The sequence below is a fragment of the Hyaena hyaena genome, unplaced genomic scaffold (assembly GCF_003009895.1).
Source record: "Hyaena hyaena isolate Hyena2069 unplaced genomic scaffold, ASM300989v1 scaffold_860, whole genome shotgun sequence".
Classification (NCBI taxonomy): Eukaryota; Metazoa; Chordata; class Mammalia; order Carnivora; family Hyaenidae; genus Hyaena; species Hyaena hyaena.
Genome location: NW_024081493.1, coordinates 157,877 through 669,138, shown reverse-complemented (window position 1 = coordinate 669,138; position 511,262 = coordinate 157,877). Strand labels below are relative to the sequence as shown.

The window sequence follows — 511,262 nt, the reverse complement described above, 5'->3', positions numbered from 1 at the left end:
TGTGGAGGTTCCTCAGGAAACTAACAATAGAACTCCCCTATGACCCAGCAATAGCACTGCTAGGAATTTACCCCAGGGATACAGGAATGCTGATGCATAGGAGCACATGTACCCCAATATTCATAGCAGCACTCTCAACAATAGCTAAAACATGGAAAGAGCCTAAGTGTCCATCAACAGATGAATGGATCAAGAAGATGTGGTTTGTCTATACCATGGAATACTACATGGCAATGAGAAAGAATGAAATCTGGCCATGTGTAGCATGGATGGACCTTGAGGGTGTTATGCTGAGCTAAATAAGGCAGGCAGAGAAGGACAAATACCATATGTTTGCACGTATAGGAGGATTAGGAGGAACTTGACGGAGGAACAAGGGGGAGAAGAAGGGGGGAAATGGTGGGGGAAAGGGAGAGAGGCAAACCATGAGAGACTCTTGAATGCTGACAAAAACTGAGGACTGATGGATGTGGGGGGGAGGGGGGATGGGCATGCAGGAGGACACTTGTGGAGATGAGCACTGAGTGTTATGTAGAAACTAATTTGACAATAAACTATTTGTAAAAAAAAAAAAAGAATTCTCTAGTGGTCACATTGAATGAATAAAAAGAAACCCTTATAATGATATATTATCATTTCAACATGCAATCAATAATATAATTTCTATATCATATATAATAATGTGTAATATATAATAATCATATATAACATAATTTATATTTCTAATATAAAAATTATTAATGACATATATCACATTCTTTTTTGGTACCATCTTTGAAATTTAGTAGGTATTTTGCACTTAAAGCACACATCAGTTCAGACGAGGCTTAATAGCTCAATAGCTACATATAGCTAGTAGCTACTGCATTGGACAGCAGAGCTCTGAACATACCAACTAAAACTGACATCCACAGAGTAGATTAAAAAAAAGATCTTACTGATCTTTAAAAAGTTAAAAATATACCTACAATATGACAATATGACCACTCATAGGTATTTACCAAGAGTAAGGAAACATGAATCCACCCAAATACTTGCACGAGAATAATCATAGCAGCATTATTTGTAATTGCTCGAACTGGAAGCAACCCAAATGTCAATCAACTGGCAAATGGATAAACATGCAGCTCAACAATAAAAAGGAACAAACTATTGATACAAACAGCAGTGTGAATGAATCTTAAAATCACTATGCTATGCAAAAGAAGGCAGGCAATAAATGGTATGTATTATATGATTCAATTTCTATCAAATTCTAGAAAATGCAAACTAATTCCTAATGATTAAAAGTAGAACAGTGGTTGCCTAGGGAGGGAAGAGTGGGCTACAAAGGGGCACAGTAGGAATTTTTTGGAAGTAACTGAACTATTTATTTACCTTGATGGCTGGAAGGTTTGACATATGTGTATGTCAATGTAATTGTTAAAAATACGTGAAATCTATCACATTTCATTTATACTCTAATGAAGTTTTAAAAAATTGATAAATAAGAAATAAAACTAGAAGTAAACAACACATCGGACATCAAAATACCCTATGACCTGGCCATTTTTATACTCTTTTAAACAATGATTCTGCCAAAACATACATACATGACAAACGTATAAAACAATTGAACGATTAGGTAATAATTATTACAATAATTAAACTAAAGAACAATTATATAATAATTATTACAACAATAATAATTATTATAGAAACAGTGACTACCACTGGACATTGTTTACTCTGAACATTAAAAACTAAGAAGAAAGACAAATATTTATCCTGTCTTTCATAAACAAACTACCTCTGGGTAACCCCAGGTGAGGAAGCAAAATTTTTCTTACAGAATATTCCCAAGTACTAAACATAGTAGAAATGATAGTGGTTTTTTTTAAATCACCATTTTGCAATGCCTAATGAAATAGTTAATTAAGCAAAAGTTATCACTGAGTAGACCCATGGCAACATGGGTTAAAAGGAAACATTACAATAAAGGTATCAGGCTGTTATCAGCAGAGCCCACAACGCAATTTTAGCATCACAAAAAGAATAACCAAACACATGCCTCCCAGTAAGAGGCAATGTCAAGCACTCTGTAGCACTAGGAATTCTTAACAAGAAAGTCTGTCTGGGGCATCTGGGTGGCTCAGTCCAGTTAGGTCAGTTAATACTGACTCTGCCCAAGTATCGATCTTTCCTGAGATCCACCCTGGCATCAGGCTTTGCACTGACAGCACAGAGTCTGCTTGGGATTCTCTCTCCCTCTCTCTCTGCCTCTCTTCTGTTCTTGTCTCAAAATAAACATAAGAAAAGAAAGGAAAAGAAAGGAAAAGAAAAAAGAAAAGAAAAGAAAAGTGTACCTGGATGTAATTAAAACGTTAGAATGAGCTTGCATTTATATGAAGTATGACATCATGAAAAAGCAGAGATAAATCTAGAATGTCAGATGTCATGTAAGATAATTGGCTCCATTTCAGTATGAAATCAATCACAGGAGAAATAAGGGGGGAACGGGAAGACAATTGCTTTAGATATAAACATGCTTGAGATTTAGCAATTAAATGCCAAGTGTGGACCATGTTTGAATCCTGAGTGCAAAAGAAAGAGAAAGAAGGAAAGAAGGAAAGAGAAAGAAAGAACACTGTAAGAGATCATTTGGGGGCAATTGTGAGCAATTAGGTATAGATTGATAGATTGAATATTAGATCAAAAAACTATTATTGATTTTGTCACTGATAATGTACTGCAGTTATGTAAGAAAATGCCATTTTTTTAAAGGAAATGTATACTGAAGTAAGGATTAAAATAACTTGACATCTAAGATTTGTCATAAAAAACTTTATCAAAAGAAAAAAATTAAAATATTATATAAAGCAAATAGAGAGAATTCTTAAAAGTTGATAAGATTGACGCATATAAAATTAGGTGATGCATTCTACTTCTGTGTTTGTTTAAAGTTTTTTCCATGTGAAATGTAGAAAGCCACAAATAATATCTTAATATAACAGAAAAAAGTATCTAGTTCAAGACAGCAAACAGCTCACTCATTTGTCTCCCATCCATGCTGACTCTGAATGAAATAAAAGAATATAAAGAAGAAAATAAGCATGAAAAAAGAATGACTGCAAATTGAGACAGATAATAGGAGAGACTGCAACTGATTTCTGGAAGATTGAAGGATGTGTGTTAATGGATGAAACCAGCAAAGAGAGCCACAGCAGGAATACTCTATGTGGCTTCTGTAGAGCAAACGAGTTACCCTATAGGGATTCCTGCCGCAAGTCGGAAAGGTAAGCAGAATACGAGAGAGAAATAGAGCTGGAAAGAAGAGGTTAATTGATGATCTATATGTACAACAGAGTTACTCCTTTGCCTCTTGGCCACCTCCCTGAGCTCATGTAGGTGGCCCAACAAGGGTTACTATCTGTCTCAGTTTACCTAGAACTGAAGGGAGGAGTGGGGGAAGGGAGGTGAAACAAATTTTTTGATCCTTTCTAAAAAATTTTAATAAGCCTCCTGGAGGAAGCTATGGTTTCTGGTGCCAGTGTTGGTGCCCAAGAGCTAAGTTCTCCTCGAACTGGGAATTGAGTAACCTGGAACTGGACAATCACTCAAAGAAATGCTTGTTCAGTGACACAGCCCTGCTTCCTCACACAGAACTCTCAGTAAAAATTACTATTCAGGAAAAAGAGCAGCAAGAATAAAGGACATTTATATTCAACGGAAAGAAAACCCACACCAGCTCTTTGGTCTTTTTTCTTCAACGTAAAGAATTTCCAGCTGCATGAGAATGAATTCCCAGCTGTAAGAGGATTGGCTGCATTAAGCAGAAGTACCAATACAGGTACATAAATAAGTGAAAACTGTGCTCAGAGGTAACCAAGATAATTCAGAAGTCCAGGTTAATATTCTGAGAGAGATTTAAAAAGTTAGTATGTCTATAAATAAAGCCAGAATAACATGAAAAGCAAAATGTAAGAAAGAATGTTTAAAGATTAAAATTATGATTGCTGAAATAAAAATTAAAGACCCAAAATAGTGTCAGATAATCTTGCAGAATGTCTATTAAAGAGATTAAAAAAAAAAAAAGCAGAAAAGACACAGAAAGCCAAGCAGAAGATCTAACACTAAATAAATATTCTCCCAGAAAAAGGAAACAAAGATAATGTAGATATGAAAAATGTTAAGTAAAAGGTAGAGGAGAATGTCTTAGTAATAAGAAAGATACAATCAATTAAAAAAAAAAACTAGCCATAACGAAATATGTCATCCTATTGAAATGTCAAAATATTAAGAAAAAAGAAAAGATTTTAAATGTTATTTGAAAGAGGAAATAACACCCACAAAGAACAGACTCAAACTAAGACTGGAGTTTTATCAGATTCCTCCTTTATGTTACCAAAATTTTTAAGACAACTTATTTCAAAATTTCATGGAAAAATTCCATGAAGAGGAATATTTTAGGTGTGTTTGGCAGAAGCATAATGCAATTGTCAAAGTGGGGATTCACAGCCTTTTAATTAGTTTTCAAATCTAAATTGCTTTGTTAGCTCTGAGTCTTTAGACTGAAAGAAACAAAAAATGGGTTTCTCTGAAGAGGGGCCTTATATGTTGGCTATCGGTAAAAACTATGAATCTTTCCCCAAAATTTCTCCAGAGAACCTGAGGCTATTTACTACCCAGACTACTGGAGAAAGATGAATAGCCAGTCCATCCAGAAGAGATATGATTCTGTCTTGAATCTGGGGACCCCAAAACACCTGATCCCTAGAGAAGGGACTTACGGAGTCAGTGACAGTCTTGTCCATGTCTATCTTCTAGGGCATGATAGATACATGGGCATTTTCTCTACTTCTGTATATACTTATAAGCTTTCCTAATAACATATCTAAATATTATCCCAAAGTTATTCTCCCAGCTCCAAAATGTCCAGTGGAAACAGACATAATTAGCAACTGGTAGAATCTCAAACTTGTGCCCTGATACATGGAGCGAAATCCATTCTGGAAGAAAAGGCAGACTGGAAAGTGCTGGAATTGAATTGCTCCCCAACCCTTGCACCCTCTTCCAAGATAGCGAACAGTATGAATGCCACGTACCTGGAGAATTGTCAAGATTAGTGCCACCCATCAAAGACTTGAGACATGTAAGCCTAGTGATTCCTACCATTTCCTCATCTAACACATCTGATTTAGCTGAGCCAGAGCCAGATGGGTTACATGGAGTAGGAGTAGGTTATCACTACTTTACTCAAGTAACGAAACCAATCACTGCTGCATTTCCAGTTGTGGAACTGGAACAAATAAAAACAGCCCTTGGTATGAAGGTACTGGCTTGGCAATTTTTCCCATTCTCATCAGTAAGGGAAATTAGAAGCAATTTGCATTTACATGGCAGAGGTCAGAGTATACTTTTAATGGATCTTATCCATTCTTCAGCTATCATATAACTCAGGGGAACCTTGATCATTTACATATATGGAATACCACACTGATCCATTACATTGATGACATTATTCTAATTGGACCTGGTGAGCAGGAAGCAAGTAGCAAGGACCTTAAATTCCTAGAAACACCCATTGATTAGCCTAAGATGGTTGATAAATGTCACTGTAAGTTCTGGGGCCCGCCTCACTGATTAAGTTTCTATGGGTCCAGTGATACAAGGCGTATCAGAATCTCTCTTCTAGAGTAAGAGACATGTTGCTGTACCTTGCACGGCCCACCATGGAGCAAACAGTGTGATATGTGTTGAGCCTTAGATTTTAGACGTCATACACATCATATTTGGTCAAAGTGCTCCAGGCCATTTACTTTATGTAACCTATAAAGTTGCTTGTTTTGAGTAGGACTCAGAGGATAAAAAGATCTATAGCAAATCCAGGCAATGACATCATGTTGCCCTGACCATGGGCTTTATGATGCAGTCGGTAATAAAAGTATCCAGGGCTGACAGAGATGCTGTATGGAGCCTCTGAAAAGTCCCAGTAAGAGAATGATAGTGTAGACTCTTAGGGTTTGGGAGGAGCATCATGCCCTCTTCTACCAACCACCATTCTTGATTGGAAAAGATTTTTCTTGGTTCTGATAGAAATTGAATATCACACCATGGGACCAGATATGTACAAGGTTGAATAGTGTCCCCCAAATCTGTGTCCTTCCTGGAACCTCAAAATATGACTTTATTTGGAAATAAGTTCATTGCAAATATAATTATTTAAGATGAAGCTGTACTTGAGCATGGTGGTGGATCCTTATCCAATATGACTGGTGCACTTGTGAGTGGAGAAAAGACACAAAGACACACAGGGAGGATGCCATGTGACAACAGAGTTAGAAATTACAGTACATGTTTACAAGCCAAGAAATGCCAAGGATTGTTGTCCACACCAGAAGCTAAGAAAAAGGTCTTAGAACTTTCAGAGAGAACATCGCTCTGCCAACACCCTGGTTTGAAACTTCTAGTCTCCAGACTCTGAGACTATATATTTCTGCTTTATTAGGGCATCTGATTTGTGGGTATTTTGTTACAGCAACTCTAAGAAACTAATACACTAGCATACAATCTATTATGCACCTTGAATGAAACCATAAACTTGAGTGTGAACAGCAGTGTGTCATTGTAAAATGGAAAGTGTGATCTGTGAGATAACACACAGAGAGGCTGATCTAACACAGGGAGCTCTGGCTCCCAGAGGTCTGAAGGGCACAATCAAATGCATGTGGCTCACACTTTCATTCTACCTGCTCCTCCTGCTTTGCTGTCTTTTCCTTATCCCACAGCTATGACGACATGGGGAATTTTCTGACATGTTAAAGGAAAAACTTGGGCCTACTTCCAAGGTCAATTCCTGCTGTGCCAGCACAGTTGAAAGGAACAGCCACTGTCCTAAAGCCACTCAGTGGGGAAAGAAAATCCCCCCAGTTGGCAGACTTTGGAGTGGTACATACATTTGCTTTGTGTAGAAGGAGAGATGGCCTGGGCTGTCAAACTACACTGGTTTATGGACAACGAATAGATTGGTCAGCTGGAGTAGGACTTGCAAAGAACAAAGTTAGAAAAATGATGACAAAAGGGATGTCTGGGTGGCTCAGCTGGTTAAGGGTCCAACTTCGGCTCAAGTCGCGATCTCATAGTCCATGAGTTTGAGCCCGTATCAGGCTCTGTGTTGACAGCTTGGAGCCTGTAGCCTGCTTTGGATTCTGCGTCTCCCTGTCTCTGCCCCTCCCCTGCTCGTGCTCTCTGTCTCTGTTTCTGTCTTATCTTTCTCACTCTCTCTTGAAAAATAAATAAATAAAAATAAAAAAAAGAAAATTGATCACAAGAAAATCTGGAAGAGTCATGTGCATGGATTCTTTGGAAAAGCAAGAAAGCATGAATATATTTGTTTTCTATCAAATGCCTACCAGAGGGCATAACTGGTGGAGAAAGTTTTCAGTAGTTGAGTAGACAAGATTAGTTTTCCTGTGGAGGTAGTAGTCTCTTTCCCTTGCCATGTGTTTACTTAATGATCTATTCTATGTACAGAGTGATCAGGTGGCAGAATCGGAGTCTATGCGTGAATGCAACAGCATGGGCTCCCTGCACTAAGCCAGCCTGTTGACCACAACTGCTGACTGCCCAACCTGCAACTGCAACAGCCAACTCTGATATCTCTGATAACCCTGACACATTGTCTATGATTAGGGGACACAATTTACAGCAAAGAAAATTGGTAATCACTTGCTGCCCAGGAAATCCATTAACCTTCAATGTGCTTCATCACTCAAGTGCAGCAGTCTTCTTTTTTTAATGTTTATTTGTTTTTGAGAGAGAGACAAAGTGTGAGTGGGGGAGGAACAGAAAGGGAGGGAGACACAGAATCTGAAGCAGGCTCCAGGCTCTGAGATGTTGGCACAGAACCCAACGGGGGGCTCAAACTCGTGAACCATGAAATCATGACCTGGGCCGAAGTCAGATGCTTTACCTACTGAGCCACCCAGCATCCCCCAAATGTAGCTTTCTTGATCAAATGGTGATATGAGATGTTAAAGTCCTAGTACCACATGAGCTGGGAGACAATATCCTGAGGCTAAGGTATAGTCTTACAGAATGCAGTCTATGCCTTAAACCGAAGATCAACAGATGTTACTTCCTCCCCATAGCATCGCCAGGATGCACAGGAAATCAGGGCAGCAATTTCCCTTACTGTAATGTTTAATTGCCACAGAAAGTAATTCTGCTTCGAGTCTTTACAGCCTTAGACACTGTGGCTTTGAATGTCTTATGGTCTGGAAAATGAAATGTCTAAATGAACTGGAAACTGATACTGGCCATTGTGGGCTCCTCATGCATTAAAAAAACAAGCTAACAAAATATCAAGGAAACTATTGATTCCTGAGAAACCAAGGAACTATATGGGGAGTGATGGGCAGTCACAGAGTAATCTATGGCTCAGCTGTATACTCCCTTCATCTGGTCATAATAATATAGATACTGGATATTTACCACACTAGAATTAAGATTATACTCCATTAGGAACATGGAAGACAGGAAGTGTACATGAATATAATAAAGGTGAAAAGGAGTACTAAAATAGAGTTAAATGCTCATTTCCCATGGTGAGAAGTCAATAGATAAGGCCCAAGTTACCCAAATCAGGAAGCATGTTATTTACAGATATGAAGGTAAATACAAATTACACATAGCTATAAGTATTCCAATTTGATGCCTTTGGGGAGAGAGAAAAATAGGAAGTAATACTTTTGAAGATTTGAGTTTTCTTTTCACTTCACTTTAAAGAACATAGGACACTAAGCAGGAAATAAAGGTATCTTCAGGCTGTAAGGTGATGTAGGTGGTTACCTGCACACTCAATCAAATCAAACATCCTGAAAAAATCATATGCAGTTGGAATAATGCAATGAGTTTCAAAGTAATCATTTGGCTTATTCTTTACCAATGATGGACACAGCAAATTTTCAGGTTAGTCCAACAGTAATCATTTTCATGTTTCTCTTTTAATTTCCTAAGTGTTAATGGGCATATATTTTGGTATAAACATAGAAAAAGAAGTTAAAATTAATTGTAAGAGTTATTATCTGTGTTAATTTCTAATTATAAACCCCTATCAAATAAAAACACAAGTGATTATTGGCTTAGATGTGAAGTTGGGACTTATTAATTTTTATCTTTAGTTCCTGACAAACAGTAGGTAAACAAGTCTTTTGTATGTCTGCTGTGATTAGGATTTTCAGGATATAATGAGAAAGTATTTTTACCAATGTCCAACAGTTTATAAATTTTTTGTTGTTTTGTTTTATTTGTTTGGAGGTCTGGATCTCATCTTTAACTCTATTAGCATGACATTTCCCCTTAAAACAATCTATCTATAGATTGTCTCATTTCATCAAGTTCAAATAGCAAAGTCAACAGAATAGCTCCTCTGTCCTTTTATGTTTAAAAGAAACTATAATAGTTTTTGGGGCACCTGGCTGGCTCAGTCTGTTAAGCATCTGACTTCTGCTCAGGTCATTATTTCATGGTTGGTGTGTTCAAGCTCCAAGTTGGGGTCTGTGCTGACAGCTCAGAGCCTTGACCCCACTTCAGATTCTGTATCTTCATCTCTCTCTCTGTTCTTCCTCTGCTTGTGGTCTCTCTCTCTCAAAAGTAAATAAGTAAACAATAAAAATTTTTTTAATTTAAAAAAAATGTAAAAGAAACTACAATAGTTTCAAAACTTGTCAGATCCAAATCTACATTGCCAGTGTATAGCTCTTCGTTGGGCCACAGAAGGTTTGGTCGTCCTCTTTAAAACTGGCTGGGTGTCTTGATCACCTGAGTTTAATTAAAACTTCCTTACCTTATCTAAGACCTGGAGAATCAGAATGTAGGAAGTTGGGGCCCAAGAAAATGTATTTTTAGCAATAAATAAATTAAGATAGAAATTGTATTATTCACGGGTATTTTTCTAAGTTTCGTGATTTATGTAATAGCAATGATTCTAAATACTGAGTGATCACTCACTTTGGGGAGCTGAGTTCCAAAAGCTGCACAGTTTGTAAAGTAGTGTTGTTTTTTTCTTAATTTCTATTATGTTTCCTTTCTTCAAAATAAATTGCCTTTAAGATGATCTCTTTAGGGGAGCCTGGGTGGCTCAGTCGGTTAAGCATCCAACTTCGGCTCAGGTCATGATCTCGCGGTTCATGGGTTGGAGCCCTACATTGGGTTCTGTGCTGACAGCTCAGAGCCTGGAGCCTGTTTCAGATTCTGTGTCTCCCTCTTTCTCTACCCCTCCCCTGCTCGTGCCCTGTCTCTCTCTGTCTCAAAAAAAAAAATGTTTTTTAAATTATCTCTTTTGGGACACCTAGGTGGCTCAGTAAGTTCATCATCCAACTCTTGATTTTGGCTCAGGTCATGATCTCATGGTTTGTGAGATCGAGCCACATTTCAGGCTCTGCACACTGACCTGGAAGCCTACTTGGGATTCTCTCTCTCTCCCTCTCTTTCTGCCCCTACCCCACTTGCATGCACATGCTCTGTCTCTCTCTCTCTCTCTCAAAATAAAAAGTATAAATAAAAACAAAAACTTTAAAATGATATCTTTACATGCACATTATCAAGTAATACTCAGACATAGTGATTATCCAGGGCAATAATTGAGATGGCATGAGAAAGGACACCAGAAATGAGAGTGGAGGAAGTTAACCAAGAAAAACAGACAAATAGCAAACAGATAAAGCAATCAAAGCAAACCATCGCAATGCCTGAAAATGTAGGAAGAGGGACAGAAAAGGGCACAGTGGAAGTGACATGAAAGATTTGTTTCCTGGAATTGTATTGCAGGAGATTAACTTAGTGGAGAATGTCAGACTTTCTGCTTCAGCTGCAAATTGGAGGAGACGCGAGGCAGAGAAAGAAATAGGAGTGGAGCAGGTGTCCAGAGAAAATGAAAGGACAACGTGAAGGAAACAAGCATGCATAGACAAAGGCCTTCTTTTTGTTAAAGGACAATATTATTCTCCTTGTCACTCAGGCTCAAGACTTCTGATTTATTGATTCCTCTCTTTCAGCCTCTACATTCAATCAGTTGCTTAGGCATTGTGGCCTTTACCTATGAAATGCCTTTTTTTTTAAGTTTTGAAATTTATTTTTAGAGAGAGAAGAGAGCATGCATGATCAGGGGAGGGGCAGAGAGAGGGAGAGAGAGAATCCCAAGCAGGTTCCGCACTGGCAGCATGGAGCCCAACACAGCGCTTGATCCCGTAAACCATGAGATCATGACCTGAGCTGAAGTTAAGAGTCGTATGCTTAACTGACTGAGCCACTCAGGTGCCCCTGAAATGTCTCTCTCATCCATATTCTTTTCCTTGCTGTTACCCTCACCTTAGTGCAGATCTCAATTTTCTCCTACCTGGAGACTTAGAACGATACTCTTGCCTTTGATTTCATACCCCTCTGTTATGGGCTGAAATGTGTTTCCCCAAAATTCACATGTTGAAGCCCTAACTCACGTGACTCATGTCATTTTGGAAATAGGATGTTTAAAGAGTAAATTAAGGTTATATGAGGTCATAGGGAGCTGGGTCCCTAATCCAACATGACTGGTGTCCTTGTACGAAGAGGAGGGGACACCAGAGATGAGTATGTGTGAGGACACAGTGAGAAGGTGGTTGTCTGCAAGCTGAGGAGAGAGGCCTTAGCAGAAACCATTCCTGATCTGGAGACTTCCAGCCTCCAGAATTATGAGAAAATACATCTCTGTAGTTCAAGCCACCCGGTCTGTGGTGTTTTGTTATGGCAGCCTTAGATGACTAACTTGCCTTCACGGTGAAGGTGGAAAACGCTTTTTAAAATGTGACACTTATGGTTACTCTCCTCCTTGCAATTGTTTATGATTCCCTCTAGAGATGTCTCACTCTGGTCTTGAAGGGCATTCTCCCTGGTTTTACCTTTTGCTGTCCCCATGTTTCAAAAAAACAGGACTCCTCACCATTTTTACACATCCCAAATAATGTCTCTTTTCCACGTCTTTCACAGTCTGTCCTTCTCTATCTGGGATTGCATACCTTTTCTTGAACTCCAGTAATCAGTCAGGAACAGCAGGAATATTGTCTGAAGACATCCTAGGGAGGCACCTCTGGAATAGTGACCAGACTGAATACACCATCAGAAAGTCATTGGAGCAGGCTCTTCAGCTACAGAGGCTACAGAAGACCCAAATACATAAAAACACCTTCTATACTTGATTATTGACCTTCAGGTCCTGTTAGCACTTGAGTCTTTGAGGGAGATAGCCTCTAGGTGCATTGTTTCAGGGTCTTAACTTGCCTGGCTTCCAGCCATATAACCCACTCAGCTCCTCAGTTGAATTTTGCCTCCATCTCTGAGACCAGCTCTGACTTAAGAGAGGTCCTTCTGTCTCTCCAGCTTCGGTCTGGGTATCTTGGTGATGTGTTAGTGCCTTGATTCTCTCTAGCTAGATCCCTCTCTGAACTAATAAGTTGCTGTCTTCTTCCACAGTAACCCAATTACTGCCCACTACCGAAGCCCATCATAGTCCATATTATAGTGATCCATGCTTCTAGGTATCCCTGATGCCTCTCTGCCTTGATCTGTGCTGATCATCTGTTACAGATCTGCCAATGATTTTTTTCTCAGTCACTCTTGCATCAATCACCTTGATTCACTTTGGATTTCATCCTGAGATGAGAAACATCATTCTATCCATCCTGATTGGCCCAGAATTTCTCTTGTTACATGATCCATGAGAATGACCCACTTAGACCTGTCAGAATTGAAATGATGGCTTCATGGAATCCTCTGGAAATCCTCTGCAGTCTTAATGTGTCTATTTCTCATGTGTCAATAAATCCTATAATCTCTCACTTCCAGATATATTCACAGCTTCTGCACTACCATCACCATAAGCCAATCCACTCACAGTCATTTCTCACTGGTGTTACTGCAATGGCCTCCTAATTAGTCTTCTTGCTTCTGCCTTTGATAAATCAAGCTACTATCAACGTATTAGCCAGAGTTCTTAAAATTCAAGTTACATCTTACCATTCTTGTGCTCAGGACTCCCCAGTGGATTCCCATAGCACACAGATTAGCACCAAAGTCCATGCAATGACCTCCCAAGACTAACCGATCTGTCACTACCAACTGCTATTTCTCTGATGTCATCTATGACTATCCACATCATTCACTGAGCTCTAGCCATGCCGGTCTGCTTCCTATTCATCAAGTAGAATAGGAAATTTTCAACCTCAGGGCCTTTGCATTTGCTCTTTCTTCTCTCCACAATACTTTCTCCCAGATATCCCTATTTCTTCCTCATTTACCTCCTTCAGCTTTTTTCTCAAAAGTTATGGCCTCAGTGTTATCTTCCCTGGCCACATTACTTAATATTTCAACCATTTACTCGACATATCTTTTGTCTTTTCTCTGCTTCATTTTTTTCTCTTTAACAGCTATCATTCTTCAATGTAGTATGTATTTGTATGTGTATTATTTATTGTCTGCTTTTCTCTCTGGAAGATTAATGTCATGTATGCAAGAGTGATTTCTATTTTGTTCACCGACAAAGAATATGGCAAGGAATGTACGTAGTAGGTCCCCAGTAAACACTGTATGAATGAATGAATGAATGGATGAATGAATGAATGGATGTTATGACCCTTACCTCTGCATATCTGCCTGGATTTTGAGTCCTGCCTCTTCTGGTCTAGCTTATCATTCCATACTTGTGTTCTTGTCCTGACATATGAAGGCTGGAGGGAATCTGAGGACCTTAATGCGCAGCGCAATGACTTGGTGGTTTGAATCACTCTAAACTAGCTCTAGGTGGAAATGGAAAAATAGTTCACTGACTCTACAACCAAAACAGCTGTCACTCTGATAGCCATCCCAGGGCACACTGCAGCTCTGTGGCTGGAGAGGCAAAATTAATTTTTTATATTCATTTAAAGACCTGTTGGTTTTCAGGTTCATCTTAGAACATAGAGGAATCCCAAAACTGTGCTCAAAAACACTCAACAGGGGAAATACTTTGGAGCTTAACATATCCTAGTATCAAGAAATTCTTCTTCCAGTTAATCTAAATATTTTGTGCTAATAGTAAATTTTCTCTTATTTTATGCTCAAGAAAGAGAATAGAAGATCTCTGTCATCCACATGATAATCTTATATGTGAAAAGTATTTTTGCCTAGGAAGCATTCCTAGAAATTAGACGATTTGTCCCACCAATTAGCTATTATTGTTAATATAGGCAGATGACAATAAATGTGGTTAATTAAGATAAATAGTTGGTTCATGCTACTAGTCTTAAGTAAGAAAATACTTATATACATATAATGATGTTGTAAGTATTTTTTCAGAGGCTTTGTCTGCCTTTGGAATACAAGGGGCTGCCCTAAGTATCTTAAGAGTCCTTAGTAAAATTAGTGAGTAAAATACTTCTGATCTGTAGGAAACATTGACTGATTGTCTTCTCAGGATTTATTGCCTCTCCCCCACCTTCCTCACAGCACCTAAATTTTGATTCAGTTACTGTGCAGAGTACATGTCATTTGTCTTCCCAGCTCTATTCTCTGCCCTCTGGCCTGGAAGGCTGACCAGTATGGACCCTATCAATGGGGCTCAGGCATCCCCAGGTCTGGTTTGGTTGGGACAATGAGGAGCTGCAGTAAAAACGGGAGAAAACAAGAATATAAGATTATTACTTTCACTAGCTCCCTCCCAACCTCCTATGAAATGACCTGTGTTTCTAATGTGTCACTGCTCCTTTTAATGTGCTATCCTCTACAGAACTCCTCTATCAGTTTCTCGTAATCTCTCTGTGCCCTTTACCCTTTGGGTCTGAGATTGGTAATGGCTTTGCTGTTGCTTTCTCCAAGTTCCTGTGCATGCCTTATAATTTGACTATACCCCATCCACACCTTTGTATTTTCAGCCCTTTGAATAAAACAAAAACAAAAGCAAATATATCTCACCTTAAAATATCCTAATTTACTGTGTATGATTTCTGATTCCTTCAGGATGCTGACAAATACAGACATCTATAACTTGTTCATGTTGACTACTTGCTTTGGGAAAATATTGTGTCAAGTGTAATGCCAGGGATAGGCCCTGATTGGTTAAAGCCAGTGAGAACATTTAATTCCTCTTGGCTTGGTTGGAAGGACAGTATTAGGCACATAACCTAAGCTGATTCAATTGGAATAAACATTATAAACTTTTCCTGGAATTTTTAGATACAAGTACTTTCTTTCTCAATGGGTAAGCCAAGAAGTATGTAGCCTATTATTTGTTAGCTGTCCTACAACTCTAGGGTGATCAGCCTTAGAATGAAGCCAATGTGTGGGCAGCATAATAGAAAGTAAAAGATGGAAACCAAATCCTTGACTGAAACTTTCAGTGAATCCGGAAATCTATTTTTTCAGACTTTCATGAGCTAATAAATCTTCTGTACCGTTTTTGCCAGTTTCAGCTGATTTTTCTGTAGCTTGCATCATAATAAGCCCCTGGGTCTAAACTAACACATGTTCCCACAGAAACTTGATTGATGACTTCTCACAAATTTTCTAGCTGCATATAGGTAGGGGTCATGAAATGAACCAGGAAGAAGAAAATCACAAGTAAGGGCCTCTTTTCCTTTCTCAGGGGCTGCTTGAAGTATTTCCAAGTGGCCAATAAAACTGTGTGTACCAGTGAGCTCACTCTGGGACACTCTTTGTAGGAATCCAATTAAGAAGTTCTTCAATCCACATATCTTTTCCCAATTGCAAACTCATCTACAACCTGATGTCATTACTGGCACAATTATCTTGTAAACAAAATCTCAGTTCAAAACAGTATTTAGGAAAATCATTACACACAAGGGAGGCAGAATGGTGGTGGCCAATGACATTAATTTTTAACATATCCAGAAACTGTTAAGGTCCTTTGAAAAAGAGAAAAACAAGGACAGAGAAAGGGTAGATGATACTAATATAGGATGAGGAACAAAGAAAAGACTCCAATATGCCTAGACTGTGACCCAAACCCAAGGGAAATCTGAAAAGAGCAGAAAATCTCTGTAGTGAATTTATTAGGAGATTTCAGAGATCAGAGGCCATTTCAGGCAAAAAAAAATTTTTAAAAAGAAAAAGATATATCTAAGTAAAGCAAAAGTACAGTAACAGAAGAAGTGCTTTAGAGTAGTTACCAGGAAGAAAAGGTAGAATTAAGAGCTGAAAAGAAAGAAAAACATTGTTTTTTTTACCTCTTTACATCATGAAACATGGAGATTGTCCTGTGCTGGTGACCCATCGAGGGTTCAGGTGTTCTGGAGACTTGGGTGACCCATTTCCACTGGACTTGATTATAACACAACAGGCATAATTGTATAATTGATGATATGTGGAAATCCATAAGGGATAGTAAGATTGGTACATTATTTATTTATTGATTCACCAAGTACTTATTTAGTACCCTTTATGTGTCTGTTTTAAATGCTGAGACTGTAAGAGTTAAGAAACACAGACCTGGAGCACCTGGGTGGTTCAGTAAATTAAGCCTCTGACTTCGGTTCAGGTCATAATCTCGTGGTTCTTGGGTTCAAGCCCTGCCTTGGGCTCTGTGCTGACAGCTGAGAGCCTGGAGCCTGCTTGGGATTCTGTGTCTCCCTCTTTTTCTGCCCCCTTCCTCAGTAATGCTCTGCCTCTCAAAAATAAACATTGAAAATAACTTTTTAAAAAACCCCACAAAACTATCTGCCCTCATGGGGCTTACATTCTAAGGATTGACAGAAAATAAACTAGATAAGTAAGTAAACATATATACAATGTTGATGCCTAGTGCCGGAGAAAGAAAAATGGAGAAGGATCCTAGAAAGCTCAATGCAGAGTGGAGGGTATTTAAGAATTTTATATAGGACATCCAAGAAAGACTTAAGAAGGTGATATTTGATAAAGACCTAAAAAAGCTTAAGGAATAAGCCCTTTGAAAAACTTTCAGAGTTGTATTTCTTGGCAGAAGGGATATTATATGGAAAGGTCCCAAAGCAGGTGCTTGTCTCATAATTTTCAGGAACACCAAGGAGCTCATGTGGCCTGCGGTGCAGTGACGGAGGAAAGAGTTGTATTTGAGACCAGATAACTAATGTGGAGGTAAGAGCAAATCATGTAGCCCTCACAGATCATAAAATAACTTGAGTTTTCACTCCAACTTTAATAGAATACTATTGATGTGTTTTGAGCAAAGGGTGACAGCAGCTGATTTATGCAGTAATAAGATTTATCTGGCTGTCATATTAAGAAGGGCCTAGTGGTGCCTGGCTGGCTCAGTCAGTTAAGCATCAGACTTGATTTTGTCTCAGGTCATGATCTCACAGTTTGTGAGGTGGAGTCCCAAGATGGGTTTCACGCTGACAATGCAGAGCCTGCTTGGGATTCTCTCTCTCTCTCTCTCTCTCTCTCTGCCCCTCCCCAACTCATGCTCCCTAGCTCACTCGCTCTCTCTCAAAAATAAATAAAAATAAACTTGAGAATGTGCTAAAAAAATAGCCTGAAGTCAAGAGATGGTTATCTATGGTGGCATGAGTAGAGCTAATAAATAATGGATTTTAGATAGTTTTTGGTAATGCAGGGAAAAGTTTAAGACTATTACACAGAACTCTAATATACCTTTCAATCATATATATCAATTGTTTGTATTTTGCTCCATTCACTTTCTCTAAATTTATCTTTCATCACATTTACCACATTTCTTTTTTTATATGTTTATTTTTGAGAGAGAGAGAAAAAGAGAGACACATAGTGCGAGCAGGGGAGGGGCGGAGAGAGAAGGAGACACAATCTGAAGCAGGTTCCAGGTTCTGAGCTGTCAGCACAGAGCCCGATGCAGGGCTGGAACCCATGAGCTGCAAGATCATGACCTGAGCCAAAGTTGGATGCTTAACTGACTGAGCCACCCAGGTGCCCCTCATCACATTTTTTTCTTGAATCATGTGAGACTATGTTGGGTACACCATGTCGTACTACTAGTAAATATTTCAGAGTTTGGTTCCTAAGAACAAGCATGTTCTATGGATATATCTTTCTAAGATAGACTCAACACGATTTGCTGATTGACCAAAGGTGAGAAATGAAAAAAAGAATTGTTAAGTGTGATGCCAAAGCTTTAGCTTGAGCACCTGAGAAGGATGGAGCGATCACTGACTAATGTGAGGAAGGCAGAATCAAGAGCAAGTCTGGAAGAGGAGATTACAAATGTTAGAGGTATTTTATTTCAGATACCTTTTAAACTTCCCAGTGGAAATCCTGAGTAGATGATTGGGTATTCAAGTCTAGAGTTCAGGAAACAGATCTGGGCTAGAGACTTAAATTTAGGAATTCATAGTATACGCATGACACTTAGCAGTATGAAATTGCTTAGGATCCACCTAGGAATTGGTGCACCTGGAAGACAAAAAAGCTCTAAAGATGGAGCTCTTAGTCCTTCAAAATCCAGAGTTGGGGGAGATGACAAGGAAGTAGCAAAGGAGACCAAGAAGGATCAGCCAGAAGATGCAATAAAATGTGGACAATGTGTGGTGGGCTCAGAAGGCAAGTGAGGAAAACATTTTAAGGAGTAGAGAGGAAATAACTGCTGTCAAATTGTTCTGATAGGTTCTGATAGGTTAAATAGGTTCTGATAGGGACAGACCATTTAATTTAGCAAAGAAGACCTAGATAAGTGAGTGCTTTGAGTTCAAGAAGAAGGAGACAAGAGAAATGCCAGCAGAGTACAAACAACTCTTTCAGAGTTGGCTTGAAAATAAGGGGTGGCATTTGGAGTTCAGGTCATGATCAAGGTGTTGTTGTCATTTTTTAATATGAGATAAATAGCAGTATATTTACATGCTTATGGGAATGAACTAATAAGATAAAATAAATTAATGGTTCTGAAAAGAGAGAAAATATCATTGGCATTGGAGAAAATATCATGGATTGAATATATAAGTGGTGGAGTTAGCCTTAGCTAGGAACTTGAGGAGTTCATTAGTGGCAATAAAAGAAGTTTGCATACTATACACAGCAGTGATGCAGACAGTGCAGATGGTGGTAGGAGCTTCTCAAAATTCTCTTTTGATTACTTAAATGTTCAAGCGAAATAGGAAGAGAAGTCAGCAGATGAAAATTTAGATATGGGGAAAGATGTTGGAAGTCTGAGGAAACAGGAAAAGGTATGAAATTAGCTTAGGGAAGTAGAAAGGTGTCCTGATTAGAGAAACAAAGTATTCTGGAGCACTTGATTTAGTGATTGTGAACGCAAAAGTCCAGTTAGGATGGTGGAGTTTTTCTCCAGCCATCTTCAGCAGTGTGAGTGCAGGCACCGAGTAGGCAGAGTTGAATTTAACAAGGTATGTGGTTTAGCCAAGTGGGTAAAACAAAGTGAGAGTAAAAGTGGTCGAGGATAAATGCAAGGAGGTGAATATAAGGATTAAACATGGAATTTAAACCACTTTAAGAGCAGTAGACATAAAAGGGACAACGAGGAATGAAAAATAATGGTAGGATCCATAGTCCCCGAGCTGCCACATATGATTAATGTAGGTTATGCACTATATATACATCTTAGAGTACCCCTTTCAAATGGGTGCCATTCACATCTGAAACTTATGATTTGTATATCTATTATAATACTTTCCTGAACGATGGCACTCAAATGTCTTGTTTTATCCAAACATGGTCTATTATAGCAGTTTCCAAAAGATTCAAGTGAAGTGATTTGAAGACTCACTCATTCTAAGGCGTCATAGGGACTAGTAGTAGCCTTATCAATGGATATGAGGCCCTGCTCAGTTAAAGTATTATTGGAATTGGGGCACTAGAGGGTGTGGGCTGGAAGCAAAAAAGCAAGAAGTCAGAGAGAGAGGGTGTTAACAGCTGAGATTATCATTACAAGATAATTGTCATTATTGATAATGACATGGTCAAGACTATGATCCTAGGAGTGGATGACGAATATAGGGAAAAGGATAACAGTGATCTAAGAGAGCAGCTTCTGAAGGAACCATTGGGAGAAAGTGACAAGGGAATCATATTTGGGAATTAATGATCTTATCTTAAAATGGATCAGTAAGCTAAATGTTTTATGTTTTTTAAATATAGTCTTAAAACCCTAACTTTTAGAATTCTAGAACAATATTAAATATGAGTTAAAATAGATTTAGTGTCTTAAGCTGCGATTTCTCTGAATTTTGACTTAAATAAATGTTTGTATTGTCCTGTTTACCCCAAGTCTGTGCTTGTATTGATTACTGTTTTGTTGGCAAACAGCCTTCATTCACAATCCATTCTATGTTCAGGGGCTGGAAGTTTGGGAATTACATTTCCCAGGATCCCTTTCCTTGGGGAGGTTGGATGAAATTTGCATTCTGCCAGTGTTCTCACAGGAGATCTGAAAGCAAAGGGGACACAGAACAATTCGCCCTCCAACCTGGATGTCAATTAGTTCTGACATGGATGATGGAATGCCAAGCTCCACCACCAGGAGGAGCCTCAGAGCAGGGGCATTGTGATACTGCTGGCCATTTGCGGCAGTATCTTGACCTCTAGGTGGCAGCAGCAAGTTGCTGAGCTCTGGGCTGCACCTGCATGTTATCTGAAAGTTCAAAGCAGTCATGCTAATGGCTACTTCTCTAGTGTTTCAACTTTTGAGCCCCTAAATCCCTGTGTCAAACCCTTACGTTGCTTTGATTTTTCTTTAATGAATTCTGATTGGCACAATATTTCACACCAAGACTATTCCAGACTTACAAAGATGGGAGTCTCGTATTGGTTAGTTGATCTGGTTGGGTTTGCATACAGGGATGATCTCCTTCCAATGTCAAATAGAATTCTAAGGAGACAGAGCATGCTAATTGACTTAAAGTAACACATATTGATGCCTAAAGTTAAGGGCCTATTGAAGTCAAGAATTCAGTAACCCAAGTTGGCTGTTGGTGTGGAATAGAAAAGTGGACTATTGGGTATGTCAGCTACTTTTGACTATAACTGGGACCATAGAGAAAGAAATTGACAAGCACAAGAGCTTCACAACCTTGGGTCAAGGCATGGCCAGAGACCCATAAAGCTTCTAAAGGACCCTTATTCTTGTAGCCACATTGTTGATACAACCAAAACTCAGACCTGAGGTCTGTTGCTGCAGGCTGCAACTTTATAACACGAGATGAATTCAAAGCCTTGCCACGTCTCTTATGTGAAAGCGAGGGCTTTCATTGTAAAAAAGTAGGCTCTGCAAATTGGGAAAGAACTATTTTTGGAGGATTTGGGTGAACTTAGTACTTTGAACCCCAAATCTTTCTGAGGCTTTAAAGTGAGCCCTTCCTCCCTGGTCTGTCCTTTATCCCTTGTTAGCAAACTCTGCAAGCAGAACTTACCTAGTAAGGAGCCACTGGTCTCTTAAAACCCAACCAGTCCATTACGGACTGCATCAAGACCTTGACTGTTACAAGTCCCTTGACCTTTAAAAAATAAGAGAGCTGTTTTGTTCAGAGTTTCCCTGCTCCGGGCATAGAAGTGCTTTGAAGAGGGAGGGAGGTGGAAGGGAAAATCCAGTTCTGAGTTGAGTATGTTCTCATGCCATGAAGACGTAGTTCTTGTAAGACCCTTGGCTGACAAATAAACCGTTTTGACAAATAAGACCGTTTTGACAAATAAACAACATATTTTGATTATGGAAAGTATTAGTGCAATTACATAAAAGAGAAATGATAGAAACAGAGTATGAAAAGAAGACAGATGAGGAGGACAGGCCTTGGGCTTGGTGGAAGAGGAAACTGGAAATTGCTACCCCGGCAGCTGTTTCTTGGCCTGTGATGGTCCGGTGATTATATTCTGCTGCTCTTAGGAACTTGTATCCTAAACCAATCAGCCCGTTGCCAAGTGAAGTAGACACTGTTTTCCCTTTATTTGCTGACCTCAGGAGCATCTAGAATAGTAGCAATAACTATAACTATAATAATGATGTAATTATATTGCATTTCCTGACCGCATGCCAGGTGCTGAAGTGAGAAAAGCTTTCCAGGTATCAGCTCATTTAGTCTCCACAATAGCCTTATGAATCAGATAGACTGTTATAATCCCTATTATGAGTTTGTAAAATCTGAACTTGAGAAAGGTTAAATTACTAGCTAAAAGTCGCATTGGTAGCTAAGGATGGAGCTGGAATCCAAACCTGGGCCATTCTTGCCCCCAAACCCAAGACTTTAACCCCTGTACTATTCTGATTTCCTTTGGCCACACATGGCCTTATGTCGCATATATTTTGTCCATTAAATTCCCCTCAAATCCACCACCATTACTCTAATAATGAATGCTGTGATCTTCCTAAAGGATCCCTGTAGCAGCTTTCTAACTGATCTACCTGTGCCCATTTGGGCTCCACACCTATCCTGTCTGTTTTCATAGTACGGCCAGAGGGGAAATTTTAAAACATGAATCTGGTCACGTTGCAGCACCTACTGAAACGCTTTAATGGCCTCATGTAAAGACTCATCAATACACGCTGCTCTTTCAGGGCTAGACCTTCTGCCCTTCACTCCTTTGGAACCTCATGGGGCCCATTGTTCCCAAAGCTCGTTCCTTTCCCTTCCCTTGCTGTCTCTTCTGTAGTCTTCGTCAGTTCTCCAAATGCACCGAGAGTACTTTTCTTCCATGGAGCCTTTGCATGAGCTCTTTCGTCTGTCTGGCGTGCTTTTGCACACCACACCCTACCCCTTTTTCACCGAGTTAATACCCCTCCTCCTGCCAATCGCTTCCTAGCAGTCTTTCTGATTATTAAACTAAATTAATTTAATTACTTAATTAAATTATTCTCCGAAGTCTCTCCCAACACTTGCCTTTTTCTTCAGGGTTGGGGTTTTAGAATTATTTGTGTGGTTCTTTGATGAATGTCTACATTCTTGATCATGTTGTAAAGCTCCGTGAAGGCAGGAACCAGGAAGTAGCCACAGTACTTAGGACAACGTTTGGCATCTGGTAGGTGGTTAAGCAAGAGTTGTTGAATAATGGGGACTACAGCAAACCTCTACGGGGCGGTGGGGGGAGGTACCAAAAAGATGAGCCTTTTCCGAAAGTCTATAATGTGCTTGGCTCTTGTGTGGAGGAGGAAGATGAGCTGAGAGTGGAAGGTCAGCTCATCAGGCAACCAGTGCTGGCCAGACGGCCCCAGATTCCCACTGTTTGAGCCTGGAAGACAGCGGCTCAGTCTCATTAAGGAGTTTCAGGTGGTGGGAACAACGTTTGTCTCACAATTTACTTCTTGAGTAAGTCAACTACAGAGGCAACTACTTAAACCCCAAGAGACTCTTAAAAGAGAACAAACTGAAGGTTGCTGGAGGGGAGGTGGGTTGGGGGATGGGCTGAATGGGCGATGGGCATCTCACTTGCTGAGATGAACACTGGGAGTTATATGGAAGTGATGCCACTCCTTAAATCTTTATTACAGGGTTAACTAACTTGGATTTAAGTATATTTGTTAACTAACTTGTATATGTTAACTAATTTGGATTTAAATATAATTAAAATTTTTTAAAAAAGGAAGCAATTACTTGACACACAGAGCAGTGAGTATGTAAAATACCTTCTTATCTCATCTTCAAAAGCCTTCAGGGTGAATTGGTTCAATAAAGACTGAGAAGTGGGTCTGATTCTTTCCTCATGAATGGCAGATCTGGAAGTTGGATCCAAGTCTGGCGACCACACAGGTGTGGTTATCCATGTGTTGTCTGGAATGACTGGGCTCCAGATGGGTTATCTCCACAAGTTCTGGGATGATAGGCACCCTGCAGCAGAGGCAGGGTATGCCTTGAGAGTGATTCGCCCCAACAGCGCCCTCTCCAGTCCCAACTTCCAGGTGTAACAAATTCCACCCTTAGGCTTTCCTTGGTCTCTAAAAAAATGTAAATACAAGGGAAAACAGCACATCAGATGGGTTTACCAGATTCCTTTCAGATTTTGTGGTTTCGATGGGGTCTGGAAGAAGGAATTTGCAGAAAATACACAGTCAAATCATGGGGTGTCGGTGGCAAGTGAGGAAAAGGCAGGAAGCAACCAGAAACTTCATCAGCTTCTTATGACGGTCCCTCTATTTAGCAAATTTAGAGAATAGAAACTGTTTTGTTCTGATTAAAAATTCGGGGGATTATTATTATTAAAATTTTTTATGTTTATTTTTTAGGGAGAGAGAGAGAGAGAGAAGGGGCAGAGAGAGATGGAGACGCAGAATCTGAAGCAGGCTCCAGGCCCCAAGCTGTCGGCACAGAGCCCAGTGGGGCTAAAACCCACAAACTTTGAGATCATGACATGAGCTGAAGTCAGACACTTAACCGACTGAGCCACCCAGGCACCCCCCCCCCAGGGATAAATATCATTTTTAAGATTCTTGCAACATAGTTTTCATTAGTTTGGTTGCCATAATCCTGTTGGACTTGGGTTTCGTTGTTGGTGGAGGGAGATTGTGTTTGACTTTGCTTGGAGACCATAAAACCACAACAAAATAGATTCTCCTGAGCGCTACTAGGCAACACCAGATCTCTGCTACACGGTGAGAGGGACTTGTGATGAAAGACACACGGCCCCTCAACGTGCAGAATGGATACAGTGGGTCTGAAGAAACTGAAGCATCATCTTAAGGAATAACCAAGAATAAATAGAATTAAGATGCCAGGTGCCTTCTTAGGAAGTCCAAGCTTTATAAACCACCACAACAAAAGCCTCTAGTCAGATCGGTCTCCCTAAAATCATTTGCTACTGATCTGACAGCCAGAAAGGTCAGCTGTTAGGATCTTTTTGAAAGTTGATTTAAAAGGAGCCTGCTGAATGTCCTCACTGAACTGCATCACTTCCTTCCTGGGACCATCAGGGAACCTCCCCAGCCTTTCAAGATAGGCTCTGCTTAGGAAGGTCAACCGGGCAGTGGGAGCCCCAGGCAAAAGTTAGCGGCCAGGGCAGCGCGTCTCCTTCTCGGAGGGAGCTCTCGGCCATTCCTTCCTCTCCTCTCCCCCGGGAGGTGGACCCCGCGGAAAGAGTCGCCGAGAGGGTGGGTCCCAGTCGGGTCTGCAGCTGCGGAGGAACGCCGGAGGCCGTGCATCTCCAGGAGGTAAGGGAAGCCTGCGTGAGAGCCTCCAGGGACCAGCTCTTCCAGGGGCGCGGGGCTCGGGGCGCGGGAAGGGGTGTGGCGGCCAGGGGTAGTGCAGGCACCCCGCCAGGGGCGCTGAACTCCGCCCCCCCCATCTCTGGTCGACCTTCCCCTCAGAAAGGAGCCCTGGTGCAGGGGGCCGGGGGGGGGGCGAGGAGGGGTGAGGCCTAAAACCCCAGGGTGCATCCGAGGGGAGGACCCGATTGCAGAGGGAGGGCTGAGCCGCCGAGCAGCTGGGCGCAGGGGCGAGCGAGCGTGCGAGAGCGGCCCGGGGGGAGCGCGGCTGCGGGTCTGCGGCGGGCGGGGGGCCGGCCGGCGCGTGTCTGGACTCCGTCCCCGGGGCGGCCCGGCTCCCCGCAGCCCTGCGGCCGCGCCCGGGCTCCCGGAGCCCGCAGCCGGGCGTGCGCTCGCCTCGCTGCCGGGAACCTGGACGAGCCCGGCCGAGCGAAGGTAAAAGGGAAGAGGAAGAGAGATGGAGGGCAGGGGAGCGAGCGCGCGCGCAATGTGGGTGCAAGCTGAACACATTGCAGAGAAAATTGTAAGCAAGTTTGTACTTGGCACGCCGGGGACGTGCGCGCTTGGGGGGCGGGAGCGGGCGGCGGCGGGGCGCGTACGCGTGTGCCACTCGGGGACGAGGAGGTAAGGAGGTGGGGAGCGTCCTCCCTGCAGCTCGTACGCAGCTGTCCCTATTAATATCCCCCGCTCGGATTGTCATTTCCGCTGTGGCACTTCTCGGGGGCTCCCGTGATGCAGAAGCGAAAGGCGGCCACCCTCTGGTCGTGATGGTCGGTACTGTGGCTACTATCAGATGGGAGATGCCGGGCGTTGGGCAAATTCTAGGAGCCTCCCTTCCTCCGCTCCCGACTATTTTAGGAAGGGTTGGAGGGCGGGGGGAGGGGAAGTGGGCAGCCCCGGCCGAGGGCTTGCAGACCGCGCAGAGGCCGGGCTTCAGACTGTCACCTTGCAATTGCTTCCAGGCACAGCCTACGCTAGAGGGCAAGATAACTTTCACCTCCTCCCCGGAAAGACACGTTTGAGAAATTTTGCGTTGCTGCCGGAGGAGTTCTGTGAAATGGTGGTTCACAGGGCGGCAGGTGCATGGCCCAAGGGCAGGAAAGTAGTGCAGAATAAAGCAGCTCTCGGGCGCCGAGCAAAGGAAGCCCGTTGGGGACCGCGGTGTGCTGAGCCTCTGGGATGCCTGAGCTTGGAGGCTGCAAGTTCAGGCCCAGCCGAGGGAGGAACGTCAGCTGTGACACCGATGTTAGTTAGCATCCTGGAGTGCTCGTTTCTCGGCTTTACGGCCTGGGGTGGGAAACCTGCCTGTATCTGAGATTTCCTCTGTGAACGTTAAGAAAGTTCTAAACGAATGATTTTTCTCTTCTTGAGTGTGTTTTTGTCTCAGATCCGCTTTACTAAAGGAAGCAATTTGTATACAAAAGCCAGACTTGTGCAAGAGAAAATGTAGTAATTTTCAGTTAAGCAACAGTTATTAATATGACCCACATCTGCATAAAGTGCTGATTTACATTATTCCTGAGGATTGTTTTTTTAAGAGGCTTGCTGTTCCCCATGATGAAAAAGATGAATAGTATGGATAAAAAGTTCCTGATATTGCCAGAACAGTGTAATAAAACACATAGCTATTTTTTTTTTCTGGTGTTTTTGAGTCTGTTCCTTACTGGGTGGAAAATTTAGAACAAAATGTACCAGATCAATGCTAATTTAATATGTTTCATGCTGAAGATAAAGGCACATCTTCAGAGTGACTCAGATAATATTGCTAGCCTTTGAAAATATTCAGCTATTGCATTATAGACTCATTGTTATCTTTCTTAGCTAATGATTTTTCACAAACTGGTTTGCTTCTGTTCTCATTGTCCCCATATACAAATTCTTGTCACTGGGATTCTTTCTTGTAAGGGAACACGGGTTGGGAAAAGGTGGTTGACCATTCAGAATTTTATAAGACTTGCTGGTGTTAAAGTGGGGGGTTACTCACCAGGATCTGCTCTGTGAAAAGTATGCAGCACACACAGCTTCTTGGAAATGACAGGAGGTGTAAATTGAACAGGATGTAGGAAGCCCATGACTGGGCAAAGTTGTTAGTATTTTCTCAGCTCTAGATACTGCAGCCACACCCCGTGGCCTGACCTTGACAGTCAGGCAGGGCCTAAGACTCCGCTGTGAGGGGGAATCGTATTTCTCCCCCTCTTAAATGTGTTATACGCCCTTCCTTGTGATCTAATCCAACCAGAACTAGTGTTTGTCAAGAAGTGCAATGTATACTCTAGCAAAGTATGGGAGGAAGGTAGCAGATATCTTTGGGCCGGACTTATAACTGCAACCTTTCCCAAAAAAGTTGAGTCATGTCCTTTCATATCTGTTGTGCTGATCAGCTCTGTACTTACTTAGTCTTTTGGTTAACTTGTTTCCATTTTTGTTCTTCTAGAAAAAGGACCAAGTCTTATTTGTTACCTTGTACAATTCATAGTAGTGAATAATTCACTGATAGCCCCTACACATCCATTAGTGGTAATATTTATATTAACTCCACACGTCCCTTTTCTCCCTACCGCGTAGCTATCTTAGTGTTTGTTCATTGGTACCACTGCTGAAGGATGAATAGAGAAAAACAGTAATTAAATTTAAAATTAGACACGTGACTCATTCCAGCAAAGGACTTGTGGAAGTGTATTTATTAGCTTTTAAAAATTTTTGCTTAATAGTGATTTTTAATAGGCGTTCTATTCTTATGCATATTTAGATATCTACTTTAGGAACATTTATATTTCACACTGCTGTGAATCTGTTTGTGTTTTATGGTCTCAGACGCATCTTTTTTCAGTTAGAAATGAACCACATCATCTCCCATCGTTGCCGGGCTTGGAATTTTCTGTTATCGTCTCCTAATCCCTAAAATTGTAGTTGCATTGCTTTAAGATGTGTTCCTCCTACTGTTTTTCCTAACACATTTCTTTTTAGGAGCACAAACAAGAAACTGCCTTAGGAGCGAGTTGTCCATTCTGCTTAGAGACTGGAGAAGTCGAGGTTTGATGATTCACTCCTGCGCTGTTTTCACAGGTGCTGGTGCTCCGAAGCATATGCGGTTCAAATACACGAATCCCAAATAGCAGACTGTGTAAATTCCCCCTGCATTTCTGCACAATAATTGCAGCAGATGGTTATCGATCGGGTATTCAGTTTGCTCGAACCATTCCCTGGATTTCTCCCCCTGCTTTGTTGACATATTACTGATATCATCTCCCCCTCTGATAGGAACGCTCTTAGAGGGGCTTATCTGTCTTGTTTACTGCTATTTACTCAGTACCATTGTCCTTTACAAGTAGTTTCTCAGTGTACTTTTGCTGTATGAAATAAGTACTGGGCTCTTATTTCTCTGCTAGGAGTGGTGGATGTCCATAGCTGCAGAGGGATCTCAGTTCCTTCTGTAAGGATTTGGAGAGGGTGCTGGGGCTGCTAATTCATACACAGCCCGTCAATGTCTACCTGATTCGCTCTTTCCACCCCAGTACTGGTCTCCCCATGGCTCACGCTATCCTGCACCGATTAAAACTCTCTTAATTGTCCTGGGAATAGTGAGCTGGTTGATGCTGCTGGCCTTCCTCTGCCCACAATCAGGACACTGCTAAGTAATCGGTCAGTTCCAGGAGTGCATTTCAAGCTTTCGTGATCTTGTGCCAGTTATTTTAGCTGTCACTTGTGCTGCCCTTGGTTTTGGACCTGGGGAGCACGCTTGAGAGCACCTGTCCGTTCTGGGTCCACTTCTCATATTGCAGGCGAGAAACTGAGTTCCAGGGGAAGGACAATGGAAACCAGTTATTTGTTGGAAGTCTGCTATGTGCCAAACAATCTGCTAAGAATATTACATATTGATCTTTTAAAATTTAATTTATGCAGGATAACATGAAACCTAATTTAGCATAAAATGACTTTATTTTACAGGTGAAGAAACAAGTGCTCAGAAAGGTTTACTTTTCTTCAGGTCACCTGGATGGAATTAAGGCTCTGCTCCAGATCTTTCTTAGGCCATAGGGTGTGCATGTCCTGGTAACACCCTCCCTGTGGGGACTTTCATACACAGAACCAGCAGCTAGTTGGAACGAAGCTAAGCCTAGAACTCCTATCTTCTGACCCCCCCCATTTCCTTTCCTTTTTATTTTATTTGTTTTATTAGTTTGAAATTTCTTATATGTTCTCTTGAGTGAGAGTATCTGTAAAAAGCAAGAATATCAGAATTTCACAAAGGAGGAAATGTGTATATATATGTGATGAAAGCAAAATATTTTATGTCTGAAAAAGGAAGGATATTGCATTCACTTCTTTTGTAGTGAGGAGGGAGGGGTTTTCTGCAAAACAAAAATGTAAGTTGAGGGTCTGGGGTGTTCTCAGGGATGTACTTAGTATCGATGGTGGGCTGTCAGAACAAGAACAGTTATAGACTCTACGCTTGCAGAATGTTCATAGTCTACTTAGAGTGTGAGGGTAACAATGGTGGTGAATAAAAGTCAAATTATACTTATAATAACATGGATTATTAGTGTTGAGTGTGTAGGGATGGCTTCAAGCAGAGTGTGGGTCTTGGGCCAGATAGTTCTCGATCCTTGGGCTCTGCTAAGCTAACAGCGCCCCACATAGGGGCGAAGTTGTTCAGCAAGCATATGAGTGCATGAGGTGAAGAGTATTGGAGGAAGTAAAGTCTGCATGGTGCCTCTGGCTGCTGTGCTCAGTTGATGGTACCAGGACCCACGACATCTTGAGGCAGAATCCTGTGAGTCATCTGAGGCACTTCGGCAACCCACCGTGCATTTCCTGTCTCCCCTCCCTGACCAATCATCAAGTGCTACACATTGTGCCTCTTAACGATTTTTCAGATTTTACCTTCTACTCACTGTCCTATTTCAGTCTGTCATTACCTCCTATCTCGACTCCTGAGATACTTTCCAAAGTGATCTTTCTGGATCTTTCAGTCTTGTCTCCTTCAAATATGCCCTTAAAAACGGTACCTAGAGTAATCTCAACTATACTTGGTCACTTCTAGCTTAAAATCCCTCAGTGGGTTCCTCTAGCCTCCCAGAGAATCAGGACGAGGCTTCTGAACATAGCACACAGGGCCCTCAGCCATCTGGTGCTACCTCCTTCTCCAGCCTAAGCTCCAGACTGTCACCTGGGAGGGTCCTTCACGATCTGACTCTTGGTACTCTCACACAGAATCCTGCTGTTTCTTGCGTCCATGGCTTTGTTCAAGGTATTCGCTCTGCCTGGCGTGTGTCTTTCATATTTTTCTCCTGACTAGCTCATTTACCAAGATTCAGTTCAGGGGTGAGCTCCCTCCCAGGACACTTTTCCAGAACCTTCTGATTGGCTTAGTGCCCATCCTTTGTGTTTTCTATCTCTGTATTTGCACTTGCCCGTGGTATTGTTATAGTGTTTGTTTTTTTTCTATGTTGTATCTCCCACTATGTTCTAAGCTCCTCAAAAAATAGAATCTATGTCATATTCATCTTGTTACCCTCGGCATTGAGCTCTGACACTCAGAATGGGTTTGTTATATATAGAAGTAGGACTGAAAACTGGAACTTGGACATAAACAGAGAAATTCTGAGTTTCAGATGGACATCAAAAGATAAATATATATATATGATATATATATCAAATGCTTGATATATATGATATATATATCAAATGCTTGATATATATGTATACATACATATGTATCATATATATCATATATATATATGATATATATATATAAGAGAGAGAGGGACATAGAGAGTTGGAAATTAATCTATTATGTAACATAAATGTGAACCATGGTGATGTAGAAACATGGTGATCCGTAATGCAGTGACTTACCGAAATCCTTTTTAATTCTGTAATTCTTGATTGATGGTGGGAGCCATGACTTCTCTGAATCCCAGTGCTGATCAGGGTCTGGCTTGGGATAACTGAATTAAAATGAATTTCTTCCTTTTTCTCTACTTAGTCTATATGTAGTTAGCTAGCTAGCTAGAGCTCAGAAAGTTATATTCTTACATTTGGAGAACTTAACTTTCTAACAGTTTAGAGGACCCACTGCTTATTAGTTTTCAAATTATGGTAGCTTTTGCATGTGGGCAAGTGGAATATTTTCCCCCGGGAGATGAAGTCTGCTAATGGGCACATAATTCGAGCAAGCCTAAAGGCCTTGATGCATGACGGGCCAGCCATAAATAAGTACTTCTCTTCTGAGGATTCTTTGGAAAGCCACCCACTGACAGGTACCTCTCTAGGCCAGGAGCTGCCAAGCATTGGCATATCCTTTCAAGTAGCCAAGAGAAGTCTGTCTCTGCCTTCTTACCAGTTAATGCTATTTCACTGCATCACCTCACCCTAACTTGTTAAGTGATCTGTACACTCTCCTTGCTCCAAGATACATTTTTGATGTTTTTTCCACAAGGCAGCAGCAATATGCAATGTTTTGCATCCTTTTTGAAAGAGTATACTAAAAAAGATATTATCCACTTTGCATGCATGCATTCTAACCAGATACCAATGTATACCAATATTAAAAATGCCATTTTAAAATCAATTGTAATGATAATATACTCTATTACATAGCCGCTCTCTCATGAATAATACTGTTTGTTTGACCATACATTCAGATTATAATACAGATTTTGATAGCACTCATTGATTCCTCTTGGTTTCGTTTTTTCCTTCTAGCACGTGGCTCATCCCACATGACTGTGTGTTTTCTTTACAGGTTTGCCTCTACCATCCTCCCCTGCCCCTCATCTCAGTTTTCCTCTTCACCTTCCTCTTCATAATGCACAGGTGCGATGTGAATTGTAATCAAGTGTCATCTCAGGTGGGCGTCCTTAGTGTGTAGCCCCTTGGTTAAGTTTCTGTCTCTGGGTGCATGTTCACCTTCCTCTCCTAACTATGGCAATACCTTCTCTTCACCTAACCCAGGGTTAGGAAATCCTTCTTCAAAGTAAATGTCTCAATGTCAAGGTTTCATCAACTACTCTCTTATCTTTTTTCTCCCTGCCCAGGCCAGGATGATGAATTAAACTTGACCAAAGCCAAGAATTCAGGATGGGGTTAGAAAGAAAATGGCCTTTCTGCTCAGGCCAGCCCTAACCCTAGCCTTACAGCCTATTTTAGAGTCTTTCTGTATGGGAAGAAAGAAAGTTAAATGAAATCCATTTTGCCTTCTAAAAACAGAATATTTGAAACTCACATTTTTAGAATGAAATACTTTTTTCGTTCATGCTGTTTAACCCATCAAATAGTTACTAGAAGCTAAGATTTAAGTTTTTATTTTAAAATTTTAATCCCAGTATAGTTAACACATAGTGTTATATGGGTTTCAGGTATAAAATCCAGTGATTCAACAATTCTCTACATTACTCATTGCTCATCTAGCAGCTCAGGTTTAATCTCATTCCTGGAAATTGTACAAATGAAACAGCAAAATATATATACAAAGCAGGCTGAAATAGCATAGATAAGGGAACTTGGAAATATTGAGATGTAGAACTCTGTGTTGGACTTCATAGTACCTTCACTTTCATAGATCAATGGAGAAAGGTTATGTTTTCAAAAGAAAACATGGAATACATGAATATTTCTTTTTTAGCAACCAACTTTAATATATATACCTTGTGTATGTATTTATTTTGTCAAATATAAGAATTCCTAGCATTTGCCTCGTGCTTTATAAACATTTCACTTGGTGATGAATCATCTATTCGAACTGGATAAAAATAGTTATCTTTTTAGCACGAGGATGACCTATGTAGTTTTTTTTTTTTTTTAATATGTACCTTTTCTATTTGTTTTTCAGATTCCTGAGTTCATTTAAGAGCATAGTCTTAAAAGAAAAGAAAGAAAAGAAGTGGTTCGGTCTTTGGAAGTGCTATCTCCTTGCTAGCTGCTGCAAGTGCCTGGGATTCATTTAATACCGAATTGATCCAGAACCCTCCAGTATGTTTTTGTGAGTGGTGTGGTGCTACGGTGCCCTGGGACGGGAGTGTCTGCTGTTGGTTTCCTGCTGCAGGAGGCATCATGGCTGCCTCCAGGACGGCCTCACGGTCTCCCCGGGACATCGCCAATGTGATGCAAAGGTTGCAAGGTAAGGGACAGAAATGTCAGGGTTCGTTTTGTATTTTTTAAGTACGCTTTCAATACCCGCTCAACTCAGGATCTTTGCAGTTTGCTTGCACTTTTGTTCAATGTTATGAAACTACAGCAAGGGATCACAAAATGACGTCTCTCATGCTGGCGTTTTGAGACTAGTCCATGCTGTTTGAAGATGCTATCTTTTTCATTAGAAAAAAGACAAAGACAAAGCTGTTTGTTTGGTTTTATGTCTGCAGTAATGTGATCTTAATGGTTATTCAGTGTCCGGTTGGGAATTCAGTTATTGTCAAACTGCCCTTCAATCACCAATGACAGTACAGCACCATGACAGTGCACAAGGTTATCATGATGATGGTGACAAAAAATTGTACGCTATGGTCAAATAAGTCAACTAATAGTTTACTTATCCCAACTAGGAGGCCCTGAGAGATCTAGAAAGTCTTTAAGCAAAATAAGGCAAAGAGGTGCAGAGGATTAATGACGTGAGGGGATTAATGGCTTGTGGCTGCGTGCGACTAGAACCACATTCCTCACCTCTGCTCTGTCTCTAATAGCAAACTGTTTTTTAGAAGACAATTAGCAGTGAAATGTTATGGCAGCTTATAGATTAATTCACAGTAGTGAATTAAACATGCATTGAAACATGCATATTCTGTAAACCATAAAAATAATCATCTAGAGGAATATGAAAATGCTGCTTCCTTGTCACAGTCCTAATGCTACCTTTCCCCAACTTCAAATGGATATAAAAATATTCAAATATTATAAGCTTTTTTCCTGGTCTTTGTCAAGAGAGCTTAACGTAATGTTATAGGTTGGCCGTTTGTTTTTCTAGTATCTCTAGCAAGCGGTCGCTGCGGTTTTCCACCACGGCCATCATGTTAATCTCTCACAGTCCCGCTTTCTCCACTTATAATGTATTCGATGTGCATAGCAGTAATTTGACTTTCAAATGCAGATGAAACTCTGGATATCTGTGGCCCAGGGCATACTGTCAGCTATAGAAAGGCAGGAGCTGGGTGGACCTGTGAGTTTCTCCATGTGTATCCAGAGACCACCAATGTCACTGATGTTCCCACTGTCACGAGGCTGCCCCCCGTCTATCATCCTGGTTTGATTTTTTTTTAAATTTTTTAATGTTTTATTTATTTCTAGGAGAGAGAGAGACAGCATGAGCAGGGGAGGGTGGGAGAGAGAGGGAGTCACAGACTCTGAAACAGGCTCCAGGCTCTGAGCTGGCTGTCAGCACAGAGCCCGACGCGGGGCTCGAACCCACTAACGGCGAGATCATGACCTAAGCGAAAGTCGGACGCTCAACGGACTAAGCCACCCAGACGCCCCGTCCTGGGCTGATTTTTAATGCTTCAGTGTCAGTGACACTTGTTCCACATTTATTGTTGGAAGATCTCATTGTCACACCAGAAAGAGCTGGTTAGATAAAAGAACAGACTCTCGCGGAACACGTGGGCTTAGACCTCCTCCATAGGCCAAAACAAAAACCGGAAAAACCAACCCTGAGGTGTGCACACAATGCCAAGGATCTCCAGTTTAAGTGGTGCATCTTTATTTGGGTAGATGGAATACTGAACTTGGAGTTCCATTTTTCTGTCTGTGTCTGTCTTTGCTATTTCCTGGGCACAAATTCCTGAGCCATTTTGTGCCTCGGTGACTTCATTTACAAAAAGATGGAAAGGAAACTGCAGGTGCCTTACAAAAGTGTAGGGAAGATAATTAGGTAATAAAGCAGATTTTCCTCTGAGTTTATTAAATATGAAAATCCCCCAGATCACACAAACACACACATATGTGTGTGTATATATATACACACATAAAGGAAAATTGTGTGTATATATATATATATATATATATATATATATATATATACACACACTGTGTATATATACACTGTGTGTGTACATACACTGTGTATGTATATATATATGTACACATACACACACATAAAGGAAAATTGTACAGGGTAAATTTGAAAAAGATTAAATCAGAATCAGATTATGACTCTACAAAGTGTTTACTCTATTCTTTTTTTGGTTTGAATGAAATCTTTTTAGTAAGGTGGTGGTTAGGTTAAGAGGGGAGGGGAGAGTGCTATGCTGTTCCTCAGTCTTTTATTTAATTATTTCCTATCGTGTAGAGATAAGTGATTTTTCCTGAGAAGTGTGTGGAGTAGGGGAAGGACTGGAGCCCCTCACTCCCATCCTACACCAGGCTTCTCCCAGTGCGTGTCCCATTTTAACATCTGTGCATTTCAGGACCCCTTGTAAATTGCGGACTGCTCGCGCTCTAGATTGTTCCAATCTCAGTGAGTGATGACAGTAGGTGCTTTAAAAACTCTAAGTACTGTCATCTGGTGAGCAGTTCAAATAGTCGTGGAAGAAAATTGGATGAAGAGACATAGGCTTGATAATTCGTTGCAAATTTTTCTAGTCATGCAGATTTGAGGAGGAATATTAATAGTTTTATAGGTTCTGTGCTGTAGAAAACTAGTTGTTTTAGGGATGCCTGGATGGCTCAGTCAGTTAAGCGTCTGACTTCAGCTCAGGTCATGATCCTCACAGCTTGTGAGTTTGAGCCCTGCATTGGGCTCTGTGCTGACAGCTCTTAGCCTGGAGCCTGCTTCAGATTCTGTGTCTCCCTCTCTCTCTGCCCCTCCCCCGCTCACACTCTGTCTCTCTCTCTCAAAAATAAATAAACAAAAAATTTTTTAAAACTAGTAATTTTATTACATAATAAAGTGACTATACTCACTGTATTAATTACTTTTTCCTTTTTAGTAAAAAGAAGAGTTATAACATGGCGTAAGGGTATCTGACAAATTTGGAACGATAAGCCTTCTACTATTCGATAGAAGACAAAATTCCCGAGCACTAGATATTTATCATTAGTTTTTAGCATCAATTACACACACACACACACACACACACACACACACACACACTACTAATAGCAACAAAATGAAAGGTCTGCACTACCACAAGAGGCAGTGGACCTAACAGAATTTAACAGAAGGTGATCGCGTGGATGTATCTGTTAGCATATTGATCTGCTGGCTTACTTGTGCTGATTCAGCTGGCAAGTTTTGTGTCTTTGCTGCATTTCAGTTCTCATTGTGCGTCATGCAGGGGCTCGGAGCCCAAACAAGTCAGCCTCCCCAGACAGAGGAGATCTATTTTCTGTCAAGGGTAGTTAGTGTCTGTTGTTACCTGCTGGATCCTCCAAACCAGTGACCAAGGTGCTAATTAATGGAGGGCTAGCATTATTGCCCGGGCGATGAAGACAAATGAGAGAATATATTTGAGGAGAAAGAAATCCGTTAACTTAAATAGAACCAGAGTTGCTCTTTTTTTTTTTTTTTATTTTATTTTAAATGTTTTATTTATTTCTAGGAGAGAGACAGCATGAGTAGGGGAGGGTGGGAGAGAGAGGGAGTCACAGACTCTGAAACAGGCTCCAGGCTCCGAGCTGGCAGTCAGCACAGAGCCTGACGCGGGGCTCGAACCCATGAACCGTGAGATCATGACCTAAGCGAAAGTCGGACGCTTAACCGACTAAGCCACCCAGGTGCCCCAGAGTTGCTCTTTTCAAAGTTCAAACCCACGAGGACATTTTTCTAGGATCCATTGTTCTTTTCTTAGATGATCCAAGTAACTGTGTTATTTTTCCCCCTCTTGAGTTTTATTGTCATATCAGATCTGTGTATAACTAATAAAAATCATGTAGCTTTGAATAAGGGCAACTTGGCTTTGCTCTCTTGCTTATTTAGTTTATAACCATAACTGTTGACAGTTTTTCTGCTTTTAATTTTTATTTCTAGTGCTAGGAAATTGAAGCACATACACAGATTGCTACATAAATTAGCTGCTACTGTAGTAGTTCAATATTTCACCTTTGCCAATATTTGTGCTTGTTTGAGCATAATGTTTTCGGTTGGGATCCTGAATTATGGATGAGCAGACGGACTGCAATGCAGACTTTCATTTGCTCCTGAGAATAATGAATGTTTCTGTAACTTCCATCAGTTTAAGTATAACCTTAAAAGCAGATACAAGACAATAGTATGATACAAGAATATTAACATTTTAAAGGCACATAGTGTGTATCTTTTCTGCTCTTTAATGGCCAACGGGATCCATTTCAAAGGTGGCTATGGAGTCATTTTAGTTTTTAGTCACATCAAAAAAAGTACAGGTCTGAACTCTTAAGATTGTAAATTTCTCTAAGATAATGACAGTATCTTTGTAAATTTCACCATGTTGCTACATAATATTTGCTTAAAAGATTTGTTGAATGGCTTTTATCAAATACATTTTTTCATTTGAAGATTATCAAAGTTTAAGGAATTTTAAGGTGACATATCAGTGTTTGTTGCTGTAAGCCAGGGTGGCATCAATGTAAACTTATAAAGTAAGTGGTGAATGCCAGAGAAGATTCAAAATGTGCCTGCGAAGGTGTCCTATAGAGATCACTTTGATAAAAAAGGAGGATTATTGATTGCAAGGTCAAGGTTTTCTTTTTAAACCTGTGAATAAATTCAAGGCAAAAGAAATGAGAAAAGGGATAGTATGTATTCTTGGAGACATATCTATGAAATTTGCTAACCGTTCAGCAAAGCATAATCATGCCTCCCTCTAAAATGGCTTTTATGGTTAAACTCTTTTTTTGGTTAAATATGACATTTTCTTTACATCTATTATACTGTAAAATAAAACCTCAGACTAACAAAATATTAACTGAAAAGTAGAATCAACATTAGTAAATAAATAATGACATAATTTCCTTTAGTGTAACATTACATAAGCATCAGAGAAGGAAAGGTTTGTCATTTATGACGATTCTGATTTTTTTTTGCAGTACCTTGAGAGATTAACCTCTAAATTTTATTACCATGACTCTTCTTATATTGTCAAAGATCCATTTATTGTATTTAGGATGAAATTCTCTTTTTGATTTAATCTCGTTCTCCCTACCATGAATGTTGTGTGCTAGTATGTCAAATTTAAATACTAAGCAAAACTCAGCACAAAACAGTGATCATTTATTTTTATTTCAAAACATCATGGTTAAATGAATCCTTAATGAATAAATGGATAAATCACAGCCCCTAAATAGACAAACTGAAAGTGAAATTAGTCAAGAGACAATGTAAAAGCAAAGGAAGAAACCAGTTAAATTGAATTCCACTTTATTTGCCCTCTTCAAAATATTTTTCTTATCTGAATTTTATTTTTAATCAAACTTGGGTTTTGATCATAAAGTCATTTTAAGGACACTTATCCAGCCTGAACCATAGCCTATGTGGAGCTCTCAGATGCATGTGTTGTTTTTTTAAACTTTCATGCTTTAAAGATATTTATCCTTCTTAATGGTATATTACATGTTCATTTTACGTTTAAATGCAATAAAGTGTATATATTATATATTCGTATAATGCTCTGTCCTCCAAGCATTTCTGTTTGCAAAGCATTTTTACCTATCACGGGTTATGAGAAGGTACCTGAGGCTTCAAGATCTTCAAAGGGCTGCAAAAATATTGGCTCTCAAATAGAAAAAGGAAACTGCTAAAACAAAATTAACAGAGGTTTAATTCTCTCTCTGCCTCTCTCTTTCTCCCTCTCTCTCTCAAAAATAAATTAATTTAAAAGAAAAGTGGGGGGGTGCCTGGGTGGGTTAAGCATCTGACTCTTGATTTTGGCTCAGGTCATAATCTCATGGTTCATGAGTTCGAGCTCTGAATCAGGCTCCAGGCTATCAGCTTGAGATTCTCTCTCTCTCTCTTGCTCAAAAATAAATTTAAAAAAACTTAAAAAAAATTAACAGAGGTTAACAAATGCTATAATTATGTCAACTAGTCAAATGTAAATCATCAATTCAAAAATTATATTATGTGTTGATATATTAAAATATGCAGTGTGGGTACACTTTATTGCTATTGACATAGTATTATGGCAGGCTTCTAAACCTAAAGCAATCGAGGCTTACAAATAATAGATAAAGGATTCTTACCCATTGCTTTCAAATTAATTCCTTTTAATATACCAGTTAATTTTGTCGCTCCCATGATGAAAACCTTCCTTGACCTCTTGACCTCCCTGTTAAAGTCCCAACTTCTTGGCTTGCCTTCCTTATTCAAACTACATCTTAACTGCCTAGACTTTGTCTCCTCTAGCTCACCTACCTAGCCCCTAGATATCTATGCCACTACTTGCAATGCTTTCAAGATGCCCTGAGTCTTCTGTGTTCTTTTGGGAATGAGCTTTCTTGGCTGCTCCCAAAACCTGATGTACCTTCAAGGCTCAACTTAAATTCAGCCTCCTCCATGAAGGCTCTGTTGCAGATATAATCAGAAATTCTGTCTAAAACCCTTTAGCACTTTGTAGCACTATTATAGGAATTATCTAGTATTGCTTTGTGTTATGTTGTATGTATGTGGCTAATCCAACCACTCAGAATAGAAACACATTGAAGGCAAAAATTGGGTCAAATTCACATCAGTGCCCTACACATCGACTAGGCAGTACATTTCATAATGTGGATACTTCATAAGTTTTTGTTGAGTGAATACAATATAAATATGTAATATCATATTGATTTTCAGTGGTGGAAGCAGGGCGACCAAGAAAGAGGTAATTCGGGTAAATCACAAGAGAGATTAATATGGCTTGGACTAGATACTAAGCAGTGGAGGGGGGAGAGAAGTGGTAAAAATATAGATAGATTGTGAAAGTAAAGCTGAAATAATTTTCTGATGGATTGAATGTGGTGTATGAGAGAGAGGAAAGAAAGTGGGCCCCCTCATCTTTCATTTTGAAATGAGATAAGACAAAAGATTATTTGGAACAGGGTTGAGGAAACTCAAGAGCTTTTTTTGGGTGTATTACATTTTGGAAGGCTGGTGGGTAGCCCAGAAAGTGGCTAAGTATGACTGTAGACATCAAGGGAGAGGACACAGCTGGAGAAGGCATTTGGAGATCCGGAGCACACAGTATTTAAAGCTGTGGGGTTGATCGACACCACCCAGGGAACAGGGACAGATAGAGGAAAAAGGTTTGAAAGTCTATGCAACGTTGGTGGATGAGGTGGTGAAGGAATGAGGAGGGTCTCATGTATGAGATTGAGAAGCTGCGGCCCACGTGGTAGGAAAAAGAAGAAGGCAGATCTGGAAGCCAAGAGAAGAAAGGATTCAAGGAGGGAATGATCAATTATGTTAATGCTGTTACCATTCTTTTTATGTTCGTGCTTGCAAATGTTTATAGTATATAAAAAGATTATGTGTTTGTATGTATAAATATCAGAACTGAGTGAGCCAAGTACATGTGCATATAGTTTCAAATTCATTTCTGGAAGAATAAAAGCATAGCCCTGCGCAGTCCCCATACAGAGTTGCAAGATTCTTGGAAGTTAATTGGAGAAGAGCAATTCTTTAAGAACTTATTAAATGTAATTCTGTACTTCATGTAGAGCTCAGTTGAAAATGCGTCCTAAGAATAAAATGCCTCTCACTCTGGCCCGGATAAGTCCTACAGAGCTGGGGGCCCTGCTGTGAACTGACAGATGGTCCTCATGAGAACAGTTGTTCCCACTGATGCCAGTTTGTTTGTGACCATTGCGTCTCAGTGCCTTCCTTCCTTGTGCACCTCCTGCCCTCTGAAATCTCCACTTGCACCCCTTGACATCATTTTCCTAGGTTCTTTCCACGTAACAAAATTAATAACATTGCTCTGTGTTTTGGAGAAAATCTGCAAGGAGTTAGTGTCAAGTATTTTCATTGCTTTGGTCATTGTTTCATTAGTTCCTCTAGGGCGTAATTTCTTGAAAAGAGAAAGTATGACATTGCAAGTACTTGGATTATCTGAAACATGGGGAGGACTCTGGGATTGCCTCTCCATCAAGACTGGAATGGTACCCTTCCCAAAAGTACTGTACCTGAATTTGGGAAAACTGTGTTGCATTGAGGAAAACTCACTCACATTATTAATGTATAATTTAGGGTAATAGATACCTATAAAGAAAAAAATATACTGGACTTTAAATTTCATGTGATAAATCTCTTCTATATCTTTTTAAAAATGTTTGTTTATTTATTTTGAAAGAGAGAGAGGATATATATGAGCAGGGAAGGGTCAGAAAGAGGGAGAGAGAGAGAGAGAGAGAGAGAGAATCCCAAGTGCAGAGCCTGACTTGGGGCCCAATGCAGGATCGGTCTCACGAATTGTAAGATCTTGACCTGATCTGAAATTAAGAGTCAGACGCTTAATTGACTGAGCCATCCAGGTACCCCAATTACTCCTATATCTTAAGAGCTTTACAAAAATAGTTCATGTTCTGAGCAATTATTTTTCTCTTTTATTGTCTTTCTAATTGGGGCTGATGAGAATATTGACAGATTCTTTACATGGTGTTCGCACCTACATACAGAGCTCCTGACCTTTGTATGACATCCTATAATTTAATTACGCAATTATTACTCAGGTGTTCAGGTCATCATGCACTCATTTGAACAGTTAAGAAGTTATGGTAGAAGGATATATACAGCTTTGTCATAATGTTGAGAATAGACAAATCATAATTTTTTATTTGTTTGTTCTCAAATAAATGAATGGAAATATCTGGGAAAAGGAGAAATTGGCAACTTTCTAAAATAGGGTCTGGGCCGAATGATTTATGTAAGATTTTTGAATTCCTGAGATATAGTGAAGTTTGCTTCAGAATTTTTAAAATGGTTTCTATGGTAACTTGTGTTCTTTTTTCCCCATTATTCACAATGACCTCTTGCATAAAAAAAAAAAAAAGAACAATTCCTTCCTCTACTGATATTCATCTTTCATGTTTAGTAAACATTGGTCTCCACCCATGTTTAAAACAAATTATTTACCTTGAATTACACAATGGTTCTCCATTCTTTCGGTTTCTCTCTCTTGAAGTGTCACCAACATTATTCACATGGCTTTTTGATTGCTTTTATCTGTTTATTCTTTATTATACTACTGACTTGTTTACTAATTTGGGAGAAAGTTTCAGATCTCCAGGACTTATCTTTTGTTTTTGATGTTGCTGCTATTATTATTTTATGAGCCACAGTGTTCCTTTTGCCAAGAATTACACTAGTTACATATTCATGGCCTACATATTCAAGTCCTTTACTTTTCTCAGACTTCTTATAGATTATATCATTTTATCCAACTGCGGTTGATAATGAGCATTATCAGTAATTGAACAGAAAATGTTGACTTCTTACCCAGACACCTGGGCATAAAACTAGACTGTACCTTTGACATTGTAACAAGAGAGATTTTTCAAATACAACTCTGATTGGGTCCTTCTCCCTGTTTAAAAGCCTACAGTGACTCATCCTAAACTTCAAGATAAATTCATCACCCAAAAAGGATCTTCATCCTCTGACTGCTTTTCATCTTCCAATCTTTGTTTGGGATCATCTTCCACAGATTAAATCATGGTGTTCAATGATCTGAAGCATTTCTAGTTTTGTTCAGGCTAACTTCTGTCTCACGTCCATGTCTTTTCATGTCCTCCACTGCTCCCCCCAACCCCCCCCCCCTCCGCCTTCCTTTCACTTACCTGGGCGTCTACTCAGGCTGCAAGACTTAGCTCAGACACTGGTTCCTCAGTGAAGCCCGTTCCAATACCTCCAGCCAAAGTGAAAGGATCCCTTCTTTGTACTTTGAACATGCTTCTATTAAAGTATTGTCGTATTGATCTACAATGGTTTCTTTCTTTCTGTGTCCCATTTGAATATTAGAACCTTGAGGGTAGAGGCTTTTACCTTATGCAACTTTGGATATCCAGTACTGAGCACAAGAATTTAACATTTAGTAGGTACTCAGTTCTTTCACATGTACATTCCTGCATTTAACTAATATATTTTGAGCATTTACTGTGTCCAAGTCCTCTGACTACAGGTGTGAACATGTAGAGTTCTTATCCTCATAGGGCTGTAGTCTACTGAAGGGATGTGATAATTAATGAACATTTTATAAACTTGGTGATATAGAGATCATGATGGTAAGTGCATGTTTGATGAATAAATTTAATATCCACAAAAACATGCAGCTGGAATTAAGTAAATTGACCACAGTAGCAGAATGTTTAATGGTCTAAATTATTTTCATGTTATCTTTTACTCTGCCTGCATTGAAAACACCTACTTTTTTGTTTGTTTTTGTTTTTTATATAGAAGATAGTGTCATTTACATTGGAAAGGGACTTATAGTTCATAATTTGATATTCTGATTTTATAAATGAAGTAACAGAATTCTAGAGCAGTGAAATGATAAGCAAAGGTCATAAGTAGATATTTGATATTTGATATTTGAGGAACTCCTAATCTCGGACAAAATTGAGGGATAACTCGATATTCATGCATTAGTGGGTATTCCTTCAAGGTTATTCTTTTGGAGAGTTGCTAATGATCACTGGATCGTTGTGGATAGGAGGCAAGACTGGCTACATGATCTTTTTATTTGGCTCCAGTATAAAACAAACCTGTGTGGCCCCTTTGTTCAATGGTTATTAAGAGTAACTAATGTGCAGCAGGGCATTAAAGCATATGTGGGGCCCATCTTAATGCAGAGCCCTGGACAGTAGTCAGGTCACCCGCCTATGAGGCTGGTATTGACGAGGAGACTTTGGAACATTTGAGAGCCTGATGACTTTCGGGCCATCATGAAAGAGAAATTAAGAAGTGGGAAAGGATGAAGTGAGGAAGCAAAACATCAGAGAGCCCTTAGCTATTTCAAAATAGTAGTTGGGATCAGTTGGGTCTAAAAGGCAGGAGAGAAGAGGAGGACTCTCATCTTCAGCTCAACACAAAGCTAGTCCTCAGGCGTTGCTGGTACCATTTAGTCACCTGCTCTATGGATTAACACCCTTGGGGGCTGTCACTTGCAACCTTATCTTTCTAGGTTCAATATAACTTTCCATAAAAATGAATCATGATCTCTTAGTGACTTGAATTTGCCCATACATTTCATCAGAGTAAAGATCATTTTGAATATTAATTATTTTACTATCCAGTTTTCTACCAAAACCATTTAGGTCATACTAAATAACCATAAGAAACTAGCAATTATTTTTTCTTATTTCTGGATATATATTCATGCTAATTATATCCCTTTAATTTCTCTGTCCTTATAATTAGTAACATGCAGTCAGATTTTTAAGAAATGTGATATATGGCATACAAAAAGATTTGTTGGAAATTTTTTGTTTTGATTTCCTCTTAGTGAAGTTGTGAAAAATCCTTAAAGAGTGCATTGCTTTTGTGTTTATAAGTCAAAATGTGTGAAAACATTTAGTTGTGAAAGCATTGCCAAGTTCATGGGTCTCATACAAGGAGAGTAAGATATTTTGAGATCATTTTACGTCTGAATATTATGATACTTCCTTTTTATGTATATTTACTTTTGAGAGAGAGAGAGAGAGAGAGAGAGAGGGAAAGAGAGAGGGGGACAGAATAGCCAAAGCTGAGCTGTCAGCACAGAGTCCGACACAAGGCTTGAACTCAGGAACTGTGAGATCATGACCTGAGCTAAAGTCAGATGCTCAACCGACTGAGCCACCCAGGCACCTATGACACGTCTCTATTTATATCATTTTGGTAGGTAGACACCTATGCCTACTTAATGAATTTAATAAATTAACATAAAGTGCTTTATATCTGACTAGAAACATGTATATACAAATAGCACTCTTTAACACTTTCTGTTTGGTTTTAAAATATCTGTTTTCTATAACATACATGCATCCCATCTCTGTGACAAATGGCTCCTTTTCAAAATAATAACTCCCCAGCACACTAATAGATAAACAAAGAAGGAATGTTATTTCTGATATATTTTAAAGCTTTGTATATCTTCATTTTTTGATACTTTGTACTCTTAAAAAGAATGGTTTTATAACTATATTGAATCTTTTTCTTTCAATTTTTTTAATGTTTATTTTTGAGAGAGAGAATGTGAGTGGGGTGTGTGCAGAGAGAGAAGGAGACACAGAATCTGAAGCAGGCTCCAGGCTCTGAGCTGTCATCACAGAGCCCAAGGTAGAGCTTGAACTCACAAACTGCGAGATCATGACCGGAGCTGATGTCAGATGCTTAACTGACTGAGCCACCCGGTTGCCCCAACAATATTGAATCTTAAAGATACTTTTAGGAGTTTAATATAATTACAGCAATGATTACATAAAGCTTCTAATATCTATAAATATTTGGAAGATGGCAAGTTACAGTAAAAATCTAACACTGGCTATTTATTACCCATAAAAAGATCTGCATTTTTTCAGTTTCCTAAGTGATACTTAATAGTTGAAACCTAAGTGTTCAGGAAGACTTACAGAATCTCACAATTTTTGAGGGAAAACTCTTAAATGATCAAGTTGTCTAAGTCTGATTTTAAGAATAAGTGATTGAGATTCCTAAAGATTAAATGACTTAGACAAAGTCACGCATTTAGTTGAAGCAAAACAGGACTAGAATCTATATTATCTGATTCTCTGTTTTGCAGAATTTTCCCCTCATGATAAAATTATATAGTTCCGTACTAAACATTGCCTTTTCAGCTTGGTTTTGAGATGAAAAGCAAGACTGGTGTTTAGTGTGTGCTTAGTTTATGTAACATTATATGCATTGTATTTACCTCTAATTAGAGCACTTAATTACAAATGATTGGAGCTGTTCAGGGCTATAGTCAGTATCTTTCAACTTTGCAAAATATGGCAAATATTCACTAAATATTTGTTGAATGGATGTCAGGTTATTAAATTCAAAGAGAAAAGAGAGGTAGAGATGAGGGGGAGGAAGGAGAGAGAGGAAAAGAGAAAGAGAGAGAGAGGTTTAAAAACCAGTTCATCACTTCATTGGGTGTTCCAAAGATTTCTCTGTAGGTACAGCGGACTTGCTATCGTTACTTGAACTGCTAAATATCACTTACTAGATTATAGGATAGAATATAATGCTGTTTGTTCTCAAGGGTACATTTCTGAAACTATTGCCACGCGCTTGATGAATTTATTTGCATGTGTGTGACCTTTTGTCGTGAAATGAATGCAGGAATGAGTGACCGTTCAGCAGATATTCCATTCCTACAGCAAATGTAAATTGAACACTTCCTGTGCTCCAGATACTGGGTTAACCGTCAGGGATCTAACTCGGAAACTGACAGTGGTGTCCTGGCCCTTTGGGAACTTCGAAGCCAGTGACCAGGTTGTAGCCATGATTGAAGAGTTTTGCATTGAGTCACTCTGGACAGGGGACGGAGGAGCCTTCGGGGGTCGGTTGAAATTCTTCCTGGGTGGGCTCCACACGGTCCCAGGAGCCTCGCTGCTGTGCTTGTCCTCTGACTTGCGCACTGGCCCTTCCTCACATTCGTTCTCATGCCAGGTTTTAGGAACTAGGCCACATTCTGACAGAACTGCCAATGAGCTCCCCTTCCTGCCACGCTCCAGATGGGCCACTGGGTTATAGACAACAAGCTGTGGCTCCTTCTCCCTAAGCAACTGCCAAGCCACAGACTGAAGACGGAGGGTCGAAGGCTGCTCACTTCCTTCCCTGCAGCGCATCCATAATGTTAACCTGTTCTTCATTACACTAGGGAAGGTTGGCGGGTGTTCTGGGTCCAAGAAATCTAGGAAGAGTAATTATTAATTATTACTTGCCTGAACTTCATGCTTTAACTTTGGTTTGGAAACGTATGGACGAGTTGAATAGCACACTCTACCCATTTTATTTAAAACCAAGCACTACTCTAATAGACACACATACACATAGCTCCAATAATAATTTTAAAAAAAAAACCTTTTGAATTCGTGAAAGCCCTAAGACTTAATTGCCGCTATAAAAATATCTTCAAACATCTGCCTTTAGAAAAGTAAAATTGCTCTTATGTCCCGAACTATAAAGAGAGCCTTTCTGCCCAGAAAGCTCTGTGCAGTTTCAACTTACAATTGGTTTTAATTGGCTGAGTTACTGATGCCTCAAAAAATGGGGTTTTAAGAGAGAAATAAGGAATCAGACAAGTGCAGACCCCTGGACTGAAGTGCTGTAATACATTTCTTCTTTGGCAAACTTGCTTTACAACCAGCTACACGTTAATGTGAGCTTTTATATGTTTGATAAAGAAAGCAATTTCCTGTTATCCAAAATAGCTTCTAATGTGGGTCAGATTATTGATGCAGAACATTAGACACTACCTTTACATTTCAAGGACAGTCGGTGCTTTGAAGTATCAAGTGGCCTTTGTTTTAAATTTAAGGAAGGAAACATGAGTCCAATTCTTCATTGCTAGTTAGCTGTTTAATAATTTAACATAGAAAATATGATGCCTAGAAAATAGATTTTATTATTACTTCTTTAGCCCCATAGGCTAAAAGAAATGAGTCCAAATGGAGAGCTAGTAGATTTCTGTATTTAAGCAAACATATTCTTCATACATTATCGTGGTTGTTTTTAGCATTCTGTCAGTGAGATTAGCCAAACAATATATTAGATAGGTTTCTGATTTGTTTTCCAAAATTTAAATAGCTTGCTTTTCCCAAATTATACAAATAACTGTTTATTAAAATTCAACCAACATAGGAAAGTATAAAGAATGAAGTGCTAGTCTTTCCAATATCACTACAAAGAGAGATAGATAGATAATAGAAAGAGAGAGAGAAAGAGAGAGAGAGAGAGAGAAAGGGAGAAAGGAAGGAAGGAAAGAAAGAAATGATTTTGGTGGACATCCCCACCCCCCGCCCCGCCCCGCCCCATCACTGTACATACATACAAATGAGGGGTAGGGCTTTCACTGTGGAATTCTGTTTTGTTCTGGGTGGGGTTTTTAAAATTTTTTAAAAAAATATTTTAGTTCTGAGAGAGAGAGAGAGAGACAGTGTGAGCAGAGGAGGGTCAGAGAGAGAGGGAGATACAGAATCTGAAACAGGCTCCAAGCTCGGAGCTAGCTGTCAGCACAGAGCCCAATGTGAGCCTCGAACCCAAGAACCATGAGATCATGACCTTAGCCGAAGTCGGACACTTAACCGACTATGCCACCCAAATATCCCTCACTGTAGGGTTTTTAATGGAGCAATATATTGCTCACATCCTCACACATCATTAAAAGCTAATCTACAGTGACATCGAATGGCTAAAGAATATTCTGTTTTAGATAAGCACTGCTGTTGGTTTAACCAAGCTTCTACTATGTCTAGCTGTTCACTCTTTTAGGTAAGACTGATAATCCTTTAAAACAGGATGCCTTTCTCTCTGCATTGAATTTTATTTTAAGAAATAGAGAGTGAATATGAGATATTTTATGACTTTTAAGAATCAGTTTATGGGGCACCTGGGTGGTACAGTTGGTTAAGCATCTGGTTTCGGCTCAGGTCATGATCTCATGGTTCATGAATTCGAGCCCTGTGTTGGGCTCTGTGCTGTCAGCGCAGAGCCTGCTTGGGATTCTTTTTCTCCGTGTCTCTCTGTCCCTCCCCCACTTGCGCTTTCCCTCTCTCTGAAAATAAATAACAAACTTAAAAAAAAAAAGAATCAGGTTTATAATAATTTTAATGAACAAATCCCTCCCCCACCCCCAAAATGAGATTGTGAAAGTCCAATAGTCATCATCAGTGACTTAAAAGTTTGAATATAAGTTAGGATAATTTTCCCATTACTTGTGGGGTATTTTTCCAGTGAATTACCCCACTTTTTTCCTCAGAAACAGTAATGCTACCTAGCCTGGAAAGTGTAGTTCTGGTGTCCCCACCCACTAGAAATGGGAACATTGCTGTCAGGAGCTGACGCTTCCTTTTCTTTGATCAGACTGATTCCCATGTAGCTAAGGGCAGAGCCATCAGCCGTCATTTCATTTAAAAGGACACAAACACTGTTGCAGAATAACACCACTTGTGCTGTAATGAAGTTGAATTTAGTCCATAGGTGTAGAACGTAACATCGAAATCTGAATGCTGACTGAAACAAGTCTCCAACTCCCATGTAATATGCAGGCCATCGAGGTGTCGGAGTTTTATTTTCTGTTTCCTTGGATCACCCAGACAACTAACTGTCTCAGCTCTCGGTTTCATGCTGTGAGTGGGAGTGAGAAGTTGTGGGAAGTCATGAAAATAATAGGCGCCAAGATGCTAAAGTCTTGCCTCATGTTCCTGGCAATAGTTATTTCACCTGCAGAATAGTTGCCTTGCTCTGAAGCACATGGATCCCTTTCCCTGCTGGCCCTCCCGTAGCTGCCCCTGTGTTCTGTCTTGTCTCATGTTTACTTCTGCTTTGTCCCTTAGCTTATGGTTAATGGCCACCAAGGAGCCTCCTCTCCCTCCAAGTTAGCGCTCCTAGTAGGACTCGGCCCTCCCTCCCTTCCTTCTCCCCAAATAGTAACTACTTAAAGCTCGACAGGTATTAACCAGAATAAAAAAATTTAAAAAAATAGCAGCTCTGGGTCTGGTTTCAGATCATAAGGAATCTTTATTTATATCCAATTTGTTCCAGAAAGGATTGAAAATAACAAAAATGCATACAACCAGATGCAATTTGTTTTTAAAGGAGGAAGTGAACAACTCAGGCCCATGGAAAGTACTAATTAACATCGCCTTTGTTCTTGGCTTAGCAGAGACGTGCCCAGATTTTTCTGAGAGTTGAGAGAGTTGGGGTGGTGGGGGAATGGAAAGTGGAGAAGGTCAACTGAGTATCTTATTTCCAAGTTGTGTATCTTATTTCTGAGCTGAGTATCTGATTTACAAGTTGCTTACTGCAGACTTTGACATCAATCTGAGGTGTATAAGCACCGACCAAAATGATGGGAATCAAGGGGTGAGACAGTCCAGGACAAAGTGAAAGTGGCCAGTGAGCCCTGGAATGAATTTCCAAAGTACAAGTAGCTTTTTGCACACAGCCTGTGACTGATTATAAAGGGAATGGCATGTAATCAGTAAGGAACAGATAACCCACCGCGCACACAGGCTCATTTTTGAGATGTTCTCACATTGCCCAATGCTTAGAGCTCATTCTATAAACCATTTCTCTCAGTGATGTCTACATTCCATTCCTGTTGGAACTATTGCTAAGCCTAGTGATTCTCAGATCACTTCCGGTCATGATTTGTAATCTTTTCTGTGGGGGTTGGAGGTGCCCCTCTGCTTAGAGCTTGCACTCCATCTTTACTATGTAGCTGTTCAGCAGGGTTGTATCTCTGGGCTCTTTGTCCTTTGGGAAAGGAAAGCATTTACATCCGTATCCTGCTGTGATTTTCTGACCTAGTTTAGGCTGTTGTCTTTTATTTGCTTCTGTTGCCTCCACCAGAGATCTCAATGGCATTGATTACCAAAATTCCACCTCAACCTCTTGTTCCCTTTTCTGTGGTTTGTCTAAGATCTATTGTTTAGCTTATGATTAGGGATGAATACCCACTTAGGTGAACCTCAGTTTCTTCAATTAAGTTAACCCTGTGGCTCGCAAGGTCTACTGTTGTTCACGGTCTTAACAACTGGCACAATTATCTGTAAATCCTGCACCTCGATAATCAACACTTGCTTGTCTTCCTTCTATCTCAGATATTTAACTCCCTATCGAACGTCTATCAGTGTTCCTGTTTTTGGTATAAGTGAGTGCTCCCTAGCTTGGTGTAAATCATTAGAAAATACCTTGTATATTAAGTGGACAGTTGAATGAACAAGTCTTCCTCACCTTGGACAGTCTCAGACAACCTAGGACCAACAATGTCATTCTTATTCACAAGTTCTCTTTGGTGTCTTAGATTTGGTAGGTGATCTATCTTCCCCAATTATTTGATTTTAGCCTTGCAACTGTAAGGCAACATAAACACATGGGAAGATTCATAGTACAGTTTCTATTAAGAAAAGAGGGAAACTATTTTTTCTTACCCTCAGTGGGCATTGCATTCCTTAGTGAATTATCATTTTTACTTTACCATGGCTATATTTAAGTAAGAGCTTTTACTGTCATGATATATAAATTCATATTCAGAATTTCTGAGAACTTTACAGATTACGTGTTTTTTCCTTTATGAAATAAAGAGCCATCTAGAGAGAAAAACTTTCCACCATTGATTCCAACTCCTTTGCCTCTCAATTTCTCAGAACATCAAGGAGAATTTAGACTGCTAGAGGGCAAGGCCAAGAAGAAAGAGGGAACCAATCATAAGAGATAGATCTAAAAGATCGTCATTAGTTCAAAGAAAAACACAGAGGCAAACTTTCAGCAGATTCATTTGCTTCTTCTTCTTCTTCTTATTTTTTTTTTAATTATTTGCCAGAACTTTTCCCACAGGGGAGAAAGTTACTGTAGCTTCTACCCAGTTATGTCTACCTAGTCACGTCTGATTCTAAACTTCTGCATCCCATTCTCCATATAAGATAAAGGAGATGCTAAAAAGATATTTTTGTTTGTTTTGGTTTTCTTTTTAGGAAACATTTTTGTTTTACCCAATGATTCCCATTTACTAGCCATTTAAATAAAAATTATTGCTTGGATGGTACATTTTATACTCTTTTGTCTGAAAGAATGCTATGCAAAGGTGAGGACTCTCAGTTCTCTCTCAGATAGGTGGTAGCAGCTGTTCCTTGTCTCCTCTCGCCATCTGTTGTCTTGTTTTGTCACCTCTGCTATGGTTTTCACCACAACACATCTATCCTCTTGCTGTTAAACTATTCATCTTTGTTACTATATGTGAAGTCTCAGGGCCTGCCAACTGCTACTCCATTTAATACAGTGGTCAGTCCTAGCTAATATTACTGGCCTGTGCTTCCCTTTCCTGCTGTGAAGGGAGAGACATTTCAGATAAATTACTGAATGTTCTCAAGCCCACAATTTTTTGGGATTCAACCCAACTAACTCTTTCCATTATCCTATTGGGTCTTATGTCTATACCTACTTTATCTTCCACTTTTTACCTACTGGTTATTGTTTTGTGTATTTAACACTCATCTGTTGACCTATAATACCTTAGTAGAGTGCCAAATACACAACTGAATGCTTGCCATTGCTTTCTGGGGATAAGCAGACAATAGAAGGCATGGTGATGTAAATAAAAATAATAACCCTAAATATACTCACTTGACTCAAGTGAACCTGACCAATGGATTTTAATTCTTACCATAGACAGGCAGTAGAAATTCAGTTTTGTATATTATCAGCATTGTGATCCATAGTTTGGAGATTCGTACCAAAGGAATTGACCAAGGCTCATGTAACTGTTTGCAGTTTATTCATCCTGTCTGCAGATTCAGAGGAAAAACACTGCTGTATCTTGTTGTGGTAAATGATGTCCAGAGTACTAATTCCAAGATGCATGTCTATCTGATGTTTTAAAATAAATTTACCTCCATATGCTTCAAGGGAAAACATCATGTTGTTCAAAACGCAAAAATCTGTTGATTTACTAAAATATCTAGAATCTTCCAGCACAGTGCATTTAAATGGGATCCACCATTTCACATTCAATGTGATAAAAGTCCTCGTTTTACTCCTTTAGGAACCGAAGATATTTTTAGTTCTTTGATCTGAAAGTGTCACCTGTGTAGAACTGCTCAGTATGTCAAGAGAGGGAAGTTCTGGAAAGCCTGTGGGTGTGTGATAACCTAAGGCCATCAGATAAGTAGATCCAAATAAGATTGCAAAAACCAAACAAAACAAAAAAACCCAGATGCCCCAAAACCCATTCTTCCTCTTCTGAGCACTTAATACAGCAACCCACAGTGATGTTTTCCTTGGCAGGCTTACAGAGCATTTATCAGCCCATGGGGTCACCATCTAAAATTTGTGATAGTTTGAGAGACTCAGAAGGGCGTGGACTTACTGCTTTATTTAAAGAAATTCAGAATGATAATTTTTGTCCCCTAGGAATTTTCATTATTGAAACTATTAAATAAACAGTAAACTTTCTTAGGTTGGGTTGCTTATTTATCTTCAATGAAGCTTGAAATCAAATCCCTATGTTTGCTCTCTTTTTATTTTTTGAATATTGTGGAAGACTCAGAAGAGGCCTCTGATGTCTTATAAAAGACTATGACATCGCTTGAAATAACTAATGATTCTGGTTCTCTCTGTGACACAGATGAACAGCACCAAAACATCTGGGTTAGCAGAGAAGAACTACATGAACAATAACACTGTTAATTATGTTGTAAAAGCTCTTGTTGGTCAGTGTATTACCTGTCAGATATAGATCAGTTATTGCATATATATGTATATATTACTGATGTTTGATCTACCTGATTCTCTTTCTGCGTAAAGCACAGATTTACTCAGACTCTTAAAAGCTGTTATTAGCTATCAACAGTGGTGAGTAATTACTACCTTGTCCCTTCCTCTTGTGTTCTACAAAGAGTAAGCTTTCTTTTAACCTCACAAACTCAGAGTATAACATGTCCACACGATGCTATTTTGAAAATGCTGAGCCTGAAACCATGTTTATTTTGGGGAGATACTGCTAAGACACCACTGAGTTTGTGAAAAGTTGACCAAAGTGGTCTAATTGACTAAATTATTTAAAGAATAATCTTAATATTTTGATGTGTACATCCAGTTCCTGAATCCGAACTCCAAGCCTGAGCTTCTTCCTGTAAGGTGTGTGATGACCTAAGGCCAGGAAATATTTTAATAAAAGGAGAGTGCATTTGCTACCACTTCATCAACCCAATGGTTCTACTGAGTTAGAGGGAACTCTTGGATCAAGTCTCAGTCTCAGGAAAGAAAAAGAAGGAGGAGGAGAAGAAGGAGAAGAGGAGGAAGAGGAGAAGGAAGAAGAAGAAGAAACATGCATATAAAAAAATCATCTCCATATAAAGTGCAAATGACATGCAATACCATAGTTGCCATAGGGACTCTGAAGGAAAAAGGAAGTATTTGTAAAGGAGAAAACCTTTCCATTTAACTGTAAACTACATTACATATTCAAGCATGCATTTTGCTTCCCCCCCCCTTTGAATATATTCCTAATAATTACGACAAAAGAAAGAATTCCTCACGTGTGGCTGGTTCCTCATGTAGAGGCTGGCCCTCTACAATTGGATAATAGTTGATATGCTTCCTGGAGCTTGTGCATACTTACTCTGAGCACAACATCTCTCTGAGCTACTGAGTTAAATCCAACTCAACAGGTATTTATCTTGCACTTGATAAACCACATAAATTTCATGAGGTAGAACATTTGAGGGAGAGAGGAAGATACTTTTGAGAGCTTAATTATTGGCACATGCATGTCTTTTGATGTTTAGAAATAAATTTGTCTCCTTGTGCTTAAGGGGACATGTCATGTTACTCCAAAGTCAACTGTCTGTTTCTTTATTAAAACACCTGGAGCTCTCCAGAGCAGTGCATGGAAAGGAAATGCACCGGTTCACATTCAATTTAAGAAAAAATCATCCAGGGACGCTTGGGTGGCTCAGTCGGTTAAGCATCTGACTTCAGCTCAGGTCATGATCTTGCTGTCCATGAGTTCGAGCCCTGAGTCAGGCTCTGTGCTGACAGCTCAGAGCCTGGGGCCTGCTTCAGATTCTGTGTCTCCCTCTTTCTCTGCCCCTCTCCCACTCACTCTCTGTCTCTCAAAAATGAATAAGTGTTTAAAAAAATAAAAATCAATCATCTGTGTTGCTAAGATTTAAAGAAGATGGTAGGAGTGGTATTATTGAACTTTATCTATCAATATGATGTCTACATTTTCCCTAGACACATGGAAGCACTCTTGTTCTGAGCACAGACGTCAGGCAGCTTTTGCCTGTGCCTTTGTCTGCACCTCTATAGAGAACCAGTTCTTTATGTCATAAACCAGTGCTCCAGCGAGTTAGAAACATATAATGCCAAATTTACATAAGGCTGCCAAAATCAAGGGAAGATAATAGGAAGGAAGTTCTCTATTCAGTTAATTTTTAAAAGCTTTGTCTTATGAATTATCCACAGTGTCACTTATCCACAGTGAGGAGGATACAAGTGAAGCAGTCCTATAAAATCATGCTTCTTGGAGCACCTGGGAGGCTCAGTGGGTGTCAGACTTTGGCTCAGGTCATGATCTCACGGTTCGTTAGTTCAAACCCTGCGTTGGGCTCTGTGCTGACAGCCTAGAGCCTGGAGCCTACTTCGGATTCTGTGTCTCCCTCTCTCTGCTTCTCTCTCTCTCTCTCTCAAAAATAAATAAACATTAAAAAATTTTTTAAATGATGCTTCTTGTACACTTTCCTTTTCTGCCTACAAAGAACACCTACCTTGAGCATAACTACACTGTTAACAATTCCAGGGACCATATGTAGTGGAAGGATTAAAGAAATAAGAATAATAAAGGAGAATCAAGTTAAAACTATATAACATTTTTAAAAATAAGAAAATAGTCCAAAAATATCTCTTCATGCAAAGTTGGCCTTTGCGTATATATCAACAACGATTTTTTTTTATTGAAGTGTAATTGACACACAACATTGTATCAGTTTCAGGTATACAATGCAAATGATTTGATATTTGTATATATTGTGAGATGATCACCACGGTAAGCCTAGTTAATATCTATCACTACACAGAGTTACAGAATTTTTTCTTGCGATGAGAACTTTTAAGATCTGCTCTTTTAGCAACTGTCAAGTATATAAAGCAGTATTATTAACTGTAGTCACCATGGAATACATTATATTCCCAGAACTTATTTATTTTATAACTGGTAGTGTACCTTTTGACTCCTGTTTGCTCATTGCCCGACCCTTGTTTCTGTTAACTACTAATCTGTTCTCTGCATCTGTGAGCTTGTTTTGGTTTTTTTGAGTTTTAGATTTCACACGTAGGTGAAATCTTGTGGTATTTGTCTTTCTTTATCTGACTTATTTCCCTTAGCATATGCACTCAAGTTCCATCTATGCTGTTGCAGATGACAAGATTTCTCTCTTTTTTAAATGAGTGAATGATATTCCATTATATATATATATATGTGTATATATATATATACACCATATTTTCTTTTTTTTCAATGTTTATTAGTTTTTAGAGAGAGAGAGACAGAGAACAAGCAGGGGCAGAGAGATAGGGGGACACAGAATTGGAAATAGACTCCAGGCTCCGAGCTGTCAGCACAGAGCCTGACATGGGGCTCGAACTCACAAACTGTGAGATCGTGACCTGAGCTGAAGTCAGACTGAGCCACCCAAGTGCCCCTATATATCACATTTTTTATATGCATTCATCTGTTGATTGATATTTCATTTTTTTCTGTATCTTGGCTATTGTAAATAATAATTAATTCTTTTAAGAAAGAGCCAGATCAGAGAGGCTTTTTTTGTTTTTTTAAAATTCTCCTTTTGCTTCAGGTGTACCCTTTTGGAAGAGAGTCACAAGGAATATGGAAAAAGCCTGTTAAGTCAGCCTCAACTCTTTACCTGTGTTGGCCATGAATAGACCACCCAGATCAGCCTCTCATCTCATTCCTAGAGACATATATAAGGCAAAGTCCCCAATTAGTTTCTCAGGATATAAAACATTCGAAGCATAAAAGCATGGAATTTCAGAACTAGATGGGACTGTAGAGATCACGGACCCAACAACAGCATCTTACAGGTGAGGCAAAGTTTAAGCTTTGTCAAAGCCTAACCTTTGGGTTCGCTGCTGATGTCACATTCCCTGTATAGCATTTCCAAAGTTCCCAGTAAGGGCAAATGCAGAGCCAAGTACATTTTTCTGCAACAGCTCTGTTAACAGATTTCTGTTCTCGTGGTTCCAGCTTCAGGAAAGAGTATATAGTTTCTGGCAAGACCGTTTGGAATAGCTTGTGGCAGCATTTTTAAGTATTATGATAAAAAGACATCAGTGATGACACATTTATTCATTCACTCACCCTTTAATAAATTTCTATGATGCTACTAGAGATGAGGTTGTCAGTGAAGGCTTGCAGAGAGTTACCTTTTGATCAGAGAATTGAATAAGAAGGATGGGGCCTTGAAACGGGAAGGACATTCCAGGCTACATAAGCAACAGACATAAAGCTTTGTGGAACACGTTTTGCCAATATATCTGGAGAATGAGGCATGAATTTAAGTGCTGTGCTTTCAAAATGTTCATGTTGAGATGTTATGAGATTTCCAGTGGCAACGTTGAGAAAGCTGTTTCATCAAACAGGCTGCAGCCCAGGGGAGAATTCAAGACTGGGACTAGATGTTTGTGATTTAGGGGCATAAAGATGACGTTTATCTAGATGGGATCTCCTGTAGGAAAACTGTGAGCAGAGAAAGAAGTGATCGTTGCTAATTTGGTCCTCCCCAATATTTGTAGTTTAGTGAAAGGACAGGAGATAATAATGGACACTAGAAAGGGGGGCAAGGAAAACACAACCAAAGAGGTGACTTGGAATCCATGTCAATAGAATTTCCAGAATCAGGGCATAACTTTGAGAGATCACGTAATCTTCCACCTGTAATTAAATGTTGGGTTTGGTAAGGTGTAGGTGTGGCACTGACCAGAATATTTTCATGAACACTATTAGGGACAAAAGTCTGACTGGAGTCGGCTCAAGAGAGACTGGGAAGTAAGGGGATATGGGTGGCTCAGTCTGGTTAAGGGCCCGACTTCGGCTCAGGTCATCATCTTGTGGTTCATGATTTCTAGCCCCATGTTGGGCTTTGTGCTGATAGCTCAGAGCCTGGAGCCTATTTTGGATTCTGGGCCTCCCTCTCTTTCTGCCCCTCCCCCATTCACACTCTGTCTCTCTTTTTTCAAAAATAAACATTAAGAAAAATTTTTAAAAAATTCCTTGGAACTTTTTCAGTACAAAAGAGTAAGGAAAATTGACGGTAGCTGGAAGGAGACATGATATCATGTCATGGGAGGCATTTACTTAATGAACGGATTTTAGTTATTTATAGAAATGATTTATTGCAAGATTCAATAATTTAAAATAATGACTCTGTTTCCTATAACATGGGTCCTATGCATCACCAAACAAAAAAAGTTTCCTGAAGATTTCATAGATTTATTGGACATCAAATTTAGAATAAACCCTACAGACAGATAGTCTGATCTCTTCTCAGACAGCAACTCTGCCAGTTAGGCAGTGCATTCCACCTTTAGATAGACTGAACAGTCAAAACCAAGTTCTTCATGTGTCCCCAACAGAAATGCTTTCTTATAACTTCATGTGGGTGCCCTGGTGATCCAAATAGCCCACACAAACTTTTGTCTAGCTCTTACTGCACATGAGGTCCTGGGCCTTTAGGTATTTCTTTTTTCCAGGCCAATGCTTCCATCCCCCTGTCCTCTCCTAGCATAATATTCACATCCCTTTGTCAATCTGACAGTGATTCCTTTCCAGTGGCCCCCGGCCTCCATAAAATGGTATTACCTGCGGTTTCCTCTGTGGACTTCAGCTCCTGAAAATGACTCCCTTATACAGCCCTTTATGCTTCTCCAGAATCCAAGTGCATAGGAATTGAGCAGAATGTGAAAAAAGGGAGTATTTTTCTGGCCCAAAATATTGGTAAAAGAAGTTAATGAGAAGGAGAGTTTGGTGTGGATGAAAAATCCCTGCTGTCTCTTCCTGACCTGAGTGATGGAAGAATGCTTGCTTGTGGAGTCCGGCTTTATGTATATGCTGAGAACACATGGAGGCACTCTGCTTAGCAGTCTCCTACATTTTCACAGTGTTCTAAGCAGGTGTGTCTATCCCTGTTTAGTAAATGAGAAAATAAAGGCCCAGAAACTCTAAATAAATTTTCCAAAGCAACAGTATTTGCAAGTGGCCCCTTTGACCTTAAAACCAAAGTCTCTTTGACCTCAGCAGTTTCTTTTCTTTTAATTTTTTAATGTTTTTATTTATTTTTTAGACAGAGAAGAGACAGCATGAGAGGGGCAGGGGCAGAGAGAGAGGGAGACACAGAATGGAAGCAGGCTCCAGGCTCTGAGCTGTCAGCACAGAGCCCAATGTGGGGCTTGAACCCACAAATGTGAGATTATGACCTGAGCTGAAGTCGGAGGCTTAACCGACTGAGCCACCCAGGCACCCCATCAGCGGTTTCTTTTTGGCACGACCTGGGTACTTCTCAGTGTACTCAGATCCCAGGAGCACCTTGGATCTTATCCTTACTCAAGATCTCTCTTGAAGATGTGTCATTTCTTTTTTTTTTTTTTTTTTTTATTTCTAGGAGAGAGAGAGACAGCGTGAGCAGGGGAGGGTCAGAGAGAGAGGGAGACACAGACTCTAAAATAGGCTCCAGGCTCTGAGCTGGCAGTCAGCACAGAGCCCGACGCGGGGCTCGAACCCACAAACCGCGAGATCATGACCCAAGCGAAAGTCGGACGCTTAACCGACTAAGCCACCTGGGCACCCCAAGATGTGTCATTTCTTAATACATTTCAATAGATTATACTTTCCATTATAGTATGGTTTTCATTGTTCTATATGCTTCAGATATTTTATTCTGTAAATATTATATTCTCCTATTGAGTTTCTTCTCTGGTCTGGTACTATTCAAGGTTCATTAGAAGATGCTAAGCTGACAAAAACTCAATTCCTGACACTAAGAAGTTGATAGTTCTGTAGAAAAAAAAAATTAAATACACAAATATTTACCTACAGGTGAAATAAGATGTGTGATTGGGCAGAGAGGCACTAATAAATTCTCTGCTCTCTAGATCTATGTATGGAATTGGGAGGACATGATCGAGTGGAGGATCTTGATATTCTCCATGAGACAGTTAAAATGTCAGGTGAGTTTGAAAGGATGAGTGATTAAGATTGTTCACAGGAAGATACACATCTTGTGATCAGTGTAAACAATGGGGTGGAGGTAGGAAAGGCTAAGAGAAGTCAGAGGACAGTCTGTGATTTTGTTCAGCTGGAGGAAGGGATGCATGTGGGAGAGGTCAGTGGCAGACAAGCGAGGAAAGCCAGGAACATATTGACGTAGCTACGACTTTAATTTGCACCCGGTAACAAGGAAGCCATGCAGGATTTATTTTTTTAAGAAAAGTAACAATTTTACTACATATAGGAGGCTCATTGGGTGGGGGTGGGGGGTTGGTTTTGTTTTGGTGGTTAAGAGAAATTATATTTGTAATTATTTTAAGAATGATTAATTGTTTTTTACCTCTTTGATATGGTGCAAAAACCATTTAACATAGAAGAACAGGAAATATGCTACAACCTATTCAAAGTATGACCTGTTGGGAATTGATGGATTTGCCCCATGAATTCTTTAACTTACAAGCTTTCTTTTTTCTTTTTCTTTTTTCCTTTTTCTTTTTTTTTCTTTTTTTGCCATTTAAGACGCTGTTATATCTTCAGGTATTCTTTCATAAGATGAGCACAATTTACAAAGTTATTGGTAATAAGAAATAAGTGAAATTTTAGAGGAAATTAGTTCTAATTCCCCAAGTAAGCAGTCTGCTTCTTATATATTGAGACTATAGATTTAAGCTAACAATTAAACAAACTGGTGAAATATGAAAGACTATGTATAAGAAAAGATAATTGATTCAACTAAGATTTGCTAAATTGTTTATTATTTCATTTTGAGTTACTATTACAAGTGAATAGCTGTAATTCATGTTTAGTTTAAAAAGCTCGCACTAGGTTGTCACACTGGTCCTTTGCTGTCCCCTTGATGTCCCTCAGGATTAATGACTCTTGCTTGACTCAAAGTTGTCAAATATTAATGCGGATAGAAATTGATGGGTAAAATGTGGACTGCAGACTGAGAGAAAAAGTCCTCCTTCGTTTCTATTTTTGTACCTTTCAGATCGTAATTTATGCCACGCACCTCTGTCTATTTGGATCCATTTATTACCCAAACTCATTTTTTTAGATTGATTTTCTGGTAAGAGGATGAAATCGTTCCACATTAATGGGTTTTTATTTAAAGCTCATAAAAGATAAATATTTAAAAGCAACTAGATTTATATGAAATTTCCTAGTAGGGAATGGTTTTCTGAGATTGCTAGTAGTCTTTCCTAGATAACCAAGACTATTAATAGAACATTTCTTTATTACATATTTCGTCAATAATCCCATGCTAACAAATGGCTAACAAATAGGTTACAAATCTCTTTTAAAAGGAAGCATTGAGGGGCCCCTGGGTGGCTTAGTCGGTTAAGCGTCCGACTTTCGCTTAGGTCATGATCTCGCGGTTCGTGGGTTTGAGCCCCACGTCGGGCTCTGTGCTGACTGCCAGCTCAGAGCCTGGAGCCTGTTTCAGAGTCTGTGACTCCTTCTCTCTCTGACCCTCCCCTGCTCACGCTGTCTCTCTCTCTCTCCTAGAAATAAATAAAACATTAAAAAAAAATAAAAGGAAGCATTGAAATACAAGCATTTAAAACTGTGGGCTTTTCCCAGTTTTGCTTTTGCAGTCTACTAGCTGAGTAACTCTCCTTCTATGTGACTGTAGAGGGGTAAGCTGGCTGTCTCAGAAGGTGCTGTTAAGTGCTGGGTGCCCTCCCAAGGACCTCACTGGGTGTATCTTTGCAGGACAGTGGTCCCTGCAGGCCTATGTGGTTGCAAAATAGGGAGGGGGAAAGGTCAGCTAGAAGCTTCTATAAAACATGTGTGCATATCTCCTCCTGTCCCCCGGAACTACAGGGAAGGGAGCTAGGCATGTGTGTTTCGAAAGAGCTTCTTTGATAAGTCTGATATAACCCACTTCTCCCTCCTCCCCAATCATGAGCATCCATAATGTAGGGGTAGCTAGGCCTTCTGAGAGGATTCTTTTTTCCTTCTCCAAGTTTAATCTTGACCTTGCTTGTCTTAGAACAAAGTCAGCCACTGGCCAGGGCTCTTACTGCAAGTCGAATTCGTATCTACTCAGGAACTGAAACCATAAAAGAACCTGTAGAATAGTTTCTGCCTTTCTCTATGGTACTATATCACTGGTCATTTCAATCTTAGAATATTTTACATGCTGCAAATTGTCAACTGTATGTAAATGACCTATTTAACACAGGACAATGTAAGACTCTCCTAGGCATAGATTATACAATAAACTTCTTCGTCCTTATTGCCTAGCACAGAGCCTCAACTTTGCAGTTTTTGAACAGTGTCTGTGGTTCTTGTTGTCGACATTGATCTTGTTTTAGCCCCTACGGTCTGCCTTAGCCCTCAACCTAATTCGAGGCATCTGTATCTGATGAAGTAGGTGGGTGGTCAGGGTTGGAACGTCTTGAAGGCCAGCTGCACTGTTAAGTCTATAGGTTGCTTGAATAAAGGATAAAAATGAAACATTTAAAATTTTTTGTGACGGGGCTCCTGGGTGGCTCAGTGGGTTAAGCGTCTGACTTCAGCTCAGGTCTTGATCTCACGGTTTGTGGGTTTGAGCCCCATGTTGGGCTCTGTGCTGACAGCTAGCTCAGAGCCTGGAGCCTGTTTCTGATTCTGTGTCTCCCTCTCTCTCTCTGACCCTCCCCTGCTCATGCTGTCTCTCTCGCTCTCTCTAAGAAATAAATAAAACATTAAAAAAATTTAAAAATTAAAAAAACTTTTTGTGACATCTATGTCTAAGAGAGGTGTCTAGTAAAATGTTGGTATCATTATTCCTAAACAGAACAACATATACAAGCCCAAGGTAGATGTTTACCTCTTTTATTCAGAGTGCCTGTCCACCTAACTTGTATTGATGTACTATTATCATAATTATAATTTATGAAAGTTGAATTCCATATCATAAAAGGAGTTTTCTCTGGACAGTAGGTCTGACCTAACACACATTACTAATGACAACCTGAGTATTTTAGCATCTTATACATTGAGTGAGAGAGGTGTGCTAACCCCCCATAGTAGTATTGCCACAGAGATTCTGTATGAGAGAGGATGTGGGAAGGAAAAAGAGAAGATATTAAAAAAGAGGAACTTGCTAAAGAGATTAGGTTCCCTTTTTACTCCTTTCTTCCTGAACAGCTCTTAAAAGGAGCACACCTTTTTCATCATTCTACAGGCAGCCTCTACTTTTCTGCTACTCATTATTTTGTATGATTGAATTGGATTTTCTCCAATCCTGGTCTTTCAAAAAGTTTCTTCTTTTCAGTGATATTTATCACAGAAAATTTGGAAGAACCTAAATGCCTACAAGGAGGAGACCGTTCACACAATGAAGGACAGCCATACCCTGGGACAACAGGCAGCCTTTAGAGCAATGGCGTAGGGGTTCCTGTAACAGCTTGGGAGAAAGGGTGTTTTTATTTTATGTCTCCCTGAGGTCCATCAAAAACAATAAAAAAGAATGAAAAAAAAATGGTGGGAAAAAAAATCTTCTCTAGGGATGAATTTGAAGTGGAGTTTGTGAGCCATTGGCTAAGAAAGAATTCTTGAGACATGTTGCTGGGATGAGGTGATATTATTATAGCAGAGGGACAGGGCCCAGGGGCAGAAAGCAGCACCTGCACATGTGAGGAGTGACTGATTATATGTTTTTAAGTTTGTGGAGGGAGGGGGCATAGAGATAAAGCAAGTTTCTAAGGAATTCTGAAGCAAGGCCTTCAGGGCTTTGAGAGGCCAGCTGCTGTGAAGACAAGGTTACTTGATTGGAGCATCCGGGAGGCTCAGTGGGTTAAGCCTCTGACTCTTGCTTTCGACTCTTGATCATAATCTCACAGTTCATGAGATCGAGCCCTGATTCCAACTCTTGCTCTGGGCTGACAGCACCCTGCTTGAGATTGTCTCCCTCTCTCTGCTCCTCCCCAACTCGTGTTTTCTCAAAAAAAAAAATTGCTTTTCATCTTTAATAAAACACAAACATTAAGGAGTTAAGGCAGCCAGGAGTTCCTGAAGAAGAGTCACGGCTCTGCATGTTTTGGGGGTCTAAAGGAAGTTTTCACTTAAACTACATTTTTCTTGCCTTTGTTTCTCATATAACTAGTAAACGTGAAAACAGTTATAATCTAACCTCTCCCAAAATATCTGCCAAATAATAGTGACATTTGGATCAGTTCAAGTGAAGAGCATTGAGAATTGGTGCACACTTCTCCAAAGCTTAAGCAGAGCACGGTCCCTTCTATTTTTATTTTTCTCCCCTGATTATGTTCACTTAGAAATATATGCATCAGGTAATATACAGAAAAAAAATCTACAAAAGAGTTATGAGAGAACATTGATTCCTTCAGACATTGGGCTATATTTAACAACCACAGTAATTTAGACAGATATTTCCTTGGAGCAGAATATGCAGTCCAAAATAGTCCCATAGACATAGGAGTTGGATATTCATGAAATCATTTGGATGACAACGGGAATGGTTGAGGAACAGCTGACTTAGTACTGCATGTCTTCACATCTCACACATGTATAATTTCTCTCTCTCTTTCTCTCTCTCTCTCTCTCTCTCTCACACACACACACACACACAGAGTTTCAACTGGACCAAGAATTAAATATGTTTGCTTGAAGTTGATAGTTTCAAAGCTAACATCACTTGGTTATTAGTGATTTTACATGGTTTAAAGCATATTTTATTTATTTTTAAAAATTTTTAAAAATATTTATTTATTTTGGAGAGACAGAGCATGGGCGGGAGAGAGAGACAAACAGACAGACAGACAGAATTGCAGCAGTCTCTAGGATCTGAGCTGTCAGCACAGAGCCTGATATGGGGCTCAGATCCACCAACCGTGAAATCATGACCTGAGCCAAAGTCAGACGCTTACCTGACGCCACCCAGGAGTCCTGGTTTAAAAAATATTTTAACACATAAGACCACAAAATTAAAATAAATTATAGAGGTGATTTTTTTCTCCTTTATAACCTGATAGTGGGGAAATCCTTTCTTAGCTGGTAAAAAACCCAGAATTAAAAAGAGATTGAATTGTACATTTGTAGATGTAAAAACATCGATGACACAAAATGTGTAAGTAGACAAAAGGCAAATGAAAAATTAGAGAAAAATATGTGTCACACATATGACATAAACTATATCATTTTGTAATAGACAATGATCTTTATAGATCAGTAAGAAAAAGAAAATCAAACAGTAGAAAATGGGTGAAGGACATAAGAAAATATCTACATTTAAGCAACATTTCTCCAAGTGAAGGTGCATACAAATGTCCAGTCAGCTCTTTTTATCTCATGGATCTATTTGTACTTGTCTGCAAAAGTAGATTTTAAGGCTGCTCATTGCAGCATTTTGGCAAATACATAACATGTTTTAAACTTAAAAACATCCCTAGTTTCCCTAAAGGGAGCACTTCACAAATAGTAAAATGCATCCATATGATGAAATACTATGCATCTATTTAAAAAAGTGAGAAAGATTTATATGAAGTGCAATATGAAGATGTGAAAGGATATGTATATATATATATGTATATATATATATACATATATATTCATTCTTGAAGTAGTGTCTGCATATGTAAGAATGTGGAGCATATATAAATATTAACTCATTATATTAAACATTACAGTAAAAATCTAAGGATAACCAAGAGGCTATTAACATTTAGATAGAGTTATCAAGATAAATTATAAGAAGATAAAATATAATCTGACCCTATTTGTGGTCTCGTTTTTCTTCTCTCTCTCTCACTTGCTCATCAAATTTATTAATACTATGTCAGGCACTATTGTAAGTGTTTTACATGAATTATCTTATTCAAACCTCACAATAACCTTAAAGAAAGCTTTTTTTTTTTTTTTTTTTTATGTCCCCAGTTTAGCCAATGAGGATATTGAGGCATAGAGTTTAGGACTTTGCCAGGGATCACAGAGCTAGTGAATGTTGAAGTATTGTCTGCGTGTGTACGGGGTTCAAAGCCAGGCAGTCTGGGCTTCCGAGCTCATATTCATAACCTTTGGGCAATGATGTTTTCTTGTGAGTAAATGCATGGACTTACAACACACAGATTCACATGTGCAAATTGTTTTAACTTATAAATTTTCTACATATATTATTCTACAACACATGTACATTTTCAACATGACATTTTTAATAGGGTGTTTTTATTTAAATCAGACTTCTGTATGTAAATTATATGTTCTGTGACCATTGTACAGTTTTACTGTGCTATTACAGTTTTGTTTTTTAAATCAGGCACAATACTCCATTATGTACTGTAAAAAACTCTAATGCACCGGCCTGCCTTGTCCTCCAGTGGTGAAATCTAGTATGTTACCTGGAAGCTACTTGTGGTTTATACTTTCTGCGAGAAAAGAGATCAGATCAGTGCTTTCTTATGTTGGCATTTTCACGTACCTTTTATCAGTGTCTGTTTTCTTGGGGAAAAACTGCACAAATGGCAACTGTCTCTCTCTTAAGAGTGTCTGGGAATGTTTTTGTTGCTTACTTCAGGATGATTTTTATCCTTACTAAGTGTTTAAACGGTCGATGCCAAGTGCAGTTTTCCTAATTTAGGTTTCTGCCTATACTTCATTTTTTTCTCATGGCTCGCTATTCCTGATTTTTCTAAAAACACTAATTTTAATTTTGAGACTCAGTGGAATAGTCACATTTTGATTTGTTTCATGTTCATACTGCTTTTCAAGGCTCGACGACTGGCCATCTTGGTTCATCATTGTCAAAATTACGTTTATTGGCAGACATTTATCTGTGTTGTGATTTTCTGTGCTGATGTGTAGAACATTGTCAGAGGTGGCTAAATTTCATCCTTTAGAAGTTCTGTTTCCTGGGTGCCTGGGAGGCTCAGTCAGTTAGGCATCTGACTTCAGCTCAGGTCATGATCTCGCAGTTTGTGAGTTCGAGCCCTACATCGGGCTTTGTGCTGACAGCTCTGAGCCTGGAGCCCGCTTCGGATTCTGTGTGTCCATCTCTCTCTGCCTCTCTTCAGCTTGTGCTCTTGCATGCTCTCTCTCTCTCTCTCTCTCTCTCAAAATTAAAATACACATTTTTAAAAAAGAACTTATATTTCTGAGTTTCCTGGACTATTTTACAGATGAACTCCTGACCGTTTCCTGGGCACTGCTCACAGCCAATGCTCCTGGTTCGTGGCCCACAGCTCCTATACAGAGGTCTTCCAAAACTTCTAATCTTAGAGGAAATATTGTAGGAATCTCTTAGCATGTGAATGTCTTTTTTATTCCAGTGAGAGTATTATGTAGTTATTTTTAGATGAATTTTTAAACCTCAGATTGGCAGGAAGAGAGAAGCTGAGTTTTTGCTTGTCATGGAATATGTAAAGCTACTTTTTATCTACTTCAAGTAACTGTATTTCAAAAGCTTATGCCGATTCCATAGCAGTTCCCTGGAGGTATGGTTGTAGCTTAAGAATCTTATCCTTGGCTACATATCATGGGTAATACTAACTCAGTATTTGAGACAAAAATCACTTTGCTTCACAGGGCTACAACAAAGTGTCATTTTATTTGTTTGTTTGTTTATTTGGTCGGTTGGTTGGTCGTGGGAATGAATGGCCAGCCAGAGCCATACATCCATACTAATGTAATGTGTTTATTTTTTTTTAAAGCTTTTATGAATTCTTCTATAATGGCATTACGTTTTTGTTTATACCCCAGGAGGAACTAGAAGGGAAACATAAATAGTACCCCACTGGTCGGCAAAAATATACAAATACAGTAGTTTCCCCTGATCCACAGTTTTGCTTTGTACAGTTTCAGTTACCTGTGGTCAGCCGCAGTCCAGAAGCAGATGGCCCACCTTCTGACCCGGCGTCATAGGCTCAGTAGTAGCCTAAAGCTTTATCATACTGTGTATGTCATTCACTCCGCTTCATCTCACCATGAAGGCATTTTATCATCTCACATTGTCAGAAGAAGAGTGCATACAGCGCAGTAAGATATTTTCAGAGAGATACCACACTCCTATAACTTTTATCACAATATATTGATATGCTTGTTCTATTTTGTTATTATTATTGTTCATCTCTTACTGAGCCTAATTTATAAATTAAACATTATCATGGGTATGTGCATACAGGAAACACATAATTAAGTCAGGTTTTGTTATATAGCGTTTTAGACATCCACTGTGGGTATCGCAGGATATCTTCCTTGGATATGGAGGGAACTACTGTAGATATTCTACTCCAGTCACAAGAAAAGCTTTTAACTAAATACAAAATAACTAAACAGAGAGAAAATAGGCTGTTTACTTAGGTAATTTGTATCAATCTTTGAAGATCAGTTTTTAGCAGGTGAGAAAAGCTGAAGTGTGAAAATGAGTAAGTAACATGAATCTTTATAGTAAAATACCAGTACATCATTATTATTTTGTTTCTGAAGTTCTGTATTTCCTCAGCATGTGTTAGCCATGCTTCTGTACCTTCCCTCCTGCCTTCTCTGTCTCCCCAGCGTTAGGGGAGGTGGTACAGGGTCATGGTGAAGAGTTCAGGCTCTGTGGCTCTCTGGCCACACTGGGACTCCCTCCTTTGCTACTTAGTTGCACAACTTTGGATGAGTTAGCTAACCTCTCTCTATCTCTGTTTGGTCGTATATAACACGGGTGTTATGTTAAGGGTAGGCTTCTTGATTTGTTATGAGGATTAAATGCTTCTCCCTGTCGAGTGCCGGGAATTTGTATGCCCTGTGTTGGATAAATGTTGGCTACTGCATTACACGGACAGAAGTAAATTCAGCTGTATCCACTGAACACTCAATGGTTGGAAGAAAGAGAATGGAAATTTATCCAGATGGTTCTGCACATTTCCTTGGCCCTGGAGCACGTTTGAAGAATTGAGATGGGCGTCCAAAGCTGACTCTTCTCTCAATTGTCTCAACCCCCATCTATCCCTCAGTGCAGGCACCTCACCTCCCGAAGTATGATTCTAGGCTTAAAGATCAGATTTTCATAGGAGGTGGCTGACACAGGCTAAGTGTGTCAGTCTGTGAAATTGCCTTCATGTAACTGTTTTGACCTACAAAATTGGCAACTTTGTATGGTTCAACCTAATAAGTTATTGAGTGCTCAGCTGGAAAATTCTTGGGTTTCATTCCCCTTGCTTTAGAATTTAATTACTAGGAGAGATAAGATACTATATATATTTTCCTCACTACTTCGCCCACGCCCGCCAAAAGAGTATGTTTTATGTTTTTCTCCTTCATTGTGTGGTAATGTCTATTGTTGAGGCAAATTTGAGTAGTGGAAATGTGTTTTTGACCATTCCCTACCAATAATCCATCCCTGCTTTGTGCTTTGCCTCAGGGCTCTAACCCACCCACATCTGCTCTCAGGAAAAGACCTAGTAAATTCAGTCACGCAGAGGAACAAATGGCAAATAAGGCAGTGTTCTCCTCCAAAAGCTGTGTAGATCTCAGTAACCGCCATCCTGCATGAATCACAAATTATGGACTGAAAGGCTCTACTGAGTTAGTAGAAGTTTTCATGGAGCTGGAGGCTAGCAGTGGGGATTTGAGGTATGAGGTAGGAGTGTTCCTGAAACCTATAAAAACATACATAGCCCGTTTCCCACCTTCTAGAGGTAGGCAGTTCCCTCTTCATTTTTTTTTTGATAAAAACTTTAAGACCACGTGTTGAGATTGTTGTCATAAAAGAGATAACATTTATAGATGTCTTACTGTCTCATACAATCCTCACAGTATCCTTAGGTAGCTGGTAGACACTATTATGATCACCCTTTTAGGAATGAGGAAATGGAGACCCAGAGCAGTGAGGTGACCTGCCTCAGGCCACTAAACTAGTGACGAAATGTCACACTAGGTGGACAGCTCTGCATCGGGGGTGTGAGAAAGAGAATGTTGACTGTGATAGTGTTGCAGGCTCCTTCCCTCTGAGATTCCTTGATTTTAGGCTGTGACTCGTGAGGCCGGCGTGTTCCAGACCTGGCTCATGGTGGATCTTTAATGAAGGTCATTATTTAGAATCTGAGTAGAAATAATTTATAATATATTTTAATGTATTCTGTTTTACTTAAAAATAACTTTTTGAAATGTTTATTTATTTTTGAGAGAGTGAGAGCATGCACAAGCAGGGAAGGGGCAAGAGAGAGGTGGGCAGAGGGCCTGAAGCGGACCCTGCACTGACAGCAGTGAGCCCGATGTGGGGCTCGAACTCATGAACCTTGAGATCATGACCTGAAGCCGAAGTTGGATGTTCAACTGACTGAGCCACCCAGGAGACCCTGAAAAACAACTTTTAGTTTGGTTAATATATTACCAGGGAACAGCTTATTTACTGTCCTTTATCAATAAAATAATAGTAAAATGTATGATCAGATTTTTAACACTTCAAAAGCCCTCTACTCTAATACAAGTATTTATTTAGTTATAATAGCATTCCATGATTTTGCCCATTATTATATCCATATAACAATTTGATAAAAAAGAACATTTAAAAATACTGAATGATTGCAACCATCTGCCAAGTATTTAGAAACTATGGAACAAAATGTTATTGCAGAATTAGGGATATCAGCAAATGTTGAAAAGGCCACAGTACAAGTGGCCAGTCATATTTGAAGTGCAGGAAACTGATATAACACAGTTGTGCTAAAAAAAAAAAAAAAAAAGGTAAAAACTTTGTGTTTGAGGCCATTAATGATTAAATAATGAGTCATTTATTTTGTGAGAAAAAAGAAGTAGATTGTCTAGAAATTAATAAATAAAAGCCAGTTTCTTATTGGAGTGATTGCAAAACTAAATTATATTTTGTGCTGTATTATTTGTGAACCAACATAACCATTTACATTTCAAATGCCCTTTGAAACTAGACGTTAATAGAATAAATTATCACAAGGTAATAGAACATGGTTTCTGAGTTTCCTGCTGAGATTACTTTATATTTACAGCTGTCCAGGACTGCCATAAATTGTGTTTGATCTTTTTTTTTTTTTAAGTTAACTCTGTGTGTGTGTTTGTGTGTGCACATCTCAGCCTGTGTGTGTGTGTGCATGTGTGTAACACTTACTGTAAGCACTTTTATGCAGTGAAAGGGGAAGAAAATTGTCATTATTACTGCCAGGAGAGATGTACCACTTAGTAGTACTCTGCATGGGTACAAGAACTGATATGAAAGTGTTTAAGACAAGGTGCTACAGATTATGAGAAGATGGAAGGCGAACTTCTGGATGTGATGATATAATGGGAAAGCTTCCTTTTGAACGGGGTGCTAAGGAAGAGAAGAAATTTCCCAGAAGCAATAGTGGAATTTCCCAAGGTCGCAGGACCAAGCTGATACAGATGTGGCTGAGGCTGCTGGAGGGAGGAGGCGAGGCTGGGTGGGTGAAGTGTGGAGAGGGTCCGGTGTGGCAGAAGCAGGATGCAGTGCACTACAGCTCGCTATGTGGGTTATCGGCGAAATGACTAGAAAGTAGGTTGAGGCCAGGATGGAAAAAGTTTGGAGTCCTGGGATCTGGAGTAAGAACCCTGCTAGGCAGTGGTAGCCCCATTTTAAGGTGGCAAGGGAATGATGTTATCAGAGTCATGCTCTGAGAAATTAATCTAGTGTTAGTGAGCAGTGTGAATCAGGTAGCAGAGAGACTGGAGTCCAGGGGGTGGGGGTGGGGGCAGACAGATGCCTAAGAATTGAGTCTTTACAAAAATACTGAGCCCGGGTCTTACCAGTAGTGATTCTGATTCAGTAAGTCAAGAGGGGCCCAGGCGTCTTCAATATATATGAGCAGGGTCCCTAATGATTCTTAGGCTGGTGGAGTACTGGGTCCCCTTTAAGAAACATCAAGGAAGGGCACCTGTGTGGTTCAGTAAGTTAACCAATAGAGTTCAGCTCAGGTCATGATCTCACGGTTTGGTTCGGTTTGGTTCATGAGTTCGAGCCCCGTGTTGGGCTCTCTGCTGTCAGCCCAGAGCCCGCTTCAGATCCTCTTTCCCTGTCTCTTTGCCCCTCCCCACTTGCTCTCTTTCTCAAAAATAAATAAACTAAAAAAAAAAAAAAAAAAAAAGGAAGAAGAAGAAACATCAAGGAAGAGTTAAGAGGTATTTGAATTAAAACTGGGATGGGAGAGGCCTGAGGGTGGAAAAAATTACCACAATCAGCGGTAATGAAGAAGTGAAGTTGAGAATTGGTGCAAGAGAGAGACTTAACCTCTGCTGAAGGTAACTATTTACACCGTCGTTTGCGCACCGGAATTCCCTGCCAGACACTCAGGACACGGTGGGCACTCAGTGAGTATTTGTGGAATGACACCATACCTGTAGGCTCAGAGACGCCTGTATAGATCTCAGAAAATAGTTAAGTCACTCAGTTTTGGGTCCTGGGTGCCTTTGTGGTGGACAGAGCAGTCTTGAGGTCTCCCCATCCCCGGCCCGGTCAGCATGACCTCACACCAGTGCACGTAGAAGTACGAGCTCACGTAGGCCATATACGTGTTGAGCCTAGTCCAGTAGGCCAGGAGTTTACTGTAGGCACTGAAGTCCCATGTGGGGGGACATCTCAGGAAAGCAGTTTTTTGCCCATATCACTTCACCTATCAGTGGTTCCTGAGGCCTCTGAGGGAAACTTAAAAAAAAAAAGTTTATTCATAGGGCGCCTGGGTGACTCAGTAGGTTGAGTGTCTGACTTCGGCTCAGATCAGATCTCATGGTTAGTGAGTTCGGGCCCCGCATCGGGCTCTGTGCTGACAGCTCAGAGCCTGGAGCCTACTTTGGATTCTGTGTCAGACTGTCTCTCTCTGCCCCTCCCCTGCTTGCGTGTGCTCTCTCTCTCAAAAATAAGTAAATATTAAAAAAATCAAAACAAATAAAAAGTTTATTCACGTTTTTTTGAAAGAGAAAGAGAGCATGTGTGCCCACGCAGGGGAGGGGCAGAGAGAGAGGAAGAGAGGATCTCAAGCAGGCTCCACAGTGCCAGCTCAGAGCCCCAGCCCGGGGCTCAATCTCATGAACCATGAGGTCATAACCTGAGCCAAAATCAAGAGTGAGAAGCTTCACCGACTGACGGAGCCACCCAGGTGCCCCCTCCTAGGAAAACTTTTTACAAACTTTCACTAAGTAGCTCTGCGAGGGTAGATTTCAGTAGAGTTAACCAAGTGAAGAAAAACTGGTCAATGGAGAAAGTAAGAAATTATTTAAAAAGCCGAGAGAAAGCACCTTGTAAGGTATTGGTGGATGCCCCATGTGAAGAGCCTAACAGACCTTGTGCACATGTTCAAGTCTAAGTGCACATGTGTTCCGGTTAGCCACGCCTCTGTAGCAGACCACAAAAATGTTGTAGCAGAACAATCACATATATTACCTCACATATTTGGTGGGTCAGGAATTTGGACAGGCTGCAGGAGAGACTGCTTGTCTCTGCTCCGCAGGGCGTGGGTCCTCATCTCAGAGCCCGGCCTGCTGGGGGCCGGAGTCATCTCAAACCTCTCTTAACCACTGGTGGCGGCTGATTCACGCTCTTGGCTGAGGCTCTGAGCTGGGACACCTGCATGTGGCTTCTCTGTGTGGACTGGTCCTTCTCTCAACATAGCGACTGGGTTCCCAGGGCAGGTGACCTGAGGGAGAACCAGGCAGAAGCCTTTTTGCCTTTGAGACCTAACCTCAGAAGTCACACGGCATCACTCAGACACATCCTACTTGACACTCCCTAGTGCCCAAATCCCACCCAGTTTCAAGAGAAGGGAAGACAGTCTCTATCCCCTCACGAAGCAGGTAGCAAGCTTCTGGACGAGTGTGCGGGACCAGAAATGGCAGTGTTGTCTTTTTCAGAAAATAGGATGAAAAAAAGCAAATCCCTTATGTTACACAATGTAAACCATTGGAGCCTATTTAGTGGAAAGCATCTGGTTAAGTATTATTATACCTGTAGGTTTACATTGCTTGGTTATAGACATTATGAAGTCTTCTGAACCAAATTAGAGCATTAAATTAACATCTGTTTTGAAAGACTTGATGGATGTTTAGGTGGATAACTTAGAAGTAAAATGTGGCTCTTACTGTTAAAAAAGTGTTAAAGAAACAGAGAAGTGACCGTGATATAGAATATTATTAGATGAATTCATGGAAGAGATATATGCACAGTACTTAGAGCCCAAAATTCTTAACTATGAAAGTTTGCAAGAAGGCAAGGTTATCAGTGGGGAGTGATGATAGACAAGAACTGTTTCTGCTATCTAGATTTGCACATTGAATAAAAGAATGACACTTTACAAATATACAGACATACACACAGACACACGCATGGACGCCCACACCCACACCCACACCCACATACTGTGTCACATTACAGTTTATACAGGGAAATGCAGGAATCTGTAAAGAAGAGGTAGTCTTCTTCCAAGAACTGTTTGTTTCTGGTATTTCCTGTCTAAGAGAGCCCTATTAGATGCTATAAGTCTTCTTGTAAAAGTAAGTAAAATTTTGTGTAATAAATAAGTAAATTATTTTATTGCCATATTGCTTGCAAAGCTAAAAACAAAACAAAGGAAAGCAAAAACAAACAAAAGAACAAAACTCCACTCAAGTCTGTAGTAATGGGGAGATGTGAAACTGGTAATGTAGCTTTTTACTCTAAATCTGATCCGAAACATGACCATAATGATTATAAACATTTCAGTGCTAGAAATGTTTTTGATTTAAAACACCACAACTATGTCAGTTTTACATTCAGTTTGTTTTTGTGGCTCGTAGCGAATTTTCTTTACTAGTTGCAGGATTCACAGCATCTTGTCAAGCATGCGGTGGCGTGTCTGTATCTCTGCCTTCAAACATGGGCTCTGGGTGACTTCTCTAAGCCCCTACAGTAATTTTAGCTCCTGAAAAAATCCTATTACTAAACCATTTGTAACAGGTTTTTTTCTTGGTAAAGAATAAAAACCAATTAGCCCCAGTCACTGTGAGTAGCTTGATTTAATTTAAAGAAAAGACAAGAACACCCCTTTTTAATGTATGAACAATTAATATTGTTTTACAGTTGAAAGCTGGCATTTTATGTATTCCTCCATTTCTTTTTTAAAAGCCCTTCTTGCGTAAAATGATCGGTGTGAAACAGTTTTGCTTTGGATCACAGTCTGTTTTCCATAGATCTTTTGTTAATGCTCAATCATTAAGTTAAATGATATCTCCATTTCCTCTGCTTGCTTTGAGGGTTATTTACTCTTCTTTAATCTAATGGGACTAAATGAGATTAGATTTGGGAAACACAAAGAAAAGGCTGGACTTTTCCACTGATTTTTGACAGCTAGATTTGGGGAGAACGTAAAATAATTTCTGTACTTCCTCTAGCCAATTTTAATAGGAAGGTCAAGAATCTGGCTATTCGTTCTTACACCTGCTGTGACCCAAAGTCTCTTGCCAAGGTTTGCAAAGCCCTTTGGTCCCTGTGTCATTGTCTCACTTGGAAAGAGCTGTGTGTTTTGGGGTGAGTCACCATTTCATAGTCATGCTTCTTTAGCTGCTTCTGATACATTCAAAATAACAATGCCAAATGCCTAATAACGTATACCTTCGGAGTTATTTTGATAGAAAAAGGACTAAGTTTAGAGAAATGAGAGCACCAAGTTGCAAATGATTAATCATAAAGAACCTTGATTATAATGTACTCTCAGACACCGATTCATCGAAACAAAAAAATAGCACCTTATAGGAGAGTGTTGTAGAGTCGGCAAAGGACTCAAAACTCAAGACTAAATATGTAGTAGTATTTCTGCCCTAAATGCCTCCTCATTAGTTATTCCCAGTCTGTACTTGGGAGCCATGGCATGGTAATATTTTGCTTGCTCTGGACCACTTGAGAATCTGCTTATGCCTAACGATTGTTATTTCTTTTGGATCTATCCTATAGCTACAGAATGGGAACACATACCAGTAACTGCCCGAAGCAAAGAGCTCATGCAGAATAGATTTAACATTCGTTAGCAAAGCTGGGTTGGTACCTATTAGAAAAGAAAGCTCAGTAGGAACAATTTAATAGCTGACTGAATGGCTCCCTGGAAGACATGCACAGGCATGTTTGCTGAGTAGTCAAGGTCTACTCTGTCTTAGTTAGCAGATTATGCAACAGTTGTTTCCCAGAACGTTAATGATAATGCTGCAAGAATGACAGAGACGCTTTGTTAAACTGAATATTTTTCAAGAGATTGTATGCACATCAAGTTGCTAAAAGGGAAGGTAATAATAATAATAAGCTTTACCATAGATTAAGTGCCTATTAGGTTCCAGGCCCAGTGCTGTATGTATTATACATACCTTACTCGTTTAACTCCCCTGCAGCTCTGTGAGCTAGCTGTTAGGTTAACAGCTGTTAGGTTAAAGGAAACTGATGTTCAGATAGGTTAAGACACTTGCTCAATGTCACACAGCTAGTTAGGGGTGGTGAACTTGGGTCATTCTGACTTTGAAGATCATGTTTATTCTCATGACAGCACAGTCTAAAACAGAAGGACATCTTAGATGACTCCTGAGCTATATATTGCTCTCTTCAATGTTATCAGTGATTAACATAATTACATTATCAGACAGATATTTTAAGGATCTGAATCACTGGTTTTTAAACCTTAGTTTAGGTGAGCCTGGATGGCTCAGTTGGTTGAATATCCAACTCTTCCTTTTTTTCTTAATCTATTCTTTTTTTTTAATGCTTATTTATCTTTTGGGGGGGAAACAGAGGAAGACAGAGTATGAGTGGAGGAGGGGCAGAAAGAGAGGGAGACACAATCTGAAGCAGGGTCCAGGCTCCATGCTGTCAGCACAGAGCCCGATGGCCCAATATGGGGCCTGAACTCATGAACCGAGAGATCATGACCTGAACTGAAGTTGGACGCTTAGCCGACTAAGTCACCCAGGTGTACTGAGCATCTGACTCTTGATTTCCACTCAGGTCATGAGCCCAGGGTTGTGGGATCAAACATGGTGAATGCTTGGGATTCTCTCTCTCTCCTACCCCTCTCTACCACTCACTATCTCTATGTCTCTAAAATAAAGACATAAAATAAACTTTAGTTTGGATACAAATTACCATGAGGAGTGTGTCCAAATAAGACTTCTAAGCCTTGTCTGAGATTCTCATTCAGAAGATCTGATGCAGAACCCAGGAATCTATACCTCCAACAAGCACCGCATTCTGATGTCATTGGTCCATGAATAGCATTTGACAGTAAAAACCTAACTAGGTGCCTGGGCGGCTCAGTCGGTGTAGTGTCCAACTTCAGCTCAGATCATGATCTCACAGTTCATGAGTTCAAGCCCCATATCGGGCTCTGTGCTGACAGCTCAAAGCCTGGAGCCTGCTTCGAATTCTCTGTCTCCCTCTCTCTCTGCCTGTCCTCTGCTCATGCTCTCTCTCTCTCTCCCAACAATAAATAAAATTAAAAAAGAAATCTAAAGAAATGTAATTCAGCCCAAAGCATTAAAAATTGCTTCTTTTAAAATTGTTCTGCTCATAAAATAAGTAAGTAAATAAGTAAGTAAATAAATAAAATTGTTCTGCTCGGTGTAGTATTGCATTAGGAAAAACTTATGAAGTGGGTCTTCTTGAAATAGTTCTTGAGGACATTTGTTATGTTCCCCAATTGAAGACTATAGTCTTTTATCATGGGGCCAGAAATAACCTCATCAACTGGTTATATACCACCACATGTTTTCAGGGATACGATTTATGCCTCAGATAAATTAGGAACTCTTACATTTGAGATTTTGATACGGTCACTCATATATTTTTCTTAGAAGATCATGATGCCTGGGATTATTCTCTTAAAGTACTTACATGGCGGCTTTAAAGCAACCTAAAGCCCTAGGAAAACAAAGCAAAACAACAGAACAAACAAACAAAATCCAACCCAAAGTGAGCTGAAGTTCAGAGCCCTCTCCTAGGAGGACTTGACCGGTGGATCCCAGAGAAGTGCAATGAATGGTGTGTGCTTGAAGGAACTGAAAGCATTCATGTTCCTGATAAAACCAGAAGTTGGCTTATACACTGGGGCAAGTCATTTTGATTACCCAAAATACCTTAAATAATTGCTTATAAGTGTAGTTAAAAAGCATGCCTTCTGGTGACGTCCAGCATACATGTCCACCTGAGAAACAACTTTGTGACTGTAAAACAATTAATATGTATCCCCTTTACCTGTCAGACTTATCCCCTTCTCTGCCCTCAAAGCTTCATTTAGTCCATTTAATGAGAGGAGATTTGGACCTGTGACCAGACTGTTCAAGATAAATCAACTAACCAAGACCTGAAGAAAGTCCTGAAGGCTGTGGGAGTGAGGGAGGAGGAAGGGCATCCCAACTCTTTGTGTCCGATCCAAGTAATTAACAGTCAGAAGAGGAAGGACAGGTAGAAAAACAAAGAGGAAATGATAGTACAGAACTGAACCTCTGCTATACACGGGTGTAGACACATTTCTGAGATACCTCTCCTAGAGTCGTCTGCAAGTACATATGTGTATATATTTCTACATAGTAGGTTTTGTCTCTCTTCATTCTTAATCCTGTTGTGAGGTTTAAACTGTAATTACAGAATGGTATCCAGGTCCATTTTCAAGGGTTGGAATGAGGAAATTCTCACGTGCCTGGGTCTTGTCATTTGCTTTTGAGAATTATAACTGGTAAAGAGGCGACATAGATCTTGGATGAATGTTGCTAATATTTTTGCCTTTTTTTGGTAAAGTTAACATATATTCTGTGGTTCTTTTTTTAAAAATTTTTTTAGTGTTTATTTTTTGAGAGAGAGAGTGTGTGAGCAGGGGAGGTACAGAGAGAGAGAGAGGGAGACACAGAATTCAAAGCAGGCTCCAGGCTCCGAGCTGTCAGCACAGAGCGTGATGTGGGGCTTGAACCCACAAGCTGTGAGATCATGACCTGGGTCGAAGTCAGCTGTTCAACTGACTGAGCCACCCAGGTGCCCCTATATTCTGTGGTTCTAACAGGTGACACAGTAGGCTTTAGTGATAGCCTATTTTTGAAAAGGAATGCATTCTATTTCTTTATCATAGAAGTTTGCCTTCTGAGATACAGGTCATTTTAGCCTAGGTAGATGCTATTATCACAGTTAGTTTGAGAATCAGATTAAAAAAAAATGATTGACCTCATTCTCGAACCTCTATATTAGAGTGCCCAGGTAATGAACTTTTATATAGGGAAATTTTGAGCAAATTCATTCAGACAAAGTTACAATTTATGAGAGTCCTAAGGTTACAGGCTTAGCATTTCTTGAGGATGAGTTTTCTAAATGCTTCTTGAGCATCTATTTCCATATTCACAGGTGGAGAATGACAACATGCAGCCATCTAAGGGAAGGATAGTTGTGAGAAATGAAATTCAATCTACCTTTTTAACCTTTTCTCTCCAGCTTTTCTCTATAGGGACTTAAACCACCTCGAAGTGCCTCACCCTGGAAACATATTCCTTTCTCTTTCTTCACTTCTTAATTTTCACTGCCTGGGGCTGTGCAGCAAGGAGTCCTCTAATGAGAACAGCTGACAGTGAGATGTGAATGACACAGTGACCTGCCCTTCCGGGTAGGTGGTTACATTCTTGAAATCATTATTACACCAAAGGCAACTCCCTGCTTCAGAATTTGTGGCGGAGATATATTTTTTTTTACTCCGGTGTGCTTTCCCTGCCTACCCTAGTAAGCCAGTGACCACGACAATATACCAACACACGTCAAAACACCAATGAACAAAATTCATGGGATCTGTTTTACTTTATAGGTTTTGGCATTCTGTGACTTCATTTTCTTTACTTCTCTTTCATCTCCTTCTAAGTGACTCTTCACCCTCTAGTGGCAAGGGAGTCCCCCTTATGGAAAGAGTTTTTCTGTAGCTTATCTTTCCACCTACAGAGAAAAGAGCTTTTGGGTAGTTGATGGCTATAAGCATTATTCCTGACTTCCTGTTGCTAACTGCTCTTTTGACATTGGGCAGGTCACAGATTCCAAGTATCCTACGGTTCCTAACCTGGACAAGGGCTCGAACTCTGGAATTCTGCTAGCCTATCAGTTCCCTTATTCTGTTTATTTGTTTTGAAGCCCTTCTAATCTGAATGATTTCTCCGTAAGGCATACGAACCGAACAGCTTGATAAAGGCAGGACTTCTACAACTCATGAGAATTGTTCTAACAGCTGACTAGATTGTTAGGGATTTTGAATGTGTATAATTAATGGGCTTCACCTGTAACGGGGGTGGTAAGAACTGAACATTAATTGACAAAATCGGCAAAAATATGGAAATAATTTATGTTGTAGGAACTTCAGTTTATGCAGATTTTAGGAAAAATTACCTTGGTAATTTACTTTGGCAAAATGCTAAGTATTATGTAATCACAATAGAAATATCACCCAGACATTAAAGAATGTCATGAAAGATCTAGACATTTTATTTTTAAAAATATTGATCTCGGCTCACCTTCTAAAATGCTTAAGGCAATAGGCCAGTCCAAGATTGTGGTTTTTGACGCTGTGCTCCCCATCTGCCTCAGTCAGGAAGTGACTGGAAAGAATTTTGTCATTGCATCTACAAATGTGATAATCTCTTCTCAAGGGCATTGTGAACATCTGTGATGATACGCAAACTATCATTATGTTTTATAAAAAACGATTACAAAGAATAAGTTAGTTGCACATAGCAAGTAAACAAGTAAGCAATTTAAAAGTTGAGGCACATGTTACTCTTTATATTATTTGAGAAAATAAAATGCTGATATTCTTTCTACCATACAAAGGCCCCTCTGTCATAGTAATTGGTCCATTACAGATATAGCTGTAATTAGACATCTTGTTTCTAAGACCAGTTTCCTTTCTTTCCTACTTGTGGGCCCTTTACAGTTACAGATTTGCAAACAAGTCGAAGTGCACTGTTTTTCATAAAAAGGTAACATGCATGCTTCTTTTTTTTTTTTTTTTAGTTAGGGTAAATATATATATATATATATGAATGAATATATATATGAATGAATATATATATATTCATATATATACACTCATATATACACTTATATATATGAATATATATATATACACTCATATATACACTTATATATATGAATATATATATATATTTATTCATTCTCCCTGTCATCCTGCAGCTGTTATGAAATGCCTTAAATTTTTTTTAATGTTTATTTATTTTTGAAGGAGTAAGACACAGAGTGTGATTGGGGTAGGGGCAGAAAGAGGGAGACACAGAATCCAAAGCAGGCTCCAGGCTCTGAGCTATCAGCACAGAGCCCAACACAGGGCTCAAACTCACAGACTGTGAGATCATGACCTGAGCTGAAGTTGGACGCTTAACCAAGTGAGCCTCTCAAGTGCCCCTGAAATGCCTTTAAAGGACTGTACTTACGTGGATCAGTGTGCAGTGGGATTCATATATACACATAAATGCTCTGTTTTTTAAGGAATCTCTTGGATCTTTTTTGTTTCTACACATTATGTTTTTCTTTCTTCTCTTGATGTTTTTTCTTGAATACTCAGATTCAACAGAAGGCCAGGTCTCAGCTAGATCTCATTGCCAAGGCTGTTGTTGAAAAAGCAAGCCTGGCCATGGGTACTTTGTTTGCGGTTCTTAGGCAATCTCAAGACAAAAGTATAAACAAAACAAAACAGAAAATAGCATTTCTATTATGTTGGGTTAAGAGGAGCCTCAGAACTGAACACACATAAGGTAAAGCTTACGTTAAATTCATTGAAACTAAGTCACTGAGATAAATTGTATCCCTACAGTTTACAGATTCCAAAATCTCTGTATTCCTACTTGGGTGAAAAAAGAACAGATTAAGGGGTGCCTGAGTGGCTCGGTGGATTAAGCGTCCAACATTGGTTCAGGTCATGATCTCACAGTTCATGAGTTTGAGCCCCACGTGGGGCTATATGCTGACAGCTCAGAGCCTAGACCCTGCTTCGGATTCTGTGTCTCCCTCTCTCTCTGCCTCTTCCTCCCCCCCACCCGCCACTTAAAAATAAACAAACATTTAAAAAAAAGAGGACCAGGTTAAGAATCAGATTAAAGAGGCAGTTTGATTTCTGAGTCCAGTCCCTTCCCTTCTAGTTTTTCAACCAAAGGGATGAATCACCCTGTATCCATCTCTTCTTGAGACTGGGCAGAGGGATGCCACAGATCCTTCCAGATTGAGACTCGGGTTACGGGACAGTGTCCTGGGCAGATGCTCACCTAATGACAATCTCTATTCTGCTGTGGTAGGAGTTGGTCTTTTTCCTTGTCAGTGATGTGGGCCACAGAGAAGCTTTCTTGGCATAGTCCTAGGGTCTGAACCTTCCTAGATAGCACTTTGTGAATTTGCAGGAGGAAACTAATCTCATCATGTCAGTTTCCTCTGATGGTGGGAACAGTTATTAGGTAGGATGTCCGACTTCCTGGTAGCAGGTGGAGGACCACCCATCGTGTATTTGTTAAGGGAAAGGACAGGAAGAACCCAGCACGATTTCTTGTGCTGTGAGGAGAGACTAAAGATTCAAGATGGCCTCAGTGAGTCAATGACAATGATGGGCCTCACCAAAAAGTTTAAGTTAACCATTTTGCTCTTCAACAATCTCTGTTTTTTGTTTTTTGTTTTTTTTTTTGGCCTCAGCGACTTCCCCATCTACCTGATCCCAAAAGCACAGGGGACTCCCTCGCTACTCTCTTCTCATGAAAGAAGCTGAAATTTATACACAAATATGGAAGAGCACATATTTGGAATGTGATAGAAGAAACTTTTTTATAGGCAGATATTCAAAAGAATATTTGGAAAGCACAACAAAAGATACTATGATGTTTTGGACAATCAAATATCTATACAATGTAGGGGAAGCGTTAATAACTTTAATTTTATGTTATCTTACTTAGTCTTGAGAAAGAATGTTTAACAATAGAAAATAAAAATTTGTGTTTTTTATTTATTTTGTTGTGACTTCATGATGATTTAGCTGTTATGAACCACAAAATAATTAAAGAATTCGGCAGAGTTGTCAGACAGGGTCTAGACAACACTTAAATAATTACTAGACTTGCATGTTTTGTTTTTAAATTAAGTCAGCACTGCATTGTGAATCAGGAAAGCGACTGATAATAGATCAAATTCACTAAGATCACATCTTAATGATAGGCTAAGATTGTATTTGGATCACTTGTAAATTAATAAAGGCTTATTTATTATATCAAAGTATGGCCTCCAGCCACACTTCCACAGCCACTCTTTTAGCATAGAAAATCCAACAAATACATCTTTACCATCAAAGAGAGGAGTTTTATAATCCCAAATTGTTTCAGATAGTGCAAGAATTCACACTCCCAGGGCTATCTCCACAAAGATGCCTGAATTACTTATGTGTGGCCCTCACTGTCAGGGTACTTGAGATTATTTTAGATGCAGACTGTGAATATTCTTTCTTTCTCTTTCCTGTTTGTCTTATTGTTTGTAAAGTTGTTTGCCTCCCTTTCCTAGTTTTATATTACAAATTGGCAAACTGACTTGTCATTTTTAATAGTATAATTATTGAATATTTCAAAATAAAAAATCTACAAATTCCAAGTTACTCTTATAATGACTCTTTGCATTGGGCTGGCAGAGTTTTAGACTAAAGACATCATGACAGAAGAAAAAAAACATTATTTTATTCTTTCCTGTTGCCTTGGCTTCAGAGAATGATAGGGGTCAGTGTCTCCAAAAATGGAGACAAAGAATTTAATAAAAGCATCAGAATAACCTATTAACTTTTTTTTCACATTTTATTTATTTTGAGAGACAGAGAGAGACAGAGCACAAGTGGGAGAGGGACAGAGAGAATGAGACACAGAATCTGAAGCAGGCTCCAGGCTCTCAGCTGTCAGTACAGAGCCGGATGCGGGGCTCGAACTCACAAACTGTGAGATCATGACCTGAGCCAAAGTTGGATGCCCAACTGACTGAGCCACCTAGGAGCCCCAGAATACTCTAGTATATATATACTTCACTATAGGCTTACAGAATAGTCCACTGAGACAGACCTTGTCTGAAGAAAATTTAAAGAAATTAAAAATTAAAGAAAACTGAGTTCAGGAAGTGAGGACAACAAAATGACCTACAATTTTATATTGTGAGAAAGGAAAATATGTTTCATTGTTGAAGTGTGGTGCATGATTTGGTTCATGTGTAAAGTGGTATGTAGGAAACCAAAGGATATTTTACAGGCCACAAAAAAAACTGAGTCTGTAGATTGGTTTTCTACCCCTGAAATTATACCCATAAATGATGAGAGTGGTGCTTACGACTGCTGTTGTTTGTGAAAGTAATCTCTGCGTCAGGCCAGGCTCTCCATGGAGTAATCCTGTGAAGACACCTTGCTGGAAGCCAGCCTGTGGTTTCTCTTCCTGCCTGATGTCCATTTGGCAACCACACTCCTGATAATTCTGCTAAGCCTTATCCTAGAGTACCATGAATTTGAGATTTCCTGCCAAAAGTGCTGTTACAGCCATGCTTTTAGTGTAATTTGTAAGGTGGTGGATTGGACTAAAATTTCCTCTAAATATACAGTTCACTGGTCTTCTGTCTTCCTGTGTTCCCTTTGCGCCTCCTTCCTATCACACTTCCTTGTTGTTGCTATTTTCTAAGCCAGATTTTTTTTTTCTTTATGTTGGTGTTGTCTCTTCCTGGAAAGAAACAGTACTGCCCTTGACAAACCCCAAAATAAAAGGAAGGTCATGCTGTTCCCTCTAGCTTGAGAAGAGAGCGCATGCTATTTGTAAACAAGCCGGCACCTTCATCTGGCTCAAGTCCTGCCTTGTTCACCTTGGTCTCTTTATTTTGATGAGATGTGATGCTTCACTCTGGGTTCCCATAGGCACCACACTTGGGGGGGGGTGATATAATAAAACCTAGGCTACTATATTTGCTCCTTCCTCTAAAACACACAGACTGCTATTCTGTTGCAGGGGGGGAATACTCCTCCGGGATGTGAAGGAACTAAGCTTACAAAGAAGCTGGTTTAGGATTTTAGGATTTCCTTTTTTCTCCTTGTTCACCTGTACTCCACCCCCCAAAATCACTAATATCTCCAATCAGTACTTTGCGTATATTTTGTGTGTAGTAAATCTTTAAAACTTTTTTTAATGTTTATTTTTTGTTTTTAAGAGATAGAGAGAAAGAGAGTGAGCACAAGTGGGGAGGGGCAGAGAGAGAGGGAGACCCAGGATCCAAAGCAGGCTCTAGGCTCTCAGAGCCTGACACGGGGCTCGAACCCACAAACCAACTTTGCTGAAGTCAGTTGCTTAACCTATTCAGTTGACCTGAGCCAAAGTTAGATGTTTAACCTCCTGAGTCACCCATGCACCCCTGTAGTAAATCTTTTTTAAAAGCTAGCTAAGAAATATCCTCCTTGAGGACTATAAATCCTCTTTAACCTAACCTTTCATCCCCACATTTCTTTGCCCTTAGTGATCAATAGCTGCTTAGCAAATAGAAATAAGGCTTAAATAAGAAATTTGAAAAATAAGACAGCCCATTTATAAATCCATGTAAATCATTTCTATCTTACTTGTTTTCTTCTGTGTTTTGTAGAAATAATGCCCTTTTTTAGAGGTGGTTTTTAAAATTTCTTTCAGCAAGAATTCAGAAATTCTTATATCTGAATAAGTGGAGATTCTAAAGTGATAGGAAGTTAAGTAACCTTTGACCTTAGGTCTTGGGTGAATACAAGTGAGGATTTCAAGAATAGTAAGGGTGAAGATTCAATGTTGAATACATACTCTCCACTCAATAAAGGATGAAAAAAACCCCACCAAACCCAGTGCCACCTGAGTGGCTTAGTCAGTTAAACATCTGACTCTTGATTCCGGCTCAAGTCATGATCTCACAGGTTGAGTTTGAGCTCTCCCTCTCTCTGCCCCTCTTTGCCTCCCTAGCTCTCTCTCTCTCTCTCTCTCTCTCTCTCAAAAACAAATAAGTAAATAAACAATAAAAAATTTAAAAAACCCAGTGCCAATAAACACAAACAAATACTATTAAGTCCGTACCTTGCACTGACTTTTCATTACAGCACATGTCATACTAGAAGACAGACCCTCAAGGGGGAGAGGTAAGTCTTGATCTCAAGGCTGTAGGATTGCTTTATTCCCAGTAATTAAATAACTTAGTCACCAGTCCCCAAACATGTCAAGATAAATTAAATCTAACAGCTCAGATTTGTTCCGTAAATTATGCTGGAATGTCTTAAACTTCACACGGAGCTGTGATTCTTAGTGTTTGGAACATGTAAATAGATACCCAGTTTCTCCTGGCTTACAGAAATTTCTTAGTTTTCTCTTGCCTTAGTTAAATGCATATTCTAGTAAATACAATCAAAGAAAGCAGTGGTTGGTTCTTTTTGTGTAGCACATGCTGTTGGCTATCATATTTAAATTGAGTAAAAATGAATAGGACAAAAACGAACATTTATTGAAGAATAAATACTATGTGATAAGCTTTGGACAAAATATTTCAGTAGAGTATCTCATTTAATCTTTAGAGTGATTTGTGCGGGTTGTGTTATTTGTGTCTCCCTTTTACAGATGAGTCAGCTGAGGCATAACATGGCTGAGTCACCTTTTACGATCTCCTAGTAAATGCTGACTGATGCTGGGAATTTGAAGTTGGGGTCTATTGCATTCCCAGGGCCAAAAATTTGAGGAAATTCATTATTCCATTTGCCTCTAATGAATGTTATTGTTGTTTTCTGTAAATCATGGCAATAGCTAACATTCTGTATAAACACACTTTGTAAATAAATTTGGTGTTACAATAAACAATCCTTACTCTAAGTGGGATAGAAAAATGAAAACAATTTCATTACTAATTTTGTTGTAGTGTCGTTTTAACAGGCTTGAATATGGCTACAGCTGATATCTATTTTACCTTGAAATCTCAAGTCAAGAAATTACTGTATTCTATCCTGGAGAGACCCACAGATCTGTAAACATTTCTTGCTTGGGAATCTAGATTTAAATTGTTTTAGGAAGCGTAACATGGAACTTTTAAAATACTCTTTATAGATTCTTGCACCTAAATTTGTCTTTTGTAACCTATATTTTATGTACTTAAATAATATAAAACCTCTCTAATATTGTTTATAAATGTAAATGTACATAAACACATACACAAACTATATATATAATTATATATATAAACACATACACATAGAACAGCATGACTACCTTGGTAACTTGCTATAATGTATATCTCTAATGCGGTAGTTACAATTTTTAAGTTGTGTGTCACAATATTAGCTATTTGGATAGAGTTCCAGCAAGTTCAAAGAGCAAACTACAAAAAAGTAAGAGTATATCTTGTACAAAAACAAATATGAGAAATTAAATGTCATTGTAATATTTGTCTACAAAGGATTCATTTAGTTTCTTTCTCCTAAATTCCAAAATTAAAATTTTATATATACATCTAAGGTTATAATTTGGGACGTTTAATAATTTGAGTGATTTCTTTTCAACCAAAAGAAGAAAAAACTCTTTTAAGGTTTTAGGATTTTAACTTAGTAAGTACGCCTGAATTCCTAAGTATAGACAAAGAAGGTGTTATTTTTTTCCCCGTGAAAGTACATTTGAAGCACTTTTTGTAAATCAATAGTAAAATTGTCTTTGTAGAAATGCTGGCATTAGAGAGTGGTGCATTTGGTCAGTAAGCAGGGGGTAAGGCTAAAGAATGAGAGAATAATATGCTTTTATAGAGGCGTTGCTATAGGGATATTTTAGGGAGAATGTTGCTAGCCGAGTTGGAAGTCCCCTTGGTGAAAGCTGTGTTTGATTTAGATACTGATTGAATTAGAACAAGTTCCAAAAGTAACTATAATAGGTGGGATATGATAAAACCAAACTTCAAGACTCCTGGTGCGATAAAAGGTACTTTTGTTATTATCTCTGTGTGTGTGTGTGTGTGTGTGTGTGTGTGTGTATGCATGTGCACATGTGTACTTTATCTTTTAATACAATTCTAGTCTGAATCTGTGGTACAAAAATATTGAGATTGAATAAATAGACTTTAAAACAACTCTAAGCTTAAAATTTTTTTCTTCCTATTTTATCTGAACCAAACACTAATGGAAGTGAAATGAACAGTTCTGATTTATGTTCATGATTTTAGAAAACCAAAACCAAATATTTACAGAGTAAGCCTGAACATTGAACATTTACGAGGAATAAGATGAAAGCCAAATTTTAGCATAGAAATTTAGATAATTGATATTTAGGCATTTTTTTTGTTTGCCATCATATTTATTTTACATTGATCATGAATTTCCAACCATTTCATTAGATATGAAACAGAGATTAATATGTATTAACATTTGTAAAGAGGGAAAATAACACTGTTTGCAAGCAATTTTTTAAGTTATTTGTTGTGCTTCTTTTTTCTTTAAGATTATTTAAAGTTTATTTATTTTGAAAGAGAGACACACATTTTAAAGAAATGGTTTCTAAAACTCAGGACATCGGTGTGTCAATGTCTGCCCTTCATAACAAAACTGAGTATCTTCCTCAAACTAATGAACAAAATTCCTCTTGAAACTTGAATCTCTGGTCAAGAATTTGGCACAGTCTGTTAGTGACTTCACTTTCTTTTTACCTCCAGTATTATTGTTTTTAAATTCTAATTTTTAAAATACATTGACATATTTCATATCTTTATCTGAATGTAATGAAATTATTTCATCTTATCTTTTATTGTTTTCAGACTCCTATAAAATGTGATGATGACTCAGAATTTCACCACCTTACCACTGTGTTTAGATAGGAGATAGTACCCGGATGCAGTTCAGTTTGCTTCTGGGGTCACAACAACTTTTTTTATTCAGCGATTAGACCTCCAACCATAATTATGTAGCTGAGACATTTTTCTTACTAAGAAACAAATGTTGATACTCTAGTAAGTCTCATGCTAATGTCTGGCTACCTGGAATATATTTATAGTAACAAGTTTGTTCTAGATAAAGACTCTGGTGATTTCCACAGTTTTCTATAAAGGCTACCAGGGATTCTTATAGCTGATGTAGATTTGGAATCTGGTGTTTGGTTATATATAATAATACCCCAATCGTGTATTTTGTATACATTTATGAAGCTCTATGTGTTTCCTTGATTTAAATCTTTACATCATACAAGTAACTTTTAACTTATTCTAATTGTTCTCAGTTTCGATGAAATAATTCCATTGAAATAATGTACTTATATTTATATTAATTTAAAATACTGAAAGGTAGGATAGATAAAGTATATAGAAAACCTCCTCTGTTTTCCTCAAGGATATAATTAAAACAGCTATATAGAGGCACCTGGGTGACTCCGTGAGTGATGCGTCAGACCCTTGATTTCAGCTCAGGTCAGGATCTCACAGTTTGGTATATGAGTTTGAGCCCTGTGTTGGGCTCTGTGCTGACAGTGTGGGGCCTGCTTGAGAGTCTTCCTTTCCTTCTCTCTGTGCCCCTTCCCTGCTCTCCCTCTTTCAAAAGAAATAAACTTAAGAAAAGCCCAGCCTTATAACAACCATATAATATAATATATTGTAATTAATGTAATTGAAACAATATATACATTAATGTCATCTATATTATAGTATACATATTACATTGTATATTTTTTAAATAAATTTTTAATGTTTTTATTTATTTTTGAGAGAGAGAGAGAGAGAGAGAATCTGAAGTAGGCTCCAGGCTCTGAGCTGTCAGCACAGAGCCCTACTTGGCGATCAAGCAGTGAGATCATGACCTGAGCTGAAGTCGGGTGCTTAACCGACAGCCACCCAAGCACCCCTGTATTATATACTTATAATATGTGTTAAACATAACTGATATCACATATAATACATTTTATATATTATATATTCTTTCCCTAAGGATATAACTTAAATAATTGTATTAAAATGATAACAGCTTCTTTTTAAATTGGGAGAGTCTTTATTCTGCTTGTCACCTCGCCCTAAGGTTTCTCTTCACGTTGCCTCCTTACTTCACTTCCCACCTGTGCATATATGGAAGTCAAGTCTTTCTTTTTTCTAGGTGTCTTCAAGTCAGTTACCTTCTGGTGATCTGAGAAGCAGCTGCTCTAAGAAAATGGAGACTAATGGGTCCATGGGAAACTGGGATACGTTAAGTCTCACTCCGAAACATTCAAGTTAAAACATTTTCTTAGAACGCTGCTGGTGGGAGTAAGCACATTTTGGGCCCAGGTCCTGCTTATGGGCCAGTGTCAGGCACTCCCCATTTCTTATTTGTGTGAGCTCCTGGCTGGTGCCGTTTAGGAGCTGGAAGGGCAGCATCAGCTGCTGGGCAAGCATCTAACAAGATGGATGGCAATGTGCCGCCCAGACGGAGGGCAGAATGAGCCACTGTTTACTGGAGTTGTCTGGTTGGAGAAGCAGAAAGGGACCTCAGGTAGGAAGGCCCAGAGGGCAGATAGGCAGAACCAGGTTTGGCTTGTTGGGCTGAGAAAGTGTATGAATTGGTGAGAAAACATTCAGACTGGTGGGACTAAATCTTCGGGAATGATTAGAAGAACATGTGTAATTGACCATCTCTCAGAGGTGTGACCTCACCTCTTTCTTTGCATTATAGTCTCTTTGTGGTGGATGTGGCACGAGCTGTGGGGTGCAGCGCAGGTCTTGCCCTTCGGTCTTAGGGCCCTCATTCCCCCAGCTACCCTGAGCCCCTCCCCAGGATGTCTTCAGCCTAAGGGATCTGCCCCATCCAAGTTATGCCCCCTTCCCCAGGGCAGCCCATATCCAGTGAGTGATCAATGCCCGGGTACAAAGTCCTGGCCCCTTGTCTCAGTTTAGGACATCTCTGAGAGAGATCCCAGCTTCAGAGACATAATTGCATCTCAGTTCAACGTCTCTCTCTGCCCAGCGCTGCTTCCGTCACACCCTTAAAATGTTTCTGAAAGCACATGCCCAGAAAACCTCCTGCTGACAAGACTTCTGGATTTGGTTTCCCTGTTCGCCTGACATGTGACACATGATAATGCCAGGGCAGATACAAATACAGAGGTGGAGAATGAAGAGATGGAAAAGGTTGGGGAACTGCAGATGCCATGTCAAAGCGTCACTGGGGAGAAGTCCTTATAGCTTGTAGCTCGGGAAGATGGGGGACAGACAGGACCCATGGACCCGATTCCAGCCAATTAGCTGCTTATATGGTGCCAGGAGGACTCCTGGTCCCCCGGCACCATATGAGTTAACAATTGAGTGTCGACTGATATGCTGAGACAATTTATTTCTGAAACTGGGTTGTTTCACCTGTGAGTCAGGGATAGTATCCGGGTTGACCGTCTCCAGGGTTTGGTAACAATTGTATGATATAAAGTATTCTGGAAACCCCAATGGACAATTTGGATGTGAAAGTAGAGTGAAGTGATGGAAGGCACAGGCTTTGGAGAGATGCTGTGCCACTTAGTGTCTGTGGCACCTTAGGCAAATTGATGAACCTCGATAATCCCAGGTTGTTTCCTTTCTTTCTTTTTTTTTTAAATTTAAATTCAAGTTAGTTAACATATAGTGTAGTCTTGGCTTTGGGAGTAGAATCCAGTGATTCATCACTTACATATAAAACCCAGTGCTCATCCCAAAAGTGCCCTCCTTAATGCCCTTCATCCATTTAACCCACCCCCCCATCTCCTCCTCTCTAGCAACCCTCAGTGTGTTCTCTGTATGTAAGAGTCTCTTATGGTTTGCTTCCCTCTCTGTTTTTATCTTGTTTTTCCTTCCAATGTTCATCTGTTGTGTTTCTCAAATCCATATATGAGCGAAATTATGTGATATGTGTCTTTCTCTGACTGACATATTTCGCTTAGCTTATCACCCTCTAGTTCCATCCACATTGTTGCAAATGGCAAGATTTCATCTTTTCCCTCGCTGAGTAGTACTCCATTGTATATATAAACCACATCTTCTTTATCCATTCGTCACTTGATGGATGTTTGGGCTCTTTCCATAATTTGGCTATCATTAATAGCACTGTTATTCTTCATAGAGATAGCCCCGGTTTTTTTACACATAAAATCTAAGTAGGGGGTTATTTTCTCATATGGTTGTTGCAAAGTTTAAATGAGATAATATGGATCATAAATGTACATAATGTCATGCCTGCCACATGATACCTTCTAAATAGATGATAGCTATTATTTTTTTTTTAATTTAAAAATGACATATTGCTCTACAGATAAGCTTGCACATGAGAGGAGGTTTGTGACACTGGCCCTCTGCAGCTGTTGTCTCACGTGGAAGCCCCTGCAAATGGCATAGCGGCTGCAGGTTCTGTGATCCAGTGAATTTTCATTTGAGATGAAAGTCACTGCCATTACTCCAGTGTTGAAGCACTAAAAAATGGCACACCCTCTAGGGCTCAGTCTGTTTATGACTAAACACTGAATGTGGGCCTTCCGAGTGGCTCGTTGAATGTATCTGTGACATGGGGTTGGGAATGTTTGAGATTGGAATTTCTGACATCTCTTCCTTGAACTTTGTGATTCGATCTTATTTTTCAGTTTTACTGTTTTTGGCTTTCGTTTTCATTATTTTGCCTCCATTTCAAATTCAGGAATTTCACTGTTAAAATTGTAGCCCTCTTTACTTCTCAAGAGCACATGTAGTATAAAATAGAAGATAAGTAAAATTGTGTCCAATTATTGTGTTTGTGTTTGGATGTTGGTAAAAATAGTGAAGAGAGACAAAAGGAGAGTTAGATCCCAAGGTGAGAATAAGAAATAATATTAGCAATGATTTAATGTATAAAATCCCTAAATGTGGGATCATAATCCTAAACCTACTTAAGACCAAGGGCAATAATTTGGTGAGAAAAAAACAAAAACAACTTATCTAGGTCTCTAGATAAGAAAAATCATATTTATTTGGAAGAACTGTATGTTTTTTAAAAGCTTAGACTAAATATTGAATATAAAATATGTGAACACTGTGATCAAGTACTGTCTCCCAGCTCTAAAGAAAACACTGTATTTTGATTGATTGAAATACTAGCGTTCAAGTCTAGTTCAATGTTGAAAGAGAGTGGTGAGTGGTTGTACAAAGAAGGTATTTTAAGATGTTTTCCAGTACACGCTTTCCTCCAGCTGCTCTTGCATTGCAAAGCACTCACAACAGGAAAAGATTTCAAAGTTGTGGTAGTTTTCTTGCAAAGTCAGGAGATGGGCCACTTTTCACAATTAGGGAGCTACACGTGAAAAGTTCATACAGCATCAGCCTGAAACTTCTTTCTTTCTTTCTTTCTTTCTTTCTTTCTTTCTTTCTTTCTTTCTTTCTTTCTTTCTTTCTTTCTTTGATTTATTATTGTTATTTTTAATGTTTATTCACTTTTGTGTGTGTGAGAGAGAGAGAGACAGAGTGCACACTGGGGAGGGACAGAGAGAGAAGAAGACACAGAATCTGAAGCAGGTCCAGATTCTAAGCTGACAACACAGAGCCTGACGTGGGGGTTGAACCCACGAACTGTGAGATCATGACCTGAGCCAAAGTCGGAGCCTTAAGTGACTGAGCCACCCAGGCGCCCAACCTTGAAACTTTTCTAAAGATTTCTGTGCCAACTGGAAGTAATCCTTCATCAAGGAGATCAGCTGGCATTTTATTTATCATGTGACTTTTATTTGTAATTTATTAGAAAAAAATTTAGATGTGGAATCAGCATTTCGCCCCTAGCTCCTATGCGAGCAAACAGTAGGAGTTAGCTTTCACTTTCTCTAGGTTCAAGTTGCCTTTAATTTCTGCGTTTTTTTTTTTTTAATCCACTCACATCTTCCATGTCACTGTTTGTTCTTACTTTCTGCTGCACGCACAGAGCCTGGTCAGTGGCTTACTTGTTTCCCATTCCTGTTCTCTCTCCTGCAGTATAAGGGGCACCCCATCCTCTCCGACTGCATCCAGAGCTGGTCAGAGCAGGATGCTAACTCACAGGAGGGGTGCGAAGGTATTCATTAAATAAGTGAATCGAATAATCAGCAAATGAAGCTGGTGGTAATTAGGTTAGACTATCTAAATTCTGGCCTTAGTTCTACAATTCTGTAGCCTTTATTCTAATTTATAGATTACTGGTATATTTCTTAATCCTCACCATACCTCATTTCCTTATTTACCTCTGGGCTCATAATACCTCTTGTGCCTACTAGGCCTGGTTATTTGTGTGAATGGAATGAGAAGTAAACATGAAAACATGAGTAAATCCAAGTGTTATAAAGACAATAAGGCATTTTCACTAATCCACAGATTATCATTTTCTTATCAATGTTTAAAAAAAATTTTTTTGATGTTTATTTTTGAGAGAGAGACAGAGAGACAGAGTGCCAGCGGGGAAGGGGCAGAGAGAGAGAGAGACACACAGTATCTGAAGCAGCTCCAGGCCTGAGCTGTCAATACAGAGCCCGATGTGAGGCTCGAATTCATGAGTGGTGAGATCATGACCTGAGTTCAAGTCGGACGCTTAACCAACTGAGCCACCCAGGAGCCCCTCTTATCAACGTTTATATCCACAAATCGAGGAAGAAAAAAAGTGACAGAAAAACCCCCACAAAAGCTCTGTTGAAACTATTCAAACCTATTGTCTTTATTTAGAACTAGATGGTGTTGGAGGCCACTGGTATGAGCTACCATTGTGAACTCTCATTATGTTTATTACTTTTCCATATTATTGGTTATAATCCTTTGCAGGAGGATATAACCTTTATCACAGTACTTCCATATCATACACATAGCCCTTTAAGCAAACATCTAAGCTTTGTTTTCGGAGTCAGAATCCTTTGGATTCGGGGAATATAATACGTTGAGCATCACTCTCAATCAGAGACTGTGGAAGCACTTGGCAGTCAGAGGCATTAATATCTCTGCAGAGAAAACTATTAATTTTAACATGAGGTGCGATAAAGAAAGATTATAAATAGCCTCTTCTCGATTCAGGTGACATGTGGTTTCTTTTTTCCCACCAAATGATTTTACTGAAAATTTATGAATAGAGCCCTAAAGGTTCAAGGCTGAGCTATCTGTTATATCCTCTCTCCCACATCCCCTTAACACATGTGATTAAAATTCCTCCTGGGAAGAAAGCATTTTCCACATTATTGTATTGGGAGAGACGGTGGATGACAGCCTCGTGCATTTTCAGATCTGTGTGTCCCTAGAAAACCAGCCGTATTCAACTACCCTGCCCCAAACAAATACATTAAAATTCTCTAAATTTTTAAATATATTTATTTTTATATTTGGCTGACTGACATGCTGTGTACTTTTCCTGGTCTGACAGTGATAAAATGTTTATAATGAATGTTAAACATTAAAATGTTATAATATAAATAAAGATTTTAATGGTTAAAAATTAAAATACTATAATGAATGGTTCAGACTGTATTTTTAACTAGCCAACTAAAGCCAATCAACTATTTTTGCTCTATTTTTTCAGAGTTCTGAAAGAAATTTTTAAAGTAGTAAAATAGTAACATAAACCAAATACAATTTCAGGATATATACGCCCTCTAACCCCCTCCCCATTCTGCACCACATAAGACATGGATTTCCAGATTTGAATGACAGAGTATCTTGGATATCCTACACTATTTCATTCTTATTGGAAAAATCATGTAGTTTCTACACAACCTTCCAGCAAAGATAGTAGACTTACTGTACTTTGCCACTTCCTTTTTCTTTAAATTTTTTAATGCTATTTATTTTTGAGAGAGAGAGAGAGAGAGAGCAGGGGAGGGGCAGAAAGAGAGGGAGACACAGAATCTGAAGCAGGCTCCAGGCTCTGAGCTGTCAGCCCAGAGCCCAATGCGGGGATTGAACCCACAAACTGTGATATCCTGACCTGAGCTGAAGTTGGACGCTTAACCACCTGAGCCACCCAGGCACCCCGCTTTGCCACTTCTTAAACAGACATATCTCAGGGTAAAGGATTTCTGCTTAAATAAGTATATAAACTGTGAGAATAACCCAATATGATAAGGACATTTAGGAGTAGTTAATTGGACAATAATAATTCACTTAAAACATATATATTCACTTACACACACACACACACACACACACACACACACCTTCAAATATTCATACCAATTTATTGCCATTGTCATCCATAGATGAAAAAGACATGGTTTAGGTCAGTGATTCTCGGTTGGGGTGATTTTTCCCCCATAAACAATTTGGCAATGTCTAGAGACATGTTTGATTATCACAGTTCGTTGGAGGTGGGGGAGTGGGGTGCTAGAGGCATCTAAAGGGCAGATGCCAGAGATCCTAAGCATCCTTCAGTGTAGAGCACAGCCTCTCATGGCAAAGATTGATCTTGCTCAAATGTCAGTAATGCTGAGATTGAGAAACTCTAATTTAGGTACTGAGATAATTACATTTTTCTCATTTTTCATGCCTTAGATTCATAGTGAGATAGTACTAAATTTCACAAAAGTAACTTTAATGCAACACAGCTTTCAAAATCTGGTCATTGGTTTTACATAAAAGAAATACAATTCCAATTCTAAAAATCTTAAGAGTAATATGTCTTTTTTTGACTTTCACTTTACAAAAATTGAAGCAATGATCAGAGCACTCCACAGAGGCAAAAACTCCCTAAATTCTTTTTACTCCTCGTTTTCCTTAAGCCTACTCCTCCAGTAGCTGTTTATTTTTTCTCATTTCCTTCTGTATCTTCCCTGATTAATCTATGCTTAAACATGTGGAGAATAACTTTGGATGTCCTTATTCTTTGCCACATTTTTCTCTATTACTCATCTGATAAGAACATCAAGGGCCCAGGAAGTGGACCCAACCAAGCAAGCCTAGAAACCTATTGTAGGAGACAGACTGATGGGGAAGAAAAAGGACTACTTGTGTGTCTATCATACAAGTAAATGCCTTTGTTTTAGTTAGCTGTTGGTGTGTAACAAACCACTCCAAACTTAAAATAATCACAATTAATCCTTTTTCATGATCTGTGGGTAAACACACTAGTTCACACTTAAATATAGATGGTTTCCTAAGGACTGTCTTATATATATATATAAGACAATGTGCCAGGCAGTGATTTAGTCTCTTGGGATATAATGATGGGGAAAGAACTTTCTTTTCCTTTTTTTTTCTTTTTTTTTTCTTATAAATAGTTGATTGTCAAGTTGGTTTCCATTTAACACCCAGTGCTCATCCCCACAAGTGCCCTCCTCCATGCCCATCTCCTCCCTCCCCCCCCCACCCATGAGTTGTTCTCAGCATTCAAGAGTCTCTCATGGTTTGCCTCTCTCCCTCTCCCCCACTATTTCCACCCTTCTTCTCCCCCATGGTTCTCCATTAAGGTCTTCCTAATCCTCCTATACGTCCAAACATATGGTATTTGTCCTCTGCCTGACTTATTTCGCTGGGAAAGTACTTTCTTGCCATGAAGAATTTGTGATGATGTATGTATGGATGTGAAAGAGAAGAAGTAACAGATGCATGAACCTTGAATCTTTAGGTCTCAGTTTCCTGGCTTCATCTGGGATGAGTTCATCTGAAGGGTTGGCTGAACTGGGTCCAAGATGCCCTAACATATGTGTCTCGAAGTTGGTTCTGGCTGTATGGGAGGGTGTCCCGATTCTTCTCCACATGGGCTCTTGTCCTTCTTTCCTTACATGGTGGTTTTAAGACAGAAACTCAAGACAGCTAAAACAAGCAGCAAGACTTCTTAGGACATTCAGATGAAAAAAGTCATTTTTGCTGTGTTATTGATCAAAGCAAGGTCAATACAGGATCAGATTCAAGGAGAGAGAAATCAATTCAACCCCTTGATGAGAGGAAGGACAAAGTCACATTGTAAAAGAGGATGCATATTGGAACCAGAGGATTTTGTGGCTGTAACTTAAAATCTGTCCTCTGGTCACTATTATTTATATTCTTTCCACGTCAGAATACATCCACCTCCTCTCAAGACCGCGGAAATCTCGTCCAATGATGTCAGCAAACATCAGATCCAGTGTCATGTGATCTGCATCTTGTCATTTGTCCACGTACAAATGAGGCTCCTCAAGTATAATTCTTCTAAATCTCCAGGCCTATGAACTAAAAGGAGAAGTGACTGCATCTATTCATCCAAAATGCAATGATGAGCTAGGAGCCAGTGCCATTGTAGTAGATGCCTCTGTCCAGAGAAGGGAAGAATGGAAAAGAGATAACAATCATGGTCTGAAATAATTCTGAAATTCGGCCACATACATGTGGCTAATCCCGTTAGTCTAGGGGCCAGTGACATTTGCTGTCTTTTTGATAAGAAGTGGCTCTTGTTTATATATGATTATCTTCTTTAAAAATTTTTTTTTAATTTTATCTTTTTTTTTAGAGAGAGAGCATGAGTGGGGGAGAGGGGAGAGGCAGAGAAAGAATCTGAAGCAGGCTTCATGCATGGAGCCTGATAGGGGGCTCAATCCCATGACCCTGGGATCATCACCTGAGCCAAAATCAAGAGTCAGATGCACAACCAACTGAGCCACCCAGGCGCCCCTGGCTGATCATCTTCTTAGCCTTCTTCCTCATCATATTAAGTGTGGTTCCAAAGTCTTGTCTTCATTTTGAACTATCCTGTCCCTTTAGTACAAGGTGATGGTGCTTTTGCTTAATGGATTTGTTGACTTCCTAAAAACCCGCTTGCAGTCATTGTGTGCCGCTTAAAACCAAAATTGGACCACAGGTAAAGCTTCTGTGGACAGTGCCCTCAAACTTCTTAGAAGCTGCTCTATCTAGTTGAGAAGGTCAAATAGGTACTACCTTAAATCTTTCTGGGTTCTTAACAATGGGGCTTATGAGTGTCTGCCTCTTGATTTTGGCTCAGGTCATGATCTCACTGTTCATGGGTTCGAGCCCCACATAGGGCTCTGCGCTGACAGCATGGAGCCTGCCTGGGATTCTCTCTCTCCCTCTCTGTCTCTGCCCCTCCCCTGCTTAGGCACTCGCACTCTTTGTCTCTCAAAATAAATAAACTTAAAACAAAAGCAAAAACAAACCAACAATAGGTCTTACAGTCACACTCTTGATTTATTGATATCCTGAAGCTACGTTTTACTTTGCAAATATTTTTCCAAGAATGACTGGGAATGTCCTATTTTCTAATCCAATGCAAATGAAAAAGTGCCTTCTTTGGATCCTCTCTCTCTCTCTCTGTCTCTCCCAGTATCTCCTAAGAAGCCAGTTGATACTTTCAGCTTTCTGCAAGGAAGTATCTCTAGCTGAATGTACAAGTTCAAGTCACTGCAGTTGACAGACTATATAGTACCTAAAATATATGTGGTTCTTCTGATCTCTGAGGGCGGTGTTGACTGTCCTTTCAGTATCTACTAATAGTTTCTTTGTGTCTTTCCAGCCCCCTTCCCACCTGGTCCCAAGGTCAACACCACATGTTTTAGATTTTTGTTAAAGCAGCACTCTATTCCCGGTAGCAGTTTCTGTTTCACTTAGTCTTTGCTAAACCACCACCCAAACTTACTGGCTTAAAGTAGTAACACTTTACGGTTTCTCATGTTCCTGTGGGTGGGCTGGGTGTTTCCTCTGCTGACTATGCCTGAGCTCATTTATGTAAATGCATTCAGCTGGAGCATCAGCAGGGCTAGTAGGTCCACTGACTTGGATGCCTGGCCATGGTGCTGGCTGTCACCTGGGGTGCCTCGATTCCCCTCCACATGACGTTTTCCCTCTAGGGTGCTAGATCAGCTTCCTTGTGTGGTGGTCTCAGGGCAGACCACTATGCGAGCCAAAATGGAGCCTTTGCAAGGCCCATCCTCAGAAGTCATATAAAATCATGTCAGCCATGTTATTTGGTCAAAGCAAGTCTCAAGGCCAGTCTAGACTTGGGGTGTGGAAATCTACTTTGTGTCAATAAGAGGAGCAGCAAATTCAGATCGCAAAGGCTGTGATCATCCAAATGAGAAGAATTTGTGTACATATTTGGTTATCAGCCATAGCCTGGTCTTGTAAGTTTTTTTTTATTTATATGTTTAATTTACAAATCAAAATATTGGATAATTATAAACTTTATTTCGTTATGTCAAAATAGTCAACATACCTCAGACCCTACCCATGTAAAACAGGTAGTGATGATTTTAGTAACTGTAGATATACAACTGGGATCATATAATTCTGATCCCAAAACCAATAATTTGATTTAGACCAGCTCATTGTGGCTGCTCTTTAGTTAATAATGATTACATGGTTACTTGATGTTTTTGTTGTTTTTTTCCTTTGTAGCCATATCATCTGATTGTGTCAAAAGGTTCAATCTACTTTCTACTTTAAAATTTCTTTACAACTTTTTGCTGAGGTGAATTCTTCTGTATCAGAAATAATGAAAAACTTTATTAGGTATAAGTAGGAAATTATGATTTAAAATTTTTGTTTTTAACTAGCATTTATATTTTCAGGTAACTAAAATCTTTAAGACTTTTATTTAAGCCATCATTGTCATTAATGCACCTGAAAAATAAAATGGTAATCTGCAAAACACAGAAAAGTTAATCATAGCCTATTGCAAGCTGTCAGTGTATCCATATATGATACATTAATATTTTTGTCATAGATTGCAGTTTCAGACCTAACAACTATATCTACTTATTTAAACCGTTTTTCTTGTTGGTACTTAAAAAAATTTATTTTAATGTTTATTTATTTTTGAGAGAGAGAGAGAGAGACAGACAGAATACAAACAGGAGAGGGGCAGAGAGAGAGGGAGACGCAGAATCTGAAGCAGGCTCCAAGCTCTGAGCTGTCAGCACAGAGCCCTACATGGGGCTCGAACCCACGAACTGTGAGATCATGATCTGAGCCAAAGTTCGGCCCTTAACCGACTGAGCCCTGCAGGTGCCCCTCTTGTTGGTATTTTTATATTCAGATGACATTAAGGATAAATATACCCAGGAATTCACTATTTTGATCTTTATGATTGATCAGGACTCTGATGAAAATAAACATCGTTATGGGCATACCCTTTTATGAAATGCTCTCTCTGTCTCAGAAATAGGTTGTTATAGATGATTTACTAAATACAGGGAACAAGCTGAGGGTTGCTAGAGGGGGGAGTAAGTGTGGGGGAGGGGTAAATGGGTGATGGTCACTAAGGAGGCGCTTGTTGGGATGAGCACTGGGTTCTACTCCTGAAATCAACACTCACTGCATATTAACTAACTTGATTTAAATAAATACATAAAAAAGATTTGTTAAATATATTGAAATATGCCAATTTCAATTATTTTTAGTATTTTTAGAATAGAAAGCCCAAATTTACTAAATATAATATGTAAAACTGTGAGACAGAGTTCCATGATTATTTGCTTTTAAATAACATTACTTAAATTTTAAGAAGTTAAAATATATGCCAATGTCCTTCTAATAGAATTTTTCTTTATTTGGGGAAGATACTAAGTAAAATCAGAAAATATTTACTTAGAATTCAGTTGGCTATGTCTGACAATATAAAAAGTAGATTGCTAGGACCCAGTAAATTCTGCTTTTGCGACTATAATATAAAAGGGAACATGTAGAGAATTTGACATTTAGATATATACAATGAATGCTACGAAAAAACCATAATTTGGACTTTCTACTAAAAAGAACTTTTATCCAAAGTCTAAATATAAACTCAGATTTACCATCAGATGAAACTGTTACAATAGCACTATTGTTTCATTAAAGGTGAGGGTAGTAAAAATATAAGAACTTAAAATCAGGAAGTAATATCAATAGATTATTACATAGATTTATAACTTATATACTAACACTATACTAATTTAAGATTTTAAAAGATTGACATCTTATAACATTGATAACATTGTGTATAATCTCAAATTGAGTTTAAAATTTTATATACACTCTAACTGTAGTCTATTTTAAACTTAAAATTGGATTTTATATATTACAGATAAAGTTCTGAATTCTGTCAAAGCTGGTGTGATAAGTTAAGATTATTCTGCTGCTGCAAGACTTTATTCATAGATGCTAAAGATTTTAAGGTCAAACTCAAATTGATTTAACTATGAATTTATCATCTTAATATGATTAATATTTGCTCTGACTAATATAGTAATTCCTATGCTATACTTGGGCAGCAGTATAATTGTGTAAGAACCTGACTTGAGGAGACTAAAACTAGGCTCTGTCACTGGGTGGTTTTTGGTTAAAATACTTAACTTCTTTGTGCCTTGGTTTTCTTGTAAAATGACATTATAATAGTTCTTGCTTGAAGACTTGTCACAAGAATTAAATGAGTTAATACGGATATATTACATACGGTATGTAATAATTAAATTATTAAATAATGAAAATATAATGGAATCTTTATATATAGAGAGAAATATCGGTGCCTGGATATACCTGACACTAATATAATACTTTGTGTTAATTATACTGGAATTAAAAAAAAAAAAAGAATATGTCTGAGGAATAATATCCTGACTTTGCCGAGGATATTTCTGTAGGGAAAGGAAATGTTAATAGTTTTGATGAAAGGATGATTACATACATATAGATTCATCCAGAGTATTTCCTTGCTGAGTCATTGCAAACCAACCAAATAATAATTATTTTGATTCATTGGGGAAATAACACCACTAGAAATAATTAAATGCATTTGGAACCAGAAGATGAATTTGCATGATCACTTTCTATACTGCATATAAGACTTTAAGACATTATGGGTCAGATTATCTTAGAGCACAGACTTTCTATATTATAGGTGACAACAAGCTGTTTTGTGCTAATTGTTTCACCTAGCATTTGCCAAATCTATCACATTTTTGATTAAATAAATTATTTTTCATTTTTTCCCTTTATACCCTTCCTTGATCAAAAATAAATACATATTGGAGTGATATTTTTAAAATTTGAACAAAAGCATGTCACTAAACTAAAGTTTAGTATTTTAAAACTTACCTTCTATAGTTTCCAATAAATTCTGTTTTTTGCTCTACATTTAGTTGTCATCTAATCCTTAATATAATAGGCCGTGCATATCATGAAAGATCTGAAAATAAATATTTTTGTCAGTCAGGTGTATCAGATACTCAAATGAAGATATGTAATATAAAAAATAATAAAGCAAATAAAATTATTAGAATGTAGCTTTCAGCAACATTTGACATGACATTGTTGGGGGCCCTACAATTCCATTACAGTTTTGTTTTTCTGAGAACTCAGAGCAGCTGTTTTGCCAGTTTGTTCTGTAGTGAAATTTGAGATTTTGCCCGGGTTTTCCGAAAAGATATGGACAGAAACTTTTTTATGTTTTTAACATTTATTAATTTTGTGAGAGAGAGAGTGAGACTGGGGGAGGGGCAGAAAGAGGGAAATCCGTAGCAGGCTCCAGGCCCCAAGCCGTAAACACAGAGCTTAATGCGGGGCTCGAACCCATGAGCTGTGAGATCATGAGCTGCACTGAAGTCAGACGCTTAACCGATTGAGCCACCCAGGTGCCCTTGGACAGAAATCTCTTATCTTCTTTCAAACTCAGCCCATTAAACATCCCATATAATTCTTAAGTTCTAAAAAAAAAAAAAAAAAAAAAAAAGAAGAAAGAAAAAAAAAACAGTGCCTGGTACAATAAAAATAAATGTCTTACTATTTGTTTTTGCGTGTACTTGAAAAATTTAAAAGTACATTAGAAAAATGGCATTCTGTAAGTTCTTCAGATGTATGCAACATTTTNAGCTGCACTGAAGTCAGACGCTTAACCGATTGAGCCACCCAGGTGCCCTTGGACAGAAATCTCTTATCTTCTTTCAAACTCAGCCCATTAAACATCAAAAAAAATTCTTAAATAAAAAAAAAAAAAAAAAAAGAAGAAAGAAAATAAATATCAGTGCCTGGTACATAAAAAATATATGTCTTACTATTTGTTTTTGCGTGTACTTGAAAAATTTAAAAGTACATTAGAAAAATGGCATTCTGTAAGTTCTTCAGATGTATGCAACATTTTTCCAAATTAAAATGTTATTAACTTTTTTTATTCCTTCACTGGACAGTATTTTTTTCTCCTATTTGTAGGCATTGGGAACAAAGTTACTGTCTTCATGGGGCTGATAGTCTCATAGGCAGTCAGACCTTCTCACTTGAAGCCCAGAAGAGGTCAGCGCCAGGGATGTGGGTCTGAGCACACCAGCCCTCAAAGGGCGGGGAATTGAAGTGATATCGCAGATGTTAGTGGATTGAATAGAATTCACCCTTTCTTAAAAGGTTTTAAACTGGCCTTCATCTCTTTATGCCTCTAATTAAAGCCTTCTTGGACCCTACTTCTTTTTGTATATGATGTTAATTTTCTCTTGTTTCATAAGAAATTAGCACAGACTTAGCAGTTTAACACAATTGCCATTTATTATCCTCAAACTTTTGTAAGTCAGGAGGCCAGGCACAGCTTTGGTGTGTTCTGTGCTCGGGATCCCACATGTCTGCCATGCCTGCTAGGTTGCATTTTTAACCAGAGGCTGAAACACGGAAGAATGCACTTTTGAACTCATTCGGGTTGTTAGCAGAATGCATTTCCTTGTGGCTTGTGTGACTGAGGGGGTAGCTCCTTGTTGACTTTTGGCTGGGGACGACCCCTCCCTAAAGGCTGCCCACTCCTCCCTGCCACATGGCCCTCTGTGGTCAGTTCACCACATGGCTATTTGCTTCCTCCAGGCCAGAAGGAGGATCTCTCACTTCGGTCAGCTACAATGGAATCTACGCAGTCACATGTCTATCGCTGTGACCTCCCACTGGCTTTGCCACATTGTAGTCATTAGAAACAAGTCACACGTACTGCCTGTCGTCTGCCTACACAATGGTGTGAACTCCAAGAGGTGGGATTGTTGAGGGTCACCCTAGAGAGTGCTGACCACACTCCCCATTTGGTTAAGTCCCTGCAACGCCTCACATACACAGCTCTATCGTATGACATTACTGTATAGCCTTCTACTGTATCACCTGCCCTTGCCCGTCTATCTCCATTTCTATCTATTTCATGGCAGAGATATTGCCCTGTTTGTTTTCTCTCCATCTCTTTGTACCTAACACTAAACTTGGCACTTGGCTGGTCTCAGTGAAATTTTTTAAACAGCTTTATCGAGGTAAAATTGTATAGTGAACTTTTAATAAGTGAATGAAGATTAACATAGGGCTAACATATTGAAAATTTTGAAGGATTTGCTAATAATTTTTAAAGGAATAGTTTAGGGGCGCTTGGGTGGCTCAGTTGGTTAAACATCTGACTTTGGCTGAGGTCATGATCTCATGGTTCGTGAGTTTGAGCCCCACGTCGGGCTCTGTGCTGACAGCTCAGAGCCTAGGGCATGCTTCTGTGTCTCCCTCCCTCTCTGCCCATTCCTCACTAGCACTCTATCTCTCTCTCTCAAGAATAAATAAGCATTAACAATAAAAAAAAAAAATAGGGAATAATCTAGTTGGACTTGTACTATCCCTTCCTCCAAGACAACAATTAGTAACATGGGTTAGAAGACAAAATAATATGATTACTTCTAGAGTTTGTAACTGAATGTTTTATAGGATACAACTTCATGATATACTGTGTTACCTAACTAGATTTATGTTTTTTCTTCTAGATGAGCAAGAGATAGTACAAAAACGTACTTTCACAAAATGGATCAATTCTCATCTGGCCAAGGTAAAGGAAACCAGAGTTCTGTGTTTACTTGGTTGGAGCCAATAAATCATTGAACGCCAAGTGGAATAAAGGAATGCTGTTGACACTCTTGTCACTAATACTGATCAGTGATATTGGCAATTTTATCAGGTTAGCAGTTGCCTACATGTGGCATTTGCTAACATTGTCTCTGAGAAATGAATGGGTAGCTAGAGTCATGAAGTCAGTTACTTCATGTCACTTCTATGAATTCTGATGAAATTTTGTTCAGTTATTTCTTCTGTACTAGTGTGTATGTCATATGAAAAAGAAGAGTTTGTGGGGCACCTGGGTGGCTCAGTTGGTTAAGCATCTGACTCTTGATTTCAGCTCAGGCCATGCTCTCACAGTTCGTGAGACTGAGCCCCATGTTGGGTTCTGTGCTGACAGCATGGAGCCTGCTTGGGATTCTCTCTCTCCCTCTCTCTTCCCTCCCCCACTTGTGCTCTCTGTCTCTCTGAAATAAATAAACATAAAAAAAGTAAAAAAAGGAGAATTTTGGTTTCTTTTTTAAATTAGTTTATTTAAATTCAAGTTAGTTAACATATGCTGTAATACTGGTTTCAGAAGTAGAACCCAGTGATTCATCACTCACATATAACACCCAGTGCTCATCCCAACAAGTTCCCTCCTTAATGCCCATCGCCCATTTAGCCAGTTTCTGTTTGGAACAGAAAGAAGCAAGAAGTGGTCTGTCCTTAGCGAAGAATTTAGTATGAGTAGATTATGACAGTATTTGGGTTCTCTTCTTAAGTGCTTAAAATTTTTTTTAATGTTTATTTTTGAGAGAGAGACAGAATATGTGTGTTGGAGGGGAAGAGAGAGAGAGAGAAAGAGAGAGAGAGAGAGAGAGAGAGAGAGAGAGAGACCAAAACAGGCTCCAGGCTCTAAGCTGTCAGCACAGAGCCCAAATGCAGGGCTCAAACCCACAAACTGTGAGATCATGACCCAAGCTGAAGTCGGACGCTCAGCCGACTGAGCCACCCAGACGCCCCTCTTCTTAGGTGCTTTGATAGTCAAGTAACCATGGTGTCAGGAGATTATCCATACCAGCATTAGGTTGTGTCAGGTGACTATGCATTTGTACATCGTAATGACTTTGAACATAAATGCTACTATAAAACAAATTCCAATATGGCTATTCTACAATAAAATTAGTCTCATAAATATGCAGATGAAAAAATGCGTGAACCAAAAAACGTTGCTTTGTAAATGCAAACAATTGTCTGAATTCAGTTAATGGATCATTTCCTGAGAGTGGTGCCTACAATGTGCCAGGTGTAACCCCATGAGCAGCTTTTGATCAGAGACTTCCCAAAGCGTCTCTTATGGTTCAGAAGCAGACAGATCATGGTGATTTATTGCAGTCCCCTTGAACAAGTTAACTGCTTACCGTGTGTCTAAGGTAGGCTTTGGAGACAGGAAACTGTTGATAAGACACATTCCCAGGCCTGGAGAGGCTCACAATCCAGAAAAGACAGAAGACTAAACAATGTGTCTAGATTTGGGTAAACTGGGATTATCTCTTATAATTGCTTTCCAAAAGGCGCTTGTTGAGAAGAGAATTCTCTAACACAGCAGTGGCCCCCAGAATCTGTCCTGTTAAAACGCAGTGAGTGCCTGCCTCTGGGAGCTCATTTTCTCAGGTCTTGGCTGGTGCCAGACGATCATTACTTTGCTGCAGAATTGTCATCCATTGGGGAAGGTTTTTCCAAAATGAAAATAGAGTTATTGGGTTTTTTTATATTGTTAAAAAGGTTACATGCTAATTTTAAGTAATTTTAATAACAACCTTCTTACACAGTGTAAAGAAAGTAGAAATCAGCTAAAAGCTCTTGATCCTCACCTTAAATCATCACTATCATGTTGACCAACATTTTTCTACACAGACACAGACAATTTCACAAAAATGGTTTGCAGGATACTTTTGTGTGTGCCTGTGTTTCACTCAGTGCATATTTCCATGTTAATAGATATAGAACTACATAATTTTAATGGCTGAGTAATTTATTAAAAATATAATTACTTATTATAAATCATAAACTAGCCTGTAGCCTATTGATGGTCATTTAAGTGGTTTTCAATTGTTTGATGTTATATAAAGTACTACTGAATGTCCTTGTGCCTATATCTTTGCATGCTTGTGTGATTTTTCTACTTAGGATAAATTTTCAGAAGTGGGTCTATAGTCACCAGATAGTCATCAGATGTTTTCATATTTTTAAAAATAGGAGTTGAGGGGTGTCTGGGGGGCCTCGGTCATTTAGACGTCTGACTTCAGATCAGGTCATAATCTCACAGTCTGTGGGTTCGAGCCCCGCATCAGGCTCTGTGCTGACAGCTCAGAGCCTGGAGCCTGCTTTGGATCCTGTGTCTCCCTCTCTCTCTGTCTCTCCCCCACTGTGCTCTCCCTCTCTCTCAAAAATAAATAATCATAAAACTATTCTTTTAATAGGAGTTGAATATCTTTGTGAAAATTTTTCAAGTAGAATTCTTGGGATACACTCATCTATTTACTGAATACTCAGAAAGGGAGGAAATCTGAATGTGTGCCATGGCGTACAGTCTATGAAGGGCCATTGTGAAGGGACTGTATGCCAAAAGCTTGTTTTCAAATATCATTGTTTTACCATTGCTCCACGTTACTGTATGTATGTATGTGATAATTGGTTATTGGGATAGGCTCTACCAATGTGCATTCTTTTCTGTTCTCTTTTCCATCCCTGCTTGTAAGCTCACCCCCACAATTTCCCATCTAAATATCTAAGTCCTACCTTATTATGTGATGCTAGCCTTTCTCATTCATGAGGTCATTTCTGACCTCAGGTGAAGTAGTGAGGCTGTCTGTCCCCTAGCAAACGCGCCAAGTCTGGTGGCCTTGCCCCTGCACCTCTCCTCCAGTGCCACCCTCCTGCCGTCTCTGGTTTTCCTGCCTCTAGCGCAGCAGAGTCCAAAGTTGTAGCACGTCTCCAGAACCTGTAACATAGGTGGAAAAGTTTAGTATGTCCTAAAATTATTTTGAACTGGATACCTCACTTTCCCAACAACCATGTAAAGTCTTTAAGTCATAAGCTAATTCTCAGAATTTCCTTATAAAGCCCAGTGCTGAGTACTAGACAGGTGATTAGTACAACAGCAAAGAGTCTATCTTTTCTTATTTTGTTACTATCGTGAGGGTATCACCTGGGGAAAATGATTTCTGTATTTTGTCCAGTGTTTGACACAGGTTATTTTATAGCACACATCTTCATGCACCTGGTAGTTGATGTTGCTGAGATTTTAATCCAGACATGAATCTAAAGTCCACATGCTTTCCCGACTTTAAACATTTTTGCATCAACGGTATTATTTTGAAAAAGCCAGAAACTTATTATGTCCACAACTGCTCTATTATTATCTTAGTGTAATAGAGACTTTTTGTTTGGTTTGGTTTTTTTCTCTTCTGTATTTTGATTTCTTTCTTTCTGAAGTCATCTTGAAAACTGAAAACTGAAGCATAAGAATGATACCTATACTTCCTCTCCTGAATTTATTTATACTGCCATTGTAGTATCTTGCTACATATAGCTAAAACACTCAAATTCATTTGAGAGTATATTCCTTTTAGGACTCACTTATATTTGGAAAACATTTTGAAAGTCAAATCTGACCCATGACCCTGCCTTGGCAGAGTTTTAGGGTATCTATAGAGTCAATGTTTGTCTGCATTTCTCTTAGCAACTAATCACATGATTCCCAACTCATTCTTCTCTCTTTCCCATCATTTGCCCACCTTTGTCCTTTTTTGAGTTTTCCACTTCCAGCCCTGTCTTTCTCATTCTCCCACCCACTCTTCTCTCCTATCCCTTCACCATCTCTATCTTTCCATCCCATCTCTTTCTCTGTTACACCTCCCTTCAACCCCCTTTCTTCTCTATTTTGATTTCCCCATCCCTATCTTGATCCCTATTTTCATCTCTTTCTATCTATATCCTCACAAAAAGACACGCAACCTGCACATCTTGGGATTCACAGTCTCACTGAGGTCCCCTTTACTTGCACGCCCAAAATGAAACGGTAGCACACACTTCCCACTCCATTGCAATGTGCTCGCGTACTTCCGAGAATGATTATATTTCACTTGCAACAAAAAAACCCCGTCAACTTCATATCTTTGATCCGGTCACTGGATCAGGACTGTGTCACTTTTCCAACTGCTGCAAGGGAAGGCTTTTTCCCAAAGCCATTCTGTGATGCTTGAGTGTGTGTGGTCCCATCACTGTAGCACCTTATGGACGTGGACCACAGGCATGTGTGCACACACACACATACACTGGTAGTCAGCTAAGCTTTCACAGAAGCGTGTGTTATGCGGAGAGTCTTACTAAGTCTCCTACGAAAGCAGCTTCTTGAATTTTTGGTCCTTGGCTCCCCATCACCTGTTAGCAGCATCCAGGCTTTCAGCCACAGGGAAGGCTGTATGCATGCTACAAACATTTCTCACTAGACAAAATAGCCCACAAATAAGCAACCTGACCTGTCTTAGTGTCTTTTTTTCTCTACTAGAGCTTTTTGAAACATACTTTCCCTCTTTCTTCTTGCTTATTAAATAACCAAGGCAGTGGCTTATCCTATAACTAAGAGATAGTCTGCCTCCAGCATGGACACATAAATTCTGTCAGCTTTGAAAGAATTGGGTCCCCTGTAGTTTGTTGGATTAGACTGAGTCTGGTGTGGTGTGTTGTTTGTGTTTTTGCTTCTTTACTTTGTCCAACAAGTACTCAACAAATTTAGACCCTGTGTTAGTCAGCTTGGGCTATTACAACAAAATACTGTAGACTGGGGGGACTTAGAAACATTTACTCCTCATAGTTCTAAGCCCAAGAAAACCAAGATCAAGCTGCCAACAGATTCAGTTCCTGGTGAGGAGAGTCCTCTTTTGGCTGTTTCTTCAAATGGCAGAGAGAGAGAGAGAGAGAGAGAGAGATCGAGCGAGCGAGCTCTGATCTCTCTGCCTCTTCTCATAAGGACACTAGTCCCATCCTGGGGGCATCATCTCATGACCTCATACACATATAATTACTCTGTAAAGGCCCCTCTTCCAAGTACTATCACACTAGTATTTGCAACATGGATTTGGGAGACACTCAAACATTCAGCCCATAACAGGCCCCAAGTTCATTTTCTGATATCTGGCTCACAGCACCTGAGCTTTTCTTCCAAACTTTTAATATAGGAATCGGAACTCAATCCTGGCATGATGACAGTAATGAGCTCGTCTCCTCTTCCTTTGTCTGGTGATCCCTGTAGTACATAGTTCTGTTCTTTCGGATCATTTCAGATAATCTCAAAACAAACTACTTAAAAGAGTTAAAATGCATTTTATTCCTGTTGTGTTTCTTCCTCTTACAACTTTCTGTTGACATCTACAATAAAGGTAAGAAGGTGACCCATGTTGAAAATGTTTTTTATGCTAGTAACCAAGATACTAGTCTTGATTCACCTATTTATTCTTTGTAATGTGCCAAGTTATTTTATCTCTAAGAACAAGAAAGGAGAAAATTGCTAAGTAGACAGGAAAAAAAAAAGGAATTTCAACTTTTTCCTAGAATGCAAGTTGTAAATATTTTGCAAAATCTCAGTCGTCTGAGAGCATTTGCATAGTAGTCATGGGAACGGTTGTGGATTTGAACTGGGGGCTCATTCATTTGAGCTCTTGATTTCTACTCAGGTCATGATCCCAGGGTCCTGGGATTGAGCCCCACTTTGGGCTATTTGCTGAGTGTGGGGCCTGCTTAAGCTTCCCTCTCTCTCCCTCTCTCTGCCCCCATCCCTCCTTGCTCTTTCTCTCTCGCTCTCTAAAAAAAATAAAAACAAACAAACAAACAAGAATTGTAAACCATTTCATCCTAAATTCTGTGATAATACCTTGCTACTCCAATGTCTTCTCTAAAATTTTAAAGAAAAGTAAAAGAATAAAACTTTTATTTTAAGTGTCAATTAAAGCTTTTTTTTTTGGGAAATTGGCCATTTCTAGAAATAGCTTTAATAATAAATTGTGTCAGGGTTTCAGAGCTAGAATGCTGAATTTAGAAGCAGAAAAATCAATTCTTCTCCCCTAAGGTCATTCAATCTTGGGTGCATTAGGAGATGTTCAAAAGATTTTTCATGGAGATGAATCTGGGGAAGGTTTTTAATGGGAGAATTTTAATTTTGTTCTTGGCCACTTTACGCAGTTGCAAATGAACGAACTATTTACTTCTAATTAAATAAAATGATAAACTCTTCTGCTGATGGCGTTCCATTCTATTGTAACAATTCTTTATAAATATTATGACAGCAGTGTGAAAGAGAGGAAGCAAATAAGAGAGCAATCTGTTTTCAAATAAATACTTTTCTTAAAACAAAAATCTTACTGAAGCAGGGAAAATAACCTCAAGAATCTTCTGTGTATATGTGTTTTATGCCATTTTTAGTACACAGATGTAGATTATTCAAACTTGTGGACATAATTATCAGTTCAGTTTTTTGATTTTTACTTTGTTTTCAACCTGACGTTTTTTTTTTAATAGTTTATTGTCAAGTTGGTTTCTATATAACACTCAGCGCTCATCCCAACAAGTGCTCTCCTCTGTGCCCATCAAAGCCCCATCTCTCCCCCCAACCCCCATCAGCCCTCAGTTTGTTCTCAGCATTCAAGAGTCTCTCATGGTTTGCCTCCCTCCTTCTCCCCCACTATTTTTCCCCTTCTTCTCCCCTATGGTCCTCCATTAAGTTCCTCGTAATCCTCCTATACGTGCAAACATATAGTATCTGTCCTTCTCTGCCTGACTTATTTCGCTCAGCATAACACCCTCAAGGTCCATCCATGTTGGTACACGTGGCCAGATTTCATTCTTTCTCATTGCCATGTAGTATTCCATTGGATAGATAAACCACATCTTCTTGATCCATTCGGCAGCTGATGGACACTTAGGCTCTTTCCATGTTTTGGCTATTGTTTTGGCTATTGCTGCTATGAACATGGGGTACATGTGCCCCTATGCATCAGCACTCCTGTATCCCTTGAGTAAATTCCTAGTAGTGCTATTGCTGGGTCATAGGGGAGTTCAAGTTGATGTCTTTATGCTTCTACAATCATATAAAATGTTGCAAATCACAAATTGTCAATATCATGTAACATTAACAAAAATGAGTCGGTTGCATTTATTTTATATCCTTGATAATTCCTTTCGGGAATGGGGTTTCATCAGACATGGACTCTATCATTTTCTTCCTTTTCATAAAAATACCAGATTCTTTCTTTCTGTTTGCCCTGTTAATCAAAGAAGTTATTTGTTTTTAATTTTTTAATTAGCAATTAGCAATTACTCAATATCTATTTTGAGTAATGTTTTTTTTTTAATGTTTATTTTTTGAGAAAGTGGGTGGAGGGACAGAGAGAGAGGGAGACACAGAATCTGGAGCCAGCTTCAGGTTCTGAGCTGTCAGCACAGAGCCCAATGTGGGGCTTGAACTCGTGATCTGTGAGATGACAACCTGAGCCAAAGTTGGATATTTAACTGACTGAGCCACCCAGTCAACTCAATTTTGAGTAATGTTTTTTTAAAGTTAGGTCCTGATCCAATTCTAGCTTCTCATCACTCATTGCTAAAAATGTTTCTAAGTTGTAGGCTACCATTTATTGAGCTTTTACCATGAACCAATCACTATGCCTTAGCAACTTTGTCTTTTATTTCATCTTCACCACAAGAATCAAATATAAGTATTATTTTCTGCATCATACAGATTATGATCCTGAAGCTAGGAGTCAGTTAATAAATTTAAGGTCATATAACAAGTAGATGAAAAACCAGATTCCAACCCCAGACTTCTGAAGCTCGGGCATTAACCATTGTGTTACATCCTCTCATGCTTCAATTGTTTATTTAGATATTTATGCAGCAAATACTTTTTAAGCATCTATCATGTGCTTGGGGTTGTGGATACAGTGGTGAACAGACCAGTTGTGCGTGCCTTCCTGGAGCTGATAGTGTCACAGAAGAAATAATCACAGCAAAGTGTGTGTTGGTAAATGCTATGTGAGGGGAAGTGCAGGGAGTCAGAGAGCACATGTCAAGCACAACCAGCCACACAGGAAATCTGAAGGAAAGCATCAGAACAGGCTTTCAGCGACAGGGACGTTTAAGCTAGAGCTTGACTAATGCCTTCGGTTGGGTACATGAAGGTACCAATGATTTTAAAAGTTGAGAGGTGAGAAAGAACATGGTACAACAGAAGAAGTGGAAGAAGTTTAGAATATCTGAAAATATGGCTCCAGGAGTGGGTTGACGAAACTAAGAATTGGTCAAAGTCCAGTCATTAAGAGAACTTGGAATGTGTTATGGGCAGTAGGAGACATTAAAGAATCTTAGGCAGAAAAACTAAATGATCACTTTGTCTCTAAACACCTCTCTCTCTCTCTGTCAATCTCTCTCTGTCATAAATTAGAGCAGGAACAAGTGACATTAGAGGTGGAAGAGGAGAAAAGTAGACACATTGAAAGGTAGGTAGGAGTAGACTCAGTAATTTATCAGAATCCTGGAGAAGAAGGAATCAAGAATGACATCTAGATTTCTGATATGAGCAAATGATTAAGATCATTCACATATTTAGAGAATACAATAGGCTTTAGGGAAAGCTAGTAGTCCAGTCTTAGAGAAATTACTCAGTAGAGATAAACTCATTTGATCTGGCAGTTAGCTACTCATTGGCCACCATGGAGAGTAGGCATGTTATAACAGAAATCAGACTCTGGCAAATTGATGAGTAAATGAGAGGGAAGGATGTTAGGACACTGAATGTACGTTAGTTATTCATATGTTAGTGCATGTTTTAGCTCTGTTAGAGCTAAAACAGAACATGAGGTCTGGTAAGAGCTATTTTAATAAGGGATAATGTTAATGTCTATTAAGGGCATGATCCAGAACTAATAGAGAGGAAGAAACTGCAAAGGAAGGGAAAGAAAGTTATTTTGAAGATACAGGACCTCAAGGAGACAAGGTGGGTGAGAAAATCAAGAGCACAAGCGGAACATGTAGGTTTGTACCAGAGGAGAGTCTTCTCTCCTCCTTTGAAACCAGGGTGGAAATAGGAAGGGTGAGTGTGGATGTACCTAAATTTGAGATCAACAGGGAGAGGAAGACAGAGTTGAGGTGGACTTGAATTTGAGGAAATTTCTACCTAATGCCTACTATGTTTCTTTAGATCTGATAAGATAGTCTTCATTTTTGAGCAAAGAATTTATGTTGGGCTAAATGTTTTAAAAATTGACAGTTGGGGCACCTGGGTGGCTCAGTCAGTTGAGCGTCTGACTTCGGCTCAGGTCATGATCTCACGGTTCGTGGGTTTAAGACCCGCATCGGGATCTGTGCTGACAGCCAGCTCAGAGCCTGGAGGCTGCTTCAGATTCTGTGTCTCCCTCTCTCTGACCGTCCCTTGCTCAAGCTGTCTCTCTCTCTCTCTCAGAAAAAAAAATTGACAGTTAAAAAGATGTTAGTGCTTTCACATTTTAAAATTTATTTTTGTGGGCACCTGGATGGCTCAGTCAGTTGAATGTCCGATTTTGGCTCAGGTCATGATCTCACGGTTTGTGAGTTCAAGCCGCATTGGGCTCACTAATGTCAGCACAGAGCCTGCTTCGGATCCTCTTTTTCCTCTCTCTCTGCCCTCCCCCTTCTCTCCCTCTCAAAAAAAATAAAACATTAAAAAATAATAAAAAAAATTACTACTTATCATAGCAAATTCCTGAACTTTATGCAAGATCTGTAAGCTGTGGTGATTATATAGTGCCACCTTCGCCCCCAAAAGAAGCAACTTAAAGATGTGTTTTTCAAAAAACTTGCATAGGAAGTTAGATTTTTTTCACTTTAAAGTTTATGTACTTATTTAATTTTTTTGAGAGAGAGAATGGGGGAGAGGCAGAGAGAGAGAGAGAGGGAGAGAATCCCAAGCCAACCCTGGGCTGTCAGCAGAGCCCAAAGTGGGGCTTGAACCCACGAACTGTGGGATCATGACCTGAACTGAAATCAAGTCAGACGCTTAACCAACTGAGCCACCCAGGTGTCCCAGGAAGTTAGGTTTTTAATTAGCAAAAGATAGTATGAGTAGTCATGACATTACCACTGGTTTCACAGTTTTGTAGTTTCACATTTTTTCATTTCATCAAATAGAATAGAATATTATATTTGTACTTAAATCCTCATGATTCAGTCTTTAATGGTATTTGTTGTAAACGAATATGTGGTTTGATACTAAGTCCTTTGGGAAAAACAAATACGTCTCAGAGAGTCCTTGTTTAGTGCATGTTTCAATATGCAAGAAACAGCCCTTTCTCCATCTGCCAGATCGATGGGGCTATTAAGAATAGGCACTAAATAGTATATTTTGTTTATTTTTTTAATTTTATTTATCTTGAGAGAGAGAGCAGAGAAAGAGCAAACAGGGGTGAGAGAATCCTAAGCAGGCTCTTAAAACCGTCAGTGCAGAGCCTGACATGGGGCTTGATCCCAGGAACAATGAGATCATGACCCGAGCTGAAACCAAGAAGTCGACGTTTAACCCACCCAGGCACCCCAAGAATAAGCATTAAACATTTTAAATACTGCCTTCTAGATGATCTCATGCATGGTATGAGCATTTCCTCACTTTTTAGAAGACTTAAAACAAAGCATCAGAAAACATTATTTGGGATCTGAATTCATTTGCCAACATTACCATAACAAAGCACGCCATACTGGGTGGCTTCAAATGGGAAATTTCCTGTCTCAGTGTTAAGGCTAGACAGCCTTGACCCCTGGCACCCTGGATAGAATCCATCCTTGCCTCTTCCTAGCTTCTGGTGGTGTCTGAAGTGTCTGACGGTCCTTGGCTTGTAGCTGTATCAGTCGAGACCCTGACTCGGTGTCTTTCTGGGTCTGTGTCCAGGTTTCCCCTTTATATAGGGATACTAATCATCTTGGATAAGGACTTTAAAGACATCCTGATGACTTTATTCTAAGTTGATTATCTTTCCAAAGACTCTGTTTCCAAATAGGATCACATTTGGAAGGACTGGGGTTTCAAACTTCCACAGATCTTGGCGAGGAGGGGTACAATTCAACCCATAATATGTTCCATTAAGAGCACATCTTGTTTTAGAATACCATGCTAGATTCATTAATTCCTTTAAAAGGAACTCTTTTGACTTTCCATGTTTTCCTTTAATAGTCTATGCTATGATGACATTGACTTCTTGAGAGTCTTAAGTATCTCTTTTGTGGCTGCTCACTTCTTCGTTGCCTTTCCATCAACAGTGTTAAAAGATAATATAGATACACTTTCATCATTGCATTTTATCTCCATCTATTTGCTTGCACACCTTTTAGTGGGACCATTAATTGAACTAAGATTAGGACAAAAAGAAGCAAAGATGAAAAGGAAAATGCAATAATTCCCCTTCTAAAATAATTCTTTAAATTTTTATATGTTTGTTTATTTTTGAAGGAGAGAGACAGAGTGTGAGCACGGGAGGGGCAGAGAAAGATGGAGACACAGAATCCAAAGCAGGCTTCAGGTTCTGAGCTGTCAGCACAGAGCCTGATGCGGGGCTCGAACTCACAAACTGTGAGATCATGACCTAAGCTGAAGTTTGACACTTAACTAACTGAGCCACTCAGGCTTCCCTAAAATAATTCTTTAGTTATTTCCTAAAACCACTTTAGTTTGATAATCCTAAGCATACTGATAAAATTTGTTATTTCCAAATATGTAACTGAAAGGTTACAATGGAAAATTGCCATTTCAAAATGAATAGCCTTTATTAATTCATTGGTAATACCACAGATAGCGATCTAGCAACGTTTATGCAGGTTAATAAACATTTTGATAATATTTGTCAAAGCTCCTTCTTTTAGGGATATACTTTACTTATTCATACATTTATTCATTAAATATTTTAACATGCTATTTACCTACTTGGCAGTGTTCTCAGTACTGAGAATGTAGCAGTGAACAAAACAGAAGAAAAAAATCCTTGCATCATGGTGCTTATATCCTGACGGGGGAGATGGATCGTCAAGAAGTCAAAGAGGCTGTTCTGTTGAGAACAGCTATGTGGTGGAAAGAATTTTATTACACATGCAAATTGTTAAGGGCTGAGTTTTCCAACCAGATTTCAAGTTGGGCTGAGAAGTCGTCATTACTTTTGGGATATGTATTTGGAAATAAATTAAGTAATTAAGGAAGTGGAAATGATTATAACTATCCGTCAGAGGAAACAAAACAGAATGGGACTGTCTTCTCACCTTTGACAAGCAGAGGTGGAAAATAATTACAATAGTGTTTTTATGAAGGCAGTGAATGGGGAACAGATTACACACAAAGGCTTTAAATTACTTCACCTTGTTTCTGGAGATACTGGAAACATCGAATTCGATTTTCTGAATAAGAGGACAAAACTTTTAGACATTGAATTAATTTCATGTGGCTACTGCCAGTGGTTATAATCGTGATTTAAGTGATCTGGTCCAAAGGTACTTTGGCATTTCTAGACATTTTAGTGTGGTGGGCTCTTAGCCAAACTTTAGGGAGGTAACTCCCTCCACATCTGCTGGTCAACCCCTCTTCCCTTCCCACTCTCCTCTCTGTTCCTGTTGTTTAGCTTGCTGCTCCCACCCATCAGATAACCATCGGAGATTGGGAACACTATAGACTGGTCCTGGGAAGGGATTTTTTTCCCCCATATACTGTCTTGCAGCCTGTGAAATAATTCCTTCCTGAGACGTATGTACATCAGAGGTAGCAGTTTGTCTGTCTCTAGAAGTAATGGCTCATTCTGTATATGGAAATTTCAAGGCTGCACAGAGTACACCTTGCCAACCTCCCTTGGCCTTGGGACCTCTCTGCAGCCTGTGCAGAAGGCCATTTTGAGCATATTTTAGGCTGTGATTCTGTGTTCTTTTCAGCAAGCCTGACACTGCGCTCAACAGTGTGTGTGTCTCAATTGAAGTCAAGAGTAATCTGTGTCATGTGCTTTACTTTAGGCCATTTTTAGTTCAGTTTTATTGTTATCAGTGGGTATCCAGGAATCACAAATTTTAATTTTTTTAAGGTTTATTTATTTTTGAGAGGGAGACAGAGACACAGAGAGTGATTGGAGGAGGAGCAGAGAGAGAGGGAAACACAGAATCTGAAGCAGGCTCCAGGCTCTAAGCTGTCAGCACAGAGCCTGACACGGGCCTTGAACTTGTGAACCACAAGATCATGACCTGAGCTGAAGTCGGATGCTTAACCAACTGAGCCACCCAGGCACTCCTCAAATTTTAAACCCTAGGATGTGTATTTAGTATTTTAAACTAAAATGCTATAGCTTTTGTGTGTGTCATAATATATTTTGAGAGCTCTTTCCCCAAGAGCAAAAGCGTTCAGTAAAAGACTCCTCAATTGTTCTGAGATTTGAAAGTCATGATGGTAAATTAGGACGTGGGTTGGTGCTGGCATGAAATGGGAGATTTACCGTTTTATTTGCTCAAGGCTAAATCCTTCATGCTGTAAATCTCTTGATCACTGTGTGATATTTGAGGCTAAGGCATTCTAAGATTCTAGCAGATGTGTAGATATCTGTTGATGAAATGATACATCTGTTGATGAAATGTTTCGAAGTAGATTTGTGTCTTCCGCATTTCTCAATGAAATCTAATTCCCAATGTTTTGTTCACCTTATGTGATGTGGGTATGATTGTACATATGATTGTGCATATGATTGCAAAGTTACAAGTGGTAAAAATATTTTTAGTCTATTACCACTTTTGTTATTTTTGGATATAGGCATACAGTTGTCCATGAAAATGGCTCGCTCTATCTATCTATCTACCATCTATTTATGTGTTTAATTGTTTATCGACAACATTCAGTTGCGTCTACCTTCTTCATTTACTAATATCAATTGGTCAAAAGGTAACAAAACATCTTTTCACATCAAATGCAATTAGATTTCCCTGAAAATGCACACTCTCAGCAATAAAGCATAGATTTGCTTTTGGTCACTTATGTAGATCTGTCATGGACTAGGAGTGGAATGGCCCTGAACTGTAAATTGTTACAGTCAGAAAGCGTTTACAAAGTAATAACAAAATACACCTTCATGTCAATGTGCTTTATTTTGTTGCAAGTAAATGAAATTGATTTAAAATTCTTTAACTAAGAAGTGAAATCGATTGAGAGGGTACATTCTGACCAGGCAGCAAAGGTTAGCTCAGCAGGCATGGGTTTCCCAAACTCTGTACATTCCCAATAAAGACCTGTCTTTGGGAATGGTCCTTGACCGGCTCTTGGGACGTAACCTCTGAGCCCTTGAAATATTCTGCCTCAAAGGAGTGTTTTATTTGGCTAGACCTTAGGCCTGCTGTACACTTTGATGAGATCAGCTTACCTTAACAATGTGCTTTATGGTGAACATTACCTGTTTTTGCTGGGGAAGCAGGGACAGGAGAAGGCCTGGAGTCTGAGTAGCTGAGGTCAGTTATGCAAACACTGTATGCCTAAGTGACAGGCGCCAAGTTAAAATGGGCACTGGGGCTCAAGCATGTTTTTCTGGTTAGCAACACTTCATACATATCATCGCATACCATCCTGGGAAAAGTTAGGCAACACTTCACACGTATCATCATGTACCATCTTGGGAAAAATTAGGCAGCATTTCACACACATCATCATATGTGTGTCCTGGGAACAATTAGGCATGTTTCTATATACTTCTATCATGAGGGAACAGGTCACTCATCTCTGGAAACTCATACATGTTTTCTCCTGGACTCTGCTTCATGAGCCTTGTCCATTTGCTGATATTAATGTGTCCGTTGACTATAAAAAATTATAACCATGAATATAATAGCTCTTCTGAGTCCTGTGGGTCCTTCTAGTGAGTCATAGAGCCAAGAATGGTCCAGAGGAAACTTGACACACTAACCCAATCTTCAGAAAGATAGAGGCAAATGTTTCTTGGGCCTCAATAAGAGGACCGATAACAATCATATTTAGGTCATTGCCATGTAACAGCTTAACTCCAGCCATCTTCTGGATCCAAGCAGAGAATGTGATGGGTGTATCCCAGGTCACTCATTTAACAAAAAATAGCACAAACATGGCCATTTGGAGATATGGTGTGAATTAGGCCAACTATTGTCTATGCCAATATATATTAATATACGTAATGCTTCTGTTATTACTTTTCAGTCTTTCTGATATCCATTCACATTTAAAAGTGGCTTTTTGTTAATTTTTTGCTTCTAATAGAATGGCAGCCACTTCAGCTAATTAGGTAATACTTTTCATACTGATATCAAGTAAAAATCACATTTATAGGCTTATATATCATTTGGGAAAAATTAATGGGAATACTTGTATTTTTATACTAAAATTCTATCTAATAGGTGACTCAAAATATAAACATCCTGGGCTCAAATCTAATCATGTGCTGGGGGGTTGATCTAGGTCCATGGTTGAACCTCTCTGAGATTCAGATTCCTTACTTTGAAAGAGGAGGTGATACTCCTATAGGTTGTGTTAATGAAATTCTGTGAGATAACGTGTCTGAGCCCTCAGCACAGTGCTTGATACAGTGAGATATTCAACAGTATATTATTCATTCTTTCCTCTTTTCCTCTCCTCCTCTTTTCCTCCTTTCATTCCTATTAAAACATCTCCTAAATTAGAATGTGTAATATCTAGGCCACAGAATCATGATATCGAGTAAATATTAGAATTCATGTATGCAGTTTATAGTGTGAGTATTTTGTCATATTTACTTATGCATCAACATTTTTCATTTCATATATAATTTTTAAAATTTTTAAAAATGTTTTATTTATTTCTGAGAGAGAGAGAGAGAGAGAGAGCATGAGCAGGGGTGGGTCAGAGAGAGAGGGAGATACAGAAACCAAACCAGTCTTCAGGCTCTGAGCTAGCTGTCAGCACAGAGCCTGACACGGGGCTCGAACCCACGATCCATGAGATCGTGACCTGAGCTCAAGTCGGATGCTTAACCGACTTAGCCACCCAGGTGCCCCTCTCATATATAATTTTTAAATGTGAAGATTTCTTAAATGTGTATTTCATGCCTAATAGTTATATCTGATATCTTTTTCTTATCAAAATTATTCTCTTATTCCTTTTCCTTCAAGCAATATAATTGTTTCTAGGGTCATAAAATAAACATGGGGCATAGCAAACATGGTCATCCTTTCATGAATAAAAATATGAAAATAAATGGTAAATAAGGCTTAAATATGTGCTGATGCTTATGGACTAGTAAAGTGACACAAGATATACACACACATGTGCACGCACACACACACACACACACACACACACACAATGTTAGAGAATAGGATATTTTCCTCAGATAGAGGAACTGGTCAGTAAAAGTTATGTCAAAGACACCTGTACTTTTACATTCCATAAAGATCAAGGATGAACTCTGAATCTCATTACATGTCATTGAAGGAGCTGCATAGCAAAAACAAAGGAGGAGGAGAAGAAATAGAGAAAACAGCTCTGTGAAATCCATTTCAGTGATGAGCTAACCACCAGGTACAGAGATATGTATATCTTCCCTGTGTTTCTAGGGACTTTTAGAGCTGGCAGCCCTCTCAGAGCCAGAAGTTAAGGTTTAACTCTAGTTTGAAGAGAGCTGATAGAAGGGAGTAGCCACAGAAGTGAAGCATCTCTTTCTCATTTTTGTTCTCTCCCATCTCTTTCTCCCTCTCCCCCGGACTCCATTGGGAATTTCGCTTCCTCAAATGACCTCAGATTCAGCATGAATATATCTTGGTTCCACTATAGAAAATCTAAATGTGACTGATAAGGCCAAGGAGAATATAACTTTTAAAAATACTGTCCCCCAAAAGAGCTTATTATAATTTTACCTTAATCATAATGTAAATGATAATAAAAAGTACTTGATAGATTTCTGCCTGGTACGTGAAACTGAAAATTGGTGGGCAATCAGAACAGAACTACATTATCTTCATTTTCCATTAAGTCAGGCTCCAGTAAGTTACCTTCATTTCTAACTCTTTCTTTCGACGGCCAGTACCAGTGTAATCAGAGTGATGCTGTAACTATTTGTACAGGTGACAGGAGAGACATTTTAGCTGAAAGGTTTTTTTTATTAAAACACTGTCACAGAGAATAACTGTGATTTAGTCACAATAGTAAATGGCCCCCCCAGTTGATCAGTTGCTATATGTAAATAATTCCTTGTGCAAAATGGAATAGGAAAACTTGTCTAATAATTACAAGAACGTTTTTATTCTGTTATAATTTTTCATAAACGTTTTGCTGATTTTGCACAATATGTACATTATATGCATTTAGATAGAGCTTGTAGAAATATAAAGATCATTCTCTAGTATTCATTTTGCCAACTCTTTGCAAGAACACTGGCCAGAAGTTTTTCTCCTTCTTTCACTAGTTGAGGTATTAAGTAAAGAATTGATTACATAATGCTTGGCGTTATAATTCAGTGTGTTGAAATTATGATACCTGTGCATTACAAATTAAATTGATATAATTTTTTTATTTAAAATTTTTAAATAAAAATTTTAATATTTATTTATTTTTGAGTGACACAGAGAGAGAGAGAGAGACAGAGCATGAGCAGGGGAATGGCAGAGAGAGAGACACACACAGAATCTGAAGCAAGCTCCAGGCTCTGAGCTGTCAGTACAGAGTCTGATGTGGAGCTCGAACCCACGGACTGTTAGATCATGACCTGAGCCAAAATCAGATGCTTAACCAACTGAACCACCCAGGCGCCCCTCATACAAACAGTTTTTAAGCAGAAATATTTTCTCCCAAGTTCTATTTAGACTGTTGATAGCCATCAGACTACATCTCTTTATTTTGTGTAGGAAGACATTGGTGAAAAATTTTCCAGTACAACTCATATTTCCTATATATATATATAGCCAATACAGTAATTTTGATTCTTATCGTATGGAATAGTTTTCAGTGTAGTTCACTTTATCCCGAATAATTTTATTTATATGCCTAGAATATAAGTCATTATGACATTTTTGCTATATAAATTATAAGCAGTGTGAATAGTGGGAATTTAAAGGAGACTGCCTGAAAACGAAAACTTGTTATTTCTGAACATGTATTTCACAGCATGAGAACAAAGTGTATTCAGCTGTTCATTTTATAAGGAGAGAAGTTGCATTTAAAATTAGAACTGTGCCATTCAGAGACTGCAGTTCATGCAGTCATAAGAAAAATAGAAATGCTCTATATCGGTGGGTAAAGAAAAAAGCCTCATTTCAATAAAACGTTTGGTGATTAAATATATGTACAGAGAACTCTTTCTTTTTTAGAAAGAAAGACAATTGAAGAACTTGAACCAGGGGATAAATGGAAGAATTCTTACTCTGTAGAAATCTGAGGTCACCTATTCTCCACTAGCATCATCACTTCTCTGCTTTCGTCTGAGCCAAGACAAACCTAAATTAAAAGTTTGATGAACCCCAGTACATTGGGCATTTCAGTGACCTTTATAAAAAATAAAAGACTCTCCATGGATTGAAAATGGGCTTTGATTTATTTTTCTGGTAGTGGTGGATTTGCACTGATCAGCCTGTAATCGTGCCTATCAGGCTCTGGGTTCAGTGCTGCATCGCGACAGAAGCCGTGCTATGTTTGTCAGGCTGTGACATGGAACACGGCCAGCTAACCCACACGACACAAAATCTGCAACCTTGCTTGTGCTCACAGTTCTCCAGCAGCTGGCCACTGACCCAAGGAGATTAGTGTGGCCAGACGGGCCCCAGAAGTGCCAGGTCTGGGTACGCCCCACTTACACACTCGCCCCCAGTGAGGTGAGGAGGTTTGGTCCAGTGTCTCTGGGGCACCTCCTCTTCCCTGCTTAGGTCTTGTGTTAATGTCCCTCATATCTTTTGTGTTGATAGTGATTTCTTTTCCTTTCCTTATTCTGTACCATCTCTTTGACCCTTAACAAAAATTCCTTTCTAGAAAGAAGGTGGTAGGTATATAAAAGCCCAAGCATTAAGTCTCCTCAGGTTTTCGGGGCAAGTGTGTGGTCAGTCTGTTAAGTGCAGGACTCTTGGGCTCAGGTCATGATCTCATGGCTGGTGAGATTGGTTGGTGAGATCGAGCTCCGAACCAGGCTCTGTGCTGACAATGTGGAGCCTGCTTGGGACTCTCTCCCTCTCTCTCTGCCCTTCCCCTGCTCGCTCGCTCTCTCTGTCTTTTCTGTTTTCCTCTCAAAATAAATAAACAGACATTTAAAAAGTCTCCTGAGGTTTTTGAGTAAGTTTATTTCCAAATGGTTGTTTTCCTCCTTACAATTGGTACTTGCCAACCATATCCAAACTAAAGAATTCAGGTATTTAGAAACTGTTCCTACAGATTTCACGACAATGAGTTGCAAAGGTATGTTAGAGAGAGAAGATGCATTTTTTTGCACTTATTCATTTTTTATCTTCTAGCGGAAGCCCCCACTGGTGGTAGATGATCTCTTTGAAGACATGAAAGATGGTGTCAAGCTGCTTGCTCTTCTGGAGGTCCTGTCTGGGCAGAAACTGGTAAGGATTTTTCTTGTGACCAGATTGTCAGACTGCTCCCTTTTGGAATTCGGGGGGAGGGGGTGTGTGCAGTTGGGAGTATAAAAGGTACTGTTGTAAAAAAAGAATGTTTTTGTAGTGGGTGATACACTGGGAACACTAATCTATCAGTCTCTTCTGGGAGCAGGGACTACATTTCCTTTCTAGTTCCTACCCACAGTTAGTGGATTTAAAACATTATCTATAGCAGGAGCAACCTTAGAAGGAAGAGTAAAGAGCTTCATCAGTAATCTATCATGGTTAACTGCTGCATCTGTATGCAATGTCTATCCAGGAAGATTACGTGTAGGTTAACATCTACCTCACTTATGGAGTACTGTCCGTTTGGAGAGGATTGTGTGTATTATTTATATACTTGTTTGTTGAAAATGAAGTTTGAAATCAGCATGCCATTTTTCATACACTTGTGGTCATCTTCCATCATCAGTCTTTTGTTGCAGGAACAGCACCCTCAGAATCATTTGTTTTTATGTACAGTGGAACCAGCAAAGTGAAAAACACATTGATAGTGAGCTACAGAATATACTTTTCTATGTTACTTAATAATAAAGGATAGATAGTCTCCCAATGTACTGTGGTTTGACTTACTGTTTTTTTTGACTTGACGATGTTGTGAAAGTAATATGCATTCAGTAAAAACCATACGTGGAATTTTGAATTTGGATCTTTTCCTGGGCTAACAATACACAAGATGATCCTCTCTCGTGATTCTGGGCAGTGGAAAGGAGCCACTGCTCCTAGAGAGCCTCATGGTCATGAGGGTAAAGAATTGATACATTTGACAACCATTCTATACTCACATAGCCATTCTGTTTTTCACTTTCAGTACAGTGCTGAATACATTACATGTAATATTAAACACTCCATTATAAGATAGGCTTTGGGTTACATAATCTTGACCAACTACAGGCTAATGTCAGTGATCTGAGCATGTTTAAGGTGAGCTAGGCTAAGCTGTGATGTTCAGTAGTGTAGGTATATTCAATGCAATTTTAATTCACAGTATTTCCAACTTACAATGAGTTTATCGGGATATAACTCCATTGTTAGTTGAGGAAGATCTGCATTTTTTTCTGGCTCATGTTTTGTTATTTGAGAGTAGTAGAGAAGTAAGTAGTTTGCAGAGATAAACTACTTATAAATGGTGTAAACATTTGTACTTACAAAGAGATACTCAGGAAATTATCTTCAAAGTGTTGTATGATGTGCTAGAACACAGGGTCCCGAATTGGGAGCACTTATTTTTTTCTTTGTTTGGTGCTTCTTGACAACAGCTACACAATCATCATTACTTGGATAATCAACTTTCTAAATGTGATTTGTTTTTTTTTAATTTTTAAGAAATGTTTTATTTATTTCTAGGAGAGAGAGACAGCGTGAGCAGGGGAGGGTCAGAGAGAGAGGGAGTCACAGACTGAAACAGGCTCCAGGCTCTGAGCTGGCAGTCAGCACAGAGCCTGACGCGGGGCTCGAACCCACGAACCGTGAGATCATGACCTAAGCGAAAGTCGGACGCTTAACCGACTAAGCCACCCAGGCGCCCCAAATGTGTATTTGACTAAACATAAATTTCTGGTTAATTTTGTGTGGAATCCTCAACATAGGGTTGTCTGCTGGAGAATTACGAACTGATGATAATTTTGTGTAAATCATTTATCTACCTAGATTCATATTGTAGTGGTTGCTTTTGGTGCCCATGTGCCATCTCAGCTCACCTCCAGCTTCAGCAAGTGACTTCAGACAGTGGTGGCATTGCCTATACACTCTCGTAGCGTCTTGCCTCAAACACTGATAGCTTGTCTCCAGGTTTCCACCGCCACAGCTTTTGCCAAATGCACAAGTTGCTTAAAGCAGCCTTGAAGTGTAGAAGAGTTAATGGTCCCCAAAGTCCTTCAACCAATGGAGATGGTAATCCATGAATAAATGCTGCAGCCTGGCATTGGTAGGGTGGACAATTCTTTGGCATATTTACACATATCTCATGCAGTTCTTGGGTTCCCAGCAGGATTGAGGCCCAGTTGCTCACAGTGGAAACCCTCAATAGCATTTTTCCTCTTCCCTGTCTCACTTTCCTTGCACCCCTTCACCCTTCCTACCTGGGATCATCTCCACAGTAAACTACATGCATCCAAGTCCTTGTCTCAGGTTCTACTTTGGGGGAAATCAAACAAGACATATATGAAAATCCAATTTGGAATATGCATGAGCTAAATAAACTAGATTAGCATTCAGATGTGTGAGTTGCTGACTTGTGATATATACTCCCTTGATTGCCAGATATAATTGGGCATCTTTTTATATCCTCCTGAATTAAGCTATCTACTAAAAGGTTAAAGAAACCTTCATTACAATTCAATTAGGTATTCAAGAGGTGTATCATTCTGTATCCATATAATTTTGCCAATATACTTGGCCAACAGGGTCCAGCCAGCTTGATGGGCATTTAATTGCCAAGCTAAATGATTCTAGAAAAAGTATATATTTTGACATAAGAGTCCTATTTCTGTTTAAGTGCCCGACTCATTCAGACATAAAATGATAATACCTTGAAGCTAGAAGGGATTTCAAAAAGAATCTCAGCTTTCTCACTTAGCAGAAAAAAAAAACTGAGACATATGAGGGAAGTTTCCAGTCTAACCTTTATTATGCACTTATGTTGAGCCCTCCAAGATCCTAAATTATGTAAAATGAAATTGCTCTAAAATTATAAATCAGCCTTGGAAATGGTTATTTAAATTTTGTATATGTACACATTGTAATTCAGGACCACATTAAAATGAAAAGCATGATCTAAAGGAATCAGTATCCCAGAACTCTGGGATATTGAACTCTTATAGAGCGTTCAAAGTGAGAATGTTGGTAAGAGCATTTCGATCAAGAGTATTAACCCTATTCAGAAATCCTAAAATATCTCAGAGGTAGAACTCTATTAAGAACAGTGTGCATAAGATCAGGGTTCACATAGCGTGGGACTCCGACTCTGCCCATGATCATCTGAGAAATGTAGCCAAATAGCTTAGTATCCCTGCCCTTCCAGCATCTCAGGGAGAGGATGGAACCTCAGTATCTAGTCTCCTTGAATAACCTAGTGTGACTCTCTTCAGAAAACTCTATTATTTAAGAACTATTATTTAAGTATTTTTAATTTTTAAATTGCTATTCTTAGATCTCTCTACATTCTTTGATTATTTGTGGAACATTTACTCTTTAAATGGATCAGTGACTATATATCTGTAATCACACATAAATATAGGAACATTTAATTTAATTTCACACTTAGGATTATTTTTTTTAAGAATGGGAGGAATTGCCATTGAAAAATTGGAAATAATAGAAGCAATATGAAGAGTTTAAAGACTACAGAGAAACCTGTTTCTATCCATTTTGTTAACCTCTTTTTAAAAATTCCTTAATACTTTTCATTCAGGAGAAGCCCAATAGTCCACTTAAAAGTACACAATAAAAGAAAGCAAAACACTAAGTCAAAAACATATGTGCAACCCTATACTCACTTCAGTATGATTTATAATAGCCAATATGTAGAAAAAACCTGAGTGTTTATCAGTGGATGATGGATAAAGAAGATGTGATATATATAAATGGAATACTGTGCAGCCATGAAAAATGAAATCTTGCCATTTGCAACAACATGGATAGATCTTAAGGATATTATGCTAAATGAAATAAGACAGAAGAAGACAAATATTCTGTGGTTTCACTTATTTGTAGATTCTGAAAACAAAACATATAAGAAAACAAAACTCATAGATACAGAGAACAGACTGACAGTTGCCAGAAAGGGGAAGAGGTGGGGTTGGCCAAATGGGTGAAGGTGTTGAAGAAGTACCAACTTCTACTTATAGAATGAATAAGTCATGGAGGTGTACTGTACAGCATGGTGACTATAGTTGATAATATTTTAATATATATTTAAAAGTTGCTAAGAGAGTAGATCTTGAAAGTTGTCATAAAAAAATTCTGTGTATGGCAACTAACTTATATGTTATTTATACTTAAGTAAAGCACTTAAAAAGAAAATAGATCTGCAAACCAAAGTGCTCAGTGGGCAGTCTTAGGAAATCTAGAGTATCAAAGATTACTGAATGTTCACTAGGTGACTTTATTAGCCATAGATCATATATTTAGAATAGAATCCAAGTCTGCAACTGGGCTTGACATTGTCCACTGAATATCCATTCAGCTAACATTTCTGGAGTTTTGTTATTGAGAAGAAGTTTGTTTCAACCCTGTAAGGAAAACAAAGATGAATGAGATATGGCCAGTGCCTTGTTAGAGCTTGTGGCCTACTCTGATCATGATATTAGGGCAGATTGAGTTGTGTAAAAATAGATGCAAACTGAAGAGGGACAATACAATAGATGTTTATATCCTGCTCACTTTGCTAGGGGACAGCCAAAAAGAAAAGTAGACACATGGTATTTGCAAAAACCTTTAAAGAAAGTGACAAAAGAAGTTAAAAATTGGTGGAAGATATTCACAATACATGTAGTAAAAAGATTCAGAAAAGATAATGACAAAGGTATATAAAGGATATCTTCAAAATAGAAACAGTACAAACAACTAAAGAGAAAGCTGGCATTTTACAAAAGAAACAGACATTGTCAAAGCACAGAGGAAAAGTTTGTATCATTGTTGATCTGGAAAATGCAAAGGAAGACCACAGTGAAAGACCAACTTACATACATTCAACTGAAAAAATATTTTTTTATATCCGTCAAAATGAAGTGTTGGACAAGATATGTGTCCATAGGATTATTCTTATTGTTGACAAGAGTGGAAAGAAGTGCAAACGCTTTTAAACAGTTTGGCATTATTTCAGAAGTTCAAAGTCGCATTCCCTCTGACCCAGCAATTTCACTCTTACAACCAAGAAAAACTCTTTATACTTGTACCAAAGATAGGTGTACAAAAATGATCTATCAGCACAGCTCACAATCAAAATAATCTGGAAATAGCCAAGATTCACATCAGGAGTACAGAAAAGATGGCCAAGAGCTGTCAAAATGAATGAAATACAGTGACAGCAACAACGTGACATGAGTCTTAGCAGTATATTATGTGGGAAAGTGAGCCTCAAAAGATTCATATGATGATACGCTTTGTTTAAAGTTAAAACAAAAATAAATATTATTTTCATGAATGCACGTAAATGAAATGAATGTATGTAAGAAGGAAAACATTGAACTTTATTTTATGATAGTTGCCTTGGGCAAAAGGATGGAATGGATGGTGGTGGTATTCGGGGTGTGGCTTTCATACTTCATGTCCAGGCCCTGGCTTTGGCTTAGGTGGTAGGCTTTTAGGTGCTTTCTGCATTATAGAAGATAACTCATGAAATGACTAAGTGGGCCATGCATAGACCAATAGTGAGACTGTCATGCATGACAAGGGTTCCCAAGTAAAGAATAAATAAAAAGTAAAAAAGTACATTTTCTATTGAAGCATTTGTTTAAAATAGTATCATAAAAACCATTACTTGGTACACCATTCACTGGAATTTAAGAGATATGCAGCCTTGAGTTTTAATGGGAGATTGTTTAGAGTTTTGGTGTCACAGAGAAGGGATCAGGTTATGAGCTATGCAACCATGGAGAAATTTCTTCACCACAGTGATCCATTTATTTCCTGTAAATGTAAAGAGGTTAATAATATCTACTTAATTGAAATTACTTTGAGATTTGAAATTAACGTTGCGGCACATAGAAAGCACATAATGCATTTTGGTAATGCATTTGGTAAGTTAGAATATCCTTGTACCTGACAGGCTATCATGTGAATATCATTGTCATTGTTGCAATCCTGTTTTTTAACCTTGGCTCATATGTGCCATGGTGTTTTGGTCATTCAAACCAAGAAATGTTACTAAAACTCTCAATAATCTTTCATGTTAGTATGACTGAAAAGGGAAATGGTGTGTGACCAAGAGTACTTTCTTTTTCTTTTTTTTTTAAAAATGTTTTATTTCTGAGAGAGAGAGAGAGAGAGAGAGAGAGAGAGAGAGAGAGAGAGAGCATGAGCATGAGCATGAGCAGGGGAGGGCCAGAGAGGGAGGGAGACACAGAATCCGAAGCAGGCTCCAGCCTCTGAGCTGTCAGCACAGAGCCCGATGCGGGGCCGGAACCAACAAACCGTGAGATCATGACCTGAGCCAAAGTCGGACACTCAACTGACTGAGTCACCCAGGCGCCCCCAAGAGTACTTTTTTTTAAAGAGTTCTTTTTTTAAGGAGTTTTAACTTTACAACAAAATTGGAGGAAAGTAAAGATTTCCCACACATCTCCTGCTCCCACACATGCATCAAGAGCACTTTTCATGTAAATGTTTCCTAACTTATAGGAGTGATAGTCTCAATAGGTGACATGGGAGTCTTGTGAATTTCTGTTCTTGGGATTCAGATGTTAAGGGCAAGTGCATCAATAGGTAAGCTGAGAATGAGTGTTTGTTAAATCGATTAGTATACCTTCCATGTACTGTGGGATAATGCTCCTTTGTGTATCTATTAACCTTTATAGAGATTGAGTAATGCTGTTCTTGAATATTCAAGTATACTTTTAATCCATTTATATAGACTTTATAATTACCTTTTTAATGTGTGCATTTTTATTTATTCCTGTTGTTTCCTGTTTATAGCCTTGTGAACAAGGACGCCGAATGAAGCGAATCCATGCTGTGGCTAATATTGGCACAGCACTCAAGTTCCTTGAAGGAAGGAAGGTAAGAGAGAGACAAAACACTTAAAGAAGAAGGTGTGGGCATACTGATGTTTTTCAACATTGGTTGTGCGGTAAAAGCACTGCAAGTAAATTATACAGCTAGAGATGCAGTATTAGTGTGACATAATTTTAGATTTACAGAAAAGTGGCAAAAAATGGCACAGAGATTTCATGTCTATACTCAGCCAGCTTCTTCTATTGTGAAGAACTTATATACATAGTGCATATGTGTATATATAAGACAACTATTTAAAAAGGAATGTTAAATTGGTTTGATACCACTAATTAAAGCATAGACATTAGGCTTCATCCATTTTTTTCCCACTGATGTCTTACTTCTATTCAGGATCCAATCCAGTGATACGCTTAGCATATATTGTTGCAGTTCCACTCTATGACCTTGTCTTTCTTTGTCCTTCATGACCTTGATAACTCCTGGTCAGTTATTTGTAGAATGTCTCTCAGTTTGGGTTTGTTTGATTTTTTTTCTCAAGATTAGATTGAGGTTATACATTTTTGGCAAGAATTCCAAGGACGTGAGGCTGTATTCTTCTCAGTTCATCATGTTAGTGGATACAGGATTCTGATAGGTCTTATTGCCTGAAATGTTACTCTCCTTCACTTGGGTAAGGCTGTCTGCTGTGGTTATTTTTTTTATGATAAAGTCACTATTCTTCCCTTTGTAATTAAGAAATTACAGGGGAAATCATTGAGATTATGCTAATACTCTACTTCTCAAATTTTGCTCACTGATTTTAGCATTGATTGCCTTCAGTAATTATTTCTTTGATGTTTGTCTAGTGGTGATTTTGTGTTTCCCTCAATTCTTTTACATGTGTTAATTGGAATTGTTTTGTAAGAAAAGGATTTTCTTTCTTCCTGCCTCCCATTTATTTTATTCAGTTATTTATTTGGCATGATCTTATTTTATTTAGTAACTATAATCCAATGCCACAATTATTATTATTATTTAAATTTTTATTTTAAATTATTTATTTTTATAATTTACATCCCAGTTAGTTGGCATATGGTGCAACAATGATTTCAGGAGGAGATTCCTTAATGCCCCTTCCCAATTAGCCCATTACCCCTCCCACAATCACTCCAGCAACCCTCAGTTTGTTCTCCATATTTAAGTCTCTTATGTTTTGTCCTCCTCCCCATTTTTATATTATTTTTGCTTCCCTTCCCTTATGTTCATCTGTTTTGTATCTTAAAGTCCTCATATGAGGAATTTGATATTTGTCATATGATAGTGGTTTTTCTCTGACTAACTTCACTTAGCATAATACCCTCTAGTTCCAACCATGTAGTTGCAAATGGCAAGATTTCATTCTTTTTGATTCTTGAGAATACTCCATTGTATATATATGTACACCACATCTTCTTGATCCATTCATCCATCTATGGACATTGGGCTCTTTACATACTTTGGCTATTGTCAATAGCACTGTTAAAGACATTGGGGTGCATGTGCTCCTTCAAAACAGCACACCTGTATTCCATGGATAAATACCTAGTAGTGCAATTGCTAAGTCTTAGGGTAGTTCTAGTTTTAATTTTTTGAGGAAACTCTATACTGTTTTCCAGAGTGGCTGCACCAGTTTGCATTCCCACCAGCAATGCAAAAGAGATCCTCTTTCTCTGCCTCCTCGCCAACATCTGTTGTTGCCTGAGTTGTTAATGTTAGCCATTCTGACAGGTGTGAGGTGGTATCTCATTGTGGTTTTGATCTGTATTTCCCTGATATTGAGCATTTTTTCATGTGTCGTCAGTTGGCCATCTGGATGTCTTCTTTGGAGAAGTGTCTATACATGTCTTTTGCCCATTTCTTCACTGGATTATTTGTTTTTTGGATGTTGAGTTTGATAAGTTTTTTATAGATTTTGGATACTAACCCTTTATCTGACATATCTAAAATATGTTATTTGTGAATATCTTCTCCCATTCTGTCAATTGCCTTTTAGTTTTGCTGATTGTTTCCTTTGCTGTGCAGAAGCTTTTTATTTTGATGAGGTCCCAATAGTTCAATTTTGCTTTTGTTTCCCTTGCAGAGTTAAGAAGTTGCTTGGCTGAGGTCAAAGAGGTTTTTGCCTACTTTTTCCTGTAGGATTTTGATGACATCCTGTCTTACGTTTAGGTCTTTCATCTATTTTGAGTTTATTTTTGTGTGTGGCATAAGAAAGTGGTCCAGGTTCATTTTTCTGCCTGTCGCTGTCCAGTTTTCCCAGCACCACTTGTTGAAGAGACTGTGTTTATTTCATTGAATATTCTTTCTTGCTTTGTGAAAATGAGTTGGCCATACATTTACAGGTCCAATTTCTGGGTTCTCTATTCTGTTCCATTGATCTGAGCATCTGTTTTTATGCAAATACCATACTGCCTTGATGATCACAGCTTTGTAAGACAGCTTGAAGTCTGGAATTGTGATGCCTCCAGCTTTGGTTTTCTTTTCCAAGATTGTTTTGGCTATTTGGGGTCTTTTCTGGATCCATAGAAATTTTAGGATTGTTTGTTTTATCTCTGTGAAAAGGCTGGTGTTATTTTGGTAGGGATTGCATTGAATATATAGATTGCCTTGGGTAGTATTGACATTTTAACAATACTTGTTTTTCTTATCCAGGAACATGGAATATTTTTCCATTTTTTGTATATTCTTCAATTTCCTCTATAAGCTTTCTATACTTTTCAGTGTATATATTTTTCACCTCTTTGATTAGATTTATTGCTAGGTATTTTATGGGTTTTGGGGCAATTGTAAATGGGATCGATTCCTTGATTTCTCTTTCTGCTGCTTCATTATTGGTGTATAGGAATGCAACCGTTTCTGTGCATTGATTTTATATCCTGCCACTTTTATGAATTCACGGATCAGTTCTAGCAGTTTTCTGGTGAAATCTTTTGGGTTTTCCATATACAGTATCATGTCATCTGTGAAGACTGAAAGTTTGACTTCCTCCTGGCCAATTTGGATGCCTTTTATTCATTTGGGTTGTCTGACTGCTGAGGCTAAGACTTCCAATACTATGTTGAATAACAGTGGTGAGAGTGGACACCCCTGTCTTGTTCCTGATCTTAGGGGGAAAGCTCTCAGATTTTTTCCCATTGAGGATAATATTAGCATTGGGTCTTTCATATATGGCTTTTATGATCTTGAGGTATGATCCTTCTATCCCTACTTTCTTGAGGGTTTTTATAAAGAAAGGATGCTGTATTTTGTCAAATGCTTTCTCTGCATCTATTGAAAGGATCACGTGGTTTTTGTCCTTTCTTTTATTATTTTTTTAAAATTTTTATTTATTTATTTTTTTAATGTTTATTTCTGAGAGAGAGAGAGACAGCATGAGCAGGGAAGGGTCAGAGAGAGAGGGAGACACAGAATCTGAAGCAGGCTCTAGGCTCTGAGCTAGCTGTCAGCACAGAGCCCGATGCAGGGCTCGAACCCACGAACTGTGAGATCATGACCTGAGCTGAAGTTGGACGCTTAACCGACTGGGCCACCCAGGCGCCTGTGTCCTTTCTTTTATTGATGTGATGTATCACATTGGTTGTTTTGTGGATATTGAACCAGTCCTGCATCCTAGGAATAAATCCTGCTTGGTCATGGTGAATAATTTTTTTAATGTATTGTTGGATCCAGTTGGCTTGTATCTTGCTGAGGATTTTTGCATCCATATTCATCAGGGAAATTGGTCTGTAATTCTCCTTTTTAGTGGGTCTTTGTTTGGTTTTGAAATCAAGGTAATGTTGGCTTCATAGAAAGAATTTGGAAATTTTCCTTCCATTTCTATTTTTTGGAATGGCTTCAAAAAAATAGGTGTTAACTCTTCTTTAAATGTTTGGTAGAGTTCCCCTGGAAAGCCATCTGGCCCTGGACTCATTTTTTGGGGAGATTTTTGATTACTAATTTCTTTATTAGTTATGGGTCTGTTCAAATTTTCTATTTCTTCTTGTTTCAGTTTTGGTAGTTTATATTTTTCTAGGAATTCATCCATTTCTTCCAGATTGCCCATTTTATTGGCATATAATTTCTCATAATAATCTCTTATTATTGTTTGTATTTCTATAGTGTTTGGTTGTGATCTCTCCTCTTTCATTCTTGATTTTATTTATTTGGGTCTTTTCCTTTTTCTTTTTGATCAAACTGGCTAAGGGTTTATCAATTTTGTTAATTCTTTGAAAGAACCAGCTTCTGGTTTTATTGATCTATTCTACTGTTTGTTTGTTTTGTTGTTGTTGTTATTGTTGTTTGATAGCATTGATTTCTGCCCTAATCTTTATTATTTCCTGTCTTCTGGTGGTTTGGGGTTTTATTTGCTGTTCTTTTTCCAGCCCTGTAAGGTGTATGGTTAGGTTGTGTGTCTGAGACCTTTCTTCCTTCTTTAGGGCGGCCTGGATTGCTATATACTTCCCTCTTATGACTGCCTTTGTTGCATCCCAGAGGTTTTGAGCTGTGGTGCTATCATTTTCATTGGCTTCAATGTACTTTTTAATTTCTTGGTTAGCCTATTCATTCTTTAGTAGGATGGTCTTTAGTCTCCAAGTATTTGTGATCTTTCCACATTTTTTTCTTGTGGTTGATTTTGAGTTTCATGGCGTTGTAGTATGATCTGTCTTTTTGTACTTGTTGAGGGCTGATTTGTGTCCTAGCATGTGATCTTTTCTGGAAAATGTTCCATGTGCACTGGAGAAGAATGTTCATTCTACTGATTTAGGATGAAATGTTTTGAATATATCTGTTAAGTCCATCCGGTCCAGTGTGTCATTCAAAGCCATTATTTCCTTGTTGATTTTTCTGTTTAGGTGGTTTGTCCATTGCTATAAGTGGAATGTTGAAGTTTCTTACTATTATGGTATTATTATTAATGAATTTCTTTATGTTTGTGATTAACTGATTTATATATTTGTGTGCTCTCACATTTGGAGCATAAATATTTATAATTTTTAGGTCTTCTTGGTGGATAGGTCCCTTAATTATGATATAATGCCCTTCCATCTCTTGTTACAGTCTTTATTTTAAAGTCTAGATAGTCTAATATAAGTATGGCTACTCTAGCTTTCTTTCGGCCAACATTAGCATGATAGATGGTTCTCCATCCCCTTACTTTCAATCTGAAGGTGTCTTAAGGTCTAAAGTGTGTCGCTTGTATACAGCATAGAGATGGATCTTGTTTTCTTATCCATTATGTTGCCCTATGTCTTCTGATTGGAGCATTTAGTTCATTGACATTTAGAGTGAGTACTGAAAGATATGAATCTATTGCCATTATGTTGCCTGTAGAGTTGGAGTTTCTGGTGGTGTTCTCTGGTCCTTTCTAGTCTTTGTTGCTTTGGTCTTTTTTTTTTCTTTTCTCCCCTCAGAGAATCCCCCTTAAAATTTCTGCAGGGCTGGTTTTGTGGTCACAAACTCCTTTAATTTTTGTTTTGGGAAATTTTTTAAATGTCACCTTCTATTTTGAATGACAGCCTTGCTGGATAAAGAATTTTTGGCTGCATATTTTTCCAATTCAGTACATTCAATATATTCTGCAATGCCTTTCTAGCCTGCCATGTCTCTGTGGATAGGTCTGCTACAGGCCTGATCTGTCTTCCCTTGTAGGTGAAGGACTTTTTTCCCTTGCTGCTTTCGTGACTCTTTCCTTGCCTGAGTATTTGGTGAATTTGACTGTGATAAGCCTTGTTGATGGTCAGTTTTTGTTGAATCTAATGGGAGTTCTCTGTGCTTCCTGGATTTTGATGCCTGTGACTTTTCCCAGGCTAGGAAAGTTTTCCCCTATGATTTGCTCACATAAACCTTCTACCCCTTTTTCCCTCTATTCATCTTCTGGGACCCCTATGATTCTGAAGTTATTCCTTTTTAATGAGTCACTGAGTTCTCTAATTCTTAAATCCTGCTCTTTTGCCTTAGTTTCCCTCTTTTTTTCTACTTCATTGTTCTCCATGAGTTTGTCTTCTATATTGCTGATTCACTGCTCTGCTTCATCCCTCCTTGCTGGAGAGAATGGACTGCAACCATTCGAGATTGCAGCTCAGTTACAGCATTTTTTATTTCATCCTGACTAGCTTTTACTTCTTTTATCTCCATAGAAAGGTATTCTAATCCATTTTCAACCCCAGCTAGTTTTCTTATTATCGTGATACTAAATTCTGGTTCAGACATCTTGCTTGTATCTGTGTTGATTAAGCTTGGCTGTCGTTTCTTCGTGTTCTTTCTTTTGGGGTGAATTCCGTTGTTTCATCATTTTGAAGGAAGAAAAGGAATCAAAAAGTTAAAAACTTAAAATAAAAAAATTAAAAACAACGTACAAAAAATCAAATAAAGGATACTAGATCCTAGAAAAGAAAAAAAAGGAAAAAGAAAAAAAGGAAAATGTGTGAAAATTTGAAAAAATGAATACAATAAAATAGAACAAAATGAAATGATGGAAGTAAAATAGAATTTGAAAAATTTACAAAAAAGTAAAAAAATATAGTAGACAAAATTAAAAATATTTTTTATAAAAATGGAAAATAAAAATAATTTTTTTCTCTTTCTGTATTCAAAAATAAGAAAAAATTGAATAGATGGACAAGTGAACCAACTGAAATACGATTGATATTACATTGGCTTCCCCTAGACGTCAAACTATAAAGAACTTTATAATCCATAAACTAAGCAGCAGAGAGACTTGTGGTGTTCCTGAAGAGCAAGGTTGGCCCAGTTGGGCGGGCTTAGGGTAATGGGTCTGTTCTCCACTAGATGGTGCTGCTTAGCTTACTGAGGTTAATTGCTGTGGGCCTGTAGGTATGTATGTGCAAGTGTGGGAGGTGAAAATGACGTCACCCAGGACCCAGTCTCTTGTATCAGACCTCTGTTTTCTCCTGACAGGCAATCTAGCACCCCTCCTTTGTTCTCCATCTTCCATCCACTACCCGCTTTTACACTGTCTGTGACCAAGTCCGGCTTCCAGACAGCACTTCTCTCCTGAGTTTTATCTCAGATGCGGCTGTTTCCCGTCACCTCACTTCTGAGGGACTATGGCTTTGACTCACTCAGACCTTCTGAGGGAGGGTCTTGCTGAGCAATGGCCAGGTGCCAGCCGCACCCAGGAACACATGTGGGACCGTGCTGCTGCTGATGCCCAGAGACTGCGGCTGGGTGCTAGCCCTCCCCAGAAAAAGTTCACACGATTGTGTAGCAGCAGCGTTTCAGGGATTATGGTAAATCACAACACACACCTGGTGCCAGGCTTCCCCGTTAATGTCCTTGTTCCACACCAGCGAATTTGGTGTTCTCTAAGATTCGCTGGGACCTTTGCCTGTAGGGTGGCCGCACAGCCTCTACCAAATGTCCTCCCAGCAGGGGAACCACCTCTTCCTGTGAGGCCCGAGGACCCTTGGATCTCACTCTCTCCTCCTGGGAATTCGCCCTCCCCACCAGAACACTGCCAGGTGTTGAGCTGTGGTGTTTAAGACTCTGTGCTCCCCATTAATAGAGTCATAATGGAATGTAAATCCTCTCTTTTCTCCTTTCTCCCCTTTTTGTTCAGTCCCTTGTGTATTCTTTCTTTTCTCTCCAGCTGATTTTTTTTGGAGGGGGAGGAGATGCTTTCCCATACTCTCTCCCTGTCTCTGTTCTCTCTCCGCAAGCAAGAACATCTCCCTGTCCTCCACGACTTCTCTGTCACCCAGTTCACCTCTCCGCGCTCCGTACCTGCCGAGTTCTTGGTTCAGGTTGTGCAGATTGTTGTGTTAATCCTCAAATAAGTTCTGTAGGTGAGCAGGATGGTTTAGTGTTGCTCTCTGGTGTAAGCTGAATTATGTCGCCCTCCCCAAATTCATATATTGTATTTATTATTATTATTATTATTATTACTATTACTATTATTCTGATGCTCAAATTGTTCCTGCTTTGGCCATTAAGAGTTCCTGCAGGATGCTCCCATACTCTTTTGATATGGCCTCACCCTTTTTCAAGCATTTCCTTATTTTTTGGAACTACAGAGTTTCCATACTTACCTTATATTTTCCCTTCCCCAGTTCTGGAATCAACCACTTCCCTAAGCAGGCTTTGTTCCTTTTATTAGTGAGTGGCATTTACATGCTAGGTGTGCTCTGAAACTTGCTACTGAAGTTTCATTGCCCTTCGGCCCTCTCAACAGACAGATCTAGAAGATATCAGTGTTTACTAACCCAAGTGTGCACATACATCTGCTTTCTCTCTTTTCTCTCTCTCCTTCTCCTGTGTGTGTGTGTGTGTAAACCCTTAGTTTAAACTGATACTTCTGATTCCAGTCTAATACCACAAGGTCAGTTACAGGCTTCCATGCTTATTTGTTTCTGTTTTCTCTGAAAATGAGACACCTGTTTCTCATCTACAATGTATTCACCTATTTTTCAATCCTAGTATAGACATAAAATAGTATAATAATTGCTCACCACATCCCTCTGATAAATGGATTTACTAACTGTAGGACAGTGTGCATGTAGAGTTCTTTTGATCTTTAGTATTACAGCATTTAGTCAAAAGACTGTTTTCCAAATAGACTTAGGTTACTTCTGTTCTTTTTTGTTCCCGTCAGTGTGATTATGTTATTCATTTGTAAAAGTTAGGCAATCAAGTCAGATTCATTTTAAGTAACACTCCTGCCTGTACACGCATCCTCGTTGACTTTGATTATTATTATTTTTTATTTAGAGGAACTAGACATTATCATGGTTCCAAGTGTAAAAGTTAACATGTAGAGAAGGCACCCCCTCTTTATCTCTACTATTGCATTCTCATCCCTCTTCCTTCCATTCCCTATCTCATCTTAGGTAACCAAGCTCTCTAGCTTCTGATTTATTCTTCCTACATTTCTTTTGCACAAATGTGCAGATGTATTTTCATACACCATTTTTTTTACATGAAGGGTAACATCGTAGAAAACACTCTTGCACTATGGTTTTTCACTTAACACTATATCCTAGAAATCATTCAAACCAGTCCAGTTCATGGAGATTTTCCTCATTCATTTTCACAGCTGCATAGCATTCCAATAGTTGGAGGTGCCAGAGTTTATTCAACGACTCTCTTATGAATGAGAATTTAGGTTGTTTCTAGTATTTTGCAACCAAAACATGCAATTAATGGCTATGCATAGTACTTTCATATTATTGGAAGTGTATTTTCAAGTGTGATTGCTGGGTCAAAAGTCAAGTGTATATGTAGCTTTATTAGGTATTGCCATATTCTCTTCCAAATGGGTTGCAAGAACCCTTTTAGATTTAGCCTTTTCTGAACTTGTGGGAATTCAGGTGTCTGTGGAAAATACTCCTGGAAAGTAGAATGATTCAACTATTACCTTCTAAGTCTATATGCACTAAATTAATTTATTAACTGTACAAATGCATATTTGAATACTTTCTTTATGACAGGAACTCTGAAAAAACAAAAATACTTGATTCTATTCAGTGAATAATTTGTATTTTGATCAGGTGGTAGTACGATGAAACAATATAAAGTCTAGTCAGTTGTGCAGACTCTATGCCAAAGAGAGATTCTGGATGTTAAGATGGTAGAAAAAAACAATATTCGCTTCTTTTTTTAAATGTTTGTTTATTTTTGAGAGAAAGAGAGAGAGAGAAAGTGTAAGCAGAAGGGGGACAGAGAGAGAGAGAGAGAGACAAAGAATCTGAAGCGGGCTCCAGGCTCTGAGCTGTCAGCACAGAGCACTACAGGGGCTTGAACCCATGAACCACAAGATAATGACCTGACCTGAAGTCGTATGCTTAACCAACTGAGCCACCCAAGTGCTCCAACAATATTAGCTTCTTACAGAATGTACTCATTGTTTCCAGATCACTGTAATATCATTATAAATGGAGTGTTTTTCTTTTTCCATAGCTTCTTCCAAGACTTTTTCCTAGAAAGCTGAAAAAGCCTATTGAAAAATATATTTATAGTTTTCCAAATTATTCAGTCTACCATTTTCCCTTTGTAACAATAGTGTCCTACTCTATTCTGAGGTATCCTTCATTGACTAGAATATAAAAAAAATTCCCCTTATTAACGTCTTGGAGAAAACTTAAGGACTATAAAGCCATTGTTTGCAAAGAGGACCAAAGAGTCTTCTTTTCACAGAACACTTGTTTTACGCAAGATCATTTTCAAAGAACAATCCTAAGTAATAAAAATTGACTGTGAGGAGGAATGAGTTTTTTAAGGGTTTTTGGTGCCCACTATTTACTCTTTATTTATTTATTTACTTACTTATTTATTTTTATAATTTAAGAACTTCCATTTCAAATGCATTTTCAGGAATTTGTCTTTGACCTTTGGACTTACCTTGCCCTCTGCTTAGATTTTTTTTTTCTTTAAATAATAGGACGTTAGTTTAGTCCTTAGATTGTAGCTTGATTTAAGGAATAATGAAGAAGGCACTCCTCAAGTTTTACTGGAGAAAACTCTACCATTGTGTTTCTTTTCCATTTGTTTACAGGGCAGTTGAAAAAGCGTACATTAATACCTAATAGGAACCATGTTAATGTGACTCTAATGAGTAGATCCAACACCATTTCCCCCAGTGTCTTTCTCCAGTGAGGTGTATGCTGGGTCCTTCTGAACAGTACCACAAGGAGCCAACCGCTGACCACCTTTCCCAAAGTTTCCCTTTGTGCAGACAAGGAGTGTAAGTTTAGATTCCTGTGAAGTTGGATAGGTGATCTAAAAGATGAAGCGAGTTAGAGGTTACCTGTGGAAACAGGAGAATGAAGCAGCCTTGTGCCCTGTCTGCAAGATGGAAGCAAACATTCAGTTCTCACTCATTGCCTCAGTGAAACCAAGCACAGTGATCCCAGATTTTCCAGCTGAACAAAAAAAGTCAGTAATCTGGATTTTATTGAAATTTAATTATTTATTTTTGTTTATTAAGTAATTCAGGTCGTTGGCTTCCTGTATCATTGATTAGAATGGTCTACCCCACATTCATTGTAGAAGGCAACTCGCATAAAGTGGCAGTGCATCTATTTGTTAGGTTTTCCAATATATCAAGAAACACTAGTAATCTGGAGTTTCCATTTAAAGTTTTTTTTTGAAATTTATTCCCCAATATTTTGAATATTTTTTGGAAATATCTGTGGGCCTTGTATTAGAATGCTATGGCTACCACAGCACTACCACAGAGTGGATGGCTTAAATAACAGAAATTTATTTTTTCACAGTTTTGGAGGCTAGAGGTTTAAGATCAAGGTACCAGGAGAGTTGGTCTCTTCATCTCTTCCTGCTTACAGACAGACACACACTGTGTCCTCCCCTGGCTCTTTTCTCTGTGTGGGTGTGGAGAGAAAGAGCTCCAATGTCTCCTCTTCCCATAGATACCAGCCCTATTGGATTAGGGCCCACTCTTATTACTTCATTTAACCTTAATTACGTCCTTAAAGGCCCCGTCTCTAAATATAGTAACATTGGGGTTTAGGGCCTCAACATGTGAATTTGGGGGGGACCACAAATTCAGGCCACATGGGCCTCTAGCTTGCAAAATCAAACTTCTTGAAATTTCATGGGCCAAATGCAATTGTCTAGTATGGGATTCTCAAACACTGACATACATTAGAATCAACAAAACCTAGAGGTTTTGTTAAAGCAGATTTTTGGGCTGCATTCCTGTAGCCTCTAGGTCAGTAGGTTGAAGGTGAGGTCCATCCTTGTGATTTCATTCTCTTTCTGGTTTCCGGGAATTCTTGCCTCTTCAGATGTGTCTCTTTGCCCACCCCACTCTCCTAGGCTATTAAGAATTTAATAGAATAAGTTTAATAAGATTTTGCAAGGGAGGGGAGGTGAAACAAACAAACAAACAAACAAACAGGAACAAATAAATCTGTGCTCCATAAGCCCATTATGGAACATACAGTTTTTAAGAGGAAAAAATAACTAGGAAAAGCATTTTTTCTTTTTTAAGTTATTATTATTATATTTAATGTTTATTTTTGAGAGACAGAGAAAGATAGAGCATGAGTGGGGAGGGGCAGAGAGAGAGGGAGACACAGAATCCAAAGCAGACTCAGGCACTGAGCTGTCAGCCCCAATGTGGGGCTTCAACCCATGAACCATGAGATCAAGACCTGAGCTGAAGTCGGCCTCTTAACCAACTGGGCCACCCAGGCACCCCTGAAAAACATTTTTTCTTTAGGAGTTGAGTGAGATATTTTTAGGTACTATTATAAGTAGAATATGTTACGTTCATAGTAAAGTTAGAGCTGGATTGAGGTAAGAAATTCAACTTAACCATTTTTAAAAAGAGTGATATATAAAGAAAGAGAAATAATCTGCCCTTTATGGAAGACATAAATCTTATGGTTGTTAGCATGTATTATATATCTGTGCTACATGCATACTAAAATGGAGGTGGAGAAAATTCTAGAGAAGGTGTAAACAAGAGTAATCAAAATGATTATGGACATTGCAATATGTTTCTGTCACAAAATGAAAAATGTGATATTCTTTATTTTCTAAAAACATGTGTTATGTGTCCTATGCTGTGCTATGTTTAAAAGAAGTAGACACATATGTTTGCAATTTATGGAAATTCTCAGTTTTTTCTGTCTCTAAGCCTGATAAATTAATTTTACCACTGAGACAAAATCCCATAGGTATATTTCAAATGATTTGCAGTGATTTTCATGCTAGCCTTTACTCTAGTCCTCTTATATATAGCTAGTAAATTTAAACTAATTAAAGGTTTTTTGCATCTGATAATTTTTTAAAGTAAACCATTTACAAACTTCTGAGCTTTATTATTAATAATACACCTTATTAAGTCTTGTCATAGAATTATTGAACTAGAAATCTGCAGAATACTTGATTATTTTTTTTCTAATTTGTTTAGGGACTATGAAGAGGGCATTGAGCAGTTGTTAATTGTGTTCTATCATGATTGGCTGAGATGGACTTAACCATACAGTCCATTTTGCTGGGATTTAGGAAATACCATTTTTAATACTTGGGGAGGTATTGAAATAAATAATTGGGGGCAACTGTAGACAGGTTAACATCTATCATGAATGCTTTATAGTTACCAGTGCCGAAAAGTAGGGAACTGAACCCTAACACTCTCTTCTACTTTATTATTTCTTGGCTTTCCTGGGTCTTTAAAATGTATTCCCCAAATCACGCTCTCAATTTACTGTCTACATTTTTATCCCCTTTAAGCAAGTGATACTGATTTTGAAAAATTATTTATGTATGTATATCACCTTCTCCCCTTTTCTTTCATGTCAGTCCATATACAGAGGATCGCCGGTTAGTACAAATTTTAGAATTTTTTAACTCCTGACTTTTATAGGTTAAAAAGAACATAAGTGTCATGCTATTTGGTAACAAACTTCAAAGTAAGTGCATTTTCTTAAACTACTGATTATAGTTTCTTTTAAGTTCCAGTCAACTTCTGAATCTAAAAAATAACCCCCACCTTTATCTTTTTTTTTTCTGTCTGGTGTTTTGTTGGTAATCCCTTGCATGATATCATATTTTTTCAACTTTAGAGAAATTTTTGAAATTCATTCCATGGTTGTTTTTATTGTGTGCACCTAATGAATGCTCCTGAAATTTCCACAGAAACCATGTGCTTGTTTGTTCTGATGGCTTACCCTACTTACTCTTGTGTCCTACTACACAGGCATGACCAAATGATGCTGATGTCTAATAAAGTCCTAATTGCATAATTAAATGGTCTATAATCTTCTAGTACATTACTAGTAGAGTTTTTTTTTTTTTTAACAGATTAAACTAGTCAACATTAACTCCACTGATATAGCTGATGGCCGACCATCAATAGTTCTTGGATTGATGTGGACCATTATTCTGTACTTCCAGGTACTGAACTATAATTTCCTTTGCAGTTGATATAATGTCATGGATGAAGGCAGTGGTGGAAATTTTAGTAATACTCTCCTTTGCCCTACCTTGGGGATTGATCCTTGTGTTAGCAGAAATGTGACCTTCACATGTACCTTTTGTTGTTCTTGTTAGCAGAACAATTTCGTCTTCCCTGCAAAGGAAGGAAAATATGTCCTATATGTCATATATGAACCACCCCACCCCCAAACATTATGGCATAGGTACTCAGTCTGAAAAATGAGCAGAGAACAATGGAGATGAAATATTGGTGTAGACAGAGTTTAGGAACATTTTTGTTCCCTGGAAGGGAACAGTTTTATGCTATTAGACATTAAGGGGAGAAATTAACTCACCATTCCATCTAGAATAAGTTCTCTAGTCATTAGGTTGGTGTTAAAACAAATAGACATGATATTTTAGAGCAGTTTTAGGTTTACCACAAAAGTGAGCAAAAAGTACAGAGATTTCCCAGCATACACCTTGTGTTCCACACATGAGTAGCCTCTTCCATAACCAACATCCTTCATGGAGTGATACCTTTGTTACAATTAACGAACTTGTGTTGGCACATCATTATCTTTCAAAGACCATTGTTTACATTATGGTTCACTTTGGTGGTGTCCATTCTATGGGTTTGGACAACCATTAGGTTTTACTCTATTCCTTTATTCGTGTATGTAACAAGCATTTGTTACTGTGTGTAACATAGTCTTAGATGCAACCGGAAGTACAAAGAAGGGTAGCCTGACAATCGTGCCCTTGAGGGCTTGCATTGTCAATGGTGTCGAGGGTGTGAGTTTAAATCACTTTTTGCTGGAAAAGTAGAACATCCAAGGGAATAACAAGACAGTTCTTATATTTTTGCTCACTGTTAATTCACAGATTGAGGAGCTGACCAGCAACCTACCGCAGCTGCAGTCCCTGTCTGGCAGCACATCGTCTGTGGACAGCATGGTCAGCGCAGAGACCGCCAGCCCCCCAAGTAAACGGAAGGTGGCCACCAAGATCCAAGGAAATGCTAAGAAAGCTTTGTTAAAGTGGGTTCAGTACACAGTAGCCAAGTAAGTGCCAGGAGTTTGTTTAAATTCGAAACCCTTGAATAATTTAAGTTACCAATTTATTGCTGAGTGCACTTTCCAGTGTTGCAGAATTTGAAGAGACATTTGGGTGAAGGGATTGCTTCCAGCTGTTAAATTCTTTCCTTGAATTAAAATATAAACAAATCATCACTAACACTCTCAGGAAGTGCTGTAATCAAATTAATTCCTTCATTATTCATGTGATTGAGCCCAATTTTTTTTTTGACAACTCTACATTTTGATAATGTGAGGGCTAATCTATTTAGATCATTGTTTAGACTGACTTTTTTTTAATGTTTATGTATTATTTTGAGAGAGAGAACATAAGAGTGAGTGGAGAGGGCAGAGAGAGAGAGAATTGCAAGCAGACTCTGTGGTGTCAGCACAGAGCCCGATACAGGGTTCAAACCATGAGATCATGCATGACCTGAGTGGAAACCAAAACTCAGATGCTTAATCGACTGAACCACCCAGGAGCCCCTGGACATCCTGCTTTTATTAAATAATCTTTACACAAATAAGAAGTTTAAATGTGATCATTTCTTCATAAGACTATTAAGTTCTATTTGATATTAATATGAACTCAGGTCCCCGTTCTAAAGTAATTATATAATTTTTTGTTTCCCAAAATGTTCTAGCAATTTTATCTTTAATTTTTTTCCATGGGTCTAATATAGATTCCTTTGTCAGCTTCAGCTGATAGACTGGATTTGCTTCTGGGCATAATAAATTTATATGTGTGTACATTCATGTACATAATGCCAGATAGAATATTACTTCTCTCAAGGAGTAAGTGTCAATAACCAGTGTACTGTGGTCTGGTGTGGTCAGTGGTAAGATTTCTTCACAAAGAAGTTGTGCTTTTGTATGATTTTCCTAAGTGACGTGTCAAATTAACTCACTTTCTGTTTTGTTTTTGTGTGCCTAAATCTAATCTGAATCTTATTCCCTACTTCTGAAAAATAGTTTTAAACAAGCATTTATCATTATAAAATATTGAAGCACTAAACATAGGGAGTTCTATTTTTAAAGCGTTTGAAGAGCAAAAATAGAGAAAAATTAAACATAGAAAAGATGTAATTAGTGTTACTATTTTATACAGTTTGGTTTAACTTTTAGTCTGTTGGTGGTTTTCTAATTTGGGGTATATTTTTATGATTCAACTTGTACTCAAAAATATTTTTGAAGGCAAAGCTTTTTGGAATGTGTAGTAGAAATGAAAATTTAAAAACCTGCCCACATTGCCAGTATATTGTTTCCCTTTATCTCTAGTGGCAATTACTAATCTCTTCTGCAGCTAATTGGGCAGGGAGAAGATAAAAGTGACCACGTGCTAGGACACTTGTCATGATGCTATTGCAGTAAAACTTTGTAATAATGTCAATGTGATATTCTCTTGCCCATTGCTTCGCACAACATTAAATTAATCAAAAATAAATTGGTTTCAGGGTGCTTGGGTGGCTCAGTCGGTTAAGCGTCTGGCTTCAGCTCACATCATGATCTCTCAGTTTGTGGGTTCAAGCCCCGTGTTGGGCTTTGTGCTGACAGCTCAGAGCCTGGAGCCTGTCTTTGGATTCTGTGTCTCCCTCTCTTTCTGTCTCTCTCCTGCTCTCTCTCTCTCTCAAAAACAAATAAAACATAAAAAAATTAAAATAAATTGGTTTCACTTAATATTATACTTGCTTGAAGTAAACTGAAATTGAATGCTATTGGAGTTTTTCTGCATTGGTTTTGTTCTACATCTGGATATCCCAGAGCTGTGCAGGAATCCAGTAATAACTAAAAGTCACTCCTGCAACTTATATTTGTAATATCAGTGGAAGTTGTATTTTCCTTATCTGTATAAATGTCCAGATGGATGGATCCAAGGGTTTTCCATGCATCAACGTTATCAGTGAGATCCATTTATTTTACAGCTGCATAAAATGTAGAGATTTGGGGAGATGACTTCTCTAGCATAAAAGTTTTGTGATGAACATGTGATTCCTTTATGCCAGCCAAATCGTTGATAATTTTTCTAAAAGCTGCTTTTTTTGGTTTACACTCTCCCAGTATGTATTTTTCAAGCAATTTTTTTTTTACCTGCTATGGATAAAAGACTAGAATCTATACCCCTTTCAGTATATGACTTGTTTTTAGAATTATAATCTGTGAGACTCTGTGGTCTGAATGTTTATCAGCCCTGGAAGACTGAAGATGACAAGAAAGGACAAAACATCTAGTAAACACCAGACATATCATCGGAATGTAGTCACTGGTTTCATATAAAATTTTAAAATATGTCAGAAGTAAATAAAAAACTGTTTTAGTAATGCAACATAATTCAGCCTTCTCTCTCTTTTTTTTAACCAATTTTATCTCCTATATACTCTCTCAGACATGAAAGCATTAAACTATAGCATATCTGAGATTTGCATACCTGTTTTGAGATGTCTAAGAAACACAATGGTATTTTAAGACAAAACTTAATAAGATAATGAAACAAATGAAGGCATGTACAGCCAGATCCATCCAAAATGATTGAAGGTAAAACATATCAGAGATCAGAAATGCCTATAAACTGTATATACTTCATTACTTCTTTAAGTGATGTGTCCAAGTCTCTTTAAGTTTGTGAAGAAGCAAAGAGCTAACAAGAATGCACCTGGGTGGGTGTCTGCTGGTGTGCCAGACTTTGGCTGAAAGTATTATACGCATGCTACCAGGGATGGAAAGCGAAAGAACTAAGAAAAGATACAAAGTTACTTTACAACTCCTGAAATCTTACAAAATTATTTGAAAATATTTATTTATGAAGCCAGTGAGGAGATCCAGTGATGCTGTTTTTAACATGTTTAATGAAGAATGAATGTGCATTGGTAAAACAGGATTTAAAGTGAAACTTAAGCTGGCAGAGATAAAATTTAAGAGCATTTATTAACTTGTATTAATGTATCAATCATATATAAAATATTTATTTGTATTTAAGTGTATTTTATGCAAGCTGAATGTACATTGGTAAAACAGGATTTAAAGTGACTTTTTAGATTGCAGAGATAAAACTTAAGGGCATTTATCAACTTTGTATATTAGTGTTGTCAAATATATCTTATGGCTCATGGAAATGTTGAGAATATAGTGAAAAACAAAGAATTGGGTAGTGTTACCTCTGCTTCATTTAGAAATAGCTGTAATAAGACTTAAAAACATTTTTTTTAAAAGAGACTGCCAGGATATTTATCCATTGAATGTCATCTAATTAATTGATCACCTTTAAAGGCATCAGACTTAACCAAAGGATGTTGGTCAAAGACATCTTTGCAACTTACTTTTTGGAGCTGCCTATGTATATAGTTGATAAGTTACACATAGAAAAAAATTCATTGTGATTTTCTATCACTATTATTTTCAATAACAAAATATTACTACCAACTTGAATTAATTCTTAAGTATCATAACTGGCTTCAACTTAATCATATCTACCAGAAAAGAACAAAATTTGCTATCAGGGAATTGCCCTCAAGGCAATTCCAAAAACAGAGTTTAAAAAACAATTTGATCAGGGGCATCTGGGTGGCTCACTCAGTTAAGCGACTGACTTCAGCTCAGGTTATGATCTCATGGTTTGTGAGTTCAAGCCCCACATCAGGCTCTGTGCTGATAGCCCAGAGCTAGTTTTGGATCCTCTGTCTCCCTCTCTCTCTGCCCCTCCCTGCTTGTACTCTGTCTCTCTTTCTAAAAAAAAAAAAAAAAACAAAAAAAAAAAAAACAAAAACAAAATCCAATTTGATCAAACAATTTGACCGGCCAGTGGTGTAAGTGGAAACTTCTCTGGACTCATGTTGATTATAGGCTCCTGTGTGATTGATTTACAGACAGGATCACATCCATCTGCATTTGTTCATTCTAATGCATTTGATATCATTCAGCCATATTATCTTGGTATGTTAATACCTGTGCATGTGCAACACATCAGTGTTTATCACTGTCATTGGAATTGTGCTAAATATGGGGGGCCTGGGTGGCTCATTCGGTTAAACGTCCGACTTCGACTAAAGTCATGATCTCATGGTTTGTGAGTTTGAGCCCCGCGTTGGGCTCTGTGCTGACAGCTCAGAGCCTGGAGTCTGCTTCAGATTCTGTGTCTCCATCTCTCTCTCTGCCCCTCCCTGGCTTACACTGCCTCTTTCTCTCAAAAATAAATACATTAAAAATTTTAATAAAGAATTGTGCTAGATACTTAAAAAATATACAACAATGGATTACTATCAGTTTTGGTCTTTATAATTTTCGCTTTTTCATTTTACCAGACGTTTTCTCTGAATTTGTTTCCTTTAAAAATGTGCTTTAAATTGAATATCTCAATTACTGAAAAATCTAATATAGAAAACTCTAAGTATGGAACTAGAATTTGTCCATCTTGTTACCCTCTAAAATTTTTCTTTGCTTAATTTCTTTCAAGCAGCTAACTGATATAGCTAACTGCACATCAGTCATTGTTGAGGATTGGATTTTGCGTTAGTCCTTGAGGAAAGTGCATATCACCTATTCAGATTCAAAATGTGACATAATTTCATTTTACTATATTTTTGGGTAGTGCCTGGCTGGCTCAGTCAGCTGAGCAGCCAACTTTGACTCAGGTCATGATCCTGCGGTTTGTGAGTTCTACCCCCTCGTCGGGCTCTGTGCTGACAGCTCAGAGCCTGGAGCCTGCTTCAGATTCTGTGTCTCCCTCTCTCTCTGCCCCTCCCCAGCTTATGCTCTGTCTCTCTCTCTCTCAAAAATAAACATTGAAAAAATAAAGGAAAATTTTATTTTTATTTTTTATCACATTAAAGGCAGATGGGAATAGAAGTAAAGGACTTTGGGCGGAGCTGGAGAAGTGGAGTTGCCTTTCATTCAGTCATCCATGCCATTCGACCAGAACTAGTGGACTTGGAGAAAGTGAAAGACAGATCTAACCGGGAAAATCTGGAGGAGGCTTTCACTATTGCTGAAACAGAACTAGGAATTCCAAGACTACTGGATCCTGAAGGTAAGTTGAATAATTATTGGTTCTTGTACACACACTTCAACTCAGTAGGCTTCTATGTCTTAAATGCAGAAATTACAGATGATTTCTGAGACCTTAGTAGAGGCCAGACAATTTTAGAAAAGCAGGAAGAAATAGTAGCTTCCTGTACTGATTTTCTTTTGGAAAAATATTTGCCATCATATATGGGAGCAAACCTATCTCTGTTGTTCCAAACAGCACTTTGACATTGGTGGTGTTAGCCAGGTGAGTGTACTTACTCCACATAGTAAAGGGTAAAATGAAAACTTTAGAAGTGTGTGGATAATAGGGGGAAGAAGAAAATCCAGGATGAAAGAATTACTTATTTAACAAAGAATCTGGAAGACAGAAGAGATTATTAATTACCTAAGATCCTATGTTTAAACGGTCATTAGAACTTAGACATGTTGGTAATCATCCAGCGTTCTGGTGTCCATGAGGAAAACCACACCAATGGTCAACTACTGTTTTTCATTAGAATTGTCTGGCACCTTTTGGTAAGACTGTGAATTTAAGACATTATGGGAATAGATTACATTCCTTCACATCTTCAAGAGACAATTTCGATGCCTTTAATAAACTTTAGTAAACTGTATAAATTGTTTATTGAAATAAAAGGGTTCAGAGTGAATTTTCCAAATGCTGCAGACAATTTTTTATTTGGGTTGGCAGTTACAGATATTTCTATTAATGATGCAGAAAAGTGAATACAGTGAAAGAAAGTGATTTTTAAAGATGAGATTTCAGAGTGAGCATGACTAACTCTCAAACAGTGTCTAAGTTGAGACACTTGTGCCTGCAAAAAATTACAGATACCTGTAAAGCCCTGGTTGGCTTCCCCTGAGATGAGAGCAACATGGAGATCCCTCGCCACTTTAGCAACCTGAAGCGGGCCTCCCACATTCACTAAGATAGCCAATGGCTTTCCACCTTGTTTCTGCACCACACACACACACACACACACACACACACACAGCCCTCCATTTTTCCTAGAGTAGGACAGGAGGAGGGTATAAATGGTGTTTTCATACCCATTAGACCAGAGAAGCGTAATGTTTTTCTTTCATGATAGAAACGGAGGTTGCCCAGGTGCAAAGCTTCCATCTTGATAAATGCTGGACCTCTAGCACTGATGAATTCACCAGATAGAAGGTGATCTTTTGTTTTCCTAATGCAAACTACCCCCTCAAAAAGTTATCAAGCTTAAACTTTTTTAGTTAAAAAAATTAAAAATACAAAAATTAATTCATTTTTAAAAAGAAATTTTAAAAAAGTTATTTAGCCAACTTTTAGGAACACAGATAAAATAGACCAAACTCTTTTATAACAATTGTTTTATGATTTAGTTACATGTATATCTAAGTGCACTGATTTTATGAAATCATGTGTTAAATGTTTCTTTTTCTCCCCACTTTCACATCTCATGAAAGTTTTACTCATTCTTCACATGGGCCTTCCACACCAGTGATCTTGTCGTTTCTGCAATCACCTTGGAATTCTCCAGCACATTCCAGAATACATGATCACTATTTCCTTTGAAGTCTTTGGAGCCGCAGCACTTTTTAAATCCGGCACTGATTGTCCCTAGAAATTCTATCTCCCATTACAAGGAACATTACAAAATATTAGGGCCATTTATATTTTGGCTTTCATGGCTTTTGTTTGGTTATATTTTTTGCTTTGTGGGTATTTGTAATCTCCGAATGTAATTGCCTTCTCATTGCCTTTGAAAGTAATAGTTAAAAGATGATTTAGAACATTCAGCACTTTTTATGTAGATAGTCTTACCCTCATTCTAAGCCAATGATTAAATTTGTATAAATACCTTTGCCTGATTTTTACTGGTTTTATTAGATAAACATCTATATACTTAAAAATATCTTTTCAGGCTCTGTGTTTGAGTCAAGCCTCAAAGTACTTGATTCTTCAAAGTGTAGTAATTTAGAGAGAAACATGCATAAGGGAGAGGCTATCCAAGGAACTGAACATAAGGCATCTCCCTCTTTTCTAAAATAAAACTTGTGGAGGCAAGAGAAAGCTTATCTATATTTGGCCAGATACAGTATACAGGCTCTATAGTCACATCATTACCTGTAAGCACTTTTTACTCCCCACTAGCCCCAGTTCTGAAATTTACATATTATTTATATGTTATTAATGACATAGAATATCTGAACAGCCATAGATGATCTCAGATTGCTGATGAATTACTGTTGAGATTATTTAAAGTAAACAGGAATTACTTTCCTAAAATGTCTTAGTTAAAATGTGTCATGTTTCTGAGTCATAATATTCCCATCATGTATCATCCAAACTAAATTGGTTTCCCCTCCCTCACCGTCTTGAAATATTAATTCTATTTTTCTTCTGCACTGAGGGCACTCTCTTTTGGCATATTAGCTAGGTTTCTGTATAATTAGATTAGCACTGTATATACTGCTAATTAATCTATCCACATTTGTTTCTGGTTGTTCCAGATGTTGATGTGGATAAGCCAGATGAGAAGTCTATTATGACCTACGTAGCCCAGTTTCTGAAACATTACCCTGACATCCACAATGCAGGCACTGATGGGCAAGAGAATGATGTAAGTACTTTTCTTCCTTGAGCACTGATAGTGCACTCAGTGATGGTGACTCAGATATTTAAGCTTGCGGCTTTCTAAAAATTAAATTTAAACACATCTTATTTTATTATTTTATTTTGGAATACATTTCAAAAGGAGAGCAACTGAGTAAAGAATGGATGTCACCAATTGGGGCAGAGATTACAGGGAAAGATTTTTCTGATGTGTATGTTAGATATGTCAGAGGGCATTATTAATGATAAATACTAGACCATTAGCACTGATGAATTAAACTTGAGGAAAGATAGCTGTGTTGGGAAAGTCATTTAGTAATCTGAGGGTGAAGTCATTTTATATGTATAGTGTCATTTGTGCTTCTAGAACTTGAGTCCCCATATTCTGTTCAATCTGAGAAAATCTAATTTTGACTTTTAGATTCATTTTATAAGTCTAGTCAAAACAAACATATGGAAGAAAGACGAACTTGTAAAATTTCTAATTATTCACTGTGATTAGATTTTTTTCAACATTTCAATAGTTCAAATAACATATTTTTATACTGCTCAAATGACATATGTTCATTGTCATAAAAAGGAAGAAAGTGAAATAATAAAAATAAAATTATTTGCACTTGATCTAGAGAGACCCTGTCCTAGAAATAAAAATTGATATGCTGGCATCAGTTCCCAACGTTTTTTATATGTATGTAGACACACAGAATATTTTAACAAAAACAGAATTATAGTATAATAAAATTTTATCATTTTTTTCTGTTAACATTATAGAAAATTCTTCTAATGCCATTCTCTCCAGAGCATCATCTAGATGTACAATAATTAATCTTGATTGTTGAAAATTTCTGAATTTTGCCATTATAAAAAATGTGTCTATGAACAATTCTGTAATAGAACATTGTTTTAGGATTCTTTCTTAAAAGTGGAATTTCTAAGCTGGATGGAATATAGATCTTTACTGCTTTTTGAAATGATTTTTTCAAATTTTTCTGTAGAAAATTGTCCCATTTTACACTTCAGCTGGCACACCAGTGTGCCCATTTTCCTGGACATTAACAATCAATAATACCATTCTTCTCATTTTTTAAGTATTATTATTTTTTGAATTATAGTGAGGTAGCTTTACTACAGAATTTGAAATTAATTCTAAGATAAAATGACAACAGGAAGAGAGAGAAGTGGAATTTTCAAGATGTGTTAAAAACCTACCTGATTTCATTTCTCAGGTCTCAGAGCTTTCAAAGCAGTTTGAGATTATCATAAAAGGAAACTAGGAAAACATTTAATATGTTTTCTAAATAGACTTAGCAACAAGTCTAAGGAAGCAAAGGCCAAGGGATCCTAACCCAAAGTTTTCACTTGGGAAAAGGTATTACACTAATAGAGGTCTGTGATTTCATAAAAAATTAAGCAAAACAATGGTAACTGGTGTTTCCTAGGTTGCTTGGTTGAAGGTAATCTGGCATTTGATAGAACTATGTTAGGTTTTTAAAAGCTATCATTTCAGGACATCTTGTTTTGTTCTTTGACAGGATTCAGGCAGAAACGCTGACCACCCGGGTAACTTATCTGTAGTTAGCCAAGTAAATGTTTCTAAGAAGACCCACAGGAGGCAAACACAGATTTTCTATACAAATCCTAGCATGGATGGACGCATGTGCTTTGGAGTTGTTTGGGGCTTTCTGGGTTTTGAGAATAGAATCGAGTGTGGATGTTGCTGTGTGAATAAGAAACTCTATTAGGAAGCATATTAGACTTAACCTCCTACAGCAATGAGAAAATCAGCTTTCCATCTGATTTTCATATCAAAAGTTTTTATATTACCCAATTGGATTTGCTTCTGATCAGGTTTCTGAGTCTGTACTGTTTTAATTTCTCTGACATGAATCATCTCTCCAAATGAGTAAACTCTGTGACTGGCAGCGTCAGAAAAACAAAAGGAGGTGCTTTTGTTAATGCTCCTGAGCAAGAATGTAATGCCAAAACGCTTCAAGATTTGAAAGACACACATTCCTGACATAGGCTTGTTAATATGCTTTACTAAAGAGACTTTATTATTAAGAGATTAATTTCATTGTCTAGAAAATAAGTTCTGACTGTTCTTTTAAAAAGTTTTCTCTATCCCTTCCTAAAAAGAATGCATTTGATTCTTCAGGGTTATTTCAAAAATTAATTTTAAGGAAAATATATTATAAACTTTGCTCCTTTTTTAATATGGCATTTGTAATGTAAAAGCTAAAAATGAATATTTTCAAAATGTAAAAAGGAATTTTATGGTTTTTTGTGATGTAGGGCTTCCATTTGCTTAATGCGGCTAAATGGCCACCTAATTCTATTTAGTCAAAGTTCTTATTTTCTTTATTTATATTTAATCGTTTTATAGACTGTACACATTAGGGCTATTGATGCCATCATCTCAAAATACTTAGTGTTTGTCTAATCAAGTCTTAGGAAATAGTTATTTTAACTCACTTATTTTGTTTTATTTTTTTAAGTTTATTTGCTTATTTTGAGAGAGAGAGCAGGGGAGGGGCAGAGAGAGAGAGGGAGAAAGAGAATTCAGGTACAAGCCAGCTGCATGTTTCCAGCAGGAAGCCCATCATAGGGCTCGATCCCACAAACCTAACTGCGTGATCATGACCTGAGCTGAAATCAAGGGTTAGACAATAACCCACTGAACCACCCAGATGCCCCTCTTATAATTCTCTTTTAAAAAGCTTGGCATTGGTTCAGGTCATGATCTCCCAGTTTGTGGGTTCAAGCACCACATCAGGCTCTGTGCTGACAGCTCAGAGCCTGGAACTTGCTTCAGATTCTGTGTCTCCCTCTGTCTCTCACCCTCCCTCACTCACACTCTGTCTCTCTGTCTCAAAAGTAAATAAATATTAACAATTTTTTAAAATAAATTAAAAAAAAAGTTTGGCATCAGTGTGTCTCCCAGGCTTCCAGTTTTTGGTATATTTGATTGTTGTATCTTCTTTATGAGTTTATTTAAAGCAGATACTTTAGAGATATGATATTAAATCTAATTTTACTAGAAAGAGACATTGCTATGCCTTTCTTACTCCAATCAATAAAACTGATAAACTTTTTCCCTAAAGGTCTTCCTTGAATAATTAGCTCAGTCATCAAATAAGTAAAATAAGCCTATTAGTTTATCTCTCTGAGCTCTTAAATTTTCAATTATTTATTCAGTCTTTGCTTCTCCCACTGCAACAAATACTACGGATTGTTTTCAGGAGTACAGCACCATCTTCACTGGCATTGTGATACAGACATACATCTTATGAATGTATTTATTGAGAAAAGAAATGAATTAATATACCTCATCTTTGTGCAGTTCACCATTTAAATGGTTAATATTTTAAGACATAAACATTTATAACGTAAATATTGCCCCAAATTAAAATAAAACACCAAACAGTAGAATACTACATTGCCTTAGTATATTTGAACATTTTGATGCTTTCAAAAGGTATGAAAATCTCTTAAAGTAACTATAGCCATAAAATTTGCATCTGTTTATTTATGGATAGATGCCTCTCCATTGTTTTTTTCTTATTTCCTATGTGATTTTTTGTCCCTAATTTATATTCTTTTTCTATGTATTATCTTCTTTTCATATCGTTAGGAAATACTCCCAGGTTTTCCATCTTTTGCAAATTCTATCCAAAATTTTAAGGTAAGATTTAAATAATCTTGAATTAGTGACCTCTTTCAAATGGACCTGCATTCCATAGCTTACTAGCCATTCCTTTGCATGTATTTGCCTTTAGATACACATTTATTTTAATACATTAACCATATTATTTCCTTGTCTTTCTAATAGGACAAATAACCTATGTCAGTGTTATTAAATGTTAGTTATAGTCTAAGCGACTCCCATGGACTTTCCCACTAATCGTTAATAATAAGATGGCATCAATTAATTTCTTTTTAATAACACTTAATAGCACTAATAAAGGGAAACATTTACAGTAACAATTTGACTTCTTTATATGTGACATGGAAAATAAAAGCAACTCTAAAGATTTATTTTTATATTTTAAAATATTAAGTAGGAAATAATTATTTGAAAAAGGTAAGTATTCAGTTAGCTTATACCCTGAGCTTTGTTACTTCTCTTCTGCTCAGTGTGTGGCCATATAGTTTAGAAAGTTCCTGACACACAGTAAGTGCTCAGAAATATTTGTGTAATTAACTATTGTGAGTTTGTTCCCAATTTAAATCATCCTATTCTTTTTCCATCTTTCTTGATATTCCATCTAGGCTGAGGTTAAAGATCTATCAATAAAAAGACTTTCTGCCAACATTCAAATAACAAATTAAAAGTAACTAATTTTATATCAAATGTGAAAGGAATTTTTTTCATGCTCCATGAATCATATGAGTTATGCACATCTAAACATACTACAGAAACATGTAAATGTGCCCGTGTTATGTTTGAGTGAAAAAGAGAGAAAGAGAAAAAGAAAGAGAAGAAAAGAGAAAAAGTCACGAGAATGCTGGCAGTTTAGCTGCCTGGAATTGAGATGGTCTTCTCTGGACAAATAGACCTCCAAATTTTTTAATGCTGGTAAAGACTACCGATTAAAGAAAAGCCGCTAGACTAATGGGTTCTGGGCATCTAAATATTGTTTGCACTTCATTTTCCTCTTTAAAGGAGAATGTTGAGCGTGTAAATAGCTCCTTCTTACCTTATTGCAGTTTTCTTGATGCTGTCCCACCAGTAGAAAAGTCATTTACTAGATGAACCCAATGAAGTTGTTTTAACATAATCCTTTCTCTAAGATGACTTTGTGAAATAGTTTCAGTTGGTGAGCAACCGGTCACTGGAGGCTCACAGGGAGGTCCATGTCACTTTGATGATCTCCCTTGTAGTGGTCACACTGACCTCTGGTACCTTGGAGGTAGACCAAGAGCATTTATTTACTCTGAGCTCATAAGAATATGCCATTGGTGCTTTTATGGGTGTGATAGTCAGCCAAGTCACCTAGTAATAAACCATGTGCTTTGCCCATGTTAATCTGTTCATTCAAAAGAGCCATCCTGGGAAGAACTTTAACTTCAGAGTTTTTGGCTCCTGTTCCATTTCTTTCTCTACTTACCTACATTACCAATTATTTATTCTACCATTATATATTGAGTGAGACTGAGTGCCAGACACTGTGTTAGGCTAGAGAAAAAATAAGATAAATATTGGGTTTGTACCATGGATGGAAGGGAAGAGACAATTAAGTGGACAATACAAAATAGTGTTTTTCCAGTGAATATTTGAGCTCAGATTGTTACAGGATCAGAGAAGTGTTCTCAAGATGTGGTCGCTAGACCAGCAACATTAGATTCACCTGGAAACTTCTTAGAGATACAAATTCTCGGCCTCCACCCCAGACATACTGAGTCAAGGAAGACCGAGGGTGGTGCCCAGCAAGCTAGTTTCAGAAGCCCTCCAGGTGATTGTCTTTCATGCTGATGTATGAGAACCGCTGGCCCAGAAGAGAGATCCAAGAAGACTTCTGGATCAGAAAAAGCTTTCTAGAGAGGTTGTGTCTGAGCTGAGCTCTGAGGAAGGCATCATGCAGGGCAGAATGTTTCAGGCAGGACAGGATTGCTTTTCAAGACTAGAAAGTGAAAGTAGGCGTGGGTCATGACAGCCCTGTATACCAGTCTCTGTGCTCGGGGTGCCACACGGGTTATCTCGAAATCTCCCCCACACTGCGCAAGCCGTGTGTGATGTCTACTCAGATGATGGTATAGCAGTAGAGAGGATTTAAAAAAAGATGTGTCCAAAGTCACAGAGCCGATACTGGTCAGAACCAGAATTCAGAACCAGACTGACCTGCCTTCACGGCCAGCACTCGGTCTACTTTGCCACTTCACGTGTCATCAGCATTTCATCTGTGTCACAGGGCTGTGACCACGTGAGCTCCTGTAGTTGGGAGCTATTTGTAACTGCCAAGAATCATGTTAAATACATTTTTGATTAATGTGGCATTCTTACCAGATAAGAAGACTTGATGAAAACTTGGGATATTTTCACTAAATCAATACTAAAATGGCTTGTTATTATTTGTGGAAAAAATTCTATAAATCTCTATTTTTTTTTTTTCATTTTTGAGATGTGAGTGGTAGCCTGGATGCATTCACTCAGCAAAGATTTTGGTAAATATTTTATAGGTACTGTGTTGCCAGGGTCTAGTAATACCACATTGAACAAAATAAATATTTTCTGTCATCGTGAAGCTTTTGTTATAATCCTGAATAGCATTTTTACATGATACTAGTCCACGATGTTACTGTGACTGTCATTTCTTGGGGTTAGTCAAAATTAGTCTCATCTGGACGTGTTCTCTGGGCTATGAATGACTTTGGATTAAGAGCACCCCCAGGCCTATGAGTTCAGTCTTCTTCCAACCATGTTCTTCCTGAATATTTTTGTACTCAGGGCATTTCCTCTTGAGCACATTCTCTTAACTAAATTAGGGTTTCTTGAGAAAGTAACGGAGGTAGATGATTTCAATATTCATTAAGATAATTAAGCAGTTTTTGGGGCGCCTGGGTGGCTTAGTCGGTTAAGCGTCTGACTTTCGCTTAGGTCATGATCTCGCGGTTCGTGGGTTCGAGCCCCGCGTCGGGCTCTGTGCTGACTGTCAGCTCAGAGCCTGGAGCCTGTTTCAGTCTGTGACTCCCTCTCTCTCTGACCCTCCCCTGCTCATGCTGTTTCTCTCTCCCTAGAAATAAATAAAAATATATTTAAAAAAAAGATAATTAAGCAGTTTTTCTAGGTTTGACTTTTGCCTCTTATTCTCCAAAATAGGTGAAGGAGAGGAGAGACAAAAATTTTCAGAGATGATTGAAACTTACTAAATATTGGGTGCATTTTAGAATCAGCCAGATATTAATCAGCAATTAAATAAATGTACAGTTACTGACAAAATTGTAATGCCTGCTGGTTTCTAGAGAGAAGACAGGCTAGTGTTGAAAGAAACGAAAGTCTGGATAGAACAGTTTGAAAGAGATTTAACAAGGGCACAGATGACGGAATCGAATCTGCAGGATAAATATCAGGTAATGTATGAAAAAGTGATTTCAGTTTCTTAAAAGCTGTTTATGAGTATGATTCATATATATCATTTAAACCATGTTCAGTCTTTCTAATGATATTGAGAAAAATCTTTAAAGAAATAATATGTATTATCTTAAGTTTGCATATAATTGTAGTAATTGTTAGTTAAGCATCCGACTTTGGCTCAGGTCATGATCTTAAAGTTCATGGGTTTGAGCCCTGCATCAGGCACTGTGCTGACAGCTCAGAGCCTATAGCCTACCTCAGATGCTGTGTCTCCTCCTCTCTTCACCACCCACACCCCACTCACACTGTGTCTGTCTCTCTCAAAAATAAATAAACATTAAAAAATGATAATAATTGTATTTCTGGGTAAATAGGTAGTTTTAAAAAATATAATACATTTATATACCATAATATGATTGCCCTTGTAGAGCTAATTAGCACCTCTGTTACATTGCATAAGTATTTCTTTTTTGTGGTTGATATAGTTAAATTCTAGTCTCCTAGCAAGTCTGATGATTATAATACAATATTGGCTATATTCACTATATTGTGCATTAGATCTCTAGGATTTATTTACTACTCATCAGAAGTTTGTATACTTAAATAATATCTGTCTTATCCCCCACCTTTACCCCTCATCCCTTGGAAACTACCATTTTAATTTGTTTTTATGAGTTTGGCTTTTTGAAAGACCACATGTAAGCAATATTGTATATTGTCTTTTCTGTCTGCCTTATCTCACTTAGTATAATGTGTTGTCACAAATAAGAGGATGTCCTTCTTTCTATAATATTTATAAATATAGACATCTCTCTCTCTCATATATATATATATATATGATATATATATCATGTCTCCTTTATCATTCATCCATTAACGGGCACTTAGGTTGTTTCCATATCTTGGCTATTAATACTACAATAAACATGGCAGTGCAGTTATCTCTTAAGTATCCCGTTTTCATTTCCTTTGGGTCTATCCTGGAGGTGAAGTTAATAGTTCTAGATTGTGTGTATCCACCCCGTATGTAGAGCTCTGAGGCTTCATTACTTCGAACTCAGAGTCTTATAGATGACCCAAAACACAAACATCTAGTCATTGGTTTTCTAAACCTCATGATCGTGTAGCTATCACATACCAAAAAATCCCAACAAAAAATAAATTCAGCGCCAAATTGAAAGCCACTGTGGAATAAGCTGAATTCAATAAAGGCTTGCAACATGAATGTTTGGAGTGAGCCCGTTATTGGGACCAGTTTCTATTGTGACCTGTCTGGTTCGATGCCGTTGCACTCCAAGTGAGTCCAGAGTTGTTGCTGCTGCTGTTATTTGCCCAGTCTCCTACAGCCATTATTTGGATTTTAGCTTCAGATTTTCACTACTAAGACACAGTGTTACAACAGTGTTTCCCACTAAATGGTGATTCATTGTATGCAGTATTGACATTTTCCTCCTGTTTAAAACAGCATTGCATTTTAGAGGCCAAGCTATAATATATCCTAGTCTACATTATATTTCAGTTGGTTTTGCTATATAAGAGACTCAACATGGCAGATGATAAAAGATATAACCATTGGCATTAGTGTGTGATTTTATATAACATATATAAATTCTTCCTGAATTTATGGAAGATTGATTCCATCAATCTTGTATTATTATTTATGGAAGATTGATTCCATCAATCTTGTATTATTATTTATGGAAGAATTGATTCCATCAATACTGTATTATTTGAACATGGCAAAGCAATATGTATGTATTTATATGTATGTACATTTTTTGCTTTGAAACTTAGAGTAATCTTTTTTTCTCAAAAATATAATTTTCTGGATGAGCATCATTAAAAAATGATTAAACCTGTAAACTGAGGATGGAAATACAGGAACAGAGTAAATATACTTATTAGACCATTGTGTATTGTAGTTTAGGCATAAATTACAAAAAATCAATTCCAAATTATGAAGTTACCTGTTAGCTATTATTTTATGAAAGGAAAACAAGGGATTAGAAAAGCACAAAATAGAAACACTCCTTTCAGGCCAAAGATGAAGGGCTGTTTCTTAAAAAAAGAGTTAGAGACCATGTGAAATCTGAATATAGGGGACATTTTTCCTCATCTGTTGTTTCTTACATGATCAACATTTTCTGTTTCTACTTATCGGTCAACAGGGTATTTTCCTGTTTTTTCATTCTGTGGAATGAAATTGAAATTCTGTTGAATAAAATTGAATATCAATTTTATGTTTTGGTATTTTTAAATTACGTTAAGTTAGAGGAAATGAGAGATAAAACTTGTGGTAAAATAGTTACTCACCATCTCCCCCAAGTGTTCTTCATGTGAACTTACATGTTTGTTTACTCCGATTCAGATGCATTGCCTGCTAGATTCTGTAGGGCCATTATTATGTTCTTTAACATAATTACACATTTCAGTGGCATGTTCAATTCATATTTGGACTTGGAATTTTATTCCAGAATGTGCTATTTTAATGTAAAATATAGAACTTTAGTTAAAAGCACTACCTTTTTAGATTAGCATTTGACTTATGCTTAAATTTACATATTACAGATTTATGTTATACACTCTATGATAAAAGAAAAGACATAATAATTCATGTTTTAATGCCACAAAGTTAAAGCAAAATATTATTATATAAATGATGTCCCCTATGTAAAACTCTTTATATAGCCTTACTTAAACACAAATTTAGATATCTTTGTATCCATATTATTTTGATATATATAATTTATATCTGTAAGTTATTTGGTTTATTATTTAACTGTTATTTACTTTTTAAGTAAAGCAACTATTTTGATTCTTAACATGGGTTTATATTCCTGTTTCCTATTATTTCTTGATGAGCATGGACTGGCACATAGATTATTTAAATAGAAATGAGAAATCTTGGGGTTTACTCCTGCCTCCACTACTTATTCTTGACAAGTTGCCTCTGGGCTTCCTATGGTAACAATAATAGGACATGTCTATGTTGTAGGGTGATGGAGAAAGCCAGAGGAGATAATGTGCAGCGAGCCCTTAGCATGGGGCCAGGCTCATCATCAGGCCTTGATGAATGGCAGTGCTATCAGTATCGTGACTGTCATCATTATTATCAACAGCGTATATTGAGTGTTATCAAAATACAGAGGATTGTTATTTAGGAAATGTGGTTTCCTTTTCTTTTGCTGTTTTTGACTCATGTCCATGTTGTTTCTGTTTTTCCTCTTCCAGTCATTTAAGCACTTCAGAGTTCAATATGAAATAAAAAGGAAACAGATTGAACATTTAATACAACCAGTACATAGAGACGGTAAACTGTCACTTGACCAAGCACTGGTAAAACAGTCCTGGGAGAGAGTGTCCTCCAGGGTGAGTTCTCTCATGATTAATTTTATTAAGGCTTATGTACTTTAGTCAAGAACGTTTCATCACATTTTGTAACCAGTGTTATGTTATCTGGTCCTACTGCCTCTAGCTGAGGAAGGAAAGACTTAGCCATGGGAGTTTTCCTTTAAGTTAGTGGAAGCACTGTGCTTGGTTTACCAACTCTTCTGCTTTGCCCGCCCTCCACGTGGTCATGTAGTAGACAATGGATTGAAATCCTGAAAGACCACCTGGGTTACTTCTCACTTTACACAACTAAATTCTGGGTTGTTTAGAAAAGGTGACTCTCCCAAGAATGGAGCCTCAATAATTTCTCCAAAGTCTATAACTGGGTTTCATCAGTAGTTAGTAATCTTCGTGTATGCACATTCATTTTTACACTCTTTAATATAAGCAAATCTTCTAATCTGGTCTTACGTGAACCTGAAAGAAAACTGCTCAGTAAAGTTCATGTTAATATTTTGCAAACTGAAAGCCCAGGATTTCAAGCTGGGTCTCTGAATTTCTATCACTACTGAGAATATTTGTCTTGAACTTCTCTTATTTACTTCATTTTTATAATCTAATCTTTTCCCAGTAAACTCTACCAGAGAATAAATTAGTTCCCAAGAACTTCAACCTATCCCATCTGGTATTCCAATTAGTTAGGAAACAATGCTTAATACTGGACAAAGTGGAAGGGCACCTGAGTGGCTCAGTCATTTGAGCATCCGACTTTGGCTCGGGTCATGATCTCACGGTTTGTGAGTTCAAGCCCCACGTTGGGCTCACTGTTAGTCCGTCAGCACAGAGACTGCTTCGGATCCTCTGTCCCCTTTCCTCTGCCCCTCTTTTTCTTGGGGTCTCCTTCCCACCCCCCCAAAAAGAATCAGATGAAGTGGAAGAAATGAAGAAATGGTTAGGGAAAGACTCCTGAATATTCCTTTTCCTCCAGAGATATCTGGATGACCCTGATTTTTCTGGACTTATTCTCATGTGGGAGATTTTAAAGGATACACATCAGTGTATCCAGTGTATAACAACTACATCCGCCAGCATGTCAGTAAACCCAGTCCCTTCCCTTTCAGCAAAATCCAAATTGAAAAGAAGTGGGGGCTTCATGCTATTCCTATAAGTAGAAAATGGTTTAAGCTCCTAATAATATCCTTCCATGTCTGAGATGTATTTTGTTTCCCTAAAATTTGCTTGTAACTCTAATTTCCTCCACATTCTCAAAGTATCAAATCCAGCCTTATGTGGGCTTTAAAAATCATTTGGGGGACTTTTAGGAATTGTCTTCTGTCTCAGAGAGATATTCTGTTTTTCTACTTTTGTATTTCAGCTCTTTGACTGGCACATACAGCTTGATAAATCTCTCCCTGCACCTCTGGGCACCATAGGTGCCTGGTTATATAGAGCAGAGGTGGCCCTGAGAGAGGAAATAACTATTCAGCAGGTCCATGAGGAAACAGCCAACACAATACAACGGAAACGTGAGCAACACAAGGTAAAAATTCTGGTGGGGATACCTTCCTGCACAGCGGTGCTTGTGTTGTCTGGGGACCTGGCTATTTAGACCTTCCCCTGATGCGGGTCTCCGAAGTGTCCACGCATACAGATCCAGAGATGTTGAACTTCCATCTTCATTGCTTGTTAATGACAGTTCCAGTAGATTTATTTTCTGAAGAATTTTCTAGCAGCTCTATGGTATTTTTTCATCTGCAGTTATCTATGCTATTGCTGTTGCTACATGTTAGTTTTTGAAAGGTAAGCCTACAGACCCCACACATTTATATAATGATGCAGTTGGCTGTTGGTTCTAGACCTCGTTCTTGTCTCCATTCTTGAAGGAAGGCAAGCCAAGTTCCCAAGTACTTAGGTTCTTTGCTATGAGGGGGAAGGGGTCAAGGGAGAGAGGTGATTTTAGGAAGTGGCGGGATTAGGCCTTGATGACTTTTTAGTTATTTGCAACTTTTTCAACTGCGAAGTCAGTTGTGCTTAGTATAAATTCTAACAACTTCCTCTTTGGGTTTTGTGGTAGAATATATTTAACTAAAAATGCTATTTTTTGTTAACATCACATTAACTCGGTCTTGTGTTTTGTGCAGTTGAATTTGTGTACCTCATTTACTGCACTATGGTAGGGATTACTATATATGTGGAAAACAGACAAGGGGAGATGACCAAATATGGGCAATTTGTGGCTCACGGATATTTTCTGCCAAAATATGAGTATTTTCTAAACTGCTTCAAGGAAGTAGACTGTTCTATATTCTAGACTAGTTTGTAAAGCAAATTCATGTCGGATTTGGTTTCAGGCCCCTCTGCAACCTTAGTTTTGGAACTAGAAACGCAGAGGTTCAGAGGTGGCATATGGTTTCAGCTCCTGACCCTCTCTGGCTCAACTCACTCAACCAGACCCAGCTGCCAAGCAAGATGGAAACAAAATTTTGTGTTTCTACATAATCAGGCAGGGTCCTTTCTATATTTATTTCTTGGCCCTTCTTCAGTTATAATCAATACCTCCAGATACTTTGAGTTTTGCTGGTTATCTCTTAGCCTCTCCCCTTCTCACCACCCCCTCCTCCTCCCCACACACAAAACACACAGAAAGCTCCCTAGAAAGTGCTTCTTGGGTATGCCTGACTTTGGCATCTTCTCTGAAGATAAAGGATAAGAGATCAAGTCCCAAGATTCTTCTCTGGGCCTGAATCAGGTTAAGTCTTCTTAGAAGCTGAAAAGTCAGCTATGTACATGTTGAGATTCCCAGTATATTAAAAATGGGGAAAATGCTGAGACAGGGTTACACAGTAATACTACTTTAACAGATTAGCAGTTCGTCATAACTACCATGTAATACATCATGTAACAGTTGATATAATGTGTAACTGATGTGACTATTTCATACAAAAGGAGTTACCTTAGGGTTTAACATCAAATGTAGAATGTGTATCAATTGTGGGTTGGTTGTGTTAATTCTGCGAATATACATGGAGGGCCTACTGTGTGCAAGTTTTATATACAAGGGAAACAGGTGAAGGTGCCTCCAATCTGGAAGTTTGAGACACAGCATGTGTTTGTTGTTTGCATAATATACTTAAGTCTAATTTAAGTGCTCCACCACAGAGAAAATGTCCAACTGTATGAGCTGTGCTGTTTACAGTTGCTAAGATTTAGCAGACGTGTTAATTTTCCGCATACTCTAGCCTGAAAACCACACCTGCTGAAGATTGAGTTTTAAGTTGGATACACACACGCTATCTGTGTATCTCTCAGTGATTATATGACCTGAGGCCCTCATGACTCTCCTGGTTTCCTTGAGAGAGAGACTGAGAGAGAGAGAGAGAGAGAGAGAGAGAGAGAGAGAGAGATTGACCCTATGCCAACTGTGCAGCCAGACCCACCTCTTTCCCAAAGTGTAGTGAATAACCATAAATACCAAAATGAAATGGAGTATGGAAAGAGAAGGGGTAAGAGTTGGAGAAGATGCTTATTTGAGACTAAAAATCAGAAAAGACTAAAGAGAAAGTCAGGGAATACAATGAAGAGACAATAGGAAGCAAGAAGAAGCAAGTAAGGACTAAGACTAGGTCAAGGCAACTCTCCAGAACGATCTTTTTACTGAGGTAGGAACTTTTACGAGGTCTGGGCTCAGAAACTTAAAGTAGTCGAGTCATAAAGCGATGTCATGGTTAATTATAAAATCAATTCTCATTCATTTAAAATATGTTTATTAGGTACCTATAATAAGATAAGCTTTAATGATGGGAGCAGTTTGAATCATTGTTGAGATAACTAAAATTAGAGTCTTCTTCAACAGAAAAATCAGCCTATCAAATTGACATCACTACTTTGTGCTGGTATATGGGGCTTACTTAGAAATGCAGTTCCCAGTATATTAAGAATAGAGAAAATGCTGAGACAGCATTCCACAAATAATTGGAAAAAGCACAATATAGGACTCATTAGTACATAAGCAAGAATGTTTGAGAATACCATCTACCTGTCCCAGTCTAATAGTAACTATGGCTTTTGCCATGTAAACTTAGATAGGCCTTCAAAATCTAGAATTTTTGGTTTTCTTCATGGTTCACATCTTTTAAATAAATCATACCACATGACAATCGTTCCTTAATCCATAATCAGAGTTTGAAAACTTGATTCAGATAATTTTTAATTTTTTTTGCAAGGTTATTTTATAAATGGTTCTACCAAAGTTTTTTTTTTTAACTTAACTTACATGTATGTAGGATCATATTATTTTGAAAAGCAAGATACACCTTTACTAGCTTTTTTATTTTCCAGATGCCTTAATGCTTAGTTATCTAGGAAGATAACAAAAATAGTCATAGTTAACTATAATTGAGTATTTGGCCATGTTCTGTCTATATGACATGCAGGATGAGACAAGTATTATTATCTTCATTTTGTAAATAAATAAACTTTTGGAAGACAGAGTTTAGTGCTTTGCCCAAGGCCACATAGCTGGTAGTCCAGATTATTTTAACTATGCCCACAAAACTTAATTATGCCCACAAAACTATTGCATGTAATACATGTAGAGTAATTAAACTTACTGGTTACTTTTTTTGTAGTACTGCCTTGGCAAAATAAGGCTTTTAGTCTTAAAGAATCATGGAAATAGCCATCAAACTCTACCACTTACTAACTATCCCTATTGCAGTTATCAATCCTACTTAGGTCACTTCCCTTCCTTTTTTGAAGGTTTACTTTCCTACAAGACAATGCATGCCATAATTCTTAATAACTTCAGTAACCCATAGATGATTCTGCCAAAGACCTAGCCTCTTAGTTTCTGATCTCCTGTCTTTCAGTGATCCCATCCTACCCCCTATTTTAGCACTTCAGGGCACAGGCATAGTCTAGAACTTGTCATCACCAGTAACTGAAACCCCTTCACAGTCTCTTCTTTAAGCATCTATCTCACTGTCCAATCAAACTTTCCCCGGCTCTACATCATGTGGACTCCGTGCTCTATAATCCATTGATTTCACTGTGTCTCACCCTCTTCATGTCATCCCTTCTTTTCATACTCTACTTAAATTCAGTGCTGAATCAGCAAAGGGCACCCCTCTGTACATACAATGTCTTGACCAGGTCTTCTTTGTCCTGTTGTGCTGGTTAAAACACAACCCTCATTAAAGCCAACTCTCTGCCTAGTCCCTGCCCACGCACGTGCAGCTGAGTGTGGCTGCAGAAAAACACGCCCCCAGGCATGGTGACTAACCCAAGTGGGTCCTTACTGCTGCCTGGCACTCCAAAGGCATTTCCCAACTCCATTGCCTCATTATTTCAGGGACAGCTATCCCATACCTTGTCTCTTCAAATCCTCCACACCTCCTCACATATCCTTACTCTCGGCTGGTGACACTGCTTCCTTTTTCTCTGAGAAAATAGAAGCAATCAAAAAAGAATTTCCGCAAGCTCCCACGACCACATCAACCCACCTACAAGCATCTGTGCCTGAATACTCAGTCTTCACTTCTGTTACTAGGGATGAACCATCTGTGCTCTGATCTAAGGCCAGCCCGTCCACATGTGTAGTGTATGAGATCCCATCCTTCCTGTTCTTCTCCAATAAATAATCCTGCAGTTCTCGCCTTTTTAGTTTTTTTCTCTCACTGCTGGATTTTTCCCACTGACACAAAGTATATGCTGTTAATCCTCTCCTCTTAAAGACGATTTTAAAAAATAAATAAAATTAAAAAAGTAAAAATTGGCTTTCTTCCTCCTCCTCTTTCTTACTGTCCATTTTTCTTTCCTCCTTCCTTTTTCAATCAAGCTCTTTTAAAAAAGAGTTTTCTATGCTCATTTTGGTTTCAGAATTCTCTTCTCCAATTCTTTCTAGAACCCATTGTGATCAAGCTTTCTCTTGCCATGCTATTCATGTCAGGCTTATAAGAGCTCTTATTCTTCACTAAATGGTCAATTCTCAGTACTCATCCTACCTTGCTTCTTAAAAGCATTTTACCTAGTTATTTTCTGAATCCTTGAAGCACTCTATTCATTTGGTTTCTTTGTTTGCTTTCTGTTCCTCTTGCTGTCCCTTTCTAATCTTTCCTGGTCTTTCCGCAAATATTTATGGTGCACTTCTGTGTGCAAAGTGGTGTTCTAGGCATTTGTGATACACCCAGAGGAAAATCAGACAAAAATTCCTGCGCTCATGTAACTTGCCTTCTAATGGGGGGAGGCATATATAAGAAATAATAAACATAAAAAAATAATAAATAAATTTTATCTTTGGTTAGAAAGGAAAAGGAGAGAGAAAATTAGGGGGTGCTGCAATCTTAACCGGGGTTGCCAATGAAAAGATGATATCAAACAGGCAAGCACGTTCCCACCTCAACCCCTTTGCCCTTGCCGTTCTCCTGTATGTTCTTGGTCCTTGGCCTGAAGCATCTTCCCACTGATCAGTTTCTCGCTGTGTTCTTCCTCGTCTCCTGTGCACCTTTACCTATTAGTCAACACTTTCTTGGCCACCCCTTTGAAATTACAACTCCTTTTCTCTCTTCTCTGTATGATTTTTCTCTTTAGTATTTATCTGCATCTCAACTGCTGTTTTAATTCTGTATCTCAGATAGTGCTTGATTTTCTATACCGTAATGTGAACTTCATAAGGGCAAGCAAGAATTATTGTTTGCTTTTTCGCAGTTGTATTTCCAGCCCCTGAAAATGATTAGAAATATGCAGGCTTTCAGAGTTTTAATCAGGTCAGTAATACCAATTTAGGGGTGCCTGGATGGCTCAGTTGGTTAAGCGTCCGACTTCGGCTCAGGCCATGATCTCATGGTTCATGGGTTCAAGCCCTGTGTTGGTCTCTGTGCTGACAGCTAGCTCAGAGCCTGGAGCCTGTTTTGGATTCTGTGTCTCCCTCTCTCTCTGACCCTCCTCTGCTCATGCTATCTCTCTCAGAAATAAATAAAACATTTTAAAAAATAAAAAAATAATACCAATTTATACTTACTGGGAAATTGTCCATTTGACTAAGTTTTCAAAATTATTGGCGTAAAATTGTTCAAAATATTTGACAAAAATTATTTGGTAATCTTTTCTGTGCCTGTAGTTATGCTTCTATTTTTTCCCCAATATTGTTTCTCTGCACCTTCCTTCTTTCCTTAATTGCAGTTTTGACACTGTTAATTTTCTCTGTCATACTATAACCATCTTTTTTCATCAACTTTCTTTTTTCTTTTTTTAATTTTTTTAAATGTTTATTTATTATTGAGAGAGAGAGAGAAAAAGACAGAGCACAAGCAGTGAAGGAGCAGAGAGACATAGGGAGACACAGAATCCGAAGCATGGTCTAGGCTCTGAGCTGTCAGCACAGAGCCTGACACGGGACTTGAACCCATGAACTGTGAGATCATGACCTGAGCTGAAGTCAGACGCTTAACCAACTGAGCCACTCAGACACCCCTCATCAACTTTCTTACCAGAATAATGATGACATCACTCTGTCTTGTTGTGTGAGAAAACCCTGGGTTAGTAATAGAAGGTAGAAGCCAGGGAACCAGTCTCTGTAATCCAGGTAGAGTGGCTTGAACCAGGATGGTAGTTATAGAGATGATGAGAAATGGTCAGATTCTGAAATTTTTTTAATGTTTATTTATTTTTGAGAGAGACAGAGTGAGCACGGGAGGGGCAGAAAGAGAGTTGGACAGAGGATCTGAAGCAGGCTCTGTGCTGATAGCAGAGAGCCCTATGCAGGGCTCAAACTCACGAACTGTGAGATGACGAACTGAGCCAAAGCTGGACACTTAACTGACTAAAGTACCCATGCACCTTGGATTCTGAATTTTTTTAAGGCAGAGCAATTTTCAGCATAAGATATTGATTGTGGAAAAAAAGGAGAGTCCTATTTGACACTATGATTTTTCAACTGAGCTTTTGGAGAATGGAGTTTCCATCAGTTGAGATGGGGAGACAGTGAAGTAGATTTGGGGAAAAAGATCAAGAGTTTAGTTTGAAGCATGGTAAGTATGAGATTTTTTCACATCCAAGTGGACATGTAGAATAGGCAGTAAGAGGTAATAGCCAAGAACTCAAGACACAGACATAGGCTGGAGATAACTATTCAGAATCATTGGTATATAGAATGTTGTTGAAAGCTTTGAGACTAAAGAACTTAAATAAGGAAGTATAGACTGAGAAAAAATGTCAAGAACTGAGACCTAAGGGAATCTAATGTCAAGAGATTAAAGGGTGGAAGATGAACCAGCAGAAGAGTATGAGAAAGAGCAAAGAGTGAGGTGGGAGAGAGGATGTGTTGTCTTAAGCAAAGGGAAGCAGTGCATCAAGGATGGGGAATTTTCAGTAACATGGCCACAGCAGTGCTTTTAAAATGCAAGTTTATTCATTTCACCCCCTCTGGGAACTGCCCACTAGCTTCTGCCTACTTAAAATAAGCATTCCAAAATTGTTACAAAGTCTTGTGAGGTCCACAGATTTGCAGCCCTTTTCCTCGCTTCCTTCCCCCACCCCCTGCAACCCCCACCTACTATCCTAACTCTTCCTTTGTTCCATCTCGGTTACCGAGAGAGGTGTACCGATTACTCCCACGGCCACATCGATTTGTCAGTTTCTTCCTGTAGTTCCTTTCATCGGTTTTCAGTCTATGTGCTTTGAAGCTTACTAGACATGTTCAGGTTCAGAATTAATATAGCCACTAGTAAGTGGAAAGTTTCATCCTTAAGCAGTTAATGATATAATGATTTGTATTCTCAAATCTATTTTTTCTGATATAATTACACTCATACCAGTTTCCTGTTGGTATTTGAGGGTTCTGGCTCGTTAGGATTCTGAGGTTCATAGTTCCCACCTTATCCAAGTTCTGAGACTCCACTTCCATAGCAGGGGTATAGATATTTGCCCCAAACAACCAGCTTTTCACATTTGTTTTTAGTCACAGGTCTGTGATCCAGTTTGGGGTCATACTTCTTAAATTAAGTAATTTATTTATTTTGAGAGGCAAAGAGAAAGAGAGAATCTCAGGCATACTTTATGTTCAGTGCAGAGTCCTATGCGGGGCTTGATCTCACGACTGCAAGATCATGATCTGAGCCAAAATCAAGAGTTAGATGCTTAACTGACTGAGCCACCCAGGTGCCTCAGTTTTGGATCATATTTTAACAGGAGTGGGAGACCTAAAAGATTTTCCTTACTTCCTGTAAGCACACCAGTGAATTAAAGTCACACACTGTGATCAGCATTTAGCTGGGTTTTCATGAGATGGTCTTCAGAGATCCCAGTGACATCATAGCCACTATAGGTTCTTCGTCATATTTTTAAAAATCTTTGTCATATTTTTTAAATGTTTTTGTTTGTTTTGATACCTTGCCATATTTTCAGTTAACTAGACACTTTTATAAGGAAGACTTCTTAGGAGGCAACTGGACATTGGGGTATTCCAATATGGTCAGGGACCCCTACGTGTACATTTACATATAGTCACATAGACTAAATCAGAGCTGGGCCTGATGATGGGTCTAAATTTGCCCTGCATTCACTTGAGGAAGTCTCAGCCAAGATCATAAGCCATAGAAATGTGCTGAGAGGTTATGAAGGAGGCAAAGAGTGACTAAAATACTCATAGCCATTAGCTGCTCTAAGATAGTCCTCTGTCCCCTCTGATCAGCTCCTGCACAGAGTGCCCAATATTTTCTTAATATTGTGATATAATTGACTTACTTTAGATGGCAAGCAAATATCACTTTATGATAGTATGCATGCATTCAAAGTAAAGTAACAATAGAGTGATATATATTTGTGTGCATATATATGTACATACATATATGTAAATATATAATATGTAACCATTAAAGGGTTAAACTAGTTGTGCTTAGTTCTAAGCTTCTAAAAACCAAGGGTTAAACTAGTCGTGCTTCATTTTAAGCTTCTGAAAACCAATTTATTCAAACTCAAGGAAGGAGAAAAATCCCAACAAATCATTGTTTACAGCACTCACTACATTTTCCTTCGGACCATGTGCCTTTAAAATGTCTGAATGCATTGCTCTGCAACTGTCGTGTGTGTTTAAAAGATGCCATAATTATTAGATACAGCTCTAGCCCAGGCCTTGTGGATAAGCACCGGGGCTCCTGCACCAGGTAAAAAAGCCTGTGAAAGGCCCCAAGCCGCATCTGGATGGAGCACCACAATCAAATTGTTGAGTACATTGACTCATCGGTGCAAGCTGAAAATTATGCTTCTTAGCCTCCTGTGAACATGTTTTCTCATTTTTTTTTTTAAATTGTCTCTTAGGATCTGCTTCAAAACACAGATGCTCACAAAAGAGCATTCCATGAAATCTACCGGACCAGATCTGTTAACGGGATCCCAGTACCACCGGATCAATTAGAGGACATGGCCGAAAGGTAAGAGAATGGCTGGTTTTAAATGAAGTATCTTTTTTTAAATGCTCGGAGGATGTTTCTTCCATTTCATTTCTTTTCAATGAATTGACTTTTTTTTTTTACAGTGATGCTAGCATCTAGTACATAACAGTTGAGCTCCCATAACATATCCTAAGAATGCCAACATCCTAATATGTTATTATTTGCAAAGAGTAAACCTGAATATACCCACAGTCTGGAAATCACAGAAATGGTTTCTTCAGAGACTGTATTTTTGTTCAGCACTGTGAGGAACATTATGTAATATTGCAAAAACAGCTTATAAAAGAAACAGTTGAGAGTTGTCTTGGCAGGGGAAAGAACTAAATTAAATGCTTCAATCAATCACGATTTGCCTTTAAATCCAGAGCTAGGAAAGGAATCAGAGCTCCTGATAGTGATTGATCAGCCAGAGTTTAGAAGACCTTGTGCTTGTATTATATTTAGCACTGACGTGTAACAGGTTAAATAAGCACCGCTCTGTTACTATTAGTTACTTACATTCTGTAAATTCTCGGTGTTTTATTTCTAGGTTTCATTTTGTTTCCTCCACATCAGAGCTGCACTTAATGAAAATGGAATTTCTAGAATTAAAGTACCGTCTGCTCTCACTGCTCGTTCTTGCAGAGTCAAAGCTGAAATCTTGGATCATCAAATATGGGAGGAGAGAGTCCGTGGAGCTCCTTCTGCAGAACTACATCGTAAGTCTCCCTGGTGCTTTGACAAAGAAATCAGAGGACACGTGGATTTAGCATTTAATATCTACCAGTTTATTTGACGCTGTAATTTTTATCTTGAATTTAAACATGAAGGTACCAGTGTGTTAAATGGGTTTGATAGAAGTTAGCAAGTGTTTCACGGTAACCTGAAATATACACTTATATTCTTTGGAAATACAGGAAGATTTAGCTGCATGAATCATACTGAACCATTGTGACTGGCTTTATTACTTAAAAAAAAAAAAAAGTTTTTACATTGCATACCCATGACTTTGATTGTGAGCCCACCTTTGAAACTGAATTAAAATACTTAAAGATTATCCTCACGCCTCTAAAAAAGAATCATGAGCAGTTCAGAACAATTCTCAGTTATCCAAAAGGGGACTGTCTGTTTTTTAGATTAGGTCTAGCATGTCTCCGAGTTTCATTGCTTCTTGTGTGTATCCAGGAAAAGTAAAATTCTGCCTGTGAATCTCTGTACCAATTTAATTTTCAAAGACTATCTTACATTTTTGGTTGTCAATTCTATATTTACATGGAATAGTAACCTTGCATTAATGAAGAAATTAGGTCTTTCTAGAACTATCAGTTGTCATTCATTGCATGTAATTAGAGAGTTATTTATAAAAGGTAGTTCATTTCTGTTAGTTAAACATCCCCCCCCAAAATGTATTAGCAATACAAACTTGCTCTCCAAGTTCATGTTCATAAGTGTCTGTATCCTGTACTGCTCTACTTGTGTTTAATCACAAATTCTCAATGATAAATTAATAAGTTTAAAATACAAGCCCATTTCTAACCTGACTAGTCAGAATGGCTTTATAACTGGTCTGATTGAATGCTTATTGAAACCATATCTTTGCTGAAGCATTCTAGAACCAGAATATATTTTAATTACATTTTTAAGGTGATGAATGAACAAGATGCATTTGGAAAATAAATAGGTTTATGGTAAAATCTTTCTTTAGGTTTACTACAACTGTCTTGGAAACATTTGTCAAAAAATGTGAACTCTGTTAATGGTATGTCTCCCTTATTCATGCTCAATTATTATGGAAAGTCATGAAAAATCTTATTTTTTAATCTCAAGCAATTACGTTAGTCTTTCAAATATTAAATACAGACATGCATTTATATTTTTGGATTTAGTCATGTCAAATGATACACTCTGAGCTCAGTAGGTAATTATGCAGATCTGTCTTTGTTCTAGCTATTTAAGGACAGCCAATCAGATTGAAATGCCTAATGGGACTGTTCCAGCAGGTTAATGTTCTAATACAATGGTGTTAGTAATTCTCTTTGAACTTTTCAGATAAAAGATACATAAGTAGAGAGTTGCTAGAATGATACAATAGTAATAAATATTAATTTTTAAAAAACAGTACTTCTGCTTTCTCCATGAAGTTAACTAAGCTGCTAGCTTTAAGCTGCTTCATAACCTAAAATAATCGACAAACTTGCTAATTATGCTACAAATGTGACACATTTTTATGAACATTTCTTAATATTCCTATTCCATGGTGCAACATACCTATTTATGGCTAGGCCTTCTTTTCTAAAAGGGGTCTTAAAGTATTTTTTTTGTTTAATAGTTTTATAGCTTTAATAGTTTAATAACACACAATATTGAGTGTTGCCCATGAGCCTACTACCTTCCACGTGTCTTCTTCTGTCGCAGTGACAGCTCCACGGGCGGGGGGTTTTCACGTGGTTTCACACGGTTTCAATGCTAAACCACGTGTTTCTGGTGGCACAGTTAGTAAACAGTAGAGTCAGGATTTACAATCTCATCTTCACGAACCAAAAGCCAGGCTTAAGTACTGAACTTGACTAATCTAACAAAATTGGCTGTGAAAAGTTTTTTTTTCTGAACTCAAAAGACCAAGTAATTAAAAATGATCTCCTGTAGCTTAGTGAACTAAAGAATATAGCCCACATGAATATCAGTTCCATTTAACGTTAGTTCATATCCAACAATATTTTTATGCTAATATACTGTAGGCTGAGAGTGATAGTTGTAATTATTTATGTTATGGGTAGTAGGGGGCCGGGGGTGGTGAGGTAGGGAGATTGTTACAGTCTGGCTACCAGTTACCTGGATATGTGTTAAATCATGGTTCAGCTACTTACTACCCATGTGACTTTAAAAATAATTTAATTTCTAGGAGACTTAGTCCTTCCCAAATTTTTAATAATAATAATAATAATAATAAAATAATAGGGGCTTTTGTAAGAAACAAAGATGTACACATATTGATTCCTTTTCATCTCACACTCTAACAGCTTCTCTTATCCCTTTGGAATTTATGGGAAAATAATTTTCTCTAGAACAGACTATTTCAAAGAATGAAAACTTTCAAATATAATAATAAAATCAAGTTCTTAAATCCAGTCTTTCCCTTGGTTTCTAAAAAAATGTATTGTAATGAGCCATATGCTGCTACATCATCTAATAACCGAAGTAATATGCAGGATGTAAAGGTTCCATAATTATCTCTTCCTTAGTTTGAATTCTCAATTCAGTCTTATTCCTATGCAAAAATGCATCATTCTTTAAAGGGTTAGAGAATCAAAAAATGTGCTTCCTTCTTACCTCTTGTACTAGGTGCTCAGGTATACAGCTGCTGTGTGCTAAAGAAATTCTTGGAAAATATTTCACAAATGCTAGGCCACATGCTATTCATAAGAGATTACATGCTGTAATATAAATCAGGAGATCTTGTTTTGGTTTTTGGTGTCAGAATTGTTCTTGACATGGCCATGTTTGTTAACACATGCTTCAGTTTTACTATGGAAGAAAGAGGATCATTTATTCTTTTTCATAAAAGAAGAGCTCTTAGAATTGTGACCTGTATGAATGCAACATAAGTAATGGGAGCATTTTTTTTTTTACTATTTGTAATTATTTTATCAATGCAAGTAGACCAGTCTGTTAAAACCTCTTCTCAAAGATGAGTTTTTACATTCTAAACTACCAGGTTTAGTTCCATTCAAGTGAAATTGATAAGTGAAATTTACTTATTATCTTTATATTTATCTTGTGAGAGTATAAGTTTAGTATCTTCCACTAACACTTTGAATTTAGTGGGACAGAGAGGTATCTTAATTTTCTTGAAGTGTCATCAAGTATAACATGGTTTATTTGTTGAACTTGATATTTAAACAGTAAGCCTTATTTTGAAAAAGATAAATTAATCCTATCATTATTTTAAGCATACATTTGTGTTTACACCCTTCTGAGAGACTGTCTCAATAGCTCATGATAAAAAGGAGATTTAGTAGTCCTCCTGCCAAAATGATATTAATAGATAAAATAATTCATGTCACTAAATGGATTTTCTCTGTATTCAGAAAAAAGCGCCAAAATAAATGAAACAATTAAAAGGTAAACTAACACATAAAGTATCTTCCTTAAAAAATTAATTACCGGGGCTCAGTCGGTTAAGTGTCCGACTTCGGCTCAGGTCATGATCTCACGGTTCGTGGGTTCGAGCCCTGCATTGGGCTCTGTGCTGACGGCTAGCTCAGAGCCTGGAGTCTGCTTCAGATTGTGTCTCCCTCTCTCTCTGACCCTCCCCTGCTCATTTTCTCTCTCTCTCTCTCACTCTCTCTCTCAGAAATAAATAAAACATTTTAAAAAATAAAATTAATTAATTACCTACTCTTCCTAATAAGAAAGCTCTAAAATACTTTAATGAATCCCAACAACATTTATAATATTCTTAAAACATCCTTTTTCCCCCCTTGGACCAAAAATGAAAGCTAGAAATAAACTTTGCTTTCTTGTTCATTGTTAATTTGTAAACAACTCTAGCAAAGGCATATTTAATTAATTATTTCTGTCCAGACAGGCACTATTTCCCATTCCTCTGACACTTAGAACAATTGTTTTTCCATTAGCTTCTTGAAATTTGAGCCAAAAATAAATGGAGACTATTTTTTAATCATTGCCATATATATTTGTTTCTTCAGTTGTCTACAGTGTCTTGCAAATTAGGTGTAACTATTTTTTTGGATCAAATTATGATATGCTCATTTGGTTGAATTATGCTAAATTTAAGTTACAGTAAATTACTCTTCCCCTAATTGGGGAACAGGAGAGGCTAATGGAGTAGAACAAAAGGCTAAACAATCAACTAACCAGACAATAGTAAAACTATTGTTTTACTTCATTCTGAAACAAAAATAATATAGCCTATTAAGTTATTGAAATAAATATTCATCATGGAATCCTTCATTCCAAGTATCTCACAGCTTTCTCTATTCACTATATTCATGAAGAAAAATTAATATATAAGTAAAATGCTTTATAAGCATAAAATGCTATGAAAAGTATTATGTATGTAATGCTTTTAAGGATTATCTTGCAATATGATAAACATTTATCAGTGAAATTGAGGGATGTCTGAAATTTTGTATGAAGTTTTAGATCTGCACTCAAACATTTTGTGTCTCCATATTAAGTATTTATGGGCATATTACACTGGACTTCAACTGATTTTTAAAGGCTAATTTTGCATTTTACAATACACTAATCAAGTATTTTAGGGAGTTCAAATCAGAGGAACTAATTATACAATTAAAAGAAGTGAAAGAGCCTTTGGTGATATGTTGTTAACTATAATTATGTTATTTTTTGGCTTTATAATAGCAGAATTAATCTTTGAAACAGGAGTTTTTTCATATTTCCTGGAATTAACAATAAAGTTACCTAAGGATTTCTTGTGTGTTCTAAATTTTACAGTGTCAGTTTGCTGATGGTGACTCAATTACATATGTAAATTACACACAGGTATAGATACATCTTATCTGTAATTTTAAAAACTTTTAATGTTTATTTATTTTTGAGAGAGACAGAGCATGAACAGGGGAGGAGCAGAGAGAGAGGGAAACACAGAAGCCAAAGCAGGCTCCAGGCTCTGAGCTGTCAGCACAGAGCCTGACACAGGGCTCGAACTCACAAGCCGTGAGATCATGACCTGAGCTGAAGTTGAATGCTCAACCAACAGAACCACCCAGGCACCCCAGTAATTTTATAATTGTAGATGGGATATATGATTATTTAAAATTTTTCTACGAATAGACATTTTTGTACTTTTTGTTTTGAGGAAAGTATGCACTGTGCCATTTATTTATAATCTAAGTTCCTCAAAGCCGTCATTCACCAGAATTAATGTTCAAAGAGCAGCACAATCCCACAGCTAAGACACAGTTGGATACAAAAATGTTCTTCCAAATTTAGTGCTTTCTAAATGTTAGCCCCAGGTTGTCTGGAGAAACTTCAGTCTGTTCTAAAAACAAACCCTTGGGTAGAGAAGAAATAGAGTATTTTCTCAATAGTGCTGACTTAGAATAAAAGTGTGGAATCCATTTATATTCTCAGAATAGTCACGTCATTTAATGGCAGTTGAATTCATTTGATATTGTTTTAAAAAGTGAGGTTGGTAAATTTGGGCAAAATATCCATACACCTATCCTGAAGAAACTAACTTTGGCATATTTTCTACATATGCCTAGAATTTGCCATTTTCTAACCATTCCCCCTTTCTAGTCTTTTATAGAAAATAGCAAGTTCTTTGAACAATATGAAGTGACATACCAGATCTTGAAACAGACGGCTGAGATGTATGTCAAAGCTGATGGTTCAGGTAAAAACCACTGACAGAATTTGCTGCAGTGTTGAATGCAGTAGAATTTAGAACCTACAAGTTTCTGTGTGATCAGATCATTTTTTGTTTTTTCCTGAAGAATCTTTTTGTGACCATGCCATTGGCCTGGAGAGCACATATTGGATTCAGTCCCCTTGAGTTTGTGCGATTCCTATCTAACCTGTGTAATTATGCTGTGTGTGTGTGTGTGTGTGTGTGTGTGTGTGTGTGTGTGTATGTTCTTTTGAACGGGGGCAAAATAAGCATTCATTGTCTAAATTGTGATTTTCTAACCTGTTTTCAGTTCTGAGGATTCAATGAAAAAAATAGTAACTTGAGTATCATTATCAAGTAAATGAAAAGTTTAGTTTTTAAACACACAGGTTGTAAATAACATATGTTAGCTTCATTTTGTAAATATATCTGTCATATTTTCCAAAAATGAACTATAGCATTTGTGATCAATACTATGTATGTGACCATCTATTTGAGTACATATATAAAATGTGAACAAATACATATGTCATTTATTGCATCCCATTTATCAAAAATTTTAAATGTTATCCTCTTTAATCTCTCTAAATAGCTGTGAATATGGTATAATATATCCTCAGCATTAACTGAATAAAATTCTAACATTTCACCTGTTAACTTCATAATCCAAAGAAGATTTATAAATGCAAACCAGTATAGAGACCATAGAAAAAAGGTGTGGTGGATTTAGAACAAAAAGTAAGGACTGTACTTTGGCTTATCTGTTTTAGTGGAAGAAGCCGAGAATGTGATGAAGTTCATGAATGAAACCACTGCCCAGTGGCGGAACCTCTCAGTAGAGGTGAGAAGTGTGCGGAGCATGCTGGAAGAAGTCATTGCTAACTGGGATCGGTATGGCAATACTGTGGCTAGTCTGCAGGCCTGGCTGGAGGACGCTGAGAAAATGCTAAGTCAATCGGAGCATGCCAAAAAGGTAAGATGGCTTCTGATGAAAGGAAAGGAGTACACACCGATGTAGAAATGAGTCTCGTACAGAACAGGTCTTGAGAGAGTGTTATATTATTGCAAATCTGACTCAAGAATCTTGAGTTGCCTGAAAAATTGTGCTTTGAGGTTAGTAAATTATTTTAGGTCAAGAAATCATTGTTTTATAGAAGTTATAGTAAAACAATTCCCTATCTGATGAGTTCAGTGTTTTGCTTTTGCATTCAGAAGAAGAAGAAGCAATGAGGGGCACCCAGACCCCGTGGGCAACAGAGGTCACTATAACTCACTATAAAGTCTACACTTGAAGGGCTCAGACCTCTCGGTTTCCTAATTTAAGAAAGAATAACATAATATTGACTCTGTGTAATGACACATGACAGTCGAACATCTGGACCATCACATTTTTGTGTCATTGGATATTCTTCTTGGATTTTTTTCAGCTCTCAGTCAAAGAGCTTATTCTTGGCAAGAATGATATTTTTCCTCCAATTCTAGGTGTATATGTGTGTGTTCAAGAGTTACTTTTTACTTTAATGTCACTTACATTAAAATATCACATAAAATGGATTGGTTATGTACTTCTTAATGGGAATCTGGCATTTTCCCATGAAAAACCAATTGATATGTAAAAGATATTAAAGTGCCAGGCTCCCATTAAAAAAGTATAGTAAATACATTGGAATTAGTGTTTGCTGTCCAAGATGAGTTCTGCTATGATTGTGTTATGTGAGTAGATGCATAGTTTTTAAATGTTTACCACTCTGTATTTCACATAGATTGAAAAGTGTCGCATATCTGAGGAAGACCAGAACTGTATACCCATACAGATTTTGGCTTTTCTGATTAGACTGGCAGTGACCTAGTAGATGTCATATGTGTTAATTTCATCCAAGGGAATATAACCACCAGAAGCAGAAGTGTTCTCATCTATTTATGTGGGAAGTCCTCCCACATATGGCTTATAAAATAGATTTTGAATTCTCTTTGGTATCCTTGGCTTATACTGTGGTGTACGTGTCTAAGTATGATAAGCACACATGTATTAACTTGAAACCGGCAGAAAACTGCTTCATTGCCAAGTGAATAAGCTTAAACGCATAAAAAAAAGATATTCTTGTATGAAGTGTTCCTGGCCCAAATATTTAATCAAAAAATTGTTTTCAATGGCTTATATCCATGATTGTTAATTATCTTCCTATACAATATTCAGATTTTAAATCAAAATAGGTCAAAAGTTTGTTTATAATTTACAAGGGCAACTATATGTTAGTCTAAAATGTCATACCTTTTATATGACTCTGGCACTGATGTTTACCCGCCTGAAGACTGTACAAGTCCTTTACACTTACAGAAATTAGGTTTTTTTTTATCTGTAAAATAGAAATGACAGAAAATGGTCATTATGTTTATTGTGGAGTTTTTTTGTCTTCAGCAAAAGATATGGCCAAGCTGTTCTTTTTTTTTTTTTTAAGAACATTTATTTATTTTTGAGAGACAGAGAGGGACAGATCATGAGCAGGGGAGAGGCAGAGAGAGGGAGACACAGAATCTGAAGCAGGATCCAGGCTCCGAGCCATCAGCACAGAGCCTGATGCAGGGCTTAACCTCACAAACCGTGAGATCATGATCTGAGCCGAAGTCAGACTCTTAACCAACTGAGCCATCCAGGCTCCCCAAGCTGTTTTGATAGAAAGACACTCAGTATTTCTAGTTCCTATTTTTGAACCTCTTTATTGAAAACGCCATTTGGAAAATGAAGTAAGATTTACCTTAAAATTTGTACAAATTTAGAACAAAGATCTCTTGCATAGTCTGGTTACATCCATAACATTTATTGAGTTTTGGTTGGCGGTTTACAGTAGTGTGCATCATTTATCATTTAGGATTTTTTTCGAAACTTGCCTCACTGGATACAGCAGCACGCTGCTATGAATGATGCTGGCAATTTTCTAATTGAGACATGTGATGAGATGGTTTCCCGAGATCTCAAACAGCAGTTACTGTTGCTCAATGGACGATGGAGGGAGTTGTTTATGGAAGTCAAGCAAGTATGTCTTTCAAATCTATATATGCTTAGAACATGCATGTGTTACAAACATGGTGATAAACAGGCTGTTTAGAGACTTTTATTGTAGCATGGGCTCATTTCGGCAGAATGCAGATGTGTTTGGAACTGTTACGTTTATTTTTCGTCCTTTATTCTTTCCCACTTATACATTACTGAAATGTATAGTTTGGTTAAGGATTATATTGACAAATGGGGCCTCATGTTTGAAATCATAATTCTTCACTCTGTGCTAGATTTTTTTTTCTTTCACAGTAATTGGACTTCCTTCAAGTGTATCTAAAATAAGAATCAGGAATTAGTCTTTCTGGCTGTATAACAATTCTAGAAAGTATGTAGATGTGAGGGTTACAGGCTCCCAGAGGCTGGGCTTAATGATTTTCGTGTCATGCTCTTCCCTTTTCTTAACAGTATGCTCGGGCTGATGAGATGGACAGAATGAAGAAGGAGTATGGAGACTGTATTACTGTCCTGTCTGATTTTGCAACCGAAGCCCATAAGAAACTTTCTGAACCATTAGAAGTCTCTTTTATTAATGTCAAGTTATTAATTCAAGACTTGGAGGTGAGGGGGGTTTCTGGACAACAGAGTGAAACCTATTCTGTTGTGAAATGAAAGATCATTCAAGTTATTCAGATAGTTGGAAATTTTTCCAGGCACCATTTTGACATGTGTGCATATCCTGATTTGTACCCCAAAATTAAAGATCGCATTTAAATAAAAAATCTATTTGAAATTTTTAATGCTTTATTTTTTAAAGGTTTATTTATTTGAGAGAGAGAGAATGAGCATGAGTTGGGGAGGGGTCAGGAGAGAGAGGGACAGAAGATCCAAAGTGGGCTCTGCACTGATAACAGTGAACCTGATGTGGGGCTCAAACTCACCAACTGTGAGATCGTGACCTGAGCCGAAGTCGGAGGCTCAACTGACTGAGCCACCCAGGCGCCGCTCAATTTGAATTCTTTAAAAATAGGTTTTGACCATAGAGTAACTTCAAAATAGTTTTTTAATTTGGACATATATTTTTTTACAACCAAATTACAAAGGACTAGGAGAAAACAGGAAAATCTACATCCAACACCTCTACATAAATGCCTCTACGCTAAAGAATTTACTAAATGAATTGTGCTACTTGCATATTTTGAAGACCTTGCAGCTCTCAAATATGAAGTAGTAGAGGAATATTTAATGACATAGAAAGCTTTTCTAAGATACTATTGAGAAAAGCAAAAAATAGTATCCTTTTTTGGTAAATATTTAAAAAATGGGTGTAAGCACACAGAGGGGGAGGTGTTCATGATATAGTGATGGATGCTGGCCCTGGTTAGCACTGAGTGAGAAGACTGTAAGTAACTTAAATTTTCTTTATGTATTATATCTAGTTCATAAATTCTCTACAATGACCATATGTGCTTTTTTTTAAAGATAAAGTAAGTTGTATAATTGTTAAGATCAGAGGAATTGCCCCAAATTAACATGCATTTACTTGATTTATGATGTTTACATACTACATTAACACATATTTTTTGAAAGTGTAAACTTAATGCTTACTTAAGGATTTATGGTTTTAAAGGAAAGCTTTTATCTATTTTTCATATGATCCTATCAATATATAATATATTAGTAATGAAGGAAAGCAATAACTAGAAACTCCAAAAGTTTCTTAGAAGTATAGGATTTCACACAGTACGTATTGATTTTTGTCCAGTCTCTGTGGCATTCTGAAATTAAAAGGAAATGTACATTGTGGTGATTTAGCTATTTCAATGGTCCGTGCAGGATATTGAGCAGAGGGTCCCTGTAATGGATGCTCAATACAAGATGATTACAAAGACCGCACATCTCATCACCAAGGAGAGCTCCCAAGAAGAAGCTAATGAAATGTTTGCAACCATGTCTGGGCTCAAAGAACAGTTAACCAAGGTGGGAAAATACGTTAATACATGACACACTGTGAAGGACCAGCACTGCCTTCAGCTGCTTTCTAGCTCCTCGGGCAGGCACACTTGCGGGCAAAGTCTTTACATGTTAAGAGGTGGTCCTTTTGTTTTTTATTGGGATTCTTGATTTGGTAACTTTGCCATTTAGTAACTTGGTCATGAGTTTAAAAAATGAAGCTATGGAACTGATGTCAATCATACCTCTGTTAATTTGGAAGTACTAGGAGGTTTATTTTAATAAAAAGAGAGGCCTCTTCTGGAGAAATAAGGGATTAGTTACGTGTAATCAAACAAAGGTAGGGAGAAAAGGAAGGGAAAGGAGGAGGAAGAGATCATATATTTAAGTGAGAAAGAGTTCCCAAATGACCTTTTACTGAAGTTTATTTGGCTGGTCTAAGATGATTCATGCTATTTCCTATTTGCTTAGCCCTGAACAGTGGAGATTCTGCTCTCTTCAGCTCATGGAGCTCACCTTGGACTTAACACAGATACATCTGTACCAACCTGTGTACAGGGATACGATGAACCCCTGACACCAGCCATGAGACCTTTCTGTTCTATTGGGGGATTTTCCTTAAGAGCTTTGGAAGTCCCATTGGGATTTTTTATCTATCTGAAGTTGAGTTTTCTGCAGATGGTATTGTTTGCATTTCAGTAATTAGTTTTTAATAGAAAGAAGGAGGTGGTATACATGAAGAGGAAAATTTTGTAATGAAGAATTGAGAAAGAGAGGAAAAGAAAGTGGAAAAACCTGTTACTTAGGAAAGAACAAGCAGAAAGAGAATAACCCACTTGAGGTCAGTAGTGGGCCGTTAATGAAAAGAGGAATACATGAGATAAGTGGAAATCGGAAGAATCATGGTCTTGAAAAAAAAAAAAAGAGAAAACTTCATTTGCCAAACTGCCATGTATTAGAATGTTAATTTGTACATCTTTTTATTTTAACATTCAAGTTAAAGTTATTTGTAAAGGTTGGGTACAATTCAAAGTCAACATTATTGATTTGATAACCTTCAAACAGCTTTCAGAGCCATACCTTGGGCTTGCACATCTTAGCCTTGGCCAAGTTTAATGATTTAAGGTGACCCCTGAGAAAGCAGATTCCACCTTTAAACATATCTAATTCATTCTGCTTTTTTAAGTTACTGCTTCGGTTGTAGCATCTTAGTAAGTTTTCAAACGTATCCGGAAAAGATTTCTAAAGCATACTGATCTTTAAAATTTATTTTTATTTATTTTGATGTTTAATTATTCTGAGAGAGAGAGAGAGAGTAAGAGAGCATGAGAAGGGGAGTAAGAGAGTCCCAAGTAGGCTCTGTGCTGTCAGTACAAAGCCCGACGTGGGGTTCTGTCTCATGAAATGTGAGATCATGACCTGAGCCAAAATCAAGGGTCAGATGCTTAACCAACAGCCACCCAGGCACCCAGAAAGCACCCTGATTTTATACATGTTAGCAGATTCTCTTTTGTTCAGAATAATTTTACAAGGGGCTTGTTGCAGCCCATCAGTAGCTTTCTTTTGATGAGTTTACCCTTTAGGCAGTGTATCCGAGAGCGTGAGGACATTTAAAATTTAAGAAATGAAAGAATGGTCTGCTAACAAGTATTCCATTTCCTTTCATTGGTTCCCAAAAGTATGAATAATATTTTGGGAGCCATTCTAAGTATAATGAGTGGGGACAGGAAGTTCTTAGAAAATTACCTGATCCTGGATTTCAACATAAAGGTGATAAGGCAGAAACTTTATGGATCTCTTGATCTCCAGGAACACATGGGCTCATCATGAAGATAAAGGTAATATTAATACAAGTGTAGGGCCACCTGGGTGTCTCAGTTGGTTGAGGGTCTGACTCTTGCTTTTGGCTCAGGCCATGATCCCAGGGTTGTGTGAGATGGAGCCCCGTGTTGGGCTCTGCGCTGAGTGTGGAGCTTGCCTGGGATTCTCTTTTCCCTGCTTGTGAGCTCTCTCTATCTTTAAAAAAAAAAAAAAAAGGGTAATACAGGTGGATAAAGTAAGAGCATTTTTTAAAAGACAAATGGCAGATGAGGCTGGGTCAGTTCAGACTAGGGAGACATCCCTCGCATCAGAACCTTTGTAAATAAGTTGGTACAAGACTTGTGTGCTTGGGATAAGTAAGATGATGGGCAGAGAGTAGTGGAGCATGGAGCTGGGGGAGGAAGGGAAGCACCAGGCCTCAGGCCTGTTTGGGAGGAATGAGTCAGCAAAGTTACATGTTTGTCCAGCGCTTAGGGTTCAACTTGCAGAGACCTTGAAAATAAAGTTGGAAAGTTAGTCTGGATAATATAATTCATAGCTATCTCAGGTCAGGTTTTGAGGCCGAAATGAGCTACACCATGTCTGAAGTAGAATTCAAGGCCATCTGGCTCACTAACAGCATCGTTTAGCTGGGAAAGTACTATCTGGATGGACAATTTGGATGAATCTTCCTGGGAAAACTCTGTAGCATTTGTTTGTCTCAGTGATATAGTAGTATTGTTTTTTATATCAAAATGTAACAATACAAAGGATATATCATTAAAGAAAAGTCTTTGGGGATCTGTAAGCACCAAATGACACATTCACTGAAGAAAATGTTCTCAGAGGCATGAACAGTGCCCTGAGCTTGTGGTACTTAGTGGTATTTAAGGGAATCTTTGTCTTTGTGTTTTTAAAGGTCAAAGAATGTTCCTCTCCACTCCTTTATGAGTCTCGGCAGCTGCTGATCCCATTGGAAGAACTGGAAAAGCAGATAACGTTCTTTTACGATTCACTTGCGAAAATCCATGAAATTATGGTGGTGCTCGAGCATGAGGCACAATCAAGTCCTCTTTTTAAACAGAAACATCAGGTAAGGAAAAGCCCCCATGAAGAGACAGAGTTATTTTAGAGCCTGTGTGGTGAGACCGTGGTCGTGCTCATGGTAGCAGGAATTCAGTTAAGGCAGGAGACGTTTTTCTAGAATAGCACTGGCAACTCACAAAAATGCATGTCTTGTCCAAATGTGAAAACCCTGTCCACTAAAGATAAAATAGAATTTATCTCTGTAAATTTACATAGAGGTAAAATTTTTATAACTAAATTCAAAATTTTGTGTATTTAGATATATATCAAAGTAAATAGTTGCATTCTGTTTCTATGCAGTGTATAGAATCTATAATCTGTGTCTTTTTAAAAATTTTTTTAAAAATGTTTTTTTTGGGGCGCCTGGGTGGCTTGGTCGGTTGAGCGTCCGACTTTCGCTTGGGTCGTGATCTCGCGGTTCGTGGGTTCGAGCCCCGCGTCGGGCTCTGTGCTGGCTGCCAGCTCAGAGCCTGGAGCCTGTTTCAGAGTCTGTGGCTCCCTCCCTCTCTGACCGTCCCCTGCTCATGCTGTCTCTCTCTCTCTCCTAGACATAAATAAAACATTAAAAAAATTTAAAAAAAAATGTTTTTTTTATTTTAGAGAGAGAGAGGGAGAGTACAAGCAAGGAAGAGACAGAGAGAGAGGGAGACACAGAATCCGAAGCGGGTTCCAGGCTCTGAGCTGTCAGTCCAGAGCCCAACATGGGGCTCAAACTCACAAACTGTGAGATCATGACCTGAGCTGCAGTTGGATGCTTAACCGACTGAGCCACACAGGCGCCCCTATAACCTGTGTCTTAAGAGATCTTTTCTTTGCCTCTAAGATTAAGTCTGTTTATACAATCATAAAGTCCTGGGACTGTGTTTGGAGTGATAATTATTTTTCCTTATCTCAATTTTAGTAAGCAGATCTCTCTGTGGAACAGCTTCCCATTCTTGCAGTTAATTGACTTGTTTAAGTGGTTTATTTTAAATGACCCCAGCTATCAGAGGAGGGTGAAACTTAACAGGGAATAGGTTTGCCACTGCATTTATTAAGAAAGATTCCTGGAAGGAGGGCAGCATTGCTCAGTTGAAAGAGCAGAGAGTATCTGAAGTGAGTCATGCAGATATTCAGATCATAGGTCTGATGTAACAAATGACAGAGCCTTGAATAGCTTTTATTTCCTCACCTTAAAATTCAAGTAATATTACCTAGATTGAGAGCTTGTTGTGAAGATTACATTAGATATTAGATATGTAAATAGCACATAGTGGCACCTAATACGTACTCTATAACTAGTTGTTATTATTATTGTTGTTGTTGTTGTTGTTATTGGTAGTAAAGCCATGATGATTATACCACCAAACCCTGCTTTAGTGGGTTCTCATCCTAGTGGATACAGATTGTCTGTCACTTTGGGCCAAACTCCCATTTCTCCCATTCTCAAATTGCTATACATTGCCATCAAAGAGTCCTTTCACAATTAAAATAACATTTGCTATTTTAGTAATAATAATAATAATATTTAATAATATCTTTCTAACTTATAGTACTCTCTGACCTCCTACATCCTCAAAAGGAAGAAATATCCCTTATTCCATTTTGCCAAAACAAAACAAAAACCTTGGTCTTAATGTTTGCAACTAGATTCCCCAAATCGGTATCCAAATGAGCAGTTCGAAATACTTTTCCAAAGCAGGTGAGGACGTCAGAATGCAAATAGTGTGGCTTCAAGTCACAAAGTGACGGTTGGCCTTCGACTGGGCTGGATAACATCCGGGCATCTAGCAGCTGCAGAAATCACTATGATGCCAGAAGTGGAAGGGCCTGGCTCACCACGGCTTCTCATCCTGTGACTGTGTGACACCTATGAGTCTTCCCACAGCCACCAGGCTGTTGCCTTCTGTGGTTAGGGTCTGGGGTCCATTGTTTTTGTTAATGAAAGGTTGACTGACAGCTTGTGAGCCTTAGGAATTCAAATGTGCCTTTTGGGATACACAAATGATATACAATTTGCTACAGCTCTTTCAGTAAAGCATAATGTGCATGGGTGTCAAATGTATTTAGTCAGATTGAAACCTACTTTGTAGATTGATTTTGTGATTGTTGTCTCAGTAAACCAAAGGCCTATGAGTTGGTTGGACAAATGCAGGCACTAGAGAAATAACAATTTTGATGCCCTTTCATTTTCTTAATGTTAATAACACAGGCATGAAATATAAAACAAAATCTCAAAAAACCCAATGTGACATTTAAATGCCTTATATAAAAAGCACTGACTTCAGTGATTGCTTCAAATTGAGCTTTTCTGAAAAGAAACACTTCTCTGTACTTTGGATTTTACTTATAGCTGACTAAAAGCCTAAAAGCTATATGATGTTGTTCTTCTTATTTGGTAATGGTTCCTCTCTTGCTTTCTCTTTCTCACTCTTTTAAATACTATTGTTGTGGGTTTCCTTTCCCTGTAGGAACTGTCAGCTTGTCAAGAAAGCTGTAAGAAAGCCATGACTCAAATCGAGAAAGGCAGTCAAAATGTTAAAAAGTTTGTGACCTTGAGCAGTGTGCTAAAGCATTTTGATCAGACGAAGCTGCACAGACAGACTACAGAGGCCCATGGTGCTTTCCAGGTAAGCTCTCTCCCTGCAATTAATACAGGAGCCAAGAAAAAATACAAAGAAATGAGGACATGTAATCACCACGTTCATGCTTTCACTCTTGCTAAATGCCTTGCCTACTGAGGTTTGGAACCAATCATTTTACTTGTTTTCTTAATATTCATCGATGTTAAAAAGGAGCTGATTGCTCTCATCATAATGAAATGTATTCCTTCAAGTGTTTTTTTTTTAAAGAAACAACACTCTTTAACAAAATGATGCTTTCGATAATCAGAAAGCAGCATCGCCTTATGATTGTTTTTTAAATCAAGAATATGATGAAGAAAATTGGAGATTGGAAGAAACATGTGGAAACCAATAGTCGCTTGATGAAGAAATTTGAGGAGTCTCGAGCAGAGTTGGAGAAGGTGCTACGGATTGCTCAGGAGGGCCTGGAGGAAAAGGGGAACCCGGAAGACCTCCTGAGGAAACATACAGTGAGTTTATCCTTCATGGGGCACTTGACCTGAGGACACAGACAAGTGGTGTTGGGTGAAAAATAAAAGGCATTCTGATCTAATACTGAGTGTTTGAGGAGAGCGGGGAAGAAGACGTGAGTTAGAGAGGAAGAAACATATTAGGTTATGAGACCTAAAAAAGGGGCAGCAGCAAAAAGAACTTCAAGGGCAAGTGATGAGCAGCATTAAAATTGGCCTTTCCTAAGTCCCTGAGGTAGTAAAGAGTTATAAGATATATAATTCAGGCTCCCCAAATTACTATTCATTATTTACCTGAGAAATTTTTACATAACCAACATACTCTTTTTAAGAGAGAATTTTAGGTGGATGGCTAAGTCTCTGTGCTCATTTCATGAATCCGCCATATTGTAGTGTGAACCTCACGTCCCTTGAAGTGTGGTAGCTGATCCACAGCTTGTCCTGTTGTGAAGCCATCTTCCTGTTAATTATATTCCTGTAAATCATCTCAGTATTGAAAATGTTACTAATCTATTAAATGCCAGAGATGATGGGTGCTCTGAGAACCTATATTTTGAGTTATTTTTCCTGAAATTCCAGTGGATATTTGTGTAAACCACACTATCAGATGAAGACTTCAGTGTATTTGGGACGCATCTGACCATAATGTCTGTGACCACTCAATGACTCCTTCGGTTTAGACGCTTGGTGCCATCAGTGGCACTTTCTGGTTTGATCCACTGTTGTTTCAAAATATCTCTGTGTACATATTCACTCCTGAGTCTGGGTGAGACTAGGTCATGCATATATGTGCACATGTGATGTATTCATCTGCATGGGCTGCCATAAATGTATAACATGCTGGGTGCTTTAGCAACAGGTGTTGATTTTCTCACAGTTCAGGAGACAGTAAGTCTGAGGACAGAGTACTAGCATGGGTGGTGAGGACTCTCTTCCTGGCTTGTAGATGGTCACTTCTCACTGTGTTCTCATAAGACAGAAATAAATAGGGAACAAGACCTTTGACGTCTCTTCCTATAAGGACACTAATTTCATCCTGAGGGACCCACCCTTATGACCTCACCTAACCACCCCATAGGCCTCATCTGCAAATATGATCACACTGGGGGTTAGGAACTCAACATATGAGTTTGGCAGATGGTGGTGGGCACAGTGCTGCCTATAGCATGTGGGGTCCTGTGTGTACTTGTCTGGATGTGGAAATGGCTCATGATGAACGAGCAGGGCCTGGAATGCATTGCAGCGAGGGTTTGAAGAATTGCAAGGATAAATGCTAGTTCCTATTCTGCTCTTCTGACTTTACCAAAGAGGAAAGCAAACTCGATTACTAGGGAATCAAGGTTTTAGGCCCCTTGGCCTTCCAGAATATTCCACCAAACTTGAAAACTGCAGATATTTCTTTCTAAAAACTGGAAAGCACTAGTTGAATCTCAGATGTGGTGGCTTCTGACTCATAACTATAGATAATTATAGTTCACGCCTCAAAAAAAAAAAAAAATCATCGTTGCCAGGAAGGTTTAAAGAGGGCAGCAGCTGCCTAACAGGCTTGTTTAGAGGTGTGACTGCCTGACTGTATCGTGTGCAATGCTGCCTTTTATTCTGTCTGACACTCTGAACCACCTCCTGCTCTCCATGCTAGGAGTTTTTCAGTCAGCTGGATCAGAGAGTGCTCAACGCTTTCCTGAAAGCTTGCGATGAGCTCACGGACATTCTCCCTGAGCAGGAACAGCAAGGCCTGCAGGAAGCTGTGAGAAAGCTCCATAAACAGTGGAAGGTGAGTCGGACATAATGGGCACGTGGATGTAAGAATGTGTCATGCGTGACGGGATTGGGCACAGGAGGGGAGTAAGGTTCGATTGTAAGAGAAACGTAGAAAGTCAGAGAAAGTCACCATGGTTCCCTCTCCCACTGAAAAAGCAGAACTTGAATAAAATGTGATAAAATAGGATAGAATTTTATTTTTCTCATTTTTTAGTAGCATCAATCTTATCGTATTACTTAAGAGCACTCTTTTTCTGTTCCTGAGTTTTGTGGAGGGTAGGAACGGCAAGGGCATTTAACTTCTTCAGCAATATTTACTAAACTCATTTAAGTAAAATTATGCTAGAGATACTATAATGACATTTTGCTCTTTTCAAGGATTTTGCCATCTGGTTTAGATGGTTATGATCTAAAAAATACAAATATGAACATTCACTGGTTAAGGACTCAGCGATGCACAAAGCACGATCCATTTCCCCCAAGAGCTGAGAGTCCAGTAGGGGTGATAATTAATTGCAGATAATGGAAGTATAATATATAATGAGTCCCCAAAAGTAAAAATGATACATATGAAAGCTTTTGTCGAGAGAAGTGGATCCACTTGGGGAGTGGGAAGGAGTGAATCAGGTAATTAGTTTTGAGCTAGGATTTTATTTATTTATTTATTTATTTATTTTTTGCAAATAGTTTATTGCCAAGTTGGTTTCCACGTAACACCCAGTGCTCATCCCCACGAGTGCCCCCCTCCATGCCCATTTGAGCTAGGATTTTAAAGAAGCAGCAGAAATCTTGGGGTGAATGGGAGGGAGGAATAGCAACAAATGAAAGAGAGAAGGCAGGGGAGGAAGCACACAAGTTGGGGATGTAGGGATGCACTTGGTGTGTCTAACTTGAGTGACCCACAGTGGGCCTGTCACGTGGAAGTCAATTTCAGAATCTGCCTGCCCGAGGAGGGGCTGCAGGACAGTGGAGACCCATCTCAGGCTGTCTTCCCCGGGCTGGAGAAAGCCTCCACTAACGAAGGTTGACAAGCTCTATGATGAGGTCACAGGGAGTGGCGAACTTCATGTGCATTATATGAAGAAGTCACGGGGTCTGGAAGATAGGCAACTTTTTTGTGATTCTCTGGATTCTTTTTTTTATCTTAGTAACATAGGCTACATCAGCTCTATGCATAGGAAAAACTCAGTTAAGGACATAAGTTTTTACTTGTTAAATTTGAAAATTAAAAAAAATTCTTAAACCCAAGCTTTCTAAGATGTCTTTAAAACTTAAAATATCATAAATGTATGTAGATTAGAGATTCTAATTGAAAACTGTATTTTATACACACACATTAAGCTCTTTAGGATATAATCTGTTCGAGTCTTTCCGTAGCCCCAGATCATCTTTCTCATAAGTTATCTTAGTATTTTATTTTAAAAGTAAGCTTTTAAATACCATAGGATAGGGGCACCTGGGTGGTTCAGTTAGTTAAGCGTCTGGCTTCGGCTCAGGTCATGATCTCACGGTTCGTGAGTTTGAACTCCGCGTCAGGCTCTGTGCTGCCATCTCAGAGCATGGAGCCTACCTCGGATTCTGTGCTTCCCTCTCTCTCTGCCCCCCTCTGCTTGCACTCTGTGTCTCAAAAATATATAAAATTTTAAAAATTATAAAATTATAAATACCATAGGGTACAAGTTGGCTAAAACTAATAATTGTAGGCCTAAAGGTAATTATATAGCTTATCCTTATATCAAAAAAGAACATAATACATTTCATGTTGCTTACATGCTGGCTGTCTTGTTTACTCAAGGAATGCTCTGAGAGGCATGGCAGGTGGTCAAAGGTGTGGGCTATTTCATCTGGCATTTTTACTATTAAAGTTTTCTTATCTTCGCCTTTGTGCAGTGAGTGTAGTGTATGTTCTTCCTACCTCACAGGGTCTTTGACAGAATTAAAAGGGACTTGGGCTGGGGAGAGGGTATATGGGATCAGTGCATGACTTAAATTTAAGAGTCAAATCTAGCTTTTCTACTCACCCCAGACCCTCAGGGGTGTGACCTGTAAAATAGGAATATTAATATTGGGTGAGGCTCTTGTAAAAATGAAACAGAATAATCCCTGTGAAAAATGTGACTCCTCAGGCTGGAAGGATTCATTGCAGTCCCAATACTTAGAAGAGTACAAAGCACAGCAGCTAGGTGCAGATGACAGGGGTTAAATCACGTCGGCCACTAGGGGAATATTTTATGGGTTTTGCCACTCCAGTTGAAAATGTGTATAATCAGAAATGGTATTGTATGTTTTAAATCTTCCTATGGGACACAGGACCTTCAAGGAGAGGCTCCGTATCATTTGCTTCATCTGAAGATTGATGTGGAGAAGAACAGATTCCTAGCTTCTGTGGAAGAATGCAGAACTGAGCTGGATCGAGAGACCAAGCTGGTGCCCCAGGAAGGCAGTGAAAAGATTATTAAGGAGCACAGGGTACGTCTCACACACCCCACGTGTGGGCACGCAAAGTCGTGTTGTTGCCCAAAGGAGACAACCGGTACTTTGGTTTGGGTCTGAAGACATTAAATAGCTTAATTATTTTAGACGAGTAGACTAAATGGGAATCTTCTATGAGAATAGGACAGCACTGTGTGGATCCTCACAGGGATTATATAAACGTTTGTTGCTCGTTAGATTTTCTTCAGTGACAAAGGTCCTCATCATCTTTGTGAGAAAAGGTTACAGCTTATTGAAGAACTGTGTCTGAAACTCCCAGTGCGAGACCCAGTAAGGAACACGCCTGAAAGCTGTCACGTGACTCTCAAAGAGCTCCGAGCTGCCATTGACACCACCTATCAGAAGCTCGTGGAAGACCCGGACAAATGGAAGGGCTACACCAGCAGGTAGTTGTGGAACTGTTTCCGGAGATGGAAATGATCTGCCCTGTTAATTCCGAGATCCTTGCAGAACAAGTAATGATGTATGTTTTGTCTTAAGCGATAAAGAAAATCAAATCTCGCAGTCTTGCCCGTGCTCTTATATAAAAATGCTTTGGTTAATAAAAAGAATGGGCTTCAGTTAGAAACGTGGTGAAGCACTTTATTTCCGAGCGACCCAGATGTTATCTCTCTGAAGCAAATTTGGCTCTTCCTTGTTCCCCAGTTCCCTCATATTCCTAGAGGGGGACCTCGGCCTCCGAATTTCCATCTCAGTCTGCTGGGGACAGATGAGGCCAGACCTCAGGGGCTTCCTTACTCCAGGTGCCCCAGCCCTGGAGTTTCCCTTAGCTGAACTCTGACTGTTCTGCCTTCTCTTTCCTCCACATGAAAAGTGCCCAGAGGCCCCCTGCCCTGAGCTTCATGGTAAAGGAACAGTTCCTAGAAAGCTTGCTACTTGACTCGGTAATCAGTTGATTGTTAAACTTCCATGAATAAAGTCAAAATAGAAAATGTATTTTAACCACTGGGATATTTTGTCCCTTTAATAAGGAGATACTTGTGTCATTTCAGAATTTCTGAGTTCTCATCTTGGATATCTGCAAAGGACACACAATTGAAAGGGCTTAAGAATGAGCCCATCGATACCGCCAACCATGGAGAGGTTAAACATGCCGTAGAGGTTAGTTCTGGGCCATGTTTTGTTCCTGGAAAATTTTCATTAATAAGAACACTAATGGTAGACAAATGATATCTTTTTTTGTTTCTGTACAAAATGAAGTTCTCAAAAACTGTCTTAAAATAAATGTCCTCATGTTACTGCGGAGAAGTATAGAGGATTTTCCCTATTGAATTATTGTTAGCTTTGAGATTTAGTCATACTCTGGGGTACCTCTCACATATCTTTAGCTAATGGAAAATCTTGAGAGGAAAATTGCATGCGTGGGCACATAACACAGCAGAGATTTAAGAATTGTCACGGAAAAACAAGAACACTATAGGTTTTTATACATTTTCAGCCATTCAAAAGGCAACTCACAGAATGAGGGAATTGGGCAAGGTCTCTAAGCATCATTCCCCATGTCACATTCAGTCGTTGGATCAGCTCTGTGGGCTTGGGTACAGCCTGATAAACCCAGGCAGCGGACCGAGCCTCAAGCCTGAACTCAGTTCACATTCTGTGAATGACACACAGCAACCCCCTCCTTCTTAGCATGGCTCTACTCTTATGTTTTATAGGCATGTGCCATTGTGAACATCCTTATCTTTCAGCATTTTGAGGTCTTGCAAGTCACACAGTAGCTGTTACTGAAAATGTGTTTCCTTTCTATTCCTATCCTCTGAGGCCCATGTTCTTCTAGTACATTTATAATCCCTGTAAATGCTAGAGATGCCTAATAATGTCATGTTCTCCCTGTAGGAGGATATCTGTGTTTGTTATTGGTGCTGTTATAGCACCAAAAAGAAAAATTCACATCTTAGAATGAAGAGGTCACTGGGTTCTGGAACCAGCCATTTTCTGCTTAGGTGACTTTGCCCCGGAAGATCCCTGGGATTTTCTCACGCAACCAGAACGTGTGTAGGAGGGAGAGGCCACCCGTGTCTCCCTTCCCACGGTTCCCAGTCCTTACAAGGGCCGAGGCCCAGAATCTTTCTGGCCTTGTCCTGGCCAGTAAGCCCTCCCTTCCTGGATTAGAGCGCTGCTCCTCTTTGCACATCCTACTATCTAGGGAATTGGCTTTGAAAAACTCACAAAAAATGAGGCATGAAATGTAAGTCAGTTAAGTTAAAATCAGTTTTTAGGGCATCCATAATAATATGCAACCACTAAACTCTTCAAACAAAAAGAAATCAGCTCATTTAAAATAAGGACTCTTTAAACCTTTCCCCCCCCCTAAAAATACCATATTCCTTCCAGCTAACAGAAAATAAGATAATATGTAATTTCCAATTTTGGTATCACATATTTTTCTACAGCACTTTTAGAAGCATTTTTATTTGTGATCAAGGGAATATCTAACAGTCTAGTTATGAACTAACCATCTAGTTAGCTTTTTGTTATAAACAGTTTTGCTTTTACGTATCAGGTACTGGCATTGGGGAAGTATATTTTCCTAGCGCTTATGGACTTCCGTTAAAGATGTGGACAAAAAGTGAAATAAGCAGGCAGTCTACTGATGAATGAATGCCTGGCTCTCCTACCTCCACTGTATGAACCTTCTTAGGCAGAGTCCTTTTTTGATTGACAATGTATTTTGTTCATCAAAACTGTTCTTTTACTCCAGGAGATCAGAAATGGTGTTACAGCAAAGGGCGAGACTCTCAACTGGCTGAAATCCAGGCTTAAAATTTTAATTGAAGTTTCTTCTGAGGATGAAGCCCAGAAGCAAGGAGATGAGTTGGCAAAATTATCTAGTTCTTTCAAGGCTCTTGTAGCTTTGTTGTCAGAGGTATGCCATTTACTCATACTCTAAATAGGCCATTCTGGCTAAGAAATCCAGAAGGCTCTTTTACTTTGAGTTGTGATTTGAGAAGTAATTATATAAAAGTTGAAACACAGTAGTTAAGATACTTTTTTATATGAAGATTGGTGGGGAAGATGTTTGAATTATGGTCTGTGTCATTGTTGGATATGTTAATTCAGCATAATAACCTATATCTAAAGTATAAAGCTTATCAGATCCACACTTTTTACTCTTACTAAAACTATTGTTTCATGGTCAGTTGAAACTATATTATGGAGGTTAGGAACACAGGCTTGGGAGTTAAACAAATCCAAGGTTAGAATTTAACTCTGATAGCCCCCTTCCTATGTAACCTTGACCTTGTCATTTAACATTCCTGGGCCTCGATTTTCTTTCTTCTAAAACAAGGCTAGAGAAACCTACTAGTGCCTGTACTATACTAAGTGCCTGATAGTAAATGCTCAATCACTGATAGTTGGTAATGATAAAATCTTCCATTTTAGCAGACCTACTCATCTTAAATAACTTTTTTAAATGTTTATTTATTGTTGAAAGAGAGAGAGAGATAGAGTGTAAGTGGGGAAGGGGCACAGAGAAGGGGAGACACAGAATTTGAAGCAGGCTCCAAGCTCTGAGCTGTCAGCACAGAGCCTGATGTGGGGCTCGAACTCACAGACTGCAAGATCATGACTTGAGCTGAAGTCACATGCTCAGGCGGCCCAAGACCTACTCTTTTTAAACTTCTTAATAATATGTTTCAGTGTTTATATGCTCTATGGATTAAAATACACAAACCTCCCTACTTCATTTCTAGTAGGGTCCCTTCTACCTTCAGCGAGAACATTTTCACTGACCAGATTGCCATGCAAGTCTAATGAGTCTGTACACGGGAAGATAATGTAAGAATGGAAAGCTGAATAGATTGTTACTATTATTTCTCTCAGTCATTTATAAACTTGCATGGAAAATGATCATCCCTGATTCTGAAGATTTGGAATTCTCTGTAGATGTCCCTAACCTAACAGTTTGATCAACTAACCTTTTATATTTTCAATGTATGTAGGTCTGCTTGAGACTCTAGCTGTGAATTTTCATAAGCCAAAAATACTCTGAACTATATATGGTTTTAGTCTTATATGTGAATTTGATATAATGTATCAGTTTTCTTAAGAATTTTTGACTAATTGAAAGTAGTGATAGCATTAATCAAATTTTGGAATGGGAGATATTTCAATCCTTTGATATCTGTCTTTCATGGCAATAGTCTAGTTAGTGCCACTACCATACTTCAAGTAAAATTTTGACATCATTCTTCTCTATGCTTTCTTTGATAAAGAAGGTAAGGGGAAAAGTAAGGATTACAGTTTTAAAACGTAAATATATGTGCCAGTGATCTTTGATCCAAAACCTAACAAATAGTTTTAGTCACATCAATAGAGGAGTTTATATTTTGTTACACACATACACACCACTTTGGCAGCCTTTAAAATTAGTCTGTCAGTCTCTCTAACACTTTACCAAAGCCATTTACTTACTGTATCTCCTAAGTACCCTCATGATGTTACCAATGGGACTTGTAGCAAATATCTAGCTCTAACAAATACACTCATTAATTCTTTGCATGCTCATCTACCTTAAACTTATGCATTGTTTATATTTATACCCTTACATGTTACTTAATCACTAATAAAACAAAGAAAGAAGAATGGAAAACAGGCCTTTTGTTCATGTAAAGATTTATATTAAAAGATGGATTTTACACATTCAGTGCCACCTTTGATTATCAATCCATTTAGCATTTAAATTATTGTTGAACACAAAGTGTTCACAATTGTCCAATGTAAGGGAAAAAAGCCTGTGGGTACATTGACAATATGTAATGATGAATCCTTTCTTTCAACAAGAGCTGAGATTTACTGAGATCTGAAGTTTGTGGTTTTCATGAAAGGGTCTTATTGCTCTTTGTTTGGAAAATAGCACATTCAAGTTACACAGGCCAACTCAGAGAAGAAGAAGGTCAAAGAAAGAGATAAATTAGAGAAAGGGAAACTGAAAGCTTCTGTAGAACACAAATGATATACAACATGCAAATCTTAGTGGAGATGGAGAGCGATAGGCTTGGAAAATAAAGATGCTGGTGACATAGAACTAGAAGAAGCAGAAATTAAACAGAAGAGAAGGCTGAAAATTTAGGAAAAAGAATTCACTACACAGCCACAAAATTAGAAATTATGTTATGATTATGTAGAAATACTCGAAGTGCATTTTCAATAAATACTCTATATTTATTCTTTTTATTTTTTTCCTCCCCACAAACTTTGTCCTTACTTTAAATAGGGTAGACTCAACTTTATTTATTATAATGCACTTTCATGCTTTATAATTAGATTTCAGTCATGGGGTTGTAATTAAAGGGATCCAGGAGATAATATATACAATAAACCCACTTTCGTTTTCCTGCCTCGATTGCCATGTTGAGTAGGCACAGAGCCACATCAAATGAGGCTTGCAATTCAAATAAATTGTGGCTTAATAATAACTCAGTAAACCTCAAAAATATATGGAAGAATAAAAGTTAGAGGTTTGTGTACATAGTTTAAGTTACTGAGATAGACTTTACATGTATTCTTAAAATATTTAAGATTACATGAGCATCATATGAATTACAATTTTTCTTGAAAATCTAGGTTGAAAAGATGCTGAGCAACTTTGGGGACTGTGTCCAGTACAAGGAAATAGTCAAAAGCTCCCTTGGAGACTTGATTTCTGACTCTAAAGATGTCCAGGAGGAAGCTGAGAAGATCTTAGACACGGAAAATCTGTTTGAAGCACAGCAATTACTTCTTCATCACCAGGTAGGATGCCCTTTATCCAAGGCACTTATGTGAAGTTCCTTAGTCACTGACGGAGCCAGGGAGATCAAGAGAACTGCACGTCCACCAGATGAGGGCAAAGAGAAGGGGAGTGCAGGAAGGAATCCAGGTGAATGGTTTAAAAAAACTCGGCACTTCCATTCTCTCTTCAATATTAGCCATTTCAGAAGACCCTGCAAGATAAATTCTCAGCCGAAGTGATTTAATGATATAAAAATTTCAAGGAATATTATAGAGAGAAAGTTGATCTAGTCAGGAGAACCTTCATAAAACTAGCTCAATTGTCCTTTTTGTACCAGAAGAGGAAAGCATAGAGATAAAGTGCTTCATATTTAAGATCACTATTCTTTGTCATTATGTTAAAATCCTTCTCTTCAGTTTACAACTTTGAATACATCTCATTTAGGAAAATTATAATCCACATGAAGTACCAGCCTTTTCAGAAATACTCGTTTATGCTTTTCAATTTGCTCTCTTATGAAGGATTAGAACTGGAAGCAAAGAAATTCTGGTACATGTATTGATAATAAATAATTTTAACCAACTTACTTACCAAACTCAATATAAGTAGAATGATTCAAATAAAATATTTTAATGACAAAATTATATCTAGCTAACTTAATATGTAACAAAATGCTAGTAGCTAATTTTATATATAATATATAAACATGGATGTTGTATTAAGAGTATATATATATTTAATTTTTTAAATGTTTATTTTTGAGAGAGAGGGGGAGAGAGAGAGAGACAGACAGATAGACAGAGTATGAGCTGTGAAGGGTCAGAGAGAGGGAGATAGAATTCAAAGCAGGCTCCAGGCTCTGAGTGCTGGGTTCAGACCCACCAGCTGAGAGATCATGATCTGAGCTGGACATTCAACCAAACGAGCCACCCAGGCACTCCATGAATATGTATATATTAAGAGTATGTGTCAAACAGCAGCCTCTAGGCTTTATAGATTTATTTAATAATTATAAAAATACTGTGAGCACTGAAAAATAATGCTTGGTAGTACACTGTTCTTGATCATTGTAAAAGTTGTGTTTGAGCTTCAGTTTAAGTCAGAGAAATATGAGATTACAGGTATTTACATTAATATTTTAAAACTCTTCACCTTTCTTGGACCATGTGCTTGGATATAGGCCTTTGTTTACTTTGTGAAAATTCATAATCTACCGACTTGAGATTTGTATACCATTGTTTGTACATTGTACTTCAATAAAAAGTTTATTTTAAAACATAGCTTTCTCCAAATATCTGGGCAGGTTTATATACCTTGGCAGGTATATCATTCTGAATATACCCAAGAATTAAATCTCTTAATATCAGCACTCTTACAGCATAAATGATTTCTAAAAAATTAGAGTTGAGACTTTGTGATTTGGGGTAAAAAATAATTATTCAAGGAGAATCACATCAAATGAGTAGTTTCACCAAATTCCTTCTGAGGTGTCTAAATTTGTATGCAGTTAAAACACCCAAGACCAAATTAATTATAGTTTACCATTAACAACACAAAATATTTATAAATAGTGTCCATTTTGGCCAATGTACAGTCCCCATTGCCATTGCCATTTTAACTATTCGAGGTAACTTTTAACACACAGCTTGGCCCTGCACTGCTGAGAAGTTTTCCGAACCTTTCTGTAGCTCTGCTAGAGTGCAGGTGTTTATGTCCCTGCTTGGCCGCTCAAAGAGTAACATTTACCTCCATCTGTTGAACACCTGCTTCCAGCAAAAGACAAAGAGGATTTCTGCAAAGAAGAGAGATGTGCAGCAGCAGATAGCGCAGGCACAGCAGGGAGAAGGCGGGCTGCCCGGCCAAGTCCGGGAGGAGCTGCGGAAGCTGGAGGGCACCCTGGATGGCATGGAGCGCAGCAGAGAGAAGCAGGAACGCCGCATCCAGGTAGGAGACCGGAAGTCAAGGACCGTGTTAACTTCTGGGTCACAGGTGAAGTCTCCTAATTGTGGGAACAAACGTGTGTTCCTGCCTCTGATGCTCCAGCTTCGTGTTAAATTTTTGCCGTGAGTTCTCTCTTTTAATCATCACATCAATCTTAGGAGATAGTTACTAAAATTAGCACATTATGCCCCCGTGGAAGCTCCCAAGAAAGGGTGTGAAGAACTTACCCAAAGTCGCAGAGCAGTGATCAGTAATAAAGCCAGAATTTTAATCCACGCGTGTCTGAATCCAGGAATTAACACTGGATTGTTTCGCTTCTCTGTTCAGTCCAGCAGCCATACATTTATGCTTTATTGTGATCTTGACACTTTTAAGAAGTTTTTGAATTCTTGCTACCAGCTCACTCACTACCCACTCCCTGCTTCTCCCCCTCTCCCCGTTTTTTTTTTTTTTGAAAGAGACCTGGAGGCTCTCTTTTTCTTTATCGTGTATCTACATTTTGAGCAATATCCTTAGATTCATAGAGCTTTACAGCTGATAGGAAACTCTGAGTGCTTGCCTACACATCCTCTTTTTGTAAGTGAATTGAAATTCAGAGTGAAATTCTTTTTTCTTTTAATTTTTTTAATGTTTTTATTTATTTCTGAGAGAGAGAGAGACAGCGTGAGCAGGAGAGGGTCAGAGAGAGAGGGAGACACAGAATCTGAATCAGGCTCCAGGCTCTGAGCTGTCATCACAGAGCCCGACGCGGGGCTCGAACCCACGAACCGTGAGATCATGACCTGAGCCGAAGTAGGTCGCTTAACCGTCTGAACCACCCAGGTGCCCCACAGAGTAAAAATCTTATAGGAGATATTAAGATCATCTTTGTTCAGTATAACTGCATGAAATATGAACCGAGAGTTAACTGGAAGTTGACAGCCTAACAAATGAATGGAAATGAGAACAGTATTTTGTGACATGCTTTAATAATCCATAACATGATATATTTATTTTTTTCAAATTTAGGTCACATTAAGAAAGTGGGAGCGATTTGAAACAAACAAAGAGACCGTGGTCCGATACCTTTTTCAAACAGGTTCCAGCCATGAGCGCTTCTTGAGTTTTAGCAGTTTGGAAAGTTTATCTTCAGAATTGGAACAGACAAAGGTATATCAGTATGACCGTACAATCCCATGGTACTCATTATACAGAAGAAAAACTGTGTTTCTATGCCTTATTACTATGAATTATAATTTTTCATTTAATCAGTACTTATTGTTGACCATCCTCTCTTTGACATGCTGGTCAAGTTGCTCTGGGGAATGAAAACGTAAATAAGATTTAAACATCAAGAACTAAGAAAGTTTTCATTGAAGTGGGAACTGGTAGTTCCCTCACGGATGAATACATTTAGAAAAAAATCTCTCTGAAGGCAATACTATTTTTAACTGAAACTTGAAGGGAAGTAAGACATAGAAAAGCAAAGCATGGGACTGCAAATAAGCATTCCTATAATGGAAAATGGCATGAAATATAATAGTGTATGGAGATTTGGTTTTATAGCAGAAACATGGAAGTACAGTTGTAAAGGAGAATTGGCCACATCACAAAGACACGGGAAGGTCTAAAGCATTAATTGCTAAGCAACATGGAGTTCTTAAAGGTTAAAGAAAGAGAGCCATGTGATCAGAGCTATAGTTTAAGGAGATGCATTTTTAAGCATTGTTAAGAAAATTGAAAGGGTGAAAGACTGGTGTCATGAGATCCAATTAGAAAGCTATTGCCTGTGTATATTAACATGGACATGAATTACGGTCATGGAGATGGCAATGGGAACAGATGCAAGAGACAGAGAGTAAAGGAAAAGAAGATGATCCCCAAGGTTCTGAGCCTAACAGACGCAATGGGAGTGAGACAGGAACTTGAAGGAGTCGCTGTCTATTGAGGTAGATGACTGACACAATTTCAGACAAATTGACGTTGGGGCTCCAGTGGAAAATCCAACAGAGAATATTTAGTGGGTATGCTTCATGAACTCAAGCCTATAAGTCCAAATACCTTAGATGTTCAGAGTAGACTCATAAATTGTATGAAGCATTTAGAGAGTTGTACAGGCTCTTTCGGTTCCTTTTGCACATGTTTTGGGCTTATAGAATGACTGAGTTAGTATAGAAATGTGTTAGTCAATGGATAAGAAAGAAAACTCCTGTCCGTTGGTTAATAGCAAGTAATCCCTGTGCTTCTTTTCTCTTACCAGTAAAAGGCTTCTCTTTTTCTCATACTGCCGATTTTGTACTATTTCTCATATTATTAACTCATGGAAGACTTTAAACTCTTATAAAGCCACAGAATTTTTCAGTTCTGTATTATTTTCATCAGCCATCTAAAGAGAACATCATTTTTAATTTTAATATTTACTTTTAATTGTTTTACATATTAAAAATATATCAGGTACCTTTTATAAATACAAACAGATTTTGAGGTTAATTATCATGTGGGTGTTTCACCCAGATTCCATCCAGCTCTTCTGGTATCCTGTGACTCTAATCCCTTTGAATTTATTTATCAGCTGTAGATGAAACAAGTATAAACTTTTTAGTGTTATTATTAAAATTTTCCTTAGCCAGTAACCTTTTGGGATTGATTTAATAATGTGAGTAAACATTTATTGAATGTATATACATGCCTGTCTAACCACTTGATGTTTATCAGGTATCATTATGAGACCTGTTATATAAATAAGGAAATATAAGAAACAAAGGTATTAATGATTTTATCCAAGATCTCAGGATTACTAACTGGTAAGATTGGGATTCAAACCTCAGAGGTCTGAGTCAGAGAACACACGTTTAGCCACTGGATTCTTCATTGAGAAACTGAGCTACTTTACAGTTGATGTGTGCTGTTACACAAACACATCATCTAGAATAATTGTCCTCCACGTCTTTGCTCACTTGACATTGTTAATATAGCCTTCATTCCAGTTGTAGCCCTTGAGTGAGATAAAGCCCTATGACATTTTTCTGTTTTGGTTTAATTTGGGTTCAGTCAACATCATTCTGTCCTTTGAACTCCTCCTCTGCATTGTGCTTTCCCAGTACATAGCTCCTACAGAAGGCTCTCAGATTGAATTTGCATTTGCAAACATAATTCCACTTTCTCCACGATTTTTCCTGGGCTCTGGGAAACACCGGTGGGGGAAATACTGTTTTAAGGTTCTGATTCTCTTCATGGGATTCTGAGAGATTATGCTCTAATTCAGTCTTCACAACTGAATCTACCATGACTATAAGTTCATGTATAGCAACAGTGGATGTTTATAACTGCAGAATTTAATGTGACATTAGCGAATACCAGTTTTTAGAATATTGTAAGTCTCTCTACCATAAAATGGAAGTTGTACTTCCATTTTTATTGTCTCAAATTGCTGGCTATCTCTCTGAAGGAATGTTGGTATTTCTCTGAAGACCTTAAGTCTTTCAAGCATGAAAATGCAATAGTTTTATGTAGTAACTATTTTATATGGCATTATGTAATAATGCTGGGATAACCTCTATGCAGTCGTGGCTATCAGGAGTCTTTGAACTTTATTTACATCAGATTTCTTCATTACCTATTTTGTAGTCTGTGATCAAAATTTAAACCTCCTTTGAGCTTCTCTTACATGAGAAGAAATGAGATACAGAGCTAATTTTTTTTCACACAAGTTTATCACTGGGATTAGCTTCGGTATTCAACTTTCAATACATTTATGTGACAGAATTCAGATAACAGCTAAAATTTACCAGTGCTTCGACCATATTAAATTAATTCTTGAATTGAAGTAGTTCACTGCTAATGAAAATCAGTGTGTAAACTTTTAAACCATGCTGTCCTCGATTTTATGTGAGGGACATAAAAATGTGGTACCTGGCAGAGTGCCAGGCACTTAAAAATGAAATTGCTAATAAAATGCTAACAGTAATCTTACAAGAAAACCATTACTATCTGAATTTTATATGAAAGTCTGAAAAATAATTCACCAAAGTCAAACAACTAGTAATTTGCAAATCCAGGTTTCAATGGTTGAGAACGTATCTTCTTTTCATGGCATAGTATATGGGTATGTATTTAATAAGACTTAACTGTTAAGATCAGATTGTCTCTCTTTTCAGAGAATTAGTTAACAAAATGTTTCTTTATAGGTAAGTCTCAGTGATACCCTGTATTGACTAAGATATTCTTTAATTAAATAAATAAATATTTATATTAATTGGCCTAGAAATCTATTATCTCTATGACTGAAAAAAACCAGTCACTATTGATCATTGCCTGAACGGAGCCTGTAATACAGTAACATATTTGTGAATAAGTTGGTTATTATAATGCAGCTCAAATTCTAAGAAATAAACCCAAACCAGGAAACAACAGAAAAATATTTTTTGTTAGAGAGAACTGTTGGATAATTATGAAGGTAGATATTTGAGTGTGTATATAAAATGAAAATAATTTAGTGAAGGGTATGTTCGGGCCATGATGAAAGTAAGTCTGTCCTGTTGCTAAGAATATTACATTCTAATACTCATACATGTATGAATCCATTTATCCATCCACCTATTCAAGTAGAGATTCTGCAAGTATGTGCAATTTATTTGAGGGCAGGATTTAATAGAAGATGCCTTCCTAACAATTATAATATCTTTTTCTAGGAGTTTTCTAAACGAACGGAAGGTATTGCTCTCCAGGCTGAAAATCTTGTGAAGGAAGCTTCTGAGATACCACTTGGGCCCAAGAATAAGCAGCTGCTGCAGCAGCAGGCCAAGACAATCAAGGAGCAAGTCAAAAAATTAGAAGACACACTTGAAGAAGAGTATGTGCTTGACAAGTCCTAAACTTTCTTCTCTGAGATAAAGTTTCATAAAGTCTTTCCTGTATATTGTATTCAAAACATCCTTTAAAAATCTCAAAGTGTCTGTGTATTTCAGCATGTTTTGAGGAAGCAACTCACAGTTCAAAAGAAAGGATCACCAAGACAGAAACCATCATCTGTATAGCAGAGCAGAAAAAATATGAGGGATGTGGTTTTTGCATTGTAAAGTGATTTTGTTCATGAGAAAGCCATATCTATTAAATTCTGTGGCCTTCGTACAATCTCAAAGAAGAACCAGTACTTAAAATAATTTTTTTTACTGTATTATTCTGCTGTCACCAGTGAGAAAGAGGAAGAGATATTTTGGTTGTGTAGATGCTAGGCTTAAATATAGATAACATAGACTAAGGGTCTCCATCTCCAAGAAGCTCCCAGAGCTTGTTTACAATGCCTCAATATTTGAATTGTCACTGACTGATATATTATTTCCAAAAACTCAACTTATTTACTTTTAAACATTTAATATTTGTCTATCTAAAGAGAAAATAAAAATAGTGTGGCCTATGGTCTGCCATTATGTACAAAATATACACACAAAAAATCTGGAGGGGATAAATAATATGAAGTTACGGCTAACATTCTTCAAAGTCATATGGCTGAATATTTTTATTAAAAGTTCTTTACTGGCAAAGCACTAATACATGCTATTCTTAAAGTATAGGACATAATTTCTAAGGTGGATTTTAAAGTGTAAAACTTATTTTTAATACTAGTCACACCTTGAAATTAACATTGTACTTTGTTAAATAGTTTAAAGGAAATTATGACTTAAAACTTTGAGAACTTTATATTAAATGTTACCCATCAAGTTATGAAAAAAATGAAACTTAGAATTTGTTAGAAAAAAGCTACTTTTATTAGAAGTGTCCATTTGAATCTGTTTCATTTGAAAACTTGCAGCATATCTTAGTTTGCATTACCTGTACTGATGAGAAGATTAGGCACACCCAGGGTATACATTTGAGACTGCAATATTATTTAATTTGACATTCAATGATGCCATTGCATTCATCTTGATGTCTTCAAGTGCCTTTTGGTAAACAGGGAAATTCTTTCATTTTTTTTTTTAACCCAAGGACTTATCAGTTTAATGACATACTGTTAGTTTCTTAGTCTTTTTTCTAAACTGAAAGCCATAATCACATGATTATATACGCATAGCTAATACAAACTGGATATCTGTAGTTGAAATTTTATACACTAGATTTTTAACAAATAAAGCCCAAATTTTCTAAAAGCAGTCAGGGTGCTCATGTACAAGAATGTTTAAGAGTCTTTTAGAATCAAGATGGTACAAACATCTACGAATAGCTGAAATCATTATAGATTATAAATCTCAGGTTTAGCTCTAATAATAAAACAGTTCTTGCAAGGCAGCATGGGATTCAGATTACAAACTCTATCTTGATTCATCAAGATGCATTTTATAAAGATCTCTGAGTATAGAGCATCCCTGCCCTATCTCTGCTCTAAGAGCAAAAGGACCTTGTCCACAAAATCAAGACCGCCAAAAGACTGTGTGCTGGAATCTATGTGGGCGGCTTATTAAAAGTCCGGGCAGCTACTGGTCACGTGCAGAGCTTACCTAGATTATACCTGGATTCAAACCCCTTCGGGCCCAGCAATATTTTGTTCAAAGCACAGTTCCATTCATAACATAGTGTAGATACTACCTCGTTAAATGCTCATTCTCAGAGGAGTAAGATAGGAAGACTTGAGGACTAACTACGCAGATCGAATGTGCATTTTTTTCCTGTTCCAATAGTTTCCACTTTGACGTGGTCACAAATGTCTTCACTATCTTTTCATCTGCTGATTTAAAGGAAAATGTATTGTTGTTTTCTATTAAAATACTGCATTTTCTTTACTTAATTTGGTTAATTTTAGTATTAAAACCATGGAAATGGTGAAAAACAAGTGGGATCATTTTGGCAATAATTTTGAGACCCTGTCCGTCTGGATAACTGAGAAAGAAAAAGAACTCAATGCCTTGGAAACTTCGTCATCTGCCATGGACATGCAAATCAACCAGATTAAGGTGACCTGCTCGCACGTTACGTTTATGATCCGTATCTAGCTTTTAAGAACTCCTTTCTTACATTTCATCAAATGCTAGTTGGCCCCACGACAAATCTCTCATTGCTATGTGACTCTATTAAAATTCAGTTCACCCAACATGATGAGCTAAGAGGTCTTGATTGATACCGGGCAACACTTTATAGTTGGAATTATGTATTAATATTTCCTGACTTATGCATTCAAAGTCAGTATTGTGTGCAATATCATTAAAATGTTTTTATGGTTACTTTACTCTTTTCCTTGCTTTTGAATTAACCTACTGGAGTGCTCTGTTGATTCTTTTATACAACATGAAATGTATTCATCATTTACAACTGTACTTTATAAGCATTATTCCAAATATCTAGCCCAAGTGTTAGTGGCATTTACCCTTAAAGACCACAAGGAGGAGAAATAACTTTCTTTAGGTGAAACGATCAGACTCCACGGCTCTAATGCTTTCATGTATGACAGCCTTTGGGCACAGACTGAGAGGCTCTGATATGTTAGCTCTCCCAGCTCTAAAATAACCATGTGCATAGACGGTCATTATTCACTTCATTCAAATAGTTTAAGAAAGAAAGGACTAAAAGAAATGAATTCTCTTTCTTTCATACATATTTTACATGACATATTTACAAAATACAGCCACTTCTTTTTCTAATCTCTCTCTCTCTTTCTCTCTCACATGGGAAAACCCTCTGCCATTTCATTCAATTAAAAATAGTAAAATAAATACCCAAGTATTTCACATCATGGCTCAGAACAAGTCATTACCGTGTGCACTGTGGAAGGGTGCAATGTTGCTTAGCTAAAATTACATTACCATGCAGATTATCCTGGTTTATCACACATCTTTTGCAATCAAGGATATGTAGATTCTGGTATATGGAGTCTGTTAATGTCTTATGTGGTATACTAGGGAAAACAGATATCAACCCTCTAAGATATGTTCATGAATATTAATCTCTAATGCTGTTTTTAAAACTTGTCATTTAAAACTTTCACTACACCCTAAGCAAATAAAAAATAACATAGTTAAATAGTTTTATCAAAAATTTTCTTTCAAAAAATTTTGACATACACTTTTTAATTTGTTTGTTCTTGCCATAATTCATTTTATTATTATTATTTCAACCTCAATTCAATTCCATGACTTCCGAAATATATCAGTGACCAAATGTCATCACCTTTGATTACACATTTTATTTTTAAATATATAAACATTCAGTTGTAGATTTCCATGTCATTAGACTAGAAAAACATTTTAATATTCCAGTATGGTATTTTGGAAACTATCTAAAATGTATCAAATGAATATGAATAATAGTAAAAAGAATTTGCTAGAAATAAGCAAAATTGGTGCAGAATACATTAGTACTGTGGATTTAGGATTAGGTTCACTTTCTATTTCCAAACAAAAGATGATATTATACGAAATATTAGAAATAAGGTAGCACTTATCATAGTGCTGCACTTTAAAACAACCTTAGGATTAAACCTAAAGGAAGTATTTGTGTTGCTGAGGGATATTTATCTGTAAGCCCACTTTTATGCTTCATTACATACTATTCCAAATTGACTGATTTTCTTATTCTTAGTTGATTATTTACAAAAGATAACATACACTGGGTTCATCTTCCATCTTCCCTTTTTGGATTAGAATCCAACAATGTGATTACATAGTTGGCATTTAGGAATTTGTTGGTGATATGTGTTATTCTAAAATCTAAGAACTTTGGTCTTAAGATTGCTTCATGGAGGCACCTAAAACCCTTTTTGGCCCATAGGAGGCACCAAATACATATTTGTTGAACTTCTGAGTAATTTTTCTAAAACGTACCACCTTGAAGAACCGCAAAACAAAGAAAGGTTGTATTCATGTTCGAATCACAAGTCTCTATGAGATATAGCACTGTAGTCCTGCATATGAAAAATAAAAATAAACAAGCGATAAGCACCTGGCACTTAATCTGATGTAAATTATTTCTGATGGTCTCAGCCAGACAAGTTATTTCTGACTATGTTTTCTCATGTAGACGTAAGTCACACATTTATTTTTTCTAGGGGCACTGTATTCTCCATTTAACTTACTTGAAACTGAGACTTGTCTGAATATTTGCCTTTATTTGATTGGAAGATTTGGCTTTTTCTCAGAGAAATCATGTTCATTCTCTTCTGCATAAATTAGCCTCTATGTATATGATAGACATATCTCCTTCCCCCCTACCCCCCACATATCCTAGGGACCATCAGTGCTTTCCATGTGTTAGCTAATACATAAAGAATCATCCTGCTCCAAATGGGAATTACCACCTATTGGTTCCTCACCGTAGAGGCCACAGCTAATGATAAAGCAGTGGAGCCTTCATGAGTAGGAGGAGCAGCGCCCCTGTATTTGTTAGAAATGCAAAGTCTTGGCCTCGCCTTAGACCTGCTGAGTCTGAGTCCCTGTGGATGGGGGCCCAGGTGATCCTAATATATTCCAAATTCTGAAACCACTGGCATAAAGACTAGATGATAAATTTGAAAAGGCTGGCTTTAGGTAAGAGCAGAATCAGAAAAGCTTTTAGCTTGGGAAGATAGGAAATACTCAACCAAGTTAGAGGGAAATTGAACGAACATCAATACTAGCATTTCTATGAGGTACTGGACCACACTGCATCCCAGATCCGCTGGTTACAAGGCAAAACTCACAGGATATGCAGGGAATTCTCTCTACCTTTAGAGATACTTCTAGTTCAGTAAGACATGAACTACAAAAATAGAAACAATATGAAATACAGGGACATCTCCCTGCCCACTTCACTGCAACAGGAGTAGCTATTTCCCTTTATTCTCTATGCAGTGAGCACGACCACCATCAGTTAGTATTTTTCAGACATGGTCTGCACCTCTCTTCTCCCCAAATAAGGTCCGGAAACATGATGTTTGTTCATAGTTGCTCTCTAATAGCCCAAGTATGTTGAAATGTCAGCTAAGAAAATCTCTCCTAATTTTCACTCTGAGCAGATAATCTATTATTTCAGGAAGACAAGTTTGCTCAGCCTACATTGTCATTTTTCTTGTTTTAAATATTAGGTCACGATTCAGGAAATAGAAAGCAAGATCGGCTGCATTACAGAGCTAGAGGAAGCAGCTCAGTCTTTCGCTCAGTTTGTCACCACTGGAGAATCTGCTCGCATCAAAGCCAAGTTGACGCAAATAAGAAGGTACTGGGAAGAACTCCGAGAGCACGCGCAGTGTTTGGAAGGTACAATCCTGGGACATTTATCTCAACAGCAAAAGTTTGAAGAGACTCTTAGAAAGGTAAGAATGGGTCCGTACATGCCAAAGTTACTCTTCCCTATTGCATCGATAATGAAATGTAATACACAGTCCAGAAAGAGTGAGAAGGCACAATTTGCCAATCATTTACCAAGTTGTCAATGATCACCAAGTTTTTAAATATTCGTGTGGTACCTTTGTTGAGGTAATATAAAAATACCATTCTGCATTGTGTCCAGATAGGCATTAAGGCTTATCTATTCCTTTTGAACAGTGGGACACATCAATTTTAGATTAAAAAAATATATAGTTATATATATTATCATTATTTTGAAAGTTATCCAAAAATATAGGCATGCTGCTTCCTCAATAACTTTTTCTGCCTTGACATACATTTTTCCCACCATTATTCTTGTATTTCACTAATGTTTTAGATCCAGAAGTCTGTGTCTGAATTTGAAGACAAACTTGCTGATCCAATTAAAATATGTTCTTCAGCCACAGAAACATACAAAATTCTCCAAGAACATATGGTAAGAGGAATCTGGTAATTCGTGCTTGAAAACATAGTAAATATTTTGATGACAGTTAAAATTGAAAGGATTTGTATGTTACTTGAGGAACGATAAGTATCAAACATACTCACTGTACATAACACAAGAAATAGAAGTATGTGAGTCTTTATTAAAAATGTATATGAGAGGAAGATTCATTTACAATATATTTCTCATAATTAGAACATGTAACTTTCTGATTCTAGCTTTAGTGAATTCTGTTATTTCTTGTCAGCATTATAAAAAATTAAATGTGCATAAAAAACTGCATTGTGCATAGCAGATTTTAAGTTTTAACTCACTACACCCAGATGTGCAAAGAGTATGTTCTCACTAACCTTTCACTGATGACTAGCTTTTTTGATCTGGTATCTGAACTGGTAACGCCAGAGAGGTGTTCTGCAAAGAAACAGACAGATGCCATGGGTGTAATTTAGACGAAGGAGCAAAAGGGGAGAATTAGGCACAGAAAAAAAAAGCTAAAAAGAAATGTATTGGGGTGCCTGGGTGGCTCAGTTGGTTAAGCGTCCGACTTCGGCTCAGGTCATGATCTCATGGTTTGTGGGTTCGAGCCCCGCGTCGGGCTCTGTGCTGACAGCTAGCTCAGAGCCTGGAGCCTGTTTCAGATTCTGTGTCTCCCTTTCTCTCTGACTGTCCCCTGCTCACGCTGTCTCTATCTCTCTCTCAAAAATAAATAAAACATTTTTTAAAAATGTATTAATTAATAAAAAATAATATGTTGCCTTTAATATATCTTCATGGACACACACATATAATGTGCCTAGGGCAGGGGCTACAGTGATAGAAAGCAAACAGTTGACAAAGGAACACCTGGAAAGGGAAGTGGAATTTATATCATTTGGATACTTAAAATAAGAATGCATTTTTTAGGGCACCTGGGAGGCTCAGTCGATTAAGCTGCCGGCTCTGGGTTTCAGCTCAGATCATAATCTCATGGTTTTTGAGTTCAAGCCCCACATCAGACTCTGTGCTGACAGTAAGGAGCCTGCTTGGAATTCTCTCTCTCCCTCTCTCTCTCTCTGCCCCTCCCCCACTCTTGCTCTCTCAGTCTCTCAAAATAAATAAACTTAAAAAATATTTTTAAAAAGTGCATTTTTGTGCTACTTAGGTAACTTTTTGATTTCCTAATTCCTAATTTCATGGAATTATTTTAATAGTTAACTAAGTCAGGGGCACCTGGGTGGCTCAGTCGGTTAAGGATCCCACTTCAGCTCAGTTCATGATGTTGTGGTTCTTGAGTTTGAGCCCCATGTCAAGCCCTGTACTGACAGCTCAGAGTCTGGAGCCTGCTTAGGAGTCTGTGACTCCCACTCTCCATGCCCCTCCCCTCACTCACTCTCTGTCTTTCTCCATCTTTCAAAAAAAAAAAGGTTAAAAATTTTTTTTAAATAGTTAACTAAGTCAATAATTGAGTCCCAGAGATGATAATGTTCTATTTTTTCTAGCATTTGGATTTCTTAAAGCAGATAATTTTTTTCTCTATCGTGATTGTATGATCTGTAAAATGAGAATATTGAAAGAATATAACTCTTAAGATTCTTATGAAGATTAAATGTGTTAAAATATGAAATGTACTTAAAATAGTACCCGCCACATCTGAGGCACCGTTATTATTCTCACTGATTCCTGTTAGCAGATATGCCAGCTATATCGCTCACCATATATATATTTTTCTTTTATATTCAAGTTAGTTAACATACAGTGTAGGCTTGGCCCCCGGAGTAGAACCCAGTGATTCATCACTTACATATGACACCCAGTGCTCATCCCCAAAAGTGCCCTCCTTAATGCCCATCATCCATTTAACCCACCCCCCATCCATCCCCACTTTCAGCAACTGTCAGCTTGTTCTCTGTATTTAGGAGTCTCTTACGGTTTGTGTCCCTCTCTGTTTTTACCTTATTTTTCCTTCCCTTCCCCTATGTTCATCTGTTGAGTTTCTCAAATTCTACATGAGTGAAATCATGTGATATTTGTCTTTCTCTTACTGACTTATTTTGCTTAGCATAATACCCTCCAATTCTATCCACATTGTTGCAAATGGCAAGATTTCATTCTTTTTCATCACTAAGTAGCAGCTATCAACAATAGCCAAATTATGGAAAGAGCCCAATGTCCATCAACTGATGAGTGGATAAAGAAGATGCCGTACACGGAGACAATGGAATACTACTTGCCATATGTTTTCGATAGATTATTGCATGTTACATATTGTTCTTACAAACTAAATAGATGGTTTTTTAAAATACGTATTTGCCATAAAATGAATAATAATTTTCACAAATTATCTGAATTGTTAAGGGAAAGTTGAAATTATTCAGATCTACAGCAGTAAATTCTTATTTGTGGAAAAGCCTTTACATTTTCCCCATGCATGAAGCAATGCTCCTCACTGACTATGTTTTGCTGAAGATCATGGACAGAGACATTTTTTAGTACCACTGCTAGTTATCATGACTTAGGCAGAATTTGGGGTGGTGATGGGTCTCAGAGAAACATGTGAGCCTCATTTCTTGATGGTGTGCTTCCTTTGCTCTCCTCTTGCCTAATGTTAGGATCTCTGCCAGGCCCTGGAGGCGCTGAGCAGTGCAGTGACTGCAGCCTCGGCCAGCGCACAGAAGGTGGCTCCCAGAGTCGCCTCCGCGGGTCAGGAGGCAGCGGCCCTGCAGCAGAGGTACGAGGAGACGCGGCGACGGGCCAAGGAGCGGCAGGCCGCCCTGGAGAACCTGCTGGCCCACTGGCAGAGGTGAGCATCCTTGCCTCCTGAGTTGGCAGCATGGAACATTCTGGACCAGCTGTTGGGAAACAGTCATCCCAGTTGTAAAACACATCAACTCATGTGTTTAATATGGGAAGATCTTGGCCTTTGTTAGACCAAGGGAGTGGAGAAGATGTATGTGTGCCTTTCATATCACACAGATACAAAACGTGTACAAATACATATACGAACGTGAAGGGAATGGGTTTTGTTTTGTGTTTTTACGTTTATGTCCAGGAATAACATAAGCAACATTCTATTATTTGTAATGGTTACTGTTGGAGCCTGCAACTTTGGAAAGGTTTCGTTTTTCTGAAAGGATAACCTTGGATAAATTCGTTTCTCATCTCTGCTTTCTTTAGGCTGGAGAAAGAATTGTCAACCTTTTTAACCTGGTTAGAGCGGTGTGAAGCAATAGCGAGTTCTCCAGAAACAGACATTACTGCAGACAGAGTCAAGGTAGAGAGTGAACTTCAGTCGATACAGGCAAGTTCACGCACAGTTTTTCTCCTTGACTTGGAGGGTTTCCCACAGTCTTGGCTCTGCTGCCTTTCGGGTTTCTTGTGCACTGCTCTTCTTCATTAATGGCCTAGAAAGTTGCTCCTCAGAAGAAGTCAGTCCCAGTGACCGTTTCCTGCCCTGAGGATAGACAGCAGTCCTCAGTTCACACTGAAAAAAAAAAAAAAAAGTTCTTATCTTTTTATAAAGGTGCAAAGAAAGGAAGTCACAGCTCTTTTTCTTAAAAATGACACAAAGATATGTGGCCAAATAGAATTATTCCTACACATCTCTACACAGAATGTAAGCGCTATACGGGTTAGGGGACCAGGAGGCGGCTGAAGGCACAGTATCTGCCAAGCTACCCCACACTGTACATTCCTTGTACATCCACGCATTCTGGCTGTGTGTGTTTTGTCCTGCACAGCCTGAGTCCCAGTTCTGCTTTATGATCTTTCCTGTCATCCACAGGTTGTGTCCTCTGTCCTCTGAAAACTTTAGCGTGTTTGCTTGTATCACACACATTGGCCTCATTCAGGAGGGGGAAAAAGCATGGTGACAAGCATCTGCTATGTGCCACGCTACATTATAATCCCATTCAGCTCCACGTTATGAGTGCTTTTCTTTCATCTCGTATTAGATGCAAACCACAATTTTTATGCACCGCTCGTAGCACCTCCGAGATTCATTGCCTGGTTAAAAATACGTCAGCCTGTGGCACAGAAACAAAATGAAGAGCCCTAAAGCTTCCCAGCTGGCCTAATGTAGTCTCTAAATAAAGAGAGAAACCATGTTCCTGGTACCCAAAATTACGTCTCTATTATTGTTAGAAATGCGTCGTTTTTCTTTAACAATAGCTTTTCTTTTGATTCTCTTCACCACCTCCATTTCTTCCTCTTGAAAGAAATTCTTTGGCTTCTAAAGTTGGCTAACGTAAAAGAACTCAGACTTTGGAAAACAAATTCAGGTTTCAGGAGCATTTTTAATGTTCCATTAAAGGTTAAGCAGATTCATTCTAAATTGGGTAATAAAGACTCTGTTTAGGCCTGGTCCCAATGACCTCTGTTTTGCAAGAATGAAAGCCTTTGGATAACCACCACCTGTATCACATGGTCCTTCTTAGTCAGTCATGCAGGGATGAGATCTGCAGTGTGTTCTGGTTCTTTCAGGCGCTGCAGAACGAAGTTGTAGCCCAGGCCTCAATCTACAGCAACCTTTTGCAATTGAAGGAATCACTGTTCTCAGTGGCCTCCAAAGAGGATGTGAAAATGATGAAACTACATTTGGAGCAGCTGGATGAGAGATGGAGAGATTTGCCACAGATAATTAGCAAAAGGTTAGGTTTTCTAAAAAATTTTTTTATATCAGTTTTTTTTTTGAATGGTGAGCATACAAGGTAAGAAAACAGAGTTTTGTTGCTTTACTTGACCAAGATATTGGTCAAGAAAAGTATAGATGGGGAAAATTACTTTATCATTTAAAAACTAAAAGAGTTAATGCAAAGGAAACAGTCAACAAAACTAAAAGACAACTTACTGAATGGGAGAAGATATTTGCAAGCGACATATGCAATAAAGGGTTGGTATACAAAATATATAAAGAACTTATATAATTCAACCTCCAAAATTCAAATAATCCAATTAAAAATGGGCAGGTGACATGAACAGACATTTCTCCAAAGAAGACATGGAGATGGCCAACAGACACACACACAAAAAAGATGCTAAACATCACTCATCATCAGGAAAATGCAAACTAAAACCACAATGAGACTAATACAGGACATCTGTCAGAATGGCTAAAATTCAAAACACAAGAAATAACAAGTGTTGGTGAGGATGTGGAGAAAAAGGAACCCTCATGGACTATTTATGGGAATGCAAACTGGTGCAGCCACTGTGGAAAACAGCATGGAGTTTCCTCAAAAAAATTAAAAATGGAATTACGATATGATCTAGTAATTCCACTATTGAGTATTTACCCAAAAAATGCAAAAACACATTTGAAAAGATACATTCACTCGTATGTATATAGTAGCATTATTTACAATTGCCTAATTATGGAAGCAGCCCAAATGTTCACTGATAGATGAATAGATAAAGAAGAAGTGGTATGTACACAATGGCATATTTTTCTGCCACAAAAATGAAATCTTGCCATTTGCAACAACATGAATGGATCTAGAGGATATTATACTAAGCAAAATAAGTCAGTCAGAGAGAGACAAATACCATATGACTCCACTCCTCTGAGGAATTTAAGAAACAACACAAATGAGCAAAGAAAAAAAAGAGACAAAGCAAGAAACAGATTCTGAATTATAGAGAATAAACTGATGGTCACCAGAGGGGAGGGGTGTGGGGGGATGGGTGAAATAGATGAAGAGGATTAAGACTGCACTTATTTTGTTGAGCACTGGATAATGTATAGAGTTGTGGAATCACTATATTGCATACCTGAAACTAACACCTATGTTAACTATACTGGAATAAAAATTTTAGTTTATTCATTTATTTAAATATTTTATTAATTATTTTTGAGAGAGAGAAAGTGCAAGAGGGAAGGTTAGAGTGAGAGTGAGGAGGGGCAGATTGAGAGGGAGACAGAAGAACCAAAGCACTGAGAGTGCAGACCCCAGTGCAGGGCTCGAACTCATGACCATGAGATCATGACCTGAGCCAAAATCAAGAGTCAGGTGCTTAAATGGGCTGAGCCACCCAGGTGCACCTGAAATTAAAATTTAAAAAGAAAGAAGGGAACAAGCCTCAAAGTACTCACAAATTAGCATTTCTGAGGAACCGCTGTCCAAAATTTTAGTCTTACAATTAGGGCAAGTGATCAAACTGGTTGAAATATATTGAAGAGGGAAGGGTTGCTCGTGTTTGTATTCTTTTTGCCCAGGCTGTTTGTGTACAGGAGAAAAATGGTAATTAAAATGTTGTCTCACATGGTACTTCTCAACCGAGGCAGTGGCAGTGTGGAGCACTGCTGCATCAGATGAGGTCAGAGAAGTTGATTATGTGGGGTCCCTCACAGACCACAATCTTGGTTTTGGAGTTCACCTTCCTCTGTGCAACAGGAAATTGCCTCCATGTCTAAGCTTGGCAGACAGTGAGTGGTTACGTTAACACCAGTCCTGGCCGTTATTTAGAGAGTGAATTGTAGGGATACAGTGGTGGCACGAAGGAGCCCATTTAGGAGGCCAGCGAATTGATGAAGCAATTTAGACCCAGGTAGGGTTGTGGAAATGGAGAGGAGAACACAGAATGTACTGTGGTGGGAGGTGGGGGGTGGGGAGGTAAGCACAGATCAGATGTGATGGTAAAGAGCTGGAGGCTATAAAATGGCTCATAGGACCACCTCAGGGATGGTGATAACATTAACCGAGATGCAGACAACTGAGTATATAGGGTTTTGAGAAGTGGAAAACATCAAGAATTGATTTGTCCAAGTATGACAACATCACTTTTGCCCTCGTTTCAGCTTATTGCAAAGGTACATCATTGCCTTTTTCTGTTTATTCGTGGGACATTTTAACTTTTAACACCTTTCTCTACCTAGGATTACTTTTCTTCAGTCTGTGGTCTCTGAACACCAGCAATTTGATGAACTGCTGCTTTCCTTTTCTGTCTGGATTAAGCTGTTTCTCAGTGAATTACAAACTACTTCGGAGATAAGCATAACAGACCATCAGGTGGCATTTACTAGGCACAAGGTAAAGTGCATTCTTTTAAGATCAAAGAATTTGTTCATGAAAGAGAGCCCTTGAATTATAAAGAACAGAAATATCTTTTTAAATATCAACCATTGGGCAGCAATTTAACCCTGCATTCATATGCAGTTTTTAAAATAATTGAGCATATGGGTGCAGGCAATGTGTTATGCAGTTAAGTGAAGCAGATAAAACCACTTCAGATAAAATAGGCCATCAAGTTAAGACACTATTTCTTCAAAATGGAGCAAATGATTTCTAGGGCAAAGTGGTGAGAATGTTCATTTTTTAAACCTCCTAGTTTGTTTTGTTCCAATGCTGACAACCAGTGTTGCGGGATCTTTTACCCTAATACCCGGGGCACCTTGTCTCGCCGCGTTGAAGAAGGAAGAGGTGGACATGGAATAAAATGAGCAGCGGACACAAGTTTATTAGAGTTTAAGATCAGAAAGTCAAAGTAGTATGAAAACTCTCTTTGCAGAGAGGGGGCGTTTGAAAGTGAATGGCTGGGACTATAGGCGAGTGTCTTTGGTTTATAAGGGTCTGGTGGGGGCCCCTCCTCCTTTCCCTTCCCCCTCATTCCTTCTCAGGTCCTACCCTTACAGGCTAGATAACTACGTGCTGGGCTGTCCATTCCTGATCGGCTCCTTTCCATTGGATGAGCAGTGGTCTGTGGCTGTACTGTTACTTGTGGGTCACACATTTTATGATCTACTACTTATTTTTGGTCAGGTCTTTTGTCAAATTCCTAAAGGAACCTGAGGGGGAATAGATGGGGTCTGTTACATTTTAAGAGGAACCTTTGGCCCCAGAGAGTTTGCTGTGGTCAGACACTCCCAGCAGTGTCCCAAAATACGTGTTTCTCACCATCCAGGGATCTCAGGTCCTAACCTTTCTCTCTGCCTATTTTACCTTACCTTTCCCTATCATACTAATACTGAATTCCAAAGCTTTAATCACACAGTTTTTCCTGAATAACTGTTTAGCTTGAAAGTTATTTAAAATTCTTGATTTATTTTCCTTATTTATAAATTATGTATAATATCGATCCTGGAATAAAAATAACGTTAAAACAATCAGATATTGATCAAGTATTGCGGTAGTCGGAGATAAGCTACATAATAAACTTATAACAACATTTAATGATAAAACATTTAATATTTATTGAGCACTCACTTTGTGTCAGCTTTGCTAATTGGATTTCCCCAAAGGAATAGTACTTACTTGCTCATATCGTTATGACCTCAAGTACTTTTAAGACTTGGAGCAAGATGCGCCTTGAAGTTAGGCTCCTACCCTATAAAGAGACAAGGAAGTGGGGGTACTATCTTCCTTCATGATGATATTTCATAAGTGTTACCCAGCTGAAAAGAGTTCCTTTGTCCTTGTGCAACAGAAAACCAAATAGCATAGCACTGGGCTTTTCCAGAGGGAAAGATTTATGGCCAAGCATGGAGATAAGAGGCTGGCTCACATCTGTCTCCCCAGAGGGTTGGGGTTGGGTGCGTTGAAGGATAAGGAGTTAAGATGGAGATATGGGAAAAGGGAGGTATTCTCTCTGAGCCATGCATACAGGAATTGTGTCTTTTCATGGGACACATGTTCATTAAATGGCAGTGTTAGCATGGCCAGCTGGGAGGTATGTCCTCATAGAGGTTACTCTATTTTACTTTTGATTGTTTCTGCGCAACTGCAAGGATTCTTCCCAGCTTAATCTAGTCTTTGCTTATCTGTGGTCACTCCACTTCTACCAAACAAGCTCATAAATCAGTCAGGTCAACCAGGGTTCCCTTAGGATAAAACCATCAAGCATTTATTAGCTCAATGTGTGGTTTGGAAAGGATGTTCCCCATGTTCCTGAGAAATATATTCTGGGGATATAACTGTACGGAAGCTTTTAAAAAGATTTGTATCTCAAAAGGGCAGAGAATGAATTTGTAAATTCTCCAAAGTAAAGGTCAAAGAAGCTTTCTAAAGTTTAATAGTCAAGCTGAGGAGAATGTTAAGGCCACTGTGGTCAAGATTAAGATAGGTGATCATTTCTCTTTAATGGGAACCTTGCTGAGATTGTTAGCAATGCTTTAAGAGATTTCAAACATGATTTATTGTGAGCAAGTCAAATTTCCTATACAACAGTCTCATTGAGTTCATATTCATTTCTATAAAGAAGGGAGCTAAAATCTGTGTGTTTTCATCTGCTTCACCCACAAGAGGCTAATCTACTCCTCTGATCCTTTCCTACAAGCTCTGTTAGAATTAGCTTTAGTGTGTGTGTGTGTGTGTGTGTGTGTGTGTGTGTGTGTATAAAGGGTTGTACAAAATGGAAGGTTTTCCTAGGAAGGAGAGTGGGACAAGGAAGTTATTAGCAAAAGAAAAGATCCTTTCAGGCAAGGTCACTTTCCCTTAGGGGTTGAGCTGGGGGTCTTATCTTGTAGATTACCTCCTCTTCCTTGGGTAGTGGGGGGAAGGAGAGGGCCCAGGTGACAGATTACCTCATGACTGGAAAATTCCTGACTGACAAGTTAACACTATATTTCTAGAGGAGTCTGAAACCGCAGTTACATTAGGTATGAAAGGCCAGTTTGGTGACATGACCTACCATAAGTGACTCCGTTTTGGTCCTGTGATTTGTTTTTTGACTAATAATATAAAAATATAATTATATATACTATAATATAGTATTTATATATTATATATACTAAAACTATATGCATACATATATATTTTAATTTTCCAAAGTATGCACATATGTACGTATTTATATAAAATTTCCTTTTGCTCTATCTTTTCCATGGAACCAGTTATTTCCAAATCAGAGTTGTGTTTTATGTGAAGCCATAGAGGAGAAAATGGGAAATTTTAAGAACATTTCTAAAAGATTCACTATAGATGACCTTTAAATCCTACACTGTCCATTGCATTTAAAATGATCTTTTTTATTATTTTTTAAAGTTATTTATTTTGAGAGAGAAAGAGAGAGAGAGACAGCATAAGTAGGGTAGGGCAGAGAGAGGGGAGAAAGAGAGAATCCCAAGCAGACTCCATGCTGTCAGCACAGAGCCCGAGGTGGGGCTCGAACTCACTAACTGTGAGATCATGACCAGAGCCCAAATCACAAGTTGGACGCTTAACCACCTGAGCCACCCAGGCGCCCCCATTTAAAATGTATGTTGATATGAGAAATCCTGAATATATCTGTGTCATTAGCCACAGTGTATCTGAGGCCTCCATAATGCTCTCTTCCCTTCCAGGACCACGAAGCGGAAGTAGAGAGCAAAAAGGGAGAATTGCAGAGTCTGCAGGATCACCTAATGAAGCTGGGTGCTCTGGGTCGAGCCGAGGACCTCCGCCTCCTGCAGGGCAGGGCTGAGGACTGCTTCCAGCTGTTCGAGGAGGCCAGCCAGGTGGTGGGAAGGCGGCAGCTGGCCCTGTCCCAGTTGGCTGAGTTCCTACAGAGCCATGCCTCTCTGTCAGGGGTTCTCCACCAGCTGAGGCACACGGTGGAAGCAGCTGGCAGTATGAATAAGAAGCAGACAGATTTATTAAAAAAGGACCTAAATCGTGCGATTCAAGATGCCAAAGCATTAGAATCCACGGCCGTCAGTCTTGATGGCCTTCTCGCCAAAGCCCAATACCATCTTAAAAGCGGAAGTTCCGAGCAAAGGACTTCCTGCAGAACAACAGCTGATCACCTCTGTTTTGAGTTAGAGAGGATCCAGAGCCTTCTGGGAACTAAGCAGAGTGAAGCAGATGCCCTGTCAGTATTGAAAAAGGCATTCCAAGACCAGAAAGAGGAGTTGCTGAAAAGCATTGAGGACATCGAAGAAAGGACGGACAAGGAGAGGCTGAAGGAACCTACGCGGCAAGCTCTTCAGCAGAGGTGGGAAGAAAGCGCGGAGCCAGTCGTTTGGTTTATGTTTTCTTTGTTCTGGAATAAACTCTTGTGCAACACTTTCACAGGATCCTATTTAGCCACTTCTTTTAATATTTTGAGAATAAAATTAATGAGTAATTTGACACTCAGCAATTACTAAAATTTCTTTGGTTTCCTTAAGGACTTTCTTAAGGGCTCTCTCTGTTTAAGCCACTCTAAGATCTTATTTATAATGGACTAGACAGATCCTATTACCTTTTTTAATTTTCTTATTTACAATTTTTTTTTTAATTTATTCTTTTTGAGAGAGTAAGCGGGGAAGGAGCAGAGAGACCAAGGGGGACAGAGCATCCAAAGCGGACTCTGTGCTGATGGCAGAGAGCCCAAAGTGGGGCTTGAATTCACAAACCGTGAGATCATAACCTGGGTCAAAGCCAGACTCTTAATTAACTGAGCCACCCAGGTGCCCCATGTTATCTGTTTTTAAACAATGTTTAGCTGTTAGGAGAAGGACCTCATCTTCTGTAGTAGGAATGAAAGCAGAGGATTCAGTGATAAAAATATGAGAGTGTTCCAGGGCGCCTGGGTGGCTCTGTCAGTTCAGCGTCCAGCTTCAGCTCAGGTCATGGTCTCATGGTTCGTGGGTTCAAGCCCCACGTCGGGCTCTGTGCTGACAGCCAGCTCAGAGCCTGGAGCCTGTTTCAGATTCTGTGTCTCCCTCTCTCTCTGACCCTCCCCTGCTCATGCTGTCTCTATCTCTCTCAAAAATAAATAAAAACATTAAAAAATTAAAAAATATATATATGAGGGTGTTCCTCCTGGTGGCTGCCCGCCCCTCAGAAGACTGGAGTGAGCTTGTTAGTTGAGAGTGAGTGAGAGGACGCTGGCAGAGAGAGAGAATGGGAAAAAATGGTTCTTTGGGAGACAGGAAATTGAAATCTGGAAGCCTGATAAGGCTTGAGATTTATATTCCTTCACTTCAAGTGAAACCAGCCAGCTTGGCAGAGTGGTTTTCACCAACTATTTTTAACTATTTGCTTGGAGGTACAGAGAAGACAGACAAGTGGGTTTAAGCGAAGGTGGGGTCTTGTCAGGTGAGGTTAATAGAGAACCCAAGGGATCAGGAGTATTTTTTCTACAGTAAATTTGAAAGTAACTTTTTCCTCTAATACTGTAAACTTCATCTCAATCTTACTTTTTCTTCTTTTTTAAAAAATGTTCATTTACTTTGAGAGAGAGAAACAGAGCATGAGCAGGGGAGGGGTAGAGAGAGAGGGAGAGAGCCAAGCTGGCTTCTCACTGTTAGTATGGAGCCTGATGTGGGGCTTGATCTCATGAACTGTGAGATCATGACCTGGGCCAAAATCAGGAGTCAGACGCTTAGACTGAGCCACCCAGTCACCCCTCTCCCCCCCCCATCTTATTTTTCCTTCTTGATAGACCTTTCTCCCCACTTATGTTCTCAGGTTCGTTTCTCTTCCACTTTTTTCAGGGGGCAAAGAAACAGCTGAAATGCATTCATACCAAGGTGTCCATAATTGATAAGGGTCATGTCAATCATACCCAGACCACTGTGGTATGCTTCCTTTTAACTGGAGCCAAGCATTTAGCAAAGGTGTACAGTTAGATAATAATGGCTCTTGAGGTTACATGCCTAGTGAGCAATAAGCTGACTTGTGTAACAACAAACTTACAAAAAGTAATACAATTTGAGAAGGAAAAATACCCTCCAGAGTGAAGACAAAATGAGGAGCAGGTACGGGAAGGGAACAAGAGCTCACCCAGTGAGTCAGCACTCAGGTTGGTGCTGTAGGGCGAGACAGACAGGGGGCCCTAACATTGCTCGAAGGAAGGCCCAAGTTGGACTCAATACCTTTAACCCTGAACTCACCATACTCACACAGAGATTATAGAAAATGTTCCATTGAATTGCTGGATTTATTGAACTCCAGCCATACTTACGCATCACTGTACAATGTTGGGCAAATAGCCTGTCTTCTTGTGAGGTGCAGATAATGATAATGACTGCTCTTAACTACTCTGTTTTGAGAACTAAATGGAATAATGCATGTGCACTCACTTTATAGACTCTACAGCACTATACCAAAATGCAAGAATCCATGAGCCCATAGCTGCCTCTATAAGGCCACATTTTACAAGTGCTCAAATAGTAATATATGAGGGACAAAAAATAAAGCTATTTTTATTTTCAATGAAACAACTGTTTCCTTAAATATTGTTATTTTACACGAATTGGACCTCAGGGCACAGAAGGACTTCATACCAAAGACCTACTTTGCTTACAAGCCCAGCCCTGGTCTTACAAGTCTTAAGTTATGAAAGCAAAATAGAAAGAGAAAAGAAACTTAATAGAAAGTTGATGAAGAATAGCAAAAATGACTTTAAATGTTTCCTAAGGTCCGGTATGAATTCTGCAAATTTAATTTTTAAAAGTGTCATTCTCAGTTGATGTCCCTTAATGTAATTGTTGTGTTAAAAGTCTTTCTAGACACCTAGGGTGCCTGGGTGGCTCAGTCAGTTAAGCGTCCAACTTCGGCTCGAGGTCATAATCCAGCAGTTCGTGAGTTCAAGCCTTGCATGGGGCTCTGTGCTGACAGCTCAGAGCCTGGAGTCTGCTTCGCATTCTGTGTCTCCCTCTCTGCCTCTCCGCCACTCACACTGTGTCTCTCTCTTGCTCTCTCTCAAAAGTAAATAAGTGTTAAAAAAAGTAAAAAAGTTTTTTCTATATATCTGTAGGTGTGGTTTATGGAGAAGAAATATTAGTGCTTACCTTTAATAAATTAATAATCCAATAACTTTTTAATTCACAGATTGAGAGTCTTTAATCAGCTAGAGGATGAACTGAATTCTCATGAGCACGAACTATGTTGGTTGAAAGACAAAGCTAAACAAATTGCTCAGAAAGATGTAGCCTTTGCATCTGAGGTGGATAGGGAAATAAACCGCTTAGAGGTCACCTGGGATGATACCAAAAGACTAATTCATGAAAAGTAAGTAAAAATCCTCTCAGTCTTTGTTTTCAACTTTCTGTTTTGTGGTGCTGGGCTGTTGTCTGTTGATTTGCATTGGTGTGACCAAGAGTTGAGTATCTTTTGCCACCTTGGGTATTCTGTGCCTCTTTAGTAAGTTAAAAATCTCATCCTACAGAACTTGATTGAGGAAGTTGGCTCGAAATAACAATGAAAGGTATGGCGTAGTGCTTAACAGCAGGAGCTGTCAACAATTATAAAGTGCTGCCGTGAGAGTCCTACCGTCTCATTTTCTTTTTCTGTTTTGTTTTAGTTGTTTGTAATTAAGATATGATATACATATATAATAAATCTCATCTGTTAAGTGTATGCCCTTAACCTGTATGAGTTTAACACACGTTCAGTTTATGGTTACACACACACTGTATAAGCAACTATTACAATGATCAAATCTTCCATAACTTTCCACCACCTGAAAAAATCCCTCCATGTCTCATTATAGTCAACCCCTCCCCCACGTATAGTCCCTGGCAACTGTTGATCAGTTTTATGTCTCTGGAATATTATCTTTTTGAGAATCACATACAAATTGATTCTTTCCAGTTTGGGTGGTTATAAATAAAGCATCGATAAACACTCATCTTCAATTTTGTGTGGATGCCTAAGTTTTTACTGCACTTGGGTAAATGCCTTCTTTTACTTAGCACAATGTACATTGTTATGTGTATTAATAACATCTATTCATTTTTAGAGCTGAATAATATTTCATTTTATAGGTGTACCACAGCTTATTCATTTACCAGTTGATTGATATTTGGGTTCTTTCCAGTTTAATGACAAAAAAGCATCTATAAACATTCGTGTTTAGTTTTTTATGTACATAAGTTTCCTATTGTATACAATTGATTATCAATGCAAGCTTTTAGAAAGTTAACCATGTTGTAAAATTTCATTCCATGTTATTGAATATTTTCCTAAATTGTGATTTGTAGAGATTGCAAAGTTTTCAATTATAAGACTATATCAGAGTTTATTCAACTAATAGCCTATTTTGGGGGTGCCCGGGTGGCTAAGCTGGTTAAGCATCCAACTTTGGCCTAGGTCATGATCTCATAGTTCATGAGTTCAAGCCCCACGTCGGGCTCTGTGCTGACAGCTCAGAGCCTAGAGCCTGTTTTAGATTCTGTGTCTCCCTCTTTCTCTGACCCTCCCTAGATCACACTTGCTTTTTCTCTCTCTCTCTGTCAAAAATAAATAAACCTAAAAAAATTAATAGCTAGTTATTAACATTTGAGTTATTTCTTTTTCCCATATTATAAATAATGATGGAAAGATTGTAATTTTACCTAAATCTTAGTGTACATCTTTTTCTTTGGAAAAATTCCTACATGTAGAATTGCCTGATCAGAGACATTTTATGCTTATTAACAGAACTATCTTTTTATTTTGACAATTTTCAGAGGATCAAACGCAATGAAAATTTGTGTCACTAAAATAGAAAAAACCCTCATGTATTTTACTTATTAAGCAGAGTTATTTTGTTTGGTTTGGGGATTTTGTTTACTTTTGCTTTGTTTGCTTCGTCTTAAAACACACCACTATGATGTAATAAAACAATGAAAAAATTGAAAAACAAAGATAGTTGGTATCTACATAGGTTTTAGTGGTCAAGAACATATTTTTTTTTGTCATTGAGGTCATATATTTTATTTTAGTGTCTTTGTGTGTTCTTCATTCATTGAAACAATTTGGACATTAGAGTTAAGTTGGCTTGACCAGCACTCTTTCGACCTCAGTAGATAGAAATATGGTTTCCTCTTGATTCCAGCATCCATCTATGAATATATTCATGTAGTTACTTATCAAGTCCAATCATAGGGAATCCTTCTCTTTCACACAGGGTAATAAATGATATCTTTTCTTTAATTATTATAGCCAGGGTCAATGCTGTGGACTTATTGACTTAATGAGAGACTATCAGAACTTGAAGTCAGTTGTTTCTAAAGTCCTAGAAAATGCCAACAATGTGCTTGCAACCAGAACTACTATAAAAGATCAGGAGGATCTTAAATGGGCTTTATCCAAGGTAATAATTCAAAATCTATTCTTTTAGGGGTGCCTGGGTGGCTCAGTAAGTTAAGTGTCCGGCTCTTGATCTTGGCTCAGGTCATGATCTTGGGGTTCGTGAATTCGAGTCCTGAATAGACCCTGTGGACAGTGTGGAGCCTGCTTGGGACTCTCTCTATCCCCACTCTGAGACTCTGTCCTGCCTCTACTCTCTCTCTTAAAATAAATAAAGCAAAAAAAAAAAAAGATATCTATATAATTTTTTTAAAAATGTATTTAATTTAGTAGACTAGTAGATCTGATTTTCACTTATAATGAATTCTCTATACAATTTTTGTCAGTACATATAGATGTAGAAGATTCATGCTGACAAACTCAACTTGTTTTGTTTTAGGAATACTGATATCCTAGGATTCTAGCAATTCAATTCATTAGTATCATTGGCTTCTGCATAAGGTCAAACCATGAATTAAATTGCTTAGAGGCAAATGGTTTTGAACACCTGACTTATCGCTAATTATTTTATTAATTAAAGAAACATTTCTGTCCACAGCATGAAACTGCCAAGAACGAAATGTGTAATAAACAGAAGGAATTAGATAACTTTACAAGTAAAGGAAAACAGTTGTTGTCTGAGCTGAGAAAAATTCACAGTAGTGATTTCATCCTGGTGAAAACAGACATGGAGAGCACTGTGGACAGATGGCTGGATGTAAGATAATCACCTGGATTGTATGAACAGTTTAAATATTCACATTTGTCTATTGTATTTGGGGGTAAAGGATTATTCAGGATGTGAATTGCATTTTTTTGCTTTTAATGCTACCTACAAAATGATATTTGGAAGAAAAACAGTATTCACGTAAAGTTTGGAATTAGTAAAAAGAGTTATTTGATTTATTTTGTTAATACTTAGTGGCAGTTTTCTGGAATTTAACTTGGTAGCTTCTATTACAACAAATTTATAACTCTAAATGTTCTTTTCCTCAAAACTCTGGGATTATGGATAAAAATTGAAGAATAATTTGTAAATATCCTACAGAATATTAAACTATAATGTATAATCGTTAGAGTACTAAGACTATAATTTTGCATTGAAAAACATCAGACTTATAATTTACATCCTTGGGTAGTAGTTCCTGCTCTGTCATTTACTAGTTGTGTGATCAGAGAACAAGTCACTTGATCTCTCTGGAACTCGACATATCAATCCAAACATATTTTATGTTAACTTCCAGCTCAAAAATCCAGTGATTCCATTGCCCTTCTATTAACCTACAGTGCATTACTACAGATTAAATTGCTTAAGCTGAACTACTGAAGTTAGATATTGATAATTGTGTACTATAATCAAATAATTAGAGGACTGCAGAAAAGCATACCTACCTCCACTTTTAAAAGAACATCTTTGGAGTGTCTGGGTGGCTCAGTCAGTTAAGCATCTGACTGGATTTCAGCTCAGGTCATGATCTCGTGGTTCCTGAGGTTGAGCCCCATGTCAGGCTCTGTGCTGACAAGTTGGAGCCTGGAGCCTGCTTGGGATTCTGTCTCCCTTTCTTTCTGCCCCTCCCCCACTCGCACTCTGTCTCTCACTCTCAAAAATAAATAGACATTAAAAAATTTTCAAAAACCATTCTTATTACAGGAAGAGAATTAATAACGCTTTACTGTAGACATTCAGTGTTGGTGGTACAAAGTTGGTAGCTGTCCTACGTATTTATTTATTCTATAAATATGTTTAAGTCTAATTTATGTCCATACTGCCCTAGATGGGCTCTTATCCTATAGAATAATAAATAATAATAATATCCTATATTATAATAAACTCCAATAGAACTGTTCTTTGGTTTCCCAAGTTGCAAATGAAAATCAAATGTCTCACAAATTCAATCAACTCTCCCAATGACAAAAACAATTTATGTAATAGTTAGCATTTATTTGAGTCAAGTGCACTAAATCCCTTAAAATAATTTTTGTAAAACTTTGTTTTTCAGGCAGAATATAAGTTTTTGATTAAGGAAGCATGGACATTATTTAGTACTTTGGTGGGGCAAGGAGCATCTTAAAACCTCAGACTAATGACAGCTTCTATTTTCTATCCCAGGTATCAGAGAAAATTGAGGAAAATATGGATAGGCTGAGGGCAAGCCTGACTATTTGGGGTGATGTACTTTCAAGTAAAGATGAGATCGACGGATGGTCAAACAATTCTGTTCCGCAGTTGGCTGAAAGCATCAGTAACCTGAATGATAGCGTCAGAGCAGAAGAATTCCTTAAAGAATTTGAGGTAAATTGACTGTCTACATATGTGAGCTTGTGAGCTCATTCACCAGAATACAAGAAAAATGTGTCCTGTTTTTAAAATTCATTCTTTTGTGCTCGCTTCAGCAGCACATATACTAAAGTTCATTCTTTCTTTCAGAGACACATATGAATGTTACAAAAGTCTTAACTATCTTTTGCTATTTACCAGATATTTGAATAGGCAATGGATAAGACTTTTTTTCTTATTTGTATCACTTTTTAGTTGGGGCTGTAAACTTAAAATATTGGTAGAAAAGTAAAAGCCCATAAAATCTATATTTTTCCCATTTTTCCAATCATCTGAGACTATGTCACCTTCCTACTGGAAAACCTAATTGAAATGTTTGTAATTTGGTAATATTTTGGCTTTTTTTCATTCAAACAAGATGTTTACTGAGCACCTACCATATAGTGAACACCTACCATAAATGCTGGGGTCTTCTACTTCTGAAATGGAAGGAAACTGGACATGAGAGTGTGACAGGCTTCCTAAGAAAGTGGCCTAAAAAGCTCTAGTCACCAATTTATTTTAAACGTTTTATTTCTGGTTCTTGCATTCATTTGTTTATTCACTCATCAGATTCTTTTTTTTTTTAACGTTTATTTTTGAGAGAGAGCGTCAAAACACAAGCAGGGGAGGGGCAGAGAGAGAGGGAGACACAGAATCTGAAGGAGCCTCCAGGCTCTGAGCTGTCATCACAGAGCCCAATGCGGGGCTCTAACTCACAAACCGTGAGATCATGACCTGACCTGAAGCCTGACCCTCCACCAACTGAGCCACCCATGTGCCCCCAGATTCTTAATAACATGTCAGATACTGTTTTAGACACTGAGAATAAATAGTAAACAAAGTCCCTATCCTCATGGCATTTACATTATTTACATTACAGTATGTATGTGAAATGTGCAGTAGTAATTATGTGAGGATGAACAGTGAAGCAAGGTCAGAGGAAATAGTGACAAGAGATAACTTGTTTCGGAAAGCATATAGCCAACTCCTCTCCATGAGGGCAGAATATTATTCACCATTGCCTGCCTGGGTGCTCAATACTATGCCTGAGAGGCAGATGGAACATGACAGATGTTGATGAATGACTGCAGTCTGAAAAAATGTAGGTGAATCAACTGTATACCTATGCTATCTAGCCTTGACCAAAGAGCTTCCTGGAGATTTTTAAATCAAACACCTATTTCTAAGGGCAAACAGAAGTAGAGGAAATTAGCCAGACTTGAAGTGCAGTCAGGAAAGGGATACCACAGTCTCTTAAGATGTTATCTCTGATGTTAAATTTACATTACAGCTCAAAGAGTAATGTACACCTGACTAGGGTTTGTACCAGCTCTCAAAAAAATTATTAAATTTTAAAGAATTTCACAACCTCGTATTCAACACAACCATTATTGAAAATTAAATTGTAGATAAATTTACAGTTAAATACATTACATTAAAATTAAGCTAATAAATACTTAAAACTTATGACTCCAAATTTCTATTCTACATACAACTATTATCTAGGCTCTTGAGTTATTGATACCTATTGTACCTGCCTGGGGGAAAGTTGTAGAGTGATGTGCAGTGGTGCACGGCGTCCCACCCCACGTGCAGTGACATCACGTTGTAGCGCAAAATGGTGGTCACTTTTACAAGTCGAGGGTCTTCTTTTTTGGGAGAGCTGATTATGTAACTGGCACGTAGTACACTCCTGCTACTGACCTCTGGGATCCAGGAAGCCTGTGGACGTCAGCCTCACATTCAACATGTCCAGCGTCAGTCGCTCACAGAAATGGGTTTTTTTGTGTGTGTGTTATGCACTGTGTGGTATGCAACAAATAAAATTAGTTAAGTGGACTCAGCCCAGTGCCTCATAGTGCATTGCTGCTGCAGTTCAAGAGAGAAAGTGGGTAAGTGTGTGGGTGTGATTCTTTAATGGTTCCACCTGCTCCTGGAGAAAGCCAGGGGCCTGACAATTAGTTCTTCATGTCTTACTAGGTAAGTAGATTTCTTTCTGGACTGAAGGTGTGTAAGTGTCCACACAACACCAAAACATCATATTTAAGTTGAGAGGGATCCTTTATCTAAAGTTCCTTTGTGGCTCCAAATAAACAGTTATGTTTACAAGCATCTAATTTGTTCAGTAATGATTTTTGACCTGTTTTTTTCTTCTTTTTGTGTTAGCATGGGTGCAAATAAGTACAAATAAAAAGGAGAAATATAAAAAAGGCTTTTAAAATATTTTAAAATTTTATTTGAGGGGCGCCTGGGTGGCTCAGTTGGTTAAGCGTCCAACTTCAGCTCAGATCATGATCTCACGGTTCGTGGGTTTGAGCCCCACGTTGGGCTCTGTGCTGACAGCTAGCTCAGAGCCTGGAGCCTGCTTCAGATTCTGTATCTCCCTCTCTCTCTGTGACCCTCCCCTGCTCACACTGTCTCTCTCTCTCTCTCTCAGAAGTAAATAAAACATTAAAAAAATTTTATTTGAATGTTTCTTATGTATTACATATGGTTCACGGTAATTAGGCACTAGCTATGTGTATGTGCTTTGAAATCTTCCTCAAATGTTTAATGCTGCCATGGTAGCCAGTGATATTAATGCTAATGAATAAATGACAGTTACTAAAAATCCTACTGACTCAAGACTTTAGTTAGTGCATAATTTTTTCTAGGAGCTTTTTTTTTCCCCAGTAAAAGAGGATGGGAAGAAAGTTCTGCATACTCCCTCACACTGGAAGTGAAAGTTAATGATGACATTTTTCCACATTCATAAATAATGACAGCCTCAGAAATCAAACAGAGATTTTTTTTTTTTTAAACCCTGGCTTGAAGTCAGGGCATTATGACAGAGTTAACTCTTAGAATTATTAAATCCTAAATGCAATATGTCAATGTTTGGATGAGTTATGCTTTTCATCTTTGTCTTTGAATTTGGCAGTCTGAAGTTAAAAACAAAGCATTGAGATTGGAAGAACTTCATTGCAAAGTTAATGATCTTAAAGAATTAACTAAAAATCCAGAAACACCACCAGACCTTCAGGTAAGTATTCAATCAGGTTTGTAATAACTACTATGTACTAGACCCAACTTCAAATATAATCTCTAATATAATTGATATATAATATAATAACAATAAATAAATTTTATGTCATGTACATATATATATACATAAGTATATTCTCATTATTATCATCCAAGCAAACACAAGGATCTTACCATATATAGGGGTTAAAACATTAACATCTTTAGAATTTCTTGTACTTATTAATATTATTACCAATATTATTACTAATATCAACATATGATATTAATATTACTAAATTAATATTAACGAATTATATTAATTCATATATCAATAATATACTATTATATGATATTAATATAATATAGTAATTATATATAATAATATATAATGGTAATATTAATACCTCCTTTCAGGGCTCTGTGCTCAGCACAGATCCACAGGGATCCTGAGGCAGGCTGGGGTTGACCAGGAAGCCTGAGCTCCTTCAGTGAGGGAGCTGTAGGAGCAAGTAGCATTGGGGGGGTGTCTCTTTTGGCAGCCAGCACCACAGCCTCCACCTAAGTGTTCCACTGTCTTATTTTAACCGGTGCAATGTTTCTGCCCTCAGTCGATTTTCTCTACGTTTTCCTTCCTCCTGTTGTGCCTTTGTCCTTTATTTACTGCTTCTTGCTAACCCATCTGTCATGCTTGACTATACTTATGCTCTGATCTGAGACTGGGTATCCATCACTTAGCATCATGGGTGGGTGATAGATACGTGTACCAGAATGTTAGAAGTTTCACCTGAGGCAACAAGAGGCAAAGTGCGCTGATCATATAGAAAACGAAAAAGAAGTGCTTATGTATGTTACCTGTGTCAAGGATATAAATGGGCAATGGGTGGACTTTTGTAGAGTTAAGATGGAAGCAGGAATTTGGGAGAGAGCTACCATTGTCCTCTGTTCTCGCCCCCCTCCCCCCATCTCAAGGAAGAGGTGTCAGGACACCTCAACATAAAGGGAAGAGTTTCAGTGGTACCATCTAGAAAGCATGACGTGTGCCTCTGCAGTTGCTCGAGACCAGGTCTACTCTCTAACTCCTCCGACGGACCTTAAGCATGAGAAAGAGGCTGGCTAACTGCTGATGTATTTGCCAAAGGAGAAGTAATTGTTTTGAGCAGCCTGCATCTCAGAATCATCCGGTGTGTGTGCCAGAGCTTGATGCCTGGCCCAGAAGTGAATTATCAGAGGAAAGGAAAGGAGAAAGCATCTGTGTGTGCATAACTCAGGTTGTGTAGGAAGGCTTTCTAGGGAGGCACTGGCCTCAGCAAGAAGAGAAAGAGATGCCCACAGCCTGTGGAAGGAGAGACTGATGACATCTAGGTGATGTCAGTGAGAGGTCCCAGCACTGAGGGGCGTATCAGAAAACCCCACAGGATGAAGGCCTGTGACAGGAGAGAACACTAAATGTCACCTGGCCTAGGAGCAAGATGCCAGCTCACAAGAGTCGCCAAACCTTTCAGAGCCCTTCCCCCACCTCCTGCTTGCCTGTGGGGTCAGAAGCTTCAGAAAATAGGGAAATAGGAAAAGAGGCACTTGACACCTTTCTTCAGATGGGCTTCCTATTTGTAGGAGATCTGAGCTGGAGATAAGAAAAAAGCTTTAACTTCAAGTTCAACTTTGATTATTAAATAGACCTAGATGTTTTCATTGTGGAATTGAAACTGTTTTGCACTGTATCATGATTATAAGTCCTTTTATTATCTGTAGGACTGCAGGAGTCAGGAGCCCTCCTAAATAAATCATTTGGGAGAAGAGAAGAACTAGGCTCACTGAATGCTTTAAAGTGGGAGACAAACAAAATGGCTTCACGATAAAATTCTAAAGTGGTGTTTGTTCAGAGTAGTGGTTACATCAGGACATACAGTGTGTGAGTGTTTCCCAGAAAGAATTCAGAACAGGGTTTTGGTCACCAGCTTGGTAACTCTGTGTAGGTTGACCTCTGCTTTTGAAATGTGATCTTCTATTTTCCTTGAACTCTGTCAAAACTGCTACTTTAACATCCAGTGTCAACTGTAGTCCGTACTGTTTCCATTTTCCCATCACTTAAAATGGTTGACCACTTGTGCTCACTGATTTTCTTCTTAGAAACGTTGAATTAGCACCATCCATGGTTAGACTTATGTGTTTTTACAGGTAAGTTGCACATGAACAGGATTCCTACTGAATGAGTGTTTTGATCTTCACAGGTTTTAATGAAATCCTACTTTATGTTTAGTTTATAGAAGCAGACTTACGGCAGAAACTGGAGCATGCCAAAGAAATTACCGAAGAAGCAAAAGGAACCTTGAAGGACTTTACCACTCAGAGTACACAGGTGGAGAAATTTATCAATGATATAACAAGCTGGCTCACAAAAGTAGAAGAAGCGTTGATGAACTGTGCCCAGACTGAGACATGGGAAGGGCTGAAAAAAGTAAAGGTAGGTAAGAACCTATTGGGAAGCAATTATACTTCCAATGGTAATCTTGGTTTTCCTGGTTTGTGGTGATACAAATAAAATAGATATAAAATAAAAATAAAAATAGGGGCACCTGAGTGGCTCAGTTGGTTAAGCATCTGACTTCAGCTCAGGTCATGATCTCATAGTCTGTGGGTTCGAGCCCCACGTCGGGCTCTGTGCTGATAGCTCAGAGCCTGGAGCCTGCTTCGGATTCTGTGTCTCCCTCTCTCTCTGACCCTCCCCAGCTCACTCTCTGAAGACATAAAAAATTAAAAAAATAAATAAATAAAATAAAAACTATGCTCTCAATTGCCTGTATTAACACTGGGACACCTAATTCATTGGACACCGCAAAGTAAGTTAACAGGTAGAGAAATTAGTGCAGGTAGTAGGAAATTGATGAATAATCTAAAAACAGAAAGCATGCAGTACTATTGGACCTGCTCATAAGCTAGGCTTGTCAGTATATTTTGTTAGTAAAAGAGTAGAGAAGAGCTGTTTGATTTTCCACGAATTTTCAAATTTGAATGCTGAATAGATTATCATTACTTAATTATTTTTGTTGGTCAGTATGACTGTTTTTATCTAGAGAAGGATATATTTAAAAAAAACCAAAAACAAAACAGTCAAGAGAACATTCTACCTCCATGTCATCTGTCCATAGAGATAATGTTACTGATCAACTGTCCGTAAAGCTTGTGAGTTGAGTTGACCGTTTCAAATATGTGATCTGTTCTCTTTAGCGTATTTTCTTACTGTAGGTCTAAAGAGATGTATTTTGAAATTAACTACTAATTAATTTGGTGTGCCCTGTGACTCTGTGTGCCCTGTGACCCTGAAACAAAGCCCTAGTAGTCCACCGAAGAATGTGAACTTAGGGGGTGACTCCATTAATAGTTTCTAATCAACTGACTAAACCCAAGGTCATGGGCTGGAATCTCTAACAACCTATTCAATTTGCTTGGAATCCTAGACCATAACCCAAATCCTACTACTTCTCAGCAGCTGTCTGCGTTTGTTCCCAGAGAGAACTAGGCAAAATTCTGAAAAAGTCAACACAGATCTATTACAAATACTGAGAAACAAAATCCCACAAAAATGCATACGTTACTGAGTGGATTTCAACAGGATCAGTTTCCCAAAAAAGTATCATAGTGGAATAGATGGAATATTTCCCTTGAATGTGATGAATATCCTTCATGGCATTCTATTATTCTGTAGGAAATACAAAAGGAACTTCAAAGTCAGCAAAGCAACATCAACACCACCCAAGAAAATCTCAATAGCTTGTGCCGCAAGTACCATTCCACTGAGTTGGAGAGCTTGGGCAGTGTTATGACTGGGCTGATAAAGAACCATGAAGCTGTGAGCCAGTTGTGCTCCAAAACACAGGCCAACCTTCAGGATTTTCTGGAGAAGCACTTCAATGGTGAGCTCTCACAAGCTTTTGCATGAATAGTTTGTTTATAAGAAAGAATCCAAACCAAATGCTGCCTAGAAACTGCCAGCAATTGTTGGAAAAAGCTTTCCAGCAGAATATCATTTTAAGTTCGTTTGTATGTTGAGATTTGAGCAATGGAAGTGTTGTGCTTGGGCTGTAGCCATTAGCTGAGTTCTTCTTCCTTCTCCTCGCAAAAGTAGGAATCAACCATTTTGAGGATTCTGAATTTCATCTGGATTTTCTATATATAGCTCATTTGTGTGGAATATTACTTCCACTGCTATGATGAAGTAACACAGTAAACTTGGATATTAGGTCATGAAACAGTGTTAGCCGTGTAATTCAGGAAATTGCCAGTCATATGTCCCTGACTCAGCTTCCCATCCCGTTGTGTCTTTGCGCTGATGAAGATGTGAAATGGCTCTAAGTCAGCTTGGTGGAAAAAGGACATGGTTCCTTCCTTTTCCATAAAAGTGGCTTCAACATCCCTACAGCCTTTGTCCCTTTGCTCTCTTACATACTCAGACAATTAATTATCTTTCTTTACCAAATGAAAGAAACAATGGGAAATCAGATATTTCAGGAATACAAATTTCTTTTCAGTCTTTTCTTTGAGAGAATTTCTTAATTCCACCATGAACATAGTTATGAAGCATGCTGTAGTATATTCTACAGTATTATTATTTTCTTTCTGGAATATTCTGTAAGGCAAGATGCAATGAGCTGAAGACAAGCATTAATTTATTATGATAATCGTCAAAGCTTATTCAGTGTTTTGGATGTATTTCTCATTTTCATTACTTTCAAAAGAGTCTATGCGGGAATTCCAAGAGTGGTTTTCTGGAATAAAGGCAGCCGCAAAGGAATCATCAGATAGAACTGGCGACAGCAAGGTTCTAGAGGCAAAGCTCCATGATCTTCAGGTATGGAAGTTGGTGCTTTTTCTTCTTCTCTAAGCTGTATTCACTTAGCTGTGCCTTCAGGTCTAGCCTTAAATCATCTCTTTCCCCAGATCTTCTTACTTTATTCAAACTTTTCTTCTTCAACAGAATTAGATTTCTTGAGTCATAAAGGGATAGGCAATATGAAAAGTTGAGAAAATAAGTGAGAGATACAGAATTTCTAGGTTCCATTCTTCTCTCTTTTAGGCGATTGACCATTCTTTGGAATTCATTCAGAACTAAATCTAGTTTTAATTTTTATAGCAGTAAAAACATTGTATAATTGTATCTATATCATATCACTATGTGGAAGGGTTTTATTTATTAATTTTAAGTTTATTTATTTTTGAGAGAGGAGAACATGCACATGAGCATGGATGGGGGAAGAGCAGAGAGAGGGAGAGAAGAGAGCATCTAAGCAGGCTCTGCACTGTCAGCACAGAGCCCGACGTGGGGCTCGAACTCACCAACTGTGAGATCATGACCTGAGCTGAAATCAAGAGTAAGACACTTAACTGACTGAGCCACTCAGGGGCTCAGTTTTAAAAAGAAGATATTGCTTGTGTTTTTTTTTTTTAATAACCGCAATCTAAATTTGGAGCTAGGATGTACACAAAGCAATAGGTAATACAGATTTTACTGACTACTAAAAATATATGAATTCAGGAAGGAATAAGTTATTTTGTAGTAGAGCTCAGAAGTGACGGACTCAAATTGAGTTTTTGACAAGTTTTTCAAATGGCTGATCTGAGCAAGGCACTGTGTTAATTATTATTTAAAAATATATTTTTCAGGATTGGGGGGGCACTTGAGTAGCTCAGTCAGTTAAGCTTCCGACTTCACTTCAGGTCATAATCTCACAATTCATGATTTTAAGCCCCATGTAAGGCTCTGTGCTGACAGCTCAGAGCCTGGAGCCTGCTTTGGTTTCTTTGTCTCCCTCTCTTTGTGCCCTTCCACTACTCATGCTCTGCTCTCTCTCTCTCTCAAAAATAAATAAACATGAAACAGTGTTTTAATTAAAAAACTATATTTTTTAGATTCATGAAGAACATGAGAATCTTGTGGCCAAATCAGTGAGGACAGTTATGTAGATAACTCATGAGAAGTCAGAGTAGGAAGATCATTATAATAAAGGAAGTTGGCTTTCCAGGAGGCATGGCACATTTGAGTGTGGAATTATCTCCTTTAAGCTTGAGATGTAGTGAAACACCATGAAGAAAAGTCTGAGTGACCATCGCAAATGCCACCCGGGAGCACAGGGGAGAAGCAGGGCTGGCTCAGTGTTTCTGGTGTGTTCTTCTGCTCTGCTGAAGCCATGCTCGTACATATGATCTGTCAAGGGGAAGGTGCACACCAAGGAAAGAGGGGACCTGAGGGAGGACTTTGCGTGCAAACCAGAAGAAGGGGAAGGGCCGCAGTCAGCCTATCAGTTAGAGGACGTCACACTAACATGTGAAGAAGTAGAGCCCACGCCGGTCCGGGCCAGTGAGAACTCGGAGAGGCTGAGAGCAAGACCTTGATGAGAATACCCTCCTTTACAGTGTGATATTATCCCCTGTTTAGCTTTCAGTGGTTCCAGTGACTGGCTGGCACCATCCTTGATTATGAGCCTTAATTCTATCTAGTTGTACATTCTCACTCTAGCCTTATTAAGGACCTTCTGCCTCTGGGTTCTGGGTTCTGTTTTTCTTCTCTTACTCTGCTATCTCAACTCAGAATTGCAATCAATGCTCCCATGCTCCAGGGTCTCTGAGTATTAACAAATATATTGTTTTACCTTTATTTCTTGAAACAGAACATTTTGGACTCAATCAGTGATGGGCAGAGCAAGCTTGATGCTGTGACTCAAGAAGGACAGACTTTATATGCACATTTGTCTAAACAAATTGTCAGTAGCATTCAGGAGCAAATTACAAAGGCTAATGAAGAATTTCAAGCATTTCTGAAACAATGTCTTAAAGACAAGCAGGCTCTTCAAGACTGTGCTTTAGAACTTGGGAGGTAGGTCGTTTTCATAAGTGTAGATTTCATCACACACAGAATATGTTTCCAAAGACCTTGAGAAACCTTAAGTACAGGTTCATACTAGAACAGTAATCAATTTATGGACTCTGCTGGTTTTGTTTGGCTTTATTTTCTATATAGAAAAAGTAAAGAATTGTGCAGAAATGCATGTGTTTTTTTTTGGTCTATTTGGTTAACTCAATATATTAGAGCTTTGTCACCTAGGTTTTAGGTTTTATCCAAGTCTTTTCTTTGCATTCACCTCTGTTGGGTTGGAGTGATGGCAAAAAACGCCTGTCAGGGGGCGCCTGGGTGGCTTATTCGGTTGATTGTCTGACTTCGGCTCAGGTCATGATCTCACAGTTCGTGGGTTCGAGCCCCGCGTCGGGCTCTGTGCTGACAGCTAGCTCAGAGCCTGGAGCCTGCTTCAGATTCTGTATCTCCCTCTCTGACCCTCCCCTCCTCACGCTGTCTCTCTCTAAAAACAAAACAAAACAAAACAAAAAAAACAACAATGACAACAAAAAACACCTGTCAGGTTTCTACTGATTAAGATTCCAATCAGAGAGCAATGTCAACAGATGTGATTATAAAATTAGAAGAAGAAAACAAGGGGGAAAAGGATGTCAGTATAATGAAAATGCCTTTCTGGTCAAAGCATAAATTACTTTACTCTTGCCCAGTTCTCTTAGAGAACTTACATTGTTTTCAAAACTAAGAGCCCTTGTGCTCTTGCATCATATTTACATTTTCAGAGGATACACAGAGATGACTTTCCCTTCTTGTCCCAGGGCTTCCACTGCCCTACTCAATCCATTGGCCCCAAATTGGAGTTGCTGTAGTAAGACACAAAGTTAAGTGCATATTGGCAAAGGAATGTAATTTTGCTAATAATTACCAGCTGAGTACCAGGAAATGAATTCAGCAAAATAGGATGACTCTGCTTAGCTTTCAAGAGATGTGTCCACTATTTGTCGTTTTGTTACTGAAATAAATGATAATTTGGATGGGCAAATTGTTGAGTTATCTTCTATATTTGAAAATTCATGAGATTTTAATTGGCATCAGCATTGTAACCTCAGCTATTTGAATTTATTTATCATAATGAGTACAGAAGAATTTCTACAAAGTATTTTCTTTTCTGTAGCTTTGAGGATCAGCACAGAAAACTGAATTTATGGATCCACGAAATGGATGAAAGGTTAAGTACAGAAAATTTGGGAGAGAGTAAACAGCACATTCCTGAGAAGAAGAATGAAGTCCATAAAGTTGAAATGTTTCTGGGAGAACTATTGGCTGCAAGGTATAGTGCAGAAATGGAATAGGTTCTCACCCTACTAACAAGTTTTACTTGCCTGATTGGTTGGTTATTTGCTTTGGTTGTTGGTTGGTTGGTTGGTTGGTTGATTAATGATGGTGGTTATATATGTTTCAATCTCTAAATGTCTAGAATACAATGACTGTGCAGTATTCTCTATGGCAAAGTGGAATTCTGGAGAGAGCATAGGGACTGAAGTGAGTGGCTATCTGCATCACAGTTTTGCCTCCTTTTGCTCAACAAACTGGACAGGCCACCCACTTCCTGTATTTCTGGATTGTGCCTTTAAGCATTATGCTGCTAGTAATACCATACTTTCTTTCAGGAGTTATGATAAGGATAGGTCATTATAAAGATACTTCTCATTTATAAAAATAATGCTATAAACCCCAATTTCCATATATTCTTCACATACTTCAATATCCAGTTCCATTTCCAATACACCTCCAGCTTCATAACATTCTTAGTAAAGCAGAAGGTTGAACATTATTCTGACTGTCCTGGAGGTGCCTCTTCTCGACTGCAGTATTTGACTCTTCATTGTCTCTTGACTGAGCAAACATTTCTGGCTCCTTCCCCAGGCAAAGCTCTCTGGCCTGTGCCTTTGACTCCACCAGCTTCAGGGCTTTGCTCAATAAATTCATGATCCGCCCCAGCATTTTCAGTTGCTTTGTTGGTACTTGGAGAGCAGCTTAACTCTAAACTTCTTAACTATCTACTTAAAGAGCAGATGTACTCATCTGTGAAGCAGCAGAGGCTAACACCCAGCATGCTTAATCGGACAAATCAGCAATAGTGATTAATTCAGCAAAAAAAAAAAAAAAAAAAAAAAAAAAAATCCAATTCCAATCACATTCATTCCTTCTTTCTGCTGAGTCTTCATTTTGGTCAAACCTGACTAGTATTCCTTGCCTTAAAAAACAAACATGCAAACAAATACACAATCATAACCCACAGTGACAGCTGTTGTCGGTGTGCTAGTTTGATGACTCCTACAAAATTTTCCTGGAAAGGTGTGGTCCCATCTCTGTGAGCCCTTAGCATGGAGTAAACTCTATGCCGAGTCTTTATGTGCCAACCCCCAACAGTGAGTTTCTCAAGGTCACGGACCTTTAGGACTTTATCATTGTTATGGTCCCAATGTCTGGTATGCTACCAGAAAGAAAAGAAAATATTTGCTGAATTAATAGAATAACAGGATCATTCTAACTATATAGGTTTCTGAAAATTACACTGTACTTTATTTATTTGCCTTTTGACTCTTGACTCATGTCTAGATACCATACAATGTGATCAGACCTCCTTCCCTCTCTCTTCCAAGCTTTTAAAATGGCTTTGTGTATTCTTGAGCTGGTGTTCTCTGGTGTTCCAGGACCAGAGGCTAAGACTCCTTAGTGCTTGCTGCCAGGCTCTTTGTAAGTGGCCACTTCTCTGGACAATGCTGATGTGCTCTGTGGCTCACCCAGGTGTTCCAACTGGGTCCCCTGACTTCTCGCTTGCTGGCCACCTGGCCCTCCCAGCTGTCTGGATTATTTTCATCATAATATTTCACTTGACTTTCTGGAGGGGATGCCCTTTTTTTTTTAAGTACCCCAGATTTGAGAATTACTGAACTTCTATCATCCATTAAGGAATTCTTCTTGTGGTAACATGTGATATCCATAGTCTTGAATTATTTAACTTACTTTGTTGCTCAAGGAAACTTCTTGTCTTACCACGTTATAAAAAATATAATTTGGAGTAGATATAATGTTGTATACATCATATATCACCAAGGCCCACAGGATACTATGTCCTTGGTAGCTGCTCAGAAAAAAAAAAAATGACAGACCTTGTAGTAGATAAAGTTTGTATTCTTTTTCTAGTACTCACAAGAGTTTGTGTTCATACATCTGCACTCTCCCTTCTGGTATCCTGGAAATTTTGTGATAGACACGCTGATCAGAATTCAGAACTCTGTAAAATAAGGTGAAGCCAACCCTCCTATATATGACTATAGTTTGCCTTGACATAATTAACATAAATCCAAACTGAGATGAACCAAGTACCCAGGATACAGCAAGGAGACCCATTAGTACTCATGTAATGGCCTTTTGAAAGAAACTGGGTTTTTTTGCACGTTACCTTTTGTGTTGGGTCCTGGGGATATGAGATGAATCAATAACCATGGCTTCTGGAATGTGAAAACCTGAGGACTGAGACAGACAGGGTGCCTGAAGTGATAGAGCGGGACAGAAGCAGAACGGATACAGAGGAGGAGCCCTGTACTCCCCTCTGTCTCCAGGGTCAGTGCGATGCTGCCTTTGGAGGTGATGCCTGCCCTGGCATTGGAAAGGCCAACTAGGAAGGAAGCAGTTGAGAGTAGACGCTTTTCACAAAGGAAAGATCCCATGTAGGCACCAAAATGCAGAGGGACTGGGGACATTTCAGGATTAGGGCATGAAGTCAGAACAGAGAGATGTTAGAGATGAGGCTGCAGAGGCCATCCTAGGCCATTTTCTGATGTGAATTCCTTGAAATACAGGGGCCGGGATCCATGTACAGCATAGTTGGAATGAAACCCCCGGATGTATATTGACTACATTCAGAGAAACCATAGAGGATGCAGGCAGCCAGCCCTGTGGAGGTCCCAGCATCTTCATTCTAAAGGCTGGTTGGCTGTGAGCTCTCATCCGGCTACTTCTCTAGGATCAACTATCTGTTGCACTCTTGAATGTCAGAATTCTTTTTTTTTCCTGTTTTCTTCAGAGAGTCTCTGGATAAGCTTTCCCAGAGAGGGCAGCTGCTCAGTGAAGAGGGCCACGGGGCCGGAAAAGAAGGGCGCCTGTGCTCGCAGCTCCTCACCAACTATCAGAACCTACTCAGAACGACCAAGGAGAAGCTCCGGGGCTGCCAGGTGGCCCTGCAAGATCACGAGGCCCTGGAGGAAGCCGTGCAGAGCATGTGGTCCTGGGTGAAGGACATTCAGGACCGGCTGGCCTGTGCGGAGAGCACCATCGGAAGCAAAGACACCTTGGAAAAGCGGCTCTTACAAATACAGGTAAGCGGAGCGCACCGGCCAGCCACTCACAACTTCTGAAGACCAATTTGGTTCGATTCACAAATATTTGAGTTGGGTCCTAACTGTCCTGTGAAGCTCCAAATGAAGACTATGTGGGAAAAAATGGAGAAATTGGCAAAACGAATATGGAGGGATCACATTTCCCCTTCTATGGCTTTAAAATAATTTTTTATTCCTTTTAGTAAGTATTCAGCTAAAGTTATGGAATACTTACTCTACTCCAAGCACAATTCTAGTCATCAGGGAAATAGAAGTAAAAATTCACACTTGCTTTCTAGTTCACGTCTAGTGGGAGGGACTGACCTGTAAATAGTCACTTGCAGTAACCCATGTAGGCAGGGGCCAGGACTGAAGCAATTGTGGCCACAAACCCAGCCTGCAGTCAATGAAGGAGAAGTCGATGAAGGAGACCCTGAAAGATGTGAATTAGCCAGGCAGTAATGGGAGGGGACAGTTAGGTTTTTGACAAGTATGTCTTCGTTTTTAAAATAGTTTCTTTTTACTTTGAAACCAACATTCAATAAGTGTACATTTCTAGGTTAGTGGTCCAGAGTTTTCTAAGAATTTAAATTGGAGTTAATCCTTGACTCCAAGACTCCTGATATCTAATATTTAAATAATTAAATATCTGGGGCACCCGAATGGCTCAGTTGCTTGAGCATCTGACTTCGGCTCAGGTTATGATCTCACGGTTTGTGAGTTCCAGCCCCGCGTCAGGCTCTGTGCTGACAGCTCAGAGCCTGGAGTCTGCTTCCTATTTTGTGTCTCCTCCTCTCTGTCTGTCTCTGCCCCTCCCTCGCTCATGCTCTGTCTCTTTCTCAGAAATAAATAAACATTCAAAAGCACTTAAATAAAGCATCATTTTGCACTGGGGTCCAGGATTTGTTGTGTTGTTAGTGTAGAGTAAGCTTTCTCATGGGAAACACAACTGTTTTCAAAATTATGAGGGGCATCTGGGTGGCTCAGTTGGTTAAGCATCCAACTTCAGCTCAGGTCATGATCTCAAGGTCTGTGAGTTCAAGCCCCACATCGGGCTTTGTGCTGTCAGTTCAGAGCCTGGAGCCTGCTTTGGGTTCGGAATGTGCCTCTCTCTCTGCCCTTCCCCCCCTTGCACTCTATCTCTGTCTCTCAAAAAAATGAATAAAGGTTTAAAAAATTTAAAAATATGAGAAGGTTCTAATGTTCCTACTGACAGGTATTCACTGTTCCTTCATAGGACATTCTCCTGATGAAAGGTGAAGGAGAAGTTAAGTTGAATATGGCCATTGGCAAAGGGGAACAGGCCTTGAGAAGTAGCAACAAACAAGGTCAAAAGGTGATTCAGACTCAGCTACAGGCCCTTAAAGACGTGTGGGCTGACATCATGAGCAATTCCATCCATGCTCAGAGGTACAGAGCCTATTTTTAGTGTTTCTTTTCCTAAATAAAACCCAGTGGCTTAAAAAGTGATGGAACAGTGCTGAGAGTGTCCTGTGGTAGACTTACCAAGCATATTATTTTAGCTAGTTATATGTAGGCTTGTCCTTGCCTGGACTGCATTTTCTGTAATGGCAAAGACAATTTTGTTTGTTTGCTTGTTGTGTGTGTGTGTGTGTGTGTGTGTGTAATATTTACATCTCCCATAATATCTCTCATGGAATCTTGCACACAACATGGGCTTAGTAAGATCCCTCCTTCCAATTCCTCAAAGCAAGGATATATGGTCTTTAATAACTTTAATAATGTTTCCCTTTTTAGAGGAACAAACAGGAAATTAATTTGTTAGCAACTGTTCAGCCTAAGTGTCTTATCTTTTTCTCAACCAGAAGTAATGTCACCCACAGTGGGCCCGTGGAAATATGTGTAGGGTTTTTGATAGTCACCGTGATGGGTGCATCCCTGGCATTTAGTGACTGAGGCCAGGAGAGCTTATGTCCTGCGGTGCATGGGGACATTCTCACATAGCTGAGGCTCAGCCCACCCAGAATGCGGTAGTGCCCTGTAGAGAAGACGACAACCACTAATAAACAAGTGGAGAAGATACTGATTGTTACACTCGGTGTTGTTGCTGTTAAATTTATAAGTGGGAGATTTCCCCCTTCCTTTCTTTTCTGCGTATCCACAGATAATCTGGCTGGCTGGTGGGACAGATGACCTTCAGTCAGAATTCTACTAAATTACATTCCAGAAGGCATATTCTGAAAGCTATGTCTACTGTTAGGTCATGGGGGAAGTGTATGCTTAATAATAAATAAATGAATAGCGTAAGAAATAGATGAATAGAAGATTAAAGCTCATCACAAAACAAAACATAACACAACACTGCAGTCACCCACCCCACTGTAAACAGTGAACCATGGTTATAACTAAATTTTAGAGGCTTTGTTTGTTTTGTTTTCTTTTCTTTAAATATAGAGCGTAGGTGGTGACTCCCAAAGTCAGCAGGACTTCAAATCTCAAGAATAACTCATAATGGTCCACAAAGAAAAAAAGTCGGATCCCATGGTTCCATTATTCTGGAATGCAGACTGCTGGAGTGTGAGCTGAAGCTCCTAGTGCTTGGCAATAGGCCGGCTCCATAAAAGGGAATATGAATGTGGGTGAATGTTTTTCGGCTGTTGGAATAAAACATTAAATACAAGAAGCAGATTCAAATCCTTGATCCTGCTTTTTGCAGTAAGAAATTAAATCTGATGGCCACATATGGGGCAGTAGCAGTGCTCCAATTATGAGCTAAAATAGCGAAATGAAACAAAGTAGTTTTTGCTCTTTGAGTGCTCAGAGGCTGGGGTGGGATTGGGATGCATTTTAAAAAGCTCTGACTCAGATTGTGTTACTAAAGCACTGTGGGACTGTAGGATAATGCAGGGCCTGGGGTTGCTTCTGGAGAGATGAGATTGATTTGGCCTTTCTAGAAACTTCTTTACGGAAAGGATAGCACTTTAAGGTACCTATGTTGAGGTTTCTACTGGTGCAGAACGAACAGTTTGAGGGGAGATGGGGAGTACATTTACCACAGATAGAACTTCAGGATCATAGGATTATATGCAAGGGATGCTCAGAATGGTCACTAAAGATGAGTTTAGAGTAGTTTGTAAAGCTAAATAATGGAAGTTGTTAAAAAAAATGCCAGTCTGGAGAGCCTTTTATTTGACAGTCTGGAGAGCCGTTTTCTTGACTATTACTTATATGACTATGTTTCTTATATCATAAATATATTAAGCCTTTTTTTTCCTTTATGCATTCAACTCAGGAGCATATATATCCTATCCATATATATCCTTAAATGAAAATCCATATATATCCTTCAATGAAAATCAACCTAATAATATTATGTACTTAGAAAGAATACCTTAAAGTTTAAATTCTAGTTAAGAAATAGTTATCAACTGATTTTAATAAGGTAAACTGAGTCCAAGAAAATTAAGAATTGGTACCTATTAAGTAAAATTTAATTGGCGCCCCATTACTGATATTTTAACAACAAAATACATAACTTTGCTTATGTAGGTCAATTAGCATTTGGAGGACAAATCTAGATGCCTATATGACTGTAACATCTTGCTTCAAATTCAGCATAGATTTCTTTTCATTTGAAGAAATGTTGTGGGTCAGAGAAGCAGTGTTTTCATCACAGAAGAGCATTCAGTAAAACAGCTTACATGCATGCAGTGCCCTCATGCGTGGTCCTCAGTAGACGGGTCAAGATAACTTATTTTTGTGATGTGTGACATTAATTCTAGCACTTTGGAGTCTGTGATTAGCAAATGGAATGATTATCTAGAGTGGAAAAACCAGTTGGAGCAGTGGATGGAGTCTGTGGATCAAAAGGTGGAGCATCCCCTACAACTGCAGCCAGGTCTGAAGGAGAAGTTTTCCCTTCTGGACCACTTCCAATCCATCGTGTCTGAGGCGGAAGATCATGTTGTAGCCCTGCACCGTCTCTCCTCGAAATCCAGGGAGCTCTACCAGAAGACTGAGGATGAATCTTTCAAGGAAACAGCTCAAGAGGAACTAAGAACACAGTTTAATGATATAATCACTGTTTCCAAGGTTAGTATTTTAAATTGAAGAAAAACACCTCAAGGGTTCAGGTAAAGAAGATACTACTGCTTGAACTATAGGAGATCTGGCTGCTCTTAGTCTATTTGTACATTTAGTGAACGGTTATTACATAAAGATCATCGCTTGCCTATGGGTGCCCATGAATCCTTCTCTTTCTACGGTCTTTGGATTATTTTTATTCTTTGCTTTTTATCTTTCTCCACTTGGGATGTTAGTCAGTCCATTACTTTTCCTTGTAAGATTGAGCCTCAAATGTACACAGTAATTACACTGTAATAAGACTGTAATAACACAGTAATAATATACTGTATTGTTGCCTAACTAATAAGAGTAGTTATTATAATAATTCTTATTAAGTGGGTTAGTAGTGAGAGATGTTACAGAACATTCATTCTGCAAAGATTTTTGTTCTAACCTAAAGTAAATTTAAAGGAAAACTGTTGCTTCCTCAAAATCTTTCAGTCTAATTAAGATTTGATGTTGTCATTTTAAGATATTAAACAGAAAGTTCAATAAGAGGAATGAAATTATTCAGAAACCTGTTGTTTTGTCTGATTTCATATTCTCAAAAGCCCAGTGTAAAAGTCTCCTCTTCTTTGTGTACTAGGAGAAAATGAGGAAAGTGGAAGAGATTGTGAAAGACCATCTCATGTATTTAGATGCAGTCCAGGAATTCACGGATTGGCTCCATTCAGCGAAGGAAGAACTTCACCGGTGGTCAGATATGTCTGGAGACTCATCAGCCACCCAGAAGAAATTGTCTAAAATTAAGGTCAGTAAGTGCATGGATACTATAGCTTCATTGTTCCATTGGTCCTTGAGTATGCCATACCTGTGACGAAGTTCTGTTTATAAGATTGTCAGTTAAAATATATCCTATTTTCCATTTGTTGATGTTTATGATCTTGCACCTCACCAATTATAAACATAAGCAAGGGCGGTAAAAGCAATTCAAGACACTAAACACTTGTGAGCAAAAATGGAGGATTATCTGTGTATTCTTCCACATGCAAATTTGCTTATGGGAGACTGAAATATATGCCAGCTTGGAGGACTGATGGAACCAGATGCTATTTTTTAGCACAGTGATAGAAAAGTTTATAACATAATTTAGTTAAGTGAATTTGAATAATAACTTGGAGATATCATGCTAGATGTTTAATCTGTTTTCCTAGCCAACAGTACAACAACATAATGGAAGGCGGTGCTTGAAAGGACATTAAATTTATCACCTAGTTTACTCCTTACAAGGGCTACTTAAAAAATAGAAATTCACATATCTGAGGGAGCTGGAATAAGTATATTTCTAGTTATTTCAATATTAAATTGCAATAATACCCCCAAGGAAAAAGTAGATTTTAATCTAAAAATTAAGCAATGATAGGGGCAGCTGGGTAGCTCAGTCAGTTGGGCGACCATCTTCAGCTCAAGGAAGATCTCATGGTTCATGGGTTCTACCCCTGCATCAGGCTCTGTGCTGACAGCTAAGAACTTGGAGGCTGCTTCAAATTCTATTTCTGTCTCTCTCTGCCCCTCACTCTCTTGTGCTCTGTCTTTCCCTGTCTCTCAAATATAAATAAACATTAATAAATTTTAAAAATTAAGCAATGATGAAGCCCTAATTGGTTTAGTTGTGGATGAGGAAATGTTGCGAATAAACAGTGTCATTGTGGTCAGGAATTTAGGATTCACATTGTGTTCTGATCCCTGAACATCAGAATATAAAAGTCCTAAAAATAATAGCTGATGAAGAATAATAACTACACTTTGAGAATTTACTTTTAAGTGCTTAGAAAGTATTATTTAAAGCTTACAATGACCATGTAGGTTTTAAAGGAGATGATCACATAAAACACCTTTTGAATTCTTATGATCTCTGTGATTCTTTAAAAATCCTTCTTTGATACATTTCTCACTAATGTTTTAATTTATTCATCCATCCATTTATCCATTTATTCAACCAGGGTTGGGCATTCCCTCAAGAAACCTGCTGGGCAGTAGGGAACAGTGATGCACAAACTGATGTTTCTAAATTAATCTGTCAGATGTGAGTTCACTATACTTTTAGTTTAAGCTCAATCAAGAATCAGACCCCAAGGCTGTGTTCTGCCTCTATTGATTTTCTAGCTGTGTTGGGCAAATCACTTGATGTCTGTCCTCAAGCTTCAATGTCTTAATGGTAAATTAAGATGAATAGTACCTGCCTCACCTGTTGGTTTTGAGGACTCAATTAGATCATGCACATGGAATACACTCAATAAGAAAATTCGATACATTTGGTAAATGAGGGCTTTAATTGGCTATGGGAAAAGTCAAGAGTAATGGTCCCAACTTTATGCTCTTTTTTTGAAATACTTTTATAAAAGGCTTCCAAACATATGAGAAATGTAGGAGAAGCAACTGGCAGAAAGAAATTGCAATGTGGGAAGGAGAAAGTGAAGCCTGGCAGAGGTTGCCACTCTGAGGTCCGGATCAGGCCAGACTGGAGGCTGGTGTGTGGGTGGGTGAGGAGGGACCTTGGAGGAAATAACTAAGCATCTCCTCTAACCTTCAGTGTAGTCTCTCCCTACCCCCAAGAGTAACCACCAAGAATAGACAACCTTAAAGCCAAATATGTGTGTATAAGGGGTGTGTGTACATATGATGTTTTTAAATAGTTAAACCCGGGACAAGGAAATACATATGCAAGCCATTTCAAAACACTTCAAAGTGATGACATTCTTGTTCGAAATCCAGATGAATGGAATTAGTGATTGCAAATACTGAAATGTCCCATTTTCACGACAAAGAAAACTGAGATAATGCATTGGAGAATAGTTTTTAAATTTTATTTAATGTTTTATTTATTATATATATATATTAGCAAATCACTACTTACTATATGCTCCGATAAACAAGGAAGGATTTTAGGAATCACCTGCCAAGGAAAGGGTGGGAATGTATATTAAATGCTAATTGTGTAAGGATTTATGGGATTGCCTTTTGGACTACAGTATAACTAGATACTTTTAAATGATCTATACTAAAATTTGGCTCTTATATAAAGGTGTGAGAAGGTATATTTATTTCAAGCAAATCTAATGAAATATGAGCTGTACTATATAGGTTAGTTAAAACAGTTTATGTTTAACATAATCTATTAAATATGCTTCATACTTAACATTCCTATTTTTCTACACTTATTAATTTGTAATTGATTTTCATCTTGAAGTTTTTTTCCCAAATAATCATCTTTTCCTTCTGTTTAACCCAGAACAGAAGTCATAATTTTGTATAAATACTAACAGAAACTTTTAGGAATGGATATATAAATGAATAAACACCAGAGGATGAGGGCACCCATGTGGCTCAGTCGGTTGAGTATCCGACTTTGGATCAAGTCGTGATCTCACAGTTTGTGGATTCAAGCTTCCATGTCAGGCTTTGTGCTGACAGCGCAGAGCCTGCTTCAGATTCTCTGTCTCCCTCCCTCTCTCTGCCTCTCCCCTTCTCATGTTCTGTCTCTCAAAAAGAAATAAACACAGAAATTTTTTTAAAACCCCCCACCAAGATGATGAATTGAGAGATTTTAAGTAAAAGAATCTATTCTCAAAAAGAAATGACACTATTTTACCTATTTTGTAGTACATATTTTAATTTTATCTTGTCCTTTAGAGTATTTGTGTACTTTAAGCCTAAAAGATATCTACATTGTTAAATTTCTGGTGAGTTTCTTAAAAGTAACAATAATAGCAATAAGCAAACCCAGTCTAAAAGTTACTTTGACCTTTCGACTAAGTATGTGTGTGAATGATTCATTTTAGTTACTATAAAAATGTTTGTTTCAGGTACTGAAATATTTGAAATTGAGTAAGGCTCATCCTGTGGTTGTGAGGGCTTAGCATTGAGTCCTGGTAGAGTGGAACTGACCTAAGCCACCATCTAACTGGAAGGAGATGAAAATGGAGTACAGACCATGAGCAGAGAGCAGTTCTGTTGTTCTGTGGCAATCCCTGGTCACTTGTCCATCAACTTAAGGAGAAAGAACAGATTTACGTATTTATCGGAGAAACACACCACAGGCGAAAGTTTATGTCACTATCAAAACAATTTCGTATATTCAAACAATGTCTTGTCTATTTCTTATATTCAAACAATGCCTGGCTTCCGAGGTCCTGTTTAGTCTGTCCCAGGATGTTGCGGATTCCCTGGCTTATTTTGCCTCCAACCTCAGCGCCCCGGAGGATAACTCTCTGCTGGGACAGCTTAGGGGTGGGCGGATGAATGGATTCCAGTCCTTGTGGCATGCTCGCTAAAAACTTCCTAGCAGGACAGGGTCTCTGCTCTGTACGCATTTGTAAACTCTCAGCCCAAGTGACTCACGGCCTCCTCAGTTGCCATGGCGATATTCCATTACAGGAGCTGATGGATTCCAGAGCGATCGGGGCAAGCCGCCTGAGCAGAGTGGAGTCCCTGGCTCCTGCAGTGAAACAGAACACAAGTGCCAGAGGCTGTGAGCTCGTGGACGCCGAGATGCAGGCCCTGCGTGCCGACTGGAAGCAGTGGGAAGACAGCGTCCTCCAGACACAGACCAGCTTGGAGAACCTGGTTAGCCAAATGGCCCTTTCGGAGCAGGAGTTCTCGGGCCAGGTAGTTCAGCTGGAGCAGGCCCTGGAAGGATTCGGTGCTCTCCTGACTGCCTGCGCTCAGCAGCTAGCCCTCCTGGAAAGCCAGAACACCGATAAGGAGATAGTGGAATGCTGGCAGAAAGGACAAGTAAGTTGGCTTCCTGTTTTCCCGTGGTGGTTCCGCTAACAGTTTTGTTTGGTTCCCATCGCTGCTGAAAAGAAATCCTAGCTGACTAAAAGCATGCCGCAGTCAGACTTAAAGAAGTATTTCCCTAACGAAATTTACAAATCTGATTTGTTTCCTTTTCTCCTAAGTCAGGCTATTGTAAAACTACAGATACAGGAGAGAAGGAGTTATTATTTATTATAGGAAACGTTTCTAGTTAGTGCAGACATCTTGCTTTCATTCTTCTGGTGTAAGAGTTTGTAATATTGTATTCAGCCATTCAGCCTGAAAACTAGCCTGTGGGTAGAGGCATAAATAGACGGAAAGTCATAGCTGGTTTTCTGCCAGTGAATTATTTCCAACAATTAAGCGATTGAAGCTATAGCTTAAAAGAAGCGTTTGGTAATCTCCTAAAGCACAACTATTAGTTTTCACCCTGATTAGCTCTTCTAAGGGTAGTTTTGACAGCTGTGCTTGAATTAACCCGTCAACATAACTCCTGTGTCATGCTCACCGGGGTGTTTTCCAGATCTTTTTTTTTTTTTTTTTTAACTAATGGCAGCTCCTTCAGAACATGAATGTAACAAAGCATAAAAGGGATAGTGAGTTCGAAATCCTTTCTTTTACTGTTAAATAGTTTCTCAAAAGACTGTTATTTGCAGTTTTATAATGCTCAGAACCATGGATGTCCTTAAAAGGAAGTTATATTGAAGTTAACTTCTCTGTTTCTATTTATGTTATAATCATTTCAAAATAGCTTCAGCCACTAAGAAAACCATGTAGTATTTCTAACATTGTCTTGTGTTAAATCAAGTATTCTAACAAATATAGCACCCCACAAAATAAAACTTTATTCTTCTCTTTATGCTATTTATTTATAATGTTTCTATCTTACAGTTCTTTTTTTTTCCTGACGCCTGTCCTGTCCTTTAGATATAAGCAGTAGAATAAAGTATAGAAAGTAATTCTGTAAAACAGAAATAGGGAAGTTGGTCATAGTTCCATGTGGTCAGGATTATTCACTCTGATATAAAAAATAAATCAGTTGTAATATTTTTATTCTGTTTTCTCTTCCTTTCTCTACCATTAATATGAGTGAAATTATTAAAAAGAAAGTTTTGGTGGTATTTAAATTATATTACTTTTCTGGGCTGTCCTTTTTTACATTGATGCCATTATTGAAAATAAGTGAGGCCTATAAAAAGTCCACATGATAATGCAGAAGTAAATACAAGTCTTCAGTTACTAACAATTCAAAGATGACAGCCCTCTGCTTACTACTTCTAGGTTTGGCTCCAGAGCTCATGCTTTGGATGACAATAATACACTACCTCTCAAGGCTCAGCTTTCCTCTTATTTTTATTAGTAGTATAAAAAAGAAATGGTAATTATGTGATGGGATAGAGGTGTTAGCTACTGCTTGGAGGTGGCAATCATTCTGTCATACACAAATGTATCAAATCAGCACTTGTATACCTTAAACTTGTGCCGATGTTATATGTCAATTATATCTTTGGAGAGCTGGTAAAAAAATGTTTTAAATCATTTTAAATGGAGATAATGCTTCACTTACAATGAGTACATAGGAAAAATGATACAAAATAAGGAATTTGTTAGGATTCTTAGAGCATTGTTTTGCTCTTAGGGAAGGCTTGTTATTGTTGACAATCATGATAGTAATCATATACCTTCACAAGTATTTACTTTCCCTTTTGCAATTAAGTGATGATACCCAAGAAATACTTTAAAATATAAAAATGGGTTATCATTTATAAATTATATAGTCATGTTGCAAAAAAGCTTGTTCACTGTGTTTGTGAAATTCATCTCTCTTAATATCTATTGGGTTATTAATGTTTGAAATTTAGCAAATCTATTAACCTTTACAACCTCTAAAAAAAAATGCATTCCAGGACTTAACTGAGACAGAAATATATAACCTGACATTTATATAATGAAAGACTCTACTAAAATGCTTTAATCTGTGTGATAAGTTATGGGAATTTGTTTAGTATAAAATTTTGGTTAAAGCTTTTCACTTGTGATATCATCTAATTTGTAAGTGATTAATTTAAACTCCATTTTTTTTTTTTTTTTTGCTTTTTTGGTATATGGTAAGTTTTACTACTAAGTTCTCCCTTAAATAATAGATACAATATGGTGTAAAATAGTAACCACTAGTGGAGCATTTGGAGATTCAGAGAGAAACTTTCTACTTAACATAAATCTTGTAAATAAAAGTATCTTAGACTCCTCTGGCCCAGACACTAAGATAAGTAATTTTAAAACCATCCCTTCTCTTGGAATCACAGTCTAGGTGGAAAGGCCAATGGGTTCAAAGCCATTGGAATGCTCAATTGTGATGCTGACAAGGTTTTGCATGTCCTCAAGGGAGAAGCCTCCACCAATAGGTGGGAAGGAGGGCAGAGAGGCCTTACAGTAGTTGTCATTTGAGCTCAGTCTTGAGGTTTGTTACAGGTGAGGTGGAGGTATAGTCCCAGAATCCAAAATTAGTGAGGAACAAGAAAACACAGGAGAGAAAACTGGAGAACAGGATTCACATCGAAAGGACATTGTGCCATGCCAGAAAGAAATGATGGATGTGTAAATGGAGACTGAGTCAGATACAGAGAGAAAGAAGTAACTGAAAGAGAGTTAAGACACAGACACAGACTGGACTTCATTGTCTCTTGTCTCTTGTCAGGGCCACGATGCAGCTTAACTTTCTGATTTAGATTAGTGTGAGGAAGGTGGGGCCGTTTGCTAGGATGAGGAATGCAACACACACCTGGGTTCTTGAGGGGTGTGGTTTTCTTACAAATCTAGGCCATGTTTCGATAAATACCTGAGAATACTGACAGTAACACCAATAGCTGTCTGAATAGTCACTCATCTTCTTGGCACTCCTCCTTAATGAATTAACTTTTTTCTTTTTTTTTCTTTTCCTTCTTTTTTTTTTCTTTACTGTGGCAGTACCATTATTTATATGGTCCCATTTAAATATTTGGGCATCATTTACAGGTTAAGCATTCATCGAAATGCCAGGAATTGTGCTAAGTACCTGACACTTGTGATCTCATTTGCTCCTTGTGACGATCTCATAAGAGCCCCCGTGTAACTCAGGGGATCATGGCCTTGATTTTAGAGATGTACTTGTTAGATCTCAAGATGTTATTTTGGGTTAGATAGTCACAGTTCTGTGATTATTCAGGTGTCTCTCTCATCTGTTAAACTGTGAGCTCCTCAAGTATAAGAATCACCTCTTCAGTCATTTTGGGGGTCTTAAAATCCAGAAAGATGCTTGGCACATAGCAGTCATTTAGCAAATCTTTGATGACTGTGTGAATATGAAATGAATGAATTACTAGTTAAATCAGACCTGTGGGTTATAAGGCATTTTTAAATAGAGAGTTAACTATACATATTACATAAAAGTGATTCCTACATTTATTTTTTAATCCAAAGTAAGTATTGCTTTGCTTTGAAGTGATTTCTCTTGGGACACCTGAGTGGCTTGGGACACTCTTGATTTCAGCTCAGGTCATGATGTCCCAGTTTGTGAGATTGAACCCCATGTCGGGCTCCATGCTGTCAGCTTGGAGCCTGCTTGAGATTCTCTCTCTGTGCCCTTTCCCTGCTCACGTACCCTCTCTCTTTCTCAAAATAAATAAACGTGTTTTAAAAAAAGAAATGATTCCCCTTTACCTTTAAACAGTATGCATATTTTCCAATGCCATAGTCAGGCTATTATTAAGCAGTTGAGGTTATTTTCTCTTTTCTTTTTCTTGTCTCACTTTGAGTTGTTTGACAAGTTGATCATTTGATTACTTGGCAACATTTGATGCTGGAATGCCTATCCATGCCTAGAGAAGGATGCAGACAAGCCAAATGCTCTTACCTGGCATGAGGAATCTTGAAAATATTTCTTTACTGAATGTATTTCTTTACTGGGATGTATTTCTTTCTTTTTTTTTTTTTAATGTTTTTTATTTATTTCTGAGAGAGAGAGACAGCATGAGCAGGGGAAGGTCAGAGAGAGAGGGAGACACAGAATCTGAAACAGGCTCCAGGCTCTGAGCTGTCAGCACAGAGCCCGATGAGGGGCTCGAACCCACGAAACGTGAGATCATGACCTGAGCTGAAGTTGGATGCTTAACTGACTGAGCTACCCAGGCGCCCCGGGATGTATTTCTTTACTGAATCTATTATGTTGATTCTTCCCTCACTACTAATTTAGAGTATGGCTTATGTACATGTAGTGTGAGGATGTGGAAACTACCCAATTAAGTGCTTGCTTCTCTGTCTTGTTATTTCCTAATAGGAGATACTGGATGCTCTACGAAAAGCAGAGCCTAAAACAGAGGATCTTAAGTCTCAGTTGAATGAACTTTGTCGATTTTCTAGAGACCTGAGTACATACAGTGGAAAAGTTTCTGGCTTAATTAAAGAATATAATTGGTGAGCATGGACCTTATTGTATAGAAAATAGTTTTATACAAATAAGCAGCCAGAGTTTGTTTAAGGCATGATAAATAAATCATTAACTACATCACTAAATGTGACTGCATATTCGAAGAATTGCTAATTATACCAGACTTTATTTTAATCCATTTTTATCTTTTTTTTCCTTCTTTAAACATTACAAATCATGGTTTTAGTCTTTGTTTGCAAGCATCCAAGGGTTGTCAGAATAGAGAACAGATTTTACAGCAACGATTTCAAAGAGCCTTCAAAGATTTCCAACAGTGGCTGGTGAATGCAAAAATCACTACTGCCAAATGTTTTGATATACCTCAAAATATTAGTGAAGTTTCAACAAGTCTTCAGAAAATACAGGTAAGAGTGCCAAAAACTAATGCTAATAACAGTGCTTATGTGGATTAAAAAGGTGCCTCTGGATCTTTTGAGAAGCACATTAAAAATTTTGCTCAGGAAAACTCAAATTTCATATACATCCCTGCCTGAAACACTTCATTGTCTATGTGAAGAGAAACTAGTTCATTCACCCTAATGTGTGCTCTATTTATATATGAATAGAGATGTATGTGCTAATAAAAGTTCTTTATATATGACAGGCATTGTTCCTGAGAAGCCTAAGCAGATTTTTCTCACTTAATTTTCACAGGAGCTATAGGAGGTACATCAGAGTAATAATCCCAGTGTATAGAGGGGGTACATTATTCTGAATGCAGAGAGGTCCTAGTAATTTAATATATGCAGTAAAAGTGGTTTATTTCTACTCTGTGATTTTTATCGAGAAATAAATTGAAAATCAATGTATTTTAAAGCATAGAGCACTTTATTATGCCTAACCTTAGCATTTTCCTTTGTAGGAATTTTTGTCTGAAACTGAAAATGGACAGCACAAACTGAACATAATGGTGTCTAAAGGAGAACTTTTGAGTACTGTATTGACCAAAGAGAAAGCTGATGGCATCCAGGCCAAAGTTGCAACTGCAAAAGAAGATTGGAAAAAATTTCATTCAAACCTGCACCGGAAGGAATCCGCCCTCGAGGTATCATACTGCCGACCAGACGGACAGGCTGTTGGTAGTTTGTGGCTGTGGTCATTGGCAGTTGAAACCACACTTTCATGATACCCAAATACAGTGCCACTGAGTTTTGGTCATTCCTCTATGAATATTAACAGATAACTGGATAACTAGGGAACAGCTCAATTTTAGAAGTGAGCCTCGCTGAGGAATTCAATAGCTTCTTGCGTGGTACGGGCTATTATAGGCGTGCACTTTTCCACTAGGAACAGTGCTTTTTTACTTTTAACCAGTATCACTTAATCATTCCTGTGAAATCCCTCCAGTTTGGAAATTGTTCCAGGAGAATGAACAGAAATATCCATGTAAGATTACAAAATGCTGTGGATGGTAAGATATATTATAACTAATGTGCATATCAAGTAGTAGGTTTTTAGGAGTTAAGTATGCAAAGATCCAAGGATTATGCAATTTTCTTTTAGTCAGTAACAACCTAAGTTGAATTTCTCAGGATCATAACATAATTGGGGCGCCTGGGTGGCTCAGTCGGTTGAGTGTCCTACTCACTGTTTGTGAGTTTGAGCCCCGCATCGGGCTCTGTGCTGACACCTTGGAGCTTGGAGCCTACTTTGGATTCTGTTGTCACCTCTCTCTACCCCTCCTCCACCTGTGCTCTATCAAAAATAAATAAATGTAAAAAAAAACTTTTTAAAAATGAATCATAACATAATTGCTGCCACAGTACAATTGATTTTTTTTTTCTTGTGAGACCACCTGTTTTGTGTACCAGCTCTTCTCTTAGGGGAACATTTAGAGGCATGGAGAGTAATTTTTTCCCTTTAAACCAAAACTTCCTGGCAGAAGAGATCCTTTATTTGATCATGATCATAATTAATGCAGGATGGGAAAAATAATAATAGGGAATTAATATCTGGAAAGAGAAAATATGTGTTCCTTTAGTTCTTCCCTAACCCAAGACTATTGTAATTTTTCTTTGTTTTTTTATTTTAATATAGTTTTTTTTTATGTTTGTTTATTTTTGAGAGAGAGAAAGCACACACATGCACACATGCATGGGCTGGAGAGAGGTAGAGAGAGAGAAGCGGACAGAGGATCTGAAGGGAACTCTATGATGACAGCAAGAGCTTGATGTGGGGCTTGAACTCAGGACTGTGATATCATGGCCTGAGCCAAAGTCAAAACAACCAACTGAGCCACCCAGGCGCCCCTGTATTTCTTCTTCCTAATGGTGGCTATTCCTTCATGGCAGGCATCTTCCATTTTATAGAGAGTGATAACCGTCGTGTGGTGCCTAGTAATTTACTCATAACCTTACAGAGATCATTAGTGCAATGTGGCCTGAGCTCTGAAGCATCTATTGTTGAAGGTAGTACATCTAGCACTGATTACATGATTGCGTAGTTCAAGAACTATTCAGGAATAGATGAGTAGATGAAGAATAAGCTGTCTTTAGCATCCCTATCTTCCTTCCCTTTTTTTCCCTTCCTCCCTCCCTCCCTTCCTTCCTCCCTTCCTTTTTCTTCCGTCCTCCCTCCCTCCCTTCCTCCTTCCCTCCCTCCCTCCCTCCCTCCCTTCCTTCCTTCCTTCCTTCCTTCCTTCCTTCTTTTCTTCCCTCTTTCCTTTATTTCTATTAGGAATACAATAGAAAACAATATATACCAGCCATGATTTTAGGAATGCAAAAGGGTTAATCTTTTCTCTCTTCTCAGAGAGATTACTTTCTAGAGAGGGAAACAGTGTGTAAAGAGATGATTGCAATACAACATAGATACACCGAGGATATGGCCATCACTCAAAGAAGGATGCAACTAACTCCACTTGGAGAAATCAAGGAAAGTTACCAGAAAGGTGACATATTAACTGAACCTTGAAGGCAAAACATTCTTTGAATTTGCCAAGGATGACATACATCAGGTAGAAGGAACTGACTGTCCAGGGCCAGCGTGTTGTGAGTGTCAGCAACAGAGGACTTTGAGGGGTTGACATCCTCATGGTGTCATGAGGAACAGCAAAGGTAAGACTGGAGATGAAGATAGGGCAAGATAGCAAGTGTCTTGTGTGCTAAGCAATTTGATCTTGACTCTTAACCAGGGTTTCTATCTGAACCCCTGAACAACATTTATGTTCTCAGTTTTCCCCAAGGATTGTAACATAACCCATACCATTTTAGATGCATAGGACCGAGGTTAATTAATTACATAGAATGGATTCTTTAGGACACTACGGCTTAAGTTTTTTCTAAAAGTCCTAGCTGAAAGGTTGAGTGCAGAACCTACTGGTCTTTGAGCTGGAGATAAACATGTCAACTCTAGGGGCGCCTGGGTGGCTTAGTCGATTAAGCGTCCGACTTTCACTTAGGTCATGATCTCGCGGTTCGTGGGTTTGAGCCCCGCATCGGGCTCTGTGCTGACTGCCAGCTCAGAGCCTGGAGCCTGTTTCGGTCTGTGACTCCCTCTCTCTCTGACCCTCCCCTGCTCACACTGTCTCTCTCTCTCCTAGAAATAAATAAAACATTAAAAAAAAAAACATGTCAACTCTACCACAGTGTAGACAAGAATGGGGAAGCTGGAAGACCAGAGAAAACTTCTCATAATGGTCATGATAAGAGAGATGGGGGGGGGGGGCTGAAATAAGGACATGAGAATGGATAGAGAATTTATATTTAAGGCAAAACACAACAGGCTAATTCAATGAGGAGCCATGGGGAAGAAGGGTAAGTTTAGTTTGAGTCTAGTTTCTAGTTTGGAAGATGGTATGAATGGTGATGCTATTATCTGAGACATGAAAATGGTAGAAAAAGTAATTTTGGAGGTGATAGCAAAAATTCAGTTAAATGCAAAATATTCAGCAGGTAATGCCAGGAAAGTTGCAGCAAATGTAAGTACCAAGTCCAACGGAGAGGACAGAGTTGCAGTAGCAATGATAATGAACATTTACCAGTGTAAGTTCCTTTGTAAACACTTCAGATGTATTAGTGCATTTAATCCTCATAACCATTATCTGAGTTAGGAACTCTCTTATATCTATTTTGTGGGTGAGAAAATAAAGGCAAAAAGGTGATTAAATAATTTGCCAAGTTCTCACTGCTAGTAAGTGACAAGGTTCAAATCCAGGCACTCTGGCTTAAAGCGTTACATAAATACAGTTCTATAAATATGGGGTTTTAAGAGTTTATAGGTGGTCATTGAAACCATGGAAGAAATCATGGGAAACACATGCAGAAGGAACATTTATTTATTTATTTATTTATTTATTTATTTATTTTTAAATGTTTGTTTATTTTTGGGAGAGAGAGTGAGCACACTTGGGGAAGGGGCATGGAAAGAGGGAGACACAGAATCTGAAGCAGGCTTTAGGCTCAGAGCTGTCAGCACAGAGCCTGATGCAGGGGTCAAATCCACAAGCTGTGAGATCCTGACCTGAGCCGAGGTTGGATGCTTAACCGACTGAGCCACCCAGGCGCTCCCGGAAGGAACATTTAATGGGAGGTCTGTACAACCCTGTAGATGGGAAGTATGTGAGAAATGTTAGGAGTCGTTTGACTTAGTATTAGGCCTCTTATTCCTGTTCCCCAGACCCCCTGCTCATAGCCTGTGACCCACTCCTTATACAAGGAACCCAACTGTTTTTGCATTAGATCTCTGACTGGGCCCCTAATGCTCTGCTCCTTAGCTCTATTTCTTTATCGGGCGAAATTCCTTGTAATGGTCTCCGGTTTGTTCCAAGGTACCAATGGCCTCATGCGACTTCAGAAGCAGAATGACAGAAACACCTTGAATTTATGAATCGATAGAATTATTGAACAAACATTTGTTGAGCATCTTCTGTTTGCCAGGGACTATTCTCAGCTCTGGGGACATAGCGGATAATAAAACAGATGAGAACCCCTGCCTTCACGAAGCTTCAGTTTTATTAGAATGTTTTAGGAGTGATCCTGGCACCTTACAGTTGTGAAGCACTTTTGGTTTTCCAAAGCATCCCTACAGCCACCCATCGCCCTAAGAGGTGACCGTGGCGGGTCTGAAGATCCCACAGTGTAGACACACTGGATCAGATACTGGTGGAACTTGAGCTGTTCTCCCACAGGCTTCTGCATTTCCTGCTGCTTAGATTTCTCAGCTAACCTTTATGGAGTTGCTCTTTGACAACTCTACCTAAAGTTTTGATATCAAAGTAAGTTTAAATCTAAGCTTAAAAGCCTTTAGTGTGCCTGCATGGTAACATCAATTTCAAATTCACTTCAGTCTAGCACTTTTACGGGTAATAATGGGTATAGCTCCTTTTGTTAAAGTTAAATGGCACCATATAAAACTTTATCAAATACATTTTACAGCTATTAGTACCTACAGAGTATCTATGAAAGTCTTCACAACTTCTTATGTAATAAATACAGAACACTATTTACTATTTTTTTGTATCTTTATAAAGTAGAACAAACTATTTATTAAAAAAATACAATAAGCGTATAAATCATATGCTGTTTCTTTTTTTATGTTTATTTTTGAGAGAGAGAGAGCGAGAGAGCGTGTGCACAAGCAGGGGAGGGGCAGAGAAAGAGAGAGACACAGAATCTGAAGCAGGTGCCAGTTTCCAAGCCTTCAGCACAGAGCCCGATGTGGGGCTCAAACTCACAAACTGTGAGATCATCATCTGAGCGGAAGTCAGACGCCTAACCGACTGAGCCACCCAGGCACCCCAAACCATATGCTGTTTCTTATCCCATCATTAATCAAACTCGACAAAATATTTGTTAATAATTATTTATAATTCTATGAGGTACCAATGATGTGTCCTGACCTTCCCTTCATGGAGCCTGTAAGCTAGTTGTGGAGACATGGCATGCCTGCATGAGACAAAAACTCACAATCCATAAAATACATAGTGACTGGTATAAACAACAATTGTGACAGAAGTTGAGAAGTGAGTGTGAACTCTGATGTGGGCTGGATAATGAGGCAAAAACTCCTTTTTGAAAAATTTGAGACTAAAAAGCTCTAAAAGGATGTTCAACATTTATACAGGTGCTAAGGTGAACAATAGAATGTTCTGTACATTGGGAACGGGGGGGGGCAGGGAACAAGGTCTAGGGGACCAGACTGTTTTAGGCTTTGAATGCTAAGTGCCTTTTATAACACTTTGGACTTGCTGTTGAATTTTTATTTTGTCCCTAATGCGATCTAAAATCTGGTAGAATCTAAAGATCCAAATGAAGGACTTTGAAGTCAGTGCTGAGCCTGTCCAGGACTGGCTGAGTAAAACTGAGAAGTTGGTGCAAGAAAGCAGCAATCGCCTGTACGACCTGCCAGCAAAGAGGCGGGAACAGCAGAAGCTCCAGGTAATGAGACCGTGTGCCCTTCTGGCTATCCTTTACCCCAATCCTCTCGCACAACCTTGCATTCAGGCGTACCCTGGAGTTAGGTCATGCTATCTGGAGATGCAGCATGCCCTTTCCCTGTTTCTAACGGATTTTATGTTTGCTGGCTTCCCTCTGAGGTGTGGTCTGTTTCCGTCCCATAGTCCGTCCCGTAGTCCGTCCCATTTGTCTCTGGGAAATAGTACAGCTTTTGGGGCACACCAGTTGCTCGCCATGTTTATTTCCACGTTCTTTGGGCCAAAGCTCTGTCCGCGGTGTGCTTTCCCCCAGCCTCTTACTGGTAACTTGCTTGTGCTTTTCAGTCTGTCCTTGAGGAAATAAACTGCTACGAGCCTCAGCTCAACAGGCTAAGAGAGAAAGCTCAGCAGCTGTGGGAAGGACAAGCTGCCAGCAAGAGCTTTATGCACAGAGTGTCGCAGCTGTCTTCTCAGTATCTAGCTCTAAGCAATCTAACAAAGGTAACGCCTGCCATGTGCTATGTGTGCGTGTGGTACCAAGGCCACCCGTCCATGCAGGGTGTCCGCTGGGTCAGGAATAAGGTGTGTGAGTGTCTTTCCCAGCCTCCCAAGCCAAGTCACACACTTGTATGGCATCATCTTCGTGTGAGTGTCTGACAAGAGCTAGGGAGGTTTCAGAGATGGAAGAGATTTTCCAATCTCCATTATTGCACAAGATGTTCTCCTTGATCCTGAAATGGTATGTTTCCCAGAGGTTTTATCTTAAAGACTCAAAGTGGGAATACAAGGCAAAATTCGGAGTTTGGGGCCTAAACAATCTTCGGTTAAACTATTTCAGAAAAACATGAAATCAAAGCAGTTTAAATTTTAGTGGACTACATTTAATGAGTTTGGGATCACTTTTTTTTTAATTTGTCTGAATTCTTTATGTTATTACATGGTTCTCAACGATGTGTTGATGGAGAGTTTCATTTCAGATTCCAGAGCAGGGCTCAAAGTTGGCAATGATCCGTATAACTGATTAAATATCTTTTCTAACAATTTAGAGAAAACTAAATGAGATACTGCTATGACCTAATTTAGAACATTCAGCAGGTGTAATGTAGACCCATCTTGAACTCTGTGAGCTCAGGTCTACCTTGAGCTTTATGTGGCTCATAACATGTGGTCCCCGTATATTATCTTTTGCATTTCATATCTTACAGTGTAGGGAATCTACAGTAATATGGCTTCACCTATCTTAGTGTGGACTTACTTCTGGTCTGCTAATTTGGCTTCTCAATAAAGCGTCATTGACACATTTATACTAGTAGAGTCTTGCAATAAATAGTCTATGTTTACACCCATGTTGTTTTTCTACAAATAAGTTACTTCTTTTTTCTCTTTAGAAAATCTGGCATCTACCTGAAATTAGAATGAATTGAGGGCATCTTTATAATCCTTTGCATTTAGTTAGATATCAAAAATCAATAGATATTTGAGTGCTTTAAGAGTGCTTTTAAGAGCATAAAAAAAGAGTTGTAAACATAGTCAAAAAATCTTCCCTGTGTTGGATATAACCTTTAATTAATAAATAAAATCATATCTGTGATTCCAGTTTTTGAAATGTAGAGCTATTATGAAATCTCAGATAGTTATCTTTTTGAACGGGTCACAATGTAGGTCATATGGGGACTTGGTATCGGTTGAGCCAAATGTGGTATGGGAAAGCTAGAAAGTACTGTGATTCATCTCCCACACAAGGCATTAGGAAGAGATTTTGCTGATTCCAAAATATATGTCAAAATTGTCATGACAAAGAGTAGGGACTAAAGTGAGGGGCAGTTGATTATAATTGTTCTGCTTTTGACCTGGTTATTCTGATCACAGATGTATTCCGCGTATCTCAGATGAATACAGACTTGCTTTGCATTTGTGCAGCATATGAACCCATGACTGATTCCAGCTATTTGAAGCCAATGGTTAGCTTTACAGTCTGAGTATCTGTAGGTTGTGAGGTGGAATGGGCTGCCGGAAAACGAGTTCTGTCATTTCCAGGAGAAAGTATCCAGATTGGATCGAATTGTTGCGGAACACAATCAGTTCTCCCTTGGGATTAAAGAGCTACAAGACTGGATGGCAGATGCAGTACACATGCTGGACTCTTACTGCCACCCGATATCGGACAAAAGTGTGCTGGATAGCAGGATGCTCAAGCTTGAGGTGGGCGTCTTTAGAGAATTGCATCTCATCTACGGAATTTGTCTTTCTCAGAATTTCTCACCTCTCCATCTGTTCGGTGTGATTATGTCACATTGTGTCCACAAGAAATCTAGGAATGCACAGTGGGTGTGACCCTGTTTGCAGAGGGTGGCCTTGCCTAAGCATCCCTGAATCATTTGAGCCCAGACATATTCACTCCTAAGTACTTTACAAAACTTAAACTCAAGTAGCAACCAAACGTGGTTACTTCTCTGATATAGTTAAGAGGCAAGCCTCAAATTACATCAGAGACATATTACTCTTAGGATATATTTTGGTGGAACTTTTTTAGAGCAAGCCATTTCCCATTTTGGTCAACTCAGTTGTCTGCCTAGATCATTCAGTCAATTCTTTTCCCATCCCCGGATATTAGTTCTAGTTCACAATTATGATAAAATAACTAATCTGCAGTCATTCACCTTCCATCGGCATACTGGCTGTCTTACAGGAGATTGGCTCTCTGTCTTGATACCTAGGATTAAAAAATGAATAAAATGTGGCTATTTTCATCAAGGATTTCATTGTCAGTGGCTGGAGGCTGAATCAGAGAAGACAGTTACAGCAGATTGGGATGTGTTTGTGGTACAGACACACAGAAGAGTGGAAGAGGCAGGAGGGATTTGTCTGGGAACTAACTAGAATAGGTTTCTCAGAAAGTCTGATGCCTGAACCGAGAATTGAGAATGATCCCAGCCTAAGCGAAAGCCAAGGAAAACAAATAGCATTGTGTGGGAGAAATTGCTAGCAGTTCCACTTTGCTGTGGCAAAAACTGATGGCCAGGAAGAGCTGAGGCTGAATCTGTAGACGTTGGTGGGGTCCAGATTAAGGAGAGGGACAAAACCTTGCCTTTTAAGTGATAATGTCAGTTTTATAGCTTTGAATTCAAACTTCCTTCTTATGAAGAAAAAGAATAGTGCCGTGAAGACCTTGAAATATATAGATTAATACATGCTATAAATTAATCTATCTCTTTCGGCTTGTGCTAGAGACCTTAACATTATAAAGCTCATTATCCTGTGACCTTTGAAAGTCCATGAATTCTATTATAATCTATTCTTCTCTTGTTGAAAACCAGTACAATAAAATTTCAGTGGAAAGAAGGGATTATTCAAAGAAGGATCAAGCCTTAAGAAGCTGAGGCCACTTGGAGGCCAGCTGGTGACTGGTGATTGGTGGCTGACACTCACCAGCAGGTGACTCTCCCACCTGGCACTCAGTCAGCCTGTGAGATTCATGGCTCAATAGGATTGTGTGTCATTCTCCTATTTAGGATCTCTGAAACATTTAAAGCCAAAAATGCTAAGCATGCAAATGACAAAGGACTTCTGCACTTGCTTCTGTAGGCCCTACTATCAGTGAAACAGGAAAAAGAGATCCAGATGAGAATGATAGTGACCAGAGGGGAATCTGTCCTGCAGAATACCTCTCCGGAAGGCGTTCCTGCCATTCAGCAGCAGCTGCAGAGTGTGAAGGATATGTGGGCTTCCCTTTCGTCTGCAGCCATCCGTTGTAAAAGGTAAGTGAAACGAAAGCCAATTCTTGCCAAGCCATTACCAAAAGATCAATAGAACAGCACAGTAATGCACCATTCCAGGGTTTTCTTCTCTTTTTTCTTTTCCTTTTCTTTGTCCCTCCTTTCCTTTCTTCCTTCCTCCCAACCTCCCTCCCTTTCTTTCTTCTTTCCTTCTTCCTTTCCTCTTCTTTTTTCTTATTAGAACAAAAGAAACTTGTAGGTACAATATTGCGTTCAGGTTGGCCTGCAATACCGTACCTATATTTTAATATAACTACATATTTCTTTTTGCTATTGTTCAGTGCTTAACAAGGTAAAAGATAAATAAATGTTTCATCATCTAAAGATAATTATTTATAATTTTTTAAACATTTATTTATTTTTGAGAGAGAGTACACACAGGGGAGGAGGGGAAGAAGACCTGAAGCAGGCTCTGCACTAACAGCAGAGAGTCTGACGCGGGGCTCGAACTCACAAACCATGAGATTATGGTCTGAGCTGAAGTCAGAGGCTCAGTCAGCTGAGCCATGCAGGGGTCCCTAAAGATACATTATTTAAACCAAGTAGTTTCCTTGGAAGGTAACCCTAGGAAACACCAGCAGCAGATGGGAGAGAGAGAGGAGAATGGAAGCGCAGCTGTTAAGGGAATGTTCTCAAGCAGGTTCCCACAGTGAGCACAGTGGACAGCTGGATCTGGCTGGGCAGTGCGGGGAGCCCGCGTAGAACACGGTTACCCACTGCGGACAGAACTAGAATGCTTGGAAAGAAACTTCCATGAGTCAGGAGGGCAGCTGAGGGCTACTCTCAGCGGGATAAGAATCCCAGGCACTTGTCACCTGTATTGCCCTCCAGCCGAGCGAGCTCCAGAGACCAGAGAATGGGCTCAGGCCAGGAAGACCTGGAGCTGGCAGTCAGGGGACTGGATGCTGCAGTGGTGTGGTCAGAGGGTGAATATGGGTGGAGCACAGAGTGTCTGCTACAAAATCACCCACAGTGTGGTAGTTATATTAGGCACGAATGATTAATGGCCTTGAAAACATAACGTCCATAATTGAGAGAAAGAGTGCTTGATTTACCTGTAAGAGAAGTAAGCACATTAGACCAGTTCAGAAAATGTTACCCTATTTTTCCGTTGTGATTTTCTGACTTTTATTTTTTAAAAGTTTTATTTATTTATATTGAGAGAGAGAGAGAAAGAGAGAGAGCGCAGGAGCAGGGTAGGGACAGAGAGAGGGAGAGAGAGAGAAAGAGAGAGAGAGAGAGAGAGAGAGAGAGAGAGAATCCTAAGCAGGCTCTGCACTGTCAGTGTAGAGCTCAGTGCAAGGCTCGAACTCACAAACTGTGAAATCATTGACCTGAGCCAAAATCAGGAGTTAGATGCTTAACAGACTGAGCCTCCCAGGCACCCCATGATTTTCTGATTTTTAAGTCTCATGCAAGATAGTTACTGTACTTTTTCTTGCTTGCTTCTTCCTTCCTTCTTTTAGTAATTTCTTTTTTTCTCTCCCCTGGATGTTCTGCTCAAGTCAATGGACTCAAGTATCGATCCTCTTCCTCCCTAGAGTCTTGGCTCCAGAAAAGCCTCCCACAGGGAATCTCTCCCAGTTTGGCCATCAAGCCTCTCCCAGGGTCTCACGGGACCTGCTTACTGATTCCAAGTTTTATGTCCAGTCCCACTTTTCGACCTATCAGCCTGGACTTAACTATCCCCTGCTTCTCAAGGTTATGCTTGCCAGGGACCCAGACTCAGATTTGATCAGCCCTGGCCATTCCGCCCAGCCCGAGCCAGCTCCTGTCCTGATCGATGGGCTCCCTGCTGGATGGATGGATGGGGCAGATGCAGTGATAGAGATCGGGCAGATTGAATTTATATGGCTTCTCAGTGTAGATTATTGTCCTTTCGAATACATTTCAGTCAACTTGAAGGAGCGCTTTCTAAGTGGACAAGTTATCAGGATGATGTCCGACAGTTTTCCGGTTGGATGGACAGCGTGGAAGCGAGCCTAAATGAATCTGAAAGGCAGTATGCAGAACTGCGGGAGAAAACAGCCTCTCTGGGAAAAGCCAAGGTGGGAGCTGGATTTCCGATTCCATGTGTCCTCCGACAGGCTTCTTCAGAATACCTTAGTTATGTAAAAATATGATTAGCTGCATGCTAGGGCTGCACACGTAGGTAAACTGTACAGGGGGCTTTTGCTATAATTTCTAATGGCTTCTTAAACCAGACTTTTGTGTGTGACTATTTTATTAGTGAGTGAAAGCTTTCTCTTCCAGGAAAACCTCAGAGATCCATGTTTTATGGTACATTTAAATTTTGGCAACTTGCAATATCTTAATATCTGCAGCCTGCTCATCATTAGGAAGTAAAAATCCTTTCTTTTTATCACACCTTTTGTTCTTTTTTTTAAATGTTTTATTTATTTCTGGGAGAGAGAGAGAGAAAGCGTGAACAGGGGAGGGTCAGAGAGAGAGGAGACACAGAATCTGAAGCAGGCTCTGGGCTCTGAGCTGTCAGCACACAACCCGGTGTGGGGCTCAAACCCACGGACTGTGAGATCATGACCTGAGCCGAAGTCGGACGCTTAACTGACTGAGCCACCCAGGTGCCCCTGTATTTCTACTTTCATACATTTTCATGCTGCTTGTATGTGTAGTGTTACATATTCTTTAGATGGATAGATAGATAGATAGATAGATAGATAGATAGATAGATAGATATTGAGGATATGTCTTAAATCTTTTTTATGTTATTTATTTTTAAATGTTTATTTATTTTTGAGAGAGAGAGTGCATGTATACATGGGAGAAGGGCAGAGAGAGAGGGAGGCAGAATCTGAAGCAGGCGCCAGGCTCTGAGCTGTCAGTGCAGAGCCTGATGTGAGGCTCAAACCCACAAGCCATGAGACTGTTGCCTGAGCTAAAGTTGCTTGCTCAACTGACTGAGTCCCCCAGGCACTCCAAATCTTTTTATTAATATGGTATTCAGACATAAAATGTTGGAGCCCTTTGATTTATGTCCTTCTTCTAGGGAATATTTATTGGATGACCTGTTCCACCTCAACCTTAGCTATGTCTGAAGCAGTATGTATTACTTCTACCCCCAAAGCTTTCACATCCCGATATTCTCATTCTCCATTCATTTGTGTCTCCCCTTGCTGCATACCCTAAGCTGGAAACTTCATTATCCCCAGCTCCTGCTTCCCCATACCCACTTTGAATTAGGCATTAGACCCTGCTGATTTTATCCCAGAAATCTCTCCTGACCACAATCTATCCTTCTTTTCCTAAATTGCAACAGACTTCTAAATGCTCATTTTGTGGGCACCTGGGTGTCTCAGTCAGTTGAGCATCCAACTTTGGCTCAGGTCATGATCTTGCCATTTGTGAGTTCGAGCCCTACATCGGGCTCTGTGCTGACAGCTCAGAGCCTGGAGTCTGCTTTGGATTCAGCGTCGTCTCTCTTTGCCCCTCCCCCACTCATGCTCGTGTGCTCTCTCTCTCTCTCTCTCACGACAAAAATAAACATCTTTTTTTTTTTTTTAAATTCTCAATTTTGTCTCTTGTCTCCATCTACTGTTACCTTCCTATAAAGGTCCATGTCTCATTTTCCTGCCTGGGAACCCCGTTGTCCCGTTGTCTACAGTCTCTGACCGATCTTCCTTGTCTGCTTTAAAGAATTTGAATAATCTCCCTCATTTGTCACCCTCATTTCCTTCACTCTCCCACCCTCCTTGCCCCCATGTATTTCTGCTTCCTGAAAAAGCCACATTAGACAGAAGGGAGTCCATGCCTCTGTGGGAATGATCTAGCTCGGCCTCTGCAGCCCGCAACCTTCCACTCCCGTTTCTGAACTTACACAAGTTTTTTTGTTGTGTTACCACCACCCCCCTAAGCTTACATAGTTCTCCTGTTCTCCATTGTTCATATATCTTTTATCAGTTGTACAGAGAATATGCATACATCCCTCTCTCCCACAGTGGATAAAGGTGCTTAATATTTTTTTATATCCTATGCATTGAGCTCTCTCAGGCTAACACAGAGCAAATGCTGAATAAAAGTTATTTAAATGACTAAATGACCTTTTGTGACTTCTGCCAAATCACTTAACATTTTAGACTCTCATTCATGCATCTGAAAATCTAATCATAATTATCTACCACATAATATTATTTTAATGATTTATGGACTGGTGAAATTCTTCATTTATTCAATAAATATTTACTGAGAATTTGCTGCCTGCAGGCATTGCGCTCGATTCTAGGTAAATCAAGCAGAGAAGCACTGTATTCTGGTGGGAACATGTACACTCATCAGCGTGCGTGGGTGCTACACTCCTCAGCGTGCATGGGTGCTACACTCCTCAGCGTGCATGGGTGCTACACTCCTCAGCGTGCATGGGTGCTACACTCCTCAGCGTGCATGGGTGCACACACAGTTAGAACCAAGGACAAGTGCATGAAGAAAAAGTGGCACGTTGTGAAAGAGTCACTGCACAGAGCTAACGTGGGTTGTTTGGAGTTGAGGGAGGGACAGGAAAGTGCTCCCTGAAACAGCAGACTTGTAGACTATGCCGGAAGGAATGTAATGCAGAGAAATTAGTCTGGGGAAGGGGAGGGACACGAGCAGTCCAGGTAGAATAATCAGCATTGTCTTGAGACCCTGAGGAGGGAGAGACTCTGGCTCAATGAGGGAACTAAAAGAAAGGCCACGTGTTGCTGGAACAGAGAAGAAACAGGGTAAGTGCTGTCAGGTGAGCTGGTAGAAGAGGCGGGGACCCATCTACACATCGCCATGTTGGCTGGCCTGATGATTTGCACTTGAACCTGACAGCACTGGGAAGGTAGTTGATGATTTAAGCTAAGGGTTCCATTTATAGTCTTAAAACCTTGTATCCCTCAGGCTGCTATGTGGCGTATGAAAAAGGAACAGATCAGGGATTGGTGGTGGGAAATCTGCCCAGCGGGATGGTGCACAAGTCCAGTAAAAGGTGGTAGTGGCGTGGGCTAAAGTGCTTGCAGGAGACGTGAGGACAAATGTCAGGATATAACGTGGAGACAGAACTAACAGAATCTCATCATGGATGGAATGACAGAGAGCTGGGAGAAAGGGTGACTTCCAGTGGTCTGAGATGGCCATATGGGTGGCATGTGGTGGCATTTACTGTTTGAAAAAAGACTGAAGGGGAAAGGGATTTGGGGGTTGGTGGGGCCGGGAGAGGTATGGGAATGGAGTGGGGGTCAGGAGCCCATTTGTGCACCAATTAAGTTGAAGATACCAAAGGCAATTGGAATCAATATCTCAGTGACTTCTGGGTCAGATATCAAATATACTTACACACTTTATATACGTGTGTAGATGGATGGATCTATCGATCTACCTGTCAATAGATGGAAAACCTGAGATCGCTTGTCAACAACACAGTTAAAATATCTTAATTTCAGCAGTATTATTGATATGTTGGTATACTCGGTAACTCTTTGTTTTCTTTTAAATTGTCCTCTAGTTACTAAGTGAAGAAGTGCTGAGTTACAGCAGCTTGCTCGAGGCCATTGAACTCAAAGGGGCTGGCATGACAGGGCACTATGTCACCCAGTTAGAGTTCCAGGATCTTCAGGAGCGATACAGAGCGATCACAGAGAGGGCCAAGGTACTGCTAACCATGTTCCACGCAGGTGCACTGGGATAGGAGGGCTTAGACCTATGCTTATTTTAAGACTCCTTTACTTTCTGGAATGGTGATCTGTGAAGGCACGAAGAACAAATGAACATTAACACTTTAAACACTGGCAGAACCAAACAAAAACCTTCATATAATGCATGAAAGTTACTGAAGGAAATAATTCTCAATAAAAATTCCCAGAAATGAACCAATTTATGAAAACTTTTGGACAACATCATAATGAAGATTTAGAAGTGTTTTCATGTCTGGTGATGAGAGTTTTCCAAAGCACTAAATAATCACCAGTAATATTTATCATTCTTCATTTAGGCCTCACAAAGAAAATAAAAATAACTTTCAAGCACATTCCTACTTTATGAGACAAAGTACATGGAAGATTAAATCCACATGAGTCCCAATCCTCACTTAAGGCACAATATAAGAATTTCAGTTTTCTTGATTAGCAAAAGTGTCTTCTTATGACAAGTAAGATTAACTCATTTTTTGACAAACCCATGTTCCATTTCATAAGGAATTCAGAGATGGATAGTTAATTCAACTAAATAATCCTCAAGACCCCTTTTCATCCTGGTATTATGTTTTTGTATTTTTTTACATAAAGCTTAAAGTTTCAGTCTTCTAGAAAATCATATGCCAGTTATTTAATAATCATGTTTTCCTAAAATTCTGAAAGTGAATTCTTATAATACATCAGCACTGCATGTGGTAATGTATCCCTATCTTAATCATCTTAAATGCTCATAACAGGAAGCAGTAACCAAGTCTGAAAAACTTGTTCGCCTGCACCAAGAGTATCAGAGAGACCTAAAGGCGTTTGAAGTTTGGCTGGGGCAAGAACAAGAAAAGCTTGACCGGTATTCAGTTCTCGAAGGAGATGCTCACACTCATGAGACAACATTGCGGGATCTTCAGGTAAAGTCTACTTCATCTTGAAGGGATTTTCATTCTGAATATGGAATTATTATTTCAAGCAATGGGAAGTTAATAGGACCCTGATCCTATAAAGAGCTGATAGCTATTAAGGGAGATCCTGATTTACAGCACTTGGTGATCTCAGTAGTATATGCTGTTTGAGATCTTTAGGTGGACAATGTAGACAGAGCAGGACTGGGACTTGAGGAATTTGTTCAGCTCCTAAGGTGGCCTCTCTCAGCAATGGCTAATGGTCTTGTTTATGGTGTTGACCGGCCCTCCTGCCCATTGCTCCCTAAAGGATGAATTGTCAATGGAGCTTTGTTCGCAGCAGGAGTCAATAGGACATGACATTCCTCAAAGTCAAACTGATGGCACCATTTAGTTTCAACCAAAAGCTCCCACACTGCTGATGGAGGAATTCGTGGGGCTAGAAAACATTCTGGCACTCAGGCAGGCAGGTTGCGAATCAGGGCAAGATGAGACAGGCCTAGTGGCGGAAGTGGTCCTAATTCATTTGCTTATTTGCTCTGTCAGCATTTATTAAATACTTCATGCTATGCAGATGCTTGCCTAGCTACTGCACATAAAGATGATTAAAATATTATTCCTGCCCTCAAGGAACTTGCAGTTTAGTGAGAAATGAATAATGAATGATGAAATGAAAAAATGAATCATATCATCAGGAATAGACAAGGTCAAGCAAGGGATCTCATGGGAACATCGAAGAGAGCCCTGCGATATCACCTAGAGAGACAGGGAAGGGTTAGGAGGTGTCCCTAGAAGGGACCACCAGGTACATGTAGTAGAGAACAGAGAAAGGCCAGCAAGACAAATCCATGTGCCACCAGCTGTGTGTTGGGATTTACTGACATGGTATCAGCCCTGATTAGAACTGGTTCAAGATTGGGTAAGACGTACCTATAGCTTGTACAAAGGGAAACCAACAGGGACTGGGAGGTTATCACCGGCATGTAAATTTCCTGGCTATTTCAGTTAAGTCCTGGGGACTGTATAATGGCAGGAGCACAACTCTGGGTTTAGGAAGTTTGGACTCTAATTCTTGGTGGGACCTGACGCTGGATGACTTGGGGCAAGAGAGAACCTCTCCCATTCAGTTTCCTCCACAGAGTTGTCCTAAGGAAGGGTTAAGTGAGATGGGAGAAAAACTCATGTAAATGATGCTCCATTCATGAAATACATATGAAGTAGAAGTTGTCCTAATTTCATTAGCTTATTTAAGGATCTAATTGATTCTGTTTCAGAATAATGGGCACTCTGGTCTGCCACGTGTGTCTTTTGTCATTCTTTCAGTAGGGTTAGCTTTGTTTTTGCTAAATAGCCCCTCTCAGCACTTCACTTCAAACTCTTGGCAAGCACACACCAAGCTCTCTAGCCTTCAGGGTGGGACTTGAGACAATAAGTCACTTGTCACCAGCAGATGTTTCTCTTGTTCTCTTCAGAAGAAGATATTTCACTTCAGTTAGTAGTAGTGCGTCCCAGAGTGATACCCACCTCTCATTTCTCCATGTATTCGTTCTTACGTTGTCTTATTTTGAGTCACCACAAATCTGAAAAAGGAGAGGAGGTGCTAGTGGTGGGAATAGGTGGTGGAGAATTGTGATATTCCATCTGCTCAGCAGGACTTCTTCAGCGTCCTGACGTCCTACAGTGCACACACACGGTGGTGTGGGGATTGGTCAACTGCCTGGGCCACGGTCACAGATTATTTTCTATAAACTGAAGCCTTAATATGGCTTTGCACATATAGATTTGTAAACTATTGAAACATACTTTTCTCTCAGAATAAATACTTGAAACATGGGCTATATAAGAATTTACCCAATACAGTGATGATTCATATAATAGAGAAAACTGTTATAAAATATGGAAAAAGTGATATAGTCAGGAGATTAATAAATTGAGGCAAAGACCAGTAAACTACAACTTATGGCCATGATGCTTACATTTTAAATAAAGTTTTATTGGAACACAGCCACACTCATTCATTTATGTATTACCTATGGGCAATTTTGTGCAGCAGTGGCAGAGGTAAGTAGTTAAGGCAGAGACCATATGGCCTGCAAAGCCTAAAATGTTTATTATCATGGGGCACCTGGGTGGCTCAGTCAGTTAAGTGTCTGACTTTGGCTCTGGTCATGATCTCCCGGTCATGAGTTCGAGACCTGCTTTGGGCTCTATGCTAACAGCTCAGAGCCTGGAGCCTGCTTCAGATTCTGTGTTTCCTTCTCTCTCTGCCCCTCACCTGCTTGCTCTCTCCCTCTCTCTCAAAAATAAATAAAACATTTAAAAAATTAAGAAAAAATGTTTTCTATCACGTTCTTTGTAAAAAAAAAAAAAAAAAAAAAGTTTACCAACCCTGAATTAAGAGATAGTATTATACAAAATTAAATTAAAAAACAAACTAAGAATTTTGGAATAAAATGTCTGTTTGTGGACATTTTGATGAATATTTCACCATATATCTTGTTCTTTTCTATCTATAAAACATTTACATTACAACATTCTTGGAGTGGCATCGTAGCTGAGGAAACACATATCCATTAGTTTGAACCATATGAGATCTTTGTAGATTTAAAAAAAATGGCCAGCACAGTTTCAAATGGCTTGAACTGATATTGAAGATATAAAAAATAATACTGTATTTTAACTAAAAATATTGGTACCTCTAACATTCTTGATGAGATATGACTGTTCCTTTCAACTTTAGATGATCAGACCAAGTAGCAGTATGGGTTCTTTAAACATTAGAAATACAAATATATATAACATTCTCTTGCCAACATCCTTAAGGATATGGGTTCTTCTTTCTATAAAAAGTAGTGTATGTTCTTTAAGGCTTGGCTCATACCAGATTCGTAGGATAGATCTTTGGGACTTAGGCTTTGGTGGAAGAAAAGGTGTTTTGCACCCGGGAGCTGCTAGTGGGCAGGTGTGAAGATCAACCCTCCGGGTTTGTATGCCCAGCTCCTCTTGACCATCACATTCCCTAGAAAATCTCTGGCAAAGCACCCCTCCTAGCAAAACAAAAGGTCCATTGTTCCTTTCTCAGCCACAGATAGCACTGATGCCATTTAATGCCAAAGCAAGAAGTCTTATGCCTTTGAGTAGTATATGAGCCATAAAAAGCCTACATTATTCTTTTAAATAAAAAACATTTAATTGCAGGTATTTTGCTTATAAGCTGAAAGGCCAAATTTCAGAAACTGTTTCTAAGATGATGAAGACAAATATTGGAGTATATGTGTGTCTCCAATTTGTGTGAGTGTTTGTGCATTGAGATTATTTTACTAGAAATATTTCTGCGTCCTTCCCCTGACTTGAGAAATGATGGTCAGTGTCAGGTGCACATTTCTTATAAGACAGAGAATAAAATAATTATTTTTCTAATGTGAACTTCAAGCTGGCACAGTTGACTTGGGCGAGACATGATAACTCGTGCAGGTGTAAAATGTGAACGAGGTGTGACGGCCACGCGCTTCCCCCACAGGAGCTGCAGGTGCATTGTGCAGAGGGACAGGCACTGCTGAATTCGGTGCTACATGCCAGAGAGGAAGTGATCCCATCCGGCATCCCTCAGACAGAGGACCGGGCTTTAGAGTCCCTCCAGCAGGACTGGCAGGCTTACCAGCAGAGACTGGCTGAGACCCGGACTCAGTTCAACAATGTTGTCAACAAACTGAGACTGATGGAACAGAAATATCAGCAAGTAGACGAGTGGCTCAAAACCCTGGAGGACAAAGTGAGCCTCAGGACTGGACGTCAGTCTAGCCGGGCAGCCAAAGAGATACAGTTACATCAGATGAAGGTAAAACTCCTATCAATTCTTGACCTTTGTCAAAGTAGCAGTGACCGTGCATTCATTAAAATATGCAGTAACTTTTTGTCCAAGGCTTAAAGTTTGCAAAATCTCTTTCTGCTTGCAAAAATGGATTATGAAACATTATTCTAGCAGCAGTTACTCAATAGAATCCTAAATTAGTCTTTAATAAAATATAATGTAATGAACTATTTTGCTTTTTCTTCCCATGCCCTATTACCTTGTTTCATCAAGATATATGAACGATAGTACTGAAATCATTTAAATTTATGGGTCTGATTTGAAATTACTCTAATGTAGTGCATTGAAATAATACTTGATAATTAGTTTTATTCTAACTTTTATGCAAACTCACTAGGCATGATCAAAATAATGCTTAGGCCTTTGGAATTTCTCATCATTATTCATCCACTTTAAAATTTATCTAGGTTAAAAATTTATGTCACTCTGTCTTTTTAAAAAAAGTTTTGAGCCAGTGTAATATGTATAGTAGGAAGTATTCCATCTTATAAAGATTGTGGGTTTATCATGTTGTTATAATACACTTTTGCATGAAGGTTATAGATTTTCAAAATTATATCCCAGGATAAATATATTCTAAACATACACTACAATCATTTCCTATTCGGATGATTATATATATATATTTTTTTTCTTTTACATTTTTTGCTTATACTGAAGTGTAGTATAATAAAGTACCCTGATAAGAAATGTACAGTGTTTATCTCATTTTTCATAAGTGCCATACGGTATATTTTCAAAATTATGTCTCAGAATAAATATATTCTGAACATACACTGACATCTCTTCCTATTATCAAGATACATATATTTGTCTTACACAATAATGCCTAAGATTCACCTTGTTCCTGCAATATTTACGTCGTTTCAGAAGTGGCATGAGGAAGTCATTGCGTACAAAGATGAAGTTGAGGATGTGGGCGCCAGAGCCCAGGAGATGCTGGACGAGAATCACGTGAGCAGCCGCATGGGCAGCCAGGCCACCCAGCTGACTTCCAGATACCAGGCCCTTCTTCTCCAGGTGCTGGTGAGTGTGCCACCAGCTGCTCATGACAGGCAGGCACGCTTCACACACAGAAATGTTCTTCCTTTCTTCACCTTCTGCTGAAGACACACACTTGTCACGAAAGGCTCTGGGACCAGTCTGTAATTTCCTGTCCGATTCTGTTTTTCCTTTTAAAGGAACAGATAAAATTGCTGGAGGAAGAGATCCAGAGTTTGGAGGAATCAGAAGTATCCCTAAGTGCCTATTGTGATTGGTACAGCTCCACTCATAAAAACTTCAAGAATGTGGCCACCAAAATTGACAAAGTAGATAAAGCAATGATGGGGAAAAAAATGAAGACGTTGGAGGTAGGCGTGCGTACATTGGACTTGTCTCCCAGCCTCTCCCAGCCTCTGTCCTTGCACCCTGCCGGTCCATCTCCCGACGCAGGTGCTGGGAGCATGCGTGTTCATCCTCTTCCCTTGGAGGAGAGAGAGTCTGTGGCTCACGCTTCACTCCAAATATCAAGCTATGATCTTTGTAAGGCCGAAAGCTGGCTTTCGTTGAGTTGTGATGTGATTTCACCCGAATGACTCAGACTTGGTTGCTCATGTCTGAATCCTAAGCTGACACTTAAATTTTAAAAAGTTATCTCAAATTCATGGTGCCATGTATTCACAAAAGAGGTTTTACTCAGATCCTTAGGAATACTACTAAGGATGAGAAGAAGATCAGGGTTTTTTTAAGTCTCTGATTTGGAAGTTATATATTAATCAAGACTTGTTAAAACCTATATTGAAGTCAAGAAAAGAGGACTCTGATTCCTGGCAGGTCACATTGGGTTATAAACCTTCAAAAATATATTTTAAGGGGAAACTTGAGAATGGAATTTGAAAGCCTTTTCTTTAAAAGGAAAGAAACAACACTAATTCTGTATTTGCTTCTCACTCCCTCTCTTCCTCAGAGTTTGCTAAAAGACATGGAGAAAGGCCACAGTTTGCTGAAATCAGCCCGAGAAAAAGGAGAGAGGGCTCTCAGATACTTGGAGGAGGGCGAGGCAGAGACATTAAGGAAAGAGACCCATGAACATGTGGAGCAGTTGAAGGAACTGACCAGCACTGTCCGGAAAGAGCACATGACTCTGGAAAAAGGTCTTCTTTTAGCAAAGGAGTTTTCAGATAAATATAAAGCACTAACTCAGTGGATATCAGAATACCAAGAAATCCTACACACTCCTGAAGAGCCCAAAATGGAATTATATGAGAAAAAAGCTCAGTTATCTAAATACAAGGTAGTGTGTTGTTGCTCATTGACAAATGTGTGGTGGGGGCGGGGGGGGTCATGCCTGTAGGACTGAGTGGAGGAACGTGATTCCTGGTGTGTGTCGCCCTTAATGGGTCCTGAAAGTGTCCTTAACATGTCTGTCCCACTGGTGGTGAGTGATGTAGACTTATTTCACTACATATACTACATCAGGCTTATTTCTCCATTCGGGAATCCTATTTGCTTGATATTCAAAAGATTGTATCAGTAAATGGAGATCTTTTCTTTTTTTTTTTTTAATGTTTTATTTATTTCTAGGAGAGAGAGAGAGAGAGAGAGAGCGAGTGAGCATGAGCAGGGGAGGGTCAGAGAGAGAGGGAGACACAGGCTGTGAAACAGGCTCCAGGCTCTGAGCTGGCGGTCAGCACAGAGCCCGACACGGGGCTTGAACCCACGAACTGCGAGATCATGACCTAAGCGAAAGTTGGACGCTTAACTGACTAAGCCACCCAGGCGCCCCAATGGAGATCTTTTCTGACAGTCTGTTCAGGAATATGGGTACTCAAGATAAATCTCCCTAGCATCAGGATCTGATTTATCTCCTTCATATAGAGCCTTTCCTTCATCTTGTGGTGCCCAATGCCTACCTAAAAGCTTATATTAAAAATGCCTATAAGCTATTTTGTTGCCACATTTGTAAGAAAATAAATTCTAATTAACCAACTGTCACTTAACATTTTAGAAATTAATTTTTAAAGAATAAGTGATGATATGGATACAGCTATACGTGATATATAGATACAGGTATTTTACCTGCTCAAATGTGGAAACAATTCGTTGAGGCTTACATGTAGCATAATATGTATGGAATCAATTTGACCCAAATTATTTAGCAATAATTTTTAAGAGTTACAGGATGATGGCTTACCTCACAGCTTTTCCTTTCAGAAGCGTTTTCATCCTCCAGCCATATGGCTATTCCTGTCCTGGGTTTCCCTGCCAAGGGTAACAGTGTGCCTGTGAAAATGCCACATGAGAATCACAACCGGTTTCTCTCCCTCCCCCTCACTGAGTGCTTGACATATTTAAATAGCACTTATAGCCTGTTATAGCAACGTAGCTGCTGGAATCTGTCCCTCTAACTTCACATCCAGCTCAAGCTGCACTTAACTGTGTGAATTCAAAATCAAATGATAACACCTAGCTGCCTTTTGTATTAAGTTCTTTCCCTCCAGTGGAAGAAATGAGGTGAAAGACAGAAATATGAGCTATGTTAAATGTAGCCAAAGGCAATTCTTTTCTGTACACCCCTCTCCACGTGTGACTAGCTATTTGATGTGTTACTTTTATATTGTATTTTAAAACTTTATTAGCCATAAAGATTATTCTCTAATGTTTCACACTTATGGATTTATGAAATGTCTGTCAGGTCTTGATTTGAGGTAGATGGTCTCACAGTGCCACAGACATATGTACATATTACTTTGATCACACAGATGAGCTGGCTTTTTTCTTTTCCTTTGTAATTCAAGTCACTTCAGCAAATGGTGCTGTCCCATGAGCCATCAATAAAATCAGTGAGAGAGAGAGGTGAAGCTCTCCTGGACCTTGTGCAAGATGTCACCTTAAAGGACAAAATAGATAAACTTCAGAGTGACTACCAGGACCTCTGTGGTGCGGGAAAGGTAAGTGGAAAACAGAAATTGAATAAAAATGTGCCTGGGGTGCCTGGGTGGTTCTGTCCGTTAGGCGTCCGACTTTGGCTCAGGTCATGATCTCACAGTTCGTGAGTTCAAGCCCTGTGTCAGACTCTGTGTTACAACAGCTCAGAGCCTCGAAACTGCTTCGGATTCTGTGTCTCCCTTTCTCTCTGCCCTTCCTCCTCAAAAATAAGTAAACATTAACATTTTTTTTTCAAAATAAATAAAAATGTGCTTATTTGCCAAAAAGGATCTTGACTTAATTTATTTCTCAGAAAATTAAGGGCTCATGTGAGTCGGGCTTTTTCCTTCTGTTAGATGGAGATTTTATTTTATTTATTTTTTAAAGTTCATTTATTTATTTTGAGGAGTGTGTAGGGGCAGAAAGAGAGGGAAAGAGAGAATCCCAAGTAGGCTCCACGCTGTTAGCTCAGTGTCTGACTCTGGGCTTTATCCCATGAACCGTGAGATCACCACCTGAGCTAAAATCAAGAGTCAAACACTCAACTGACTGAGACACTCAGGTGCCCCTCATGGGGATTTTAATTTGTATGATGATTCTTTATGTTTTTTTCTGTCCCTAGTAATTTCTTGTAATATGTAAATGTACTTACCTTATGAGTTACACTGGGTTTTAAAAAGTATAAAGCAGTTTTGAGTGGATTTTTGCCTTGAAATTCATCTCTAATGGGTACCTGGCTTTACAGGAGCATGTCTGCAGTCTTGAGATGAAGGTCAAAGACCACGAAGATTACAACAGTGAGCTCCAGGAAGTCGAAAAGTGGCTACTGCAGATGTCAGGCAGACTGGTGGCACCTGACCTCATGGAGACAAGCAGTCTAGAGGCAATCACCCAGCAACTGGCGCAGCACAAGGTACCCTCCTCTCTGAAGAGCTGAAGAATGCAGGGTGGCTTTAACAGCTCTGCCCTTGTGTGTGTGTGTGTGCACGTGCGCGTGTGTGCATGTTCACGCATCTGTGTATGTTTGTGAGAGAGAGAGAGGGAGAGAGAGTGAGCGAGTGCACGAGCACATGATCTCTGGATCATAACAACTGTACTTAAAGAACCAGCTCTGAGTCTCAAGAACATATGATAACTGAACAGTTGAGTTCAATATTTAAGTGAATCGACAACAGCTGAATCCTGGCTTTCAACTTCTAAACACATTGAGGCATTTTCCCGGCTAATGGTACCCCCCCCACACAGAATTTAATCTTTATAAAGTAATTTATCAAAGGAAGAGATTATCTTTATTTTAGAGAAGCGTTACCAAAGACAGGGTGCAGGGATAGTAATCACAAAGCGTCTGGACTCTGGCCAGACTCTGTCCTTCTTCGCCTGGGGAACTTACCCTCTCTGAGTCCCCTCCTTTTGCTGAGTCCCCTCCTTTCTCTAAAGGGCGATAAAGAGACCAGCCCCATCTCATAGCTGCTGTGGTCAGCACAGGGGCTGATGGACATGAAAGCATTTTGTAAACCACAAAACATGGTCACTGATATGTGCTGTTCTTATCTTTATTGATATGTATTTGTAGTAATTACATGTGCCAGGTGACAGATGTCATACAGTCACAGTTTTATGGAGCAATTTTGGTGACCTTAACGGGAAACTGAATTTTAGTCGTGATGTGGTCAATACCTAGTGTGTCTTAAGAAAGCCGGTTAACCTCTCTAGGCTTTGGGATTCCTTATATTGAGGAGGAGATTTTATTTAGCAAGTAAGAATAGAAAAATAACTACACAGTATATTCTACTAGGCACCGAGGGAATACCCTCAATAACCTCACGGTGTAGTGGTTCTGTAACAACTCAAAGACAAATGGTTCTTGTGGAGATGCAAGACAAGAGAACGCTGTATTTTGTGCATGTGTTGATAACCCTTAACCCAGCAGCAGTGCAAAACGTCGTGAGCTATGGGCTGCTAAGGGCCCACTAGTTTCTCTTAAACATATCGACGTGTCAACCCAGGAAACCTTGGGTTGGGGTGTAGCACTTGTCATTAGTATTGTATAGCAGTAAGGAAATTAAAACCTGATTGATAAAGTTGGTTCCCCCTCTGTACATGATCTCTGAGAAGGTCCCCTGAGAACACATGGGCCCAGGGGTGTGTACAAGCTGGAGTCAGGCAGAGTGGGGTCCGGAGCCCGGCGCTGTGCTCTTTACTGGTTGTATGACTTGGAGCATGTTCTGTAACCTCTCTCTACTTCAGTCTCCTTGGCTGTAAAACGATGATAATAATATACACTTATTAGGGGGGTATACGGTTCCTGGACTGTAACAGCTGCTTAATAAATGGTGCATGGTAAATATTATTTTTATTAGTATAAGTCAGATATTATAGAAATGTAAAGTAATAGATATTTGATTATTATATCAACTAGGTATATTATTAGATAAATTAGAAATTAGTAAATTAGGTTAAATAGTAACTGGGTTATTTTAGATGTAAATTATACCGGTATTATAATTTATAGAGCTGAAAAATGTATGAACATCCTTTTTTGCTGATAATAATACTATGGAACACTTGTCTCTGTAACTGTATGACTGAGGCCAGCCATGAATTCACTCTCGTCTTAATGGTCACCACATCATATCCCTATATAACTCAATCCATTAAACTCATTTACTCTTCCCATGAGAGTATCCTTGAAAACATGAATTTTTGTTTGTTTGTTAATATGGTCACCAAGACAAATTGCAACACTTTTTCAAAAACATCATTAAACAGTGAAATGATTGATTTTAAACTTTGATAAATTGGTTATTTAACAACTAAAGATGGAATTGTGAGAACTCTATTTTTTCATTTTTTACAGGCAATGATGGAAGAAATTGCTGGTTTTGAAGACCGTTTGAATGACCTTAAAATTAAAGGTGACAATTTGATCAGCCAGTGTGCAGACCACCTTCAAGCAAAACTAAAACAAAATGTGTACGCTCATCTGCAGGGCACAAAGGATAGTTACTCAGCTATCTGCAGTACAGCACAGAGGGTGAGTACCCATAGAATATTCTAGAATGACAATTAAAGAGAAGATCTGTACAATCTAGAGGTTTTAAAAAATGACTTTGATCTTCAGTCTTCAGGACAGCTTTGTTGTATGTCCAGTTAGGAAATAGGATGATAGGTCTCATAGCCTCTGTGTGGACACAGGATAACATATTACATGTTTGACTGATGTGATGAAGATACTCAGTTTGTCCCAATCCCTTCATTTCATAGATCGATTATAAAAATTTTGTTTTGTTTTTATTTGCATACCACCAATATTTCTAATTTACCATTTATTCTCTAACACCAAAGTAAGTTTATTCTTTACTTTTCCCAATAATTACTTTCTGTTTAACTCCATGCCACCTAGGTTCTACTCCAATTCAACATTTTCATGAAATCATAGAATATTGGATAGGGGAGGGGCGCCTGGGTGGCTTAGTCAGTTAAGCGTCTAACTTTGGCTCAGGTCATGATCTCACAGTTCGTGAGTTCGAGCCCCGTGTCGGACTCTGTGCTGACAGCTCAGAGCCTGGAACCTACTTCAGATTCTTTGTCTCCCTTTCTCTCTCTGCCTGTCCCCCACTCATGTTCTGTCTGTCTCTCAAAAACAAATAAAACATATTTTTAAAGAAAGAATATGTAGAATGAGACACACAGAGGAACACAAATCTTCAATAGAGATTTTTTTTTTGAACACTGATTTCGTAGCAGGCATTTTCTACACATTAAGGATATTGCTTAATTGAAAAAAATGGATAAAGTTTCAAAAGACAAACACATAGTTTTAAAGTAAATTAAAAAAATTTTTTTTATGTTTTATTTATTTCCGAGAGAGAGAGAGACAGCATGAAGGGGGGAAGGTCAGAGAGAAAGGGAGACACAGAATCTGAAACAGGCTCCAGGCTCTGAGTTGTCAGTACAGAGCCCGACACAGGGCTTGAACCCACAAATGGTGAGATCATGACCTGAGCCAAAGTCAGTCACTTAACCGACTGAGCCACCCAGGCACCCCTAAAATAAATTTTTTAAAAAACACTTGAAATTCTAAAAACATAATTAGAACTTCATAATTAACATGTGTAAAATGATAAAGAGAGAAAAATGCATTTCTTCTTTTTAGTTTTGCTAGAATAAGAATAAATAAGAAGACATTTGTCTGAAAAAAAAGAATAAGTAAGAAGACATTCCCAATATCAGATGAAAGTGATGAATTTAACGGATGACAGAGAAAAGCAGAATTCAATTACCATTTCTCCTGTCTTAAAGAAGAAAAGCCAAGCTAAATTAATTTCCTTCTTTTTTCTTCTTCTTTGTTTTTAATACAACAGTGTGCTCAGAAAAACAGCATAGGTATATTTCAGCTTGATTTCAAGAGACACATAGTAGTTTCTTAGTATGTCTTTATGGATAAAATGGAAAAAATGGAAGTTGGTTGGCTGGTTGAGGATTAATGAATTGAATAGACATTCTAGAAGATGTTTGGATCATTCTGGCATACAACTTCTAAAATGAAATGAGGGCATCCAACTCTCCCATTTCATATGTTACAGTTCAGTTACAATTTGACCATATTCTTAAAGCAAAAATATTTCAGTTAGAGAAATATTGGTTGCCTTTTCGTGATAATGGTGTTTTATTTTTGCATTTGGTTTCTAGCTTAAACAAAATGTACAACATTTGTACCATGGTGGTGGCAAGGGGTAACGCAAAACCTCTGATTTATGTTTGACAATTTACTGCAAAGGTTTCACATATTCTGCACATTTCTGTAGTTACATTAGCCCTGCCCACATTGTCTTCCTCTCCTCAAGATAGTATAACATGTGGGTTGAGAAGTGATAGACTGAAGATGGCCATTGAGCTTTGCCACATTTTGGAACTTAAGCAAACTCCTTAGATATATATACAGTACTGGAGAGCGCTGTGGATAAAATCCATTTAGATGAACTTGTCAGTATGTTTCATTTGGGTCCAGTGATCTTCATAAAGATCGACAGAGATTTCTTGAACACCCTCATAACCACAGCATGACTGCTTTGTCTCAGGTGTACCAGAGTTTGGAACATGAACTTCAGAAGCATGTTAGCCGGCAGGACACTCTGCAGCAGTGCCAGGCCTGGCTCTCTGCAGTCCAATCAGATTTAAAGCCAAGCCAGCATCCACCTCTGAGCAGAGCGGAAGCCGTGAAGCAGGTAGTAGACTCTGGAAAGTTTATGTTACTCTGTGATTCACTCATTCCATGAAATCGTGTTAAGTACTTACTATGTACCAAGTTGTACTGGCTCCCGAGGTCATAAGAGTATAGATAAAAGAAGAAAGTCTGAGCTTGACTGTTGTCAAGTTCATGTTCTAAGCTAGGAATATGGACACAATACTGATGGCCAGCCTGGTAGAACAGGCACTGTAACCAAGACCTCAACTTTAATAACTACTCAGCAGGGTGACCATGGACAAGCGACTTAATTTCTCAGGGCCTCAGGGTCCTCGTAATGGAAAGTGATGATTATAAGCATATTTACTTCTGAAACTTATGTGGAACTTCAAATGTCATGCCACAAGGTACATGATTTGTAAACAGAAAGGAGGGGTGATTTTTGTTCCCCTCGGGATACTTGGCAATGTCTGAAGACGGTTTTGGTTGTAACCATGGGGAGTGGTGGGGATGCTGTTGGTATCTGCCGGGGAATGAGCTGAGCACCTTGCCCTGAACAGGGCAGACCCCACAGCCAAGATTCGCTGGGCTTCACATGTCAATAGTTCTGAGGTTGAAACGGCGTAGAGGCATAAATCCAACAAATTAGGACTCCCCTGTGAGGTCTTCCATGGTCTGCCCCCACCCACCTCTTTGACTTTTGCTCCTCTGGGTCACGCCTCCAGCCTCAGGGCTCTGCATTTGCTGTCAGGATTCATCACCTGCAGAGTCCTTACCCCAAGGCTTTACTTGCTCCCTCCCTGAATTCCATTCCATTACTCAGCTCTTGGAGGTACACTCCCCTACTTAACAACACCTCTTCATCATATTTCCCTACCTTTACTCTGCTACATGTGTTTATCACTACATCGCATTGCGTGTTTGTTTATTTGTTTACATATTCTCCGTCTCTCTCATAAGAACATAAGCTCCATGGAAACAAGGGTTTTGTTTTAGGCACTGCTTTGTACCCGCTATCTAACACAGAGCTTGCATAGACTCTGAGTCTCTTCACAGAAACATCTCTCTCTGTGTTTCTGTGTCTAGATTAAAGATCCACCCTGAGCGGCCTTAGGGTTATGGAAAGGGAGGAGCACTACAGGGAGTTTATGCAGAGAAGAAAAGCCCACCCATCTGCATTTTAACTAAACTCGAATGAAGTTTATGAATGCACACTGACCTTTCCCTTTCTCTCTCCAGAATAGGCAGAAAACATGTGGAGAAGCAGGTTAGGGTAGGCTACTGGTTCTTTCTCTGCAATGGAAAAGAAGCTAGAACGTGAGCAGAAAATCTGTAGGTTCTCTTTCCCAGACCATACAGACTAATTACATTGAGAAGCAGCTGTTGGACAAATGGTTCCCTGCCAGTGTGTCTTGAATTCTTTCCTGCGAACCACTAATATGCATCATTTATAACAAGGGTGAAAATATTGAGCATAGCAAGGTTATTTTTGAAATGTCAACAAACTACTACAAATGGTACAAATATTTGCTCTCTAAATATAGCATGTTTCTCTTTCACTCTGATGAGTTTGGGGTTTTTTTCAGGTCAAACACTTCAGAGCTTTGCAGGAACAGGCAAGGACCTACTTAGACCTCCTCTGCTCCATGTGTGACTTGTCAAACTCTGCAGTGAAAACCACAGCAAAAGACATTCAACAAACAGAGCAAATGGTAAAAAGTTTTAAAAAATCACATTGGATTTGTCTGTTTCATTATATTTTCTTGCTTCAGTGTTAGATGTGAAAGAAAATATTTCCTTGGATTATTCTTTCTATAATGCTTCTACAGGGGCACCTTGGTGGCTCAGTCGGTTAAGCGTCTGACTTCGGCTCAGGTCATGATCTCATAGTTTGTGGGTTCGAGCCCCGCGTTGGGCTCTTTGCTGACAGCTCAAAGCCTGGTGCCTGCTTCAGGGTCTGTGTCTCCCTCTCTGCTCCTCGCCCATTCATGCTGTGTCTCTCTCTGTCTCTCAAAAATAAATAAAAGTTAAAAAAATTATTATTTTTCTATGGCCATTATAACAAATAGATATTTGAATTTCAACTAAGTCCAAGAAAGTAAGCACACGGACACTGATGCCACTGAATTGGAACATTCAGTTCCATTGAACTGCTCATTGTTAGTGCCACATTCCTCTCCTCTTTTCTCTTCACTTATCATTCTCTCCTCCTTTCTGATTTTTCCAATCATGTTTATTTCGCTTTTGTTTTGTTTTTTTGCAACTTTTTTCTTTAGATAATATGAAAAGTGTCCCAGATCCTTGCTTTATACTAGGGATAGCAAAGAGCATGCCATCTGTCCAGACCCTTCTAATCCATCCGCAGTGGCAGAGGGTGATATTGAGAAGGATTCTAAAGCTGTGTCTGGGCTCAGTGGGAAACACTTTGTGAGGAGTCAACAGTGCTTGTTCACAGAAGATTCCAGCACAGGAGCCATGCATTCATCAGACCTGTCAAGGCCACATGCTTGGGTTTAAACCAAACCAAACCAAACCAAACCAAAACAAAACAAAAAGAGTCAGGTTTGATTAATTGACTAAATATTCACAGAATAAGAAAAGGCTATAAAGGAAAAAAGTATTGAAGAAATTGAATAATTAATAATATAGATAGTAATAATTGGAGTTGTGGGTTTTTTTGTTTTTACTTTTATATTGTCAAAGCAAATCTCCCCTAGAATCCCTATGAAAGATGATAAAATTCATGTATCTTCTTAAAGAAATTATTTACTGAGGGGTACCTGGGTGGCCCAGTCAGTTAAGCGTCTGATTTTGGCTCAGGTCGTGATCTCACCATTTGTGAGTTCATGCCCTGTGTTGGGCTCTGTGCTGACAGCTCAAAGCCTCGAGCCTGCTTTGGATTCTGTCTTCCTTTCTCTCTGCCCCTTCCCCACTCATGCTCTGTCTCTGTCTCAAGAATAAGTAAACATTGAAAACAATTTTTAAAAAAGAAATTACTGAAATAAATTATACAGTTTCAAAAATCAGTGAAGCCAATCCAAAAATCCAGAACATTAATTACTTGCTGTTTTGTAAGTATCAAGAAATGCACAATCGAGAGCAATATACATCTTTTCTAGTTAACCCCAAGACCAAATTCATGAGTCACTAGAGCAGATATGTCTACTGAAATGCCCAATGTGGAAAAACAGCTTTGACCTAATAAATTGTTAAAACTTCTAGAGCTTTACAACTAATTGGAATCATATGGCATAGCTTGTAGATATTTATTTATTTATTTATTATTTATTTTTACAAATAGTTTATTGTCAAGTTGGTTTCCATATAACACCCAGTGCTCATCCCCACAAATGCCCTCCTCCATGCCCATCTCCCCCCTCCCCCCCCACACCCATCAGTCCTCAGTTTGTTCTCAGCATTCAAGAGTCTCTCGTGGTTTGCCTCTCTCCCTCTCCCCCACTATTTCCCCTCTTCTTCTCCTCCATGCTCCTCCGTTAAGTTCCTCCTAATCCTCCTATATGTGCAAACATCAACGGACGAATGGATCAAGAAGATGTGGTTTATCTATACAATGGAATACTACATGGCAATGAGAAAGAATGAAATCTGGCCATGTGTGGCAACATGGATGGACCTTGAGGGTGTTATGCTGAGTGAAATAAGACAGGCAGAGAAGGACCAATACCATAGCTCGTAGATATTTAAAGTCTTTAGAAAATCTTAATATAAAATCTACTTTTCTTGAAGTGAATGAAGAATTGGATTTATGACCAAATGTGCGTGTGTGTGCATAGGAGGCATGCACGTATGTGCATATATGTTGGCATATGTATGTGGACAGCCTGAAGAATTACATCTCTGACTTACTAAACCTAAATGTTTCTACCGCTGCTAAGTTTTGCCCTTGTGTTCTCTCAAGATCGAACAAAGGCTTGTCCAGGCTCAGAACTTAACTCAGGGCTGGGGAGAGATCAAGCACATGAAGGCTGAACTTTGGATTTACCTCCAAGATGCGGACCAGCAACTACAGAATATGAAGAGGAGGCACTCAGAACTGGAGTTAAACATTGCACAGAATATGGTTTCCCAAGTGAAGGTAGGGGTTAATGGGTCTCCAGGGGAGATAAAGGAGACTATGACCTGTGTATGTCAGTCAGTCCTTCAACCTTAGTATAGCCATTTAAGGAATGAGATACAATCAGAATAACCTTGAGTTGAAGCCAGGAAAGGACAGATGAGGAAGTAAACATTCCAGTATGTTCTCAAGGCTACGATTAGCTACTTGGATTGAAGGACATTCACTAGGTAGTTTGTGGCTGCACAAAACAGCTATGGTTTAGCCAATAGAGCCAGGAGATTGCCACTCAACAGACATGAAGCCTTATTATTTACTAGCTTTTCATCACAATATTGCTAAAGCTGTAGGATTATAAATGTGTCCATTAATTAAATGTATCTAACCTATAAAATATATATTAATATATAATTAATGTAAAATATAAGTAGGATTTATATTATGGCTTATATATAGTTTAAAAAGAATAGAAAATTATTTAAAGTATATTAACTTGATTGGAAGTTGTACCAGATTTTTAACAAAATTTAAGATTTATCTTTGTCGGTGATAGTGAGCCATTTATATTTTCTACTGGAATATTGTTTGCATATGCAGAAAAAAAGAATAGAGGTAAATTATTTTTTCTCAAAATTTTTTTAGAAAACCAGGGCTGCACGTCAAGATAAAATACTACCTTTTTTCCCCTTAATGACTACAGTATTGTTTTACATTTATCTGTTTCTCTTCATACTTCTCAAAATAACATAGCAAAGGAAAATACCAGTTACCTTTTGATTCTTACATACTTGAAATTTTGTATTCATAAAAAGGTAGGATTTTTAGATTTTTTCTCTTTGGCCCGTATGACCCTTTATTATACAATCTCCAGATACTTGAAGTGTTTGGAAGTTTATGCCTATGTCTCAGCTGTGTTTATTGGGGGCGAAGGTTATTACACATCATTTATTTTGTTGTTGTTATCCTTCAGGATTTTGTTAAGAAGCTACAGTGCAAACAGGCGTCAGTGACCGCTATTACGGAAAGGGTGAATAAGTTAACCAAGAAGCAGGAGTCTCCTGAACACAAGGAAATAAGTCATTTAAATGACCAGTGGTTAGATCTATGCCTTCAGTCTAACAATCTGTGCTTGCAAAGAGAAGAAGATCTTCAGAGAACAAGAGATTACCATGACCGTATGAGCATTGTGGAAGAGTTCTTAGAAAAATTCACTACAGAATGGGATAACTTAGCCAGGTAACAGCAGCTCTGCAGTGGCTCACCAAAATGCTAAGCCAGAAACTTCCTACTTTTCATAAAAATCAAAAATGTCTTACATTTTAAATATCTATTGTCTATCATTGTAAATACTGATAAAACATTATTAAGAACCTCATGTTGTCCGAATACTGAGTCATGGTTTTCCTTGCTCAGTTTTAATTTAGCCAATGAGTAAAAGGAAGATGTTTGAAAACAGTGTCATTTTCTTCTGTGGCCTGAAGGGATATTCCAAAGACTATACATGGTGACTTCAAAGAATATCCCAAGAATATCTCTAGTTTTGTTTAATTATCAGCTATGGGACTATTGTCTATCAATTCATGAAGTGAATTCTTGAATCTCTATATTCCATAGGTTTCTTATCAATTCTGTAAAGTGTTAACATTCTACATACTTCAGTCAAGTTTCCTTGTACTTTTGAAATTCTAGAAATTAGTGAACAATCCAAATTCAATTACTGTGTGTCCTTTGTGATTTTGTAGCAATTGAATCCCTCTTACCTTGTTTGAAAAGGGTTTCCTTCACCCCCACATGCATTGGGTCATCATATGTAACTTCTGATCACTGTAATTGTTAAAATCCACACTTCTTCCTCCTAGATTTATTAATTGGTAGCGATTAAAACTGAAAACATTATTCTAGATGTAAATTATAGTGGTTTTTCTGGAAGGAGGTATACTATTTTCTGATCTGTTTACCTTTCCTTGATGCTCAACATTCTACGAGTCTTTGAGATAAATCCAGCCAATATCAATAAAAAACCTTCCTGTGGGTTGATAGTAGGCACCTCCATCTGGTTGACACAGGCACCTCAGACTTAATAGGTCCTAAACAGAACTCATCATACTACCTCCCAATCCTGTTCTTTATTCTTCAGAACCGATTGTTTTGTAATTGAAGGAGACTTATAAGATTTCTTTTTTTCATGTGTGTTTGTAGTCAAAGGGTTGAGAGTTCTTTATATTTCACACTTGTTTTTAAAGATTTCTAACAATAACAAAAAATCTGAGTACATAGATGAGTAGCTATTAGAGTCGTTGGTATATCTTACAGATTAAACTATCTAGTGCTATATTGTTGGAGCTTCTTCTCATAGGAGAGCACATAACTCATGAATGACTTACTCATTTCTTTAAGAATGCAGTAGATTGGTGTGCCTGGATGGCTCATGTCGGTTAAGAGTCTGACTCTTGATTTCACCTCAGGTCATAATCTCAGAGTCGTGAGATCAAGCTCCATGTTGGTGCTCAGCATAGAGTCTGCTTAAGATTCTCTCTCCCATTCCTTCTGCCCCTCTCCCACTCATTCTCTCTCTCTCTCTCTCTACCGCTGTCTCTCTCTCTCTCAAAAAAAAAAAATGCAGTAGATTAGTGCTAGTCAATATTTAATGTTTACACAAATCATCCAGGGATGTTGTTAATATGCAGATCCTGTTCAGTTGATAAGAACCAGAGGTAGAAGCTAAGAGTTTATGTCAGATGTGATGGGAGGGCAGCCTCAAGGACAGAGAAGTACCTAGGCAACTTGTTTTGTTTTGGCTTCTGATATAGTAATAAACAGATCTTATATTCCATAATAATCACAGAACCTCTTCAATAAACCATCATTTGAGCTACTGTAAGCTAAGAACATTCACTGAAAGAAAATGTTGAAGTGTAATTTAACATGGTATGAATGAACATAGATATTAACTGAAGCTAATTTGTTTTTGTTTCTTCCAATGTATTGCTAGATCCGATGCAGAGAGTACAGCCGTCCACCTAGAAGCTTTGAAAAAGTTAGCACTCTCACTGCAGGAGAGAAAGCAGGCTATCGAGGACCTGAAAGATCAAAAGCAAAAAATGATAGAACATCTGAATTTAGATGACAAAGAATTAGTCAAAGAACAGACAAGTCACCTTGAACAACGTTGGTTTCAGCTTGAGGACCTTGTTAAAAGGAAAATCCAAGTGTCAGTCACCAACCTGGAGGAGTTAAATGTGGTGCGGTCCAGGTTTCAGGAACTAATGGAGTGGGCAGAAGAACAGCAGCCCAACATTGCTGAGGCCCTTAAGCAGAGCCCCCCACCCGATATGGCCCAGAACCTCCTCATGGACCACCTTACCATCTGCAGTGAACTGGAGGCCAAACAAATGCTCCTGAAATCGCTCATGAAGGATGCTGACCGGGTGATGGCTGATCTTGGCCTAAATGAGCGGCAGATCATCCAGAAAGCTCTCTCGGATGCACAGAGACATGTGAATTGTCTCAGTGACTTAGTGGGCCAGAGACGAAAGTACCTAAACAAGGCCTTGTCCGAGAAAACCCAGTTCCTCATGGCGGTGTTCCAGGCAACCAACCAAATTCAGCAACACGAGCGCAAGATAATGTTCCGTGAGCACATCTGCCTGTTACCGGATGATGTAAGCAAACAGGTTAAAACCTGTAAGAGCGCGCAAGCCAGCCTCAAGACCTACCAAAATGAAGTCACCGGACTTTGGGCTCAGGGTCGTGAATTAATGAAAGGAGCCACAGAGCAGGAAAAGAGTGAAGTACTGGGTAAGCTTCAGGAATTACAGAGTGTCTATGACACCGTTTTACAAAAGTGTAGCCATCGGCTCCAGGAACTTGAAAAAACTTTGGTTTCTAGGAAGCATTTTAAGGAGGATTTTGATAAAGCCTGTCACTGGCTAAAACAAGCAGATATTATTACATTTCCTGAAATCAACCTAATGAATGAGAGCGCTGAGCTTCAGACACAACTGGCCAAATACCAACACATTCTTGAACAATCTCCAGAATATGAAAATCTCCTACTTACACTGCAGAGAACTGGGCAGGCTATATTGCCATCGCTGAATGAAGTCGATCATTCTTACCTCAATGAAAAGCTGAATGCTCTGCCCCTGCAATATAATGTAATTGCCGTGTTGGCTAAAGACAAGTTCTATAAAGTCCAAGAAACAATTCTTGCTCGGAAGGAGTATGCTTCCTTGATTGAGTTGACAACCCAGTCTCTGAGTGAACTTGAGGACCAGTTCTTAAAAATGAGCAAAGTCCCCACTGACCTGATAGTTGAAGAGGCTCTATCTCTTCAGGATGCCTGCCGAGCCCTGTTGGGAGAGGTGACTGGTCTTGGGGAAGCGATGGATGAACTGAACCAGAAGAAGGAAAGCTTTAGAAGTACGGGTCAGCCTTGGCAACCAGACAAGATGCTACACCTTGTCACCTTGTACCACAGGCTGAAGCGACAAACGGAACAAAGGGTTAGCTTCCTAGAAGACACCACCAGTGCCTACCAAGAGCATGAAAAGATGTGTCACCAGCTAGAAAGGCAACTGCAGGCTGTGACAACAGAGCAGTCCAAAGTGAATGAGGAGACACTCCCCGCAGAGGAGAAGCTCAAAATCTACCACTCGCTGGCAGGAAGCCTCCAGGATTCAGGAATTGTGCTAAAACGAGTGACCGTGCATCTTGAAGATCTGGTTCCACACCTTGATCCCTTGGCTTATGAGAAGGCCAAGCAACAGATCCAGTCCTGGCAAGAGGAGTTAAAAGTTTTGACTTCTGCCATTGGTGCCACGGTGACCGAGTGTGAGAGCCGCATGGTGCAGAGCATAGACTTCCAGACAGAGCTGAGCCGTTCCCTGGACTGGCTGAGGAGCGTGAAGGCAGGGCTAAGCGGGCCGGTGTGCCTGGATCTGAACCTTCAGGACATCCAGGAGGAGATCAGAAAGACCCAGATTCATCAAGAAGAGGTTCAGTCCAGCCTGAGAATAATGAATGCCCTGAGTAGCAAGGAGAAGGAGAAATTCACGAAAGCCAAGGAGCTCATTTCTGCAGATTTACAGCACACTCTTGCTGAGCTCTCAGAGCTGGATGGAGACGTTCAGGAAGCTTTACGCACCAGACAGGTTGGTTTACAAGGGCTTCTCTTCTTTTTCTTCACTCTGCTCATTTGTAAATAGTTGTGAGAAATTTCTTAGTTTTTGTTTTGGGTTAAAATTGCTTCATTCAATGTTTCTTTTTTGATACTACGTAGAGTCATCTTCAACCTGACTTTTACAATGGTCCTTATTGTTTAGGGATGTGGTATCAGTCTCACAGGATTCCACATTGACTCTTCCTTAGTTATAACACCTACCTTAGTTATCTCTCACCTTTAGAAGAGATGATACATGAGAGTACTAATACAAACATATTAATATAATAATACAATCACATACGAGTGCACTCATAGTAAAATTAATTAGCAATGAATCAGTAGTAATGCCTTTGTTAAACAGTCTGAAGCCTGGAATTTCTAAGATTAGCGCTGGAGGCATTGTGGAGTCGACATAGTCCTGCCCTGATGCTGAACCATGTTTCTCGTGGGGTCTCTAATCAGTTGCCTCATCTCTTCATCCTTTTCCTCATCTGCTCTTCTGTCCCTGAAGCACAGCAAAAGCAAGACTAGAAGATTCATCATGGCTTTACTTGGGGATGACAAAGAAATGGGAGTAAGGACAGAACTTCCCAGTTTGACCTCCTAATTACAGCTTGTTCTAGGGCTTGCAAATTCTGTGTGTTCGAAAATAAGAAGAGATATCATAGCTCCCAGAGCTGTTCTAACTTATCCTTTGAATCTTTTTTTCTCCCACCTCTGTTCTCAGCCCCTGACTCTGTGCAATTTCAGCCAGCCATTTAAGTAAAAGACAATTTTCTTTAGGATAACATAGTAGCTAAAGCTTTGGGGTAAGGCACACGTGAGTTTTAATCTCAGTTACTCGATCCTGGGCAAATTACTTACATCCCTTAGCTCTCAGTTTCCACTCTGGGGAAGAGAGGTAAATAATATTTCCCTCTTGGACTTATATTCTCTGTGTTGGGCCTGGTGTAGACAGAGATAGCCTGCATGAATCTTAGCTATCATGTAACTTTATTTTCCACATAGATTAAGGTTAACACTAAATAGATTTTTTAAAATCTTAACATTTGGGTAAAATCTTACTAAATGTCATCAGGTAAAGTTCTGGCTTCTTAAACTATAGTCTGTTTAGTGTATTTTTTCCCTTTCTTGTTGATTCAAGGTCATTGTTATTTTATTATTATTTATTTTTATTTTTTGCAATTTCCCTATAGCTATAGCTATGAAGCATTTAACCTAGAGGGAAGAATCAGGACAGAAGTTACATGGAATTTTCATTCTTGAAAAACCTCTGTTTTATAAGCTTGCATCCGTTGATGTGATGATTTTGGAACCAAAATCTTGCACCTGTTAAGGTGATCTTGTGATTGATAGTCTGATTGATTATCTTGACCCATTAACTGAAGGTTGTGGTTCCAGAGGCATTTCTAATCTCCACCATTGATTCTTTGCTTGTCCTTGCACATCTTTTGCTTATTAAGTGCCAATCATGTATGTACTTCCTGTGTCTGCTTGTACGATGATGGCTTGTCTGGTCCCATCACAGCTGGCCACTTAGAATGTTTCCTTTCCTTCTGGAGTTGAATGGATTTCATGTTATGGGGTCAGTTTTCCATGCTTAAACTTTTCTATATTAGTCTCTGTTCAAGACTTATGGGCTACCATTTCACTTCTGGAAATTGCTATTTAGTGTGGTGAATGCCAGTTTGGAAACTTGATGTTATTATACTTCCTTCTTCCCACCCCCATTTTTATTGAAGGTTAACTGACAAATAAAACTGTAAGATATTTAAAGTGTATAATATAATGGTTTGAGATATGTAAACATTGTAAAAAAATTTTCCCCATTGAGTGAATTAATATCCCTCACCTCACATTTTTTGTTTTGGTGAGAACATTTAATTTCTAATGTCTTAGCAAACATCAGTTATACAATACGGTGTTGTCAAATGTAGTCACTGTGTTACACATGAGATCCTCAGAACTTATTCAACTTAAAACTAAAAATGTGTACCATTTTACCAACCTCCCCTATTTTTTTCCATCCCTCAACTCCCTAGCAAATACTTGTCTGCTTAGTTTCTATGATTTCAACTTTTTTTTTCCCCTTTAGATTCCATGTGTAAGTGAGACCGTGTGGTATTTGTCTCTCTTCTGTCCAGCATATTTTGCTTAGCATAATATCTTCTAGGTCCATCCATGTTTTCTCAAATGACAGGACTTCCTTCTTTTTATTAAGGCTGAATCATAATCATTTATACATGTTTTCTTTTTCCTTTTTTTGTAGTTGAAGTATGGTCAATACACATTACATTAGTTTCAGTTAAACAACATAGTAATTTGACAAGACTATGTATCATACTATGCTCACCACGAATGTAGTTACCCTCTGTCAGCATACAACACTATTACAGTACCATTAGCTATATTCTCGATGTTGTACCTTTCATCCCCATGACTTATTCATTCCATAACTGAAAGCTTGTACCTTGCACTCCCCTTCACTCGTTTTGCGCATCCCCCCACCCACCTCTCCTCTGGCAACCATCAGTTTGTGCTCTGTATTTAGGGGCCTGTATCTGCTTTTTGTTTCTATTTTTATTTGTTTTGTTTTTTATTCTACAACTAAGTGAAGTCATACGGTATTTGTCTTTGTCTGACTTACTTCACTTAGTATAACAACCTCTAGCTCCATCCTTGCTGTCACAAATAGCAAGATCTCCTTTGTTTTATGGCTAAGTAGTATTCCATTGTGTATATATACCACATCTTCCTTCTCCATTCACCTACTGATAGGTGAATTTATCATCTGTGAGTAGCTTCCATATCTTAGCTATTGTAAATAATGCTGCTATAAACATAGAAGTGCATTTACCTTTTGAATCGGTGACTTCATTTTCTCGGGGTTAATATTCAGTAGTGGAAATTAGTGGATCCTACGGGATTTCTATTTTTAACTTTTTGAGGAACTTCCACACTGTTTTCCACAGTGGCTGCACCAGTTTACAGTCCCACCAACAGTGCACGAGGGTTCCTTTTTTTTTCGAAGTCCTTGGCAACACTTGCTATTTCTTGTCTTTTTGAAGCTAGTCATTTTGATAGGTGTACAGTGATATCTCATTGTGCTTTTGATTTGCATTTCCCTGATGCATTAGTGATGTTTAGTGATGTTGAGCATCTTTTCATGTTTCTTTTTGTCATCTGGATGTCTTCTTTGGAAATATGTCTCTTCAAATCCTCTACCCATTTTAACTGGATTATTTGTGTGTTTTTTTGGTGTTGATTTGTGTAAGTTTTTTTAAAATATATTTTGGATATCAGCCCCTAATTGGATATATCACTTGTGAATATCTTCCATCCATTACGTTGCCTTGTTTTTTTGTCTATTATTTCCTTTGTTCTACAAAAGCTTTTTATTTTGGTGCGGCCCCATACCATGTTTTTATTTCCTTTGCCTGAGGAGACATATCTAGAAAAATGTTGCCGAGGCCAGTGTCAAAGAAATTACTGCCTATATTTTCTTCTTGGACTTATATGGTTTTAGGTCTCACACTCAGGTCTCTAATCCATTTTGAGTTTATTTTTGTATATCACATTTTCTTTAGCCATTCATTAGTGGATGAACACTTAGGGTCTTTCCCTACCTTGCCTAGTGAAAAATGCTTTTCTCAACATGGGAGTACAGATATCTTTTCAAGGTAATGATTTCACTTCTTTTGGATAAACAGTCAGAAGTGGGATTGCTGGGTTGTATGGTGGTTCTATTTGTAGTTTCTTAAGGAACTTCCATACTGCTTTCCCTAGTGGTCGCTACTATACCCCCAACCAACTGAGGCATTATCTCACTTTGGTGAATATTCAATCTGTCACATCTTTCAAAGCATTATACATTTTTTTAGAAGAGAGAGAAGTTTAGCTATAGCCAAGGTACCACCGATAAATTTCTATTCCAATTCTTGCCTTGTGTATTTATTGTAACTTCCATGATAAAATCATAATAAGAATAGCAGAAGGAAAAAAAAGATAATAATGAATTTCACTCCCCTCCCCCCCAATCCACTAACTTATCAATTCATTTGTATATATACATCCACGTGACTGAGGTCTGGAAAAGAAATGGAAAAAAATTAAACTGTTTGTGGCAAATACATTGCAACTGAGAGTTGACTGTGTTTGCAATTACTGTCTTTCAGGCTGCCTTGACTCAAATATATAGTCAATGTCAGAGGTACTATCAAGTATTTCAAGCAGCTAACGACTGGCTTGAGGACGCTCATGAAATGTTACAACTGGCAGGCAATGGCCTAGATGTGGAGAGTGTAGAGGAAAATCTCAAAAGCCATATAGAATTTTTTAGTACAGAAGATCAGTTCCACAGGAATCTGGAGGAGCTCCAATGCCTGGTAGCCAGCCTGGACCCACTCATCAAGGCAACTGGAAAAGAAGACCTAGCACAGAAAATGGCTTCCCTGAAAGAGAAGAGCCAGAGGATAATACAGGACTCCCATGCCCAGTTAGATCTCTTGCAGAGGTATTAGAGTTGTTTTAGTCTTTATATTTCAGTGAAATGAATTTTGACATGGAAAAGCAGCATATACCAATGATGTACATTAGCACATAAATTCATTCTTCTTAAGTATCATTACACATATTGACATCAGAGCTTTGCGTAGAAATGTGTGTTTCAATGTTGCTTACTAGCTTTTGTCTGACTTTCTTTCAAGATGTGCCAATCAATGGCAGGATTATCAGAAAGCAAGGGAAGAGGTTATCGAATTGATGAATGAGGCAGAAAAGAATTTGTCTGAATTTTCTTTATTGAAGACTTCCTCCAGTCATGAAGCAGAAGAAAAATTGTCAGAACACAAGGTTAGTATTGTTGTTGTGTTAAATGTCCTTTCCCTGTAATTATAATTATCATCATCCTATGAGAGTTTTATTTTTTTAATTTTTACTTCTTTAAATGTTTTATTTATTTCTGAGAGAGAGAGAGAGAGAGAAACAGTGAGAGAGAGAGAGAGAGACAGTGTGAGCAGGGGAGGGTCAGAGAGAGACAGAGACACAGAATCTGAAGCAGGCTTCGACTCTGAGCTAGCTGTCAGCATAGAGCCCAATGTGGGGCTTGAACCCATGAACCGTGAGATCATGACCTGAGCTGAAGTCAGACGCTTAACCGACTGAGCCACCCAGGCGCCCCCCACACCCATGAGAGTTTTAAAACCAGGTCAATAAATCTTCATTTCCACCTGTATGCATTTAAGTATGAGAAGGATACTAAATATGAACAGGATACAGATAGCCACATTTCATAGCAGTTTGGACTTAATTAAATGCTATCACTTTTGAAGCATTCCTGTTGAAATGCGTAGCTAGGTTTATCAAAAGACCTTCAGAGAAATTTTCTTCTGATAAGATGTGACACATAATAAATTTTAATAAATACTTTCTGGTAATAACATAGATAAATTCAAATAATATTCAGAATTAATAACTGAGTCTCACTCATATTATCACAGCGATATAAGGTGGAGTATAATATACTTAAATATCAAATTCAGTTCACTTACATTTTTGCTGCCTTTTGAAGTTGGGAGAATGTTAAGTAGCAAATAAGTTTTTCTTTTTCATAAATAAATAAAATATTTTAATAAATCAACTTTTTGGGTTTTTTGTCTTTTTAAAAACATTTTTTTACATTTATTTTTGAGAGACAGAGCACAAGTGGGGGAGGGCAGAGATAGAAGGAGACACAGAATCCAAAGTCGGCTCCAGTCTCCGAGCTGTCAGCACAGAGCCTGACATGGGGCTTTCACAAACTGTGAAATCATGACCTGAACTGAAGTCGGACACTCAACCGACTGAGCCACCCAGGCGCCCCTTAATAAATCAATTTTTAATAAAGATATACATTTACCTTACCTATTTGAGGAACTCAAGCCTAAGTCAATTTAAAATTAATTGTAAGAGTTACCAGAGGAAAATAAATATATGTGGGAGCATTTCCTTTTGCAGGTAATTTTGGGCTCTGCTGAAATCCATAGAACTTTTGAAAACTCCATCTCTCTTCATAACCTCTCTTATCCTCTCCCTACCTCAGGCTTTAGCGTCAGTAGTTAACTCCCTCCATGAGAAAGTTGTGGCCCTTGAGGCCAAAACTTCACAACTGGAAAAAAATGGAAATGATGCAAGCAAAGCAGCCATAAGCAGGTCAATGACAACCGTTTGGCAGCGCTGGACCCGTCTCCGTGCTGTGGCTCAGGACCAGTAGAAGATACTGGAAGATGCAGTCAATGAGTGGAAGAGCTTTAATAATAAGGTAGCTTCCGTGACCGATGGGCTCAAGTAACTGTTTCCTTGCTGATGACAATGTATTTTGAAAAGCAGTATTTTGTTCCTTTTTTTTGAAATTGGCTTTATGAAAAGCAACAAGCCTTTAAAAAAACAATCTCTATTCCAATGCCATGAAAACCAAACTATGAAACAAAATACGTCTTGCAGTGTGTGATTTAATTCTAAGTCAGGGTCTGATTTTACAGTGAGAAAACCAAGCAGTTAAATCTTGAAAGGAATATAAGCCCGCTTTGCCCTATTTGCTAGGCTCTTAATGAAATTTTCTTACCTGGTCCTGAAAAAGTATAAAACACTTTGTCTTTGCCATGAGAATGAGCAAGAATTTAGCTGATGTCCCAAATCCTATATTTAATTCCTTTTGTATTTTAAAGTAGGTTTCAGTGTTTGTAACTACATCTTCCTTAATGACTCAAGGCACACATTCATGTTAAGATAAATATTGGAAAGAGTTTTTCTTTTATCTGTTTAGTTAAAAAAAAAAACCCTTTTCTATCTTATGCAGTTTCTGATTGCCCTATTATTTTTGAGATTAAATTTTAAACCCAGAAGAAGAGAGGTGGTCTTTCCTTCCGTGTGAAGGAGATTGTTCACACGTGGTCCCTAAAATTTAGAGTTTATACCATCATCTTTAAGTGCTTCAGTGCCTTTGTGGCAACTATGGCATCTATTGGAAATGGTCTGTCTTTTCAGTTTGTTTTTGAACTTCACTACTATACGTTTGCCATCAGGTTAAAAAAGCCACTGAAATGATTGATCAGCTGCAAGATAAATTGCCGGGAAGTTCAGCAGAGAAAGCCTCCAAAGCCGAACTCTTAACTCTTCTTGAGCATCATGACACACTCATTCTGGAACTGGAAGAGCAGCAGTTGGCCTTGGGCATGCTGCGGCAGCAAGTGCTGACCATGCTTCAGGATGGGACCACGCAGTCTCCCGGAGAAGAACCACCCGCTGTCCAGGAAATCACAGCGATGCAGGATCGGTGCCTCAGGTAACTATATGCCTGCCCTCATTCTCTCTTGCGAGACGTGGCCATGACCCAAAGGTCTGGGGATGCTCCATCATGCCATCTTAAGACTGTGGGGACCTATTCCCATCATCCTTGCTTTTCAGTTTTCTTAACTCTTCAGTCAGTATTTAGAAATACAGTGAGGAGTCGTACAGACTCAGTGTCTACCTTCATGCAGCTTACACTCAGGCAGCAGAGGTCATGGAAAGAGTGGTAAGGGCCAGCTACCCTAGGAGAGGAATCAAGGGAGATTTCCAGGCAGGAGGGGTGCTTACACTCAAGACTGGGCATGCTTGTGCTAGCGAAGTGGGAGGAGGGTTTTGCAAACAGGAGAATAGCATGTAAGAAAGCTTGGAAGGGAGCGTGGCACTCTGAAGGAGCTGTTGGGTGAGGGGGCAATTCGTGAGAAGTGAAACTTGAAAGGTAAACAGTTGAGAGCTATTAAGAACTGTGTTTTGATAACTCACTGGCTAAGTTGGAGGACAAGTTGGTCAGAGCAAGGATAATACCGAAGTCCAGATAAGTAATAGCTATTTACTGATAGTGAACTTAGTGGAAAGAGCAAGTTAATCTTAAGATGTATAATCAGCTGGATTTACTTGTTGAGCCAGAGAAGAAATGTCAATAGATAATTTTATCCTATATTAACTAATGTTACTCATTCATAGCCTACATTCACCTATTGTACTTATAACTGAGTTCAGGGTAATCTGATTTCGCTTATTTAACTTTTTAGCCAAGCTTATGTCAATTTGAAAGGATGTTGAACATTATTAATTGCCTAATTTCGAAAGCTTCATACTTACTTAAAGACTGGCTCTAATAGCCACCAATATTCCAATTACACACTACTTTTACATGCTGATGATTCTGCACCATTTATATCCAAAGGGGTTAAAAATAAGCAAACAGTCTCCAGTTGACTTTAGATAGAAAAATCCATTTCAATGTAATGGCTCTGGAGTGTGTCACCTCTCACCTTTCTAGTGATAAATCATTCACTTCATATGACATCTATTCTTCTGTTGTACTTGAACTAAAATTAAGTGTTACTCAACTTTATCTCACAACTTGAGGATGTGTCTTTATGTGCTAAAAAGATATGAGGCTTTACTTTTTTTCATGTCTGTTTTTTAGTAATTTGATGTCAGGGGTTAGGGATTTCCTTTCGTTTCAAATTCACTTCTCGTTTCTCCCTTTAATGTTTCTGAAGCATGCAAGACAAAGTGAAGAATAACGGAAAGGTGGTAAAGCAAGAGCTAAAGGAACGAGAAGTTGTGGAGACTCAACTCAATGCTGTGAAATCTTGGGTTCAGGAAACAAAGGAATATTTGGGGAATCCAACAATAGAAATAGATGCTCAACTGGAAGAACTTCAGGTACAAAACTCTCCTCATTCCCTATACTCTTCATTTAAAAATATTGTCCTGATTTTAATGAGATGTATTTATTCTTTAAAAAAAGATTATTTATTTATTTTGAGAGAAAGAGAGAGAGAGAGCGTGCACACATGCAAGAACATGAGCTGGGGAGGGGCAAACAGAGGGAGAGAGAGAATCCAAAGCAGTCTTTGCGCAGCCTACATAGAACCTGATGCAGGGCTCGATCTCATCAACCATGAGAGCATGACTTGAGCCAAATTTAAGAGTTGGACACTTAACCGACGGAGCCACTCATGCACCCCAAGATATTTATTTATGTTCAACGAGTATTGAATTAAAACTTGTCAGAAATGCACTATACATAAGCCTTTTAGTATTATTTCAAGGGACTTTTGTTCCATAAAAAGGGGACATGCTTCTTCAAGAGACTAAAGAATAGTTTGATATTTTTTTAAAGATGTTTGTCTAATTCTACACTTCATTACTTTTGAAAAATACATAGTCTTATCTCTGTACCCATAAAAATAAATTTCCTTATCATGTTTCCAGACGTTTCTTATTTTGATCTTCTCCTTAGATTCTCCTAACAGAAGCCACAAATCACCGCCAGAACATTGAGAAAATGGCTGAAGAGCAGAAGAATAAGTACTTGGGTCTTTATTCCATATTACCTTCTGAACTCTCCCTGCAGTTAGCTGAGGTGGCACTAGACCTAGGAACTATCCATGACCAGGTGAATGTACAAGCACAGAAGCGTGCCTTTCCATTCTTCTCTAGGTCTTGATTTTCACAATCATGTCTGCATGTCTTCATAGTCATGTCTTCAGTAGAAAACAACAGTATTAAATTAGAGTTCTTATTTGTTGGCAATATCAACAAGCATATCAGATGATCACAGATGTGAACAATAATGTTATATGATTAAAAATAACTTTCCTAGTTATTTAAAAAACGATTATCCTTTCTTAAAAAGGACATATATATTTTTAAAACAAATATATTTCAAGTACTCAAAAAAATTTTTCAGTACCCAGGATCCACCAGGTATTCTTCTAGCTGTTATTTCGGTTCAGCAAGATATAAGTTAAGTAGGTAAAGATAGGTGAAGAAAAGGAAAATCAAAGTAAAACGAATGAATGAATGAATGAATGAATGAAGTAAAGAAGTAAAGCCAGGGAGAAGTTACTACCCAAAATGCATGTTGGTGGATCCTATAATGTCACTAGAGGAAGGCCCATCAAATTAACTCTAGCTTCAAATAACCAAAGAAAGATGTGACACATAATCCAATCCATGTCTATGAATTTTGGAACAAATATTTCTCCTTCCTTTCTTTCTTTCTTTCTTTCTTTCTTTCTTTCTTTCTTTCTTTCTTTCTTTCTTTCTTTCTTTCTTTTTCTTTTCCTTCCTTCCTTCCTTCCTTCCTTCCTTCCTTCCTTCCTTCCTTCCTTCCTTCCTTCCTTCCTTCCTTCTTTCTTAACAAAGAGATGCATAGTCATTCATAGGATTGAGATCAGAGGGAGAGTTCTATTTTAGGTTCCAAGAGAGGGCACACTTTTACGTAGTGAAAATGGTTTTGGTAGCATCTGTATGGAAACATAACACTAAAGCACAGTTAAGTTAAAAGCAGTCGAGAGAGGACAAAGAGAACATATCCCACTAATTCTAAAGTGTTACATGAAATGCAAAGTAGTATTGCATCATAGCAATTATAAAATTCATACAAGTGCACTGCATCTTTTGGATCCTCTAATGTATAATGCAAATTGTTTTAAAAATTTCATGAAAACTCAGTGCTACTACATCATGATACAGACCTAAGCTAAAATGCTATTTTCTATTTTAAGTATTTAATTGGCCTATTTGGTTTTCCTTTTAGACATTGGAAAATCTACTGGTAAGGATAACTTGGCAAGTTCAGATCCTTAAAAAAAAAAAGTTCAAATTTAAGTTTTCTTTCTCTCTGGATAAATTTCTCTGTATTAGAGTTATTCTCATGCATTTCACTTACATTGGCACTCAACTCAAAATAATGAAGTCCAAAAAAGTATTATTTTAATGGTGTGAATTTCCTCTATACTAAAGTGATATTTTAAAGCCTTTCATGTATATAAAGAAAATATTACCTTACCATTTTCTCTCAAGCATTTCATTATAAGCAAAAATATCAATGTTATCATATCATTAGAAATTTATAAACATTAACTGCTCCTTTTTACCTTTCTCTCTACTGGATATGCTTAATGCTTTTTTGATATATAACAGGGATGTACTTGGGAAATTGGAAAAAGAATTAGCAGATCATCAACATCTACTTATAAAAAGGGGCTTGGAAACCAATCCAGGTGCTTCTAATTATCTGAAAAGGTTTTCCATTTTATGGAGAAAAAGGCTTAAAAGAATTTGTGTTCTGAAGTTAGTAAATGGAGAAGCTGGGATTCAAGGTCTGCTGCATACATTGCTATCTAAAATGAGTATTCTGTAAACATTTGATGAATGACTCACTATACATGCAATGCTTGTTCCTTTGCCGAAATAGCAGCAGTAGGGCGTGGTGAATGCATAAAGGTGGTGGAAAGCAAGGCTCTATGGAAAGCCATGAGAGCTAGAAATGGCATATGGCTGGTCAGCCAAAGTGCATCAATGCCAAAGTCACATTAACCAACTCAAGAGTCTCTTGTCAACATCTTAAGGTTGAGGTTTTTAATAGCAGGCATGCAGTTTTAATCATGGTTGGTTTTGTTGTTCTCACTGATTATTTAGATCCAGGACAAAGTAAGAGAAGTTGAACAGAGCAAGGCCATGAGCCAGGAATTCAGCAGGCAAATTCAGAAGATAGCCAAAGATCTCACAACTATCCTAAGTAAGCTGAGAGCAAAGACGGATAATTTAGTACAAGCTAAAATCGACCAAAAGGTAAGGATGGAGAAGTGGCAATAAAAGAGGTGCTACCGAATGAATGCCATGTATTTTGGAGTTAGTTTATTTTGGGTACATAGAGAGAGAGAGAGAGAGAGAGAAGCTTTCTTGATTAGCAAGCTTCATTAAAACCAGATAGTAAAGCATATATATGCTATTATACACATAATAGCATAGATCACTTATATCATATATCTCATCATTCCAATGGAACTGTATTAATAAATGTACCTGTGCCTTCAGGGAAGAGGGAAGAGTGTCAAAGACCAACTAATTATTGGGGAATATAAGTATATAAATTCCAAAATAAAGAATGATCTCAGTGGTTAAATCTGTGCTCTCGCTCTGCTGATGAGTTAAGTGACTAACCCTTTCAGGGTAGGGCAGAAGGAAATATTAGCCTTCTCACTCAGCCACATAGGAAATAAACACCAGCATTACGAAACCCCCTGTCTGCTCTGCCTTCCTAACTGAAGAAACACCAATGACTTGACCATGTAGAAATATTCTTTATAATACTTGGCATTTACAAAAATTATTTAAAGACTCGCCCTTTGATCTTGGAAATGCTGGAGAAATTTCTTCTCTATAGTCTAATGTTCTTTTATTTTGATTACCATCTAGGTGCTAGGAGAGGAATTAGATGGCTGTAATTTGAAATTAATGGAACTAGATGCAGCAGTACAGAAATTCTCGGAACAGAATGGCCAACTGGGTAAACCACTGGCCAAGAAGGTGGGAAAACTGACTGACCTGCACCAACAGACCATAAGACAGGCTGAGAACCGGCTCTCCAAGCTCAGTCAGGTATGTCTTCCAGGCAAGGAATCAAAAGCCTCTAAGGCAAAACTTCAGTGTTTGCTTTTTCTTTTGAAAAATAAAAAGATAACATTAACAATGATGAGCGTAGTTTAAGAGTGGATTATTTTATACCACACCTGTCTAGTATACTAAGATTTACATGTAACCTTGCCTTTGTTTTATATCAAACCATATTATAAGTTCATTGACAAAGGTAGTCATATAAATGAACTTTTGGAATGAATATTTTGTAAGCTGGAAAAGTACTTTATGAAATAAATACTCATCCATTAACATGTTTTATAAAATTGATTTGGAGTGAATTCAACTATCTTAATATATATATAAAGAGGTAATATGTATGGTATATATATTATATATGTATGAGGTAAATTCCATGCTACACATAAATAATATATATAAAGATATGACATAGATATATCTATATATAGATAGGTGCTTTCATTTTCTTAATAAGTTCAGATCTTACATTCATCGTAATTATTCACTGTAGACTCACTTTTTTTTTTTTAATGTTTTACTTATTTCTAGGAGAGAGAGAGAGAGAGAGACAGCATGAGCAGGGGAGGGTCAGAGAGAGAGGGAGTCACAGACTGAAACAGGCTCCAGGCTCTGAGCTGTCAGTCAGCACAGAGCCCGACTCGGGGCTCCAACCCATGAACCGCGAGATCATGACCTAAGCGAAAGTCGGACGCTTAACCGACTAAGCCACCCAGGCGCCCCCACTGTAGACTCACTTTTACAAATTGATTATGTGTTTTTTCTGTAATCAGGGACAAGATAAATCAGGATTTGGTAACAAATGAATTATAGTACAGAACTCTGGCATACTATAATCCCCGTACCACCTCCTTCATCAGAAAAGATGGAATAAATATGGAAGGAGGGATAGAGAGGCACTAGATAGATGACCAAGGGTTGAGAACAGAGCATATTTTTAAAAGACAGATTATTCAAGCGTATTAAGAACTTGAACTTTATCCTAAAGTCATTGGGAAGCCCTTGACAAATTTTCAACAAAGAATTGATTGTTCATGATACCTTTAAATACCACAGATGTTATAACAGTCAACCCCTAGGCTTGTTGTATCTAAAGAGAAATAGAAGACTAATTTGTTAGCTCCTGAAGCAGAGTTTACATTTGTTATCTGAATATTAATGATTTTCAGGCAGCATCACATTTAGAAGAATACAATGAAATGCTTGAATTTATTTTGAAGTGGATTGAGAAAGCCAAAGTCTTGGTACATGGAAAGATTTCATGGAATTCAGCCAACCAACTTCGAGAGCAATACATTTTCCATCAGGTAACTTTGGGAAAAATAGTTTTCAGAGAGTAACTAAGAGAGCAATTTTGATTTAACTGGCTGGCCTCACAGAAAATGTGTGGAAGGCTGTGATGTAAAATTATTATAGTTGCCAGATAAAAAGAAAGCTAAGGTAGCCCTGATGACTTGTTCAATGATTTAAAAGAAAGTGGATGAAATGAAATCTACCTGTAAGATTTCATAAGACTGTATAAATAAATAGATATCCTCTATCTCCCCTAGACTTTTCATTCCCCAAAATAATCAGCCTTCTATAGGTCTCTCTTTCTGGTAGCTTCTTTGAAACAATCATATGCAGGGATATGATGGGAAAGTCTTCCCCATGAAGAGATATGACATGTGGAAAGATTATAGGATCTAGACTCAGACTGATTGGAAAACCAACCTCTGCAATTTAGGGCTGTTTGATTTGGTGCAAACTACTTTGCTTCTCTGAATTCAGTCTTCTCATCAGTAAGATGGAGATGTGAATGCTTTTTATATTGCAGAATTATTATGCAGGTTAAATGGTTTAACACATGTGCAAATATCAAGCACACTACCTGCCACGTGGGTGCCTCATTCTTAGCATTCTGCATAGTCTCAGTTGTCTGGCTTTCCACAGGAAATAGGGGTCAGCTGGGAACAAGCAAAGAGCCCATGTCACATGGTGGCTGTGTTACTTCATTTCCTGAAGTATTCTTCTGGTCACATCATCCAGGAAATTATTTCATCCTTTTTTATCTTAAGCTTGAATTAGATACAAATATCTAATAGCCCAGCTAGTTCATAGTACATTACAGAATTATTTGTACTTAGTTATATGGATATCCTCGTGTTTCAGATCTCTCTCTCTCTTATTCTGATTTTTATATACTCCTTTTTAAAAATGTTTATTATTTATGAAGGCGAGAGAGAAAGAGAGAGAGAGTAAACGGGGAGGGGAAGAGAGAGAAGGGAGCAGAGGATCTGAAGCAGGTTCTGCACTGACAGCAAAGAGCCCAGTGTGATGCTTGAACTCATGAACGGTGAGATCATGACCTGAGCTGAAGTTGGATGCTTAGCCGACTGAGTCACCCAGGTGACCCAGGGTACTCCTATCTATTCTCCTAGTCCCCTTTCCATTCCTGTACACAAGGTTCTAGATCAAAGCCTCATTTTCTCCTTCTTGGAATGTGTTAACAGATACTAAGTGGTTTCTCTGTGTACATAATCTTTCTTCTGATCAATCATGTAGACTCTTCTGGAATCTTTCTCAAACCACTCCTGTTCTGCCTGAGGATATGCTTCTATATTAACAGACAAGACTTAAGTCACAATTGGTTGTAAACAATGAAAAAATATTCAACCTCATTAGAAATCTAGGAATGAAAATTTAAAAGAGAGAGAGAACACTTTAACCATCAAATTAACCGCATTTAAAGATTATTTAAGTTTCCTATTTAAAGAAGTGAGAGCTCTTAAACACTGATGGCTACTTGTTAAAATCTTTTTGAAAAACAATTGGCAAAATATATCCTGGTCATCAAAATGTTACTATTCCATAATCCAAAATGTAGAAAATATGCAGTATTAATAACTATAGTAGAATTTTAAAGCAAACTTAAATGTCAAGGTCACTTTTCTGAATGAAGTTTTAGATATAATAGAGTATAATGTAGTCTCTAAAATGACCATTAAGGTTTTTGTTTTTAAATAGGTCCTGCACTCGTGTATTTTTTCAGCAAATATTTATAGAATGCTTTTCGAAGTGAAGAATTTTGTTAGGCCTTGAGAAAATAAAGAATATTCCCTGTCCTTGCACCAGGGAGTTGTTAACTGGAGACAAAAGATAGATCTAGACAACTGCAAACAGTGTGATAAGTGCAGGAAATGAGGGTTCAAGGTGCTGAAGGAGCCCATAGGAGGCTCCTCCACCCACACTGCCCAGGGTCCAGGGGGCGCTTAAGCAGGCCTTCTGAGGAAAAACTAATTCTGGGCTGAGTCCCGAACAACAGGTTGCCCACTTGTGTGAAATGCACTTTAGACAAAAACACACGCGGACATCCCAACAGTAAGAGTGAGAGGTGTTCTGTTTGGTGCAGTGGATGGTGCAACACAGGGAGGAGGCATGGAGGAAAGCTGGGAAGAAGCATAAGAGATAAGACTAGAGAGAGAAGGGAAATATTGAAAGGCCTGTTAAGAACTTGAGATTTACCCTACAGTCACTGTGAAGCCTCTGACGGTCTGTAGGCAAGCAACAAATCCTGGCTTGTATTTTAAGAAAGATGAGTTAGCAGCCTGTGGAAAACAGGCTGATGGAGGGGAGGAGACAGGGTAGAAGGCGATGGCGGTGTTAGGCTAGAGAGTGACAAGGACTCTTTGGAGGTTGAGAGAAGACAGAATCAAGGGTTATTACTGAGCTAGAATTCTGGACCCTGGAGAGGAGACCCTTGGATGCGGGTCAGAGAGAGCGAGCAGACAAGGACGGCTCCCAGGTGTTTTCACTTGCACAATTGGGCAGACTGAGTGAATCAGGGACCACAGGACAGATACCACATGTCATTGGTTCTTTCCCATAGACACTCAGAAGAGAACTCAGTGTGTAGAAACTCTATTTGGGACTTCTCCCATGCCGGCCTTAGGTAAAGCTGCCAAAGTTTAGCCAAAAGCAGTACACAGAGAGAATGCCAGTGTTCTTAGTGTCAGGTGGAAAAGAAAGATGGAAAATTACATGCATATTAGGATGTCAATTACCTAAAAATTTACCCAAAAGTAACGGCAGTTATCTCTTAAAGTTATCTCTGCCATACTGTAGAATATTTTATTTTCTTCTTTATATTTTCAATATTTCCATTCCTTGTGAAGGAAAAACTGTACTTTATTTTAAAATTGAAGATCTATTGCTCAACAATAATGTCCCAGCCTCCATTTCCCCTCTTTACACATCACACATCTCGGGAACTGAACATTTTGTGCTCACTCACCTCTGTGCCTTTGCTTGTGCCATTCCATCTTCCAATCTTCCTGCAAGTAATATTCCATCATCTTTAGTCTTTCTTCTCTTCGACTCTGCTCATAGAATGTGTATTATGTGGTTAACGATCCATTTGTATTATTAGTCCCACTAGAGGAAACTATCCTGATTGACAAGGGCTGTGTTTGACTCCTCTTGGTAATTTCAAGTAGCTGCTACCCCTTTGTCTCACTTAAAGCACGTGCTCAAAAGTTTTTGTTTGTAATGCTCTTGTGTTATTTTCATTTCTTAGATCGATAAGTGTCTTAGATCTTAGACATAGAATATGAGAGCTGAAGAGTGTCTTTTGAGTTTAAATAGGAGAAAAAGTCGGCTCAGCGTCATGACCAAGATGCCCAATGTGTCAGAGCACTGATGTCCCTGGGAGGCTCGTGTCTTGACCCTCACCAGGGAGTAGCTCAGGGTGGTGGACGGAGCACGAGCCTGAGCATCCAACACTTATAACGTGTGGCCTCAGCAAATGGTTGGCAATTCCTCAACTTTGATTTCTTTATCTGTGAAATGAGGACAGGAGCGGGAGTGGGGGAGGCACAGGGCTGGGAAGGTTAAACACCAGAAGACACACAGAACCTACACCGTGCGCATGGGAGCCGTGAAAGACGTGTCACTCCCTCCTCATCTCCTGGTCTTACACCTCACCACTTTGGTTACCCATATGTCTCTGCCTCCCTGTCAGTGTCATGACTATTGGCCAATTCCCTCTAGACCATGCTGGAAGAGTCTGAAGAAATTCACAGCAACCTGGAAGCAATGATTAAGAAATTACAATGCCTTGCTAGCGTATACTCCACAGAAAAAATGTCTCAGCAAGTGGTGGACCTGGGACGGGAGTCTGATGAGCTGCGACAGATGATCAAAAGTCGTCTGCAGAGTCTCCAAGATGCTGCCAAGGTAAAAGTAATAATAATCATTGCTTAAGTTGGAAAGCCGATCATTTAAAAAATGGTGGCTTCATGGTGGAGATATAATACTCGTCTCTGATATACCTTCTTGACTGTGAGGTTATTCTTCTCCCATGACTTTGAACTTCCAGTGCTTACATATTGATATTCATATTGCTTTTATTCTGTAGGATATGAAAAAATTTGAAACTGAGCTAAAAAACCTACAAGTTGCTTTGGAGCAAGCCCAGACAACCCTGACTTCTCCGGAAGTCGGACGGCTTAGTCTCAAGGAGCAGCTTTCTCATCGACAGGTAAGCAAGAATAATCCAGAGGAAGTGAGTGGGGATTGATCGATCGATTGACCTATCTATCTATCTATGTAATATCTATCTATTTATCTATCTATTTAATCTATCTATCTATCTATCTATCTATGTAACATATATATATATTTAATAAAGAAGATAATGAGGAAAAAATGATTTTTAAACTCTGGTATAGTCTTAGTACTCTCCACATTATTTCAAGAAAATCTCCCTGTTTATTATGTATGCCTGAGCTAGAATTTAGGAAACATTTCTTGCTTATGAAATAAGCTATTCAAATTGAGAAACTTTAAATGTTTTGCACCATATAAAATGTGAACCTGTACTTTCAGCATCTGCTCTCCGAGATGGAGTCACTCAAGCCAAAGGTCCACGCTGTGCAGATCTCCCAGAGCGCCCTCCGGATCCCCGACGATGTGGTCGCCAGCTTACCTCTCTGTCACGCTGCCTTGAGCCTGCAGGCAGAGGCCAGCCGCCTCCAGCACACGGCTATCCAGCAGTGCAACGTCATGCAGGCACGTGGGGCTGTGCCCGCCAGGGTCCCTCGCCGTCCCCGCCCCCACAGAGCAACAGCGAATGAGTCATGGGCTGCTTTTCTTAGCGTTGCGTGGGCTCAGCCATCAAAACACACCCAGAGTGTTACATTTGACAGATTGTTGTGGTTATATAAAATAAGGAGATGAAATGCTGTCATTTGCATCACCCACAAAAGCCCGGGGAAAGCTCTATAAAAAATATCCTTTGGTTAAAGCTATCTTTTCGCAGTATGTTTTAGTAAAGAACGACTGATGAAAGTTAATTTTACATTCAGTCATATATTTTTATCTCTTATTATTCATTGGAGAATCCTCTAACACCTTGTAAAAAGCCTTTACTGCTAGTATATATTGCAGACTTTTTTTTTTCATATTTCAGCTTATCTATGCAGTAAAGGCATGTTCTTGCCTGAAAAGCAAACCCCAGTGTAACTCTCAGTCTCTTCAGCCAATAAGAGAAAAGTCATTTGCGAGGAAGAAATGATGCTACCCACCTCCTATGTCCTTTCAATTAATATTTCACCTGCTTTATCCAAAAGTTGCCTAACACGTGCTCATTAAGTAGCTAACGGTTAACTTGGCCAACTCTCTTGCTCCTTGGATAATCTTGTAGTTTGTTACATAGTAAATTCCTGAGGATACAAATCATGTTTACTTCATTTTCTAATCTCCTACCTCAGCATTTAGCCAAGTGTCTTACTTATATATTTAGTATTCCTTAGGTGGAAAAATGAAGTAATCACCTTTTTCATACTGCTTCCCACCCTGACATTGTTCTGACCATGACATTGACATTTTCAGCATAATTTGAATAGGGAAAAGAGAGAGGTTCTAGCCACTTCGCTTCGTTGAGTGCATCAGTAATCTTGGTGAACTATTTTAGAGGGAAGGCTTTGAAATATCTGCGTAAAGTTGAGGACTTACATCATCTAGGGGCTTACCTGTCCTTCCTTTATTCCCTAGACGGCGAGATAAATACCACTTAACACTGTAGACAGCAGTACAGAATGATCCACAGTTGTTGATGTAGAAAGATAACCGTGTGTCTTTTTTTTTTCTTTCAAAGGAGGCTGTGGTACAATACGAACAATATGAGCAAGAAATGCAGCACCTGCAAGAGCTTATAGAAGGAGCTCACAGAGAGATTGAGGACACACCTGCGGCCACCAGCAACATCCAGGAGCTGCAAGCCCAGATTTCTCGGCATGAGGTGAGACAGGAAGGCAGGCCCAGACACTGGCCTGGTGAGAACATGTGATCGGTTTCTAGTGAATCAAAGAGAAAAGATTTTCCTGGCCCGCACACAGTGTGCTCAATTCTCGGGTAGCCCCTTTGACGTCTTTTGCATTTTGCATGTAAATTTTTGCTGATCCTTTCCAAGACCCAGGACATTGAGTCTTCCCTTTGATGCCAGAACTTCTTTACATGTTACTGATGACATATCTCCACATACCACCAACGGTCTCCTGCACCCAAAATTCTTACAGTTAAAACACCAAAACACAGTCTACTCTGTCTTCAGAATCTGCTAGAAACAATAGTGCTCAAAACCTTGCTGCTTTGATCATCACCTTTATTTTATCTTTCAATGTTTATTTATTTTTGAGAGAGAGAGAGAGAGAGCGAGCGAGCACGAGCAGGGGAGGGGCAGAGAGAGAGGAAGACAGAGTCTGAAACAGGCTCCAGGCTCTGAGCTGTCAGCACAGAGCCCAATACAGGGCTTGAACCCACAAACCATGAGATTATGACCTGAGCCAAAGTCAGACGCTTAACCGACTGAGCCACCCAGGGACTCCTTTGATCACCCTCTTTAAAAAGAAGAGGTATTTCCTATTAAAATCAAAATCATTTCCTCTTTCAAATACAGGTTATTTCAGTTCCTGTATCAGCGTATAGTCCATGGTGGGTTTTTTGTTTTTTTTTTTGCTGATTTCCAGATTGTGTCTGTTAGCATCTTCCTCATTTTCAAATATGCCTTCTTTCTTGTATTTATGACTTCATTATTACCTGAAGTCTTGGACACCCTTGTGCAGACTTGGTCTCAGAGATCATAGACCTTGAGTGTTTTGGTCCATTGATACTTAGCAGTGAATTTCCTCTTCTGACCTGTCAACTCCTATTCGGGTCGTTCCCTCTTTATCTTGGGGACTGGCTCATAGCATCATGAATTGGGGTAAGCACCAGGGATGAGAGTATCTTAATTTCTCTGTGCCAAAGGATAGATATTTAGTTTATTCTTCACCTGCTCTGTTTTAACTTTGTTGTCATAAGAACAACACACTATTTTTTTTCCAAACCAGGTATCAGAGTGAGTTTCTCAGAAGACTCAATTGTTGCCTTTGAAAGATAAAATATCTCAGTCTCCAGTGTAGTTCTTTAATTTTTTGACATGTCAAATGCATCAGTGACTTATATTTATATTATAAGTATTTATAATACAAATCTGATTTATATTTTATAATCACTTATATTATGTGATTTACAAAATAATGTAAATAAATACCCCACCTACATTTACTTCTAACTGTAGATAACATCTATGTTAACTATTGATTCCTTATGCCATTGGTTACATGAAAATATGTTACCCAAATATTTGAAACCACTGTTTATATAATTCATACACTAGACTATATATTATAAATTAATTTTGATGCTATTTTTGATCTCATTTTATAAGATCCAGAATTTTGTTGTAATAACTTTTCTGTCATAGTACAGAAAGTATATATTTTTAAAATCTTTCTGAAATAACATAATTATCATTACTACAGCTTTTTTCTTGGGGGGGGGGCTTTTTAAAAAACAATTTACAAAGTTGTTACATTAACCTTTATAAACAACCCCGAGAGGTAAGGATTTTTTTAATCATCTCCATTTTACTGTTAAAAAAACAGAAACTGATTTTTCTTTATTAAAAAAAGTTTTTTAATGTTAATTTATTTTTGAGAGAAAGACAGAGTGTCAGTGGGGGAGGGGCGGAGAAAGAGAGGGAGACACAGACTCAGAAGCAGGCTCCAGGCTCTGAGCTGTGAGCACAGGGCCCGATGTGGGGCTTGAACTCACAGGCTGGGAGACCATGACCTGACCTGAAGTCGGACACTTAACCGGCTGAGCCACCCAGGTGCCCTGAAACTAATTTTTTTCAGTAACTTCCAAAACTCCCAAATTTGTGCCTCCAAATTCCATGGTTTTCCAGCACAGCAAAAACTATTTGGGCTGCGTTATTACATAGGAGAGAAGAATGATAGCCCAGGAAGATACATGACTTGTCCAAAGTCACGCATTTGGCCCTCAGCACATTCAGCTGCCAACCACCCTCCAGGCTCCTGTTCAGTGATCTGTTCATTTTGTCACAGTTTCTCTTTCCAGTTCTAAACATGAGTGAAGCCATTTGCAAGTTTTGTCCTGTGACTTAGCATACATTTTAATAATAATAATGACATAGTCTTATGTGAGCCTCATTGTATGTATAAAACAAACACAGGAAGGAAAGTGCTGAGTGGAGAAAGCCTGATTTATGATACAATAAAAATTTGGAAGTCTGCTTTTTCCGTTATTTTCAATCTGTTTTTAATGGAATTTCAATTTTGAGGTGAATCTAGTATCTAGAAGACTAACTTTAATTCATAAAAATACTTGATAATATATTTATTTCTAAAGAATTCACTTTTTTCCTTAATTAAATTTTTTTTAATGTTGGTTTTGAGAGAGAGAGAGAGAGACAGAGCATGAGCAGGGGAGGGGCAGAAAGAGAGGGAGATACAGAATCTGAAGCAGGCTGCAGACTCTGAGCTGTCAGCACAGAGCCCAACATGGGGCTCGAACTCATGAGCCATGAGATTGTGACCTGAACTGAAGTTGGACACTTAAACAACTGAGCCATGCAGGTGCCCTTTTTTTGTAATTCTTAAAATGCTGCATTTAATTGAAAAAAATTATCCTCCCACTTTTAAATCATAGGAGAGAATACTCATGACTCTTTGCCTGTTTTTTTTTTTTTTTTCTTACCTTATATACAAGGCCTTCTCCTGAGTGTAGGAGTCCTGGTCACAGAGGGCATCTTTCCTCAAAACAGCCACTTTACCTGAAGTTCCCACCTATTTATGCTCATCCTCAATAATCATTTTCAGAAATGTCCAGTAAAAATTCAAAATATCTGTGCTTCCTGAGAATAGTGAACACAGTAACCCATTAAGGCTCTGTTTTAATTTAGTAGCTTTAATCACCAACCCACAAGTAATTATGATATAGCCAGGTCTTATTATTACAGAAGAATGTCTAAAGAGCTATTTCTCCAAAGGACCCTTATAGGATGACTACGAAATGCCTACTATTCCAAATCTTTTGAAGTGGAGACCAGAATTGCATTGTTGACAAACAACCCAATCAAGTTTTATACACAACAAAGTTAAGAACTTTTAGGGGATGGATGTTTGCTGCTGTCACGGGCACACCTTTGCAGGGTACAGCAGTAGGGGACCATGACCATCCATGTAGGCAGAAAAGGTAAAAGACTGAAACTAACTCTACTTCACAAAGATTCTTAGAATCTACCCCAATGGGGCAAGCCATTGTAAGAAGATGTAGTGATTTTTCCTATGAAGACACAGAGTTTGAGGAGTCCATTAAGCGGGTAGATGCCTTCTATACGTGCATGTTAACTAATTATAATAGAGTAACCATGTATTAGGCACTAAGCCAGATGTGGTAAATAGCTTACTACTGTTTAATCACTATTTTTAAAAAGCCCTATTAGGTTTAATTAAGTACCTGCAGTTCTAAAAGGTAAAGAAGTGATGATTTCTACTTTATAAATTCTTGCTTTAAGGGCGTCTGGGTGACTCAGTCGGGTAGTGTCCAACTCTTGATTTTGGCTCAGGTCAAGATCTCATGGTTCGTGGGATCAAGCCCTGTGTAGGGCTCTGTACTGAAAGCATGGAGCCTGCTTGGGATTCTCTCTCTCCCTCTTTCTCTGCCCCTCCCTCTCTCACTAAATAAACTTAAAAATAATCAATAAATTCTTCCCTTAAAAATTCTTGTGCTATAGTAGAAGTCAAGAAGACAGAGTACTGGCTGAATTCTTTCTGCTGGACCATTTTCCCTTCCACTTGGTCACTTTAGGCTGGGAAGGGAGAAACAAACTGACAGTAACAAAATGACATATTTGTGTGTCTGTGTATATATGCCTACACATATACATGTATGTATATACATATACACACATTATATATACCATTTTGTTGTCAGTTTTAACATTTTATTTTTATTACTTTTTTTTGAGAGAGAGAGAGATCAGTGTGGAGCCCTATACCACAGGGCTCAGGCCCACCACTATGAAATCATGACCTGAGCCAAAACCAAGAGTTGGACCCTTAACGAACTGAGCCACCTAGGTGCCCTTGTTTTCATTTTGTTTCTGAACTTCCAAGTTCAAAGCTCCAGTTTGAATGTCAATGTGTTTAAGATGATAGTGTGTATCGGTACATATACATGCATAGTATGTATTATGTGCATGTAGGTATATATATATACACACTATTATTTTAAAGAAATTGACATTTAATGTCTTGCAGAATATATTATGTACAAACACTAAATGACAGCTTTTTAGGCAAAGGAGCCAAATAGAAGGACCAGAAAAAATGGAATGGTTGGGTACTTTAGGATTAAAGTTTTGAAACATGCATCTTTATTTTTCTTGAACACGTATGCGTCTTTAAGTAAGAAAGTATAAACTTAACATTTTAGAATTACCATTTTAGACTATTATTTTCTATTTAGCATTTCAAAGCTTTAGTTTGAAACATTAGAAACGCGTGAGGCCTGAGGGGGAAATTTGGTGAATGTACAAAACTTTATTTTGGGAATCATCTGCATAAATAATTAGGGTCTCCTATGTACTACTTAACTGATCTCAGAAAAACGACTCCGTGGGTCACAGGAACTGACATGCAGTTGACTTTTGTGACACTGTCTGTAACAGATGACTGCTCTATTTGATATATGCAGTATGGTCAGAGCTGAGCATTGCATTTTTTGTCGTCTCAGTCATCACATGACCTAATTTCCATGGCACGAACCATCTGGCGGTTTCAGATTGTTAAGGCATTTCGAAGAAAGTTGCCAGTTCTTAAGGTTACCTAAGTTCCCGCCCGCACCCGGAGCCTCTCCGGGGGTTGGGATCCCGCGGCCGCGGGCACTGCCCCCCGGGCCCGCCGGCAGCCGCCCTTCCGCGCGCCCGCCGAGCTGCGGTCGGGCCGGGCGCGGCGCCCGCAGGCTCCTGCGCCCGCACGGCCACATCCTGCCTCGCCGAGGCCCTGCCGCCGGCTGGCGCAGCTTTGCGATTTCATTGGCCAGCGCTGGAGGAAGATGAACGCTCCTCCTTCTGTTTCCTTTTGATGCTGCTCTGACACCCGGTGGGGGGAAAATGTTTCCCCAGGAGCTGGCTCAGAAAATCAAGGGCTACCAGGAGCAGATCGCCTCTTTGAACTCCAAGTGCAAGATGCTGACGATGAAAGCCAAGCATGCCACCATGCTGCTGACGGTGACGGAGGTGGAGGGGCTGGCGGAGGGGGAGGGGACGGAGGACCTGGACCGGGAGCTCCTCCCCGCGACCTCGGCCCACCCCTCTGTGGTCATGGTAAGTCAGGGTCAAGGCCGGGTTTGCTGGGAGCCACCGCGCTGCGCTCCCTTCTATGGGTACCCCCTGGCCAGTGATTCTAGGTTCCCTCTCTGTGGCTTATTTTAGGGATCAGTGCTAGGTCTTGCAGATTAGAACTCAGGAACGGTCTCCTTAAGTCTCTGACTCCGTTTGGGCCAAGGCCAATTTTGGATGCTGTAAACACTGACAGTTAAAATGAAGCTGTTTGCTTGAGGCGACTAAATTATTTAATATGCGGAAGGTTGGCCTTGCATTTGTGTATAATTCAGCAATCATACGGAGAGGCTCTGAGCCTCCGAAAAATTCCTTTGCACAGTTTTCTAGTTTTCTCGGAGCTAGGAGAATCATGCTACACATATGTTTTGTGTGTGTTTTCCAAGCTAAAATACTGGCCAGCTAGATATGTTTGTGTATTCTGTTATACAAATGTTTAATAAAATAGAGAAGAAAAGCGATTATTAGAAAAATAAGAAAATAGAAAATCCAAAGTTTAGCTCTGGATTTAGATAAATAGGCTCCAATAATTGCTGTTCTGAAGCATCATTTGCCTATCACTTTGTATACAAAATGCATTACTTGTTTTGGGAACAAAAGCATTTCCTAGTGTTGTATATTTTCCACACATATGCCCTGTGCCTCAGGTAGTGTATGTACCTGACTCTTTTGGCAAAAGATTACTTTGGGCACGTTTATCTCCCTAGGATATTTGGAATTCGAGAGGTCTGCAAAAGACTCCAGTCCTATTTTGTAGACCCTACTCTCACTTATATGATCCATGATTTTTCTACTTATTTCTAAAGACACAAACATCAAGGAAAGGAAAACATTTAATCAACAAAAGTGTTTAATGTGATAGACTCCCTCTTTCCCTGTTTTACAAATGGTCCCTATAGTCATATTAACTTGAAGACAAAACTGTTAAGTACTAACACAGAATTTGTATGTAGATTTGGGTCTCCGTATTTCTAACTCTCGTCATTTCACTACCTTTGTTTTGACCTGTGCCCGACCAGTTCTTTTGTTAACGTAGCTAACTGATGTTCCTGTCCTTTGGGCTACATTTTATGTGATAGATGACTGCAGGTCGCTGTCACACTTTGCTGTCACCTGTCACAGAGGAGTCTGGGGAGGAGGGAACCAACAGTGAAATTTCCTCTCCACCTGCCTGTCGCTCCCCTTCACCTGTGGCTAATACAGATGCTTCTGTTAACCAGGTACCACCATTTGGCATTCCTCTAGCTTTGATCTCTGGACGGATGCAAGACTCCATTCTCTGTTCTTAGTAGACTGTGGGTGTGAATCTTAGACTCCGAGGGACACACCATTAGGTGTGAAATTGCACGAACGGTGATTGTCATGTGATACCACTACTGGCTCAGCGCATCAGCTCCTCCTCGTCTGGCCTTCCAGCAGTGAGATGAGCAAAAATTAGGACACAGAAATTATAGCTGGAGAAGGCCATGTTAAAAGGCATAATGGCTTTAGTTCTGACAGCTTTCTGTAATGGAGTACTGCATCCTAACAGAAAATGAGATGTTTCTGTCACCCCTGTAAAATAACATGATCTATTTGTATTGCAATGTTCATTGAACATGGTTTTGACACTTACAAGCTCAGAGTTTGAAGATGAAAGCCTTCTGCTCACCATATTATACTTTGTCTTTATTTCCTTTCAACCAACTTAGGGGTATCTGCCAGTGTATATATTGGGATGTCTAAGTAGACTTGTGCTTTTTATTTATTTTTCAGTAATGTTAAATTTTATTTCCTATAAAGTGACTATAATACCTTGTTATGTGGTGCCTTTTAGCCTACATTATATGAAATTCATATTGTGCTAAATTAAATGTTAAAGAGTTTTCATGAAAAATACTGTATAGAAATAAAAAATACACATTTACAATAGCCAGAAATTTTTAATGCATGTTAAGTCCTAGTTTCTTTTTTTTCCTTTAATCAAAATAGTTTAGTTTTTTTTTTTTTTTATGTTAACTTACTATTTTTGAGAAAGAGAGAGAGATCACGAGCAGTGGAGGGGCCGGGGGCGGGCGAAGGCCCTGAAGTGGACTCTGCACTGATAGCAGCAGCCCTGATGTGGGACTCGAACCACAAACCTTGTGATTGTGACCTGAGCAAAAGTTGGACCCTTAAACGACTGAGCCACCCAGGCACCACTAGCCAAAATAGCTTTAAAAAAAAGTTTAATAACATTACTGTGAAATCATGTAAGTATTCAAAGAAGTTGAGATTTATTATTAAGGAAGAAGCATTAAACAGAGCAAATATTCCATAAGCTATATTACAAATCAATTGTAATTATTTTTATTTTAAAACAGAAGCATTTGAAATAGTATTCCTGTGATTAAAAAAACTTCTTCCCCTAAAACAGGAATATAAGATTAATGAATATTTTAGGTAAAACAATTTTCTTGGTAAAAATGTATGTAGCTCTAGGAAGTCATTAATTTATTCATTCACGAGATGCATTCTTAGCACCTGCTTGGTATGAAATCTTTGCTGGGTCCCAGACAAGCAATAAAAGAGAAGACAGCAAGGACCTCATAATTTAGAAACATGGAAGGGGGATGAATAATAACAAAAGTGATGAGAGGAGACTAAAAACAAAAAAACAAGAAGTTCAGGGCACTCTGGGGGAAACTGTTCTTCAAATTCTGATTTTAAAATATGTATTACTCATTCTTTGATGTTGTGTTCTTCCTGTGGTCACAGATGTTATTTATGAGAATCAGAGAAACACGACTGTAGTCAGCTGTTTATTGTCTAGGAAAACACTATCCTATATAATATACTTAATGCTCTTAAAATTTTCAAATGGAACAATGAACAGTGGCCTTGAGATTAACACTGTGGGAAGAAGATCCCTTTTCTAAGATTGTAAGTCTCGATGATACTTCTTGTAAAGTATCTTTCAATGTACATATAAAAATGCCTTGTGAATGATAAAATACACAAATGTTTTTTATATTGTGGTTACTTCAGCCATCAAACTCAGTCAAATCCTAAAATTATGAGTGAGATCTTTCCTTGTTTTAAATAGATTTGGACACCCCTCCCCCATCAAGGGAAAACATCAATTAAATGTGATCGAGTGAATCACATTGTTAATGTACTTATATGTGATACTGAAGATTAGCAAAAAACTGTCTTTCCATCAGATGGCTTCACTCAGAGGAGGCCATTAAAAACCATATGTGTGATGCTTGGTGTTGTTCAAGTAGATCAACCCCTTCATTAAGGCCACGTGTCATTCTTGTACAGTAACATAAGTCAGAGGAAAATGAACACACACTGCAACCTGGCCTGGGTGCACTGGATTTGTAAAATTTTCTCTTGTAGTTGAGGAAGACGTTTAGAGCCCTCATAAATTCCACTTTTCGGACTCAGAATACTGTACAGAATGTGCACAGCTGTTTCAAGGGGCGGCCAAATATAACTGCTGTATAAAATTGCAGCTGTTAAAGGAAGGTTTTGTGCTCGCTGCTTCTGTGAGTAGATCTCCATTATATAACTGAGCGATTTCCCCCCAATCCCGTCCACCCCCCCATCCCCCCACAGTCAGTGTGTTCTGTCTCTGACAGGAGCTGTTAGCTGAATATGGTAACAGTTTAGCTTACTGGAGAATGGAAATAACCAGGCAACCCCAGAATTTGCTGCAGGCTTCTTGACCCTATTAGAAGCAAAGCAAGAGGCAGGTCCCTTGGCGGAGCTGACAAGCCAAGGTTTGGAAAGCATGACCTTGTACCAGGTAGAGAGGCAGGCTCCAGGTTAAAAGCTCAGGATGAATCCCAGCTCTCCTGCCTGTAAGCTGAATGCACCTGCAAAGTCCTTTAGCAGCCTCACATGTAACGGCGAACAATGCTGCTTAATTCACAAAGTTTTGAAAATGAAATGTGATGTAAAACATGAAAATACTCTTTAACCTGGACCGTATTAATGAAACAGTAACTATAGCTTTCCAAATGCATTTTCTTAGGAATCCACTGGATAATGACTCTCATATCTTAAGTACAAAGCAACAGAAATGTATTTCTAAGGATGAGTCCTCACTATGCCAGTTACGGCCTCCATTGAGTAATTATAGTACTGTGTATTTTATACTCTATACTGTGTATTTTATACTCTATAAAAGAGTATTTAATTTAAAAATTTTACATTTAAAGCAGCTTTTTACTTTTCCTTGTGGACAGTAATAACATTACTTTCCTTGGGGTCCTTGGGTGGCTCAGTCATTTGAGCATTTGACTCTTGATTTTGCCTCAGGTCATGATCTCACGGTCAGGAGATCCAGCCCCATTGGGCTTCATGTTGGGCTCCTGGGCTCCTTGCTAGGTGCGAAGTCTGCTTACGATTCTCTCTCTCTCTCTCTCTCTCTCTCCGTCCCTCCCTCCTCTCTCTGTCCTCTGTCTTCCTTTCTGCCCCTTGCCTGCTCTCCCTCTCTCTGCCTCTACATATATATACATACATATATATATGTATATATGCACACATAAGTATATGTACTTCCATGTATATAAAGTTTATAAAAGCGCTTTTGTATGTATGATGCCTTATGAATATATATGCCTGCCTGTTGTTTGCCAAGCACCTTACGACATGCTCAGAGCCAGAGAGAAAAGGCACTTCACCAGTTCGAACTGAGCTCACAATCGGAGTGAGAACAGGGGAGTAATCACAACAGAATGGGACAATGACCAGGACAATGAGGAACACTGCGTGGTGAGGGCAGACTTGGAGCATGCACCTGAACCCGGAGTTCAGGATGGGCCAGAGGGGGAACCTGGTAGCTTAGGAAAGGAGTGCAGGTTAAGCAGGGTGTGTGCACTAGAGTGAGGTGACGCTCTAGAAGGACACATGGGAAGGTGTGGTGGCAGTAAGGAGGACGGCCCAGCAAGACAACTGCAAATAATATCAGTATAATTAGAGAGCCAGCTTTGGAGGAAGGAGAAGGGAAGACAAGAAACTGAGAGGGCTGAAGGAAGCACATCATGAAGGACCACACACACACACACACACACACACTGAACTTTATCCAGAAGCTAATAGTTAACCATGGAGGGAAGTTTACTAGAAGCTATGCACAGAAGTAAGTCTTAGAGCAGATCATGCTGGATCAGTGTGGACAGGAGAACAGAGATGGACAGGGGCAGACCCAGAGAAGCTAGTGAGAGACAGAAGTCACATGCCCTGATGCCTGGCCAGGACTGTGACATCAATGGCTGGGGAATGAAGAGGACCTGAACAGCACCTCTGTCCATAAACCAGGCAGCCTGGCCCCTGTTAGAACTACCATAGTCACGTGAACATGGAGTCCAGTCTTCTGTACCTTCTGGTTTGCAAAAGGAGCTATGAATCTGGATTCTTATAAAATCTCTCCACTTCGATGACATTTCCGACAGTATCATACACTGCATAACCAAACTAAATGTATGCAAGCCAAAGGCAGCCTGCAGGCTACCAGTTTGCAACCGGGGATTGGGAAGTTGTTGCTCTAATGAGAACTTGAAGCAGTGCTGCGGCAAGGTATGTGTGAATAGAATTCATCGTAAGTAAGCTGTGGATGGGAAGGGAGAGAAGAGAGAGAGAATAAATCCCAAGATCAGAGGTTCCATGCACAGAAGCTTTCCGTGTATTTCCATTTACGGAAAGATGGATAGAACATTATGTTTTTGGTAAATTTGTTATTTCTCATCCTGGATGGTTCTTTTGTTCGGTTTTGTTTGTCTGTTTTTATTTTTGGAAATGATGACTTTGAAATGTAAAAATGAAGATGTGGGTGTGGAGCTTATAAAAAACTGAGGGAAATACACAGGTGAAAGCTTGAATGACTGGAGCTTGGAGGAGAACAGATTAAACGGAGAATGTTTCCAGAAAGGGACAGTCAGAGGTGTTGAATGCGATCGAGAGGTCAGGCAGAAGAAGGGCTGAAAATAATCATTTTGTTTCACATAAAAGAATCATTAGGGTCAAAGCACAGCTGGGTATTTAGAAGCAGATTGGGGGTGAGAAAGTGAACATTGTCAAATGTAAACTACCATTTTCAGAAGCTGGATTATCATGTGAAAGGATGAAAAGGAAGAAACAGTGATCACAACTATGTTTTTTTTCTTTTAATATTTTTATTTATTTCTAGGAGAGAGAGAGAGAGACAGCGTGAGCAGAGGAGGGTCAGAGAGAGAGGGAGATACAGACTCTGAAATAGGCTCCAGGCTCTGAGCTGGCAGTCAGCACAGAGCCCGACGCGGGGCTCGAACCCACAAACCGCGAGTTCATGACCTAAGTGAAAGTCGGACGCCTAACCGACTAAGCCACCCAGGCACCCCCACAACTATGTGTTTTTTGTGTGATGACCCATCACGTTGTGATTTGTGGACTTTTCTAACTTGTGACATCTGTGAGAGAAATACCAAAAAAGAGTATATGTTTTTACACTGAAAAGATGTGCTTCTATCTATGTGCCAGGAGAAAGTCAATAGAGATGGAGAAGATAGTAATGGACCAAGGTCCTTGAGAAAGCAAAAGTAGATGGGATTCTGGGAGTAAGCGGGAAGGTTCTTCTTAAGCGAGGAAACTGGCAAGTATAAGATCAAAGGGGAGCCTGAGTGTAGACAGATTTTTGGATATTTGAGGGGTTGCAGAAGTATCTCCTCGATTGCTTCAGTTGTGTGTGTGTGTGTGTGTGTGTGTGTGTGTGTCTATGTGCATGAGCACGTACACACATGCACTCTGAAAAGTGAAATTGGACTCAGTCGTGCTTGGGATTTTCCAGGCGGGGAGCGCAGAGTGAAAGGGGCAAAGGAAGCAGAGGTGTTGGCAGTTTAAGTAACTTTAGACACAGCTAGAAGGGCACGTGGGGTGAGCCAATTCAGTGATGACAGGCCATCATGTTCAAGGGTGCGGAGGACTGACGTGGGGTGAAAGTAGGTGAGGACGAATGGATGCGAGTTTAGCAAAGACTTGAGAAGAGCAAAGTAATCTAGCCAGGATGGTGACAGGATTAGGAACAGAGAGGAACCAGTCTCCATGTTCCAGTGTCTTCACTAAAGGTCGGGGACTTATCCAGAAGTGACAACAACAACAACAACATAAGTAGCAGGTCTCATGGCCACTCAAATCTGACTTCACTGAGTCCTCAGAACTCCCCAGTGTTACACAGATGAGGGAGCCGATGCGTGAGATGGGACGGACTTTCTCCAGTTATACAGCTACTTAGGGGAATTTCAGCTGGAGTCTCGGCTGTGACTCCTCCGGTGTCAGACATCTGTCTGACTCCTTCTCCCCCACTGTCCTGCTTCTGTCCTCACACACAGCCCCAAACACCAGCTCCTTCCTGGTCTTATTTTGCTTTCTCCTGTGTCTGGGTCCTCCTTTAAGACTTTTTACCAAGACCTTATCAATAAGACCTTACCTTATCAATAAGGCTCAGGTATTTTGCATTCATATACATAATTATCTTCAACAGTACAACTGCAAAAGTAGTGAACGTTTTAAATGTTTACTTATTTACTTGTTTTTAATTTTTAAAATTTTATTTAAATTCAAGTTATTTAACATATAGTGTAATAGTGATTTCAGGAGTAGAATTTAGTGATTAATCACTTACATGTAACACCCAGTGCTCCAACAAATGCCAGAGAGAGAGAGAGAGAGCGAGCGAGCGAGTGTGGGCATATGCACACACATACATGTGAATGGGGGAGGGGCAGAGAGAGGGAGACAGAATCCCAAGCAGGCTCCACACACCCAGTGTAGGGCTCAGTTTCACACACCGTGAGATTAGGACCTGAGCTGAAATCAAGAGACAGAGGTTCAACTGACTGAGCCACCTAGGAGCCCCAAAAGTAGTGAACTTTGTAATAGAAATTCCTAGAATATAAACTTTAGTCCCCAATTCAGTTTCTATTAATATACATAAATATGCATAGAAACAATTGAAAACATAGGAGTATATGTCTTGATGTAGAAGATTCCATTATTAATATGATAAAATATGTAATGTTACTTATAACCCAAGAAATAATTTAAAAAATCAAAAGGTTTGCTTTTCATCATTCACTTCGATTATTTCCAGTGTACTTCCAAGAATTGATTAGAAGGAATCCTTTTTATTATTTGTTTCTTAGAGTAGTTTTAACTTCCCCATTACATTTGCCTTTTTTTAAAATATTAACGTATTTAAATTAATTCCTGTGAGTGATGAATTCACAGATACAGAAGATCTGGCTATATCTCAAAAATGACTTAATTTAATATTATTTAAATCAAGTACTTTTTAAAGCATACAGAATTTTAAACAATACATTAAACAACATTTTAGGAGATAATTTGGATTCTCTTTTTTGCCTTACTAGTTAATTTGTCTTTTAAATAGGTGTACCACTCAAATCTTTTGTATTTCCATTTTACCAAATATAAACTAAGAGTGAGGTTTTGCAACTTGAAATATTTGTTCATTTTTTTTTTACAGGAGCAAAATTCAAAAGTGACTGTATGTGCTTGATACAATCTTTTAATTTTTCTCATCACAAGAATTATGCCAACTTCAATAAGTTTATAGCCCCTATCATAGTTTATAGTTTAGGTGAATCCCAAACCCTTCCTCCACATGGCAAACAATACCCAGAGCATGTTAACCTGAACTCTGTCTTCTTCTTGAATCCAACACCGGGCTTTGCACCCACAGGACATTGCTTATTACCAAGCCTTATCGGCTGAGAGGTTGCAGACCGATGCCTCCAGGATCCATCCCAGCACGCTACCATATCAGGAGTTCTATGACCTGGGCCTGGAGCCGTCTGCTACCGCTAAACTAGATGATCTGCAGCGTTCTTGGGAAACCCTAAAGAATGTGGTAAGTCTCTGAAACGTGGAATTGTTTAATTAAGTCAACCGCACATGGATTACCTTAGTGATTGTCTCAGGAAACTCACGCCCAGAGTTAACACACTCTGTATGCTGTTGAATACCCTCTATTGGGCCACAGAGGTAAGGATGTCACATGAGGAAACAAGTGTCGTAATCTAGAAGATAAGGGGCTAGGAAACATTTGGTAATATCCTTTTCTTCTTTAGATCAGTGAAAAGCAGCGCACTCTCTATGAAGCTTTGGAAAGGCAGCAGAAGTACCAGGACTCCCTCCAGTCCATCTCCACAAAGATGGAGGCCATCGAGATGAAACTCAGTGAGAGTCCGGAGCACGGCAAGAGTCCAGAGAGCCAGATGGCCGAGCACCAGGTAAAAATAGCGATGACTTCAGTTTTCTGCATGATTAAGTAGTGCTCTCTTGTGACTGGTCGTCCGGCTAAGCATGTGTTTGGGAGAGGAAACTGCTATTGTTGTTGTTGTTGTTGTTGTTGTTATTATTATTATTATTATTATTATTATATCAGTTGTTACAGAGTAAACAAGATTCCAAATGGTGGTTGTTTCCACCACTTCTTCAGGGAGGGATCCATGAAGGAAAGACAGATATCCAGACCTTGAATTTAATTAAAGCTACATGCACTGATGTTGCTTCTTTACTGTAATCACACAAAGTGCATTTCCTAATAGTTGCCACATTATTTTGTTGTTGTTGTGAACTGTTGTAGGGATAAAATGTACCTTGCATCTACCTTCTCAGGTTACTGTTGTCTTTAGAAACTTAGCCAGGGTATGCCGAGCACCCTTCCATTATCACTTAAGAGAAAAGCTCTCAGACTTAAGTGGACAAGAAAGCACTTGAAGAATAGGGGTTCACAGTTATAATCTTATGGTTTGCCTGACTTGAGTCATTTTTTTAAAAAGTTATATAAACAAAACTTTGGCTTTACATGAGAAACAGAGATGATTACATTAACATAATTCAGAAAGATGCTAAAAATATATTAATTTAAAATGCATGCTAGGGGCACCCAGGTGGCTCAGTTGGTTATGCCTCTGACTTTGGCTCAGGTCATCATCTCACAGTTTGTGAGTTCAAGCCCTGCGTCAGGCTCTGTGCTGACAGCTCAGAGCCTGGAGCCTGCTTCGGGTTCTGTGTCTCCCTTTCTCTCTGCCCCTCCTCTGCTCACACTCTGTCTCTCTTTCTCTCAGGAAAACTAAGGCATTTTTAGATGTTAATTAAGTGCTATAAAAGCATGATATGATATGTGTATCTGTCAAGGATTGGGAAATTTATTAGCTTTACGTATGGAACTCTGTAGTGTGTGTGTGTGTGTTTAATACATGAAAACCTTGGAATATACTGGCTGCTTATATATGTAGTCTTAGATAAAATTGCATTCTTTTACAGTGTCCTTTTACATTTTTTTACATATATTAAGAATATATGTGGGGTGCCTGGGTGGCTCATTCAGTTAAGCATCCAACGGTTAAGCATCCAACTTTGGGCCAGGTCATGACCTCACGGTTCGTGGGTTTGAGCCCTGCGTTGGGCTATGCTGACAGCTAGCTCAGAGCCTGGAGCCTGTTTCTGATTCTGTGTATCCCTCTCTCTCTGACCCTCCCCTGCTCACACTGTCTCTCTCTCTCAGAAATAAATAAAACATTAAAAAAAGAAAAAAAATGTTAAAAAAAGAATATATGTGTTATTCTTGCAAAGTAACACAAAAATGAGCATATTTCATCTAGAGACGGTGTATTGAGAAATAGTGGCTTCAGGTTTTGACACTCTTGTAACCAAGATAGAGATCACAGCATGTGGCACCCATTTTTAGGCCTTATTTTGGTAAACTACCTTCTGTGGGGCTTTCTGCCGTCCCAAAGCCATCCACAGTCAGTCTGATTTGGGGAAGGTGCTCTACAAATATAGAGTTAGAGTCAGTCTTTGTTTATCTGGTCAAAACTAATCATGAGGACAGACAAGGGACTTGGGTGATTATTACACAACACAACTTTTTTCCAAGCACCATGGTCCTCTTTAGCTGATGCTCCGGTTATCAACTTGTCACCTGCTGCCTCCTCACTGTCCGTGAAGCACCAGTGCCCCCTGGGGTTCTGTTTGCCTGCCCCCCACCCCTGCCCCAGCCCCGTGCTTCACTGTGTGTGGAGGGGCAGGACAAGTTACCTCCATTTGATTACACTTTCCTCTAAACATCCCAAAGGAATTGAGCATAAATTATCCAAAGGCTATAGTAGAGCGAACTTGAGTGTCCTGCTGTCAGGTCATCATGAGCTGCTGTTCCAGGAGAGGGTTTACAGAGCTTAATTCTCTCTACTTTTGGGTTATCTCTGCCTTTGGTTAAGGCGCATCATTCTAGGGTCCCAGGTGACTGGCCACAGCTCCCAATGACCTGTCACTGGGTCCCCGAGGATTTAGGAACTTCAGGAAAACAGGATCCTGGTGGTCTGTCCTGACATTCCAGAGTTCCTGACTGAAAACAGAAATTAGCTCACCACCACCACCACCACCAGCACCACCATCCTGCCTCTCGGGCACTGGCATGAAAACATGGGTAAACTGAATGTAGAGCAAAATTAGTATTTTCAAAGGGATTGAATGGAGAAAACACAAAACTGCACATTAATGCTAAGTATTAAGTATTAGAAATGACTGTGTGACTTTTCTTATAATTAAGGCCAACCACATGAATTTCTGTCTCTTTCTAAACTGGGAGTGGTCACGTGAACAATTCTAGCAGTGAGTAGATAGATGTAGCTAATTCCCTGATGATTACCCATCATCGGAACTGAACATATTAATGTTCTGATGAGAGGCAAAGAAAGTATGAATAATGTATTACTTTTCATAGCACCACAAATCTAAAATTTTCCATCTGACCTACTTTTGCCATCTGTACCTTTCAGGCCTGCAAATTCTGGGACAGAGCTGCCCATGTGAAAAGCTAACGATATCTCAGAATCTAAATTGGTTCTTCACTTCTGGAATGGTATTTTAAAAATTCCAAGAACTACTGTAGAATTACTATTTCTAAGTTCCAGCTGAATGTGGGTGAGGAAGTCCAGTACACTTTTTATATTTTCTAAAAATTAGTAGAAACCCTTCAGTTGTTATTTCTTTCCCAACATTCTCTTGGGAGTATTAATGTTTTTCTTTAAAGAGCTGCTCTGATACCAACATTTTTCCTTTAAATGCTTGTCCAAATCTACTGAATTGGGGGAAGTGCTGTGCCTTTCCTGTTACCGTCTCTAAATTGTATGGGAGATCTAATTTTAAGACATTAATGCAGGGGCACCTAAGTGGCTCAGTTGGATGAGCATCCCACTGCGGCTCAGATCATGATCTCACGGTTTGTGAGTTGGAGCCCCATATAGGGCTCTATGCTGACGGTTCAGAGCCTAGAACCTGCTTTAGATTCTGTCTCCGTCTCTCTTTGCCTCTCCCCTGCTCATGTCCTGTCTGTCTGTCTGTCTCACAAAAATAAATAAACATTAAAAAATGTTTTAAAAACACATTAATGCAGCTCATAAGCTGACTTGTGGCTGTTCTAAGTGATAAGCCCGCTGTAATAGGGACCTTCATGGTCATGGGCAACTAATGCTTTGTGGGCACGTGTTGTGTCTTTGCCGCATTAAGTTCAGTGATGGATAGGAGGCAGAGCTCTGCGGTAATTTTGTCTCTGTTTTTGCTTTTTCAATATATATGGCAACTCAAAGTTTGAAGCCAGCTGTGCTGATGTTAATAGTTCTCAAAGTCCCAATGAAATTCACATTTACCTTCGGTGTTGAACCAAACATGAACTCCGTGTTCTCCCCAGAGTGAGTCATTATAGAGAAGCCGTAGGTACTTTTCTAAACCACAGAGGTATGGTGCATATAACCTCCTTGTAAGTGCAAGTCAGAAAACCAAAGATGTGTGTTTCTTCTCCTCCTTAGTTTTGAGTCGGACATGTAAGGAAACAGCTGGCCTCCAGCTGAGACTGTTATGGGGGCGAAGACATAGTTGACTGCTGATCTTTTTGTTTAAATTGACATGATACTTCAGTCACATAAAATTAACCACTTTAAAGTGTACGATCAGTGGCATTTCTTTTTTATTTTTTAAATTTCATTTTTATCTTCTTAACATTTATTTTTGATAGAGAGCATGAGTGAACATGAATGCGGGAGGGGCCACAGGATGTGAGGCAGGTTGAACTGTCAGCACAGAGCCCAATGTGGGGCTCGAACCTACAAACAGTGAGACCGTTACCTGAGCTGAAGTCACACGCTTAACCATCTGAGCCACCCAGGCACTCCTCAGTGGCATTTAACACTTTCACTATGTTATACAACTACCTCCTCTATCTGGTTTCAAAACATTCAACATCAGAAAAAAATCCCACCCGCAGTAAGCTTGGCTGCTGGATCTTAAAGTTTAAAACTATAGTTACCTTCCAAAACCATCCTGGAGAGCAAAAAACTCTCCCTTGAGAGTGAACCGAAGCCTTAATAGAGAGCCTTGATTCTAAGAGGAAGAAACCCAGCAGTTTTAGAATCCCTAATTCCTTTATTCCTTACTACAGAACATTCAGAGGGCTGTTGTAAACCAGTGTGAGCCCGAAACAGAAGCTGGTGACTTCACTCTACCCCAGACTGGTCAAATCCACTGCGATTAAATGAGATGGCTTGTTTTCTTCCTGGTCGCTTCATGATTCAGATATCTGTTTTATCTACCATGGATTAGAATTAAGTCAACTAGAAGTGCTGAGCACCTACTATGTGTGCAGCTAAAAAGGACAGACTTTCTCATTAATATTTGATTAAGCAGTGTGCTTTAGGGGTGGAGGGAATTGCCAACCACATTGTACAAAAACACAATGGGATTGTGGGTTATAGATAAAGGTAAAAATTCCTTTTATTGACAGAAGTAAACAAAAGAAAATTCTATGAGGTTTTTTGGGAAGCACAGATTTTAAAAGTTCTGAATGGCAACAAGAGTGGGTGGAAGGCACTATAAATATAAACACATGTGGAGAAAGGCGCAGAGGAGAGACTGAGAATGAACATGATTTAAGATAGTGAGGGGCTCTCCTTCCTTCCACAAGGGACCAATGCAAAAAGAAACCTAATGGGTCAGTCTAGTTATGGAGCCTTTAAAAGAGACCATGGAAGGAGGGGCGCCTGGGTGGCTCAGTTGGTTAAGCGTCTGACTCCTGGTTTCGGCTCAGGTCATGATCTCACGGTTTTGTGGGTTTGAGTCTCACATCAAACTCTGAACTGGCAATATGGAGTCTGCTTGGGATTCTCTCTTTATCTTCTCTCTCTGCCCTTCCCCCCACTCCCACTGTCTCTGTCACTCTCAAAATAAAGAAACTTGAAAAAAAGAGAGAGAGAGAACAAATAATATGAATTTTATATATTTGGCAGTAACCAAAATATGATTGTGAAGTAGTAGAAAATAATGTCCTGGAGAAAAAGTGTTTTGGATGTATAACAAATAAAGTCTGTCTTTAAATTCATTACAGTCTCATTAAAATATTCCAGTAAGGTCTTTGGTGGAGAGTGATAGGCTAATTCTAAAATACATTACAAATGTATAAATATATATATATATATTTATGTATATATACATTATATATAATATATGTTATGTATATATACATATGTGTATATATTTATACATATATGTATATATATTTAAAATTAAAAGATTCAAAAATAGCCAAGACAATCTTGAGGGCCATGAGTAAGGCTGAAGGGTGTATCCTACCAGAGAGAGAGACTTACAGAGCGGTAGTAATTATGATAGTGTGATATTGCCACAGATAGCCAGCTGGGCCAGTAGAACAGACACATACAGATGCTTGGTTTATGTCGAATATTATCCTGTAAAACAATGGATGAAAAATAGTATTTTCAGTAAATCATGCAGGATCAATTGGATATTAATAAGAAAAAAAAAAAAGAATTTTGCCCCCTACCTATGCTGAACACAAATTTAAGTTTAAGGGTTATTGTAGATCTAAATGTGAAGGTTAAAAAAATAAAACTATCTGTAGTAACTAACCTTGTTTAATTTTTAAAATTTCTGATCCATCACAGACCACTATTTTAGAAAATAAAATAAAATACTGCTTGGATGTGTCAATGTCAAGTTGCTTTAAAAGTTTCTTGACGCCTACAGTAGCTCTGTCTTGTCATGAATCGGTAAACATTTTGCATAGACTGATACTGTTTCATGGGCCACACTTTGAAAACCATTCTTCTAGAAGGTAACCTGGGAAAATATATTCATGACCTTGGGGTAGGCAAAGATCTCTTAAATAGGACACCAAAACCTAACCCTGACTTTTCCAGCGAAGGAAAATACTGATATTATTAGACTGTAATAAATCAATAAGTTTAAGAACTTCATTTTAGCAAAAGGCACCAGTAAGGAAGTCATTCCCATTAAGGGACAACCATGTCACAAAGTAAGAGCAGATGTTTGCAATACCCAGAACCAGAAGGAACACAGACACTTCTCTCCGAAGTATATAAACAACTTTACACATCAGTAAGAAAAGGAAAGTCTCCAGTGGGCAAAAGACTTTCGCAGGCAATCACGCAAGAGGGTATTCAGATGCTAACAAGCATAGAAAAAGTGCTCAGTCTCGGAGCGTGTGGGTAGCTCAGTCGGTGGGATGTCTGATTTCAGCTCAGATCATGATCTCATGTTCACGAGTCCGAGCCCCACGGAGGGCTCTGTGCTGACAACTCAGAGCCTAGAGCCTGCTTCAGATTCTGTGTCTCCCTCTCTCTCTCTGCCCCTCCCCTGCTCGTGCTCTCAAAAATAAACAAACATTAAAAACACATTGAAAAATGCTCAATCTCATTAGTCATCAGGGAAATGCCAATTAAAACTACAATGAGGTACTACTAAGAACCCACGAGAAAGGCTTCACTGGAAAAGATCCACAAACCAGGTGACAGTGGAGTGCCACACAGTGGTGAAAATGATCATCTCTCTGCATGCAGCATGACCACCTTTCACAAGGATGACAGGGAGGGAAAGAAGCCAGACAGAAAAGTACTTCTGGTGTGACTCCATTTTTAGAGAGCTCAAAAAGAGGCCAAAGTAACCTGTGATGTTTACAGGTAACACTGTGGTGATCTCTGAGAAAGAGGAAGGAGATCAGAAGAGACTATGGAGTCCTAGGGATGTTGTTTCTTGGTCTGAGTCGCAAGAGTGGGTATGTGCAGTTTGTGGAAATTTATTGAGCTATATACTTAGAGTCTGTGCACTTTTCTAGGTACACAGATGACTTCAGTACAGTTGTTTATTAAAAAAATCAACTGTATATAATGATGTTTGACATAAGGGGAAGAGAAGGGTTTTTCGGTATTTTGTTTTTTAATATTTATTGAGAGCCCACTGTGAGGAGGCACTGGGATTGTGCTGAAGCCTACCGTCCTGTGGCAGAGCTATGAACTGTGTAAGCACAGGTACATCAGAAACTAGGAAATATCGGTAAATATAAAGCCTGTGTTTCTTTACTTGAAGTCCCAATGGCCCCTCCTGTGGTAGGATCTGTGTTTCCTAACACGCCATTCAGATCCTACATAGGAATTTCTCCTGTCAAGATTCCAGTTAAAGAGCAAGTCATAGCATATCCAAAAATGAGAAATAAAAACCATGTCTATAATTGTGAAGTACATGAATAAAGAAATTAGCGTGGTATTTGCCAGAAAGAGCTGGAGATCCTGGACTGAGTACAGAAGGCAGGAATGTAGCAAGCGAGGAAAGAGTGTGGTACAGTGGCGGAAAGCGATGAGGCGTACAGGTAAGGTCAGGAGCTTGGCTTTTATCTTACAGGCAATAAGCTTCTAAGTATTTTAAAGCAGGAAAATGAGAGAATTTTAAAGTGAGAGCTTTTTAAAAAGCTCACTCCAGTCGCTTTGCGCAGAGTGGGCTGGAGAGGCCAGGTAAGCCTGCAAGCAGGTAGGCTGACCAGTAGACCGTTAGAGCCATTCAGGTAAGAGAGCTGGCTCTGACTTGGGCTGGGGCTGGGGAGACACACTGGGTCCATTGTGCAAGACTTGGTGTGGGATTGGATATGGTGAGGGAAGGAGAGGAGGTGTGAGGAGTGAGACCTAGGTCTTGAGCTTGAACAATGAGAGGGTGTGAGCTTTCAGTGAGATGAAGAAGACAGAGGAGGAAGCAGCCTTTATAGATAACATGCTGGAGATACCCATGAAATGTGTGTGTTGAGTATCAAGCCTAAAATTTAGGACAGATATCTGGGTTCGGGACATGACCCTGTGGGCCTTCAGCGTCAGGAAACATCTGAAGCCTCAGGAGTGAACATTGACCGGGAGAGACCATGAGGAGAGAAAAGAAGGACCTGGAAGCTAGCTGAGGAACTTCAGGTTTTAGAGCCAGGAAGCAAAGGAAAGAATGAGGAGAGGGTGATGACATAGAAACAGGTGACAGCTCACCCTCGTCTTGTGTAATGTGAGCTTTGGGTTAAAGTGCAGTGTTGTTGCTCACACTTGGGGGAAATTTGGAGTGGGAAAAATCATGTTGAGGAAGAAAGTGATGAATTCTGCTTTCAATATAGAATCGTAGACTCAGACTCACACCGAGCAAGCTCCCCTCTTGGACTGCAGATGAGCCCAGTGAAAGCCCAAAGGATTAATGAACTTGTTCAATTGTTTATGTTAGTGACACAAGTGGTTTTGAAATCGGAAATTTCCTGGCATTCATCCTGGTACTTTCGTTTCGGAACCTGTTTGCTGGTTAAGCGACTTCCATGTGAATTATCTTCACTAATCTCAACCGATGTGAGACTCAGCTAATGACACGATGTCTCAGTCCAGAGAAGTACATACAGGAATGTGATTCCACAGTCTTCTCCACAGGCACTGATGGATGAGATTCTCATGCTGCAAGATGAGATCAGTGAGCTCCAGTCGTCTCTGGCAGAAGAGCTGGTGTCCCAGTGTCCCGAGTCCGACCCCGCGGAACAGCTGGCCTTACAGTCCACGCTCACCGTCTTAGCCGAGCGTATGTCCACCATCAAGATGATGGCATCAGGGAAGCGACAGCTTTTGGAGGTAACCACTCTGAAGGTGCCGCTCGCGTCCAAATTAACTCTTCAAGTTGTGTTGCCAAGCATGCGGGTTTGTTTTACGTGATCTACATTTTTATAGTTTCCCACTCAGAAGAAGCTGGTATTGTGTGCGCCTCAAGGAGGGTCTCGTGAATAGAGCGCTGAGTGTACAGCCATGAATGTGTCTTTTCACCGCTTTCTGACTCATTTCAGCCTGAAAAATTGAGAATGTGTAAAGGAAAATTTGGTAGACACGAGCCTTGTGAAGAATAATTGTAAAAGGTCTGCATAATGGTTTGCTATGTTTGAATAAGAGCATTTTCTGACTAGTATTACTAATTCCCTGGAGAATAAATCCTTAGTCACTCTTAGCCAACTCGAGCACACTAGGTCATGAAAACGGTTTTGCAATTCTGGTTCTCATGTTACTTAACTTTAACATTATTTAATGAATAAATTTTGGTAACAATAACATGGGTTAAAAAAAAGGAGTGATTTTGCTTTTTCTTTATTCTCTTGTAATTCTAATATGAACATACATGATGTTCATATTGTGGTTCCTATAAATTTGATTAGACTAGAGACCTCTTTATGGACCTTTAGAGTGTCTCTTGCCTTGTTTTTACAGGGCTTCTTCAGGATAACGTTTCTCTGGCACGTAATTAGTTCTCAGGACATTTCTTATTAAATGAACTTAACATTATGTTATTATCTACTGGTTATGCCATAATTCAGTTGAACATGGATCTAATGTTGGGTGTATAGGCTCGTTCCAGTTTTACCTATTATAAGATGAGTCAAATCATCTATTCATATATTTTTTGTTTGGGAGACATTGAAAATCAATGTGTCAGCTTTATTTAATCTCTGTTTGCAACTATTCAATAAAAACTTTAAAAATAACGACAGTGGTAAATCGTTAAGGAACTAATTTTTTAAAATAAGGTATTTAGAGTACTTACCTTAAGAATTAATTTTTGTAATTCATTAATATTGTCCCTAATCACTCTATGAAATCTTTGGGGGGTTTTAGTATGAAACGGTTGGCTTGGATTTAAAAAAAAAAAAAAATGAATTATTTGCCATTAAGGAGAAAGCCCAGAGATGTAACCAAAAATTTTGAATTTCTGTCTTCATTCAAGAAACGAGTACCGCTGAGTCACCACTTCCTGTAGTGGATAACTTGCCTTAAAGTATATGGTGGTGCCCTGCCTGTGCTTGCCACTGTCCCACCACTCCTTGCAGTTTCCCAGACATTGAGATACAGTTTTGCCATTTACCACTTTATGCCATTGTTCTGTTGTAATCCTTGGTCAGTTTCCATTATTCACATTATTTGCCCAGCCCTATAGGTATGTTACATAAGACGCTTAATCTTAATCTTACCTTAACCTTTAGGTGCCCATTAGAATCATCGGAAAAGCTTCCTAAAATTACCAATGTTGAGACTCACTTCCAGAAATTCTAATTTATTGCTCTGAGATGTGGCCTAAGCATGTTTTGTTTGCTTTTGTTCCATTTTGTTTGTACGTTTCACAGGTGATTCTGATGAGCAAACTGGCTAAGAACCTGGTACTGTTGTGTCGAATCCTAACGACTGTACCTTGCAGTGATCTGTGTTACCTTCTACTTGATTCATTAGGAGAAGTTAAATGATCAGCTTGAGGAGCAGAGACAGGAGCAGGCCCTGCAGAGGTACCGCTGTGAAGCTGACGAGCTGGACCACTGGCTCTTGAGCACCAAGGCCACTCTGGACACTGCCCTGGGTACAGCCCAGGAGCCTATGGACATGGAGGCCCAGCTGGTGGATTGCCAGGTACAAAAAAATGGTCTGGAGGAGATACGCCAATGGCACCAAATGCATTGTTTACGCACAGAAAACATCATAGGAAAAAGACTTCGTATGGATATATAATTTTTCACAATCCGTATCTTTTCTATGTTGAAAGTGGAACAACAGTACCTTACAAAAGCTTAATGAAATCCAAAGTTGGACTTGGTATTTTGAAAACTTTTGCTAGTAGTATCTACTCTTTAGAAACTTTTCAGCTTCAGGGCACCTGGGTGGTTCAGTTGGTTAAGCATCTGACTCTGGCTCAGGTCATGATCTAGTGGTTCCCAGGTTCGAGCCCCACATCAGGCTCTGTACTGACAGCTTGGAGCCTAGAACCTGGGTCAGATCCTGTGTCTCCCTCTGTCTCTGTCCCTCCCCCACTTGTGCTCTGTCTCTCTCTCTCTCAAAAATACATAAAACTTTAATTTTTTTTTAAATTTGAGCTTCCTAAAGGACATTTTTTTGAAGACCATAAATACCAAAAACACTTACAGCATCTGTATTTAGTGGCCAGTAAGGAGCACAAACCCAATGAAAAGAATTAGTTATCAGCAAATCAGACTATGGATCAACACAGCAGGAGGTGTTTCTTGGTGCTCTGCTGCCAGTTTGGTTCTAATTCTGATATATTACTTGGACAACTTGGAATCACTGTCAGTTACAGGCAGATAGACTGAGCATAGGGAGGTTGACTTTTGGAGCAGAGAATTTCCTTCCTCTGGTGTGAGGTCTCTAGGAATTAATGCAAGGAAGAATTATTAAGGTTTTTACTGTAATATTTTTTACCTCTTTATTACAGAAAATTTCAAACCCATAGGTAAGTACAGAGACCAGATAATGAACTACCATGTACTAATCACCAAATTTCAAGGATTGTCAACATAATAGACTTCATGCACGGGAGAAGCAGGTCCAGAAGCGCTTTCATTTAACAAAGTAGCAAGTATCTAGGAAATCTTACCTAATCTAAGGGTTAAATATCAGTATGTATGAATTTATATTTCTCCTAACTGAAATCAGGAAATACACAAACATCATTAATGAACACTATCTTTTTTTCTTAATATATAGTATGCTATTTTGATCATTCCTTCAATGATTTAGATTTATTGTGATATTGATCATTAGAACTTGGATTTTACGTTCTTCAGGCAACTTATCTATGTGCATGCAAAGCGTTGTCATTCTCTGCCTTGATGACAGAATAGAGAACCATGTGTAAATGTTTTCTGTTCTTTCTATCATCTTTCCTAAAGTTTCTTTGCTGAAAAGAAACATCCATTTTTAGCATTCCCTTCTAGTGCTTAAAATTAGCACGTGTACTAACTAACATTCCAAAATTATGTTTTACCATTACTCCTACCTCTCTCTTTTAGACATATCTATTTTTATAGCTATGTGTAAAGTCCACAATTCAGATAATATATTTCAGGATACTTATGAAAGATTAAAATGGCATTTTGACAATATTTTTAGAAATGGAAGCAAATGGAATCACACAAGTACCTAACAGTTCCTCAGTCAGTTAAAAATCTGGTATGTAGCCAGTTGTGTAATTATAACTGTGGCTATTACTAGGGTTACATTATGACTTTTGGGGCCCTGGGCACTTTGCTTCTGTGGACTTCTTCCTCTATAAAAATACTAAAAATTTTATTTTTATTTTATAACTGCTTTGGTACAAAGACTCATATGAGCCAGGCTGGATTCACTGTTGCATGTTCATTATTTTAATTCATTTTTCTCTTCTGATTTTAAAAGAGATTAAGATTTTTATTGGGCCTCTAAAAAGTATTATGAGCCCTCAGCACTGTGGTAACTCTGCCTAATGGAAAAGTCTATCCTGAATAGAATTGTATCAGTTTCTCAAAAAGAATCTTCAGGAAATCATCCTTTAAACCTCATTTCATTAAACATTTCAAGCTTCCACTTAGTTCTAGTTTTTTTGGTTCAAGACTATATTCTTAAGAGGTGATGGCAGTTTTTCTGATTTTGTGTATGGAAATAAAATGTCTTTTCTCATTACTAATATTGATTGCATATAAATTAGAAAGATAAGGAATATAAGAACAAATGGTTTCTGTAGAAAACAAAATGGTTGTTAGTGGTTTAGCTTTGATGTTTTTATTTCATTCTTTTTTGGTTTGTGGTTTAAATCTTACCTTGGAGGAAAGGAGACTATTTTGCTCCTTCTTTGGATTTAGCCTCTTTTTGAGAAGAAAAGGCAGCCCTAGAGAGTTTTCACAGAAAGTGAAAGTAAAATTCTTACGAGGACTTTTAGAAATGTAAGCTTAAAAATGCATCATATGTTAAAAAATTTAAAACCAAGAAATAAAAACCAATCTTAAAAGAAAAAAAAAAAAACAAAGAAGCAATGTCTTAAAAGAAATAATCCTCTTTATATTAACAAGAAAGTGTTGATCATATGACGTCTTTACTACTATTAGTCATAAGCATTAGAGTCGAACACTAAAATAATAGCAATTGTAATAATGAGATAACGCTAAGGAATGGTCTTTTCTCCTTATCCATGCTTTCCAGGCCCTTTTCCAATGTTTTCCATTATATAGCATCTCATCTTAAAGAAGAGAAAAATTAGGAAGCTCAAGGAATTTTTAAAAATCGATTAGCTCCTCTTCAGGTCTGTCAGAAAAGTAGGAAAACACCATGAAGTCCTCTGCTTTTGGTGAAAGGAGGTGTGATGTATAACTGTGAGAAGCAATCTTCACAGAGGCTGGCAGGATATGTGAATGGCATCCTTATTTCTGTTGCTGCAGAACATGCTGGTGGAAATCGAGCAGAAGGTGGTGGCCTTATCGGAGCTGTCAGTCCACAATGACAACCTGCTGCTGGAGGGCAAGGCCCACACCAAGGAGGAGGCCGAGCAGCTGGCGGTGAAGCTGAGGACCCTCAAGGGGAGCCTCCTGGACCTGCAGAGAGCCCTGCATGACAAACAGCTCCTCATCCAGGTGAGGGCCCCGGCCACCTACAGCAAGGGGACTTCTCCGTCCCCTGCTGCCTGCCTTCCCCCAGCCTGGGGTCCATCAGGGGACACTTGGGGGAATGGTCCACACTTCTGTCCACTCCCGCTTTCCACAAGCTTTAGCATAGGTTTTCAAACAGGTTTTATAAGGACTGTTTGAATCCATAGATCCGAAGATTGCAGGATGGGAAAAGAAAGAAAAATGAAAACAAATACCCAAAGTCAGCAACTACGCTCTTTTGCAAAGTATTTCAACATAGGTCATCGATTAAGATATTCTATAACATTTTTTTTCCATTTTCCTTTTATTCTCCTACATTCCACTTTTCAGAAATACTCAGATGTTTTCACTTAGGGCTCATACCTTACATTGTCACATATTCCAGGTGAATTGGACCTTTCTAGGTCATGTAGTGACCTTATTGTTCCCGAATATAATTTTCGTCTTATATCACTGGAGCTTTTGGGGGATAGTATTTGCCTACTATATCCTTTAACTTTCCTTTGATTTCACATTTCTGTGTCTTTATATTTTAGATTTGCTTCATAAAAAAAAAAATTGGCTATACTTTGTTGGTTTTAAATATTATCTAATCAGAAAATCTCTGACTTTTAAAGGACAGGATTAGACCATTTAAATTTATTGTGATTACTGATGTGTGTAGACTTGTCTTTTTTTAATTTTATTTTATTAGTTTTTTATTTTTGTTCTCCTCTTTCTATTCTTTTTTCTTCTTTTCAACCTTTATTTTTAAGTGGTTGAATGCTTCCCCCCCCATATCTATTCTTTACCATTCATACCTAAAAATTCTTTTTTTCTTTATTTCTTTTTAATGTTTATTTTATTTTTGAGAGAGAGAGAGCACACACATTTGAGAAGGGGAGGGGCAGAGAGAGAGGGAGAAAGAGAATCCCAAGCAGGCTCTGCTCTGTCAACATGCAGCCCAGTGTAAGGCTCAATCCCATGATCTGTGAGATCGTGACCTGAGCTAAAATCCAGAGTCACATGCTTAACCAACTGAGCGTCCCAAGCACCCCAAGTTATTCTTAACTAAAATACTAACTTTGGTTTTGGATTGTGACACATTTTTGTACAAAATGTGACAAAATGATTCCAAGTTTACCTGGAATACAATAAATCTAAAAATAACCATAATATTCCAAAAATGAAGAGTTATGAGGGGCTAATTTAATCTTGCCATATATCACAATACAATGTTACAATAATTAGAATAGTTTGGCATTGGAACCATAAATGGATGAACAAAAAATTTTACAGAATAAATATTCCAGAAAGAGCCCCCAGTATTTAAGGAAAATTGATTAATGGTTAAGGTAACATTTCAAATCAGTGGATAAAATAATAAGAAAACAATAGGTGAACCACTTGAACTATGATAAAATAGATGGTCTATCCTATTCTTGACAGGAAAAAAGAAAAGTATTACAGTTGGACCAAATATTTAAACCTGAAAAGTTCTGGGTATATAGGTATTTAAAAAAAAAAAAATCTTAGGTTGGGAAGGATCTTTGCTGGTATGCCCCAAACCCAGAGTTTTAGTTTCTTTAAAACTATTACACAAAAATGAAATAGTTCTATATGACCAAAAAAATAGTAACCAAATGAAAAGGTATGGGCAAATATGGAAGAAACTGTATAATTCACAAGACAAGGTATTAATTCCCTTAATTCCCACAAATCTTTTATGAGTCAGTTAAAAAAGGTCACCTAATAGAAATACGGGCAAAAGATAGGGAGAGACAATTCAAATGAGGAAAAATACAAATGTCCAATGAACTAATGAAAATATATTTTAACTCAATATTGGTTAAATAAATGCAAATAAAGACAAAATACAGCTTTTCACCTTAAATTTACATACTTAAAAATGTACATGTGGGGCCTCTGGATGGCTCAGTCAGTTGAGCATTGGATTCTTGATTTGGGCTCAGGTCATGATCCCAGGTTCATGGGACTGAGCCCTACATCGAGCCCAGTGTCGGAATCCATGCTGAGCATGGAGCTTGCTTAAGGTTCTCTCTCTCTCTCTCTCTCTCTCTGCTAACATGCTTTCTCTCTCTCTCTCTCAAATAAATAAATAAATAAATAAATAAATAAACAAACAAACAAGTGTACATGGGGGAGCCTGGGTGGCTCAGTCAGTTGAGCATCCAAGCAGTTTGACTCAGGTCATGATCTCATGGATTTTGGGTTTGAGCCCCACGTCGGGCTCTGTGTTGAATGCTTGCTCAGGGCCTGGAGCCTGCTTCAGATTCTGTGTCTCCTTCTCTCTCTGACCCTCCCCCACTCACACTCTCTGTCTCTCAAAAATAAATAAGTAAATGTAAAAAAAATCCGGCAACCTAAAACGTACATGTAATCTGACTTTATGGATTAAAGCAAAAAGTAAAGTGTTAAAAATACTAAAATTAGGGAGTAGAGAATATAAAAATTTTAAAATTCAATTAAAAAAATAAAAATATTAAATTTGAACAGAATGAGAAGGATCTTCTAACTGAAAAAGTTTGCAGTAAAATACTTGGTTTTATAACAATGTATTACTAATCTACTACATAATGCTTTTTTCCCCTTAATGGTGGTATATAAATGACCTTGATCTCTAAAGAAACCAAATCAAGGGAGAGACTTCAAGTTTTCACATCTGGGAATACTTATCATTTAGAAAGCTGTGGTTGTCTCTATCCCTAGAGGCAGATAGGAAGGGAAGGGACAACCTGATATACCAGTGGCACATGTCAGGATTAAAAGGGAATTGAAGGGGTAGGGGTGGGAGGGTAAGGGCACAAATGCCAAGGCCTCAGGGCCTGAGAAGGGAATATAAATTAGTGAAGCAGACCCATCAGGGGCTTGGCAAGCTGGTCTCATGTTAGAGAAGCATCAGTTACTAAGCTCCAAATGTTGTCATGTAAGAGTTTACAGACAGCATTGCTAAACCTTCCAGACAAGGGACATTTGGATTTATGTCTGAAATTTCCCAATTTGAAAACATCGCCACTTAATTTTAAAACTTAGTGCCAAACAGAAGTCAGACTAAGTTCTTGAACCATCACTTTGGAGCTGTTATTCCAGAGTCTTAACATCCTGGTATAACACCAGCTGTCAACCAGGTGACCTGGGGCAAGATCCTTGAACTTGGCCTCAACCTTTCTGATAGATCAGTTTTCTTACAAATCTGTTTTCTCATCTGTAAAATAGGGATGTTAATATTATATTCATGGGCACCTGGGTGGCTCAGTCGATTAAGCATTCAACTTCAGTTCAGGTCATGTTCTCATGGTTTGTTGAGTTCGAGCTCCATGTCGGGCTCTGCTGACAGCTCAGAGCCTGCAGCCTGCTTCAGATTCTTGTCTCCCTCCTTTTCTGCCCTCCCCCGTCCATGCTCTGTCTCCCTCTCTCTCTCTCAAAAATAAATAAACATTAAAAAAAAATATTGTATTCAGCTTTTAAAATCCTGAGGATTTTAAGGCAAGTAATGCTCACAGTAAGTGCTCAAACAGGAGTGACTATAATAATTAACAACAACTGCATCCTTTGGGAGGAGCGGAACTCCTGATGTGCTGGACACTTGAGTTTGAGATGGGGCAGGGCAGGGCTGAGCTCCCTGAAAGCCTGGGTGCTCACACCCAGCAAATCTTGCCCATGGCCACGGGGAGTCTTCACACTGAGTAAGATCTTATCTTTGCCCACAAGTGGAGGGATTTCCTGAGCACACTGCTGTTAGAAGTATAAATACTAGAAAATGTGGTAGCGTTTCACTGAATTGAAACTGATCATTGTTTATTTTTAAAATATCTACGGGGCACCTGGGTGGGTTAGTCGGTTGAGCGTCCGACTTTCGCTTAGGTCATGATCTCGCGGTTCGTGGGTTCGAGCCCCGCGTCGGGCTCTGTGCTGACTGCCAGCTCAGAGCCTGGAGCCTGTTTCAGTCTGTGACTCCCTCTCTCTCTGACCCTCCCCTGCTCACGCTGTCTCTCTCTCTCTCTCTCTTCTAGAAATAAAATAAAACATTAAAAAAAATTAAAAATAAAATAAAATAAAATATTATTCCCTCATCTTTAGTCTCATGAGTTTCCAGCAGAGAAAACACTGATTTTTTACAATTAGAGCCACTTGAAGAGATTATTTTTCCAACTGTAGGAACAACAGAAGGCCCGTTTACACTGTTATTACCATCATCATTTGCCTTCATGTAAAAAATTCAGAGGTATTCTGAAATTCGCAAACATTGATTGGGAAAAAAAATATTCTGTTGAATACAGACGTTGGTGGGGTTGTGCCCTCCGCTCAGGGTTTACATGATTCAGGATGGCTGCAGTGGTGTGGCCGTAAGCACACCATTTCTCAGTGCTGCTTGCCTACAAAATGGTCATGTCTATCACAGCCATATTTTAACTAACTGGACTTCTGTATGTATCCAAGAATAACCAGTCCCTTTCGTTCCCCACCTACCCCAAATAGGTCCCATCTCTTTGTTAAGGGACAAAGGCATATGGGCATGTAATGCTATCTCTTAAATTACATAGTATCTTCCCTCATAAAAAGTTTAGGTCATTTTCACACATTATCAGCCTTTGGAGGAGCAGAAAGTTTGCCCAATATAAATAACAAAATGCTTTATAAAGAAATGTTTTATTTAATGTTTAGCATTTCCAATCCTCACTAATCTTCTAAAGAATGTTCCTGGCAAAAGTGGCTACTCTTCTAGTATTTCCAAATTAAACAGCTTATGTAGTCCCACCCTGGGGGAGCTCTGGTGACAGGCAGCCTTACTTCCTATTTCCTAAGTGGGAGAGAAGACGGGTTATCAGACCTTCTAGAACATAATTACCATTATTCTATTCCCTCTGTCAGTGCCTTCTCATCCCAAGGGGAAAGGGAATGAAATTTGAACTGTATTCTCAATCATTTTTTGTTTCCTGTGGTCCAAGTCTTAGGTTTCAAAATGACTGGATCAGTCAAAGAAAAATTTACTAGCTGAAAAACTGAACCAAACCACATAGAAAATACATACGAAACATCTGCTTTTGATGCTGTTTAATTTTTGTTTCTCTAAAGCTGTGGATTCAATTAGTGAAATATGAGTCATCTTAGATTTTAAATCTTAGATTCTGAATATGTGTCTGTGCATGTAGAAGTAGTTAAGTTGTCCATAAGCTCTAACATTTCAGTTGTCACTTTTCCACGCAGAAATTTGGTGTGAGGAATTGGAAAAAAAAAAATCTCTCAGTTGGACCAGAGTAACCTGTGTAGAAGGGTGAGGTGGTGCCCCGAAGAAGTCACCACATGAGTCTCTGGGCTGGGCTTTGAAAACAAACCTTTGCTAAAGAGCAAAGCAGAGGGGGGAGTGAGTGGATCCCATAAGAGTCTGCAGTTCATGGTCATGGCCATGTTTTGTCAGCTGGGACAGGTCTCCCTGGGGACAGCTTTCAACCTGGTACCTGACTTCTTTGGGGTCATTCTTTGCAGGCTCCTTTTGACCTGTTTTGTCCTTACCAGAAGAGCCAGGATCTTTCAGAGTCTACGCTGGGTGTATGGTGCATTCTCAGATGGGAGAGAATCTGTCTCATGCAGAACTTTATGTGCCCGTCCACCCCATCCCTCCCACCCTCACAAAAATCCCTGCTTATCTGTAGGAGGCATTCCTGGGGGGAGTGGGGTATATATTAAACTGGGTGTCACTGGTCACCCATTCTGAAGGTCCTGTGAAATGCAAATCGCATACTTTAGACCAATGGCATCCCCACTGTTCTATAGGAGCCATATTCTCCTGCTGGGAGAAAGCTTATCTTAAAGGAAAGGAAATTACCTATGAGCTAAGGTGGCTCAGAATCTGGGAGAAGATTATATATACTATTACCTGTAGGGTTCACAGTTTCTGGGAGTTCACTGTACTTCAAGAAGAGATAACAACATTGCAAAGTACATGATTTCCACACTATCTCAAACATTTTGCAATTTAATCATAAAATTCTAATGAAGAGGACAGAAGGGTAAACAAACTCCATTTGTTTCCCTTAATATTTAGTGTAGAATTCTAAAATTAAGAGGAAGAGAAGGGTCTTTGTGGCCAGTCATGCTGGATGACGGGACCGGCCTTCCCATTCTGTGGTCAGATCTGACAAGGAAGAACCCAAGGTCTGGAGGCGGAGAGCAGGACTGAGCCTCCATGGAAGCCAGCTGTAAGCTGTCCTCCTCTGCGCTCACACTCCAGCCACATTGGCCCCTGCACTGTGCTTGCGCACTTTGAGATGCCATATTTCTTTCCCTTCATGGTCTTTGTTCCGACTGTTCCCTCTGCCTGGAGGGCCCTCCACCCAGGTCTGGGCCAGGCAGGTGGATTCTCATCATTCAGAGCTTGATGCAGTTGTGTCTTCTTAAGACCAATGCTTTCCCTGACCAGCCTAGGAAACCTTCCCCTTCACGTTCTTTCTTCCTTTTTTTTTTTTAACTTTATTTATTTATTTTGGCAGAGACAGACAGTACAAGTTGGGGAAGGGCAGAAAGAGATGGAGAGAGAGAGAATCCCACGCTCAAACTCATGGACTGTGAGATCATGACCTGAGCTGAAACCAAGAGTTGGACGCTTAACCGACTGAGCCACCCAGACTTTCTATCCCATTATCTACTGTCATGTTCTTTGTGGCTCTTAACTTGTCTTGTTTGTTTATTGTCTGTCTCCCCAGCAGGGCCTTTGTCTGGCTTCTTGGTGGAATAAGCCTAAAACAGTGGCTGACACACAGCACAGGCTTATTTAATAAGTATTTAGTGAAGGAGTTATATTAAGATTTGTGTAATTTCATATACATACATGTGAGTAGAAAGGCTCTCATTCTGAACTAATTGCATTCTGGTAATGTACTATGAGAAGGCCTTTCGGATTCCACCAGAACAATCAAGCAGGCAAGATAAACTCTTGCCTAGGTCATGAGCAATAACTCCTGTCTTTCTCCTTTAGCCAAACATTAATCCAAGCCAGCAGTGGCACCAGATGACAGTGGGGTCGGTCTGGTCTGGGTGGTGATGGTAGAGGGAGTGAGATCTAGAGTTATATTCTCGTGGAAAACATCCTGGAGTATCTGGCGACCACATCAGTCAGCTAAAAAGCCTAGCCTCTAAGTAGACAGTTTCCCCCTCAAATATTTGAGTATAATCATCTATTTATTGTTCTCCTTTCTGCAAACACCATAAATCCAATGGGTTTCGTGTTACTTTTTTTTTTTTTTCCAGTGTGGTTTTATGTCCAAATGGATCTACTCTGGTATCATTACACAAACCACACTAAAGTAGCATTTACTCCATTTGGTTAAGGTTTTTCTGTGGGTAGCATGACTCTTGAATTCTACCTCATTATTTTTTTTCTGGGAAACTCTTTCTCCTTTAATTCTTTTTTATTTTTACCTTTCTATTAATTTCAATAATTTTTTAAATAGTTTATTGTTGAGTTGGTTTCCATATAACACCCAGTGCTCATCCCCACAAGGGCCCTCCTCCATGCCCATCACCTCCCTTCCCCTCCCCCCACCCCCATCTCTTGAATGCTGAGAATTCTGCTTCATTAAAAGCAGGGAACAGCACAAGAGAAAGAGGAGAGCCATGCTGACCTAGCTGCCAGTCAGAGCCCCGGCGTGCAGGAATGGCTGGCCCAAGCTCGGACCGCGTGGACCCACCAGCGACAGAGCAGTCTCCAGCAACAAAAAGTAAAGTCTTTCTGACCTCCCTCTAGCCTGTAGACCTGCCAAGCAAACACCTTGAGGGAACTGTTTTCGATGGACAAGTTACTTCTGTACTAAACACAAAGTGCCCCTTTATCGTTTCTTTGGACAGAAACAAGACGTGGCTAACTGTTTCAACGTACTTTCCATTGACCACTAGACTTGGTCATTTTCAAGTCTGTTTTTTTAAGAAAAGCTTGTATTTAGGTTTACAACTAGCGTGACTCAATTATAATCTGCCTCGTGAAGGTTACCTACCCTATTTTCACATGTGCCCCAGCTTGAGCCTATCTTAAATAATAACCTCAGGAAGGCCTTTGAGAATTGGTAAAAGCCTGAGTTACATGTTTTTTAAAAATCTACTAAAACTGCAATTTTTTTTCACTTTTAGGTAGATACTGTCATAAAATAGGATTGCAAATTATTGCCTAGTGAAACAAACAGGCTTTGTTGAGTAAGAATGATTTCTCATCGATACCTTAGCTTTAGGTATGGGGCAGAGTAAAATATTTCATTTTTTCAAACAGAAAAGATGTTTTTTCATAAATCGTGAAAAAGCAAAACCAAATCCATTGATCGTTCCATTTATCAAGGAAGTGGGGAATGCAAGGATTTGTCTCCGTCAGAATAGGCCGTAATTGTGCACCACTTGAGGGCGCTGTTGCCCAGCAGAATTTTTTTCTTTTTTTTTCCCTACTGATTTTTTTCCCCCAAGATTTTTCAGATATCTTTTATCAAAGCCAAAGAAAGGTATAGAGTATTTTGGACGCATGTTTGTGCATTTCCCCAAACCATCCCTTTTATGCAATGTCCAAATTTAAAACCTTAACTATAGGAGTTCTCTGAGAATTTTCTAGGCATAGAACCATGATTCTAGGGAATAATCACAAAATACCAAATGTTTTCATTTCTCCTTTTCCTTGAGCAGGAGTTGGAACAGGAATTAGCAGAGCAGAAGAGCCTCCTGCGGTCAGTAGCCAGTCGCGGAGAGGAAATTCTCACCCAGCACTCAGCTGCAGAGCCCTCTGCTGGTATTGGGTATGTTTCAAACCACTTTCTCCTAACTTGCCCTGATTGGAAGAAACATAAACATCTCGCTCAAAATTTTATTTTAAGCATCTGCAAAAATGTAAGCATTTTGTTTCCACTTTATGATATTAAATTTATTTACATTTTGTAACTTTGTTGTGCAGCGTGAGTGTAGCTAGTAATTATGATGGCTGATGGCTGAATGCTGACTTGTTTGCCCTCTTTCCAATATGCAGAACATATCTGTCAAAGAAGATACTTAGGAGTTCATTTTTTATTTTTTATTTATTGATTTTTTTTTAAGCTTATTGATTTTGAGAGAGCGTGAGCAGGGAAGGGTAGAGGGATAGAGGAAGATAGAGAATCCCAAGCAGGCTCTGCCCTGAGCATGGGGCTTTATCTCACAACTGCAAGATCACGATCTGAGCCCAAATCAAGAGTCAGACGCTTAACCACCTGAGCCACCCAGGCACCCTAAGTTCATTTCTTAGAATCAAATAAGAAATGCATTCTAGGGGCACCTGGGTGACTCAGTCGGTTAAGCATCTGACTTCAGCTCAGGTCATGATGTCGCAGTCTTTGAGTTCAAGCCCCACATCAGGCTCTGTGCTGACAGCTCAGAGCCTGGAGCCTTCTTTTGATTCTGTGTCTCCCACTCTCTTTCCCCCTCCCCCACTCATGCTCTGTCTCTCTCACTCTCAAAAATGAATAAATGTTAAAAAAAAAAACATTTTTTTAAAAATAAATGCATTCTAAAATCAGGTCCATTGTATTTCCAACTGAATGATTATAAGCAACTGCAAAAGCGTTTTCTGTAAAAGAACTTGACTACCCCAACATCACTCTGAAAATTTAATAGATGTGCCTTCTAAAGGTCTTGATTTTTCTTGATGATGTGTATCTATCATTTCTGCATGGAAAGTCGTTGAGTTTTGAGAACTGGTTTGGAATGTGAGACTGAAAGTCTCATACACAGAAGAGTAAAGTATTAAAAGAAAAATTAAGGAAGTTGGAGAATTTTCAAGTTGAAGATTCTAGTTTAAGAAGCAGGAAGAAGGAACCACAGCAGAGTTGAAGTATCCCTGCATTTTGAGTCAGGCCTGGGTTTCACACCAGTTCCATAGATGTCACCGTGGAAAAGCCACTCAGTGCTGAGCCTCAGTTGGCTCATCTCTAGGATTAGAGTGATAATTGACCACCTCCATCCTAGAAGGGTTATGAAAGCGGTAGATACAACTGAGAGAGTATGTATGGAAACTTTAAAATCCAAAACATTACTCTTAGATGAATATTCTCAGGGCACCTGGGTGGCTCAGTCGGTTAAGCCTCTGACTTCAGCTCAGGTCATGATCTCACGGTTTGTGAGTTTGAAACCCTCATCTAGCTCTCTGCTGTCAGCACAGACCCCACTCCGGATTCTCTTTTTCCTTCTCTCTCTGCCCCTCCCTGACTCATGTGTGCACACACATGCACCCTGTCTCTCTCTCTCTCTCTCTTTCAAAAATAAACATTAAAAAAATATAAAAGTTCTAAAATCCAAAACATTAAAAGTAAGTTTCAGTGAAACCTCTGTGTTTATCAGTGTAAAGGTTATAACTTAGTAGTATCCTTTGACAACCATAATATGGCAAAAAGCTTTAACTCCACTGACTCCAATGTTGTCATTTCTGAACATTTATTTAGAGAAAATAACCTAAGGGAAGGAAATACATATTATGGAGATGACTTTTGAAATATTATTTATAATGCCAAGTAATAGAAAAGGTAGAAATACCTACTAGTATAAAAAAGCCTAGGAAAATTTTTTCACATATATAATCTTAACAAAAAATTATATAACAATACCAGAAAATGTGTATGTTATATATAGTGCATGTGTGGGTAAGACATAAACTATAGAATGTAGATTATCAAAACCAACTTTAGAGGGGCACCTGGGTGGCTCAGTTTGTTAAGCATCTGACTTCAGCTCAGGTCATGATCTCACAGTTTGTGAGTTTGAGTCCTGCGTTGGACTCTGCACTGATAGTGTGGAGCCCTTTTGGGATTCCCTCTCTCCCCCTTTCTCTCTGCCCCTCCCCTGCTCTCAAGCTTTCTCCCTCTCAAAAAAAACAAACAAAAACCAAACAAACAAAAAAACAACTAACTTTGGGGAGGAAGAATTGAAGACTTTTCTTTTCTCTCTCTTTTTTTTTTTTTGCAGTTTAATCAATGCTCATATAATGTTACTGATACATAACATCAGTGTTGACTATATGTATATATGTGTATATTTAAGAATTTCAAGTACAAAATGATAGAAACCAAACTACAAGGCAATTGCAATAGACATATTATGACAGTGTATATAGGAATTAGTATGTCATTCAAGAAAAGAAAAATGAAACTAAAAGTAAAAATAATAATAAAACTAATAAATATCAATTTAAAAGAATACAAATGGAAACTATTATCACTTCAGTAGTTAGGAATTCCACTAAAATAACCTTGAAACTGTAAAAACTGTGTTAAAATAATAAAAGAGTTTTAAAAATCTTGATTGTCCACCATGCTTAAAAATTCTGATAAGGCCATAAATATGCGTATCTGTGTGAATCCAAAATGAGAAGCGCTGTTCCTTCCACGCTGATTCTAAGTAAAGTCTTGCCGTCACTTTTCATTTTCTAATCTGTTTCCAATTCTTCTAAAACATTTATTCATCCTTCATAATTTTCTGAATATTTTTGCCAAATCATATTTTTACAAAGAACCCATTCACACATAGCCTCCTCATCATATGAATAGTCACAAAAAGCGGCAGTAGGAATCTTCTGTAACTTTCTTGCCATGATATTTTTCTTTCCTTGGCCTTCAGCTTTGGAAAGGACCCAAGTGAAAGACAAACAACTGTAAATTCCTGTTTCAAACACAAAAATATTTTAAAGAGAAATTTGCAGGGCAATACTGCCTTTCTACTCAAGATTCACTTTGTTACTGGCCGCTTATAAATTTTTAAAGTTTTATACAAAATCTTTATAAAAGTCCCCTGTAAATCTATGTGATTACAGTTCAGCCATACCTTTCAAGCCTCCGGGTAAATAAGCCAAACAAACAAACAAACATAAATTAAGCAATACCCAGACACCAAAGGAAAAAAATATATTTTTTTAAAGAACAGAATAATATTGCTAGGGGAAAAAGAAACTTGTATTCAGACTTTAACTTATTAGCTGATTTCTAAGACTATCAAATATGAGTTGGCTTATGTAAGGAAACCCCCGTGGGAGGGGCATGACTTACTTCATGGGTACAAATGTAATATGTAAAGAATCAGTACAATGTGATATATAGAAGGGTTCATGGAAGATTCCTTCCAAGATAAGGAAACTCAATTGGATGTTAATTGCTATAAATACCAAAGGGAAAGTATATTTTTCAAGGGAAATGAAAGGCTTTGCTCTAATTGAAGACTGATTGCTGGTAGCACTTTATATGTGTCCATGATCAAGTAAAAGAATATAGAAATTTAATATCCACTGGTTTTGTACCAAATTGTTATGCAAACATAAGTGCACAGGTAAGAGAGATTCTCTATTATATTCTAGAAGTAGAATATCCTGCATTATAGCCTTATAGATAATTTTTAAAGCCTTACTTAAATACAGACTTGCTGAAAGACGCTATTGTATTCATTACTTATTCTGAGAAGAATAGACTTTGGGGCAGTGTATAGTATTACCCTGCCAATGAACTTGTTATTTTCTTTTTCACTTAGGCAAAAGTTCTGTCGAAATATTAATTACTATCTAGTATGTATTTCGGATGACATGGTTCTAGTTAGGTCTTCAAAACTCCTGACAAATGAGGATCTGTTGGAATGTGGGTCCCCAGACTCTTACCAGTAGGCCCCATTTATTGAGTAGCTATTATGTTCTAGGTAGGGCCATAGGCATTATGCCTACCTTCTCTAAATGCAGTTCTTATATTTCTGCAAGATAGATACTATCTTCATTGTAAAGAGGAGATAATTGAGGCTCCAGGAGTGAAGCAGATTTTACTCAAAGTCATAAATCTAATGTGCTGGAGCAGAAATTCCCACCTGGATCTGCCTTACCCCCAGAGCCGACATCCTTCTCCGATGCCACCTGCTGCTTGTCATTAAGGATGATACTGCAGTGCCTTCCTTCCATCCTCTGTGCTTCTGTTCCATGTCCTGGAATCTCATCTGTAGCATTTTCTTTGGACTCAGGATAAAAACTCTCAATAGACTAAGCAACATTTTTAGGGATTTTCAGTTATTTTGTGGGCTGTTTGTCAAAGAGAATAGTCTAATTGTACCCTTTCCCATTCTAAAAGTTACAGTTATTTTTTTTATCCTTAATACTGAGCTTTTATCCTTAATACTATTTTATCCTTAATACTATTTTCAATGAATTTTTAAATTATTATTGTGCTCATAGTTCAGTTAATGTGAGAATATATTTGTATATGGTTAGTTTTAAGTTTTCTATTTTAATTGATAGCTTTAAAGTGTAAGCTAATGATTAAAGTAATCTAGTTCCAATTTTAGATGCCAGATAGTGTACATACAATAAGTTTCCTGGAACCTAATGCCTTTTTGCACACGTTGTAAACTTAGATTATTTATTCTTCTAATAGCGAAAAACCTGATGTGTTATCCCAGGAGTTGGGGATGGAAGGGGAGAAATCAGCCACTGAAGACCAGATGAGAATGAAATGGGAAAGCCTACATCAAGAATTTAGTACCAAGCAGAAACTACTACAGAATGTTCTGGAACAGGAACAAGAGCAAGTGGTATCCAAACATTTTGTTTTTGTATGTTAACTAATATAAAAGATGTATAGCTTATGCAAATAGAACATAACTGTGCAGTAATCTATAGTTTCATTATCAATTCTAAAATAAGACATAAATTACTCCCCTTTTATTTCTCTTAACAAGCATGTTTCACGTTTCTTAATAATTATGTATTTATATGTGGAAATTTACTTGATTTCTAGATACTATTTTTCTCAGAAATGGTTAATAGCTGAAAACTCATTAGGATAAACCATTAGATTTTTAGCAGCGCCTTCCTTTTTTTTCACGACCTTGATAATTAAGGTTGCAAAGCAAGGATATACACGTCTAGGACAAGAGAAATTCAACACACGTGGTTACTTTCTGAAAGTAAATGGTCAAGTTGTCTTGTTTTCCATTGCTGTTCCCACTATGTAATAGTTTCAGAAGATCTTAAAATTGGGACTTCAGTGGATCTAAGAGGCAGGAGAAGTCAGTGGCCAGCTAGAATGGTCACTGATCCATCTGTAGGCTTGTTCTCAAGATGGGTCACTACTGTGTAATGTTGCACTTGGTTTCCCCAAGCAAGGCACATCCAGTGAAATCGAATATAGCAACAGAAGGTTCCAGGTAGATAGATAATATCTATTAGTTCCCTGTAAACAGAAGCCAGAGAATCATTCAGAGTCAGAGGAATCAGCCCTGGAGAGAGCTAGTGCACAAAGTGGGAGCCCAGCCAGGCCTGCGGTATTTACCACTGCTGTGGCCCAGGATTTTGAAGCTAGGAGCCCAGTCCTGGGTCCTGGGCCAGCAATGCTCAGCTGGGCCGTTCTTCGACACCAGTATTATCAGAATAAAGTCTAGGTTCCTTACTGTGGATCTGAGGAAGCTGCTGTTCGTACTCATCAGACTAGGACTAGCTTCAGGGCGAGGAGAGACTGGACCCAGCAGTGAAAGGGTGTCTGTAACTGCAGTGCATCTGAGGAAGGAAAGGCAGGGGCTAACAGCAGGCACAGTAAAGCAGATATGACTTATCAGCATTCCCTGAAAGGTGACGGTCTGAAGGTCACAGTGTATCCCCTTGCCTGTGGGGAACCACGCATTAGTGCTCCATAGCTGTTCGTGTCTACCTCATTTCACAAACTCCTATGACATGCCAGAGCCTTTGTCACTGTCCACAGGAATTGTCACCAGCACCAGCCCTGGGGAACATAAAGCACACTCCATTCTTGGAGGTAGTTATCCCAGAAGCAAGTGGTGTCTTATACTTTCTGCACAGACCTTCTACCTATTTAAATTAATTCTTCTTCACATCCCTGATCAAACGTTTCTGACACTCACAGCCTGAATTCTTGATTCCTGACCTAGCTCTCCTAGACTTGACTGCTAGCTCATCTTCATGTTAGAGTATTTCCTCGTGTCTTTGACAATATGGAATATTTACAGTCTTTTCTGACTATCCTAAGTCAGATAAATCCAAGGTACTTGTAGGCATATTCATGTTTTCTTACTATTTTTCATTCATTACATGCCCAACCCCTGGATTTTACCTGTTTTCCATCCAGCCTAAAGCATCTGTGTGATTCATGCAGCATTGCAGACTTCCTGGGTGTCTCCTCCGTTACCCACTCTTATCTCAGACACCTTCTTTTTTGTCCATTCTGTGCTATCACCCCAACATCGTCTATGAGAGGCTACTGACAAAGCCCTGCCTGCTGCCACTGACATTCCCACATGATTCCTGGACTGTTACCGTTTAGGTTCAGGTCCGTACCTCATTGCCCTTGGGAATCGGAAATGGAAATCATTGAAGGTCCTTTATTTTATAGCATTTGTTGCATTTGAGTGCTTTCTTTCTGTAATCACTGGTCATTTGTCCAAAGTGCCGCCTGGGTGGTTTTCTTCTCTTTGGTGTGGAGAGAGAAAAGGTGAGAAAGAAGCAGTTTGGCCATGAGAGTTTCCAGGAAGAAAGGGGATGATCATTTAGTGAATATACTTTGTGTATTAGGTGTTACTACTGACAACACGCTGGTGAGGTTGACCTTATCTCTACTTTGTAGATCGTAAACTAAGGCTTGAAGAGATTAGACAATTTCTCAAGGTCTTGTGACTAAAAAGAGGCAGAGCTGGGATTTGAATGCAACTCCAGAGTCCCTTTTTCATACTCCCTTACTGGCAGTTTTGTATACAGGATACACTATCTCAAGTGTAAAGACAGTCACTTTCTTTTGAGCTAAAGTTCACTAGGTCACCTAGCTTCAGGATGAAACATGGATGGCTTCCATTCCTAGGAACCTGTAACCCAACCAAGGATATAGTTTATACATTTCTGATAAATTAGGCAACCATGGTAGGCTCCATAAGCAGGAATTCAAAAGGAAGCAGAAGTATAAAAAAAGTAGAAAGCCATTGTAGCAGGTTGGAATTTAAGGTGATGGATTTTAAAGAGTGTGTGGTGGATATTCTAGCTACAGTGGGAAGTGAGTTGGGCATGCTTAGAGGATCATGAGAAATCTACTTGAAAGGCAAGGTGAGAATGAGATGTTCTATAAATTATAGGAGCTGGGTTTGATTGGAAACGTCATTCAAAAGTTTGAGTGGTAAGTGGTATGGTCCTTGTCAAGGCGACACTGTGTGTGCCTGTAAGAGTTTAGGAGAGAGCAAGTGAATAGGCCTCAGTCTGTATCTAGTATCTAGGCGGGGTGATTTCATCATGGGTAGTTTGAAATCAGGAAGACCCGTTAAGAGGAAGACCGTGATAGATTTTAGACATTTTTCCCACCAGTTTTCTTGTTGTTGTTGTTGTTTGTTTGTTTGTTTGTTTGTTGTCCATCAGTGGAAACATTGCCATTGCTGAATTTGGTCACCATGTTTTAGTGGACATGGTATGTTGAAGAAGTCATATTTCTCTAGAAGAGGCTTCTATAAGGACAGTTTTTCCAGCATCTGCTTCAATGTGCAATTCTAAATGATGAAACCTGAACATAGTACGTGTGCTCTTGAATAAGCACCCCTGTTTGCCTACAGCTCTACAGCAGGCCAAATCGGCTCCTGTCTGGAGTGCCACTGTACAAAGGGGATGGACAGACCCAAGACAAATCTTCAGTGGCATCTTTACTGGATGGATTGAACCAGGCCTTTGAGGAGGTTTCGTCCCAGGTAGGGCTACACTGTTGATTTGTTCATGCATCTTGGTCTCCATGAAGTTGTCACCTCCCATCTTTGGGCATGAACGGCCGAGACCCCACCCTAGTGATTAGCTCTGAAAGGCAGAGCCACTGCACCCTGGCATCTCCTCCTGGTATTTTTCTTTGATTCCTCAAACACTGTAGTTAATTACATGTTCCCCTCTTTTTTTTTTCAGGGCGGGGGGACGAAGAGGCAGAGCATTCACTTGGAACAGAAGTTTTACGATGGGGTCTCAGCTACCTCTACGTGGTTAGATGATGTGGAGGAACACTTATTTGTTGCCACAGCACTTTTACCAGAAGAAACCGAAGCTTGCCTCTTCAACCAAGAAGTAAGTTTGGCAGCTGGTGTCTGAATATGTGATATTGCAAAGCACTTGAAATGTTGGTATTGGATAATTAATGTGTAAGGAAGGTCACATGTAAAACAGTTCTAATAAAGTACAAATTAGGCTTATTTCCAAGCAGCATAATGCAGACAAGAACTGCCTAATGTAAAAAGCTCCCCAAGATATTCATGATTTGCGTGTTTCTTCTTTATCTTGTGTATGTAGGAGGAGGAAAATAATGGAGGACTCTTTGTAAAATCTTGTTGTATTTTGCAAATTTTCTACATATGAGGCACAGCCTAAAAATAATGTATGAGCTTCTAAATAGTCCTTTACAAATCTCATTTTTCACCAAATACATATTATTATTATTATTAGCTAGTGATATAAATTTTCTGAGGAAAATCTCTGCAACAGCAACTTGTCTAATATTTATAGATGTAAAGGCGGTTCAACTTGCCTTAGATATAATTACCACTGAATAGTAAGAGAGATGTAGTGGACTTTCTGTGAGGAAATGACTTGATTCGTATTTAGATTCATGGATGTAGACATTGAAATATGCTTTCTCTTTTATCAACCCTAGACTCTTGCCAAAGATATTAAGGAAATGTCTGAAGAAATGGATAAGAACAAGAACTTGTTTTCCCAAGCATTTCCAGAGAACGGTGATAACCGAAATGTTATTGAAGACACTTTGGGTTGTCTTTTGGGCCGGTTATCCTTGTTAGACTCAGTAGTAAATCAACGATGTCATCAGATGAAGGAAAGACTTCAGCAAATACTAAATTTCCAGGTAAGACGTTACCAAGACATGCTCGACCATTCTCTAGCCATATTCAGTAATAAGCAGAATGTCTTATTGAGGTATGATATAAACCTATTTTTTTCTTCAAATGTACAATGAGGAGCAGGAACATTACAGAAAAACAAGGGAATAGAACCCTAGGACTAGAAAACTAAGAGTTTTATGTTCCTAGAAATTGAGGGTTGAGAAAACCAGACAATCAAGCTAAGGGCTGACTAGAACTTTGTATTCCACCAATAAGTCATATGACTGTAGGTTTAATTTCTAGTTGATATAGTGAAGTTTAAAACCATAGGACCAAAGAAATTTTAGGAAGTGCCAAAGTACAGAACCCCAGACTCCAACGCGTAGGGGCCATTGGAAGTACCTGTGTTAAAAATGTACAGCATGACTTCCCAATCCTGACTCCGGAGATTTAATGCCTTTTAGCCCTAGACTAGAGCTGTGGTGCCAGGTGAATAATCGTCTGCTTATGAAACTGTTCCTTTAACTGTATGTAAACTTCAGCAGAGGCAAAAGCCACTGATAAACTCTGACTTGATTTTAATCTCTAATAAAAAGCATTCTTCAGGAATACTTAAGTTTTAATCGGGTTTTATCTTTAGCAAACATAAGATTTGTCAAATAGACACTTGTAATTAGTGCCAAGAGTTTGATGTAAATTTTGATTTGTAAAAAAATTACTGTTCGAATGTCCAAAGTAGCATCAGACAAGAAACAGGGAGTTTTCTAGATATTCGTCTAGAGGGACAAATTCTCACTGCCTTCTAGTAGTTTGTATTCTTAACTACAAGGTAAAATTATCAGAAAAAATGTGTATTGTTTTGTTATTCACAAAAAAGATTCACATGTTATCGTCATTAATCTTCACAACATACCTATTAGCTACGCATTGTTCTAATATTCATTTTGTAAAGTTAGAAGAGAAAAATTAAGAACAGTCTCTAAAACCAACCATCCTGGGTTCACAGTCTGGCTTTGTCACCTACTGCTGTACGTACCCTTAGCTGCTTTAGTGTCCTCAGCTATTAAGTCACACCCATAGTAATTGTCTTGTGGGGTTTTGTGAGTATAAAATTAGTTAAAATGTGTAAAATACTAAGCACTCAGTAGCTTTTGTTATTGTTATTATTAATAGGAGTATTCATGATAACACATGTAGAATCTGAAACCAATATAAAGGTTCACTTACTTCTCCAAGGTTATTCAACCATCAAAGGAACTCCTGGGTGACTCAGTCGGTTAAGCGTCCGACTTCAGCTCTGGTCCCATGATCTCGCTGTTTGTGAGTTCAAGTCCCGCAGCAGGCTCTGTGCTGACAGCTAAGAGCCTAGAGCCTGCTTCAGATTCTGTGTCTCTCTCTCTCTGCCCCTCCCCCACTCGCACTCTGTCTCTCAAAAGTGAATAAACATTTAAAAAAGAAAAGAAAAACTAGAGCCAAGATTTGACTCAAAGAATATTTTTATATTTTATATTGTTTAGGATGCCAACAGGGGTATGGAGAATAGTATACCTATTCAAGATATATTTTCAGGCAGACTCAATGGGAGTCCATTCGTGTGTGGTTTAGATATGGATACTGACTGAGAGTCTTGGGTTGCCAGGTCTGGTGGATCAGAGTGCCATAGACCGATGGGCAAGGCTGGGTCACTGGCTGGACATAGATGAGCCATAGCATTAATAATCACAAGCGAATAATCACAGTAGACATTTGGCTATCAAGTCTGTGGCTTAGAAGAATGGCCTGGACTCGATATTTGTGTAGGTTATATTGGGTAGTACATAGAGAGGAAGGCACGTTGTACTTGGAATCAGAAAAGTTGGGGTTGGTTGCTTGGGTATTTTGTTTCAAATGCAAGCTCTGATTGCATGTACACACCATCTGTCTAAAATCAGCAAAACTGTTGAGCAACTTATGGAATCTTGTTTCATTGCTCTAAAGTTCGCCTTGCATAAAACAGTACACTGAGTTTTAACAGCAGTCTTGTCTATCAGCCATGAGTGAGGGGGTTTGAAAGTATAAATGTGTGTATCACTCGGAAGCATATTTCCGTTTTCAAATTGCATTTACTCTGATAGTGTCTTTAGTACTTTAAAATTTTTATTGGTAATTATAGCCAGTCAGAGTAAAATATGGACTAAGCATGGATGCTCTGGAACTGATTTTCCGTAGAGAACCAAGAGGAGAACATGCAATCATGAAATTGTCTTTAAATCATGTTCTCTTTCTTCTGCCAACAAGTTTCTACTTGTTGGTGGCCAGCTCATGAACAACAACTGACATTTCAAAATAAACGTTTGTGCTCCAATTTAATTGAAAGAAATAGTTCCAGTGTTAGTGTTATTAAAGGTCAAGTCACAAACCATTGTGTTTTACTTCGTACCAAGCACCAGGTATACTGTCAGTGCTCAATAGTTAATGGAATGATGTGCCTTTGTTTTCTATTTAACTTTTGAGTATTAGCTTTTGCCAGACTGTTAACATTATCCTATACCCATGGACAATCTGGAAGAACATGTTGATGTAAGTGTATCTTATCTCTATGGAATCACAAGTCAGTTATCAACTTCTGTTAAAAAAGTTTTTACCTATAGACTTAACCCCAAATAAATTTAGTGGACATTTTTATAACTGAGTATTTTAAACTATTTAAAAACCTAAAAATGGGGGCGCCTGGGTGGCTTAGTCGGTTGAGCGTCCGACTTTCGCTTGGGTCATGATCTCGCGGTTCGTGGGTTCGAGCCCCGCGTCGGGTTCTGTGCTTACTGCCAGCTCAGAGCCTGGAGCCTGTTTCAGTCTGTGCCTCCCTCTCTTTCTGACCCTCCCCTGCTCACGCTGTCTCTCTCTCTCTCTCCTAGAAATAAATAAAACATTAAAAAAAAAAAAAAGATAAAAACCTAAAAATGAAAAAATTCTTTACTAAATGAGTGAGGCAGCACATAAAACTCAAAACCTTCTATATACGTGTTTCTAAAAAAGCAAGAGTCCTGCCTTTTTATGTCCTAAAAGCAATGCCAATGACTCTCCAGTAAAACTTCTGATGTCTAATACATGTGCAGTGTAGACAGCTTAACTGTCCCCCTGTATTACACGTGTAGTAACAAAAAAATGGTTGAAGCCTTGGATTTTCACTAAATTTTTTTTTACATTTATTTATTTTGAGAGAGAGAGAGAGAGGGACAGAGCATGAGTGGGGGAAGGGCAGAGCGAGAGGGAGACACAGAATCTGAAGCAGGCTCCAGGCTGCTCTGTCAGCACAGAGCTCAACACGGGGCTTGAACCCACAAACCGTGAGATCATGACCTGAGCCCAAGCCGAACACTTAACCAACTGAGCCACCCAGGTTCCCTTTGGATTTTCATTTTTAAGAAAATGTCAACATCCATATGGTTATTAACACCTCCAGTCATTTCTCTTTCTTTTATCTTCCTGATTGGCCCCTGCCCATAAATAGTGAGGCCTCCAGAAATGTGAACTCAGTTTTCTTTTTTTTTCTTTAATTTTTTTAATGTTTTTTATTTATTTCTGAGAAAGAGAGAGAGATAGTGTGAGCAGGGGAGGATCAAAGAGAGAGGGAGACACAGAATCTGAAGCAGGCTCCAGGCTCTGAGCTGTCAGCACAGAGCCCGACGCGGGGCTTGAACCCATGAACCATGAGATCATGACCTGAGCCAAAATCGGCCGCTTAACCGACTGAGACACCCAAGCGCCCATGAACTCAGTTTTCAATTACTTTTGAGTAGAATAAAATTAAGACAGAAACTATGCTATTAAACATGTAAAGATGATGTACAGGAAATATATCCACAATCTTCATTTCTTTCTTTCTTTCCTTTTTTTTTTTTAAGTATTTGTTTATTTGGTTAATCTCCATACCCAACGTGGGGTTCAAGTTCATGATTCTGAGATCAAGTTTCATGCTTTCCCAACCGAGCCAGCAGGTGCCCCCACAATCTCCATTTCTCATTCATGATATATTATTTATATGTATCTAGTCATTTAGATGACCTGCGTTAATGTTGTTCCAAATATAAGTAGCTAACAAAGACTTTTTCTTTTGAATCTGTTCAAGTGAATAAGAAACATCTTTTCCTAGGCATACAAACAGATAAATATGTCATCCTTCTAATGGCCCACATGGCCTCACCCTGAGCACAGTTGAATAATACAAACAATGCTATAATTCATAAGCAGAAACCTTGTTTCTGGCATCATTTTTCCAGGGCTGTTATAACAATCTCCTAGCAAATCCACAAGTAGGTTTGCAGACTGGTTTGGTTTTGGGTTAGTGACAATTATTGCCTCTTAGGATCATATGCTTTTCTCTAATGTTCATGTAAAGTGTCATTTTTTTCTTTTGCTTTTTAAAAAAACTTTACTGCATAATTCACGCACGGTTTTGTTTTCTAGCCTTGCATTTTGTGTTCTAAGGCTGGCAGGCATCCTTAAAGATGATTTTTCTTCTTGGTGTGATTATCCTTCTCTTTATAGATGGGTCACATTGGTGCCTCTTGGTGACGTGTCCTCTTATATGTATCATCAGCTCCCAGTGAAGAGGACGTGATGAGTCTAATTTCATCCTCTGCCAAACAGCCCACCATATATGTTTACTGACATTTCAGGGAAAAAAACTAGAAATTATATCATTCCAATTTTGTTACAATTCCTTATTCCCTGTAGAACTGAGCACCAAAATTCTGATCATTATCTTTCTTTTTGTGTAAATATAACATGACATAAATATATTTGGACTTTTAAGTGAGTAATCTTTATGAACGAAAGGCTTTGCTAAGGTTTTGTGTTGTCTTTTCATATATCTTTGTGGATAAAATTTATTTTCTGCACTTCTGGGTGGCTTTTTATAAGCTTGTGCAAATTCTCTGAAAATAGGACAAAAAAGGAAGTGAGAGAGAGTGAACGAGGTAAGAGGGGAAAAAAGGAATTAAGATATTCTTAAGAATCAAATTTTTTTGGTCTTGTGAGTGGCTCAGTCGGTTAAGCGTCCGACTTTGGCTCAGGTCATGATCTCACGGTTCATGGATTCGAGCCCCACGTCGGGCTTTGTGCTGACAGCTAGCTCAGAGCCTGGAGCCTGCTTCAGATTCTGTGTTTCCCTCTCTCTCTGACCCTCCCCTGCTCATGCTGTCTCTCTCTCTCTCTCTCTCTCAGAAAAAAAAAAAAAGAATCACATTTTTTCCCGAATCAGGGTAACACCTATAGGTGGTTTTACTAAATAAAAGTCTTTAGTGTGATATTTCTGCTACAGTGTTTAAATGTACCTCCTTATTTCAAACGTATCAAGAAGATTAGGGTGACTAGTATTGCCTTTTATTTGTATACTCCACCTCCATTTGTATTGTGTTACAAATGGATAACACAGTTGTGTTAAATTCTTCAAGAATTGTGATAAATTCTTCAAAATTACATTTTAATATACATTTATTATACATTTTAATATACATTTTAAGATACACTGTCGTCCGTAACTTTTTACTTCCCACAAGACAGTATTGTGTCTTTTGGACATTAAATTCCTATACCTGTATGTTATTTCTAAGAATGTGTGTTATATTTACAACAATTTTGGTTAGACATGCTAATTCTCCCTATCTGCTTTCCTCTTTAGAATGATCTGAAGGTGCTGTGTACCTCCCTGGCTGACAGCAAGTACATCATCCTGCAGAAATTGGCAAATGTGTTTGAACAGCCTGTGGCAGAGCAAATAGAGGTACTTACACAGAAGAGTGACTGCAGAGTAAATCTAATTTACTAAGACATTTCAAATATTCTGTGATATTAATGGCTTACTAAACCATTTTTGTTCGTCATACATTTTGTCTTTGAGTGCTGGGTGTGAGTGACTGGCCAGGTCCCCTGGAATCTGTCCCTCACTTCTGTACGGAGCTAGGAACTAGTAGATGGATAGACATGTCAATGACAGATGCTGACCTGAAGAACTTTGCCACCTAACACTGAGATTAGACATGAGCCTCAAAGACCTAGGACAGAAAGTCGAACTGTCCTGGGGTGATTCAGATGAAGCACTAATGGACATTCAAAAAAAGGGCAGATTGCCTCCAGCAGGGTAGGATCGGGGGAAATTTTGTAAAGGAAAATTTGAACCAGACTGAGAAGTTTGGACACCGGAGACTGGGAAGAAAGATATCCAAGTAAAGATGACACCAAGAACAAAGGCATAAATGTTAGGTAATTCAGAGCACTTCTGGAAAAAAAGCAAGTAATCCTATTGAGCTGACTTTGTGATGTATGAAAACAGTTGAGGGGAAATAAGTTTAGATGAGTACATTTTTGACTTGTAGAAGCTTTTGCAGGTCAGAATATTTGGACTTTCTTCTACACTTTCCTCTAAACTTCATTGATTGCATATCTCATTAGTCAAAAAGATAAGCACACACCACAAGTGTCGTATATTTACTTATTTACGAGTTATACACAGGTACTGTGTTAGAGAGCATACACAGAAACGAAAATTCAAAAGAATACGGTTGAACACAAATCAAAGACATAGCGTCTCGCCCTCAGAAATCACCTCCTACACAGTTTTGGGTACTTGCGCTCAGCTTGGAGAGCTCTGGCAGCAGAGAGTCCCTGGGGACATTTGCAGGTGAGAGCGAGGGTCAGTGCCACATCCCACCTCTGGACAGTGGGCGGGACGATGCCAGGTCAGGAAGCTGGATACACATCTAGAGCCTTCACCAAGCTGTACTGATGAGAAGGAAGGAAAATTCTAACTAGTGTGATGTCCTTGAAAACAAGGAGGAGAGAAGAAATGAGAAGGATGTCACACATAACATCTCCCATTTCACAACCTAAATAATTTGAAAAGTGTGTGTTTTAATAGGATTTCTTAACCTAATTTCAGTAGACCTCTAAGGGTTCTGTGAGTAGACTATAGAGAATCATCTATGAAAGAGACTCCTGGAAATATTTCTCTAGATAGAAATCTAGATCTGTGAATCCCTCATTTCCCCCAAATTAAAAAGCATTCTTTTATGTCTGCCTGAAAGGAACCTTTTTAAATTTTTAGTTTTTTTTATTTTTTGCTTTTAACATACCTGTTTCCAAAAAAAATTTTTCAACAACTATAGTGATGGTTTTCCTTGAATTTCTGTTTTTTTCTTGTTGTTTATTTTATTTTTGAGAGAGAGACAGAGCACAAGCAAGGGAGAGGCAGAAAGAGAGGGAAACACAGGATCTGAAATAGGTTCCAGACTCTGTGCTGATCTATGCAGGGCTCGAACCCACGAACTGTGAGATCGTGACTTGAGCCAAAGTCGGATGCTCAACTAACTGAGCCACCCAGGCACCCCTGTTTTCCTTGAATTTATAATGTGAAATATAGGATATGTATGATCACAAGTGACAGTTTTACTAATTATTGACCAATATCACTAAAGTGAATTCCACAGGTAAAAATAAATAACTACACCATTTCTTTGAACAAGGGGAAAGCTAAATAAGGGGGGGTGGGAATGTGCTAATTCCTTCCCCACCCTCAGCTAAAAAGGTAATAATAGCAGGTGGCATGAACATGACACCTCTCAATATATTCATCTTTTGAACCATGTCATTCTGATCTAGAACAGACTTGTCCCCAGAAGCCTGATCCACAGCTGACTTGGAGGGACCTCCCTTTACCAGTATCTGAGAATTTCCATCACTTCTTCCTCTGTTGGATCCTCTCTTTTCTGAGTCTCAAGTCTGTCTTTATTGTATGGCTTCCTCATGTTGTTAGTACATATCCTTACTAAGAAAGGATGCATGCTAGGTATATTTTTAATATTTTGCAAACCTGAAAATGTTATACTATGTTTACACTTTATTGATATCTTGGCTCACTATAAAATTCTTGCTTGGAAATCAGTTTTCAATAGAATTTTGAGGCTTTTGCTTCATTGTTTTTTAGCCTCTGGTGTTGGCTTGAGGAATCTGAAATTATTCTGATTCCCAAAGATGTCCCAGTGTTCTGAAATTCCACAATGACACTCGTGGGGAAGGTCTCTTTTATCCACTAGGCTGGGCATTCAGTAGACTATTGTAATTTGGCAGCTCTCCTCTTTCCATTCTGGAAAGTTATCTCATGATTGATTTAATATTTTTTATTTCTCCATTTAATCTGTCTCCTTTTCTGGAACTCTTTCTAGGCAGATGTTGGATATTCTGGTCCACTCTTCTAATTGTTTTTAAGAGACATTTTGCTTTACTTTTTGGAAGACTTCCTAGATTTCAACTGCATACTTTTCTACAGTTTTATATTTCTGCTCTCATGTGTTTAATTTTCCCCCAAATTTTCATTTTGGTTCTCGGAATGATCCTTTATTCTGTTCTTTTTCTAACAGATTTGTAACCTCTCTGGATAGATTATGATTTTTTGGCCGACGTTTTCTTTTTCCTGTAGGGCCTGTCTCCCTCCAGCCTGCTTGTATTTCTGCATTTTAGTCTCCATCTTTTGTGTTAGAGGCTTTTCTGAGATTATGGAAATTCTTTGCTGTTTCTTCACATTTACGCTGGAGAACTGAAGAGCTGACGGAGAACTTTGTGTATGGATGTGGCTTGACAGTTTTGAGAATTACTGAATTGCGTGGGCTACTTATTGGAAAATCCAGGCTGAGGTACTTTGGAAGATGCCAGGGCTCCCCATTTAGCTTTCTGTGGGCATTCCGTCATGTATCCCTCTGTTTTCAGTCAAGGACTCAAATCTGCAGCTATGTCTGGCTCCCCTCATTCCAGCGACTACCTGTCCTACCTTCTCTAGAAAATAAACTCCCCATCTTTCTCAGGGAAGGAAAAGGGGCAGTGTGGAGTGAGAAAAAGGCTCTGGGAAGTTCACTGCTCTTCAAGCCACTCTTTTACCAGCCCTCTTTATTTGGCTTCCTGTCCTGCCCACTCTGAGCGCTAGAGTCTCCTGTTGCTGTAAGTTCGGGGACGTAGATCTCCTGTGAGGGTAGGATTCGGCTTTCTCAGATTTCTTTCTTTCTTTCTTTTTTTAATTTTTTAATGTTTCTTTATTTTTGAGAGAGAGAGAGGGAGATAAACAGCGTGAGTGGGAGAGGGGCAGGGAGAGAGAGAGAGAGGGAGGCACAGAATCCGAAGCAGGCTCCAGGCTCTGAGCTAGCTGCCAGCACAGAGCCTGACGCGGGGCTGGAACTCACGAACTGTGAGATCATGACCTGAGCCGAAGTCCAACTGACTGAGCCACCCAGGCGCCCCTCACTTTCTCAGATTTCTTAAGTCAATTATCATGAATCTTTCTGAATCCCAGCTTTCAAAATTTTGCTGGTATTCCCTTCTTTCCGGTTTCTTTGCCCTTGTAGATTTATGGGTGGGTGGGAGGAGGGTGCACCAAAAAACAAGCAAATAGAATATTTGCTGTGGTTGTAGCCGGGATTCAGGGAAGAGAAAATAAGACACGTGTTTCATCTGCCATCTGGAGTTCATGTTCTTTTCATCCTTCAGGGCAGCTGATGTTGGGTTTTTTGCAAAAGTCTGCTAGGCCTGCTCCAGGATCCGGTGCTGCCTCCCAACTCCAAACTCCTCTAACAGAGATGCGCTGCTGCGTGCTGAGTACTTGATTGGATTCACCCTTGTTTTGTTTTGCTCTGTTTACTCTGGCTTCCTAACCAGACTGTAAGCTCCTTGAAGGCCAGGGTGAGAGCTTGTCCCGCTTCTGCAGACCTCACACGGGGAAGACAAGACATAGCGCCAGCAACCACTGTAAAAGTTGTTGATGGCTTGCTTTTCCAGTAAACAGAGAGGAAGCTTCCCCTGACCGCGCTCTGACATATTTTCCTCTTACCTCACTGAGTCTCTCTCAAGGGAGGCTTAAACTGCATTTCAGGAGACCAGAACCTGTTACTCTAGAAAATCTCAGGCAAACACCTTTTCTAACCATGTTCTAAGGCATGCTTCCCTTTTAGGCATTGCTAGCCACAAATCCCCTTATTTGTTTAAGGAAACCATTGTTCTCCCAACCCTGCCCACGAAGCCCGGCCTGCCTCCTTTCCAGTAGGGTAGCTGACTGCGGGAAAACAAAGGGCAAAGGGCCTCCTCTTTTCCGTATACTACATGGTCATGGTTTTTATGTTGTATTGAAAGGAGTCTTTCTGTAGGCACTGATCAAGTTTGAAGTGAAGAAATAGATACAATAAGCACGTTGTGCATGGGAAGTGGTGGGAATTCTAATGAAACTTCATAAATCTTACATAGGCAATACAACAGGCTGAAGATGGGCTCAAGGAATTGGATGCAGAAATCATTGAATTAAAAAAGCGTGGTGACAAGTTGCAGATCGAGCAGCCTTCGATGCAGGAACTGTCCAAACTTCAGGTGCGGTTTTCTACCAACAGCATTCAGCTTCGATGATACATCCTAACGGGCCGTCAAGAAACAAATTAATTTATTTTCTGGGTTTCTCTCTATTAAATTCATGTCATTTAGTTCTTAATCTTTGTCCCAAGTAACACTCAGAGAAAATTTTCTGAAACTTTATCATATTTAGTGCGATAAAGTAAATTGCATTCTCATACTTCTAAGATTCTTTTTCTGACATTGACTTTATTACTACTCCAGTGGCTAAGCATTGTGGGATAGTCTGGTTGTGGCATATTATTTTCTACTCTAGGAAATATATGAATTATCAATCCTACCTAGAAAAGTTAAAAGAGGAATATTTACCCTGTATTATAGTGTACCTCAGAAAAACTGTTTTTGCAGGAAAAAATGCTCAAGCTAATACTTTTTAGAAAGTAAATTTTCTCAGGTGTTCAAAACAATAGTTAATCTTTCATACATGTCTGAAGGGAAGAAAGACAGCATTTCAATTCCAGAACAACAAAAAAATTAAACTAGAATGTAGTTGAGATCTGAGCAGATTTCCCTTCCTGGAATAGGAAATAATTTGGGCTTAATCTGCTTTCTTAGATTAGGCTGCTAGGCAAAACTCCAATATGGGGGTGGTAGGGAGAACCTAGGCTATTAGACCAGCAAACTTTAGCATTTTTTGTGCAACATAGTAAAATTCCATTAAGAAAAAATTGTGTCCAGTGATACACACATGTTAACTTTTCTCTACATGCCTTGTTACAGAGCTATTGAGGGATTAATAGCATAACTCCAGCACAGGGTCACAAGCTCTTCCTTTTCTGAAAATAAAATAGCTCTTATTTTAAAAAGAACATTTTTATTTTAACTGTCTCATTCCACTGTCTCACATTTCATAATGTCATGAGCCCACGGCCCCCACTTTGCACTTAGACGGTTTTCCAACAGTGCTTAAATGTCAGGTGGAAGAGTCAAACGTCATAGTTGTAACTAGGCATTAAAGCTGAGCCTTTCCAGATTGAACCATTTTGGCCGGCGAAACCTTAATATGATACGTTAATCAGGTCCATATGGTTCAAATAAATTTTGTGTTTGGTGTATCATCATCTCCTAAAACATCTTTCCAGTTTAAATAGTTATTTATTTACTCCACCACATTTGGCAAAAACATTGCCTTTTTAAGTCTTAAAGTCCTTCTGCTCACATTAACCTCCTCTGTTTCCCTAGCTCTTTATTTAGGGAATAGTCCAAAATCTGATTATTATGTAGCAGACAAAATATGAAAGATGCTAAAGTCAATTACTCTAACCCTATGTAAATGTGCACATTATAAAACATTAGAATTACTTTTACATTTCCCTCAGCCACACCAACAACTTTTCAACGTGTCAGCCATAAACTGTTGACATCCTGAGAAGACAGCTGTCACAGCTACCTCCTTTTGAAGGAAGTTTTCATGAGAAGGACAGGCAGTGGCTTCCGTACAGAGTATCACCATCAATCAGATACCTGAAAGAGTATTTATGGTTGGATGGTGGGCTTGGCAGGTAGTATGCTTGTCAGAGAAGGGAAGCACCTGACCTGAGAGTGAGTGTCACGGCCTCTGTTTCATAGGACATGTATGATGAGCTGATGATGACCATCGGCGCCTGGCAGAGTAGTCTGAACCAGAATCTCGCACTCAAGAGTCAGTACGAAAGGGCCCTGCAAGATCTGGCAGACTTGCTGGAGACTGGACAGGAGAAGATGGCAGGTGACCAGAAAATCATCGTGTCTTCCAAGGAGGAAATTCAGCAACTACTTGACAAACATAAGGTAAAAAGAGATGGGGGCAGGGGCGGGGGGCGGGGGAGGGTGAGGAATATAGTTGCAGAAGCATATTTTCAGTCACTGATATATAGTAAAACCTATCATTATCAATCTTCTATGAGTTCCTTCTTGCATAAATTACTCTTTAAAATTTATCAACAAATATCTATTCAAACGTATGGGCATTCAACAGCCCAGAAAAATTATAGAGGATATGTTTGTATAATTTTTTGGGGTTAAAAAGAATACCGACATTCCTAGTAATTTTAATGATCACTTCCTCACTAGTATTAGCCAGGCTTTCTCCTATCATAAATTACCATCAATGGGAAACTTAGGGACTTTCCTCAAAGTGCCCAACTTCCTTCTTAGTTCTGCTTTTGTCCTCTGTGTCTTTTATGTGCCTTTAGTCATCTAGTCCTAGGTGTTTTCTCTCCTTCTGGTGCCCTGGACAAAAGCTCCTCACTGGGCTTTGGGAATGCAGAGCTGCCTGCTCTTCTGTGGGATTGCTTTCTGGCTATTAATGAACATCACTTAGTTCCTCTGGCCCTTAAGCACAGGCTCCTCTGGTTACTGTAGGCCCCTAGGGCTTATCCCTGGGGACAGTGAGTCCTTTTACTACACGATCAAATTTGGGAGGCATGAGATTGCCACACGCCACCTTCAAGCTCAGGTTAGACACTACTCCTTAGTAAAGGAATGCCTGTTTAATTTGCACACATGAATCACTCTTGCATTATTAAAATGACTACGGAAAGAGGAGTTTGCCAGTCTGGGAACCTAAACTCTCAGACTGTAGGCATGTCATATACATGGAAACGATGAAAATCCCATTGGATTATAGATAGTTAACATGAAGCTCGGTGGTGGCTTCTAAAGGTGAATTTCCTTGGGTGGGGGGGGAGGGCGGAGCATTGCACTTCTTGCTATTTTTCCCAGAGATTTTTGTCCAAAACTTTGTGATTTATTAAAGGCTTATCATTTGGCTTTGAAAACATTGCTTTAAAGTTCACAGCTGGTTTTCCTCAAATCTTTGACAACAGCAATAAAGTATCGTGCTGAGTTGTTCCAGAGAGGAAGCTAGGATCAATGAGCATAAATAACAGAGACGTAGGCTCAATAAGTAAAGAACGCTAGAAGGAATGGGCTGCCATCGAACAGACAACTCTCCTGGCCATTAGCAGAAGATTGGGTTGTAAAAGGAATATCAGTTTTTGGTGCATGTGGGGCTAACTGACCTCCAAGTTCTCTTCCAACTTTAAGAGTGTATGATATAATATTGTCAGTTAAAAATGAAGATTCTGGCTTCTGTTGACCAGACATTTTCTGAGGGAGAGCTCTACGGTGACCATGTTTTATATTGAGTGGGTAGTTCAGGGTCCTCATCCATAAAATGAGAACTAAAACTACCTACCTCCTAGAATTGTTCATCAGTAAAGAGTTGGTAGAGTTTTAGCATATACTGTACACTATTGTTATCAACTTCCAGCCCTTCAGCCCTACCCACAGTGGAGGGAACAGGAAATGGGATAAGCCCTGTCTCCCTCCTCTGTTACACATAAAAAGTCATATTTAAAAATACATTTGTAGGGGCGCCTGGGTGGCTTAGTCGGTTAAGCGTCCGACTTTCGCTTAGGTCGTGATCTCGCGGTTCGTGGGTTCGAGCCCCGCGTCGGGCTCTGTGCTGACTGCCAGCTCGGAGCCTGGAGCCTGTTTCAGTCTGTGACTCCCTCTCTCTCTGACCCTCCCCTGCTCACGCTGTCTCTCTCTCTCTCCTTGAAATAAATAAAAACATTTAAAAAAAAAAATAAAATAAAAAAAATAAAAATACATTTGTAGGACTATGCAAGGCCTACCATTCTGTTGTGTGTAAGTATAATAAAAGGAAAATTTAAAACTGTGTAGCAGCAACCAGTGCATGTCAGGCTGTGCTTGGCTGTGAGTATTGGAGCATGAGAAATGCTCTGGGAATTCGGAAGAGTAGAGTTCAAGCCCAACCAGAAAGGAAGGAGTCCTGAATGTGTCAAGTGAGGACCCCTTGGGAAGTATGATGTATAGACAGAGACCAAAAACGGGAGACTGGTCGCTAATGTGTCTGAGGGGCAAGGGAGGCCAGTTTGTGTGGTGGAGTTAATGAGAGTCTTCCAGATTGTACGCAGGGATGAGGCATTTGGAGGGTAGAGGAGCTTAAGCAGCAGCTGGTCACATCTGAAGGGCTCTGTCTGTGGCAACAGGGTATCTACAGCGCAGCACGTGTCGGTGCACTTGAGGGGAGGGATGAGAGGCCAATTAGGAGGCTTGAGTCCCCGTCTCTGCAGGAAGCCATGAGTGCCTAAGTGAGGCAGGGACGAGCAGAGGTGGAAAGAGAATGCTCATATATTGCCTGAGTCCCATCAGCTTTTACACCTGAAGCAGCTTTTATTGTCAGGTGGTGTATGAATGAGTCGCTGACCTCTTTCTACCTGAAAAACTGCAGGAATACTTTCAAGGCCTGGAGTCTCATATGATCCTGACGGAAACACTCTTCAGAAAGATAATCAGCTTTGCGGCGCTACAGGAAACTCACTTCCACACAGAACTGACGGCACAGGCTTCAGCTGTACTAAAACGGGCTCACAAGAGGGGTGTGGAGTTGGAGTACATTCTAGAGGTGAGACTCTTATGCAACACCTTCCCTACGGCAGACCCAACTGCAAAGCATACCCTTAATGCAAGACGTATTTGTTCATGCAATTCACCTCAGAATTGGAACTCCCAGTTCTCAGAGTCCAAGTTTGGAGCTCCCTCGCTCGGCATCGGGTTCTGCCTTGGTCTTCTTGTATTTCTTCTTCATGTTTGGAGAAGTCTGTGCCATGGAGGGAGTCAACTGGAGTCACCGAAAACTTGACTTTGGACAGGGCATGACGGTATTTGGGGTTTTGACAGCAAGACTAAAATGCTGCTGATCTCTGCTATCCATTATTGAAAAAGGCTTCAAATGATTCTTAAAAAGATTTTCCAGGTTCAAATAAAATAAAAATGAGAATTTAGGAGTGAGTGGTTGGGGATTTCTCCTTAGTAGAATGTCTATACTATATATTTATTATTTCTTAAATGTTTATGGTAGCTTTTTTTGTTTGTGAACGTAATATATTTACTTTGCTTTACTACATGAAGTAAACACACCCTGCCCTTTTGCTGAAACTATATATTCATCATTATTGTGGTAAAGAATGAAACCGTGCATATCAGATGCCTGTTGTGTTCCAAATGCGCTGTGTACATTATTTCACTGAATCCTCATGATCGACAAGATAGTCATTATTATACCCATTTTCTGATGTTATAAATGAGGTTCAGAGGAGGTTAGTAACTTGCCCACGCTCGTACTGCTTGTTGGTCGCGGATGCCCCAAGCCTGTTTGCAGTGCTTTTAAGGGTCACCATCTGATTATTTGCTCAAAGCCATCTTTTCTTCCCAAAGTAAACCCCCAGCACAAACATTGCCGACATAACTGTTTATATTTTATTTTTTTAAAAATTTATTTTTTAAAAAATTTCTTTTGAGAGAGAGAGAAAGAGCAGAGGGGGGGCAAAGAGAGAGAACCCCAGGCATCGGTGCAGAGCCCACCATGGGATTTGAACTCAAACTCATGAACCATGAGATCATGACCTGAGCCAAAATCGAGAGTGGGCGCTTAACCAACTTGAGCCACTCAGGCGCCCTTCCAACATAACTTTGAAGAGAACCTGTCAGTGCATATTTTGCACAAAAAGAAGATCGTGGTTCTTTAATGAGGCTTTTTTTTAATGTTTATTTATTTTTGAGAGAGAGAGAGAATGAGTGGGGAAGGGGAAGAGAGAGGGGTAGACACAGAATCCAAAGCAGGCTCCAGGTTCTGAGCAGTCAGCACAGAGCCCAACACAGGGCTAGAACTCACTATCTGTGAGAGCATGACCTAAGCCGAGGTCAGACACTCAACTGACTGAGCCACCCAGGCACCCCATAATGAGAATTTTTAGCTCACAGACTGATACTGTATTTCTAGACATGGTCTCATCTGGATGAAGACCACCAGGAGCTCAGCAAACAGCTGGAGGTGGTGGAAAGTAGCATCCCAAGTGTGGGATTGGTGGAGGAGAGTGAGGAGAGGCTCATTGACCGGATAACACTCTACCAGGTCAGTGCCCACTGGTTTCTTGGTGTGAAAAGTTGCCACATTTTCTTTTGAGACTTCCCTATGGTTTAGCTGAATCTAAACAAATTTGCAATCAAATATTTTATTAAGTACTTTTACTTTTATTTCAAGCTATTAACATTGTTGAAAGCAGATAGATTTTAAGTATTTGTTTTATAATAGGAACATAAGATCTTTTTTCTTTAAAAAAATTTTTTTTCATGTTTATTTACTTTTGAGAGAGAGAGCGTGAGAAGGGGAGGGGCAGAGAGAGAGGGACACACAGAATGCGAGGCAGGCTCTAGTCTCTGAGCTGTTAGCACAGAGCCCGACACAGGGCTCGAACCCACAAAGCTGCAAAATCATGACCTGAGCCGAAGTCGGACTCTTAACCAACTGAGCCATCTTTTTTCTCCTTTTAACATGAGGTCTCTTTCTGAAAATTCTACTGAGCATTTTCTGTGGTGCATGTTGGTGTCACACTATTCTTAATCATAGCTTGATAGTTTCAAATGTACCCAAAGTTACTACCAAAGAAAAGAAAGAAAGAAAGAATAACCTCTATACTTAAATATAGATGAGCCAACTCAGAGTTTCTAGTCTTACTTGGGTACAAACAGTTGAATTCTGATTAATAGGGATGGGGAGCAATATGGGCACCAGAGAAACTATAATTCTTGAAGAGAAAAAAAATGCATCATCCAAACTTTTAACCCAGTATTTTCAATCAATTTTAGCATTTGAAATCCAGCCTTAATGAATACCAGCCCAAATTATACCAGGTATTGGATAATGGGAAGCGACTGCTCATGTCCATTAGCTGCTCCGATCTAGAAAGCCGGCTAAATCAGCTTGGAGAACACTGGCTAAATAATACCAACAAAGTGTCTAAGGAACTTCACAGATTGGAGACAGTGCTGAAACACTGGACCAGGTAATGCAGTGACTGTGATGCATAATTTTAGGTTAGTGCTGCAGACTCTAACACTGCTGGGTATGGGGCTTGAAAACGAGAAGATCCCCCTAGGCACTTAGCTCATAATTCAGAAAAGAAAGGCAAAAACAAAGCCTCCAGTGAGATTCCTGGACAGTTGAACAAACATGCAATTCGAAGTAGGCAGGGAAGCAGGTACCTACTGCCGCTTACCTTTGACCTCTGATCCTCCCTTGCCTGTTGACTGTACGTGACTGTTCACAGCAAAAACTTAGAAGGAGACATAGAAGGAAAGTATGTTTGAGAAAGTACAGTTTCTCAAGGGCAGTGGGAACCATTGAAGAGAAGTGGAGGGTTGATTTTACATCAAGAAATACTCTATTTCCATGCCACCTTTATTTCTAAGAACTTTTAATAATAGTCATCTAGTATTTTCTAAATAGTCTCAATGTGAACAAGTAGGAGAAAGATATACTTTTTTTTTTTTCCATTCAGCTTAGAAATGGGAAAGCTGAAACTTGCTTAATGTAGACATTTGAAGGGAATTTGAAAGTGTCCAGTGCAGGACATTATTCTCCCAAACCTGCTGTACCTCTCGTGTTAAAATCGGCATTGCTAAATAACATGGGTTAGCAGTAAGGAAGTATTGGATTTTACTGAATTGACGCATTCATGGAATTACAGATATCAGAGTGAATCTGCAGAACTTATTCGCTGGCTACAGTCTGCAAAAGACAGGCTAGAATTTTGGACTCAACAATCTGTGACCGTCCCACAGGAACTAGAAATGGTCCGTGATCATCTCAGTGCTTTCCTGGTAAGCCTAAGAATTTAAAGCATTTGATTCCATTTTATATACTTAATAAGCCAAGCTGAAGAAAATTTGTCAATGTTAGCTATGTGTGGTCAATGATTATGCAAAATAATAGGGTTCAATGTTGCCTCATTAAAGTAATTTTCAAGGAGTGGCTTCATTGTTGGCTTTCATTCAAGGCGATGGTATGCTTTCTACTTTTTTGTCCTCTGGCATGCTTAACATCACTCCCCTTCAAGACATATAGAAAAAGTTGTTATGTAGCAAATGGTTCTCTTTTAGTAAATTAAAAGACTGACTATTTAATCCTGATTTGAACATTGCTGCTGCTTTTAGGAGTTTTCCAAGGAAGTGGATGCGAAATCTTCCCTGAAATCATCTGTTCTGAGCATTGGAAATCAGCTTCTTCGATTAAAGAAGGTGGACACGGCTTCCCTACGCTCAGAGCTGTCACACATTGATGGCCAGTGGACTGATCTGCTGACAAATATTCCCAGTGTACAGGAAAAGCTCCACCAGGTAGAGAAATCATCTTAGGTTTAATTCATAACAGTTGATTTAAGCAGTATTAAATGGAAAGAGTGCTAATCTGCTTTTGCTTACAGATTTAGATCAGCTCTGTCATGGACAGGCTGCCTTTTCTGTCTTTCGTTGTTCTGCATACAAAAAGCAAACTGTTCTACAAGCCATACCCACAGATGTCATGTCTTCCAAGGATGACTTCTTTAGTGTGTGTGTGTGTGTGTGTGTGTGTGTGTGTGTGTGTGTGTATGTGTGTAGTAGTAGTAGTAGTAGTAGTAGTAGATACTTCATCTGGCCTTGTTTAAACTGTTTCTTTGTAAAATGTGGGTCACTACACTCCCTCATAAAGTGAGTAGTTATAAGCATTCAATCACAGTGTATTTAAAAGACCTATCATCTCACCTATAATAGAGCAACTGGCATTCCATAAATTTAAGTACTTTCCTTCTCTGGAAATATACCTCCCTTCCCTGGATCCCAGGCAGTATACGTTTACCGCTCTTTGACATTCATCACTCTACCAGGTCTGAAAGCTGTGTTTAAGGTCTGAGTCTTATCCCTCCTAGTCAGCAACTATATATTTCTGGGGGGGGGGGGGGGGGGGGGGGGGGGGGGGGGGGGCGAGAACATCTCACATTCATCTCTGTATCTTTCTGTACCACATCGAAATCCATAAATATTTTAAGTGATTGCCCCTGTTCCTTTAAATCATTACAATAAGTATCGGCAAAAATGTATGTTAGATTAAGTAAGATTCAGAAATCCAAGTATATTTTAGTTAAAGAGTAAGGAAATTGGCCATGCTCTTAGGAATAAATATTAGAGTGCCAAAAAATCTAGAAAATGATAGTTTGTAATGTGGTATTTTTCTTTCTTCCTTTAACATTCCTGAGTCATAATACACAGAAATTTTTACAAGATAATTAATAAAATACATCTGTTGAATGTTTTGTAGTTAAGTTTTTTTTAAACTCGTAAAACTAGCTATAAAATAAGAATAATATTTCCTTCTTGCTGGTATTTTGATTAATTAGTTAATGTTTATTCAATGTTTATAGTATTGGATGTCAAGTGAACATAAGATGACTATTATTGTTCTGTGTTTGCCTGATGTTTAATTTCAAGCTCCTAATAAGATTAAGATCCAAAACTGTCATTAAGAAGTGTTATCTCTTTTGGCACGTTAATAAATATTAATGTAAGGTTTTTTGGGTTGGCAGAAATTTGGTTTCAATTTTAACCTTTGTGCCTTGTTCTGTCTCTTCCTTGGGCAGCTCCAGATGGATAAGCTGCCCTCTCGCCATGCCATTTCTGAACTTATGACTTGGATTTCCCTCATGGAAAATGTTATTCAAAAGGATGAAGAGAATATAAAAAATTCAATAGGTTACAAGGCAATTCATGAATACCTTCAGAAATATAAGGTGATGGAATGTTTTTTTCTTTTAACTTTTCATATTTTAGGACTGTTCATTCAAAAGAACTCAAATTATGGACCTCAGATCTTGGAGTGGATGTTTCGTACATAGTGACCAGATAAGGGTACAAGGGTAAAAATACTGCCTCCCTAGTTATAGACATAGAAAATCTGTCCAGTATTAGGAATAATTTAAAATTTTTTTCAATGTTCATTTATTCTGAGAGAGAGAGCAAATGAGCAGGGGAAGGGCACAGAGAGAGGGAGAGAGAGGATCCCAAGCAGGCTCCCCTCTGTCAGTGCACAACCAGATGTAGGGCTTGAACCTATGAACTGCAAGATCATGACCTGAGCAGAAATCAAGAGACAGACGCTGAATTGACTGAGCCATCCAGGTGCCCCAGGAATATTTTTGGATAAGATTTTGTGTCATTGAAAAAATCATAAAAATATTTGTTATAATTTATAAGTATGTTATAGTGAGCTTAGACAATTTATTAACCATTCTACATCCTCTACCTAAAATGTATATGTATATTTATATTCACTACATTAATAAATTCAAAATTTTATAAAGTTTTGTATATTCAAGTCAGTATATTTATACTTTAAAAAATTATAAATTCAGTGTGTTTGTAAATTATATGTATATATACATTTATTCAACTTCTGATAATAACGAGTTATATAAATATATACAGACTGTGCCATTTGGTCTAAATCATGGAATGGTAAGATAAGGTTATTTAACGCTTTCCAATTCTTGATAAAATATAAGCTATTTATGTCCATCACCTTGTTTCCTTATTTCCTCCCTTCACTTTGCAGGGTTTTAAGATAGATATTAACTGTAAACAGCTGACAGTTGACTTCGTGAACCAGTCCGTGCTCCAAATCAGCAGTCAGGATGTGGAAAGTAAACGCAGTGATAAGACCGATTTTGCTGAGCAACTCGGAGCCATGAATAAAAGTTGGCAAATCCTGCAGGGTCTAGTGACTGAGAAGGTAAGGAAGCCACGTGGCCTCTGCTGTCCATATTTACACAGACTCACCAAGGCCAGGCACACGCTGTAAAGAAAACTCGTTTCACAAGCAGTATAGCTTCACGCAGCACACAAATGTTTCTGAAGGGGACACCCCGAGTCCCATTGCTCTAACTGTTCGTTACTCTCGTTCATTATTTTCTTACTTGTCTTCTATTCTTCACCCATTATACATTGTTTTGCTCTTTTAGAGATGCCCTTTGACTTCTTTTGCCTTTTCTCCAAGTTGACTTTACTTACTTACCAATACTAGTTAGTCACTGCTTTACCCTTTATGGGATTTGTTTTTTAAGCCTCTGTACAATAAGCTGTATTTTTAAAAAACTCTTCACTTAGAGGGAATAGTGGCTTGAGTAATTGGAGGAAATGGTGGCTTGCGTGCCTGTGATTTGATTTTAAAATAAAATTGCAAACTTCATTTCATTGTGCGTGTTCAGATCCAGCTGTTGGAAGGCTTATTGGAATCTTGGTCAGAATATGAAAATAACGTGCAGAGTCTGAAAACTTGGTGTGAAACCCAGGAAAACAGACTAAAGCAACAGCATCGAATTGGAGACCAGGCCTCAGTTCAGAGCACAATGAAAGACTGTCAGGTACGTTGCCCAGGTGGCTGATGCACCTTTGTCATAGTTTCGTGGCAGGTGCCAAAGTAACTTCCTGGCCTTGGGAGCTGAGATTTAAATCCTGAAAAATGTTGTATTTGGTAATGAATTTCTCTGCTTATGAGAGTTTATGAGGTTTTTCTTTAACTATTATTTTTTTCACCTATTTAAAATAAATTGAAATTATGAGAATCTTGAGACACACTCTTAAGTAGACACAATGCTACTAACTCCCATACGCTGATCATCAGATTTAATCATTATTAAGATTATGGCATATTTTTCTGAATTATTTCTTTTCTGAAATATTTTACAGTGAATCCCAGACATCATGGTGTTTTACTCCTGCAAGATACAGTACACATCTCTAAGAGATTGACATTTTCATGCATAACCATAACATCCTGATCACCACAAAAATTTAATAATAATCCCTTCATGCTATTCAAAGCTCGGCTCATAACACTGTCTCTACAATTTCCTTTAAAATGTCTTTTTTTTCCCAGTTAATTTGTTCACATAGGGATACAACAATGTCCACATGCTCCATTTGTTATTAGACCTCTTAAGCCTCTTCAGTATTTGTTAATACAGTTAACTTGCCAGAGAAGCTGTAGACTGGTCCCACGTTCAGGATTAGCCGGTGGACTTTCTCTAAGACGTCATTTAACTTGCTCCTCTCTCTCTCCTCTGTATTTTCTGTAAATGAAAGTTAGCACTAGACGCTTCATGGAGTTCTGTTTTTAACTCTAAGGAGCAGAGTGTTTCACAGATGACAATGTTACTTTCTCCCATGTCCCATGGGAAGCTTTTCGCAGCATCTGCTCCTTCTACTGTTGATGGTAAGTGTCTGTGTCAGGTGGATTGAGCGCGCTCTGAATGTTTTCCAGCGACTTAGGAACACTAAATATTTGCTCAGGTATTCTTGGTTATGCTAAAGAAATGTGAGTTATTGGGGTGCCTGGATGGCTTAGTCAGTTAAGCGTCCGACTTTCGCTTAGGTCGTGATCTCACGGTTCGTGGGTTCCAGCCCCGCGTCGGGCTCTGTGCTGACTGCCAGCTCAGAGCCTGGAACCTATTTCAGAGTCTGTGTCTCCATCTCTCTCTGACCCTCCCCTGCTCACGCTGTCTCTCTCTCTCTCTCTCCTAGAAATAAATAAAAATATTTTAAAAAAAAAGAAATGTGAGTTATTACAGTTTCTGCTGTAATAAAATTGTAAAACAATTCAATAATTTTTCATATATGGAGCAGCTGTGATGGCTCTCTGTAGTGTTTCCAAAGAAGAGTCGAAGACTCAACTGTGAAATAATTCTACAGAAACACACCTTTCACCAAATCTTGTTTTTATATTGTAGACTCCAAAAAGAAAAGCCTTTCATAGCGATCTTCCTTCCAGCTAGCAGTTTTTTCTGGGGGCACACGTAAGGAGAGATATATTTAAACTCTCAGTCAAAGCTTTTCCATTTAGAAACAGAGGAGCAGATGCCCTTGTGCCGGGCTGGCGAGCTCATGGATTGTAATTTCTATAGTGGATAAATATGGCAAAACCAACGTATAAAGAAATACCCTGAAATTTAAAATATGCTTCTCATCAGAAGGTGGGTGTAGAAAAAGCTGAAGACCAAAATTATGCACCAGCTAGTCTTATAGCATTTCCAGGTTTCCAGGGGCTAGTAGTATTTCTGATTTCAGCCATCAATTTTGTATATCAAAATGCACCAAAAAATCTGGAATTTCATAATTTTACTTTGAGGGATGAGAGATCTGACCTCTTAAGCTCCTAAATGTTTCCATTTAAATGAAAAGATAATTTGCAAGATTAGTGCTTCTTCATTCTCTATTAGAAGGAAATAATGCATTAACTTTTCATTTTTAAAAAAAAATTGTTTTTAAGGTTTGTTTATTTTTGAGAGAGAGTCAGAGCATGAGTCGGGGAGGGGCAGAGAGAGAGGGAGACACAGAATCCGAAGCAGGCTCCAGGCTCTGAGCTGTCAGCACAAGGCCCGATGTAGGGCTTGAACCATGAGATCATGACCTGAGTGGAAGTTGGACACTTAAGTAACTGAGCCACCCAGGCACCGCTGACTTTTTTCTTCTTTCTCTCCTTTTTCTTTTATTATTATTTTTTAATGTTTATTTATTTTTGAGAAAGAGAGAGCATGAGTGGGAAGGGGCAGATAGAGAGGGAGACACAGAATCCAAAGCAGCCTCCAGGCTCTGAGCTGTCAGCACAGAGCCCAATGTGGGGTTCAAACTCGGGAATGAGGAGATCATGACCTGAGCCAAAGTCAGATGCTTAACCAAATGAGCCACCTAGGCACCCCTTTAAATTTTTTTTGAATGTGTATTTATTTTTGAGACAGAGAGAGAGAGAGCGAGCGAGAGAGAGCGACCGAGCACAAGTGGGGTAGGGGCAGAGAGCTACTTTTTCATCTCATTAATGTACTTTTTTCTGCCATTTTCTATTTTGCTTTTTTTTCCCCATGCCTGTACCTTTTATTTAACAAAGACATTACTATCAGAAGATGTCACAGAGGTTTGGCCAAGTTTTACTCCTTTTTGGACACAAATTTTAGTCTCCCAGAAGGTCACACCAGGCGGTGTCAGGAGGAAAAGCTTGAAATGTGGTTTAAAGAACTTCACTTCAATGCCAGTTAGTGATTTCAAATTTAGTCATTTTTTTTGAGACAAAGAACAGAATGAAAGTAACCCACACGGTTATTTTGGGGCATCACATATAAATCACCATAGCTTAATGGCAGGCTCTATTTGGCAAAACCGCAAACCTTGATAAAAATTTATTGTCATTTTTAAGAAATTGTTCCTCTGGACCAAAGTGTGATATTCAAGCCAGCAGGCTTAAATCAGTGACTGGATTCAAGCTTTATTTTCTTTAAAACATCTTGAATACTTTCCCATTCTTTCAGAAGTGATTTATTAATTTAAACCAACATAAAGAATGATATTTATGAATTAACTCATATTAGGAATGATTTATTACAGCAAAAAATGTTAAGTTTGGCTTTTTTCTTCATTGATCAGAAACACAATCATCCTTTAATTATTATTGAAAGGAAAGGAAAACACATTTTGATTTTGCACAAAATATACACTTCAGTCTTTTTTCCTTCCTGGGTTTTGCTTTTATGCCAACATAAATGTGCAGGGCATTTCAGGGATGTGTTTTTAAGCAATGGGTCATTCATTTAATATTGCTCAATGAAAAAGTTAACATCTATGGGTAAATAAGAATAAATTTATTTCCTATGGCCGGAGTTTAGCATCCTAGTAAAGACATGTTGGAAGGATTGTTATGGTTAATCTTTTAGAGAAGTAGAGGGGCGCCTGGGTGGCTCAGTCAGTTAAATGTCCAACTTCAGCTCAGGTCATGATCTCACAGTTCATGGGTTCGAGCCCTGTGTCAGGCTCTGTGCTGAACTTTGCTCAAAGTCTGGAGCCTGCTTCGGATTCTGTGTCTCCTTCTCTCTCTGCCCCTCCTCCCCCTCACACTCTGTCTCACTCTGTCTCTCAAAAATAAATAAACGTAAAAAAAATAAAAAATAAAGAGGTAGAGAGATCCTTAAATAGTGAAATTAATGATGTTTTCTATACTGCATAGAGGACCTATCACCCTAGTAATCATTGTATTCATTCTCTGGTTAATTATCAAAGCTGTCAAAATATTGACAGAATTATGAAGTGGAAATGAAAGAACAATATTAGAAACAGAAGTGATCTCCTCAGGCTACTAATTGCATGAATTTCTAATTAATACATCAAGAAAAAATAGCTTCATGATAATTAAGGAGAGAAAAATAAATAAATTGGTACTGCCTCATAGCTGATTACCAAATAGTTGAATATTATAATACTGTCCTACATGAGCTGAGTTTTTAACAGCTTAAAAAGCATTTCATATATATTATTTTAGAATTTTCTCATTCTAACCTCCAAAGCCTACATAGCTACATATCTAGCTATTTTTTTTAATGTTTATTTATTTTTGAGAGACAAAGGCAAAGTGTGAGCAGGTGAGGGTCAGAGAGAGAGGGAGACACAGAATCTGAAGCAGGCTACGGGCTCTGAGCTGTCAGCACAGAGCCTAATGTGAGGCTCAAACTCATGAACTGCGAGATCCTGACCTGAGCCGAAGTCAGATGCTTAACTGACTGAGCCACCCAGGCGCCCCTCTCCATATCTAGTTCTGGAGGTATACTCCTGAATATAAGCATGCAACCATGCCTTAATATATAGCTTCTCACATCACTCCAGCCTGGAATCTACATCCTTTCCAGAAGCCACGTCTGGGTACTCTCCTCCACCACTGCCCCGGGAATCAGTAGGCGCTAAAGGTTTGGGTTCTCATCCCATCTCCGGGCCTCACCAGCGCTGTAACCCAAGCTTATAGGTCTTGATCTCCCACTGATTTACCCAGTAAATGTTGATAGCCATCTCAGCCTCCCATACTGTGCTTTCCAAAGTCTCAAATGGCGTGAAAATATAAATTAGGATTATAATGTCTGGTTAAGGTTGCTCTCCAGAGTGTCGCCTCTTTTATTTTCTTTTTCGAAGATTTGATACTGACCATTATAAAAGCACATCCCAAAGAAAAGCAAGATTTGATTCCTGGAGGGAAAGCCTGTAACCTTTTGGAATCACAGAATCAGAAAGAAAGAAAGGCTAAAAGAGATTCTGATTTTCTGCCTGAAGAAACAGACCCAGTGGAAGTTTCTAGATTAAAGTGCCACATTTTGGGGCGCCTGGGCGATTCAGTTGGTTAAGTGTCCAACTTCGGCTCAGGTCATGATCTTACGGTTTGTGGGTTCGAGCCCTGCATCGGGCTCTGTGCTGACAGCCAGCTCAGAGCCTGGAGCCTGTTTCTGATTCTGTATCTCCCTCTCTCTCTGACCCTCCCCTGCTCACGCTGTCTCTCTCTCTCTCTCTCAAAAATAAATAAAAAAACATTTAAAGAAAAAAGTGCCACATTTTAACAGTAGCAGAAATGTAACTGAACTTAGATGCCGCGGCCCAGAATACCATTCTATTGCATGTCAGCCTAGGGCTGTGTAACTTTTCCAATGCCAAGATATATGAATTTAAGAATATAAATTATGTTACTATTTCTCACATATATTTCTTTCCTTCTGGCTTCTTAAAAAAATTACCTGGTGCCATGTCTTTATTAGGTAATCAAATTTTACTTTTTATAAGCTATGCTAATTTATCTTGGAATAAAAGGACTGTTTAAAAAATTTAATGTAAGAACAAGTACTGCTGTGTGAAGACCCTCTCCTGAAAATGAAAAGGTTTTTGTTATTAGTAAAAAATTGGGGGGATATGAGACTGTGTAATGGCTCAATTTCAGTGCACTGTGGAGTTCTGTAATAGAACAATTTGAAGTGACTATTTTTAATCTCTCAGGATCTAGAAGATTTGATTAGAGCCAAAGAAAAAGAAGTAGAGAAAATTGAGCAGAATGGACTTGCTTTGATTCAGAACAAGAAAGAAGAAGTCTCTGGTGCTGTCACAAGCACGCTGCGGGAGCTCAACCAAACCTGGGCAAATTTAGACCACATGGTAATCACTGCTTGCAGAGACCTGACTTTAAGACCATGTTTGCCGTCTCCTGTCCAAACATGTCATGGGTTTTGGTTTTCCTAAATTAATTGAGTAGTCACAGACTATCGACATTGCATCGATTACATTTGGAAGGTTAAGGGTTGACATCCAGAAAGTCCAAAGTAGATATCTTTATAAATGACACAGATCGAACTAAGAAGTTACATTTTCTGTTGCAGATAGTGTTCTTAGATGTTTTGTCCTAAGATAAGAATTTGAGGGTTTGTGTGCACGCGTGTGTGTGTGTGTGCGTGTGCGCGCTCGCGCGCGTGTAGGCATATGGGAAATAGGAAGGAAAGAAGGAGGGAGGGAGGGAAGGGAAGGGGATAAATATTTTTTATTTCATTTCTGGGGACCAGACTGCATACATTCAGATCTAGAACTCTCATATTCCAATAGTGTGATCTCAGGTGGTTTTCATAACCTCTTTGTGTCTCAGGTTTTTTATCTGTAAGATGGGGATAATAATAACACCCACCCCATAAGGTTATTTTAAAGATTGAATGAATTAATACATTTAAAACACTCATTTGATATTAAATATATTGACCTTTTACCACTTTTATATTACATGGATATGTAGAATATATATCATGTATATTACATGCAAAGGTCCTTTTAGGCATTTAAATTTAGACTGAGTGGTCAAAAGTATGAAAAATGTACATTTCAGTGCTGCTACATCTTTTCAAATCTTTTTTTTTCCTAGTTTATTTATAATGTCTGAAACCTGAGGAAGTTATTAAATACTAATGTTGTTTCCATCAGTTCAATATCTACTCCATCGTTTCGATCTATATTTCAATAGATATTCCATTAGTTTGAATGTAATGCAATTATAAGAAGTATCTGTCTCTTTCAAAAGGTTGGGCAATTAAAGATACTGCTGAAGTCTGTGTTTGACCAATGGAATGATCACAAAGTGGCCTTTGATGAGATAAACAGCTACCTCATGGAGGCCAGATACTCTCTTTCTCGCTTCCGTCTGCTGACTGGTTCTTTAGAAGCTGTACAGGTTCAGGTAGACAATCTTCAGGTAAGGAATGAACTCAACCCATCTTTGATATTCTCTTTACTTTGATAAAATTTTAAAAAGCCATGTGAACATCATCCCGGAATATTGCTATATATTGTTCATATTTAGTTATTTTTAAATATTCAAGATTAATCGTACCTGCTTTATTTTTAACTTAATTAAACCTTCCTGTGGATGCCCAATTTCTGGATTAGTTGATAGAAAACCAAATGATTTTAAAAACTCTATTATATAATACCTGTGTGAATATATTTTATAAAAAAGATTTTACATTCAAGCCAACCTCCCTGACCCATTGTCGCTGCCTATGTCTTCCCCTTTCTCTCTTTATCCTGCTTCTCCAAACACGTTCTGAGGAAAAGAAAACAAAGAGAAAGATAGCAAAGTGGTAAATCTGTAAACTATTAAGTTGTTAGTTCAGCGTAGCATCAGTGGTCAGTGTGATGTCTACACATCAGCCTCTTTTCCTAAGTACTTCCTGCTTGGTTTCCTGGGTGCCTGTCATCACTGTACTCGTACAGAATGACATTGCTGCCATTTGACCCCGCAGAGCACTCTCTCTTACCTCAGGCCACTGCCTTCCAACAGCTGCCGCTTGTACTCCCTGTGCACTGGGCACTGAGCGGACACTCTCACCTGCAGCCGCTCTTTCTCCCTGGCTAACTCATGCAGGGCACGGGATGGGCGGGACAGGCCCTCCGGGGAGGGGATGCCAGCATGAGCCCCTCCTTACATTAGGCCACCTCCCTGGCTTGGCAATGAACGTTCATATGTTGCTGACTTCATACACAGACGTCCCTCTCTGAAGGGAATGTTTTTTTCTTATGGGTGGGATAGGAGGGAGGAAGGATAAAATGTATCTAGGTAATTTCTTTAAACCTTAAATAGGTTTTGCAGATACTGAGAGTCATTAAAACAGTGCTTTGGGAATAGTAAGTTTGGAAACATATTTTATAAGCTTGCAGCAATTAGAAGTACTTTTTAGTTTGGCGTATGCTGTTTAACACCTGCACGTGTGGTCTTAAGATATGAAAGGATTTTGATTTGATGGCAGTCAGATGTTGGTGTTAAATAGAACTGGATTTTTGTGCCCTACTTCATTCACCTAGAGAGTTTTGCTATGAATGGAGTCTGTCACCTCAGCAGTGTTTCTGGGGAAATGTCTTCCTTCAAGATGTGTCGCTGGTCCTTGGTAGAAGATTGCGCCAAGTCTATAACCTGTCTAAAAAGTATTCTTTGCAAGGAAGAACACCCAGATAGAGAATTTATAAATGGTACCCAGAAAAAATCATGACTTCTGAAGGTCTGCTTGTTAGGAGTTTCTGGTAGAACAGTTCTAAATATGTAATAAAAGAGACACCTGGGTTTTGACTTTGAACAGCAAAGAGAACGAGTGTGAGAGATTGCATGCATGCCACTGTCAGAGCTTCATACCAGATGACAAGGACACTCGTGTGAGCTTTTCCAGCAGAATTCCAGATGCCACAGTAAGAAGGTTTAGTTGTTAGGAATCTCTTCTCACACCCATAAGAACAAAATCATAAAAGAAGCAATGATTATCTAATGAAAACTTACAAAGCATGGGAACAAAGTCATGGTTTATGTATTTTTATGTGCATTTTTATGAAAACAGCTCTAACTTACTTGATTATTAGAATTTGGAACTTGATTATTAGAATTTGCATCCCGTCACGTCATCTGTGGCACTTTTTTTTCCCCCTCCCCTGGGAAGAATCTTCAAGACGATCTGGAAAAACAGGAAAAGAACTTACAGAGGTTTGGCTCTATCACCAACCAACTGTTAAAAGAATGTCACCCACCTGTGACAGAAACTCTTACCAACACATTAAAAGATGTCAATATGAGGTATGGACCATGCTAATTTTATGCATTATTTACATCACAGCCTTCTTAGGAATAATGATACAATTAAAACTTGCTAGCATTTTAAAGTTGAGCTTTAAAGACTCTATTCAGGTTTTACTCTTCACAAATGAATTTAAGGTAAGAGAATGTAGTGACGAGGCTTAGAAAGAAATTAGCCCTGCTGTATATCCAAAGATTGACCCCACTCCTACTATATTCCTAAAATATGAGTGGGTCATATGACGTGATAAAATGTCCAACTGAGATGAAACATCCCCGCATTATTTCCATAGTCACATGAAGGAGGATCGTGAAAAGTAATACAGTAAATAACAGCATTTGTTGAGAGGTGTTAATCTGCCCGTGAGTGTTGGCTGTTGTTTTCAGATGGAATAACTTGCTGGAAGAGATTGCTGAGCAGCTGTGCTCCAGCAAGGCCCTCCTTCAGCTTTGCCAGAGGTACAAGGACTACTCCAAACAGTGTGTGTCTACGGTTCAACAGCAGGACGACCGAGCCAACGAGCTCCTCAAGACGGCCACGAACAAGGACATTGCCGATGACGAAGCTGCGGCTTGGATCCAGGACTGCAACGTATGTTTAGGCACTCCGGTGTTTTCCCGCCTGGCCGGCCTTAGACATCGCATGTGTCAGGTTTAGACTGTGTCTACGCTTTTGGTGTGTCTCAGTATGTGGCACAGCTATCCAACAGTTGCTTCTAACTATCAGAGAGGCTCCTAGCTTTTCAGAACACAGTTGCACATGTATCAGATTTAAGAGGCCCCTCCCCACTGTTTCATTTCTAAAGATGAGTTGTTTTCCCATTTTTTTTTTCCTAATGGCACACCCTCCATGAGAAGAGTTGGGCTGTTTTTACAGATTTGGTCAATATAAGAAATGACCGGGGCGCCTGGGTGGCTCAGTCGATTAAGTGTCTGACTTCAGCTCAGGTCATGATTTCACGATTTGTGAGTTCAGGCTGCGCATTGGGCTCTGTGCTGACAGCTTGGAGCCTGGAGTTGGATTCAGATTCTGTCTCCCTCTCTCTCTCTGTTCCTCCCTTCCTCCTTGCACTCTGTCTCTCTTTCTCAAAAATAAATAAACACTAAAAAAATTTTTTTAATATAAGAAATGACTGAATGGAGACTAATGTTGTATCTTTTAAAAATCCACTGTGAAAAGTTTGATCTATCTCTTATGTAAGCATGCACATAATTATTTCTTCTAAGAACTTAACAGTAGAAAGAAGTCTTTCTCTCCTGATTTACTGGTATACTTCTTTCCTTTTTTTCTTTTTTTTTTTTCTTAAATAGTTTATTGTCAAGTTGGTTTCCATGTAATACCCAGGGCTCATCCCAACAAGGGCCCTCCTCCATGCCCATCACCCCCCTTCCCCTTCACCCTCCATCTGCCCTCAGTTTGTTCTCAGCATTCAAGAGTCTCTCATGGTTTGCCTCCCTCCCTCTCCCCAACTATTTTTCCCCTTCTTCTCCCCCATGGTCCTCTGTTAAGTTCCTCCTAATCCACCTATACGTGCAAACATATGGTATCTGTCCTTCTCTGCCTGACTTATTTCGCTCAGCATAACATCCTCAAGGGCCATCCATGTTGCTACACATGGCCAGATTTCATTCTTTCTCGTTGCCATGTAGTATTCCATCGTATAGATAAACCACATCTTCTTGATCCATTTGTCCGTTGATGGACACTTAGGCTCTTTCCACGTTTTGGCTATTGTTGAGAGTGCTGCTATGAACATTGGGGTCCATGTGCCCCTGTGCATCAGCACTCTTGTATCCCATGGGTAAATCCCTAGCAGTGCTATTGCTGGGTTATAGTGGAGCTCCATTGTTAACTCTTTGAGGAACCTCCACACTGTTTTCCAGAGGGGCTGCACCAGTTTACATTCCCACCAACAATGTAGGAGGGTGCCCATTTCTCCACATCCTCGCCAGCATCTATAGTCTCCTGATTTGTTTATTTTAGCGACTCTGACCGGCGTGAGGTGGTATCTCAGTGTGCTTTTGATTTGTATTTCCCTGATGCTGAGGGACTCTGAGCATCATTTCATATGTCTGTTGGCCATCTGGATGTCCTCTTTGGAGAGGTGTCTGTTCATGTCTTCTGCCATTTCTTCACTGGATTATTTGTTTTTCGGGTGTGGAGTTTGGTGAGTTCCTTATAGATTTTGGATACTAGCCCTTTATCTGATACATCATTTGCAACTACCTTTTCCCATTCCATCAGTTGCCTATTAGTTTTATGGATTGTTTCCTTTGCCGTGCAGAGGGTTTTTATCTTGATGATGTCCCAGTAGTTCATTTTTGCTCTTGATTCCCTTGCCTTTGGGGATGTGTCAAGTAAGAAATTGTTGCGGTTGAGGTCAAGGACATTTTTTCCTGCTTTCTCCTCTAGGGTTTTTATGGTTTCCTGTCTCACATTCAGGTCCTTTATGCATTTTGAGTTTATTTCTATGGTGTGAGAAAATGATCTAGTTTCATTCTTCCGCATGTTGTTGTCCAGTTCTCCCAGCACCATCTGTTAAAGCGGCTGTCTTTTTTCCATTGGATACTCTTTCCCGCTGTGTCAAAGATTAGTTGGACATACATTTGTGGGTCCAATTCGGAGTTCTCTATTCTAGTCCATTGGTCTACGTGTCTGTTTTTGTGCCAATACCATACTGTCTTGACAATGACAGCTTTGTAGTAGAGGCTAAAGTCTGGGATGGTGATGCCTCCCGTTTTGGTTTTCTTCTTCAATATTACTTTGTCTATTCAGGGTCTTTTGTCGTTCCATACAAATTTTAGGATACTTTGTTCTAGTTTTGAGAAGAATGCTGGTGCAATTTTGATTGGAATTGCATTGAATGTGTAGATTGCTTTGGGTGGTAATGACATTTTAACAATATTTATTCTTCCGATCCACGAGCGTGGAATGTTTTTCCATTTCTTTGTGTATTCTTCAATTTCCTTCGTAAGTTTTCTATAGTTTTCATCAGACAGATCTCTTATATCTTTGGTTAGGTTTATTGCTAGGTATTTAATGTTTTTCTTTGTGCAATTGTGAATGGGATCAGTTTCTTGACTTCTCTTTCTGTTGCTTCATTGTTGGTATATAAAAATGCAACCGATTTCTGTACATTGATATTGTATCCTGCAACTTTGCTGAATTCATGGATCAGTTCTAGTAGGCTTCTGGTGGAGTCTGTTGGGTTTTCTATGTAGAGTATCATGTTGTCTGCAAAAAATGAAAGTTTGGCTTCTTCTTTGCCAATTCTGATGCCTTTTATTTCCTTTTGTTGTCTGATGGCTGATGCTAGGACTTGCAGCACTATGTTAAACAACAGTGGTGAGAGTGGACATCCCTGTCGTGTTCCTGATCTCAGGGGGAAAGCTCTCAGTTTTTCCCTGTTGAGGATGATGTTAGCTGAGGGCTTCTTGTAGGTGGCTCTTATGATGTTTAAGTAAGTTCCTTCTATCCTGACTTTCTCGAGGGTCTTTAATAAGAAGGGATGCTGTATTTTGTCAGATGCTTTTTCTGCATCCATCAACAGGATCATATGGTTTTTATCTTTTCTTTTGTAAACGGGACGTATCACATTGATTGATTTGCAAATAATGAACCAGCCCTGAAATGACCCAGGAATGAATCCCACTTCATCATGGTGGATAATTCTTTTTATGTGCTGTTGGATTCAATTTGCAAGTATCTTGTTGAGGATTTTTGCATCTGTATTCATCAAGGATATTGGCCTGTAGTTCTCTTTTTTTTTTTTGGGTCTCTTTCTGGCTTGGGAATCAAAGTGATGCTGGCTTCATAGAATGAGTCCAGAAGTTTTCCTTCGATTTCTATTTTTTGGAATAGCTTGAGAAGAATGAGTATTAAGTCTGTTTTAAATGTCTGGTAGAATTCCCCAGGGAAGCCATCTGGTCTAGGGCTCTTATTTGTTGGGAGATTTTTGATAACTGATTCAATTTCCTCACTAGTTATGGGTCTGTTCAGATTTTCTATCTCTTCCCGTGTGAATTTTGGTAGTGAGTGTGTGTTTAGGAATTTGTCCATTTCTTCTAAATTATCCAATTTGTGGCATATAATTTTTCATAATATTCCCTGATAATTGCTTGTATTTCTGAGGGGTTGGTTGTAATAAGTCCATTTTCATTCATGATTTTGTCTATCTGAGTGCGCTCTCTTTTCTTTTTGAGAAGCCTGGCTAGAGGTTTGTCAATTTTGTTAATTTTTTCAAAAAACCAACTCTTGGTTTCATTGATCTGTTCAACTGTCTTTTTGGATTTTGTATTGTTTGTTTCTGTCCTGATTTTTATTATTTCTCTTTTCCTCCTGGGTTTGGGGTGCTCTTGTTGCTCTCCTTCGAGTTCCTATAGGTGCACTGTTAGATTTTGTACTTACACTGTTTGATTTTGTACTTGTGTTTTTTCTTATTTCTTAAAATAGGCCTGGAGTGCAGTGTACTTTCCTCTTAGGACTGCCTTTGCCACATCCCATAGAATTTGAATTGTTGTGTTTTCATTTTCATTTGTTTCCATACATTTTCAAATTTCTTCTCTAATTGCCTGATTGACCCATTCATTCTTTAGTAGGGTGTTCTTTAACCTCATAGTTTTGGAGGTTTTCCAGACTTCTTCCTGTGGTTGATTTCAAGTTTCATAGTATTGTGATCTGGAAGTGTGCATGGTATGATCTCAATTCTTTTATGTTTATTGAGGGCTGCTTTATGTCCCAGTATGTTATCTATCTTGGAGAATGTGCCATGCACACTTGAGAAGAAAGTGAATTCCATGGCCTCAGGATGTAGAGTTCTAAATATATCTGTCAGATCCATCTAGTCCAATGTGTCATTCAAGTCCATTGTTTCTTTAGTGATTTTCTCTCTAGTTGATCTATCCATTGCTGTAAGTCAAGTATTAAAGTCCCCTGGTATTTGCACATTCTTATCTATAAGATTGTTTCTGTTTGTGATTAATTGTTTTATGTATTTAGGTGCTCCTGTATTTGGTGTGTAGACATTTATAATTGTTAGCTCTTCCTGATGGATAGACCCTGTAATTATTATGTAATGCCCTTCTTCATCCCTTGTTACTGCCTTTACTTTAAAGTCCAGTTTGTCTGATATAAGTATAGCTACTCCAGCTTTCTTCTGACTTCCAGTAGCTTGATAGATATTTCCCCATCCCCTTACTTTTAATCTGAAGGTGTCCTCAGGCCTAAAGCGAGTTTTTTGTAGATAGCAAATAGATGAATTTTGTTCTTTTATCCATTCTGCTACCCTATGTCTTTTGATTGGGGCATTAAGTCCACTTACATTCAGTGTTGTTATTGAAAAATATGAGTTTAGAGTCATTGTGTTCTTTGTAGGATTCATGCTTATTGTGGTGTCTCTGGTATTTTTTATTTCTTGCAACATTTCCCTCATAAAGTCTCCCTGAGGATTTCTTGTAGGGCTGGTTTAGTGGTGATGAATTCTTTCAATTTTTTGTTTATTTGGGAAGACTTTTATCTCTCCTATTCCGAATGACAGGCTTACTGGATAGAGGATTCTTGGCTGCATTATTTTTTCTGTTCATCACATTGAAAATTTCCTGCCATTCCTTTCTGGCCTGCCAAGTTTCAGTAGATATTTCTTTTACCACTCTGATTGGTTTCCCTTTGTATGTTAGGGCCCTTTTATCCCTAGCTGCTTTCAGAATTCTCTCTTTGTCCTTATATTTTGCCAGTTTCACTATATGTCATGCAGAAGATCGATTCAAGTTATTGCTGAAGGGAGTTCTCTGTGCCTCTTGGATTTCAGTGTCTGTTTCCTTCCCCAAATTGGGGAAGTTCTCTGCTATAATTTGTTTAAGGACTCCTTCAGCACCTTTCCCTCTCTCTTCCTCTTCTGGGATTCCTATGATACAGATATTGTTCCATTTGATTTTATCTCTCAGCTCTCGAGCTCCCCTTTTTGTGTTCCTGGATCAGTTTATCTCTCTTTTTCTCGGCTTCCTCTTTTTCTATAATTGTATCTTCTAATTCACCTCTTCTCCTCTCTGCCTCTTCAATCCGTGGATTTTACACCTCCATTTTATTATACACCAATTTATAGCATTTTTTAATTCATCACAACGATTTTTAAGCTCCATAGTCTTTGTAGCAATAGTTTCTCTGATGTTTTCCATGCCTTTTTCAAGCCCAGTGATTAATTTTATGACTATTGTTCTAAATTCTTGTTCAGTTATGTTGCTTATATCTGTTTTGAGCAGTTCTTTAGCTGTCATTTCTTCCTGGAAATTCTTTAGAGGTGAGTTCTTCTGTTTTGTCATTTTGGTTAGTTTTCTGTCTCTTGTTAGCTTTAAAAGCTTGTTATGCACTCTGTACCTGCGAATACTGCTGTATGAAAGAAGGCTCTTTGACTGTCCAGGGCCTGTCCATTCAGGAAGTCTTCTTTGAATGGTGTCTCTTGGTCTCTCTTGTTCAGACTTTGGTTACTTTATTTCCCTACACATAGTGGTATTTGGGACTCCCCACCATGTTTACTTTGGCTTGTTTCCTGAGGTAGCCTTGGAAAAGAAAACAGACAGACAAACCAAGGGAACAAAGACACACAAATGCACAGACAACTCCAACAAACACGCAAACCGAAAGGGAAAAAGAAAAAGAAAAAGAAAAAAAGAAGGGAAAAAAAGAGGAAGGAGGAAAAATAAATAATAAAAATTTAAAAAAAAGAGGAAAAGAAAAGAAAAAAGGAAAAACCCAAAAAGCAAAGACAGTCTAAAAGCATAAAACCAGAATTCCCAGCTACAAATAAAGAGTCAGGTGTGTGCAGTACTGATGGATGAGCATATACAAAGAGAGAAATGACAGGGTGGGGAGGAAGCAAAATTGGAAGAGAAATGACCAGACAGAGAGACTAAGAGGCTTAATTCAGAGAGAGAAAGAGGAGAATATGGTAAGAGGTGAGGAGAAAGAAAGATAACGTTACTCAGAGAAACTATATAGTCTGATTACTCCAGAGAGAGAGAGAGATAGAAAGGAAGTGGTGGAGGTGTAGAATATACATCTAGAGAATGGATTAAATGTGACTGTTTAAGCAAACCAGTGGCCAGATGCCCAGTCCAGCAGAGGGAATGGATACGTATGAGACAAGGGAAAATATACGCTATAAGGTTTTCTCAGTGGACTCTGTCTCCTTTTCCTCCCAAACTCCTGGATTCTGTATGGGTTCCTATGGCTTCAGGCCTTCTCCATTTGAGAGATGGGGGCGAGTGAAATGTAGGAAGCTCCCCACTTCTCTGCCATCTTGCCTCCTCCGGCCTCACAGTTCATGATTTCAACCCCTTGTTGGGGTCTGTGCTGTCAGCCAATATACTTCTTTCTAATAGCTTTTTAATATTTCTCTTTTTCACTGAAGTTGCCAATAAGCTACTTTAGGTTTTCAGGAACAGTTCTCTTGTTTCACTCATTCCATGGTTCTTACTCTTTATTTGGCTTTCTTTTAATGAACTTGTTTCAAAGAGCTTCTTGTAAACATTCCCAGATCAGTGTATTAGAATTAGGCAAGTTGTAAAAAGCACGTAAATAAAATTTCAGCCTATCCTAATACCTTCACATGAATGCTAAATAATCACCTTAGAGCCAAAGTTTAATATTTACACTGAAGGTAATGTAATGCTTTTCTCCCTGACTTCCACATAGTTTATCCTTATAAAATTTGTCATTTTATTTTTAATTTTTTAATGTTTATTTATTTTTGAAAGAGAGAGAGAGAGGGAGAGAAACAGAGCAGGAGCAGGAGAGGGGCACAGAGACAGAGGGAGAAACAGAATCCGAAGTAGGCTCCAGGCTTTGAGCTGTCGGCACAGAGACTGACGTAGGGCTCGAATTCATGAGCCTTCGAGCCATGAGATCATGACCTCAGTCGAAGTCAGCTGCTTAACCGACCGAGCCACCTAGGTGCCCCAAGATTTGTCATTTTAAAGTTTCAGTTCTTCTGAGTTGATACACACATACCTGTTTTAGAGGGCAGTGCCCCAAATTATTTCTCTGAATTTGTTAAAAATCTGTGTCAAGGTCAAAAGTGCCCTTTGTTTTTCTCCCTCTCGCAAAAGTCACTGTGTAAACATAGCAGGCTCTGCTCTTTCCCACATCTGGTGGGGCACCAACAACAAGTAGAAGAACCAGTCATTTGTCATTTCTTAGTGGTAGATGGAAATCAGAAACAGGGAATTTCCACCGGCTTCAATTTTGAGCATATACGAGTGTCCCACAAAAAAAAAAAAAAAAAAAAAAAAAGAAGGCAAGAGAAGCCATGGAAAAGAATGAAGATACAGTCTGCTTTGTATCCCGGCTGACTCTGCTCACCAGCGCCGGTGCTGGGGTTCTATGCGCCCCTGAGACAGGAGGGTCCACTGTAACCACTATAGTGCGACCACGCATGCAGACAGTGCCGTTGACAAACTCATCCCTGTGTGTATCATATTAAGTAGAAAAAGGCAAAATGTAGCACTATGTTTTTAATTTGATACCAACTACAGGACAAGGTAGGAAAAACTGCCCAAAAGCTTCCAGTACTGGCTCTCCTTGTAGACATGATTCTTCTTGTTTACGTATGTTTCTCTGCAGTTCCCCAGTGCCCTACAGTGAACCTATGTGACTTTTATTATAAGAATAGCACATTTATCTCTAAAAACGTTAACACACATCCCGTTTTAAAAGTCAGATTTTATTCTTGATCATTCTTGTGCAGGTGAAGGTTATTTAGTATAATAATTTGACAAAGTAAGAATGGAGTGTTTCTAGACGCGCGGACCTTTGCTGATTATCAGTCTAAGGAGTACCCTTAGCATGTTGTTTCATAATGACATATTTTCATCTTCTATAGGAGCTCCTCAAAGGCCTGGGGACAGTGAAGGATTCCCTTTTTGTTCTCCATGAGCTGGGAGAGCAGCTCAAGCAACAAGTGGGTGCTTCGGCAGCGTCGGCCATTCAATCCGATCAGCTGTCTTTGAGTCAACGCTTATGTGCCCTAGAACAGGGTCTGTGCAAGCAGCAGGCTGTGTTACAGGTGCGTTATGGTAGAGCTCATATTCAGTGTCATAAATGGGGCATCTATAACATCTCAGCCTCAACACAGGAAAAGAAAATCTCTCCAGCGTTGAGACTATGCCTCTTTCAAGAGCAAAGAATTAAAAGAGTAAACAAACTTGGAAGTTCCAATGGGGACCAGGGAAGGTGGGAGCCTTGCACTGTTCTTTCCAATGTAATTTTGCCCCTAAACCTAAATGCCTCCTTCTAGGGTGCTGAGTAAAATGTCTTCGACTAATCAGCACGAAGTGGCTTTAAGGCTGACATTCATGTTTATGTATCAATCAGAATATATTTGTTTGGAAGCATATTTTACAAGTAACTTTAGTTGGTTAATTAATAAGTGGTACATAGGAATCATTCTGTTTTCAAAAAATTATATTAATAAAGAGAAGAAAGTTTAAATCCTATAGCCTTGTTTCTTTAGGAAAGGCATCTTGAAGATGGCAGTCCGACACAAGAATATGAAAAGTAATTTCAATATCCACTTGCCCTTTGACTAGATTTCTAAATATCAATTTTCTTTTGTGGGGAAAAAAAAAGGCTGGAGTTCTTGACTATGAAAGCTTTACCAAGAGTTTAGAAGCTTTGGAGGCCTGGATAGTAGAAGCAGAAGAGCTATTACAAGGGCAGGACCCTAGCCACTCTTCTGACCTCTCGTCCATCCAGGAAAGGATGGAAGAACTTAAGGTAAGTGCGTTCAAACCCCAGGCCCAAATCTTCTATCTTCTGTTGTCAAAATCTTAAGGAATACTCACAACCTCTGACAGAGGCCTACTTTTTATTTTGGGCCTCCAAAGAAAAGCTTGCCAGCTCTGTTTCCCTGCAATGAGCAGGCACTGATTTCACAGACTGCAGTGGGAGCCTGGCCAGAAGCAGCCCTCGGTGCTCAGTGCTCCTTCGCACCTCTCGTCTCTCTCCATGCCCAGTGGGCCAGCTCCTCCCTCATAGCCCTTGAAACCTCCATCCCCACCTCTACCCTCATCCACTCCATCGCAAGCCCCCTGTCTCTCGGATCCCGGGCACAGCCTCCATGGGTCCCCTCGCAGCCACTCTTCCTCCTCTAGCCCACAGCTGCCAGAATGATCTCCTTCTATAAGGTTTTCCTTAATTATGAACTATTTTAAACATACAGTAAATAAAATAATACAATAGACATGCCAATTCTGGTGTCCTTTTCCTCTGCTTAAAGCCCTCCACGGGTTCGCACTGCTCTCCCATGGTGAAGACCAGTGTGGACTGTCATGCCCAGTGTACCTGGCTTGCACCTCAGGGCCCCATCTTCACCACTGTTCATGTCAGCATCCATCATAGCGCTTCCTGGCATCTGCACTCACCATATTCCTGTTTTCTGGAATTCCTTTTTTGTCCCCACCAACTCCCTTCCCACCAGAAGGAATGAACTTTTGATCATTTTGTTCAATGTCACTCCCTTAAGAAAGCTTCCCCTTTTGTTCATGGTCAGGCTTCCCGGGGACACACTTCCAAAGCACACTATTTGTTATCTTAAAATTTTTTTTCATATTAGTTAATTACGTTCATGTGATCATGTGATTACTGTTGTGGAATGGTGTTGTGACTCTATTATTAGAATATTATCTTACAGTCTGGGAGCCCCATGAGAAGGACAGTGGCATGTGAGTTTTGTTCACCTCTGATATCTACCCATGGAAATTCTGCCATTTGGTTGTTATGCTTTTGGCTTCAACACTTGGGAAGATTTATTCCATCTTCAGGGTAATGAGCCTATGTCAGAGCATGCAAAGAGAAAACACACAGAGACAAAGGTGTCCTGACATTTTCTTCTTCCTGTCACCAGTTTTCTAGATAGAGTTATAGATGCCCACATGAAAACCAGAAAAGACAGCTTTGTCCTATGTTTGAGATCTAAAAGCCTAGGTTGTGTTGTCAGCTGAGTCTCACCAACTTTGGGATTGGAGCCAAGGACCTAAAACTGAAACTGTTAAGATAATGCATGGTGGCTTCAAAGCTTGAATGGGATTGTGTTCCATCTAGCAAGAGCTCCAGAGCTCTTGTTTACCCAAATCTGCCACCTGCTAGCTGGGGGGGCCTTGCGCAGTTTGCTTACAGATTCTGAGCATCTTGTCTCCCATCCTGAAGTCGGTATAGTAGTAGTACTTACCTTATGGTCTTGTTTAGCAAATGAGTTATTACCTGTAAAGCTTTTATAATAATACTTGGTTTGTAACAAGCGTTTAAGGAATGGTAGCTATTACTATTATAATTGCTGCTATTATAAATATTAGTATTGGTATTAGATAATAAAGGAGCAGAATAGCACAGATAGATGGAATATACAAGGTAAGAAATAAGCCTTTTCAGTCATCAGCATAATTTTCATCCTTCATCAGTTATTAAGAATTACTTACGAGTAAATATACCAAGTAAATAATATACATAAACTACCTACATGTTCAATGAAAGCTAGTTAAGTAGCTGTAAAAGCGATTGCAGCAGGAGCACTGGAAACAGACTAGGAAATGCAGCTCTTTTTTATTTACAGCTCTGGAATTTATAAGTAAGTGGCCTAGAAATGCATAGGAGACCAAAGACTATCTTCTTCCGGAAATCAGAGGTCCGGAAGTCCAGTGTGAAGTGTGAAAGAACTTTGCCTTGGGGCGCCTGGGTGGCTCAGTCGGTTAACTGTCAGACTTCAGCTCAGGTCATGATTCCATGGTTTGTGAATTCAAGCCCCACACTGGGCTCTGTGCTGACAGCTCAGAGCCTGGAGCCTGCATCGGATTCTGTCTCTCCCTCTCTTTGCCCCTCCCCGTCTCATGCTTGCTTGCTCTCTCTCTCTCTCTCTCTCTCTCTCTCTCTCAAGAATAAATAACATTTAAAAAAACTTAAAAGAAAAAAAAACCTTGCCTTTTCTGACCATAGTGCTAACTTGGCTTTTAAATCTTGCTTTCAGGGACAGATGTTAAAATTCAGCAGCATGGCCCCAGATTTAGACCGTCTAAATGAACTTGGCTATAGGCTACCCCTGAATGATAAAGAAATCAAAAGGATACAAAATCTCAATCGGCACTGGTCTCTCATCTCCTCTCAGACTACAGAGAGATTCAGGTAGAGTAACCAAGAGATGGGTTGGCCACTCTGATATATCAGTAGAAATAAGTGCATGGCTTGTGTACGTCTGTAAGTTCTATGTCTTTCTAGTGATACTCACAGACTTTGATCCAGAAGGAGAAAATTCAGTGAAGTGGTGTCCCATGCTTAATGTACTAAAAATTGCTTGAACAAAAAAATTTTTAAAAGCTCATATAAGAACATATTAAAGATACATACATAATTTTATCATTTTTAAAACTTACCATTTTATGCTTTTATTCTTTTTTTTAAATTTTATTACTTGATGTAAAAACTTTGTGGTAGTCAGCTTAAAAGGGGAGGCAGAGAATCTTCATGTAATCTAGTTTTATATACTAACAATATAAGAACAAAAATATAATCATATTCTTTTTCCTTTGGTCTGTCAGTAAGTTGCAGTCATTTTTGCTACAACATCAGACTTTCTTGGAAAAATGTGAAACATGGATGGAGTTCCTGGTTCAAACGGAACAAAAGTTAGCAGTAGAGATTTCAGGCAATTATCAGCACCTTTTGGAGCAGCAGAGAGCACATGAGGTAGGTGATGCCAGTAGGTTTTCGGGTAACAGCGCCACGTGGAGGAGTTCAAGCGATGTATCATGTGGTGATATCTCTTAAGCTTGAAGTTTTCATACCTTAATTACAAAAATGTGGTCCGGTTCTTTGCTTTCATTGTTGGCTTTAAAAACATGTCAGGCTTCTGGGGCTCCTGGGTGGCTCAGTCGGTTAAGTGTCCGACTTCGGCTCAGGTCATGATCTCACTGTTCGTGGGTTTGAATCCCGTGTCAGGCTCTGTGCTGACAGCTCAGAGCCTGGAGCCTGTTTTGGATTCTGCGTCTCCCTCTCTTTCTGACCCTCCCCTGCTCACGCTGTCTCTCTCCCTCTCAGAGATAAATTAAAAAAAAAAAAAAAAACATTTTAAAAAATGTGTCAGGCTTCAATATGCTGCAATGTATACTGCCAGAATTGTGGTAAAAGTCTACTTACAGGGGGTAGGGGTTGGGAAGAGGGACTGGGGTGTGTGTGGAAGGAATGCAAAAAGACAATTTTCGAACTGAGTTACATCCTACATTAATATTGCCAAAGCTAGTTGATTAAGAGATTATGCCTTGATCTCAAGTGTTTGATAAGTGAAAATCGTGTGTTCTGTAAAAAGCATATCGATACCAAATATCTCCATGTGTACCTCTTGGTCAAGTTGTATTATAATTATTTCTTAAGAAACACTGAAGAGAGAACTGGGTACAAAAAGCAAATTAATTTGGTTTCCTTGTATAAGTGAATTGTCCCATGTATTTATGAAATATATGCAAATGGAGAGATAGGATTTACCTAAAAGCAGAGGAAAGCTTAATGCAGAACTATAAAGAGAATGAAACTAGGGGCGCTTGGGTGGCTCAGTCGGTTGAGCATTGAACTCTTGATTTTGCCTCAGGTCATGATCTCACAGTCATGAGATTAAGCCCTGCATTGGACTCCACACTCAGTGTGGAACCTGCTTAAGATTCTCTCTCTCTCTCTCTCTCTCTCTCTCTCTCTCTCTCTTTCTCTCTCTCTCTCCCCCTCTGCCCATCTCCCCAGTTTGTGTGCTCTTGCTCTCTCTCTCTCTCAAAAAAAAAGTGAAACTAATTTTAAAACATTTCACTTAAATTTTAAAAATAGAGAATTTTTAAATGTGGAAGGTATTTTTAAGTCCATTTTTGTCAAGGTGACTTACAATGAGATAAAAGACAATCAAAACTGAAGTGAGATATCACTTTGTACCCACTATAATGACTATGATGGTGAAGACAGCATGTGTTGATGAGGGTTATGTAGAAATTGGAACTCTCATACATTACCAGTGGGGGTGTAAAATGGTGAAGCTGCTTTGGAAAACAACTGGAGAGTTCCTCAAAATATTAAACAGAGTTACCATATGACCCAACAATCCTACTCTTAGCTTGATACCCAAGAGAAATGAACAGCTGTGTCCACAAAAACTTATGCAAGAATATCGTTCATATCAGTGTTATTTAGAGTAGCCCACAAGGGAGAACAACACGTATCTATCAGCTGATGAATGAATAGATAAAATGTGGGGGATAGTATTCAGCAATAAAAAGGAATGTGGTGATGATACACACTTCACATGGATCAACCTTGAAAACTTTATGCTAAGTGGAAAGAAGCCAGTCATAAAAGACAGGCATGATGCTTTTTACATGAAATATCCAAAGTAGGCAAATCCGTAGAGACAGAAAATAGGCTAGTGATTACCTAGTTCTCATGGACTGGGAAGAAATGGAGAGTGATTGCTGAGTGTGGAGTTCTTTTTAGGGTAACGAAAATGGTCTAAAATTGATGATGTTGGTATGTGTCCAACTCTGGGAACATAATAAAAGTCCTTAAATTATATACTCTAAATAGGTGAATTATAAGGTATATGAATTATATCTCAATTAATTTGTTTTAAAAACAGTGGAAATAATTCAAAAAACTTTCTGTTGAATTTTTTGGTAGTGAAATAATTTTATTAACAAATTAAATAAAAAAAACAGTGAGTTAAAAAATGTGGGATTTTAAAATCTTTAAAACTTTCTAAAAGATCTTAAGCTATTCCCTATCTGAAAAAAAAAACAATACAAATTATGTATTAACACTTAATATGATTGGGTGATTTTGAAAGAAGCGAAATATAATTCTACTTTTAGTCACTTAGTTTTACTGAACAAAAATGAAACTTTAAGTATATCTTAATTGGTTGTTTAAAAATACATTATTTCTATACTGCAGGATTTCATCCTGATTCAACTGGAAATATTTTTCAAAGCTTTACTAAAACCAGAAATTTTGGAAAGTTACCAGAAAACTGGTCACTAAAATTGGGAACTCTAAAGTATCTTTTTCTGTTTTTCAAATAATAGTTGTTTCAAGCAGAGATGTTCAGTCGTCAGCAGATTTTGCACTCGATCATTATTGATGGGCAGCGTCTTCTAGAACAAGGTCAAGTTGATGACAGGTAGGATCCTTGATATATTATTATGAAGAAAGTTTCCAGTGAAATAGTCATTTTCTTTTTAATGATCAAATTAGAGGGCATGTATCTAATCTTCCTAAGGCAATTGTACTGTAGTGGACCCTCAGTAATTGAAGGAGAGGCTTGTCTGAATCTCGAAAATGAGTGAGTATTGAATCTTCTTTAAGAACTGCTATTATATTATATAAAGGACGTAGAGTAATTGGAAATCACCTAGCCAACCTTCTCCAGACCTCTGCTGCAGACTGGAATTAATGAATAGATGAGAACAAATTGTATCAATGATATATCAATGGTTCATAAACAGATGCTTCTAATAGTCTCATGCAGCTACAGAAATTGTACTCCTCAAGGGAGCAGAGAGATCACTAGATTATCTCTCTTACTTATAGATGAAAACTTGAGACCCAGAAATGTGAACTGATGTGACCAAGGTCAATCAGCTAAGTAGCCACAAAATCGTGTATCTGGTTTCTAGTCAGGACCAGACAGCTTTACCATATCAGGGTAATTCCAGGTTTGAAAATGGTTTGCTGCCTTAGGTCAGAGGACACGCAAATGGAAATCTTGCTTCCGCTTCATTTCCTTAGCAGATTACCTCTTTATTAAAAGTAAAGAGGTAAAATCTAGCTCATCTTTTGACTTCTGGTATATGAATTGACAATTTCATGCTGTGTTTACATTTCCTAGAACAATAGCTAGTCTATTCCATATACTTTATTTGATGATATTGGAGTGTAAACCCCATTTATTACATAAAAACATCTTTCTCACATTAAGGCCCAGAATTAACTTGGTGTTTTTTTCCAAAAAAAAAAACATAAATCATTGTTTTTATTAAGAGGTTTTTTTTATTTCTTAATGTTTTGGAAGCAATTTCAGTTTTGAGTGGATATTTCTTTGGCAGTAACATGAAAGATTTTCATGGTTAAGCTTGGAACAACAAAATGTGAAGCCATATTTCTTCCTTTTTAAAAATGTTATTTGAAAAAAAAACTTATTTATTTAAATTCAAGTTAGTTAACATACAGTATGCTGTTGGTTTCAAGAGGGGAACACTGTGACTCATCACAACCTAGCAATTGAACTACTAGGTATTTATTCTAAGGATACAAAACTGCTGAATCCATATTTATTCTATTCAAAGTAAGCCAGGCCTAAACATGAAGTGTGCTGAGAAATTAAGGCCTTCAAAATAAAACAAATTCAAATGGAATTAACTTATTCTTTGCTTTAGCCTTCCTTGATCAACTCTGTAACAGTATTATAAAAGTTTACGCGAGTAAGTAAAACAAAGTTTAAAATTCATGTACAAGCCATCATCTATTAAACTGTAAATGTTAACAGTTAAGGAGAAACACCAAAAAGAGGAAAGTGAGAGGGTCGGACCGAGGATAATTCCTAAAGTTGCAAGGAAAAAAAAATTCCTATTAGAGCATGAAAGCCCCAGATTACAAATGTATTAGGTTTTAAAAGTTCATTTATGAATTTTGTGTTGAGAGTTCAAGTTCAGCCACAGGAACAGTGTCCTGTGATAAGTACTTCCTCACACTGACAGAAGGCTCAGGACTGTTGAGAACAAGGGCTCCAAAGTCACGTGCGGGGCACTTTTCATGTTGCAGGATATTCTCAGGTCCTGGAGTTAAATGTTCTCAGAGATGAAAGAAGCTTGTAACTTCTAGGGGAGAGTTTCATGAACCTGATTCATCACAACTACTGCAATTAGACTATTAATATCAGAATTTCCTTTCAGAAGCAAGAAGCACCAGTAACACATTTGGTTACAAGTCGAAAGTTTACGGTGGGCCTAGATAATAGGAGGTGTCCGGAATGGAGGGGTCCAGAACAGTGAGGCCAGCTCAGAGAGGAAGCCGCCCTCAAGGAGAAAATAGTATGTGGGAGGGAAGACACCAAAACTAACGTGATAGAGAAAAAAAAAAAGTGATGTTACACATTCGTATTAAAAGGTGAATAATGCTCTAATCTACAGAGAAACTCATTCTATTTGACATAGGACAAATCAGTTCTAGAGCCACAGATTAAAACTTCATAAAGAACTACCAGCATTTTTTAAAGGTCGAAAACACAGGTGTAGGAAGGACAGACTAAAAGATCTGTGATTATGTAGCCCGAAATTAAGAACACTTAAATAAAAGTTACTATCTTTAAGTATATGGACAACCTTCATACAGACAATGATGACAAGATTGTTTTCATTTTTCTGAGAACACAGTGAAATAGGCTTAACATGTAGAAGGGACGACGTAGATTCATATGTGGGATAATTTGCTAAAGATTAGGACTGTTTATTGTGAGAGGATACAGAGAGTTTAAGTACAGTTTTAAAGAAGTGTTTTTAAATCACATGATTTTATTGAAGTGACTTATGATTCTTGCTGAAATCACCCAGCATTGTTCATCCCAAGTGGCTTATAATTCTGGCTAAAGACAGGTTTATAAGTAAGTTTTGGTCCTCATTTTCTCCCACTGTAGCACAAACGAGATGTTGCCTCCTGCCACATACTTTTAGGGTTTGGGGCCACCCCCACTGCATCACTACCCAACGCTCCCCACCTCTCGTGTACTCAGAGAATCAATGACAGCGATGCTACAGATACACCTGTAACCTGTGCTGAGACATGAAAATACTCACTGTTTGCAAAAACCAATAGTTTGACTGTTATAAATTTTAAATTTTACGTGAAATAGACCCAGATCCTTGAATGATATTTGAAAACCTCTGCCCTAACTCACTCCTCAGGGCTTATGGTCAAGCATATACATTGCACGTAGAAGTAGCTGATTATGTAAATGCATCCAGGGTAACACTGTTTCCTCCCTATGTAATTATTCCCACACCAGGGATGAATTCAACCTGAAATTGACACTCCTCAGCAACCAGTGGCAGGGAGTGATTCGCAGGGCCCAGCAGAGGAGGGGCATCATCGACAGTCAGATTCGCCAGTGGCAGCGGTACAGGGAGATGGCAGAAAAGCTTCGTAAATGGTTGGTTGAAGTGTCCTATCTGCCCGTGAGTGCTCTCGGAAGTGTCCCGATACCCCTGCAACAGGCAAGGACCCTCTTTGATGAAGTGCAGGTAAGGTGCAAAACACACGGATTTGAAACCTCTTCTATGTCTCCACTGCATGCTTTACCCTTGTCTCAGTTCTCCACAAGGATTCTGGAGTGACCCTGGAATGAGGACAAATATTGTTCCCAAGTGTCAACAGGAACACACAGTAACGATTGCGTTACAAAGCCCGTGTGTAAGGATGACAGTCTACTCGGGCCCAGCTGCTCACAGACCCTCTCTACTTCCCACACCAGTGCCTCCCCGCAGCTCACTAACCCCCAGCATGGAGGCAATGGCAGTGGCCAGGAAAGGGACACTTTGCCGGGATTATACTCACAAGCCGTGTAAATGTGTAACTTAAGTATTCCGGGGCTCAATCCTGTCTGGGCTCTTTGTCCGTTCCTGGTCTGGCTCCTTACTTTCATCTCTCTGGGAACTGGGGACTCCAGCCCCTTAGACAGACACCTCCTAGTTGTCTTATCAGTGCTTCCCAGTATGTTTCATGGTCTCCTTTTGCTTTGGAGGTCACTGTCCTCTGCTTCCTTTCTCCTCGCTTCTCTGGGAGACCTCATCCCCACATGGCTTTGTCGGCCTGCTGCCAGCGGAGAAGAGCCAGCGTGGTATCTTCCAGTGCTGTCTACCTCCTGAGTTTTCAACTTGTATATTCAACTGCCTTTTGGATTATATACGTGTGCATACAGACCTAGTATACACCCACCTTCCAGCAGAGCCTGTGATCTCTGGACCAGCTGTTCTCCAGCAATCCATTTCCCACATCCCCAGCTCAAGGAAATGTCATCAGGGCTAATCCTTCCATCACTTAGGACCCTGAGAGGTGCCCTAGAGCTATATTATTTCTCTCTCCCTTCCCATATCTAATATATTTCCATCTCCACTGCCACTGCTTTAGAGATGCTCATGATATCTTACCTACACAGACAATATCTTTCTCTTTTTTTAAATGTTTATTTATTTTTGAGACCGAGACAGAGTGCAAATGAGGGAGGGGCAGAGAGAGAGAGAGGGAGACCCAGAATCTGAAACAGGCTCCAGGCTCTGAGCTATTAGCACAGAGCTGGATGCAGGGCTCGAACTCCGGAACAGCGAGATCATTACCTAGGTCAAAGTCTGACACTTAACTGACTGAGCCACCCAGGCGCCCCCAGATGTGATAGCTTTCTAACCTGTTAGTATATCCAATATATGCTCACCTGCCATTCCATCTTCTACTCTACTGCAGAGTGTTTTACTCCAAACACCACTTCCCTGCTTAATATTCCCTTGTAGATCTCGGTCACTTTCACTGTTAAAAAGAAAAGTGCCTTTGCAAGTGTGGTGTTGCGTCTTCTTCTGCCTCTCTGTCACATGCATACTGCATTCCAGCCCCCTGAAAACTACATCCAGGGTCCTGAATCCATCATCTTTATCTCACATAGCAAATTTTCCCATCTTTATTTCTCTGGGTGGAGGATTGTTCTGACTGGCCCCTGGCCCTCCTCACACCAGGTCCTTCTTAATCTAGTCGTGTTCATAGGTCTCCACGACTCATGAAGCCTTTTCCCTTTGAAGAAGCCTCTCTTGCATCCACATGGGTTAGATATTTGAGCACTGGGCTTTCTTGGAATGGGTTGTTTGTATCAACAGACATCGCAATTGTTTTCTGCAGAAGAAATAAAAGGATCATAGTAAAACTTACAAAATGCATAGCAGTGTGTTCCCTATGCATCAGTCTCCTAGGAGAGTTTTCATATTGCATTGTGATTGTACTTAATTTGGGGACAGAAACTTAGCCTCTCCCTGCCGCATCCTCACTCGTGTGTATACATTGCCTCATTCACGCCCCGAGTACCCTCTCAATAAACGCTTGCTGGTTCAGGAGGCCATGCTAGTATAAAAACCTATAGGGTCATTTAAAACATCCTGGTAATGGGGAAATGGTGAAGACAAGAACGAGAAAGTAAAAAGCAGCGGTTCCTTTCAGTTCAAAGAAAAAGTGTTCCTGCGACAACAAGGCAGCTACATCCTGACGGTGGAGGCTGGCAAGCAGCTGCTGCTGTCGGCGGACAGCGGGGCCGAGGCCGCCCTGCAAGCTGAACTCACGGATATCCAGGAGAAGTGGAGATTGGCCAGCGGGCGTCTGGAGGAACAGAAGAAAAAGCTGTCCTTCTTGTTGAAAGTAAGTTGGTCTCTCTCCTCCTAGAGGCGTGATGCAGTTTAAAAAGCCACGCAAGCAGTGGAGCCGTTTCCTCCTGTTGTTAGCGTTTCAACTCAGATAATGCAAAGGTCGCTAAGTCACGCCCTGCAGGTTTTTGATGCCCAGTGTCTTATTTAAGACTTTGTCCTGTCTCGCATGAACTGGAGAAGTTTCCTAATTTTCAGCACTTTGTCTTGCAGAAAAATCCCCTTGCTAAGGAGTTTGAAGTCTTATAAGACTGTCCAAGCCATGAATTCTGATTAATAGTCGGTGCTAAGCCAAGAACCATGTGATGACTTTATAAATCCAAACAGGAATGCAAGGCGTAGATTCCACTCCCTGATCTAAGACTCTAAAGTGGTTTTTAAGATTGATATCATTTATTTTATAGCAAGAAAAACCTATCCAAGATACTCTTGATTTCATCTTAATTTATCCAAGCATGTTGCTATGAGATAAAATTCAGGAGGTATATGAACCCTTATTTGGATACAGAGAGCATACTGATCACACTGTAAGTTCAGGGAGACGTAGATTTATCCGGATCTGCCACAGTCCACTCTTCTCCCCCCTCACTTGCCCATACCATATACAACACATAATTATATACGCACTGGAAAAAGGGCATGGCCTTGACTCAGATAAATCCAAGTTAAAACCATAATAAACCAAATAACCTGGTTAACTCAACCTATCTAAGCCTCAGTTTCCTGCACAGGGCATTTTGAGGATTTAATGATATAATGAAATTAAACCATGTGGCACGGTACCTGCACATTTGGTCATTCAATAAACTATGGTAATTATCATTGTTGGTATCATTATCATATCAAAAAGTGAACAGAGCTGAAGAGTAAAGTTTTGTATATGTTGATAATCACCAACACTTTAACAAAATTATCTATTAAATTTGGCCCGCCACTTTTTTGGATCACAGGTAATAACCAAAGTGAATGGAACACAATTTTTGCTTTTGCAATACTAAGTAGGCACACCCATCGGGTTTATTCTATTGAGTTTTATTTAATAACATATTACCTTCTGTGTCAGAAACACTCTGTCAAAAATACCACTGAACATTTGATAAAGAACTATTATTTGCACACAGCATAATTCATCAGTAATACAATACGCCTGATTCTTTTTTCTTCTTTTTTGCTCTCAGGAAAGGATTAAAAACATTGTAACTCATTCTGTAGAGATCATGTTAATCCTATATTTTTCTTTATTTGCAATGTGATTTTTGGACGCATTCCCGAGACTTTAATAAGGCGGAATGGCTGAGTCACTGTATTTGCTTTTCTTGCCAATCTGTTTGTTGGTGTGTAAGACGTCCGCTTTGACAGATGATTGCATACCATGCCATCTTGTTATTCCCTTGTAATTCATGTAGCAAAAAGACTGGGTTATAGCTTCAGAATTTAAGCCATCCTTGGAAAGGGGAATCCTTATTCTTCTCTTGTTAAAGTTGATTTTATTTTATTTTTTAAGTTGATTTATTTTAAATCATCCATTAGGACCCATTTGCCTAAGAAGGAATTTATGAGGCTAAATTCTAATGTTAATGTCATTTTCTTTCTTTTGGTGCGTCTTCACACCACAGCTATAATGCTTTCATGTTTGTAGCTCGTGATTTAATGCTCTGAGTAAATATGGCAGGAATACAGTGATTATATAATTCTATGGCCTATATGTTCACGTACTTCACTGTTGCCTCTTAGTTTTATTATGGAAAAATAAGAAACTGACCCTTTCTCTTTTAGATCAGTGAACATTAATCGATAGCATGCGGATAGGTTTCAGGCTGTATGAGGAGGAAATTGAGAATGCTGCTCAATTTAGTGAGAAGATCTCACTATGCTTAGCAGTAATGAACTCACTGCAGCCTGGGAACACAGAGATACTTTAACGGAGGGGAATTGGAACAGATCTGTCCAAGACAGACAGTTTGTGTTTTTGTTTTTTGTTTTTTTTTTCTGGTAAATGAAAAGAGAGAATGTGGTTATGCACTCTAGGAAGTTCCCTGTAGGAATTTAAAAGTGAAATGAGAATCTTGGGCCAAATTCTCAGTCTGGTTAGAAACCAAAAGACCTTTTGGGTAGGGAGGCACTTTAGTCAGCACTTCTTAAGGAAGACAGGTGTGCTCATAGCACTTATGGGCCGCTGTGCTAAAAACAAAGCATCGGGAGACAAGATAGAAAGAGCCCAGACAGGAAAAGACTGGTGACGAAGGAAAAGATAATGTGAGGGAAGAGGTACCATGCTTACTACTAAAAGTAAGTCTAGTTGTCTTCCTTTGGAGCTCAGTAATTTAAGTTGTGGGGAGTGGCCACTGGACATGGGGGTGGGAGGTACCACGAAGGGAGAGGCAGAAATGGGAGGTAGTAGGCAAAATTAAGGAGATTTGTTTAGATGAATTTAATTTGAGCTGTCTCTGAGACACCAGATAGGAGTTAACTTGTAGATCGAATGCTATGAAGAATCAAGGCTCCTCCATTATGGTTCCTTTAATAATTTTTTTTTCACTTTTTTTAATAAAGAAAGAAATACATGTGTCTGAAAAAAATTCAAGTAATAATTGAAGTATGTAGAATGAAAAATGAAATTCTCCCTATACCACCACGAGAAGTAACCACTGTTACCAGTTTGGTGTGTAATCATCTGAAATATAACCACGTAATGTGTATTTTCTTTGTCACTCTGTACAGATCTACCGATCTACCCCACTGCACACTGCCACCCTCTACCACTTACCTTGCGATACTCTTCTTCAGAGCAGTCGTTAGTATTTGACATACTAGATGTATATTTTTTAAGTTTTGCCTTATCTCTCTTCTTCCATTTACTGATTATTTCTGTTTTTATTTGTTTTTTAATGTTTATTTTCGAGAAAGAGATAGAGTAGAAGTGGGGGAGAGGCAGAGAGAGAGGGAGACACAGAATCCAAAGCAGGCTCCAGGCTCCGAACTGTCAACACAGAGCCCAATGCAGGGCTTCGAACTCACGAACTGTGAGATCATGCCCTGAGCTGAAGTCGGACGCTTAACTGCCTGAGCCACCCAGGCGCCCCTGATTGTTTCTGTTTTATGTGTTATACTCAACCCTTTGTGACCTATGTTTAGCATGATCAAGGTAAAGGTGCACCAAATGCCAGCCTTTTGGAGTTGTGCGTTTCCACTTCTGTAACAGTTCAAATTGATGTGCCTCATACTAGTCATGCAATGAATTGAATCAGAGTCCAGGTTATATTATTTTTACGTTTCATCTCACTTTTCTTATTCAAACACATTTCATCCTGAAAGAGATTCCATATTTTTTTATCCTTTTTGGGCATTTGAGGTAGTGGAGACACATCATGGGTGGGCCTAGGAGAGGGGCAAAATACGATTATTATCTTAACCTCTGCAGATTGATTCAAGTTCAGAGAACATTTTTGAGTACCCGTGATATTCTGGGCATTTTATTTGGTGCATTCACACCCACTGCTGCCTCTCACCCTCCAACAATCATCGAGTTTGTATGCCGATTTTCATAGGGAAAACTGAGGCATACGCATACTACCTGCTTACCATGACATAGAGTATGGGTAGAACTCGGCTCTCTGATGCTGCCTGCCTGAAAATGGATGCAGACTCCCTTGCATGTTATTCATCAGGGCGTCTTTAGTGTTCCTCTGGGATTAAGGACAGTGCTTGACTTTCGTTCCACTTTCCTAAAAGAAAAAAAAAGCCATGAACTTTCTTTCTCCTCCCATTATAGGACTGGGAAAAATGTGAGAATGGAATCGCTGATTCTCTGGAGAAACTGCGAACCTTCAAAAAGAAATTGTCCCCACCCCTGCCAGATCACCACGAAGAGCTCCACGCAGAGCAGATGCGTTGCAAGGTGAATTACTGGACTGAGTTTTTAGCCGTCACTTACCTGTGTGCTTCGGCTGTAATGTTGCCTCTCAAAGCGTAATTCTGTCAAACTGCTGTCGCCGTCTACATGTAGATGCAGGTTCCTAGGGTATTGCATTAGGGCAGGCAACTTGGGTGAAACCTGGTTGTTGATTTATTGCAGCTGACGAAATTATAAGGCTAGTTTGTAGATTTTCTTGAGAAAGTAAACAAACATGGAAGACACAGCATTAAAAGATATTTAAAAGCTGGGTCAAGGGCAATAAACACAGTCTTTTTAAAGCATCTACACTGGGGAGTTGTTCCAGCAGAATAGTCTAGTTTACAGAAAGAAGAGCGAGGCTAGGCAGCCTGGAAATTCTGCAGACAGTGGCCCTCAAAGGAACAGCCTGACCTCCAGACTCTTCTATAAGGAAATTGGGAGCTGTGGGTAGCTGATCTCAGTCACTGCACAGAGACACACAGTCATTTAGTTACTCAGGGCCTTGACCACTTGAAGATCAAGATCAACATGTCAAGTCTCAGTTGGAAACAAATCAGGAGCTGATACAGACCACTCCCTGCATCATGAGCTCACAGAGACCAGGGTGATTTAGTGGCTGTAGGATTTGTTCCATTCATACTCATCTAGTCAAGTGAAGTGTTTGGATAGCAGTTCTCTGCTGAGCAATGTGCAGATGTAGTAAAAACTGCCTTTACAAATGCTTTTTCTCTCCCGAATAATACATGTCTTTGCATTCCTCAGTCATTTGCAAATTACTACTCTAGAGTAATACCGTTTAAAACTTCACACCTACTGAAATGATTTGGACTTTAAGCAGAAGTTCTCTGCTTCACTCTGGCTAAGAACTCATAAGCATTAAAGAAAGAATGATTTTTTTTTTAAAGTCTTAAAATCATGAAAAGTGTGGACATAAAAATTTTTCTTCAGTATTAAAATTTAAGGATAGTCTTTGAAACTTGAAAGAGGCAGATTTGGGAAAAATAAAAGTATATATTACATCATGGATGGCAGTTAAGGAAAATATTATCTTGAGATGCAAATTCAGAAGTATGCAAAGATGAAAACGTTTGTAAATTTATAAGAAGTGATTAGGGGCACCTGGGTGGCTCAGTTGGTTAAGCGTCTGACTTCGGCTCAGGTCATGATCTCATGGTTTGTGGCTTCGACTCCTGCGTCGGGCTCTGTGCTGACAGCTAGCTCAGAGCCTGGAGCCTGCTTCACATTCTGTATCTCACTCTTTCTCTGACCTCACCCTGCTCACACTGTCCCTCTCTCTTTCTCTCTCTCAGAAATAAATAAAAACATTAAAATTTTTTAATAAAAAAAGTGATTAAAGAAAATTTTGATAAACATAATTGGGAATTGATTGGGCTCCTCCTATGTGCCAGTGATTATACCAATATTATCTCAGTTGTCATAAACACAAGCTTACAAGGGCAGTCTGTTATTTCCCTTTTACCGATGGGAAGACTGAGGCTTCTAGAAGTTTAGTAATGTCTTATAGTTGGTCAGTATCAGGGCTGCCTGAATCCAGAGGCTCTATTTTCACTACAGGCACTCATCTAATGGAGTCCCCGAGTGTGAAACAGTTGGTTTTTGGTGGTGGTTATGGTGGTGTTTCTTTTATAATCCTTACACCATAGGTTATGTATGATGTTTGGGTTAGGGGCCAGAAATTGGCATTACAAGGGGAGAAATCTTTACATTGGCTTAACAGTTTAGTGTCTACAAATATAAGCAGAAATATTGTATATTTAATCCACCTGGATGGTTTGGTCTTTCAGCCAAATACTGTTACCATGGGACCTCGTCTCCTAAAATACAGCAGTTACAAACACACCCTGCTATTAAGTTCAGAGAATAAAAGGGTGCATTTTGGTCCAGCTCTCTGCTACTCTTCCCCAAACCACCCGTAGCACCAAAACAAAGCAATTACCTGGAAAATTCAGACTAAAATCTTGTTTGCCTAAATTGCCTGAGAAGTTAGCCTCAAATAGTACCGTTAATTGCCCTTGCCTTTGGAAACTTGTCTCCTGTGTGAAGAGACAAAAAGAGAGGGGAACAGCCATGTGAAACACTCTATTTATCCACAAAATTGACTGGAATCAGAAAACATCAAGAGCTGGCAAAAAGCAGGTTATACAAATTGCAAAACTGGTCATCAGTTTAAAGCAGGCAAAAACCAATGTCAACTCATCCAAATACTGTTTTACGGATTTGTTCTTAAATCATTCCCCAAAAGGACAGAGTACGTAATTGTCTTCAGTAACGTGAAGAAATCTATGTTCCTACAGGAAATGTATTTCTGTTATTTTCAATTCAGTAATAAGAGCAACGGATCTTTTCAGCAACTACATTATTAAGTCTGTATTATGGAATGTAACAACTCAATAGTGTTTGAAAATGAAAGCTAACCTAGGAGTTGGTGCTTTGAAAATATTTTATTAACGTGGTCAGCAACTCAGGACAAAAATATAGGCCGGGTTAGCCATTCATGAAATCAATTTAAACGTAAAGAAGATCATGCAGTGATGAAACTCCAACGTAGAAAAGATGGACCAAAATGATCGATTAAATGGTAAATAGATCGTAGAAAGATTCTGCAAGCAACCGGGGTTTTGTCAGTAGAACTTGGCCAAGTATCAGATTACATCAGAGCAAATAAAGTAGATACCAAGTGAGATGTTCAAATAGAATGGGATGGAAAGATCATTGTACCAAGGGGGGATTCCTAATACACTTCTGAAATTGCTGATAGATATCCATGGGTATTCACGTTTTCATTCGTTGGGTTTTTGTTTTTTTGTGTTTTTTTTTTAATCTAGGAGCTGGAAAGTGCAGCCGGGAACTGGACAGATGACTTGGCCCAGCTGACCCTGCTGAAGGACACCCTCTGTGCCTACATCAGCATCGATGATATCTCTATCCTGGACGAACGCATGGAACTTCTGCAAAGGCAGTGGGAAGAACTGTGCCACCAGGTAGGACAAAGTCTAGACTCTGCATTTGCTCAGTACGTTGGAAACCTGGAAGACAGCGTGGAGCCTCAGATGGCTTGACCCCCATTTAGACCCATCCCGTAACTCAGAATTGACACAGAGGAAGAACACTGGGTTTTGTGAGACTATTTCAGACTAACACAATTAAATCTTAATATTATACTTGAAATGCATCTAAACTGGATGCTCTTGCTGTCCCTTTCACTGGTTGGCCTGACACTGTAAGAGAAAGACCAGTTTTTTGGTTCATGGATGTGGTCTTGGTAGGTAGACACTGGTGGTCTTTTTCTTAGTTGAAACATGTGAAAAAGCTTTCTTTTATCTGCAACTTTAGTTAATACCGTGGAGATGGCTTTACGTTTGGAAGTACAGTGGCTTGTTGATTTACCAGTCATTTCCTAGTAATTCATGTGTTTTGGCGTTTGTAGTCATACTGATTTGTACCTTCTTTGTGCGTAATACCTTAAAAGAGATCCCAGATTGGATTTTGATTTTGAAATGAAGGGAAAAGATTGGTGGAAAGGCAATGAGAAGGCATCAGATGCAAAAAAGAATAGCATAGATTAAAGGCCCACAAGTGAAGAACAGACTCTGACCGAGGGCTTTGAGACCATACCCTCTGGGAAGCGAAGAGTGTGTATATAGTGTCCCTTCCTGCACCTGACTGCTCTGCTTGGCACATGATAGGCTGTGATGCATATTTGTTAAATGGATCAGTCGCATTAATTATTGTGAATTTCCCAAGCTAGAGTAGGTGCTCCTCCCATCAAGTTTACAACAGAGCAGAGAGGAGAATGAGTCCAGAAGAACTTGTACAGTGAAGAAGAAAACTGGTATAAACAAGTTAAAACAACATATAATGATGGAAGCAAACTAAAGGTGGTGTCGACTTCAGGGAATAAAGGAAATGCGTGTTGCAGTGGATAAATCTGAAGCTGAGTGCCAACATTGGGAGCAGAGGGGACAGATTGGTGTGGAGGGAGCAAGCAGATGGGTCGCATCGGTCGCAGCATGAATAAATGTCCAGGTGTGGAGTACAGAGCACCTGGCTGGGGAGAAGCAAGTGTTGGATGGATGAGGAAGGGGCTTTTGACAAGGGTCTCTTCATGCTTACCCAGTTTCAGGCCGCCTGTGCTATCCTAGAGATCTCTTCTCCCCACCTTTTCTGACTTTAAAGATGCTTTTCTTCATGCTTCAGGAAACATTAAATAGAGTTTAAGAGGCTCACAGCCTCCTGATTCATTTGACATCAACAAGAAATTTGTTGTTAGGTAAATTTCTCTCTATGTTTAGATTAAAACCGAGATACTTTTCAGACCATGAGCCAAAGGGGAAACTCTGGAGCACACTTTGTAAATGTGTGAATAATTTCCCATGAATATATACTTTTAAAATGAAGGAATATAAAAGATGATGTTAAACATGTTAGTGATTTGAGTTCAAAATTAATTTAGCCATTTTTTACAGAGCTTCATAGTCTTCATAGTGAACACAATGAGACACTTACATGAGCGTGATAATGCTAATCACAATACTATATTCTCCTCTGAATTACTCAACCCAAAATCAATACATTACTCTCCAGTAAATTATCATATAATGGTCTAATGGAAGGACTTTATCATGGCATAGCATATAAGTGAACGATAATTTGGTGGGTACAAATAATGGAAAAATGATCACAGCAATGTTCAATTACTTTTATGAGCCTTATTTATTTGTTTTTCTTAAGATTGAGAAAACTCTAGCACTACTCCCTGACTCAATACTTTTCAGCATATCTGTGGAGTTAATTACACTGTAGCTACTTCTCTGGATAACTGATGTCTGCAGAGGCTTCAGAGAGATAACACTTGAGATTTTGGCTTCCATTCCCTTCCCAAACCTGCCATGAGCTGCCCTACGTCAAGACCTTGCTCAGGCCATTCTTCCTGTCAAGACTGACCATTCCTTCTCTTCTCCTTTTAACCCATCTTTTTTCAAATTCCACAACCCCTATGATGCCATTGTTTGAGATCCTAAGACCTCAGTATTTTTCTATTCCTCTGAACTCCCGTTTCTCTTTTGTCCAAACCATTCATGTGACAGTGAATTGTTTCTCTCTTCTCTTCTTCTTCTTTTTTTTTAAATGTTTGTGACTTCATTTCAAGACTATGAGGCCCTTAAGAATTAAGACAATTTCTTTTTACCTCCAGTGCCTAGAACAGCCAAGTGTTCATAGGTACTGTTAATTAAGACAAGATTTGGGTATTTGTTTTATGTCATTATATGTATGTTCTTCTAAATGTAAAATAATGGCAAAGTCTCTGAATGCTTTGGAAGTTAAGATTATGATTATGCAATATTTTTTGATTTAGGAAAACTGGCACTCTTTAAAAATGCCGTGAGGCACAAAAGGCATAAACTTCTAGTTATGAGATGAATTAGTTCTGGGGATCTAATGTACAACATGGTGACTAGAGTTAACAAGATTGTATTATATGTTTGAAAGTTGCTAAGAGAATAGGTTTTTTAATTAATTAATTTGTTTATTTAAAATTTTATTTGTATTTTAAAGTTTATCTTGAGGGGCGCCTGGGTGGCTTAGTCGGTTAAGCATCCGACTTTCACTTAGGTCATGATCTCGCGGTTCGTGGGTTGGGGCCCCACGTCGGGCTCTGTACTGACTGCCAGCTCAGAGCCTGGAGCCTATTTCAGAGTCTGTATCTCCCTCTCTCTCTGACCCTCCCCTGTCACGCTCTCTCTCTCTCTCTCCTAGAAATAAAAAATATATATGTATATTTAAAATAAAAGTTTATTTTGAGAGAGAGAGCACATGTGCCCACTTGAGTGGGGGCAGGGCACAGAGAATGGGATAGAGAATCCCAGGCTGGACCCGCATTATCAGCGTGGAGCCCAAAGAGGGGTTTGAACCCACAAACCATGAGATCATGACCTGAGCTGAAACCAAGAGTCGAGTGCTTAACCGACTGAGCCACCCAGGCACCCCAACTTTTTATTTATTTTTTAAATTTAATATTTTTAAATTTTAAATTTAATGCAATGTACAATGTTATATTAGCGTCAGGTATGCGTATAGTGAGTGATTCAATACAGTTACTCAGTGCTTGTCAATATAAGTATACCCTTAATCCCCTTCACCTAGTTCACCCCTCCCCTACCCGCCTCCCCTCTAGCAACCACCAGTTTGTTCTCTATTTTAAGAGTCTTTTGTTTGTTCCTTTTTAATTTGTTCATTTTTTTGTTTCTTAAATTCCACATGAGTGAAATCATACGGTATCTGTCTTTCTCTGACTTATTTCACTCAGCATTACAGCCTCTAGATCTATCCATGTGGCTGCAAACGGCAAGCTTTCATTTTGTTTTATGGCTGAGTAATATCTTAAATGCTCTGACAAAATACACAAAAATAGTAATCATGCGAGATAATGGATGTGTTAAGTAATCTTGAGGTAATCATTTCACAATGTCACTGTATATCAAAGCACCGCATTGTACACCTTACACTTACACAGTATTGTAATTCAATTATAATTCAATAAACCTGGAAAGAGTAAAAAGGGGACAAAAATTTATGTTTAAGATTGCTCACCAAACTTAGATATATCTAGGCAACAGTCTGTTCGGAAATACATTTTGAAGGCTGCCATTGAAGAGATTATTACATTGCACCTGTGAGTGGACTAAGACCTAAGTAAAAAAAGAGGAAGCGGATTGAATAGTGTTTCTAGAAACTTTCTAAATTGCATGTCTTAAGGCATGAAAGTAAAGCATACTGATCTGACTGACTTCAATCTAAAAAGAATTTTTTTTAATGTTTTATTTCTGAGAGAGAGAGAGAGGCAGTGTGAGCAGAGGAGGGTCAGAGAGAGAGGGAGACACAGAATCTGAAACAGGCTCTAGGCTCTGAGCTATCAACACAGAGTCTGACGCAGGGCTCGAACCTACAGACCGTGAGATCATGACCTGAGCCGAAGTCAGATGCTTAACCGACTGAGCCACCCAGGCGCCCCTAAAAAGAATGTTTTAAACCAGCGAGATTTTATGCACAGGTAGCCATACCAGAGGTGCCAGGCTGTAACTGTAAGTAAGAATATAAATTAGTTACGAGTCCTTGAGTGAGTGTTTCCGGAGTACTTCTGTCAAGTACGAAACCACAAAAGGAAATGAGCTTGGGGCTATGTCTCATTTTAGACATTAAAAACTTGAGTTAAACATGGCATTATCCTGCTGTTAAAGAGCAAGTCGTGAGTTCGTGTTCCAATGGAAGCGGTTGATGAGAAGGCAGGAGTGATTGGGGCTGCTGATGAGAGAGAGGAAGATACGCTGTAAGTAAGTGTTTCAGGGGAGAGCTCATGTGCAAGAGTAAAAGACTCCCCAAATGGTTTGCTGTGCCAGCGTACAGCCTTAGCTCCTATTGGTCTTGACTCCTGTTTTGGTGTGTAGATCTGTGCGTAAATCTAGTTGAGATATAAATATATCCCCATTGTAATTGCTTGGTGTTTCTCAAATCGTCATGGTAAAAATATTTGAAGTAGAAAAGGATGTATTTCCTGTTCAGCTGCCTCACGCTCAGGAGGTTTTGGCCGGTACTTGCCAGCTGTTGGCAATGCAGTGTGTGTGTGCCCTTGAGAAGACATAAATATGTGCTAAGCTGATAACGAACTTGAGGCTTTCAGCTGAACCCAGAAAAAGAGAGGGTAATGTTCACTTAGCCTGTAGCCTAAATATCAGTTTTACAAGCCGAAAGGAAACCACTGTTTCCATTTTGAATTTAAATCTTTTGAAACGCTTTCCGTATCGTGTTGCATGCAGTGCTTGTCTTCTACCTGTTTCTTTCCTCTGTTGCTGTCGCGTAAGCAAATGAAAGCAGTGCTTTCATGGTGTGTGAGAAACACTAGAGCTTCTCAGTTGGAGGTATTGAATACACAAGGGGCAAGGAAAAAAAATATTAAAAATCCAAATGATGCCTTGTAGTAGTAGTAGTCATAGTAATAGCAGCAGCAGCAGCAGCAGCAGCAGCAGCAGTAGTAGTGGTAGTAGTAGTATATTAAAGGCCAGGTTTTGTTAAATCTTTAGTATGTACCAGTGACCTTCTTTTTTTTTTTATTTTTTTTTTATTTTTTTTTAATGTTTTATTTATTTCTAGGAGAGAGAGAGAGAGAGAGACAGCATAAGCAGGGGAGGGTCAGAGAGAGAGGGCGTCACAGACTGAAACAGGCTCCAGGCTCTGAGCTGGCAGTCAGCACTGAGACCGACACGGGGCTCGAACCCACGAACCGCGAGATCATGACCTAAGCGAAAAGTCAGATGCTTAACCGACTAAGCCACCCAGGCACCCCTGTACCAGTGACCTTCTTAAATTGTTTTCTTGTTTGTATTCTATTGTGAGCCTACTGTATAACAGGACATATATCAATGCTTGACGCATAGTAGACACATGTTTACTGCAAACAATAAACATTTGCTTAATGAAATTTGGAACAGATGAAAAAGTCATTTACATGAATGAATGTAGGAGGTGAGATGTGGAGAAGACGAGTAGCCGTCCCCTGGTCATATCCTTAGTAAGTGGTAGAGACTGTTTTTTGAATCTCAGCTGCCTCTGGATATTTGATCATAGTGTTATATCGCAGCCTGTGTCAAAGACACAAGCTTTGCTGGCTCTGTCTCATACGGACTACAAACAAATGCCTCAAATTTGTCTAACCTTCATTCTTCTTCTCTCTGGAATGGGGATTAAAAAACCTACCTCTCAAAATATTCTATGATGTGGTGATCTTCCTTGTAGATGTTGAGAAAAGCCCTGGAATTCATCCTTGCTCAGGGCCAAGATTTAGGGGAAGAGGAAAGGAGGAGCTACATAATAGCAAGACCTATTAATCTTGAGTCTGAAGGGCAGGGGTTTTGCCCTTTTCTTAGAAAACAGTTGCTTTGGGGTGGTCCCTATTATAGAAATATCGTTTCAGTTTGGGCATCATTTGAACCAGAATTTTAATGACCAGCCACACTCTTGACTCTGATGCCCTGCGAATGAGAGGGAACTGTCCTATTCACCAGAAAATTCTAAATCTTAGCATTCCAGCAGAAAATCGGAACCCACTTTGCTGTCAGAGTTTGAGAAGGAAGGGATGCTAGAAGGATCATGTACTTAGCTGCAGCACTGTCTTGATATAGCTTATTGTAGGTGAAGTTTGTCTCTAAAACTTTTTAACCTGACTTTCGTTAGACTTTTCCATTCCTTCCAGTGAATTTACTCTAAGTAAATTAATTTGTCTCTGACTGTTCTATAGTTCTCTGCCTCGAAGAAAACAATCATAAACTGACCTCTACTCTTGGGGAAATACTCAGGGAATTTATCAATGTCACCCTACTCAGAGAATTTTTTTTTTTTTAATTTAGAAGCTCATAATTAATTCAAAGGACCGAATTTGCAAAGACTGACATTTCAGAAACGATGTTGGGTTATGGGGCCCCGTGTCAGGAGCTCACTCTGACGAGGGCCAGCCCTAGCACAGGGAACCTGGTCTTAAAGCCTAATTGTTTTCTTAGATGTAGAATCATAGACATTTTGGGTTGTGTGGGACCTTGACTCTTACTTGTCTAACCATTAACAGAGCCAACCACACGGAGAATTGCCAACTAGGAAGTATACAGCATCTCAGAAAGTATTTTGATTTTGGTTTTTTAAAAGGAAATGGTTTGAAAGTATATCACAAAGTGAAATGAGTTGATAGATAGAGGAATATATTTATTAAAGCAAAATGGAGCAAAATGTTAACAATTTGGGAGTCAACAATAGTGAGCAAAGTATGGGTATTTACCATTATTCCTCTTTCAACTTGTCCGTATGCCCAATGTTTTCCATAACAAAATGTTGGTAGAAAACAAGAAAATTTAGAGGTAGGTGCTTAATGTAATGGGATGACTGATAGAACATTGAGCATTATCAGCATGAGTGTGTAGAACATCCATAAAGAAATATCATCTCATTGCCACTCAAATCACCTTATATTTTGGTAACACGTAGTGTAGCCTAACTAAAAATATTCCTTACGATCTTAACCAGCACTGCAAAAACAACAGTAGTACGAGGTCATAAAATTTTTAAATACTGGAAGGGATCGCTCTAGACCTACAGATAAGGAATGGTCCCTTGTGTCTCTAATGCATAAAGAGCTGTTATGACCCAATCCAAAAAAAAAAAAGAAACAGCCCAATTCAAAAATGGACAAAGGATTTGACTAGATAGTTCTCTAAAGAAGATACACAAATGGCCAAGACATGTGAAAAGACTTTCAACATCATTAGCCATCAGAGAAATGCAGATCCAAACCACAGTGAGATACCACTTCACATCCACTGGGATGACCAAAATCAAAAACACCAGTTAATAACAAGTGTTGGTGAGGGTGTAGAGAAATGAGCACCCTATTGCTGGTGGGAATGTACACTGGCACAGCCACTTTGGTAGACTGTCTGCCGCATCACCAGGTAACCTGGCAATTCCACTGCTAGGTATATACCCCAAAGGCAACTAAACATGTATCCCCACACAGGCGTACAATAGCAGCATTACTCATAACAGCTGAGAAGTAGAAACAGCCCAAACATCCATCAGCAGTTGAGTTGGCGAATAAAATGTTGTCTCTCCATACAATGGAATATATTCAATAATTAAAAGGAATGAAGCACTGACCCGTGGTACAACCCAGATGACCTTTAAAAACATTATACTAGCAAAATTGTATGGTACGTGAATTAAATCTCAATAAAGCCGTTATGAAAAGAAAGAAGGAAGAGACACAAAGGTAAATAAATTAAAAAGAAAGCAGGAGGAAAGTAAGAGAACTTGTCGAAAGTAAAAGGATTGGTATAGAGCTGAGCCACGAGAGATCTGTCCTCCACTTCCGGCCACTGTGTCTGATTGTTCCAACCTCTCCAGATACCTGAGATTCAGTTCTTGCTTCCTTCTTTCTTTTCTCCCTTCTTTTCTTCCATTTCCATTTTCTTCCTTATTATTTTCTTTCCTTTTCCCTTCTTTTATCCTTCTTTCCTTTTTTCCTCTTTCCTTCCTTCTTTTCCTATCCCTTCCTCTCTTTCCCGTTTCTTCTCTTGCAGTAAAAGTACTTTAATGATGCTGTAGAATATCTGCGTGGAACCAATCACAGTGTGGAAGTGGATTGTTCAGAACCTTTAGTGAGTGAATGTGCATGCAATGCTTCAGGAGGGAAGTACAGGGCTGGATGCCTCCCCCTGGCATTTAACAGCAGGTCCTTGTGACAACTTGCTGGAGATTCGCTCCTGGGACTGTGTCCCAGGAAACAGTGACCTAAAGAAATGCACAGCTATCGCTTTTTCCAGTCCATCCAACTGACTTGATTGGCTTTTTTCCTCAGGGTACAGGCTCTGATCTGATTCTGCCTTTACATTGTCTCCCGTTTAAACTTTTCAGCTCTCCTTACGGCGGCAGCAAGTGAGTGAGAGATTGAATGAATGGGCAGTCTTCAGTGAAAAGAACAAGGAGCTTTGCGAATGGCTGACCCAGATGGAAAGCAAAGTTTCTCAAAATGGAGACATTCTCATTGAAGAAATGATAGAGAAGCTCAAGAAGGTACAGGATGTGGGGCTACATATGTTTTCACTCTTCATGATGCTTAGTGTAATTTTAATAGGTATAAAAACATGGTCTTACTCATTATTAAACTACTTTTGTTGTAAAAGGAGCACTATATTTTTTAAAATTTTTTTGTTTGTTTTTTATTTATTTTTGAGACAGAGCACGAGTGGGGTTGGGGCAGAGAGAGAGGGAGACACAGAATCTGAAACAGGCTCCAGGCTCTGAGCTGTCAGCACAGAACCCAGTGTGGAGCTCGAACCAACCCGTGAGATCATGACCTGAGCCAAAGTCAGACACTTAACCGACTGAGCCACCCACGTGCCCCAGAGGAGCACTATATTTTAAACGTTTGATCTTCTTAATATGAAACTTGCATGGAAAGGCCTCTTTCACATACAAAATACATGGATGCGATGAAGTAAATTATCTGCTTAGAGACCAATGTTCAACGATTTTTGGTCTTAGCTACCTGTTCAGAAGGAATCATTTATGTATATTAGTTTTGTGGTTTTGTTTCTGTTTTTAAAGAGGTAAAAATCACTAGAGAGAAACTAAAAGAAAAAAATTCTCATGGCTAATTAAACTGACATTTTCTCTGTAAAACCTAATTTATAGACAGTTAAAAGAGTTAAGACTTGCTGGGAATTTTGCCTCCTATTATTTTCAAGTTGTGTATGACTTAAATTATTTTATACATTTGTGTGGCTCCAGAACCTTTTTCGTGTCAATGTAGGGCTGATCCAATTTATTAACATTTAGAAATGTTTTTGATGATGTCAGTGGTGCTTTCACATTATTTTTGGACAATGAGCCATTTTTATTTTCATTTGCTTTATGTTCCTTGTTAGCACATATCACTGCCTGGTTTACAGTGTACTTTCCCTGTGTACTTGTTTGTTACCCCTGTACAGTGGAAGCCCCACTGCACTGTAAGCTTTGCTGGAAGTGTCTTTGTCTATTTTGTTCATTGGTGCATCATCTCCTGACCCCAAGCAATGCCTGCCTTCTCATAAATCTCAGTCACTATTGAATAAATGAATCCGAGCCTCATTCATTCTAAAATAAATGTAAATAGTAGGAAAAATATCTTTATGCACTCATATACACATAAAGAGAAAAAAAACCCTACTGTGTGAGCATGCAATATTAATAACCATATTATGGGCTTCCACTTAAAATACAAAATTCTGGGGCGCCTGGGTGGCTTAGTCGGTTAAGCGTCCGACTTTCACTTGGGTCATGATCTCACGGTTCGTGGGTTCGAGCCCTGCGTCGGGCTCTGTGCTGACTGCCAGCTCAGAGCCTGGAGCCTGTTTCAGTCTGTGACTCCCTCTCTCTCTGACCCTCCCCTGCTCACGCTGTCTCTATCTCTCTCCTAGAAATAAAAAAAAAAAAAAAAAAAAAAAAAAATTCTGGCAATAAACATTAGTATATTTGATATTGTAAACCTTTAAAATGTGGACTAAGATAATACAGATTTCATTTCACTATCTGCCCATACCGTTGCCCTTTGATAGTTTCCGGATACCAAAAAATGCTCTTCTAGACATAATTAATGTACTATAGTTATTATAATGAAGTTTGCTACAGAGTAAATTCTGGTTAAGTGTGTATCTATAGTCTCGTTGATTTTCTTCATGAAATTTAAGAAGGCGTATGTTGGGGGTGCGGAAAAAACTATCTCTTGAACAAAATACAACCACAATTTAAAATTTAGAAAAACGTTCGTTTTGTTATGCTATCTGGCAGAATGTCAGAAATAATCTTTAAAATATTAACTATACTCTTCTTGTATAAAACGAGTTAAGGGATTTAAAAAGAAGTCTTTATGAGCTTGCCTCTTGTGTCAGTGCCTCCGGGTTTTGATCGCAGAATCCCACGGTGTTGAAGTCACATAAAATGGAGGACAGGTGCGGTGGGGTGCAGGGCCGAAAGAGAGCACTTGACACTGAGATAGAATAAAATTGCACTGGCTTCTCCCATTTATTTGGGGCCTTGCTTCAGTAACTGACTTGAGAGGTTTGCCCTATTTCCACACTAACTGTAGACAAGAGAAAGTATATCCATGGCCCTGTAATACCTATTGTTGTATTTTATTTTGCTGAGTTAATATTTGCTGCATGAAGGGTTTAACCCCAAAATGAAAAAGGTGATTCTAAAGATTGGCTCATGTCACTGTGACGAGGGCAAAGGGACCATTGGTCAGGTGGTTAGGGTTGGAGAGGACAAGAGATGTCCACTCGTCATCACTTAAGCCATACCATTCAGCAGACTTTCTCTTGCACACGGAGCCGGTGTTTCCTTCTCCAAAACAGTCCTTAAGAGAAATGAGTACAGAAACTGGGTAAATGAAGAAGGTTTGAGACCCATTGAACCTCTAAGATTAATGGTTTTTATTCTTGTGAGTTAATTTGCCTTTGATTTATGTGTTGTAAAATATTGACATTATATAGAGGATAGCTCTTTCAAATGAAGGTATTAATTCTTAAAATAATCTGCACAAATAATTGACGAAAATACATAAATGCATTTACCTATATATACATATATGTCAGTTGCACATATATAATTGTGCATCCACGCCCACATACACACACACACACACACACACACACACACACACACACACATGTATCTTCTAAGCCTCTTAGCAACTATTTGTATGAGGATTGATTCTAAATATAACACCAGGTTGGTGATTACAACAATAAGATATAATTTCCTGGCATTAAAATCTTTCAGGTTTTGTCTTTTATATCTATGTATATACTGTTACTGATTTTTTTAATGCCCATTTTAAGTAAACAAAAGCATCTCCATCCTCTTTAAAAACATCTGTAGGAAAATTCAATCTAGAGTCTACGTACATACTGAAAATAATAGGTACCATTAATGCTTGTGTACATGGACTGATAATCACACAGTATTCTTCCTGCCCAAACTATTTCCAAGCAGTAGAAAACTGTAATTATCATGTTTCTAGTAGAGCCAGCCTGAATGCATAAAGAATATGATTTCTGACCTCTGTGATTGCTATTTATTATGCAGGATTATCAAGAGGAAATTGCCATTGCCCAAGAGAACAAAATACAGCTCCAGCAAATGGGAGAACGACTCGCTAGAGCCAGCCATGAAAGCAAAGCCTCTGAAATTGAGTACAAGCTTGGGAAGGTCAATGACCGCTGGCAGCATCTGCTGGATCTCATGGCAGCCAGGTAAAAAGGATGCTGGTCGAGAGGACACACGTATGCAGGATTTTAACGCATTCGGTCCACCTTTCATTGCAGCTCAAGATAATCCAGTGAACCTCTTTCTCTGTTCTTTATCCCCACCATTTTAGCATAGGCTTTTCTCATAAATGTCACTTTCCTGAACTTTGAAATTCTCCTTCTCATTTAATAAATTCAATGATGTTCGCACTTAGCTTAAAGAGAGAAAGTCCTGGCGTGCCTGGGTGGATCAGTCAGTCATGGATCAGTCATGACTTCGGCTCAGGTCATGATCTCATGGTTCGTGGGTTCACCCCATGTCAGGCTCTGTGCTGGCAGCTAGCTCAGAGCCTGGAGCCTGCTTCGGATTCTGTATCTCCCTCTCTCTCTGACACTCCCCTGCTCATGCTGCCTCTCTCTCTTAGAAATAAATAAAACATTAAAAAAAGAGAGAAAGTAAAAAAAAAAAAAATTCTCTAAAGGACAATTCTGTATTTCAGAGCTTTGTGGGTATTTAACCTTCTATGAGGAAGGAAGTAAAACTGCTGACCAGTATCCACAGAGGGCATTTTTGTCTGCAACAGGAAAACTTTATGTATATAAATTATATATGTATATATATTCACATTCCTACCATATTTCTAATTAGCAAAATGTGGGAATAAAGCTAATTATTGACACTCTGCTTCATTGTAAAAATAATCTGCTGCATTATTATATTTTTGTGTTTAGGTTTAATAACTGAAGTATCTGCCTTGTATCTGGGAAGAATATTATATTCAGCTTCTGTTGCAGAAGGACAGGGTGAGGAAAAGAGATAAAAGTAAAGAAATTAAAATGGATAAGGGTCCTTATTAGCAATATAAAAGTCTGATATAATTAATGAGGCACTGTGTTATTTGATGTAAAGGGAATGACCAAGTAAATCCTTTACTTGAGGTGAACTTGGCTTCATGTTGGAATGTAGATTCCACGTGGACAGACATCTCTGTCCGTTCTGTCCACTATGTGTCATGACCAAGAACAGTGCCTCAGTTTGGGCTCTATAAATATTTGAGTGAATGAATGAATGAATGAATACTTGAATATTTGAATGGGTATTCTTTTTTATGGCAGTTCAGAGACTTCGAATATTACACATGCTTCTGATTCACAGCTATTGTGGAGGTAACCAACAATGTGCTTTTTAAAATTTGAATTTGGACATGAAATAGTGCCTTTTGAATACCGTGTGCCCACACAAATTGCATATGGTCATGGCAATTACATATGTTGATTTTGAAAACAACTAGCACATTTTTTTCACAGAGGGAGTTTTATCCAAGAGAAGCGAATTTATACAAAGATGAGATTATAATTTATGTTAGCAATAATGAAACAAAAACAGAATCAATGTTTATCAATTTTTAAAACGTTTAACACCACCACTCTCATAGCTACTGTTTACTGAACCCTTAATTTGTGCCAGTGACCACGCTATAGGTTCATATGTCTCTACCACCCATGCTTTGGAGACTATATTATCCTGTCTGGCAGACTTATGACTTCCTTGTCCCTGCTCTAAAGAATGCAATTAAAAAGAAATTAGATTCTGTTATTTATTTCAACGATCCCATTTCACAGTCCTTTGTAAAGTGCTGACATCAGCTCTGAGATATTTCGAGGCTACAAAGACAGAGGTCCCTTTCCTTGAGAAGTTCATGGTAGGCGTAGAGACATGCAAGGAAATCAAGTAAAGTGATGAGCTAAATGCCCTGGTAAAGGTGTTACAGGGAAATGGAAACGTATGGTTTAGCTCGACTACTCCTCGTATTTCAGCATATGTAGGCTTTAGAACCCTTGCTATGGTTAGCTTCACTTCTCAGTCCATGATAATGAAATCTTATTTCAGAAGGATGGACCGAAGCTCTTTATTCTATAAATACCCTTCTTAGGGAAGCCACCCAGTTGATAAACATCCCTGGATTTTTTTTTGGTTAGATTATGACTCATGGGTTAGCTTACATTTTTCCATGTAATCCAGTTAAACTAGTTAACGTTCCTTTCTAATCTTTAGTGGCTCAGTGGTATAGAATATGAGAGATACACTATGTTAAAGATGTTTTAGATTGAATGTAATGTAATTTAATGATAAGCAGCTAGTTTAGTATATGCCCAGCTGTTTGCCAACATTACATCAAAGGAGGTAGATGATTTCTCCTCAAAGTCATGTTTATTTATAACTTTTCTGTGTTCAAGTGAGGATTTTCTAGGTGTTATTTATTCTTCCAGAAATACAGTAGTAAACTTGAATCAATTAAATATTTATAGGATATACATGCTTTATACTACAGTCGCTAAAACTTCCCCTAAGTCTTCCCATACACAGATGCAGTTCTTACAGGAGATTCTGTCAATATGCTGTCCATTTCTTATTGCCTCCTTCCAAAGTATACCTGATGATGTGCTGACCATTCGTTTGCTCTAGAGTTTAATCCACACTGGATTCATAGTCTCCTTGATGCCTCTCCTAAATGACACTTGGCCATCACATTGTCTTTCCATTTCCTTGTTTATCCGAGCTTCAGGAGTACACAGACCAGCTGATCGTTCCCTACACCCATCCTCAACTATGACCGGGCAGCTCAAATATCAAGTTTCCATGGTTCAGTCTCATTCACCACTCTTCCCTCTTCCAACTTTTTTTTTTTCCAACACTGATTCATTAATGCAGAACACAACTTGGTTGTGCCTTTTGATATTTCCATGCTGTTTTGGTGCTCTTGTGGGAATGGAGAGATTATTTCTGAAGATCATATTTTCAGGCGAATAGCTTTCTGGCTAACACAAACAGGAAAAAGAAAAGAAAGAAGATCCGCTGCTAATAAACCTGTTGCATGCAGACAGAATGCATGACTTTGAGTCAACTTCCTGTCACTAGTGGATTAGCTTAGACCATTCTGAGTACAAATAAATGTGTTTTGCTTTGAATTTTTAAACTTTCACTAAGAATTGTCTGCTTTTTAGGGCAACAAAATTTAGTTATTTTTAGGTCTTAGTGGATAGTGGTTTAGTATCCTCTCCATAGTTTCCAGACCTACTCAGTTTAATGTAGCAGTCACTAGCTAGCTACCTGTGGGGTCTTTAAATTAACTGAAATGGGATACAATTATGGCTTAATTTTAATTATAGTCAGTTGTACTAGTCATATTTCCAAAGCTCATTAGCCATATGAAGATAATGGCTACCGTATGGGGAACTGCAGATACAGAACATTTTCTTCAACCCAGAAAGTTCTGTTGGTCAACATCAGCCATGACAACTGGCCAAAGCATTTCTGAGCCCTTGGCTTTCGTAAGAGTCACCATAAGAGGGGCACCTGAGTAGCTCAGTCAGTGGAGTGTGCGACTCTTGATTTTGGCTCATGTCATGATCTCATGGTTCATGGGATTGAGCCCAGTGTGGGATCATGGGATCAAGCCCCTCCATACTGACAGTGCAGAGCCTGCTTGGGATTCTCTCACCTTCTCTCTCTGTCCCTCCCCCTCTCACATGCTCTTTCAAAATAAACAAATGAACTTTAAGTAAAAAGAGTCAGCATAAGAAACAGTCATTGACATATTTATCATTTCTGTAAAACTGTCTGCCAGGATTCTGGCTCTCATTTTGTCAGTGAACTCTGTGAAAAAAAACCACATAGCAGTTTTTCTAGAGCTCAGGACTAACAGGAAATCTGTCTTTTAGCAATAGTTTTTTAGTGCTTTTTACAAGAAATGCATTATTGAACATTTCCCATTTTTAGGAAGGTCAGACTTAATTATGTGCTCTGTTGCAATGTGTGTTGTTTGGGTTTTTTTCATTAACTCTTCTCTCTAATATAAGGATATTGCTTTTCCCTCTATCAAACCTAAACCCCCATCACCAAAACCAAAGCACACTTTGGTTATTTGGCAAGAGTTATTTGGTTCCCTTTTTCTTTTCAATAACACCTTCATTGAGATCGAATTCACATGCCATGCAACTCATCTATCACAAGTATACAGTTTATTGATTTTTACACATTTACAGACCTGTGCATCCATCACACAATTAATTTTAAAACATTTTCGTCACCCACAAATAAAAGCCTTATTTTTCCCCTCCACCTTGCCTCTTTCCGCTGGCCCCAGGCCACGGCCAAGTCACTTTCCGCCTCCACAGCTTTACTATTCTGGACAGTTCGTATGCATGGAGGCATGAAATATGTGGTCCTGGGCCACTGGTTGTTTTTAAGCTTGCTCAGCATACCTTCTTCGCACAACTAGTACATACCTGGTTTTGCGGGGCCAAATGGTCCCTGCCGAAATCCCTCTGCCGTATCACAAAAGCAGCCTTGGACAGTATGGACACAGAAAAATGAAACTAGGTTCCAATAACATTCTATTACCCAGACAGGTGGCTAGCCGTAGTTTGCTGACTCCAGCTCTAGGGATGTAAAAATGAAAAGAAAATGGTGCCTACCCAGGTAAGGGTATAAAGCAGGTGTGTACATGACTCCTCACTTCAGGCCTTCCTTCTATCTTCCTGCTCACTCTCTTACCCCCCTCTGGTTTGGCTGCTCCAAATTGTTCTTCATGTTCTTCCTGTTCTTTGGATTAGGTGAGATTCTTCTTACCTTCCCAGCAGGCTTTGTGTACTGTGCTTCATAGAATTTCCCTCTACTATAAAAAATGTCTTGTGTGATCAGTTGTTTATAGTTTCTTTTCTCTACTAAGATGTAGGTGTGTCCATAGTGAAGCTAGAACCTCACATAGCTCTTTGCATGTAATGGTCGCTCCAATATTTGTTCAGTATCTCCAGTTTAAGACATAGTACAGCAAGTGCCATACATACAGGTAAGAATAAAGCAGAGCATGGGCTTAAGGCCCCAACTGCTTGAATTAGAACGTGTTTCTGGTTCACCTACACTGGGATGTTAGACAAGTTACTTATCTTCTCAGTACCTCAGTTACCACACGTGTAAATTTTTATTAGGAGCATTAAATGAGACAGTACCTTAGAACAGCAAAGGGCTCAATCAATGACACTCTCTCAGCCCAGGGGAAGTTTAGAGGCTGTGCAGGTGAAGCGCATATGCAGTGCAGGGAAGGCTTTGTGAAGTTGTAGCAGCTGCCCTTAGAAGGGATTTGGAGTTCCTCCTACACGAGAAGAAAAAGAAAACTTGATTCTTGGAATTTATGGCTGGCATTATCTCAAGGCGGCCAATTCGGAAAACTCTGGCCAGGATCAGAAATGCATTGATGCAGCAGGCATGGCTACAACGCAAAATGAATCAGGAGTCCTGAGTTTAGTCTACCTGGCTCTGCCTGTGTGACCTGGGGCTTGCTGCGTAAGCTTTCTGAGCCCTAGATTCCTCATTTTCAAAAGATTCATAAAAATAACTGCCATAGCTCCAAAGAGGCAATGCAAGGGGAAGGGTCATAAAGACTATAAAATGCCACATATGCCAATCTCATTCTTTTAGATAGCTACAGAGTATTCCATAATAAAATATATATAGAATATAATCATATTATATATATTATTATAATTATATTACTATAATATATTATAATACTTATAAATAAATTATAGGTAACTATATATAAATAAACTATAGATAAATTATAATACTATAAGATATTAATATAATTATATACAATAATATATATAATTAATATAATACAATATTAACATATACATTTACTATGGTTTATCCAATATTTTCCCTGCTGAGGAGCATTGATATTGTTACCATTTTTTGCTGTTATGGTAATTGTGTCTTTTTTAAAGCCTTGCTTTGTATTTAATGTGTTGGCATAAATATATTACCCTAAGGATAATGAGCACGGGAAAAATTTTTTAACCCATGAGGAGAATTAAATAAGGTAAAAAGGAATTGAACTAGGAAAATGATGGCAGTAAAAGTTTTCAAAGATCTCATGTTTTTAGAAATGTTAGTCATAATCAAGAAGAAATAAGCTTGCCTAGTGTTATGGAATCATGACCAACATATTACTTTAACCAAAGCTTATATGTTTATATTCCTGATTGTTAAAAATAATAAATTAAAAAAGTGATTGTCTTATAAAGAATACACAATAGGATATCTTTAAAGAGCAGGATTTGAAAAATAATTTTATTTATAATTAAGTTTTCTGGACTATATTTCTTATGTAAAATATAGGCTTGTTTTCTTTTAAAAAGAAAATGTTTCTGTTTTAAAAGCAATTATCTCACATAACCAGAACCAAATGCTTTATTTTATTTTGTAGTTCATCATATAGGCCTTTTAAAAAGAATTTAGCAAATGTCCATTATTTTTTATTTATTCATTTATTTATTTATAACCTATACTTATTTATTCATTTATTTATAACCTAACCTTTCTATCCAGAAAGGATTTAAAGCAGCCAGCATTCATCACATTTTATTAAATTACCAGTAATTAATAATTTGAGAGGATATTTTCTTTAAAAGCTTAAATTATGAAATTACTCTAGATTCGGTGCAGAAAATTTGAAACTCTTGAAATTCACAAAAGAAAATTATCTGAATCCCACCAAGCAAATGAACGGATACTTTTTTTTTTAGTATCTTAAAATGAAAATGTTTTTGTCACTGCACATCATTATTTTTAAAAGGACAAAGGTTTTGAATATTAGGGGAAGAATAATATTTCTTCAGTTACTCTTCTGCTTACGTAGTTTGTCCAAAAGTGAAGACCAACTACTTTTCTACCGAAAATCTCTTCCATCCCACCTTCCCAGACCACCTCTAACACTCCTACTTACACCATTTAGCTGGCATTTCAAACAGCAGAGAAAAAGAAGTTGCATCCTTTGCTACTACAATGGGCCATACTTGTGGAGGCTTTGTTTGTTTGCAGTTGGGTATTTATCTTTTGCAAATATCCTTTCCAACTTAGCAAACAGCCCACAAGAAGAGTTGCTTGTTCTTCCAGAATGGGAGAGTGTCCACAGGCGGGCCTTATTTTTGATATCCTTCCTTCTTTAGAAAGCCTCCCCCTCCTTTGCAGATTACACTGAGCCTTTTCCCCTTCTTACACTCGTGGCCTACATTCCAGGAGATCAGGCCTGGCACATGTTAATGAATGTAGGTTTTATTTAGAAACATGACCACTTGTCACTGCTCAGTGTCATATTATCAGGCAGAGACCTACCAACATTTGTTTAGAGTGAGCATTTTCATACTTCCATACGCAGACAAGGGGACGCATTCATCCCCACGCAGGATTTAGCATTTTGCTCTGCAGACCTAACTTTTGCAAGTTGAGAGCTTCATGGTGGTGGCAGAAGATCTGTGTGCCCGGAGGATGGCAGAGGACGGCGGTGTGGACTCAGAGCTCCCAGAATGTAACTGCGATGTCACAAGGCAGGCATCTCCTTGAGTTTCTTCCATTGTGCATAGCTTTCGTGTGACGTGGGGTTCGTAGGATAGATGCTGGATCTTTAATCCGTAATACTTTTGCCACTGTTAAGTGGAGGTGATTTGGTATTAGGAGATCGTTGGCCATGGACTCCCAAGAGTTATTTGTTTTCTTGTTCCCCCCACTGGACATGCGGTGCTGGAGGGAAAGCTTAATGAACTCAGTTATGGCTTGGTATTCCAGTTGTCTCTGGACTGTATGCGTCATACAAGGGATATGGCCACGGGAGTGAGGCTGAGACACAGGAAAGAGATTCCGAAGGGGCCCCAGTAAGAAGATCCAGTTGGTCTATCATCTGCTATTTAAAGGATGGGCTCCTGATGAAACTGAAATTCAGTCTCAGCCAGATCACAGCTTTGTGACTGAAAGCTTTCCCTTTGTTAAATAAAGATCTGCTCATACTGAAGGGGCCCGGAGGGTTTTGTGTATGAGAAAAGCCATTTCTGTTTAGGTTTGCCAGTAAGTTTTGGTCACTGACTAGTAGAAAGGTTTTAAAAGATAGGCAAAATGTAAAAACTTACATCTAAAATAGTAATTCTGTGCATTATGCAAATGTTGATTTCATGATATTTTTTTTCTGTTAGAATAATGTTGTACCGGGAATTTTAGCTTCATTAAAAAAAAAATATTATTCTTGTACCATAACATCCTCCAAATATGTTCCTACTGGTGAATAGGATTTACTAATCTGCTTTGGGTTCTATTATATTTAGAATGTGAAATTTGTTTTTGTTTTTTGCTTATGGGTTTGCTAACTTAGTATAAAGGAAAATAGTGATGAATATATACATGTAAGGTGTATATGTATATATAGATATCCGTGCTACAGTGTTAGGAAGCTGACGACAGGTTTTAGTAGTAGAATCCTTCTCAAAATGGGTAAAGTCCTGGGAGGCACATTGGACTGTGCAAAGAGACCCATTAGCTGCAGGGATTTACAGATTCACAAGACTTTTGCCAAACAACTTACCCAGACTTGTGACATCGGCAAACATCCATTTCGAATTATAATCCTGAACGCTATCAAAAGGAATGTTGCTCAAACTTCTTACAGTGATAGATAAATAAAAATACTGTGACACTTTACCCAAGGATTTCCTTTAAAGAAGTAATGGGGAAAATATGGGACATTTCTCTTTAAAAAGAATGATTCATGTTGCAAATATAGCTTTGCAGAAGTTCAAGGAAAATGCATGGGGGCTTTACTATCCCGCTTCCTCTCGGCTCACATCTGTTCCCCCCAACACACACACACAATGCATTTTGCTGTTTGTAGTCAAATACATGTTTTAAAAAATGAGAAAGCAAAACCACTTAAATGCTCACCCCCATTGACTTCACTAAGATTTACACATTCATTTGAAAAAGTAACTTGTCCCTAATGGACTATATGAACAAGCGTTTCCATGTCACGATGCCCTTGACATATTGCACACTAACTGCTCTATTGGAACTCATTCAGTATTATACAAGATTACTAATCTTGTAAATTATTTGACTAGTGTAGACAATATCCACGGGAACAGTATTTACTCACATTCTTTTGTGTCTTAGATCTTTTGATAATTTTTGTAAGTGAATTTTGAACCAAGGAAATGAATGAATTTTAGTACTTGACAGACCATTTGCAAACGTTGGACTTAGAGGGAAAACTTAAGTATGCATTTAATATCAACTAAATTAAAAATAAAGTATGCTAACTCAATAGAAGTCTTTTACTTAGAATACTAATTATTAATGTTTATCAGGCATTTAAGTAGTGCCCAACTTTGTGTGAAACAGTAACAGGCACATTGGCAGGGGAAGGGGAAAACCAAAAGTAAAAATTCGCATTTCCAGCTTTCCAAGGGACTTAATCTGGGGAGAGGAACTTGTGTATAAATAATGCCAGGGAGTTAAAATGAGGGAAAGATGGAAGCAAGCAAGCACTGAATGAGGTGTTCTTCCAGCCTTCAGCACCACACGAAACCCTGATGATATTATGAGGTTGCTATAAAACATATATCCCAAAACACAGTCAGCATTCAGATGCTACCAAATCTGAAGACAGGAAGCTGGTCAGGTGGGAGAGTTTCCCGAAAGGACTTTCTTCCAGAGGTAAAACCAGGACAGACATCTCAGTGCAGTGAGCCATTCTGTAGTCCTGTCCCCTGTGTTTATTGACCGTGGACTGTCCTTTCAGTCTGAGCCACAGAAGTAAGATGGCCAGGGCCACGTTGAATTCCAAGCCCACGCCATGGCCATTGGTAAAGTGTGTACTCAGAGCTTTGGACCCAATAGCCATTCTAAAACTGTTATTCCCAGGCTGACACTCAAGTGACTTTTGTCTTACATGTGAGAAAAATGTGAGTAGGTTGTATGTAAACATTCTCGGAATTATTATTCAAGGTCAATACCTTAGACTTCCCTGGGGGCAGGGTACAATTTGCATTTACAGAACTAATTAGAGAAGTCTTTGCTTGAATGTAGTTATGAATCATGATAAATAGAGAGCAACACATGTTTTCTGTTTCCTATCAGTAGACTATATTGCAGAGTATGAACATGATTTTTTAGATACATAGTTTTTACAAATAATATAAGGTGCCTAAGGGTGCCTTAACAAACTGAAAATGCTATTCAAATATAGATATTATAGTAATTAATGAAATAAAGGTATTATTATTAAGAATTGACCATACTGAAAATGCTTTTAAAAGCATTAGTCTGACAAAGAAAAAAAGTGATTGTATCATGACTAGATTTTTATTTGAGAGAGAAACATTGGTTTATAAACATTCTATTTATGATGGAAGCGGCGATATCAGCTTTAAGTAATTAAAAATAAAGGGAAATGCCGCAAAGACTTTGGTTATAAGACAGTTTCTACAGAGCATGGCCCTTGACCATCACAGCATCTCAGAGTCCCCTGGGGAGGAGCTTGGGGGAGGTGGGAAGAGGGTCGACTGCAGGCCTCTGTGCTTTGAAAGCACCCCTAAGAGATCCCGTAACAGCCCCAGCTTGAGAATCACCTCTCTACTATCTGAAAGAAACAGAGCTGAGAAATACCTGATGCCTCAGAGTGCAAGTCGTCCGTCTCTGAGAACATTCTATTGCAGATTCCTGCCTCAGAATATGTCCCATCCCTAGAGTTCTAAAAGTCCTGTGGCTGTTGACATTTTTTTCAAGCAGAGAGCTCTTCAGCTGAGCCAAGCTAGCACCTCAGACGATGTATTTTGCCAGTCTGCATTCATCATTCATTATAAGCAGCGTCAATAAGGTGACCACATTTCCTGAACTTCAGGGGAGCACTCATGTCCTAAAAACAGAAGTGAATTTTATTTATGTTTATTTATTTTTGATGGGGGTGGGGCAGAAAGAGAGGGAGAGAGAACATCCCAAGCAGACTCCACGCTGTCAGTGCAGAGCCCAACGTAGGGCTCTCACGCGCAAACTGTGAGATCATGAGCCAAAATCAAGAGTTGGATGGTTACCGACTGAGCCAGGCAGGCGCCCCAGTGGTGCATTTCAAATATGGGCTGTACCAGGAAGCATTGTCCGTGTGCTTAGCATCCCCAGCACCGTTCTCTTTAGAGCAATCTGTGGATACTTAGCCATGTTTGGCCCACAAGAGGGACTTGTGAATGGATTCTTGCTGCTAGCTATTACTTGATAATAAAAGAGCTGAGAAATGCTCCCATGGCCCTCCCAAACTCCTGCTTACCCCCTGCGCTCAGTGGGAAAACACCTTTCAAAAGTACCCCTGCTCTTGTGCCCTTGACTCTGCCTCCTCTGCACCCTGTCTCCATCATCTGCGTTCATCTGTCATTTCTCTCCTCCTTTTTCCTCAGTCTTTGGCTTCTTTCTCTTGAGTTCCTTATTCTCTGCTTAAAAACATTTCAGAGTTATTCCAAATATTAAACTGCATTAAACAAAACAAACAAATCAATTTTTTCTTGTAGCCAGATCGGTATGCAGGTTTCATACCATATTTACTCACTTTCACTGCCTACTTAAAAAAAACAATTAACAATACCCTTTATCATAACCATATTTCTTAACCCAAATGCATTGTGTTTAGGTCTTTTTAGGTCTCATTATTACTGTCCTGTGGTGCATGTGACACAGTAGACCAATGGTGCCCCAACTTTAGTGTGCCTAAGACTCCCCTGAAGTGCTCGTGAAATGTGCACCCCTCCTCCCCTCCAGAGGTTCTGATTCAGTAGAAGTGGGTTGGAATCTAGCTAGGAGTCTGTATTATCCATTTATCTGAGGCTGGCCAAGCGAATCTAATCAAGGATGCATTCACATCACACTTAACCAACACTTCCTTTTTCGTTCTTTTTTGTTATTGAATATATGTGACATGCACCATTGGGTAAATTTAAGGTGTACAATGTGCGACTTTGATACATTTATATATTATAGTGTGGTTGCCACTGTAACAGTAGTTACCACAATACATGATTATTGCACAATTGTCATTGTCTTTATTCATTTACTGTGCATTAGATCTGTAGAGCTCATTACTGCTTGTTTGCAACCTTAACCATCAGTCTCATCCCCGCCCCCGCCCCCACCACCACCACTCTTCCTTGAAGTTTTTCCTGCCTTTGGTTTCATGCCCCACTTTCCTGGGGTGCCTTCTTCCTTTCTGATTTTTTTTTCTTTTTCTGTATCTCCTAGTCCTCCTTTATCAGCCAGCCTTTTAAAATTCATTCTCTTCACCAGTTCCCTTTCAGAGTGAAATACACCCTTTCACAGGCCCTCGCTCTGTGCCAGCAATACCTAAAGCAATGGCACAAACCTTGACCTCTCCTCTACACCCAGGAACTACATTTCCATGCGTGTCTGCCTGACCTCCAGACTCATCATATTGCAAACTTCCTGCACCATTAACCGTGAACCTGCTCCTCATCCTGTATGCTCCGAGATGGCAGCATCCATCTGCTCACATCATTTGTTAACTCCCTCTGTCTCCCATCGTGGCAGTCCATGAATTTAGCAGTCCCCGCCCCGCGGGCAGGCTTTTGATGTAAGCTGCTTGGGCTGTTCTGGTTACTTCTGGAATGGTCTTCCACATGAGCCTCACTTCAGACTCACACACTCAAAATCAGAGCTGATCCTATCATTCCTGGACAACATTCCTGTTTATCTTTAAAGTTCACACAGAGCCAGTATGGTGTCACTGCAGGCTGTTTATAATCTTTCTCCAGACCATCCATGCATCCTGTCTCAGCACAATTGCATCTCTTTGGCTTCTCTTCCCCACCATCCCCACCCCCTCAGTCACTACCCCTCTGGCATCACAGCACTCTGCCTCCCATATCTCTGATTTTCTTTCCTGCGTTTCCTAGGCCAGAAATCTTCTGCTTGGCTAGTATCCACCTGTCAAGGTGCAGCTCATATATTATTTCTTCATTTTCCCCTCTTTCAGCAAAGTCGAAGCTCTTCGGTGGCTGGGATGAAGCTTCAGTCATCATTGTATTTCTGTCGCCTAGCTCCATGTCCACCTAGCATTGTAGATATTTGTAGAAGGAATACAGACATGAACCAATGGAGACTGAACAAGCGAATGAATGATTCCTGAAAGCAGCCAGACAGAATTGATCCCTCCCTATTTATTAGCCAGGGACTTGGTTCATCAGTTTAGTTCTTACCACACTGTGGTATGTTTCATTGTTGACATGTCCAGATTTCCAGTCAGATTGTACATTTCATTAGGAAAATAATCAAGTCTTATATATTTTGTCTTCCCAGCATCTTACACATAGGATGTCCACACATGATTGTTAGAGAAGTGGCAATCTTAAGCAAATTGATTTTTAATTCTTCCTGGAAAGAATGGGAAAACATTGTTTTAAAAGACGCTGTGTAGCAAATACTGCATTGAACTAGGCTTTGGAGGCGAAACTAGATGGCGGTCGGCCTTGAGCTGCCCTCTGCTGCTTGTAGCTCAGTGGGTCCTCAGTGACCTTTAACGAGATCTGGCACTAAGTGCATGTGATCACTCACTGATCATGCATCTTAAGTGTGCTTTCTTCTTTTAGCTGAGTTTGCTGAAATAAATCCCACCAGGACTAGAGTAACCAGAACCATGAATTGGTTATCTGTTTTGGTGCCAGTCATTTGAAAATGTTCATTTTTTTGCTCCCACATATTTTTCATATTAGTGTAAATCACATAATTTGTGGAAATGACAATTTTGGTGACAACCATAAGGTTTCTGTCACTGTTGCTATAGCTATGTCAAGCATCATTGTCGCTGACTTCATTGACTGTTTCCCATATAGTCTGCATTATTCAACTCATTCATATCTATACACATACTCTTCCTTTTATAGAGATGAGGAAACAGAGACACAGGAAGGGTGTACAGCTACCCAAAGGCACAGCCAGTAAGTGGCTAGGCTGAGCTGGACTTTGACTTTAGGCAACTTGGCGCCCGACCCCGTGCTCACTTTTGCTCACAAGGGAAACTTGAGTGGGGCTTCTCACTGAAGATGAAGTCTCTCCTTTGCCCACAGGGTGAAGAAGCTGAAGGAGACACTGGTGGCTGTACAGCAGCTGGACAAGAACATGAGCAGCCTGAGGACGTGGCTGGCTCACATTGAGGCAGAGCTGGCCAAGCCCATAGTCTATGATTCCTGTGACTCGGATGAAATACAGAAAAAGCTTACTGAGCAGCAGGTAAAACTTAAAACAACTAAAGGAAGTAAGTAGGCTCTTGAACATCTGTGCTCTAGGCCAGGATACAAGAGGTGGATGTGAGATGGTGAGTGAATCGAGAAGGAAAATCAGGAGGAAGCTAGACCAGATTGCTGAGAAAGGAGAGGGAGGCTTGGGCAGGGCAGATGTTTGGGGCACGTAGGTCCCATGTCACCAAGGAGTTAAGTCTCAAGAAGATACGCTTTCTTAGGGATAATGTCATTGGTCCACGAAGAAGACATCCTAAACTGCTTGGGTTGTAGTGTTCATAAGAGTGCTGACAATTTTATTGACTTCTATGTATGTCACTAGTCCACCACTACATCCATAGAAAGGAGCCTTTTTTTCCTGCGTTTGGTGTTTGAATGGAGATTACAGTACATCCTTAGAGTTTTTAGAGTCTGAAATAATTGTTTTGCAAGGAGTGTTCCATGACTTACCCACACGCTGTACTTTTACCTTAATGTGTGCAGCAAAGGCGGTACATCACACCCGCATACAGTATACCAGCCACCAGAGCAAAAAAGAGTGACCGTGAAAAATGCCTACAGGAAGGATTTTTCCCTCCTATTCCTCTTCCTTGTTCTTAATAAGCATAGCAGACTCCAATTGTTAGTAGAAAAGGCCATAAATCCCCCATAAGAAATATTGCTACTCCATGACTTTAGATTGTCCTTGAAAATTCTATCCACACTATGGTTACTTCCATTACATTTAGGTCATTATAGCCAAGTTGCTTAACTTAAAAATACTACAAAACATAAACAGACCCATTTATGAAATCTTGCAAAATAGTCTATGTGCTTACTTTATTTTGTGAACTATTTAAACCAATACAGAGAGATATTAAAATACAGTTTTTAGATAGTGGGAATATATTAATATTTAAATTAGAATTTCTTTTCTAAAATAATATGAGTGGGACATTTTCCCAGTTTTGTAAGTTTAAAGCCCTGTGATGGACTCTCTTGTGTTTGAAATTCTGATTATTTCACTGATGGGGGTTTCAGCTGGCCTGTAGCTCCCTGAACACTCCTGGAGAACATGGTAATGACATCTAAAAGGATGCTTTTTAGATGTCAAAAAGGAGCTCAAATCCTAATAGCCAGTATTGTAATTTAGTAAGTGAAAGATAATCAAAATGGTGTCTAATTAAATACGGCAAATCTATCATATACATTTATAGCCTTACCCACTTCTAAACCCCAATAAAATGAAAGTAAAGGGGAAAGAAGGTCAAAACCCACAATGGAAAAGAGACCAGGAAAGATGATAACAGATGACAGATGCCCGTCGGAATTTGGAAAGATAGAGTGGATAGATGACTAGTTACTGCTATCAGCAGGATGGAGGACGGAGAAAGGGGATTCGTGCCGTAGAAATCCGAGAAGACTCATGATGTGCAGACAGCAAATCTGTAGGACTTTCAAATAGAAGATTGCTTGAAAGTCTGAATAAGGAATGGTTTGACTGGCAGATGCCCCTAATCCTGGGCCGCTAGGCAACTCCCGCCTATTAACTCCAACAGAAGACCCAAGGTTTACTCCCTGGACAGGGCAGCCCAAAGGGACTTTGGGGTTTGGGGCTGCAGGACACCACTGAGGCTGGAGCCACTATATGAAAAATAGATTAAATGAAATACTCTGTACCTAACGATCTGACTCCCACTGCCCCAGCCCCCACCATGTCACTGGCCAGGTTTATATCACAGCCAGGATTAACGCAAGAGTTTTAAAATCCAATTCAGTTATTTCATAAAAGTCCCTCACAAAAATATTAAAAAGGAAAAAATTATTAAATTAGTAATGTAACATAATTTCCCCAACCTGAAACATGTATAGAGTGGACCCTTGAACAGCAAAGGTTTGAACTGCATGGCTCCACTTATATGTGGATTTTTTATGCAATGAATCATGCAGTAGATATATTTTCCCTTCCTTAAAATTTTCTTTTTTCTAGCTTACTTTATTGTAAGAATATAGCATTTAATACCTATAAAATGCAAAATATTTGTTATTTGACTGTTTATGTTTTTGGAAAGGCTTCTAGTTGACAGTTGGTTATCAGTAGTTAAGTTTGGGGGGAGTCAAGTGTTATATGCAGATTTTCAACTGTGAGGAAGTGTTGGTGCCCCCAAGCCCCACTTTGTTCAAGGTGAGCTGCACTTCTAGAGCATAAACCCTACAAATGCCCAGGAAAAATAGAAATAAAGCCAAAACCATTATAAAATTTCAGAACATGGGAAACAAAGAGAACTTTATGGTTTCCAAGATGAAAATGTCTGATTTCTCCAAAACAATGCTGGAAGCTAAAAGACAGTGATACAGTATCTCCAGAAGGCTGAGAAAGTTATTTATGATTTAGACTACTATACCTGCCTTTTATTTAGTTTTTTAAATGTTTATTTACTTTTGAGGGGGAGAGAGAGAGAGAGAGAGAGCGAGCGAGCATGAACATGGGAGGTGCAGAGAGAGAGGGAGACACAGAATCCAAAGCAGGCTCAGGTCTCTGAGCTGTCAGCACAGAGCCCAACATGGGGCTCGAACTCACAAACTGCGAGATCATGACCTGAGCTTAAGTTGGACGCTCAACCGACTGAGCCCACCCGGGCACCCTGCACCTGCCTTTTAATATATAAAATATTTACCTCATATGCATATATTCTTAGGAAGCTAATTAAAGATGTTACAAATACTAAAATGAGAAGAAAAATAATATAAAACATCAGAGAGAGGAAAACTCCCAGAATGGGTGGTGAAGGAGTGTCCCAGATGCCAGCTGACCTGCAGCATTGGAGAAGGGGGTTGGCCGCTCTGGGACGGGTGTTTCCAAGACACCCATAAGTAAGACAGTTGAACCATGTACATGATGAGCTTAACCAGACTGGAAGGATTTTTATTAGTGCCATAAAACAAAGGATGGAAGGTAGGAATGAATATTCATGTTTTAAAGAGAGGGAGAGAGCTACTGATTCCATAAACACAAAAATATGTGTATATAAGAAAAGAAATCTAACCATTGCATATGTTTTTGCTCAGAAGTGAAAAAGATTAAGTAATCTTATCAAATAACCACAATCATGCAAATAGTCATTATTGGTCCAGCTAGAAGATGTGCTCAAACGGTAACTTGAGCCCTGGAAGTCAGGTAGAAGTTGATTCCATCTCTACTATAGAAGCACATATAATGTCGAAATTAAAAAATCAAGAAATAGCAACATAAACATGCTACTTAGAAACACAGAAATTAAAACAGGAAGGCAGAGCTCCAAGAGATGGAAATGGTTATTTCTGGAAAATTAGAATCAGGAGTGAAAAGGGAACTACTTCACTGCAAGCTTAGTAGTAGTTTTAAATTTTTAATATATTAATATATGTTCATATTGCCTTTTAATTAAATTTTAAGTTAAAGTTGGAAAAAAAAAAAAAAAAAAGGAAACAACTGTATACCAGTGGTTAAAAGTAAAGACTCCCTGGGTTCAAATCTGGGCTTGACCTCTTTTCTGCATGGCCTGGGACAACATAATGAACTATTTTAATCCTCAGATCCCTTATGTATAGAATGCTGATAATCAGAGTGCATGGCTCACAGTGTTATTATAAAAATTAATATGAAAAGTACTTAGCACAGCACCTAGAACAAAGTGGTGCTTAGTAAATTTTATTTCAATTCTGTCACATTCACTACAGTTTCTTTGTGGCAAGTGTTTAACCATGATTCTGTAAAAAATTAATAGCATTTGGGATCCATGTTGTAAAAGACAGACAAGTAGTATTCTGTCTCCAAAGGGGAAAATTCCTTTGAATATTTAAAAAGAGATTAAGCTGAAATACATGTTCTTCTAGTCCCTTCTGTGGATTTTCTATATGTTTCTCTTGCCAGTGCATATAATTATTATATACTTAATTGGGCAGAAATATATGTAGACTTGAGATGGACTCAGAGAGCATTTTGTCAACTTTCTCTGTGTTATGGATGAATAAGTATAAATTCAGAAACACTGTATGTCAGTTCAGAACCATTGCCAATGGGGGTTAAAGCTGAGACTAAAATCTTTATCTGTGTGAGAGCACTCACCCATAATTTAACTCCCCTCAAGCTTAATTCATATATTGATTTTAACAAAAACTTTTGAGCAGATGCACAAGGGGTCTTTTCTCTGATATTTACTGTGTGAACCTGGTTGAGCTCCTGGAGGTAAATTTCACCAAACTGGGCAGCCTCACCCATAACTGGGCCCTCTGGAATTTTTAACTCTATTGTCTATATTGAGCCTCCCCCAATCTGTCAGTTACAATTCTCATTTTCATGTTCTGACCCTCATTTCCACAATGCGCTCCCTATGGGTCTCTGCTCCAGGGTAGAGGAGTCACTTCATCTATATGACTATATAGATTATTTCCGACGTAAGTCTCCCTCACAAAAAGACCAACAAGCAATTATCTATAAACATGGCACCGCTGTAAAATTCCCAAGACCCAAGGGTGAAGATGAAGCACCCACCTGGAACCCAGAGACCAGAAGGACCACATTAAAGGGTAAGAGGAGTGGCAACACTCTGACCACGTTGTCCTTCATGGCTGGCCCAGAACTGCATTGAGAGGGCACCTCCTGGCCAATGTGGGCATCTGGCTCCCCTGACTCTCCCACCCTTACCAGGAGCCCCAGTTGGATCTCATCTCATAGGAATCACTAAGGGAACGTGTATGGCTTCACTACTGGGGATCAGTTAGTGAGGGAGAAGGGGGCTGAGGCTTACAGCAACCAGTCCTCACGTCTTGGCAGACCATATTCCTGTTTGCAGCTGCACCCAAGCCTGTGTCTCTGCCCATCAGCAGAGCCCAGCCAGTGGCCCTGTCTGACCTGGGAGTTCACTTGGCCATTTTGCCTGATTTGGGTCCCCAGACAATGGACCATATTGAGCTTGGAGCCCTAGAAACCATCTGACCTGGGTAGAGAAGCCAATTCCCAGCCCCGCCCAACAGCTGAGCATAGCCTTCATCCTTCCCCACCAGAAAGCCTGGCCAGAGAACCCAGGCAACCACGGAACCCATCCAATAGCCTTGTTTGAGCAAGGAGCCATGCCAGCAGCCCTACTCAACTGCTGAGCGTAACTTCTGGCCCTACATAATCAGGGAGTCTGGAAAGTGACCCTGGACAACCTCAGAGCTCAACCTACAGCCTTACCCAGCCTATAACTATACCCAGCCACAGAGCTCAGATGATAACCCCACTCAGCAGTAGAATTCAACCTATGGCCTTCTCTGATTGCTGAACATAGCCTGCAACCTTATTCAGGCAGGGAGGCCAGCCCATGATTCCAATCAACCACCAAGCATAGCCTGTGGCCCCACATGACAAAAAGGCCTGGACAGTGACCCAGCTCAACCATGGAGCATAGTCTGTAGCCCCACACACGCTGGGATACAGCTGAAGGCCCATCCTAATTAGAGAGCCCAGCCAGTAACTTTGGAAAGAGTAACACAGCCAGTGGCCCACCTGATGGCAAAGACCAGACTATCATCATCTCCCCCGATTCCTGGGCGTAGCCTGCAGCCCTGCCAAAGGCTACACCTGAGCACAGAGTCCAGCCAGCAGCGCCATATGGTCTGAGAGCACAGTCTGATATCCCACTTAAGTGGAAGTGATTGCAGAGCCCAGCCGGTCACCCTCCCCAGTCACCGAGTCCAACCAGACACTGCCTTGTTAGGGAGCACAGCCTGTGACCTCCCCCAGCTAGCGATGATTGTGGAGCCTAGCCAGCAACACCTCTCCCCACCTTCCCCCCTACCCCCGCCATCTCAGAGCATGAAATGTTTTCCAGCATCAGCTATACAAAACAAATCCAAGAAAACGTAATTTATATCAAGTGTCTTTTCCAACTACAATGATGTGAAACTAGAAATCAATAATAGGAAGAAGGCTAGAAAATTCACAAATCCATGGAAATAAAACAATACACTTCTAATCAAAGAAGAAAACAAGAAGAAAATTAAAAAATATCTTGAGGCAAACAAAAAAGGAAACACACAACATACCATAACTTATGGAGTTCAGCAAAAGCAATTCTAAGAGGGAAGCTTATAGTGATAAATGCTTATATGAAGAAAAAAGTCAAATAAATAACCTAACTTTGTACCTCGAGGAACAAACTAAACCCAAAATTGGCAGAAGGAAGGAAATAAGAGATTAGAGCAGAAATAAATGAAATAGAGAATAAGAAAACAGTATAAAAGATTAACAAAACTGAGCTGGTTCTTTGAAATGATAAACAAAATTGAAAAACCGTTAGCTAGGCTAACCAAAAAAACAAAGAGTGTAAACCCAAATAAATAAAAATTATAAATGGAAGTGGAGACATTATAGGAAGTACAAAGGATCATCAGAGAAGTGGATAAATGCCTAGAAACATGCAGCTTAACAAGACTGAATTCTGAAGAAATAGAAAATATGAACAGACCCATAATGAGTAAGAAAGCAGAATCAGTCATGAAAAACCTCCAAACAAAGAAAAGTCCAGGACCAGACGATTTCACAGGTGAAATCTATCAAACATTAAAGCCAGTTCTTTGTACTCTTCCAAAAATTTAAGGAAAAGGGTACACTCTCAAATTCATTTTATAAGGCTAATGTAACCCTGATACCAAATCCAGATAAGGACACTATAAGAGAAGAAAACTATAGGCCAATATCCATGATACATATAGGTGCAGAAATTCTCAACTGAGTCCTGGCAAACCAAATTCAATAGCACACTCAAAGGATCATAATACACCATGATTTACACAGATTCATCCCTAGGATGCAAAACTGGTTCAACATATGCATATAAAAATAAATATGATACATTACATTACTAGAATGAAATACAAATATAGTAGCATCTCAATAGATGCAGAAGAAGCATTTAACAAAATTCAAATGATAAAAATTCTCAACAAAGTGAGTATTGTACCTCAACATAATAAAGGCAATATAATTAGCCCACAGCCAACATCATACTCAATGGTAAAAGGTTGAAAGTTTCTCCTCTAAGATCAGAAACAAGATGGGGTGCCCACTCTCACCAGGCCTGTTCAACATAGTACTCTAAATCTTAGGCGTGATAATCAGGCAAGAAAAAATAAATAAATAAAAGGCATCTAAATGAGACAGGGTGATACCAAATGGCCTTTGTTTGTAGATGACATAATCTTACATACAGAAAATCTTAAAGACCCTACCAAAAAAAGTGTTAGAACTAAAAAATTCAGTTAAGTTACAGGATACAAATTTAACAAACACTAATCTGTGGCATTTCTTTTTTTTTTTTTTAAGTATATTTATTTATTCTGAGAGAGAGAGAGACAGAGAGAGAAGGAAAGAGAGAATCCCAAGCAGGCTCCATAGCGTCAGCTCAGAGCCTGATGCAGAGCTCAATCTCATGAACCGTAAGAATATGACCTGAGCCAAAATCCAGAGTCAGATGCTCAACTGACTGAGCTACCTAGGCACCCCAATCAGTTGCATTTCTGTACACTAATAATGAACTATCTTGGGGAAAAAAAGAAAACAATCCCTTTATAATAACATCAAAGACAATAAAATACTTAGGAATAAATTAATCAGGGAGCTGAAAGATCTCTACACTGAAAACTATTAAGACACTGACGAAAGACATTAAAGAAAACACAAATACATGGAAAGATATCCCATGTGTATAGATTGGAAGAATTAATATTGTTAAAATGAGCATGCAGCCAAAGCTATCTATAGATTCACTACAATCCCAATCAAGATTTCAATGGTACTTTTTACAGATATAGAAAAACAATTCTAAAACTTATATGGAATCACAAAAGATCCCAAATAGCCAAAACAATCCTGAGAAAGAACAAAGCTGGCGTTATCGCACTTCTTTATTTCAAACTATGTTACAAAGGTATAGTAATCAAAACTGTATGTTACTGGCATAAGGACAAACACATAGACCAATGGAACAGAATTGAGAGCCCAAAAATGCACCCATGCATCTATGGTCAAGTAATATTTGACAAGGGAGCCAAGAATATCCAGTGGTAAAGGATAGTCTCTTCAAAAAATGGTCTTGGGAAAACTGGACATTCACATGCAAAAGAGTGAAACTGAACCCCTATTTTATACCACTTACAAAAATTAACTCAAAATAATGTATTAAAGACTTAAAAGGGAGACCTGAAACCATAAAATTCCTAGAAGAAAACATAGGGGAAAAGCTTCTTGACATTGATTTTGGAGATGATGTTTTAGATATGGCACCAAAAGTATAACCAATAAATAAATAAACAAACAAGCAAACAAGCTGGACTAAATGAAGCTAAAAAGCTTCTGCAAAGCAAAGTAGTGATCAACCAAATGAAAAAGCAACCTCTAGAATGGGAGAAAAGATTTGCAAATCACATATCTGAGGAGGTTAATACCGAGAATATGTAAGGAGTTCATAAAACTCAACAGCAAAACTAGTAATAATGATAATAATAATTCAATTTCAAAAATGGGGCAAGAGACATGATCAGGCATTTTTCCAAAGAAGATACTAAAATTCCCAACAGGTACATGAAAAGATGTTCTACATCATTAATCATCACGGAAATGCAAATCAAAACCACAATAAGATATCACCTCACACTTTTTAGAATGCCTGTTCTCAAAAAGCAGAACCCTAGTGCACTATTGGTGGGAATGTAAGTCAGTATCATCACTATGGAAAACATTATGGAGGTTTCTTAAAAAATTAAAAATAGAGCTACCATGTGATCCAGTAAAACTTATTCCACTTCTGGGTAAGTTTTGGAAAGAAATGAAATCATTATCTTAAAGCGAATCCCCACACACCGCATTCATTGAAGCATTATTTATAACAGTGAATACATGAAAACAGTCTAAGTATCCATCAATAGATAAATGGATAAAGAAAATGTGGTATATATACACAAAGGGATATTGTTTAGGCATAAAAAAGGAAATACTGCCATTTCCAACAATGTGGATGAACCTTAAAGTCATCATGCTAAGCAAAATAAGTCAGAGAAAGACAAATGCTGTATGATCTCACTAACATGTGGACTCTAAAAAAATTGAACTCATAGAAACAGATAGTAGATTAGTGGTTACCAGAGATGGGGGTGATGGTGAGGGAAATGAATGAAGGTGGTCAAAGGGTAAAAACTTCTATTTATAATATAAATCCATTCTAGAGATGTAATGTTCAGCATGATGTCTATAGTTAATGATACTGTGTTACATATTTGAAAATTGCTAAGAGAGTAGATCTTAAAAGTTCTCAACATACACACACACACACATTTGTAACTATGTGAGGTGATAGATATTAGGTAAACTTATTGTGGTAATCATATTGTGGTAATCATTTCACAATATATACATACATCAAGTCATCACATTGTGCGTCTTAAGCTTACACAATTTTATATGTCAGGTATATCTCAATAAAGCTGGGAAAAAACCCTTTTGAGTACTTGGGGAAATGCTATAACTTTTTTAAATGTATTGATTATGTTCATGTACCTAACAGTACTTAACAAATGTATCTCTGTATACAAAGGCACTTTAAGACCAAAACTTTACTTGGTGATCTCATTCACAGATGTCTGTCTTCATCTTTGAGTAAATATTTAGTTCAGTTTTATATTTTTTAGACCAGCAGTTCTTGTGATGATTTCCCCATAACTGAAAGAGATTATGTAAGAGATCTGAAAGGACTGTTTAGTGAAATAGAAATATTTTTAATAGAATCTGTCTTCTTTTATAGTTCATAACATCTCCAAATAGTAATGAAAGGCATTGTTATTGCATTAGACAATAAGCTGATGTTTGCATAGAAGACCTTGTAACATGGTGTTAAAAAGGAAAAATAGGAGGAAGAATATAGACACAAAAATACAAATCTCAGCTATTTGAAGAAGTTGAGGAATTCTTGTTAGAACAAGAATAAAGTTCGGAAAATCCAAGAATTGTTTTAAAGAAAAGGAAAATACATTAAGGAATTTGATGAATAATAGGGCAATCAAAATTACCAGTGGCCTCACTTTTAATAATGAAATACTCTGAGCAAATTGAGTTAAAAGCTCAGTAGAAAAAGGAACATACATTTTGCATTTACATTTTATGCAGTTAACATGGAGATTCTACATGGTGGTATCCTGGGGAAATTCAGTGCCTTGTTTATCATCATCATCTTTCTGTTTCTGCCCTACCTTTAAAATTGCTCCCCGAGGAAGCTGTTGATGTTATGATGTCATACGTGATAGAGAACGTAGGTCTTTTAAATGGTACTTTTAATGATGGTGGAATTAGCTATTTTAAGCAGTTTGCACATCTTTGGAGATGAAATGCCAGTTCTTAAGTGGCGGTACTTTAACAAGAGCACATGTATTTCTTTGGTTGGTTGATCGATGTACTGGAATGGAAGTGATATCTGTGAAGTACAGTCTGGGGCAAGAGTTATTTTTCAATCACTAAAGAAGCTAGTTTTATTCTTTTTTAAATTTTTTTAATGTTTTTATTTTATTTTCAAGAGAGAGAGACAGAGCATGAGCAGGGGAGGGTCAGAGAGAGAGGGAGACACAGAATCTGAAACAGGCTCCAAGCTCTGAGCTAGCTGTCAGCACAGAGCCTGACGTGGGGCTCAAACCCACAGACCGCGAGATCATGACCTGAGCCAAAGTCGGATGCCCAACCAACTGAGCCACCCAGGCACCCGAAGCTAGTTTTATTCTTAATGTAATTAATAGTTTATTTCATTCATTCCATTTATATTTTGGCATTACTCACATAGCCAAAATTTTCCTAGATGAGTTTTCTCATCTTTTTGAGCTTGCTGTATTTCATAAATGAAGTTAAAGAAACGTCATTCAAGGAAGTAAGGTATTTGTCAGGATTTTGTCTAACCACTTACCAGTCCAGGAATACTGCTGTATTTTCTCTCCTCGGTAGCCGAGGTTTTGAATAAAGCACGGCTCCTTCCCCACAGGAGCTTCAGAGAGACATCGAGAAGCACAGCACAGGCGTGGCCTCTGTCCTCAACCTCTGCGAGGTCCTTCTGCACGACTGTGATGCCTGTGCCACGGATGCCGAGTGTGACTCCATCCAGCAGGCTACCCGCAACCTGGACCGGCGGTGGAGGAATATCTGTGCCATGTCTATGGAGAGGAGGCTCAGGTAAGCCATGGGGTCCAAGGAACTGTGGCAGAGGATGGGCCAAAAAGAGGAAAAATGGCCACCCAGTGTATCCATTGCTCACCACTTCCTTTTGGTTGCCATGTCCAAAAATAGCACTGGTCTCCCAAACTTGCCATCTTCTACATTTCGTTGGAAAATACGTAGGAATACAGGTTAATACAGTAGTCTCCCCCACATTGCCCCCCATTTCTCTCTCCACGGTTTCAGTTTCCTACGGTCGAGCAGGATCCAGAAGCGGAGGATCTCGCCTTCTGATGTACAGTCGGAAGGTCAATAGCAGCCTAACGCCAGACCCAACACCTACGTCATTCCGTTAATTTCATCTGTCATCTCACATCATCACAGGAAGGGTGAATGCAGTACAATAAAATACTTTGAGAGACAGAGATCACTCTCACATAACTTTTATTACAGTAGATTGTTATGACTGTTCTATTTTATTATTGGTTCATGTGGCTCACCTCTTACTGTGCCTAATTTATAAATTAAAGTGCATCATATGTGTGTCTAGGATAAAACAAAGAACATTTAGGGAGTCTTGGAGCATATTATGCACGGATAAGGGGGGGCTACTGTATAAAAATATAACAAGCCAAACCATGCCTGACCTAATAGTTTAAATATAATTCAGAAAAATAAAAATACGCCCTTGCTGAACAAGTATGTTATTAAAAAACTGGAGGTGTGAAAAATAATATTACTTTATTAAAAATGAAATAATAAAACAAAGAGCTTATCTTAAAAATAAAACCTTTGAAATTCAAGGCAGTAAAAAATAGTGGTAGGTTAGAAAATTTTCATAATGATTTACAGTAACATATAATCTTCTGAACTGTTCGGAGAACTCTTGAAAAGTTAATATTTGCCTTGCTGTCATAGGTTAATTTCAACGAGGGTAAGTTTGATGTTGGGCTTAAATGCGTTTTCAGACCTTAGTTAGATTTCAGTGGAACCTTGGCCGTGAGTGTGCCCTGCAAACGTGGTATTGCACCTCTGAACCCCCTTGCACAGGTCACTTTAAGTGCTTATAATACACAATTTGACTAATCCCAAATCCAAAGCGGTAGGATGGGTACGAAGAAAAAAACACGCCAAAACACACAGCTGTTTCATTTTAGCTCAAACAGTTGTCTCTTTTTCACTCTGGTCAGATTTGGCTGAAGGCACAGTTATTGTTTGGCACAACAGATGGCTGTTTGGGCTCGCTCAGCCCTGCCGCAGGCAGCAAACAGGGTTCTGGAGCATAAACAGTCCCACACAATCAGATTCTGTTTTTTCATCATCTGTCTCAGAATTGAAGAGACGTGGCGATTGTGGCAGAAGTTTCTGGACGACTATTCTCGTTTTGAAGATTGGCTCAAGATTTCAGAAAGGACAGCTGCCTTCCCCAGCTCTTCCGGGGTGCTCTACACAGTTGCCAAGGAAGAACTAAAGAAATTTGAGGTGATTTTTAATCCCACACATTTCGTCCTTATCTTGCTATGAGCATAGCCAGCTAGTCGTTGGTATCCCAAGACATAAACTCACTGTTTGCCCACACGTTATTTCTTCACACAGCTGGGTGATGGCTCTGTGGTCATCTTTATTATGCCTCATAAGTAGGCAAAGAAGGGGGGAAATGAGGTTTGTCATTAAGATTCTCAAGAATTACAGTAAAGCCATAATGGTAAGAAATTCTATTACAAAACACAAATCATGATTCCCAAAAAAAGATCTTGGGATTCTTTTTAATTTCATAATTCTTCACTATCAACCACCTAAGATGAAAATATGATGTTGTTTCATACTATCAAAATCTCTCCTTTATATTTTCTTGATTTTTATTTTATCTACTTAAGAGAATAGATGTATAGACTTTTAAATCATTGCTAAATAGAGTTGGCTCCAGAATTAAGTAGAATAATTATAAGCCATTTCTAATGACAAATGAAGTGCAGTGTCATTCTTGAGTCACCAAAACTTTTCAATTACATAGAGATGAAAATAGCAGCGCTATCATCATATTCATGAAGGACATGTTCAATAACTGACTGTGGTATCTGGTCTGTGCGATCTCGAATCCGCTGTATCCCTGTGGGGATGACGATCCCCCAGCAGCTGCCTCTCATTTTCACAGAGGAACTGGCATAGCCTAAAAATCACCATGTTTCAATTTGAAGTTTCTTTTTCCATCCGTCCCCACTGACAGGCAGATATTGACAGCAAAGTTCTGGTGCGTGTATCTTACAAAACTCATTCTTGGTTGCTAATTCTGCCTCAGGCTCCCTGAGATGTTCAAAAATAAGACTATGGGGGCGCCTGGGTGGCTCAGTCAGATGAGCATCCAACCTTGGCTCAGGTCATGATCTCGCGATTTAGGCTCTCGCTGTCACCACGGAGCCTGCTTTGGATCCTCTGTCCCCCCCTCTCTCTCCACCCCTGCCCCATTCACACGCTCTCTCTCTCAAAAATAAGATAATGATAATTTTAAAAAGACTAAAAATCCAACCACATCCAGCTGAATTCATTTATACGTTGTAAAAATGCCAGTTTACCTGGCTTTTTTTTTTCTTTTTTTTTTTTTGAGGCCAGTTAGAGTTAGTATGAAATTTGGTTTTTGTGCTTCTGGGGTTTGTAATCGAAGAATCCTAGATGAGCAGCTATTCGAATCTATAAAAATGCTCCAGTACTATGTAAAAGAAATAAGAATTACCCTGATGTATGAATATGGATTTATGTATAACTCTGCCACTAAATTCCAGGAAAATAATTTCACATCTAAAATGTTTCCCCTGGGCCACCTAGGTGGCTCAGTCAGTTGAGCGTCTGACTTCGGCTCAGGTCATGATCTCGTGGTTCGTGGGTTCTAGCCCCATCTTGAGCTCTGTGCTGACAGCCAGCTCAGAGTCTGGAGCCTGTCTTTGGATTCTGTGTCTCCGTCTCTCTGACCCTTCCCCATTCTCTCTCTCTCTCTCTCTCTCTCTCTCAGAAATAAATAAAACTTAAAAATTTTTTTTTAAATAAAATGTTTTCCCTTCAAAAATCCTAGTGCAAAGGCACAGTGAGCTGTATGGTAGAGTTCAGGTCTACCCGGTGTGAACCGGTGCTAGCGAAGTATCATCCTGTCTTATTACACTGTGCTTCATCAAGGTTAAAACCTCCTCTAATTGGCTTATACTACTAAGCAGATTATGCACAGTCCTTTCCGATGCTGTTTTAGACTCTCAGATTTTATGGCAAAAGTTAGCCATATAATTAGCTTCTACAGTAAATGATGTTATCATTTATCTCTTAGTTAATGTTCTTAAGAGACAGAAATAGATTTTAAAAAAATAAAATTTGAGGATAAGCGTTGCCTGTTCAGATGCACGCACCTGGGATGGACCTGGGTACCTACCCATTATGGTGGGAAAACATATTCTGTGACTCCCAATAAGGGCAAAAGCTGAACTTTCCTCACCACTTCCTTTGCTGGAGAAATCTTTTAAATTGTTTTATAGAATAGGAGGAGATTCGGTATGGGGGGAAGGGGGGAGATGGGCACGGAGGAGGGCACTTGTGGGGATGAGCACGGGGTGTTATATGGAAACCAACTTGACAATAAACTATCTAAAAAAATAATAATAATTTTTTAAAAAGAAAAAAAGAGCCCAGTGTTAATAAAGTTGCAGACAAGAGAAAAAAAAAAAAGAATAGGAGATTAGCTTTACTAAGACGAAGTCTCTTAAAACACCTCTCCGAAGGAAAGCCGTATCCGAGGCACAGACATGCCCTCAAGTAAACCATGTGATAGGCCAAAGGAAGCAGAATTCTGTGAGTTAGGGGAGTTCAGACCACTTCGTGGTACAGTTTTCTGTCTATTATCAGGGTAAATGTCAGTCATAAATCATATACATGAGTTTGAAAAAAAAAACCCACTTCCTTTTATTTTGGCTAAATGATTCTTGTGGTAAAACTACCCTGTGTTGCAGAGAGAAAGAAGAAAAAGTATTTTACCTTTAGAAACTTGAAACTATACATAGGATAACCTCAAAAATCTCAAAAATAAGTAGACACAGGGGAATTGATCTACATTTTAATCACTTAAAAACAAATTTTTAATCTTAAAGAGTGACAGTGTGATTATTAAATTTGCCCAAGATATGTGAACTGGACCAAGAATGAAGGATGATTGATATAACATGGTAGGAATAAATGACTGTAAAAGAAAAAAATAAATAAATAGACATTACAGCATATGGTGGTACATGAGCTATAAAATGTTTTATTAAAAAATGAATAATTCGGGGCACCTGGGTGGCTCAGTAGGTTAAACGTCTGACTTCGGCTCAGGTCATGATCTCACGGTTCGTGGGTTCGAGCCCCGTGTCAGGCTTTGTGCTGACAGCTAGCTCAGAGCCTGGAGCCTGTTTCATATTCTGTATCTCCCTCTCTCTCTGACCCTCCCCTGCTCACGCTCTCTCTCTCTCTCAGAAATAAATAAAACATTAAAAAATGTTTAAATGTATAATTCACAGGAACAACAAAAAAGAAACACAGCATGTTCCAAACTTTTCTCTAAGGTTACATGAATTTTACTATACTGCTTTTCTTAAAAGTTAGTAACAACTTGCATTTAGAAACCTTCTGCAAAAAAGTGGTTTTAATTTTTTTAATGGACATCAGAATTGAGGCTGTTTCTGGATTTTTAGGAGATTGCATCTTTCGCAAATAAAGAGAAAGTTCTGTTACAGACATCTTTGCTCAGTATTGACATCAGAAAATTTTGAAACTTTCAGCACACAGAAGTATGTGTGTAACTAGTTTGTTTCATGGGAAAATTTTTTCAAGCTCCTCAACATTTTAAAAACTATCATATAGGAACATGTGTATATCATACATGTATATGTATTTGTATATGTACATATATAGTTATTAACATTTACCGATTTATTTCATATTCTTGTTTGATCTACTTCCTTCCCTTAAGCCACACCAAGCATTATACTCTGCTTGTTAATAAGGGGAAGTAAACCTCATTAGAAATTGTCATTTCCCTGCCACTGCAGTATAAGGCCATACCGGGGGAGAGCTCTTCGATCCCCTCACTGCTGTGTTTCTCTGTGGTCTTAGGCCTTCCAGCGACAGGTTCACGAGAGCCTGACCCAACTGGAGTTGATCAACAAGCAGTACCGTCGCCTGGCCAGAGAGAACCGCACTGATTCTGCCTGTAGCCTAAAGCAGATGGTCCACGAAGGCAACCAGAGATGGGACAACCTGCAGAAGCGTGTCACCTCCATCTTGCGCCGACTCAAGGTCTGTGTCATGGTCAAGGTCCTGTCCCAGAAGACAGGATTGGGCCATTTGAACTCATTAAAACATAATCTGAGTGATTTTATAAGATTGGGACGGCAAGTGTGGTATCCAGAGTTAACTGGAAGAGTAAATGATTGCAGAGTTCCCCTTGTTGAGGAAGTGACTTTCCGGAAGAACATTGGAATTGCTAGTGCCATCCCCATAGGGGCATGTGAACTTTAATTCTCATTATTTCCTTTTGACATACAGCATTTCATTGGCCAGCGCGAGGAGTTTGAGACTGCGCGGGACAGCATTCTGGTGTGGCTGACAGAGATGGATCTACAGCTCACTAACATTGAGCATTTTTCTGAGTGTGATGTTCAAGCTAAAATAAAGCAACTCAAGGTAATGTAGTAGTGATTTCTCAAACTGCAAGGAAGTTCTGAAGAAGAAGGGATTTGTAGATCCTTTGGGGAAGAACACAGTAAAGAACTCTTCTGAAAAAATTCGTTCTTGCTTGACAAAAAGTTCAGAAAATACAAAATATATTACAAATGAAATAAAGAACATTACCCAGAGATGACAACCATTAACATACATACTTTTAATTATCAACTCCATTGCCAGGGTGTTAGGAACCTTGTTAGTTGGCTGTTGTTTTTGTTTCTAGCACTTTGTCTCTAACACCTTCAGAGAGTTTGACCTCCATGTTCCAAAGCGATACAGGTTTCTCATGTTAGGATTTCATTCCACATATTCCACATCCTTAGATGCCATGTTAGTTTTTTCAAGCATATCTGCCATGTTTCACTATACAGTTAGTGAATTGCAGTGGCTAGTTAAAAATTTAAACAGGAGTGATATACATTAGGAAAAAGGAGCCCCCCCCCAGCAAGAAGTGTTTTAACAACTTGAGTGTTATGCAAGGCAGCTTGTGAAACTTTCTTCTTGAGACAGATTTTTTTATTTTAGAGAATAGTCATGCTGCCCATTAATTTTTAGTTTTCATAATAATAGAAGGAAGCTACCCTTAATCATAGATTCTCAGGGTGAAAACATAAAATCGTGAGCCCTGAGAGTGTGCCCAACCATCTCTTCACACCCTCCCCCTCCTCCACTGAAACTTCTAAATCGTTTCACAGACAAATCAAAATTTTAAACCTTCAACAGGAAATTTCTACCAAGTGGTAGTTGAATCTTTTCTTATTATACTCTGGCAGAGTCAAATAATTTATTACCATGCTCCCTTTCCCCCAGCAGCCTTTTCATTAGTGGACAATTTCAACTATTCCAGAAATTATTTTTATATTGCATTAAAATGTATCCATGTTGTCGGTCACTACTAACCTCCTTTTTTTTTTAATGTTCATTTATTTATTTTTTAATTTTTTTATGTTTATTTATTTTCGAGAGAAACAGAGAGTATGAGCAGGGGAGGGGCAGAGACAGAGGGAGACATAGAATCTGAAGTAGGCTCCAGGTTCTGAGCTGTCAGCACAGAGCCTGATGCAGGGCTTGAACCCACACACTGTGAGATCATGACCTGAGCCAAAGTCAGACACGTAACCGACTGAGCCACCCAGGCGCCCCGAATGTTTATTTATATTTGAGAGAGACAGAGTGTGAGCAGGGGAAGGGCAGAGAGAGAGGGAGGCACAGAATCCGAAGCAGGCTCCAGGCTCCCAGCTGTCAGCACAGAGCCCAACGCGGGGCTCCAACCCACGAACTGTGAGATCATGACCGAGCTGAAGTCGGACGCTTAACCAACTGAGCCACCCAAGCTCCCCTTATCTCTTTTTAGTTGTATAGACTGAACCTGAATAATCCTCCAGGATTCCTTATTTTTCAAATAGTTATAATCTTTCCTGGTTATGTCCTGAAGCAAAGAAAGACTCCACTGAGAAGAATTGTATCATTAATTATCATTTGGATGGTTTCTCTTAGTCATGTTTGACCTATGATCAGGAAATCTAAACTTAAAATATTTGCTATAACTCTCTAAAATGTTAAATTTATTTCAGTGGCACTGTACTGCTTACCCTTGCTTTTCGTTGGGGATAACCAGCGCTATCAACTTTATGAGGGGTTTGAATGTTTTTTCCTGTGATTCTCTACCCACACTGTCTTTGGTGGTAAATTTTATTAGCCAAAGGCGCCTTTCTGGTCATGGAATTTTGACGATTCTGCTTCTGACTCCTCTTCTGATTCAAAACGTTTATGTTTGACTTCAGAAAGTAATCGTCTCTTGGCTTGTCACTGTATATGGTAAATTCAATATCTCCCTGCATGGTTTTTCCAAATGTGTATCTTATAATTATTTTATGTCACTGTGAACAATAGAAGATTACATGAGATTTGTGTTCCGTAGGCCTTCCAGCAGGAAATCTCACTGAACCACAATAAGATTGAGCAGATAATTGCCCAAGGAGAACAGCTTATAGAGAAGAGTGAGCCCTTGGATGCAGCGGTCATCGAAGAGGAGCTGGATGAACTCCGACGTTACTGTCAGGAGGTCTTCGGGCGCGTGGAAAGATACCATAAGAAATTGATTCGCCTGCCTGTATGTAATTTTTTTTTAATTTTTAAATGTTTTATTTATTTTTGAGAGAGAGAGAGAGAGAGAGGACAGCGTGAGCAGGGGAGGGTCAGAGAGAGAGGGAGACACAGAATCCAAAGACAGGCTCCAGGCTCTGAGCTGTCAGCAGAGAGCTCCACACAGGGCTCAAATCCACGAACCACGAGATCGCGACCTGAACCAAAGTTGGACGCTTAGCCGACTGAGCCACCCAGGCGCCCCAGTATTATTTTTTTCATTGTCACTAAATTGAAAGAGTGACAGCAGGTAAAAGCCCAGACTCTGGAGCTGGAAGGCCTGGGCTCCAGTCTGACCTCTGACACGTGTTGGCTATATAACCTTGGACAAATCACTTGACGTCCTTTGCCTTGATGTCCTCACAGGTAACGCTGGTTTACTAATACTACCGACTTGTCGGACAGGATTTCTTTGGATATGATATGAGTTCATACATATGTAAAAATCCTTGAGTACTTGTCCCATATCTTTTTTGGAAGATAAAGCAGGTCCTAGGAGAATTGGGAGATGAAAATGAGCAATGTAAACAGTTACTCTGTTGATGAAGTTGTTTAGTTGAATTTTTTTTTCCTCTTCCACTTTCCTAACTGCTACCACGATCACATCACAAGATGCTACTGTTACAATATTTGGAATATTCTGTGATAAATTGTATTTTGTGTTTGGGCTATACGGTAAAAGAGGACCAGCTAAACTCTTATTAGTAATTTCCTTTTGTTCCTGAAATGTGCCATTGTGTATCTATTATGTTGCAGGCATGGTAGGAGGCTGCCTTTATTTACATTATCTTACTTAGTGATCAGAAGAATCTTATGTATTTGACGATAGGAAGTTACAAATTACCCCACTGAGGTAGATAAGCTTGAATCCCGAGGCTTGGTGAGGTGAGAGGCAGAACAAGAAGCGGTAAGGGCATCATCTGACCGCTGCGGTAATGGAATTGGCTTGACTGCATTTCTAGCTCCCAGATGATGAGCATGACCTCTCCGACCGGGAGCTGGAGCTGGATGACTCTGCAGCTCTCTCGGACCTCCACTGGCGAGATACCTCTGCGGACAGCGTGCTCTCCCCCCAGCCTTCCTCCAACCCCTCCCTCTCACTCGCCCAGCCCCTGCGGAGCGAGCGGTCGGGACGAGACACTCCTGCCAGCGTGGACTCCATTCCCCTGGAGTGGGACCATGACTATGACCTCAGTCGGGACCTGGAGTCTGCTGTGTCCAGAACTCTGCCCTCGGAGGATGAAGAGGGGGGAGACGATAAAGATTTCTACCTCAGGGGAGCTGTTGGCTTATCAGGTAGGAAAGAGCTTTTCCCATAGGCCAACTTGAAAGAAAATGAAGAAGGCTGAATGTTAGATTAGAAATGTATAAGCTAAGCAGAATCATCTTCTCCCTTCTTCTGTTAAAGCAAATTGTGCAAAATAGAATAATTGGATATAATGTGATTATCAGATACAGAACTTGGCATGACCATCGAATTGTCCCACATACACTTCCATTCTTACTATATGACAAGGACTTTATAAAGTATTGGGGATACATGGGTCCTTTTGTCCTCAAAGAACTTACACTCCAGTGTGGACCCCAAACAGATACCAAGTGGCTGTGTGAAGTGTTAGTGCTAGGACAGCAATGTGCACGTGGTGGTACAGAAGCACAGCCAAGGCGTGACTAACCAGAGCTTCGAGGAAAAGCTTTAGGGAAAAGACTCTTGAGCTAAGATCAGAAGGGTAAATGGCAGTCAGATAGACGCAGTGAAGTTCAGAGGAAGAAAGGAGAGGGTTCCCGCCCAGCTTTATGATTAGCCGCAGTGCTTTTGGTCACCAGAAGCTTGCCCAGAATGACAAGGCTGTAGATTGGGAGACACAGAGTGGACAAAGAGGAGGTAGAGAGGCAAACCAGGGCCTGGTCACGAGCAGCCTACTCAGCCATGGAAGGGAGCTCTCTCCTGAAGGCACTGGAAAGCTACTGCAGTTCTCTAAGGAGGAAGTGATATGATCAGATACATATTGTCACAGAATTTGTCTCTACTGTATAGGAGGGAGAACATTAGAGAAGAGCTCAAATGGAAACATTTTATGATCGAGGCGAGAAATGATAGTGGCCTGAACCAAAGAGTAGCACAGGTGGTAGAGAAAACAAGAGAAGTGAGAAATCATGAGAAGTTCCTAAGCGATGATTAGATGAATTGGGATTGAGGTGAATCTCGGACTTGGGCATCTTGATGAAAGATGCAGGGAGCCCTAGGCCCCCCTGAAGACCACAAGAGGCAGAGAATGTTGTGGGTGTCTGTGGGCCAGAGGAGACAGGGCAGTGAGAAAGGGGGAGGTGATGGTTCAGCTGTGCACACCCTGAATCTGAGCTACTGCAGAAAATACAAATGGAATTCCCAGCAGTAGATGCACAGGTCTGAAGTTCTAGAACTGGAAATGCAGATTAGACAGCTCTCCACATATAAATGGTGATTATCCCTGAGGAAAGGGAAGAAATCACCCAAGAAGAGTGCAGAAAGCAAAACAAGAAAGACAGAACCCCAAGAAACACAGAGTGAAGGGATGGACAGAGAAAGAAGAACATTGCAAGGAAGGTAAGTAAAAGTAGAATAAATAATCAGAGGACAATTTGTAGCACTGGTCAATGCATTTCACACGTCTTCCGAAAGGCTGTTTCTGCTTGACTCTGATGGTTCACATTTGAATTCCCAAGGGTGTGATCCTGTCTAAAAAGAAAATAATTTCCCTTGTTTTTACTTTGCTTTTACAGTATAATCTACTAGACATCTCTCATCTACAGCAGTGCTATCTAGTACGTAGCCACCAGCCACATGTGATGAGCCAGCCCTGAAATGTGACCATGCAAAATTGAGACTTGCTGTGTCAAATGTATTTACATGAATTCACAAATTTCAAAGGCTTGGCACAGAGAAAGAACGTAAAATATTAATAATATTTATGTTGATTACATGTTATAATTCAGAGACATTGGTTTAGTAAAGTAAGGCATTAAAATTATTTTCATCTGTTTCTTGTTACTTTTTTTAATGTGGCTCTTTAAATGAACCTTTAAAATCACATATGTGGCTTACTTTATTTCCATTGGACAGCACTGCTCTAAAATCTGACTGTCTCAGTTGAAATCCCAGTTCTGCCGATTACTAGCTGTTGAAACTTGATAAGTAACTTAATTCCTCCGGACCTCAGTTTTTTAATCAGTAAAATGGGAATGAGACTTCCCTGCTCCCTGTAGTGGTTTCTTCAAAGATAAATGAGTGCTCAGAACAGTGCTTGGCTCCTAAGACTTTCTTAATGTGAGCTCTTAATGATTTATTTCAGGAAGCCTTTGGCGTGCATGCTCACGCTCCTCTGTTTATCCAAGAGCTGTATGTCTAGAATGACTAACTTCCTTTTTTTTCCCTAGGAGAGCTCTTTTCCTGCCACCAGGAGTCTAGCTGTCAACTTAGACTGTGCTCTTTTTGCAGATGTAATGATCCCTGAAAGTCCTGAGGCCTATGTAAAACTCACAGAAAGTGCAATCAGAAATACCTCTGGTAGGCACAGAAAGCCACAGCAAGCCCCCCTCCCTCACCTGTAACAAGCCCCCTCTCTGAGCACATCTGCTGACCCTCTCGTAGCTCTGTGGCACCAGCATGTTAAGGAACCTTCTTCTTCTCTTACTACTGTAGTAGAAGCAAACAAACAGAAACCCCCAAATGTTTTGTTGCTCAACACCAGGGATAAGATTTCAGTAATTAAGTTTCAGTGACATAACTTCTCAGCTCGTTCAATGCGAACAAGTCTCATCAGGTTAGGCCTATGATGTCCACGAACAGCAGAACATCGGAGGTGGAAGCTCTCATCATCAGCATCGGTGCCTTACCCCTGGCCTGACGGTAGCAGTTCAGTTTGTGACATCAGGGCTCATAGACACACATCTGCCCCGGCAGTCAGGGCTCAGGGCTCCTGTCCCAAGTCCACCACCTGCATATGTGATGTCAGGCCCACGTAGAAGACAAGGGGCGAGACCAGATGTTTGGCTCTAAAAACAAATTATAATTTAGTCTAATAAGTCTTACCCCGTAAAGTAAAGAAAGGAAACCAGAACCAGTTTGGGTTACTGTTGCACTAGCCAAATTATGGTTCAGAGTAAGCGATTTTGAGGAAGGAGAGAATACAATTCAGACACAATGCCAGGATGTTCAATTGCAGAGTTATTAGTTTTCACTTACATGTTTAAAGAAAAGCTAAAGGACAGGAAGCAAAATAGCATTACTGAAATGGTGACTTCCTGCGTGCGTCCCCATGGGAGACCTCTTCCAGGTGTATTTAGAAGGCCTTTTTTTCAAAAACAAAAATTAATAAAGCTTACTAATACATGTTCTGCTTTCACCCTGTGTTAGCTTCACTCTGACCATCGATGTTCTCATTCAGTCCAAAAATTATAACACACACACATGCGCGCGCACGCGCTAATTTTTCAAGAAGGTGTTATATTTCTGAAAGGCAGTGAGCCTGGAGTTTCCGGCTATGACTAAGAGCATGCTTAGATGAAGGGGCTAAAATCTCAGCTTTCTCCTGGTTTTGCTATGGGATTTAAACAAAAGCCAGCCATTGGTAGTTTGGTATCTCCACCCATCTCTAACCTGGGCTAGTCTTTTCTTCGTTAAAGTCATGCTTTAAGTGAATGGTGCAGCCACTTGGGACTGTCTTCTACTGAGCACCGTCTTCTAGTGAGATGCAGAAAGAAAACACGATTATATATTTTTTTATTTGCCAAGTGCCTGCAGAGAGAGCATAAGAGATCATTGTCTCCTGGTTTTGGAGGAGCAAAAGATTTATAGAGAGGCCTTCCACAACTACAGCATATAGATTTCCAGGGAATCAGCTGGAAGAGGAACAGACACACAGGCTGTTAGAACCCAACGCAGAGTCCTTTTGCAATATCTGGTCTGCTGGGACTCTTCTGCCAAGTGCATTCATTGATTGGTCTGGTCACTTGAACTTCTAACTCACCAGCACGTTAGTACTAAATTTGCTTGATAATTACCCACACGTACGCCATATCTATACCACCCTAGCTGAAGTAATTTCTCAGACTTCTCATTGAATGTCAAGTGCATAAAGATTCTTGTGCTTGACACTGCAGGAGCTCCCAGTGCCTTAGAATCACAGATCCGACAGCTAGACAAAGCCTTGGATGAGAGCCGTTTTCAGATGCAGCAAACTGAAAATATCATCCGCAGCAAAACCCCCACTGGACCAGAACTGGACTCCAGTTACAAAGGCTATGTGAGTACCCTGACCCTTGCGAACCCAAAACGTACCTGGAAATCACAGTTGTGTGACAAAGAACGGTCCGTCTGTGGCACGGGGCTTTCTGAGATCTCTAAGCACCATGCCGCCCTTGAACTCGTGGGCTTGGGGATACAAAACAAAGCCATGCTAGGTTACTGTTTGAGTAAAACTGGTCTGTGCTCAGACCCACTGAACTACTACAATGACCAGCCTGTTCCTTTATGCAGAGAACTGAGGGAGATCCATTTAATTAAAAGCAACAACATGCTTTGGCTCCCAAAAGTGATTGGGATTTTTCCAAATTCAGCTAGTAATTCTTGGGCCAAGGTTATCCTTGGAGCAGCAGATTTAGCTAATAGATTACTAACACGGAATTTGTATTTAGTTCTTCTCTGGGGTTTATTGATTCACTCACTGGCCTTGGGAATGTTTTTTACCCTCCGTTGTCAGTATGCTCGTTTTGGAGAAAACAAATCTGATGAACAAGAGGGATTTGGAGACAAGGTGGGAAGAGATTGTATATATTATTAAGTTCTGTTTTCAAAGTTCCCACCTAGTAAGTATACGTTAACTTTATTTGCTCTGCTCAAGTTACCAAATTTTTCCCAGACAACTAGTCATTTTCCTGTATACACTTAAGCAAGAGAAGGTAAAAGTAAGGCCCTTCCATGGATTATCCCTTCTTTTCACACCCAAAAGACTGCCTGGTGAAAGGAAAGAAAAATGAATTTCCCTAAGTCTAATAACAACTCAAAGGTACTGCTTTTTAAAACCAAGGAAGAGAACTGGTCCAGTATATATGGTGATGTTAATGTCCTCACAATTACAGAAGAGTAATCAATTTTCAGTTTATTTCCTGTCTTATGGCTTGCTATACCAACTTCTATTCTAGTGAAACCTCTTTTTTTCAAAATATAATAAGGTTTTAGGGCACCTGGTGGTGTACTAGGTTAAGCAGCAGACTCTTGATCTCAGCTCAGGTCATGATCTCACAGTTTGTGAGTTCAAGCCCCACATTGGGCTCCGCATTGATGGCGTGGAGCCTGCTTGGGATTCTGTCTCTCCTCTCTGCCCTTCACCCGCTTGTGCTTTCTCTCTCTCTCTCTCTCTCTCTCTTTCTCTCTCTCTCTCTCTCCAAATAAACTTTAAAAAAATTTTTTTAAATAAGGTTTCATGGTGACCATGCTGACAGTATTGCTAAGATTATACTCAACCTCATCAAAAATAGTCCAAGTAAGCAATGTGATTTGTTAAAGGCTTTGAAACGTGACCTTATGGTTGGTATAGCAGGAGTGCTTAGAATACTGTGCATGACATTAAACGTGAAGTTTCCCTTTGATGTTAGAATCGATTCCCTTAACACCTCTTAAGCGTGGCGTCAGTTTTCTTATGAAACAGCTGGCTTTAATAGTACTTTCTGCTTTTAAGTATTTTAATTATTTAATGCAAAAAAATGTTCCTTTGAGATTTGTGGTAATATTATTGTTCCCACATTTCAACTTAAGAAAGAAGAAGCAACTTGCCAAAAATTATACATTGTGTTGCCAGCCGAGAGCTCTGAGTTTTAAATCCCAGATTGCTTTTTCATCTGTTCTGATTCAGAAATTTTAAAAAAAGTTTGAGGGATTCTCATGCAAAAGGAAGTATGCAAACTGTATCTTCAAGGCATTGCCTTGTGTGTATATGACTACATCCTATGTTTAAAGAGCATGTTTTTGAACTTGATTTTTTTTTTAGCAGATTTTTCACACACACACACACACACACACACACACAACAGCAAAACACAGCCACTGTCCTTTTTAAGGAAGTAGAAAGATATTTTCCCTAGAAGCTCTTGCTCTCGTGAGAATCTGAGAGTCCTGTGACGGGAGCCTGTTTGCTTTGTCTTCACAGATGAAGCTTCTGGGTGCATGCAGCGGCAGCATCGACGCGGTGAGGAGACTGGAGCACAAACTGAAGGAGGAAGAAGAGAACTTTCCAGGCTTTGTTAACCTGAACAGTACGGAAACCCAAACAGCTGGTGAGTTAGTGGCACTCAGTTGAAGAAAGTGAGATAGAAGACCCTGCTGCACTTTGCAGGCCCCTGTGTTACCCTGTGTGGCTGATCTCATTCCGCCCTGTTCTACCTGAAGAACTTCTCTTCATGTTACAGTGACCTCCTGGCAGGATTGAGGGGTCAGCAGAATCACAGTGTTTTCTTCCACATCCCATTTATTTTATTATTTTTTTTTTAATATTTCTTTTTATTTCTGAGAGACAGCGAGCAAGCAGGGGTGGGGCAGAGAGAGGGGGACAGAGGATCCTAAGCGGGCTCTGTACCGACAGCAGAGAGCCCCACATGGGGCTCAAACTTATGAACCATGAGATCATGGCCTGAGCCAAAGTTAGATGGTTAACTGCCTGAGCCACCCAGGTGCCCCCCACATCCCATTTACTTTAATGCCCTGTCTCTAACATCTCTTGTCTGCCATTTTTTATGTATGCTGTCTCAGTTCTCCTGCAGAAAGAAACCCACTGAATGTTGTCTTTGTGCATATTACTGCTTATTACTTCATAAAACTCTTTATGGTATTAAATCCTATGTAGTTAATTCTCTTTTACTCCATTATCATTAAAAATGCAGAGAGGACAGACACAGCCAACACACTGGGTTTTTGTTTGTTTGTTTTTTGGTTTTAGGGGGTTTTTTGGTTTTTGGGGTTTTTTGTTTTGTCTTGTTTTGTTTACAGTCGACAACACCAGTAGTCGCTGTTAATATTACTTTTCTTTTTGTTGCCATTTAAAGTTAGCCACCAGTGTATGTTTAATGCATTTCCTAAACATTCTGCATGGAGAAAAACAGCTCCCTGTTCTGTGTTTGTCACTTCCGGCCAGGTGTGATTGACCGATGGGAGCTCCTTCAGGCTCAGGCCCTGAGCAAGGAGCTGAGAATGAAACAGAACCTGCAGAAGTGGCAGCAGTTCAACTCTGACCTGAACAACATCTGGGCCTGGCTGGGCGAGACGGAGGAAGAGCTGGAGCGGCTCCAGCACCTGGAGCTCAGCACCGACATCCAGGCGATCGAGCTCCAAATCAAAAAACTCAAGGTAGCCGCCCTTGGCCTTTCCCACAGTGGCCAGACCAAAAGCCTCCGCATGGGATGCCGGGTCTGAGGAAGCCACCAGCCCTGGCTGGTCTGTTGTCACCTAGCAGCAGGGGAGCTGTGAACAGAGATGAGCATGAATGCTCTCCTCTCCCCGAGCCACCCCCAATCTGTATTTATAGAGAAGGTTTGGAAGGACCACCTTGTAGAACTAGCCCCCCTATAAGTAACCACGTATGACTTTAATGACTTGGTTCCTAAGAAATGACCAATTAAAACACCCAGGGAACCATTTAACCTCTTTCAAAGGAAATACAAAATGACCAGGTTCCTGCAAGCCTAACTCTAGAGCTAGAATGGTTTCATCTCCAAGATCATATCTCTGTGAGTTTGTAGAGACCTATTGAAATTGGTTGACATTCTCGAATCAGCAGAACATCTGAACTAGATTATAGTGGTGGCAGAAGCAATTTGCAGTGAAATGACTAAAACAAAACAAAACTGTGGGGGTAATTATGGTAAAACACCTGGCCCGGGCATTTGGTTTTGGCCCGGATGGATGCAGTGCCCAGGATAATGTGCTTTAGCTCCGTCTCTAGGTCTTAACGGCCCTTCTTAGCACAACACTTGAAATGCATTAATATGTGGAGACGTTTGGAAGGATACTGTGGTCTGAGAGCTTGGTTTCTTTTTAATAGCTCCTTCAGTCCTTTCATTTTGTTTGGAGAACTTCAAGATGTGCTTTTCCTCAGAATGGAGTTACCCAGGCTCTCCATGTTCAACGATTAAGCGTGCTGCCTTTGTGTCTCCAGTTTCATGGACGTTACTTATTTTGGGGCAACGATTTTGTGGCTTATTTTGGTTGTTGTCTGTTTTAACGTTTCAAATGGTGAATTGTATCTTCCCCACTGCTGCTCAAACTTCTTCATATAGATCAGCTGCCGAACTAGCCCCATCGGCTTCCAGATGAAGCATCAGATGGTTGATGTGATTTCCATTATCTGGATTATAAGATGCACTTTTCTCTACTTAAATTGTTTTAGTTCCTCTCTGGAAAAATGTAAGGCAGTGTGTGCTATGACCATACCCCTTAATAAGCTGATGAAGAAAATGTTGGCCAGAGTCTGAGACCTAAGTGAGATTAGGGTGGAGAAACGAGACCTTGAAAGTCAGCTTGTATGATAAGAATAAGCCACCCTCTGCATGCCTTCCCAGTCCTTCCTGCCTGTTTACCGAGGATCAGTCTGTGGAATAACCAAGTATCTTTCCACAGTATCTCTTGATCTCATAATATTATTTACTGCATTTTAAGAATCTATTGAAAAGTAAAAAGTTAAGACAATCTGGAGACATGACAGAAATGTTGAGAACTTAGAAGAAAACGTAGTCTGAGTAGATGTGATTTGCAGGCCCGCTGACCCTAAAATAATCTGGGGATGTTTAAACAGTACCCAGATATTGAATTATTAATGCATAACTATGTGCTGCAGGAGTTCTTAGAATAGTTGCATATGTGTGGGAAATGCATAAAGCAAATCCAGGTGCCTGGTTTTTTGTGAACTCAAACTAAATTGGTTAGCTGTTGAAATATCCAGTCCATTCTCTGCCATTACAAGAATGTGGCCTCTGACATAAGCATAGATCTCAACCTGTGGGCCACTATCTGGGCCTGTTGCATCAGAACAGCTGGAGGCTAGTGCCTGGGAATCTGCTTTCTTAGCAAGTTTCCCATTTCATTCTTCTGCACACAACTGTGAGTACCATTGGTCTAGTGAAATGGGATTCTTGTGCTAGAACCTTTCCTGCTGCCCAGAACTCCTGGAGCCGAGTCTGGGTTTGTCTTGTCTTATTGTTGAACTCCTGTGATGTGAGTTGAGTTCATCATACTCCTTAGTTCATTGCACAGGGTCATTGATGCTTCCTGCAAAGTTCCTCTTAATTTGGCTTATTTTATCTTTTTCCCCCACTGTTTTTTAATCTCCATTCCTGAAACCCATGGCAACCATTTGTAAATACTTCATGAGTATTCTTACTAAATTATTGGTTCATATATGCACGAAAAACATGGATTTGTGTGTGTGCACATGCATTTTAGATCACATAAATGCTCTTGTACTACACACATTGTTCTGTTTCTGACTCTTTCACTCTACTTTGTATTTGCAGATCCATTCAAGTTGTCAAATATGCATCTAATCCATTTCCTCTGACCGCAGTGTCGTCCTCGGTGATGGGCACGACTACACCCTATCTAGCTACTCTGTTAAGGGCGGTTTTAATTAGTGGACCTTTTAATTTGGGTGAAGCATTTCCTAAGGTCTTAAAATATGTATTACGTGTTTTCATTGTCATTTTCTTTGTTTGGTTGTTCTCCTTTCTCTTTTTAGGAGCTCCAGAAGGCGGTGGACCACCGCAAAGCCATCATCCTCTCCATCAACCTGTGCAGCCCCGAGTTCACCCAGACCGGCAGTGAGAAAAGCCAGGATCTGCAAGATCGCTTGTCCCAGATGAACGGGCGCTGGGACCATGTGTGCTTGTTGCTGGAAGAGTGGCGGGGCCTGCTCCAGGACGCGCTGATGCAGTGTCAGGTTCGCGGGGCTTTGGGCGGGTCATGCTCCAGAGTTACACATCTCCAGCGCAGCTGAGTCCATGACTTGATTTATCAAGGTCACTTTCAGGGACACAATTACTTCCCAAAGTCAGGATTTGGAATACGATCACTTTGTGCCCAAACAATTCATCATACTGGAGGATTTGTACATTTGAACAGGAGTTCAAGCAGCTGGACCCCATCTTTTATCCAGCTAACAAAAGACTATTCCCACAAGTTTATCTCAGCCCCAACTCATTCATTCATTCATTCATTCATTCATTCATTCAACAGATATTTACTGAGCACATTGGCAGACATTTCCTGAACATGAAAGTGAGCATTACAAATATTAACTTATCCATTCTACCACAAGTATTTGAGGAGTGCCCTCTCTGTAACAGAAACTGTGCAGAGCAGTCAGGACACACCACAGTCTATACATACTTTGTTGCAGAAGACAAACAATAAAAATGCAAATAAATGCTTCATCAAGATGCTTACAGGTGTGGATGATAAGAGTAACTGAGAAAGGCCATTTTGGGAAAGAGGTAAGGAAATTTCTATGAATCTTCGAGCTGACACAGGAGGGATAGTGCCATGAAGGAGACAGATCCAACAGGATGTCCCTGAAGCAGGAAAGGGCTTAGTGTCTTTAATATCAGAAAAGAGGCCGGTGTGATCAGAACGTAGTCAGAGAGGCAGGGAGTGATAAGAAAGATCAGGGACATGGTCAGTAGCCAGATCATGCAGGACCTTGTGGGTCCTGGCCAGGAGTATTTTCTATTCTGAGCACAACGGAATCCTTCTTTCCAGGTTTGTATGTGCCCCAAGAAAACCTTGAAAGCAGGTACCTAAGCTGTTGTTTCCCCCCGCACCCCCTCCTAGTCCAGTGCCATCTACATAGGAGGTCTTCAGTGACTAAACATTGACTAAATGAATGAACGAATGGATGAATGAAGGCTATACAGGATTGGATTAAAGTCTTACAAGAGGGGAGGTTTGAATACAGAGAAAAGAGAGGGGAGCAGAGCTGCTCCCTTCCAAACAGTGCAGTCATTGAGTATTTGGTGCCGGTTTTTCTTTATGTCTAGATCTCCCTCACATAACAAACTAGATGCTTTCGGTGAGCCTGTGATTGCAGACCATTCTAACAGCACCCATGCCTTCCTCAGAAAGGAGTCGTGTATGAGATCTTAACTCCAGCGCATCTTGGCCAGCGGTAGCAATTGTAAAGAATGGAAATTTAAGCTGTGAGGGAGAGAAAAATATATTAAGATTGTTTCATACTCCGTGTTATTTCCCCCCATAGGATTTCCATGAAATGAGTCACAGTTTGCTTCTTATGCTGGAGAACATCGACAGAAGGAAAAATGAAATTGTCCCTATTGATTCTAACCAGGATGCAGAGTCGCTTCAGGACCATCACAAACAGCTTCTGGTAAGATGCGTGTGCTCCCGCAGCCTCTGGTTATTGTTAGCAGCAATCCATTTCATTTTCAGAAGAAGAACTTAAGTGATTATATATAAATATAATATATATATAGCTACAAAATATAGAATATATTTATTATATATATTTACCTTTGCATACCAGTCTCCAATGTTCGCTTTTTTATTCATCATGGTTTCCGATTTTTGTGAGGCAAACATGCTTATAGAAGATGACCTCCACCAGCTCTAGAAATTGGCTCAATTGTAGAGATCTTACATGTTCCTCATCTTAGTAGGTTGTATTTATTAAAGCAGATCTTTGGCAAATTATACTTGTTTTTAATTCAAATTGTATTTGTTACATCTGCATGTAAAAGTAAAAGTATATTGGGTGGCTTAAATTTCACTTTTATGGACATTAAAACTATTAAAACCGGGGCGCCTGGGTGTCTCAGTTGGTTAAATGTCCAACTTTGGCTCAGGTCATGATCTCGTGGTTCATGAGTTCGAGCCCCATGTTGGGCTCTGTCTCTCAAAAATAAAACATTAAAAAAAATAGAAAATAATTTAAAAAGCTATTAAAATAGAAAAAGGTGGTTAAGACTTCTTAGAGGAAATTAAGTGTACCAGATGTCACAGTCTCCTTGTCACCAAGTTTTGTGAAAACTAAGACAAAAAGGGAAATATTAAAAGTTATTTTCATTATCTAACAAAAAGAAAACCTACCAGCTCTCAAGGAGAAAGCATCTTATTCTAGCACTGAATTCAAAAAGAAATTTGCAGGATCTCTGTCTAGATTCTTATACAAAGGACTTTGGACAATATAATGTACAAGTGTACTTAAGGGATTTCATAGAAGACAAAAAGTATATTTAAGTTCCATTAGGAAAAAATGATTTGCATTTTGTAGTTTCCTGTATTTTTAAAATGTTACTTCTCAACACTTAGTACTCACTAACCTAACCAACAGAATTGGTAGCTTTCAATTTAGTACCATAAAGTTCTTAGAAACCAAGAAGAAATAGCTATGCAGCGGCATTTTTACTGGCTTTTGACCTCAGACGTTAGTTGTAAATGATGAATCACTCATAATATCCTTTCAAAAAAGTCTTGAATAACTGTCAGAGTATACTTAGACATGTGTATAAAATATTACATCATTAAAAATACTTGTGGGGCGCCTTGGTGGCTCAGTTAGTTAAGCGCCCGACTCTTGGTTTTGGCTCAGGCCATGATCTCACAGTTAGTGAGTTCCAGTCCCGCACTGGGCTCTGTGCTGACAGCATGGAGCCTGCTTGGGATTGTCTCTCTCTCCTCTCTCTGGCCCTTCCCTGCTCTCTTTCTCTCTCTCAAGATAAATAAATAAACTGAAAAAAATTTTTAACATTTGCTATATTTATATGTTAATATTTCGCTTTCTGTTTAAAAGAACATGTTATGTCTCATTTGCGTGAGACTTTCTATTTTAAGCACTTTCACATATATTCACCAAGTTGAACCTTCCAGTATGCTCACTGTGGACCAGGCAGGAAATAGTACTATCACTATCACAAATGAGAAAACTTGAGATTAGAAGGGTTCAGGGGCCGTACAGACTATTTTTGGCAGAGGCAGGGTTAGAACCCAGACTCCTTATCCCCGCATCCATGGGCTGCTCCATTCTTCCCGGTGTGAGCACAGCATTCGGATACTCAAGTATAATTGTCCACTAAGTTAAACTGAGATCATCCTGCCCTTTTTGAATTTCCCTCAACTATCAAAAATTCTTAGTGGAATATTTCTTATCATATGCATAGCAAATAAGGCATGAGCTCTTGGAATCCCAGCTCAGAGTGGCCTCACTGCAAGACATGTCTTGCCAACTACTGGTGAATGCTGAAGGCACAGACTGTTTAGAAGCCAAAGAAAAAGTGCATGTGATTGGAAATCGGCTCAAACTTCTCTTGAAGGAGGTCAGCCGTCACATCAAGGAGCTGGAGAAGTTATTAGACATGTCAAGCAGTCAGCAGGTAAGCTCTAAGCAGGCGTCATTGTGTAGCATTCCTTACCAAAGAAGCATCGTCTTTATCCATTTTTAGAAGGACTTTGATTGTGGCACTTGTCAGAATAGAGTGCCCGCTCTCAATCACTGCTCTTACGAGTCCTGTGTCAAAGTAAAAAAAAAAAAAAAAAAAAAGCGACTCAAACTTTTATAACAGGGCACTGCTTTTGATTCTGTTACATCAAAAAGCCGTCTTGCAATTGCTACCGCTAACCTTTCACCATCACTATTGTGACATTGTATTTTACGCTGTTTCTTTAAGAATTCACATGTTTTTGGTAACACAGCTGCGGAAGATCATGACCAGTAGCTGCATATGAGTTTTGTATTCAAACAGTAGAAGGTGTGAATTCTCCTGACATAGACAGCAATTAATTCATGGAAAATGTCCTCTGCTCCTTTGCCTTTTATATTTTTTCTTAAATCTACATGGTGGTAGTATTATTGGTTTCGAGAAATTCATTTGTAGGTACAGAGATGATTAATAAGACGTCAGACATTCAGTTGTGAAATCCTGTTGTGAACGCACAAACGCCTGAGCCTCCTCTAAACATGCGAAAGCACAATCTCCTCTGAATAACAGTAGTGCAAGAAATACTACAAAAGCAGTGCAGGAGTATCTTTTACTTCTAACTCAGATGAATTGGTTTCTCTCTGGCCTGAGAGACCTGTAGCCGAAAGACAGATTCCTTGCCCTCCTTCTCTTCCCCTACTTCATTTCTATGATCCATGTCACTGAGAAACAGTAAAGCCACAAGCCACATAGTAATAGCCAAACCATACCGGTATTTTCCAGCAGGATCAACTTTACGACCGGGAAAGCCTAATCCACTAGAAGATTAGGTTCTGTGCTTGTAGTCGTCTGACTCTGTTTTCCACAAGGAATGGTTTGATTTTATGGCGGGTGGGTGGGGATGGGCTGGGAAATGCATTGTGTGTTACCAAGCCGTCACAGCTTTCGGACGTGGAGTCACTGAAAGAATCTGTTTCCTATGTAGGACTTGTCTTCCTGGTCTTCTGCTGATGAACTAGACACCTCAGGATCTGTGAGCCCTACGTCAGGAAGAAGCACCCCAAACAGACAAAGAACGGTAACTTTCCACCAGTCATTTTCACTCGGCCCATGGGAAGGAACACAGGGGAGTGAGAGTACCCACACCTACCACAGGGACCACAGGCTCCCCCCGGGAAAGCAAGAGTCCCCATACAGAAGAGGGTCATCACAGTAACACAGAGAAGAGTTGTTTCCTCAGCCAGGACGCGTGCCCTCCCCACATGCACTCAGGAATAGAAAAGAGCAGTTGTGGTTTTCAAAAGAATAGGGCTCAACGTGTGGTCGGAATGGGGAGACAAATTACTTCTCTTGCTCCAAGGGCCATCGCTAGAGTGGTGTTCCCTTGTCTCTTTGGAGGCTCTTCCCTTCAAACCACCACCACCACAGTCCACCCGAAACAGTAGGTTCCGTGTAAAGGGGCGCCTCAGGCAGAAGCAGACGACACTGTGAGTGTCTCTCTTGAGATCGTTGAATTTATGAGACAAGCAGAGGTTCTGTTGACTCTCAAGCAAAGAGGCTCCTGAAGGTGGTTCTGAAGGTTTTTGTCGACTGTGCTGGCCCGCCCCCCCAAGGGGCAACAGCTCAAGAAGACTCACCTACAAAGCCTTTGAGGGGCTGCCTCACTGGCATTCTGTGAGGACCAAAAGACGAATCTGGCCCCTGCTACCCTCTATACTTTGATTTCTCTGTGTAATTAGAAGCTTGTTTTGTTTTGTTATTTTTTTTTTTTTTGGTCTGGCTTTATGATTATATTCATTTTTATTCCATCCCATTTTCCTTAGTTTTTAGAAATACTGATTTCATTTGTACTTTTTGTTTGTTATAAACACTTAAGTTCTATGCTGATAAATGTTATTATCTTATTTAGGATTGTTTTTTACTACATTCACTAGTTTCCTATAGATCCTAGTTTAAGAATGTGAAGGAATACTGGCTTTTCGAGTCAAATTGTAGCCCTTATTCAACCTAGCAGGGCCTCCTCTCTCTACAAAGGACAATCTCATACTGCCATTGTTATTTTTATCTACCGAGGATTTTAATACTGTTTCAGTGTTCCAGAAGACGAAAAAATATGGTGTGGCATGGCATATGGAACTTTATCGTAAGTAAATACAGAGAGATCCTTGGCTTACGTGGAGTCCTTCGTGTTTCTACCATGCGAAGTAGGGGAAGCCATACCCACCAGAGTGAGGACCCCTGAGCCACAAGTTATGTTTATTCCATGACTAATGATAGAGATGTGAATCTGTTTCACTTCTTCAACAAAAGAAAAGCCAGTTTCCTGACTTCATGGGTACTGATCATTTCATTTGATTTATTTTTCCTTTGCTGCACTTTTAGTTTATTTTTTTTTTAGTAGCTTGTCTTTATTTGCCTGGACTGAACATTCTTCTTTCTTTACCCCTGTTCATTGCAAACAGCCACGAGGCAAATGTAGTCTCTCACAGCCTGGACCCTCTGTCAACAGTCCACATAGCAGGTACCTTATTCTCCTGGTTTCCACACTGTTCTAGAACTTCAAGAGGATGATGAAAATTGTCCATGATTTAGGGAGGCCTCTAACTGGTCTTCCTCAGGGTAGTCGAAAATTACTTGTTTCATTCCACACCCTTTCTCTACTAAATTGGGAAAGATTTTTCTAAGTGAGACGTATAAGTAAAGCTCAGAGCACAAAACATTTGGATCCCATCAAAATTTTATCTAACTACACACAGGCCCTCTGGTACTTTTCTGTAGTCTGCGTGCATGTAAGGATTGCATGCAATGGATGGCACAGCCACCGTTCGACCCATGGCAGACTTTCATCATCCTCTTTATTTCTAGATTTTACAATAAGACAGGTAATAGATCAATGAATTATTTTACCATTCACAGAACCCACAGATCTGAATAAAATATACTAACATCCCCAGCTTTTTATTTTATTTTCATGTTTTATCCAGATTGTGGGTTTTGAAATCTCAAAATGGCAAGTCCTAACTTGGTATTCTTTAAGACTTATAAGCACCTTCTGTCTTCCGCTTATCCTAAAACTTCTCTTCTGCCAGCACACTCAGTCACTCACCTTCCTGACACTTGGCAAGCTCTTTTCCCCTGGAAACAAGGGCAGCCAGTGCCCCTGCCCGGGAATGTCCAGAAAGCCTACTCACAGCTGCCACTCTGCACTTTACATCTGGCTTCCAACAGTCTGTTGTTTCCGCAGTTAGCGGGTGCTTCGCCTGCTTCGTTGTTGGTGTGATGTCTGTGCTCTCCTGCCCTTTCACTAATCAGTTCATATTCCTCCAGACAACTTTTTAAAAAATGAAGACACTGTCTTTGGAGCTGATTTTTTTCATTCCAATCCCAAGCAGTTCACTGCTAAAGTAGTTTGCCCCTTTGGAAACTTCTCGCCAGCGAGCTGGAATCGGAATTCTTGAAAGGAGGGTGAGGGGTGAGGAAGTGTAGAACTGTAAACAACTCCCGAGTAATAGTTTTCATTTTCCAGCTGTGTGCTGAAGGGACTGGATATTTTATTTGGTCATTCCTACTCAGCCAAAGCAATGCAGAACGTACTTTGATGTGCTTTCTGGTTTTAAGCCTCCCTTTACTGTACTGTGGGTTTTTTTTTTTTTCTTTCATTCCCTTTGGTTTGGTTTGGAGACAGTTTTGGGGGGGGTTGTCCATAATAAAATACCAATAATAAAATATGAATGGAGAAAAACAAGGAGTTTTGAAGATCATGATGGACTTCTACCAGTGCTCTGATGTTGTCTTAGTCCCCTACAAGAAAAGCCAATCATGTACTATAGCCAGATCATTGTTTTGTCCATCTTTTCTCCACAAACTGCTGAGGTGCCGAGAACAGAGATGGGGACTGTCCCCATAGCAATCCTTTTAGGTTACCAGAGGTGAATTCTTTGGTTGACATAGACGATGGTGATCAGAAGGGGAAAAGCTCTTCTGTTATTGTTCAATACCAATAGCAACCACCTTTTGGTTTCCCAGTATCACATCAGTCTGCTCCCCCAGTGCTTTTAGACAGTCGCACAGGTCTTCTGAAAATGTCAAAGGCATCGTTTCCTAGGGCAGCAAGTGCTTCAACATGTCTCCTAACAGGGCTTTGCAGCTGGGACAGCCGCATTCTCACTGTGACATCCCACAAGGTGCCTCTCAGCTCTGCTCTGTCCAGCGCTGTTTATTAACATCTTTCTGAGCATACAGCACAGTGTTTACTTTGCTACTTAGAAGGGCTGCAATACGAGTGATCTACACCTGAATGGCAAACTTCGTCAAACACCTTGGCAGACAGGTTGTGGTTGAACGTTCTTGGACTTCTTGACTTCTTGGCACTTCTGTTTGGGGTGCACCCAACCCCGACAATGGAATGCGGAGTCTGTTGGGCAAGAATTAACTTCACTCATAATCCAGGCTGTCACGGTGTTCCTTTACGATGACACTTGAGCATACCTTGTGTTTGATCTTGCACTGGTCCAGCAAATTTGAAAGCCTATGGCAGAAGCACAAACAGCATATAATGTTGACCCCAGCAGTCTGTAATAGAAAATTTTAGACATGTATTCTTCCTAAGAGAGGAAAGAGGCAGAGGTGGAAGAAACTGGGTATTAGTTTGAAGGAAGGGAGTTCTTATGCTGTTTTTGTTGTTCACGGTCTGATGTTAATACAGTTGCTTATCTGCTGTGCATGATTTCAGTTTGATGTTACGGCCACTGGTCTATGTCCTCTTATGTAATATTCTAGGCCTACATATAGATTGATGCCATTATTTACTGTATATCTACTGTATTTAGACACTGGGCTTGTAGAATTAATATTGTATGGCTCCTGCCATTAAAAGACCTACAATGTCTCAGAATCTACAGATTTCCTAAATCAACTACAAGCTGCTCCGCAAGACTCCTTAAAAATTATAACCATTTGAAAAACATGCATACATTCACAATAACTATTCATAATTTCTTATTATTTTTTTCATAATTTTTTAGATTAAAGAGATTTAAGAAGTAAGGCTTATGATGGCCCAGCCAGATTTTTTTTCCTACTTTTGACCTAAAATTGTCTAACTCAATCACCAGTAAGTCTTCAAAACTCTACTGTGGATTATTTGAAGTTGACAAATGGGAAGATTTAACTCCAAATTCCAGAAAGTCAAAGGAAGAATTGCTCTGTAGTCTGGATACAGGGAAGTGATGCCATCATTCCAAAATTTAACCAAAAATTCTAACATGCAAAACTTCCTTGGGCACCTTTGGTCTCTCTAGCACCTTCTTCACAGAAGACTGAGATGGAATGAGAAGTAGAAAGTGGAAGAGAGGAGAAAAAACTGTAAATACTTCACTGTAAACACTAATCAGTTTCTTACAGAATTTTTTTTCAAGTCTTTGCTGTCAGGCCCCTCCCTGAGGATCCCCTTATTCATAGCTTTCAAAGAGCCTCAATTCTAGGGCAGGCTGGCCACCAAAGCTGAGGGCAGTTATAGAATGAGGCTTCAACATGTTTTTTTCTTTCTAATATTTTGAGGCATGCATTCCCAGTGTTTCTCAGGAACAAGTCAGGCCACTTTGGCAAATGTGTCACATCTTTGAAAGTACTTCTAATGAACCAGGACTATTTTCCTGGGAGAAAAGGCTGAGTACAGCTGATTCCCAATGGGTACAAGTTAGCACACCTTTGCTTCCATAATGATGATAAGATGATAATGAAAAATTGTGACATTTACTTAGCACTTAAAGTGTCCTGAGCACTATGCTAAGCACTGTATACGTGTTACCTCATTTCACCCTTAACCACACCCCTAGGGCATGGCTATATTCCCAATGGTACAGACAAAGACACTGAGAATTAGAGGCATGGAGATTTAAGATTTGAATCAGGTCTACCTGGCTCTGGATCCTAGCTTGTGAATCACTTCACTCTGCCAAAGGGCTATTGGTGGATGAGATCCTTTACACAGCAGTTCTGAGGCTTGGACTACCACAGGCTGTCTGAAATGGCTTTGGACCAGCCAGTTCTTTTTTTTTTTTAAAGAAGACCTAAATCCTAAATTGATTCTGGAAATTTGTCTTCCTTATCACATGTGCCAGGAACAAAGACTATTCACATAAGAGCAGGCAGCAAGATCATACACAACCCAGGTATTTCCTCAGAATAAATTCCTATGACTATCCTGGCAGTGTTAGGTAACAAGTAACAAAATGAATTGAGAGTTTCTTTTCATTTGCCTTTAAATAATTTACGCTCACAAGTAATTCATTTTATTCTTCTTGATTGTGTAAACTCTTTGAGATGAGTCATACTTTGTACATGCTATTCAGGCTTCTTTCATTCCCTGGTCATACTTGATTTTGTGTGCTGTGTTGTTCTATATTGCTTCTCCCCTACCCTCTTTTCCTTCTCCCACAACTACGTGCGTTTAGGGAAAGAGATGGAACAACTCCTGGGCAAGTCTTTGCCCAAGTATTGGAATGAGTGAGGGGAGTGAGGAAAAGTATAAAATAAATATTTACTCATAGAGAATAAGCACATTTTGGCTGGACAGAACTACCTCCATTGATTAAGTTCCTTGGATAAGTTTACACATTTCATTTTTCCTCTATAAACACAATTTCAGCTGGCATCCATTTGTGCCAGAAGGCCATTGGAGAGTGGTGAGTGACTAATGAGTTTTCTTTGTTCTTTCCCTTGTCAAATTTCCCAAGACTTGAAACAGGTGATCTTAGGTCAACAGATGAACATTAAAAGTGCCCTCTGGTACCATTATCCTGTTGGTACTAGGCTTACCCTAAGAAGAGGCAACTTTGGGCATGTTGAAAACCCCAGGGGGTGGCAGATTTTCTCAGCAGATAACGTGAACATTTCCAGGAGCAATCAGCTGCATGGAAGCTCACTAAGCACTGTGTGTTCTCCTTGTCCCTATCTTGGCCCATGACTTCTCCCCAGCTTAGCAATTTCAACATTAGAAGGCATGCACTAATTACATTTTAATAAAGAACGCTCTGATGCTGTTAAATGTGCCATGTCCTTCAACAGAGTATATAAATACACGAGCCCATGTTCCAAAGATGGTGACCTTTCTAGTTTTTTCCCAGGAGCGGACTTGTCAATGTGCAGCCCTTGTTTTGATCTTGATCTCTGGCTTCATTGCTAAAAGAAGATAATAATTGACAAGCAGAGGCTATTTATCTCTGTGTAAAAATCGCATTATCAATTGTACACATAAATTTGGCCATAACTTATGTCCTTCCATGTCTTCCAAATAAAAAGACTCAGTTGGAAATCTTCATTTTTTAAAAAATGTTGAATAATAAGGAAATGTGAAGCTGTCTTCTCTTCTTCCGCCGTAACTCATCCAGTGACAGGTGGTGAGTGCTGTGTGCCAGGGCATATTTTCAGGTCAAAGGAAAGATACATTGACGGAAAATTCAATCCTGAATTCATAGGTAGCAATCTCATTCTTCTCCAGACACTTTAAGGCAACAATTGAATTTGTAACCTGTCACAGCCAAAACGATTTTCCTACATCAATGCACGCCTTGTCTCTGCAAACAAGAAGCATGAAGACCAGAGACTAAATTACTTGCCCAAGATTGCACAGTTGCCTCGAAACACAATGCCCTTGTGTTCACAGACTGACTTGATCTGTGAGGCTTCATCATTAGAGGCATTTGTTGTAGACACGAGGAAATCACTCACCTCCCAATATTTTAAGATACAAGTATCTTTGCTTCTACACGTGAGATACCTGTGACATAAATGTGACATGGACAACTTTCATTCACGTCACCAGACAACAAAATGTTGCAGAGAGTGTGCTTGCAGAGCAGGGACTTGGGAACCCTGGCTTCCTGCTAGAGCTCTTCATTTAATTGTGTGATTTGGGGCCAATGATTTACTCTATCCATAGAGTCCAAGTTCTGGGAGTTAAAAATCTCAGGGTGGAAATCTCAATTTTGCCACTTGCTAGCTGTATAACCTTGAGCCAGTTACTTCCTCTCTGAGTCTCCTTTTCATCATTTATAAAATATAGATAACAAGCACATGGAAGACTATCATGGTATTAAGTGAGAGAATAGGGTAAATGCTTTGTGTGTTGCCCAGCAATTAGAAGAGTGAGTGTTAACTCTCCTTAGCCACTTACCTACATAGTTAGAAAGTGGATTAGATATTCTCTGAGGCTTTATTTCCACATGCGTATTTTATAATTAGGTATCTTGAGAAGTTTTCTATTTCCTTCTTCCACTAATAGTTAGGTGACATACTTCATTTATGTTCTATATTTTTACAAAATGTACAACCTTTCTTATTCAGTTCATTAGGAATAATTCACCATTCTTAGCATGAGGACAGTTAATCAGTTTGACCACTAGATGGTGATTAAACTCTTGTGACCTCTTAGTTGGTAGATTATTTTATACCGACCAGTTAGTAGAAGACATAAAGTGTGTAAAATATGGAACTTCCAAGTCGGAAGACCATCTAATCTAATTTGAAGGGTTTGAAGAAGTTGATGTGTAGAGGTGAAATGAGTTGTTCAAGGTCACACAGCCATTAGTTGTAGACTTTGGGAAAGAATTCAGTCCCAGTTTGGGCCAGTGATTTGTTTTTTCATTACACAGCAAGAACTATACCAGAAACACAGGATGGTACATGGCTGCTTGGGGCTTCTGCAGGGCCGATCTGTTTGTCTCATGTATGTCTCATGGTATCATAAGAATGTGTTGAGTACTCCCTCTGTTCCTTTTTTTAAAAAATTTTTTTAAATGTTTTCTTTATTCTTGAGAGAGAGATAGAGACAGCATGAGCAGGGGAGGGTCAGAGAGAGAGGAAGACACAGAATCCAAAGACAGTCTCCAGGCTCTGAGCCAGCTGTCAGCACAGAGCCCCATGTGGGGCTCGAACCCACGTGAGATCATGACCTGAGCTGAAGTAGGACGCTTCATTGACTGAGCCACCCAGGCGCCCCCCTCTGTTCCTTTTTTAGGGGGATTATGACTGCTTTTTATCTTAACATTTATTTTCTTTGGTGATACTCCCTATCCCCCACTGATACGAATGTGATGTTTTCAGAATGGCTAACAAGGTATAGCTAGAAGCATAACATTTTTTTATGAGAAAATTGTACAGAGTAACCAATATAGTATTTCCACCTTCATATTTCTCCAGTGGCCTCACGTTCAGTGTCCTTACCCTTAGTGATATTATAACCATTAGGGAACTCATACTAGGTATGGAGGATGTGTCTCATCTGTACCTACATTCTTTTTGCTCCTACTGTGTTGTGTGTGTGTGTGTATGCATGCATGTGTGTATGTATGTGTGTGTGTACAAATGCCTCTTGTAAATAACATTTCCTTCTGTGACTTTTCCACCACTAACCAAACAAGACATTAACAGATGCTCACAAAGAGAAAACAGTGCATCCTACCGAGGACTTACTTCCATATTCAATATTTTGCAGTCTTTCTTAAGTCATGCCTAATCTCTGATGCACTAGTTAAAGGCAGATGGAAAAATGGAAGTAGATAGGCAAACTTGGGGGGCGCCTGGGTGGCTTAGTCGGTTAGGCGTCCGACTTTCGCTTAGGTCATGATCTCATGGTTCGTGGGTTCGAGCCCTGTGTCGGGCTCTGTGCTGACTGCCAGCTCAGAGCCTGGAGCCTGTTTCAGTCTGTGACTCCCTCTCTCTCTGACCCTCCCCTGCTCACGCTGTCTCCCTCTCTCTCTCCTAGAAATAAATAAAACATTAAAAAAAAAAAAAAGATAGGCAAACTTGGGACTTTGAGTCTAGAAGGAGCTTGAAAGAAGACAATCTGTTCTCCTCAGGAAACGGTGTCCATTTCCCAAAGTCACAGAGCCAGTGATAGAGAGGATCGGCCTAGAATCTGTGTCATTCCACACCAGTGTTCTGTAGGCTGTGCTGCCATCTTGTTCATACAGCTTTGGAACCCACCTGGGTCAGGGCCAGATGCTGATTCAGTGCAAGATGAAACCAGGATATGCTCTAGGCTTATTTAAACCTGATGGGTCTCCGCAAGATGGCGGTGGCTGTTCTTAGCCTTGCTGCATGGATTTCGGCCCATCCAGGATGGCCAGACAGGATACTTTGTATGATTCTGACAGCAGCTAATTTTGCCTGATGGTGCTACTGATACTCTGAAACCAAAACCAGCCCGCATCAAATGTCCACATTTGAATGATCCTGGATCTACTTAGTCTATGCTGGTAGAACGTGTGTAGGCCAGTTATCTTCGTGGACGGGAAATGTTTTACCAAATTAAGGGGTGGAACCTGCACCCAATGAGCTGCCTTTAGTTGACTGACTAAATGTTTGTTTTTCATCAGTGCAGTGTAACTCTTCATGTGGTGGTGGGGAGATCCCCTGCTGCAGAAGGCTGCCAGCTAATTGCCAGGTTGGGTTGTGTTTGGCATGGTCCTTTAGCTTCCAGGAAGGGGAGGAAGCAAAACGCAGCATCCGTCTAGCATTTGAGATATCTGAGTTATGTATGTTGATTCTCCTCTCAGGTCCATAAAAGGTGGCTCCGATTCCTCCCTTTCTGAGCCTCGGCCAGCTCGTTCGGGCCGAGCTTTCTTACTCAGAGTCCTCCGCGCAGCTCTTCCACTCCAGCTTCTCCTGCTGCTCCTCATCGGGCTCGCCTGCCTTGTACCAATGTCAGAGGAAGACTATAGTTGTGCCCTCTCCAACAACTTTGCCCGGTCATTCCACCCCATGCTCAGATACACAAACGGCCCCCCTCCACTCTGAACCAGGCAGATGCCATCTGCGTATCGAGGATTTGGCCAAAAGAATCCCACACTAGCCCAAAGAGGACATGAATCTTGGTGAATGCCCTCGGTGGGGCAGCGTTAGCCCTCCCTCTGTAGCCTGTGTGTGCAGATCATGGCTTCAGAGGGGGGTGGTAAATAATGACAGGAGGAGAGCAGAGAGACGACAGGTTGGGAAGAAATTTTCTTTGAAACTGAGCCTCAGCACTAAAGAGATTAAAGACCTCCAACGTTCTCTGGACGCATGAGTTTGGCCATTCTGTGCAAACCCAAGGACTTCAGTAGACTGGGCAGCTTTTCCCACGGTGCTGCTCCATCCATTCAATAAAGGACTCTTCCTGAATGCCGTGTTGGCATCGAACAATCTACCAACCAATCAGTGCTGAAGAGATTTTAGAACCTTGTAACATACAATTTTTAAGAGCTTATATGGCACCTTTCTTTTTACCTTGTTTTCCTTTGGGGCATGATGTTCTAACCTTTGCTTTAGAAGCACAAGCTGTAAATCTAAAAGGCACTTTTTTAAAGGTATAAAGAAAAACTGGATGTAATAAATAAGAGTATAGAAGGCTTTATGTGAAAAAAAAAGTTGAATGTTATAGTTAAAAAAAGATATTTATGTATGTACAGTTTGCTAAAGCCAAGTTTTGTTTGTATTGATTTCTTTGCATTGATTATAGATACTATAAAATATTTTGTCTGTGCTTTCTTTCTTCCCTCTAGAGAAATGACTCTAAATTTACCATTTAAGCAGACCCCTATCAGAGTCCAACCTAAATGATCGTTTTTGCAGAACGAGTGAAAGTGAAACATAAGTGTATGTTAAAGAAAGAGGATGATTACAGGTAGTGCACATTTAGACATAAAGGACTCTGGATGCTTCCTTTCCCCCTCCTCTTCCCATAGCTGATCATATCTCCTGACCTCTTACTCCCCAACATCATTCTCAGCCCCCTTTCTTCTCTGTCTTCTTTCGCCAGTTGGAAGAAACCCCATTTAATCTCCTGAGACCCTATGTCTACACCATCCTAAGGATGCACAACAGCCATGTGGATTTTCTTAAAACATTCTTGTTCATATCCCTATTCTATCCAAAACCTTCTATTTTCATTGTCTACTGGAAGAAATACAGGTTTCATTCTTCATTCAATTCCAAATACAATAAGATTTTACTCGGCCCTTCTGATCTTGCCAAACCTTGGCCCTGGTGGAATTGTTTGATGCGTGTGGTGTTTTAATCCATCCTTTAATAACTGGAAGAGGAGGGTTTATATAAAGCCCAGGTTTCAGGCTCCCCTTGAAAATGGAAAGCTCTGATGCCTGGGGTGCATATTCCTGCATGACAGTAATTGCTGGGGTGACGTGGTTGCTGTCCCTTGAAGAATAGGAAGAGACAGTTTTTACATTTGCACTTTTACCCTCTCAACTTCTCTCACCACTTGCACCAGTCTAACTCATATAGTTATTTCGTTTACAAATTCTGCTCTCTATGGAGAATTTAAACCCAGCTGAGATACTCAAAATTACCTGAAACTGCCTGCTGTGGTTTCCATGATATTTGTAGCCTGAATGCCATCTCAGCTCAGGTTCCTGAGGTTTATTAGGTTTCCCAATCCCTGGGATCACCAAAGACCTTCTCTTCCTATCTCTGGGCGTACCACCTGGGATGCCTGAGGTGAGGTTAGCCCTACTGACTGTTGAACAGCACTGCCTTGTACCGTCTTACCTCCATAGTTTTCTCACTGCCCCATCCCTCATCTCTCCCGAGACTCAACTCACAAGCCACCAAATCGCTGAAAACTTTCCTGATCACTGTTGGACTCTATTTAGGACTTCCTTCTACTGAACTTTCCTCATGTGGCTGTTCTGCTTTCTACTGTCAGGTTATTCCTGTCTCATTCCCCATGGAACCCTGCTCGGGGAACAGATCAGAGTTGAGTTGTTCTTTTTTAAAGAAGAGAAACCTGTGCTACAGTTTCCCATCTTCCTGCTTCTGGAAAAGCTGTGAGCAGTGGCCAAGATTGGAGTTGTGGGCACCCTCACCTGAGACTGGGCCTCGCCCGTCCCTCGCTCCCCTGCTATTCCTGCTCAGGAGCAGTCCAGCCCTTCCAGAGACACGCATTGCCGCTGTTAGGGAAATCGCCACACACTGAGGCATTGCTCGTGGAGAAGACCAGCACCACGAGACCTCAGAGCCTTCTCTTCCCCACATTAGGATTCACTGACTCACTAAGCATCTCCCATCATGGAGGACAAGGGTTCGATGGGACTGAGAAAAAAGTTCAGTTTTAAGAAAAATCTTGAGGGTAGTTTTTTTATGCCTTTCTGAAAACCCCTATGAAACACTCAGAGGGATGCCTGAGCTGCATTCCTATTAAACTTTTGAAGACTCAGACAATCCAACATTGGAACAGAACTAAGTGGAAAGTCCCGGTGAATGTAAGCATTGAAGCCACAAGGCCATGGCTTTCCCCCGGTGGTGATATGTCCAGTCTAGTGAGGACCACACCAGCCACAGATGAGTCTGGTACCTCTGCCTAGAGCCCACACTCTTACCTCTCTTTTGAGGAAGGGGACACAGGACAGCATTAGGAGCACCCTCACCTGCGCCCTCAGCTCTCCTGTTAACAGAGACAGAGAGTATGTTCAACAAAGGCTTCAGGGAATATACAGGGGACTGAAGGGCCCTTATTCCTGGAGGGAAGACAGTCAGGAGCCCTGCTGTGGCCTGGAGGCAGCAAGCGATCCCGAGGGTGGTGAGGAAGAGAGGCCATCAGCTGACCAGGAACGCAGAATTAATAACATTTGGGTCATGAGATATGCACAGACTAACAGAAAACGTTAGAAATGGAGAGGAGAGAGAAAATCCAGAGCGAACATGGAGCAATGAAGGTTTGGAAAAATGAAAGCAGTGACTTAACAGGAAACCCAGAGAAAGAGTGCAAGCTTTTCTGGAAACACACCCCTGGGGAGCAGGAGTGTTGCTGCCTGGAAAATGGGGGGCACAAGCTTCCCTTGTTTTTGTAACGAGAGAGAAGAGACACCTTCAAAAGGCTTGGATGAGAAATTCGGCAAGCTGAGGTCTGAGATTTCCTGTAAAAAAAGGAAAAGATTTTCCTGTAAAAAAGACTGATTTACAGCCTATTCCCTGGGCCCAATTATGAGAAACTAAAGCTACCGAATTTTATTGACAAGCCACAAAAGAGATCGTAAAGCAAAGAAAGGTGGGGCGAGTTGATTTATGTACATGGATCATGGCCAGAAACACAGGGTCTCCAGAAGCCGGTGCAGATGGGCCCAAGGCCAGTCCCAACAATTTGGATCTCTGCCCCGACCCCCACCGCCAGCATCGGCCGCTAGACAAGCATCACCAAATGCGTCCTCGGGGAACTGTGTGGCAATAAAAGTCTCCGAGTATGTGCTGAATAGGTTCCCAAACTCCAGGCAGAGGAGTGTCCCCTCATATCATGTTGTTTATCAAATGCTCACAATGGTGTATGACCTGCCTCAAACCTCAGGAGGCCAGTCTAAGCCAGGACCTCATCATTTCTTAATTACCCATTGAAGCAACCCATACAGCACCTTTAACATACAGAAGAATCTGCACTTTCCTCCACCAGTTATATCCTGAAACTTGGGGTGAGAACAGATGAAGAGACTGGAAGGAATCTGATTTAGGAGAGAAGAGGGAGATTAAGTCTGTTAGGTCTTTTTTTTTTTTAATGTTTTATTTATTTCTGAGAGAGAGAGAGAGCATGAGCAGGGGAGGGTCAGAGAGAGAGGAAGACACAGAATCTGAAACTGAGCTGGCTGTCAGCACAGAGCCCGACACGGGGTTCGAACCCACGAACCGTGAGATCATGATGTGAGCCAAAGTCTGCTGCCCAACTGACTGAGCCACCCAGGCGCCCCAAGTCTGTTAGATCTGTCTTAATTTTCTGTCAACAAATTTCTTCTCCCTTTATTTTCTTTGTCACCTGACTTATGTTACAGTGGGGTGCATTTCTGAAGAGCGTGCATGTTAGTCTGTGGAAACGGAGACAGATGCAGGATGTACGAGCATGGAGCCCATTTCCAGCTTGGTTGTGTGCAGCACCAAGTTCGGGTGCTGCAAAGGGGCGTTTCACCAAGAGCGGTCATTTCAGTTTTAGATTTAATAATACACTATGATCATAGACTGATTGTCAGACCTAAATTAATCCAGAGACAATGAAACTTAAAAGGAATGGCTTTTATTTTTCAGTCCCTGGCTTCTCACTCACCTCTCTCCCAGAGTTTAAAATACCTACCGGGAATCTATTCGGGAATGCCACAGAGGATCGGGAAATTTGGGAAGAATCCCCATTCACCAGAGTAAATGGAAGAACTGGGTGGATTGGGGGCACTTCCTGGCACCGAGCAGGACATCGGGCAAAGGCGGGCGCTGGAAGAATTCGTTTGAACTGTGTTGAGGAAGGAGCATCTTGGGGGACTAGAGAAGTCAGACAGTTGAGAACTGCTAATAAAAAACAAGGTGGTATGCTGTCACACCGTAACACACACTGAACAATGAGAGACATTTCAGCTGGGGAGCTGAGGAAGCTGGTTGGGATGTGGACATAATACTTTGTTTTGTTTTGTTTTGTTTTATGAAGGTCACATAAAATAAATCAGCCTTGCAATTTTTTTCACCTGTTATTTAATACAAGAGCAGGAACATTAACTCAGTTTGAAAGCCACAATTATCAGAAGGTCTTTGGTAAGCTGTGACACACACCTTGACTGCTTTGATACCACAGGTAGCCGAGAAGAAATCCCGGTCTCCCTGCTGAATCGTAAGATCAGGACCTCACAGGGGCACATGCCAAGCACAGGCCCAAGTCCTGCCGGGCACATCCTTGAGGCAGTAGCTGGGCTCAGACACTGTGGACAGTTCTGGGCCGCCACCCAACCCCGAGCCACCCAGCACAGCTGCCCCCAGGCCCCCACCACACCTCTCTGTGGAACTGACAGGTAGACCAGCAGCTGTAGGGGGTGCCTTCTACTCCAAGGCAGTCTGCCCAGGCCAGTGGGCCCCAAGCGTGGCTCAGAGCCACAGCCTCAGTGCGGCCTGGGAACTTGTCAGCAAGGCACCGCTTCGGGCTCTAGGCCACCATCTGCCCCAGATTTCCCCCTTTTGGGACTGGTTAACTCTCCCTAGCTGGCCACATGGCACGTGTCATAAGCGATTGATTTCCCCATCCTCCCTCACAGATTGGGATGTCCGTGTCATCAAATAATAGGTATCCATATAAATCTGGATTTTTGTTCTGAACTGTGTCCTGTGCTATTGATCTATCTTAATTATAGCAGTATAGAAAAAAACTGATTATAAAGATCATGTATATATCTATATTATATATAAATATATAGATATAAATGTAATTATATATAATATATATAATATGGATATATGGTAAATAAATAGTATAAATATGACTATTAATATGCTATTAATACACCAGCATGGTGTGTCGATTACTTTGTTACAAGTTTTTTTTTTTTTATTTCTGAGAGAGAGAGAGAGAGACAGCGTGAGCAGGGGAGGGTCAGAGAGAAGAGGAAGATACAGAATCTGAAGCAGGCTCCAGGCTCTGAGCTGTCAGCACAGAGCCCAATGCAGGGCTCGAACCCACGGACCATGAGATCATGACCTGAGCTGAAGTCGGACGCTTAACCGACTGAGCCACCCAGGCGCCCCACTTTGTTACAAGTTTTAATACATCTTAGGACAAACCCCATTTCTTTCTCTTTTAATTAATTAGTCAATTAATTTTTTCCCCAAGAGAGAGCAGAGCAAACAGGAGAGGGACAGAGGGAGAGGGAAAATTCCAAGCAGGCTCTATGTTGGTCCCATCGACATGGGTCTGGATCCCTTCATCACCTGAGCTGAAATCCAGAGTCAGATGCTTAACTGACTCAGCCACCCAGGCCCCCCCTCTTTCTGTTTTTCATATTGTGTCTATTTAAAAAGGCTAATTGTTTTTTTAAAAATTAGCCATTTGAATTCCAAAAGTCTCTCTTGGTTTTTTTTTAATGTTTTAATTTATTTATTTATTCTGAGAGAGACAGAGCAAGCAGGGGAGGGGCAGAGAGATAGGGAGAGAGAATCCCAAGCAGGCTTCACACTATCAGCATAGAGCCCAGTGTTTAGCTCCATCTCACAAACCATGAGATCATGGCCTGAGCTGAAATCAAGAGTCGGAGGCCTAACTGACTGAGCCACCCTGGTGCGCCTCTCTTATTTTCTAAAGAAAAAATGAACAGTTTCTCCTTTCTCCTTCTCACTCGTCTCCCACTTTGATGTTACTTTTTTTTAAGTTCATGGAGAAAGCACAAGTTGGGGAGGGGTAGAGAGAGAGAGGGAGAGAGAATCCCAAGCAGGCTTTGCACTGATAGTGCAGATGTGAGGCTCAAATTCATGAACTGTGAGATCATGATCTCAGCCGAAGTCAGACATTTAATCGGCTGAGCCACCCAGGTAACCCTTGATGTTACCTTTCCATGCTTTTTCATTTCTTCATTCAAATGGTGTACACATACTGTCTTTAAAAATTAGCTCTGTTTATTATTCCGTGACTTGTATTTTTAGCAGCATTCCACGGATGTCGGTAAGTATGCGTTCATTGCATTGGACATCGCAGTATCTGCCTTTAAAGGTTGTTTCCTTCAAGGTGTTTGCTGTCAAACAGTGCCACAGGAAGCATGCCTGTGTGTATTCGCATGCGTATCTTTGTGTAGTGCTGCTATCACTTCCCTAAGGTGCATGGTTCTAGGTGGAATTGCTGAATCAGAAAGGGATGTACATTCTACATTTTAATAAATTTGCCAGATTATCTTCTGCAGAGTTGTAGTTACTTATAATCTCCCCCACAATGGGGAAGAGACCCCTTTCCTCTGAACCATCCTCCTAAATCCAGAGCAATGATTTCCAAATTACGGGAAATATTCCCAAGTTGTTAATGTCCAAATTCTGCACATTAGCATCTCTCGGGGACCTGATAAAATTGTAGAACCCACACCTCACCTTAAAGTGATTATTAAATCATAGCCTCTGAGGATCAGGATTTATTTGAAGCTTTCTGGTGATTCCTATGTGTAAAGTAAGTTTGGAAGGGCTGGACAAGATGTTATCACTTTTCTAAAATATTGCCCAACTAAGGGCAATAGGAGCTCAGGGTTTTTAAATTTTACATGACTGGAACACCTGGGTGGCTCTGTCAGTTAAGCATCTGATTCTTGATTTTGGCTCAGGTCATGATCTCACAGTTTGTGAGATCAAGCCCCACGTTGGGCTCTGCACTGACAGTGCAGGAGCCTGCATGGGATTCTCTCTCTCTATCTCTCTCTCTCTGCCCCTCCTCCACTCTCTCTCTCCCTCAAAAATAAATATTTTTAAAAAATTTTTTGAATAAATAAAATAAATCTGCATTTCTATGACACGCTTATATGATAATCCATCTATATTACCTCTGTGATGTCTGTTGTAGTCTCTTTTTCTATTGTTTTTACTTTTAGTATATTTTCCGAGGAATACTTTGTATATTAGAAAAATTAACTGTTTATCATGTGTCTTGATTTTAATAGTTCCTGTGGTTACACAGAAAGTTTTAATTTTTATGTCATCAAATCTGACAGGTTATTTTTCCTTTATAGAATCTGGATAGTCTATACACATATTTTTAAAATTATTTTTAATGTTTATTTATTTTAGAGAGAGAGACAGGGCATGAGTGGGAAAGGGGCAGAGAGAGAGAGGGACACACAGAATTGAAAGTAGACTCTAGGTTCTGAGCTGTCAGCACATAGCCCGTTGTGGGGCTTGAACCCACGAATCGAGAGATCATGACCTGAGCTGAAGTTGGACACCTAACCAAATGAGCCACCCAGGCACCCTTGGATAGTCTATATTAATAAGGCCTTTTCCCCCTCCAAGATTATGAAAATAATTTCTTGTATTTTCTTCTAGTAGCTTTATAGCCTATCTGGAGACATTTTGGTAGTTGATATGAAGTAAGACATGTTTATTTGTCAATTTCCAAATAAATAGACAATTGTCCCAATGCCCAGAGGGAAGAAAACAGAGATGCCTCCTTTTATCACTAGCTTTTAGCAACCTGAAAGTCAGTATGGGGCTCGTTGAATAATTATAGTGCGTATGTCCTGTTTACTATAATGCAACTATTTTTTAAATGAGGTTAATCTGTATTTATTGAGGAAGATGTTAAATTTTTTTAAAAAGGTGTAGAGTAGTGTCTATAATATGCTCCTGCTTCTACAGAAAGAAAACCCATATTAATTGCATACGGCAAGGAAGAATTTAGAAAGATATATATGGAATCCAAGGCTTAACATTGTGAACAGAATCATCAGGGGGGAGAAACAATTTTAAATGCATTATTTAAATTGTGACAGAGAGCATGATTTGTTTTTGAGATCCTAATTGTTGTAATAATTATGATAATTTTAAAATGAAAGAAAATGGTACTTCTGTTCTTGCACGAGAGACATTTGATTTGCCTTTTAATTGAAAAACAATTTTTTGGTATGCTCAAAATAAATGGTGAGGGGTCATTTATTAAAAGTGGCATCTTGGCCAACAGACACATGAAACGATGCTCAGCATCCCTCCTCATCAGGGAAATACAAATCAAAACCACACTGAGATACCACCTCACACCAGTCAGAGTGGCTAAAATGAGCAAATCAGAGAACTCTAGATGCTGGCGAGGATGTGGAGAAACGGGCACCCTCCTACACTGTTGGTGGGAATGTAAACTGGTACAGCCCCTCTGGAAAACAGTGTGGAAGTTCCTCAGGAAACTAACAATAGAACTCCCCTATGACCCAGCAATAGCACTGCTAGGAATATACCCAAGGGATACAGAAATGCTGAGGCATAGGAGCACATGGACCCCAATGTTCATAGCAGCACTCTCCACAATAGCTAAAACATGGAAGGAGCCTAAGTGTCCATCAACAGATGAATGGATCAAGAAGATGTGGTTTATCTATACCATGGAATACTACATGGCAATGAGAAAGAGTGAAATCTGGCCATGTGTAGCAACATGGATGGACCTGAGGGTGTTATGCTGAGCGAAATAAGTCAGGCAGAGAAGGACAAATATCATATGTTTGCACGTATAGGAGGATTAGGAGGAACTTGACGGAGGAACAAGGGGGAGAAGAAGGGCGGAAATGGTGGGGGGAAGGGAGAGAGGCAAACCATGAGAGACTCTTGAATGCTGACAAAAACTGATGACTGATGGATGTGGGGGGGGAGGGGGGATGGGTATGGAGGAGGGCACTTGTGGGGATGAGCACTGAGTGTTATGTGGAAACTAATTTGACAGTAAACTATTTGTAAAAAAATAAATAAATAAATAAATAAAAGTGGCATCTTAATGGCTGACCCCGCTCTGGGTGGCCATTCTTGGTTGCAGCTCCAGGGTGTAAGAAGGAAGGTGGGCAAACTCCCATTTTCAGACAAAGAGGCTCCCTGACCAGGGTACTTGATGACTCCCGAAGAAGAGCTTTCCTGACAGAGATGTCCCCCCAGAGAGACTCATTTGTTCAAGAAAAACCTCAGCTTCCTAAGCCACCCCTTCGCCAGAAGTCGCTGCTTGCAAGCCAGCTCAGGGCACCTGGAACAGCCTGATCCCCGGAAGTGGTGGGGGCGGGGAGATTCGCCTGGGGACTTTTCCCTCTTTCCTCCTAGTCAACAACCTTCTTTAATATTCTGCCTCCTCAATATGGGCTCAGCCCCTCTCCTCCGCCACCTTCCCGGAATCTGCTGATCATAATGATAGGGGAGCGAAGGACCCAGAAGTTTACAAAGGCCTTTTTGTCCAAGTCTTACTAAGGACGCTCCACGTACGGCAGAGACTCAGGCAAAGTACCTGTGCCCAACCCTGTAGCGGGCGCACCACTTCCTGGCTGGGTAACCGGAGCGAGTGACTTGACCTTTCTGGACTTCCGTTTCCTCCCGAGGAATGATAATAGTCCCTGCGGCAGGAGCGTGTTCTGGGGATCAAATGCATCACTGTGCGTGCTGTCCGGTGCGTGGCAAGTACTGAGGGACGGGAATGCCACCCGGTCGGTGATTGCTTCCTCTAGTTTCCAGCTGATTTCAGAAATAGCAATGAGGAAGAGCCTTGCAGATCTCCTCACTCTTGCTTTTAACCTATTCTGGAAGGAGAAAGGCTTATAGAATTTTGAAAGCCCTGCGAGAAGCTCCAGAATGAGCCGCAGGGAACAGAAGGTCCGTCTCCAAGTATGTGCCTGTCCCAGCCCTCCCACTGCCCTTTCCAGGCGGGAGTCCCTCGGGCATCACCGCCCTGGTTCTTGCTCTCTTCTTCGCTGGGTGCGGAGGAGGGGACTTGGCGCCGAATATGCCTGACGAAGGTCACAAACTATAGAAGAAGACAAAGGTCAGCAAACTCCACTCTGTGGCTTGTGTTTGCAGGCCCCTGACATAAATATGGGTTTTCTATTTTTTAAAGGTTGTAAAACAAAACATCTGGGGCGCCTGGGTGGCTCAGTCGGTTAAGCGTTGGACTTCAGCTCAGGTCATGATCTCACGGTTCGTGGGTTCGAGCCCCGCGTCGGGCTCTGTGCTGACAGCTCAGAGCCTGGAGCCTGGTTCAGATTCTGTGTCTCCCTCTCTCTCTGACCCTCCCTTGCTCTTGCTGTCTCTCTCTCAGAAATAAAAAAATAAAATATTAAAAAAAATCCAAAAACCGTTTGCAGGCCACATTAACTCAGGAACTTTTTAGAGAAAAAGTTTGCTGACCCGAGAGACCGAGTTCCCCAGGACAAACGCGGTCATTGGCAGGGCTGCCCTCGGCTTGACCCTGGGGCCATTGGGACTCCCTCGTCCTGATAGGACTTCTCAGGATGATGTCCCTGCGGGGGTGGCCCCGAGCTAAATCAACCCTCCCATACCTCACTCCGGCTGCCTTCTGGGGTTCCTCCCTCGAAAACACCACTGTGGCTTCTGGGAAGAATTCTTTCTTTTCTCCCCGGATTGTTTTTGTTAGATTTTTTTTGGGGGGGGGTGGCGGGAGGGTGAGGGCCAGGGCCCTAAAGTCTTTGGAATGGAAATGGTATCCTCCCTCGGGGTAAGAGGCACAGAAGTTTCTGGAAAGCCTCTGGGCTCTCATAGATCCTGGGCTTCACATCCTAGTTGGACACCCTGCCGGTTCAGGGGTCCTCGTTCTTGCCGCTGTGAGTGCTGACATCAAGAGGGCGAGGGCCCCCCTGCAGTGACTGTCTGGGGGCGGGGTCGTCCCACCGCAGAGAGAGCACACAGGGGCTTCCGGAGCTCAGCAGGATGGTGACCTCGTGTGGCAGGTGATAAACCTTGTTTGTTCAGGATTTTGGATTCTTTTGATTGGTTCTGTGAGGCTCTAGAACCACTTCCCTGGAGACGTCATCAGGCAGTTTCTTCTCTCTCGGTGACCCTTCTGGCCCCCCAATGGCTCTGCAACCCTGGTGGCCTCGGAGAGGCCTGGAGGCTCTGGAGGCTGGCGAAGACCAGGGCCCATTCTGTCAGGCTCTCCTACCGGAAAAGGGGCACAGGAAATGTGAGACGGCGCCTATTTTATCTTTCTGCCTCGGCGCTAGCATAGAGAGTAAATGAAAAACCTCCATATTGTCTTAAACTCTTTGATGTTGACTTCCCATGATTTTTTTAAACACAGCCCAAAGCTTAGCGGCTTTTTCCGTAGTAAGAAGTCTGGAGCTACCTGGGGTTCTGTTGTTTGGGGGTTCAGGTCTTTGTATTTCCTGGACCCAGGTGCCAGGATCCCAGCCTAGAAGGAGCTGGTGCCCACATTGCCAAGTGATGAAAACAAGTTTATCCAAACCTCCGTTTGTTCGTTTGTTTGTCTGTTTTCATACATCCACTAATGCTTTTCCTTATAAACATTTTATTTTTTGCATTCAAGAATGGATTTGATTGTAAGGATGGTTAAGATGTTTTTAAACATTTAATAATACATTCAAACATAAGCGAAGGGGCACTTGCTCTGATTTATATTCCACTCTCAGTGAAGCAGGTAGGAGTTCATTTTGGTGCCTTTGGCCCTTCCCTTCCTTTTAAAGGACGTGCTTCTCTCGCTCGTGGTCGAACCCCAGAAACCCAGCCGCACCTGGCGACCTTGAGGGCCTGGGGTGACACGCAAAACAGCTCTCGGGGACAGTGACTGGGTTCCCTGCTGTGACCACGCCCTCTCTTCTTTTCCCCTCCTCCCCTCCAGCCTGTGACTGGGGCCCTGGGTATTCACACATAGTCTTTCTGCTTGTACATGTGGAAACACTCAAGAATCTTTACAGCTTAACCTCCGTTGAGCCTGGGGCGAACTCAAGAATTCAATCAGCCCATAAAAATGTTTACCAGCTCACAAACCTTTCATTGGCCTTTTCCACAATTATTGATTTCTCCATGAAAAAGGCATCTGATGACAGGTTGAGTGCTGTAGAAAGGCCAGCCGTGCAAGGCCTCTGGAGGGTCACCCAGAGCGCTATCTCGTGACTTCTGAGTGACTGGCTCTTGGCTAAGTGTCCAGAATTGGCCACTTTGGAGTCCTTTCCTCTGCTCCTAGCTGGCCGGGCCTCTTGAGTTTTCCCCGCCGTTTCAAAATCACTTTTGAAAATGTTTGCCTGGGGCTGCCTGGGTGGCTCAGTCGGTTGAGTGTCCGACTTCAGCTCAGGTCATGATCTCACGGATGGTGGGTTCGAGCCCCGCGTCGGGCTCGGTGCTAACCACTAGCTCAGAGCCTGGAGCCTGCTTCAGATTCTGTGTCTCCCTCTCTCTCTGACCCTCTCCTGCTCATGCTGTCTCTGTCTCTCTTTCTTAGAAATAAATAAAACATTTAAAAAATTTTTTAAAAAAGAAAATATTTGCCTGGATGTTTCCATGCTTCAGTTTATTCTTTTTTCCCCCCTTTACTTTCATCTAGTTAAGATGAAAGCTACCATTTCGTCAGTCGTACACAGACCCCAGGTGCCTTGGCTGTGCACCGTGGCCTGGCTCCTGGCCATGAGATAGGAGCTGGTCTTATGGCAAAGAAAGGGAGTGAGGCTAGCCTAGGTACAGTCAGTTCCAAAGGCGCCATTGCCACTAGGGAGCTGCTGCCTCAGACCTCAAGGTCGCAGGTCATCAGCTAGAAATAGAGCTCCTCCCGGTGCCAGGTACAGAGGACAATCACTCCCCAGCTCACCTGCTTGCTGGTCCAGGTAGAAACCAGGGTCAGGAATGGTGCCTGGTACAACCTCAGAAACCAGAAGCTCTGGCCCTAAGTGCCAGGGACGATAGCAATGAAGCGCTTCTCAAGCTTTCCTGTCTAAGGGGCACCCACCGGAAGTAGAGCGGGACACATTTTTTTTTTCAGAACCCAAGGGACATAGCATCGAGCTTTCTGTCCGAAATGTCCTATTTCTTTAAAGAGTCACATTTGCCTTAAAGGTTCATTACTTACAAAATGTCGAACTTGTTTAACTACTAACTTAGCACTTTTCTCCAGTCTTGATTAAAATTTCATATGTGCTATGTGGCTTTAACCCCCAAGAAGTGTGAACTCCAGTTTTTGAAGCGGGAATCATGTTTACAGTCAGGACAATTGATCAGATGTCCGCCATTCAGGAGATTTCTGGTCCTAGGAGCCTTACTTAACTCTGTCGATGCTGTTTCCTCCCTGCAAAATAAGGACCGTAATATATCTACCCTTATCTCACTGCTGTAAAGATTACCTGGAACAAAATGTGTGTAAAGCTAGTACCTGGCATTGTGAAGCACCCAATAAATGGTACTTTTGTGTATATGAATGTGATTGTGTTGTAACTCAGGGTTGAAAGGAAAACCAAAGATCATTCCGTATGAGGAGAGAACACCATTTTGGCTTAAAGGTTATCTCAGCCCAGCAGTGATAACACCTGTTGCAGGGAATTAACCTCACCTGTACCTTCAACCAGGTGTCCCAGAAATGTCTGTAGCCCATTTCTTCAGAAAGTGTCTGCCTTGAACAAATCTCTCTCCCCTGGACTTACCACTATGCTTTTGGTGGTAGCTATAAATACTGCAATTTTAAGCAACTATGAGTGTAAACATAAAGCTAGCTTTTTTATTTTAAAAAATTTTCTTTTTAATTTTTTTATGTTTTATTCCTGAGAGTGAGCTAGAGACAGCATGAGCAGGGGAGGTTCAGAGAGAGAGGGAGACACAGAATCTGAAGCAGGCTCCAGGCTCTGACCTGTCAGCACAGAGCCCGACGCGGGGCTCGAACCCATGAACCGTGAGATCATGACCTGAGCCAAAGTCGGACACTTAACCGACTGAGCCACCCAGGTGCCCCTATTTTTTAATTTTTTAAATGTTTATTATTTATTTTTTTAGAAACAGAGAGAACACAAATAGGGCAGGGGCAGAGAGAGAGAGGGAGAGAGATAATCGCAAGCTTTCAGCACGGAGCCTGACTTAGGGTTCGATCTCACAAACTGCAAGATCATTACCTGAGCTGAAATCAAGAGTTGGACGCTTATCTGACTAAGCCACTCAGGTGCCCCTAGAATTAGCTTCTTAATGAATGGAGTCCATATAATAAAGGTTGTGGCAGTTTGCTTCCCTGAAGCATAGAGTCTGTGTTTTGGGAGAAGCAAATCTAAATATGGCAAATCTGAATTAAAATGTCCCTAAAGGCTTAAAATGCATCGTGTGGGAGAATGTGATCTGGAGCCAGCTCATGAACAGAACCCACCTTCCGTCAGCATTCCAACTTTGACACACTCCACTGGATAAGTTTAAAAGCTCCATGGTCACTAACCCCTCTCCCCAAAGCTGGTGAGCCTGGAAATGACACATGGCACATGAAGGCATCTCCTTGGTATTCCGAGAAGGATGATAAGGAACCAACAGGCTGTGGTTCATGGAGATATATATAATGAGAGTTACAGAGAAGGAGAATTGTTTGAAAAAATAATGTTTGAAAACATAAACCTGATGTAAGCCATCAGTGTATACATTTGGGAAGCTCAGTGAATTCCAAGTAGGAATTTACATCTTAAACACATCCTAGCCATGCTGTTCAACAAAAAGAAAATCTTTTCTTAAAGATTTATTTATTTATTTATTTATTTATTTATTTATTTAGAGGCAGAGAGAGAGAGAGAGAGAGAGAGAATCCCAAGCAGGCTCTGCACTGACTGCACGGAGCCTGATGTGGGGCTCGGACCCATGAACCATGAGATCATGACCCGAACCAAAACCAAGAGTCAGATGCTTAACTGACTGAACCACCCAGATGCCCCAAAGAGAAAACTCTTGAAAGCAACAAAGAAAAGGTGACTCATCAGATACAGGTGAGAATTAGATGGATTGAAGCTGTAGGAGCCAGGGGTCAGGTGATGCCTTCAAAGTGAAGAATTCTATATTCAGAACAATTACCCTTCAAAAATGAAGATGAAATATATACATAAACACTGGTAGACTTGCCCTACAAGAAACCCTGTAAGAATTCCTTCAGGCTGAAGGAAAATGACACAAGACAGTAACTCAAATCCACGGGAAGAAACGAAGAGCATAGAAAATGGTAAATATATAGATTGATATAAAAAAGTCTGTAAGTATGTTCTTTTCCCACTTCTTGTCTTTAAATTATATAGGCTAACAATATAACATTTTATTGTTGGGTTTATGCCACATTAGACAGGATATATATGACAGTAATAATATAAGGGACAAGGGAAAGAACAGAGCTATATTGGAGCAAAGATATTTTATTTTATCAGATTTCAGTTAGTGTGAATCAGAAAAGACTGTGACAGGTTAAGATGCACACCAGAAGAGCAATCACTAAGAAAATTTTAAGATATTAAAAAAAACAGAAAAATTAGAATGGTACCCTACAGATATTTATTTAAACAAAAAAGAGGAGAGACTGGTAAGGAGGAACGCAGGAATGAAAGAGATAGGAGACATGTACAAAACAATAACAAAATGGCAAATGTCAATCCAAACCTGTCAATGACTCCATTAAATGTAAACGCTCACAGAGGGTAGTAACCAAGCAATAGTTCTAGCCAATACCTACAATAGCTTACTACCTTCAGGTCCTGTACGAGGCACTTTAGATCTTTCTCGCTTTTAATCTTCATGGTAGCGCTATAGGGTTAGTATTGTTCTTATTTCCATCTCATTTATTTATTTATTATTTTTAAAAATATAATTTTTGTCAAGTTGGCTAACATACAGTGTATACAGTGAGCTCTTGGTTTGGGGGGTAGTTTGCCACGATTCATCGTTTACATACAACACCCAGTGCTCATCCCAGCAAGTGCCCTCCTCAGTGCCCATCACCCATCTTCCCTTCTCCCCTCACCTCTGATCAACCCTGAGTTTGTTTTCTGTATTTAAGAGTCTCTTATGGTTGGCCTCCCACTCTGTTTGAAACTACTTTTCCCTCTTCCCTTCTGTTCAGTTTCTCAAATTCCACATATGAGTGAAGACACGTGATATCTGTCCTTCTCTGACTAACTTACCATAATACCCTCCAGTTCCATCCACGTTGCTGCAGACAGAAAGATTTCATTCTTTCTCATTGCCAAGTAGTATTCCATTGTATATATAAACCACATCTTTATCCATTCATCAGTTGATGGACATTTGGCCCCTTTCTATAATTTGGCTATTGTTGATAGTACTGCTATAAACATTGGGGTGCATGTGCCCCTATGAATCAGCACTCCTGTATCCTTTGGATAAATTCCCAGTAGTGCTATTGCTGGGTCATAGGGTAGTTCTATTTTTAATTTTTTTAAGGAATCTCCACAGAGTGGCTGCACCAGTTTGTATTCCTATCAGCAGTACAAGAGAGTTCCCGTTTCTCCATATCCTCACCAACATCTGTTGTTTCCTGAGTTGTCTATTTTCTTTTTTTATTTAAAAAATTTTTAATGTTTTTTATTTATTTCTGAGAGAGAGAAAGACACAGCATGAGCAGGGGAGGGTCAGAAAGAGAGACACACACAGAATCTGAAACAGGCTCCAGGCTCTATGCTAGCAGTTAGCACAGAGCCCACTGCGGGACTCGAACCCATGAGCCATGTGATCATGACCTGAACCGAAGTCAGACGCTTAACTGACTGAGGCACCCAGGCACCCCATGAGTTGTGTATTGTCAACATGAGGAAACAAGGAGAACTGAGATCAAAGAACTTGCCCAGGGATGATAGAACTAGATTACAAAAGAACTTTAGTACCAAAAGGACTCAACAATGTGAAAAACCAAAAGTCCCTCTAATGAAGTGAGCATAGATATGCGGGAGGAGAGGACTTGGGGAAGGAGGAGCTGTGCCAGCCACTGTGCTTACGTGCTTTCCATGAATTACCCCATATGGTCTTCCCAGCCACACTTCAAGGCAAGT

The 511,262-nt window shown here is 39.3% G+C and overlaps 1 protein-coding gene across 1 annotated transcript; it reads left to right on the top strand.

Moving 5' to 3' along the window:
- Positions 1–33,225: 33,225 nt before the first annotated feature.
- Positions 33,226–494,513, top strand: SYNE1 (spectrin repeat containing nuclear envelope protein 1). The gene is given in 144 exon segments (XM_039220107.1): positions 33,226–33,272; positions 105,631–105,692; positions 125,213–125,308; positions 131,999–132,082; positions 145,820–145,912; positions 146,819–146,997; positions 151,833–152,029; positions 154,525–154,634; positions 161,588–161,695; positions 164,931–165,068; positions 166,405–166,569; positions 175,344–175,456; positions 176,007–176,175; positions 181,745–181,841; positions 182,606–182,808; positions 184,706–184,870; positions 185,299–185,451; positions 186,667–186,810; positions 189,503–189,676; positions 192,120–192,278; positions 192,578–192,742; positions 194,382–194,516; positions 196,814–196,972; positions 197,174–197,382; positions 197,989–198,097; positions 199,701–199,865; positions 202,568–202,735; positions 204,489–204,659; positions 205,665–205,805; positions 209,327–209,487; positions 211,435–211,585; positions 214,687–214,914; positions 215,307–215,405; positions 218,003–218,193; positions 218,568–218,691; positions 219,873–220,039; positions 222,265–222,418; positions 225,667–226,295; positions 229,121–229,300; positions 231,215–231,365; positions 231,900–232,058; positions 233,451–233,633; positions 236,581–236,682; positions 238,924–239,127; positions 240,370–240,577; positions 241,400–241,512; positions 243,329–243,534; positions 244,685–244,840; positions 247,604–247,895; positions 249,133–249,305; positions 251,639–251,948; positions 252,568–252,732; positions 256,359–256,715; positions 261,055–261,191; positions 261,392–261,569; positions 262,067–262,249; positions 267,438–267,581; positions 267,923–268,078; positions 269,615–269,779; positions 271,163–271,335; positions 273,248–273,401; positions 276,836–276,979; positions 277,760–277,924; positions 281,436–281,753; positions 282,657–282,812; positions 282,968–283,138; positions 283,735–284,061; positions 285,566–285,718; positions 286,441–286,608; positions 288,553–288,729; positions 290,777–290,923; positions 292,470–292,595; positions 294,803–294,979; positions 295,929–296,194; positions 297,951–300,111; positions 304,298–304,635; positions 304,829–304,973; positions 306,202–306,420; positions 307,184–307,443; positions 308,675–308,840; positions 309,421–309,576; positions 311,607–311,759; positions 312,387–312,569; positions 313,754–313,891; positions 317,613–317,798; positions 317,980–318,102; positions 318,450–318,632; positions 319,720–319,863; positions 325,096–325,296; positions 326,391–326,531; positions 334,019–334,186; positions 334,407–334,568; positions 343,098–343,292; positions 344,931–345,104; positions 347,900–348,091; positions 355,693–355,824; positions 356,768–356,877; positions 361,507–361,663; positions 364,676–364,807; positions 365,013–365,168; positions 365,752–365,961; positions 371,601–371,702; positions 376,202–376,321; positions 377,930–378,130; positions 380,601–380,774; positions 382,152–382,283; positions 383,018–383,214; positions 383,899–384,031; positions 384,365–384,547; positions 385,825–385,974; positions 386,796–386,972; positions 387,448–387,603; positions 393,035–393,190; positions 394,098–394,268; positions 396,001–396,134; positions 396,522–396,726; positions 405,011–405,193; positions 405,757–405,903; positions 408,149–408,303; positions 408,717–408,864; positions 411,234–411,328; positions 414,209–414,443; positions 416,401–416,595; positions 420,373–420,498; positions 423,342–423,497; positions 431,971–432,129; positions 435,184–435,350; positions 449,298–449,460; positions 460,490–460,677; positions 461,991–462,141; positions 465,790–465,972; positions 466,222–466,359; positions 468,323–468,514; positions 469,509–469,842; positions 472,025–472,093; positions 473,689–473,831; positions 475,734–475,860; positions 476,715–476,926; positions 479,310–479,510; positions 480,825–480,953; positions 482,743–482,955; positions 483,986–484,078; positions 485,463–485,521; positions 493,560–494,513. Coding segments are annotated over 144 exon segments (26,373 nt in total). The 5' UTR covers positions 33,226–33,256; the 3' UTR covers positions 493,801–494,513.
- The last annotated feature ends 16,749 nt before the right edge of the window (positions 494,514–511,262 follow it).